Source organism: Pelophylax lessonae (assembly GCF_965119305.1).
Source record: "Pelophylax lessonae genome assembly, chromosome: 5".
NCBI lineage: Eukaryota > Metazoa > Chordata > Amphibia > Anura > Ranidae > Pelophylax > Pelophylax lessonae.
Genome location: NC_138772.1, coordinates 422,512,207 through 423,088,922, shown reverse-complemented (window position 1 = coordinate 423,088,922; position 576,716 = coordinate 422,512,207). Strand labels below are relative to the sequence as shown.

General features: G+C 43.5%; 1 protein-coding gene across 2 annotated transcripts; it reads left to right on the top strand.

The window, feature by feature from the left end:
* The first annotated feature begins 187,872 nt into the window (after positions 1-187,872).
* Positions 187,873-540,914, top strand: RB1CC1 (RB1 inducible coiled-coil 1). Of its 2 annotated transcripts, none has more exons than XM_082257760.1 (23): positions 187,873-187,973; positions 224,943-225,073; positions 237,385-237,511; positions 238,961-239,131; positions 259,292-259,494; positions 260,492-260,906; positions 311,739-311,909; positions 341,578-341,762; positions 345,289-345,475; positions 346,001-346,082; positions 348,449-348,510; positions 350,525-350,628; positions 355,681-355,807; positions 363,603-365,515; positions 390,153-390,303; positions 398,533-398,641; positions 405,977-406,217; positions 420,389-420,437; positions 434,684-434,731; positions 489,887-489,945; positions 510,655-510,782; positions 533,289-533,359; positions 539,835-540,913. In XM_082257760.1, the coding sequence occupies exons 2-23, from the start codon at positions 225,003-225,005 to the stop codon at positions 539,910-539,912; spliced, it is 4,752 nt and encodes a 1,583-aa protein (XP_082113886.1). In that variant the 5' UTR covers positions 187,873-187,973; positions 224,943-225,002; the 3' UTR covers positions 539,913-540,913. The 2 variants fall into 2 exon arrangements, with proteins under 2 accessions (XP_082113886.1, XP_082113885.1); XM_082257759.1 differs by lacking the exon at positions 187,873-187,973 and adding an exon at positions 204,659-204,768 and having other exon boundaries at positions 224,944-225,073; positions 510,655-510,791; positions 539,835-540,914.
* Positions 540,915-576,716: the final 35,802 nt, after the last annotated feature.

The following is a 576,716-nucleotide window of genomic DNA, read 5'->3' as shown; positions in this document are numbered from 1 at the left end:
TGGAAGGACATTCGGACGCACTTGCAAGTGTTAGTGCTGCTCAGAGTTGTCAGCAAGTTAACATGGTAAAATCACTTTTTTTTATCATGAGGAGATGTTGCTGATTTGCAAGGTAAGTGTGGGAGATGTCTTGGTGTTCCCAGGGATTTGGAGGATGTAGTGTTGGAATCTTCTGTTTAGTAATCCTCAGAACACACATCACTTCCTGATTCTATGCACAGTCGACTTCCTGCCTTTGAACATGTTCCTGTAAATACAGTGATGAATGAGTGTATGCATTTCAGCAAGTGCTCCACAAACTGTTGGCTAAAATCAAATCCTGTATAGTCATAATGAACTCTACGCACATGTAACTTAGCTAGCGATTTTCACCACCCCATACATACAAGTCTTGTTTTTGGTTGCCTCATCCTAGTGATGTTCACATGTCACCCAATCCAAAGTTCACAATTTACAGAAAATGGCACAGATGAGTTATCCCTGGTCACATTTTAACATTTTTCCCTGACAGCTGAGTGTGTCTGCATATGCTTCACTTAAAGGCTAAGTTCACTTTTCATTTTGCTAAATTCCAGCTCCTCTATGACAATATAGCATTAATGTACCTCTATTGCAAAACAATACAACATTTGTTTAATTGAGAGAAGGCCTTACCTGTGCTTTTGCTATATTTCCTTAGAACGCTTCATCTCTTGCTGGTATGTAGATAGTAGACATAGAAGCCAGTAAGGCTGGCCATACACTATACGAAAAATCAGAGCACCACCATGTAATGACTGATAGGGATGATCGAAGTTCGGTTCAACCAGAACACCCTAACTTCCCAAAAGTTCGGCCCGGATTTCAGAACCCCATTGAAATCAATGGGACCCGAACTTCGGTAATCAAAAAACACAATTTTGAAGCCCTAAAACCCAATAAATGCCCCTAAAAAGTGCCTAGGGTTCTGGGTCATGCCCCAGGGACTATTAATCACACAAAAAAAAGTTCTTAAAAATTGTCGTTTTTGATAGAGAGCCAATTATTGAAAAAATTATTGAAAAAAAAAAGAGATTTCTTTGGATTTAGTGTCTGGGGGGGTCTAAAAAGTGTACCTGTGAAGTTTCAGCTCTGTAGCATGTCCAGAACCAGAAAAAAAAGATTGTTTGTATTAGGTTACTTAAAGAACAGGGATATGGCTCCGCTATTTTCACACCTTGCCGGTTTGGTAGCAAGCGTTTTTTTGGGCATTTTTTGGGGGTTATTGGAGGCAGGCATAACATCAGAACTTCTGTTTAGGGGTATATATACACACACACTAATATCTAAAACTAACTTATATGTAAAAAACGCCTGCGCCAAAAAAAAAAAGAAAAACGCCCAGGTGTGTTATTGCAGGCTTTTTTTTTGGGCATTTTTTTGGGGGGTCTTTGGAGGCAGGCAAAACATCTGAACTTCTGTATAGGGGTATATATACACACACACTTATATGTATATATACACATAAAGGCTATTTTCACACCTATATGTGTGTAGGTGTATATATACATACATGTGTGTGTATATATACCCCTATACAGAAGTTCAGATGTCATGCCTGCGTCCAAAGACCCCCAAAAAAATGCCCAAAAAAAAGCCTGCAATAACACACTTGGGCGTTTTTTTATTTTTTTTTGCGCAGGCGTTTTTTACATATAAGTAAGTTTTAGATATTAGTGTGTGTGTATATATACACCCCTAAACAGAAGTTCTGATGTTATGCCTGCCTCCAATAACCCCCAAAAAATGCCCAAAAAAACGCTTGCTACCAAACCGGCAAGGTGTGAAAATAGCGGAGCCATATCCCTGTTCTTTAAGTAACCTAATACAAACAATCTTTTTTTTCTGGTTCTGGACATGCTACAGAGCTGAAACTTCACAGGTACACTTTTTAGACCCCCCCAGACACTAAATCCAAAGAAATCTCTTTTTTTTTCAATAATTTTTTCAATAATTGGCTCTCTATCAAAAACGACAATTTTTAAGAACTTTTTTTTGTGTGATTAATAGTCCCTGGGGCATGACGGTTTTTTTGGGCATTTTTTTGGGGTCTTTGGAGGCAGGCATGACATCTGAACTTCTGTATAGGGGTATATATACACACACATGTATGTATATATACACCTACACACATATAGGTGTGAAAATAGCAGAACACTATGCTTGCGCTAATGAAATAATTAACACCAATATGTCTCCGCTCCTATCACACCTATATATGTGTATGTGTATATACATATAAGTGTGTGTGTATATATACCCCTATACAGAAGTTCAGATGTTTTGCCTGCCTCCAAAGACCCCAAAAAAATGCCCAAAAAAAAACCCTGCAATAACACACCTGGGCGTTTTTTTTTTTTTTGGCGCAGTAACAATAACAATACAATCTTGATCAGAAAAAAATCAGCGTGGGGGACCCTCCAATCCAAACCAGGCTCTTAGGTCTCTATTATATGATAAATAATTGTTAATGTCTAAATATAATTTTATGTGAACTTTAACATCTAGTTATATATGTTATGCTTTTATCATGGCACTACTATATTTTCTAAACTGTAGCAGAATTCCCAGCCATTGTGCTGGATGTGGATCTGCCTGGGTTACCGTTAACAACAACAGCAAATTTAAGCATTGTAACGGATCAACCTGCACCCCGGCCGGGTACCTCCATTGACGGATGCTCCTAGTGCTTCCCGAGGGCTCCAAGCACTCCACCAGACACCGTAACCACTTCCGACCCCACAAACCGCCACAGCTTTGTTAGGGTCTCGCTGTCTCCTACCCACCCTGGACCTACAGCAAGGCTCCAGGTTCCCATGGGTGAACCTCTCTTTCCCCAGAGAGGGCAGCAGGACCAAGCTCTACACAAGCTCTTACAAGAGCTTAGTGATTATCCAAGGGAGTATGGAAGACCATAGCAATCCCTTGTAGCATATTGCCCCAATAAGAGACAGGACTCTAGATTGAGGGTGAACTAGAACTCTTTATTGAACAAGAAACAGACTTTTATACAGTTTTCCCCCACAAGGTTACCGCCCAGGTGGACTTTGTGGAGAACTGAACGTGACATTCACAATCCAATAGAAACAGGGTTTTACACTCAGTCATTCACATACAGTGTACACAATCCCTCCCCTAACCTAAACAAATTATCTAGCCATCCGGACAGAACAATGTGAGGTCATTAACATTAGACAATGGGACGGCACAATCCACATTCCCTCCCCATACACAAACAATAGGACAAGGCTGCCAGTGACAGTCTGTGTGCCTCTTTCACATTGAAGCTGGAATACACATTATTCCAATTCACAAACAATAGTGAAAACCGGTCTGACATTGAGGGATATGTAATACACACATCATTTAGGAATTACATATTTCATGGCAATGGGAATACATCTTCATATTTCTATATGAAGATATTGCTGACAAATATGACTGTTCTATCTGAAGCAATTCAAACCATTAATTATCTGTTTGTCACTCATAATGACGGTTAGTACCGTCACAAGCATGTTCTCCAGTTCTTGTGAGCACTGAGACAATTACCAGTCCAGTATCTTTGGGTTTTTATGTTTATTGAGAACTTGAATGGGAGAAGGAATAAGTGGGATACTCCTGTGGTTCAACTATGCACAATTTGCTGGGGACAACTGAAAAATGCCTGTTGGCGCTGACTTGATGCTGGCTTGATGCCAGTCAACGCTGGTTAACGCTGGTTAACGCTGGTTAACGCTGGCCTGCTGCCTGTTAACACTGAACTGACTTCTGATCACCTGCTTGTGACTCAAAGTCCTTTTGAAGCTCCCTTTGGCACTCCTTGCTGAGGTAGCTACTTTATCACTGCTGCACTGCTGAACACTTGTACGCTTCAGGGCCCACACCGACACCCTTTCTCACACACTTATCTTCAGGACTTAGACACTGGCTCCTCCTTTTCTAAGCCCTCTCTACTGGTTAGCTGGCCCCCGGATCCCTCTGACCTTCTGGAGTGGTCCCCTATCCTAGGCAGACCCCTGGACAGTTTACAGTACTCACGGCACTGCTTTCCTGGAAACCTCTGCCCAGCAGCTCCACTCGGTCCACAGCACACTGGATCCCTCTCTGCAGCTCAGCTCAACCTTCCATCTTCCAGGCAGACTGCCCAGGACACCTTCCTCACGCTGACAGGAGGAGAGACAGCCGTCACACTCCTGCTGGGACTCTGCTTCCTGATAAAGACACCCTGTCATGTGCCCCCCTCAGACTTATACCCCATCCCAGGATGCATTGCAGCAGATTCTGCCTTCTGGGATAGATACAAGCCCTGGTGTGCTATTGGTCAGGTTTCCTCCACTGTCCATTAAGAGCCCTCATTGGACATAGTGGGGAGACTCCCTAAGATCAACAGGCACACCTGAAAAACACATGACAGCCTAGGTGAACAATCAGGCCCCCCTGATAAGCAGACATGGGCCTCCCTTATGGTTTTCATAGCACCTACCTAGGAGGGTGCTACATAACTATAAAGCTGAGCAGCACAGTGGTTTAGTGGTTAGTGCATTGATCTAACAACAGTGGAATTATGGGTTCAAATCCCACTTATGCTATCTACCCCCTCCCTAAAGTTTCAATGGCTAATGGATATGTGCATAGGCAAAAGCATGATACAATTTATCTCTAGCTGATGGCACTTTTGCATTTGCCAAAGCACATATGCATTTTCAATTCTAGGGAGGTGGTAGCATGGGTGGGATTTGAACTCATGACCTAAGTGCTCCTAGCTAAGAGTGCTAAAGATTAAGCCACTGCGCTGAGTATGATTGCAACTAGAATATAAAGAAGTACCATGATTACAGAATAAACATATATAACTAGAACTCAACATTTTCATAAAATACAAATTAGACATGAAAAAAGTTTGACATATATAGAATAGAGATAACTCTTACATCAATGACAATAATATAAATATCAGCAAAAGAAGCAAAACAAGTCACATCTACTATTTTCTGACGATTTAACAATGATCTTGCATTTGTATTTTAGGGGAATATAGATTCTCTTAAACTATGTTCATTCGTTAATCATGATACTACTGTGCTCATCTCAATAGCTTAGTGGGTAGTACTCCTACCTGGGAAGGCTCAGACCATGGGTTCCAATCCCAAGCATAGTATTACCTGTTTACATGTTAAACAGCAGAGTATGCTGAAATAGGCTAATACCTAATTGCCACTGCCATATCAGCATGGTTGTTTTCAACAATTGCATGCAATGGTATGTTATTTAGCAAAAATATTATTGTGTGGAAATAAAATAGTCAAACACTTAATGAACATGCAGGGTGTTAGCATGGTTGGGATATGAACTCATGACCTAAGAGCTTTTTGCTCACATGTGCAGACCACTAAGCCAATGTGCTGAGTACAATTAGACCTGCATAATAGTTCAGTATGATTAAAGAATGAACATAGATAATTAGAACTCTATAGTCTCCTAAAAAATAAATGTAACATGAAAAAAAAAAAATGAGCATATAAGATATGTAACTGTAAATGCTAAATACATGTAACCTCATGGGATAGCAGACATTACTCTGTAATAATCCTTCAGAACAGCATCCGTTAGCAAAAGAAGAAAACAAACTATGCACAATAATTGTAATATAAATAAATAGCCACACAAGAGGTAGACCACACCTCATATTTATTGGCATACATGTACACACATGATCATAGCCAAATACTGCAGTGCAGTTTCTTATAGGAAACTCGTTGGCAGTTGCCAGTTTTGGAACCGTGACTATGCTGATTTGGAATTCACTAATGTATAGTCGCCTATTTGTACTCACTTTTCTGTTCATATGTTCACCTAGTTGAGGTCTCAATTGTTTTAATTGGGAGAAGTTAAATGTAGAATGACTATTTGTTCTCCTTATTCTTAGTGAATTTGGCCCCAAAAAAAATAAAGTCCAAGGCCCAGACAGGTGAATGACTTATAATTGTTACTGTGCTGCTAAAGCAGTCTTTTCTTAATCGCTGATGTACAGTAAAACCTTGAATTGAGAATAATTTGGTTTGAGAGCATTTTGCAAGACAAGGAAAGTTGTTTTAAAAAATTTGACTTGATAAACAAGTGATGTCTTGATATACAAGTAGCATCATGTCACAACTGAGTATAAAAGAGAAGAGAGGTGCCTATAAGTGTAGCAATATAGTTACATTTAATGAAGGTACAACATTTAGCAACTCTCATGGTTGATGCTTAAAAAAGGCACATCTAAGTATGGAGGCATCCGGGGTAAAGCTGTCCACATAGACCATCCTCCACACCGCCATTGACATCATCCCTTCCATGTTGTGCTCCATGAGCACTTCAAGCATCGTTTTCAGATTGCTCTACTGCAGGGTAGTCTTCCTTGTCACAATTACAGACTGACAGCGGTGAGAAGGATGATCTATGTGAAAAGATTTACCCCGGATGCCTGCATACTTAGATGTGCCTGTTTTAACTATCAACCATGTGAGTTGCTAAATGTTGTACTTTCATTAAATGTAACCATATTGCTATACTTAGAGATGCCTTTCTTCTCTTTTATACACCGTAGCTCCTGCTGGATTTTTCTTCTAATCCCCTTATGAGGGCTGCCATTTGTGGGTTGACATTTTATGGTTACACAACCTATCATATTGCTATAATCTTTTTAAATGGACTATAAATAGGACTTATAAATACATGGCTAGTTATTATAGATTCATTCAGTGTGTATTGTATGGATGGGCTGTAATTTATCCTGTCTGTACCATGTGATCACTGTGGCCAATCACAGAGAGCAACACATTTGTACACAATGAATGGCACGAATGCAAGCCATCCATTGTGTACAATTGACATGTAATCTGCTGTGATTGGTCAGTCAGGCTGTGTCTGAGAGATAGCGCCACAGCGTGGCCCATAGGGTCGTTTTAGGGAGCACATCATATGACGTCCACTCAGAACAGAAAATGCCCTGCCCTGACATCATTTGTCTGTAGGCAGTTAAAACAATCTGCTGAGCTGGCCAGAACCAGTTCTTGAGGGAGTCTATTTTTCACAGCTTTTTGTCAGGGCCTGAACTTGAAACTGAGACCTCTGCTGTGTCTGACAATGACTCTTCCTACTGAGCCACCTGGAATGCTGGACAGTTTGCTGGACAGTTCCCTGGACAATTCCCTAAATGATCCTGCCTTGAACCCTGTTTGTCTTGAACCTGTTCCTATGAACTTGCTGATTTAAGCCATGCCACTGCACTTACTGTTTGACAGATTTTTGCGCTCTCTCCAGCCAATATTTCACTTTTGTCTCTCCTGCTGCCATCCGTATCTTTGCTACCATTCGTTTAACGACCTTTGGTTTGTTCCTCGACTACACTTCTGCTTGATCCTTATCTGCTACTGGACCCCATCTTGCTCACCTCCTGGTGGGGTGATCTTGAAAGCAGTTCTAAACTGCTGCACTTTTCTTTTTTTACCTGCAAGGCAAAGGCATAATGTTCTGGTATACATCGCATACTAGCACATTTTGTGAAACTTACCTCAAAATTAAGCATTCCAGCGATGCTATCTCATCTCTGGAGATGGCGTCCATCTTCACCACATCTTCCTTCTGGGTTTGCAGACTCTGGCTCTGTAAATGGCTGAAGGCGCGATGACGTCACTCCACCGCATGTGCGGAGGAGCTGCTGGTAACCGCACAGGGCTCTGAAGAAACGGCACAGTCGGCGGTTCCTTCAGAACGCATGCGCCAGTGATTTCACTGGCTGCACGTACAGTAAATATCTCCTAAACTTTACACATTTAGTAGATATTTACACTACCTATAGGTAAGCCTTATTATAGGCTTACCTATAGGTAAAACGTAAAGATAGAAGTTTACTTCCTCTTGAAGACTGCAACCTAGAACTAACATGCAGCAAAACCGGTACCAGGGTGATGCCTCTAGCTGCAGGCATCACCCCGGTACAAGCACTTTACCTAATGATCGGCAATATCAGTAAATCCAAAGGCCGATTCCGATATATCGGGGAAAGTGCAAATCAGCCCCCGATATATCGGTGTTGCCGGTAATCGGTCGATCCCTACTGTATATCATTTATAAACATGTTAAAAAGTAAGGGTCCCAACACTGAACCTTGAGGTTCTCTAAATACAGACTTTAACCAGTTTTCTATCCATTTACATACTGAATTTTCTAAGCCTGTAGACTTTCATTTACAGATCAGCCACGTGCGGGGAACTCTGTCAAAGGCTTTGGAATAATCCAAGTATACTACAACAATGATCACTTCTTTGTCTAGGATTTGCTTACCTCCTCATAAAAAGAAATCAGCTGTGTTTGACAACTTCAGTATTTCATGATTCTGTGCTGATTATTGCTTTTTTTCTACCAAGAACCTTTTTAAATGGCCTTTCTTAAATTCTCAAGTTTCTTCCTGCCTGCAGAAGTTAAACTAACCAGTCTGTAGTTACTTGTTAAAGACTTTGTTCCCTTTTTAGATATAGGCATACCATTGGCCTTACACCAATACCTAAGATAAGATTGAGCTCAGATCTTTGGGGACCCTTGGGTGTAAAACTGTCTGGGCCCTGTGCTTTATTCACCTTTGTTTTCTAAAAATGTTACTGGACCATGTCAATTTCCAGTCATTGTGCATCATTTGGGGCTTTGTCAATACTATCCCCATTAAGGACTTCCCCATTTTCATTTGCATACACAGAGCTGAAGAAAGTTTTGAATAAATGAGCCTTCTCTCTGTCCTTAGCAACCAACTCAAAATGATCTAGTAAAGGGCCTACATGATTAGACCTTTTTATTGTTAATATATTTGAATAATTTTTTGGCGTTTGTTCTACTCTCTTTTGCAACCTGTTGTTTATTTAAATTTTTGCAGCCTTGGCTTTCTTTTTACATATTTTGTTAAGGTCTTTGTAACTTTTAAATTATGAAAGTGTTCCTTCCTTTTTTTACTTTTTTACAGCTCTTTTGTTATTTTTTTTTTTTTTTAATTTTTTGGATTTTCCAAGTAACAAAAGGAAAAACAAATAGAGGATGTAGAGCCATAAGGCCTAGAATCATAAATCTGAGCTACAATGGAAGCACGTGGCACAAATAAAGACCCAACCGGGGCATAAGAAGGGGAAAGGGAGAATAGGGGGGAGGCAAAATGTACCCCTATGCAATAAAATTGCATGAATTCATAACTACAAACAATATATGGACCAGTAACAAACAGTGCAGATTACAATACAGTGCAATACCCTCAGGAGTAGAAGTAAATCAAAGTGTAACCCAGTGAAAATCTCAGAGGGTCACAGAACAGCTGAATTATTAATCAAAGCTACAACATATCTTTTGTTATTGTTTATAGTAATTTTAAAAAAGAAATTCAGAATAAAAAATAAAAATGAACATTTATACTCACCTACAGTATGTGGATTCAGCATCGATCCAAAGCTGTATCTGTCCTAAGCCGTCTCTGCAGTGAGAACTGAACAATCAAACACCACTGATAGCTCAGTTCTCCCCCTCTGATCTGAGGAGAGACCCAGGACTGTCAGTCACCAACTCTCTGCTCTCCCCTCCATCGATCTCAGTGGATGACTGAGAGCCAGAGCCAGGTGTTGATCCAGGCATGTGGCCAGTGGTGGCTGGTGAAGTTTTAAGATGGTGGGGCGCAAGACCCCGCCCTTCCATTTTGACCCATCCCACTTCTCAGAAGCCCCACCCCTTATATACTCCGCCCATTTTGTCCCCTGTATTTTGCTTGCGTGAACAAATTCTCCCAATATATCACATATTAAGGGGTCCATCAGTACTAGTATATCCTATAATAGGGAGCAGGGGCCCTCTTATGGGATATACTGTGAGAGACACCCTATTATGGGATACACTGACTGAGAGTGGCACAAACCCCACAGTATAGACCGCCTAGCACAAACCCCTCAAGCACAAACCCCACAGTACAGGCCCCCTAGCACAAACCCCACAGTACAGACCTCCTAGCACAAACCCCACAGTACAGACCCCCTAGCACAAACCCCACAGTACAGACCTCCTAGCACAAACCCCACAGTACAGGCCCCCTAGCACAAACCCCACAGTACAGGCCCCCTAGCACAAAACCCCACAGTACAGGCCCCCTAGCACAAACCCCACAGTACAGGCCCCCTAGCACAAACGCCACAATACAGGCCACCTAGCACAAACCCCACAGTACAGACCCCCTAGCACTAATCCCACAGTACAGACCGCCTAGCACTAATCCCACAGTACAGGCCCCCTAGCACAAACCCCACAGTACATGCCCCCTTCAATGTAGTGACCAGTATATATGCTCCCTTTCAATGTAGTGACCAGTATACATGCCCCATTTCAATGCAGTGACCAGCATACATGTCCCCAATGCAGTGACCAGCGTACATGTCCCCAATGCAGTGACCAGCGTACATGTCCCCAATGCAGTGACCAGCGTACATATCCCCAATACAGTGACCAGCATACATGTCCCCAATGCAGTGACCAGTGTACATGTCTCCAATGCAGAGATCAGCGTGCGTGCCTCCAATGCAGTGACCAGCATACATGTCCCCAATGCAGTGACCAGCATACATGTCCCCAATGCAGAGATCAGCGTGCGTGCTTCCAATGCAGTGACCAGCATACATGCCCCAAATGCAGTGACCAGCATACATGTCCCCAATGCAGTAACCAGCATACATGTCCCCAATGCAGAGATCCGCGTGCGTGCTTCCAATGCAGTGACCAGCGTACATGTCCCCAATGCAGTGACCAGAATACATGTTCCCAATGCAGTGACCAGCATACCATTCCCCTAATGCCGTGACCAGCATACATGCCCCCAATGCAGTGACCAGCGTACATCTCCCCAATGCAGTGACCAGCATACATGTCCCCAATGCAGTGACCAGCGTACATGCCCCCAATGTAGTGACCAGCGTGCATGCCCCCAATGCAGTGACCAGCGTACATGTCCCCAATGCAGTGACCAGCATACATGCCCCCAATGCAGTCACCAGCATACATGCCCCCAATGCAGTGACCAGCGTACATGTCCCCAATGCAGTGACCAGTGTACATGCCCCCAATGCAGTGACCAGCATACATGTCCCTAATGCAGTGACTAGCATACATGTCCCCAATGCAGAGATCAGCGTGCGTGCTTCCAATGCAGGGACCAGCATACATGTCCCCAATGCAGAGATCAGCGTGCGTGCTTCCAATGCAGTGACCAGCGTACATGTCCCCAATGCAGTGGCCAGCATACATGTCCCCAATGCAGAGATCAGCGTGCGTTCTTCCAATGCAGTGACCAGCATACATGTCCCCAATGCAGTGACCAGCGTACATGTCCCCAATGCAGAGATCAGCATTCGTGCCTCCAATGCAGTGACCAGCGTACATGTCCCCAATGCAGTGACCAGTGTACATGTCCCCAATGCAGAGATCAGCGTGCGTGCCTCCAATGCAGTGACCAGTGTACATGTCCCCAATGCAGAGATCAGCGTGCGTTCTTCCAATGCAGTGACCAGCGTACATGTCCCCAATGCAGTGACCAGTGTACATGTCCCCAATGCAGAGATCAACGTGCGTGCCTCCAATGCAGTGACCAGCGTACATGTCCCCAATGCAGTGACCAGTGTACATGTCCCCAATGCAGAGATCAGCGTGCGTGCTTCCAACGCAGTGACCAGCGTACATGTCCCCAATGCAGTGACAAGCGTACATGTCCCCAATGCAGTGACCAGAATACATGTCCCCAATGCAGTGACCAGCATATCATTCCCCTAATGCCGTGACCAGCATACATGCCCCCAATGCAGTGACCAGCGTACATCTCCCCAATGCAGTGACCAGCATACATGTCCCCAATGCAGTGACCAGCGTACATGTCCCCAATGCAGTGACCAGCGTGCATGCCCCCAATGCAGTGACCAGCGTACATGTCCCCAATGCAGTGACCAGCATACATGCCCCCAATGCAGTGACCAGCATACATGCCCCCAATGCAGTGACCAGCGTACATGTCCCCAATGCAGTGACCAGTATACATGTCCCTAATGCAGTGACCAGCATACATGTCCCCAATGCAGAGATCAGCGTGCGTGCTTCCAATGCAGTGACCAGCATACATGTCCCCAATGCAGAGATCAGCGTGCGTGCTTCCAATGCAGTGACCAGCGTACATGTCCCCAATGCAGAGATCAGCGTGCGTGCTTCCAATGCAGTGACCAGCGTACATGTCCCCAATGCAGTGACCAGCATACATGTCCCCAATGCAGAGATCAGCGTGCGTGCTTCCAATGCAGTGACCAGCATACATGTCCCCAATGCAGTGACCAGCGTACATGTCCCCAATGCAGTGACCATTGTACATGTCCCCAATGCAGAGATCAGCATGCGTGCCTCCAATGCAGTGACCAGCGTACATGTCCCCAATGCAGTGACCAGTGTACATGTCCCCAATGCAGGGATCAGCGTGCGTTCTTCCAATGCAGTGACCAGCGTACATGTCCCCAATGCAGTGGCCAGTGTACATGTCCCCAATGCAGAGATCAACGTGCATTCCTCCAATGCAGTGACCAGCGTACATGTCCCCAATGCAGTGACCAGTGTACATGTCCCCAATGCAGAGATCAGCGTGTGTGCTTCCAACGCAGTGACCAGCATACATGTCCCCAATGCAGTGACCAGCGTACATGTCCCCAATGCAGTGACCAGCATACATGTCCCCAATGCAGAGATCAGCGTGTGTGCTTCCAATGCAGTGACCACTGTACATGTCCCCAATGCAGTGACCAGCGTACATGTCCCCAATGCAGTGACCAGTATACATGTCCCCAATGCAGAGATCAGCGTGCGTGCTTCCAATGCAGTGACCAGCGTACATGTCCCCAATGCAATGACCAGCGTACATGTCCCCAATGCAGTGACCAGTGTACATGTCCCCAATGCAGAGATCAGCATGCGTGCCTCCAATGCAATGACCAGCGTACATGTCCCCAATGCAGTGACCAGTGTACATGTCCCCAATGCAGAGATCAGCATGCGTGCTTCCAATGCAGTGACCAGTGTACATGTCCCCAATGCAGAGATCAGCGTGCGTGCTTCCAATGCAGTGACCAGTGTACATGTGATGTCCCCAATGCAGAGATCAGCGTGCGTGCCCCCTTCAAAGCAGACACTTACCTCACTAGTCACGGACGGCGTGCTGCTCTGAGTCGGCCTGGGGCGGCGGCGGGACTACGCTGTCTGCGGATGCGGTGCAGTGGTGACACGAACTGGACAGTCATCTTCTTCTTCCTCACGCGCGGCGGCGGCTCTCCTGTCTCCTCTCTTCTCCGGCACCGACAGGTGGGAACTGAAGGTGAACGTGACGCCGGGGCGGTGCACCGCCCCCAGGTGTCAGTTAACCAGGTCCGATGTCCTCCTGTGATTGGTCCAGGCTGGACTCTGGACCAATCACAGCACGGACATCGTTAAAGTGGGGTGTTTCGGGGCGCATTGCTCTGTGCCCCGATGACTCCCAGAAGAGTGCCAATCGGCGCCTCTGCCGTGCGAGGGAGGGGTCAAAAACCCCACCCCCCCCATACCCAGCACTAAGTCCGGCGAAAAATTTACTTTTTTTTTATTTAACCTTTTTTTTTCTGCTTCTGTTTGGGGGGGAGGCGCCCCTGCGCCCTCTATGGGCGGGCCGCCACTGCATGTGGCTGGATCCCAACCATATGGGGCATTGAGTGACGTCAACCGATAGTGGGCTTTAGCCTGCTGTTGGCTCAGAACAGGTCACAGGTGTGCAAAATGAACTGCAGTCGTGTGATCCATAGGAAAAATATGACCAAAAAACCTTTGGCCATACTTTTTCTTCAACTTTAAACGTGAGCCACAAAGGATTTTATTTTTAGCCTTATAAACGTATTGCTCATGGGAATGTATTTAACAGAATGTTTGCATATAGTCAATTAGAAGCATTCCCACTTCTGTTTGGTCACTTTAATACAGTTTAGTTCATGTACAGCAGATTATCATCATTCTGGTGTCACTAGAGCAGTAAGGTGCCAAAATACAGCCCTGCAAAAGCACAAAGACTACAGAGATGTTACAAAAAGACTTCTACTTTACAGCCCCTTTGCAAGATATTGCTCCAAAGTTTTTGCTCCCTACAGCCCTGCACAATTGGAACATTAAAAAATATTTAAAACAAACCTGTTCTAAGAAAAAAAAAATATGTCCTACATCATGCAAAGGAAAGATATAAAAATGAACACATATTGGGTTAGCATCTTTATTCTGAAGTGACAAGTGACAAAAAATCATGAGTTTGGATAGACCTAATACTTTTTTTTTACAAAAGATCAAAAGTAAAATGTAAACAATTTGTGTTTGAAATATGTCAACTTTTAAATCCTTTTTATACATTGTTTTTTTGGTTTTTTTTTTGTCAGTCTTTCATAACTTTTTATATCAGTTATTTTTACCCACTGCTGCAGCAAAATATGGCAACATGGGAAACAGTTCTTTTGTTTTTACTCCTATAAACAGGCATTTGCGTTTCCACTATAAACAGCTTATCTGAAATGATTGCCTTCTTGGAACTCATCCCTATGGGTCAATCACCAAATGTTGAACAAGGTGATTATTATTCCCAGCTTTAGCCTGAACACTTCCAGGTGGCATGCAATGACATAGCTGCGATACAACTTTCTTAAGTCAAAAGTCAAACCTCTGCCAGAATTCAAAATTGTATTTTTAAAGTTCCTGGTAATCATGTTATAATTTGTCAGCATTCACATTTATCTTGCTTTTGGAACACTAATTAGGATAAACATCATATATTTTAATGTCCTGAACCTCTTTCATAGCTTGATGTTTTTTCTTTGTTTGCATTAAATCACTTGTAATTCTGACAATGCAGCATCACCACCTGCAGTGTGTGTCTTTTAACAATGACCTCTTTATTGTTTTTGTCTGTATTTTCTCATAAAGCATATGTTTTATATATGAATAATATGCCACATATTTTATAGGAAGCATGCATGCTTAAAAGTAAGACATCACAGATCACCATAAATCTACTACCTGCAAACAGACAATTAAAGGGTAAGCAAAACTTATTTTTTCCAACCACATTATAAAGCTATGATCTGTACATATTATAGTAAAGGAAAAAATATTTTTCTTGTTCAGTATATAACATATTATGTTTATGAAATATAAGAATATGGACCATGGAGAGAAACCTGGAGCCCAAGCCAAATCTCATAAACGTATACTTTATTCCCAATATAATATAGATAACATATCAAATGTTGAAAGTGAGACATTTTGAAATGTCTTGACAAATATTGGCTCATTTTGGATTTCATGAGAGCTACATATTTTAAAAAAGTTGGGACAGGTAGTAATAAGATGCCGGAAAAGTTAAATGTACATATAAGGAACAGCTGGAGGACTAATTTGCAACTTATTAGGTCAATTGGCAACATGATTGGGTATAAAAAGAGCCTCTCAGCGTGGCAGTGTCTCTCAGAAGTCAGGATGGGCAGAGGATCACCAATTTCCCCAAATGCTGCGGGGGAAAAATAGTGGAGCAATTACAGAAAGGAGTTTCTCAGAGAAAAATTGCAAAGAGTTTGAAGTTATCATCATCTACAGTGCATAATATCATCCAAAGATTCAGAGAATCTGGAACAATTTCTGTGCGTAAGAGTCAAGGCCGGAAAACCATACTGACAGGCTGACGCCCCACCCCTTCAACCTCTGCAGCAATGCTGGCAGCACTCATACGTCTATTTCCCAAAGACAATCTCTGGGTATGACGCTGAGCACATGCACTCAACTTCTTTGGTCGACCATGGCGAGGCCTGTTCTGAGTGGAACCTGTCCTGTTAAACTGCTGTATGGTCTTGGCCACCATGCTGCAGCTCAGTTTCAGGGTCTTGGCAATCTTCTTATAGCCTAGGCCATCTTTATGTAGAGCAATATTTTTTTTTCAGATCCTCAGAGAGTTCTTTGCCATGAGGTACCATGTTGAACTTCTAGTGACCAGTATGAGAGAGTGAGAGCGATAACACCAAATTTAACACACCTGCTCCCCATTCACACCTGGGACCTTGTAACACTAATGAGTCACATGACACCAGGGAGGGAAAAAGGCTAATTGGGCCCAATTTGGACATTTTAACTTAGGGGTGTACTCACTTTTGTTGACAGTGATTTAGACCTTAATGGCTGTGTGTTGAGTTATTTTGAGGGGACAGCAATTTACACTGTTATACAAAAAATATCTGCTCAAAAAGTTAAAGAAACACTTTGAAAACACATCAGACCTCAATGGGGAAAAATATCATGCTGGATATCTATTCTGATATGGACTGGGTAATGTGTTAGAAACAAAAGGATAATAAAAACTCCAAGCAGGTGTATGGCGCTGCCAATATACCAAATTCTTCTGTATACTTAATCCTCCATACACATCTCCACAAGTGTAAAGTGCAAAATAAACAATCTTAAATGTAATAAATAGTGTTAGACTCGTAAAGTGCTAAGTGCAATGATCCTGTGCTATGTGTATTATAAATCAATAAATCCGTGATAAGTGACCCCTTTAGGGTAAACAATCACACTATCAATCCACTTAAAGTAACCATATGTCAACACAAATAGAAATATAAATATGTAAATAGTGATATACTGATGAAAAGTGGGTGTGGTATATAAAAAGTGATAAAAATCATAAAAAATATATGTTGAAAATATATAAAAAAATATAAATATATATAAACACCTATATAAATCTGTAGGAGGAATGGCATAAACAACTTTAAATCACTGTAAAAACTAGCAGCAGATGTATAGAGACAACCATAAATTATAGCAGCATTAATCAAAGTAATATAAGAACCAATAGGTCATAAACTTTTAAAACAAAAATGGATTATGAGTCCATAAATATAAGGTGCAAACAAAGTGACTTCAGTGCAGGTGCATTCAAATGCTGTTTTGAGGGTGCCCGGATTCCAGTGACCACTCTGTGCTCCCCGCACCCTTAGGACCACACTCACCGACAATAATCACCCCTGCAGGGGTATCAGGCCTTGGAAATATTGCCACTGTATCCCCTCTGCTCTCCCTGGGTGGTCTTATAAGTAGGGGTATGGTCCCGACCTGCCCGAGTCCTCTGTCGCACTGTCCTTGGAAACTGGGGTATCCTCGGGTATGTGGGAAATAAGGCTCACATAGGGTAGTACCGTTTAACAAGACTTTATTAATATAAAAAAAGGGTACTCACAAACATAAAGAGTCAATCGGCAGGTATACAACTATTGCGGTCGCGCACTTCCGGGACGCCGTGCGTTCCACAGACCGGAAGTGCGTTCCACCAGGCGGATGTGACGCGATGACGCTCTACGCGTTTCGTCAGAATGACGTCTTCAGGAGTTATATATATCATAGAAACAAAAGGATACCACATTGTTTGAGGGAAATGAAAATTATCAACCTACAGAGGGCTGAATTTAAAGACACCACGAAAATAAAAGTGAAAAAATTATGCAGCAGGCTAGTCTAATTTGCTGTAATTTCATTGCAGTAACACACCTACTTGCATGCCTGACAACATCGGGGCATGCTCCTAATGGAACAACAGATCTGGACCAGGGCATCACTGAGCACCTGAACAGACTGAGGTGCAACTTGGCAGCATCAGATGGACTGAAACATAATGTCCCAGGGGTGTTCTATTGGATTGAGGTCAGGCGGGTGTGGGGGCCATTCAATGGTATCAATTCCTTCATTCTCCTGGAACAGGCTGCATACTCTTGCCACATGAGGCCGGGTTTTGTAATGCACCAGGAGGAACCTAGGACCACCGCACCAGCGTAGGGTCTGACAATGGGTCCAAGGATTAGAGGTAGAGGTCTGTGCGTCCCTCCATGGATATGCCTCCCCAGACCATAACTGACCCACCACCAAACCAGTCATGCTGAATGATGTTACAGTCAGCATAACGTTCTCCACGGCTTCTCCAGACCCTTTCACATCTGTCACATGTGCTCAGGGGGAACCTGCTCTCATCTGTGAAAAGAATAGGACGCCAGTGGTGGACCTGCAAATTCTGGTGTTCAATGGCAAATGCCAATCGAGCTCCATGGTGCTGGAGCAGTGAGCACAGGGCACACAAGAGGATGTAGGGCCCTCAGGCCATCCTCATGAAGTCTGTTTCTGATTGTTTGGTCAGAGACATTCACACCAATAGCCTGCTGGAGGTCATTTTGTAGGGGATTTGGCAGTGCTCATCCTGTTCCTCCTTGCACAAAGGAGCAGATACCCGTCCTGCTAATGGGTTGAGAACCTTCTATGACGCTGTTCAGCTCTCCTAGAGTTTGCTTTTGAGACTGTGCTGGGAGACACAGCAAACCTTCTGTCAATGGCACATGAGTCATCCTGGAGTAGTTGGACTGCCTGTGCAACCTCTGAAGGGTCCAGGTATCGTCTCATGCTACCAGTAGTGACACTGACCCTAGCCAAATGCAAAACTAGTGAAAAACAGTCAGAAAAGATGAGTAGGGGAAAAAGAAAATGACAATGCCCTCCACCTGTAAAACCATTCCTGTTTTGGAGGTTGCCTCATTGTTGCTCATCTAGTGCACATGTTGTTAATTTCCTTAACACCAATGCAGCTGAAACTGATTATCAACCCCCTCTGCTACTTTCCTGACCAGATCAATATCCCAGGAGTTTAATTGATGTGATGATATACTCTGATTAAAAATTTTCCTTTATTTTTTTTTGAGCCGTGTGTATATAAATAACTATCCCATTGTAGCTGAGAAAGAAGCTTTCTAGAGAACTGTAGTTTTCAAAGCTTAGATGCCTTAGTAGTGATTGTGAAAAAGAAATAAAGTGGTGCTGCACTTACCCTGTAGATGCAGACAGGTCCCTAATTTAATTTACTATCCAGCAATCTACCACTATTGATGCTCCCCCTACAGTTTTTAGCTTTGGGGTCCCTGTGAAAACCATATCAGCCTTACTGTTACTATAACATTGAAATCCTTAGCTATCTTTACTTTTTTGCTTCTCCACTTCTCACCCTACCTTCCAGAAAGATCTTCCCAAAAAATGAACCAAACTATAAGGCTCCATCTAGGTATCCCTGATACTGTACAGTGCCTTAAATAAGTATTTATACCCATTGACATTTTCCACATTTTGTCACGTGACAACCAAAAATGTACAGTAAATGTATTTTATTGGGATTTTATGTGATAAACCGACACAAAGTGGCACATAGTTGTGAAGTGGTGAGAAAATAAACAATGATTTTCAAAAATTGTTTGCAAATAAATATCTGAAAAGTGTGGCATGCATTTGTATTCAGCCCCCTTTACTTTGATACCCCTAACTAAAATCGAATGGAACCAATTGCCTTCAAAAGTCACCTAATTAGTAAATAGAGTCCACCTGTGTGTAATTTAATCTCCATATAAATACATCCATTCTGTGAAGCCCAGACAGGTCAAAGATAAAGTTGTGGAGAAGTTTAAAGCAAGGGTAAATTATAAAAAAAATAAGAATCCCAAGCTTTGAACATTTAACGTAGCACTGTTCAATTCATCATTTGAAAATGGAAAGAATGTGGCACAACTGCAAACCTACCAAGACATGGCCGTCCACCAAAAATGATAGGCTGGGCAAGGAGAGCATTAATCAGAGAAGCAGCCAAGAGCCCCTAGGTAACTCTGGAAGAGCTGCAGAGATTCACAGCTCAGGTGGGAAAATCTGTCCACAGGACAACTATTAGTCATGCACTCCATAAATCTGGCCTTTATGGAAGAGTGGAAAGAAGAAAGCCATTGTTGAACGAAAGCCATAAATAGTTTGCAAGAAGCCATGTGGGGGATGCAGCAAACATGTGGAAGAAGGTGCTCTGGTCAGATGAGACCAAAATTGAACTTTTCGGGCTAAAAGCAAAATGCTGTGTGGTGGAAAAGTAACGCTGCACTTCACCATTCCAACAATGAAACATGGTGGTGGCAGCATCATGTTGTGGGGATGCTTTTCTTCAGCTGGTCAGAGTTGATGGGAAGATGGATAGAGCCAAATACAGGGCAATCTTAGAAGAAAACCTGGTAAAGTCTGCAAAAGACAAAAAAAATTAGTGGTATCCAAACTGCGCCCATTGCTTGCTTTTATCCGGCCCTTGGGGTACTGTTCCATCCACTGACATCATCAATGGGGCATAATTCATCTTGCTGACACCAACAATGGGGCATTATTCCTCTCACTAATACCAACGATGCGGCAGTATTCCTTCCAAAGACACCAATGATGGGCCACTATTCCTCCCACTGACACCAACAATGGGGCACTATTCCTTCCACTGACAACAAAGATAGTCAACTGTGTACTCCTACTGGATGCCAGGACATTTTCTACTCCTACTGGCCACAGTGTGGCCCTCTAAGGTCTTAAGGACAGTAAACTGGCCCTTTGTTTAGAAAGTTTGGAGAGCCCTGGTTTGGATGAAAACATATTTGTGTTTTAGAATTGCCCAGTAAAAGTCCAGAACTAAATCTAAGACTTAAAAATTGTTGTTCACAGGCGCTTTCCATCCAATCTGACAAAGCTTAAGCTATTTTGCAAAGAAGAATGGGCAACAATTTCACTCTCTAGACGTGCAAAGCAGTGATGACTCTAGGAACAATATATAGGGGGGCACAAAAGATAAGACCAGTCAAAACTGATTTTAAAGAGAAGAAAGGCCAAAAGAGCACTGGTCTTATAAAAGGGGTTCTGCCAAAATCCCAATAAATACTAGAAAGAAAATTGGTACCCTAGTGGGACTTTAGAGGCAGATTAAGGGAGTAATAGAGTAGAACAACAAAATATAATAAAAAGTACAGACAAAGTTTATTGTAGAACAATCATAAAAATAACCACATGGTCAGTGGTAATTACTAACGTAAAAAAAAAAAAATCTTTATATATATCATAAAGTAACAATATGCACATCAATACATATATCTTGGTAACTTCGACGCATGTTTCGTGGGTCGCATTGCCCACTCTTCAGGAGTGTAAGTGTGCAGGCAGCTCTGGAAAGAAATTATTATTATTATAAACATGCAGGGTTGGTGGCTATTGGAGTATGAATACTCAAAAAATAGAACCCATGTGGGGAGACAACATACTCACAAATATAGCCGTTGTGCTATATTCCATAGTCATTGTGCTTAAAAAAAATATATATATGACCATTATTATTTGTTGGCTGCTATCCTACAGGAAGCAACTGCTTACTTATCCACATGTATACTTTTCCATTTAGAGACTGGCCAGGTGTTTGATACATTTACAACACATTCTCATCACTCTCCTTGAGTCGATTGCAATGCCTCTGGATCCTGCCCCCTGAGCTCCCATGTTGGACTATTTGGCCGCCGCTGTATGGAAGCACTGGTTTTAAGCACAATAACACAATGAGCTTGCTCCTTCCCTCTCCATGGGAGATACCATTGAGAGAGTGAAAGGGGTGAAAAAAAAAGGTGGAAAACAAACAAGTGTATTTTGCTCTAGATTGATGGCCCAGTGTTTGGCCATAATAGGAGCAAGAAGGGTCACCCCGGCTTGTTTCCTTGGTGGTACAGCCACGCCAGGTGTCGCGTTCTGACGTCATCACCGGGGGGACATCACCCGTCGACACAACAATGATGACTTCGTCAGCCAAAATATGGGGCAGGATCAACGGAGCCCCCAGCATCTAAAGAGGGCAGGCACGTCATAAGAGGCCGCCCCCTGTGCCATCTAAGCGGCTTTCCAAGTTGGACAGCTGGGGAGCCTGCGTGTGCAGGGCAGTGCAAGGCGAAAGGGTGGTGGCAACATCTAGTGGGCATCTAGTATGCAGTGGAAAAACACATTTACAGAGCAAGATAACATGTTCATGTGCACCTGTTAGATAATATGAAAAACGCAAAAAAAAATGAGAAAATAATAATAGACATTCTACCTAGCTCATATAGAGAGGGAAAAGTAAATGTTTACATTTTTGTATGTCATCAGATGTCTGCTTTTACCTTAGCAATTACCACTGACTATGTGGTGATTTTTATCATTGTTCTACAATAAAGTTTGTTTTTATTTTCATTATATTTTGTTGTTCTACTCTATTACTCCCTTAATCTGCCTGTAAAGTCTCACTTGGGTACCAATTTCCTTTACAGTCAAGACTGGGGGGTACTCATAATCTTCACCGCTAAATCATACCACTGAAAAAAACAAAATAGGTATATGTAAATAAGGTTAAAAAATATGAGAGTTATGCAGCATGCAATGATACCTTTTTATTGTACTAACCTAACACTTAAAAGACAAGCTTTCAATAGTTTTTCTTTCTTCGTTAGATATTGCTTCAGACCTGAGAAAGAGGAAAACTCTCAAAAGATTTTCTTTGCAGTTTAAAGCAATTTCAGCGAACATCTTATGCAGTAATAGCCACTAGTATTGCTGCCAGTTTATGCAGTAATAGCCTCTAATACTGGTGCCAGTTTACGCAGTAAAAGCCCCTAGTATTGGTGCCAGTTTATGCAGTAATAGCTCCTAGTATTGGTGCCAGTTTACGCAGTAATAACCCCTAGTATTGGTTCCAGTTTACGCAGTAATAAAGCTCATTATTGGTGCCAGTTCATGCAGTAATAACCCCTAGTATTGGTTCCAGTTTACGCAGTAATAAAGTTTAGTATTGGTGCCAGTTCACGCAGTAATAACCCCTAGTATTGGTGCCAGTTTATGCAGTAATAGCACCTAATATTGGTGCCAGTTTATGCAGTAATAACCCCTAGTATTGGTGCCAGTTTATGCAGTAATAGCTCCTAGTATTGGTGCCAGTTTACGCAGTAATAACCCCTAGTATGGGTTCCAGTTTACACAGTAATAAAGCTTAGTATTGGTGCCAGTTAAAGCAGTAATAACCCCTAGTATTGGTTCCAGTTTACGCAGTAATAAAGCTTAGTATTGGTGCCAGTTTATGCAGTAATAGCCCCTAATATTGGCGCCAGTTTATGCAGTAATAGCCCCTAGTATTGGTGCCATTTTATGCAGTAATAAAGCTTAGTATTGGTAACAGTTCACGCAGTAATAACCCCTTGTATTGGTGCCAGTTTACGCTGTCATAAAGCCTAGTATTGGTGCTAGTTTATGCAGTAATAAAGCCTAGTATTGGTGCCAGTTTATGCAGTAATAAACCCTAGCATTGCTGCCAGTCTCTGCAGTAATAACCCCTAGTATTGGGGCCAGTTTATGCAGTAATAACCCCTAGTATTAGTGCCAGTTTACGCAGCAATAACCCCTAGTATTGGTGCCAGTTTATGCAGTAATAACCGCTAGTATTGTTGCCAGTTTACGCTGAAATAACCCGTCCAAAACTGGGGACAACACAGTGACTGGGCAGAAGTGGGGCTTCGTACAAATTTTTAACCCCTTGCAGGAAATGAGGAGGCCACTAGCCAGTAATGCAAGGGGTTAAAGAGACTGACAATTGCCATTATTTACAGCTTTGTACATATATGTGATTAACAAATAAAAAGTTCAAAATATAAAATTGTAGTATATCAGTGATGCGCCACAGTACAGTGCACCTCTCCATCCGGAACTCATACACCCTCACCCCTACAGCAGGGGTGCCCAACCTTTTCAGGGCCACTTTAGTGACTTGGTAACCGGTCGCAGGCCACAATGAGCAGAGCAGGCAGATGAGAGGTCCGTGTCCACTCAGCATATGCAGAGCAGACACAAACACAGCCCGCTCTATGGGCCCTCCAATCCCATCCACCCAGTTTTTTAAGTGGATCGGATTGGATATAGTCTCATTTGCCACTCTAAAGAGATGAATGGAGGGTCCGATTGGGTCTACCTGAAAAACAGACAGGCAGACCTGATTGTAGTGACCGCGTGAAAGAGGCCTAAGGCTGCTTTCACACGGATGCACTGCAGTTTACCTGCACCTCAACTGACCTCAATCTTCACTTCTTCCTAGAAATTCCTGCAGGTATCGATGACTGCTACTGTCCCTCAGGTGGGTATGGCTGGTGGCTGCTGCTGGCTGTCCTCCAGGGCTAGTACCGCTGGTGGATACTGCTGGCTGGTACTCTTGGCGGGTACTGCTGGCTGGTACTGCTGGTGGGTACTGCTGGTGGGTACTGCTGGCTGGTACTGCTGGTGGGTACTGCTGGTTGGTACTGCTGGTGGGAACTGCTGGCTGGTACTGCTGGCGGGTACTGCTGGCGAGTACTGCTGGTGGGTACTGCTAGCTGTTACTGCTGGTGGGTACTGCTGGCGGGTACTGCTGGTGGGTACTGGTGGCTGGTACAGCTGGCTGGTACTGTTGGTGGGTACTGCTGGCTTGTACTGCTGGAGGGTACTGCTGGTGGGTACTGCAGGCTGGTACTGCTAGCTGGTACTGTTGGTGGGTACTGCTGGTGGGTACTGCTGGCTGGTACTGCTGGTGGTTACTGCTAACTGGTACTGCCGGTGGGTACTGCTGGCTGGTACTGCTAGTGGTTACTGCTGGCAGGTACTGCTGGTGGGTACTGGTGGCTAGTACTGCTGGCTGGTACTACTGGTGGGTACTGCTGGCTGGTACTGCTCACTGCGGCTGCTAGCGGGTACTGCTGGTGAGTACTGCTGGCGAGTACCGTTGGTGGGTACCGTTGGTGGGTATTGCTGGCTGGTTTCTGACCCACCATTGCCAAGCATCAGTGTGAGAGGAGCCGTCACTAAAGGAAGCATGCAGCTGCAGTAGGGAGCAGAGCCAATGCTTCCTGTATCGCTTCTGTCACAGGCAGAGGGCATTTGGTATCACCTATGCTCATCCACCTGTGAAAGGAGCTGGCGCTATACAGGAAGCATCGGCTCTGCTTCCTCTGGGGCCTACTCCATTCTTCACACTGATGCTGGGGGATGGCGGGTCAGGAACCCACAATCTGGGCTTACCAACCTGCCATTCCAGAGCAGGAGGTGGCGCCGGGATCCTCAGAGTCAGTAATATTTTCTGGGGGGAGCAATTGCCCTGTTGCCCCCCGGATCCATCCCCATTGGGAGGCACATGGGGGGGCACAGTATAATGTTGGGGGGGCAATGGTCCCCTCTGCCTCCGCCCTAGTGACGCCACTAGTGCAAAGCTGGTAGAGACATACTCAAAAAGACTTGCAGCTGTAATTGCAGCGAAAGGTGGTTCTACATAGTTTTGACTCAGGGGGGCTGAATAGAAATGCACGCCACACTTTTCACATATTTTGGTAAAAATATTTGAAAAACAATTATCCTTTTCCTTCCAATTATCTGCCACTTTCCAATTGTCTGCCACTTTGTGTTGATCTAGCACATAAAATCCCAATAAAATATAATTACATTTTTGGTTGCAACATGACAAAATGTGGAAAATTTCAAGGGGGTATGAATACGTTTTCAAGGCACTGTATATTTTACAGGAAAAACATGCTCTTTAAGACCCAGGATAATGCTTCCTCACAACAGTCAGGTGCTTTTTAACCATTCTTCCAAACATAAGCATCAAGTTTTACCACTTAAAATTATCTCAGTACTTTTCCAAAACATCAATGAGCATACCACATCAACTAATATCAGAAGGATTAAGAAAATTTAATCTGAAATCTCTGCCATTGCCAATAGAGTTTAGACCCTAGAGCCCAGGGCCTAACCGCCAGTCCATTGGTACCAGCAGCCAGTAGTCAGTTTTTCTGTACATTCTCAGTCTCGATCAGAGAATGACCTGAAACTGTACAAGGAAAAATGTCCCTGGATTCTGACTCTGTGTCATTGTTGCATTGTGAACTGCCATATGGTACAACAGTATTCACATTGGAAGAACTGCTGCGTTAGACCATTGTACCTACAAAGCCAGGAGGACCAGAACTCAAGCCAGTGAAGGACATATTCTTTACACTGGCTTTTGTTGGATAAATGTGTTTTGTTTTTCTTGCACAATTACTATTTTTTTCTGTTGAGCCCGTTTCTCCTTTTATATATTTTTTCTGATGCTTAATTGACTTTGTTGTGCTAAACACTAAGGGGTCTATGTGTAAAATATTTGTTGAATGTGACAAACATTCACACTTTTAAAACTAAAATCACCATATTTTCTCTAATATTTAAAGTTCCTATATTGCCAGCTCCACATAGTGGCCAAAAAACGTTTTTCCCAAAAATACCTCAAAAAGGGAAAAAAAAAACACATTACGGTCACTAGGTGGTGCTGATGGTATTGGTACATAAATTAGAGGAAATATACAAATTTTGGTTCTAAATATGCACATATTTTTCACATCCGCGCAACAAACATTTTATTCATAGAGCCCTAAATGTAGTGACAATTTTTTTTTTTTTATCTGGTCATTCCATGACTATCCTATTTTTTTATTGTTTTAAGGCTGTGGGAAGTACAAATATGGGAGAACTGATTTGTAATAGGACTGTAATGGTAAGTATCCCTAGTCTTTGGTGACGTTTTCCCAGTCCCCTCTGACTATCTATTATGGCATGTCCCCAATCTACAAACACACCTGTAGCAGGCCCAGTGTCGCTAATGATTTCCTGTACTATGTTTGCTGTTTCTGGCAGACTTCTGTAGCACTGAAGTTACACAGTTCACCCAATATAAAAAAAATAACAAGTAAACTGAAACATTTTCAATACAGAACCCTATACCCACAGTTGATTCAGAGAAAGGAACCCCCCCCCCCAAAAAAAAAAGCATAGTCTAATTTTCTCCACCATTGGAGAAATTGGCTAGAACTAGTTCTTGGGGGAGGCTTTTTGCATTTTCTCAACTCTTACTGTGAAAAAGGCTTTCCGTATGCAGATAGGAAAAAAAAAAACAGTTAATACCGGTTTCTTAGGCAAGAAAATTGGACAAAGGGTTGATGTTTAAGTATTTAATGAGGACATATAATGATACAATCACTCAAACCACTCAAGTGATGCACTGCAAAAAGAATTCCCTTAAAAATACCTATCTAATAAAAACAAAAAGACAGCCATAATTGCATCCGGACGCATTACCCATGTTATCCTGCCTTGAACTGTGCCAGTAGTCTGCTCAGTATATTGGGAAGAGCTTTCCCCGGTGGTATCAAGGCAATATTTAACTAGGGTCAAAGACTAATATACATATGCCACTATATATTGAACCATGATAACTCCTATGTATAATCAATATTAAAAATGGCATTTAGTCGGTCAAATGGCATCAAAACAGTCATGGTATTGGACCATGAATGGATGATATAATTGAAATATGGATAATGTCCTCATAAACAGTCCGCTCATTGCATATCAGTATGTTGAGATTAACACACAGTGTCAGTGAGGAGTGAGCTCGGCTTACCCTGTCTTCATAATCTCCTGATTACCTGTGCTCCATTATTGTGACGGTCCTCAATATATCAAGCTTGCTCAAACTCACACAGTTGGATAAAATTCAGTATTGAGTGAGCGATATTCCAGCGGAATTGTTGTCTCGAAATGCTGATTTTGCAATAATTCGCACTGTATTGGAATCCAGTGTCACCCTGAACTGTCAATACCCTCAGTGTCTCTCTCGCACTCAAGCTACAAGCTGCACGCTGCACACTCTCTGTTCGGGAGACATAGTTTCGAGAGTTCCAAAAGTTCCAGGCATCAATGACGTGTCTGTGATGTTGGCGCGTTTCGCTACGTCATAGGTACCTTCATCAGGATAGGTGCTATCTGTCCTATTCTCTTTAAGTATAGAGTTGTCAAGTAGGAGGAGCCATCTATAATCGTGTCTTAAAGTGATATGGTTAGACCTCACATACACTTACGAATATCTTTGTGTTTACAATTTGGTATATGTATTTTTTCTCCCTCACAGGTATTCTGTCACTGAGATGGAGGAGTTTTAATAATTAATAAAATATTAAAAAATCCCCCATCTCAGTGACATAATTCCTGTGAGGGAGTAAAAATACATATACCAAATCTCTCTCTCTGATCGACTGAGACACAGCAGCGGCGCCATTGGCTCCCACTGCCGTCAGTCAAACTCAGTTAGCCAATCAGGAGAGAGAGAGGGCAGGGCAAAACAGCAGCTCAATATCTGAATGGATAACAGGGGCTGCAGCTCGGCTCAGGTGCCCCCACAGCAAGCTTCTTGCTGTGGGAGCACTCAACAGGAGGGAGGGGCCAGGAGCTCCAGCCAGGGACCCAAGAAGAGGAAGATCTGGGCTTCTCTGTGCAAAACCATTACGCAAAGCAGGTAGGTATGACATGTTTGTTATTTTAACAGGAAAAAATGAGACTTTACAATCACTTTAAGTCTATTCTCTACCAGAACTCCAAGATCCTTCTTGAGTATTGACTCTTCCAGTTGTACTCCACCTAGAGCGTACAATGTATGCATGTTTTTGGCCCCTAAGTGCATAACTTTGCATTTGTCAACATTAAAAGTCATTTGCTTTTGTCGTTGCCCAGACAAACAGTGCATTTGGGTCTGTCTATAGGTTGGATATGTAAGGATGTTATTCCACTGCATACTGTAGCTTGGTGTCATTGCCAAACACAGAAATAGTACTTAACCACTTGCCGTTGCTGCACTGCCTTTTTACGTTGGCAGTGGGACTCTCCCAGGCAAAATCACATTAATAAACAAGCAAAAAATTTGGGGAGCAAACCCTGAACATGTATATCTAAAGCCGGTGCAGCTATGGACCAAGCAACATGTATATTAAAAAAGAATAGCGCAACCATGCAAAAGAAATGACTATTAAATATGAAAACATTCCTAAATAAAAATGGGGATTTAGTCCCACCATATGGCCATATCGTGCTCAAGCCCACCACTGCGTCAAAGTACCCCATTATCAGTGGGTCCTACACTATCCATAAAAAAGGGGTGAATCCAGCCTCTCCAACCCTTGGAGACAACACTCCTTGCTGGGATGGATGTGCTAATGCACTACAAAGGACTCCTCCTATATCTACTTGATGGTGGACTCATGGTGGATAGAGTACAGGTGTGTGTGGGGGGTGGGATGCTCAACCTCAGAAGTCTGGTCAGACCGAATACATAATAAACAAGCAAAAAATTGGGGGAGCAAACCCTGAACATGTATATCTAAAGCCGGTGCAGCTATGGACCAAGCAACATGTATATTAAAAAAGAATAGCGCAACCATGCAAAAGAAATGACTATTAAATATGGAGACAATCCATAAATAAAAATGGGGATTTAGTCCCACCATATGGCCATATCGTGCTCAAGCCCACCACTGCGTCAAAGTACCCCATTATCAGTGGGTCCTACACTATCCATAAAATCACGTTAATAGGCGTCATCTGCCTGGGAGGCCACTAGGGGGCGAGTGCGCGCCGCCGGAGGCGCGCTCCCGCCCCCCATCGTCAGCGGGGAAGCCAGTGCGGGTGCCAGGCGGCTCCGATGGCCGCCTGACACCGTCGATCTCCCCCCTGACAGAGAAGGACGGACAGCTGATGTAAACACAGCCGTCTGTCATTCTCCCTGACATGATCACAAAGACCATGCGATCCTGCTATATAGGATCACATGTCTCTATGATCATTTCAAAAGCCCAACCCCCCCCCCCCCACACACACAGTTACAGTCACTCCCCTAGGCTTACATTTAACCCATTGATTACCCACAGGGTTAACCCCTTCCCTGCCAATGGCATTATTACAGTAACAGTGCATATTTTTAGCACTGATTACTGTGGTAATGTCACTGGTATCCCCAAAAGTGTCAAAAATGTCAGTTAGGGATCCGATTTGTCCGCCGCAATGTCACAGTCCCGCAAAAAATTGCAGATCGCCGCCATTACTAGTAAAAAAAATAATAAAAATGACATAAATCCTAACCGTAGTTAATGAAAACGCAATAACTTTTCAAAATACGCTTATTGCGATTTTTTTTTACCAAAAATATGTAGCAGAAAACAAATTGGCCTAAGATGTTAAAACATTTTGATTTTTAAATTTTTTTTTGTGAAAAAATATTTTTTTTATTGTCGCTATTTTTTTGTTTAAAACGCAAAAAATAAAAATCGCACAGGTGATCAAATACCAACAAAAGAAAGCTCTATTTGTGGGGAAAAAAGGACATCAATTTTGTTTGGGTACAGCGTTGCACAAACGTGCAATTGTCCGTTAAAGTAACGCAGTGCCAAATCGCAAAATAGGGCCTGGTCATTGAGCAGCAAAATCTTCCGGTCTTAAAGTGGTTAAAGTAGCTGTGAAGTCTCATCTCTTTTTTAGGGTAGTAAGTAAAGTGTGGTTATTTCTGTTTAACAACATTGCTAAGTGCCTTTTTATAAGACCACTTTTTGCAGTCACATGGTCTCCTCCCCTCTCATTGCCAATCACAGGGAGTCCAGTGGGAGGGGTTGATATTCCTCACTGTGCACTCTGACCTTGTGTCTGTACAGCTCATGGAGGCGAGGCAGTTTTCACACAGAGGAGTGGAGAAGCAGCTGCACAGGAATGCTCAGTTACTGAAGGCTGGAGGGGAGGGGTGGGGGGGGGGGGGGCTTCTTCACCCAGACCATGGAAATGACAGGGAGGGAGAGTGGAGGAGAGAGGGAGATACAGACGCTGCACAGAGAACCTGATGATGAAAAATGTAAACTGTCCACACTTATCATGGATTAATGTGGTCAGTTTACAGAGAGGAAGCCTAGCCAGGATTAGCGTGGTGAGTTTTTCGCTAGTCATGATTAGCATGGTCAGTTTACTGAGAGGAACACGGGTACAGGCAGGATCAGGTATTATACAACACTGCACTGACTAAATAACATTGCAAGATAACTATGCATCTTAGTGTGCCTTAAAGAGGTTGTAAACTCAGTTAAATTTTTTTTTTTTTTTTTTTTTTACAAGCTGAAAGAGAAACACATAATGAGCTAGTATGCATCGCATACTAGCTCATTATGAAATACTTACCTTAGAACGAGCCCCCGCCGTGCCGTCCGCTCACCTCTTTGATGGGCGACATGTCCAGTCGCCCATCTTCCGGGATCGCAACATCCGGCCATATGATTGGCCGGAGCCGTGGTGACAGTGGCCGACAGTCACGGCACGGGTCTCTGAAGAAACGGCACCAGCGGCCGTTCCTTCAGAGCGCATGCGCCAGTGACGTCACTGGCTGCATGTAAGGTAAATATCTCCTAAACGGTACATGTTTAGGAGATATTTACAGTACCTATAGGTAAGCCTTATCATAGGCTTACCTATAGGTAAAAGTGTCAGAGGAGGGTTTACTTCCTCTTTAAAGATGCAAGGACATTATTTTTTTTTAGGTGTACAAACCCTGAACCTTGGGGTACACCACTAATAGCCTTAGACCATTCAGAGTATGAATCATTAATCACTACTCTCTCAATACATTCCTATGTGGGAAAATGAGTTTAATGGGAGTGGTTTCATAATTATTAATCAGCTGTGGCAGCTGCAGGGCACTAATGAGGAAAGCTGCTGGGCCTGTATCCCTTTAGACGTGTTCCTATTGGGAGTATCTGACCAACAAAACTGGATTTTTGTCTTACCATAAAATCCTTTTCTCTGATGTTCATTGATGGACACAGCTCCACATCTTCTTGACCCTTGGGTTTATGCTGCCCCCTAAAGGAGTAGGACACTAGGCGGAAAAATGTTTGACTATGCCTATAGGGCAGTCCCAGGGAGTATACTCCCACTTCCTGCTATAGGTCTTCAGTTTTGTAACAAACAGTGTCAGAAGAAGATATAACCAAACTCAATAGAGGGGCAGGAGCTGTGTCTGTCAATGAACTTTAGAGAAAAGGATTTTACGGTAAGACAAAAATCCAGTTTTCTCTTTTGTTCATTGACGGACATAGCTCCACATCTTCTTGACCCTTGGGATGTCCCAAAGCAGTGTCAACATAAGGGGTGGGAAGAACACAGCAATAAACACACTTCCCAAAGGCTGAACGTAGCCAACCAGGTAAAACAGGAGCTCAACCAGGAACAACTGGAGCTCACCTGACAAAAAATGCACCCTCAAAGAGAACAAATCCTCTCCAACAGCAGCCAGAAAAACCTTGCGGCCAAAGGCAGCATCCATAGATGCCAACACCACCTTGTAAAATTTAGTGAAAGTGTGCAAGGACAAACAGGTGGCCGCCTTGCAAACCTGCACCACTGACGCCTAAAGAAGGAAGGCCCGAGAGGCACTAAGCACCCTTGTAGAATGCGCCTTACAGGGAAAGGAGGATCCTGACCCTAATGGAATAGGCCTGCACCACCGTCTAGCTGATCCATCTGGAAATGGTCCAGCAGACGTGGCCAGCCTCTTATGGGGTCTATCCGTAGGGACAAAAAGGGAAGCAAATTCTTGTAACGACTCAGTCACCGCCAGGTACACCCTGATCGCTCAAACCACATCCAAAGAATGCAAGGCAAACTCTTTAGGGTGCTTAGGCTTAGGACACAAGGAAGGAAACACAATGTCTTCATTTAAATGGAAACCAGAGACGACCTAAGGAAGAAACGACTGGCAGGGACGAAGCACCACTTTGTCCCTGTGAACCCCCAGGTAAGGTGAACGACAAGACAGAACAGCCAACTCTGACGCCCTGCACACAGAAGTAATAGCCACAAAGAAGCAGGGCCGATCCCAGGCGGGTTCCGGGGGTGCCCCGCGCCCAGGCGCCGCGTGAGGGGGGGCGCACATAACCCTAAAAATCTCCCGCAAGTCGCGGGAGTCTCTCACTGCAGCAGTGAGAGAACGGAGCCTCTACATACTGTACACTGTCCGTGACTGCCACACGCAGACTCTGTCTGCTTAGCTGTTGCTGCCCCTTCACTGCCATCTAGCGGCGACGCGGGGTAATTTCCGTCGGCACACTGCTGCACTTTTAAAACTCCATTGCCAAGGAGAGTGCGGCAGTTCCGGTGTGATCCCGCAGTGAGATCCCGGGACTGAGCGGAGGATCCCCCCAGAGCCAGGGGCCAGGATAGGTGAGCTCCTCTCCTCCCCCCGTGTGGATGTGAGATCAGCGCCGGCTGCTGCAGCTGGATCCCCTCTGTCACTGACTCCATCGGTTATTGTAGTATCGTCTTCATCATCCTGGTGTCACTTTGTGTGACAGAGTGTGTTGTGTTCATCGTGTCCCTGTCATCACCCCACACACATTGTCATCAGATGGAGGAGCTGGGGACTCACTTGTGTCTTCTTCATAAATGTCATTGTGATGATTGGTGGGGTGTCACATTGTACAGGATGGTGTCACTGTCCTCCCGCCCCCCCCCCCCCCATAGATCATCATTGTCACCTAGAAATGTCCCCCCCCCTCTTCATCACTGTCACCAGTACAGTGTGATCTGTCACCTGACCCTACACACAGGGTGACAACGTGACCACGATCAGTCCACACATTTATTATTCCAACACAATAGTATACCCAGGGGTAATAATAATTATGCTACATTGACTAAGACCCCGTTCACACTGGGGCGACCCGACTTTCGGTGGCAACCTGTGAAGTCACGGTGCGCAGAGCGGCCGGCACGGACTTCATATCATTGAAGTCAATGCAGGTCGCTCCAGGTCGCCCCAAAGAAGCTCCGGACCCTTTTTTTAAGTCGGAGCGACTTTTGTTGCTCCTATTAAAACGGGTCCACAGCTACTCTATGGCAGACGACCTACGGCGACCTGTCAGGCGACCAGGTCGCCTGACAGGTCGCCCCAGTGTGAACGGGGTCTTACAGTTGTCTGATTTGTTGCTCGTGTTCTGATAGCTGAGATTTATTGTTGGATTTCATTCAGTGTCAGTGTCCTGTCGAATAATGCCTCCCGTCCAAAAATGCACAGAGCCCAGCACACCACAGAGCCCAGGACCACAGAGCCAGCACACCACAGAGCCAGTGCACCACAGGGCCAGCACATCACAGAGCCAGCACATCACAGAGCCAGTGCACCACAGAGCCAGCACATCACAGAGCCAGCACATCACAGAGCCAGCACATCACAGAGCCCGCATCACAGAGCCCGCATCACAGAGCCCAACACCACAGAGCCAGCACACCACAGAGCCAGCACCCCAGAGCCCAGCACCGCAGAGCCCAGCACCGCAAAGCCCACACCACAGAGCCCAGCACCACAGAGCCGGCACCACAGAGCCGGCACCACAGAGGCCACAGAGCCCAGCACCACAGAGGCCACAGAGCCCGGCACCACAGAGGCCACAGAGCCCGGGAACCACAGAGCCCAGGAACCACAGAGCCCAGGAACCACAGAGCCCAGGAACCACAGAGCCCGGCACCACAGAGCCCAGCACCACAGACCCCAGCACCACCGGCACCACAGAGCCCAGCACCACAGAGGCCACAGAGCCCGGCACCACAGAGGCCACAGAGCCCGGCACCACAGAGGCCACAGAGCCCCGGAACCACAGAGCCCAGGAACCACAGAGCCCAGGAACCACAGAGCCCAGGAACCACAGAGCCCAGGAACCACAGAGCCCGGCACCACAGAGCCCAGCACCACAGACCCCAGCACCACCGGCACCACAGAGCCCAGCACCACAGAGGCCACAGAGCCCGGGAACCACAGAGTCCGGCACCACAGAGGCCACAGAGCCAGGCACCACAGAGGCCAGCATACCACAGAGACCTGCACCACAGAGCCCAGCATACCACAGAGACTGGCACCACAGCCCAGCATACCACAGAGACTGGCACACCACAGAGGAGCCAGGAATCAGGACCAGCAGCCAAGAATCAGGACCAGCAGCCAGCCCCAAGGCCCCAGGACCAGCAGCCAAGAATCAGGACCAGAAGCCAGTCCCAAGGCCCCAGTAGCCAGACCCCAGGAGGACCAGCAGCCAGACCCCAGGACCAGCAGCCGGAAAACAAGACCAGCAGCTCAGCCCCAATAACCAGGACCAGCAACATAGACTTTAAAATGCACACTCTGCTCGAGAGAGCCCCCTCCAGGTCCCATGATATGACCCCATTGTAGTCTCTAATGGGGCCTGGTGGGGGCTCTTTCTAACAGAGACCCTCTCTGTGTTCCTTGGAGAGACCCCCCTCCAGGTCCCATTAGGAAAAGGGGAGGAGTTAGTAAGATGACCACGCCCACGGGGGGGGCGCCATAAATATTTCTGCACCCAGGCGTCTGTTACCCTAGGATCGGCCCTGCAAAGAAGGCTACCTTCTGCGACAAAGTAAGCAAAGAAAGCTCACAAATATTTTCAAAAGGCAGTTTCTGAAGAACCGACTGCATCAAATTGAGGTCCCACAGCGGTAACGGAGACTTCGCCGGGGGAGCCAGGTGGCGGACCCACTGAACAAAGGTGTGAACCAAGGAATTCTTGGCCAATGGGCGCTAAAAGAAAATCGCCAGGGCAGAAATCTGGCCTTTGATGGTACCCAAGGCCAAACACTGATCTACTCCTCTTTGGAGAAATTCCAAGATACGAGACACCGAAAAGGAACGGGGGGAAACCCCCAGAGACTCACACCATGCAATGTACACCTTCCAGACTCAATGATAAATCTTCCTGGAAGAAGATTTTCTAGCTTTAAACAGCTTAGGAATCCCCAATTCAGATACCCCTGTATCTTTCAGCACCTGGCTTTCAATAGCAACATCCTTTAAAGCCAGCGACTGTAAAGCAGGGTTGAAGATCTGCCCTTGAGCTAAAAGATCTTCTCTGAGAGGGAGCCTCCAAGGGACATCAGCGACCAGCCGTATCAGGTCTGTGTACCAAGACCCGCGAGGTCAGTCCGGGGCCACTCGGATGACCAGATTCCCTTCTGCCTTGATTTTTCGCAGGAGTCTCAGCAGAAGGGTTATCAGAGGAAATGCAAATATCAGATGATACTGGCCCCAAGGGGCCACCAGAGCATCTGTTGTGTCGGCCAGAGGATCCGAGACCTTGCTAGGAACCTCTGCACCATCCTGTTGAGACGAGAGGCCAGCAGGTCCACATCGAGAGTCCCCCACTGCAAAAATAGTTGATGAAACACCTCCGGGTTGAGAGACCATTCTCCCTGATCCAACGTCTGCCGAATGAGGTAGTCTGCCTGCCAATTTTCCACCCCTTTAATATGCACAGCAGAGATGGCTGGAATAAAGCATTCTGCCACCTTAGAATGCTGGCTACTTTCTGGGCTGCTAGGGCACTTTTGGTGCCCCCTTGATGATTGACATATGCCCCAGTCGTGGCATTGTCCGATTGAATCCTTACCGGGCGCCCCTGCAGAGGATCCGTCCATTGTGTCAGGCAAAGCTTCGTTGTCCTAATTTCCAGGATATTGATCGGTAGGCTGAACTCCTTCAGAGTCCAAACCTCCTGAGCACAATCCGTGCCCAAGACACCTCCCCACCCAGATAGGCTGGCATCCATGGTAACCACTGTCCAGTACAGGGGGAGAAAGGTTTTTCCCAGTCGAAACGCTGGAGAGCAGAGCCATCAGATCAGGGACCCCCTCGTACCCCGGCTCAACAGGATCAGATTGTCTAGAGACTGTGGATTCTTGTTCCATTTGGCAAGAATCTGCTTTTGCAGAGATCTTATATGGAACTGATGAAATGTAAACACCTCAAAGGTGGATGCAGGTCCTGAAAGATGACCGCTGGTTGGACAACAGGAGCTGAATTGCATCATGCAACTTCTGGAGTTTCTTCTCCGGAAGAAACACCCGGGCTGAGGCCAAGTCCAGGGTCAGGCCCAGGTAGTCCAGTTTGGTGGATGGGACCAGAGCAGATTTTTGGAAATTCAGTTTCCACTCCAACTCTTGCAAAGTTCATACTGAAATGTCAAGATTGTCTTGTAAGGCATTCGGGGACTCTGCTCACAGAAGGAGGTCATCCAGGTACCCCAGTACCTCAATCCCCTTCTGCCATAGCAGTGCCAACACCGGTGGCCAAAACTTTTGTGAACCCCCTAAGACCCGAGGCGAGATCAAAGGCACTGCATTGGCCTTACTTTAATCCATTGGTACTATGCCAGTAGTGTCTCTAAAAATTAAAAAACAATGGCTTTGAAATAACAGAGCTTAGCTCTTTGAGCACACAAGAGTGTAAACCACCCGGTCCAAGTCCTTTATTTTTTAACATATTTCTGTTTAATGTTCTTTGGTGACAATATTTTCCCCCAGCCCTGGAGAGCAGCCATCAGAAAATTTGCTATCTTAAAATTGAGGATTTTTATTCTTTCCAGTATGAGTTTTGTGTTTACAACTTAAATTAGATTAAATCATGTTGCAATCACTGCTACCCAGATGTTCATTTATTTAGACATTAGGAGTTGACATAATGAAGATTCAGCTCATTGTAAGAGAGGAAATTAACCTAAATATTCCCACCACTCTAACCATCAATATGGTGTGCCTAACACTGAGACAAATAGACACCAAATGCCACTGAAACAAATTGAAATGTCTAGAAACTTTCCATCTGTGGTTCTACAATATTCTTAACGGTGTGTGCATAGTTTTAAGATTACTAAGACTAAATATAGCCATACAAGTAGGAATAGTAAATGTACATGTTGAACTGATCAGAGTATAATATAAATGTATTATTACAAGGCCATCCACGTTTGAATATCAAGACACATGGTATGCAAAAGTATGGAATTGAAAGGGAAACAATCATCCTAGCAGGATGTTAAATAAATAAATTGTGGCAAAATCATTCCAACAAACAAAGTGCAACATTTGACTCACGGTTGGTATTTAAAATCTGAAATTGTATTTTTGCTTTCCAGCTCAGCCAAAGGTCTGATTTACTAAAATAGACTTTTATGTAAGCGAAAGTTTATTGGAAATTATAGGGAAATGTATTAGCTTTGGGTCCATGTGTTTTTAAATTGATAAAACCCAGCTCTGTGTTAACCCCCACCCCAAATGTTCCTCCTTCCCCATCACTGTTCACTCTTACTTTTGAAATAGTTAAGGACCTGTGTCACGTACCTGGTCAAGGTTGAGCTAACAAGTGGGCTGCCCTTACACCTCTTGTCCTGTTTCCCCTGGGGATGATGACAGTGTAAAACAAGGCACAGAGTGACATGGTGCCTGTAGGAGATCTGTTCTAGAATATCTTGGGAGCAGAAGCAGAGCTGGAGCAGGGCAACTGTCAGTAGGAGGATACTGGATCTTAGGTGCATGGCCAGATGGGCAGAGGTCAGCAACAATCGGGCAGCAGGAGTGGAAAGTCAGGAACCAGGAGCATAGTCGGAGCCAGGCCAAGGTAAGCATGAAATAAATAGTACTGGAACAGCGGGCAGTAAGCAAGGTCTGGTCACAAGCCAGAGTCAGCAACTGAGGGTCAGGAACAAGCGAGATGGACAAGCCGGGTCAGCATACAGATTAGCACAGGATCAGATCACAAGCAAAAGGAGCTGACAACCACTCAGCAATGAACCTGAATCCTGTAATGGTTTAAATAGGTCACTAGGCGCCAAAGTCCATCAAACAAGCAAACTCACGCTCATGAGCACGTGCACAACGCTAATGCTCACACGCACATGCATGCGTACATGTATGCGCATGTGCCCATAAACATGCGCACAGGGTCCTAATGCTGTGCACAGTTCTATGGACTGTTCTGTGTGCATGCACATTCCTTTGGGCACAGGCATTCCTTTGAGCAGAGGCATGGGACCGCAGGCGCAAGGAAATAACCAGCAAACATGCATAGAATAAATAAAGAGCACCAAACAAGTTTTAATTGAATAAATTTGGCCATGGCCTGGTTTATTGATTTTAAAAAAAAATTATTTCATCATAACAACAACTTTATTTCACCAAAGTAGTTTATTAATCAAAAAATACTCAGAAATAACCATACTCAACCCAGCCACTTAGACTCAAGCCGATTCAGAATTAATCTCTATCCATTTTATTTTTCATACATCTCCCCTTTGATTCAAACAAAGGGAGCAACCACATAAACCGGTAGCGACGGGGGGGTAGGGAGGGGAGCTCTTTACGCTGTCTCTTCTCTGGCGACTGGCAAAAAAGTCCTGTCAGGCAGCTGCCTAAATAGGCTAAAGGGGGCTTCCAGAAGGTTCTTACAGGTCACTTGACCTTAATTGACCAATCCTGACCTGACCTACTGACCTTCCAGAGCTTTTCCTAGTCACCTGACCCTAATTGACCAATCACAATATACTAATATAAAAAACCCCTGAAAATGTTTTTTTTTTTTCCTTCGCCGCAGTCCAATGAGGTAAAGGGGGGGCCTAAAAAGGCTCCCCCTTTTACTTCCATTCCTTTGAGCACAGGCATTCCTTTGAGCATTGTCTTGAGCATGGCTTTGATGACAACCTGTTTACACCAAGTTTGCTGGAGCTAAAATGCCTTGTTTTTATGGTGTCAGTTCACACCACACCATTGCTGGCAGTTGCAATTGGAACCACTGTATTGAAATGCCACTGCAGTAAATAGAATTATATTGAATATTGAAACGTCACTTGTGACATTTTAACAAAGAGCGGTATAAAAATATATATAAACAGTGCAACCTACTGGTATGAACCAGCCCTGATTCAAATTGCCTTTAAGTGGTCAAATGTAGATGAGGCCTTCCATTCATTTTTTCCGGTGTTGGCTTTCAGGCGCTTTTAGTTCTGCATATCAGGGCACTCACATAATGACGTATAAGCACTGTCCTCTGCATCATTTTATGCTGGTAGCATTCAATCCATATGAGAAGCAGCAGTCAGGGGCCAAGCAGGAGCTGGAGCATGGAGAGGGTGAATATTGGGTGCTTATTTTCAAAAAGTGGAACAGAGAAACTTTAAGTGCACAAAATAAAAACTGGTGTTGGATTTTTTTTTTAAACAGGGTTCACCCAATACACTAGTGTCTCAGAGCATTATTGATAGATAGAGTCCACCAGAAGCAGTTTTCTGTCTGGATTTATCTCTTTCACGTCTGAGTGTAAATTTGCGTGAGCTAAACAACCGGATTTTTATAGTAAATCAGTTAAGGAATCTGGAGACTGACTTTTTCAATATACTTGAACAAGCAAACATTAGATTTTGATTTAAATAGTCCCTGTAGTCACAGGTGATGTATTTGAACAAACGACACTATAAATTGGCTTGATGTATTCATTAAAATTATCAAATAACAAAAATTCTAAATAGGAAAAAGTAAGTGCATCCCTACATTTACCACCACTACAAATCCATGTAAATAAAATCAGATTCCGTATAGTAAGTCGCGCTAATTTGAGTAATGGAAAATCAAGTCCATAGAGTCCATAATTGGGATCACAGTGTTTAGACAGGCTCCCTATGGATGTACGCTTACCAGAGCTAATATAGCAAAAGGCAGGTTCTCTAGATTAATCACGTCCCCTTGATAGCAGACCGGAACCAATATTCTCGCGTTGATTTCGGCAGTGTTGGATAGAAAAAATAAGAACGCAATAGCGTAAAACCCAACACAAATGGAACTGATACACCACAGTGAGTGATAACTGATTGTGAGTATGTGAGACTCAACCAAAATTCAAAATAATCAAGAAATAAATCAGAAAAAAATTTGGGATAAGTTTCTATAGATGGGACATCTATAGGTACCCCTTACCAAATTATAGTGATATAGGTGCAAAACAAATAGGTGAAGTATGATCCTCAGCCAGCAGGTGTCGCCTCTTACCAGAATAAGGAAAGTAGAAACGCCAAAGTGAGTGCAGAATCCTATATAGGTATCCTAGTGTGTGTAAAACCTCCACCAATGATGGCTCGCCTCTTACCAGATGATAGTGAGATCAAGCCAAATAACTGAAAGCCAAAGAAACCAAGCAAGATGACATGCCAGCCTTCACCGGAGAGATTGGCTTCTTACCCAAAGGGAGTATACAGATCGCCTGTAGCAATAATGGACCTCAAGGGGAACTGTAGTGGAATCCTGTCCAGTAACTCCAACCGAGCCAAGGAGATCACCATCAAATAAAAAGAAAGGCTTCCATAGTGTAAAACCGCTTAATTTATTAAAACAAAAGAGGAATAAACTTACAGTGTCAAAGGGAATGAGGAGCATAGAATTGTAAGCCGCCGGCCGGACGGTCACCGCTCGTCCGCACTCCCAAGTCGCGATCAGATGACGTCAGTACGCCGGACGTCATCTCCTTGGCTCGGTTGTTACTGGACAGGATTCCACTACAGTTCCCCTTGAGGTCCATTATTGCTACAGGCGATCTGTATACTCCCTTTGGGTAAGAAGCCAATCTCTCCGGTGAAGGCTGGCATGTCATCTTGCTTGGTTTCTTTGGCTTTCAGTTATTTGGCTTGATCTCACTATCATCTGGTAAGAGGCGAGCCATCATTGGTGGAGGTTTTACACACACTAGGATACCTATATAGGATTCTGCACTCACTTTGGCGTTTCTACTTTCCTTATTCTGGTAAGAGGCGACACCTGCTGGTTGAGGATCATACTTCACCTATTTGTTTTGCACCTATATCACTATAATTTGGTAAGGGGTACCTATAGATGTCCCATCTATAGAAACTTATCCCAAATTTTTTTCTGATTTATTTCTTGATTATTTTGAATTTTGGTTGAGACTCACAATCAGTTATCACTCACTGTGGTGTATCAGTTCCATTTGTGTTGGGTTTTACGCTATTGCGTTTTTATTTTTTCTATCCAACACTGCCGAATCAACGCGAGAATATTGGTTCCGGTCTGCTATCAAGGGGACGTGATTAATCTAGAGAACCTGCCTTTTGCTATATTAGCTCTGGTAAGCGTACATCCATAGGGAGCCTGTCTGAACACTGTGATCCCAATTATGGACTCTATGGACTTGATTTTCCATTACTCAAATTAGCGCGACTTACTATACGGATTATTTTTGGGGTGTGGTCACACTTGAAGTCGCTGCTGTGTGTTTTTTCTTTTCCATTAGCGCGGTTATTTATTTACCTATCCTAAATAAAATCAGATGTTCTAGATTAGCAGCCAATGAATAAAACCGTCCTAGGCTCAGTTCACACCTATGCGTTTTTCGGTGCTTTTTGCAGAAATGCACTACAGTTCATTCAACATGGTTTCCTATGGCACATGTTCACATCTATGTTTTTTTCAGCCACTGTGTTTATGGAAAGGGTCAGGGACTTTTTGAAATGCAAAACATTGCTTTTTTGGTTTTTTTTTTTTTTTTGGTTCAATAGACTTAAATGGAGGAACTGAAGAAAAGCATGTAGTGCATTTTTGCTGTGAATTTACCGCAATTTTACCACAATTTTTCAGCGATTTGCATTTTGCGTGTTTTAGTCTGCCCAAGAGCAAATTGGCAAAAAAAAAAAACTCATGAAAGAATGCAAATCGCTGTAAAATAGTGTTAAAATTAGTGATATTGTTTTTTCGTTGCTGATACCGATAATTCGCCGCTCACATCAGTATCGGCCGATATTGGCCGATATTTTCACACATTTAAAATTTTGCCAAAAAAACACAAATTTCCACACTAATCTCTTAACAAACATAATAATCTTTATTTATTAACATTTTCAACATTAACCGCTTGCCGACCGCCGCACGACTATTTATGTCGGCAGTCAGCCCCTCGCAGGCAAATCGACGTAGGGCTACGTCACTAGCCTGTGAGGCTCTAGGGAGCGAGGGCATGCCGCCGGAGGCCGCTCCTGCGGGGTCACAGACCCCCCCGCGTGTGTGCCTGGCAGCCCCGATGTCCGCCGGGCACTCGCGATCGTCCGTTACACCGGAAGAAAGGCAGGCGGCTAATGTAAACAAAGCCGCCTGTCATTCTTCCCTGTGTAAGAATGGAGATCAGACGGTTCTACTATGTAGGGCCGTTGATCTCTGTTCTTACACTAGTAGCCACAGCCAATCACAGTTAGAAACACGCCCCTGGGACACACTTAACCCCTCCCTCTCCAATACAGTTAAATCTTTCACTGCCAGTGTCATTTTTACAGTAACAGTGCATATGTATAGCACTGATTACTGCAGTAATGTCACTGGTAACCCCAAAAGTGTCAAAAATGTCAGTCAAGGGTCCGATCTGTCCGCCGCAATGTCGCAGTCCCGCAAAAAAAAATCGCAGATCGCCACCATTACTCGTTAAAAAAAAAAAACAACAAAAATGACAAAAATCTTTCCCTTTGTTAGTAAATGCGATAACGTTTGCGCAAACCAATCAAAATACACTTTTTGTGATTTTTTTTACCAAACATATGTAGCATAAAACAAATTGGCCGAAAATGTTAAAAAATTTTGATTTTTACATTTTTTGGGGGGAATTTCATATAAAAAAATATGAAAAATATTGCTATTTTTGCAAAATTGACGCTCTTTTTTTGTTTATAGCGCATGATCAAAAAATCGCACAGGTGATCAAATACCACCAAAAGAAAGCTCTGTTTGTGGGAAAAAAAGTACATCAAATTAGTTTAGGTACAGCGTCGCACGACCGCGCAATTGTCCGTTAAAGTCACGCAGTGCCGAATCGCAAAATAGGCCCTGGTCAGGAAGGGGGTAAAATCTTCCGGGGCTTAAGTGGTTAAGTGCTCGTTCTTCACACCTTTACTGCATAAAAACTGATAGGAAAACTTCAATTACAAGGACATTTGCATTTCACATCATCTGATTGTGCATTAATGCATAATAAAGTGCTGCAGTAGTGGACTCACTCACTGAAATATTTTTAATTCACTATTGCAGTGCAGTCAGTGCAAAACTGCTAGAAAAAAAGCTAGGCAACAACAACAGCTACACAATAAATACACACACACACTGCACAACTACTATAAAAAGAGCAAGGCAACAGCTACACATGTCACAGTGGATGGGACTGGACTGGACTATACTCTGAGTCTACACTCACAGTGCAATACTGTGCAATACTGCTAGAAAAAAAGCAAGGCAACAGCTACACATGTCACAGTGGATTGGACTGGAGTAAGTGGAGGATTACCTCTGCAGTATGGCACTCGCTGCAACCAGTGCAGTCAGTGCAATGCTGCTAGAAAAAGAGCAAGGCAACAGCTCCACATGTCACAGTGGATTGGACTGGAGTCAGTGGAGGACTATCTGCATGCAGTATGGCACTCACTGCAACTACTGCAGTCAGTGCAATACTGCTAGAAAAAAAGCAAGGCAACAGCTACACATGTCACAGTGGATTGGACTGGAGTCAGCGGAGGACTATCTGCAGTATGGCACTCACTGCAACTACTGCAGTCAGTGCAATACTGCTATAAAAAAGCAAGGCAACTGCTACACATGTCAAAATGGATTGGACTGGAGTCAGTGGAGGACTACCTCTGAAGTATGGCATTCACTGCAACTACTGCAGTCAGTGGCAGTGCAATACTGGTAGAAAAAAAGCAAGGCAACAGCTACAAATATCACAGTGGATTGGACTGGAGTCAGTGGAGGACTACCTCTCTGCAATATGGCACTCAACTGCATATGGCAACTACTGCAGTCAGTGCAACACTGGTAGAAAAAAGCAGGGCAACAGCTACACAGTGGATTGGACTGTAGTCAATGACTACCGCTGCAGTAGGGCACTCACTCACTGCAATAATTTAAAATCACTACTGCAGTAGTGATTTAAAATTATTGCAGCAGTGAGTGGTGTTCCAGTGCAGCAGTAGTCCACTGGCACTGACTCCAATCCACTATCCACTATGTCTATTTTTTTTCTAGCACTTTTGCACTGACTGCAGCGCAGCACAGTCAGTGCAAAACTGCTAGAAAAAAATAGATAGACACAAGCTAGACAGCGGATTGGACAGACTCAGTGGACTGGTGGACAGACACTACTACTACACTTTCAAATCAATACTGCCAGTTAAGTAGAACAATATTATAGTGCAGAAAGCATAACATTTCAGCATGTTCACCAGTTAAACGGCTTCTTTTCTTTTCATAAATTTCTGCCACTTCACTAAAAACACGCTCACTTGGTACTGACAAAGGAAGAGCAGAAAGGTATCTTCTAGCATGAGAAGCAAGTCTTTTGTAGCGTGCCTCATTTTCTTTCCACCATTAAAAAGGATCACTGGTTCCTTTAAATAGAGAAAAAGTTCATCATCCAGGCTCATTACTGCTGATTCAGAAGAATCATCTGCATGAGGCCCCAATAAAATGCTGAACATTGCATCTATTTGACCACGATGAATTTTCTCTTCTGTCCGTTGTCTTTTTGTACATTTTTCTCCTGCATCCTGCTCTTCCACATCAGAAACCTTCTCTTCTTGTCCTTGACTTTTCTTTTCGTCAGGAGGAACCTCCTGCACCTTCTGTTGAATATCTTTTGTCAGCCATTGCTTTGCCTTGGCTAATACATAATCAGAAGAGAAAGGATGGTTCTTGTATCGAGGATCCAAAAGACATGCAAACACAACAGTTTTATTCTCATGCTTCTCAAACTTTTGGCGAGGCTGTCCCTCATGGCCTGCCTACATGCTTTGATGCCACATATGTTGGGTCCTTCATTCTGTTGAAGAAGCATCTTCGGAATCACAGAGGAAACACCTCCAGTGTCACTTACTCAATGAGTACGAGCGTCTCTATAATGTTGGCTACAATGTCCCACTGATCTGCAGTAGGGCAAGAATGTCCTCCAAGTCCATATTCACCAGAATATATAGTGAGAGCTTGCTTCTGCTCAGGGCCGGACTGGGAATAAAAACCAGCCCTGGAAATAATTTCATACCAGCCCCATAGCATTATTATACTGACCCAACAGCAAAGCGTCATTATTTTCCTGTTCCTAAAAGGGAAAACCATGCATTTTAAAGCACATGTGAAGCGTGTATTATATGTAGATAAGACAGATATGAAATCACATAGGGTGTAATGGTGAATCCTGCAGACTCTGATGTAAAGGGGAACCCAAGGAACTCTGAAAATGTGTCCAGAGACCACCTTCCACAGAAAGAAGGGGGGTTACTGATATAAGGGGGGCCTTTATATCAGTGCCCCCTTACGTTACTGTATTCACTTCCCCCTTACGTCACTGACCCCTACTCAGACTGGTCTGAGGAAGCTGTCACTGACCTCCTCTCAGGTGCACCGTGAAGGGCTCAGTCAGTTTGCTCCAGCTTGTTGGCTCTGGGTTTATCCTATAGTCTTCTCTCCACAGTCCACATACATCTGACTTCTCCCGTGACCCCCATCCCGGCGGCACTCCCACTACTGACTCCTCTCCAGACTCCCCCTCAGAGACTGCAGACATGATAAAAGACAAGAGATGGTCATAGGCTGTGCGGACATGGTATAGGAGATGTCAGAGGTTGCAGACATGGTACAGGAGATGTCAGAGGTTGCAGACATGGTACAGGAGATGTCAGAGGTTGCAGACATGGTACAGGAGATGTCAGATGCTGTAGACATGGTACAGGAGATGTCAGAGGATGTGCGGACATGGTACAGGAGATGTCAGAGGATGTGCGGACATGGTAAAGGAGATGTCAGAGGCTGTGCGGACATGGTACAGCAGATGTCAGAGGCTGTGCGGACATGGTACAGGAGATGTCAGGGGCTGTGCGGACATGGTACAGGAGATGTCAGAGGATGTGCGGACATGGTACAGGACATGTCAGAGGCTGTGCGGACATGGTACAGGACATGTCAGAGGATGTGCGGACATGGTACAGGAGATGTCAGAGGCTGTGCGGACATGGTACAGGAGATGACAGAGCCTGTGCGGACATGGTACAGGAGATGTCAGGGGCTGTGCGGACATGGTACATGAGATGTCAGAGGATGTGCGGACATGGTACATGAGATGTCAGAGGCTGTGCGGACATGGTACAGGACATGTCAGAGGCTGTGCGGACATGGTACAGGAGATGTCAGAGGCTGTGTGGACATGGTACAGGAGATGTCAGAGGCTGTACGGACATGGTACAGGAGATGTCAGGCACTGTGCGGACATGGTACAAGAGATGTCAGAGGCTGTGCGGACATGGTACAGGAGATGTCAGAGGCTGTGTGGACATGGTACAGGAGATGTCAGAGGCTGTGCGGACATGGTACAGGAGATGTCAGGCACTGTGCGGACATGGTACAAGAGATGTCAGAGGCTGTGCGGACATGGTACAGGAGATGTCAGGGGCTGTGCGGACATGGTACAGGAGATGTCAGAGGATGTGCGGACATGGTACATGAGATGTCAGAGGCTGTGCGGACATGGTACAGGAGATGTCAGAGGCTGTGCGGACATGGTACAGGAGATGTCAGGCACTGTGCAGACATGGTACAAGAGATGTCAGAGGCTGTGCGGACATGGTACAGGAGATGTCAGGGGCTGTGCGGACATGGTACAGGAGATGTCAGAGGATGTGCGGACATGGTACAGGACATGTCAGAGGATGTGCGGACATGGTACAGGAGATGTCAGAGGCTGTGCGGACATGGTACAGGAGATGACAGAGGCTGTGCGGACATGGTACAGGAGATGTCAGGCACTGTGCGGACATGGTACAAGAGATGTCAGAGGCTGTGCGGACATGGTACAGGAGATGTCAGGGGCTGTGCGGACATGGTACAGGAGATGTCAGAGGATGTGCGGACATGGTACATGAGATGTCAGAGGCTGTGCGGACATGGTACAGGAGATGTCAGAGGCTGTGCGGACATGGTACAGGAGATGTCAGGCACTGTGCGGACATGGTACAAGAGATGTCAGAGGCTGTGCGGACATGGTACAGGAGATGTCAGGGGCTGTGCGGACATGGTACAGGAGATGTCAGAGGATGTGCGGACATGGTACAGGACATGTCAGAGGATGTGCGGACATGGTACAGGAGATGTCAGAGGCTGTGCGGACATGGTACAGGAGATGACAGAGGCTGTGCGGACATGGTACAGGAGATGTCAGGGGCTGTGCGGACATGGTACAGGAGATGTCAGAGGATGTGCGGACATGGTACAGGACATGTCAGAGGATGTGCGGACATGGTACAGGAGATGTCAGAGGCTGTGCGGACATGGTACAGGAGATGACAGAGCCTGTGCGGACATGGTACAGGAGATGTCAGGGGCTGTGCGGACATGGTACAGGAGATGTCAGAGGATGTGCGGACATGGTACATGAGATGTCAGAGGCTGTGCGGACATGGTACAGGACATGTCAGAGGCTGTGTGGACATGGTACAGGAGATGTCAGAGGCTGTGCGGACATGGTACAGGAGATGTCAGGCACTGTGCGGACATGGTACAAGAGATGTCAGAGGCTGTGCGGACATGGTACAGGAGATGTCAGAGGCTGTGTGGACATGGTACAGGAGATGTCAGAGGCTGTGCGGACATGGTACAGGAGAGGTCAGGCACTGTGCGGACATGGTACAAGAGATGTCAGAGGCTGTGCGGACATGGTACAGGAGATGTCAGGGGCTGTGCGGACATGGTACAGGAGATGTCAGAGGATGTGCGGACATGGTACATGAGATGTCAGAGGCTGTGCGGACATGGTACAGGACATGTCAGAGGCTGTGCGGACATGGTACAGGAGATGTCAGAGGCTGTGTGGACATGGTACAGGAGATGTCAGAGGCTGTGCGGACATGGTACAGGAGATGTCAGGCACTGTGCGGACATGGTACAAGAGATGTCAGAGGCTGTGCGGACATGGTACAGGAGATGTCAGGGGCTGTGCGGACATGGTACAAGAGATGTCAGGGGCTGTGCGGACATGGTACAGGAGATGTCAGGGGCTGTACGGACATGGTACAGGACATGTCAGAGGATGTGCGGACATGATACAGGACATGTCAGAGGATGTGCGGACATGGTACAGGAGATGTCAGAGGATGTGCGGACATGGTACAGGAGATGTCAGGGGCTGTGCGGACATGGTACAGGGGATGTCAGGGGCTGTGCGGACATGGTACAGGAGATGGCTGTGTGGACATGGTACAGGAGATGGCTGTGCGGACATGGTACAGGAGATGGCTGTGCGGACATGGTACAGGAGATGGCTGTGCGGACATGGTACAGGAGATGGCTGTGCGGACATGGTACAGGAGATGTCAGGGGCTGTGCGGACATGGTACAGGAGATGTCAGGGGCTGTGCGGACATGGTACAGGAGATGGCTGTACGGACACGGTACAGGAGATGTCAGAGGCTGTGGAGGGGTCCAGTCTTACCCGCCCCTGGTGTAGAAAGGCGCGCGCCACCACCCCGACCAAGATTAGTGCCTTCCTATAAAAATGACACCGCCCAGTGCCATTACGTCACTACTGGCCTTCCCTAGCCTAGCTGCAGCCATATACTATACGGGTACCACCAGGGCTGGTGAAAAGATTTTTGACACCCTAGGCAACGCCCCCCCAGCTAGGAAGGTTACTTTACATTAATGACATTAAATACATTAATGCACTGCAGAGATCCTGGAAAAAAAACATCTTCATTATTAAGTGCTTAATGTGAATGTGTATGAGATGGAGATGCAAGTGGATAGGCTTGCCTGTGGCTGTGCATTCATCACACCAACGAGGTAAATTAACCACCCAGACAAATAGAAACAAAAAGTCCATCCACTGAACCCTTACCCATCTGTCTGAAGAGGATTGTTACAGATCTCATGAAGATCATGTTGGTCACTCGGACTCCCCCAGTCACACAGAGGCGGAACTTGCGGGCGGGCGGGCGGGCGGGCGGCCGTGAATTGCGGGCGGCCAGAAGGAACTTGCGGGCGGCTGGCGGCCGGAACTTGTGGGCGGGAGGGAGGCAGGGCGGGCGGCCGGAACTTGTGAGCGGGCGGACGGCCGGAACTTGCGGCCGGAACTTGCGGGCGGGCTGGCGGCCGGAACTTGTGGGCGGGGCCAGAACTTGCGGCCGAACTTGTGGGCGGGCGGGCGGGCGGCCGGAACTTGCGGGCGGGCTGGCGGCTGGAACTTGTGGGCGGGGCCAGAACTTGCTGCCGAAACTTGTGAGCGGGCGGGCGGACGGCCGGAACTTGCGGGTGGGCGGGCCCTCTGAGTGCTGCTGCTCTCAAAGCGGCCCCAGGGCAGTCAGCCTACCGGGAAATCTCCCGGTATCCCGGTAGGCCAGTCCGGCCCTGCTTCTGCTCCAGCATACTTTGTAACATGTGTAGCGTTCAGTTCCATCATGTTGGAACAGCCTGTATCAGGTTGTTTTTGAGTAGGCCAAGGTCTTCCTGAATGCACCTCAGTCGCTGCTTGGCAAGAACAGAATGGTGGAAATGGCCTGCACACTTCTTCAGCATGGTAATAATGTCCAGCAAAGCTTTCTGGTTTGACAGACCATCATTTACCACCAGTTGGGTGTGTGCCATGCAACTGAGGTCTGACACTTCAGCAAGCCTCATACCTTTAACCATGTTGGCTCCACTGTCTCGCAGCACAAGCATCACTCGGTCTTTGCTGATTCCCCATTCTAGCATGCCTAGAAACTTTTCTTTAATGTACTCCCCAGTGTGGGATCCTTGCATCACTTTTGTATTCAACACCAAATGCCTTCTTGTCCATCCGCTGTCAACTAAGTGGCAGAGACGGATAGAAGCCCTGATTACAGAATTGAAAACATCACTGGAACCATTTAAGGATAATACCGAATTCATCAAATTGACTGGACAATTAAATAAAGATCTGAACTCTAAAGACAGAGAAGTTCAACAAAGGAAGACTAAAAAGTACTTAAGAGACATTAACGATTATAAAGATGATCGAGTTTTCAAATGGCAAAACAACCTGGAAGATATGAATCCACTTTCTACTTATTCTACCCAAGAGAAAATGGTCAGAATGGAGTTAACCCCTCTAAGACCTATAAATATTGAGGACACCCCGGGATCACAGTACTCTTATCCAGAAACCCCCGAAAGAACAGAGAAAACCTAGACCTCAGTACACCACTCCGAAACGGAATGAAGATCCGGATAAGAGAGAAAGAAGAGAGAGTGGACGCAGTCAGTCCAATAGAGAGTACTCAAACTACAATGGACCAAGAGATCAACAACAGAGACATTACACTGAATCCAGAGAACAACAGTATGACAATAGAAACTTCCCCAATTATAATGAACCCAGGGATTATCAACAAAGACCATCGAATGAATTTAGAGACCATCAACCAAGACAATACAATCAGTACCATAACCAAGGATACTATAATTATGACCACCAAAGAGGTTACCAGAATCAATATTTCCAACCACAAAGAAACCCAGAATATGGGGGAAATGGAGGGTATCGAACACCAAATAATGGATGGAGAAAACCCCCCTACTGGAGAAATAACAGAAGACCTTTTTATAATCATAACAATGGACCAAGGAGACCACCACAAGACTATCACAACAATGGATACCAAAACAATGGGTATAATAGGGGACCCCCTAGGGATTTCCCCCAACATAGAGGTGAAAGAAGCCCTATCCCTACATATAACCAATTCGCTCCATTGGCACACCATCAGGAAGAAGAGAGTAGTAATCAACAGAGGAATGACGAAACTAGGAGAGAAAAACAGAGGGAAGAAGGCGGAAATAGGCCTTTTTTAGAGAAAGGCAGGGATGCCAACTCACCCAAGAAAAAGGACGAGTCAAAGAATGTAAGAAGAAGTGTGGAAAAAAGAGAGGGGGCAGAGGAGGAAAGAGAAAACAAGAGAAAAAGAAACCAATAGGTCAAGGAGTGTTTAATCTAAGTGATAAGACACTCACTCAGGAAGAACTGAAAGTCCTGGACAAAGGACTGAAATATGCCCCCAAAAAGAATTGCAACAAATTTGAAACGTATATAGGGATCCAAAAATATATAAGACAATTAAATGTAAAAAAATACTTAGTAAGTAACCCGATTACAAGCATTTCTTCTACCTCACAAGGGGATGGCATACAGCACAGCACTTTAAGAAACCGGTCCGTTTTTAACCCTCAATTGAACGATAATAGACACATTACGGTTTTTAAAGATATGGTTTTAGAAGACTTGAAGAATCTTAAAATAAAGAAATATGATGAATCTAGAGCAATACAGAGTGGACTGAATAAATTGCAGAAGAGAAAAGATATAATAGTAAGACCTGCAGACAAGGGAGGAGGAATTGTGATATTTAATAAAGAACAACATGGGAAAATAATGAAGGAAATGTTGGAGGACACAGTGACTTACACTAAATTACCCAGCAATCCCCTTTTCAAACATAGAAAGGAACTCGAACAACTCCTACACCTAGGCTTGAAAAAAGAAATTTTAACGAAAAAAGAAGCCAAGTACCTATTTCCTGAAGCCTGCAGAACTCCGATTATTTATATGTTACCTAAGATGCATAAAAATAAAGTGAATCCCCCACCAAGGCCTATTGTAAATGGGATAGACTCCCTTACATCTAGACTGGGGCAATATATAGATTCATTCTTGCAACCGATAGTACCACAGACGAAGGCATACGTCAAAGATACGAAACATATCTTACAGATTTTAGAGGAATTACCGAATTTTAATAATAATGTTTTTATGGCGACTGTAGACGTAGCGGCGTTATATACTATTATCAATCATAAGGAAGCACAAGGATCAGTAAAATGGGCATTGAGGAGATATTCATCGCTGATCTGTAAACAAAGAAAATTTATCATCAGATGTCTCGACTTCTGCTTAGAAAAAAACTATTTTTGGTATAGTAGAACCTACTATCACCAAAAAATCGGGATTGCAATGGGCGCCAAATTTGCGCCGAGTGTAGCGAATATTTTTATGGCAAGATGGGAAGAAGATACTGTTTTTACTGATACCCCCACTGAGCTACTTTTATATAAAAGATTCATTGATGACGTGTTTTTAATATGGAGTGGCACTAGAGATTCTTTGGAAATGTTTTTAAACAAACTCAACATGAATGAGATGAATATTAAATTGACATGGGAGATCAGTGAGGAACAAGTGAACTACCTCAACCTAGAGATTATACAGGATAAAGAGAACAAAAGATTAATCACAAAAACGCACTTTAACCACTTTACCACCGGAGGATTTTGCTGTCTTCCGTCCAGGCCACTTTTTGCGATTCGGCGCTGTGCGACTTCAACTGACAATTGCGCGGTCGTGCGACGCCGTACCCAAACGAAATTTACGTCCTTTTTTTCCCACAAACAGAGCTTTCTTTTGGTGGTATTTGATCACCTGTGCGATTTTTACTTTTTGCGCTATAAACAAAAAAAGAGCGTTTATTTTGAAAAAATAACAATATTTTTAACATTTTTTTTTATATGAAATTCCCCCCAAAAAAGATGTAAAAACCAATTTTTTAAAAAATTTTTGGCCAATTTGTTTTATGCTACATATGTTTGGTAAAAAAATCGCAATAAGCGTATTTTGATTGGTTTGCGCAAAAGTTATTGCGTTTACTAACAAAGGGAAAGATTTCTGTCATTTTTGGTGTTTTTTTTTTAACGCGTAATGGCGGCGATCTGCGATTTTTTTTGCGGGACTGCGACATTGCGGCGGACAGATCGGACCCTTGACTGACATTTTTGACACTTTTGGGGGTACCAGTGACATTACTGCAGTAATCAGTGCTATATATATGCACTGTTACTGTAAAAATGACACTGGCAGGGAAGGGGTTAATTTTATTGGAGAGGGAGGGGTTAATGTATGCCTGGTGCTTACTGACGTGTAGGGGGGGAGGTGACTGTGTGAGTCATGGACAGATCGGATGTCCAGCTATGCTGAACAGTCCGATCTGTCACTCCCTGTCACTATGGAGATCCGCCCGCTGTGTTTACACACAGCGGGCGGATCTCCAGACTCGATCCCCGACGATCGGGTAAGAGCAGCGGCGATCGCCGCTGCTCCTCCCCTGGCCCGACTCCCGCTGTGAATGAAAACAGCGGGAGCGAGCCTCCGGCGGCGCGCAAGCGCCGCCCAGAAGGGGGAGTGTCTAACGACGTTAATACTACGTCGCTGGACGATAACGAACCACTCTGCCGCAGTAGTATTACTGTGAGCGGTTCTAAAGTGGTTAAAGAGGTAGATAAGAACAGCTACCTTCCCACAGATAGCTGCCATCACACAAACTGGATCTGCAATATCCCGAAAGGTCAGCGACTACGTTTGAAAAGGAATTGTAGCAGGAACAACGACTATGAAGAACAAGCCAAATTGATTGGAAATAGATTTATTGAAAAAGGATATGACCCTATGTTTATATCTGAAAAAATACAGGAAGTCGGGAATCTGGAAAGAAAAACATTAACCACTTAAGCCCCGGAGGATTTGGCTGCTAAACGACCAGAGGGTATTTTGCGATTCGGCACTGCGTGACTTTAACGGACAATTGCGCGGTCGTGCGACGCTGTACCTAAACGAATTTGGCGTCCCTTTTTTCCCACAAACAGAGCTTTCTTTTGGCGGTATTTGATCACCTGTGCGATTTTTTGATCACGCGCTATAAACAAAAAAAGAGCGTAAATTTTGCAAAAATAGCAATATTTTTCCCTTTTTTTTATATGAAATTCCCCCAAAAAAAATGTAAAAATCAAAATTTTTTAATATTTTCAGCCAATTTGTTTTATGCTACCTATGTTTGGTAAAAAAAATCGCAAAAAGCGTATTTTGATTGGTTTGCGCAAAAGTTATTGCGTTTACTAACAAAGGGAAAGATTTTTGTCATTTTTGTTGTTTTTTTTTTTAACGCGCAATGGCGGCGATCTGCGATTTTTTTTGCGGTACTGCGACATTGCGGCGGACAGATCGGACCCTTGACTGACATTTTTGACACTTTTGGGGTTACCAGTGACATTTCTACAGTAATCAGTGCTATATATATGCACTGTTACTGTAAAAATACACTGGTAGTGAAGGGGTTAACTTTATTTGAGAGGGAGGGGCTGTGTGTGTCCCTAGGGGCGTGATTCTAACTGTGATTGGCTGTGGCTTCAACTGTATGCAGAGTGATCAATGGATCTACATAGTAGATCCATGTGATCATCTCTCATACAGAGAGGAGAATGACAGGCAGCTTGTTTACACAAGCTGCCTGACTTTCTCCCTCTCCCCCGCCGATCGCAGAGTGGCCGGCGGCGATCGGGTCCGCCGGTCACACGCGCGGGGGGGTCCGTGACCACGCGGGAGCGGGAGCGCGCCTCCGGCGGCGCGCGCTCGCTCCCTAAACCCTCACAGGCGAGCGACGTAGACCTACGTCACTTTGCCTGTGAGGGGCTGACCGCCGCCGTAGATAGTCGTGCGGCGGTCGGCAAGTGGTTAATTAAAGACAAAGAACAACATAAAAGCACCTTTAATGAGAAATTACCCATTTTATTAGATTTTAATATGCAATATAAAAAAATAGAAAAAGTGATTAAAAAACACTGGGAGATTTTAAAATTTGATAAACATTTGAGGAATATTCTCCCTGATAAACCAGTGTTTGTGTACAAGAAAGTGCCGATCATCAAAAATATGTTAGTAAAAACAGTAGTAGATCCTCCAAAAAGAAATCTCACATTTTTTTCAGGGAAAGGCTTTTATCCATGTAAAAGATGCTACGCCTGTTTGAATAGTAAATATCCAAAAGAAAAAATCTTTGAATTCAGATCCACGAGCAATGGCCTAACTCACAAAATTAAGGATTTTGTATGTTGTAATACCGAAGGAGTTGTTTACGCTCTAGAATGTGACTGTGGCCATCAGTATATTGGAAGAACAAAAAGACTATTAAGAATCAGAGTCAAAGAACATATTAAAAACATAGAAAAAGGTTTTGAGAAGTACAGCGTATCTAGACACTTTGAGAAATATCACAAGAAAGATCCCTCTAAGCTAAGGTTCTGGGCGATTGAACCATATAAACGACATTGGAGAGGGAGTCATAAAGTGAGATCCCTGAGCCAACGCGAGTCTTATTGGATACATACCTTAGATACACTCTATCCCAATGGTTTAAATATAGAATTTGATTTAAACTGTTTTATAAGTGATTTTTAATTTAAATTTTAAACTTTATCTAATAGTTTAACTTTGACGTATCAGCGCAGATTTAATGTATGCCCCTCGCACATTATCCCATTAGGAGACTCTAGATCCTTATTTACACCATCCTTCATCATCTGTCCATTATTCTATGACTATATCTCCCTAGTTTCTAAAATGGGCTCCACCTGGTGGTAGGAACTTATTATACATCTTTCTTCTGTTTCCTTCCGTTGATTAGGACCCATTGAATATATTATATATATTTTTTTAATAATATTAATTATTTTAACATATATTGGACACACTATATTATTATTTTTATCTATATATAAATATCTGTCTGTAGACATATGGATTTTGGGATATATTATATATATGTTTTAGATGAATCAGTGATTATGCGATTTAGGATTATTTATGAATGTACCTTTTGACCCAGTGTTTTATTATTATTATTTCTTTCGGGGTTTATCAATTTAGTTATATTTTAATGATGTATTCAAATGTATAGGAATTTTAGATTATATATTATTAGGTATCAGCATGAAATATTCAATTATTCAGTAATGGTAACGTGCTACACTCCCGGGACACAGTCCTCCGTGAATAACTTGAATTTATACGGCTTTATCTAGTTGCACTTCCTTATGAATATGATTGCCCTGTCTGTATTTATACAATCAGTTGCAAATCGTTATTCACAGACCAAATTATAAAATTATGAAATACTGTGGAAGCCCGGAGCGGGCTCCAGTAAGATGGCGGAATCGGTATATCCGGTTTTCGGACAATCAATCCAACACCCTTATCCAAAATGGCGAGATCAGTACATCCGGCTACAACAGTATTTATGAGCGTCACACGCGTCCAATAGCTACCCCTGAAGAAGCCACGTGACGCGGAAGTGGCGTAACGCGTAAAAAAGGGACGTTCGGACCGGAAGTGACGCACATCGCGGAAGTGAGGACTGCGATCCCACTCCGACGCTATCCCTTGTATTTGCGCTGTATATACTCAACAAATGTGAGTATTTTTAAAGCTATTTTTAATAAAGAACCCATTATCCAGACATACTGCACTATTTTGAGCATTCTGTTTTGAGAGCCATTGGAACTGTGGAGAATCTGGAGACAGAGAGGGAGTCTTATCATCTGCAGTAGCCCAGATATCTGACACTAGTGGAGTACGGTATAAAACTGGAGAGGAGCCCCCTGGATGACTATTAAGGCTTTTACCCTTAGTCTTTAAGGTGAGAGGCTTGGACACCCTGAGGGGAAGGAGAAGCACCCCATTTTTTATAGCACGGTGGTTGGTGAAGGAGTAGCACCTGTGGACTCATATTTATTCACTTGCACAATTATTTTTTTAGTCTTTTGGACTTTATTTACACCCAGACCGCGATTTATTTTTCTGTGAAGCACAGAGGACACTTATATATGCACCTGAGCACTTTATTTATCACTAAAGAATGATGAACCCATTAAGTGATTTTTAGGTTATTGTCTGTTTACCCTTGTTCACTATGATTATGAATTTTATGTATATGGTTTAGTTCCCATGTGTATACACTGTGATAGTCACATACACCAGTTTTAGTTTATTTATTTATTTATTATTCAATATTATTCACCTACCCAGAAGCGCAGTACCCCCCACCGTTTATAAATCTCACACTGTATGGTCACCAGTTCCGGTACTAGCAGCATCTGGGGTCTCCATTTTTATCCCTTATCACCCTAGTTTAGACAGCGCAGGACTCACTGTACTATACGTTTCATTAGTGATTCTGTTTGTCTTGACCAGCAGTCCGTCGTGAATGAGAGTGAATTGCCAGCATTCTCTGGTTGCAGCATAGTCTTTACTTTGTCAACGGCTTTTTGGTGAATCTTTTGCAGCATTTCAGTTCGATAAAACTTGTCACTCTTCAGTGTGTACCTTGGCTCAACTATGGACATCAACCGCTTAAATCCAGACACTATTGTAAATGGCTGGTTATCAGTCACCATCATCTCTGTGATTACTGTGTCCAGCAGTTGTGATTTTCCATCAGATTTTAGCCACCTGTTTTTTTTCTGAAACATATCTGTTATCAGTGTGTACCTTGGCTCAACTATGGACATCAACCGCTTAAATCCAGACACTATTGTAAATGGCTGGTTATCAGTCACCATCATCTCTGTGATTACTGTGTCCAGCAGTTGTGATTTTCCATCAGATTTTAGCCACCTGTTTTTTTTCTGAAACATATCTGTTATTGTTGCCTGGGATAGGGATGATTCACCTGGTGATTCATTTTGACAACTGGCCCAAAGATTAGACGTATTTTTGTTTTTTGCAGTTATTGATCCCATGCTCACATTGTTTTTGCAAGTGTTGCACAATGCTGCTGATTTTCCAGGAGATAGAGAAGAGAAATAGTCCCAGACCACACTTTTAATTTTTCTATCTCCATCCATCTCCATTGAAACAAGAAAAAGTCAGACACTAATATAGGCTTACACAAAATAGCTGGCTGGCACCCTGTGGTGGCTGGCACCCTGTAGTGGGTGGCTGTCTAGCTAGCTGGCTGGCACCCTGTGGTGGGTGGCTGTCTGGCTGGCACCCTGTGTTGGGTGACTGGCTGGCACCCTGTGGTGGGTGGCTGTAGGGCTGGCACCCTGTGGTGGGTGGCTGTCTGGCTGGCACTCTGTGGTGGGTGGCTAGCTGGCACCCTGTGGAGGGTGGGTGGGTGGCTGGCTGTCTGGCTGGCACCTTGTGGTGGCTGTCTGGCTGACACCCTGTGGTGGGTGGCTGGAACCCTGTGGTGGGTGGGTGGCTGACTGGCACCCTGTGGTGTGTGGCTGTCTTGCTGGCACCCTGCGGTGGGTGGCATGCTTGCTGCTGGCACCTGTGGTGGGTGGCTGGCTGGCACTCTGTGGTGGGTGTCTGTCTGGGTTGCACCCTGTGGTGGCTGTCTGGCTGGCACCGTGTGGTGGGTGGCTTGCTGGCACCCTGTGGTGGGTGGCTGTCTGGCTGGCACCCTGTGGTGGGTGGCTTGCTGGCACCCTGTGGTGGGTGGCTGGATGGCTGACACCCTATCATGGCTGGCTGGCTGGCTGGCACCTTAGGGTTGCCACCTCATGCCTTTAAACCAGGACACACAATAATTACACAGGTTCTGTGCTGGATAAAGGTGGTAATTAAACTCACTGAGTGCCTTATGTGCACTATATTAGCCTCAGAACCTGTGTAATTAATATGTGTCCTGGTTTAAAGGGATGAGGTGGCAACCCTAGTGGGTGGCACCCTGGCAGGCACCCTTTGGTGACTAGCTGGCAGAGCCACCCTCTGGTGGCTGGCTGGCACCCTTTCGTGGCTGGCTGGCTGGCAGGCACCCTTTTGTGGCTGGCTGGCACCCTGTGTGGTGGCTGGCCTCGCACGTACAGGCCCAGGGCCTGTGGCTGGATGGCTGGCTGGCTGCTACACACTACACAGTGGACTGTGTGGGACTGGGTTGCTGACTGGCACCGGGCAGCTGTGGGTGGTGGGTGGGTGGCCTCTGCGGCTGTGTTACAGAAGAGATACAGAACTTGAGTCAGAGTGTTGGTCACTCTTATCACTTATCACAGAACAGATGCAGAACGTGTGTCAGACTGCTGGTCACTGTTCATTCACTAGATGTAGAAGAACTCTGTCCTGACCGACCGCCTGTGCCGCATGCAGACTCCAGTGTGGCCACGGTGGGTAAAAGACACTGTAACAAGGCAGAGGGAGGTAGCCTAAGAGCTGTCCAGAGGCAAGTGGCGCAACATACGCAATGACGTCACGAAAATATCAGCAATATCGGTAAATCCAAAGGCGGATTCTGATATATCGGGGAAAGTGCATATCGGCCCCCGATATATCGGTGTTGCCGATAATCGGACGATCTCTAGTTAAAATCACATCAGAATGCACTGTAGAAGGCACCAATCGCAAACTGCATGGATGTGAATCAAGCCTTAGGGAGTATGCTGGCGGAAACTGGTGATTTAAATCTCAGAGATCTACGGTCTGTTGTTCAGGAAAGTTGTAGATACCTACAAGTCTTGCAGAAGAATTAAGTAGATTCAAATTAATCATTCCTCTGTAAGCAAAATTATCTACAAGTGGCATAGATTTCAAACAACATCTAATTTGTCCCGGACTGTTTGGTCCAGCAAATTCAAATAAAAAGCTGACTATTTGATACTTAACCGTACTGCTGCAAAGTGGCTCGTTATCATCCAGCAACGTAGACCTACGTCGCTGGACTCCTCCGCTTGTGGGCGGCGCGTGCGCGATGCCAGAGGCTTGCTTCCGCTGTATTCAGACACAGCAGGAGTCGGGCCAGGGGAGGAGAGGTGGTGATCACCACCGCTCTTCCCCGATTGCCGGGGATCGAGTGAGGAAATCCGCCCGCTTGTGTAAACAAAGCGGGCGGATCTCCTATGTGACAGCAGGGACAGATTACAGGATTCCGCATAGCTGAACCTGCAATCTGTGCCTGTGTCACTCAATCCCCTCCCCCCACACATGTCAGTAAGCACCAGGCAAACAGTTAACCCCTTGATCACAAATAAAGTTAACCTCTTCTCTGCCAGTGTCATTATTACAGTAACAGTGCATATTTATAGCACTGATTACTGTAGTAATGTCACTGGTACCCCCAAAAGTGTCAAAAAAATGTCAGTTAGGGGACCGATCTGTCCGCCGCAATGTCGCAGTCCCGCAAAAAATCGCAGATCTCCGCCGGGTCGCCGCTATTACTAGTTTAAAAAAAAACACGTAAATTTCCCGTAGTTAGTAGCTGCGATAACTTTTGCGCAAACCTATCAAAATACGATTATTGCGATTTTTCTTTACCAAACATATGTAGCAGAAAACAAATTGGGCTAAAATGTTAAAAACTTTTGATTTTTACATTTTTTTTTTGGGGGGGGATTTCATATAAAAAAATGTGAAAAATATTGTTATTTTTTCAAAATTGTCACTCTTATTTTGTTTATAGCGCAAAAAGTAAAAATCGCACAGGTGATAAAATACCACCAAAAGAAAGCTCTATTTGTGGGGGGAAAAAGCCATAAATTTAATTTGGGTACAGGGTCGTACAACCGCACAATTGTCCGTTAAATAACGCAGTGCAGAATCGCAAAATATGGCCTGGTCAGGAATAGGGTAAAATCTTCCAGTCTTAAAGCATTTAAAAATACGCTCATAGAGAATTTTTTTGTCAAAGACATGTAGCTAAATACATTTTGGCCTAAATATATGACAAAAATTGAATATATTGGATATTTTTTAACTGTCAAAGTAGAAAAATATTGTTATTTTTTCAAAATTGTCGCTCTTTTTTTATTAATATCGCAAAAAATGAAAAGCACAGAGGTGATCAAATACCACCAAAAGAAAGCTCTGTTTGTGGGAAAAAAGGACGTAAATTTTGTTGGGGTACGGCATTGCATGATTGCGCAATTGTCAGTTAAAGTCGCACAGTGCCAAGTTGCAAAAAGTGGCCTGGACGTAAAGCAGGAAAAATGGTAAAGTGGATAAAGAAGTCTTCAAGAAGCCCAGCATTTCATTACGGGGTGTTTATGTATTTCTTGCAACAGTTGAGGTCACAACTTATGCATAGCTCATGCTACATTTGGGGGCTCCTCTGGGATATCGCCCTGGGTTACCAGAATGTTTGCTAACAGCAGCGACCGAAGAAAATTTCTGAAAATGTAATTTTTCTCTCAAGAAATGTGTTTTAATGCTCAAGTGGAGTGTGAGGCCTGCTCTACAGGAGATAGGGAGTGCTGTGACCAAGGCTGTGAGCGTGAGAAACGGGGAAGAGGCTGGGGCCATTGATGTGGGGTCTCCCAGTTTCCAGCATTGGTGTGGATCCTTGGAGGAGGGATTGGATGTGTGGAAATCAGAAGACGAGACCGAATGGGACTGGGGGTCAGATGACCGAAGCAGTTCAGCCAGTCCAAATGTTCCTGATGAGGAGACTAGGGACTCCGTGGTGCGTGGGCAGTGTGCCAGGAATCTGGGGTTCTGTGAGGCCTACGCTAACTGGGTCCCAGACCTGCCCCCTAGAGGACTGCTGAGAATTACACTTTCTGGTTTCCCCTGGGTTACCCTTAGCAACTGACAGCAGATAAACCCCAATTAAAGTTCTTGGCTCAGTCAATAATCAATCCAGGGGATTTTGTTTTTGTGGTTTTATTGAGAACTTGGATAGGAGAAGGGTTAAGTGGGATACTCCAACTATTAACTATTCACGGTCTTGAGGACAACTAACTGTAGAATGTGGCAAGGCCGCTGCTTTACTCTGCCACTAAAGTGAAGTTGCTTTAAATGTTCCTGCTTGAATATACTCTTCAGGGTTCTAAACTTGGCACCCCCTTTACTCTCACTGCCTGTGTGCTGACACCCGTCTGCTGACTCTAGCCTCTGGAGTGATCCTCTTCCTGGAAGACCCATGGGCAAGTTCCTCTGTACTCATGGGCACTGTTTTTCCAGAGTCACCGTTGCCTCCAAACTCCACCAGTCAGCCTCCACTGGACCTCTGGGTTCAGCCACACTTTCTGGTACACCAGACCGACTGCCTGTGACCACCTTCCACAGCTTCAGAAGAGGAGACAGCCGTCACCCTCCTTCTGGGACTTGGCTTCCCGCCCAAAGACCCCCTGCCTCATGTGCTCTTGGCTTTTATACCCTATCCCATGATGCACCTCTCACTGTGCCAACCCACTGGGACAGTTACAAAAGCCTGTGCGTCATTGGCCAGGTTTCCTCCGCTGAACCTCCTCATTGGATACAGTGGGGACACTCCCTCAGCCCACATGAATCGCACATTGAGCACATGGAGCAGGCCTAACTATTAATCAGGCTCCCCTGATAAGCAGAGACAGTAACTAGGTTTTACCTGTCGCTCCCCTGATAGGTGCTAGGTAGGGAGAATAGTTTTCTCTGCCTGCCTATCTAGGAGGGTGCTACATATGTATACCTACAGATAAGTCCAAAATAAGGCATACCTATAGGTATAGTAAATAGTTCCTAAACATGCACTGATTAGGAGCGATTTACTTTAGCTGCCTAATGAACATATATATATATATATATATATATATATATATATATATATATATATATATATATATATATATATATATATATATATATATATATATATATACTGCGGAATGGCGGCCCCTAAGTGCAAAATCACATACCTGTAGGTGAATACAGGTCTGGGGCACACGTAGGCGTCCAGATTGGACACAGCGGGAGCCAATCAGCGGATCTAGCAGATCCAATGTTCACCGACACCTGGTGATCCTTACCGAGACAGGCAGAACGGCGATCTGTCTCTGTAAACAAGGGAGATTGTCATTCTGTCAGTGGGGAAGATGGAGATCTTGTGTTTCTTCTAAGCAGGAACATGGATCTCTGTCTTCCCCCAGTCAAAGCATCCCCACACAGTTAGCGAACACTCCCAGGGAATACATTTAACCCCTTGATTGCCCCTGATGTGAACCCCTTCCCTGCCAGTGTCATTAATACAGTGACAGTGCTTTTTTTTTAGCACTGATCACTGTATTGGTGTCACTGGTTCCCAAAAAGTGTTACCTCATGACAGATTTGTCCGCTGCAATGTCACAGTCCAGCTAAAAACCACTGACTGCCGCCATTGCTATTAAAAAAAAAAAAAAATCCATAAATCTATCCCATAGTTTGTAGAAGCTATAACTTTTGCGCAAACCAATCAATATATGCTTATTGGGATTTTTTTACCAAAAATATGTAGTAGAATACATATTGGCCCTAAATGATGAAGAAATTAGATTTTTTTACATGTTGTTTTTATGTTTTATAGCAGAAAGTTAAAAATATATTTTTTTTAATTTCAAAATTTTCGGTCTCTTTTTGTTTATAGCGCAAAAAAAAAAAACCGCAGAGGTGATCAAATACCACCAAAAGAAATCTCTATTTGTGAGAAAATAAAAGACATAAATTGTTTTGGGTACAGTGTGGCATGATCGTGCAATTGTCAGTTGAAGTAGTGCAGTGCCATATCGCAAAAAATGGCCAGGTCAGGAAGGGGTGTAAACCTTACGGAGCTGAAGTAATAGCAGCCAGTCCCATCATCGGAGCATGTGCACTGAGCTCTCAATGGACGGAATGCCATCCATTGAGAGAGATGTGTTGTGGCAGGGACCCCTAATCAACATGTTTCTTGCTAGCACATGAGCACTGCGATGCAACTGATTGGCTTCTTGTGCTATTTCCCCCTCCCCTGTCTGAGTTTTATTGTACAGGGGTTCGCAGGATGTCAATACCAAGGCAAATTCTTTGCATTTAAAAAAATACATTCAATTAATCATTACAGAATACAAGATTGAGTTTACTTTTTGTCCTATATATCTGCCTGGTGTTCAGCTTCTGTTGTTTGCCGATTTAGGACAAAGTGACAGTTTTTTTTTTTAGAACAACCCACTAGTCGTGGATACTCACATTCATTGTTTTTACTCCCACTATTATGTTGCCAATTGGGAGTCCGTGGTAGATACCTGGTTTTAGGTATGGAGGAACATTTGAGCACCCACAGGTTTTAAAATCTTGAGGGGCCAATTGCCAGGCCTGAACTCCTCCTTAATTCTGTAATGTGAGGAGGAATATGTTTGAGTGGTCATTGAAAGCTGTGATCCTCTAAATGTCTCTCATGGTGGATGTTGGATGGTAGCCAACATCTCTAGCTGCTGCCATACTTTTATATTGTTCCCACTTACTTGTAGTTTGCTTGGTTACTTCTAGATCTTGCCTGCTGTCCTCAGACTAACTTCCCTCACTATTCCCATCTCTTCCTCTCATTAGTTCATCCTGAACTCTCATTATCAAAAACTCTTTTATGGCTGGAGGATTAACCTAAAGCCCAGACAATAGAAAACTTAAACTTTACTTACTGGCCTGTTTATAAAAGTTTTACCATAATATTCAAACAACCTTCTGTCACAAGTTAGCCTATAGTTTTTTCTGTATATTCTTACCTCCTTGCTGCAGTGCTTCTGTTTTGCCTCCCTTCACATGTGGTGTTTGGGCTTCTCTGTTTCCTATGGGCATCGCCTGCTCCACTGTGGGTTATATCCTGTTCCTGTCAATTACTTCCTGAGTCACCTCCCTGTTTGCTTCCCTATATATATACACATGCTCAGTGCACTGTTCCTTGCTTGAGCAACTTCGCTGTTCTCTGAGCTCCCATCCGTGTATCCCTTTGCTATTGTATCTGATCTCCTGTGTACCGACCCGGCTTTGTTTCTCCGTCTACGTTTGTCTGCTGCCTGTCCTGACTTTGGCTTGTCTCTTGGATCTCCTTATAGTCTCCTGTTTACCCTGCACACGCCAGCGGTCTCCACATTCTCAGCTGGGCCTACCTGGGGGCCGTGACCTGGTTCCAGTCTGCTGCAAGTCCATCCCCACCATCAGGGGCCCTGGTGAAGAAGCAGGCTGGGGCTTAGACTCCGCGCCCTGGGGAATCCTGAGCTGGGGATCTATAAGGGCTCACTACCACAGACCCGTTGACACCTTCTATCAAGACTCACACGTTTTAAAAATAGGATTCAATTTGAAAACTGTGTGAATCCAGAGAAATGGTTTTGTGAAGCTTGTGTAAAAAAATGTATAAAAAGACCCCTTAGTTTAAATTTTCGTCTGAACAATATTAAAGAGGAATTGCAGTCTGCTTACATAATTTATAATAAAAACATATTTGCCATTCTGAAGCTTTCCTCCAACCGTTTTGCATATTATTTTATATATACTGTGATTCTGTACTTGCTAAATATGCTGCAGAAATCTTCCTCCACTAAGTCTGGCTGCAGCCATTTTAACTTTGGGCAGCTGAAGCTGTTGTCTGTTCACTTCCTGGATTTACTCAGACACACAGAGGCACACATGTATACACACACACATATATACAGACAGACACACTCACGTCACTGCTTGCCTGCCCATTTCTCCTCTCTTGATGAATACTCATGGATCTCTAGAGTCTCCTGTTATCTCTGCCCTCATCCAGCCTCCTCCAGCTCTGCAGCTCTTCTATGACTCATCCCTCTTTCCTTGCTGGCAAACTCTCATGACAGTAAGAGAGAGAGAGAGCTGTGCAAGATGTCATTAGCCTAGGCTTTTTACCAGACAAGAAAGAGGAAGTGGGCTGTATAAGATATTTACTGGCAGAAAAAAAATGTTTTACTATCCAAAGTTAAAACAACAAGGGCAGAAGATTTAATAGATGGAAAGATGAAAAAATGAGTAAGTGCCGGGTCACATACAGCATCTCACAAAAGTGAGTACACCCCTAACATTTTTGTAAATATTTTATTACATCTTTTAATGTGACAACAGTGAAGAAATTCACACCTATGCGATTCGATTCTGGTGCGGACCCAAAAAAGGGTCCTGTGCGAGTTGTGTTAGAATGCGATGCAAATTCAGCCATACAATCTACAAGGAAGCACAGCAGGCCAAAATGTAATTTCAGTGACATTTATTCCTCACTATATAGACAACATTTCATTACCCAGAGACACCAGGGGCAGCAATGTATATTAACACATATTCATGAAAAAATGGTTATTTAGAACAGAAGGCACAAAAGCAGAAATTTTTAAATGTTCAAAGTTTAACACAGGCTTTAGTGATGACCAGATGTGGCCTTTTTCAACATACAATACCAAGGCATGTTCCCCCATTGTGATTATCAGGAAAGGATACCCAACTTAGGAGTTGCTGTACAGCCATCGCTGGAGTGCATGCGTGTAGACATGAAGTGGCTGCAAATAATCCACAGTGGATCAACAGCATTTAACTGCAACAAAGGATGAAATAGAGGTGAAAACAAGCATTTTATATTTAAAAAAAAATTCCAATTGTTGATGGTACACAGTGCTTTACCAAACAAAATGTCAAATAATTAGGATTTTTAGTACATCTACTTTATTTAATTTCTTACCAGAGCTTGTGCAATGCAGCTGACTTCTACTGTATGCTATATATTCTTATTTCATTCTCAACTGTTCTCTTGATTGGCTTTTGATTTTAATGAATGTATACTGAGGTTTTAAAGTCAATTTTCACAGTCTAACAATATTATCTGTATATTTTCTGATTCATAACTCCCCAAAGGCTCACCGAACCCTTTCAATACTGTTTAAAGCGGTTCTGATCTGCCTAAATATTACATTTTTTAGCTAATCATTGCCATTTGGTCTAGATCTTACCCTTTGATCGTTAAAACATTGAGACTTGTTCTGTTAAAATGGGAACATTTTGGAGGTATGATTTGTAACATGCATGATTGTTTCCCAGTCTGGTCCTCTATTACCAAGACAATGTCTGGACTTGTGCTTTAGAAATACCCTTTGTTTTCTTGATTGATTTTATTATTTTTGAAACATATGCTATTTGAAATACAGCATAGTAATATGAAAAAGCTGCTAGTCTTTCAAATGTAAATATCTTGTTTATCCACTAGATGGCACCCAAACACTTAGAAACTAAGTATGTAGTCTGCAATATTGTTTTGTCTATACAGTCTATTTTATTTATATTGAGAATTATCATGATAGTTATGTATACCATATTTATATAAATCAATAGATAATTGTATAGCTATACCGTGAAAAAGAGTAGTATTTCCAAAATGTAGAAAACCATAGCAACCATTAAAGATAAACTTCAGGCAAAATAAAACACAAAAATTAGTGTAGCTACCGTATTTTCCAGCGTATAAGACGACTGGGCGTATTAGACGACCCCCCTAATTTTCATCTACCGGTAATACTTATACTTAGGTTACCTTGGAGATATTATAGTCGGCGTATAAGACGACCCCCATTTTTGGGGGATTTTTTTGAGGTTCAAAAGTAGTCTTATACGCCAGAAAATACACTATGTATTATATTTCTATCTATCTATCTATCTATTTTAATAAAAGTAACTGACTGGTGAAGTGTCCTTGCGACTGGTGAAGTGTCCTTGCGACTGGTGAAGTGTCCTAGCGACTGGTGAGTGTCCTTGCGGCTGTGAGTGTGGTGCGACTGACCGGGCTTTGCGATTGTGAGTGTGGTGCGACTGACCGGGCTGTGAGACTGTGAGTGTGTGCGACAGGAGTGTGGTGCGACTGACCGGGTGGTGCGACTGGGAGTGTCGTGAGACTGACCAGGCTGTGAGATTGTGAGTGTTGTGCAACTGAGTGTCAAGCGAGTGTAGCAGAGTACCAGAGGGTGAGAAGGTAGAGATAGGAAGCTAGGAAATAGCCACATAGGATAGACTTAAATCACTGAATCCCCATTAGATTAGATTAGTAGGTACAATGCCCGGCGGGTGTGGAGATGCGACTCGGTGTACATCTTGTGATATGTATGCGTTCCTCAGACATGAGATCGAGGGCGAATACAAATGCGCAAAGTGTAAGCACGTTGCTTCCCTGGAAGCTCAGGTCCTGAATCTAGGGAAGCAGCTAGCAACACTGAGACGAATGTCCATACCGGAGGAGAGCCAGGATCGTACCCGCCAGGTGCAGACAGGGGTCTGCACAGAGGTGGGCGGAATGACGGAGGTGCAGGCAGCAGAGCAGAGTAGACATGTGACAGTTAGGAAGGGTAGAGGGCAAAAAGGCAAGGAGGCTGATCCTGGGCTGGAGCACCCCAATAGATACGCCCCGTTGTGTGATGTTGGGGAAACCAGTCAGGGACCAGCATTGCTGGAGCAGAGGGACGCCCCTAGCTGCCAGGGGAAGAACTCCTCCAGTGAGGCCGGGAGAAAGGGAAAGGAAAGACAGGTGCTGGTGGTAGGGGACTCAATTATTAGAAGGACAGATAGTGTAATCTGTGACAAAGACCGTGTGCGCCGAACAGTCTGTTGTTTGCCGGGCGCTCGGGTTCGGCACATCGCGGATCGGGTGAACAGATTATTGGGTGGGGCTGGGGAAGACCCAGCTGTCATGGTACACGTGGGTACCAATGACATAGGCAGGGGAAGTTGGAGAGTCCTAAACGATTTCAGGGACTTAGGCGCTAAGTTGAGGACTAGGACCTCCAAGGTAGTATTTTCCGAAATACTACCTGTACCTCGAGCCACACCAGAGAGGCAGCGGGAGATTAGGGAAGTTAACGAGTGGCTGAGGAGCTGGTGTAGTAAGGAGGGTTTCGGGTTCCTGGAGAACTGGGCCGACTTCTCAGTCGGCCACTGGTTCTTTGGTAGGGACGGATTGCACCTAAATGGGGAGGGTGCAGCCGTACTGGGTGCGAGGATGGCCAAAAAGTTAGAGGGGCTTTTAAACTAGGGAATGGGGGGGAGGGTACAGATGTAGAATTAGCCAGTGGAAAGCAAGTTTCAGAGGGCAGAAATGGGGGCACTAGCGGTAGGGTGTACGGAGCTCCTATACCCAGGATGGGTAGGGGGAAAAATCAGGAGAGCAGCCTAAAAACATCAAATGAGGATATATGTAGCCGCTCAAAATTAAGAGGTTTGTATACCAATGCCAGAAGCCTGGCCAACAAGATGGGAGAGCTGGAGCTGCTGATGTTTGAGGAGGACTTAGATTTTGTGGGGATAACTGAGACTTGGTTTGACAGCTTCCATGACTGGATGGCGACCATTCAGGGGTATTCCCTTTATCGCAGGGATAGAGAAGGTAAAAAAGGGGGAGGGGTATGTCTGTATATTAAGAACAGTATACAGGTAAATATGAGGGATGATATTAATAATGGAGCTAAGGATGAGGCAGAATCCCTGTGGGTAAAACTTCAAAGGGAAGGCACAGTGGGGAAGGTAATATTGGGAGTATGCTATAGGCCCCCCAACCTGGGGGAGGAGGGGGACGCGGACCTCTTTTTACAGATAGGATTGGCAGCAAGGATGGGAAATGTCATTATAATGGGGGACTTTAATTATCCAGATATAGACTGGGCAGAAGGAACCGCGCACTCAGCCAAGGCTAGGCAGTTCCTAAATGTTTTGCAGGACGATTTCATGGGTCAGATGGTGAATGCACCGACAAGAAACAATGCGGTACTTGACCTACTGATTACCAACAATACAGACCTGCTCACGAATATAGAAATACGGGGCAACTTAGGAAACAGTGACCATAGGTCAATATGTTTCAGTATTAATTACAGTTATAGGAAGCAGAGGGGTAATATAAGGACACTGAATTTCAAAAGAGCCAACTTCCCAAAACTGCGCTCGCTGCTAGAAAATATCAAATGGGATAGAACCCTGGGAACTAAGAACACGGAGGAAAAATGGGAGTGCTTCAAGAGCATACATAACAAGGGGATTGACCAGTGCATTCCAAAGGGAAATAAATTTAAAAGAGCAAAATTAAACCCTGGGTGGCTAAACTCCAACATAAAAATGCATATTAGTGCTAAAGGAAAGGCTTTCAAAAAATACAAGACTGAGGGGTCATTGGCAGCATTTAAGCATTACAAAGAGTGTAATAAGAAATGTAAAGATGAAATCAGGGCGGCTAAAATAGAACACGAGAGACATATAGCGGAAGAGAGTAAAAAGAACCCTAAGAAGTTCTTTAAGTATATAAACAGTAAGAAAGTGAGGTCAGAATACATTGGCCCCATAAAAGATGACAAAGGAAATATGGCAACTGAGGACAGAGAAAAGGCGGAAGTGTTAAATAATTTCTTCTCCTCAGTCTTCACAAAAGAATCGGGGGGCTACACGAACCCAGCTTGTAAGGCCAAACTAAACAACACACCTCAGGAAGTGCCGCCATGGCTAACTGAAGATAGACTTAGAACTAAACTTGAGAAACTTAACATAAATAAATCACCGGGACCGGATGGCTTGCACCCGAGGGTTCTTAAAGAGCTCAGCCAGGTGATTGCCAGACCATTATTCTTGATCTTTAAGGATAGTTTACAGACGGGTATGGTGCCAGCAGATTGGAAAAAGGCCAACGTAGTACCAATATTTAAAAAGGGGCCGAGGTATATCCCGGGTAACTATAGGCCGGTCAGCCTAACATCTGTAGTCTGCAAGATTTTGGAGGGGATGTTAAGGGACCACATACAAGACTTTAGTAATGAAAACAGTATAATTAGCAGTAATCAGCATGGATTTATGAAAAATCGTTCTTGCCAAACCAATCTATTAACCTTCTATGATGAAGTGAGCTGCCACCTAGATAAAGGTAAGTCTGTGGATGTGGTGTATCTGGACTTTGCAAAGGCCTTTGACACCGTTCCCCACAAACGCTTACTGTACAAACTAAGGAAGGTAGGTATGGACCATAAGGTGAGTACCTGGATAGAGAACTGGCTCCAGGGGAGAGTCCAGAGGGTGGTGATTAATGGGGAGTACTCGGATTGGGCGGGTGTGGAAAGTGGGGTCCCCCAGGGTTCTGTCCTGGGACCAATCCTGTTTAATCTATTCATACATTTTCTAGAGGAGGGGATATCTAGTACAATCTCAGTATTTGCGGATGATACTAAACTAAGCATGCCAATATCTTCTATGCAGGATGTGGAAACCTTACAAGCGGACCTGAACAAAATAACGGGGTGGGCAACTGCATGGCAGATGAGGTTTAATGTTGATAAATGTAAAGTAATGCACTTGGGGGCCGGAAACCAGAAAGCAAGCTACTCACTAGGGGGGGAACCTCTGGGGGAGTCTAGGGTGGAAAAAGACTCGGGGGTACTGGTAGACAACAGGCTTGGCAGTGGCATGCAATGCCAAGCAGCTGCAAGCAAAGCCAACAGAATACTGGGATGTATAAAAAAGGGGATTCACTCCAGAAATAAAGAGATTATTCTCCCACTCTACAAGACTCTGGTCCGGCCACATCTGGAGTATGCTGTCCAGTTCTGGGCACCGGTCCTCAGGAAGGATGTGCGGGAATTGGAAAGAGTCCAGAGAAGGGCAACAAAAATAATTAGGGGAATGGAGGACATCAGCTATGAGGAAAGACTACAAGCACTGAACTTATTCTCTCTAGAGAAGAGACGTTTGAGGGGGGATATGATATCAATGTACAAATACTGTACTGGCGACCCTAGCATAAAGGACAAACTATTCAAAGTAAGGAAATACAACAAGACACGTGGCCACTCACTAAAACTAGAGGAAAGGCGGTTTAACCTTAAAATGCGTAAGGGGTTCTTCACTGTAAGAGCGGTAAGGATGTGGAATTCTCTACCTCAAGCAGTCGTATCAGCAGGGAGCATGGATAGTTTCAAAAAACTATTAGATGGGCACCTTAGAGACCACAACATACAGGGGTATACAATGTACGGTTAAAAGCAAACACACACACACATCATAGGTTGAACTGGATGGACTGATGTCTTTTTTCAACCTCACTAACTATGTAACTATGTAACTATGTATGTATGTAACTATGTAACTATGAGTCCTTGCCCAAGGAGTCAGCATAGTTAGGCACACCTCGGAATTCTTATTAAAATATTTTTAAAGACATTTTAAACTAGAAAGCATATTTAAACTAAACTAGAAAGCATAAGTACCTGATTTTGATTTAGTATCAGACCCTTGCAGAACAAGAAACAAGCTGAAAGGAGTATAGAGCAGAGTGAGCAGGGGGATGTCCTGATATTTAGAGGTTTACTGCTGCTCCTTCACTGTCCAGTCAGATGGCAGTGGGTGGACAGTGGACAACACTGTATTACTTAAGGGGCAGCACCAGGTAGGTGCTTGAGGGTGCTATAGCACCTTCAAAAAAAACATATAGCACCCTTGTAGCACCCCTATCAGCAGCCGCCTTGGGCGCCTTTTGGGAAAAAGTTCACGCTTTGGAGTTTGGACCGGGTTTCTTATTTGTCATTATGACTGCAGGTAGACCCGGCTCCTGAAGCGAGCAAGTTTCCCCTTTCTTTAATGTCAGGAGAACTCACAGCACAACGGGTAGATACAGGATGATGTCATTCCAGTGCTCAGCCAACCTAGGGAGGGAGGAATCTGTACAGTCACTTGGTCAGGCTTAGCCAATCATACTGTGTCCAAGTTGCAGCCCTTCCCACTTCCCCTGCCGCCAGATTTTGACTTCAGGCAGTTCCAGAGGAGGAGGAAGAAGCTCCTCTGAGTCACAGTGAGCTTTTTCCTTTGCTTCAGGAAGGGAGAGCAGCAGCATGGATAGTCAGTGATATGTTTTCTGTTTAGTGCAGGTGTTCTGTCGGAATACCCCTACCTATCGGATTCTGCTACCAGAAGTGACGTATGGACTAGAACAACTTACTGCGCATGCGCCATGCATTCCAACATGGCCGCTATGCATTCCAATAGGTTTTCTTATGTGACAGAACACAAAGCAGCGGCGGACATCTTCTTAAACCTACGTAAGTCTTGAATCATACACTTATTTTAGCAGTAAACTCACCTTATATACTAAAATAGACTATTTCACCGCGACCAAGTGAAATAGTCTATTTTTCTATATAATCAGTTTGTCGCTGAGCAGTGCGGGGGTGTACCAAGATGGCCGTCGCCACCTTCTACCTGCTGGCTTGTCGCTATATTTACTAGAATACAATAATAATACAAATGTAATACTATTATTCAGTATATAAGGTGAGTTTACTGATAAAATAAATGTAAAATTCAGGTCTTGCGTGGGTGTAAGAAGATGTCTGCCTCTGCTTCGTCTTCTGTTACATTAGGAAACCTATTGGAACGCATAGCAGCCATGTTGGAACACATGGCGCATGCGCAGTAAGTTGTTCTAGTCCATACGTCACTTCCGGTAGCAGAATCTGATAGGTAACTGTATTCTGAAAGAACACAGGCAGCAGAGGTAGCAGGGAAAAGGAGCAGAGGAAAACATGCCCTGTTCATGTTGTGTTTATCCTGACACCAGGCTATGAAAGATCCTCAGTGTCAGAGGGACAGAAAACAGACTTGCATTCCTTTCTACCAGCAGAAATCCTGTTTCTTACAGAACTCTCTGACAGGGAGAAAAGAATGCAGGATCTGTGTGTTCTGTTCCTCTGCTTCATCTTTAACCCTTAGGGCTCATTCACACTAGTTTACTTTCTGAAGAGCAATTCATATTTAGATCACTCTTCAGAAAGCATTACACAGGTTGTACTAAGTCAGTGGTAGCCTCTGCCAAAAGCACCAGGGGGTGTAATTCCTGCTGTGACACGGGGGGCCTAATTCATTAAACTTCCAGCCTAACTCCGGTTTGGCTTGTTTTTTTCTCACCGGGTTCAAATGAATTAACTTGCGCTGTGGCGAACTGGACAGCGTTACAGCAACAGTGAATTCCGCCTTCAGTGGCGTTGATGTAGGCTGAATTGCGATCGCGGCTTTTCAAATTCTTATACTTATGTGAATGTGAACGCAGCACTCGCACACAGCACCGTGGTCTAGTGGGATCTTGCACATATCCTCTGATTCATGCATCTCACTCTGCCATAGGTTCTAGTCTGACCATCTCCACCTAAGTTGTGTTGGGGAGAGATATGTTTTTTTTTAAAGCTCTGACAGATTGGATCATTTTTATGGCTCCAAAATTTAAATCAAGTACATACATGATAACCCTGTGAAGCGCTTGCAAAGTCACATCATGTACAGCTATTTAATTATCTCATCTTTGTCTGGATTTGAACTCATGGTTGCACGGTGCATAGCAAACCCTTACAACCACTACACCCACTACACAACTCAGGTCCACATTAACAACTCACACATTTTCAATGGTCTTCTTTCTAGATTCCCTACAATGTGGAGTACCTTAGCTATATGTGCATTTGAGCCTTAAGCCACTCCTTTCTCTTCACAAAACAGCTTGATTCTGCAGAATAGCTAACTGCTTTGCAACTTAACTACAGTTAAGTTGCAAAGCAGTTACAGTTACAGTCAGGGAAGAATTGTAGAATTTCTCTGGCCCCAAAAGGTTCAAAAACATCCAGGACCTTTAAAGTCCTGGCAGACTTTGATTTTCGACGTCAAACTTCATGTGTGTATTTTTTTTTGGGTGTCATGGAGCATTTCTTTGGCCATATTTTAGACCAGTTACCTAAATGTTGCAAGTCAGTGGTGTAGTAAGAGACTTTCAAATCCAAGAATTAAGCTACCAAACAAGGGCTAGTTTGGAACTGGTTAAAGTAGAAACTGTTCTGCCATTGTAATATTAGGAACAAAACCATAATGTGTACCCATTATCAGTGTTGCTAGTTTGGATAACATTACAATGAGCAAGTGCTTATTAGAAGCACATTCAACTGTTCTAAGGTCTGATTGGGGTGTTTACGCTGTGTAACTAATCTTAACTCTTTTAGAATGATGGTTTATAAAGATGGTTTGTCATTTTCTTCTTATTTCAGCCAGCATTGGATGCAGCTGGATTGTCACCTCCCCCACCTCGTCCATCTCTGCATGATGTGGCCGAGATGCTACTTGCTGAGTATCGTCTCCAAAATGACCCAAGGAGGCCTGCTGCTGAATCTAGTGAGTTGGTACGGTTGCTCGGGCTCATACAGGAATCTGTATCAATGTTGACCAATAGTCAGGCGGCTATTCAAAGACCGAATGAGCTCCTGAGTATTGGCCACAACCCTTTGGTACAGGTTCAACGGGATGTGCGTGACTGCCTGATCCTCTGTGCAGGCCAGCATCAATGGGATTGGCAAAGTGTCGACACGCAGGTGCTGGACAACCGTCAACGCCTGTTTGGAGATGAAGATGCCACATTGGCAGAGCCCTCCCAACCAGCACAATTGCGTGGGAGGGTAACGCCAGGGTTTTACCACTGGGGAGAGGACAATTTATCCTATAGCCACTCCCAGCACTTCACAGTCCCTTCAAAATGTCACACCCCTCAATGAGCAAGCCTCCTGCACCACCAATTTACAATCTGGTTCCACACTACCCCTTACAACAGGCTCCATTGCCCCCATACCTTCCCCTATTCACTCCTCCCCAGGCCGTTACCCTTCTTACCCACCACACTCCCTCCTCACTTATCCCTACACCGTGGCCCTCCCCTCCAAACGATCCCGCACACCTCCCCATAAATCTTCACACCCCTTGCACCCCCAGCAGCAGCAAAAACTAGCCTGGGTGCAGCTGCAGCTGCCACAGCCACAGCCACAACACCAGCAGCCGCAGCCACAACAAGACCAGCAGCAGTCGCAGCCACAACAAGACCAGCCGCAGCCGCAGCCACAAGACTAGCAGCAGCCGCAGCCACAAGAACAGCTGCAAAACATTCTGCAGACAATGCAGCAACTTCTGAGTCAGATGGTGCGTCAGGGCTATTCCGCACCTGCTGAGCCACCACCTTAGTGTTTGTCTTCTTATTTTTTTATTTATGTTTCTTATATTTTATTTATATTTATGTATGTAGTTTAACATTGCCCAAATTGTGGGGCCCCTTTTTTTGTTATTTGAGGGGGGATGTATATTTCTTTGACATTTGTATTTTGAGATTTAATAAATGTAGTTTGAAATTGATTTATTTGTGTTTGATCTCTGGTATTTTGTGAGTGTTGTTGGACAAGTAAAGGCCCTGGTTAGTGTACGCCTTTCTACACACGTGCTTCTCTATCTCCAAACATATGGTTACATTCCTAATTGATAAACTCAATCTTCCCTGAATGAAATCCTAAAAGGTGTACATTTTAATTTACACAGAATTCAGTTCTCATGGAGAACCAAAACGAAAGGCAACATGCAATTAATTACATACTAAACCACTCTGAATCTGTAGTGTGTTTTATTTGTTTACTTTCTTATATGTTGAAAAACACACAAACTCACGTTTTTGTAAAAACTGAATTTTTGTAAAATCTTACCGTAAAATTCCTTTCTCTGAGTCCTCCGACAGTCGCCGCCACTTCATAATCTTCACTAATGGGGTATTGACCTTTGCTCCGTAGGAGTAGCTAGGCAACAAGATTTGTTAATATAAAAGCTTTTAGCATATCACACCCCTAGGGGGCGGTCCCCTCAGTCAATACCTCCCTGCTTCCTGCATTCTCAACTCAGTTTCAGTAGCATAGCAGTAGAGTACATAAACAAACCCCAAAAGAGGGGCGGGGCGGCGACTGTCGGAGGACTCAGAGAAAGGAATTTTACGGTAAGATTTTACAAAAATTCAGTTTTCTCTTACGTCCTCCGACAGTCGCCGCCACTTCATAATCTTCACTAATGGGGACGTCCCAGAGCAGTGTAGACATGAGGGGTGGGAAAAACGCAGCCGCGCCTAAAGCAACGCAGTACCCACATCAGAGAAAGGAACCTCACCAAAGTAAGAGAACCAACTGGGCAACAGGAAAAACGTGCTCAACAGGAGCAACAACCCAGGAAAGAACAAGTAACCTAGGGGTAAAAACACCCCAACAGCCAAGGACCCAAAACAAGGGACCCTAAGGCACTGCCGCACTAATAACTTTACGGCCAAAGGAAGCATCTGCCGATGCCTGAACATCCACCTTGTAAAATTTGGAGAAGGTGTGAACGGACGACCAAGTCGCCGCCTTACACACCTGGGCCACAGATGCCTGATAACGATAGGCCCAAGACGTACTCAGAGACCTGGTAGAGTGCGCCTTCACAGGGAAAGGAGGAACCTTCCCCTTCAAAGCATAGGCTTGCACAATGGTCTGTCTGATCCATTTGGCGATGGTCGCAGCCGACGCTGCCATGCCCTTCCGAGGACCCTCTGGAAGGACAAATAGAGAATCCGACTTGCGAAAGGATTTCGTCGATGACAGGTAAACCCTGATCGCCCGAACAACATCCAAGGAATGCAGAGCCACCTCCTTTGGATGCTTAGGCTTCGCGCAAAGCGAAGGCAAGACAATGTCCTCATTGAGGTGAAATTCCGAGATCCTCTTCGGAAGAAAAGAAGGGTTAGATCGTAAGACCACCTTATCCAAGTGAATCACCAAGTAGGGAGAGCTGCAGGACAAGGCCGCCAGCTCCGACACCCTGCGAGCCGAAGTGATCGCTACCAAAAAGGCAACCTTCTTGGACAACAGAGACAACGAGATCTCCCTGATCTTCTCAAAGGGAGCATGCTGTAACACGGACAGAACAAGGTTCAAGTCCCATGGAGGTAAAGGATCCCTCCGAGGAGGGGCCAAGTGTCGCACCCCCTGAACAAAGGTGCTAACCAAAGAATTAGTCGCCACAGGGCGTTGAAAGAGAACGGCCAGCGCAGAAATCTGACCCTTAATCGTGGCCAACGCCAAACGCTGGTCCACGCCCGTTTGAAGGAAAGCCAACACTCTCGATACCGAGTATGAGCGAGGGGAATACCCCCTGGACTCACACCAGGCAAAATACGCCTTCCAAGTACGGTAGTAAATCTTCCCCGAAGAGGCCTTCCTAGCCTTGATCAAAGTGGGAATGACCTCAGAGGAGAGACCCCTATCCTTCAGGACCTGGCTTTCAACAGCCAGGCCGTTAAAGCCAGCGACTGTAAAGCAGGATGGAATATCGGTCCTTGAGACAGGAGATCTCCTCGAAGAGGTAGACGCCATGGAGCGTCGACCGCCAGATTCACGAGGTCTGCGTACCAAGACCGGCGAGGCCAGTCTGGCGCCACCAGAATCACCGTGTGCGGTTCCGAGGCCAACTTGCGAAGGAGCCTGGACAGCAGCTGAATCGGTGGAAAGGCATACATCAGACGATACTGATGCCAGGGCGCCACTAACGCGTCTGAGGCGTCTGCCCGAGGATCGCGCATCCTTGCCACAAACCTTTCCACCTTGTTGTTTAGACGAGACGCGAACAGGTCCACATCTGGGGAACCCCACTTCGCGCACAGCATCTGAAAGACATCCGGGTGAAGGGACCATTCTCCCTGGTCCAGGGTCTGGCGACTCAGATAGTCCGCCTGCCAGTTCTCCACCCCCGGAATGTGAACTGCAGATATCGCCGGGACGTGCGTCTCGGCCCAAGACAGAATGTCGGCTACTTCCCGAGCCGCTCGGGCACTCCTGGTGCCCCCTTGGTGGTTGATGTAGGCCACCACTGTGGCATTGTCCGTCTGCACCCGAACCGGACGGCCCTGAAGCCTGTCCGTCCAATGCAGAAGGCAGAGATTTATTGCTCTCAATTCCAGAATGTTGATCGGAAGGGAGGATTCCTCCACCGACCAAGTTCCCTGGGCGGACAGAACGCCCAGAACAACACCCCAGCCCGACAGGCTGGCATCCGTGGTGACCACCGTCCATGACAAAGGACGAAAAGACTTGCCCCCCGACACCGCCGGGGACTGGAGCCACCACAAAAGACCCCTTCGGGCGAGGCGGCTCAACGAAATCCGCAGATCCAGAGATTGCGGACGCCCGTCCCACTTGGCCAGGATCTCCGCCTGAAGATCCCGTGTGTGAAACTGGGCGAAGGGAATCGCCTCGAAAGCCGATACCATCAATCCCAGACACCTCATACACGTCCGAAGAGACGAGCACTGAGTGTCCCTGAGGGACCTGACCTCGTCCTGAAGTGTCCGGAGCTTGTCTTCCGGCAGGAAGACCTTCGCTTGAACAGAGTCCAGGATCATCCCCAGGTAGGGAAGACGAACCGATGGACACAACGTCGACTTTGGAAAATTTACCGTCCAACCGAACTCCTGTAGAGTCTGCATCGTGACGGACAGGTCGTTCACCAGGCCCTGACTGGTCGCAGACCGAAGCAAGATATCGTCTAGATACCCCAAGACAGAGATCTCAACAAAGCCAGGACCGGCGCAAGCACCTTGGTGAAAACCCACGGAGCCGAAGCGAGACCGAAGGGTAACGCCACGAATTGGTAGTGATCCTCCGCAATGGCGAATCGAAGGTACCTCTGGTGACCCTCGAAAATGGGGATGTGCAGGTACGCATCCTTAAAGTCGATGGAGGCCATGAATTCCCCCGGAACCAGGGCAGCCACCACCGAGCGCAGGGATTCCATGCGGAACTTGCGAACTCGCACAAAGCGGTTCAGAGCCTTCAAGTCCAGAATCGGACGTACCTTGCCCTCCTTCCTGGGCACAGTGAACAGATTGGAGTAGAACCCCCGAAATGTGTCCCGATGAGGCACCGGAACCACCACTACCTGGGCCCGCAGGTCCCGCACCACCAGGTGCAGATCCTGCAAACGCTCCGGAGACAGCTGAAGATTTGAGGGAAAAAATCTGCTCGCCGGCCAAGAGAGGAACTCGATCTTGTATCCAGATCGAACGATTTCCTGAACCCACCTGTCCCGAATGCGGGCCAGCCAGGGTTGAAGAAAACCGAGCAAACGTCCCCCCACCCCAGAGCCGGGTGAGGGCACCCCTTCAGGCCGAATTGGCATGGGCAGCAGACCCGGACTGGCCGGACTTCTGCTTACCTGCCCACGGCTTCTTCTGGGAGCCTTGGCCCTTGAAGGGCTTGCCCTTGTATTGCGACCGAAAGGCACGAAAGGACCCCTGAGAGGGCCTAAACGAGGTATTCTTCTTACCGCGAACAAACTTATTCTTGTGAGATTGGGGTAAGGGAGAGCTCTTACCCCCGGAGATCCCCTTTATCAGCGTATCCAAAGACTCGCCAAAAAGGCGAGATCCCGCATAGGGCAAATTAGCTAAAGTCTTGCGAGATGATTGGTCAACCGACCAGCATTTCAGCCAGATCAGGCGATGGTGCAATACTGCCACACTAGAGAGGCGTGCAGCCAAAGGGACTAAATCCATGTCCGCATCACACAAATACATGACACCCTGATGAATTTGATCCACCATAGCCAATGTTGTCGGCGGAGCAGAGTCAGCCACCAGGGTGCGCCTGAGTACCTGCGTCCAACCCGCAATAGCCTGGGCTGCCAAAATGGAAGCAAAAATAGGCTTCAGCATAGAACCAGCAACCGTATAAGCATGACGGGCAAGAGACTCCAATCTCCTGTCCGTAGGGTCCCGGAACACCGGGGTATCCTCAGCAGGAATCGCAGTAGATTTATTCAAAATCACCTGAGGCGGCACACACCAACGCTCATCAGTGGTGGGCGTAAATGGATAAGGCAGCTTGAACTTACTTGGCACAGTAAATGGCTTCTTTAAATTGCGCCATTGCTCATCAACAGCGCGCTGAAATTCCGCAGGGCAGGGAAAAACCTGCGCTGTTTTGCGCTTCCTTTGTGTCCCATAAGAGGACAGCAAAGCAGGAGGACATGGCTCATCCTGCAAATGCAGTGTTTCTTTGATAGAAGCAACCAACTCATCCATGAGTGCAAGCTCTTCAGGCGAGCCAGGGGGAGAATTATCAACCCCTTCTACCTTAGCCTCCCCCTCAGACCCCCCAAGGTCCAGAGATGAGCGAGACCCTGATAAGGGCACTCCAGCCATAGCAGCCCCATCGCCCTCTGAATCAGAGGAAATAGACAATCTGGGCCGTTTTGCGGATCGATCAGCCATTAACATCTGCACCTGAGAAGCCAGGTTCGCCACAATAGCAGCCAGATCAGCCCCCTCGGGGGATGCAGCAGCCCCTTGGCCCCCCACCAAGGTGGGAGGAAACTTGCAATCCTGAGAATCCATGCCACAGCAAAAATTGGAAAAAGGAGTACTGCCCCTTTAAGACCGCGGCGAGCGTAGCCCACCTACTGCATGGATCGACCCCCACAGGGATAAGAACACTGAGCAGGGAAATACAGGATAAGGAGAAGTAAAAACCTGGAGAGGCCACACAGGCTGCTGCCACCGATCGCTGTCCCAGAGCAAAAGGAAGTGATGTAATGACTGACCGCCCTATAAAGCCTATGTAGGCTACACAAACATGGCCGCTGGCTGAGGCATTGTTCGGGCAACGACAAAATAAAATCAAAAAAGAGGATAGAAAGCTGAGACTGAGAGCCCCAGCACAGTATCAGCTAGCTACTCCTAAGCTAGGCATTAGAAACTGAGTTGAGAATGCAGGAAGCAGGGAGGTATTGACTGAGGGGACCGCCCCCTAGGGGTGTGAAATGCTAAAAGCTTTTATATTAACAAATCTTGTTGCCTAGCTACTCCTACGGAGCAAAGGTCAATACCCCATTAGTGAAGATTATGAAGTGGCGGCGACTGTCGGAGGACGTAAGAGAAATATAATTTTTAATTATAAACTTTTTTCCAGTCTAAAATGTGGGAAATGGAACATTAGAAATATAAAATATTTATGTACAAAAAAACAACGTACAAACAAAAGTTTCTAAATAAAATAAACAAAAAAAATTAAAAATGGGTATGCTCCCGAATAAAAGAATCTTCGGGGTCGGGATCAACCCCAAACCTCTGCTTCAAGAGGGCTAGCCTCGTGCCACACCATTGGAGGTAGCGCATGGCAAACTTCACGATCATCTGGCTATGCCCTGTGTAGAAAAAGACAGGATAATTACCTTGAGACCAATTGATTAAAACAAGGATTGTAATAAATGTGCATCAACAAATAGGCATTGGAGTAGATTGTCAGGCTTTTATTGGCATTCATGAGCAAATATGGTAGATTGCTGGTCTACATAATTACACTCAAAAGCTTAATACACATTAAGTTTTGGACATTTGTAAGGAGAATTGCATGGTCAACCAGAAGATATTTTTCACTTCAAACCCATGAGATATAGCTTGTTTGGGAATGGTATCCAATTGCATACACACAGGACCAGAGCTTCCCTATTGTCCTGATGGTTTAAGTAATCCCACCTTTGGGAAGTTATGAGGCCTAGCTCCTAGTTAGCTTAGGTGTGGTCTTTCATCTCTTAGCATTGAAGCCTGAAGATGTTGTAGATTACAGTGGAGGAAGCACTTTGTTGTTGTTACCAGATAAATTCTAGGTGATACAGCTTAAAGAGGCCCTAATCTTTCATCCAAAAATTGCAGGGCAAAGGTTTTGAAAGGTTCCACAAGATGGTTTGGAATGTTAGTAGCTGTTCTATCAAAGCAATGTCAAAGACTTTCCAGGTCAACGCAACCAAACATTTTGACGAATGTAAGGTGTTGTGTTCAATATATTCCCAGGATACAATTTGCACACATCTCTCTATCTCTCTCTCAACATCAGAATTTTGGATTGAGTTCTCTCTCCCTCTTACTGTCTATACATCAAAACAGACACATTGTAGAGGCTCACCGATTGGAAGACGGATGGCACATGGTACCAGGGATTGATCCCGATTGTCAGGTCACCTGTGGCCAGGTGACAACTGCACCCTGTTGGAGGCAGGAGCGCAGCGCAAGGTAGTGAACCCGATAGCAGACTGCTGCGGATGGACCGGAACGTGAGCCCAAGATTCCCCAGGGCGTGGAGTCTAAGACCCAGCAGGTGTTCACCAGAGCCTCTAGTGGTGAGGATAGACTTGGCTGCAGCTGGGCCCAGGTTGCGGCCCCTGGGGTCCCCCAGGTCATGCTCCGTAGGGAGAGAAGGGAAGCAGCCACTCAGGACACATGGAATGGTGAAGGGTAAGCCGAGGTCGGGGTAACAGGCAGACAAGGGTAACCAAGGGACAGGCCAAAGGTCAGGGTAACAGGCAAACAGGAATAGTTAGAGACAAGCCAAAGTCAGTACACAGAAAAGTAGATCAAGCACACGGCAAACAGGAAACAAACACTGTTGAACAGCAAAGCAGACCTGCAGTGCACTGGTTAATATAGACTTCCTGTGATGACCTGGGTGAGGCAGGAACAGGAAGGAGAGGTGATAAAAAGGAACCAGAAGTGCAGTCTGACCTCTAATACAGACATGAAGGGACGGGTAAACTTGCCAAACTCTATTGCAAGTCCATAACACAGATTCCCCGAATATCCAGTTAAAACTGTGTTAAAAGAGAGTAAAAAGATGATAAAAGAATGTACTCACACTAAATTTAGGTTAGACAGTCTGGAAAAAACTCTAACAACCACTCCTTCCCCCTACACACTCCCCTGAAAGTGTGCTTTTAGAAATGTTGCAGTGGTAAGGCTGATTTCTACCCTGCAAACTTCATGCTTCTGGGTGAAGCTTGTAGCGTTCAAGATATGTACTCCATGGTTTTGTGCGGATGGTGTTTCTCAGATGTTTCCACCTCAGCCCTGCTTGTTCAAAGTGTTGTGAACATCTCCTTTTTTGATGGCTGGGCAACCAAAAAAACCGCTTATACTTACCCGCTCGTGCCTGTTTAGTGGTTTTGACAAAAGCAGGCCTGATCCTCGTCTTCACATGGTCCCTCTATGCAGCTCCCTCCTGTTCATTTCCCCAACAGCAGGCAGCTTGCTATGGACTCACCTGAGATGAAGCCAAGCGCCCTGTGTGAGTTCAGGCACTAGGCTGTGAGCCAGCCTGGCCTCCCTCTCTTCAGATAGTCTCAATGATTTGTAATGATGCCATTTGGAGGAAATCTTGGCCTGCTGTCATCTCAGCTAACAAGGAGGGGGAATCAGGACCAGACAAGTGTCTCCTGCTAAACTTGTGCAGTAAGAAACAGCCCTGGTAAGTATAATGGGGTAGATGCCCACAAAAGACTTGGAATCTTAATGGGCAGAATACTTTCACCTAAACAACCTGCTGCCTTTACAAATACTTGAAGCCTGATCTGGGACATACACATGTAGCATTTCTACACTAACAAAGTAGAGACATTACAGCAAAAGAACACGTTACTTACCCTCAAACATTTGCTTTGGGCCCGCAGAGGCCGATGCCCTTTGATCAGAAGAAGCTGTTAAAACGAAAGCACAAAATGTGAACTCCAATTTGGGACATTCCAGGGGGGTTGAGCATTTTTGACATGTTGGTAAACACACACAATGTTCAAGCCAAGCACCACACATTTTAACAGTGTAAAAAATTAGGACAAGATTAAATTAACATGTCCAGAAAGAAATTAGAAGTCCAAAGAACAGCATGTCCTTGGTAGAAAACCAAAAAAAAATGGAGGAGGCTGACTTCATAAAGCAAAGAAACACTAAAATGTCCAGTAATGCTCCCAATACCACCTTCTAAATGTGAAAGACAAGCAATAGTGTTTCCACGCTGACAGTGTTGTGCAAAATGACCTTGCAAATATTGTTCTTGCTTAGAAGTTCACCACATTAAAAAATGGCCATCCTTACATAGACACTCATGGTATATTCTCCATCCTTGACCTTCCCAAACATCCATGTCCAAATTTAAATCCACCTTCCTGTCCCATGTAGATAAACTGCACTTAATTTTCCAAAAACTTAGATTAGCCCAGATACACATCACCCGAGCACACACAATACATGTGAGAATCACATTCAAGGTACTTACAGTGTGGTTCAGGAGAGGTGGCCAAACCCACATTCTTCCCTCTGCCCGGGGAGAACATGGCCCAGACCCAGGTTCCAGGGAGAACTTTGGAGATGCTTTAAACACAAAGACAAGAATACAATCATTTAACAACAGCTAGTTTCAAAAGGGATGCAGAAAGAACTCCATAAACATCGAAGGTAATAGTTATAGTGGACTGGGTAAGCAAAGGCCCCTCTTCCTCTGTCCTCCACAACAAAAATGATCAATGTCTGCTGCTAAATAACCCCCCAACAAAAAATACAATATACACTACATCCCTTACAATTACAAGGACCCATTGAATACACAAACACATGTAGAGTACTTGTAGTCCTCGTGGCCCTGGCCCTGGGCCATCAGACTGGGCCTTGCCTCCTCCTCATCCTGAGCAGCTGTTGCTGAAGCTACATCAACGACAAAATAGAATAAAAAAGGCATTACTCAAAGTAAGACCAAATACACCAAACACCAGCACAGCCACATTACTTACAGTGGGCCTGATGAGGTTCCGCCTCCAGCTCCTCGTCACTAGTTTCTAATAAATTTTAAAAATCACAAGTTACTCACTATTTGAGCACACAAATAGGCAGCAACCTCTAAGCATGCTAGCACCATACAAAATGCCCTTACAATTATTTACATACAAGAGCTATGACATCAATGAGCTGCATTGACCATGTTTAGAAACAGAAGGTCATCATCCATTCCCCATGGGTCACACCCACCCCCACCCCCCCCCCCCCAATATCATGTGTTTACTCTGCAGTCACATTAGTCAGAGTTACAGCATGTGGACCATAAAGTTTGTTAATCTGGCCTTGATTTTTGACATTGACCATGTAAAGGCTTTTTTTTAACAACTAGCAAATGATCCATGGAAACATCTACACACTTTTAGAGTATCATACAATTAATATAATTGTCTACATTGCTGATACACCTCCACTCCTGAGTAGTTTGCTGTTAACATGTTGCTATAAAACAGTTCAGCCTGAAGTGTTAGATAACTACGCATAAAAAAGTTGCTTTCTTAAAAAGCACAAACATTATTTGTCCTGATCACTAACCCCCAAATCCTTTCTAATTAACATTTATAAAATTAGTATGGTTCGGCTTACGATCAACAATTCGGAGACGCTCTACCGGCTCACTCCCAGGTACCACATACTGAAGTGTGGCAGTCCTCCTCCTCCCCTTCTTCAACAAACACACCACAGCTTTGCGTCCGCCACTGTGGCTAGAACCAGAAGATAAAGAAGAACAAATTAAAATACAACTTTTAATATTAGTTCAAAAGGTTGTGAAGAGACACTTGATGGAGGGGGCAAAGGGAACAGGGGGGGGGGGGGATTATTTCACACCTAAACACAGGCCTGCCCACAAAAAACAACACAGATCTGGACACATGTAATCCACATCTTTACTTACCGGAGATTTGTTCCGCAGCCTTTCTCAGCACTCTTGGAGCGCAACGCTTGACATCACTCCAAGAGCGCTGAAGGTCCACAAAAGACGCCTGGAATCTAAATCTCCGCCTCAGCTTCATCCGGACATGCTGAAGCATGGTGTGTTTGATGTGAAGGTGGGTGCTGATCTTATCATAACCCAGGAGGAGGAGGAACTGTGGAAACAGCAATGTATGTTTGAGTCAAAGTATGTAAAAAAATGTGAATTAATCAGAAAACATGCTATATCAACTTTTTGAGATTGGCGAACAATCAATCCCGTTTCTGATGATACATATACATCTATGTCCAAATCTAGCTCCATGCAAAAGTCTACTAAGTACTTTAGTTATGTGTTACTTAACGCAATCCATACTCATTCACAGGAGGGAGGGGCATTCGAAATTGTGAGGGCCTATGATATGTGAACACACTTTTTAAAGGAGTAATTATGACATCCCAAAGTCTCATGGACACAGAGATGAGGAAACCCTTTAGGGGCCTTCCAGGGAAAAAGGCCCATGTCCCTATCAAGATATGGACACGCTTCTTTAGGTTATTGATGACAGGTCGCCTAGAAATTTTTGGTTAGGGGGGGAGCCCTGACATTACCTGAGCACAACTTGTAGGCTATTTATTACTTTCCAAAAGCTAGACAAGCAACAAAGGGCACCATCCATATTGTTGGTGTCATGGTGTTTGAAAGATGTTTTATTTTTGGGGTGTTTTATCATGTACATGCTAAAGTCACTCTTTACCCATCTTGGAATCTGTACCAGTGCAATAGTAAGGGAAGTATGGGATCACAGAAAGGCAGGGGTTAAGCCCTCTCCCAAAGAGACCAGCTCTTAAAAAGACAGGAAGTAGTGTCAGTGGGTGTGGGAGAGTAGGAGCTGGACATACACCTGGGAGACTGAGCTGCTAAAAACAAGTGTGTTTGTGTGCTGCATGGTGGCTGGAGACAGGCGGCTGCTTGGGACTGCATACCTGGGGTAAAAGCCCCTACCAAAAGACGGTATCGTATTATAATTTACCATTTATGCTGGAGTTAAGTGGACTTTTAAGTTATACCTTTTTTCTGACACCATACACACCATATATACACACCATATATATATATATATAAATATATATATATATATATATATTTTAGTTTTGTGGTTTTATATAAATATTTATATATATGTGTGTGTATTTATCTAATATATATATTTATTTTTCAAGAATATATTATACAAATACATATCTATGTATAAAGATATCCCTAAAAATAAAATGTATATATATATTTATTTTCCAAAAATCTATATATCTATATAGATATATATAGATAGATAACAAAATATACAATTCTTTATCAATATATATATATATATATATATTTATGTGTGTAAAAAAAATATAATCTATATAAACTTGTTTAATTTTAGCATAAATGTATATATATTTTTCTTAAAAAAAAAAAATATATACATATATATTTGGCAAACTCATGCAGGAAGTTTCTACAATGGGGAACTGACGTAACTAGCCAGGAAGTGCACGTGTGTGAACCTACACTATATAACACTCAACTTGTACCCCCCCCCCCCCCCCCCCCGCTAGCTAACTGAGGGATATAACACATTCTAATGTGTACATTTTCACACACACATCTTACCTTGCAGATAAACACCACGACTTCAGGGAGTATAGAGGGAAGGAGCCATGTTTCTCTGAATTGCACGAGATGAACTGTAAAACTTCCTGAAACGTGTGCACCTTCTAACAGTGTCGTTTCCGGTTGATTTTGCGAACGTGAGCACGCATGGGAAAAGCGAGCGAATTCGCAAACTAAGCGGAAGCGGAAACATTGGACGAACACAATCTGCTAAACACACAATGCATGTCCAACAAACATTGAAAAAAATATAACAAACTTTTGTGTAGACCAGAAAACATTTTTATTTAAACATATAAGCAAGTATTTTTGAAGACATTTTAAACATGCCCGCCCACCACCATCAATGTTTATTTAAAGCACAATACACAGCTCAAACATTTCACATATGACATTTTTGGTGAACAGTATTCAAGCCTCAAGCCACACTAGCTTGAGAGATTTTCTAAAATAAACTACTTACAAGCATAGCAATAGTAAATACATACAACATACATGAACAAAAAGCCAATAAGATACATGTGCATATTGACAAACCAAAACACAATTAGCAAAAAATAACCAAAAACTTACAGAGGGTCAAGTATTAATTCCCCCAAATACAGCCCTGGGCTATGTGTCATTACACATGACAGGCAACGCACCCAAATTCCCCACCTCCCACCTAAAAATAACAAAGGCCAAAAAATTTAACACAAATCAAATCCCCACCAAAAAATATCCCCACCACAATATATTGGCGCTTTTGGCAGCCCAAATCTTCCCTGATGTCTGACAGTTTTTTATAAGATACGTCAGACAACACACACCTAGTAATGGGAACGCCCAGCAGAACAATTAACTGTGTGTGTCCTGGAAGCAAACCAACATAAGTGAAAATGCTATTTTGGGTGGGATGTAAAAGGGATGATAAGCTTTGTAGCATGCGTGGTTTTTCTCAAAACACACGAAAAAGTCTAAGTGTTGGAGTATGCCCAGTAGAACAGAAATGGCAAATTGCAAGAGAGAGGGAAAGAGAGCTAAACAGGCTTAAATGTATAGTGGTTGGCCAAACAGTTGCATATTAAGCTTTCTAGAAATACATATATAGATATTCAACTCTCTCTCTCTCTATATATATATATATATATATATATATAAGATAGATAGATAGATAGATAGATAGATAGATAGATAGATAGATAGATAGATAGATAGATAGATAGATAGATAGATAGATAGATAGATAGATAGATAGATAGATAGATGCTGGTGGCTGAGCCTGACGTGCAGAGGTAGCCTCGTGGGATCTGGTACAACAGGAACACAGACAGGTCACACTGGTGGTAGACACGGGCTAGTCTGAGGTGCGGAGTCTAAGTGACAGCAGGTCTTCACCAGGGCCTCTGATGGTGAGGATGGATTTTGCTGCGTGCTGAACACCAGGTCGCGGTCCTCAGGGTTGCCCCACCAGGAGGTGAACAAGTCCAGAATCTGAAGCAGATAAGCCGATAAGGATAAGGCAGGAGAGTGGTCACAGGAACGAGCCAAGGTCAGGGCGGGCAGCAAGCAGACGAAGTAGTGGACAAGCCGGGAGGTCGATCAGGAAGTCAACAGGAAACCGCAGGTTCAGGATCAGGAAGTACAGGTAAAGCTGCAGACAAGACAGCAAAGGTGTAGTGTTCCTGAGGTGTTTAAATAGGCCAGCCTTTTTCCAATTAGTGCAATTAGTCTGCACTAAGTTGCAGCAGTTTACAATTGCGGTTGAGGAAACTAATGATATCCTGTACTGCTGGAACTGTGGGTTCAGCGGGAACGTCCGGTAAGAAGGACGGATGGAAACCGTAGTTTTCGAAGAACGGAGCTTGCCCTGTAGCAGAATGTTTAGCATTGTTGTTTGCAAACTCTGCCAATGGTAGTAGGACCACCCAGTCATCCTGGACAAATGTGGTGAAACAACGGATATATTGTTCCAACGTCTGGTTTGTCCTTTCGGTTTGTCATTAGTCTGAGGATGGTAGGATGGAAGGACAGCTCAATCTTCAACGCGTCGCACAAAGCTTTCCAGAAGCGGGAGGTAAACTGGACCCCTCTATCTGAAACAATATTTGCAGGAACCCCATGAAGCCTAACGATCTCTTTAATAAAAACTTCTGCGGTCTCCTTGGCCGTGGGCGTATTCCTGAGTGGCAAGAAATGGGCCATCTTAGATAGACGATCAACGACCACAAAAATGGCAGAACAGCCCTCTGAGGGGGGAAGTTCCACTATGAAGTCCATGGCGACCATCTTCCAAGGCCTGTCCGGGAGCAGGCCCCACGCCTTGTTTCTTACAGACTTGCTCCTGATACAGACGGTACAAGACTTCACATACTCCCTGCAACTCTGTTCCAGATCTGGCCACCAAAATGTTCGTTGTAATAGATCCAGGGTCTTATGAGTACCAAAATGGCCCGCCAGAGGGTGGTCATGGCATAACCCTAAAACCGTCACTCGGACCTCTTCAGGGACAAAGATCTTGTCTTCAAGCCATAATAACCCATCTCTGGATACCAGGGACACCTCAGGGAGACATAGATTCTTTGCAGAAGCTTGCTTTATTTGGGCCATCAGGTTGGTCTGTAATAACAAGAACTTACCTGCGGACAGGATGGTGTCGGGTACTGGCACTTCCTTTGGATCATCAAACACATGGGAGAGCGCATCTGGCTTGACATTTTTAGATCCCGGCTGGTAGGTAATATGGAAGGAAAATCTTGAGAAAAACAATGCCCAACGTGCCTGACGTGGCCTCAGCCGTTTAGCAGCTCTTAAATACTCAAGATTCTTCTGATCTGTGAAGATGAGGATAGGATGCGTTGCCCCTTCCAACAACTACCTCCACTCCTCAAGGGCAGCCTTAATGGCTAGAAGTTCTCGATCGTGAACGTCATAGTTCCTTTCTGCTGGGGAAAGTTTATGAGAGAAGAAGGCTATAGGATGTATGAGATCTTTAGTACCCTGCCTTTGCGAAATAACTGCCCCAACGGCCACTTCTGATGCATCTACTTCGAGAAGGTAAGGAAGGGCAGGATTTGGGTGACTCAGGATGGGAGCAGTTGTAAAGAGCCTTTTCAAGGTTAGAAAGGCAGTTTGGGCTTCAGGAGACCAATTGAACTGGGTATTCTGCTTCGTGAGCTGTGTAATGGGGGAAATGATGTCAGAGAATCCCTTAATAAATCTCCTGTAAAAGTTGGCAAAACCTACGAAGCGCTGGACCCCCTTCTTGTCTGACGGGGGTGGCCAGTCCAAGATGGCTGAGACCTTTTGGGGATCCATCTTAATTCCTTCAGTGGAAATTATGAGACCTAGGAACTGAATACTCTGGCATTCAAATTCGCACTTCTCAGACTTGGCATATAATCCGTGTCCCCGATGTTGATCCAGGGATGCAGAGAAAATCAAGATATCGTCCAGGTAGACAATAACAAATATATCTAACCAGTCTCTGAAAATATAATTTACAAAATGTTGAAAGGTTGCTGGGGCATTGCACAGGCCGAAGGGCATCACCAGATATTCAAAATGCCCAAACCTGGTGCGAAACGCTGTTTTCCACTCATCCCCCTCACGAATACGGACCAAATTATAGGCCCCACATAAGTCTAACTTAGTGAAAATGGAGGCTCACCTCAGTCTTTGGAAAAGTTCTGGTACCAGGGGAAGAGGGTAACGGTTCTTGACCGTGATCTTATTTAGTTCCCGGTAGTCCACACAGGGGCGGAGAGAGTGGTCCTTTTTTTTCACAAAGAAGATTCCTGCCCCTGCTGGGGATGTCGATGGACGAATGACCCCCTTCTTTAGATTTTCATCCACGTATTCCTTCAGAGCCTCCAATTCCTGTTCTGACAAAGGGAAGATATGACCAAATGGAATCTCGGCCCCAGGAAGTAACTTGATCGGGCAGTCGTATGTGCGATGAGGAGGAAGGGTCTCACCCCCCCCCATTTACTAAAAACGTCCAGGTAGCCATGATAAGGCTTAGGCACAGCAGAAAGCAGATCTGTGTCAGACTCCAAACAGAGCAGGGTACTGGCAGGGTTGAGAGAGACCGGGAAACAGGAGTTTATGCAGTAATCAGACTGCAATTTGATCGTTCTTGTCATCCAATTGATTTGCGGGTTGTGGGCCTGCAGCCATGGCAATCCCAGGATAACCGGAAATAAAGGGGAGGCAATAGCATCCAGGCTGAGTAGCTCTTTGTGACCTGAAGAAGTGACCATAGGAAGTGGAGGGGTCTCCTGAGTCACAGGTCCAGACTTAATATGAGACCCATCTGCAAGAAAAATGGAAAGTCCTTGAGTCTTGGTTTGAGGGATGTATTGTTGGATGGCGAACGTGAGATCAATAAAACAGCTGCACGCTCCAGAATCAATAATTGCGGTGACTGGTATTGTACCTCCCGGGAGTTGAAACGAAACAGGGGGCGCTAAGTGAGTAGCACTGGCAGCGGATGCTGGATAACTTGAAGGAGAGATAGAGAGAAACTTGTGCAACTTTGCTGGGCAAGAACATACGTAATGGCCGGCTTCACCACAGTATAGGCAGAGGTTATTCTTTCGCCGGCGGTGTCGTTCTTCAGCGGTTAGGGTAGACCGCATAACTACAAGCTGCATGGGTTCTGGGGCATCTGGGGTGAAGTTAGCAGGAGCCGGGTTGGCCCGAATGGGCCTGGTGGAGGAGAGAGAGAGAGAGAGAGAGAGATGATCTCCTGTGTAATCTACGTTCCACATTGTTAAGTAAAGTAGAAATTGCACATCACCACTGGTCTGATCATTTGGCTGATACCGTTAAATAACACTTGGCGTCACGAACAGGATCAGCCATGTCAGTCAGTGGTGAGGGAAGCAGCACTGAGGGTGTCAAACAGTCTGCCATAGCTTCCCTATTGCTGGCAGGATTGCTACCACAGCAACTGCCTAAGTACACAGGACCAGATCAGGACTTGGATGATTGGATTAGGAGATTGCGGGGCTTGATCCGGTCATATGGGGTGCCACCCACACAGCAGGCAGATCTGGCCATTAATGCCCTTGAAGGGGAAGCAAGGAAGTTAATTTTGCACCTTCCAGCAGAGGACCAGGATTTCCTAGACAAGATAATCAGCCGCTTGGAAGCAGTGTACACCCAACCGGTTGCATTAGGGGATCTTAGGGCTCGCTTTATCAGTAGAAGGCAGAGAGTGGGAGAATCCATTCCGCAGTACGCTCTGGAACTGCAGGATATAGCAGCCGAGATCTGACGCAATGAGAGGAGGCGAGCAGGACGTGCTGGCTGGAGTGATACAGACGGGTGGCTGAAGGATCAGTTTTTGGATGGGCTTCAGTCTGGCAAAGTCAGGGAAAAGCTACAAGAAAAGGACAGAAGTAACCCAAACTTAAAATTCCACGAAATTTTAGAAGCAGCCATCCTGTATTCAGAGCCCAGACGTGCCAGTGCGGATGTTCTCATGGCCAGCACAGGGGATAAACCATGTAAACCGCTACAAACTGAACAAATAGCTCCATGGGAGGTGGCCATCCACAAGCTGACAGAAGGAATGGCCCAGCTCCAGACAGAACTTGCCAGGCTGAGGCGCAAGCGAGATAATCCAAGGGGGCCAAGGGAGAACATCCCTTCATGGAGAAACCGATCACCACCCCGCCGGCGACCAAGAAGGGAGAGGTCAACCTCCCCATGTTGGGGCTGTCAACGAAAGGGACATTGCTGGAGGGACTGTCCTGATCAAATACCAAGGGGGCCATTAAACCCAGAGCGCCCCGCCGCTAGGAGTCAAGCAGTGGGGCAGTCCAGCAAAACAACTCCCCAGTCACACACGGAGGACGTGGGGGTCGATTGCCCTGTGGTACAGGTGTACTTCGATGGGCAAGAGATCGAGTGTCTCTTCAACACTGGCTCCCAAGTCACTATTCTACCAGAACCTTTGTTCCCAAAGAAGAAAATTAGTCAGGATAACCCATGGACATCACTGACAGCTGCCAACGAACTTCCTATAGAAGTAGTTGGGATTACCTGGATGAAGATAAAACTGTGGGGACAGGACCTTAGCCAAAAAGGTGTGGTGGTTACACGTGCATCCGGAAAAGGACAGCCGCAGGTGATATTGGGCATGAATATCATCCAGGGGCTGAAGCCTGGGCTGTTGAAACAATGTCCTACACGCCTGGGACCACCTAAAGAAGTTAGAAATCTGCTTCTTACCTTGGCAGCACTAAAGGACAAACACGTGGCCAATGCCCTATCACGGTATCCTTCAGTACAACCACAGCGAGATGTGGATGAAGAGGCTGAAGAAGAAGAAATTCCACCCGTAATGAGGGCTAGACCTAAGAGTCAACCATGGGTGGACCTCATCCATGTATTGGAAGAGTATAACTGGGCGGAAATACAGAAGAATGATCCTGTGATTGCCCCAGTAAGAGAGACGATGCAGTTACAGTGGTGGCCCAGTAGAAGAGAAAGATCGCCACTACTGCCAGAGACACAAAAACTGTTGGGTGAATGGTCACGTTTCCTCTTGAGAGATGGCATATTGTATCGCAGAATAATGTTCCCCCATGACTCTTCGGTAACCTGGCAGGTCATACTGTCACGGGCCAGAGCTAGACAAGTGGCAGAAAGAATTCATGTGGAAGGAGGACATTGGGGTATCCACAACACATTCTCCTGGTTCAAAAGGCAAGCCATGTGTGTGGGGCTGTTCCAGTTGATCAATCAGATATCTCAGTACTGTGCGGTATGTTCCGTGACAAAAGGGGCTGAGGCCCAGGCGCCTCCCATGACTTGGAACACGTCTGCCCCATTGGAAATACTAACAGTTGATTTTCTCACCCTTGACATGTCAGAAGATGGACATCGCTATGTCCTTGTTATGGTGGATCACTTTACTAAGTTTGCAGTAACCGTGCCAACTCATGACCAGACTGCAAAGACTGCAGCCCAAGCAGTGTGGAAGCACTTCTGTCTCCCTTATGGCTGACCTCAGAAGATACATTCAGATCAATGGCCCTGCTTTGAAAGTGAGTTCTTCCAGGAATGGTGTCGCTCCTTAGGTGTCAAAAAGACGCATACGACCCCATACCACCCACAGGGTAATGGAGCATGTGAGAGGTTTAATCGTACCCTGATACAACTGTTGAGAGGACTGGCCCGTGAGAAACTAACCAGATGGACCCATTACTTGGCTGAAGTGGTGTGGAAGTATAACCATACTGTGCACTCAGCGACAGGTCGCTCTCCTTACCATGTGATGTTCGGCCGTACTCTTGGTGGACCCACAGATCTATGGGGTGTTGTCCCCACTGAATAACTGGAGTATTGTAATGGTGCTGGTGGCTGAGCCTGACGTGCAGAGGTAGCCTCGTGGGATCTGGTACAACAGGAACACGGACGGGTCACACTGGTGGTAGACACGGGCTAGTCTGAGGTGCGGAGTCTAAGTGCTAGCTGGTTTTCACTAGAGCCCCTGGTGGTGGGGATAGACTGCGCTGCAAGCTAACACCAGGTCGCGGTCCCCAGGGTTGCCCCACCAGGAGGTGAACACGTCCAGAATCAGAAGCAGATAAGCCGACAAGGATAAGGCAGGAGAGTGGTCACAGGAACGAGCCAAGGTCAGGGCGGGCAGCAAGCAGACGAAGTAGTGGACAAGCCGGGAGGTCGATCAGGAAGTCAACAGGAAACAGCAGGTTCAGGATCAGGATGTACAGGTAAAGCTGCAGACAAGACAGCAATGGCTCAGTGCTGCTGTGGTGTTTAAATAGGCCAGCCTTTTGCCAATTAGTGCAATTAGTCTGCACTAAGTTAACTCTTAACTGGCAGATTCATGACAGCACTTCAGTGTACACAGGGAGTGTTCCTAACAAGTATACTCCAGCATCCTGGATTCAAGAGTGGAGGCGACACTTGTCAGAAGTCCAACAGTTCATAAAGGATCGAACCTGGGTGGAACAAGAAGAGTCAGGAACGGAGGTCCATGACCTGAAACCTGGAGACAGGGTCCTGATCCGGCGCAAAGGTGCTCATCAGCAGGGTAAGCTACAAACTCCATGGGAGGGAATGCCTGGAGTTGTGTTACGGCAACCCATCCGAGGAGTGCCAGTCTATGACATACAGAAGCAAAATACTCAAGACAGGCCAAGACGGCTACACCGCAGGCTCCTTAAGCCTATTGAAAGCTACAGGGAGATTCATGGGAGCTCATCTAGAGAGCCGGAAGAACAGGTTTCAGAGCCACCAGTAACAACCCCAACAGAGAATCAGTGTTGGCTATTCCCTGTTCCCCCACTGCTACCTCCAAGTCTCTCAGGAGAGATTACAGGTACAGACGATGCCGTACAGCCCAATGATTGCCCAGCTCAGATTCCTACTCCTGCTGTGGAGCCCTCTGACCCACTGTCTACAGAAAGGCCTGAAAGTGAAGATGTACCTTTGCCTGCTCCTGGAGAAGAGCCTGAACCTCAACCTTTGAGATGTTCTCAGAGGCACAACTTTGGGAAACTACCTGAACGCTTTGCACAAGAGGACTTTGTATGGTCTGTGAACTTGCCTGGGATCGCAAGTTCAAGTGGGGTGGAGTGTAGTGGTGTGCCCCTTTATCCAGATGCAGGTGCCAGTCCCTTTAACTCAATTCCCCACAATCCTATGGGCTCCCAGCATCCCCTGAGTTCCAGGACACGCCCAGGGAGTATAAATGCCAGCTCCGCCCAGCTTCCTGTGCTCAGAGAGATCCTGCCTGATGGGACAGCAGTGACTGGGCAAGTGAGCTGTCCCCAGGTGCTGAGTCCTCATTCGATCGGTCTGGTGTGTGGGCCACCAGCAGTGAGCACAAGAGCATGCAGCATCTATCCAAGCCCCAGTCACTGGAGAGGACTCTGTTACAGTCCATGTGGAGAAGTTGTCCAAGCAGTCAGTTGGTCCTATCTACGGCCCCCAGAGCCTCCTGACCAAAGTCAGCATCAGCAGTGCCTGTGTGAAGTCTGTGCCAGCAGGAAATTCCCTCAGCTCCCAGTCTGCTGAATGAATGATCAATCTCTGGGAACACGTGAGAATCTTCAGATCTTTATCCTATCTGTAAACTGAACTCAGAACACTCTGCTGCTATCTAGTGGCCATTACTAGAACTGCAATAGAATTGTTTTCACATGTTTTATGAATGTTTCTCCCTTCCTCATATTGCTGTTTTGTACTGCAAACCCCTGTTCACATGATCTCCTGTGTAATCTACGTTCCACATTGTTAAGTAAAGTAGAAATTGCACATCACCACTGGTCTGATCATTTGGCTGATACCGTTACATAACAGGCCCTAAGCATCATGGCCACAGCATGTGTACACCCCTAGCCACTGCCTATGCCACTAAAGGGATCGCAGTTGGAGTGGTAAAAGAGTGTCTCAACTACAGGGTTTAACGGCCCCCTAACCACTAGTGTGAATGAGCTCTAATATTGCTGAGGGGTGTCACAATAAGGCCCGCTTTCACACAGGCTTTCCAATCAGGTCTGTCTGTCAGTTTTTCAGGCAGACCCAATCGTAACCTCCATTCTCCTCTATGGAGTAACAGGTGTAAACAGACGTGTCTGTTTACACTCTTCGCATCCGGTATGATCTGCTAAAAACAGACGGATTTTGTTCACCTTCCATCTGGCACATCAGATCAGATGGCAGTGGGGTGTAAGGAAAGTGTGCTGTGTCTGTGTCTGCTCTGCATAAGCCTGCTCCACCAGCTCAGTGGGGGATCAGCAAACTGAGGGGCCTAAATCTTACTTTTAGAAAAGTGAGCTTTTCCTCTGAACACGCTCTCTTCTACTGTAAAGCATTTTTTCTAACCTAATAAAAATACATGTCACCAATCAATGTAACATTTATATTTGCAGCAAGGGAGCAATAAAAACAGGCATTTGATCCGTGGTTTTACTGCAACCTAACCCTTTCCCAACACCACCCGGCAACCATCTGTAATGCATGCATTGTTACTGAGGTTGGAAAAAGAGACAAGTCCATCTAGTTTAACAGAGAGAAAAAAAAATGATATTAAAGGCCCCATATATACAATCCTATACCCACAGCTGATCAAGAGGAAGGCAATATTACCCCAATAAAGCATGATCCAATTCACTATATTGTTGGAAAAAGGAAATCGGACATACTGTATTCACTGCATAAACTACCCCTTGCGTAATTAACCTGTTATATTTTGTGCGTTTATGAATACCTTCAGCTCTTTTTTAAAAAACAATCTACTGAGCTGGCCAAAGCCAATTCCTGAGGGGGCCTATTCCATGTGTTCACATCACTTACTGTGAAGAAGCCTTTCTGTATTTGGAGGTTAAATCTCCCCCTTGTGTTCTGTGATGATCTGAAAGTGAATAACTGTACACCAAGTTTACTATGTGGACCACTTATGTATGTTGCAGTGCTGCAGGCTTTCAAGGGTCAAAAGAGAAGTTCAGGCTTTAAAAAATAAAAAAATATTTATACTCTCCTAGGTGGATGCAACATCAGTCCAATGTTGGATCTGTAACCTAGCCCCTCTAAGCCTGGGAACTGAGCCTTCACATGACCTCTGATTGCTCAGTTTTCTCCTCCACTCTGAGCACAGAGCGGTGATCAGTCACCGCTCTCTGCTCTGCCGCTCCTGCGCTCATTATATTCCATGTGATTTGCTGCATACCTCCTAACTGTCCCTAAATTCGAGGGACTGTCCCTGATTTGGAACAAAGTCCCGCTGTCCCTCTTTCCTCTTTGTTCTTTATTTTGGTCTGATCAATATAGTTGTATATAAAATACACTGTTTTTCTTGCAAAAAGTGTTCCACAGTGCTAAACCCTTCATCTAATTTCTAAATTGTTGCATTTGTAAAATTCAAAAGCCAGTATAAAAGAATAGTAGTGGGGGCGTGGTTTGCGCGAGCTCAGAGATGGTCGCTTAATCCTGAGCTCTGACCCAAGGACCGGGGTAAAAGAGCTACGAACCGGACATCACCGAGCACAAACCCCCTGAATACATCCGGAGCTGCCGTGACACTAAACCATGCACTCCCGGAAGAGAAAAGATGAGTACATACTGAAGAAACTGATGGCTTTCTTCCTCCGGCTGGCACCGCATGAAGCCTCTCAGATGACGCCGACGACCGAGGTAACTGCGCGCCTTCGGCCCCATACACCAACCTCCCAGACTACGATCCACAAGTAAGGGGGAGAGGGATGCCTTTGTCGCCCCACGAGCATTCCCCATCCACCATCCCGAACAGCGGCAGCCCAGCTAATGCGAATGGATTCTCCTCTCCACTAGGCCGCAGAGGTGAGTGGCGACATCTTGCCCCTATATACAGACTCCCAGCTCCAGTCACCGATCGCAGCATTCCCCACAACAGGACAGCCTGTTCTGGATTCCACCCTAAAGGAAATGCTTCTATCTCTCCAATCCTCCCTTATGTCAAATCTCTCTTCCTTCATACACAAATGCACTAAGGACATTCAAGGTATTGATGACAGAGTTTACTATGTGGAGGGGAAAATGGAGGAATGCACCAGTACAGTTAATGATCTGATAGATGCATATGGAGACCAAAAAAGATGACATGTTATGGGTCAAATCTAAACTGGCGGATCTAGAGGATCATTCACGCCACAACAACGTAAAACTTTGCGAGGTACCTGAATCTGTGCTTCCACACACCCTGCAAGATTATGCCCGTACCATGATATCTTCGATTCTTCCTGGTCTATCTTCTATGAAACTGGCCATAGACCGTATACACAAAATCCCAAACCCAGACATCTTGGTGACTCGGTCCCCAGGGATGTTCTTATGAAAATTAATTTTTTTCAAGTTAAGGAACAACTCCTCACCAAAGTGAGACTACTGCCCTCTCTCCCATCCCCTTACGAGGGTCTGCAACTGTATGCTGATCTTTCCCAATTCACGCTCCAGCAAAGAAGGCAAATGAAAACCATCACTAAAGCCATGTCTAACCACAAAATTACCTACAAGTGACGCTAACCGGTTACCTTGCTGGTTCACCATAACGGGTGCAGCATAAAATCTCCACCTTGGCTAGAGGGATGCACCTCTTTCAATCCTGGGGGATCATCCCCGACCCATCTCCTAATCAACATACCCAACCAACTGGTACAGGTTTTCCGGCACGTGAGCAACTGCATTCAAGACGACAAGGTCCCAGACCTAAATGATGTCTCACTGCAATTCCTTACACCCCCAAGTCTGCCTGCTGGCTCAAGCAAATAACTTTGCCCCATACATTCAGCAGCTGTCACTAAATTAGCTGTTGAGTTATTTTTTTTTTCTCTCTCTTTTTTTTTGGTCTATCCCCTGAACGTTTTTTCCAGAGCACCAGCACATTGGTTTCATGTGTATTTACCCTTTACTGTATTTCACTGTACATTCTGTTGATTCGAACTCTGGCAGTCTTGCGTGACTCCAATGTTTATCCTTAATTGTTTATTCTCTGTTTATCTTGTTTGAAACTAATAAAAACGATTGAACAATAAAGAATAGTAGTGGTAAAACAAAAAGAAACACTTGTGGGTTTAACAATCTTTTTTTTGTATAATTTTTCTTTACCCTCCCTGGTGGTATTCCCGAGTGTGGCTCGTAGGTAATATACAGTGCCAAAAGCAGTAACCCCGAGCAACACTCTGGATTACTCCACAATCACACTTACCTTCCGCTATGATCCCCCGCTGTCCTCCAGCCATCCTCCCGCTGTCCTCCCTGTGTGATCTGGCCGATGCCGTCACCTGTCTTCTGGTTCCCTTCCCTGCGGGCACCGCGACGCAGGGGGGTGGAACCGGTGGGCGATTCAAAAAAAATAAAAACAAATGACATGATACAGTGTAATATTTTAGGATTACTACTTTGTATCAAGCCATTTTACCACAGCTTTTCACATAGTGACTTTTCCTATGCCCTGTCTGTACTTTTGAGGTTCTTTGTGCTTGGAAAACTTTCATGGCGTCCAAAAATCGTTCTTTTAGCTCAAAAGCACTTTTAGATGACCTGGAAAACAGCGACAGTGAATCAGAATTATTTGAAGAACTGAGCGATAGTGATTTGTGGGAAAATTCATCATCAGGTAGTGAAAGTGACGACAGCGATGATCCTGTGACCTCAACGATGTGAGAACTTGATGCTCTATTGACTGCGGTACGGATGAGGCAGCGCCCACAAGATTCCCATTTACTGGAGCATCTGGTATGAAAGTTGGCATTGACCATGACAAACCCTTGGCATACCTACAATTATTTCTGACCGAGAAGGTTATTAAAGAAATAGTTACCAATACAAACTGGTACAAAGAGCAACAATTGGATACACATCGGAAGTTTTCAAGATGCAGAAAGTGGGAACCAGTGACCAAAGATGGCATTTGGAAATTTCTGGGCCTAATAATTCTTCAGAGAGTGGTAGGGGAAACCCCTGCAGAAGTAGTATTGGACAACCAATACATTACTTGCCACTCCATTATTTGGCACGGTCATGTCAGAGTACAGATTATCCCTCATAATGAAATATCTCCACTTCGAAAACAATGAAGAATTTGATTAAACTATTCATCTTGCACCAAAACTGAAGAAAATTTGAAGATTCTACAGAATTTCCAACAGAGCTATGTGCCAGAAAGAGACATCAGCATAGATAAAAATCGAATGGCCTACAAATGAATGCTCAGCTGGGTGCAATACATTGCATCAAAGAGGGCACAATTTGGCCTAAAATCCTACATGCTATGGGAATCGTCAACTGGCTACATTTGGAATTCAGTGATAAACACTGGAAAAGGATCAAAATTCGATCAAAAATACAATTATGGAATAGCAACATCTTCTGTTCTTTCACTAATTGAGCCATTGCTAAATCAGGGCTATTGTGTAACAACTGACAACTTTTATACATCTCCTGAACTTTATGAGGTTCTACTGCAAAACAAAACTGATGCCTATGGAACCCTAAGGGCTAACCGGCGTGACATGCCACCAATGTTTGTCAAAAAGAAGCTCAAGACAGCAGAAAAGGTTGTCTGGCAGAAAGGCAAAATGATGGCTCTGTGATGGTGGGACAAAAAATATGTGTGCCTAATGAGTACAGTGCATAACACCTCCACTGTTATGGTACGCATGAAAGGTGGGAAAGAAGTCATGAAGCCACAAGTAGTGATAGACTACAACAACACCATGGGAGGTGTCGACAGAGCCGACCAAGCAATGGCATTCTATCCAGCAAGGAGGAAACAGCAAAAGAAGTACTATAAGAAGATCTTCAGACATCTTCTTGAGCGATGCTTGTAGAATGCCTACATTCTGCTAAAAAATCTGCTAAAAAAACAGTGACAAGCTTGTGATTCATCTGGACTTCATTTGGAAAGTTGCCAAACGTATCTTTCTGAATCACCAAACACCATCAATGGCTGGGAATAGATCTGGACGTCGTGCTGTTGGCGTTGTCAACCCGGAACGCCTGACTGGTCCTTACTTCATGGACTACATCCCACCAACTGAGAAAAAGTCAGCACCTACAAGGATGTGCGTGGTTTGTTGCTCGAAGAGAGATGACAGTTGAAGGAAAATGAGAAAACCAGATTCTATTGTCCCGATTGTGACGTCGGACTTTGTGCAGTCCCATGTTTCAAAATCTTTCATACCCGAGATGTTTACTAAACCATTATTACAGTAATATTGCATCCCTTGTTTGTACACATTTCAGTGTTTTTGGTTTGATTATATTATTGAGTAAAATGTATTATTATTATTATTATTATTATTATATTATATTGTATGATTTCTTGTTTCAAACTCTATCATACCCTGAATGTCTAATAGACTCTTGTTTGGATAGATTTCAGTGAGTTATTCCTAAAAATTACAGGCCTAAAATATAAAACAACAGATTTCCATGCAAAACAATGTACCGCTTTTAGATAAAAAATTCTGACATAATCAGACCACCAGGGAGGTTAAGAAGGCGTGACAAGGGGTGTGTCCTATGCCTACATATAGTTGTTAATAGGTCTCCCTCGTTCCCATCTCAAAAAGTTGGGAGGTACTGTATGTCTGTTGTACATCACGCAGTCCTGACTACTGCCCTACATATAATAGTTCCATTTTATACACTATGTTGTACATTAGTACTGATCACTCCATATTTTATTTTGTTTGATACATAGTCCAAACTGATGTGCTGTGTATGTTAGATAATACTGACCACTGCGTTATTTACACTGTGTTGTACATTGCAGTCCTGACAGCTGCAATTTTTATGCTTTGTTGCTCATTACATATTTTTTGGCAAGAGGTTTATTGTCTTAAAAGTTGCTGGTTACAAAGTAGTTCCCAACAAATTTAAACAAGTTCTTATTAGAGCCGGTTCACACTACCACGACCAGAAAGTCGCCCCATGAAGGAGCGACTTTTTAGCGTGACTTTGAAGAGACTTGTTTAGAGACTTGGAAGAGACTTGGAAGAGACTTGTGCACTACTTTGAAGAGACTTAAATGATAGGCGACTTTGTCTGTGGGGAATGCCTGGCTAATCTTTTTCTTCTTCCTGAAAAGTCTGATAACAAGTCGCTTGAAAATAGATAAGGATGCAACTTAGAGGCGACTCCCATTGAAGTCTATGTGCACAAGTCGGATAGAGGTCGCCTTGAAGTAGTACAGGAACCTTTTCTGAAGTCGGAGCGACTTCAGTAGTGCATATTAAGACGGCTCTCATTCATTTACATTGAATTTGTGATGACAAGAGACTTGGGGCGACTTGAGGGCACACAAGTCGTGTCCCAAGTCGGGGTAGTGTGAACCGGCTCTTATTTAATTCTTTGCAAGGTCCTAGTAAAAAAAAAAAAACAATAAATGCACATTTTTTTACCTGCAATTATTTTTTTTACAAAAGTGACCTTATCCCTTAACTACTCCTCTGACTTGAGTTATTGCTGGCCCTGACAGGTGCAGGGGGCTCCTATTGCTGTTTTTCATTTGTATAAGAGCTGCATTAATCATGTATGTTCATAATGTTATTTCAATGGACGCTGTGTGGAACAGGAAGTTGTGTTGTTTCTTTGGTGCTTAAGAACAAGCTAGGTGAAGCAACACGTGGACATACGGGACCAATCAGCCATGACACTTCAAACTGCAGCCACAACATGTGAGTTCATCATTACAAGGTAAGGCAAAAAAAACCCACAGGGAATTTAACTACACCAATACCTAGTTAAGACAGCAAAAACATTTGTAGGTTTTCAGTACCTTTAAATGTCTTCCTAGACAAACGCAAACCCCACTGTAAGGGTAGTAATTACATTTCCCTAGAGTTCAGCTTTAAGATTTGAACTCTTTATTACTTCAATCCATCAGAAAAAAATGAAACAGCTGCATTAGCCATTGTCTTATTAAATAAGCCAATTTATGTAACCATAGTGAAATAACTTCTGCATTAACAGGCCTTTAGAACACATGAAATTCATCACCAATTTGCAGATGGCATGTATAATTGTCAGTCGGACATTTCTTACAAAACCACAATGGACATTATGGACCTTTTCACTTAAGACAAAATAAATACAAATCCATGTATTGTGTATAACAATATAATTAGTATTGAAAGCATCAGCAAAAAAACTAAGGACTGCAAAATGAGGATAGGGCATTATTTCCTCACTATAACATCTGACTTTCTTCTATTTTTGCACTCCCAGATCTCTGTTACACAAATACATATTTTAGCAATGTGCATACCAGCTGGCCTCATCATTGAAAACTCATCTCCACGTAAAAAGAAAAAAGAAAACACACACACCCACAATTTACACCAGTTATGTAACCAATAAAATGATTAAATCTACATTTTTAAATAGAACAGTTCTAAGTAATTCAATTCCTTTTTATTAGATTCCTGTTATCCATTGCAAAGCAGACTGGAAGAGGAAGGGACAGCGGTATGAGCCAAAAAGGACTGAATTGGTTTGCTGCTGGCAGTCTAAGCCTGTGAACATGTTTATAGGAGGTGAAAGTACAGCAACTAAAAGAGATTTATAGTCACAGCATACACTTTCATTTTATAACATCAGCATTATAATAGCAATACAAACAATAGTTATTTTTGACAATGCAATAAAAGCTTACTTGAAAAATCTCCATCATGTTATGAGTGCTGCCTGTCTGCTGGTCATCTTTTTCTTCTACTTGCTAAATTAACTGCATGCTTTGCAGTTTCTCCCCTGCTTTTTACTTTCAATTTCTAAGGACTACCATCCACTACTTCCATGGTACCATGCTGCCTGAAAGTTCCTGTACTGACTCCACCTCCTGAACCTCCGCCTCCCGACACCTCTGTAGTTCAGAAGGCAGAATCTGTGAAATATGTGACACAGCACTTATGCTAACTGGACACAAACCTTATGAAGAAGGAGACCTGGTATAGGAAAACATTTAGGCAATTACTGTAATTCTGCTCAGTCTTCTTCAGAAATAAGTTGCACTAACAAAAAACTATTTTGAGGGTTACATTGGTTCTAGTAATGATGATTAATTTTCAAGATTTCAAAAGCAGGGGAACTAGATTGGTTAAACCAATATAAACCAATGGTTCCTGATAATATTCGTCCCAGAGTTCTAAGAGGGATTCAAAGTATAGTTGTTGGACCATTAAAGTATATCTAAAGGCAAATCTTTTTTTTTTTTTTTATTTAGTTTAGAGTGAAGAGGTATTAGAACCCCTGTCAGTTGTTATTGCTGTCTGTGCCCTTGTTAAGAAGATTCGCCCTCTCTATTTGTCCTTTTTACCATTATTATTGAAAGTGAAAGTAAAATAAAATCACAAATTTTGGGTATTCCCCAGAAAAGTAATAGAGGAGGAATCCTACAATGGGGGGCCCCCTTCATTTACAGGGTTTCCTCTCACTTTCTGTTTGAACAGAGGACAAAAAAAAAAAAAAAAAACTCTGACAAAGTTTATGACCCTCCGCTACTCTATTCAAAACAAAACAAAAAAAAAACGTTTTCCTATAGTTTTACTTTAACTGATTAAAGAGTATGTAAACCAAGCATTAGGGATGAGCTTCGAGTTTGAGTCGAACGCGAGTTCGACTCGAACATTGGCTGTTCACTCATTTGTCGGATGACGAACAAATGTGCTTCTTCGTGGGAAATTTAAGCGCCCACATCCATAATGCACTGCGCGCGTGCTTGCAGTGCTGTATGTGATTGGGCAAAGCATGCACCCGGACCTCCATGCTTTGGCCAATCAAATCATCTCTGCCCTGATTGAACAAAGGCAGGCTGCCTTTAGCCAATCATGGCTCAAGGGCTAAGTACACGCCCCACACTATATAAAGCAGCCACGTGTAGTGTGACTGTGTGGGCAAGATAGCAAGTAGTTGAGGCAGGGAGAGGATCGTGTTTGAGGCAGAGAGAGGAGAGTGATTTGCAGTTTATCAGACAGTGCAGTTTACTCTAATTGGAGACATTGCTAGCAGTGAGTTAGGCAGGGAGAGGATCCTGTTTTTCAGGCAGGGAGAGGATCGTGTTTGAGGCAGAGAGAGGAGAGTGATTTGCAGTTTATCAGACAGTGCAGTTTACTCTAATTGGAGACATTGCTAGCAGTGAGTTAGGCAGGGAGAGGATCCTGTTTTTCAGGCAGGGAGAGGATCGTGTTTGAGGCAGGGAGAGGAGAGTGATTTGCAGTTTATCAGACAGTGCAGTGTAGTCTAATGAGAGACATTGCTAGTTGTGAGTTAGGCAGGGAGAGAGATTTGTGCTTTTTACAAGTTAAGAGATCAGATAGTAAAGTATATTCAGTAGTGCAGTATATACCATAGACTATATACCATATATTGATCTCTATCTATATATAAGACAATTGATTAAATATCAGGCCATTCAGAATCTATCGGTCAGTTCAGTGTACCCTATATTGATCTCTATATATAGGACAATTGATTATATATCAGACCATTCATTATCTATCGGTCAGTTCAGTACATATCAGCAGTGCATTTTATATATATTATATATTGATCAAACAGTAATAAACCCCCCCCCCCCCCAAATCCACATCATGTCCGAAAGGCTGACAAGGAGAGGCAGACGCTCACAGGCTATGAAACGAGGGCAAGCGGCCTCTGTATCCACAGTGAAAAGTGGTTGTCACAGACATGGTGCATATTTTGCAGGTAGGGCATGCCCATCCTTTTTTTCCGGTGCAGGCCATTTTATTCAGCCACAACATGTAGAAGAGTTGGTGGAGTGGATAAATAAGCTGTCATCATCCTCCTCATCCTCTGACACCCACGCTCACAGTAGTTTGCCTTCCACCGCAGCTGCCAAAGTGGCCCATTCCACAGGCTCCTTCTCCACAGCTACTCCTTCTGTCGCCCCACTATCATGCACAGAGGAGTCACCTGAACTATTCGATCATAGTATTAGTGACATGCTGCTGGAGGATGCGCAGCAATTTGAAAGTTGTGATGTTGTTCGCAGGTTGATTAAGGGAATAATGTGAGCCGAGGAGGGAGGGGATGATGAGGTCACTGACTACTTGGGTGCCTGACAGGATAGAGGAGGAAAGTGAGGGGGAGGAGGAGGCACAACTCCAACGAGGCAGGATGTGCTCCAGGAGCTGCCATAGGAGTAGCCAACCTATTGCATCACAGCACAGAGCTCCTCAGGTCCAGGGTGCTGCAAACTCCCCGCGGACTTCCAAAAGTTCATTATTGTGGACTTTTTTCAGCACATGTGCAGTAGACCGCAGCATTGCTGTTTGCAACATCTGTCTGAAGTGGATCAAGCGTGGTCAGAACACCAGATGCTTGGGCACCACATGCTTGACAGGGCATACGATGACCTGCCATGCAGTCTGTTGGCAGCAGCACCTGAAAGAGCCACAAAATAAAAACAAGCATACTTCACCTTGCTCCTCATCTGGGATTTCCAACCCTACTATACCTCATGTCTTCTCAAATACCTGCATTGAGAGGGATGATGGTAAAGCAATGAGTGCCACAGAGACTTGCACCCAATCTGCTAGCAGTACACCACCGCTTGATTTGAGCAGCAGGCATATTTCACTACCCCAGTAGCTAAACCGTAGAAAGAAATACTGTCCCAGCCATCCACATGCTCAGCGTTTTAATGCTAGCTTGGCCAAATTGCTAACATTAAAATTGCTGCCTTTTCATCTGTTAGACTCTGCTCCCTTTCGCGAACTTGTGGAATGTGCTGTACCACAGTGGCAGGTACCAAAAAGGCATTTCTTTTCACGTAAGGCCATTCCGGCTCTCTACCGTCATGTGGAAGGTAGTGTTTTGGCCTCGTTGGACAGATTTCACTGTGGCAGCTTGTTTTGCCACAACGCCTCCAAAAAGCTGGTGCTGGTTCTGCCACATCTGGCTACTCCACCACTTCCTCCTCCTCCTCTTCTCCCTCCATGTCCTCTTCTGCTCAATTGTCCTCTGAAGCAGCAGTGCTCCCTAAGCGTTCAAGGGGCTATGCAAGCAGTCAGCCTAAAAGATGCCATGCCGTGCTTCAGTTGGTCTGTTCAGGGCAGTCATGTCCAATGTCCGGCCCACTGGCCAGTTGCGGCCCATCCTTTACTTTCATAGGCCCCCAGAGACACTGCTGATCAATGTCTCTCTCTGAGACATTGCACATCCCCTCCCCGATGCTGATGCGATGGCTCGGGGGCGGGGCCTCTGGCCTCCCTCGGCAGCTCTGCTTCTCCCGAGTCCCGCCGAGTCCTGCTCCGACCCCCGCTCTGCTCTATGTACTTGGCGCTGCCCACGACTGTGCGGGAGTGCAAAAGGAATTTGAAATCTGCATTCCTTCTCTCCTTCACCGCACAGCCACACAGCCACATGTAGAAGCCGTGTGGAGCTGACCGAGGAGGTGTCATCTCTTCTACTGCCTGTCTAAGTAAGTGTGATTTTATCCATAAAGCACTGATGCATGTGTATGTGTATATATATATATATATATATATATATATATATATATATATATATATATATATATATATATATATATATATATATATATATACATATATATATATATACAGTGCCTTGCGAAAGTATTCGGCCCCCTTGAACTTTGCAACCTTTTGCCACATTTCAGGCTTCAAACATAAAGATATAAAACTGTAATTTTTTGTTAAGAATCAACAACAAGTGGGACACAATCATGAAGTGGAACGAGATTTATTGGATATTTCAAACTTTGTTAACAAATAAAAAACGGAAAAATTGGGCGTGCAAAACTATTCAGCCCCTTTACTTTCAGCGCAGCAAACTCTCTCCAGAAGTTCAGTGAGGATCTCTGAATGATCCAATGTTGACCTAAATGACTAATGATGATAAATAGAATCCACCTGTGTGTAATCAAGTCACCGTATAAATGCACCTGCACTGTGATAGTCTCCGAGGTCCGTTTAAAGCGCAGAGAGCATCATGCAGAACAAGGAACACACCAGGCAGGTCTGAGATACTGTTGTGGAGAAGTTTTAAAGCCGGATTTGGATACAAAAAGATTTCCCAAGCTTTAAACATTCCAAGGAGCACTGTGCAAGCGATAATATTGAAATGGAAGGAGTATCAGACCACTGCAAACCTACGAAGACCTGGCCGTCCCTCTAAACTTTCAGCTCATACAAGGAGAAGACTGATCAGAGATGCAGCCAAGAGGCCCATGATCACTCTGGATGAACTGCAGAGATCTACAGCTGAGGTGGGTGACTCTGTCCATAGAACAACAATCAGTCGTATACTGCACAAATCTGGCCTTTATGGAAGAGTGACAAGAAGAAAGCCATTTCTTAAAGATATCCATAAAAAGTGTTGTTTAAAGTTTGCCACAATCCAGCTGGGAGACACACCAAACACGTGGAAGAAGGTGCTCTGGTCAGATGAAACCAAAATTGAACTTTTTGGCAACAATGCAAAACTTTATGTTTGGCGTAAAAGCAACACAGCTCCTCACCCTGAACACACCATCCCCACTGTCAAACATGGTGGTGGCAGCATCATGGTTTGGGCCTGCTTTTCTTCAGCAGGGACAGGGAAGATGGTTAAAATTGATGGGAAGATGGATGGAGCCAAATACAGGACCATTCTGGAAGAAAACCTGCAAAAGACCTGAGACTAGGACAGAGATTTGTCTTCCAACAAGACAATGATCCAAAACAAAAAGCAAAATCTACAATGGAATGGTTCACAAATAAACATATCCAGGTGTTCGAATGGCCAAGTCAAAGACCAGACCTGAATTCAATTGAGAATCTGTGGAAAGAACTGAAAACTGCTTTTCACAAATGCTCTCGATCCAACCTCACTAAGCTCGAGCTATTTTGCAAGGAGGAATGGGCAAAAATTTCAGTCTCTCGATGTGCAAAACTGATAGAGACATACCCCAAGCGACTTACAGCTGTAATCGCAGCAAAAGGTGGTTCTACAAAGTATTAACTTAAGGAGGCTGAATAATTTTGCACGCCCAATTTTTCAGTTTTTTATTTGTTAAAAAAGTTTGAAATATCCAATAAATTTCGTTCCACTTCATGATTGTGTCCCACTTGTTGTTGACTCTTCACAAAAAATTACAGTTTTATATCTTTTTGTTTGAAGCCTGAAATTTGGCAAAAGGTCGCAAAGTTCAAGGGGGCTGAATACTTTTGCAAGGCACTGTATGTATATATATATATATATATATATATATATATATATATATATATATATATACACATACACATACACATGCATCAGTGCTTTATGGATAAAATCACACTTACTTAGACAGTCAGTAGAAGAGATGACACCTCCTCGGTCAGCTCCACACGGCTTCTACAGGTGGCTGTGTGGCTGTGCGGTGAAGGAAGGAAGGAATGCAGATTTCAAATTCCTTCTGCACTCCCACGCAGTCGTGGGCGGCGCCAAGTACATAGAGCAGAGCGGGGGGCGGAGCAGGACTCAGCGGGACTCGGGAGAAGCAGAGCTGCCGAGGGAGGCCAGAGGCCCCGCCCCCGAACCATCGCATCGGCATCGGGGTGGGGATGTGCAATGTCTCAGAGAGAGACATTGATCAGCGGTGTCTCTGGGGACCGTATGAAAGTAAAGGACGGGCCGCAACTGGCCCGCGGGCCGGACTTTGGACATGACTGATCTAGAGGGTAGTATACAGCAGTCTTGAGGGATGGTTTTGATTCCCCAGAAACCCCAGGAGCTGTACGTGGTTGGGGAGAGGTTGCTCCTGACAATGTCATCCTAGTGACCCAGAGGACTCAGAAGCCCATGCCTCCTCAAACTTATGTTGCATGGGCTTCCTGATTCTGCAAAGCCTACGAAATGACCTGAAGATTCGTGCTGTCAAGGAGAGGGATAATTATGGGTTGGCAACCCTTCTTGATCCATGTTACAAGTGTAAAGTTGCAGAGCTCATCCTGCCTTCGCAGAGGGAGCAGAGGATGAAACATCTTGAGGAGGCCTTGAAATAAAATTTGTGTAACACCTTTCTAGACACTAGGGGGTTAACATTCTCTGGACGTGTTTCTGAGGCATTGTGCAGCCAAAGGAGGAGTGGTGGAGAAGGCGGCCGGCTGACCGATGCCTTAAAACAGTTCTTTAGTTCTCAGCAGCACCCAGGGCTGTTAGATTTAAGCAACCGTTGGCAGCGTCTCCATCATATGGTGCATGATTATATAGGGGCAAGAGCAGACTTGGAGACGTTTCCAAGTATGCATCCACTGGGTTACTGGGTCTTGAGGATGGACCACTGGCAAGAACTTGCTATATATGCAATGGAGCTACTGGCCTGTCCTGCTTCCAGCGCGCTTTCCGAACGGACGTTCAGTGCTGCTGGAGGTTTTGTGACTGACAAAAGAGTGCGTCTGTCCACAGACTCTGTTGACCAGCTGACTTTTATAAAAATGAATCAGTCCTGTATCAACAGCAACTACAGTATCCAGCCCCTGATGCTGATGTAACTGATTGAATTTACTAGGGGTCTGCCATTCCCTGAAGACTGCATATGCTGCCTATCCTATTCCTCAACCTTGATTCTGCTCGCTTGCAACAATGTATTTGGCTTAGGTCACCACCAACCTCCAGGCCTAATTTTTCTGCACTTGTATGACAGGTGCATACAATTTAAATTTCACATGTAATTTTTAACAGCAGGCCCTGTCCCTGCGCCAAGCAAGAGTAACTGTGAGGAGTTATGGTGTTCAAGCACCACCAACACCAAAGGCCCACTTTTTTGGCACCTGTATGACAAGTACAGGCGATTGCAATTTTGTATGGAATTCTTACCAGCAGGTCCCATTCCTAAACCCAGCAAGAGTAACTGGCAAGGGTTACGGTGTTCAGGCACCGCCAACAACCAAGGCTCAATTTTTCTGCACCTGTATTACAAGTATATGCGATTTCAAAATTGGTATGGAATTTTTAGCAGCAGGGCCCGTTCCTGCACCCAGCAAGAGTAACTGCGAGGGGTTGCGGTGTTCAGGCACCGCCAACAACCAAGGCCCAATTTTTCTGCACCTGTATGACAAGTACATGCAATTTGAAATGTGTTTGTATATTTGTATTTTCTGCTTTGTGTGAAAGCCCTTGTGATCCTGCCAGTCCCTCTGCTTTCCTATTTATAACTGACCACACTAAACAGAACACACCTGGAATGATTTCATAAGCTTTGCCAAGTTATCATTTCAGGGACACTTCTCTACCTTTTCATAATCTGAAGGTTGAAAGAGACTCCTGTTGGAAAAATTCCTGGGAATGCCTAGAGGAAGAGCCATGATGCCAACCCAAGGCCTGAAAGTTCCAGTGAACACCACGAGAAAGAGATCTGAGGTTCCAGCCTGAAGACCCAAAGGGTGATTTCTGTGCAACATCAGTTCCAGTCTGTGGGTGCCAACTTCTGTACATACTGAGATGCGAGTTTTTATGGGGTAGTGGATCTCTTGTGGTTGCATGGGTAGGTATAGAATACTTGGAGGTATTTTAGAAGTTTAGAAAATGAACTTGAAGAGTGAAATGATTTGAAATTTGTACAATCTTGAAAATTTATGGGAATTTGCAAGGCTCAATACAAGAGATACTTTTTTTTTATTTTTTTTATTTTTTCTAAAGACAATTTTATTAACTTAAAGACTATCTTTTTTTTTTTTCTTTTATCTTTACATGGACATTTGCTATACAATTGAGATATAAGTTGAGATGACATACATTTATGTATTATTATTTGGCCATATGTTAATTTAATGTGTATACTGTTTTTTGTTTCTATACATGTTAATAAATGCTAGGCCAATACATTTATAGGAAAGCAATCCAGGATGACCCATATTGGAGGCAAGATTTATAATTGTCACTTTGTGACAAATGAGAGGAAATTGTTAGGATTATGCTTTATTTAAATGTTATAAAATCATGCCTAATTGAATGTTGGAGTTTTACTTTAGCTTTTCATTTTACTGAAAATCTCTTCCTTTGCAACTTAGATATTTTTGCTGTTGAGGATGTAAATGTCCTCCCATTGTTATCTGAGTTGTGAGAACATTTTTTTTGCAGGATATTTTGCTATTCTGAAAAGTTGTTTCTTGAGTTTGCTTTTCTGTTGTATATACATCTAGGTATATACAGGTATATTTTTAAGTGTCTCTTGTTGACGATTATGGTAAAGGACTTTTTCCTGTTATGCATGATTTTATTTTTATTACATGTAGAATATGACGTGTATAGACTGGAAATGTATCCTGTTTTGTATATTGTATATAAGACTTTAAAGACTGAAATTAATATTAAGTGACCCATTCACTATGCTCTTGTGTGGGTGTGTTGCTTCCAGGGCCCTGAAGTCTGGACATGTGGAATGGAAATATATGCCAGCCCAGGTTAGTAGAGACTACATAGACAGATAATATAACAAAGGGATAAATCCCTTGGGTTGATAGACACAGTTGCAGTTCTGGGATAATCTTTTAGTTATAATAAATTAATATATAAGGGAATATGGATATGTACCATTACCTTGGCATATATCAGGTATAGTATTTTTTAGTAAACAAAAGTGTTACACTTTTAATTGCATGTCCACAAGAGTCCATGTGCAAAGTGCTTCAGTGCTCTACTTAAATACAATCTTGGTGCTTTGTGATCTGCCTTCCATGTGCCAAGTTGCTGCCTCCTGAATGATTAACCACACATGTCAAACTCCCCCACTGTATTTATACTCCCAAAATTGTGTGGCCTCTTATTTAAATATAGTTTCAATGTGCTGTTAGTGATTGGTTCCAACTCTCCAGGGTCAACTGTTTTCCTCCACTCTCCTCCAGTGCAATCAGTTATCAATAGTAACCACACCACCAGGCATTGTTTGTACAAAAGTGCGTACTCACAGGGCATTATTGTAGTGTACCAGTCACCCCAGTCTTTTTTTTCTGGGGATCTGGGAACACTCCAGCTTGTAATACTGTAACACATCTGCAAGCTCCTTGCTGCCCCAAACATATGTTAGGAAAATTATTGTGCTCGTAGTTTCTCTCACACTGCTACCACATTCAAACCTTAATGTAGAGGATGTTACACAGCAAAGGCTCCAAGGTGTCTGTTCCTTCTGCACCTCCTTCTGAGCCAGTGAGATGGTCTGTGAAAACCAAATGCAGTAGATTACAGATAGTTCAGATTAAAGTGACATGAGCGTCATGATTTTAGCCCCTTGCAGTGTTCGCTTTATAGAATTAGTACCTTACTGACATCTTTCATCTATTGCATGGAAGTCCCACTAGTATATAACGGTGCAGGCCCTGGCGCTATTATGGTCATCCTTGCTTTAACAAAGACAAAGTCACTTGCCACAAATATATAGACAATATTAAAATTCAAGTTTTTTAGACTTTCCTGGTTGTTGCTTGTAACAGGTCAAAGATTCATTAGACGGCAAAGCCTAAGTCTGAATGTTATCCCTGGAGCCTAAACCTTTAAAAGTGAACAATGGCAGCTCCCACATTTCCATTCTTTCTCGTTTCTATTTTGCATTTAAATATATTCATCAGGGCTCAAAATTTCAAGTCCTGAGCTACTAGCCAGGCCTTAAGGGTTACTCGCCACCAGTTGCCCCACCCAACTCCTACCCTGCCTAAACATGCCCTAAACACGCCCTCATAAATTATCTCATAAAATTACACTGTTAAATGTTTTTGCATTAATGTAGAAGTTACAAAATAAAATATTATAACATTTTCAGTGCTCATCAGTGCAGCCTCATCAGTGTCCATCAATGCAGCCTATCAATGACCATCAGTGCAGCATCATCAATAAAGCTTATCAGTGCAGCCTCAACAGTGCCCATCAGTGAAACCTCAACAGTGCCCATCAGTGCAGCCTGATCAGTGCCCATCAATGCTGCCTCCCCTGTGCCCATCAATGTCACCTCCCCTGTGCCCATCAATGCAGTCTCAACCATGCCCATCAATGCAGTCTCACCCATGCCCATCAATGCAGCCTTGCCGTGCCCATCAATGCAGCGTCACCCATGCCCATCAATGCAGCCTCACCCGTGCATATGAATGCAACCTCACCCGTGCATATCAATGCAACCTCACCCATGCACATCAATGCAACATCACTCGCACCCCTCAGCGCAGTTTCACCCGTGCCCATCAATGCTGCTTCACCTGTGCCCGTCAATGCAGCTTCACCTGTGCCCGTCAATGCAGTTTTACCTGTGCCCGTCAATGCAGCTTTACCTGAGCCTGTTAATGCAGCTTCACCTGTGCCCATCAATGCAGCTTTATCTGTGCCCGACAATGCAGCTTTTCCTGAGCCTGTTAATGCAGCTTCATCTGTGCCCATCATTGCAGCTTTACCTGAACCTGTTAACGCAGCTTCACCTGTGCCCATCAATGCAGCTTTATCTGTGCCTGACAATGCAGCTTCATCTGTGCCCATGAATGCAGTTTTATCTGTGCTCAACAATGCACTGACCAGTGCAGGGGAAGAGAGAGAGAGGAAGAGGAAAGCTGGCCGGATAATGACAGAGCGTGGGTCATCCTGCTGTAAAAGCTTTAATTGTAATTGCCAGGCGCTCGCCGACACACACAGTACTGCCTCCTAGCCCGGCTCATTTGATAGACGTCACACGTCCTGGTTGGCCAGGTGTTCTGTCTATCAAAGAAGCCGGGCTAGGAGGTGGGACTGTGTGAGTCGGTGAGCGCCCAGCAATTACAATTAAAGCTGTTACAGTGGGATGATCCGCGCTCTGTGATTATCTTGTCTGTCGGCTGGCCGGCTTTCCTCTTCCTCTCCTCTCTTCCCCTGAGCGGCTCCCGGAGCAGCCACACACTCGCCCTCAATAATAATTTTCCAGTCGCAAAATGCGAGCAGGCCAGTAGGGCTGTATTCATGATACCTTTTCTTTTTTTTTTTTTTTTTTTTTTTAATTTTCAAATATTTTATTGGAGATAAAAAATGAAAATACAAACAGTCATTATTGACAACAAAAGAAATGGTAATTGAACGTTATCATAACACAAGCTAGGTGAAACAACTTCAAGAATCAAGTAATAGAACGTACATGGCATTGAAGAGCATGAGACAGTCGTGCGGCTCAGCAATGTGTCACAATACCAAGATTACCTCAAGAAGGGTGGTACACCACTATGTCCTCCCGGGAGCCAAAGAACCTGGCGAGACCCTGACCCCAAGCACCCAAGTGGGTTGCGACACATTTGGGGACCAGGTTGCCCATCCAAATATGACAGGGCCCCTGCAGGAGTAGAGGGCCCTGTACCCATACTAAAAGATATACTAGTGGGGTGCCGGCTCCACACGGAGGAATAGCGGCGCTTTAACTTGCAAAAGGATGTTGAGGTAAAATAAGAAGGCAGAAGAAGGGGAGAGAAGGATCAGTAGAAAGAAGATAGTAGGGGAGAGGGAAACAGAGAGTCACAGAGGGATTCATCCCAAACTGCAGGCCCGGGAGGATTACAGCTCAACTTGTATGTAGCGCACCCAGGGGTCCCAGGTAGCTTTGAATTTGTCCACTCTGTCCTGTAAAGAGGATACAATCTTTTCCTGGGACATTATCCAGGAAATCTTCTGTTTGGCAGAATTGAGGGAGACTGAGGATTTTTTCCAGGCTCTGGCCAGAGTGAGCTTAGCGCCTAGGAGCATGAAGAACAGTAGGGTGGACAGATGTTTGGAATATTTGTGAGGAAAATCGTGCAGGAAGGCCACTTGAGGGGTCTGCGGAATCTGGAGACTTGTGACTAGTCGGAGTAAATGGAAAAATTTGTTCCAGAAGGAACGAATTTTGGGACATGACCACCATGTATGAAGGAAAGAGCCCTGATGTTCACACCCCCTGAAACATAGTGGGGAGGTGTTAGGGAACATGAGTGCCAGACGGGTCGGGACTAGATACCACCGGGTTAGTATTTTAACGTTCGCTTCGATGAGGGATGTATTGATTATGCCCTTAAAGACTCTGTGGAAAATGCGGTACCATTCCTGCGGTGAGTATTCCACCTGCAAGTCACGTTCCCATATAAGTGCATAAGCCGGTTTTTCTGGAGATTCCATCAGTGCAGAATAAATAATCGATATGCCCCCCCTCAATTCAGCAGATTCAGAACACCACCGTTCGTATGGAGTCAAAATTGGGGGAATACATGATACCTTTTCTAATCCAGAAAGTGATAAATACTGAGAAAGACAATGATCTTTTTAACAAACCTAACACTTTTTTTTAAATCTGTTTATTGGTGGATGTAGGAATCATTCATCCCCACTGGGACATTTTGCACCCACCACTGTCAAAGTACACTTGTGATTGACGCAATCAGTGACCAAGAACAATTTTACAACATGTCAAATCGACAGACGTCAATCAAACCATTGACTTCTGTCAAGTGGAACAGCCACACACTGTTTGAAATTCCTCTTGTACCTCCTGAACTGGTAAAATTCTGATCTTATTGAAAAAAAGTGAGCTAAACAATATCTATAACAAATCTGACTTTCACTGTAGTATAGTTTCGCTTTTAAAAACGCAAAGCTTATGTTTGGTAACAATATTAGAATACTTTATCTAAATAAGACCAGGAATTTGAAAGAAAAAAACGGTAAATTTAATAAAGTAGAATAAAAAGTAATGAGTGCTTTTAAGAACACATTGAAGGTTAAGAGGCCTTTTATAATACCACTTTATGAAAATCATAAGTTACTGTCTACAGTTTTTATTAAACACCCACTCGCATAATTGCCTAAACATGACTCCAACAAATGTGTCATATGATTAATGTGAATGTAACATAGGCATTTATTAAATCAAATGTTAAAAAAAATTTTAATCAATACAATCAATACAATTAAATACCTAAATACGTAATGCACAGCAAAAACAACACATCATTATCTGCCTACCCAAATATATGGACCAGGAATAATGTTACCTATGTGATCTTGATGTGGAATTTATCTTGAAATTGGATAATGAAAACAAAGAAAAATATACATTTTAAATGAAATACAATACTGTTTAAGAACATCTAGACTCTGATGCACGTAACACCAAGTGCCAGAATCCAAAATGCATTTAAACAGCACCATTTACATGTAAATGCAGGTAAACAAATTCCTACCACAGTGCAGAATATTGTGTTTTGGCTCACTTCACTTGCCCCCTGCAACTCCCTACTAGCAAATAAGGCCTCTCATTTAGTGGGCAATAGAAAGTTGTATGGGTCAAGTGGGGGTAGTGGCTCAACCTCCTGAGAAAAGCTAAATCCCATGTTGGTGATTATTATGGCAGAATACAAGACCAGTGGGAAGATATTCAACAGCGTCATGGAAGGCCAAGTTTAGCTTTAAGCCAAGCTCCCTTCATTATCTATTTACTTTAGTTCTCTATATATTCCTGCAAAGGGCACATGAATGCAAGACAAACTTCCTTCTGGTAGATTCTCCAAAAGAATGTATAGAGATCTCACTCATAGGATAGTGACACATGAAGCTTTTTAAAGCCCTGAATCTATTAATAATAAGGGTCCATTTTCCCCAGCCCTAGTCCTACAGACTGAGCAGGAAATTAAATCCTGCACCATTCCACCCAAGTGGAAAAATAGGTTGATTCTTTTATTCAACTACCTATAGCTGTGTACCCTGAACAACCTGGCTCCATCCTTATATATCTTTCATATCTACTTATGCAGCCTATTACATAGCAAACTTCAGTAACTTTAGTATCCACCCAGATTTTAGGAATTTATTCTTAAAACCTCTTCAGCCTCCACCTTAGTCTAACTAAAGTTAAAATTGTGTAATTTCCAGGTAAACGAGTATTTTTTTTTTACTAATAAAACAAACAAACATACATACATCATCCTATATGTGTAAATGTATCTAGAACTCTGCCAACGATGCAGTTGTTTTGCACAAGCAGACCTTTTACTTAATACCCCTTTTATATATTAGCTTTTTTTTACAGGAAACGTGTAGGGTTTTGTGTACACTCTTTTTTTTTTTTTGTTTTTTATCAGACCTAAATAAAACATACATTGGGGTTGATTTATTAAAACGAGAGAGTGCAAAATCCGGCACAGCTCTGCATAGAAACCAATCAGCTTCCAGTTTTTTGTCAAAGCTTAATTGAAAAAGCTGGAGTTAGAAGCTGATTGGCTACTATGCATATCTGCACCAAATTCTACACTCTCCAGTTTTAGTAAATCAACCTAATTTTATTGTAAAAATGTATATAAAATATTTTTTTTTGTTAGATAACTTGCACTTCATTTATTCTTATAGCTAGACTGTGCTCATGGCAGTCCCAACCATCCAACCATCCAAAGGGGGGCGGCACACATGCACAGTAGAAGAAGGATACAGACGAGAGTTGTTACTACAAATGCTGTACACCACCAGCAAGGGCCACATAGTGAGGAATGTTTAAGCAAGAAATTAAAGCAAGGTACGGCAATACCTCACTTTGGAGAGTCTGTTATGACTTCAAGACAAGAAGCTAAGGAAAACCACCCCAAAGGAATTTTTACCAAGTTTAGAAACCATTCAGCGTTTCCTTCTAAAAATGGGTCTTAGAATGAAAATAGTTTGATTTGGGCTTGAACTCCTGACCCAAGCTTCCCTAAAAAGAATAGATAAGTATTAGATCTTTCATCACGTTGTCAAATGTGATGTTAATCTTTGTCAACATTTTGCAAAAGATCTCAGTTTTGTTACTAAGGTACTGCATGTATATACTCAATACTGTTTTTCTGCCAAATAATAAAAGGATGCAATCAAATATGTTAGCTAAATTGCATCTGCTTTTAATCAGGTTAATTGTTCATGTTTTCCCTTTTCATTAGTCACATCCAGCCTTATTTTTATTTTGGCACATTTCAAACATATTTTTATCCTGATCAATAGATGATTCAATAAAACCGGAGAAAGAAGAATGAGCACAAAACCAGACTTGCAGCCAACAGAGACCTATTAAAATTCTTGATAAAAAAATTCTACAAAACAGAAGGTGAAACCTGAAAGTTGGCTACTGGATACAATTCAAATTTTATGTTCATTTTCTTTATTTTTTTATTTGTAATAATTTATCAATAAAGTTTAATCACATTGAGTTCAGCAAAGAACAAAGAACAGAGAGAGCAGACAAATGTCAAGTCTGAAGGCATACACATACAGTAGTTTTTGATGGTTCATAGAATAGAAATCCAAAGTCCAGTGGCGGCTGGTGCTCAAAATTTTTGGGGGGGCGCAAAAAGAAAAATGTAATAGGTATTGCTTCGCGTCAAAAAACGCAGTAAAAAATTGCGTGACTTTGAAGTCATGGTACAGGCATGGCACAGGTGATGGTATAGGCATGGCATACGTGATGGTACAGGCATGGCACAGGTGATGGTACAGGCATGGCACAGATATGGTATAGGCATGGCACAAATATGGTATAGGCATGTCACAGGTCATGGTACAGGAGATGGTATATGCCCCCTTTCAATGCAGTGACCAGCGTACATGCCCCCTTTCAATGCAGAGACCAGTGTACATGCCCCCTTCAATACAGAGTTCAGCGTGCGTGCCCCCTTCAATGCAATGAACATTGTGCTGTGCCCCCTTCAATGCAATAAACACTGTGCTGTGCCCCCTTCAATGCAATAAACACTGTGCTGTGCCCCCACAATGCAGAGTTCAGCGTGCATGCCCCCTTCAATGCAACTGTGCTGTGCCCCCTTCAATGCAATGAACACTGTGCTGTGCCCCCTTCAATGCAACTGTGCTGTGCCCCCTTCAATGCAATGAACACTGTGCTGTGCCCCCTTCAATGCAATGAACACTGTGCTGTGCCCCCTTCAATGCAATAAACACTGTGCTGTGCCCCCACAATGCAGAGTTCAGCGTGCGTGCCCCCTTCAATGCAACTGTGCTGTGCCCCCTTCAATGCAATGAACACTGTGCTGTGCCCCCTTCAATGCAATGAACAATGTGCTGTGCCCCCTTCAATGCAATAAACACTGTGCTGTGCCCCCTTCAATGCAATAAACACTGTGCTGTGCCCCCTTCAATGCAATAAACACTGTGCTGTGCCCCCTTCAATGCAATGAACACTGTGCTGTGCCCCAACAATGCAGAGTTCAGCGTGCATGCCCCCTTCAATGCAACACTGTGCTGTGCCCCCTTCAATGCAACACTGTGCTGTGCCCCCTTCAATGCAACACTGTGCTGTGCCCCCTTCAATGCAATAAACACTGTGCTGTGCCCCCTTCAATGCAATAAACACTGCGCTGTGCCCCCTTCAATGCAATAAACACTGCGCTGTGCCCCCTTCAATGCAATAAACACTGTGCTGTGCCCCCTTCAATGCAATAAACACTGTGCTGTGCCCCCTTCAATGCAATAAACACTGTGCTGTGCCCCCTTCAATGCAATGAACTCTGTGCTGTGCCCCAACAATGCAGAGTTCAGCGTGCATGCCCCTTTCAATGCAACTGTGCTGTGCCCCCTTCAATGCAATGAACACTGTGCTGTGCCTCCACAATGCAGAGTTCAGCGTGCGTGCCCCCTTCAATGCAACTGTTCCGTGCCCCCATCAATGCAGAGTTGAGCGTGCGAGCCCCTTTCAATGCAGAGCGCCACAGCATTGTCCCCCAATGATTGCAGAGCGCCACAGCATTGTCCCCCAATGATTGCAGAGCGCCACAGCATTGTCCCCCAATGATTGCAGAGCGCCACAGCATTGTACTCCAATGATTGCAGAGTGCCACAGCATTGTCCCCCAATGATTGCAGAGCGCCACAGCATTGTCCCCCAATGATTGCAGAGCGCCACAGCATTGTCCCCCAATGATTGCAGAGTGCCACAGCATTGTCCCCCAATGATTGCAGAGTGCCACAGCATTGTACCCCAATGATTGCAGAGTGCCACAGCATTGTACCCCAATGATTGCAGAGCGCCACAGCATTGTCCCCCAATGATTGCAGAGCGCCACAGCATTGTCCCCCAATGATTGCAGAGTGCCACAGCATTGTCCCCCAATGATTGCAGAGCGCCACAGCATTGTCCCCCAATGATTGCAGAGCGCCACAGCATTGTACCCCAATGATTGCAGAGCGCCACAGCATTGTCCCCCAATGATTGCAGAGTGCCACAGCATTGTACCCCAATGATTGCAGAGCGCCACAGCATTGTCCCCCAATGATTGCAGAGCGCCACAGCATTGTACCCCAATAAATGCAGAGTGCCCACAGCATTGTACCCCAATGATTGCAGAGCGCCACAGCATTGTACCCCAATGATTGCAGAGTGCCCACAGCATTGTACCCCAATGATTGCAGAGTGCCCACAGCATTGTACCCCAATGATTGCAGAGTGCCACAGCATTGTACCCCAATGATTGCAGAGCGCCACAGCATTGTACCCCAATGATTGCAGAGCGCCACAGCATTGTCCCCCAATGATTGCAGAGTGCCACAGCATTGTACCCCAATGATTGCAGAGTGCCCACAGCATTGTACCCCAATGATTGCAGAGTGCCCACAGCATTGTACCCCAATGATTGCAGAGTGCCCACAGCATTGTACCCCAATGATTGCAGAGCGCCACAGCATTGTCCCCCAATGATTGCAGAGTGCCACAGCATTGTACCCCAATGATTGCAGAGTGCCCACAGCATTGTACCCCAATGATTGCAGAGTGCCCACAGCATTGTACCCCAATGATTGCAGAGTGCCCACAGCATTGTACCCCAATGATTGCAGAGTGCCACAGCATTGTACCCCAATGATTGCAGAGTGCCCACAGCATTGTACCCCAATGATTGCAGAGTGCCCACAGCATTGTACCCCAATGATTGCAGAGCGCCACAGCATTGTTCCCCAATGATTGCAGAGCGCCACAGCATTGTACCCCAATGATTGCAGAGGGCCAGCATTGTACCCCAATGATTGCAGAGTGCCAGCATGCGTGCTCCGTTCAAACTTACCTGGCGGCGGCGGCGCGGCTCAGCTTCTTCCTCCTCTTCTGCGGCGGGTCCTTCTCCCTCGTCGTCTCGGCGGCGGGAACCGACGGGCGGCCTCTCCTCTTCTCTGAGCAGCGGTGACGGTGAGTGATTGACGCACGCACCGGCACCGCCCCCATTGCGACGTCAGCGATATCCTGGATGATGATTGGTCCAGGCTGTAGACTGGACCAATCACAGCCAGGATATCAGAAAGTGGGGGTGTCCAACCGCAAAGACTTGCGCCCAGGATACCCCCCTACCTCCCCAGAAGGCAGCCAATCGGCGCCTCTTCTGGGAGGTAACCCCACCCCCCCCCCCAGCCACCAGTTCCTTGGGTTCAGGCCGGCGAACCCAATTTTTTTTTTGAACAACTTTATTTGTTCGTTTTTTTTTTTTTTTTTTTTTCTTTTTTTTTTAGGGGTAGGGGGGGGCGGCGCCCTGGCGCCCCCTATGCACGGGCCGCCACTGCCAAAGTCCCCAGAGTTAGGAACCAGCAAAAAAATTAAAAACATACACAGCTGTACTCTTCGGGATATATCAGTGAGTGACCTTAGGAATGGATGGTAGCGATATGAACCATTCACATGTGAAAGCTATTAAGGTATGCCCATGTGTGCTATGAGACCATAAACTGCCCTATAGAAGCACAAAAAAGGCATAAGAGGGTTATACAGAAAATTAGATGGGGAAAGATTGAGAGAGAGAGAGAGAGAGAGAGAGAGAGAGAGAGAGGGGGAGAAGAAGAAGTAGATGAGAGGAAAGAATGAAAAGAAGGGGGAGTAAAGGGGTAAGAGAAGAGGGAACATTCCCCATCCACAGCTCATCAGAGTATATCCTGTTACATTTAGTAGTTTCAGAGCCAGTGACTAGTATAAATTCTCTGAATATGGGAGACGTACAAAATGGATCTAGGGAGACCAGATTTCCCAAAAATGTGTGTAGCACCCTCCTAGGTAGGTGCTAGGTAAAGTATAGTGGGCCTTGTCTGCTTATCAGCATGGCCGTGATTTTCAGCTAGGCTGGCATGTGTTCCAATGAGGGCTCTCATTGGGCAGTGGAGGAAACCTGACCAATAGCACACCAGGGCTTGTATCCATCCTGGAAGGGCAGATTCTGCTGCAGAGCATTTTGGGAGGGGGTATAAGTATGTGGGGAGGGCATGACAGGTTGTCTTTGGCGGGAAGCAGAGTCCCAGGAGGGAGAGTACAGCTGTCTCTCCTCCTGACAGGAAGGATCGGGTACCCCAGGCGGCTTGCCTGAGGGGGTACAGGGCTGAGCTGAGCTGCAGAGAGGATCCGGATACCGAGGACCAGCGGAGCTGAGAGGGGACGAGTTTCAGGAAAGCATTCCCAGTCGTGAGTACTGCAAACTGCCCCTGGGGGTCTGCCTACTGAGAGGGGACCACTCTGGAGAAGTTCAGAGGGATCCAGGAGCTAGCTAGCTGGTGTAGGAGCAAAGTAAAGGGGGTGCCAGTGTTGACCCTGAAGAGTAAAAGGGGGTGCCAGTGGTTGGTCCCTGAAGTGCAGAGTGTACAGTGCAGTGTGTACAGTGTTAAGAGTTGCAGCAGCATTACAAGAGGCTAACTCAGTCAGGAAGGACTGGAGGGAGCAGTGTCAAGGACTTTTGAGCTAACCAGAGTGTCAGAAGTCAGTTTTCGATACAGTTCAGCAAGTCAGTGACTTCAAGCGCCAGCAAGCATTGGTCGGCATCCAGCCGGCGTCAAGTCAGCGCCGAAAGGCATTTTTTTCTCAAGTTTTCCCAATTTGTACCTAGTTGAGCCAGAGGAGTATCCCACTCATTCCCTTCTCCCATCCCCATATAAAATAAACAAAACAAACCAAAGATGCCGGCCTGTTCATTGTCTCAAATCTCACACTTGGGCAATCAGCTTAAATGTGCTGTTGGTGTTACCAGTGACCATGGCAGACCCACATCAGGCCCAATGCCTGGAAATCCTGCTACATGTGCTGTTGTATAAACTAGTGCTAACTTCTTCTATTTATTGCAGGAAATGCATTTTGTTTACCAATTCCCGAAGAGATGGAGGAGTCGGAGATTTCCAGTACCTAGGTATAATTGACCTTGCAGCCATCAGAAAAAACTGCAGGAGACCCTTTTTAGCACTAATAATGGAGCCCAAAAGAATGGACAGAAGTGCAATTTGGGGAGAGAGAGTTACATGCATTTCGAGTACAAGGTCACATGTGTCAAAAATGGTTGACCAAAAATTTGTAAGACTAGGACATGACCACCATAAACAAAAGCAATATTCCAGGGTGGCTCCGACATCTCCAGCCAGAGTTAGACATTTGGGGGGATGATACGTAATCAGGCGGGTAGCGATACTTTCTAGTTAAGAGCTTAACCACTTGCCAACCGCCAGCAATACATATACTGCGGCAGGTCGGCTCTGTCTCGCGAAACTACGTAACTGTACCCCAATTTGCGGGACCGCTAGTAGGGGCGCGTGCGCCCATTCGCCACAAGGGAAGCCATTCAGCAGGTCCGGTGGCCGCGTGGAGACAGAACAGCAGTCTGCCGTTGTAAACAGACTGCTGTTCTGTCAGTAAAGAACACAGAAATCCTGTGTTCCTCCTATTTAGGAACACAGTTCTCTGTGTTCATTCAGTAAACACAAACCACACACAGTTAGAAAGCACCCCCTAGGGACACATTTAACCCTTTGATCGCCCCTGTTGTTAACACCTTCCTTGCCAGTGTCATTAGTACAGTGCATATTTTTAGCACTGATTACTGTAGTAATGTCACTGGTCCCCCCAAAAGTGTAAAAAATGTCAGTTAGGTGTCTGATCTGTCCGCCGCAATGTTGTAGTCCCGCTAAAAATCGATGATCGCTACCATTACTAGTAAAAAAATAAATAAATAAATAAAAATTACTTAAGTCTTTCCTCTCGTTTGTAGACGCGAGACCTTTTGCGCAAACCAATCAATATACATTTTTTGGGATTTTTTTTACCAAAAATATGTAGTACAAATTGGCCTAAAATAATTAAAAAATTAGATTTTTACATTTTTTATTGGGAATGTTATATATCAGAAAGTAAAAAAAAAGTATATATATATATTTTTTTTATTTATATCTTTTTTATATATTTTTTTGTTTATAACACAGAAAAATAAAAATTGCACAGGTGATTAACCGCTTCCATACAGAGCAGTTAGACCCCCTTCCTGCCCAGACCAATTTTCAGCTTTCAGCACTCTCACACTTTGAATGACAATTGCTCAGTCATGCTACACTGTAACCAAACAAAATTTTTATCATTTTTTTCACACAAATAGAGCTTTCTTTTGGTGGTATTTGATCACAACTGGGGTTTTTTTTTCGTGATATAAGCAAAAAAAGAGCAAAAATTTTGCAAAAAAAACACTTTTTTTTAGTTTCTATTATAAAATTTTGCAAAAAATTAATTTTTCTTCATACATTTGGGCCAAAATTTATACTGCTACATATCTCTGGTAAAATTAACCCAAATTAGTGTATATTATTTAGTCTGTGTGAAAGTTATTGAGTCTAGAAGCTATGGTACCAATTACTGAAAATTTATCACACCAGATGTACTGATGGCCTATCTCCTTTCTTGAGGCCCTGAAATGTCAGGACAGTACAAATACCCCCCAAATGACCCCTTTTTGTAAAGTAGACAGTCCAAGGTATTTAGTAAGAGGCATGGTGAGTTTTTTGAAGTTATAATTTTTTCCCACAATTCTTGGGAAAATGAAGAAAACGTTTTTTTTTCTTTTTTTTTCCCAAAACGTTGTCAATTTATAAGCTATTTCTAACACATAGCATGTACACAGCAAAAATGACACCCCAAAATTCATTCTGCTACTCCTTCTGAGTATGGTGATACCACATGTGTGAGACTTTTACACAGCCTGGCCACAAAAAGAGACTCCACGTCCAAGTAGCACCATAAGGCGTTTTAGGAGCATAAATACACATAAAACTTTCTTACTACCTATCACACTTTTCAAGGCCCTAGAGCACCAATACAATGGAAAAGTCCACAAAATGACCCCATTTTGGAAAGCAAACACTCCAACGTATATTCTATGAGGCATTATGGGTCCTTTGAACATGTCATTTTTTTCCACAAGTTTTTGGAAAATGTGGGAAAAAAATGAAAAAAATTTTTTTTTACACAAAGTTGTAAATTTATAGAATATTCCTAACACATAGCATGTACATAGCAAAAATGACACCCCAAAATACATTCTGCCACTCCTCCTGAGTATGGCAATACCACATGTGTGAGACTTGTTCACAGCCTAGCCATATAGAGGGGCCTAAACATCCAAGGAGCATCATCATGCATCCTAGCCACTTGCCTAGGCCTATTTTTGACATTTGGTGTTTACAAGCTAAAATCAGTTGTTTTTGCTAGAAAACTACTTAGAACCCCAAAACATTATATATTTTTTTTTAGCAGAGACCCTAGAGAATAAAATGGAGATTATTGCAATATTTTTTATCACACCGTATTTGCGCAGCGGTCTTCCAAACGCATTTTTTGGGGGAAAAAATCACTTTTTTTAATTAAAAAATAAGAAAACAGTAAAGTTAGCCCAATTGTTTTCCATAATGTGAAAGATAATGTTACGCCGAGTAAATAGATACCCAACATGTCATGCTTCAAAATTGCGCACGCTCACAGAATGGTGACAAACTTTGGTACTTAAAAATCCCCATAGGCGACATTTTAAAAATTTCTACAGGTTGCTATCTTAGAGTTACAGAGGAGGTCTAGGGCTCAAATTATTGCTCTTGCTCTAACGATCGCGATGATACCTCACATGTGTAGTTTGAACACTGTTTACATATGTGGGCGGGGTTTCCGTATGCGTTCGCTTCTGCGCGCGAGCTCGCGGGGACAGGGCGCTTTAATTTTTTTTTTTTTTTTTTTTACTATTTATTTTATTTATTATTTTTTATTTTTACACTGTTTTTTTAAAAAAAAAAAATTGATCATTTTTATTTCTATTACAAGAAATGTAAACATTACTTGTAATAGAAAAAGGCACGACAGGACCTCTTTTTTGTGAGATCTGGGGTCAAAAAGTCCTCAGATCTCACAAGTACACTAAAAGATAGAAAAAAAAAAAAATAAAAAAAAAATTAAATAAAATGAAAAAAAAAAGGGACCTTTAAACTGGTTGCTAGGCAATGACGTTTGCCGTAGCTCCGGTCCTCCAAGACCATAGAGTCAAGTGAGGGCAAGCTTGCCCTCACTCGACATCCTGTCTGTGAGGATCTGGGACCGGATCGTTTTCCCCGCTGCCGGCGGGTCCGGTAAACGGGGAAAAGGACCAGAATGCAGCGGGAGGGGGGGGGCACCTCTTTCGCCACCCCGGAAGGGTGATCCCGCGGCGAATCCGCCGCTGGGACCACCCTTATCGGAAAGCCAACCGTCCACCGTTTAAAATAATACCAGGGTTATGGCAGCTATCTGCTGCCATAACACCGGTATTTAGGTTTAAACGGACGACGTATATAAACCTTTTTGGACTTGGACATGGTGGCTGTATGAAGGGTGACAGGTACTCGGGTACTTTGCTGGGCAGGTGACAGGTACTCTGGTACTGATGAGCAAGTGGCAGGTACTCGAGTACTCCGATAGGCAGGTGACAGGTACTCGGGTACTCTTATGGGCAGGTGACAGGCAGGTGATAGGTACTGATGAGTAGTACTGATACTGATAGGTGATACTGATACTGTACTGATGATGGGTACTGATGATCAGTACTGATACTAATAGGTGATAGGTACTGATGGGTACTGATGAGTACTGATGAGTAGTGATGGGTAATGATGAGCAGGTGGCAAGTACTCGGGTACTTCAGGTGTCAGGTACTCTGATGAGCAGGTGGAAGGTACTCGGGTACTCTGTTGGGTAGGTGACAGGTACTTGGGTACTCTGATGGGTAGGTGACAGGTACTCGGGTACTCCGATGACGGGTACTCAAAGTACCAGAGTACCTGTCGTCAGAGTACCCGAGTACCTGTCATCAGAGTACCCGAGTACCCATCATCAGAGTATCCGAGTACCCATCATCAGCGTACCCGAGTACCTGTCATCAGAGTACCCGAGTACCCGTCATCAGCGTACCCGAGTACCTGTCATCAGAGTACCCGAGTACCTGTCATCAGAGTACCCGAGTACCCGTCATCAGAGTACCCGAGTACCTGTCATCAGAGTACCCAGGTACCTGTCATCAGAGTACCCGAGTACCCGTCATCAGAGTACCCGAGTACCTGTCACCAGCCCATCAGAGTACCTGTCATCAGAGTACCCGAGTACCTGTCATCAGAGTACCCGAGTACCTGTCGTCAGAGTACCCGAGTACCTGTCATCAGCCCATCAGAGTACCCGAGTACCTGTCATCAGAGTACCTGATGGGCTGGTGACAGGTACTCGGGTACTTTGATGGGCTAGTGACAGGTGCTCTTTATTGGGGGGGGGGGCAATCAGTGTGTTTGGGGTGCACTGTACTTGGTAACTAGCTGTTACCACACTCTCTTCCTCACACAGGATCAGTGTGTGAGGAGGAGAACACGGTGACAGCTAGTTACCGTGTTCTCTGATGACATTTGTGACCGGCTGTGATTTGACACAGCCGGTCACGTGGTAAAGAGCCAATTTCATTGGCTCTTTACCTAGATCGGGGATCGACTCTGTCCGAGGGACGAGCCTCGTCCCCGATCGCCGCGCTGCGCGCCCCCGGGGGCGCGCATTAAGGAAGGAACGAGCGGCTCGCGCTGGAGCCGCTCATGTGATCGGCTGTGATTGACACAGCCGATCACGTGGTAAACAGCCAATTTCATTGGCTGTTTACCTTGATCGGGGTTGGGCTCAGTCCGAGGGACGAGCCTCACCCCCGATCGCCGCACTGCGCGCCCCCGGGGGCGCGCAGTAGCGGGGAGATCCGGGCGCCGTCATATGACGTCCGCCCGGATCGAGAAAGGATTTGTGCCGACGTCATTTGACATGACGCGGTACGGAAGGGGTTAAATACCACCAAAAGAAAGCTATATTTGTGGGCAAAAAAAGGACATTAGTTTTTTTTAGGGTACAGCAGCGCACGACCGCGCAATTATCAGTTAAAGTAATGCAGTGCAAAAAATGGCCTGGTCATTAAGGGGGTAAATCCTTCTGGTCCAGAAGTGGTTGAAGCTGACATTCAAGGAATTCAACTACTTTCTAAAATATGCTGGCTTACTACTCTTTTATTTAAAAATGACAGTTTTACTGAGTGCTGGGAGTACAGCTATGATTATACTCTGACAAGAGCATTGCTGCTTTTTCATACAGCAGCAGCTCTACCTGCCCATCCCCTCCACTATCCATTCACAGAAGGCTTTGTATTTTGTGATCTGGTTAACATAATACAAAGTACTCTGTGACTGGGCAGAAGAAAAGCAGGGGTGGGTGCATACAACACTGCAGATGCAGGAGCTGAGGCCAGAAGGTCCAGCATCAGAGCACCAGAAGTATAGTGATAGCTATGCTCCCAGCATTCCATAAAAATGTACATTGTAAATTAGAGGGATAAATCCATGGGGTGGCATAGTAATCTAGCCCATTTTAAGAAGTGGCTGAATTCCTGGAGTTCAGCTTAAAAGAAATTTAGCATTTTTAACCACTTTAAGACCGGAAGATTTTCCCCCTTAATGATCAGGCCCTATTTGGCGATTCGGCACTGCGTTATTTTAACGGACAATTGCGCGGTCGTGCAACGCTGTACCCAAACAAAATTTATGTCCTTTTTTCCCACAAATAGAGCTTTCTTTTAGTGGTATTTGATCACCTGTGCGATTTTTATTTTTTTGCGCTATAAACAAAATATGAATGACAATTTTGAAAAGAAAAACAATGTTTTTCATATTCTGCTATATGACATTCTCCAAAAAAAAATGTAAAAATCAAAATTTTTTCTGCTACATACTTCTGGTAAAAAAAATTGCAATAAGCGTATTTTGATTGGTTTGCGCAATCGTGTCTACTAACTACGGGAAAGATTTATGTCATTTTTATTGTTTTTTTTTTTTACTAGTAATGGCGGCGATCTGCGATTTTTAGCGGGACTGCAACATTGCGGTGGACAGACCGGACCCCCAACTGTCATTTTTGACACTTTTGAGGGTACCAATGACATTACTACAGTAATCAGTGCTAAAAATATGCACTGTTACTGTAATAATGACACTGGCAGGAGTTAACCCTATGTAAATGTGAGGTAAAATCCCAAAAATATTTGAGGTTTACTATAGCGCTTGCTAAAATAGACCCAGGGATGGACAATGGCTTGTCAATACCTAGGTTTAGATGATAGTAGGCATAGATGTGCACGACTAAATAGTTCTACTTAAATATAAAATCAATAAACATAAATTAATATAAATACGATATCTTAGGTGTAAAAATCACAATAAATATAAATCACAGTAAAATAGAATAATTTGACATATGTGTGCCTTTAGTGCAAAATAGTGCAAAATTAAGTCCAAGTAAAAAGTTCATATGTGACTTGGGTGAATATATGAAAAGGACTTCAGTGCCAGTAAAGGAAAGTGCAAGTGCTCTATGCTGGGTTCTCCGAATAGTGCAGTACCATTAAATTATTCTTTAATATAGTTTGTGGGTTCACAGTACATATAAAATCATAAAAATTGGGAGAAACGTCAGCCAAAATGGTGCCTACAAGTATAGAGCAGTGAGTACCGGCTTGCGTTCCACCCAGGCTCTCGTGATGTGTGCAGCGTGCGTTCCACCTTACGCGCGTTTTGTCAGTGCGTATGACGTCTCCAGAGGCACAGAGTTTATATTTATTGTGATTTTTACACCTAAGATATCGTATTTATATTAATTTATATTTATTGATTTTATATTTAAGTAGAACTATTTAGGCGTGCACATCTATGCCTACTATCATCTAAACCTAGGTATTGACAAGCCATTGTCCATCCCTGGGTCTATTTTAGCAAGCGCTATAGTAAACCTCAAATATTTTTGGGATTTTACATCACAATTACATTTTACCCTATAGCAGCTGCTTTCCCCTTTTTTTTTCCCCTTACTCACATTTATTTAACACTAATTTCCTTCCAATAGTATATCCATAGGCGCGAGGGATATACATACCATACTTGGAGTATATTTAACTTTTTTTCTATGTAAATGTGACCCTAGGGGAGTGATTCTAACTGTGGGGGGGCGTGGCTTGTGAAATTACCATAGAGACATGTGATCCTGTATAGAAGGATCACATGAGCTCTGTGATCATTTCAGGAAGAACAGCGGTCGGCTGTGTTTACAACAGCTGAAAGTCCTTCTCCCTCAGCGGGGAGCGATCACGGGTGTCAGGCGGCAATCGGAGCCGCCTGACTCATGCATCAGCTTCCCCACTGCCGAGTGGGAGCGGTCGCCCCCTAGCTTCCCGCGTGCGACCGACGTTGACCTATGTTGGTTAGCGCAGGAGAGCCACCATGCTGCAGTAAATAGGCAGCGGGTGGTCGGGAAGTGGTTAAAGTTTAATTTCAGGCATTACTAAAATGCTTCCTTGCCAAGCTGTGTTTTTTTTAAACTTTTATTTTACATTGGCACATGTTCCTCAAGGCAGTTTCCAGGCCCCCATGCCATGCGTTTGACAATCCTTTTACTGTTTGCTTAGAACATTTAACATTCAGATTGATTTCAGTAACTAGGGATGGGCGAACGGTTTATGTTCAGGCCGCACTTTGGCTGTTCGCCTGTTTGATGAACACCCAAATTAGTGGGGCGTTCGACCATTTGTTCGGCCCGCCGAATGAAACCAATGCACTGCGTTGCTGCATAGTGCATTGGAAGCTCTGATTGGCTGAAGCAATGAAAGCTTTGCCCAATCAGGACACAGAGCACTACCAAAGCCATGATTGGAGAAAGTAATGATGACTCTAGCCAATCACTCATTGCTCTTAATCCCACCCCACACTATAAAGGTATTCTTTCAATAGCGGCCATTTTAGTGTAATATCGGCGTGGAGAGAAATAAAACAGGGCTGTGTTCAGTGCTACTAGAAAGTTAGTGTGCTATAGTGTGCTATTCTGATTCTATTGTCAGTGTAGAATATTACAGTTTTATATCTTTATGTTTGAAGCCTGAAATGTGGCAAAAGGTCGCAAAGTTCAAGGGGGCCAAATACTTTCGCAAAGCACTGTAGCACAGAAATGTACTGGGTTAAACGCCACATAATGCACTGAAATATACTGCGTTGAAAATGCACTAACATACAGAAATATACTGCACAGAAAATATACTGCGTTAAACGGCACGCAACACACCAAAATATTCTGTGTTAAACATGCAATAACACACTGAACTATAATGCAGTAAACCTGAACTGACAAAACAAACTGTCACAAAAGTAAAAATGAATGATCACTCACTAGACTCACTGAACTATCTCTAGATTTACACTAAAACAAAAATGAAGGTTTACTACACTTACACTGACTTAACAATTACTAGATTCACACTAACCTGATTTTTTGTGAAGAATCAACAACAAGTGGGACACAATCATGAAGTGGAACGAAATTTATTGGATATTTCAAAACTTTTTTAACAAATAAAAAACTGAAAAATTGGGGCGTGCAAAATTATTCAGGCCCCTTAACCACTTTAGGACCGGAGGATTTTCCTGCGCTACGTCCAGACCACTTTTTGCGATTCGGCACTGTGCGATTTTAACTGACAATTGCGCGGTCATGCAACGCCGTACCCAAACAAAATTTACGTCCTTTTTTTCCCACAAACAGAGCTTCCTTTTGGTGGTATTTGATCACCTCTGCGCTTTTCATTTTTTGCGATATTAACCGCCTTAGCGGTATCCCCGAGCGTGACTCGGGGTAGGAATTTTCTGCTATTAGCGGTATCCCCGAGTCACGCTCGGGGTCAATGGGCAGAGCGTGCAGACAGCGCAGCGGAGCTTCTCTTACCTTATCCTGGCGATCCAGCGATGAGCTCTCATTGCTGTGACCGCCAGTGAGATCTCCGCCGCTCGTCTGTCGGTAGGAGGACTTCCTAGTTCCGTTCCCTGCAGCAGCAATGCTGCATGGGAGCGGAACTAGGGAGGGAAAGTAAAAAAAAAAAAAAAAAACGTTGCACAAAACACATAACACATTTTATATTATATATATGCATATATATATATCCATATATATATATATATATATATATATATGCATATATATATATATATATATATATATATATATATATATATATATATATATGCATATATATATATATATATATATATATATATATATGCATATATATATATATATGCATATGTATATATGTATATATATATATATGTATATATATATATATATATATATATATATATATATATATATATATATATATATATATATATATATACCTATATACACACACACATATATATATATAAAATTATATTATTGATTCGATTATAATTCATGCGTTATATATATATATATATATATATACACACACACATATATATATATATATATATATATATCTATATACACACATATATATATAATATATAACGCATGAATTATAATCTAATCAATAATATAATTTTATTATATATATTATATATTAAATAATAAAATAATATTATTGATTCGAATATAATTCACTTGTTTGTGTTTCAAATTTATCACATCTGGGATGTCTACTAGAGACTTGTTTTGGTCAGGTTTAAGTCAGTAATTACTAAGAATTGTAGGCCTATAATACATAACGCCAAATTTCCATGAAAAGAATTGTACCGCTTTTGGAACAGAATTCCTGACAGAATCATACCGCCAGGGAGGTTAATAAAAAAAAGCGACAATTTTGAAAAAATAACAATATTTTTCTACTTTGACAGTTAAAAAATATCCAATATATTAAATTCTTGTCATATATTTAGGCCAAAATGTATTTAGCTACATGTCTTTGACAAAAAAATTCTCAATGAGCGTATTTTTAACCGCTTTAAGACCGAAAGATTTTACCCCATTCCTGACAGGCCATATTTTGCGATTCGGCACTGCGTTATTTTAACAGACAATTGCGCTGTCGTGCGACGCTGTACCCAAATTAAATTGATGTCCTTTTTTTCCCACAAATAGAGCTTTCTTTTGGTGGTATTTGATCACCTGTGCGATAAACAAAAAAAGAGTGACAATTTTGAAAAAAAACAATATTTTTCAAATTTTTTTTATATGAAATTCCCCCCCCAAAAAAATGTAAAAATCAAAATGTTTTAACATTTTAGGCCAATTTATTTTCTTCTGTTATGTTTGGTAAAAAAAAAAAGATCGCAATAAGCGTATTTTGATTGGTTTGCGCAAAAGTTATCGCAGCTACTAACTACAGGAAATTTATGTCATTTTTATTGTTTTTTTTAACTAGCAATGGCGGCGATCTGGCGGCGATCTGCGATTTTTTTTGCGGGACTGCAACATTGCGGCGGACAGATCGGACCCCTGACATTATTGACACTTTTGGGGGTACCAGTGACATTACTACAGTAATCAGTGCTATAAATATGCACTGTTACTGTAAAAATGACACTGGCAGGGAAGGGGTCAACTTTTATTGGTGATCAAGGGGTTAATGTATGGTGCTTACTGATGTGTGTGGGGGTATGCTGAATCCTGTAATCTGTCCCTGCCTGTCACGTATGAGATCCGCCCGCTTTGTTTACACAAGCAGGCGGATCTCCTCACTCGATCCCCGACGATCGGGGAAGAGCGCGCGCCACCCACAAGGGGAGGAGTCCAGCGATGTAGACCTACGTCGCTGGACGATAACGAGCCACTTTGCTGCAGTACGCTCAATGTGAGCGGTCAGCAAGTGGTTAAGTTCATACTTTGTAGCGCCACCTTTTGCTGCAATTACAGCTGTAAGTCGCTTGGGGCATGTCTCTATCAGTTTTGCACATCGAGAGACTGAAATTTTTGCCCATTCCTTTTTGCAAAACAGCTCGAGCTCAGTGAGGTTGGATGGAGAGCATTTGTGAACAGCAGTTTTCAGTTCTTTCCACAGATTCTCGATTGGATTCAGGTCTGGATTTTGACTTGGCCCTTCTAACACCTGGATATGTTTATTTGTGAACCAATCCATTGTAGATTTTGCTTTATGTTTTGGATCATTGTCTTGTTGGAAGACAAATCTCCGTCCCAGTCTCAGGTCTTTTGCAGACTCCATCAGGTTTTCTTCCAGAATGGTCCTGTATTTGGCTCCATCTTCCCATCAATTTTAACCATCTTCCCTGTCCCTGCTGAAGAAAAGCAGGCTCAAACCATGATGCTGTCACCACCATGTTTGACAGTGGGGATGGTGTGTTCAGGGTGATGAGCTGTGTTGCTTTTACGTCAAACATAACGTTTTGCATTGTTGCCAAAATGTTCGATTTTGGTTTCATCTGACCAGAGCACCTTCTTCCACATGTTTGGTGTGTCTCCCAGGTGGCTTGTGGCAAACTTTAAATGATACTTTTTATGGATATCTTTAAGAAATGGCTTTCTTCTTGCCACTCTTCCATAAAGGCCAGATTTGTGCAGTATACGACTGATTGTTGTCCTATGGACAGAGTCTCCCACATCAGCTGTAGATCTCTGCAGTTCATCCAGAGTGATCATGGGCCTCTTGGCTGCATCTCTGATCAGTCTTCTCCTTGTATGAGCTGAAAGTTTAGAGGGATGGCCAGGTCTTCGTAGATTTGCAGTGGTCTGATACCCCTTCCATTTCAATATTATCGCATGCACAGTGCTCCTTGGGATGTTTAAAGCTTGGGAAATCTTTTTGTATCCAAATCTGGCTTTAAACTTCTCCACAACAGTATCTCGGACCTGCCTGGTGTGTTCCTTGTTCTTCATGATGCTCTCTGCGCTTTAAACGGACCTCTGAGACTATCACAGTGCAGGTGCATTTTTACGGAGACTTGATTACACACAGGTGGATTGTATTTATCATCATTAGTCATTTAGGTCAACATTGGATCATTCAGAGATCCTCACTGAACTTCTGGAGAGAGTTTGCTGCACTGAAAGTAAAAGGACTGAATAATTTTGCACGCCCAATTTTTCAGTTTTTTATTTGTTAACAAAGTTTGAAATATCCAATAAATTTCGTTCCACTTCATGATTGTGTCCCACTTGTTTTTGATTCTTCCCAAAAAAATTACAGTTTTATATCTTTATGTTTGAAGCCTGAAATGTGGCAAAAGGTCGCAAAGTTCCAGGGGGCCGAATACTTTCAAAAGGCTCTGTATATTGCATGTGTATTGCAGTATGTTTCAGTGTGTTACGTGCCATTTACCGCAGTATATTTCAGTGCGTTAGCTAACGTTTAACACAGTATATTTCTGTGCGTTACTGCACATATAATGCAGTATATTTCAGTGCATTATGTGCCATTTAACGCAGTATTTTTTGTGCACTAGTGTACGTTTAACGCAGTACATTTATGTGCGTTATTGCACGTTGAACATAGTATATTTCAGTGCTTTATGTGCCATTTACTGCAGTATATTTCTGTGCGATATTGCACGTTTAACTCAGTATATTTCTGTGCATTACTGCACGTTTAACGCAGTACATTTCTGTGCGTTATTGCATGTTTAATGAAGTACATTTCAGTGCATTAGTGCATGTTTACCACAGTATATTTATGTCCATTACTGCACGTTTAACACAGTATATTTCAGTGCGTTACTGTATGTACCATTTAATGCAGTATTTTTTTGTGCATTAGTGCACGTTTAACGCAGTACATTTTTGCACATTATTGCATGTGTACCGCAGTACATTTCAGTACGTTGTTGCAGTTTATTTCTGTGCGTTAGTGCACATTTAACTTAGTATATTTCTGTGCATTACTGCATGTGTAACGCAGTATACTTCCGTGGGTTAGTGTGCGTTTAACACAGTATATTTCTGTGCCTTACTGTGCATTTAACGCAGTATAATTCTGTGCAGTACTGCACATTTAACGCAGTATATTTCTGTGCGTTACTGCAATTTTACTGCAGTATACTGTAGTGTGACGGTGAATTGTGTCTGTGTAGTAAGTACTCAGGTTAAAGTACACCAAACACCACTTTTTATTAATTAAAGTGGATCCACGTACACATTGCCATATCTTTATTACATTTTGGTAATAAATACCTTCCCATTATGTCTGGGAGACCAACAAGGAGAGGCAGACGTTCCCATTGCCCTGCGAGGGGGCCAGCAGCGTATGTGTCCACAGACAAAGGTGGGCATGGTCAGTCCTCAGGAAGGGCATTATTTTCTCTGTTTAGTGATGTTGCCCGTGCTATCCAGCCACAGCATGCAGAGGAGGTGGTGGACTGGCTTACTAAACAATCCTCATCCTTCTCATGCTCTGTCACCCAAGCAGAGACTAGTGTGCAGTCCACTGCAGCTGCCAGAGTGGCTCAATATGCCTCCTTGTCCACAGCTATTCCTGCCAAAGCCACAACAACTGGCATGGAGGACTCTGCTGAGTTATTTGAACACAGCGTCTTGCTCCTTGATGATGCACAGACATTACTTGAGGCAGATGTTGGTTCTGAGGTTGAGGAAGGTGGGAACATGAGCCTACAGAGTGGGGAGAACACTGGTACACAAACTGGCAGTCATATACCTCCAGCTGCAGCGTATTGCCAGGTTATCTCCAGTGGTAATGAGGATGAAGGAGATGATGATGATGAGGTCACTGATGCGACTTGGGTGCCAGATAGAGCAGAGGAGGAAAGTAGAGGGGAGGCACAACCCCAACAAAGCAGCCATCATGGAAGAGTAGAGAGCAGCCACCCTATTCCATCACATTGTGAAGCTGTTATCTCCCGCCACCCTTCCCACAGCTAAGCTGTCTGGACCTTTTTTAGCACATGTGCAGCCGATTGCAAACTTTTCTCAAGCATGGCAAAAACATAAGCCACTTGGGTACCACATGCTTGGGAAGGCATTTAACCTCCCACCGCTCAGTCCATTGGTAGGAGCACCTGAAAGCCACACAAAAGGGACACAATTCTGTTCCTCCTGCTTACTCACCTCAGTCTACCCCCACTATAGCTCATGAACTCTCAGCAGCCTCTACTGACAGGATTGATGTAATAGCGCAGGGTGTACCAGGTCCTTGCAGCACATGCCTGTAGCACACCACCAGCTGTAGACTATAGCTGGCAAATTTATTTGCCCCTTCTGCCGCAGCAAAATAAAAATACAGTCACTGCCACCTACATGCCCAGCATCTAAATGCAAGCTTGTCAGGGCTACTGACTTTATAACTTATGCCTTTCCTTCTGGGGGATTCTGCCCCCTTCCGTGAATATGCAGAATGTGCTGTACCGCAATGGCAGGTTTCCAGTCAGTATGTCTTTTCATGTAAGGCCATTCCAGCTCTGTGCCATCATGTGGAAGGCAATGTTGTGGCATCGTTAGGCAATGCAGTCAGCCGCAAAGTCCACATTACTGCTGAAACGTGGTACAGCAAGCATGGTCAGGGACGCTCTATTTCATTCACAGCACACTGGGTAACTCTGCTTGCAAGTTGGAAGGATGCAGGACAGGGCTCAGTGCTGCAGCTTGTTATGTCTTTATACAGCTAGTGGTGATGATGTGAGATTTGTCATCTCTAGCCCCTCCTCCTTCATGCCCTCCTCTGCTGAATTGTCCTACAAACCACAAGTATCCCTTAAATGTGTTCAAGTGGCTATTCAATGAGTCAGGCTAAAAAGGTGCCATGCAGTGCTTCAGTTGGTGTGTCTAGGGGACAGGAACCACACTTGAGCAGAGATTCTTGCAGCTGTGCAGTGGCAGGCCCAGAGGTGGTTCATGCGATGCCAGCTGGAGCCAGGAATAGTGGTGTGCGACAATGGCACAAACCTTCTGTCCACCCTTAGACAGGGAAAGTTGACACATGTGCCATGTCTGGCACCGGTCCTCAATTTGGTGGTGCAGCGTTTCCTAAATATGTACCCAGGGTTGGAAGATCTGCTAAAGCAGGCCAGAAGAGTCTGTAGAAATTTCAGGCGGTCATACACAGCCAGTGCTCAATTGGATAAAATTCAGCAGGAATTGCACCTGCCTGTAAACCGCCTAATTTGTGACATGCCCACCAGGTGGAACTCGACTTTGGCAATGTTGCAGTGGCTGCACATGCAGTAGAGGGCTGTCAATGAGTACCTGTGTGAGTATGGCACAATGACAGGCTCAGGCCGGCTTGGCTTTTTTTCCCTACAAAATGGCTGCTGATAAAGGATATATGGCACTGTACTGTTACCATTTGTGGAGGCGACAAGAATGGTGAGTGGTGACAATGAATTCATCAGTGACACAATCCCTGTTGTGTTCCTGCTGGAGCAGACTCTGCATGGCATTATGGACAGGGCACTCGAGGCAGAGCAGCAGGAGGAAGAGGAGGACTTCCTTTCTTCTCAAGGCCTGCTTTATGCCGACACCATTCTTCCTACATCACAGAATGCACAAGAGGAGAGGGGGGAGGAGGAGGAGGATTCTGGCAGTCTTGAAGGCATTGAAGCAGAGGAAGACATACTGTATGTCAACCCATAACAGATGGTTTTCCATCCCCAGAACCCTTGAAAGTAGTACGTGGCTGGGAGGAAGCAGTTCCACATACTGTAATTCTCAGGGACCCCGAGGAGCCTGCTTCTCATGTCTCCACAAACTTGCGGTGCATGAGCTCCATCATGCTTCTAAGCCTGTAAAGGGACCCAAGAATATGTGGCATCAAGGAGAAGGATTACTATCGGTTGGCAATTCTTCTTGACTACCATTACAAGGGGAAAGTCTCAAACTCATCCCATCCCTACAGAGGATGCAGAAGATAAAAGCTCTTGAGGACACTTTAAAGGAGTTTATCTAATGCTTTTCCTGACTCTGGTAGGTTACAGTGTCATAGAAAACTTAGTTTTGAGGCTTCTGTTGGTCAAGAAAGGAGCGGTGGAGAAGGGGGTCGCCTAAGTGATGCATTTCACAATTTTTAGTCCTCGGCGCCCAGCGCTCTCAGCTTCCACATCTCATCGGCAGCATCTGCGTCAATGTGGACGATTAGGGGCAAATACAGACATGGAGTGCTTTCCAGTTTACAATCCACTGGGTTACTGGATCATGAGAATAGACCACTGGAAAGAACTTGCCCAGTATGTAATTGAGCTGCTGGGCTGCCCTGCATCCAGCATGATTTCCATTTAGTGCTGCTGGAGGTTTTGTTACTGATATTAGAATACGTCTGTCCACAGACTCCGTGGATCGTCTGACATTTATCAAAATGATTCAGTCCTAGATCACCAGCAGCTATGAAGCCCCTGATGCTGATGTCACTGATTAAGTGTTTTTGCGATGTGGAATCTCTGCAAGAATTCTAGGCTGCCTAGGGTTGTGGTTGTTGATTTCATCTGAAATACATTTTTTTGGTGTAGGTTTCATGGGCACAATTAACACCCAAAGACCAATTTTTCTACACCTGTTTGACAGTTGCATATGGAGTATGTATGATCTCAACAAAGAGGTCAAATACAGCGCTTGCTTAAACTCTGGATAAATAAATCAAAACATCAGGTGACCATAAACTATCAAATAGGAGTCCACGAATTAATATTATAAATCAATACAGAATGTGCAAGTTAGTGCATACAGCAACAAAATGCAACTACATACAATGTATAGAGAGTAAAAACACATATAATAACATATATCAATACTTCTCTATAAAAAAAATTATCATGAAAAATCACAGTGTAAAATTTGATGACTGCTGTGCTGTTAATTAATATCACATTATATATATAAAAAATATAAAAATCACATATATATATATATATATATATATATATATATATATTTTTTTTTTTTTTTTTTTTAAATCCCCAAGTGTTAAAGTGATTATTGTGCTCAAAGTAATCATAAATGGAGTCCATTCAATATAAAGTGTCTACTGTGCTCAAAATTAATAAGTCCAATATTTTAGTGACTCCTCTGCTCAAAATGATGAAAGTAAAATGTCCTTAACTGCTTGCCAACTGCTCACAGTATATTTACTGCGGCAGTCAGCCCCGGCCAGGCAGAGTGACGTAGGTCTACGTCGCTCGCCTGTCACTCCTTCTAGAGCCAATAGCGGGCGAGCGCGCGCCCGCCGAGGCGCGCTCCCGCCTCGGCTCATTCACGGAGGAGTGCGGGAGTGTGACTGGTGTCCGCCGGTCACACTACGATCGCCGGTACAGCGGGAGAAAGACAGAGCGGCTTATGTAAACAAGCCGCCTGTCAGTTCTCCCTGTGTAAAAATGAAGATCAGACGGTTCTACTATGTAGAACCGTTGATCTTTGTTTTTACACCAATAGCAATGTCCCACTACAGTTAGAATCACGCCCCTAGGACACACTTAGCCCCTCCCTGTCCAATACTGTTAACCCCTTCACTACCAGTGTCATTTTTGCAGTAACAGTGCATATATATAGCACTGATTACTGCAGTAATGTCACTGGTACCCCCAAAAGTGTCAAAAATGTCAGTCAAGGGTCCGATCTGTCCGCCGCAATGTTGCAGTACAGCAAAAAAAATCGCAGATCGCCGCCATTACTCGTTAAAAAAAAAAACACCAAAAATGACAAAAATCTTTCCCTTTGTTAGTAAACGCGATAACTTTTGCGCAAACCAATCAAAATACACTTTTTGTGATTTTTTTTTACCAAACATATGTAGCGTAAAACAAATTGGCCGAAAATGTAAAAAAATTTGGATTTTTACATTTTTTTTGGGGGGAATTTCATAAAAAAAAGTGAAAAATATTGTTATTTTTGCAAAAATTACGCTCTTTTTTTGTTTATAGCGCATGATCAAAAAATCGCACAGGTGATCAAATACCACCAAAAGAAAGCTCTGTTTGTGGGAAAAAAAGGACGTGAAATTCGTTTAGGTACAGCGTCACACGACCGCGCAATTGTCCATTAAATTCAGGCAGTAAAAAATCGCAGAAAAAACCCTGGTCAGGAAGGGGGTAAAATCTTCCAGGGCTTAAGTGGTTAATGGCAGATGTATCCTCAATTCCAAATGGTAAGTGATTTATCCATCAAATAACTTCCTTTAAAAATGAGTGAAATGAAATCACTTACCAGATAAAGTGGGTTCTATATGCCATATGGCACCAGAACCTTTCAGACTTGAAAAGCCCTCTAGGCTTGGAGGATGTTGTCCCTCTGTGTGGCCCTCTGGGGTCCTGGGATACCTCTCTGCTCCGGGGTGCTTTCTTTTTAACAAATATTTACTAAAAGTGTTGCACACAGAATCTGGTGCAGCTGTGCATAGTAATCAATCAGCTTGTTCAGTTAACCACTTCAATACGGGAGTATTTTTGGCTTTATGAATGCAATTATTTCTGCAGCAGCTTCTATACACAGTACAGATGTGCCACTTTAGAGGTAGACTAAGGGGACCCCCCCAAGCACTATATTGAAAGAAATTTTTCATTTTTATTGTTATTTCTCATGTTGATGCTTTCACTTTAAGCAGCAGTAAAATCACTGCTCATCTAAAAATGACGTTTTTTACAAACTTTTTTTTTATTGATACATGTCCCCCAGGGCAGTACCAGGACCCCCATAAACATTGTATGTCCAATTACTTGCATATAAGCCTTCAAAATGGGCACTTTTGATTTTTCCAGTTCAGGTCCCGTAGACTTCAATGGGGTTCGTTATTCGGTTCCAAACTTTTGCGATGTTCAAAAGTTGTGGTACGAACCGAACAGGGGGTCGTTCAGCCCATCCCTATCAGCGAAGTTAAGATTTACTGAACCTGCCTGAACAAACCCAGATATGTCCAGCTCATCATTAGTCTGGACACAGGTGCCATTTAAAAGAGAAGTATTAAGAAAAGAGGAAAACCTAACCTAGATGGATGCAGCATCGGATCTGCACTGAAAACTGATTGATCAACCACCACTGATCTCTCAGTTCTCCCCCTCAACTCTGATCAGAGAGTGGTGACTGTCAGTCACTGTCTCTCTGCTCTGCCCCTCCAGCACTCACTGGAGAATTGGTCAGAAGAGAGGGCCTGGTTGAGTCTCCCAGTGGCACAGCTAAGAAGCTGAGCCAGCTGTTGGTCCAAGCAGTCGGTATCTTTCCCAAGCCTGAACCAGCTGAGTGACGTCACCCGACAGCAGGTTTTAGCCCGCTGTCGGCTGAAAACAGGTCACAGGACTGCATTACTGTGATCCATAGCAGAAGTAGGAGCAAAAAAGCTTTAACTGCTTACAGTTCAGGCTTTTTCTGGCACTTTTTGTTCACATATAACAATCAGTATTTTTTGCTAGAAAACAACTTAGAACCCCCAAACATTATATATTTTTTTTAAAGCAGAAGCCATAGAAAATAAATTAAGGGGTTTTGCCACTTTTTATGTCACACGATATTTGCACAGCGGTTTTTCAAACGCAATTGTTTTGAAAAAAATACACTTTTTTTAATTTATTGCAAAAAAAAAACACAATACATAACCCAATTTTTTTGTAAACTAAAAAAGGAGTAAATAGATTCCAAACATGTCAGGCCTTAAAATTGCACACACCTTTGCAATGGCGACAAAGTGCATACATTTTACTATCCATAGGCAATGTTTTAAAAGCCCTTACAGGTTACTACTTTAGATTTACAGAGGAGGTCTGGTGCTAGAATTCCTGCCCATGATCTGACCTTTGCAGCGAAACCTCACATGTGTGAGATGATAGCTATTTGCGTGCGTGTGGGACCAAAGTGTGCGTTTCGCTTTCCACGCAAGCACGGAAGGATGGAAGGACGGGGGCACTTTTAATGTTTTTTTATTAGTAATGTATTTTATTTGATTTATTTTTTTGTACCCTGTTGCTTTAATTTTTTTTTTTTTTAATCACTTCTTTTGCTGTCACATGGAAAGGAAACATTCTGTTGACAGCAATAGGCATGTGACAGGTCCTCTTTATAGAGAGAACTGGGGTCTATAAGACACCAAATCCCTCCTCTGCAATTAAAAGCTTTAGATTTTCATAAACTGATGCCAATAGTCAATAGTCATGTCATCGCTTGCATTTTACTATAAAAAACAGCCGATCAAAGGTGGGATATGAGAGCCCGAAAGAGCTGTAGAAGGCAGCAGGAAGGGGGTATGTCCCCTCCCACTGCTTGTAATAGCAGATGAGCAGCAGATGAGCCTCTCCGATTGCTATTACAAGAGAGCCGGCTCTAAAAAAAAATAGTACGGGGATGACGCCTGCAGCTGCCGAAAGTCCAGCAAGGTACGGATACGTCGCTGGTCGGTAAGTGGTTGAGGATTATGTTGATGCTTGACTGCACTGACTGCACAATAACAGCCATGTCCCGGTTTTCTGCTTTAAATGTGTTTATTAGCCTATTAATCAATTTTAATATTATTATTATTTTACTATACATGCCTGTTTTGCTATGTAGAAATAAGGAATTGAGTAATAGTGTGCACCAATACTACCTTAAGATCTATTATTGCATGCTCAATTTCATATTTCACATCTTGACACTCTGACTCACCGTAGGATTTCTTAAAATCTCCCTTAATCCTGAGCTGATACCATTGTGACAAGATGTTTTAATGATCTTATATAATATGTCAGCTAGACCAAAATAAGCACAAGACAAAAGTATGCATTCAATTCAGAGATCAATTCTTGGATGGTTACATTGATATGAGCTGACTGAAGCTGATAAAATCATACATGTTCCATATATTAACAGATTGCCATACAATATAAGAATATAGCTGAGATCAAAAATCAAAGTACAATTACCAGAACAAAAAAAGACATTTGAAACTAATATAGTACTAAACTAGATGCATTGCCATATTTAATTATGATGCAAAATGGTGTTTCATGTGAACACTGGATGGTGTTAAAAGTTTCTAAAGCTGGATGCAAATGGCATTTGCTGGTACAATTATGCATGATACTGTACAAGTTGTATTAACCTTTGAAGATGAACACAATGGGATAACTAGTGTTGGCTTCCAGTGCTTTTAAATCTGTTATTACATCATTTGAGATATTTTTACATAGCTACATTGGTCAAGCTTAGATAAATGTAAGTATGTACATGCCAAACCTGTTGGACGTCTGTGGAACCTATAATACACGGTAGTACTGGTATCACTACTGTACTGACTTCCACTAGCTTTCAGTTCCCTTGCCATGCGATTGCTTGCTAATGTAAGCTTGAGCAACGTAATTATTTAAAAAAAAAAATGCCAAAACTTCAGATTTATATAATGAGCAAACTTTTGAGATGGAGCTGATTGAATGGGCTTATTCAGTTAAATGCTTCCACAGAGCCGGCCCCAACCTGCTAGCTCTCCACCCCTCCATTATCCCACTGACACAGATGCCAAATTAGTCCTCCTCAGACAGACACCACTGACATGCAAGCATTTGTTTTCCCACCAACACTGATGCAACAATGTTTTTTTCCCTACAAACACAGACAACAGTGGCATATTTCTTCCAGTGACACCACCATCACAGGGGCATTTTTTTTCCTTCCAGTTACACCAGGGACATATATCAGGGACATTTTTCTTCATACCGATGCCAGGGCTTTTCTTCCTTCACCACCCATATTTTACTGTAGGAAAGAATATGAATAGAACTCTTCAGTTCACTGTAATGTGTTACAAGCATTGGCCCTATTTGAGTGTATGTCACAACCATTGACACTACATTGTCAAGAGTATTGCGACGTCTGCCTTTACACGCACGTGAACTTTAATGGAATCCCAGTCAAAAGATGGATACACACCTTTAGATTTACCTTCAAATATGTAGTGTAAAGCCCCGTACACACACACCGATTGTCGGCCGAACGATCGGCCGTCTTTTGTCCGGTGCTGTCCTGTCCGTTGAAAAGTGCTAAAGACTGCACACGAATTTTGTCGGCCAACAACAGCCGACTGCAGAAGTGATGTCATGTGATGGTTAACTTTCCGTGTGTTTTTTCTTCTCTGAGCATGCCCAGTCTTGCTCATCTGCTGTTTGTCGGCCGAATTCTGTACTGACTGAGGAACAATCGGCCGTTCTGGTGTTGGCCAACAAAAATTTTAAAGCCTGCACACCAGATTCTGTTCGGCCGAAAAGTCGCAGTCGGTTGTCGGAAGCATCATACTAACAAGCCGACAATCGGCCGATCGGACGTTGGCCAAATATTTACGGCCGACAATCGCTACGTGTGTACGGGCCTTAAGGGCCTGCCTGATTGCATACAAATTTAAAGTGTTTAGGTTTGACCTCATATTATATGGCTTTGGTAAATCTATAGGAAAAAATCTAAGGAAAATTGTATAGTGTGTATCCAGCTTTAGTCTGTAGGGTTCAATTTTGAGTTGGCCCACCGTTTGCAGCTATAACAGCTTCAACTCTTCTGGGAAGGCTGTCCACAAGGTTTAGGAGTGTGTCTATGGGAATGTTTGACCATTCTTTCAGAAGCGCATTTGAGAGGTCAAGCACAAATGCAATGGTGCACAGTCATGTTAGAACAGGAAGGGGCCATCCCCAAACTCTCCCCACAAAGTTGGAAGCATAAAGTCCTGACCTCAACCTGATAGAACACCTTTGGGATGAATTAGAGCAGAGACTGCGAGCCAGGCTTTCTCATCAGTGCCTGCCCTCACAAATGCGCTTCTGGAAGAATGGTCAAATATTCCCATAGACACACTCCAAAACCTTGTGGACAGCCTTCCCACAAGAGTTGAAGCTGTTATAGCTGCAAAGGTTGGGCCAACTCAATATTGGGCTCTACAGATTAAGACTGGGATGCCATTCAAGTTCATGTGCGTGTGAAGGCAGGCGTCCCAATACTTTTGACAATATAGTGTGTGTAATGGTTGTGCTTTAAGTCATTACTATTATTAGATTGTGATAAAGCCATTATGATTTTATGCAATTTTAGGGGAGGGAAGGATTAGTGACATATGTTTATGACATGAGTGTAAATCTGCTGGAAATTGTGTGCTGAGGAATTAGTATATTTAATGTTTAACCACTTAAGCCCCGGAAGATTTTACCCCCTTCCTGACCAGGCCCTATTTTGCGATTCGCACTGCGTGACTATAACTGACAATTGCGCGGTCGTGCAACGCTGTACCTAAACAATTTTGACGTCCTTTTTTCCCACAAACAGAGCTTTCTTTTGGTGGTATTTGATCACCTTTGCGATTTTTTGATCATGCGCTATAAACAAAAAAAGAGCGTCAACTTTGCAAAAATAACAATATTTTTCACATTTTTTTATATGAAATTCCCCCAAAAAAATGTAAAAATCTAAATGTTTTAACATTTTTGGCCAATTTGTTTTCTGCTACATATGTTTGGTAAAAAAAAATCACAATAAGCGTATTTTGATTGGTTTGCGCAAAAGTTATTGCGTTTACTAACTAAGGGATATATTTTTGTCATTTTGTTGTTTTTTTTTTTTTAACGAGTAATGGCGGCGATCTGAGATTTTTTTTTGCGAGACTGCAACATTGCGGTGGACAGATCGGACCCTTGACTGACATTTTTGACACTTTTGGGGGTACCAGTGACATTACTACAGTAATCAGTGCTACACATATGCACTGTTACTGTAAAAATGACACTGGCAGGGAAGGGGTTAACTTTATTGGAGAAGGAGGGGTTAAGTGTGTCCCTAGGGGCATGTTTCTAACTGTGCAGGGATGTGGCTTTACATGTAACAGCAGAGATCTACGGTCCTACATAGCAGGACCGTTAGATCTCTGCTGTTACACAGGGAAGAATGACAGGCGGCTTTGTTTACATTAGCCGCCTGCCTTTCTTCCTTCACAGCGGACGATCGCGAGTGATCGGGTCTGCCGGTCACACGCGTGGACTTGTTAGGGAACGAGCCGGGGCGGGAGCGCGCCTCCGGCGGTGTGCGCTCACCCCCTATTGGCTCACAGGCTAGTGACGTACCGGTACGTCACTTTGCCTGGCTGGGGCTGACCGCCGCAGTATATGTACTTGCGGCGGTCGGCAAGCGGTTAAATATGTGTAACAATTTGCACTATTAAAGCGGCTTCTGTTTGAGATTTTCTTAACCACTTGACCTCTGGAAGGTTTTACTCCCTCCATGGGCATTTTTTGCTATTCAGCACTGTGCTACTTTAACTAGCAATTACACAGTCATGCAACACTACAATCAAATTTAATTTATATAATTTTTTTCACAAAAACAGAGCTTTCTCTTGGTGGTATTTAATCACCACTGGGGTTTTTATTTTTTATTATAGAAACAAAAAAAGTATCTATTTGTTACTTATCCCTGCTTTGCAAGGATTAGAAACAGAGAGATTGTTTCCTATTTCACAGCAGGTGTCAGCGGGGAGAAACCGCATGGGCACACCCTAAACCTGGAAACAGGCAGCGACATACCAGTACGTCGCTGTGCCTGTACGGTAGGGTTGTAAGAATATTTAATAATAATATCTCGCGCTCGTACTTCATTATGTCAAAATATTTATACTGCTCTGAATATAGCAGTGTCTATTTATGGTTAATAAGCAAAGATCTATGAGAAAGGAGAATCTTCACCTATTGCCACAAATCAATATGTCGTGAATTCTTTTTAATTGATTAATTTCTTTTTAAAAGCATATACCAATCTCAGTGAGTACAGTCTACAGTATGGAATATATATAAAATATTTATTCTCAAGACATGTAAACACAATATATGATCAAACAGGAAGTGACACAAAGAAACAACTCTACATAAAATACTAACTTCAAACAATTAATGCAATGTGATGTTTAGCTCAATAATGAAAGTGAAACTGAAACAAAGTGAAAGTGAAACGAAAGCAAGATTACCATTTCTCCCAGTATAGCATAAACCATAAATGAATGTTCTATATAATCAGACCACAATTGTCTGCGCAATGCATAGCCGAAAGTCACTTCACTGCAGATGAGTGAGAATAAGCCATGCAAAACGGAAGACTTAAAATTGCAAATAATGCACTAAATCTGATATTAATAAGAATGTATAAAAACAAAAATCAGCTTTTTAGAGAAAAATCTACTATGGTTTATATGGCTGGGATTGTAATCTTATTACCCTTAAATATGCAATATAAAACATATAAGGTAGGAAATAAACAATTGTTGAATAAAATCAAATAACATAGCAAAGTTATATTTACCACACTTAAAATGGCCGCTAGCTTCAAATGGTCGTTACCAGAGTCTTAAGATGGATGCCAGTGAGGGAGGAGTTTCGTTTGGCGTCCCTCAAAGTTTCAGATGAATGATGGACCAAGATGGAGTATGTCTGGATGAGTCTATAAATGGATGTAGTAGTGTGTGTGATGTATGGGTATTGTATGATGGGCAGTGTAATGTGATGTGTCATGTGTGCTATCTCTCATCTGGGTTGTTCTTTTATATGGTATGAACAAAGGGCTATAAAAATTACCATAAGTTAAACCCAGAGGGATGAAACATTATCTCCATTGGTTGGGATAGTCTATACCTTAACTGGTGAGATCAGAGCCACACCTCTCCTGATAATTAACCCAATGTATGATAATAAAATTAAAGGATGATTTCTCTATATGTAAGAGTAATCACAAAACACAACATACAACTTTGTCCATACTCCCAGTACATACATAAATGTCCATCTGTATCTCCATCATTCACCTTGGCAAGTAATGCCATTTCAATAATTATATTTTTAATACAATATAATATTTCTATATGGGAATATCTGAATTATCTCAAAACTGCATTTGGTATTTCGTCTACAGGAGGCAGTATTGCACTGTTCATTAAATTTCGTGCTTAGAATACGTCACAACACACAATGGCCTACTATTAAAAGTGACCTTATTGGCCTGTTGGATAGTGAAAATCCATTACTTATTTGACCATGCCATAGGCTGTCAGACATCTCGTCTAGGACTGGTATTTATGATACCTTTGAACACTTAAACACAAACTTCTCTGAAATGAGGTAATTAGTGACGAGATACATATGTTCTTACACTTAAAAATAATGTATTCTAAGTAAGATTACTACTGTAAGAATATAAACCCAAAATATAGTATAACATTCCTAAATATATATGTATATGCCTTACATAATATAATGACATAATTATGGCTAATATCTTCTCACACATAATAATGTATCTTTAAAAACTTATATATAGTCCATTTTAAATGTCTGCTAGAGTATACTGGGGTATTGTCCATTGTTAAATACTTATAGACAGACTGACACTACCATTATATCTTATCTGAAAGGTGTCTATGTAAATCTTATTTATGATAAAAGGAATACAAAGACCTCTGTTGAAACTCTATTCTCTCTAGTAAGCTTGTAAGAGACATTTTGAAAATGAACATATGAACTCTCCTTCACTTTAAAAACAAGATGGATGCTGCACTGTCCAGAATCTTATATGCATAATATGGAATATACATGGCTTTTTAAATCCATTTTTTTTTTTACCTAAATTTAAAAATTTAATTAATCACCTCAAATAATCCCGACAGGGTGACCAGACGTCCACAGTTTCTGGGGACAGTCCACGGACTGAGGACACTGTCCCCAGACTAAACCTGTTCCCGGTTTTGTCACTGGATTTAGGGCCGGATTAACATAGATAGGGCTTCCCGTGCTGGCTAAGAAACAGCCCGATGGCTCGGACACCCTCCTGTATAATATGTAGTCCTGTACCCAGTGCTCTGTGTATTATGCAGTCCTGTGCCCAACACTCTGTATTATGCAGTCCTGTGTCTAGACCTCTATGTATTATGCAATCCAGTGCCCAGTGCTCTGTGTATTATGTAGTCCTGTACCCAGCGCTCTGTGTATTATGTAGTCCTGTGTCCAACACTCTGTGTATTATGCAGTTCTGTGCCCAGCGCTCTGTGTATTATGCAGTTCTGTGCCCAGTGCTCTGTTTATTATGTAGTCCTGTTCCCAGCGATCTGTGTATTATGTAGTCCTGTGCCCAGCGCTCTGTGTATTATGTAGTCCTGTGCCCAGCTCTCTGTGTATTATGCAGTCCTGTGCCCAGCTCTCTGTGTATTATGCAGTCCTGTGCCCAACACTCTGTGTATTATGCAGTCCTGTGCCCAGAGCTCTGTGTATTATGTAGTTCTGCACCATTTGCCAACGAAAAAAATGTCCCCAGATTTAATTTAAAAAATCTGGTCACCTTACTGTACGGGCCACCCATCTGCAGTACATTGCGGGGGGGGGGGGGTTGAAAGTGGTTATATGCCATATTTCATATTTACATGACTAAGATAAATAATTATAAATGTTACTTTTTTTTGTCACAAATTATGTGCATTGTACACGGTTGCGGTGCAGCACCTCTGTACTCAACAGGAGTTTAACAATCGGTGCTGCTTGTCAAACCCTGCACCCCGAGTTAAAAATGCCATGACCACGACCTGTGCCCTGTCCGGCTGTATTGAAACAGTTCACATGGGCAACTGGAGTGTGATAAAACCACGTCTCATGCGCCTGTTTCTATTGCCCCCTGGATGCCCATCTGAAATAGCCCTTAGTTTATTGGTTTTTGGTTGGATTAGTTATGCATGCAGCCTGGAGGATAAAGCAAGAACTCAAACCAAACCTGTGTTTTGCCCATGCAACACAACGCAGCACCATTTCTTTATTCTCCCCAGCAGCAGATTCTCACTTTTCCTTCATTCCTCACCATTTACTTCAGCTGTAAAGATTGAATAACAAATCAAGTATTTCTGGGTATGGAGAAGTGTCTGTCTCACTCCACTTGATAGTACTAGGTCATTCACTAAGCACTAGCACAAATAAAGTGGGGCAAAGCAAGTCGGAACCGAGGATAAAAATAATGTATGAAAACGCCCGCCCTTCAAAGGTTTTTTTTTTGCCATTTGTTGTTTCTGATCATGTGCAGTCTTACGTATGCGATATTTTTTGTACAAAAATCATACAAAAACGGTAAAGGAAAATCGTTCCTTCTGTTCACGTACGAGAAAAATGTTGCAGTTTGTCACTTTGGACATTTTTTTTGCAAAGTCGGAATCGGATGTCAAAGGTTGTGTACACACTATAGGAAAATCGAACGATTGTGCCTTGTACGGAATTTTCTCATCGTGTGTAGGGGGCTTAAGAGTCCATTGCTATGAGAAAGCTATGACTTATTTTACACAGGCCAGTTGCTTCTGCTCCTGGTAGCTAAAGTATTGGGGGGCAAAGGAAAGGGTAGAGTGTACTGCTTGGGGGGTCTACAGTTATAGCACTGTGTATCCTTTTAACGGGACCCTTTTGTAAAATAAATTCTTTAGCTCGAATTACAGGGAATGCAAAAATAAAACTTGCAAACCCTTTTGTAAAACAATTTTGGAATGAGAGCCATGCACAATAATAGGAGACACAACAAAAGCATGTTTAAACTGCAATAGGTCAAACTTGTCTTATCTTACAATCAAAGGTATTAATGAAGTAGAGATGTGGCATGTATTCCTCTTCCATCTGTATCTTTTTTTATTAGTATATGACAGGTGAAAACACTTTTTCTTTGTTGCAAGGGTCAGGTGACTAAAATTAAAGAGGAATTTAAAGTGTTACTAAACCCATGAACCTGCATTCACTATATCTGGTCCCCCACAGTACACAGTACATGGAAATGCAATTATTTTAGTAAATATAAACTGTTAAATGCCTTTTTTCATCAGCAGTATATAACAGTCTTGTGACTTCTGTCAGGGTCTGGTAGGAATGGGCTCAGACATGTTCGGGATCCCACCTTCCCGATCCCGCCAGGAAGCTGACACTGCACTCGGCTAATTACAGGCAGTGAGACATTTCCCAGTCCACAGCTGCACAGACCGGGAAATGTCTCGCTGCCTGTGATTAGCCTATTCAGTGTCGGCCCCCTTCGAGATCGGGCAGGTGGGATCCGGAACATGCCCAAATCTCCAGTGTCTGGTTAAAGCTTGTAGGAGGAGTTTTCATTCTCCTCTGATTGTCCTGACCCTCTGTTTGGACAGTGCTGATTGGCCCTGTGATAATCACATGCACCCTCCCAAGAAAAGAAACTCTCTAGCAATACACACCAAACTGAGTATGTGCAGAGTGACTTCAAAGGCTCTGTCTTATTAGGAGAAGGATTGGGGACAGTAAAAGAAGGGGAGGATTAGAGAGAAGGGATCTAACAGCCTTTTTATACAATGTGGAGGATTAACCCCTTAGGTTCCACAGTGAGTATAACAAGCATTCTTTACTGCATATACAGACTGATTTTACTGTCGTGAGTTTAGTAACAATTTGAGTGAAATTAAATGTGGGCAGACAGGTTCCTTATTGAGGAGAAATACTAGGGGGGAGAGGTCCTTAAACTGCAGCACTCAGAATCTGGTGCAGCTATGCATGGCAGCCAATCAAGTTCTAACTTCAGCTTGTTCAATTAGGCGTTGACAATAAAACCTAGAAGCTAATTGGTTTCTATCTACAGCTCCATCAGATTTTGCACTCTCCAGTTTTAGTAAAACCTTCCTTAAGCCTAGTACACACAGGCCGAATGTCGTCAGGCATCGGGGCGGTTGATTAGAAACGGGCTGACATTCGGCCCGTGTGTACGGCAGCCAGTCCCACAGAAGCCGGCCGCTTGAAGGTTCATGATCGAAAAAGGTTTGCTGACCGGCTCCTGATCAGCGCCAATGGTTAGGAGAATTAACAGGAGTATTCTGGTGGGGGGGGGGGGGCGGGCGGGGGCATCCCCCTGGCAGAACACAATAGCTCAGCAGGGAATATCGCTGTACTAACATCACATAGAACAGTGGCTCCGATCTGAACTGTCAGTTTAAAAAAAAATAATAAAATAGTAGTGTGTACAAGGCTTTAGTCTGTACCATGAAAAAACACACTTACCTGCCGGTTTGCAATCTTCTTTAAAATGTACACTGTTCTGTGCATGTGTAGCTCAGTGTATATTCTTGGCAAAAATATAAAGAGGAAAACTCTGTGCTTAGGTGTAATTATATGTCAAAAGAGTAGCAGCAAGCACTACAGGTCTTGATACTAACCCAAAATGCATAAACTTATAAATATACTGAACAAAATTATAAACGCAACACTTGTTTTTGCCCCCATTTTTCATGAGCTGAACTCAAAGATCTAAGAAAACTGGGATTCATCCGTGAAGAGAACAACTCTCCAAAGTGACAGATGGCATAGAATGTGAGCATTTGCCCACTCCAGTCGGTTACGATGACGAACTGCAGTCAGGTCGAGACCTCAATGAGGACAACGAGCATGCAGATGAGCTTCCTTGAGACGGTTTCTATCAGTTAATGCAGAAACTCTTTGGTTATGTAAACCGATTGTTGCAGCAGCTGTCCGGGTGGCTGGTCTCAGACGATCTTGGAGGTGAAGATGCTGGATGTGGAGGTCCTGGGCTGGCGTGGTTACAGGTGGTCTGCGGTTGTCAGCTCCCGGATCAGACGAATTTACCCCCACTTCATGGTAGCGTTCACCAGTCTGATGCAGCCAGAAGTAAGTGCAGTTTCCCCATTTGGGACAGACACACATCTTTTGAAACTCCACATTTACTAGCCAACATAAGATATAGCGGACACTGACATCTCTTTTGATTACTTTCAGACAGATCTATTCGTATACTCCTGATGAGTGGGCGAAAGGACCCACGAAACGCGTAGAGTTTCCAATACAGAATATTTATTGTCATGCAATATTGATGTTGATATGCTTTTATTATGTTTAATATGCTACCATGCTGTCATTTTGCTACTATATTCAACATGCCTTATATGTCTTGTTACTATGTTTGTGGTCATGTACATATATTTATTATATAATTTAATTTGAGAATAAACCTACTCTTTTACTCTTAGTGACTATTGCATCCACCTCATACAAAGTCCCGCTAGGGCTATCTTTCTTCTTTGAGGCCAGTTGGATGTACTGCCAAATTCTCTGAAATGCCTTTGGAGATGTCTTATGGTAGAGAAATGAACATTCAATTCACGGGCAACAGCTCTGGTGGACATTCCTGCAGTCAGCATGCCAATTGCACGCTTCCTCAAAACTTGAAACATCTGTGGCATTGTGCTGTGTGATAAAACTGTACATTTTAGAGTGGCCTTTTATTGTGGCCAGCTTAAGGCACACCTGTGCAATAATCATCCTGTCTAATCAGCATCTTGATATACCACACCTGTGAGGCGGATGGATTATCTCAGCAAAGGAGAAGTGCTCACTAACACAGATTTAGACAGATTTGTGAACAATATTTGAGAGAAATAGACCTTTTTTTTACATTGAAAAACTCTTAGATCTTTGAGTTCAGCTCATGAAAAATGGTGGCAAAAACAAAAGTGGTGCGTTTATAATTTTGTTCAGTGTAAGTACAGCTGTTGCCATCCTGCACGCAATTGGGAGCATGTGCACTTAAAATCTTCTTGATCCCGGTCACTATATAAAGGTTGGGTGCGTGACGCTGCCTCGTGAAACTCCCGCTGATGACGTCCGCTGTGCCAAAACACATTGGGCTGGGCCAGTGTAGGTGATGCGATCATGCAACTAGGGACCCGGTAGTGGGCTTGTGTGCAGAAGAAAGTTTGAATAATTGCTTAATGGACTACTTGAATACGCTTGTTTTATCTTGTTACCCTGTGAGTATTTTTTTATCCTTTTAATAAACCAGTATACCTATTTACTACACTATGAGAGTTTTTCTACCTATCTTTGATTTTTCAGGTGGATGCCTGTTGAGTGATATATTGAAGGTCCTTTGGAGACCTAGAGATTCCCTAGCATTGATCATATTAAAAACGTGTTTTGACCATCCGTCAAAGGTGGTCTCGCCATCTGATAAGTGGATCCATATACACAAACGTTGTTCAGGTGAAGGTTTTCCTGTCATTTGTTTTGCTAATGGAGAAATAGTTGTTTCGGGGATTTACCTTGTGTGAACCTGGGAGAATTATTTTATACATCTGTTGTGGTCGACTGCTGTATACACACACGTATGTGATTTTTCACATTGTATGGACTTTTTCATTTAATGGCAATTTCATTGTTCACTATTTATTGGTTCACATGTAAATGTTTTTTAAGCGCTGCACTTATTTTCAAGTTTTTATATTCTTGGTACCGGAGTGAAAGAATTAGAATTGTGCATGGAGGAAGAAAGGTGGAGAGGCTCTGGGTTTAATTTACTAAAGGCAAAAAAATTGTGCATTTTGCAATGTGCAGTCGCACTGTGCAAGTGCAGTTGCTCCAGAGCTTAGTAAATGAGGTAAAGATTCACTTTGCAAAGAATACCCAATCACATGCAAGGAAAATTAAAAAAAAAATGCATTTTTGCTTGCACAAAATTGGATGATGGAAGTCAGCAAAGCTTCTGCTTATTTACTAAGCTCTGGGGCAGCTGCTCTTTCAGAATGGCATAAGGGGGCACAATTTATTTGTGCCAATGTGCATGGATTTGTGGCTTCTCTCCCTCCCCTGCCTATTGTTAATAGAAAACATTGCAATAGTTTATAGTATAATTGTGTTGCTGGCCTTTTAAATTTTAGGGCTCCCTTCGCAGGTATTACCTGACTCGCCCAGGTGAAGCAGGTGACCATGAAGAACCTTCTTGAACATACCTGGCCGGTATATAAGGCAGCAGCAGCAGCCTGGGCTTCATGCTGCTGGTTGGACACTCTTTCCTTTTGGACTCTCTGTCTGTTTGGCATTCTCAAGAGTGGCAGATAAGGAGGGTGAGGAAGGAGGATAAGTCATTTCTCTGACTCATTTATCCCATAGTTGCCAACATTTTAAAAAAATTTCTAGGGACACTTTGCAGCACAGCTATGAATAACTTACCACACCCAGTTCCCTGAAGCTCCGCCCACTCCACATAACTAATCTCCGCCTACTTATCATCAGATTATAGGGTCTACTCAATAAAGAGAGAATTACAGGAAATTGAAAAGGGAATTTTAAACTTGAGGCCAAAGTAGCAGAGTTGGAATAATTCTCCCATTCAGCTGCACTACTTCTGCCTAAAGTTGTTTAATCATCACAATTCCCTGCAATTCTAAAGTGTCAAATGTGCTCAGGTGTGACCATACAAAAATGTAATATGTAAATATAAATAAAGTTCAAAATGTAAATAAGTACATTAAGAAAGTGCAAAGTGTAAATAAGTACATTGCTGGGACAATGTAAATTACCCGGGACAGGCTCCTATTTGCTGGGACTGACCCTGCAAAAACGGGACAGTTGGCAAGTATGTTTATCCTCATGTGTACAATTCACTGCCTTTTTTCCCTTAGTTAAAGTGATTGTAAATGATCACCTTGTAAAACAACCTATTGTATTAAAAATACATTATAAATACCTTTTTCCCTTTTTTATAAATAACCACATTCCCTCTGTTCTCAGCTGCATAGAAGGGGAAGGGGGGGGGGGGATGGGAAGCAACAGCACACAGAGCTTCCCAGTGAATGGCTATGCAGTGGGGGCATGTCAGGACAAGTCTGATCATTTGAGGTGAGCAGACTGAGTTCCTAGCACAGATAGAGAACGGACCATGGTGAGATCTCCTGCTTAGTGTGGTCAGTTTTTAATTGTAATGCAGAGGGACTGGCAGTAACTCCAGGGATTTCACACAAAGGAAGCAATAAAAGATTGGAATACTTTCTAATATGAGTACATAGTAGAACAGGCTCATATCAGGAATATGAAGTGTTGAAGTAACAAACGCTTTAACTCTAATCAACCCTAGTTCACCTACCCTCCACATGCCCCACCCCTGTAATTTTTTATTCTGATGTGCTTAATGCGCATGGTGTTAGTGCAGGCCATTGAAATCAATGGGCTGCGAAGGCATCAAAATGTCCTAAAAGTCAAACACGCAACAAAACATATGACACAATGTACAATGACAACTATTTCTCCTTTTTTTTTTTTTTTTTGTGTAGTGTCCCATTAAAAATGTACTCCAATACAAATTGGTTGCCAAGCACAAATCTATTTTTCATTGCAGCACACCATAATACGCAGATGGTTCCAATCTGTGCATTATGGTTTGCTGAAATGCACGTGTTGAGATCACTGACAAGGTGCCTTAGGGTGCCATTTAAAATGTCAAAAGATGTTTAATTATGCTCAGACAGCCCTAATATTTAGATGTCCTAGTCAGATAACAAATCCAGACTGGAGTCGTGCATCTTCTTTGCTAAAGGTAAGCAACACAGCTAGGTCACCTCTCTGCCCCCTGGCAAGCAAGCAGCAGTAGATTGATGAGGTCATCCCTCCTGGTCGTTCTGCACATGTTCCTTGTTAGTACATGTACAAGGCAGCACAACTAATTGGCTACCAGTGCTGTCCCTCTTTCATCCAGTCTGAGTGTTGTTGATATGGGGATTATAAAACGATGATACTTAATTGAATTCAGGTATTTATACTTGCTGTCTTTTAAAATACATTTATTGATTTATTTTTTTTTTTAATTAATACATAAATGCATTACTTATGTTCGTCTTCCTGAAGTTAAGCTATATATTTAAAATATAATTATAAGGTTTTTTTTTATCAATGTTTTCACCCAAGTTTACACAACTTTCACCCAAACTTCACTTATTTTTGCTAACTGAATCTTTTGGGAAAATCAGTGAATCTTGTAAGTTGACTGATCTAAAAGCTTGCAACCCGCTATTAGATTTGACCACCGAGGTCCTTGTCTGTGTGGAGTGTTCACAGTCTATCTTTCTGTGGCAGATTGCTGCAGTGTGTTTGCAAAAAATGTAAAAAAAAAAAAAAAGTTACATTGTAGTTAGCTGCAGGGGCAGATAATTACAATGTATCTATCCTTTTGACTCAGGAGTTAAAGAGGACTTTTAGTTCCCCCCCCCCCCTCCCCAAAAGAAAAAAAGTCAGCAGCTACAAATACTGTAGCTGTTGACTTTTAAAAAAAGAAACTTTCCTGTCCAGGGATCCAGTGCTGTCCTCACCCAGGCCTGGTTCTTCTATTGTCTCTGAGTCCCTGATGCCAGCATGTTTACTGTGGGAAGCTGGCTGTGACTCCTGGTCCTGAAGCTATCTAGGACCTGTAAAGTGTCCCAGAAGGTTGTGGACAAAGGAAGGGGGGGGGGGTGAACTTCAATTCGAGTCACCTAAGCAAACTGAGTGGAAGTGGGAGTGGGTACTTACCAAAACTAGGTACCCACTCCCTCCAAAAAAAGAAGTGTCCATAAGTGGGGGAGGAGGCGAAAAAGTGGAATTCCAATTTTGGGTTGACCACTTCAGCTCCGGAAGGTTTTCCCCCCTTCATGACCAGGCCATTTTTTGCAGTACGGCACTGCGTTACTTTAACTAACAATTGCGCTTTCGTGTGACACTGTACCCAAATAAAATTTACATCCTTTTTTCCCACAAATAGAGCTTTCTTTTGGAGCTATTTGATCACCTCTGCGTTTTTTTTTTGTTTTTTTTTGGCGCTATAACAAAAAAAGACCAACAATTTAAAAAAAAAAATATATATATATATATATATATATATATTTTTCCGAAAACGCAACAAGGAAAAGCAGATCCGAGAGCTCACTGACCTCCTGGCCTCTGCCGATAAGGAGTGGAAATACCATCCCACATTGGCATACAAGAAAGCCTGTGACACTTTTGCAGCAGAACTGGACTTATTGGCCTCTGACCAGGCTTAGAAGGCCCTGCGGTGGACAAAGCACACATTTTTCTCCTGTGTAAATAAGACAGGTGCAATGCTTGCCAAGAAACTCAATGCAACAGCTCGTGCCCTTAAACCTATTCCCCTTTGTTCCACCAATGGGGACCTCACCTCGGATCCGAACAAGGTCTCTGCAGCCCTGGTAAACTTCCTGGCCTCACTTATTAGCAAACCCTCCCCTTTCCTTCTTCACCTAGCGGACGACTTCTTTCACAATCTTTGCCTTCCTCCTCTCTTTTCAGGAACCCGCACAGCCCTCAATGCTGACATCACTGAATTAGAGGTGCCTCAGGCCATCAGGGGCATCCGGCTCTACAAAACTTTGGGTCCAGATGGCTTCACCGGACTATATTACTGCAAATTCTTATCACTTTTGCTCCCCCACCTGATGGACTACTTTAATTGTATAAAACAAGGTGCGTTGCCCTCCCCAGACTCTTTACGGACTCACATTTCCATGATTCCCAAGACTACTGAGGAGGCTTATGATCCCCAAGCACTTTGCCCAATCTCTCTGTTGAATGAAGACGTGAAACTTTTAGGGAAGTTCCTGCATTATTAAGTATCTGGGCTCCTTGGTTCACAAAGACCAGGTCGGCCTTGTACCTGGCTGTCAGGCAGGGGACAATGTCTGGAAAGTTGTCCACCTGATCACCCTTCTACAACAATGCAAAATTCCTGGTTTCCGCTTTTCGCTTGACATATATAAAAGCCTTTGACATCCTCTTGTGGGACTATTTGCGATGTGTGCTACAGCATTGGGGCTTTGGAGATTCGATCCTTATGTGGTTGATGGCCCTATATTCAACCCCTTATGCCTCAGTTCGCTATGCTGGCTACCTCTCGCCCTCCTTTCCTAGCTCCAGAGGAACGAGGCAAGTATGCTCCTCGTTCCCGATCCTTTTTACTTTTGCCCTTGAGCCGCTGGCTACTGTTCTTAGGACAGACCCTAACATTAATGGCATTCCTTAGGTGGGAGAATGCTACAAACTGAACATGCCCTCCTGACCCTCACCAACCTTATCGTCACCTTACCCAGCCTCCAGGCCCTTCTGTTCCATTTTTCTGCTATCTCTGGCCTTCAAATAACCTCGCACAAAACAATTGCCCTAAATATCACTCTCACGGAATCCCTAGCCTCACATCTCCAATCTTCCTTCCCATATCACTGGGCTAGCTCCTTCTTGATCTATTTGGGAATCAAGTTGACCCCTCCTTATACTTCCTTTTTCTCTGCCACTTCTATCCACTTTTGCATACTTTTATGGCTCTTATAGCATCATGGCAATTTCCCACCTTCCCCTGGATTAGCCATGTTTACTACTTTTGGACTCTACTTGTTCAGGTCTCTGCTTTCTAACTGCGACTACTCCAGAACACACTCCTCACCTTCATCTGGGCATTCAAGAACCCCAGGGTTATATGCTCATAGGTAGCGAGGCGGGTTAGCCATTCCAGAAATACTACCAAGCAGCCCAAATCTCTAAACTCCCCATGCTCCATGCGACATCTGACATCCCCCTCTGGGTTTTCCTGCACAGAACTGCACGCCAGTACCTATCTCTGCCTCGTGGCTACCCCCAAACTGCGACCCCCTTCTGTCATCCTACTTATGACACATGGTCTGAAATTATGGGACTCAGTTTGCTACTCTGCCAAGCTCATGTCTCTGTTCCTACCTCTACTCCCTCTCTTGAATAACCCCATGTTCCCATCTGGCTTAGAACAACCACATACATTCTCGTTGTGGCCCACCCATGGGTTCAAACAGGTTCATCATTTTGTTGGTTCCCACACTTTCCCCACATGGTCCTCAATCCAAGGGACCCACGAAGCCCTGCTAGCCAAATTCTTCTGCTACATTCAACTACGACACTGGATAACTTCCCTCCGGTGTCATGAATCCTTTCCATATCAAGTGACTGGCTTCGAACACACCTGCCAGCACTGCCCGGGTGCCCACGGCACCATCTCCATGGTTTACTCCTCACTCGCCACCAACAGCACCTATACTTCCCTCTCCTATGTGTTTAAATGGGAATGAGACCTGTCCCCCATAGACCTTGCAGACTGGAGTAAAGCCTGGTCCAGCCTCTCCTCCTACCCTTTCTATTTCTGGGCCTCTTGTCCGCCGCTCTGTTCTCCCCATCAAATCTGGATCCTGGCCACCCCCTATGTGAATGAATATGGGACATAGTACCCTTAATCATTCACCAAAAAAAGTGTAGTTTAAAAAAAGACAGTAGGCAGTTTTTGACAAGTCCTTTATTTCAAAAACAAAAAAAGTCTCCTGATTTAGATCTGTCGTCGATCACAATTCCCACCAGGAAGGGTGGCCTGTCTGGAACCTTTCCCTGCCTCTAAGCACTGTCCCTGGCAGATGGTGACCTGTCTATACACTACCCACACTTGATAAGCGCACCAAGCCTGGGAGCCAGGGTCCTAAATACACTATGCCTGACCCAAGATAGCCACCAGAGTCACATGGGGTGCCAGCATTCAATCAGGTAACTGCCCCAGTGACCCAGGAAACCATGAAGGAACCATTTTCCTCTTGACTTAACTGCAATGCTGCTGCGGTTTGAGCAGCACTGCAGTGCAGAGAGTAAACTGCACCTGCCTACAGTTTTCCCTAATGAACATGCTTGCATAAGGGAAAAGCAGAGAGATAACTTAATTAGGGTGCTGTTCCTTTTTGTCCCATCATAAGGATGGTACCAAGCTGTATTGTTTATTGGTAGTGGAGAAAAGTTAAGTCCTCAACATAGCTATGCAACTTGACTGGGGTACCTGGATCACAGGAGTGACGGAGCAAAATTACAAATATTTTGACAGGTAAGATAGATGCCATATATTTATTTAAAATGTGTAATTACCAGTTTTTCTGGAATATAGCTACAAATGACTGTGTTGTTAGGGGATGCCATTTCCATTAATTGAGAATAAATTATTTAATAAACTGTCAATCATGATCCACTACTAGTAGATCATCATCTAGAAGGCAGATGTGAGAACTTGCTTGGCCTGCTAGGGATTTTAACAGAAGTAGATACATGAATGAAGAGAATGGCACAGTGCCACTAGTTGAAGAAAACACGGTGCTATGGCTTCCATTCAAAATAATGGATAGCTTACAGAAGCTCAGGGAGTAAGTGCAGTGGGAGAAACAGATGCACAGGTGTGCATTCAGATGCAAAACAAATGTTTAAATCTGCTTACCCTCGATATGCTCATATTGGAGATAGACATGGAATGTTTGATCCATGCCCTCCTCCACATTGTCAGGTTTGAAATAAATTGATCAGCACTGCCAGAATATAAAACAAAATCCTTCAGTAAAACCACTTTAACCTCTTGCCGCCTACATAATACATATGTGTGGCAGCATAGAGGGTGGGCTTTATTGCCCACATATCACACACGTGTCTTTGGGTAGCAGAGATTTCTCTGCTGAGAATGCACTCCCTGCACACTCCCAGCACAGAGACCAAGCTATCAAAGACAGCTTTTGGTCTGTACTAAAAGCTACTACTAGCTCACTGTCACTTCCAACACAAAGGACACAAAACCACAGCATTAGAAGAGTCAGGCCTGATCTCTGTTAGCACTAGCAGTTAATTTTTTTTGTAGCGGTTCAAACAGTCCTCCAACCAGGTGCTTTTTTACCTGTGAGACACACTAGGTACCTGTAAATTTAGTGGCCAAATTGGCAAATGAAAGGTACACTAGTGAAGAGGCCTACAGGATACGGAGCATGACAGATAAGAGTGATGGGGAGTCCTCACTGTCAGAATCAGGCTCAGTATACAAACCTGTAGAGAGCAGTGGCACTCTGACAGACAGCTCTGACGACGGAGTAGAGGTCCCTGCTAAGGTCAGGTGTACCCGACCCCGTTCTTCTGTTGCAGAGGTGCAACAACTGCATGATTGTCGGTGTCGGAACTAGCGCCGCTCTACCTTCTGGTGAACTGGCAAGCACCAGCGGCCTAGTACACCCTGGTCATAGACAAACCAGCACTGCAGTATCACTTGGTGACATGGCGAGTCCCATAAGTGCAGTTCAAGCTGCTGTGGTGGCTAGCACAAGTAGTGGCCTGCAGCCACCAAGAATTTGAAAGCAGTTGTAGAGCCCATAGTGCCTTCCTGATGCACTTGCAAATCCTGATTGGCAGCCCACCGATTCTGCAGTGCCCGTACTTACCCCATTCACTGGCCAACCTGGAATTCAGATGGAAACAGCGGATTTTACTCCCCTTGATTTTTTTGAGCTGTTTTTCACGGAAGATCTGGGCAGATCTATTGTGGACCAAAGCAATTTGTATGCTAATCAATGTATCGCCACAAATCCAAATTTTACCCTTGCCAGACAATTTGGCTGGAAACCAATCATGGTTCCCGAATGTAAGACTTTTCTGGGCCTATCCTTCAACATGGGCATTACTAAAAAGAGTTGCGGTCATATTGGTCCACTGACCCAATTCATCATATGCCCGTGTTCTCTGCTGTAATGGCCAGGGCTAGATAAGAGCAAAATTTGCGGTCCATGAACTTCAACGACAATGAACTCATCCTCTGCCCCACAAAATTTGGCCCCTTGTAAACTACTTCAACCAAAAGTTAGCAGCCTTGTTAATCATCCAAAAAGATGTCCCTGATTACGTTTTCTGACCGCCTTGCTTTCAAACAGTTTCTCCCCAACTCCCAAAGGTATGGAGAAGGTTTTCTTTTTGGCCACAGTTACTCCAACAAAGGTCACTTGTGGGTTGACCAAATTTAGCAATCTTGTCGTGTGTCAGATACCAACTGAGTGTCAGTTTGATATAGAGTTCCCAAAGAGTGGAGCAGCTAGTAGCTTTGTAAATGGACTTACAGGCTGAGATCCACTGTTTATCAGTATATGTGCATTTTAGGTCTTTTTCCCATCTAAGTAGTGGGGTTGATTTGGTGAAGGTGTCTTTTTGTTGGAGTATGTTGTAGAATAGCGAGATTCCTTTGTGTTGGGGAGTTGTGGCAGTGAGAAATAGCCAAGCTGGTGAGGGTATCCTACATGGCCATGAGGAAATTGCTGAAATGTAGAGTTTTGTACGTATATATGTATAAAGGTCTGAGTTAGGGAGGATGAAATCTATTTGAAGGGCTGAAAAGGATTTGAAGATGTTATTTTCAAATAGGTCGTTGATATATTTAATGCCCTATAATTTCCAGGGTGTATAGGATATAGAGTCGATAGTGTATTGTAGTTCCGAGATGGGGATTTTTAAGGCTGGTAGTTAGAGAGTAGGAGTGGGCCAGGTGGGTTAGTGACTTTCAGGCTTTGATTGAAGCTTTCATAGTGGGAGATATGTGCGTAGGAGTTCTAGCTCCTAGAGATATACTAGTGAGCCAGGTATATAGAGAGCGTCCTGGTGTGTAGGATGTTTCTATGTTTCCCCAGATTGTGGTGGGAGAGGGTAGAAACCATCCTTTGATTTTGGTAAGAAGGGCAGCTAAATAATAGTCATATAAGTCTATATAACCTGTGTCACATACTGAACAATGTTTTATGAGTTTCATTTGGGCGCTTCGAGACTTCTTCTCTTGCCAAATAATTTGCGATAGTATAGACTGTAAGGTATTAAAGTAGTTAGCTGGCATTAGAATAGGTAATGTCCTGAAGAGGTAGAGAATTTGGGGAAGATGTAACATTTTGAATGCTGCTAATGTACTCATGCATTAGAATTCCAATTTTGTTAAGTTGTCACGATCATGCCATAGGTTGGTGCGAAAGGGTGTGACATTTGTTCAGAATAGGGATTTAGATGATAGGATATGTTAAATTTTTTATAGTATTATTCTATGAACACGACTGGGCCAGGAGATTTGGAGTTAGGTAGGTTATAAATTACTAGTGAGATTTCAGGGATAGTAAAGGGGACGTTAAGAGCAGAGAGTTGCTGCTAGGTTGAGGAAGGTAGTTTGATTTGGTTTAAAAAAGCCTGGATTTCCTTAAGAGGGTTTGTGGGTGTCTTGGTCATCTCAGATATTATAGAGATTGCTATAGTATAGGCTTAACACATCAGCTATTTTTTGAGGATAAACAATTTTTTCGTTAGTGAGTGGATGAAATAAGTTATGTATTTTGGATTTAAGATGTTGCCCTTTAATTTGCAGGGCCATGGCTTTACCGGGTGTATTACCAGTGGGGTATAGCCTAGCTTTAATTTTCTGTTGGGCTTTCTCAAAGGAATCTAGTAGTAGGGAATTAAGTTTTTGCCTTAACCAGAAAATTTTAGATTGGAGAAAGGGTGAGGAGTTAGTTTTATTGAGAGATACTGAAGCTGATATGGCTGCAGTAAGTTTGTCTAGTTGCTGCGTCCTCTTTTTCATTGTACAGGAGCCTAGCTGATTAAAAATGCCTCTAATTACAACTTTATGAGCATTCCACACTGTCATTGGGTCAACCATTGATTCAGAATTGAGGGAGAAAAGGTTCTCCAGTTGTTGTGAAAGGGAAGCAGCATTAACATGATCCTGTAAGAGGGAATTGTTAATTCACCAGATATGTGCGTGAGGATGGGATGGTTTACTTGATGGGGTTATGCTAATAGGGGCGTGGTGACCAAGTAACAGTGTGGATTGTTGAGGCTGATACCTTTTGTAGTAGCCATTTATCAGTTATAAAGAGATCAATTTGTGAGTAGGTGTTGTGACACGGGGACAGGTACGTGTAGTCACGTTAGTCAGCATGACAACATCTCCACACATCATATAAATCATTGGAAACAATGTATTTGCTCAAAGTAGATTCATGTCTCTTAGGACCTGATGGTGTATCCATTCTATTGTTAAGAACAAGATTAAAGTCTCCACATAGTAGGAGGTGGCCTTTTTTAGAGTTCTTTCTCTTTTTTGACGACTTTTTTTAGGAAAGTCATCTGGCGATGATTGGGAGTGTAGAGGGAAACCAACTACATGTATTGCGTGTTGTCAATGGTAAATAGTAAAATATCACCTGAAGGATCCTAGGCAGATGTCTTCAGGGAGGCTCCAGATGAACTAGGCAAACTTGTGTAACCAGGGAACAGGTGTAGAGACCGAGCTGTGGGTCAAACAAAGATAATCAGTCCGGGGGCACAGGCAGGTAGCAGAAACAGGAAATTGGCCGAGGTCACAACAGGTAGGTAATGGCAGAGTCCGTGAAACAAGCCAAGGTCATACACTGAAGAGCAGGCAGATAAGTAGCCAGTCCATAGACCAAGCCGAGGTCATACACTGAGGAGCAAAACTGGAGCAAGGTAGGTGAGACAAGCCAGAGGGTCAGAGCCGGAAGAGGAGAGCAGACAGGTCAGGAACAAGCCGAGTCACAACGGGAAATCGAAGATGGGTATGCAGATGCTGAGGACAGAGGAAGGCTGACAACAATCCAGCAACTTGATGGGATCAGCAGAGGTCTTAAATAGGCTAGCAAATGGTCTCATCTATTACATCATGCGTGCACCATTGCGCACAGGCGTTTGTTGACGAACGCCGCGGCGCACATGCATGCGCCCATTACCCAATCTATGTAGCAGAAAACAAATTGGCCTAAAATGTTAAAAAATTTAAATTTTTAAATTTTTTTTGGGGGGGAATTTCATATAAAAAATGTGAAAATATTGTTATTTTTTCAAAATTGTCGCTCTTTTTTGGTTTATAGCGCATGATCAAAAAATCGCACAGATGATCAAATACCACCAAAAGAAAGCCCTGTTTGTGGGAAAAAAAAGGACATCAATTTCTTTTGGGTAAAGCGTTGCACGTCCACGCAATTGTCCGTTAAAGTCACGCAGTGCCGAATCGCAAAATAGGCCCTGGTCAGGAAGGGGGTAAAATCTTCCGGGGCTTAAGTGGTTAAAGATGTCTAATGAACCTCAAACTATGTGGAGCAAATAGAGGAGTGATATTGAACACAGTGCCACTCTAACTTTTTCCCCAAAATGCTCAAGTCGGAAACGGGGATGGTCAGATTTAGACCTCATGTCTGTGGTGGCAAGCCAGAGAAGATGTCATAAATTGCCAAGTCATAAAACAGATAGAGACTGGTTTGAGCAAATACACATAATGGGATTGATAATTATGGTGATTTACTAAAACTAGAGAGTGCAAAATCTAGTGCAGCTGTGCATGGTAGCCAATCAGGTTCTAACTTCAGCTTATTCAATTAGAGCCGGTTCTCACTACCGCGACCAGAAAGTCGCCTCATGAAGGAGCGACTTTTTAACGTGACTTTAGCGCGACTTTGAAGAGACTTTGAAGAGACTTAAATAATAGGCGACTTTGTCTGTGGGGAATGCCTGGGTAATCTTTTTCTTCTTCCTGGAAAGTCTGATCACAGTCGCTTGAAAATAGATAAGGATCCGACTTAGAGGCGACTCCCATTGAAATCTATGTGCACAAGTCTGATAGAGGTCGCCTTGAAGTAGTACAGGAACCTTTTCTGAAGTCGGAGCGACTTCAGTAGTGCATATTAAGATGGCTCTCATTCATTTACATTGAATTTGTAATGACAAGCTTCGCATCCCAAGTCGGAGTAGTGTGAACCGGGTCTTAAGCTTTGACAAAAAAACATGGAAGCTGATTGGTTTCTATGCTGAGCTGCCCCTGATTTTGCACTCTCCACTTTAGTAAATGTGTCTGTTATTCTTTTATGTATTTCAAATATTTGGCAATAAGGATATGTTTGCTGGAGCATAAAAAAGTTTTTTAACTCCTTCTGCGTGGCCTCATACCTCTTAAAAGCAATCACTTAATTGGGAGCCCCTTCTCCAACTCCTGACCTGAAACCGCGACAGACAGATGTTGGTGACTGTGTTGGGAGCGTGCTTACATACACATTTTTGGGATGCAACTCAAAAAAGTCCACTTTTGTGGTGCCACACACACACACACGTGTGAAATTGATGGGAAGCTGTTAAAAATCATTAGCTGAATCTCTGAATACACTAATCAGTTAACTGATTGCTCTAAAGCCTAGTACACACGCAACGATTTTCCGCCGACCAGTCGTCCGTCTTTTGTCCAGAGTGGTGTTTTGTTGGTTGGAGTCTGCCTAGACTGCACTGGACTTTTGTCGACCGACATAATTCTACTTCAGAAGTGATGTCATGTGTTGGTTTGCTTTCTTTGTGTTCTTTCTTCTCTGAGCATGCCCAGTCTTGCTCATTAGATTTTTCCCTGTCGAAATCTGTACTGACTGCACGAAAATCGGCCGTGTTTTGACGGCGGACAAAAATTTTATAGCCTGCACACCAGATTTTTTTGGCCGAAAAGTCGGAGTCGGTTGTTGGAAGCATCATACTAACAAGCCGAAAATCGGCAGACCGGTCGTCGGACGAAAATTCCCTGCCGAATTTCGACGCGTGTGTACTAGGCTTTAGCTTACTGGTGCCCTTTGAGCTAGAAAATCACTATGCAGGGTGTGATCTAAGAGTGTAATTATTGCTCAGTGAGGGGGTATTGGTGTCAGTGTACGGTTGCCACCTCATCCCTTTAAAACAGAACACATAATAATTACACAGGTTCTGTGGCTGATTAAGGTGGTAATAAAACTAATTTGGTGTCCTATCTGCATGAAATTAGCCTCAGAATCTGTGTAATTCGTATCCGTTCAGGTTTAAGCCTAGGTTCACACTGAGGCTGTTTTGAAATCAGATGAACTCGCACGATTTCAAGCCAGCATTTCAGTCCGACTTTGGGGGCAATTTCACAGATATCTGTGCGGGTTCCTGCACAGATGTCTATGGAAATCGCCCCCCCCTAAAGTTGCAAAAAGTAGTACAGAAACTACTTTAGGGAAAGTCGACGTTGAAACCAATTCGGACAGTGCAATTGCCGGCAATTGGCTCCGATTTGACAAGCGATTTGACATGTTAAATCGCATGTCAAATCGGACCAATGTGAACGGGGGCTAAAGGGATGAGGTGGCAACCCTATGTGAAAGGGGAGACAATAGGGTTGATTTACTAAAGCTGGAGAGTACAAAATCTGGTGCAGCTCTGCATAAAAATCAATCAGCTTCCAGGTTTTTTGTCAAAGCTTAATTGAACAAGCTGCAGTTAGAAGCTGATTGGCTATCATTTACAGCTGCACTAGATTTCGCACTCTCCAGTTTTAGTAAATCAACCCCATTGTGTAAGTGAGGATACGCTGGTTTCAGTGGACATTGTTACTCAGCTGGAAACACTTGTATCAGTAGAGGGTACTGATGTCAGTGGGTGTATACTGGTGCTCAGTGTAGGGTTGCCACCTCATCCCTTTTAACTGGGACACATATTAATTAAACAGGTTCTGCGGCTGATAATTAAACTAACTTAGTGCCTTATGTGCATTATATCAGCCTCGGAACCTGTATAATTATTATGTGTCTTGGTTTAAAGGGATGATGTGGCGCAACCCTAGCTCAATGGGGACATTGTTGGGGGGTGGGGCTGAGGGTCGTAGGTATAAATGGGACACAATGGTGCCCAGTGGAAGGCACTGATGTCAGTGGGGAGACAGGCATTGCTAGGGGGGGGGGGGGACATTGGTATAAATAGGGCATTCATGCTTAGTGGGACACACTGGTGCCCAGTGCAGGGCATTGGTATTGGTAGGGAGACACTGGTGTCAATGGAGGGTATTGGTGCTCACTGGGAAGCAGGGATGGGGGGCTGGACATTGTTGCTCTGTGGGGCAAGGGAGGACACTGGTACTCAGTGAGTAACTCTACTTGTCTGGGATACAACACAATCTTGCAAAAATTAAAAGTACCATCAGCGCCAAATACAAAAGTGGAAAAATAACAATAAAAAGAACATATAGGAACTAATAAAAGTTCACAGTCCAGAAGGGAAGAACAACTGGAATGTTAGGCAGCAGATACACACATATTCTGCCAGTTCCAATCCACAGGATATGGGGAATCCTTTATGAGCATACAAAAAAGAACAGAAGCAGGGCGCCAGGTAAATATGGGTTAAAAAGGCAAACCTTTATTCAGTAATCACTGACATGTAAGAAACCTGTATGCTGCTCCGATGGTCAGTGTGGACATGCCAGCACTGCTCTCTGCAGTCTAGATGGACTGATAGTAGCTGCAGGACACAGCCAAGGACCCACTCCGACAAGCCGGCAGCATCTCTTTTCTTACTAATGCCAAAAAACAGGCGATTGTGACAGGAGTTTGTGGTGGTGGAGGGGGGTGGGGGCAGGTCACAATGCATTTCCAAGGCCCTGCCTCCTTTATTAAGCTGGCCCACCCAAGGGGGAGGGGGAATATATTAGCTGTCAGCCCCGCCGGCGTGCACCAATCAAAAATGGGAATGGGCAGCGCCAGCCATCAGGATGCGAAACATCGCTGGCAGCTCCCCCAAAATGAAAATATTCCTGGCTGGCCATACATTATTCAATTCTCTTGTACAATTCCCCTTTAGGCTCTATTCACACCCGATTGTATCGTTTTCAGGCGTTTTTTCTGGCATTTTTCATATTTTTTTTCAGGCGTTTTTCCAGGTGTTTTTTGCAGGTGTTTGGAGGCAGGCATTGATATCTAACAAAAACGCTTGTATTCTGCTAAAAAAAGAAACTTATGTACTTATTTGAGCTTCAGGCGTTTTGCTTCAGGCGACAAAATACTCAGATGTGAACAGAGGCCATTGAAATTATTGGAATTTTGCTTGTTGGGTGTTTTGAGACTTCCGAGATGAGCGTTTTATGAGCTGAAAATTGCTCGGGTGTAAACAGGGCCTTAGATTTACCAAAACCATATAATATGAGGTCAAACCTAAACACTTTAAATTTTTTATGCAATCAGGCAGGTCCTTAAGCCTCGTACACACGTACCGATTGTTGGCCGTAAATATTCGGCCGCCGACCGATCGGCCGATTGTAGGCTTGTAAAGCCCCGTACACACGTACCGAATGTCGGCCGAACGATCGGCCGTCTTTTGTCCGGTGCTGTCCTGTCGGCTGAAAAGTGCTAAAGACTGCACACAAATTTTGTCGGCCAACAACAGCAGACTGCAGAAGTGATGTCATGTGATGGTTAACTTTCCGTGTGTTTTTTCTTTTCTGAGCATGCCCAGTCTTGCTAATCTGCTGTTTGTCGGCCGAATTATGTACTGACTGGCGAACAATCGGCCGTTCTGGTGACGGCCAACAAATATTTTAAAGTCTACACGACAGATTCTGTTCGGCCGAAAATGCGCTATCGGCGTCAGGACGAAGGAGAGCCGACAGCAAAAGAGCAGAAGACCAGAAGCCCGGAGAGGAGAAGACAAGAAGAGAGGACAGCAGAAGACCGGAGAGGGAGAAGACCAGATGAAGATTTTTAATAAACTTTCCAAAACGTCTCCTGTCGTTATTTACACACACTGCCTTTTATGGAGTGAATGGGTAGGGGTACAGTGTACCCCATACCTATTCACATAGGGAGGGGGTCCGGGATCTGGGGGCCCCCTTGTTAAAGGGGGCATCTAGATTCCGATGAGCCCCCTGCCCGCAGACCCCCACAAGGACCGGCCAGGGTTGTGGGGATGAGGCCCTTGTCCTCATCAACATGGGGGCAAGGTGCTCCAAAGCACCAACACCCCCCCATGTTGAGGACGTGTGGCCTGGTATGGTCCAGGGGGGTGGGGCCGCTCGCTCGTCCCCTCCCCTTTCCTGGCCTGCCAGGCTACATGCTCGGATAAGGGTCTGGTATGGATTTTGGGGGGGACCCCACGCCGTTTTTTCGGCGTGGGGCTACCCTCAAATTCCATACCAGACCCGAAGGGCCTGGTTTGGAACCTGGGGGGGAACTCCACGCTGTTTTTTGGCGTGGAGTTCTCCCTCAAGATTCTCACAGCGCAAGTCGCGCCGCAAGTCGGATCATCCTGATCCGACTTGCGGTGCGACTTCCATTCAAATCAATAGGCTCCCATAGGGAACCATTGATTTTGAATGGAAGAAAACAAATGTATACCGTGGCTTAATGCACGTTAAGCAACGTTATGCAGCCTTTAGCAGCGCCAGATGTTTTTACAGCTTGACGATGCAGCTCCAGAACGCACAGTTCCTGGGTTTTTTTTGGAGCTGTAAAACGCCTATGCCACTTGGAGCTCCTAAAAGCTCTATGTGTGCATGAGGCCATAGAATAACATGGATGGGCGTTCTGCAGCTGCAAAAAAAAAAACGTCCAGTGTGCATGAGGCCTAAGGAGGACTATTCGCCTCTCAGACCTCTTTACCCCCTATGGACCAAAAGCAATTTTTAAATTTCTGCTGTGTTCCTGTTTATTCAGCAATAACTTTGTCATTCCTAAAGGTAACAAAGTAATAAATATATTGTTTTTTTTTTTAAGGACAAGCAAGGTTTTCTTTTCATGATATTGTCTTGCAACAATTATGTTTTAGTTTTTGCAACCCTTAGCCCCCGTTCACATTAGGTCGCTCCGACTTCGGGGGGGGGGGGGGGGGGGGACCTGTGACTTCGGCGCTACTTGCACGGACTTCACATAATGGAAGTCAATGCAAGTCGCCTCCAGGTCGCCCCGAAGTAGTACAGGACCCTTTTTCTAAGTCGTAGCGACTTGTGTCGCTCCTATTAGAACGGCTCCTGTAATACACAGTGGGAGCGGGAGGACTGCGACTTGTCAGGCTGACAAGTCGCGGCAGTGTGAATGGACTCTTAGACAATAAAATGCAACAAAACTAAACAAACCACACATTTTCTTTTTTTTTATAAATGATAAATTTGTAAATAACACTGCTCAAGAAAAACAAGCTTTCGTTCACAGAACCTCCATGCCTAACTGAGACCACCCCTGCATGTACACTGCTCAAAACAATTAAAGGAACAATTTTTATTCAGAGTACAGCATCAATTCAAGTAAACACCTGAGATATTGATTTGGTCATTTAAGTAGCAGAGGGAGGTCTTAATTAGTTTCAGCTGCTTTGGTGTTCATGAAATTAACAACAGGTGAACTAGATGGGCAAAAATTAGACAACCTCCAAAACAGGAATGGTTTTACAGGTTGAGGCCACTAACATTTTTTTCCCTACTCATCTTTTCTGACTGTTTTTCACTAGTTTTGCACTTGGCTAGGGGCAGTGTCACTACTGGTAGCATGAGGTGATACCTGGACCCTATAGAGGTTGCAAAGGCATTCCAACTCCTCCAGGATGGCACATCAACATGTCATTGCCAGAAGGTTTGCTGTGTCTCTTAGCACAGTTAGAAAAGCATGGAGAAGATTCCAGGAGACAGACACTTACTCTAGGAGAGCTAAACAGGGCCGTTGAAGGTCTTTAACCCATCAGCAGGACCGGTATCTGCTCCTTTGTGAAAGTAGTAACAGGATGAGCACTGCCAGAGCCCTACAAAATGACCTCAAGCAGGCCACTGGTGTGAATTTCTCTGACCAAACAATCAGAAACAGACTTCATTAGGGTGGCCGGAGGGCCCCCGACATCCTTTAGTGGGCCCTGTGCTCGCTGCCCAGCACTGTGGAGCTTGATTGGCATTTGCCATTAACCACTTGCCGACCGCCGCACGACTATCTACGTCGGCGGTCAGCCCCTCACAGGCAAACTGACGTAGGTAGGGCTACGTCGCTTGCTTGTGAGGGTCTAGGGATCGAGCGCGCGCCCCCGGAGGCGCGCTCCCGCTCCTGCGTGGTCACGGACCCCCCCCGCGCGTGTGACCGGCGGACTCGATGTCCGCCGGCCACTCTGTGATCGGCGGGGGAGAGGGAGAAAGTCAGGCAGCTTGTGTAAACAAGCTGCCTGTCATTCTCCTCGGTGTAAAGACACTGATCACACGGATCTACTATGTAGATCCGTTGATCAGTGTCCTTACAGCTCAAGCCACAGCCAATCACAGTAGAAAGCACGCCCCTAGGGACACACACAGCCCCTCCCTCCCAAATCAAGTTAACCCCTTCACTACCAGTGTATTTTTACAGTAACAGTGCATATGTATAGCACTGATTACTGTAGAAATGTCACTGGTAACCCCAAAAGTGTAAAAAATGTCAGTCAAGGGTCCGATCTGTCCGCCCCAATGTCGCAGTACCGCAAAAAAAAACGCAGATCGCCGCCATTACGCGTTAAAAAAAAAAAAAACAACAAAAATGACAAAAATCTTTCCCTTTGTTAGTAAACGCGATAAATTTTGCGCAAACCAATCAAAATACGCTTTTTGCGATTTTTTTTACCAAACATAGGTAGCATAAAACAAATTGGCCAAAAATGTTAAAAAATTTTGAAAAATATTGCTATTTTTGCAAAATTGACGCTATTTTTGCAAAATTGACGCTATTTTTGTTTATAGCGCATGATCAAAAAAATCGCACAGGTGATCAAATACCACCAAAAGAAAGCTCTGTTTGTGGGAAAAAAAGGACGCCAAATTTGTTTAGGTACAGCGTCGCACGACCGCGCAATTGTCCGTTAAAGTCACGCAGTGCCGAATCGCAAAATACCCCCTGGTCGTTTAGCAGCCAATGAATGAACGGTTGCACGCATTTTCAGTGCATATGTGATGTATTTTTTTGAATATTTTTTTTATTTTTTTTTTTCACTAAGTTGCCTTTACACATTTCCACATGTTCATATGCATTTGTGTGCATTCCAGTACAGCTACAGGCATCATCCCAGTACCATTTTTTTTAGAGCCGAGGGTTGTCTCTCTTCTAAAAGCAACTCTAGTGGCTATCTAGCCACTGGATTGCTTTTACACGCAGCGAAGGGAACCCCCCCCCCCCGCCCCTTCCTCCTGCCACCCTCTGCGGCTTTACCGAAATCTCGCAGTTCATCATAGAGCCAAATAAAGACCAGAATGGCTTTGTTGGGGTCTGTGATATAGTGACCCGGAAGCAATGACCTCACAGTACTTCTGGGTTGCTTGGATGTCAAGGGTGACATTTTTAAAAATCAAAAGCATTTGATCACACCAATCTTGGTGTTTTGAATGCTTTTAAAGGAGTTGTAAAGGCAGAAGGTTTTTTTTTTTTTTTATCTTAATGCATTCTATGCATCAAGATAAACAAACCTTGTGTGTGTAGCAGCAGCAACAGTATCGCCTAATACTTACCTTAGCCTCATCTCTATCCAGCGATGTCCACGAATCCCACTGACCATCCAGGACTCTCCCTCCTGATTGGCTGAGACATAGGCAGCAGCGCCATTGGCTCCCACTGCTGTCAATCTAAGTCATTTAGCAAATCAGGAGAGAGAGGGGCGGACCCAAACGGCAGCTCCGTGTCTGAACGGACACACGAAGCTGCAGCTCGGCTTGGGTGCCCCCATAGCAAGCTTCTTGCTGTGGGGAAAAATGTGAAAAAGAAAAATACTGCGCTACCCTGGGTGTGTAGGATGAACAGCTCTATACCACAAATAGATAAACAATATATATATAGCAATATATATGTGAAAATAAGTGAGTGTGGATCACTCCAATATCTCAAATAAAAGAATATAAAAATGGCACTGTATGCTTGTGTATACAGTGCAGAAATATACAATATTAAAATAAACAATAATACAATAAATATATAACACTAGTGATGATGGTGACAGTCCATATAATAGCGTGACTAAAGTGCAAAAAAGTGCTGCATTGAAAGTCTCTTTAGTGCAATAACATTCAGTGGTGACTCCTGTGACCTCCTGCTTCACCCTTCAGTGCTCAAAGGTAAGGTAGCCCACTTACCAGATGTAGTTGATTCTTATGGCATACGCCAAAAAGAATCAAAAATCGCTTGTGTGTTACTCCTGGTATCAGATGACCCGATTCCGTATTGAGCCCATAGGCACTCGGGATAAACAAGAAGAGAAAAAACTCCTCATAGTGTGAAAAAGTAACGTCCTTTATTTTCACTCGAACATGGTAAACACACTCTTCATTATAAAAAACATCCAGTAAAAAAGTCCATAAAACACTGTGGTAAACTCCAAACGTGATAATATAAAACTTGTGCAAACTCGCAAGTAAACAGTGAGGGATCACAGCAAAAAAGGGGGGTACCCACTGAGGGGTCCCCTGGTAGATGTGTTGCCGCTACTGAGCTCCTGTGGTGCCTCGCGGCACGATACAACAGGACGCTGGTAAACTCCGCTGTTGGCGCCTTACCCGGAAATGGTGTAGTCGGCGTGCGGTCCAGCAGTAGCTCAGAGCGAGGCAGCGTGCGTACCAGCTTGACGCGTTTCGTCAGAGATATGACGTCTTCGGAAGACGTCTTCTTGCTGTGGGGGGAACGCGACAGGAGGGAGGGGCAAGGATCACAGAAGAGGGACCCGAGAAGAGAAGGATCCTGCCTGCTCTGTGCAAAACCAACTGCACAGAGGAGGTAAGTATAACATGTTTGTTATTTTTAAAATAGTCTTTACAATAACTTTAAGGGCAGAGGAGGGATTTGGGGTCTTATAGATTTGGGGTCTTATATATACAGTAATGGCATGCGTATTACAGTCACAAAGATGTTTACATTGCTTGTGACAGCAAAAAAAGTGACTGAAAAATAAATAAAACAACAGTGTACAAATAAAAACAAACAAATAAGTAATTAAAATAAAAACAATTAAAAAGTGCCCCCATCCCCATGCAGAAAGGCAAACGCCCATCCTTTACATCCACATGCAAACATTGATCGTCCCACACATGTGGTAAAGGCTAAGGAGCGTAAAATGTATGCCGTTTATCGCCTTTGCACGGGTGTGCGCAATTTTTAAGCCTGACGTGTTTAGTATTTATTCACTCAGGGTAACATCATCTTTTATATTTTCCCCAAAAATTGGGTTTTGTATTGTTTTTTTTTTTTTGTTTGTATTGCCTTACATTGATTGCAAAGTCTTGTTTTTTTTTTAAACAAACATGCTATACCTACCTCCTCTGTACAGTTGGTTTTGCACAGAGCAGCCCCAATCCTCCTCTTCTCAGGTTCCTTGTTCCTGCTCCTGTCTCCTCCTATCCATTCAGACACACCCCGCCCCTCTCTCTCCTGATTGGATTACTGACTTTGATTGACAGCAGTGGGGGGCAATGGCGCCGCTGCTCTGTCTCAGATAATCAGGAGAGAGATTCCCAGGCGGCACTTGTAGACATTGCTGGATAGAGAGGGGGCTTAGGTAAGTATTAGGGTTGATGCTGCACACAGAAAGCTTTTTATCCTAATGCATAGAATGCACCAAGATAAAAAGAACTTTAAGATTTTTACATAGGACAAGGGACATTCTTTGGAGGAAAAGAGGTTTAACCTCTGCATACGGAACCTCTGCCTTTTTCACAGTAAGAGCTGTGAAAATGCAAAAAGACTCCCCCCAAGAACTAGTTCTAGCCAATTCAGGAAATTTCTGATTGTTTTAGGGGATCAAGAAATAATTTTCTCCAATGGTGGAGCAAATTGGACCATACTTTTTAGGGGAGGGGTGCCTTTCTCTGAATCAACTGTGGGTATAGGGTTCTGTATTGGGAATTTTTCAGTTTATTTGTTATTTCTTTATATTGGATGGACTGTATAACTTCGGTGCTACAGAAGTCTGCCAGAAACAGCAAACATAGTACAGGAAATCAGAGACACTGGGCCTGATACAGGTGTAATTGGAGATTGGGGACATGCCACAGAAGCTAGTCAGAGGGGACTGGGAAAATGTCACAAAAGACTAGGGATAATTACCATAACAGTCCTATTACAAATCAGTTCTTCCTTATTTGTACTTCCCACAGCCAATTAAAAAATAGGATAGTTATGGAAAGAGAAGATAGTTGTCAGTCAATCAGGAGGGAGAGTCCCAGCACTCGTGGATATCACTGGACAGAGATGGGGCTCAGGTATGTATTAGGGGGGCGCTGGGGGGCTGCTACACGCAGAAGGTTTTTTATCTTAAAGTGGAGTTCCGGCCTCAAAACCAATTTTGGGCCATCCGCTTGCTGAGGGTCACCTGAAAAAAAAAAATGGATGCTCCCGCTTTTTTTTTTTTTTGTTCACTTACCTTGTTTTTGAAGAAAATATACTCACCTTACTTCCACTTCCTCCCTCTGCGCTCGTGGCCCACGCCATCACTTCCGGCCCTGGGAGCTGAACGTCATCGCTCCCAGGAGTCAATGCGCCTGCACCGGCCCCGCTCGTCACTTCCGGTGCAGGCGCGGCATCCCTGCTAAACAGCTTCTGGGCATGCCGAGAAGGGGCCGATGCAGGGCATTCTGGGACACCGACGTCACCGAAGAGGAGGCAGAAGAGAACGCGCTGGCTTCAGCTGCCCACACCTGAGATGGCAGCGCTGGAGAAGAAATTTTAAAGGTAAGTATTTCTTCTAAAAGGTAAGTGCGACCCGGGACAGTACAGAGGCTATTCATTATGGAATCCATTAGCCCTGACTGTCCCGGGGGTATTTTTATCTAAAATTTACCCCCTAGGCTGGAACTCCGCTTTAAAGAAGAAGTAAACTCTTCCTTTTTTTTACCCTGCAAAGTAAATGCATAATGTGCTAGTATGCATCGGATACTAGCACATTAGGTGACACTTACCTGCAATAAAGCCCGCGTTGTCCCTGCTGCCGGTCACATCCATCTTTGTCCGTCTTCCTTTCCGGTCTGTGGACTCTGGTTGTATTACTGGCCGCAACTGCGAGACATTACTCCCACGCAATGCGCGCGGGAACCGCGGGTCACGGTACAGGGCTCTGAAGAAACGGCACAGGCGGCTGTTTCTTCAGAGCGCATGCGCCGAAGGCGTCATCGGCTGCATGCAATATAAATATCCCCTATACGGCGCAAGTTTAGGAGATATTTACAGTACCTATAGATAAACCTTATTAAAGGCTTACCCAAAGGTAAAAGTAATAAAAGTGGGTTTAAAACCACTTTAATGCATCTAGAATGCATTAAGATAAAAAATCTTCCTGACTTTCCAACTCCTTTAACCGGTTGCCGACCGCCGCACAACGATATACGTCGGCAGTCAGCCCCGGCCAGGCAAAGTGACGTATATATACGTCACTAGCCTGTCACTTCCTTGTGAGCCAATAGCGGGCGAGCACGCGCCTGCGGAGGCGCGCGCCAGCCCTGGCTCAATCCCTGGGAAGTCAGTGCGTGTGACCGGCGGACCCGATGTCCGCCAGTCACTCGCGATCGTCCTCCATGAAGGGAGAAAGGCAGGCGGCCTGTCATTCTCCCCTGTGTAGGAATGGTGATCATACGGTTCTACTATGTAGGACCGTTGATCACTGTTCCTACACTAGTAGCCATGTCCAATCACAGTTAGAAGCACGCCCTTAGGGACACACTTAACCCCTCCTTCCCCAATAAAGTTAACCCCTTCCCTGCCAGTGTCATTTTGCAGTAACAGTGCATATGTATAGCACTGATTACTGCAGTAACGTCACTGGTAACCCCAAAAGTGTCAAAAATGTCAGTCAAGGGTCCGATCTGTCCGCCGCAATGTCGCAGTACCGCAAAAAAAATCGCAAGATCACCGCCATTACGCGTTAAAAAAAAAAAAAAACACCAAAAATGACAGGAATCTTTCCCTTAGTTAGTAAACGCAATAACTTTTGCGCAAACCAATCAAAATACGCTTTTTGCGATTTTTTTTTTTACCAAACCTATGTAGCATAAAACAAATTGGCCAAAAATGTTAAAAAATTTTGATTTTTATATTTTTTTGGGGGAATTTCATATAAAAAAAATGTAAAAAAATATTGTTGTTTTTGCAAAATTTACGCTCTTTTTTTGTTGATAGCGCAAAAAGTAAAATTCACACAGGTGATCAAATACCACCAAAAGAAAGCTCTGTTTGTGGGAAAAAAAAGACGTCAAATTCATTTAGGTACAGCGTCGCACGACCGCGCAATTGTCCGTTAAATTCACGCAGTAAAAAAATCGCAAAAAAAACCCTGATCAGGAAGGGGGTAAAATCTTCCGGGGCTTAAGTGGTTAAAATTCAAAAGTGTATTATTTCCAAAAAATTTCACTTAGAAAAAACTGCGGCGCAAATACCGTGTGACATAAAAGATTGCAAAACCCACATATTTATTCTCTAGGGTTTCTACTTAAAAAAAAAAAAAAATACTGTATAACGTTGGAGGGCTCTAAGTAATTTTCTAGCAAAAATACTGATTGTTACATGTAAAACAAAAGAGTCAGAAAAATAAAAAGAAAATAGTAATAGAGTACTAAATGCAGTAACTTTCTGTTCTATTTTAGGAACAGTTAGTAAATAGTGGGTGCCCTAGCTCTTAATAGAGGATAAAATTAGAGAAGCATATAAGCACTTCTATCGGTGATTATGAAACCACAGCTTCCTCCCCCAGCCTGTGTGATCGGGAGATCAGTTTATGACTTCTAGAGACAGTGACCTCACACAAGACTCATAGCCCCGCCCTCCTCCTCCTCCTCCACCCATCCCACTGTCACCCTTGTCTCGCCATATCCCAAACACCGCGTGATCTCAGTCTAATCCCGCGATATCACAGCTGCCGGTATAACATAAACCAAGGTTTCCCTGCAGCCCTTTAGCCGTGCATGTTGCTTTCCTGTCCTTGTGGTCACTGTGAACTGTACATTGGACTGTCACTTTCTCCATTACACTTTATCAGCTGATCATCTAGTGCTGAAAGTTTTCTGAAGATCGCTGCATTAATGTAGAATCTTTTTTTTTTTTTTTTTGGTTTGAGTAAGGAGGATATTTAACCCTTGTCAGATTTTTTTTTGCCATCAGTGTCCCATTTCGGAGATTTCCAAGCCCTTCCTGTCTCATAGACAAAACAGGAGGTGAGAGGAAATTCCTGCAAATTAAGGGAATTCCTTGAGTCCGCATAAAGTGGAGGATCAAGGCTGCTCTGTGCAAAAATACTGCACTAAGTATAACATGAAACATGTAACAAGTAACATGTATGTGTTTAGAACCACAGACCGCCGTTCTGTCTCCATGGCTGATTGGCTCCCCCTGTGGTGAATGGGCGCTGATTAGCTCCCCCTGTGGCGAAGTTACGTTGTTTCCTGGGACAGAGCTGACTTGCCGCCGTATATGTACTGCTGACGGTCGGCAAGTGGTTAAAGCATGAATAACAGCACAGTGCTTGTGCTGTGTCATTTGGCCCCTTCTATCACCTGCAATACCTGGCTGATCCTGCCTGGTTCTGCCCTCCCCTCTGTAAACTGACCACAGTTTATCATGGCTGTTGAGCCCTGACACCGTGGTCAGTTTATGTGCTTCCATTACCGGCAGCTCTCCTATCTGTCTCCTGTGTCCTCCTCCCCCTCCCCTCCCTGCCTGTACGCTCTGTGTGTGAGCCGTTCCTTTTTAGCACTGTTCCGAGTAGTGCAAACATTATTGTTTCCAATCACTGCCAGCCCCTCTGTTAGGATAACATGTAGTATATACTGTATGCCGTTTTATAAAATCCATCTTCTAAATGCCTTAATCCTTCTCCCCGATCAGTGGTCACATGACTGCCCATCGCTCTCTTCCTCCAATGTATACACAACAGAGGGTGGTCACGTGACCACCCGTCGCTCTCTTCCTCCAATGTATACACAACAGAGGGTGGTCACGTGACCACCCGTCGCTCTCTTCCTCCAATGTATACACTACAGAGGGCGGTCACGTGACTGCCCGGCAGACGTAAGAGGGGGATCTTGGCCCCTCCCTCTGTAGTACATACACCGGAGAAAGAGAACGACGGGCGGGCACGTGACCGCTGATCGGGGAGAAGGATTAAGGTATTTAGAAGATGAGTTTTACAAAACGACATACAGTATATACTACGTGTTAAAAAAAGTGTCAGTGTCTGATTTGTCCGCCACAATGTCGCAGTCCTGCTATAAGTCGCTGATCGCTGCCATTACTAGTAAAAAAGAAAAATCAATAAAAATATCTCATAGTTTGTAGATGCTATAACTTTTGTGCAAATCAATTAATATATGCTTGTTGGGATTTTTTTTAACCAAAAATATGTAGCAAAATACATATTGGCCTAAACTGATAATGAATTTTTTTTTTTTTTTACATTTTTTTTTTATTGGATATGTTTTATAGCAGAAAGTTAAAAATATTTTTTCTTTCAAAATTGTCAGTATTTTTTTGTTTATAGCACAAAAAATAAAAACCACAGAGGTGGCCAAATACCACCAAAAGAAAGCTCTATTTGTGGGGGAAAAAGGACATACATTGTTTTTGGGGTACATCATCTCACGACTGCACTATTGTCAGTTAAAGTAACACAGTGCCGTATAGCACCAAACGGCCTGGTGGGGAAGGGGGGTAAACCTTCCAAAGCTGAAGTGGCTAAAAAAAGTTGAAGTACCCGCTCTCAAGACCTCAATTCCCTATGGAAGATTGGGTACTTAAAGTGGTACTAAAGTCATAGTTATTTACCTCTGTTCCAACAGTCGGACACCTGCGAGATCCTCCACCGGCATCTTGTCCCCAGCTTCTTCTGGGTGCCAGTCTTCAGACATTGGGTACTGGATGAAGTCACCCCTGCTCATGCATAGGAGTGCAGTCATCCCGGAACATAGCAAGTGTGCCTGAATGTAAACTGAGCTGCAAATGCTACAGGGAATTGTGAACAGGCAGGTAGGTGTATTTTAATGCAGAAGAGACATTGTTCAACCTATGCTCCACTGACTGCAGTTGAGCGCAGATCATTTGTAGGCTGCTGCAATTAGCTGTGTCACCGTTTTTATAACATCTGGTGTCCCACTGTACTATGGGTAACACGGCAATTAGTAAAGTATTGGAATATACTTTACAAGGACTATATGCAAAATATAATTACCCATAAACATCTTTTTTTGACCCTATAGAAAAGGAATGCTCATCAGCATGTTGAATCTTCTGTCTCTTGCAGAGCTCCAAGCTCACTGCTATTGGACAATTCCAGGGGTGTCATATAGCATGTGCCCTGCGGGCTGATGTACCTACCCGGTGACAAATAGAGAGAATTAACAACTTAAGATTTTACCCCCTTCCTGACCAGGCCCTATTTTGCGATTCGACACTGCGTGAATTTAACGGACAATTGCGCGGTCGTGCGATGCTGTACCCAAATGAAATTGACATCCTTTTTTCCCCACAAACAGAGCTTTCTTTTGGTGGTATTTGATCACCTGTGCGATTTTTACTTTTTGCGCTATAAACAAAAAAAGAGCAACAATTTCGAAAAAATAACAATATTTTTCACATTTTTTTATATGAAATTCCCCAAAAAAATGTAAAAATCAAAATTTTTTAACATTTTAGGCCAATTTGTTTTCTGCTACCTATGTTTGGTAAAAAAAAATTGCAATAAGCGTATTTTGATTGGTTTGCGCATAAGTTTTTGCGTTTACTAACTAAGGGAAAGATTTTTGTCATTTTTATTTTTTTTTTTTAACGAGTAATCGCGGCGATCTGCGATTTATTTTGCGGGACTGCGTCAGTAAGGCGGACAGATCGGACCCTTCACTGACATTTTTGACACTTTGGGGGTTACAGTGACATTACTACAGTAATGCCACAGTATTGAGAAGGAAATTGTAAAAATGGCAATTAACTTATCAACCAACTGTGTTGCTGTGCATCATTGGTAGCTAGGATTCTGGCAGTTAAGCCATGCAGCGTGATTGGTTGTTATGGTGCATGCGGCACCAGCGTCTTAGCAACCAGCTCAGTATGATGTCCTGTGTATACAAGGCAACTGAAATGCAGTGAGGAAGGAATATCCAGTATGTACACTCCCAGGTGAGTACCGCCTGAGGTGATTGTCCTAGTTTGCCTTGTTGGCAGCATGGCCCTGAAGGGTTTCATACTGTGCTATGGAATTGTATTTTTTTTAACCACTTGCCGTCTGCTCACATTGCTGCTACTGCACCCCCCTGTAGTACTACGTCGCTGGACTCCTCCCCTTCTGGGCGGCGCTCGCGCGCCACCGGAGGCTCTTTCCCGCTGTTTTCAGTCACAGAGGGAGTCGGGCCAGGGGAGGAGCGGCGGCGATCGCCGCCGCTCTTCCCCGATCATCGGGGAATCTAGTTTGGAGATCCGCCCGCCTGTGTAAACAGAGCGGGCAGATCTCCTCAGTGACAGGGAGTGACAGATCGGAGTGTTCTGTCCCTGTGTCACTCAGTCACCTCCCCCCCCCCCACACGTTAGTAAGCACCAGGCATACATTAACCCCTCCCTCTCCAATAAAATTAACCCCTTCCCTGCCAGTGTAATTTTACAGTAACAGTGCATATATATAGCACTGATTACTGCAGTAATGTCACTGGTAACCCCAAAAAGTGTCAAAAATGTCAGTCAAGGGTCCGATCTGTCCGCCGCAATGTTGCAGTCCCGCAAAAAAAAATCGCAGATCGCCGCCATTACGCGTAAAAAAAAAAAAAACACCAAAAATGACAGAAATCTTTCCATTTGTTAGTAAACGCAATAACTTTTGCGCAAACCAATCAAATATGCTTATTGTGATTTTTTTTACCAAACATAGGTAGCAGAAAACAAATTGGCCAAAATTTAAAAAAAAATAGATTTTTACATTGTTTTGGGGGGAATTTCCTATAAAAAAATGTTAAAAATATTGTTATTTTTTCAAAATAAACGCTCTTTTTTTGTTTATAGCGCAAAAAGTAAAAATCGCACAGGTGATCAAATACCACCAAAAGAAAGCTTGTGGGGAAAAAAAGGACATACATTTCGTTTGGGTACGGCGTCGCACGATCGCGCAATTGTCAGTTAAAGTCGCACAGTGTCGAATCGCAAAAAGTGGCCCAGACGTAAGACAACAAAATCCTCCGGTGGTAAAGTGGTTAATTGCCAGCCATACTTTAATAACCAAACAAGCAGCAAGAAATGGGAGGCAATCCTAAGCTGCCATGATATGCCCCAGGAAGGGAAGTGACTGGTAAGGAAGTATACATTGCGGGAAATGACTGGTAAGGAAGTATACATTGCGGGAAATGACTGGTAAGGAAGTATACATTGCCTATTGGATTCACTTTATATACAGTAAATTAAACTATGGTTGGCTTTTCATGAGAGCAGTATAAGTTCCAGTTTCTTAGAACTATAAGTGAAAGTTCTCTCTTTGTAAGTAAATCGTTTTTAATCTAGAGCAAAGCACAGTCTCTGAGCCGAGCGCCCTGACAGGAAGCAGCACTGAGCATGCACGCCTGCAGGGATACCAGGGATGCCTCCTATCACATCACACCGGAAACCAGAAGCCTGAGCGATGCTGAGTCGTCAGCAACAACAACAATAACAAGGGGAACCTTCCTGACTGGCAGCCGGACTGTGCCCGCCGGGTATGAGGGGTCAGTGCTGGGCAGGTGGGATAGACAAGTGATAGAAGATGGTGCAGCTCTTTGTGGTGAATGGTGTGTGGAGGGAGCACAGCTCCCAGCTGATTACTCTTCCCCCGGCCTGGACACTCAGGGCCCTGACAGATGGGGTGTATGGATCCAGCTTCCTGTCCAGTGCTGGGGGACACCTGTGCTGGGGACACATGGGGGACAGTCCACTGACATTCACAGGGGCTCAGGCTTTCCCTGTCAGTGCATTGTGCCCTGTGTTCACACACTGACACCATGCCACTGCCAGAGCTCAGTACATTGCTGGCTGGTGATGGGAAGCAATGGAAGACAGGGGTTCTAATCTGATTTCACTCCTTTAAAAGTAAATCTTGCAGCACCCCAGTGTAAACTGTAAACATGTTTAAACCTGAGCCTAGGGGAATGCACACAACCACTTTGATGGCATTAATTTCACATCAGTCTCCCTGGCACATCAGAGGTCTCCCCATCAAATCACAGTCCCCCCTATGACATCAGAGGTCTCCCTGTCACATCACAGTCCCCCCTATGACATCAGAGGTCTCCCCATCAAATCACAGTCCCCCCTATGACATCAGAGGTCTCCCCGTCACAAATCACAGTCCCCCCCATGATATCAGAGGTCTCCCCATCACATCACAGTCCCCCCCCTCATGACATCAGAGGTCTCCCCATCACATCACAGTCCCCCCATGACATCAGAGATCTCCCCGTCACATCACAGTCCCCCCATGACATCAGAGATCTCCCCGTCACATCACAGTCCCCCCATGACATCAGAGATCTCCCCGTCACATCACAGTCCCCCTATGACATCAGAGGTCTCCCCATCACATCACAGTCCCCCCCCATGATATCAGAGGTCTCCCCGTCACATCACAGTCCCCCATGACATCAGAGGTCTCCCGTCACATCACAGTCCCCCCCATGACATCAGAGGTCTCCCCGTCACATCACAGTCCCCCCATGACATCAGAGATCTCCCCGTCACATCACAGTCCCCCTATGACATCAGAGGTCTCCCCATCACATCACAGTCCCCCCCTCCCATGATATCAGAGGTCTCCCCCGTCACATCACAGTCCCCCCATGACATCAGAGGTCTCCCCGTCACATCACAGTCCCCCCCCCATGATATCAGAGGTCTCCCCATCACATCACAGTTCCCCCCCCACCCATGATATCAGAGGTCTCCCCGTCACATCACAGTCCCCCCATGACATTAGAGGTCTCCCCGTCACATCACAGTCCCCCCTGTCACATCACAGTCCCCCCCTATGATATCAGAGGTCTCCCCGTCACATCACAGTCCCCCCATGATATCAGAGGTCTCCCCATCACATCACAGTCCCCCCATAATATCAGAGGTCTCCCCGTATTATCACAGTCCCCCATGACATCAGCGGTCTCCCTGTTACATCACAGGCCCCCCATGACATCAGAGGTCTCCCCATCACATCACAGTCCCCCTATGATATCAAAGGTCTCCCCATCACATCACAGTCCCCCCATGATATTAGAGGTCTCCCCATCACATCACAGTCCCCCCATGATATCAGAGCTCTCCCCGTCACATCACAGTCCCCCCTGTCACATCACAGTCCCCCCCCCATGATATCAGAGGTCTCCCCATCACATCACAGTCCCCCCATGATATCAGAGGTCTCCCCATCACATCACAGTCCCCCCATAATATCAGAGGTCTCCCCGTCACATCACAGTCCCCCATGACATCAGCGGTCTCCCTGTCACATCACAGGCCCCCCATGACATCAGAGGTCTCCCCATCACATCACAGTCCCCCCATGATATTAGAGGTCTCCCCATCACATCACAGTCCCCCTATGATATCAAAGGTCTCCCCGTCACATCACAGCCCCCCCCCCCCTTGATATCAGAGGTCTCCCCATCACATCACAGTCCCCCCACTATATCAGAGGTCTCCCCATCACATCACAGTCCCCCCATGTCATCAGAGGTCTCCCCGTCACATCACAGTGCCCCCCATGATATCAGAGGTCTCCCCGTCACATCACAGTCCCCCCATGACATTAGAGGTCTCCCCGTCACATCACAGTCCCCCCATGACATTAGAGGTCTCCCCGTCACATCACAGTCCCCCCTGTCACATCACAGTCCCCCCCTATGATATCAGAGGTCTCCCCGTCACATCACAGTCCCCCCATGATATCAGAGGTCTCCCCATCACATCACAGCCCCCCCATAATATCAGAGGTCTCCCCGTCACATCACAGTCCCCCATGACATCAGCGGTCTCCCCGTCACATCACAGTCCCCCATGACATCAGCGGTCTCCCTGTCACATCACAGGCCCCCCATGACATCAGAGGTCTCCCCATCACATCACAGTCCCCCTATGATATCAAAGGTCTCCCCATCACATCACAGTCCCCCCATGATATTAGAGGTCTCCCCGTCACATCACAGTCCCCCCATGACATTAGAGGTCTCCCCGTCACATCACAGTCCCCCCCATGACATCAGAGGTCTCCCCGTCACATCACAGTCCCCCCATGACATCAGAGATCTCCCCGTCACATCACAGTCCCCCTATGACATCAGAGGTCTCCCCATCACATCACAGTCCCCCCCCCATGATATCAGAGGTCTCCCCCGTCACATCACAGTCCCCCCATGACATCAGAGGTCTCCCCGTCACATCACAGTCCCCCCCCCCCCCATGATATCAGAGGTCTCCCCGTCACATCACAGTCCCCCCCCATGATATCAGAGGTCTCCCCATCACATCACAGTTCCCCCCCCACCCATGATATCAGAGGTCTCCCCGTCACATCACAGTCCCCCCATGACATTAGAGGTCTCCCCGTCACATCACAGTCCCCCCTGTCACATCACAGTCCCCCCCCACCCATGATATCAGAGGTCTCCCCGTCACATCACAGTCCCCCCATGACATTAGAGGTCTCCCCGTCACATCACAGTCCCCCCATAATATCAGAGGTCTCCCCGTCACATCACAGTCCCCCATGACATCAGCGGTCTCCCTGTCACATCACAGGCCCCCCATGACATCAGAGGTCTCCCCATCACATCACAGTCCCCCTATGATATCAAAGGTCTCCCCATTACATCACAGTCCCCCCATGATATTAGAGGTCTCCCCATCACATCACAGTCCCCCTATGATATCAAAGGTCTCCCCGTCACATCACAGCCCCCCCCCCATAATATCAGAGGTCTCCCCATCACATCACAGTCCCCCCATGATATCAGAGGTCTCCCCGTCACATCACAGTCCCCCCTGTCACATCACAGTCCCCCCCCCATGATATCAGAGGTCTCCCCGTCACATCACAGTCCCCCCATGATATCAGAGGTCTCCCCATCACATCACAGTCCCCCCATGATATCAGAGGTCTCCCCATCACATCACAGTCCCCCCCATAATATCAGAGGTCTCCCCGTCACATCACAGTCCCCCATGACATCAGCGGTCTCCCTGTCACATCAGAGGTCTCCCCATCACATCACAGTCCCCCTATGATATCAAAGGTCTCCCCATCACATCACAGTCCCCCCATGATATTAGAGGTCTCCCCATCACATCACAGTCCCCCTATGATATCAAAGGTCTCCCCATCACATCACAGTCCCCCCATGATATCAAAGGTCTCCCCATCACATCACAGTCCCCCCATGATATCAGCGGGTCTCCCTGTCACATCACAGTCCCCCCATGACATCAGAGGTCTCCCCATCACATCACAGTCCCTCAATGACATCAGAGGGCTCCCTGTCACATCACTGTCCCCCCATGATATCAGCGGGTCTCCCTGTCACATCACAGTCCCCCAATGACATCAGTGGTCTCCCCATCACATCACAGTCCCTCAATGACATCAGAGGGCTCCCTGTCACATCACTGTCCCCCCATGACATCAGAGGTCTCCCCATCACCTCACAGTCCCTCCATGACATCAGAGGGTTCCCTGTCACATAACACCCCCCCCTCCCCCCCAACCCATAATATTAGATGTCTCCCATTTACATCACAGCCCCCCTATTAGATCAGGGGTCTCCCCGTCACATTACAGTCTCCCCATGACATCAGTTGTCTCCCTGTCACATCACAGTCCCCATGGTATCAGATGATTCCCCGTCACATCACATTCTCCCCATGACATCAGAGGTCTCCCCGTTGCATCACAGTCCGCCCATGGCATCAGTTGTCTCCCCGTCACATCACAGTCTCTCTATGACATCAGAGGTCTCCCTGTCACATCAGAGGTCCCCCCCCCCCCCATCACATCACAGCCTGCTTCGTTCACATCAGAGGTCTTCCCTTCACATCATAGTCCCTCATTTACATCAAGGGTCCCCCTGCCACATCACAGTCTCCTCTTTGCATCAGAGGTCCCCCCCTTCACATCACAGTCGCCCCTTCACATTGGGGGGGGGGGGGGTCACCATGACATCAGAGGTCCCCCATCACATCACAGCCCCTTTGCATCAGGGGTCCCCCATCACTCACATCACAGTACTCTCTTCTTCATTTTAGAGGCCCCCCCTTTGCATCAGGAGGTCCCTCCCATCACAGCCCCCCTTCCTATCAGGGGTCCCCTTCACAAGGGGGGACACCAGCATATCAGAGGTCCCACCATCACTTTACAACCCCATTCACATCAGGGGTCCCCCATTACATCACAGTCCCCCTTTACATCACAGTTGCCCTTTCACATGGGGGGGGGGGGGTGGGCACCAGCACATCAGAGGTCCCCCATCACATCACAGCCTTGTTCGCATCAGGGGTCCCCTCATCACATCACAGTCCCCCCTTCTTCATATCAGAGGTCGCCCCTTCTCATTAGGGGTCCCCGATAACATTACAAACCACCTTTCTATCAGGGGTCCTCCATCATTTCACAGCCCCCCCTCACATCAGAGGTCCCTCTATCTCATCAGCGTTCCCCTCTCCTTTACTCAGAGTTCGCTACCCCTATATCAGAGGTCTCCCCTTCACATCATAGTCCCACCTTTACATCAGAGGTCTCCTGATAACATCAAGGGTCCTCATGTCACATCACAGTCGTCCCTTCACATCAGAGGTCCCCTGTCACATCACAGCTCCCTTCCACAACACAGTTGTCCCTTCACATCAGTTGGGGGGGTCCCCAGAGTGGAAGGAAACCAGAGTACCCAGAAGAAGCACATAAAGATCATGCAAACTCCATGCACATAGTATCCTCCTGATTAGCTTGTTCCTCTATGGACTTGGATCCAAAATCACATGAGTGAGCCTGTCAGAAAGCTGTCACCTGTAAGGGCCAATCATCTGCAGCTGGGATATTCCCCACCCGTCAGCTGCATTTCCTGGTCGCAGAGGATTGGGCTGTAAGAAGGGGGGAGGTTTTTTGCATTTAGAAAAGGTTCACTTTAAGGGCATTAATAGGACCAATAGGATCATTGAAAAATATATTGTGATTGGTTGTTGTAAGTTATGGTACTTGCTTGTTTTTCTATTACTGTGTTCATGTGGGATCATATAGATGGTAAATACTTGGTTTCAACTTGTGTTTATCACATTAACCGCCTTAAAGGTGGTAATTACAACTCCTCCATTAAGTACAGTGGTGGTTGGTCCTTACCACTTGTAGCTGTGAATGCACTAGGAGCTTTCAACATGACATATAGAAATTACTGTATTATATAACTGCACTAATGTTGTGTTCACATGGCATTAGAAAAATGGGCAGTCCAAGGTTTGACTCGTGTTTTCCACATGAATGGTCTCATAGGTGTATTTAGAACTTAGGCAAATTGGGTTTCAAGGAGCTTCCCAAATGTGCCATTGCAATGCCCTTCACCCACAGTTCCTGTTCCTGCTCATCTGTCCCTATTAGAAGACTTACCTTCGCCTTAATTGTGGGGACAGTGGTCACAAGGAGAAATAGAGAGATTAATCCCCCTACTGTAGACACAGGCAGTGATATAACCAAGCCTTTCTTTTTATCCCAGAAGAATCCTTGAAATCATTTTCAGGCTGTGGGTAACCCCAGCTAAAATTAACAATTTAGGTAATTGGGAAGGGTGTCCCTTACATTGGTTGTCAGTTGGAAGACTGTCCCTTATATTGGTGGTCAGTGGAAAAATGCTCCCTACATCGTCTGTGGGAAGAATGCTTCTAACATTGGTGGTCAGTGGGAAGATTATCCATTACACACTTTGGTGGTCAGAGGGAAGAATGTTCGTTACTTTGGTGATTAGTGGCAAGACTTCTCCTTACTTTGGTGATCAGTGGGAAGAATTCGCCTTACTTTGGTGATCAGTGGAAAGCATGTCCATTTCTTTGGTGATAAGAGGGAAAGGTGTCCCTTACATTGGTGGTCATTGGAAAGAATTGCCTTTACATTAGTGGTCATTGGAAAAAATTGCCTTTACATTGGTGGTCATTGGAAAGAATTGCCTTTACATTGGTGGTCATTGGAAAGAATTGCCTTTACATTGGTGGTCATTGGAAAGAATTGCCTTTACATTGGTGGTCATTGGAAAGAATTGCCTTTACATTGGTGGTCATTGGAAAGAATTGCCTTTACGTTGGTGGTCATTGGAAAGAATTGCCTTTACATTGTTGGTCATTGGAAAGAGTTGCCTTTACATTGTTGGTCATTGGAAAGAATTGCCTTTACATTGGTGGTCATTGGGAAGAATTGCCTTTACATTGGTGGTCATTGGGAAGAATTGCCTTTACATTGGTGGTCATTTGGAAGAAGTGCCATTACATTGGTGGTCATTGGGAACAATGTCCAGTATGTTGGTGTTCAGAGGGAACAATGTCCTTTATGTTGGTGGTTAGAAGGAAGAATTTCCCCCACATTGGTGGTCAGGGGGAAGAATTCTTACATTGGTGATCAGGAGAAGGAATATCCCTTTCTTTTGTGGTCAGAGGGAAGAATGTCCCCTAAATTGGTGGTCAGTGGGAAGAATTCTCCTTACACTGGTGGTCAGTGGGAAGAATTCTCCTTACACTGGTGGTCAGTGGGAAGAATTCTCCTTCTACTTGTGGTCAGTGGGAAGATATCTCCTTACATTGGTGGTCAGTGGAAAGAATTATTCTTACATTGGTGGTCAGTGGGAAGAATCAACTTTACATTGGTGGTCAGTGGGAAGAATTTTCCTTATATTGTTGGTCAGTGGGAAGAATTCTCCATGTCCCTGTCGCATGTCTCACCCTCTGTTGAGTAAGATTCAAATGATGAGGTGTGGGAGAGGATAAGGAGGAAGAAAAAGAAGAGGAAGACAAGTAAATTGGTAATTTCTTCCATAAAGTTGGACCCGTGAGGGGTTCCTCTTGGCAACACATTTTCCGTTTTATCAGAGAATGAATTAGTATTGGATTTTTCTATTTTTTTTTTATCATCAGTGGATTAGGGGGATTCACATAATCTGAACTGATGAGAGCTGTTTGATGAGAGTGTGGTAGAAGTTTGGAAATGACTACACCAATCATCCTGATGGCAGTTCCCACTCCGATAAAGATGGCGGTCAATAATGTCGCCAGCATTAAATCTACAAGAGCTCATGATATTGCCTTATTTTTTGCTCAGTGAGTTTGATGCTGAGACATTATTTTTACAAGAGACCTGGCTCAATACTTTGGCCGATGTCCATCTAGCAAAAAAGGGAGTGGAGGGGCGGTCTCTCCTTTTGGTCTCCTACGGCTGAGCCTTGCAGTGGAGTTGCGGTGCTTTTTAAAACCGATCTGGTAACATTCCGGTGGGTAATTGAGGTAGAAATGGGGAGATGCATGGTCTTAGACATCTCTGTTAGGGGGCAGGACCTGCTCCTGATCAATATCTCTGGACTTCAGTCAAAATGGGACAGGAAATGCCTCCTCACAAAGATCAAGCCGTTCCTTTTTATATCCCAGCAGGTTGTCTATGGAGGTCATAATTAGGCCTGAAGACAGGAGCGGCTCCATTGACAGGCTGGGTTACGATAGTGATTTTCTTAGAGATATGGTTAGACAAGTAGGCCTGGTAGATGTGCACATTAAGCACTGCCCTGGCAGCACGGAATTCACATTTCAGAGGGGGAATAGTCAGAGTAGGATAGATAGGTTTTTTTTAAAATGAGAACTCTGCTTTCTCGGCTTCTGAGTTGAGGGCGGTGAAGTTCTCTCACCACTGTATGCTGTCTGTGACTCTGAATGCCTCGGACACTCCACCCAGGGGAAGGGGTACCTGGAAACTGAATTTGGCTCTCCTGGAAGATGTAGAGATAAGACAATCCTTTTGAGGATTTTTTTCAGGCACAGGTTTCAATTCTGGACTTTTGCAGTAAAAAGTCAGAGTGGTGGGAGCTTGTGAAACAAAGGGCGATTGGACTTTTCAAGACCATAAGTAAGAAGAAGCAGCTTGGTATGTATATTTCATACCAGCATTTGCAGAGGAAGCGTGATCATCTTGTCTCGTATGGAAGAGATCCAGGGGAGATCTCTGAGGTGAAGCTTCTTCTTAGGAAGTGTCAATATGACCGGCATGCCTCCTTGGTTCTGGAGAGAGATTATGGGAAATATCACTCGCCTTATTCTTCAATTTGCCAACCAGTTTGCTTACCAACCAAATTAACCTGTCTAACAGTTTGCGTCAAAACAGGGGTTTAGATAGCACACATTTGCAAATGCATGTGTAAGCTGCAGGGCCACTCCACAGCACCCTGTGTTACCTTTAGGAGGGTTGGGCCACCTCCAGGCTCACCTGCCTCCTATCTATCCATTAGCTTGCATGTGCTTCCACTGTGAAGACTCTCATAAATTTACAAGAGTTAGGACTGCAGGTAACATAGGGTGCCGTGGAGTGGCCCTGCAGCTTACACATGCATTTGCAAATGTGTTCTAACTAAACCCCTGTTTTGACACAAATTGTTAGACAGGTTAATTTGGTTGGTAAGCAAACTGGTTGGCAAATTGAACTGGGAATTTTTATCTTTGTTTGTCTCAGTTGCATTTATTTAACCTGGTAAGAATCCCTTTGAAGTTTAGGGATCAAGCCTGGCTTGCTTTCCATGGAAGGCTCTATGTGAGAGGGAACCTGAAGCATCGCCTTGTGGATGATCGGGATTGTCATACAGCAGAGTGTGTTGGTAAAGTGAAGTCATTGGACCACTTTTTGCTCCAGTGTCCCTTTAACATAGAGGTGTATAAAAGGTTTGGGAGGGCTCTTGACATCCCCCTTCTTATTTCTTTTTATCGCATGAGTTATGCGGATTGGCTGTAGGGGGCATTCCCGACTCGCTAGGATTTTGATTTGGATACACTTTTTCTAGTTGTATAGTTGTAACGTTACTTCATGTGGAATGCACGGTGCCAGATTACCCTGCAGAAGAATGTCCTCCCTGTCGAGATGGTGGTGTACGATATTCTGGGTGAGGTTGGGAAGATTCGGGGTCTGGATAAGGGCGTGGAGGAATATCAGACCTGCCTTTGGTGAACTGTCCATCTCTGGGTGTGGAGCTCTTTTCCTATGCTATTTCTTTCACCCCCCTTATCTTTTGTTGGTTAATATCTTTTTGAAGAAGGGCTGCATGCATGATGGGGGTGGTTTTGTTTCTTGACCTTGTAGGTTGGATGTCTGGTGTGGTGGTGTGAGTCTTACTAAGATTATTTTCCCCGGTAATGATATGTTCATCATGTGAGTTTTGCTTTTGCTGTAAAGCCATTCTTTGTTTGAGAGCAGAATTTGCTATGTATTTTTTTTCCCTTTTCATGTAAATATGTATATATTTTTTGTATATTGATTTTATGCTTATTGGATGGAAGACTTTTAATAAACAAAATTGGGAGGAATTCTTCTTATGTTGGTGGTCGGTGGGAAGAATTCTCCTTGCATTGATGGTCAGGGGGAAGAATTCTCCTTGCATTGATGGTCAGGGGGAATGCCACTTACTTTGGTGGTCAGTGAGAAGAATGTCCCTCATATTGGTGGTCAGTGAGAAGAATGTTCCTTACATTGTTGGTCATTTTGTTCCCTGTGATCATTTCTTTATAGGTGGGCAAACTTACAAAATCTGCAGGGGATTAAATATGTATACATACTAACCTTTGTAAAAAAAGGTGCATATTCATATCCTATTTTCATGATGCTACAGTGACTTAATCTGGCTCCCCTGTGTCAGCCAGCGCTGCTGGAGAGGAGAGGAGGGAGCGCTGACAACAGATGGGCCATGGGGAGCCTATGGGTGACATCACTGTTTGGGCATTACAAGCCTTTTTCATGCACTCTCTCCTCTCCCCTGTAGCCAGCTACTGGCTGACTCGGGGAGATCATGTGACCGGACCGGTGCAGCACAAAAATAGGTAAGTATATGCATCTTTCTTATACAGTTTAGAAAGCATAGGTGTTTGGAGAGGGGAGAGAGTATTTTTAAGATTAGTTAGTTACCTGGAATTATACTATAATGTATTGTGTTGTAAATGCAATAGATAAATAAAGAGGAACTTAAGGCAAAAATGTTTTGAATCTGTAGAGTAAAAAAAGGTAAGTCTAAGGAGGCGTATGGCACTTTAGAGATCACTGTCATGTCTTTAACTACCTCCCACCCGGCCATAGTATATATACGGCCGGGCGGGAGTCTCGTCCTTCTGAATGGACGTTCTGGAACGTCCTTCAGAAGGAGAGAGATCGCGCCGCCGCGGGCACGCGCAGCGGCGCGATCTCGATGTGCCTGTGTCCCTCGGACACAGAGCGACATCATTCGGCAGGAGGGCCCTGTGATTGGCCCTCCTGATCACATGACGGCTGTGTCCAATCACAGCCGTCATGTAATGTAAATAGAGCCGTTGTAACGGCTTCGATCTCTTCTCACTGACAGATCCTGTCAGTGAGGAAACGATCAGAGGATCGGTGCTGCTGCGGGGGTGATCAGTGAGTATTTCTAATTACTCACTGATCACAGGGGGGGTCTGTGCTGGTAATCAGAACATTGATTACCAGTGCAGCCCTGGGGGGGAGGGGTGCCACTAAGCCACCAGGGATGCCCACCCATGACCACCAGGGATGCCCACTATGGCCACCAGGGATGGCAAGCAGGGCTCAGAGAGCCCCCCAGTGCCCTCCCTATCAGTGTTGCCCACCAATGGCATCTATCAGTGCTGCCCACCAGTGCCATTATTGCCATCTATCAGTGCCGCCCACCAGTGCCCATTATTGCCCACCAGTGCTGCCTATCAGTGCCCATCAGTGCCCCCCATCAGTGCCGATCAGTGCCGATCATTGCTGCCCAACAGTGCCACTATCAGTGCCCATCAGTGCCGCCAATCAGTGCCCATCAGTGCTGCCTATCGGTGCCCATCAGCGCTGCCTATCAGTGCCCACCAATGCTGCATATCAGTGCTATCTATCAGTGCCACATATCAGTGCCCATCAGTGCTGCATATCAGTGCCACCCCATCAGTGCCACCCCATCAGTACCACCCCATCAGTGTCTCCTCATCAGTGCCTGTCAGTGCGGCATCATCAGTGCTCATCAGTGCAGGAAAAAACATATCTATTTACAAAATTTTATAACCTAAACAAAAAAACTTTTTTTTTTTTTTTTCAAACTTTTCCGTCTTTTTTTATTTGTGCACCAAAAAAGAAAAAACCTGACGGTGATCAAATACCACCAAAAGAAAGCTCTATTTGTGGGGAAAAAATGACACAAATTTGGTTTAGGTACAGCGTTGCATGACCGCGCAATTGTTATTCAAATTGCAACAGCGCTAAAAGCTGAAAATTGGTCTGGGAAGGAAGGGGGTTTAAGTGCCCAGTATTGAGGTGGTTAATATTTACACCGTCATTGAGGCCTGATAGTCCTGATATCGCTATACTTCTGGCATTGCAATGATGAGAGCTGGGGCTTTTATATGCACAACCCTCACTGTCATTTGTCTATTCTCCTCTCCCCTTGCCCATTCACAGACGGCTTTCTATTCTGTGCACTATTCACTGAATACAAAGTATGTTGTAAATGGTCAAGGAGAAAAAAGGATGGACAAACAACATTGTGGCTTTGATGTATGAGAGCTGCAGCTCCCTTAGTCGCAGTGCTGGAATTATAGTGAGAGCAGTACTATCAGGCCTCAATAAAAGTGTAAAAAGAAAAAAAGAGTGAGAGCGATACTTAAAGTGCCATACACTTCATTAAACTTTTTTACACTGCAAATTGGAAACCAAATTATATTTTTTTTTTGGCCTGGAGTTCTTCTTTAATACTGGTCACTTATGACTGCAGAAGGCGTGAAGCAATCATGGTAGAGTTAACTGTGAAGTGATTGTGGAGATTTAGGGTGAGAACAGATGGAAGCTTTTTAGCTTATTACATGTTCCATGTGACAGAACTGAGGAAACTCGCATTGGTTAAAATAGTAAGGACCATTCCACACAAGCTGACCCTAATGTATTTATGAGGACATTTTCAATGGCTGGAAGGATAAAAGGAATTGGCTTTGGAGAAATTCCTTGCCATCTTGGAAACAAAAAAAAAAACATTTGATTTCACATTACAATGCGCATTATAGTGTGTTACTGTGCGTTGTGGTGCGCTGCAGTGCACATCCTATGCTATGGCAAGGTGTGTTGGGGTGCTGTTCAGAATGAATGACACTGCAAAGCACGTAATATGTGTGTTGTGGCAGTACAATGGAGTAAATGGGCTCTAATGTTTTTTTTTGGAGATTTTATTTTACATTTTATTTTTGTCTACGACAGGAAATGAGGATATTTATGCTTAGTGGTGCCGCTCCAAGCTGAGGTGTGAAGCCCTGATGGTGCTCAGGATTACAGGGATGCCAATGACTCCTCCAGGGAGAGGGGAAAAAAAACCTGAGCCGATCCTAGTGTAAAGTCTGGTACACACCACTAGTTTTTTTTTTCCGTTCAGCCCACTGGGGAAACAAAAACGCTCAGGTCTGAGCCGCTGCATTATCTCTGCGATGTTAGTACTGCGATCTCCCTTGCTATGCTATTGTTTTCTTACAGGGTTATTATGGACCTCCCTACCAGAACACTCCATTTAGCGCTCTCAGCCATTGGCAGAAAGCGCTGATCGGGAGCGCCGCTGCATTATCTCTGCGATGTTAGTACAGTGATCTCCCCTGCTATGCTACTGTTTTCTTACAGGGGTATGCCCCCCCCCCGCCAGAACACTCTGGTCAGCGCTCTCAGCCATTGGCAGAAAGCGCTGATCGGGAGCGCCGCTGCATTATCTCTGCGATGTTAGTGCAGTGATATCCCCTGCTATGCTATTGTTTTCTTACAGGAGTATGCCCCCTCCCCCCCCGCCAGAACACTCTGGTCAGTGCTCTCCGCCATTAGCAGAAAGCGCTGATTGGGAGCGCCACTGCATTATCTCTGCGATGTTAGTACAGTGATCTCCCCTGCTATGCTATTGTTTTCTGACAGGGAAAGGGCCCCCCCCCTGCCAGAACACTTCAGTCAGCGCTCTCAGCCATTGGCAGAGATCGCTGATCGGGAGCCGATCAACAGACCTTTTTTGGTCATGTCCCTTCGACAGAGGCCAGCTGAACTGGCTGCAGTACACATGGTCCGAACGTTGGGCGGTTTCTGTTGAACTGTCAGATGCCCCCAACATTCAGCCCCTGTGTACAGGGATTTAGGATGTGTACATGTGAAAGGCCCAGTCAATGCTACTCCTCAGACTACGCCCCCAATGCGTTCCATCCCACCCAATGGGGCCTAATCATGGAGCTCTATCATAAGCTCTAACTAGAAGAGCCCTCAGATTCCCCTTGTACTGAATTGTATTGTGACTGTAATGTCTGCCATCATTTTGTAAACTGTTGGTTCTATATAAATCCTGTATAATAATAATTAGCCCCTGTGGGTGAAATGCGTCAGTAGTCGTGGTCTAAGGAGTGGAATTGACTGAGGCTTTCACATGTACACATCCTTTATTAGGATTGGCTCAGTTGTGCATCAGTTTCTTGTTTTGAGGAAATTAGGGTAATTCTACCCAATGGGGTATAAATCATTAAAGGAAAAACACCATAAAACTGACTGGGGTTTTACCCCATCCTTACTCTGCCTAAAACTAAAAGAATCTCCAGGCAAAACCTTTCTGTGTATTTTAAAGAATGGTGACCTCAGAGATGTGGAAACTGCTTTAGCAGAAACCCTTAGGAGATTGGAGTAAGGGGTTAAGTCTAAGTTCTAACATCTAGCTGTTTCCTGCATGGCGCGTATGCGCGGGCACAGCAGACCATTCATTTTAATATGCTGCTGTACCTGCGAGAAACGCAGGAAAAAGATCCCTGCACCTTTTCAAAACCCCAGCTGCATGTACTGAGGGTGCAGGACGTTTTTCCTGCGAGTGTAAATCGCATGCATTCCTGTTCTCACATAAGTGTGAGTTTAGCTTAAATCTGTGACAGTTTGTTCTTGTTTTGTATGTCCTCGTGAGGATATATTGTATCTTAGCCTATCCTGATAACAAGTGTCACCAAAACAGAAGGTTCAGGGCAGTCCCCTCAACAAACAGCAATGAAAACCCGGCAGAGTTCTAACCCAAACCTAAAATAACAAATATTTTGTTGACTGGTGTTTGACTTTAGGGCCTAATCATACTTGTATGTTGTTTCAACATGTGCGAAAACATTGTTAACATATGTTTGCACAATGCATGGCTCCTCACCTGCTCTGTGTGTAGTGTTATTCATTGTGAATGGCACTCCAATGCACTGTATGGTAGATTACAATGAATGATGCACCGTAGTGCACCACAGCTCGCATACCATGCATTGAATTCACGTTTTTTATTCATTGTAGTGCATTGGCAGCCCATTCATAATGACTTTTTTTTTGTTTGCACCCTGCATATCTTCCCTGGGCTCCACTGAACGTATTGCAATTCAGATCACATTGCAAAACATTCCTTCCCGGCTATGCTATCAGGGGAAAGTAAAAGGTGACCCGGAAGTGATGTCATACACTTCGTTTTCTGGGTCAAAGCAAGAAGGGGAGGAGAGCGGATGCGTGTCTGCTTTTCTCCCTCCCCTCCACCCGCCATGTCGTTCCTAGGCCCGCAGATGGGCAAGTGCATCCCAGAATACATGATGGAGGGTGCTGGGTGCCATCAGTGTGTGAAAGCAATCGGGTGGCAGCACAAATGCCCAAATGTTTCCACTGTACAGGCAGGAGTCTGCCTGTCAATTTTACACACAATCCCCCCACTGTCAGGTCCGTACGACATACAGACCTGGCAGCGAAAGGGTTAAATTGAAATTCCAGTCAGAACCTAACTCTAAACCTACTCTCTGCCACATTCTAAGCCTAATCTATTTAACCACTTGCTACCCGCCTGCCGTCAAATGACGGCGGAGCGGTGCAACTATTGTTCTGGGACGCTGTCATATGACGGCGCACCAGAACAGCCTCCCGGAGCAGAATCCATCTCCCTTCTATCCAAAACTAAAAAAAAGTATTGGCTTTAGTTTCACTTTAACTCTGTAAAGCAAAAATCGCTATATTTACCTTTTCTGCAGTCGCTCTGGTCCGGGCCCACGCTGAGCTGTCAGCGGCGGCTTCTCTATGGGTAACACTATGGGTGACGTCTTTTCTCTGGAATTTCCCAGCCAATGTCGGTTCTCTCCTGCACACAGCATCCGCCACTGAGGACTGGATCGGATTGGCTTCGGAGAAGCCAAGTACAACAATTTTTGCTTTACAGGGTTAGATAGATTAAGCTTAGAATGTGACAGAGAGCAGGTTTTAGCGTTCGTTTTTGTTGGAGTTCCACTTTTTTTTTAACAGAAGAAAAAAGGAGTTCCACTTTAACACAATGCTTTTTAAAGTATATGTGAACCCTTACCTTGTAAAAAAAAAAACATTCAGTTCAAAATGAAAGGCAAAACATATATGTTCAAAACGTTAAAACATTTTATAAGTGATTAAGATCTCTTTTCTCAGCTGTATAAGGGGCTTAGAGATCTGTGGGAGGAGAAATAGCAGCACACTGATCTTCTCAGTCAATTGCTGTGCGGGGGGGGGGGGGGGGGGTCTGTCAGTCCAAGTTTTGACCATTGGAGGACAGGCAGGGTGCGCAGCTAGAACGTCCATAAAATGGTGCTGGGGCTGGATGTGCTCTCATGCCTAGTGTGGTCAGTTTTTAATAGGAAAGCAGGGGGACTGGCAGGGTCATCTGGGATTTCACACAAAGGAAGCAATACAAAGAGAACAGGATATTTTCTCATACAAGTACATGGTACAACAGACATATCAGGAATATGAAATGTTGAGGGTAACATATTATTTAACACATGCCATAGCAGGTGCGTCAATGTGCAGGAATTGATTTCTTTAGTGTGCATAGGCTTATGCAAATAAGAAAAAGTATCACAAACAGTACTCAGCTGTGTTATCAGATACAAATGAAATGAATTCTTTAGGTTTGTCCTCATACTACATAGTAAAAAGATTGGGCAGATATGATACAATCAGACTGTAAGGTGTATGGTCATTCTTGCCATACTGTTCGCTCACGTAATAGTCACTAATCGATGGATCGGCGTTCTGCATAGCTGAAGTCTGCACGTCTCAGTGGCAAGCAGGGACAAACAAGGAACGTTCACATCCAAAGGGATCCCAGGGATGCCTCCTATCACATCACACCGGAAACCAGGAGCCTGAGCGATGCTGAGTCGTCAGCAACAACAACAATAACAAGGGGAACCTTCCTGACTGGCACCTGGACTGTGCCCGCCGGGTATGAGGGGTCAGTGCTGGGCAGGTGGGATAGACAAGTGATAGAAGATGGTGCAGCTCTTTGTGGTGAATGGTGTGTGAAAGGAGCACAGCTCCCAGCTGATTACTCTTCCCCCGGCCTGGACACTCAGGGCCCTGGCAGATGGTGTGTATGGATCCAGCTTCCTGTCCAGTGCTGGGGGACACCTGTGCTGGGGACACATGGGGGACAGTCCACTGACATACACAGGGGCTCAGGCTCAGCATGTCTATAGCACCTGTCAGTGCATTGTACTCCACACACTGACACCATGCCACTTCCTGGAGCTCTGTACATTGCTTCACTGCTGGATAGCTTATCTGGGAACACTCAGGTGACACCTCCATTATTAGGGCTGTCCACATTACAATGTCTCCAGGTCTGCATTCCTTTTCCATTTCTATATTTCACCATTTTTTTCCTTTCATCTCAAAATCAAGGCTGGAAATGCAGCTGCATTAGAGTGGATTGTATAGCAGTTCTGTTTAACCCGCACCTCCCTGGAGAGCACCGACTCACCATCACCCTGCTTGATTTATAGAAAGGACCTTTATATGCTGCAAACCACACAAGTCAGTGCTTACAAATGTTTGCTGCTGTCATTCCCCGCAGAACATGCTCAGCTTCCCCTCCATCCCCTACAACTCTATTTGGCTGAAAGACCAGAGAGAAATACCCACTACTTCCAGGAATATAGAGCATGGGCTAAAGACTCCCTTCCCCTTCCTAGGAGACAGCCAGGGGGTTTGCTGCTGGCCACTCAGACACCTAGCACTGTCACATAGAAGTGGGGAGTGATTCCCTAACCCTGCAATGTACCCAGTGCTTCCTCTCTTCCTTCCTGAACAAATGGAAGTGTGTGCATGTAGATTTGGATTGCACTTCAAAGTATCCCTGTCACAGGAGGGTCACAAAGTTGCACTGCTGATCTCTTGCTAAAATCTAAAATGCTAGTCGCTGGGCTGTTTTGCTTACCAGTGACTTTAAAGTGAACTTGTAAGCTTCAAGCCCACTTTATGAGTTGTGGATTTCTATTCTCAGCCAAATGTGCAGGCACCAGTGCTGTCACATGAGAGAAGGGGGGGGGGGGGGAGTCACATGCTCACCCATACCTAAAAGTGCCTGGCATGTCACTCCTGTCGTGGGGACGGTTTGAAAATCTTTGGGGTGGGCTAAGCTACTTTTTTTTTTCTTTGCCCTGGATTGGCAAGAGAAAGTTACAGTTTAAAGTTTATTTGCACCCCAAAACAAAAATGAGTATGCTGCAGATTACAGATTGCCAGTACTTAGATATGATGGCTGCATTATTTTGTTCAGGCTTTTTGGGCCTTTATTTTTATAGATTTAGAATACTTTATTAATTCCAAAAGGATATTATTAAGATAGTTACATTCAACAAAGACAACACAAAGTCATAATAACGAACAGAAACCAGACACAAAAACAACAATAAAATGACCAATAACAGCAGTTAATACCAAATAAAACAACTTTATTACTATACAGTAAATCCCCCTCCATCGCGGGGCTTACGTTCCAGACTCACCCGCAATAAGTGAAAATCTGCGAAATAGAAAAACCCTATTTAAATACACCCTAGGCATGTTTTTATAACTTTTACAGTACTTTTAAAAGCATTTTAAGGTCTTTAAACACACTTTTAAAACAATAGAAACACATTTAAACACATAAAAGATACTGAGAGACAGAGCAAGAGCAATGGAAAATTCAAAAATATTGAATTAACAATGATTTATTTAATAAAACAATAGTAATAAGTCTTACAGAAAAAAACGCAAAATAACGGGACCCTGAAAACTGAACCGCGATAGAACGGGGGTTTACTGTACACTAATAAACCATACTATTTTCTTAAAGGAGAAGTACAGTCAAAGCTCTTTAGGCTGTACTCCTGTGGATGACAGTAGTGCAGATGCACGTTTTGCACTCCTATGACCCGTTTTCAGCAGACAGCGGGCTGATGTCCGAAAAGATCATGACTATATGGTCGGAATCCACCCACATGCCTGGCAGGGGGGCAGAGCAGAGAGCAGTAACTGATTGACCAGCTCACGAAGCTCTGAGAACCGAGCGATCAGAGACCGCAGCTTCAGCCTTAGAGCTGGCAATAGACCGATGCTGCAACCAACCACCAAGGTAAGTATGATTAGAAAAAAAAAAAAAAAAAACTATCCTTCTCTTTTAAATACTACATAGAATAAATAGCACAGATTGAAAAATAACAGAAAATCAAACTACCAAAATGCAAATATTACACCACATTCTCTAGCATTACCCAAAAACCCACTAATACCAACATAATATAAAAACTGCATAAAAATCCAGATAATAGACCAGATTAATTCTCACATCCAGAGAAGAACTATATAGTTTCATGGCCACAGGCAATAACAATTTCCTGTGTCGCCTATGTGGTATCTGTTGATCCTGCAAATAACTCAATTCTTGTCCCTGGGTTGCTACACTCATATCTCCAATATATCAATGGAGGAAGCATTTGTTTTTACACAGGCTAGATTTTATTCCTTTCCATGACATAGTGCATTGAAAAAAAGATAAGTTTGTTGTGCTTTCCGCTTAAAGAAAGCTATTGTGACATTGCATTTCTGGCAACATCAACTGGTATTTTCTGTACTTTCAGAAAATGTTCTTCATTTGAAAAACAGAAAACTAATGCAGCCATCACATCTAAGGGCGGGTAAGCTGCAATATATTCTATTTCTGTTCTTGAGTTTAGTTTTAAAGGATTTTTCGTGCATTTAACCATTAATGTGTTCTTTACCACTTCCATACTGCTGGACGTCATATGACATTCTGGGCTTTAAGTGGTGCTATCTGAATGATGCCTGTAGCTTTGCGCCCGTGCGATCGGCGAGCCGGAGAATGAATCAGCTGGCGGCAGCCGTTTACCGTGGAGCTGACTGAGGGCCAGAGGGTCCCCAGTCATCTGTATGACCTTTCGGAGGCCGGGCACGACGTATACTGTGACGTCACTTCCGGCGCCGGCAGATGTAAACACAGAGATTTTAAAAGTATTGAAGTTTGGCGCCATCCTACCAGTGTGCGCAATTTTAAAGCGTAACATGTTACGCTATTTACTCAGGGTAACGTCGTCTTTCACATTATACAAAAATTTGGGCTAACTTTAATGTTTTTTTACCAAAAAAAATGGCGTTTGAAAAATTGCTGCGCAAATACCATGTGACATAAAAAATTGCAATGACCGCTATTTTATTCCCTAGGGTCTCTGCTAAAAAAAAAAAAATATATATATATATATATATATATATATATATATATATATATATATATATATATATATATATATATATATATATACATACAGTGCCTTGCGAAAGTATTCGGCCCCCTTGAACTTTGCAACCTTTTGCCACATTTCAGGCTTCAAACATAAAGATATAAAACTGTAATTTTTTGTGAAGAATCAACAAGTGGGACACAATCATGAAGTGGAATGAAATTTATTGGATATTTCAATCTTTGTTAACAAATAAAAAACTGAAAAATTGGGCGTGCAAAATTATTCAGCCCCTTTACTGTCAGTGCAGCAAACTCTCTCCAGAAGTTTAGTGAGGATCTCTGAATGATCCAATGTTGACCTAAATGACTAATGATGATAAATAGAATCCACCTGTGTGTAATCAAGTCTCCGTATAAATGCACCTGCACTGTGATAGTCTCAGAGGTCCGTTTAAAGCGCAGAGAGCATCATGAAGAACAAGGAACACACCAGGCAGGTCCGAGATACTGTTGTGGAGAAGTTTACAGCCGGATTTGGATACAAAAAGATTTCCCAGGCTTTAAACATCCCAAGGAGCACTGTGCAAGCGATAATATTGAAATGGAAGGAGTATCACATCACTGCAAATCTAAGAAGACCTGGCCGTCCCTCTAAACTTTCAGCTCATACAAGGAGAAGACTGATCAGAGATGCAGCCAAGAGGCCCATGATCACTCTGGATGAACTGCAGAGATCTACAGCTGAGGTGAGAGACTCTGTCCATAGGACAACAATCAGTCGTATACTGCACAAATCTGGCCTTTATGGAATAGTGGCAAGAAGAAAGCCATTTCTTAAAGATATCCATAAAAAGTGTAGTTTAAAGTTTGCCACAAGTCACCTGGGAGACACACCAAACATGTGGAAGAAGGTGCTCTGGTCAGATGAAACCAAAATCAAACTTTTTAGCAACAATGCAAAACGTTATGTTTGGCGTAAAAGCAACACAGCTCATCACCCTGAACACACCATCCCCACTGTCAAACATGGTGTTGGCAGCATGATGGTTTGGGCCTGCTTTTCTTCAGCAGGGACAGGGAAGATGGTTAAAATTGATGGGAAGATGGATGGAGCCAAATACAGGACAATTCTGAAAGAAAACCTGATGGAGTCTGCAAAAGACCTGAGACTGGGACGGAGATTTGTCTTCCAACAAGACAATGATCAAAAACATAAAGCAAAATCTACAATGCAATGGTTCACAAATAAACATATCCAGGTGTTACAATGGCCAAGTCAAAGTCCAGACCTGAATCCAATCGAGAATCTGTGGAAAGAACTGAAAACTGCTGTTCACAAACGCTCTCCATCCAACCTCACTGAGCTCAAGCTGTTTTGCAAGGAGGAATGGGCAAAAATTTCAGTCTCTCGATGTGCAAAACTGATAGAGACATACCCCAAGCGATTTACAGCTGTAATCGCAGCAAAAGGTGGCACTACAAAGTATTAACTTAAGGGGGCTGAATAATTTTGCACGCCAAATTTTTCACTTTTTTATTTGTTAAAAAAGTTTGAAATATCCAAAAAAATTTCGTTCCACTTCATGATTGTGTCCCACTTGTTGTTGATTCTTCACAATAAATTACAGTTTTATATCTTTATGTTTGAAGCCTGATATGTGGCAAAAGGTCGCAAAGTTTAAGAGGGCCGAATACTTTTGCAAGGCACTGTATAATATTTGGGGGTTCTGAGTAATTTTCTAGATAATGAATTATGATTTTTACATGTAGGAGAGGAATGCCAGAATTGCTCAGTATAGAAGTGGTTAATCAAAAAATTGCCGTTAAACGTGTGTTGGTGAATTCATACATTTGCTTGTTACGCTTGCCTAATCTGTCAATTCTCTCTCATTTCCTATACAATGCCTGGAGATCCTGTTACTTCCCCTCTTTCTCTTTCAATCTATCCATGCCAAGCATGAAAGCAGTGTAATGTTGGTGTAGTCAGTTTGCATCCCTGAGTTTGCTGCTTGAAAATACAGGACACTGTGCCTCTCCACTCCTAAAGGCCCCTTTCACACAGGCTTTCTGATCAGGTCCGCCTGTCAGTTTTCTCACGCATACCTGATTGGATGCTCCATGTACCCCTATGGAGCAGCAGATGTCAGCGGTGAAATCTTCGCTGACACCCGCTGCTGTCCGATCTGATCCTGTTCTGTCCTCTCCATGAAATCCGGACGGATGGAAACCCTATTTTCCATCTGTCTGGAGGATCGGCTCAGATGAAAACGGACAGGCGGTCCGTTTTCATCCAATCTCCCATAGAGGAGTGCGGGGATCTGACAGGTCGGTCTCAGCCCAGAGAGTGGAGACGGACCTGTCATCCACTTGCTCAGCGGGGATTGGCAGATCGATCCCCGCTGAGCAAAAGGGAGTCCGCCAGGCGGAAAGGCCATGTGAAAGGACCCATAATCAGTTTTGCCACCACATCCCACATCCAGCCCTGCTCTGTGGATTGGCAGGAGCTCCAAGCCGAAACCTTGTTGTCAAAACTCCAGCTGCGCATAGTGCTCATCAAGCAGCAGAGCCAGAGAAAACGGGGGGATTTCCATTATGCAAGGTACTAATGGTAATAATAAACCTAATGTACCTCCCTGCTTTGTGTCAGCATTTGGATACCCCCCCCCCCCCCCCATGCTCATAATTGAAATGCGCCTTCTACAATGGAGAATAGGGATGGGAAGCGAAGCTGTGTGGTCACGTGACAACAGAAAAAAGCTATAAGACATTTTTATTTAAATGAGAGTTTAACTATAGAAAGTTTTTGTTTCTTTTGCGTTAGTATAAAGTGGATTTTATTAAAGAGGAAGTAAACCCTCCTCTGCAAGTTGTACCTATAGGTAAGCCTATGATAAGGCTTACCTATAGGTACTGTAAATATCTCCTAAAAATGTACTGTTTAGGAGATATTTACCTTACATGCAGCCAGTGACGTCACTGGTGCATGCGCTCTCAAGGAACAGCCGCTGGTGCCGTTCCTTCAAAGCCCCGTGCCGTGACCGTCGACTCCCGCGCGCGTGCGCGGGAGTGACGTAATCGCGGGTCCGGCCAATCAGATGGCCGGATGCCGCGATCCCGGAAGATGGGCGACTGAACATGTCGCCCGTCATACAGGTAAGCGGGCGGCACGGCGGGGGCTCGTTCTAAGTGAAGTATTTCATAATGAGCTAGTATGCGATGCATACTAGCTCATCATGTGTTTCTCTTTCAGGTTGTAATAAAAAAAAAAAAATGTAAAATGAGTTTACAACCTCTTTAAGAGTACTTTAATACTTTTTGTGCCATAGCCTCAACGAGTATTTAGATCAGGAAAGTCCTGATGGGTATAGATCAATATTGAGACAAGGGGAAAAGCATAACAGACAGAAAACTAAGATTTCCAAAAAGAGATGTAAGCAATAGTAGGCACCATGTCTCTTTCCGGACTGGTTTCTTTTAATGAACTTGAGTAAGTTCATGTGATAGGGAAAGCCTATGAAAAAAATAAAGTTAAAATTAGAATAGTACTCTTATAAAGAGTTTGTTTAAAATTGCTTTCATGCTTATTAAAGCCGATTATTGCTGAGAATGCCAAGACCACACTGTTCTTTGAAAGGGAAAAATCAAATCATTAACAAATGTACTTTTCTTGAATTAGGATGTTGCCCTCTGCTGTGTGTGCTAGAAAAATGCACTTTGTAACTTTTTATAGGTTTCATTTCCTAGTTCTTTTGGAGTTTTTTTTTTTTTGCCATTTCATCTCTGTACGTTTCATGAATCATTTATTACCAAACAACAACACCCATAAGTATTAGTACTTCAATTCTGGATAGGTGCCAAGGAGTTGCATTGAAGAGGCTATTTTTTGGAGACTTTGTTGGCGATTTGTCCTGCAGCAATTAAGGTTTTCCCCCCATTTCATCTTGTAGCAAGAATATTTTAATAATTGTTTATTCTACATTACTGTGAATCATTTATTAGAGGGGTGTGACACCATTGTTGGTGTTGTATGTTCTCTTATGTAAAATAAAATTAAAAATTCAGCACAGAGTGTAATTGTATCTTACAGTAGCCACAAAAGATGTGCTGACTGGGGCATAAAGAAAAGGATTACTCTTTCCAAATCTTCCTAAAGAATGTGAGAATCAAGGAGCTCCAAGCCTTTCCCACTATATCCAAAACTAGAAAAAGTTTTGGCTATAGGTACACTTTAAGACTATGTAAATATCTAAATGTCCACAGCCTAGTCACAAGTTCACTTTAAAGCAGAGTTCAAGCCTTTTTTTTTCCCTAAAGAAACACCTCTGCGGTGGTCGCATCTTATATAAGTCTGGGTTCACAATAACTGCAGCAGTGGCTCACAGCCGGGGTCCGGTGCATCCCTATTCACCAATTCAGGGGCAAATCATGTCTGAATGTTTGCATGAATTTGCACTAGAATCAGAGCCAAAGACGAACAGGACCCTTTCCAAATGCGGCCTGTGGCCGCCCCGGAGATGTTTGAACTGGCTCCATTGAGAGCCAGGGACACTCCCCTGTCATGCGAATTGGATGCGTTAAAACCCTCGTCCAATTCGCATAAGTGTTAACCCAGCCTAATACATTCTGGCATATGTAGTAAATGTGATCTCTTTTGTTATGCAAATTACCCGCTGTCACCTCCTTAGCAAGCGCACTCCCATCTTCAGCATGTTCATGTAAAGCATACAAAGTGTGGTGCACTCATTGTATTGCGGAGGCTGCCCATTGACTTCTTTGATGACACTTACATCCCAGGAGCCAGTGGGCTGTCGGATATGAAGCACCTCACAGCGGAAGTGCACCTGTCTAATTGCCAAAAAAGGTAATAAGCGTTGAAAAAACAAAACAAAAAAAAAAAACATTCCAATGATTATTGGCAATGTGATCAGCAATGTGAGGGAGGGGGGGGGTTTGGGGGTTAAACTTCAAAAATTGGGTGGAACTCCACTTTTAAGGCTCATTCAGGTGGGTGCTGTGGCCCATACAGCATGAATGAGCACATCGTTTATGCTGCATGCAGGTAGCTCATGTTTCTCTATGGGGATGTAGCAGCTACACGGACACAGCTGCTCCTCCTAATGTGGCAGGCATGCAGGGACGGGTGAGCAGCTCAAAATGCAGGCAATGTGCATTCACGGTCACTTACCTGCCCCTGTACACATATCTGCTAGCATGAGCTCCTGTGTTTGTTCAGCCACTGCATTCCCATAGAGCGACATGAGCTGCTTGTACACAGCTCCAGCTGTTTAAAGCCTTCCCTTGGAGCGTATGCATACATGCGGCTCCTCAGAAGTGGGTTATTATCTGTGGGTGCTGCATATTCAGCATGCTCCCAACAGGGAGTGCTGTTGGGATCCACCAGGGACTGCTCCGGGTCTCGTACTAACAACTTTGATTGGCTATGAGAGTGATCAGTCACTGTACAGCCTGCCCCTGTGTTGTTTTTTCCTCTTGAATGAAGAAAAAGATAGAGTCAGGTCTATAAATATTGGGACATCGACACAATTCTAATCTTTTTGGCTCTATAAACCACCACAATGGATTTGAAATGAAACAAACAAGATGTGCTTTAATTTGAGGGTATTTACATCCAAATTAGGTGAACTGTGTAGGAATTACAACAGGTTGTATATGAACCTCCCACTTTTTAAGGGACCAAAAGTAATGGGACAGATTAACAATCATAAATCAAACTTTCACTTTTTAATACTTGGTTGCAAATCCTTTGCAGTCAATTACAGCCTGAAGTCTGGAACGCATAGACATCACCAGACGCTGGGTTTCATCCCTGGTGATGCTCTGCCAGGCCTTTACTGCAACTGTCTTCAGTCCCTGCTTGTTCTTGGGGCATTTTCCCTTCAGTTTGGTCTTCAGCAAGTGAAATGCATGCTCAGTCGAATTCAGGTCAGGTGATTGACTTGGCCATTGCATAACATTCCACTTCTTTCCCTTAAAAAACTCTTTGGTTGCTTTCGCAGTATGTTTCGGGTCATTGTCCATTTGCACTGTGAAGCGCCGTCCCTTGAGTTCTGAAAAATTTGGCTGAATATGAGCAGATAATATTGCCCGAAACACTTCAGAATTCATCCTGCTGCTTTTGTCAGCAGTCACATCATCAATAAATACAAGAGAACCAGTTCCATTGGCAGCCATACATGCCCACGCCATGACACTACCACCACCATGCTTCACTGATGAGGTGGTATGCTTTAGATCATGAGCAGTTCCTTTCCTTCTCCATACTCTTCTCTTACCATCACTCTGGTACAAGTTGGTCTTGGTCTCATCTGTCCATAGGATGTTGTTCCAGAACTGTGAAGGTTTTTTTAGATGTTGTTTGGCAAACTCTAATCTGGCCTTCCTGTTTTTGAGGCTTACCAATGGTTTACATCTTGTGGTGAACCCTCTGTATTCACTCTGGTGAAGTCTTCTCTTGATTGTTGACTTTGACACACATACACCTACCTCCTGGAGAGTGTTCTTGATCTGGCCAACTGTTGTGAAGGGTGTTTTCTTCACCAGGGAAAGAATTCTTTGGTCATCCACAGTTGTTTTCCGTGGTCTTCCAGGTCTTTTGGTGTTGCTGAGCTCACCGGGGCGTTATTTCTTTTTAAGGATGTTCCAAACAGTTGATTTGGCCACACCTAATGTTTTTGCTATCTCTCTGATGGGTTTGTTTTGTTTTTTTCCAGCATATTGATGGCTTGCTTCACTGATAGTGACAGCTCTTTGGATCTCATATTGAGAGTTGACAGCAACAGATTCCAAATGCAAATAGCACACTTGATTAAATGAACTCTGGACCTTTTATCTGCTCCTTGCAAATGGGATAATGAGAGAATAACACACACCTGGCCATGGAACAGCTGAGCAGCCAATTGTCCCATTACTTTTGGTCCCTTAAAAGGTGGGAGGCACATATACAAACTGATGTAATTCCTACATCTTTCACCTGATTTGGATGTAAATACCCTCAAATTAAAGCTGAAAGTCTGCAGTTAAAGCACATCTTGTTTGTTTCATTTCAAATCCATTATAGAGCCAAAAAGATTAGAATTGTGTCTATGTCCCAATATTTATGGACCTGACTGTACATTATGTCTTTTTCTCCTTGTTAGAAGAGAAAATTCTAAACAGGGAAGAGTGTGTGTAAAGAAATTGGTAATAAAAATAGATCTAAAAATAGTTAGATATAGAATAGCTTTGATCTAGGCCAGTGTCAGGGTTAGAGTTAGTGCAAGAGAATGTCTCCAGCACATCATGGATCTCCAGAATGGGCCCAAAGCTTTATTTAGCGATCACATTGTTACAGCAGAAGCAACGTTTTTGGAACCTTACAGGACCCCTTCATCATGTGATGAGTTAGAGTCAATGTTAGAGACAAAGATCGGGGGCACAGGTCAGGGTCAGTGTATTTTAGGTAGGAGAAAAAAAAAGAATACACATATGTAGTAGCTGATTGTCTACCATGCACAGCTGAACCAGATTCCAAGTGCCCCAGTTTTAGTAAATCTCCCCCAATGTGCATATGCGCATTGGATAACCTAGAGCTGCTTTCAGATGTGTGAAAAAATAAGGTAATTTTTCTCTACCTGTGTGCATGAGGCCTTAAGGCTGGATTCACACTATTGTGAATTGGATGCGGGTTTTCCTGCATCCAAATTGCATGACAGGAGACTGCACCTGGCTCTCTATGGAGCTGGTTCACACAGCTCTGTGTCGGATGCGAAGGGGCTTGCAGAAAAGTCCTGTGCGTCTTCTGGTCTGTTTCAGGTCCGAAATCAGTCAAAAATTCAGACCTGAAATGGTGGACGGGGGCACACCATACCCCATTCTGGAGAGCTGCTCCAAATTTAGAGTCAACCCAGCCTAAGGCCCCTCTCACACTTGTGCGACCTAAAAGTTGCACAATTTTGCCGCAATTTTGACTGAACTTGAAGCAATGCCTATGTGTAATATTGAGGCATCAAAGTCAGACCAAATTAGTGCAGGGACTGCTTTGAATTTGCTGCAGCTTGTATTTGCACAGATATGAAGGACACTCATTGGAAATCGTGGAGTACGACTTGTCATGCAACTTTGCAGTCCCATGTCGCAGGACAAGTCACACAAGTGTGAATGGGGCATAAAGGTAACTGTATTGCACAGCATAAAATGGGCCTTATGGCCATGCTAATTCCTGTTCCCCCAATTGTGTAAGCATGAAACAACTTTTTTTTTTCTAGTTATTCTGATTCCTGGTCTTACAATGTACGTGTTATTCTCTAGTATCTTATTTGTTATTTGATAGACGGCACAGTGGTGTAGTGGTTAGCACTTTCACCTAACAGCAAGAGGGTCGCTGGTTCGAATCCCAACCATGACACTACCTTCCTGGAGTTTGCATGTTCTCCCTGTGCCTGTGTGGGTTTCCTCCGGGTACTCCGGTTTCCTCCCACACTCCAAAGACATGCTGGTAGGTTAATTGGATCCTGTATAAAAAAATTGGCCCTACTGTGTATGTATGTGAGTTAGGGACCTTAGATTGTAAGCTCCTTGAGGGCAGGGACTGATGCAAATGTACAATGTATATATAAAGCTCTGTGTAAATTGACAGCGCTATGTAAGTACCTGAAATAATAATAATAATATGAAGAAACGTTTTTGATCCTTGTTTTTGTTATGATGGTACAATGTTATGTACCACCTGTAACATTTTTATGAAGCCAGCAGGGCTTTGTGGGAAGATGTGATGCTTGGGGCCATTGTGACCCATTACATGTTAGAAACATCTCCAACATCTTGCGGTAGGTAGCTCCTCAATGACAATGGTTAGCAGTTGTAATGTTGTTATTGGACATGTAGAGAGACAATTATAGAGTATTGTATGAAGCCTCAGTTTCTTTGGGGGGTGGATGGCAAAGTACAAGGAAAGTGTCAGTTGTAGGACATGGTTCTTCATACTCTAGGTCAGTGATGGTGAACCTTGGCACCCCAGATGTTTTGGAACTAAATTTCCCATGATGCCCAGCTACTCTGCTGAGTGCATGAGCATCATGGGAAATGTAGTTCCATAACATCTGGGGTGCCAAGGATCGCCATCACTGCTCTAGGTTAAGGCCTTTTTTCTTTCCTTTCCCCTGTGTTTGATTCACTTGAATTCTGTTTTCTAAATTCAAAAAGAGAAGTCCAAACAGAAAATGTGTTTTCAAAACATAAAAAGCTTTTAGTCAATTTACAGGAAACATACATATCAAAAGTAACCTTTAGAGCCGGTTCACACTAGCGCGACTTGTCAGGCGACTTGTCAGCCTGACAAGTCGCGCACCGTCACGGTCCATTGACCGCTACAGGACCCGTTCTAATAGGAGCGGCACAAGTCGCTCCGACTTAGAAAAAGGGTCCTGTACTACTTTGGGGAGACCTCGGAGCGACTTGCATAGACTTCCATTATGTGAAGTCCCTGCAAGTCGCTCCGAAGTCGTGGTGCATTGTAATGCACAAGTCGCCCCCGAAGTAGTAAGGAGTCGTGTCGCCCCAGTGTGAACCGACTCTTAGGCCTCATGCACACAGAGCGTTTTTCGTGCCACTTGTAGGAGCGTCAGACGTTTTTTTTACAGCTTAAAAACACCTCTCCATGTTATTCTATGGCCTCGTGCTTTTAGGAGCTTTAAGTGGCATAGGCGTTTTCAAACTGCAAAAAAACCCAGGGCCAGTGCTTTCTGAAGCAGCACCGTTACAGCTGTAAAAACGCCTGACGTGGCTAAACGCGTGTTAACGCTGTATACAGCGTTAAGCCATGTCAAGTGTTTTTAAACTGTAGTAATTGAATTTGGGAGTGGAAAATAGAAGAGGGCAGAGAAACTCTGCTAAACGTGCATTGATGCCAATGCAAAACACTTCTAAAAGCGTGTTTTTACAGCTGCTTTTTCCTGGCGTCGGTACTGGATTTGCAGCTAATTTATCTTAATGCTCTGTGTGCAAGAGGCCTAAGGGATAAATTCACCTTTTAAAAAAATTTGTAAATCCACAATTTTTAGCATGTAAAAAAATGTACATTTACTGTTTTTTGTTTCTGGTGTCTGTATAGCATTGCACCAGTAATCAGCAGGTCTCATGCAGATCTGTCAGTGTATCTGTGTGCCCGTACATTACACAGGCAAGCACATACCGTCTGGCAGGAAGACTCCATTAACTACCACAGCGCTGTGGTAGTTAATTGAAAACTACAAGCCACCAGCAACAAAGACTGTCGGGACTTGTAGTTTTCTATTCACAGAGGACTGTGAATGAATGCAGCAGCCGGGCCCCGTTCTGCTACCTTTTTTTTTTTTTAATTGTGACAGATAGGGGGGGATGGGGAGAAAGAACCCACTAGCTGTCTACTTCACTACTGACTACCATCTTTCTTTATTACATGCATTAATGTGTGTGGCATTAGAGGAAACCTGTCATTTAGGAAATATGCTTTTTAAAATGCTATTTTCCATGCTGGCTCTCGGACTTCAGTGTTTGAACCACTAACTGGGAACATATATACGTATACATCAGGCATTCCAGCTTAATGAGACACTGTCAGATCTCTAAAGTTTTTAATCCAGCTGTCTCCTACAATATAAGACAGTATATACTTGCCTGCCCAGCAGCTGGTTTCTTCTCCGTTCTCAGTTCCAGCCCTGCAGCCTTGTAAAGCCTTTTGTGCATTTAACACTTCGGAAACTGTCTGATGCATGTATCCCCTGCAGTGCATTTGTTCCTTCCTGTGACTCCATGTATCACTGATAAATCCTGAATGGGCCTCTTAAAAGAACCCTTTCTATTGTGCAAAGATGATTAACTGACAGTCTGATTTTATGTACATGAAATCCTATTAGTGTCACAAGCACTCCACCAAAACCCAAAGAGCTCTGATATATAATCTATAGTTTTCTGGCAAAAGTCAGGTCAGAGTGCCTTCACAAGCGAATCATCATCTTTAAAACATACAGTGCTTAGCCCAGTAGTCCAGCCCCAGAGCCAGAATAAAGCACTCTGGATTTCGAGCCACCCAGGACTTTGCAAGGGGCCAAGAAATCATTCAGACATCTGCAAGTGTCTGCTGTATGGAGTAAGGCCGGGTTCACACATATGTGGCCGTGGGTTCATGCCTGGGGTCCAGTGTGTTCCTGTTCACTGGTTCAGGTGCAAATCCGGTCTGAATTTTAGCCTGAATTTTCACCTTAATTGGACCAGAAGGCTCACCAGACCCTTTTTCGATTTGACCACAACTTCCCTGTGTGAACCGGCTCCATTGAGAGCAGGTTACACTTGCCTATCATGCGGATTGGACCTGTGTGAACCGGCTCCATTGAGAGCAGGTTACACTTGCCTATCATGCGGATTTGATGCGGGAAAACCCGCATCCAATTTGCGTATGTGCAAACCCAGCCTCTGGGCAAAACTAAACTTAGCATTGGTCAGTAGGCATCATAAAGGTTCTTGATGGTACCATGATGTTTACGGTTATGTTCCTTACAGCACTACCAAAGCTTACTAATGTACAATGGCAAGAAAAAGTATGTATACCCCTTGGAATTAACTTTTTTTTTTTTTTTTTTTTTGCAGTATTTTTCAATAAAATGTGAACTGACCCTCATTTAAGTCCTAACATTAGACAAACACATTATGCTTAACTTGATAATACACAAACCATTATAATTTCTTGTGTCTTCATTGAACACACGATTAAACATTCACAGTGGTGGAGGAAAAGTAAGTGAACCCATAGGCTATACGTTAATTAGAGTCAGTAGTTTGCACACCTGGAGTCCAGTCAATGTAAATATGCTTGGAGATGTAGTTTAGAGCTATTTTTATAAAAGGCACTCAAACGTTTTAAGTTTGCTATTCATAAGAAGCTTCAGCTAATGTGACCCATGCCTTGCAAAAAGGGACTCTCTGAAGACATTCAGTCAAGAGTAGTTGATCTGCATAAAGCTGGAAAGGGATACAACGCAATTTTAAAGTGGTTAGGCATCGATCAGATTACAGACAAAGTGTCTATAAATTAAGAGAGTTTAGCACTGTGGCTACTCTTCCTAGAAGTGGAAAGCCAGCCAAGATGACTCCCAAGGCACAATACAGAATCCTCAGTCAGTTAAAGAAGAACCCACAAGTAACAGCTAAGTCTTTGAACAAGCAGGATGTCCATGTCGAAACACCAAGGAAGAAGTCCCTGCTCTCCAAGAAAAAAAAAACATGACTGCATGCCTGAAGATTGCCAAAGAACACCTTGGCAAATTGCAACGCTATTGGGAAAATGTTTTGTGGACTGATGAAACAAAAGTTCAATTATTAGGGGAGATTACTCAGTACTGTGTATGGAGCAAAAGGGGCACAGCTTACGAATCAAAACATTATTCTAGCAGTGCACTATGGTGGAGGGAAGATTATGATTTGGGCTTGCTTTGCTTTTGCTGGACTGCTTGCCATCATTAAAGGGAAAATGAATTCCCAAGTTTACCAAAATATCCTACATGATAATGGCAACTGAAGCTTGGTAGACGTTGGGTGATACAGGACAATGACCCTAAGCATCTAAGTAAATCCCCCAAGACTGGCTTCAGAATGAGAAAATTGACCTCTTGGAGAGGCAGAGCACAGACCTTAACCCCATAGAGATGTTGTGAAATGGTCTAAAATCCCTCCTGAATGTTGTGCAATGTCTGATCCAGAGCTACCAAGAGTGCTTGCTTGGCATTTCTGCCAAAGGAGGTTCGACCAGCTATTAACTGCAAGGGTTCACTTACTATTGTACTGTTGTTGAAAAAAGACATGAGAAATTAGAATTGTTTGTGTGCTATCAGCAAATGACTGCAGAAAACCAGTTAATTCCAAGGGGTTCACAACATTTCAATAGTTCAATAACGGGCATGCCCACCACCTTCTCTACATGACAGATTTTGGTGCCTCATAAGTCTGGTCCTTGAGCTGTCAGGTGAGAATTAATGCTTTCCAAACCTATGCAAATTTGAAAACGATTGTAAATATAAAAAAAATAAAAAATAACAAACATCTATATTCTTACCTGAATATAGGATAGCTTTCCACTGGGAGATAATGGCTCTCCTAATAAGTGCCTCAGCAAAGCCAGCAAGACCCGGAAGTGAGGGGAGAGAAGAGCTGCAGACGTACACAGCGCTGGATCAAATGAGGGTTCAGGTAAGTAAAAAGGGGGGGGGGAGGGTGAAGGGGGATGCTGATGCCTAAACATTTTTTTACCCTAACCCCTTGGCGCCAGCCCCACCCAAGTATGTGGCCTCTTGGCGCCTGGGCCTTGGCACCGACAGGCTGCATATTTGCGTGAATTGCAGTCGATAGCGCTGTGCTGAGAGCATGCACCCTGGGCGCTCCCGAAACAGTAGCGCCTAACTGAAAGCTGTGATCAGGAATTTTTAGATCACGGGACCGCCATGACAGCCACACGATCTTAAGCAACGCCCCACCTCCTGGCATCTTAAACCTCTTAAAGAGCCAGGAGGCGTGGCTGAAGAGGTTAATGCAAGGAATGCTTTGAAGTAAAAAATGTACAGGCATAATAACTACTTTACCATTAAGAAATTTGGTCTTTGCATAGGACTTTAGAGAAGTGCTAGATTCCCTTTGATGAGAGGGAGAGCAAGCATTGTGGTATCCTATAGAACAGTGATGGCAAACCTTGGCACAACAGATGTTTTGGAACTACATTTCTCCATGATGCTCAACTACACTGCAGAGTGCATGAGTATCATGGGAAATGTAGTTCCAAAACATCTGGGGTGCCAAGGTTCGCCATCACTGCTACAGAACCCACTATCCAGTGCTGAAATTAGCTCAGCACTTTCTTTAGAACATACTGTAGATTTACTGACCCTGTCACCAGACAATGCACAAGACATAAACTATTTTAACTTATTCACTTTATTAACAAGAAATGAATCCTAATCCTGATGATGTTCTTGTGTGCCCTTTTGTAATATTAGCTTAAACTTACCTATAAACCCTAAATGTAGCCATTGGGAAGGCACTTGACTTTTGAACTACAGTAAACCCCCTTCCATCGCGTGGGTTCCGTTCTGGACCCACCCGCGAAAAGAGAAAATCCGCGAAATAGAAAATCCCTAAAAAAAATACACTGTAGGCATGTTTTTTTTTTTTTTTTTACTGTCACTGTACATTTAAAAGCATTTTGAGGTCTTTAAACACACTTTTAAAACAATAGAAACTCATTTAAACACATAAAAGATACTGAGAGACATAGCAAGAGCTATGGAAAACACAAAAATATTTAATTTTCAATGATTTATATAGTAAAATAACATTACAGAAAAAACGGCAATATACCGGGACCGCAAAAACTGAACCGCGATGTAGCGGGGGTTTACTGTATACAGTATCTGTGACAGATAGCAGTTAATCTAGAGTGGATGCTCATCCCTTTTTACTTAGTCATGCATTTTAGTTGAAATGTGGAAATTAAACAATGAGCAAGAATACGGATGTAAAAAAGTCTTGGTTTCATAATGTCTTATAGAGGGTATGGTTTTTTTCACAGTAAAGTAGAGTTAACCCTAAAAAAAAGAAATCAAAACATTGACAGGTAGGATTTTTTTTGACAGAGGTGACCCTATTGGTCTCTTCTGGCATAAACCCTCTACCCTGCCTGTTAGCATTTTTGAACACCATGCCAAGCATTCACAGCTCGGCGTACATTTACAGTGCAATAATGATATGACTTGTGTGCACATGCGCGCGAGAGACGTCATTGTAGCCTGTCCAGCCAAGTGGCCAAAGAGTTGTATCCCAGAAGGAAGACTAGGAGAAGATGGCAGTGCCTGTGACTGACGGGAGTGCTGACAGCGCACCGCTGGAGGGGATCATTAGCCAGGTAAGTCTGCCATAATATGCTATAGTTAAATGCATAATATGCACAGTTAAAAATGAATTCTAGGTATAGTTATTTTATACATACCGTAGTTACATTCGTCCATACCATACCTGTCCGAACCTCCTGAAATCTGGAAATCACTGAAGTAGACACAGCTATTCCAATGAACTCCACTTTCTTCTGGCTCCACCGTTCTGCATTCTGAACACAGGGGGTCACCCGCTTGGCACGAGGTGTAGAGGTGGGGTGGTGATGTCACCATCCCCTGGGGAGACAAGACATGAGTGGAATGGGGTTGTAATGTAAGCCAGAATCCCCTAAACTAGCCAGATTGTAAGGTAAAAGGCTCACAATTTCCATTTTTCTTTTATTTAACTTACATACTATAGTTTTGCTTCACACCTAGTGACCGCTTTAATTAGGCAAGTATTTGAACTTTGCTGGAAAATATTTTGCTGCAAAGTGTTTAACAGGAACCAAAGCCCTGGACTGTTTGCTTTATACCAATTCCTGGAGTAGATACCGTGGGGTAGCACAGTGACTAAGTGGTTAGCACTTTTGCCTGGCAGCACTAGGGTGGCCGGTTCGAAACCCAACCATGATACTACCCACCTATAGTGTGCATGCTCTCCTTGTGCCTGTGTGAGTTTCCTCCGGGTACTCTGGTTTTCTCCCACACTTGGTATGTTAATTGGTTCCTGTCAAAACTGACCCTAATATGTATATGTGAATATGAGTTAGGGACCTTAGATTGTAAGTTCCTAAAGGGCAGGGACTGAAAGGAATGTACAATGTAAAGCACTGTTTAAATTGACGGCTCTATATAAGTACATGTAATAAATAAATAAACGCAGTATTTTGCATAATGCAATAGTGGGGGCTGGGCAGTAGGGTATGAAGGCCCTTGAGTGCATTGTGTGTTGTGATGGGGGCATTTCTCTACATTGATTTTTGGAAAAGTTGAAGTTTTCATGCTGTGTGCGGTCAGGTTGCAGCGACTCCCATGGTACCCTGCAGCCAACAAATTTGTAAAAACTTATACCAATTGGTACACCACCAGTACTGTATTCACATATGTGCTTATTTCACTCTTTCGGTGCTGGTGACAGGCTATCCTAAATACTTGCTATTTTATTTAAGTAAAATCCTCATAAAAGGTAGGGATAGACCGATATGGTTTTTTCAGGGCCGATACCGATATTTTGGTCACAACGTATCGGTATGGGCCGATAATTTGTAAATTTAAAGTTTTGAAAACTAAAGACAATTGTTGACACAAATCTGGTACTGAACATCTTCATTTTTGTTTAATGCTTAATGGCTGGTTTGCTGGCACCCTGTGGTGGGTGGCTGGGTGTCTGGCACCCTGTGGTGGGTGGCTGGCTGGCACCCTGTGGTGGATGGCTGGCTGGCACCCTGTGGTGGATGGCTGGCTGGCACCCTGTGGTGGGTGGCTGGCTGGCACCCTGTGGTGGGTGGCTGGCTGGCACCCTGTGGTGACGGGCTGTGGGTGGCTGGCTGGTACAGGGCCTTTGGGCAGCTGGCTGGTACAGTGTCTGTGGCTGGCTGGAACAGGGCCTGTGGGAGGCTGGCTCGCTGGTACAGTGCCTGTGGCTGGCTGGCTGGTACAGGGCCTGTGGGTGTGGGTGGCTGGCTGGCACCAGGCTGCTGTGGGTGGGTGTATGACTGTGATGCACTCCCGCGAGACTAATCCCGACTCCAGATGAGGCTATCCAAGGCAAGGGAGGCAGCCTAAGAAGGCAGAATGACGTCACAAAAATATCGACAATATCGGCCAGTTCCAGGGCCGATACCGATATATCGGGGAAAGTGCATATTGGCCTTGTCGATAATCGGTCTACCCCTAATAAAAAGTGTATAAGATGTGCACTTTTGTCAATTTGTATGTAATCTTTCTATTTTGGAGTACAGTTATGTTTTCATCACATTTACAAAAATACTTTTTTATTTAACAGTTTCTAAATGAGCACAGCAAAGTTTAAAGCGGGCACCAGAGGATCATAGAGCTGTCATCATGAAGTTATATGTGTTTCTGGTGAATACTGGAATTACCCTCACATTTGACACTGAACTTGCTGTACAAACGTAAGTAACCTTTCTTGTATATTTCAAAATGTTCTACTATTTTTTATAAATATTTAATAATGTTTTGTAAAGCAAAATAAAACTTACAGTGCACAACAGACGTCACAAGGCATTTGATCCTACACCTATGGTGCTGCACACCTCTCCAATCCCTCATTGAGGCCCCTCAGAAATTCTGTACAAATATTCGTTTTCTTGAACCAAATTTTGTTATATTGTTTTGCAAATTAACCAAGTAAGAAAAAGACAATTAGTATGGATATAACTCTTAGACGTTGGATAGATAGGGAGTGAATATAGCCTATTGCTTAGCATGCATTCTTGAAGATGGGTCGGTCTTTGTTCCGGGGGGGGGGGGGGGGGCATTGGTAATAAGGGAAATGTTAGGCATACTTCAGGCGAAATTAATCCATGGAGACCTGATTTTTTTTTTTATTTGCTTTTTCATGTGCTAGCTGTCAATTTCTTATTTATACTTATTTAAACTAAGTTTTTGACTTGTGGGGTGTTTTCATGAAAGAGCAATCCTTTGGTAGCAATTCATATGCAGCTGATCAGTCTGTTTGCAGCTTTGGGAATATCTGGTATGCAAAAATAATTTTCTAAAGAATGGTATTGATTAACACTAACTACTTACCTCAGCCTTCCCAATTGGACTGTGATTTGGCTTGGCTATAGGTTGCTAGGGCCCTGAACATTATACTATGTGAGGTGAAATTGGGTGTATTGTGCAAGGGTACTTCGTACCTGGAAGTTCATGTAATGGAGGATCAAGAGGACAGATAATGCTGTCAAGGCACTAGAGCAGGCACCTTCACAAGATGCTATCACATGTTACTTTAGTGTTATATAACATGTTACTTTACTGTTCTATAAAGACTTTAGTTCATTCCTTCCTTACTTTTATTTTCCTTTTTATTATGAGTAGTTTACTATTCAAAACAGATGTGCAATTGTTCTAGATGGAAAGGGATTTGGTTTTACTACATGGTTGGCCTCATCTCACTGTTTTGCTCTAACTTTTAAAATTCCCCCATCTCAATGCTTGCTTTATCCAAACCATTTGGATTCTCACTAGCAGTAGAGGAGAGCTTCCACTGAATTGAGAAATTGAGGCTGTAAAAATCACAGAATGCAAGACTCCCTTGAGTCCTATAAAGTGCATCCAAACTTTCTTTGTATTCAGAGAGTTGCATACATATAACAATGCCTTTGTAAAGCCATGCTGCCTTGTCAAGGCACATCTGTAAAGTGTGGTCCCTAACTCTAAACTATCTGAGATCCCAACTTGGGGCATGTGTATGTATATCTACTTTAAAAAAAGAATTAAAGGAACCCTTTTTATTTAGAGTATATTATCAAGTCAATTAAACTGGGATATTGATCTGGTCAGTTAAGTAGCAGAGGGGGTTGTTAATCAGTTTCAGTTGCTTTAGCGTTAATGAAATTAACAACAGGTGCACTAGGTGGGCAACAATGAGACGACCTCCAAAACAGGAATGTTTGAACAGGTGGAGGCCAATGATATTTTTTTCCCTACTCAACTTTTCTGACTGTTTTTCACTAGTTCTGCATTTGGCTAGGGTCAGTGTCACTACTGGCAGCACGAGGCGATACCTGAACCCTATAGAGGTTGCACAGGTAGTCCAACTCCTCCAGGGTTGCACATCAATATGTGCCATTGCCAGAAGGTTTGCTGTGTCTCCCAGTACAGTCTCAAGAGCATGGAGGAGATAGGCAGTCACTCTGGGAGAGCTAGACAGGGCCGTAGAACGTCCTCAACCTTTCAGCAGGACCGATATCTGCTCCTTTGTGCAAGGAGGAATAGGATGAGCACTGCCAGAGCCCTACAATATGACCTCCAGTAGGACACTGGTGTGAATGTCTCTGATCACACAATCAGAAACAGACTTCATAAAGTTGGCTTGAGGGCCCGATGTCCTCTAGTGGGCCCTGTGCTCATTCTCCGGCACCATGGTGGGGCTCGATTGGCATTTGCCATTAAACACCAAAATTAGCAGGTCTGCCACTGGTGCTCTGTGCTTTTTACAGATAGAGAAGGTTCGCCCCTGAGCACATGTGACAGACATGAGAGGGTCTGGAGAAGCAGTGGAGAATGTTATGCTGCCTGTAATATCTTCAGCATGACCAGTTAGGTGGGGGATCAGTGATGGTCTGGGGAGACATATCCGTGGAGGGACGCACAGACCTCTACAGGCTAGACAATGGCACCCTGACTGCCATTGGGTATCGGGATGAAATCCATTGACCCATTGTCAGACCCTAAGCTGGTGCAATGGGTCCTGGGTTCCTCCTGGTGCACAAAGATGCCTCGTGGTGAGAGTATGTAGCCAGTTCCTGGAGGATGAAGGAATTGAAACCATTGAATGGCCCCCATGCTCGCCTGACTTAAATACAGTAGAACACCTCTGGGACATTATGTTTCAGTCCATTCAACGCCGTCAGGTTGCTCCTCAGTCTGTTCGGGAGCTCAGTGATGCCCTGGTCCAGATCTGGGAGGAAATACCCCAGGAAACCATCCGTCATCACCTTAGGAGCATGCCTCGATGTGGTCAGGTATGCAAGCACATGGCGGCCATACAAACTACTGAGTACCATTTTGAGTTGCTGCAGTGAAATGCCAGCAAAATGGACAAGCCTGCTGCATCATTTTTTTACTTTGTTTTTCGGGGTGTCTTTGAATTCAGCCCTCTGTAGGTTGATAATTTTCATTTCCATCAAACGATGTGGCATCCTTTTGTTCCTAACACAATACCCGGTCCATATCAGTGTAGCTATACAGCATGATATTTTTTTCTCATTGAGATCTGATGTGTTTTCAAAGTGTTCCTTTTATTTTTATTTTTTTTGAGCAGTGTATATATCATTTAATAAATACAGAAGACCTGCCTTGGAAGTACCCCTTCCTCCTTAAAAGTACAGCAATACACCAGGAGCTCAGACTCAAGGCAGCTAATATATTCCAGTATGTGCCTACTAAACTAAACCTATGTAGATCCTGCCTACAGTAGGTGCACTCTGAAAAAGTGATCTTGTGTGGTTTAAAACAAGACTCATTTTACAGTATGTATAAAAAGCATTTTAATCTTCTAAATTAAATCCTAAATGTTCTACTTGAATGCATAGGGATAGTGGAGTAAGAGAGGCTCCAGGGCAGTGTGCATGTGTCAAAAACATTCCTTAGGACGACCATATCATACAAACTTCATATCTGTAACTAAACTAGAAGCTGAACGTCGGGAACAACAACTTTCATTTAAATATATTCCTCAGTAGTCACAAAGGATATATACATCCACTTTGTGTGCACCAACTGCCTTTGAAAACCCAGATATTACCTTGGAAAAGTAGCACTGCCATCCTTACTATGCTGTACACAGTCTGTGTAGAAAGCAGAGCTGTGGGAGGGAACCAGCAGGCTCCACACACTAGAGGCTGCCTGCAACAAACTACAGGAGGGGGTAGAGACAAAACCCTGCCCAAGGAGAGAGATCAGCAGTAACAAGTCTTTATTAGGGCTCATTTAAACATGTGAAAAGGACTGCTGCTCATCCGAAAAGTGATCTGTATTTAAATTGTCAATGAAAGAAATGTGCAAAAAATTGGGGGAGCAAACCCTGAACATGTATATCTAAAGCCGGTGCAGCTATGGACCAAGCAACATGTATATTAAAAAAGAATAGCGCAACCATGCAAAAGAAATGACTATTAAATATGGAGACAATCCATAAATAAAAATGGGGGTTTAGTCCCACCATATGGCCATATCGTGCTCAAGCCCACCACTGCGTCAAAGTACCCCATTATCAGTGGGTCCTACACTATCCATAGAAAAGGGGTGAATCCAGCCTCTCCAACCCTTGGAGACAACACTCCTTGCTGGGATGGATGTGCCAATGCACTACAAAGGACTCCTCCTGTATCTACTTGATGGTGGACTCTGATAGAGTACAGGTGTGTGTGGGGGGTGGGATGCTCAACCTCAGAAGTCTGGTCAGACCGAATACATAATAAACAAGCAAAAAATTGGGGGAGCAAACCCTGAACATGTATATCTAAAGCCGGTGCAGCTATGGACCAAGCAACATGTATATTAAAAAATGAAATAAATGTGTTGCGCTAAATCATACAAGTGCACATAAAATCAAAATAATCAATAAGAAATGTACAACCAAAGTCCATGTGATTAGAATAAGTGATATAAATAATACATAAGTCCTTTCGGAAATAACATATACAAACGCCCCGTGTATATACAGTGCTGTGATTTCTTGATTCAAAACATCTCCAACAAAAGTGTGACAAAAACTTCTCCGTGAATGTGAAAAATCCACCACCAGAAGTGCAAGCCTCTCACCTTAATGTCTGACCCAGGTGCTACCCAGGGTAAGACACAGTAGTCCCCTCCTCTCCTGCATACACCTTTTTGCTGGTATCTGATTACCCCTGTTAGGGGACTGCTGTGTCTGACCCTGGGTAGCACCTGGGTCAGACATTAAGGTGAGAGGCTTCCACATCTGGTGGTTGATTTTTCACAGTGATTTTTCACAGTGATTTTTCACTTTCACAAGTTTTTGTTGGAGATGTTGGAGATGTTTTGAATGTTATTTCCGAAAGGACTTATGTATTATTTATATCACTTATTCTAATCACATGGACTTTGGTTATACATTTCTTATTGATTATTTTGATTTTATGTGCACTTGTATGATTTAGCGCAACACATTTATTTTATTGAGTTATTTGTTTGTGTAGTGGGCACACAGCGCGGAGACACAGCTGTCATCCCTGGCTCGATCCCCCGCTGAGAAAAATGGAATCCGTCCGATGGACGGATAGTGTGAAAGGGGCCTAAGACCTTCTCACTACACATGTTTGTAAATTATGTTAATCAGAGGGTGAAAATCCGACCATGTTGACTAGCTGTGAGTGCAAAGGTGGGATTAACCCAGGCGAGAAATCACCAAAGTTGCTCCACCAGATAAAAGGAAGAGATCCAAAAAAAGTGGAGTTGCCATACACATGCTTGCAGATTCCAGCTGTCATTTTCCTGTCTATGTTTGATTTTTATTTGCTCTGCACAAGACATTTGCAGCACCTTTCCTTCACTTTATGAAATATCTACTATTGAACTATGAATAGTTCATATAGGATACTCCCATCCAAGCTTATCTTTTTCATAAGTATAATAATGTAATATTTCTGGCTAAAACATTCTATAAAAATGCCTAATATGCCTTATCACAGGAAAGGTATCCGTTTATTATTAGCAAACAAGTAGTTAATCTTCCAAAAACTCGTGGAACTTTTATTATCTGTATGAAAACTGCATGACTTGCATTTTGCCAGGTCATATTTTATTATGCAAAAGCTGCAGCAGATGTAAAAGAAATGTGGCCCACCCTTACTCGAATAAATCGGACAGCACTGTTTTAAATCATCAATTTGTATCTTGTTCTGGCTTTGTATTCATTTTTCTGCCTCTTCTGGATAGGATTACAGCAGAACAAGAACACGCACCATTTCACTTCCCAGTATTGGGTATTTGGCAGCATTCATAGGGACTACTTTATTGTCTGGAGCAAAGAAGCCTCTAGGTCTAGGATATGTCCCTAATATCCTGTGCTTAACAAATCTTTATTTGTATTTTTTATATAGTGCTTGAATGCTAATTTGTCAGAGAAAATGCTACAGCCTAGAGCTGGGTGGAGTATAAAGTAGTGGCTGGGCATTTAATTTTTCTACATATATTCTCGGTGTTCATAAAAATCTACATGTGTCATGTTTATTATCTTTGTAGGGTGGAACGTAGTGTTCTTTAATACAGATTTAAATATACTGTTCATCAATTTAAGCCTCATGCACGCAGATTTATTATAAAACGCCGTTTCTCCTGACAGTAGAAAATCAGCGTTATAAATTCACCTAAGCTGCGTTTTGTTTTTTTAAGACCAGTTTAGCTGGGTGTTTGGGTGTTTATTTAATTGGCCAGTATTTTACTTTATTCTGGCTGTTGAAATGAATAAATGCTGAAGTGCTAAATGCGCCTAGCGTTTAGGCGCATTTAGTAGCGTCAAACATTTTTTCTGGTCAAACTCTGCTGCTCCTGAACGCACTGGCAGTGGGTTTTTTTCCTGCCTCTAAACTCTCCTGCTGCTAAAAGCCTATGTGTGCATGGATACATAGGATAACATGCAGGGGAGATTAGAGGCAGGAAGAAAAACAAGAAGAAAAAAAAACGCCCTTAGGAATAGCTGTATAAACGTCCAGTGTGCATGAGACCTTAAAAGTATCAGCAAAGAGATCTACTTCTCTTTTTGGCTGCCATGGCAATTATGAGACCCGTAGCTGAAGCTTGAGCTGACTGAACTGCTGTCACTATGCATGATAGTTAAAATGTGTCTCTTTGAAGAGCAGAGAAAATATACCCATAGAGACAAATACAGTTGTAAAACAGCTTGGTCCCTGGTGTGCGGAAGCCTGACATTTAGGAGTATATTCAATGTATCACTAATGTACCCTTTAGAAACAGTGTAAGGGATAAAATAATTCAAACCAGATGATAGACCCCCCTTTCTTTCCCCAGATCTACTAGTTTGAGTACATTAGGGTCCCATTCATACTTGTGCAACTTGTCAAGCAACTTTGGCCCCCAAAGTCACATGACAAGTTGCACCCCCAGAATAACCGTTCATATCTGTGCGACGTCAAGTCGCAGTGACTTAAAAGTAGTTCTTGCACTACTAAATAAAATAAATAAGAAAAAAAAAATTAAAGCTCCATCATCCAGAAGCAAACGCGCATATATATATATATATATATATATATACATATATATATATATATATATATATATATATATATATATATATATATATATATAACGCTAGACCTCCTCTGTAACTCTAAACTGGTAACCTGTAAAACAAAATGTAAGTGTCACCCATGGAGATTTGTAGTTGTTATAGTTTGTCACTCTTTGACAAGCATGCACAATTTAAAAGTGTGACATGTTATGTATCTATTTACTCAGCATAACCTCTTTGCTGAGCTGATGGACCAGATGATTCAGGGACTGCAATTTCTTTGCGATGCCTCGCTGCATGCGGCTCCACTATTGGCCCGACTGTCGGTTTCGGTCGTGGTCATCCGGCGTATACTTTGGTTAAAATGCTGGTCTGCGGATCAAAACTCAAAGAAGGCCTTTTCAAGGTGATTGCCTGTTTGGGGCTACCCTTTATGACATTATCAAAGGTCTTACAGGGGGTAAGAGTACTTTTCTCCCACATGCTAACAAGGGTAAGGACCCTTGTCATAGACGGTCCCTCTTTTTCAGCATATACGTTTTTTCGTCCCTCAGGGTCAATTGATAAGGGATCTAAGTCTTTCAAGGCCCCCTCGGGGGGGCTCCAAGTGACCATGGTCTGAAAAACAGAAGTCGGGTTTCCCCAGACCTGCGGATAAGACCCCTTCAGCCTGAAGGTGCGCCCTCACCCGTATCTGGGGTGGGGGACGTCTTGCCGGTTTCCGGACCTGTGGCTATCCCGGATACAAGACAAGTGGGTTCACAAGGTCATTCGGTCCGGTTACAAGATTGAGTTTTGATCCGTCCCTCCGGTAAGGTTCTTCCCTTCCAATGTACGGCTGTCCCCGGATCGCTTACGGGCTCTCTTTGGGGGCATTTGGGGGGGTGGGGGATGTCTTGCCGGATTCCGGACCTGTGGCTATCGCGGATACAAGACAAGTGGGTTCACAAGGTCATTCGGTCCGGTTACAAGATTGAGTTTTGATCCGTCCCTCCGGTAAGGTTCTTCCCTTCCAATGTGCGGCTGTCCCTGGATCGCTTACGGGCTCTCTTTGGGGGCGTTACAGGACCTGTTACAACAAGGAGTAATACAGAATGGAAACGTAAAATGGAACGTTTTCAGGGCTTTTACACAAACCTGTTTACAGTCCCCAGGAAGGAAGGCAAGGTGCGTCCAATCCAGGACCTAAAGGCACTGAATTCTGAATTGCTTAGTGCGAGTTCAGAAATTCAAGATGGAATCCATTCGCACGGTGGTGGCTTCCCTACATAAGGGGGATTTCCTGGCCTCCATAGACATCAAAGATGCCTACCCTCACATCCCAGTATGTCCAAGACATCAACGGTTTCTGCGTTTTGCCGTGGGAGAGGATCACTAGCAGTTTGTGGCATTACCCTTTGGTCTCGCCTTGGCTCTTCGGGTCTTCACAAAGGTGTTGGATCTGGTCCTGGCGTTGTTATGCCAGAGGGGGATATCGGTCCTGGGTTACCTGGACGATCTGCTTCTCCGTGCCGTATCTCCCACGGCGCTGGTGACAAACTTATAGGTCACCACGAGAACTCTGGAGGAGTTCGGGTGGATTCTGAACCTTTAGAAGTTGTCCCTGGTTCCTTCCATGAGACTGGATTATCTGGATCTGACTTTGGACTTCAGCCAGGGTGTTTCTTCCTCCAGACAAACTGTAAAAAAGCCAGACTGCAATTCAGCTATTGCTGTCCAGCAAATGGTCATCCCTTCGGACTTGTATGAGAGTTCTGGGAATGATGGTGTCGTCCTTCGAGGCGGCACCTTTCACTCAATTTCACATGAGAATCCTCCAGAAGGAAATCCTTCTCTAATGGAACAAAGATCCAAGTTCCCTGGACAACCAGATCCAGCTGAGCCAGGTGACCAGGGGGTCCCTATTATGGTGGCTTCGGTCCCCGACGCTCAAACAAGGAAAATCCTTCCTCCCCATATATTGGACAGTGATCACCCGGGATGCCAGTCTGTCCGGGTGGGGAGGTGTTCTCGGCAAGCTTTTTGCTCTAGGAGTTTGGTCCCTTGAAGAATCCAGGCTACCGATCAATGTCCAGGAGTTGAGAGCGATCAGGCTTTGCCTAGTCCACTGGACGGAGTACCTTCAGGGCTGTCCAGTGTGCATTCAATCGGACAATGCCACGGCTGTGGCTTATATCAATCAGCAAGGGGGCACTAGAAATGTTATTGCTACCTTGGAGGTGGCAGGCATCGTTCGGTGGGCGGAACGCTATGTTCTGGCTCTCTCCGCTGTTCACATACCCGGAGTGGAAAATTTTTAGGCGGATTACCTCAGTCGGCAGACCTTGGCTCCAGGGGAATAGTCTCTCCATCCAGAGGTGTTCCAGCAGCTGTGCCTTTGTTGGGGCACTCCAGATGTAGATCTGTTGGCGTCTCGGATCAACAGGAAAGAGCAGAGGTTTGTGGCCCACTCTTGGGATCCTCTGGCAGACGCCACAGACAGGCTGGTGGCTCTGTGGGGTCATTATCAGCTGATGTATGCCTTTCCTCCACTCAAGTTGCTGCCAAAACGTCTTCACAGGATCGAGGTGGAAGGGATTCCGGTCATCCTTGTGGCTCCGGACTGGCCTCGCTGAGCTTGGTACGCCGACTTTGTCAGGCTAGTCGCAGACATTCCTTGGAGACTTCCTCTCAGGGAGGATCTGCTGTCTCAAGGACCAATTTACCATCCTGCTTTACAGTCGCTGGCTTTGATGGCTTAGCTGTTGAAAGCCGGGTGATGAAGGACAGGGGATTGTCTGCTGCAGTTATTCCCACTCTGCTTAAAGCGAGAAAAGCGACTTCTAGAAAGATCTATCATCGTACGTGGAAGTCGTATATTGCGTGGTGTGAGTCTCTTGGGGTTCCCCCTCGCTCTTACTCAGTGGCTCGGATCTTGGCTTTCCTTCAATGGGGAGTTGATCAAAAATTGGCCTTGAGTACTATCAAGGGTCAATTTTCGGCCTTGGTAATTTTCTTCCAGAGGCCATTAGCCTTCCATTCCCTGGTGCGTAGCTTTATCCAAGGGGTACGACACTTGGCTCCTCCAGGGCGACCTCCTTTGCCACGTTGGGATCTTAATTTGGTGCTGTCGGTTCACCAGAAACCTCCCATTGAAAATATTCAGGAGATTTCCCTGCTTACCTTATCTCAGAAGGTGGCCTTCTTGGTGGCTATTACTTCTGCGTGCAGGGTGTCGGAACTGGTGGTGTTGTCCTGTCATTCTCTCTATCTGGTGGTTCACAGGGATAAAGTTGTGCTTCGTCCGGATCCGTCCTTCCTTTCGAAGGTGGTTTCCAGTTTCCATTTAAATGAGGACATTGTGTTACCCTGCTTGTGTCCTAAGCCTAAACATCCTAAGGAATTTGCACTGCATACCTTTGATGTGGATCAGGCAATCAGGGTGTACTTGGCGACTACTGAGTCTTTTCAAAAGTCAGATTTGCTCTTTGTTCTCACGGATGGACCAAAAAAAGGGTTGCCTGCGTTTGCTGCGACTGTTTCCAGATGGATCAGACAGACGGTTGTGCAGGCTTATTTAATTAATGATCAGGTTCCTTTTTCCTGTTATGGCGCATTCTACTCGGGCGCTTAGTGCTTCCTGGGCCTTTCTTCATCAGGCATCTGTGGGTCAGGTTGGCATCTGCAGATTCCTCTTTGGCCGCAAAGTTTTGCAGGCTGCTGTTTATGGGTGTTTTAGTCTCCCTTGAGGGTGTTTAATGTTTTTTTCAGGTGGGTCTCATCTTGTTGTTCTGATAAATCCTATGTTGCCTGGTTGGCTGTGGTTCAGCCTTGGAAAATTATTTTCTACTGTTCCCAACCCTCATATTTTATGGCACTGCTTTGGGACGTCCCTACTGTTATGAAGAACAGAGACTGCATCCATCAATGAATAATGGAGAAAATTGGATGTTTGTCTTACCGTAAAATCTTTTTCTCTGAAGTTCATTGATACACAGTACCCGCCCCTCTATTTTGAGTTGGGTTGTTATTTTTTTCTCTGATACTGCTTTGTTACAAAACTGACATCCTATAGCAGAGAGAAGGGATATACCCCCTGGGACTGCCCTTAGGCATAGCGTCCTACTCCTGTAGGGGGAAGTATAACCTTACTGTTATGAAGAACAGAGACTGCGTCCGTCAATGAACTTCAGAGAAAAGGATTTTACGGTAAGACAAAATCCAATTTTTAGCACGGATTACTGTAGTAATGTCACTGGTCCCCCAAAAAATGGCAAAAATATCAGTTAAGTGTCCGATCTGTCTGCCACAATGTCACAGTCCTGCTAAAAATTGCTCATCCTCGCCATTACTGGTAAAAAAATAAGTTAAAAAAATGACATAAATCTTTCCCCCAGTTTGTAGACGCAATAACTTTTGCGCAAACCAATCAATATACTTATTGGGATTTTTTTTTTTTTACCAAAAATATGTAGCAGAATTGTCGCTCTTTTTTTTGTTTATAGCGCAAAAAATAAAAATCACAGAGGTGATCAAATACCACAAAAGAAAGCTTTATTTGTGGGAAAAAAAGGACTTCCATTTTATCTGGGTACAGCGTCGCATGACCGCGCTATTGTCCGTTAAAGTAACACAGTGCCGAATTCCAAAAAATGGCCTTGGTCATTAAGGGGGAAAACCTTCCTGTACAGAGGTGGTTAATGGGACGGCTAGTGATGCAGCAATGATGCAACAAATTGAGGGATGTGGCAGCAGCAGGAAAGTGGATGCCCACTAACGGGCGCTGCCACGATGGATCTGCAATGACAGGTGCTCTTTAAATGTAAGGACTCATTCTTGATGGTAGTTAGAATCTTTAATATTTGCAAACAAAATGAAGGTTTCCTATTTCAAAATACTAAGCTGTCAGGTTAGTAAAACAGCGATATCAGAACCAATTTAATCATACAGTTTATAGTGTACATAGATTTGCAAAACAATGGGATAAAGGAATATTCCTGAACTTTGTTTTACCTCATGGTTACTGTGAAATTGTGTGAATGCATCAATTTAGTGCATGTTATCTCAGCTTGCAGAACTTGGATTTGCTGAATGAGTTTATCAGAAATGTAAATATTTCAGAATATACAGCCTCATAACTAAGCTCCATTTCATGCTGAATAAACTAAATTAGTAATGCATCTTAAATAGAAAGCTATCTTTAGATATATTTTAACTCCAAAAGCATTTTATTAAAATTAATTTAATTTTAAAAAAATCTAATTACAAAAAAAGTATTTGTTTTAAATAAAAGAATCAGATTTTTAAATTTTTTTTTAAAAAAAAATCATAGATTTTATCCAACCTGGACTGGGATGTTTGTGTAATGTTGCCATTGTTTTGCACTCTCCCATGTTGTAAAGGATTATTACGTGATTTTTTAAAAATGTAATAAGCTAATTGATTTGATCTTTTTTCATGCAGACTGCTCTTACATGTTTGTTTTTCTCTTTTCTATGTGTTTAGGGTGACTGACCTTAAGCATGCCATTCAGACTAAGTACAAGATTGCTGTTCAGCACCAGATCCTTGTAGTAAATGGAGGCGAATGTATGGCACCAGACAGGAGGGTCTGTAGTTACAGCGCTGGTACTGTAAGTATTAATCTAACATAATGAAATTCTATAAGAATAAGTGCACTTTAAAATAAAATACACTTATCCAGCCTGTTTAGCATTCTGATGGAAAGTATCCAACCCCTCCCCTTCCCCCCCTTGCACCAGATGCGTACTTCCTTGAATCCGAAATCTGCATCCTTCCACATTGTTTGTATTCTGTGGTTGAAAACATCTTTGATGCATCTGCACAGTAGGTCCTTATTGACTTCAGTGGAGCGGTCTCCTGAGCATCTTTAGCCTGCTTTGGGAGATGGCCCCATAGAAGTGGATGTGTGCACTTTATCTGAAAGTTCATATTTCCTTTTTAAAGCAGGGGTCTCCAAACTTTCTAAACAAAGGGCAAGTAAACTGTCCATCAGACCAGAGGGTGGGGGGTGGTGAACTGTGGCCAGCAGGAATATATTTTTTTCTGGCATCAGTGGGAGTAAACAGTGCTCACCTTTGGTTTTAGGGGGAGGAATAGTGCCCCATTGTTATTGTCAATAGAAGAAATGGCACCCCATTGTTGTCAGTAACAGGAATTATGCTTCATTTTGGTGTCAGAGGACATAATAGTGTCTCATATCAGTGGGATGAATAGTGCCTCAAAGGCCAGATATAGGCAAGCAAAGGGCCACAGTTGTGAGACCCCTGCTTTAAAGGATAACTAAACACAAGAATAAAAATGTAATCTATTGCAGCCTACCATTCCTTTTGGTACAAAGGCAGACATATTTGTACTCCAGCCTAGATGTAAAACATGGCTACCATTATAGACACCGTGGAGGAGTGAGTATAACCACCCAGGGTCAGGAAATGTGTTACTGGCAGAATCACCAGGTGGAAAAAAGCCTGAATAAGGAAAAAAATGAAGTCACCAATTCTATGGGGTAGTAAGCTGCAATATATCATTTTTTTTTTGTTTTTGGGATTAAGTACGCTTTAACTATCATACTGTCTTTTTGTTTGGGTAGAGTGAGATTATTACACACCTGTGAGTTTTTTTGCGCAAAATTATTTCTGATGAACTACTGCAATTGTTTTTTGTTCCTTATTTCCTATAACTTTGCTGATAAGTTTTTTTTTTTTTTTTTTTTTTTTTTTTTTTTTTTTTTAGGGCAAAAGTTCATTAAGACCCTGATCTAATAGCCTCCATTTTCATAATCTTCCCTCTTTACTTGCCTGCTGCTTTAGCTTTTTGTGACCAATCACAAAATCAATAGGCACTAGAGTTTGCCCTAGTGCATTTGTTTTTCCTACAGACATATTCAGACGTACCCCCTATCTTCCTGAGCAATTCAAGTCCATGTGAGGAGCCTTGTATAGTAGGGTGTTGCTTTAATGTATTTTTCCTGACTGCTGTTCTGGTCTTTTTATCATGAAACCAAAATGACCAAATAGGTTGTTGTATGTTTGTGATCTGACTTGTTTTTTTTTTCTCTGCAGGACACAAATCCAATATTCCTGTTCAATAAAGAGATGATATTGTGTGAACGTCCTCCAGTTATTCCCAGAACAACCTTTTCAGCAGAGAATGAAATGGAGCTAAAGGTTGAGGAGTCGCTCATGATGCCTGCAGTCTTTCACACAGTCGCCTCTAGGACGCAGCTTGCAGTGGTGGGAAATTTCAAACTTCTTTTTCAAAACATAGCAATGGTGTTACATTCTGATGACAAAGCCTGCAGTTCCCAAGTTATAGCACTGCAGAAAGCAGTAAAAGCAGTAAAATCGAGCATGAAAAAAGCTGGCCACGGTGTCACCCGTCTAATCGGCCATAATGACGTCACACGTGCTCTCCATTTGACGCATTTCTACAAAACTGTTGTTTTCTTTCCAATCCCAGAAGACAACAGTTTTGTGGAAAGACGTCGGATGGAGCGCACGTGTGACATCACTACGGCCATTTAGATGGGTGACACCTTGGCCAGCTTTTTTCATGCTCGATTTTTCTGCTTTCTCGTAAGTGTACCTCTGTTTATGTTTTAATAAATAGTTTTTACGGAGTCTCACTATGAGGCTTCTCCCGATTTCATGTTTGGCCATATGATGAGCTTATTCTATTTGATGCATGCTGTGGATTTTTGGGTCTATTGACATCAGCGACTCTCTGCAGGTTTCCTTTGGTCTCTGTAATCGGGATCAATACACTGTGGTAAGACACCATCCTCTCCCAATTAGGAGCACCCCACAGTAGAGCACCTGTGGAGTTTTTTCATCATGGAACACAGAACTCTTTAACCAGTTCTGGACTGCCCACCACATATATACTGCCCCGTGCGGGCCGGCTGTTCAAAATCACGTACAGGTACGTGATGCGTGCCCGCCTGTCCCCTGACCCCACAGTGATTTGATTTGGTTCAGAACCGATCAGTCATCAGGTCTAGGCCAATGATTTATGGCCTGGGCCTGGTGATCGGTTCTGACCAATGGCAGAACCTCCTGTGCCTGTGTAATGTAAACACAGGTACAGGAAATTATGCAATCTCCTCTCCTGGAGTCCTTTTTGGTTCCAGCATGAGAGAAGAAAGCCTCACAGTACACAAGCACTACACTAAAACCAGTACACATAGGCACATATTTCACCCCCTAATTAACCCTTTCACTGCCTGTTACAGTGTCACAATATACAGTATACAGATAATTTACTGATCACTGTATTACTGTCAATGGTGATGCCAGTTAGCGCCAGCGGTAGTTATCGTCAGTCCCAGATAGGTTTAGGGTAGCCACCATATATCCCCTAATAAAGGTTTAACCCCTTGATCACCCCCATTTAACCCCTTCACTGCCCTGTCACAGTGTCACTATATACAGTACAGTGTACAGATAAGTTACTGATCAACTGTATTCCTGTCACGGGTAATGCTAGTTAGCATCAATGTTAGTATAGCATCAGGGTCTCCCCACACATTTTCTAATAAAGTTTTAACCCCCTGATCGCCCCCAGTTAACCCTTTTATTCCCTGTCACTAGTAAAATGTACAGATCTTTTTTTCTAAACACTGTATTAGTGTCACGGGTGACACCAGTTAGCTTTAGCATCAGCGTCAGGCTCAATCCCAGATAGCGGCAGATTTTAACCCTTTGCCAGTAACACTAACACACACACACACACTTAATACCTCCATTACTAGTATAGTGTCTGAACGGGTCAATGTCTTTGATTTGATCAGAACTATACTAGCGTCCCCAATAGTTTAGTGTACCCAAAAGCGTGGCGTTAGCAGAGTCAGGCCTGATCTCTGCAAGCACTAGCAGTTTTTTTCGTAGCGGTTCAAACAGTCCTCGACCACCAGGTGCTTTTTTACCTGTGAGTTATGCTAGGTACCTGTTAATTAAGTGGCCAAAATGTCAAACCAAAGGTAAACTAGTGAAGAGGCCTACAGGATACTGAGCATTTCAGATGAGAGCAATGGGGAGTCCTCACTGTCAGAATCAAGCTCAGTATACAAACCTGTAGAGAGCAGTGGCACCCTGACAGGTAGCTCTGACGATGGGGGAGTGGTCCCTGCTAGGGGCAGACGTACCCAGCCCCCTTCTTTTGTTTGAAAAAATAGTAGCAATCAGTGCAAAACGCCAAACTACCCGAGTCTCACCGTCACCAATCTGTTCTATAAATAAAGTGATAAAAAATTATCTAAATTATTTATACCACCTGTGGTGGAAATAGTGTATTCCCTAAGTGTAGAAAACTATATAATATAAATGCAGTTAAGTCAACAACACTGACACAAATATGTGAAGCCTAAGAAAAAGTGTATAGTGCATAAAAAGTGCACCATGCAAAAAAGTGCAATGTGACTAAAATAGAAATATGATATCGGAAAAAAGTGGTAATTCCTTATAAAAATGTAAATAGCAAAATAATTTGTGCATAAAAAGTGCCTGTGCAATATGTAATATAGGTACCTAAAAGGTAAATGTGAACCGTAGTGCAACTATCAATTAAAGTGCCAAGAAAAAATGTTGACCAGCATCCTGAAAAATATATGTAAAGTGCAAAAAATTTTTTTTGTATATAAACCAATCATTAAACTACATATCATCACGTCATATATATAAAGTGCATGCAAGATATATATCCAAATAAAAAAGTCCTTAGAAGGAGTCCACAGTTATTCAATTAAAGTTGCAGCAAAGTGCCAGTGCAGGAATGGTGCCACAAAGCAGTGCAAGCAATCCAAAATATAGGTGTCTTCAATGTGCATCTGTGATTATCCCACCATCCGTGTTATACAGGGCTCACTAAATAAACTCACCAGAGATACAGCTGGTGTAACCAGCAAATCAGGTTCATGCAGCAGGAGCTGCGAGCGTGTGTCTAGCTCTGTAATCACTTGCGGTGTTCCTTAAGCGCCCAGAAGCCCCGCCCTACTAGTTTAGTCTATTGACGTCTACTCTGGGCGGCACACAGATGGTGGGATAATCACAGATGCACATTGAAGACACCTATTTTTTGGATTGCTTGCATTGCTTTGTGGCACCATTCCTGAACTGGTACTTTGCTGCAACTTTAATTGAATAGCTATGGACTCTTTCTAAGGACTTTTTTATTTGGATATATATCGTGCATGCACTTTATATATATATATATATATATATATATATATATATATATATATATATATATATATGATGTGATGATATTTAGTTTAATGATTGGTTTATATACAAAAAACATTTTTTGCACTTTTCATTTATTTTCCAGGATGCTGGTCAACATTTTTTCTTGGCACTTTAATTGATAGTTGCACTACGGTTCACATTTACCTTTTAGGTACCTAATATTTACATATTGCACAGGAACTTTTTATGCACAAATTGTTTTGCTATTTACATTTTTATAAGGAATTCCCACTTTTTTCCGTTATCATATTCCTATTTTAGTCACATTGCACTTTTTATGCACTATGCACTTTTTCTTAGGCTTCACATATTTGTGTCAGTGTTGATGAACTGCTGACATTACATTACATTATATAATTTTCTACACTTAGGGAATACACTATTTCCACCACAGGTGGTATATACAATTTAGATAATTTTTTATCACTTTATTTTTAGTACAGTTTGGTGACCGTGAGACTCAGGGGTATTTTGGGTTTTTGCGCTGATTGCTACTATTTTTTTCCATTGATTTTCAGATTACCTGTAATTAATTAGCTGCACTTCCTCATCCCTGTGTTAATTTGCCTTGGAGTCCCTGGCTCTTGATTATCCTAATTTACCCCTTTTGTTGCTGAACGGCATGATTCTCATATGCAGCAGAGTGTCGGTACTAGTACTGCTCAATCTTTTGGTGATCTGGCGAGGCCCAGCGGCCTAGCACACCCTGGTCATAGACAAACTAGCACTGCCATATCACTTGGTGAGGTGGCGAGTCCCATAAGTGCAGTTCAAGCTGATGCAGTGGCTAGCACAAGTTGTGGCCCACAGCCACCAAGAATTTGAACGCAGCCCCGTAGAACCCATAGTGCCCTTCCTGATGTGCTTGCAAATCCTGATTGGCAGCCCACAGATTCTGAAGCACCTGTGCTTCCCCCATTCGCTGGCCAACCCAGAATTCAGGTGGAAACAGCCAAATTTACTCCCCTTGATTTTTTTTAGCTGTTTTTCATGGGCTGTACAGATCTTTCTCTGCTGCCATAGCCAGGGCTAGATATGAGCAAATTCTGCGGTTCATGCACTTCAGCGACAATAAACTCTGTCGTCCTCGGGGTGACTTTGAATATGACCGGTTCCAAAAAATTTGGTCCCTCATAAACCACTTCAACCAAAAATTTGCAGCCTTGTTTATCCCCCAACAAGATTTCTGTGTTGACAAGTCCCTAATTTAATTTTCTGGCTGCCTTGCTTTCAAACCGTTTCTCCCCAGCAAGCGTGCCAGATATGGGGTCAAGATGAGCTCTGTGAGCGGGCAACAGGCTATACATGTAGTTTCCTGGTTTAAGAGGGAAAAGCGTGGAGCCCCCAACTGCCCAGACTACATAGGGAGCAGCGGCAAGATTGTTTGGGACTTGGTGTTACCCTTATTCGGAAAGGGGTATCATTTATAGATGGACAACTTCTATACAAGCGTGCCACTTTTTTAGACACCCTTTTCAATTAGGAATTGGCGCATGTGGCACCATGCGATCTAATCGCCGGGGCTTCCCCCAATGGCTTGTAAATGCCCCACTTAGTCAGGGGGAGAGAGCCTGCTTGAATAGAAGTTGAAGGACAAACTGAAATTTTTCGTTCTGTCTTCCATTCGCACAGATATTGCAGTCCAAATTACAAAGGCGACTGGTGTTAAAAAACCCCTCTCTGTCCATGACTACAACCGTAAAATGGGAGGGGTGGACTTTAATGACCAGATGATGGGGCTGTACTTAGTTGCCTTTAAGGCCAGACACTTGTACAAAAAAGTGTCTGTGTACTTATTCCAATTGGCTCTTTTCAACGCTTATGTATTATACAAATCATCTGGAAGAAGTGGATCCTTCCTAAAATTCCAGGAAGAGATCATCACAGCCCTTCTGTATCCAAAAGATGCTGTAGCCCAATTTCCCAATCAAAAGACGGCTGCATGAGAGGCATTTTCCGGATGTCCTCCCTGGTACCCCTACCCAAAGAGCACCCCAAAAAAAGATGGCGTGTCTTTAGCAAGCACGTGACACCCGTTATTTTTGTCCCTCCTGTCCTGGCGAACCTGGTCTCTGCATCGGTGAATGTTTCCGTCGCTATCAGTATTAGAATAGGGTACAGCACGGCACAGTGTAGGGCACACTTTCACACAGGGTCTCGAAAGATGTTAGATAGCTATCACATTTTGAGAGACCCTAACCTGAAACGTTTATAGTTACAATAAAAGTGTAAAAAAAAAAAAACATAAAAAATAAATAAAAAAAAAAGCCAAAAATAGTTGTCCAGGTATGTAAATCTACTGTTTACTGTACTGTTACTGTGTTTTATTATTAACCATTGTTTGCTTTGCATGTACGCCATTCAGCTGCAGCACTGATTTGCTTATTTTGACAGCAACAGGGTTTGCTCTCATTATACGTAAAACCAGCAACTCCTGGCGCTGTAGGAGGTTATTTCACCACCACAGTTAAAAAAAAAACCCCAAAAAAGAGCATATATGGCGAAGGGGTGGACATAGGGATAAATTGCCCCTATGCTTCGCCATATATTTTGCACTCTTTTTTTTTTTTTGGCACAGATTGCCATAAAAAAGTTGTTTTTTTTAAGTTGATGTTTTTATTGATGCTATGTTTTTTATCGTTAATCGTTGTTTGCTTTGCAGGTACGCCATTCAGCTGCAGCACTGATTTGTTTATTTTGACCGCCACAGGGTTTGCTCTCACGATACGTAAATCCATGACTTCGGCGCTGTAGGAGGGGATTTCACCACTGCAGTTTAAAAAAAAAAAGCATTCTGTATATGCTGAAACATAAGGGATGGGGTGGACATGGAGGGCGGCTCTCCCCTATGCTTCGGCATATATTATGATTCACTTTTAGTGGCAGAGATTTCTTCATCCACATCGATCGATGTGAATGGAGGAATCTGTTAGGTTGGATGAATGGAAAAAAAAGAACATTGCATGTATGGGGTGGATGCAGGGCGGTATTCTAATGGTGGGCATACCACTGATCAATCGATGTGAATGGAGGAATTTGTTTCAGCCCACAGGCTGCATGAAAAAAAAGAACATTTTAATATATGCCCAACAAATTTGAGTGGTTATACCGGAATGATGCCTGGAGGTTTAGACATCATCTTGGTATTGTTTTTTTCAGATGGCGGTCAGCTTTCATGTAAAAACAATTCTAGCAGCTAATTAGTGTTTTTTTCCCAAAACAATTGCGTTTGGAAAATCACTGTGAAAAAAATTGCAACACCCACCGTTTTAATCTATAGTGCCTCTGATTTAAAAAAAATATATAATGTTTGGGGGTTCAAAGTAATTTTCTAGCAAAAAAAATGAATTTCTCTATCGTTCATTGACGGACTCAGTCTCTGTTCTTCATAACAGTAGGGTTGTACTGCCCCCTACAGGAGTAGCATACTAGGCAGAAAAAACTTCTGACTATGGGCAGTCCCAGGAGGTATATTCCCGCTCTCTGCTTTAGAATGTCAGTTTTATTCTGCCTAGTCAGTAGTAAGGACCTAGTTACTTGCTGGGATCTCTGGTCCTGCTAAAAGTTTTTTTTCTAGTTTGTTTTTTACTCTGGATTTTTTTCCTGTGAGATCTACAAGCAACTAAGCCGGATCTGGGCAACGGGCTCGATATATAGATCCAGTGGTCACCCCAGCCGGCCATCGAGGGCACGCAGACCCCAGCGCTAGGGTTGGCCGTGACATAGTCCCAAGGGAACGGGGACTGGCACTGCGAGTTAAACGTCTCGCCAGGTCGCATATGACCGGGTCTAGGCCTGAGCTGCAGCGTTCCTACTGGCCGACAGCCCCCCCAGTTCGGTAAAGAGGCGTTTTGTCAGGAAATGGTGCCCGCCTGTTCCAGGTATGGTGAGTAAATGTTCCCCCTCTCCCCTGGCGGGTCTTTGGCGTGGACGCGGGCCCCTCCTTAGGACGGTCGGACCCCCAGGTTCCCCTCTGTCCTGTCACGCACCCCCCTTGCCTGTCCCCCCTCCTCTCCTCACTTAATGGGACTATGGGGCGCTTGAACCCCCGGGGGTTGGGACTGGGCGTCATGCTGATGGTGGGGGCGGGGTTGCGCGGGGTACTCACCTGTCACTACCAGGGCCCCCCATCCTGTCGATCTCATCCAGGAGGCTGGGGGGTCTCCTTGAGGGCCCCCAGAAGCTCCGCAGGCTGCACTGGGCCGCATTTTTCTTGTAGCCCATGTGCTAAAAAAGATCGGCGGCCATGTTTGTGTAGCCCGGCGGCCAATTTTGCGGTGGATCTTCATTGAAAATCATTGGCGGCCATGTTTTTGGAGTCACTTTTTTTTTGGGCGGTGGAGCCCCTCCTTTTTCCCTAGTGCTGACACTCAGGTTCCCTTCTAATCACAGATCGCTGCAGACATGTGCTGTATAGACATCCTGGGCCTTCCTGGTGCATCTCTGTTGCGGGTGGTGATTCTGGAGGGCCTCTCTCTCTCTGCTGGGGGTCTTCAGTGCTTTGTGCCTGACCTTTTGGGGGCGCTATAGCGTGGTGGGACTTTAAAAAAAAGTTTTTTTTTCAAATTTTTCTGCGGGGTTTCTCTGCTGCGACATGGACTGTGTGGAACACGTTTCTCCACCTGACCCTCTCTCGGAGGCTGCAGGGCCCTCCAGATCCCAGCCATCCACTGATGCACTGTCAGCGGTCCTGGAATCCTTTGTGTTCCGAGTGGAGTTGGCCTTTTAAGGGCGAAGTGCCAAAAAACACCTCCCGCCTACCCCTGCCTCATCTGATGTGTCAGATTCTGACTGATTCAGCCACCGCAGACGTTGGTCTCCCTGCTGGGTCTATTACCTTGCACCCTGTCTCCTCTGACAATGAGGATGACACTTCCCCCTCCGCTACTGCGCAAGAAAAGGCGCTGGTGGGCGCACTGGTTGTATCTGTGCATGAGACCCTAAAAATGGAGGACGCAGCTGTGACTGCGACTGAGGCGCTGGTTACGTTTAGCACTCACAAGCCATCCAGAGCAGCAAAGGTTTTTCCCTTTCCCGCGTACCTTGACAATATGGTCAAAAAAGAGTGGGACAGCCCCAAGCGTCCCCCTGGGGCCCCTAAGCGGATTGCTAGGCGCTACCCCTTTGAGGAGTCTATTATTAAAAAGTGGTCTGTGCCACCTTTGGTGGACCCTCTGGTCTCCAGGCTGAGTAGAGCTACCATGATTCCAGTGGAGGATTCCTCGTTCTTTAAGGATCCGGCGGATAGAAAGGCGGAGTCCGTAGCCCGCAATATGTACTCCCTGACGGGGGTCCGCTCTGAGAACGGTGTTTACTATTGCCCTTGTGTCACAAAATTTGACTGAATGGGCTAAGTTACTACGCTGTGACCTGGAGGGGGTAAAACCCCCCTGCCTTTGCAGAGCTGATGGACCAGTCGGTTCAGGGGTTGCAATTTATTTGCGATGCCTCGCTGGATGCAGCTCCACTAGTGACTCAACTGTTGGTTTCGGCAGTAGTCCTCTAGGGTATACTTTGGCTAAAATGCTGGTCTGCGGTTTAGACCTCTAAGAAGGCCTTAACTGGTCTCCCTTTTTAAGGAGATCGCCTGTTTGGGGCTACCCTTGATGACATTATTAAAGGTCTTACAGGGGGTAAGAGTAACTTTCTCCCACAGGCTCGTTGTAGTCGGGGTCCCTCCTCTGCACACAAAACGTTTTTTCGTCCCTCAGGGTCAATTGATAAGGGATCTAGGTCTTTCAAGGCCCCCTCGGGTGGTTCCAATCGACCCTGGTCTGGCAAACAGAAATCAGGTTTCTCCAGAACTGCGGACCATTCCCTGGTGCGAAACTTGGCACCGCCGGTGCGACCTCCGTTGCCACCTTGGGACCTTAATTTGGTGCTGTTGGTTCTCCAGAAACCTCCCTTTGAAAATATTCGGGAGATTCCCCTGCTTACCTTATCCCAGAGGGTGGCCTTCTTGGTGGCTATTACTTCTGCGTGCAGGGTGTCGGAACTGGCAGCGTCCTGTTGTTCTCCCTATCTGGTGGTTCCCAGGGATAATATGGTGCTTCGTCCGGATCCGTCCTTCCTTCCGAAGGTGGTTTCCAGTTTCCACTTAAATGAGGAAATTGTGTTACCCTCCTCTTGTCTTAAGCCTAAACATCCTAAGAAATTTGCACTGCATACTTTGGATATGGTTTCAGCGTGGTACTTTGCGACTACTGAGTCTTTTCGAAAGTCAGATTCGCTCTTTGTATTCACGGATGGGCCAAAGAAAGGGCTGCCTGTGTCTGCTGCGACTATTTGCAGATGGATCAGACAGACGGTTGTGCAGGCTAAATTAAGGATCAGGTTCCTCCTTTCCCTGTTAAGGCACATTTTACTTGGGTGCTTAGTGCTTCCTGGACCTTTCACCATCAGGCATCTGTGGTTCAGGTTTGCAAGGCGGCTACCTGGTCGTCTGTTCCTACCTTCACAACATTTTAAAAGGTGGATGCGCTGGCATCTGCAGATGCCTCCTTTGGCCGCAAAGTTTTGCAGGCTGGGGTTTGAGGGTATTTTAGTCTCCCTTGAGGACGTTTAATGTTTTTTTCAGGTGGGTCTCATCTTGTTTTTCTGATGAGTCCTATGTTGCCTGGTTGGCTATGATTCAGCCTTGGGGGATTATTTTCTACTCTTCCCATCCCTCATGTTTTATGGCACTGCTTTGGGACGTCCCTACTGTTATGAAGAACAGAGACTGCGTCCGTCAAAGAACGATGGAGAAAATTGGATTTTTGTCTTACCGTAAAATCCTTTTTTCCGAAGTTCTTTGACGGACGCAGTACACGCCCGTCTATTTTGAATTGGGTTGGTACTCTGACACTTCTTTGTTACAAAACTGACATCCTATAGCAGAGAGTGGGAGTATACCTCCTGGGACTGCCCATAGGTGTGGTCAGAACTTTTTTTCTGCCTAGTGTCCTACTCCTGTAGGGGGCAGTGTAACCCTACTGTTATGAAGAACAGAGAAAAGGATTTTACAATAAGACAAAAATCCAATTTTTTTTCATGTAAACAAAAAAATGTGTCAAAAAGGGCTTGCTATTCAAGTGGCTGGAAGAGTGGGTGATGTGTGGCATAAACATTGAATATTTGGCATAAAATGCCAGGACAGTTAAACCCCCCACCCCAATGACCCCTTTTTGGAAAGTAGATACCCCAAGCTATTTGCTGAGAGGTATGTTTAGTCCATGCAATATTTTATATTTTGCCACAAGTTTTGTGAAAATGATACATTTTTTAGCTGTCACTAAATGATATATTGCTCACACATGCCATGGGTATATGTGTAATTACACCCCAAAATAAATTCTGCTGCTTCTCCGGAGTACAGGGATACCACATGTGTGAGACTTTTTGGGAGCCTAGCCGTAGACAGGACCCTGAAAACCAATCATGGCCTTCAGGCTTTATAAGGGCGTAAATTCCTTATTCCTCACAACCTATCACAGTTTCGGAGGCCCCCGAAATGTCAAAATAGCACAAAACCCCCCCAAATGTCCCCATTTTGTAAAGTAGACACTCCTAACTATTTGCTGAGAGGCATGTTGAGTCCATGGAATATTTATTATTTTGCCACAAGTTTCAGAAAAATTACAAACATTTTTTTCTCTTTTGTTCATTGACGGACACAGCTCCTGATTCTTCTTAATACTGCCTCCTACAGGAGTAGGACACTAGGCAGGAAAAAGCTTGACTATGCCTATGGGCAGTCCCAGGGGGTATATACCCACTCTCAGCTATAGGCTATCAGTTTTTTTCTGCCTAGTCAGGAGTAAGGACCTATTTCTAAGGACCTAGTTCCTTGCTGGGATTTCTGATCCTGGCTATTTTTTTGTTTTTAAATGGATTTTTTTCCTATCTTTGTTATTTTGTTCTTGTGAGAATCTACAATCAATTGCCGGACTGGGTGACAGACTGGATAATCTAGATCCAGAGGGTCCCCCCAGTCTGGCTCACGAGCTCGCGCAGGCCTCAGCTCCGCGCTTGGTCCACTGCAACATAGCCCCACTGGACAGGGGCTGGCCTGCGAGTTAAATGTCTCGCGAGGGCGCATACGACCTGGCCCTGGTCTGAGTCACAGCGTTCCTCATGGTCGACAGCCACCCACATTCCGATGGAGCTGTGATCTGTCTGAAGCGGTGCCCACCCTGTTCCTGGTATGTAAGTAGCTGTCCTCTCTCTACTCCTAGCGGGTTTTGGGATTGACATGGGCCCCTCCGTTGGACCGTGGGACCCCTGGGTTCACCTCCTTCTCCCGATCCCCTCTAAACTTTCGGCGGTCACTGACGGTCTTTCAATCCCCCCACCCCCCCTCCATGGGTGAGGTTATGGGCTGGCTTTTGCCACATGCTCTAAAGGACGGCTTGTTGGAGTTGCGGCTGACTGGGTTTTTCCTGGTGTGCAACGGGGGGTTGAGCAGGGTTCACTGCCACCCTGTGGGTTGGTCACTAGGGCAGGGATGTCCTCTGGGATCCTTGCAGCGGCTGTTGTGCTGGGGGAGCTAATAGTTTAGCATCTGCGGGTCCGTGCCTTACGCGGCCGGATCTGGCCAAAAATTTAGGCCGCGGCTTTGCAGCCTACTGGATGGAAACTATGTGGGGCGGCCCCTGTGAGGGTGTCTGAAGCCACTGCCTCCCATTTGGGTATTCCAGTAATTTCACATATACCCATGGCATGTGTGAGCAATTTAACATTTAAGCGACAACTTTGTTTAAAAAAAATAAAAATTATAATTTTGTCATTTTCATAAAACGTGTTGCAAAATCTAAAATATTCCATGGACTCAACATGCCTCTCAGCAAATAGCTTGGAGTGTCTGTGACGGTGGTGGTTATCAGATCCCTGCCCTTCTCACTAACCCGTGACCAAGGACCAGCCAATCTCACCCCCTGCCGTCACTTGCGTAACAATGCCACTCTCAGCGGCTCCCGGCACATAGATTTCCCAGCTTGCGGGACCACAATCTAGATGCCAGCAGGCTGAGAGCGATTGTCACCGGGCTAATTAAGCAATTAACCCTTTCACTGCCACCACCGCTACGTTATGATGAGCCCAGCGGACGCTCGTAATTTTAGAAATACCAATTATGACTTTAGAATAATCATCTGTAACACGCACTGTCACCACAGACAGGTATGTTCAGAGGATTTATTCTATACAGTAGCACTCTTCAAGAGACAGGTTCGTTGTTAGTTTGCATTAAGAGCTTAGGGACAATTATAACACTTTTCAAAATAAAGTTTAATAATAAAAAGGTTAAAATTGGTGCAAATAAAATATTTACAGAAAAAAGTGTTTCAAAGAAATAGCGACATAATTCAGCAATTTAGAGAAATAAGATAGGATTGGGGAATAAGAATACTTGCATTCAATGTCCTGAGTATTATCAGAGTTTAAGAAGCTGAGCCAGTGTGATCGGTTCCCAAACTTGATAGATGTTCCTTTCTTGATGTTACCATGAGAACTCTCTAACCCCATCTGCTTCTCTCTTGTTCTCTGAGACAGCAGGGGGTGTTAACAGAGGTCCCTGACCAATAAACACAGTGGCCATGGGCGTCCCCTAAGGTTTATGACCATACCAAGGAACCTCCCGTATAGACAGATTTATGCCACTCTCAATATCTCGAAATATGTAATGGTTACATTCTTTAAACTGCTAGTTTATCATTCAGCATGTGATTTGGCTTCCAAAGATACTAAACATGAATATATTATCACACAGGGAATATCTTATTGCTATCTTCTATTCTATATGTGATAGGGTAATCATGCATGGTCTCAATGCGATCAGTATTTTATTTTGCATTTAACTATACACTTTTTAGAGACATATCTTGTTTGTGTTTAAAGTTATGAATTTTATGTGTAAATTTGTTCAATTAACAGAGCTCTTGAATGGCTCTGTTTTTCGACCCATTAGCCATTATCCTCCTTTGCTTGGTTATGGCTTTACGACCTGGCCTGAGTATCAGAACAGATATCAGTCCAGACATCTGTTCAGATAACGGCTTGTTTGAAGTCGAAACTCCCTGCATTCCAGGAATTAATTGAAGTAGGGGAGGGGGGCTGTGTGAGTGAGGATCTTTTGTAAGCTGTCATGGCAGAGCTCTGAACAAAATGGTTGCAGTGACAAAATGGTTGCTTGCGACAGCTTTTAGGATATCCAGTGCAGGATATCATTACAGTGTCTACTTTCCAAAAAGGGGTCATTGGGGGGGGGGGGTTTGCTATTTTGGCATTTCATGGCCTCCTAAACTGTGATAGGTAGTGAGGAGTGAAATAGACAATTTACGCCCTAAGAATGCTTGAAGGCGGTGATTGGTTTTTGGGGTCCTGTACGCGGCTAGGCTGCCGAAAAGTCTCATACATGTGGTATCCCTGTACAAAGAAGCAGCAGAATGTATTTTGCCGTGTAATTTCACATATACCCATGACATGTGTGAGCATTATATCATTTCAGTGACAACTTTGTGTAAAAAAAGAAAAAAAAAAGAAAATAGTTATTTGCATGAAACCTATGGCAATAGATATAGTATTCTGTGGATTCAACATGCCTCTCAGCAAATAGCTTGGGGTGTCTACTTTCTAAAATTGGCTCATTTGGGGTGGGGGGTTTGTGCTATCTTGGCATTTCATGGCCTTTGATATTCTGAAGGCGGTGTAAAACCTTTTTGTCATTTTTCAATCACTTGACATGACATGACAAAACATGAAAAATGAAAATTCAAAAATGAAGTATTCAATGGGCTCAACATGCCAAACCAAAAATAGTAGAGGAAGTGGGGAAAAGGGCAAAAAGCAGGATTTCCCCTTTAGGGTGAAGTTCCGCTTTAAGATCTTTGACTAGATTTATCATTGATCTCCCAGCCCACTCATAAGTCTGAATGGTTGAAGGCAGCTGTACACACCTAGTCTGCATGCGGGTGAATTTCTCTATCGCTCATTGACAGACGTAGTCTTCTTGATTCTCAAGAGCTGGGTTATGTTGTCTCCACAGGAGTAGGACTAGGCAGAATGACAAAACGTTCTGGCTCCACCCTAGGGGCAGTCCCTGAGGGTATATCCTCCCTCTCTCTGCTACAGGGAATCAGTTTTTTTCTGTCTAGTCAGGAGTAAGGACCTAAGTTCCTTGCTGGGATCTTTTGGTCCTGGCAAGACTTTTTTTCTTTTAGAAAAAGACATTTTTTAGGTAGTTTTCTCCAGTGTTTTTTTCCTGTGAGATCTTCAAGCAAAAATGCCGGACTGGGCGACACTTGTGGTCACCCCAGCCGGCCTACGAGCGCGCGCAGACCAGGCATTGCGCTTGGTCGGCCGCGACATATTCAAGTAAGTATGCGGGGCCGGGCGACGGGCTGGATGTTGAGATCCAGTGGTCACCCCGGTTTCTGCCTAAAAGCGCGTGCAGACCAGTGCGCTGAGTCGGCCGCGACGGAGTCCCAGTAAAGGGACTGACTTTGCGAGTTAAAAGCTTGCTTGGACGCCAGGTACCAGAGAGTCGAGGCGTCCACAAACCCCCACCCCGGTGGAGAGGGTATTGTGAAGAGAGGGTGCCTGTCGGTTCGGTATGGTGAGTAAACGTTCCCTTTTTTCCTCATTATGAGGCAGTATATATTATGGGCCCCTCCATATATGGTCAGTATATATCTGATACTTACAAGTCCCCCTTGTAATACAGCATGTGTTTGTAGGAAGTGGACTTGGTTCAAGAGCTAACACTCTACCCAGCAGACTGTAACATTACAGCAGACATAGGAGGTATAATCCTACCTTATGTGCAGTGTATCTCTGCAGATCCATATATCATCTCTTAGCAGGTGGATGTGCTGGGAAGACGATATCGGCGGTCCGCCGCCATTTTGCCGTAGACCGAATGCATGTATGTCCTCAGGTCACGCCGGCCGCCATGTTTTTGGAGTCTTATGTCTCTTCTATGGGGGCGGCCATGTTTTGTGAGCCCAGCTACCTCGTGGAGGGCTGGGAACGCCGGAAGGCGTACACAGGGGGCGGAGCCACGCCTTCTACCCGGGAAAAAGCAAACAGTCCAGTCTGTGTAAGACAGACGCTGACTGCAGTTTGTTGTAAACTGCACTGCATCGGTTGGTGAGCCTTGGGGGTCCCTCTCTCTCTCTCTCTGGGATCGAGAAGCAGGTACTCTGAGGGGCGCTATTGCGCTAGGGGGAGACACATAAAAAAAAAAAAAAAGAGGTATTTTTTATTTAAAAAAAAAGTTTTTTTTTTGTGTTTTCTGGCAAAGGTGTCCTGAATTATCATGGACCCTGCCACTCAGGTATCTCCTCCGGATCCCCTCGAGGGGTCTGCAGGATCCTCCAGCTCCCCACTGACGATTAAATCGTTGTCCGCTATTATGGAAGCTTGTGTCCCGGGTGGAAGTGGCTTGTCAGGGACAGGGCGCAAGTAAGCGACCCCCGCCTAACCCCTTATTATCTGAAACCTCGGATTCAGACTCTGAGCCTATTTCTGCAGTTGCAGGTACTTCATCTGGTATTGGTGTCTCGTGTACTGTCTTTTCAGACAGTGAGGAGGATGTTTCGGCATCAGCCATAGCCAGAGAGGAAGCGTTGGTAAACGCACTCATGGTATCTGTTCAAGAGACCTTAAGATTACAGGGTATTCCGTTAGAAATAGCTAAAACTGAGATCCCTTTTGGGTCTAAAAACGCATCTAGTGGCGAAGGTTTTTTCCATTGCCCAAATGTTTTGGCAATCCAATCAAAGAAGAATGGAGTCTGCCAAAACGCATTTTCTACTATTTCTAAACGCATTAACAGGCGTTATCCGTTTGAGGAAACCCTCATTAAGAAATGGACAGAACCACCTGTGGTGGATTCACCAATTGCTAGATTGAATAAAGCCACGGTTATTCCTTTAGAAGACGCTCCGTCTTTTAAAGATCCAGTGGATCGCAAGATAGAAGCTATGTCTCGCACCATGTTTGCCTTGATTGGATCAGCTTTCAGACCTATATAGCTATTGGTCTGTTTTCGCAGGCTGTAACTGAATGGACCAAGTGGTTACGCCGGGACTTAGAAGAAGTCCCTCAGGCGGTATCAGATTTGTTGGAACAAATGATACAGGGGTTACAGTTTGTGTGTGATGCGGCGTTAGACGCCACTCCATTAATGGCGCGAGCATCTGTCTCAGCAGTGGTTCTCAGGCGTACACTGTGGCTAAAAGGTTGGTTAGCCGACCAAGGTTCCAAAAAAGCATTGGCTAATATCCCCTTTTCAGGAGAGCGTCTATTTGGAGCCAACTTAGATGAGATCATTAAGGATCTCACCGGTGGAAAAAGCACCTTTTTACCACAAAATTTTTAAGGTAGAGGAACTCGTCAAAGACGAGGGCCTTCTTTTTCTGCTCACAAGAGGTTTTTTCGTCCAGCGGGTGAAAAAACTAAGTCCTCCAAGCTCCTGCAGGAGGCGTCAGGGGTCGTTGGTCGGGCAAGCAAAAGCCCGCCCCCTCCAGACCTGAAGATAAACCGTCCAAAGCCTGAAGGTGCGCCCCCACCCATAACTGGGGTGGGGGGACGTCTTCGCCGGGTCCCGGATCCATGGCTTTCCAGAATCCCGGACAAATGGGTCTGCGAAGTCATAAGGTCAGGGTACAAGATCGAGTTTCGATCTCTCCCACCGGCGCGATTCTTCCCTTCCAATATCCGGCTATCCTCAGATCGTTTAGAAGATCTGCGGAGAGCAGTCATAGATTTACTACAACAAGGAGTGGTAGTCCACGTTCCTTGGACAGAACGGTTTCTAGGGTTTTATTCAAACCTATTTACAATAAGAGGGCAAAGTGCGTCCAATTCTGGACTTAAGGGCACTCAATTCTCTTGTCTTCATAAGAAGATTCAGAATGGAGTCCATTCGCACGGTAGCAGCCTTCCTGCATCCAGGGGATGTCCTAGCGTCCATAGACATCAAGGACGCCTATCTTCACATTCCCATTTTCGCAGGACATCAGCGTTTTCTACGCTTTTCCGTAGAGGAGAACCACTATCAGTTTGTGGCGTTACCTTTCGGTCTCGCCACGGCTCCGCGGGTCTTCACAAAGGTGTTGGCCCCAATGTTGGCACTTCTGCGCCAAAGAGGTATATCGATTCTAGGTTACCTAGACGATCTTCTGCTTCATGCAGAGTCTCCTCAGACCTTGCTACAAAACATAGAAATTACTATGGTTTCTTTACAGGAATTCGGGTGGCTGGTGAACCAGCAAAAGTCATTTCTGGTTCCCACCCAGAGGCTCGAATATCTGGGTCTAATTCTAGACACAGTCAGGACAAGAGTTTTTTCTTCCGGTAGGGAAACTCCGAAAGATTCAATCAGCAGTCCAGTTGTTACTGTCCAACAGCTGGTCTTCCCTTCGGACTTGCATGAGGGTTCTGGGGTTGATGGTGGCTTCATTCGAAGCAGTCCCATTTGCCCAGTCCCATACCCGAATTCTTCAGCAAGAGATCCCTCTCAGATGGAATCGGAATCCGGAATCCCTGGACAATCAGATCCGATTGAGCAAACAGACCAGAGAGTCTCTGGTCTGGTGGCTTCGGTCTCCGATGCTCAGCCAGGGAAAGTCATTTCTGCCAATATATTGGACGACAGTGACCACGGATGCCAGTCTATCCGGATGGGGAGGAATTCTCGGTCAGTTATCTGTCCAGGGACTTTGGTCCCCGGAAGAATCCAGGTTACCGATTAAATGTATTGTAACTGAGAGCGATCAGACTTTGTCTGATTCACTGGACCGAGCAGCTCCAGGGCAGCCCGGTTCGGATCCAGTCGGACAATGCCACGGCCGTGGCTTATGTCAATCATCAGGGGGGCACCAAGAGTGTCCGAGCGGCCAAAGAAGTGGCTTGCATTCTTCGCTGGGCGGAACGATTTGTTCCAGCAATCTCTGCGGTGTTCATTCCGGGGGTGGAGAATTGGCAGGCAGATTATCTCAGCCGTCAGACCCTGGATCAGGGGGAATGGTCCCTCCATCCAGACGTTTTCCACCAGTTGTGCCTACGATGGGGCACCCCGGATGTGGATCTGTTGGCATCTCGATTCAACAGGAAAGTTCAGAGATTCGTGGCTCGTTCCCGCGATCCTCTAGCAGAAACCGCAGACGCACTGATCGCCCCGTGGGGGCAATACCAGCTAATGTATGCCTTCCCTCATCTTGGGTTACTGCCAAGACTTCTTCGCAGGATAGAGGAGGAAGGAATTCCAGTAATCCTGGCAGCTCCGGATTGGCCTCGTCGTGCTTGTTTCGCCGACTTGGTCAGACTGATGGCGGACGTCCCGTGGAGACTTCCTCTCAGGGAGGATCTACTGTCTCAGGGACCGATCTTCCATCCTGCTTTACGATCGCCGGTTTTTAACGGCCTCGTTATTGAGGCCCAGGTGCTGAAGGACAAGGGATTGTCAGCTTCAGTTATTCCTACTCTAGTTAAAACAAGGAAAGCGACTTCCAGAAAGATTATCATCGCATATGGAAGTCTTATATTGTGTGATGTGAATCCCTTCCATCTACATCTTTATTCGGTAGTCCGAATATTGGCTTTCTGCAACAGGGAGTTGAGCAGAAGCTGGCCTTGAGTGTTATCAAGGGTCTGGTTTCAGCATTTGCTATCTTCTTTCAGAAGCTTTTGTCTACTCATTCCTTGGTGCGGAATTTCATCCAGGGGGTGCGACACCTGGCTCTGCCAGTGCACGCGCCATTACCATCCTGGGATCTTAATTTGGTGCTGTCGGTTCTTCAGACACCTCCCTTTGAAAATATCAGGGAGATTCCCTTGCCTACTTTATCCCAGAAGGTGGTCTTCTTGGTGGCTATCACTTCTGCACGCAGGGTGTCAGAACTGGCTGCATTATCCTGTTGTTCCCCAGTTCTGGTGGTTCATAGGGATAAGGTTGTTCTTCATCCGAATCCATCCTTCCTTCTAAGGTGGTTTAAAAGTTTCATTGATTAAGGACAGTGTACTGTCCTTCCTATGTCCTTAGCCCAATCATCCTCGAGAATTGCATGGCATTCCTTGGATGTAGTTCGGGCGATCAGGATATACTTGAATACTACGGATTCAATTTGTAAGACGGATTCACTGTTTGTGATCACGGATGGCCCTAAGAAAGGGTTGCCTGTTCTGCTGCGACCATCTTTAGATGGATCAGACAGACGGTGGTATAGGCTTATTTTATCTAAGGGTCGGGATCCCCCGTTCCCTGTTAAGGCGCATTCTACTCGGGCGCTTAGAGTTTCCTGGACCTTCCGCCATCAGGCGTCAGTGGTTCAGGTTTTCAAGGCGACTGTTTAGTAGTCGGTTCATACCTTTACAATATTGTATAAGGTTTATGTGATGGCATCGTCAGATGCCTCTTCTGGCTGCAAGGTTCCTGCAGGCCACTGTTTGAGGAGACTGTTGGTCTACCTCGAGGGTAGGTCTCATCTGTTTACTCGATGAGTCCTTTGATACTTCTGGTTGGCTCCGGTTGGGCCTTCTAGATTGGATTTGATTCTGTCAATCCCACCCCTCATTTTGTGGCACTGCTTCTGGATGTCCCAGCTCTTGAGAATCAAGAAGACTACGTCTGTCAATGAGCGATAGAGAAAAATGGATTTTTGTAAGAACTTACCGTAAAATCCTTTTCTCTTAAGCTCATTGACAGACGTAGTACCCGCCCCTCTATCATTGAGTTGGGTTGGGTTAAATTCTCTGTACTGCTTTAAACAGAACTGATTCCCTGTAGCAGAGAGAGGGAGGATATACCCTCAGGGACTGCCCCTAGGGTGGAGCCAGAACGTTTTGTCATTCTGCCTAGTCCTACTCCTGCGGAGACAACATAACCCAGCTCTTGAGAATCAAGAAGACTACGTCTGTCAATGAGCTTAAGAGAAAAGGATTTTACGGTAAGTTCTTACAAAAATCCATTTTTGTCTGTGGGCATGTACCTAACTCTATACAGCCACAGAAGTCCGTTTGCCTACTGTCAGTGGTCTATTGCCTTCTTGTTGAAATCTATTGCTTGTAACATACTTGTTTGTAATGCAATTTGCCAAAACTAAACTGTTACTGTACAAATGTTGAACACTGGGATAGCTTTTGATTTTAAAAATAATCTGTTTTGTGCAGGAAATGTTTGAGGTTGCCAAGAAGCTTTGTTCGTTTTGTGAAGGTCTGGTTCATGACGAGCATCTTCAGCACCAGGGCTGGGCTGCCATAATGGCCAATCTAGAAGATTGTACACATTCATACCAAAAACTGCTTTTCAAGTTTGAGAATGCAAATTCAAAATACCTGCTGTCGATAGATGACATTAAAGTTAAATTAACTAAGTAAGTCTACGTTTTACTGAGCCATTTATTAGAACTGTATATATTTTCATTTTTTTTCCATACATCGTCCTTCTCTAATTTAAACAATCTTATTTGTTAAGCCATCACACCCCACATGTCCTTGTCCTGTTTATTACCTATCATTGTGACTGTCATGCAGTCATTATATGTGTGATTTACTTATGAGTGCCATATTCTGAAAGAATTTGCTGAGAAAGTCAGTGCTTTACTCATTACTTACTTCTATTCTATAACTTGATGTCTAATGCTGTGACAAATAAATGATCACATGAGAAGCATTATTTCACTAGCTGCCAATTTTAAGTGTTACAAGCATCCAAACAGTGGTGTTTTTTTGAGTACAATTTGTTTTGCAATACATGCACATTTCCTTATATTTTGTCTTAATAAAAATGCGGCATGTACAGAAAATATCGCGCTGATCGGTGAGAAATCCAGTGAGGTCTGCCTCTGCTGCACGGAGGACTATTAGCCCTGCCTAGGTTCTCCCCCGCCGACTTTAAAACCATTTCTCCTCTTCTTATCTCCATAGTATAAGGGGAAGGTGTTCTGTAATCCAGCTGAGGAGAGCTGGGCAGGGCTGACAACAGTGCTTGGGGTGGCAATGCAGCAAATGCATTGTGTTTTTAGCTCAAACAGAAACCTAGGAGCACACTGGGTTTCTGGCAGACCAACAGGTATTTTTCTGTCAGCAAAGTTTTTAAAAAGGCAAAACATCACAACATTTGATGTACTGCGGAGATTTGTAGCATTATTTTTTCTAGACATAGTACATTTTAGATGCGCTGAGTCTGCATGTTTTTTGCTGATAGTAGCAGTCATCTCACTCAAAATAGTTTTTTGCTTAACCAGCCATTTATTCCATTAACTGCCATGCTTGTCATGTAGAAAAACTTTTGGATTGTTTCTGTGCTGTGCTTAAAATGATCTGTTCTTGAAAATCTGAAATCTTTTTGTTTGAACTTTTGGTTTTTAGTCTAGGAACTGCTGTTTCCGTCATGGCCAAGATTCCACTGCTAGAGTGCCTAACACGACACAGTTACAGGATGTGTCTAGATAGGTTTTTATCCTCCGCGGAAGGGGATATCGCTGAACTTGAGAATGAGAAGACTGCTGAACTAGTGCAATGTGATGATGAAATAAAACTAAAAAACATGGCTTTGCTAGCTTCTCTCACTACATCTGGGGAACATATAACACAGGAAGTACATGACAATCGTATTGAGCAAGACACTATGGACTCTTCTGGCCAGGATATAGAAGTTTCAGAGGGACATTTGTCTAAAGAAGGCCCACCATTTAACGTATCCCTACTGGACTGGATAAATGTGCAGGATCGTCCAAATGATGTGGAATCGTTGGTCAGGAAATGTTTTGATTCTATGAGCAGAGTAAGTATTAGTGCATGACAAGCCATATTCCTGCTCATTTGTTATTTTCTTTAAAATAATCTTTTCATAGTTCCCATCTTATCAAAAACTATTTTCAGGGACAGGTTAAAGTATTACTAAATGGCAAAACGTTTTAATTTTTGTTTTGGATATAGTGGTGATGGGTTAAAATGCCTACTAGTTTTTTATTGCTGTCTGTGTCCCTGTTGCAGATATTCAGTCCTTCTATTTGGCCTGTTTACTATTATAATTGAAAGTGAAAGTAAAAGAAAACCACAAATTTTGGGTTGTCCCCAGAAAAATAATAGAAGGGAAATCTTCCAATGGGGACACTAGCTCTGGTGACCTGGGGTTCCCATAAGAATTCTCTTTATTTGCAGGGATTTCCTCTCACTGCCTGTTTGGCTATGGGACAGGAAGTGAAGGGAAATCCCTTCAATGCGACACACATGGAAAAAAAAAAAACCTGACACGGGTTATAACCTTTCCTTACTCTATCCAAAATTAAAAAAAAAAATTGTCTTTAATTCTACTTCAAGCTAGAGTATCTTATCTGTTAATATATGTCTAGAATAGAATAATTGATCATTTAGCCACTTGAGATGAGGTTTATTGAATATAAGTATTGTTATTATTGCATTATAAATGTTTGTTTCTATTTAAAGTCATATTAAACACTCAGAATTTATTTTAGCTTAACCCACTAATCTCAACAAGGTAAGATATAAGCGAGAGCTAATGAAAATACATATACTGTATGCTTTAAAATACAGTATATTCAAGCATTAATATGTCTATAACTCAAGCCATATACTTCACAATTTTATTGTACAATCCCTAAATTGTGTAAGTTCAGGGGATTGTTCAGGGATTATACAATCAAATTGTATAGTGTGTTGCTTGAGTTATAAACATATTAATTTTGGATATATTTTATAAAAGGGTTCATATTATATTAGGATGTACAACACAAAACCCCAAAATGTTGGGATGCTCTGTAAAATCTACATAAGAAAAGAATGCAGTGATTGCAAAACTTGTAAACCCATATTATATTCACAATAGAACATAGAAAACATCAAATATTTGAAGTGATTCTGAAGGCAACATTTTTATTTTTTTAAAATAACAAACATGTCCTACTTACCTGCTGTCTGCGAACGATTTGCACAGAGCAGTCACGATCATCCTCTTTTGACATCTCCCGCCAGTGCCTCTGGCCCCTACCGAGTGCCCTCATAGCAAACTGCTTGCTATGGGGGTTCTCGTGCTCGCTCCTGTGCAGGCTATGTCCTGCTCTCTCAGCCCTGCCCCCTGCTCTTTCTTCACTGGCCGTTATTGTTAGCAGAAGGAGCCAATATCTCCCACTGCTGCCTCTCTCTCCAGTGATGATAGAGAGACCATTAAGGTAAAGAAAAAACTTCTGCTTTTAGAACCACTTTAACCTGAGGAAATAAGGTAGTTTTGAAATAGATGGCAGTAACACGTCTCCAAAAAGTTAGGACAGGATCATGTTTACCACAGTGTAGCATCCTTTCTGCTTTTAACACTAGTCTAAATGTCTGAGAACTGAGGAGACCAGTTGCTGGAGTTTTGGGAAAGGAATGTTATCTCATACTTGCCTGATATAGGATTCTAACTGCTCAACAGTCCTGGGTCTTCTTTTTCATTTCAAGATGTGCCAAATATTTTCAGTTGGAGAAAGATCTGGACAGCATGCAGGCCAGTTAAGCACCTGGACTCTTCTACTATGAAACAACGCTGTTGTCATAGATGCAGTTTGTGGTTTAGCTTAGCATTGTCCTGATGGAATATGTAAGGCCTTCCCTGAAAAAATGGAAAAGACATCATCTTGGTGGGAGCATATACTGCTCTAAAACCTGGATATATCTTTCAGCTTTTATGGTGCCTTTCCAGATGTGCATGCTGCCCTTTTCAATAATGCAACCTATACCATCAGAGATGCAGACTTTTGAACTGAGCGCTGATAACAAGCCGTAAGGTCCCTCTCCACTTTAGTCGGAGGGACGACCATGGTTACCAAAAAGAATGGCACATTTCTATTCGTGTGACATCAGAACAGCTTTTCATATTTCAGCAAAGCATTTTAAATGAGCTTTGGCCCAGAGAAGACAATTACTTTTCTGGACCATGTTCAGGTATGGCTTCTTCTTTGCATAATAGAGCTTTAACTTGCATTTTTGGATGAACATACAGTGACTTTTGGAAGTATTCTTGTGCCCATGCAGTGATGTCCATTACAGAGTCATGCTTTTTGTTAATGCAGTTTCATCTGAGGGCCAGATCATGGACATCCAATATTGTGTTTCAAACTTGTCCCTTGTGCACAGAGATTTCTCCAGATTCTCTGAATATTTTGATGATATTATGTACTGTAGATATATTTAAAATCTTTTCAATTTTATGTTGACGCAGCTTTTCACAGATTGGTCAACCTCTGCTGATCGTCTGAGACACTCTGACTCTCTAAGTTGCTCTTTTTATACCCTATCCTGTTACTGACCTGTTACCAATAACCAAATTAGCTGCAAAATGTACTTCCAGCTTTTCCTTGTTAGTACCACTTACTATGCCAGCTTCTTGTTGCCCTTTCCCAACTTTTTGGAGACTTGTTGCTGTCAATTTCAAAATTACTTTTTTTTTTTTCTTAAAATGGTACATTTTTTTAGAAAACATATCAAATATTTAAACTATTTTCTATTATAAATAAAGTATGGGTTAATGCAATTTGCAAATCATTGCATTCTGTTTTTATGTTGATTTTACACAGGATCCAAACTTTTTTGGAATCGGGTAGTATTATTTGTATTATTATTTAATAATAATATTAATAATAATAATCATAATCTTTTCTTTTTGCTATTTTTTCCCCAATTGATGAACTGAAATGGCATGTTTTACTATGTGGATTCTCACATTTCTCCGAGGTTCTTTTATACTGATTATCTTATTTAATGTTACTTGGCAATCATTATTATAGATCCAATTATTTTTGCTATTAGGTACTTGGCTTTAACTATGACCCTGAGGAGGAGATATTGTTTTGATTCTGTACTAATCTGGAGTTTGCCTTATTTTTTTTTTTTTCGAGTCCTGGTGAAGGGGGTTGTTTTTGGACCCCTGAAAAGTGTTGACTTTCCCCCTGATTTTTTTGGGAACAAAGTTGTATCTAAACCTCTAAGTAGTGGTGTGACACTTCAATTTCTATTTTTGTTTCATATTTTATGCTATCCTTAATGTACTCAAGGGAGATGCGTCCAGAAAGAACTGCTGCTGCAGTGGTTACCTAAATCTGACATTTACTAGATTGTCAGCTGCCTGACCACACATCATCTGCCATCTGCTGGGTTTGCAGTGTGTGAGATCAGGCAGATTACAAGCAGCAAGGATCAGGCTAGGGTGACCTCTGACCAGCCAGACTAAGACAAAGTATGTATGTCTAAATAAGGGGGGAAATATAAATCTTTCATAAGTAAGCCTGCAAAATTATAACAAGTGGAGACTGATTATTCAGATTCCAACCTAAGCCCACATGTGACTGGTTCATTTTAAGTCAGGGCTATATAGTATCTGTATTTCATTATTGCTAATACTGTTGGAAAAACTGAAGGTGCTTTTTTGATTATATTATTCTCAGTACAGAACTCCAAAGCTGTACTTGGCTCGACAATGTACAGTGCTAAGCTCATTGTCTTTGCATTGAAAAAACAAAAAGTTCACATGTTATTCAGAACCTTGTAACACTTCCCATAAGGAGGCCTCGAGGTGTGTTTGGTGAACTCCATGCCGTCAGTGTGTACTGAAAGCAGATGTCACAATAGATCAGTTATGTCACATCACAGATTGTTTTGATTTCAGTAACAAGCATACTTTAGTATACTTATTCATTTCAGAGGTTGGTACTGAATGTTCTTCTGTGTTTTTTGTATGTGTAGCCACTTGCATCAGATCATTGTTATCTGTCTTCACTTAAAAGCTAAAATGAACACACATTTTTGCCGTTTTGCTTACTCTGGCTTTCCTGTATTTAAATAATGTGGAGACTTATAAAGCGACACCAGTATTCATTGCTTTGAAATTAAATTGGTTCAAGGGTTTATAAGATCCGCCGTATACTTAAACGTTACAATAATAAATATAAGTCCACTTACTGTTGACAGATTAGTTTGGAGAAGTTGCATGATTACAGTCCAATTACGTCTGGATGTTAAGTGTTCACTGTTGCTCCCTGAAAAACACACTCCTGTGACCTAACACCTCTGAATGAACTTACATTCAAGGGGGAAGAACTATCAAATTGTTTGCATATTTTCTAAAATGATGTGTAATATTAAGCACTTCCAACTTTTGGTTAGGAGTTAAAATAGAACTATAGGCAAAACTTTTTTTTTTCGTTTTGATAGAGCAATGGAGGGTTATCACCACGGTCAGATTTTTTTTTTCGCCATCTGTGTCCCATTGCAGAGATTTTCCTTTACTTCCTGTCCCATAGCCAAACAGGAAGCAAGAGGAAATCTCAGCAAATTAAAGGAAATTCCTTGGGGACCCCTAGGTCAAAAGAACTAGTGTCCCTATTGGAAGATTTCCCCTCTATTACTTTTCTGGGGACATCCCAAAATGTGGGATCTTCTTTTACTTTCATTTTTAATGAAAATTGTAAACATGGCATATAGGGAGGGGGAATCTTGTTAACGGGGGTACAGACAGCAATAAAAACTGACAGACAATCTAATCTCTCTCCACTTTTTTCACATAACATATTTATTTGGTTTGTAAGAAATAGTACAAAGCCATAATAGGTTACAAAGTGGGTGTTAGCATTCCTGATGCAAAAACACATACAGAAGCAATTAATGTCATTAACATTCGTAACTGAGGCTTCAGTAAATAAAAAGAAAAGAAAGTGAAGCTAGATACTGCCTGGGGCAGCAGCACAATAAGAGATATAATGTGGGTGAGATGAACAAGGGTTTCAGACCTGTAAAGAAAATTATGCAGACTAACAGGTTGGGGTGTTGAATATAATTTATAATCGCAACATCGATGCATTGCAAATTCAGATGGTCGCGATTCTGCATCAATGCTGAGAGTTGGTTGGTTGCTGAATCGATTGCCAATGACCTCATCAGGCGCTCTGTGCAGTGCTCTGCCTCTCCTGGAGAAACACAGAGGCAGAGCCTGCCTGATGAACAAAGCACCCTCCCCTTCTAGATGGACACTGGAGCAGAAAGTCAGCTGATAAGCTGACAGCCAGTAGAGTGATAGGGAAGGAGCTAGAGGAGACCCCACGTCAGCAGAAGCTTTACTGGAGGCACCAGATGGGAGAAGAGAAGCACAGACACATGGCGGATGGAGAAGGGGGAATCAACTGACACTGAAAGCAAGTGAATGCCAGTGTCAATGATCCCATTCCACCACCACAATCCCTCCACCACTATCCCTCTGCCTGATCCCATTCCTCCACCACCATTTCTCTGCCTGATCCCATTCCTCCACCACCATTCCTCTGCCTGATCCCATGCCTCCACCATTATCCCCCTGCCTGATCCCATGCCTCCACCATTATCTCCCTGCCTGATCCCATCCCTCTCACCACCATCCCTCTGCCTGATCCCATCCCTCCACAACCATCCCTCTGCCTGATCTTATCCCTCCTCAAAAATCCCTCTGCCTTATCCCATTCCTCCCACCACCATCCCTCTGCCTGATCCCATTCCTCCACCACTATCCCTCTGCCTGATCCCATTCCTCCACCACTATCCCTCTGCCTGATCTAATTTCTCCACCACTATCCTTCTGCCTGATCCCATTCCTCCACCACCATCCCCTGCCTGATTTCACCCTCAATCACCATCTCTCTCTGCCTGATCCCATTCCTCCCACCACCATCCCTCTGCCTTATCCCTTCCACCACCATCCCTCAGCCTGATCCCATTACTCCACCACCATCCCTCTGCCTGATCCCATTACTCCTCCGCCATCTCTTTGCCTGATCTCATTTCTCCTCCACCATCCCTCTGCCTTTTCTCATCCCCCTCCACCACCATCTCCCTGCCTGATCCCATCCCTCCAACACCATCCCTCTGCCTGATTCCCACCCCCCCTCCACCACCATTCCTCTGCCTTTTCCCATTCCTCCACCACCATCCCTCTACCTGATCCCATTCCTCCCACCACCATGCCTCTGCCTGATCCCATTCCTTCCACCACCATTCCTCTGTTTGATCCCCTCCCCCCCCTCCACCACCATCCCTCTGCCTGATTAGCCTCCACCTTCACCCCTCTACCTGATTCTATTCCTCCCACTGCCAGACCCGTTGCTTAGTTGCAGGGCTAGAGAGCGGGCCTTGATGGCACGCCCGAGACCCGCTCCCACGAGCTGACATACCCATATGGCGGTTTGCACAGGAGAGCCAGCCTGCCGCAGTATATCTGCGGCGGCTGGTCTTTAAGTGGTTAAGAAAGGAGATAAAACCTTTTTTAGGTACATTAGTGGTAGAAGGTAAAAGTACAATGAAATCACTAAACTGAAAACTGGGCACAACAAACATGTTGAGGGAGACCTAGATGTAGAAAACCATTTCAACAATTAAATCTGTTCAGTCTTCTCAGAAATAAACTACACTTTCTTACAATTACACATAAGCCCCCCCCCAAAAAAATAATAATTTTGAGGCCCCCCCCACCTCTACATATTCGCGGGGGCGCCCAGGCCTCAAAACGTTGATTGCTATGCACATGTTGCATATCACATATTTGGGTAATTTATTGCGTTTGTTTGCCCTAAAATTCATTTTAGTGTGTTTTTTTTACTGAAATTTTGCGTTTCCTAGACCTTTGCGGTAACATCGTGTGACATAAAAAATTAGAACTACCACTATTTTATTCTCTAGGGTGTCTGCTTTAGAAAATATATAATGTCTGGGGTTTTTACATCATCTTTAGGGCTAAACTGATTTTTTTAACGTGTGCAAAAAGCACAAAAATGGCTCTGGCAGCGAAAAGGTTAAGCATACACTCCTTGCTGGACCCAAAGCAGCATGTCTTTACTGAGGGCAGATCATGTCAGACTAATCTGATTGAATATTTTGACTATATTACCAATGTTTTGGACCAGGGTGGTGCTGTGGACATAGCATATCTTGATTTCAGCAAGGCATTTGATACAGTTCCACATAATGATCTAATACAAAATTTGTACAAGCTAGGACTTAACCCTTCAGTGGATATGCAGCTGGCTAAAGGATCGATACCAGAGTGTGGTTGTATATGGGGTTAATTCAGAACAGAGAGCAGTAACTAGTAGTGTACCACAAGGCTCTGTATTAGGTCCTGTTTTGTTTATACTTTATGTAGCGATATAACTAAAAGATATGTGTTTTTGCCGATGATACAAAGGTGTGTAATAAGGTTGATATCTCTGGAGGTGCCTTTGTTTCTATGCCTTTTTATGAGACAAGTCTAGGGGGGGGGACCCAAGACTGGATCCTTCACATAGGAGGGCAGAATGGCTGTCCCTGGTGCTAGGGGTGGCAAAGAGCAGAGCGATGAGACTAGGCAGTAATCTCGTCCCGCAGCTAGACCACGCACCAACACTGTCCCTTCTATTTCTGTAAATGCATAATGGGACTGTAATTATTTTAATAAAAATGAGCATCTAAGTACCCTTTTCCTAATTTATGTACAGCTGTTAGATGACCCAGATCTTTCCCAGCCTGTCTGCCACAGAGTCTCTTTAAAGTGGAAGTCCAGTCAAACCCTAACTATGTTTAAACCTGCTCCCACCCCCATTGTAAGCCTATTCTAACTACCCTGTGAAAGGAAAGATGTCTATGCTTGGTTGTTCTGATGGCGCTCAGGTACAATCATTGATTGCCTTCAAGGCAAAGGAGGGACATCTGACAACCAATTCCCCCTAGTAAGCCTATAGGTGATTCCATAGCATAGGCTCTGCAGCCGTTGTTAGGAATCTCTCCCCTTCACTGAAGCTGGTTGCTGGAGAAATCATGTGACCAGACTAACCCTGAGAATAAGTATAGACCTTATTCCTTTCACAGAGTAGTTAGGATAGGCTTAGATTGGGGGTGGGAGCAGGTTTAAAGTGATTGTAAAGTCTCATTTGTTTTTGTTTTTTTTAAATAAACATGTTATACTTACCTGCTCTGTCCAATTGCTTTTGCACAGAGTGGCCCAGATCCTCCTCTTCTAGGGTTCCTCTTCTGTGCTTCTGACCCCTCCCTCCTGTTGAGTGCCCCAAGCCGAGTCACAGCTCCCTGTGTCCATTCAGACACGGAGCTGCAGTTCGGCCCCGCCCCTCCCTCTCCTTATTGGCTGACTGACTTTGACAGCAGCAGGAGCCAGTTGCGCAACGCTGCTGTCCCAGCCAATGAGGAGGGGAGTCCTGGGCAGCTGAGAAACTCCTGCAACATCGCTGGATAAAGATGGGCTCAGGTAAGTATTGAGGGGGCTGGTGCACATAGAATGCATTAGGATAAAAATACCTTCTGCCTTTACAATCCCTTAAAGCAGTGATGGCATACATTTGCACCCAAGATGTTTTGGAACTATATTTCCCATGCACTCTGCCATGTAGCTGAGCATCATGAGAAATGTAGTTCCAGAACATCCGGGGGCCAAGGTTTGCCATCAATGCCTTAAAGCATAGTTCAGATTTGACTGATCTTCTACTTAGAGAGAATACCTGTCTGAAGAGAAGCATGGAGGCTGCCATTGCTGTGATTTCCTTTTGAAGGTGCTAGTTGCTTGACTATCAACCTCACTCTCTTATTTCCGTGGTTTGGATCACTATCCCAGAACAGATATGCAGAAAACGAGTTCCCTGACTTCCCTGAGCTGCATGCTTATTCTAGGTCAGTGACTCACAAACTATTAAAATAAGAAGGTCATCTTGATAGCCAAGCAATCAGTATTTTTAAAAGCTCCCCAGTGGCCGCTACCTTGCTTCTCACATGCCAATTTAGCTTTAATTAACATAATTTGAGTAGCTTATAAATAATGCTGACCAGAATGAGAAATTACCAGTTGAATTTACAGCACAGTACCATCACAACTTACTATAGTTGGGTATCCAGTCTCAGGGAGTATGGTAAAGTTTATACAGTGCCTTTCAAAAGTATTCACCCCCTTGACTTTTTACCTATTTTGTTACATTACAGCCTTAAGTTCAATGTTTTGGTAATCTGAATTTTATGTGATGGATCAGAACACAATAGTCTAAGTTGGTGAAGTGAAATGAGAAAAATATATACATAAAACTATTTTTTAGAAATAGAAAACCGAAAATTGGCATGTGCGTTTGTATTCACCCCCTTTGTTATCAAGCCCATAAAAAGCTCTGGTGCAATCAATTACCTTCAGAAGTCACATAATTAGTAAAATGATGTCCACCTGTGTGCAATCTAAGTGTCACATGATCTGTCATTACATATACACACCTTTTTTGAAAGGTCCCAGAGGCTGCAACACCATTAGCAAGAGGCACCACTAACCAAACACTGCCATGAAGACCAAGGAACTCTCCAAACAAGTAAGGGACAATGTTGTTGAGAAGTACAAGTCAGGGTTAGGTTATAAAAAAAATATCCAAATCTTTGATGATCCCCAAGAACACCATCAAATCTATCATAACCAAATGGAAAAAACATGGCACAACAGCAAATCTGCCAAGAGATGGCCGCCCACCCAAACTCATGGATCGGGCAAGGAGGACATTAATAAGAGAGACAGCACAGAGACCCAACGTAACCCTGGAGGAGCTGCAGAGTTCCACAGCAGAGACTGGAATATCTGTACATAGGAGAACAATAAGCCTTACGCTCCATAGAGATGGGCTTTATGGCAGAGTGGCCAGAATAAAGCCATTACTTTCAGCAAAAAACAAATGGCACGGTTTGAGTTTGCAAAAAGGCATGTGGGAGACTCAATGTATGGAGGAAGGTGCTCTGGTCTGATGAGACTAAAATTTAACTTTTTGGCCATCAAAGAAAACGCTATGTCTGGCGCAAACCCAACACATCACATCACCCAAAGAACACTATCCCCACAATGAAACACGGTGGTGGCAGCATCATGCTGTGGGGATGTTTTTCAGCAGTTGAGGGAAAGATGGATGGTGCTAAATACAGAGATATTCTTGAGCAAAACCTGTCCCACTGTGCTTGATATGAGGCTAGGACCGAGGTTCACCTTCCAGCATGACAATGACCCCAAACACACTGCTAAAGCAACACTTGAGTGGTTTAAGGGGAAACATGTAAATGCGTTGGAATGGCCTAGTCAAAGCCCAGACCTCAATCCAATAGAAAATCTGTGGTCAGACTTAAAGATTGCTATTCACAAGCGCAAACTATCCAACGTGAAGGAGCTGGAGCAGTTTTGCAAGGAGGAATGGGCAAAAATCCCAGTGGTAAGATGTGGCAAGCTCATAGAGACTTATCCAAAGTGGCTTGGAGTTGTGATTGCCGCAAAAGGTGGATCTACAAAGTATTGACTTTAGGGGGGTGAATAGTTATGCACATTGACTTTTTCTGTTATTTTGTCCTATTTGTTATTTGCGTCACAATAAAAAAAAAAAAAAGCCGTGGGCATGTTCTGTAATTTAAATGATGCAAATCCTCAAACAATCCATGTTTATTCCAGGTTGTGAGGCAACAAAACACGAAAAATGCCAAGGGGGTTGAATAGTTTTGCAAGGCACTGTATTTCTTTTCAGATTCAAATTACATTTTATATTTACTGCAGTAAATATAATAATTTACCTTGGAAAATGATGGGATGATTTTCAAAAGAACTATTTGGATCTGTCAGAAATTATGATTTTGTCAAATTTATGGTGTGTCATGCATTTCACAAACTCTTAGAGCCATTTTTGTGATCTGGATGCAATTTAGTTTACAGATTAGGCATTTACGTTTAAGGGTTTAGTTTTTTAATTGAGGCAACCTGTTGAGAATTAGTAGATTTAATCTGTTTGAAACAATAACAGTTTATATTTTGGCCTAGAGGAAATGGTTTTTGTCCCAACATTTAAAAACTGTTCTTTGTTTATTTTATTCCATGTGGTTTATAACATGTACAGATTCCCAATATAACAGCTTTCAGCATTAAGGCATTGGGCACTTTCAAATAATTGGCTATTTCCATGGCTCATCAATTGCCTGATAAACATATATTGCCGCAGCTATTCTATAACTGTTCACCAGAGGTACAGGCAACTTGTTCCATGTCACACAACTTTCAATGCATGCTTAGCCATGCCCTCTGTTTTAGATCATAAATGTGGGAGTGCTAATGTGATTAAACACATCTCATTTCTCTATCGTTCATTGACAGACACAGCTCCATATCTTCTTGACCATTGGGTTATGCTGCCCCCTACAGGAGTAGGAGACTAGGCAGGAAAATTACCACGCCTATGGGGCAGTCCCTGCAGGCATACACCCACACACTCTGCTATAGCCCTCAGTTTGTTTCTGCCTAGTTCCTAGTTTAGGAGTAGGACCTAGTTCCCTGCTGGGACTTCAGTCTTAGCTTTTTTTTTTTTTTTTTTTTTTTAGGGAACCTTTTTGTAAGACTTTATTTTTTAGTAAGTGTTCCTGAGAAAACTGCAAGCAACAGCCATCTGGGTTTTAGACTGGATATACTAGATTCCTAAGGTCTCCAAGCCTGGCCAGCGAGTGTGAGCAGGTTATAGTCCAGCACTAGGCCTCGCCACGACAGAGCCCGGATGGATGGGGGCTGGCCCGCGATTGAAACACCTCGCCGGGACGCACACGACCTGGGATGCCCTGAGTCGCAGCATACCCCCTGGTCATCAGCACCCCCACCCCGGATGGAGAGGTAGTCTGTTCGGAGTGGCACCCACCTGATGCCATGGTATGGTAAGTGTCCCCCCCCCCCCCCCAATTCTCTGGCGGTCTCGAGATGAACGTAGGCCCCCTCCCTGGGAGAGTTGGATCTTCGGGTATCCCTCGTTTCCCCTGGCCTCTTGGCGATACCAGACCCCCGTTTGGCTCCTTTCTTCCCCCACAAGCAGGTTCCTACCTCAGGGGGGGCGGATGTATTGCGGCCTCTGCGGGGGTTCTGCGCGGGGCGGGGGGAGGGTTTGTCCTGGTGGGGTCTCCTCTTGGGGCCCCCGATGCCTCTGTCTAATGACCCCCCTGGGGGGTCCTGGAGAACGCATGATGCACTGTGAGGGCTGCCATTTTGCTGTAGTTTTCTGCTCTGCAACAATGTAAAAAGTCTCTCATTGAAATGCATGGGCGGCCATGTTTTGGTAGTTCCCCATAGGAATGCATAGGGCGGCCATTTTCTTGAGGTCTACGGTTGCTGGACAGCAAGGGAGAAGCTAGGGGCTCTAGGCATGACCCATGTGTTTTTTCTGTTTCCTTTGTCAGATCATTTCTCTTCTCTGCACAGAACATTCCTGTAGCCTCCAGACCGTTTTGGTGGTATGTTCCTGGGGTCCCTGTAGGTATTCCCCACTCCCCCTGCTGCAGCCTGTGTTAGGGCTGGGACTTGTGTTGCCGCTGGTGAGGATCACTTTTTTTGTGCCTTTTCTTAAAGTGACACTGCTTTTTTTATACTCAGTGCTAATGGAGTCCCAGGACCAAATTTTGCCTACAGACCCCCTCAGTGCAGTTGCGGGACCATCCGGGTCACAGCCCCTGTCTGTTTTTCCAGCAATTTTGGAAAACCTGGTGTCAAAAGTGGATTTAGTTTTAAAAAAAACTAGCTGAAAGCGCCCTATGCCTTCACCTGCCTCTATAGAATTCTCAGATTCTGTCATGGTCTTACCTTCTTGCTGTTCTCCTTCGTTTGACATGTGCTAGCGGCCATCTTGGTTTCTGGGTTTTCTTGTAGCCTCCCACCCTGCGGCTCCTCCTTCCCACTGGGAGGAGCTGGATGCCTTGCTCATATATATAGGAGGTCTGTGGCTTCAGTTCCCTGCTTGGTCCTCCTGTGTTCACATGCTTCTAAGACTGCTGCTGCTTCTGGTTCCTGTTCCTGGCTTCGTCTGACTACCCTGCTGGTTCCTGATCCTGGCTTCGTCTGACTACCCTGCTGGTTCCTGATCCTGGCTTCGTCCGACTACCCTGCTGGTTCCTGATCCCGGCTTCGTCTGACTACCCTCCTGGTTCCTGACCCCTGGCTTCGCAAAGACTCTGCATCGGTTTCGCCATCCGTTTGGACTTTTGCTTTATAGCTTGTTTTTCAATAAAGCTTTCTTATTTTCACTTATCTGTTGTTGTACGTCTGGTTCATGGTTCCGTGACAGATTCTGAGGTAGATGTGGCCGCCGCGGACGTATACCATCCTGGGGGATCTGCATCTTTGCATTCTGACGGCGAGGAGGAGTGTCTTGGCGACTCGGGAGATGGCCGAGATCCTGGAATGGGTGGAAAAGTTTGTTCCAGCCTTTTCTGCAGTGCACATACCAGGTGTGGAAAACTGGCAGGCAGATTACCTGAGTCGTCAGGTGTTGGATCAATGGGAGTGGTCCCTGCACCCAGAGTTGTTACACCTCCTGTGTGCCCGGGGGGGGACGCCTAATGTCGACCTGTTTGCTTCTCGACTCAACAAGAAGGTTCAGAGGTTTGCAACCAGATCAAGGGATCCCCTGGCCGACGCCACAGATGCACTGGTGGCTCCTTGGGGTCAGTTTCGGCTGATCTATGCGTTCTTTCTGCTGAAATTCCTGCCGAGGCTTCTGCGCAGAATAGAGGTGGAAGGGATACCGGTCATTCTGGTGGCCCCAGACTGGCCTCACCGATCTTGGTACGCAGATCTGGTAAGGTTGGTCGCCGATGCTCCTTGGAGACTTCCTCTCAGGGAAGATCTGCTGTCTCAAGGGCCGATCTTCTATCCTGCTTTACAGTTGCTGGCTTTAACTGTGTGGCTGTTGAAAGCCATGTATTGAAGGATAGATGTCTTTCTGATTCTGTGATTCCTACACTGTTGAAGGCCAAGAAGTCTACTTCCAGGAAGATTTATCATCTTACGTGGAAATCGTACAGATCATTTTTTGATTCGCTTAAGGTGCATCTTCGCCTGTTTTCGGTGGCTTGGAATTTGACCTTTCTTCAAAAAAAGGGTTGAACAGTGGTTCGCTTTTGGCACTATCAAAGGCCAAGTGTCGGCTTTGGCTGTATGTTTCCAACGCTCTTTAGCTAAGCATGCCTTGATTCCCACTTTATACAAAGGGTTTGCCATATGGCTCCTCCGAGGCGATCCCCGCTACCTCCATGGGATCTTAATTTGGTATTATCTGTTCTTCTAAAATCTACTTTTGAGAACATTAGGGAGATTCCTCTGCTTACACTGTCTCAGAAGGTTGCCTTTTTGGTGGCTGCACGCAGAGTAGCTAAATTGACGGCGCTGTCCTGCCATTCACCTTATCTGGTGGTCCACAGAGATAAAGTGGTACTTTGACCTAATCAGTCATTCCTTTCTAAGGTGGTTTCTGATTTTTATCTGAATGAAGGCATTGTGATGCCTTCACTCTATCCTAACCCCAAGCATCCCAAGGACATTGCTTTACATTCTTTGGATGTGGTTAGGGCAATTATAGTTTACCTGGCGGCTACTTTCAGGAAATCAGACTCTCTCTTTGTCCTCACCGAAGGACCTTGAAAGGGATTGGCTGCGTCTGCTGTGACCATATCCAGATGGATCAGGCAGGCAGTGGTTCAGGCTTATTCACTGAAAGGTCAGGTTCCTTTCCCTGTGAAGGACAGTGCGTTCTGAGGACCAGCATCAGAGCTGTAAAAACGTCTCATGCTGCTAAAGGCTGCTTAACGTTGCATATACAGCGTTAAGCCACGTTATACGTTTTTTTTTTTTTAAATGTGAAAATCATTGGTTCCCTATGGGATCCCATTTATTTGAATGGAAGTCGCATCACAAGTCGGATCAGGATGATCCAACTTGTGGTGCGACTTGCGCTCTGAGGATCTTGAGGGGGAACTCCGCCAAAATGGGAAAAAAAACGGCGTGGGGGTCTGGTATGGTATGCCCCCCCCCCCCCCCAAATCCATACCAGACCCTTATCTGAGCATGCAGCCCGGCAGGTCAGGAAAGGGGAGGGGACGAGCGAGTGGCCCCACCCCCTCCTGGACCATACCAGGCCATACGCCTTCAACATGGGTGGGTGCTTTGGAGCAGGCGGGGCTCTTCACTCCCCACCCCAAAACACCTTGTCCTCATGTTGATGAGGACCCTGATCCGACTTGTGATGCGACTTCCATTCAAATCAATGGGCTGAAAGCGGTATCAAAGGCAGCTCATAGGCAACCATTGATTTTGAATGTTGGCATAAAAATGCTGCTAAAAGCCAACGTGGCCAAACGTGCATTAAAGCCAATGAAAAAATCTACTAAAAGCACATTTTTACAGCCGCTTTTTCCTGGCATTAGCAGTGGCTCTGCAGCTCGTTTTTCTAATGCCCTGTGTGCATGAGGCCTTACACTCGCTACATGATCAATGCACAATTTATGCAGGTGAAAAACACAAGGTGCAGGTAGGAAGATTTATATTGCCTTTAAGTACTGGAAATGTTTGATGTTGGCTTTAATTCCCCACATCCTCGTTTATTTCACCTAACCGTTAGGCCATTCTCCAAACTAAAGTGCATATTTAAGCTGTCTTGATCTTAAAAACAAGGGTTTTTTTAACTGCAGATTACCTAATTCAACGTGGTGGCTACATGTGTTTACTTTTTTTAGGCTTTTTTCCTTTGTTTTCAGCTGGTAACCCTGCAAGTAATATTTTTTTCTTTTTTAACTTACTTTAACTGACTAAGCTGTCTAGACAAAGTAGCAGTTGGAAGGTTGAGACAACTAAAGTTACCTTTAAGTCATATCGTGAATGATAACTGCCACATTTGCTTGTGAATTTAGCCAAGCTGTCAAGGCTTGTTTCATAACTGATCGAATGTGCAGCACCATGGAAACTGCAGATGAAACAGAGCCACGATGGCAGCTTCTTTAGCTGGAACGTATAGGAGGGTTTAGTTCTGCTTTAACACTGGTGCTTTCAATGATCAGCTTTTATTCATTTATGTAAAACCTTTCAGATTGTTATTCAAGTCCATCTAAATTTGTTGGTTTAACACTACCCTCTCCTCAGATTGACAATGCTGCTGTCCAAAGGTGTCTGCTTTACTACTTCATTTAGAATGCAGGCACCATTGGACAGGATCACCAGATGAAATAATATAAAACAAATAATGCAGTCACCACATATAAGAATTGGTAAGCCGCAATATATTAAATTTTTGTTTTTGGGTTTAATTTTGTATAGGGTGGGGATAAGATTAGAGGTCCGCTCTCCTGAGGACCTTTATAAAAGTATGTGTATACTCCAAGGAAGACTTCCCAAAAAACTTACAAGGGGAATGTGAACTCTTTGGCACTGACCACATGCAAATATGCGGCCTCTCTGCAGGCTGGCATTGGCGCAGAGCAGCCGCATATTTGCGTGCATTTGTGCAAATAGCGCTGCTGAGAGCGTGCACCCTGCTCGCTCCCATCACAATTACTGGCAGCTAACAGAAAACTCACGATCGCAAGGCGCCATGATAGCCAATCACTGCGGTGACATGACCTTAAAAACCCTTTAAGGGGCCGTCATGCGCTAGCTCCAAGGGGTTAATTTAAAGTTTGCAGAAGCTTCACTTTTAAAGGGTTAAAGAGGGTTTTTAAAGAGTTAAACAAAACATAAAGAAGTAATATTTATTGGAAATTAAATATACATGCCCACTCAATATAATTGCTTGTACTTTATTAGTAGCAAAAATCTGTATTATGGCAAACAAAACACACCATTTTTTAAAACATTTAAAAACAGTAGCTGTAAGTAGTGCCCTGCTTTTCCACATACTAGGTCATATCTTCATCGCCAGAATAAGTGAGAGTTTGTAAAGCTAAGTTTTACATTCCCCCTTATTAGGTTTTTATTGGTGACACTGTTCTGCTAAGGAGAGTTATCCTCTATATTTGACCTGGTGACCATTGTAACTAACATTCAGGGAGTAAACCTGTTCTAATTATAACTGTCTAAGAAGGAAGTTCTCTATACTTAGGAGAGATTTTCTCTCACTTCCTGTTGTGTCTTCCCAACCAAAAGTGTTGGACACAGATTGCAGATTAACCCTGTTTTGAATTGGAATTTTTCCCAGCTTCTGTCCACAATGTACAGGTCGGGTCAGGTTTTCTTTAGCCTAATATTTAACCCCTAAAATTCTAACATTCTCCCTAACTTTCACCCCTAAACTTCCATACTTTTGGGCGCCATAACCTTTCTGTTAAAACTCCACCATGCCAGATCCTTTACACTGAATTTAATCTGTTCTGATAGTGTCTTTTTTTTCCCTACCAATCATTTTTATTGTAGCAAAAGAAAAATTAGAACATTTACAGCTTGTACATGAGTAGCTAGCTCTACATAGCGCATATCAATCAGGTACAATCATAGATCTTCTAAAATACAACCAAAATGAGACCGAAAACACAACTAAAAAAATAATAAAACAAATAAAGAAAAAGCAAAAATAAAGGCCACTTCCCAGTAGGGATATAGCACCCATAACCAGTGAGACACATTCTTAGTGGTTGAGCCTTATATGCGGGCACATAATACAGAGCACTTTTAAAAAACAATAAACCATGAGATGATACAACTATTTGACGTCCTAGCAATGGTGCAGTTAGCTAATCTACAAGCTAGCATACAGTGCCTTTGCGAAAGTATTCAGCCCCCTTGAACTTTGCGACCTTTTGCCACATTTCAGGCTTCAAACATAAAGATATAAAACTGTAATTTTTTGTGAAGAATCAACAAGTGGGGACACAATCATGAAGTGGAACGAAATTTATTGGATATTTCAAACTTTTTTAACAAATAAAAAACTGAAAAATTTGGCGTGCAAAATTATTCAGCCCCTTTACTTTCAGTGCAGCAAACTCTCTCCAGAAGTTCAGTGAGGATCTCTGAATGATCCAATGTTGACCTAAATGACTAATGATGATAGAATCCCCCTGTGTGTAATCAAGTCTCCGTATAAATGCACCTGCACTGTGATAGTCCCAGAGGTCAGTTTAAAGCGCAGAGAGCATCATGAAGAACAAGGAACAAACCAGGCAGGTCCGAGATACTGTTGTGGAGAAGTTTAAAGCCAGATTTGTATACAAAAAGATTTCCCAAGCTTTAAACATCCCAAGGAGCACTGCCCAAGCGATAATATTGAAATGGAAGGAGTATCAGACCACTGCAAATCTACAAAGACCTGGCCGTCCCTCTAAACTTTCAGCTCATACAAAGAGAAGACTGTTCAGAGATGCAGCCAAGAGGCCCATGATCACTCTGGATGAACTGCAGAGATCTACAGCTGAGGTGGGAGACTCTGTCCATAGGACAACAATCGGTTGTATACTGCACAAATCTGGCCTTTATGGAAGAGTGGCAAGAAGAAAGCCATTTCTTAAAGATATCCATAAAAAGTGTCGTTTAAAGTTTGCCACAAGCCACCTGGGAGACACATCAAACATGTGGAAGAAGGTGCTCTGGTCAGATCAAACCAAAATCGAACTTTTTGGCAACAATGCAAAACGTTATGTTTGGCGTAAAAGCAACACAGCTCATTACCCTGAACACACCATCCCCACTGTCAAACATAAGTGGTGGCAGCATCATGGTTTTGGCCTGCTTTTCTTCAGCAGGGACAGGGAAGATGGTTAAAATTGATGGGAAGATGGATGGAGCCAAATACAGGACCATTCTGGAAGAAAACCCGATGGAGTCTGCAAAACACCTGAGACTGGGACGGAGATTTGTCTTCCACCAAGACAATGATCCAAAACATAAAGCAAAATCTACAATGGAATGGTTCACAAATAAACATATCCAGGTGTTAGAATGACCAAGTCAAAGTCCAGACCTGAATCCAATTGAGAATCTGTGGAAAGAACTGAAAACTGCTGTGCACAAACACTCTCCATCCAACCTCACTGAGCTCGAGCTGTTTTGCAAGGAGGAATGGGCAAAAATTTCAGTCTCTCGATGTGCAAAACTGATAGAGACATACCGCAAGCCACTTACAGCTATAATCGCAGCAAAAGGTGGCGCTACAAAGTATTAACTTAAGGGGGCTGAATAATTTTGCACGCCAAATTTTTCTGTTTTCTATTTGTTAAAAAAGTTTGAAATATCCAATAAATTTTGTTCCACTTCATGATTGTGTCCCACTTGTCGAAAAGTTCAAGGGGGCCGAATACTTTCACAAGGCACTGTATCCATAAGAGGACCAAGATTCCCATTTTCTTTTTTTCAAATTCTTTATTTATTTAGACATGAAAGAAAAGTACAAAAGTGCATCAAAGTACATATAACAAAAGCCGTAAACATCAATCCTCCAGAGTGCAAGTCATACAAGGAGCAGTCAATATATGAATTCACAATACCCGTATGTTTCCGTTAGCTGAAACTTCGTTCAAGTCAGTAAGGGCCGGGGAGGATACCAGCAACTTGAATAATAGCAATTATAGTGAGCATCTCCACACACCCGCGGACAGTGCTCAGAAACATATGCACGAGGGATCTGAAACCGCTCAGAGTTTTTATACTGAAAAACAGGGGAGAGAGGCAGGGAGGGGAGGGTCAACCAACATGGGGGAAATGAAAAGTGAAGAGTGAGGGGGATAGAGTGTGGGTCATGGAGAGGGGAGAGGCAAACGTCAGGGGTGTGTCCGGCACTAAGCCGGGGGATGATAGACAGAAGAGTAGGAAAGGCAAGGGAGGGCGATAAAGGGTACACCCAGGATTTCTTCCTGTGCGGGCGACCTCACTGCAAATAACGTTCTCTATTCCGGGTGCAGGCCCTGAAGCGCTAATCCCTCCTCTGAGAATATAAATGTATTCCAGCAGGACCACGTCTTTGAGTACTGTTCCCTCCTACCCTGTGCGGTGAGCACCAGGTCCTCCAAGTCATATACCCACTTTACCTTCTGCAACCAGAGGGCGACCATCGGGGGGGGGGGGGGGGGGCTCTTCCAGCAGAGGCTGATACACGATTTTTCCACGTCCGAAAGGCGTCTCAACACTGAGCTCTTGTAACGTTTAGGGGCCATGCCCGTACAATAGAGTAAGAAGAAAGCTGGGTCATCAGGGACAACCCGGTCGGTCATCATTTGGGAGATGCGGCGTACTTCAGCCCAAAAGTCCTGGAGTTTAGGGCAGGACCAGAAGATGTGGTGCATAGTTCCAACCTGTTGACATCGCCAGCACCTGTCAGACGTCTCCGGAAAAAACCGGCGAAGCCTGACCGGGGTAAAGTACCACTGAGTCAGGACTTTATAGTTAGATTCCTGGATCTTCGTGCAGATGGAGGACTTGAGGGCGAATCGAATTATATGGCTCCTCTGGGAGTCGGAGAATGTCCGGTGTAGTTCCCCTTCCCATTTAAGAATGCCCGGCAGGACGAAGTCTGCGGGAGGGTCCGAGATCAGGGCGTATAGCTGGGAGAGGGCATGGGGCATGTGGCCCTGAGTACTCAAGAGGTGCTCGAGGGGAGTCAAGTCCCGAGCGAAAGCTGAGGGGTCACCCAATTCCCTGAGAAAGTGAAGGAGCTGTAAGGCCTGCCACCTAGGCAGGCAGTATTTCCCACAAAAAAGAGGGGGATTGGTTCCTGAAAAGGCCTCATATTCAAACCCAAAAAGAAAAAGGGAGGAAAAATTTCCCCAAATAGAGTAGTGTCTGTCTGGGCACCTACTGATCCCCAGCAAGCATATACAAAATAAGTTCTGTGAAATGTGATGAAAACAAGGTTGCTTCCCTCACTATTCACAGATCAGCAATGATCAGATGTAGGTCCCAGAAGAAATACACTGTAAGCACTAAGTGTTGCTAAAATAATGAAAAAAGTTTATTGAAGCACTTATGCCCTGTGGTTGAACAATGAACATGGATAGACAAAACACATAGTAAACCAATTAAAACCATGTACATACAGTGGATGGCATCAACACAGACCTTGATAAACAAGATAATTAATCAATGGGGTACAAAGATAACTGTTATTGGGTCAGATCTAATGGGCCCGTCCCTTAGATAGACGTATGTATTGCCTGGGAAGATCCTAGATATAAATCACAGATATTTCGTGTGAAGGAATGGTTATGAACCATATAACCTCTGTGGAAATAACCTGCAGGCAAAAAGATGAATGAAGGTCCACTTGAATCACTTTCAAACCAGAGGTGGAGAGTTGAAACAATACTTTGGTTCCTGTAGTGGACAATATAATCAAAAAGGGTTGGTAATGGCTCCAAAAGGTAAACCTGTCACTGAATATCTGAACCGACCAAAGAAATGGGTGCACTTTCCTCCTGTGTATCTGGTGAACACTGATATAGGAGTTGCCGACTATCCGCTCACTGATTGTAAGTCCTGTCCCACTGATAACAGGGGAAGAAGGCGGGTGGGTCCTCCGTGTCAACTGAAGGAAGAGTTATTGCACCTCGCTGTAATGAAGTAAAAAAGTTCCTACCTCCGTGTGTGGACCGGCTGTGCCCCGGCGGCTCGTACAGTCTACTGACGGCGTGTACCCGTTCGGTGCTTGCTCCAGCCTCGTTTCCTGGTATGACGAGCGGGTCAGAGGTGACCAACCCCGCGTCACTTCCGGTAGTGGCGAGCAGCGGGTCACATACACACATAGGGGAGGTGGGTCCGGATGGTGCTGATCCACTGGTAGAACTGGTAAGATAGCTTCTACCAGTGGATCAGCACCATCCGGACCCACCTCCCCTATGTGTGTATGTGACCCCTGTAGCCTTGGCTCGGCAAACGGCTCCCTGGATTCCGCTGCTCGCCACTACCGGAAGTGACGCGGGGTTGGTCACCTCTGACCCGCTCGTCATACCAGGAAACGAGGCTGGAGCAACCACCGAACGGGTACACGCCGTCAGTAGACTGTACGAGCCGCCGGGGCACAGCCGGTCCACACACGGAGGTAGGAACTTTTTTACTTCATTACAGCGAGGTGCAATAACTCTTCCTTCAGTTGACACGGAGGACCCACCCGCCTTCTTCCCCTGTTATCAGTGGGACAGGACTTACAATCAGTGAGCGGATAGTCGGCAACTCCTATATCAGTGTTCACCAGATACACAGGAGGAAAGTGCACCCATTTCTTTGGTCGGTTCAGATATTCAGTGACAGGTTTACCTTTTGGAGCCATTACCAACCCTTTTTGATTATATTGTCCACTACAGGAACCAAAGTATTGTTTCAACTCTCCACCTCTGGTTTGAAAGTGATTCAAGTGGACCTTCATTCATCTTTTTGCCTGCAGGTTATTTCCACAGAGGTTATATGGTTCATAACCATTCCTTCACACGAAATATCTGTGATTTATATCTAGGATCTTCCCAGGCAATACATACGTCTATCTAAGGGACGGGCCTATTAGATCTGACCCAATAACAGTTATCTTTGTACCCCATTGATTAATTATCTTGTTTATCAAGGTCTGTGTTGATGCCATCCACTGTATGTACATGGTTTTAATTGGTTTACTATGTGTTTTGTCTATCCATGTTCATTGTTCAACCACAGGGCATAAGTGCTTCAATAAACTTTTTTCATTATTTTAGCAACACTTAGTGCTTACAGTGTATTTCTTCTGGGACCTACATCTGATCATTGCTGATCTGTGAATAGTGAGGGAAGCAACCTTGTTTTCATCACATTTCACAGAACTTATTTTGTATAGGCAGTATTTCCCACTAGGGGAGGTCAGCTGAGAAAGTGATGGCCATCCCGAACTCGAAGCAAAGTGGGACACCTGGAAGATACCCTCTCGAAGTAATGCTCCGAACCGGTTGTTCTCGCAACCCGGCCCAAAAGCCGGATTCCCCAGCAGTGGGTAGAGCGGGCCGCGCCCCTCCGAGAGGCCCCTATCCGAGGCAGCCAGAGAGCAAATCTTGATTGTCGGCCCAATGGTAGGATGTCGCTTCACCTCCGCAGGCACCTCCCGAAGAATCAGAGGGGCCCGCGGTAAGTAGATAGAGAACAGAGAGGCCTCCAGTGTGACCCAGAGCTTCATATCCGCATGGCGCGACCAATTAATCCAACGGGAGAGCATGGCCGCCTGATAACGCTTAGGGTCCGGGAGTGCCACTCCACCATGTAGTTTAGGCAAGACAAGTATGCGGCGTGCCAACCGCGGCCGCTTGCCCGCCCACACAAATTTGGTGAAAACCGACTCGATCCTTCCCAGGAACGCACTCGGAAGCGAAATCGGCAGTGTCTGGAAGAGTTACAGCAATTTGGGGAGAATCGACATTTTCAGAATGTTGCATCGGCCGAACCAGGAATGAAGCCCCTTCGTCCATTTCGCCAGCAGGGCCCGGATGCTCACCAGGAGGGGAGGAAAATTGAGGCGGAACAAGTCCGCTGAGTTAGGTGAGAGCACAGTGCCCAGATATCGAAGCCCTCCCTGGGCCCACCGGAAAGGAAAGTCCAACGTCAACAGATCCTGGAGGGGCCTTGGCAGGGCCACCCCCATAATTTCCGACTTGGAAAGGTTGATTTTCAAATTGGAGACGGTGCCAAAAGTCTCAAATTCTTTCAGAAGGTTCGGAAGTGAGATCAGGGGCTGGGATAGAGAAAAAAGGAGGTCGTCGGCATACGCCGAGACTTTGTACATGGCGTTCCCAATGGGGATGCCTGAGATATTTACATCCGCCCGAACCCGGGCAAGAAAGGGCTCAAGGGACAGCGCAAAGAGGAGAGGGGACAAGAGGCACCCCTGACGTGTGCCATTATGAATCCGAATTGGGTCCGAAAGGAACCCGTTCGCCTTCACGCGTGCACTAGGAATGGTGTAGACACTCTGAATCCACACCAGCATCCGGTCCCCCACCCCAAATTTCCGGAGCGTCGCAAACAGGAATTGCCAGCTTACCCTGTCAAATGCTTTTTCCACGTCAGTACTCAGGAACACTGTTGGGAGGCCGTTCTGACGAGCCTGGTGTATGAGATCAATAACCTTGATGGTGTTATCCCTGGCTTCGCGGGTGGGGAAAAACCCTACCTGATCCTGGTGCACCAGGGCCGGTAACTGCGACTGGAGGCGGAGGGCCAACAGTTTCGTGAAGAAATTTAGGTCGGCGTTTAACAGGGAAATCGGGCGATAGCTCCCACACGAGGAGGGGTCCTTCCCCTCCTTAGGGATCACAGATATGTGTGCCCCCAAGGATTCCTCCCGGAAGGCAGAGTCATCGCCCTCCGCATTAAAGAATTGCAACAAGTGGGGGGCCAAGACCTCCTGCAGCGTTTGGTAGTAGGAGACCGGAAAACTGTCAGGCCCAGATGCCTTCCCCTTTTTCGCAGAGGAGATCACCGATGAAAGTTCTTCCAGCGTAAACGGTGCTTCCAGCTCCTCCCGATCCGAAGGTGATATGCTTGGAAGCTCCACTGAGTCCAGGTAAGCCAACGTAGCGGGCCCATGTGAGGGCTGTCGGGGGAGGTCATACAAGCGGGAATAAAACTCTCCAAAACAACCAGAGATCTCTCTAGGAAGGTGTACCCTGGTGCTAGTGGCATTCAAGAGAGAGGGTACGTATGACGCCTGTTGCTGCTCCCGGAGAGTTCACGCCAACATCCTCCCACACTTGTCCCCCGATTCATAAGTGAACCGTCGGCACCGCTGGAGCGCAGCTTTAGCTCGGAAACACAGGAGGTCCGCCACCTGAGTCCTCAGGTGGGTCAATTTCAATCCGGTTTCCCGGTCAGGGCCCCGCTTGTGTTGCTCTTCCAGAGCCACCACCTCAGCCAATAGAGTGGACAATTTGGCCTCCCGCTCTCGCTTGAGGCGCGCTCCATGTCGGATGAGCACCCCCCGAATCACCGCCTTGTGGGCCTCCCACAGCACACCTGGGTCGCAGTCCGGCGTGGCATTGAGATGAAAATAGGATCGGAGTTGTAGTGTAACATCAGCCAGGATATCGGGATCCTGGAGGAGCCCCTCGTTCAGGCGCCAATTCCAGTCCGCAGCCCGGAGAGTACCACTAAGGTTGACCGACAGTGTGACAGGAGCGTGGTCCGACCACGTAATATTGCCCATTTCCACGTCTACTACATGTTGGAGAAGTCGGTGGGGTACGAGAAATAGGTCAATCCTGGAGTAGGCCTGGTGAGGAGTAGAGAAATAGGAATAATCCCGTTCGCCTGCATGCAGAAGGCGCCACGCGTCCACCAGTTGGAGATCGTGCAGAACGGAATGAACCTGGCGACGCGAGCCCCGAGACACAGAGGAAGTCCCGGAGGAGGTATCCAAAGCAGGATCCAGCGGGAGGTTGAAATCCCCCCCTAGGATCAGATGCCCCTCCGCAAATTCCATAAGTGCCGTCAAAGTCTTCCGGAGGAACCCCTCCTGGTGCACATTGGGGGCATAAACCGTAGCCAGAGTCACCCCCACATCCCCCAGACGGCCCTTGAGGAACAGGAACCTACCCCCAGGGTCCTCCCGACGGTCCAGAAGAGTCCAGGGAAGGCGGTTGGAGATCAGGATAGAAACCCCCTTGGATTTAGAGTCAGGGTTGGAGGCATGGTACACACACGGGTAGAATCTATTCTGCAAGAGAGGGAAGCCACCCGTCCGGAAATGGGTTCTTGAATAAGGGCCACATCCGCACGGAGGCGGCGCAGCTCACCGAGCAGCATGCGGCGCTTCTCCGGCACATTGAGTCCCCTTGCGTTAAGGGAGGTCACCCGCACAGGGTCCATAGTCAGCCGGGAAAGGTGTAGCACCCAAAGGAGAAGGGGGGAGGAGCTAGGCGGGAGGGGGGGAGTGGGTCACAGATGTAGAGGGGGAAGAGGGGAACACAATGAGATACCACAGATGGAGACAAGGGAAGGTAGAAAGGAGAAGGGGAGGAGGGGGGGGGACAGAAGAAATCAGCCAACGACAGCGGTGCTGAGCGAGATCAGAAGAGAGCAGGGGGAAGGCGAGGGGGAGGAGAAAGGGGAAAGGACCAGGAAAAAACAGACAAACTACAAAAATATAAAAGACACCCCTGGGACCTACCTCTCGCAGGGGAGAGAGTCCGGGTACGGGGTGTAGGCCTAGTGGGGGGTGAAAGTCAAAGAAACGGACACTGAGTGGGAGTGGTCAAGCTGCGTGAACCAATCCCACCCCGCCTCAACAGCAAGAATATATAGGAGTCATTCTCATATAATTTAACATTACTAGAACTATAAGATTGCCACGGATGTGAAAACTTGTAATTACATTGGCAAAATATAACCAGGTCAATACTAGCAAAAATATAAACCAGGGATGGACCCCAAGGGTAGAGACCCCCCTCTCCCCCCGAACCAGAACAACAGGTGGGAGAGGCTAGGCCACCACATTCCCATGGGACCCCCTACCAGTAGTGGCGGCCCTCCTTGCGCACACACAAAAGAGAAATCTCACATTAACAGTTGAAGCCCAAGAGCTATCCATAGGAGAGGGGGGACTTCCACCCACAGTGGCCCAACAGAGTCCTCAGGCGGTGCTAACCACTCCTCCAGACATGCAGCGTCCAGTGTACCCCGAGGCAGGAGACTCCATCCGTCGGTCACCCCACCCGCAACCCCCATGCGCCCGTGTCCGTGGCCCCATCGCCCCGCCCCCCCAGCCAGGACAAGAAGCCGTAGGGGGCGTGGCACCAGCAGACGAAGACCCGCACGCCCCTCCCCCGCCCCAACCCGCAGGACCGCCAAACTTCCAGTTGGCACCACATTTCCCGCCCACCACCCCCCGCAAACATGGCCATCCACATGAGGCAGTCCTCACAAGCATAATAGCAGATACTCACACAACGTCCATGTCCACATCTGAGAGCGATCAGGGGGCTTGGGCAGGACATAGAAAAGGGTCAAACATGAGTCGCTTGCCATAATAAAGTAATGCTAAGGGAAGCCAGGGATGCAGGGGATCCCGTGAGGGCCCCAGTATGCGACCTACGACAGGCCGCGGGGTGTCATGAGAAAAGTACAAGCGTTCCAATAGAAGGGGTTCCCCAGAACAGTCTGGGTTCACAGCGGCCGCAGCTCCCGGGCAGGGTATCCCACTCCGGGGCCACAACCATCCGGGCAGAGCAGGGCAGGGGCATAGGGGGAGGGTGCTCCAGGCAAGTATCCGAGGCAATCTCGGCAGGTCCCAGGGGGAGCCCAGGCCGACCGTCCCAGCCCGGAGGAGAGTGGGAGCCACAGGCGGGTAAGCCCTCAATCCGGGGCTCGGCGTCCGGGGACAGACCAACTATGCAGGGCTAAGCAAGGCATGTCTCACCAGGGCAGAGTGGATCCCGAAGCCCTCCCCACCCGAGAAAGGCAGTCCAAAGCCGGCAGTGTCAGGGGTGGCTCCGAGTAAGGTGCGCACATAGGGGTTCAAAGCATAACAAAAAGGAGTACTCATCTGTGTCACGAAGTCAGGCAGCCACCGGGAGGACCCCTCAAGCTTCCCGTGTCACCGCCACCGGTTCACCTCGGGGCCGACGGCCCCTTCTAGGGGTACGGGGGTGGGGTCCCCCATCCATCCTGGAGGTAGGTACGGCTCTTCTGCCCGAAGAGGGGAGTCGCTGTAGCCAGTTCGGGACCTCCATCGGCGGCACATCCAGGAAGGTGAAGAGACTGGGTAGGTCATCAGGATGTTGAAGGACGAAGGAGGACGATCCCTTGCGCACCGTCAGCGAAATGGGGTATCCCCAGCGGTAAGTACATCCCAGCTGCCGGATTCGCTCCAAGAGAGGACGCATCAGTGCCCTCCTCTGCAGAGTGGCCCGGGACAGAATCTTCACGTTGGCACCGTCAAAGTCCACATCCCTGGCCTCCCAGGCCTGTCTGATAATCGTGTCCTTGTGGGAATAACGGTGTAGCCGGCAGATGACATCTCGCCGCCTGGCAACGTCTGGGAAGCGGGGTCCCAGGGCCCGGTGGACCCTATCGAACTCCAGGGACGCAGGCGGGATGTCCGGGGCCAGATGCTGACATATGGCCAGTACCGTAGGTTGTAAGGACTCCTGGCCTGTCGCCTCCGGTATGCCCTGCAGCCGCAGGTTGTTACGGCGGCTGCGGTCCTCCATCTCCTCCAGGCTCAGTTGGAGTTCACCCACATAAAGTTCCTGAGCTACCTGGGCCGCCTCCAGTCAGGAAACCCTAGACTCCAGAGAGGTTACCGCCGTCTCCCCCGCCGACACCCGCTCCGACAGAGCGGTCACATCTGAGCGTACGGCCTGAATGTCCCTGGCGTGGGCCTCCTTCAGCCGCAATGCCAGGGCCTCAAAGTCCCGCTTGGTGGGTAGCGCCTGTATCAGGGCCCGCAAGTCTCCCGCGTCCCCCGCCGACAGTGGCATGGCAAGGGAGCTCGACACAGAGGCCGATGGAGAGGGAGGCTGTGTGTCCATGGCAAAAAGTAAGGGTGCGGTGGGAGAGACCGGAGCCGAGGCCATAGCCACTGCAGACTCTCCACGTGGCTTGTGGCGGCCAGTGCGGGCTGAGGCAGAGCGGGACCCAGGGAAATATCTGCTAAGTTCCGATCCCGGAGGGGTGCGGAGCGGCTTCCGGGGTCCCCTTCTGCGGTTTGTGCTCATTCCGTGGCGGAGAATGGCATAAAAGTTGGGTAGAGCAGGGTGAGATGGACGGAGCTCAAGCAATGTGCTTCCTCACGCCGCCATGTCCAGGACACGCCCCCAGATTCCCATTTTCTATTGAAGATAGGCATAGTGTCATAAATGGTATGGTGGATACGTTCCATGAATGTTATTGCCTCCATACGTCGTAGCACCTGGTCCCAAGGGACCGTAGGGGAGCGCCAGTGTAAAGCAATAGTCCAATGTACATCACTCTGTTTTGATAGGGTCTTATTGCCTGTTGCGCATACCCTGACGTCCATGGGGGTTAAAGCCTTTTGATGCAATTCACAATAGCTTCAAACCATAAAAATTAAATCATGCTGGGGTTGCCTGCTTGATGTAATTTTATTGACCACTTTAGTTAACAGAGTCATTTGGAATGTTTATGGTTATTATATGTGAATGTGGCTCATGACATGGCAAGGTTTGAGGCGATTTTGGTTGCCAAGTTTCTGCTGATAATTGTTAACAAGTTTTTATTACAGTCTGTTTTTTTTTTTTTTGCATGCATTGCTTAGGAGCTGTTTTGAATGAGAAATCATACAAGTATGACTGCAGCAATAAGGTTGCTGAACTTATTGATTGTTACATTGTCATCAAATATAATAATTCAAATATATAATGAAAGCAGGTCTTTGCTGTAGTTGTGACCCGTTCTGAGAGAAAGATTGTCAAAGATAAAGTTGGACATCTGTCCATTGCAAACGGTGTGTAATTTATCCATACATTAACCATATGTTTATTCTGCCTTTATGACCTCTAGATCATCTGCACATCTGGAAGTCTTTGTCTGACAGGTTTACATAGATTTGTGCCAAATTTATCATAGGATCTGACATTTTTTTTCATTAAACCGTCATATCACTTAGACCTAGTTAAACACACATTGCTTCCTTAGATATTAAGTGAAAGGAACACTGGAAAGAAGCTGCTAGATAAAAGTGAAATATTGCACACTGCAGCGAGTCTTCACTTATCTTTTGATGCAAACTGGAATGTCAATCAGGTGTCACAAGAAAATCCCAGTCAGCAAACCATGTAAAAGGATATAATTTATTGGGTAAATAAGACTATATCTCTCGGAGTGGTGGAGGTGTCCAACATACCGTGATGCCTGTGGAAGAAGGATGGATCCAAGTCGGTCGACGCCGGCGCGAACCAGCCGTATATAGGAACCACCGAGGGTTTGCGTGATGCCTGGAAGTGATGTCACTAGGAGGAACGAGGCCCAATGCAGGAACCAACATGAAATGCACGCCAATCCTTTGCCTTGACATGTCAGCCTTTCTTGCTTTTATTTACCCAATAAATGATATCCTTTTACATGGTTTGCTGACTGGGATTTTCTTGTGGCACCTTATTGACATTCCTGTGCACTGTCCCCTTCTTAGTGCTTTACTCTATTGCATTTGCATCCCATGCTTGGGACCGGCAGCACAAGGTCTGTTACAATGTGGATTTTCTAGTGTCCCAATGGTCAACCTCTAGCAGGGAGTTTTTGATTTCTATCGCTTGGACTTTTTTGTGTATTTTTTCTTATGGTGCACTTGCTTTTGTAATTTTCTCCCAGTGTTGACTTAGGTGTAAGCAACTACTGCTTGGTAAAGGAAACCTGTAAAGGATTCAGTAAAGAACTGTTACTCTTAAAGTTAAAGTCTTTTTTTTTTTTTTTTCATTAAAATAACAAACATGTCATACTTACCTGCTCTTTGAAGTGGTTTTGCACAAAGCCGCCCAGATCCTCCTCTTCTTGGGTCCCTGGCTGGAGCTCCAGGCCCCTCCCTCTTGTTGAGTGCCCCCACAGCAAGCAGCTTGCTTTGGGGGCACCCGAGCAGAGCCAAAGCTCTGTGTGTCCTGTCAGACATGGAGCTGTTGTTCGGCCCCGTCCCCTCTCTCTCCTGATTGGCTAACTGAGTTTGATTGATGGCAGCGGGAGTCAGTGGTGCCGCTGCTTTGTCTTAATCAGGAGAGAGAGTCCCGGATGGCTGAGGCACTCGTGGACATCGCTGAATAGAGAAGGGACTCAGGTAAGGCTGAGGGGGGCTTCTGCACACAGAAGGTTTTCTACTTTAATGCATAGAATGCATTAAGATAAAAAAAAAAATACCTTCAGACTTTTCAACCCCTTTAAAGGAGGAAGCCATCAAGTCCATGTATAAGTGAATTGCGATAAAACTGGGTGGTCCCAGGCAGGGCTGCAGTGTGCTATGTTCGGCTTAAATAAAGTTGAATATTAGATCTGATGCCATTGAGTGTGACTGTGTGCTTCCTTATTTATTTCACTGAGCAGGGGTGGGTTATTAATTTTCCCAAGGGGCCACATGAGAAACTGGTACCGTTGTGGAGAGCCGAACTCATTCTGCTTAATATTATTTTAAACCAGGGAAGGTCAGTAGGTACATAAAGATATATAAAACATACACTTAGCACTAGGAATAATAGGTACAACTGCTGATGAAATATACTATATTACCAAAAGTATTGGGACGCCTTAGTCCGTAGGCTTCAATATTGAGTTGGCCCACCCTTTGCAGCTATAACCGCTTCAACTCCTCTAGGAAGGCTGTCCACAAAGTTTGGGAGTGTGTTTATGGGAAAGTTTGACCATTCGTCCAGAAGCGCATTTGTTAGGTCAGGCACCGATGTGGACGAGAAGGACATCTGCCTTTACATGAACATGAACTTTAATTGCATCCTAGTCTTAGTCCATAGTGTTCAAAAGTGAATTGGCCCACCCTTTGCAGCTTTATCAGCTTCAACTCCTCTAGGAAGTCTGTCCACAAAGTTTGGGAGTGTGTCTATGGGAATGTTTGACCATTCTTCCAGAAGAACATCCACCCCTTATTACGGTTTTCCATCACCTGCGTGTACAAAGGGATTACCTCGGGAAGCAGCGAGAAGAGTTTAACGGAAAATGACTGATTTACGCTGTAACCTTACAGCTGTAAAGTGAGAGGCTAGTACACTTAGTGGTGTCACTTTTGTTCAGCTTTGGGTGAAGGGATCCCAGCACCTTCTGTATGAACATTGGATGTTGCTTTCTCTTCTTTCAAGTTTTTACAGGGACTCTGAGGATTGTTTTCAAATTAGTCACTGTGTCATCTGCATTTATATTCTCAATTTTTGAGATTCATTATTTTTGTATTCACTGACACATTTCTATTTTCAGCACATGCACCTTTATTATCTGTGTGCTCCCTGACATAATCTTTTTCCAGCACATGCACTTTAGCAATTGTTATCTGCACATGATTATATATTGACATGTATAAATTTTAGCACATGCATTTTAACTGACATTCGCACATGTTTTTATACTTGAGGGTATATGATAGCGCAGCAACACTATCTTTTATCACTGGTTTGTGCACTGGTGCGCAATCATGTTGAAACAGGAAGGGGCCATCCCCAAACTGTTCCCACAAAGTTGGGAGCATGAAATTGTCCAAAATGTCTTTGTATGCTGATGCCTTAAGAGTTCATGTTTACTGGCACGGGGATGCACAAGTATTGTGTGCATCCCAGTACAGGTTGTTCTATAGTTGTCAGTTGGACACAGCAGCTCTTTGGATACAGCTGCTGCTTCCAATGTGACATCTGTGTGTGTGTAGGTGCATACTGTAGTCCTGCAGGTGATTTGACACTGACAAAAAGACTGGAAGCTTTCACCTGTATAACCCCTCCATACAGAAATTAGCTCAGCTTTTTCGCCAGTGTCTGTAATGTCAATTTAGGCTGCATGCATATGCCAGTGACGTCATTAGAGGCAGGGATTAAGGGTATAGCCATATTGTCAGCATAAGAAAGCTGAATAATGCGTATTGCTACACGTGGAGGCTTGAGTGAGTCTTTAATAGTGTTGACAACAGAGAGGCAGCATAGGTGACACAGGGCAGGCTCCCCTAGCTTCAGGGATCATGTCAGGTCATGTAAGCACACCTGTTGGCAGGGGACACTGGAAGCTGAGATGCCTACTAGGGTAAACAAAGCACTGTGTCCTCTCAGCTGATTGGGACTACTATTATATCATAGGTCCTATTGTATAATATCAGTAGTCTATATGTTTTCTAAATAGTAGAGAGGTGAGAGCATAGTGGGGGAGGGGGTCACACGTGCCTCCATCATAATAGGAATACTAGGGATCCCAGGTGGTTCTGAACCCTTTCCTTTGTCAGGTATTTTAGCTAGCTGCTTATGAAATAAAGAAGGCGTTGCCACTTTCTTTAGAGCAACAGCTCTCCAGGATACTTGCCTCTGTGGGTCAAGATGGTCGAAAACAGAGATGGCCTCTCATTCTCCTATCTCTTCTTCTTGATTGGAGTTTGTGGATGATGATAAAGAGGCAGATGATGGAGGATATGAGGATGGGGTGGTGGAAGACTCCTTTTCTGAGGACTCAGTGCCTGCCCCAGGGTCGCAGTTTAACCCAGAACCAGAAGACCTTGGTGAGTTTTCTCACTAAAATGGTCCTCTATAATTTGAAGTTACCACTTCCTTAGTCTTCATCTCCGAAGGTTCTACCACTGGGGTCATGGTGGCTGCCACAAGATCCCCAGTCGATCTCTTTACACCCCCATTCTAAGGAGGTGGTGCATGCGAATTAGACACAACCTGATAAAGTGTTTGCCCCACCGCAAAGATTTGCTAAGCCACACTATGGAGGAGGAATTCACCAAGACCTTGAGTATGCCCTCAATGCAGCAGTCTCTTATCTCAATAAAAGCCTTATTATCCTAGTTGATGACATTTTGGTCTTTAAAGTGGTTGTAAAGCCACTTTGTTTACTCAATACAATGTTCCATTAAGCTATGTGCCCCAGTGTATGTTCTATATAAAAAAAAAAATGTAGCTTTGTACCTTATTTCAGAGCGCCGCTCGGCACTCACATGACTGCCTGCCACTCTCCTCCCTCAGTCTGATAACTACAGCAGGAGGGGTTGAGAATCCCCTGCTGACGTCAGCTGGAAGGAAAGAAGGTGAGCGGTGGGCAGTCGCGTGTGCGCCGAACTAAGGCTCTGAAATAAGGTATAAAGCGGCATATTTTTTATATAGAAGATACTTTGGGCACATAACTTAATGGAACATGTGGGATTCTAGAAATAAAGCACAGTAACTTTAGCAGCTTGAGGGGAGGGGCAGGGAGCAGATTGCTCTGACACTAGCTGACAGGCAGGCAGGGAGGGAGGGGGAGAGAGGACAGAGGAGAGACAGCAGGATGACAGAGGCACAGAAACTGACTACGGTATCATGGCTCAGCAACCATGAAAAACATGGTCAGTTTACAGAGGGGAGGGCAACACCAGGCAGGATCAACCAGGTATTTTAGATGATACAAAGGGACAAATTACAAAGCACAGGCACTGTGCTGTTATTCATGCTTTAAAGGAACAGGATCCATTTTTTTTTTTTTTTTTTAAGATTGCAACCACTTTAACTGCTTGCCACCCACACACCGTAGATTTGCTGTGAGCAAGCGGCACAGGCAGGCCGGACAACATACTGATGCGTCGCTGACTTGTTTCTGGATTTGAGGCATGCATGCGAGTTTGGCAGCTGATTTCAGCCAATGATTTTGGCTGAAGTTAGCTGATTGGCTGTTGCCAATGAAACACAGAGTTCTGTGTTTACAAAAACACAGAACGCTGTGAACAGTGATCTGGTTTGTTCTTTTCCCTGCAATGCAGGGCTTTCTGGGGGTAAGAGTATGTATTTACCACTTCAGAAGAGGGGTAAATGCTTGACTTCTTCTATTTCAAAGTCTGTTTTTTTTATAATTTAACACAGGAGCTTATGTAGCGCCATCGATTTATGCAGCACTTTACACACATTTATTTTACATTTACATCAGTCCCTACCCTCAAGGAGCTGACAATCCAATTTCCCTAACTCACATTCGTGCATACACATACTATGGCCAATTTAGACAGGAGCCAGTGAACCTACCAGCATGTTTTTGGAGTGGTGAAGGAAACCAGAGTACCGGAAGGAAACCCACGAGTTTTCTCCCTCCACACTTTGTTTTCAAATGTTTTTATGAATTTGCAAAATCTGTTCATCATCCAGAGTGCAATATATCTCTAATGATACGCACTCTGGAGAGGTTTGGCTGGGTTGTCAATCTTCAGAAATGGGCATTGGTTCCAGCCCAGAATTCAGAATAACTGGGTTTGCTCCTGGACATGGGCTAGGTGAAGGTGATTCTGCTTCCAGAGATGTGGCTTGCATTGAGGAATCTTCTTTCAGAACCCTGAGCTATCCCTCAATTTGTCTCTGCATGAGAGTTTTAAGGGGATGATGGCCTCCTTTGAGGTCATTCTCTTTGCTCAGTTCTATTCCAGAACTCTGCAACGGAATGCTCTGAGGGGATGGGACAGGGAGACTTTTCAATGTTCTTGCACTTTTCAGTTTTTCAACCGTAGATGTCTCGAAAGAGGCTAGGTGCAGGGAAGTTGTTTCTTCCCTTTTCCATGAAGGTGCTCACAACATATGCCAACTTGACAGGATGGAGGAGGAGCGCTGAATCACCTTTTGGTGCAGGGGACACCTGTAGCTGAGGGACCCAGAATTAGGTGGACTTCATTTTGTTGTGGGCAGAGCTCCGTGTTCCCACTCTGACAGCAGTTCACTTTCCAGGAGTGGAAAATTGGCAGGATGACTGGCTTTCCATCTCAGAGGTATTTTAAGGTTTTCTGTGGGCATTGGGGCATGCTGGACAAGGATCTATTGGCATCCAGGTTGGTGTGAAGCTGGATAGGTATGTTGCCAGGACCAGGGATCCTCGTGCATTTGCGATAGATGCCTTGGTGACGGCATTGGACAAATTTATTCTGAAGTATGCCTTTCCTCCATTACAATTTTTTCCGCATCCACTTCACATAATTTGAATGGACAGAACACCTTTGATTCTAATTGCACCAGCTTGTCCCAGGAGAATGTGGTATTCTGTATTCTGACATTGTGAATATTTTGGTGCTCAATCCCTGGACGGCAGCCTGGCCAGACCTTCTGTCACAAGGTCTGATATTCCATCCTTTTTTATGGTGACTCTCTTTGGCATCATGGACAAATTTTGGCTTTTCTCTAGCCTTGGGTAAAATAAAGGGGTGGACATTGGCTTTGGCTGCTCATTCTTTGGTATGTGCCTTAGTTCAGGTTGTCACACATTGTTATTGTTCAGGTCACTTTTGACTCCTAGGGACCTCAATTTGTTGCTGCCAGTGTTAGAGAAACAATAATTTGAGCCAATGCAGGACCTTCCTATAGTTATTTTGATGCGGAAGGTTGTGTTCCTGGTTGCTATTACTTTGGCAGAGAGTTTCAGAGTTGGTGACTCTTTCTGGCAGGGAGCTGTTTCTGGTACTTCACCATGACAAGGTAGTTCTTCACCTTCAGCCGCCCCATCTTTGCTGAACGTGTTTTCGACCTTCCATCTCAACTAGCACATTCCTTTTCTTCAAGCCTCAGTTGCTGGGGGATTAGGCCCTACACACAGTGGATGTGGTTCAGGCTGTCAGGATGTATGTAAAATTTACTGCGGCAATCAGGCATTCAGACTCTCTTATTAACCTTCCACGAGGACCAAGAGGCGTCAGGCAGCTTCTAAGTCTACTATTTCACATTGGAAGTTGAAAAGGAAAGGCTCCATATTTTCCAATGATGGCTCATTGTACCAGGAGTGTCGGTGCCTCTTGGGCTTTCCATAAACAGGCTTCAGTTGCTCAGGTCTGCAAGGAGGCAGCCTGATCTTCAGTTTACACTTTTACCAGGGGGACGTAAGAGCTGCTGAGTGTTCTGCAGGCTGCTGTATAGGTTGTTTTTTTGTAATTGATAATTTTTTTTTTTTAATACAAAAAAAAGAATTTTTTTTGGGCAGGGAAGAGAAGAGCAAAGACCCCTTTGGCATTTGTGACGCCCTTCCTTTTGACTTGAATGGAGGCATTTGGCAAGCTTTGCAAGTTGTTTTCCTTGTCCTTGGCAATTGCAGAAGAATTGCCATCTTTGTGATAGTGGGATCTATGTTATAGTGGGAATTGCCATCTATGTGATTCACTTTGTAGCGTGTCCTGCATGGCACGTTTGCGCAGGCACCCACAACCCATTTATTTGGGCTGCTGTACCTAAGGTGAATGCAGGGCAAAATTCCCTGACCCTTTTTTAAAAACTCTGCACTGCATTTTCCGATGCATGGGGTTGCCATTAAAGTGATTCTGATTTTTTTGTAATACTTACCTGTTCTGTGCAATAGTTTTGCACAGAGCAGCTCCAATCCTCCTCTTCTGAGGTCTCCTGCTGGCGAACCCCCAAATATTTTTTAAGCAGAGACCCTAGATGGTGGATGTTTGCAAATTTTTCACACAATATTTGCGCAGTGGTTTTTCAAATTGAAACAATACAATTTAACGAGTTTTAATGTTCAAAAACACAAAATAATACCATTTAAACAATTTAAAAATGGAGCTGTTTGCATCTGGGAAACCAGAAGTGATGAAAATGTTTGTTGCTTCCGGTTTCCTATACCATAGTACCATAAAGAGCATCTGGGACCTTCCTGTCCTCAATGATCTCTATGGTCAGCTGGCTGCGATCCCCGTTTCTCCGGTGGGATAGGAGAGCTCATGAAGGCAGTGGGGGGGAGGGGGGGGGGCTTGACGACCTACTCCTGCCGCCTGAATTAGGCATCATCCTATTACAACCACTGCAACTCAAGGACTCACACGGATGTCCTTGGGTGGCAAGTGGTTAATATTATGGCAAATAGAGAGTTGTGTTCCAGCTCTGCTCTGCTGCACCCCCATCGATGAGGATGTAATTTAATAGAGTAAATCAATTTTACAAGATGAAACAACCGCCACATTATACAGCCAGGAGGAAAAATTCCATAATAACTGGTCTAGTTGGGTAAAATTTACTGGCTCATCTCTTTATCAGGACAAATTATACACAGATGCTTAACTTTTTCAAACACAAAATTTACTTTTGCATAGGGAATATGTTGGTCCTGGTGAGAGAATGATATAGGATGAGTTACGACATTGCCGTTACCTTGGGAGGCAGCCCACTTCGTGCTGGCTGGTTAGGTTAGTTTTTTCTTCCTCTGCTTTGCTTTTTGGTTTCTTTTCTGGGTTAAATTTTATTTATTTATTTTTTCTTCTTTTTTTTAATATACTGTATATAGAGGTAGGCTAAGAGTACGTTAGTCAATATACTACTTAAAAAGGAGCCCGTAGGGAAGGGGGGGGGGGGGGGGTGAAGGGGAGAGAGAACGGAAGGGTAGTTCCTTTTTTTTTTTTTTTTTTTTTCAAATTTTATTTTTCTTTTATTTATTCCAATTCATAAACATATACATGTCATTCCTTACATTTTTAACTTCCAAAAACATCATGACTGACATATTATATCATAGCCATTCTCAAAAAAAAACCTTTTCTACCCAGTCCCTTCCCTCCTTCCCTTCTTCTTCCCCCCAAAAAAAAAAAAAAAAAAAAGGAAAAAGGAAAAATATAAGTTTCTCTCCCCTCTCTTCCCAATTGGCCTTTCATGGAGATCTCAAGACTATCAGTATTCCGCTCGCCATTTTTTATCTATTTCTAATCAGCCAGTTCTTATTCTATCATTAATGATTGACATTCCTCTGATTTAACATACTCTTTCCATTGTTTCCATTTCTTCTCATATTTATCTGATTGTTGGCAGGCAGACATTACCAGATTCTCTAATTTACTTATTTCCTCAACCTTCTTTATCCACATTTTTATATTAGGGGGGTCAGTATCCCTCCATTTAAGAGGGATACATATTTTAGCTGCGTTTATAAAATGTGGCATAATAGATTGTTTATATCCCTGAATGGGTGTGCTGGTTGTATGGAACAGAAAGAGAGCCGGTTCTTTTGAGATTTGACAGTTCATAATTTCCTGTATCGTCTTCCAGATCTGTTCCCAGAATATTTCTACTCCGGGACATGACCAAAATATATGGAACATTGTCCCTCTTCCCGTCCCACACCTCCAGCACCGATCTGTGTTTGTCCTAGAGATCTTGTTCATTTTTACTGGGGTATAATACCATCTGACTAGTATTTTGTAATTTAATTCTTGTATTCTGACACATCTTGAGGTTGAAAATACTGATTTGATTATTTGCTTTTCTCGTTCTACCGAGAAAGTAATGTCCATTTCTTTTTCCCATTCCCTCAAAAACGGTAGTTTACATCGTTCTGTTGATGTCATTAATAAAGCGTACAGTTTAGATATAGCATGGTCTAACATTCCCTGCTGAGTACACATTTTTTCGTAAGCTGTTAAATCTTTGTCTCCTTGAGTGGGGAGTTGTAAAGATCTCAAAAAATGGCGTAATTGAAAGGCCCTCCATAAATCTAGGCCGAAAGGGCCCAAGGGGTCCATTAACTCACTTACTGTTACCCATCTTAACTCCAAAATAAAGTCAGATATCTGAAAAATTCCCTTTTCCAGCAGGGTTTTAAACTTCCCATCTTGGTATCCTGTAACAAAATGGGGGTTCCCCAGTACTGGATACAGCAGGGAACTTTCCCGTATCAGCTTCTCCTGTTCAAATATTTTTGCACATACTTTAACCGTGTTTCCTATAATCGGGTGTTTCTTGATCGAGGCTGGTATTATTTTATAACACCATGGAGCTCTTTTAAGCGGGATTTCACATTGTGATTGTTCTAAGTTTGGCCATATCTTTTGTTCTCCATGTCTGCACCAGTCTATCACTCTACCCAATTGTATAGCTTGGTAGTATCTCTTCATATTTGGAACAGCTAAACCACCCTCTACTCTAGATTTAGTTAGATATTTTTTCCCTATTCTCGGGCGTTTAGATTTCCATATAAAATTCATTATCAGGGTTTCAATTTGCCTAAAGTACTGGGGTGGAATATATATAGGGAGTGCCTGGAAAATATACAGAAACTTTGGCAATATACTCATTTTAACTATATTACACCTTCCAATCCAGGAATGCATTCCTCCTTTCCATTTCTGTAGCAATAAATCTACTGTTTTAATTAAAGGTATAAAGTTCTGTGTGAATAATTGGGAGATTCTGGGTGTGATCAGTGTTCCCAAATATTTTAGAGCCGTCTTTGTCCAATTCAATTTAAAGTTTGAACTTAATTGTTGTTGAAGTATCTCTGGAATCTCTACGCCCATTGTTTCGGATTTAGAGAGGTTTATCTTCATATTAGATTGGGTTCCGTATATTTCTAATTCATGTAACAGATTGGGGAGTGATATGACTGGGTTCGTAATCGAGAACATTACATCGTCTGCGTATGCTGATAATTTATGTTGTTCTTTGCCCACTTTAATGCCTGAAATGTCCGGGTTCGCTCGAATTCTACACAGGAAGGGTTCTAAGGATAATACGAATAGAAGAGGGGATAAGGGACACCCCTGCCTCGTTCCGTTTGTAATGGGGAATTCCGTTGATAATATTCCATTTACCCTTACTTTTGCCGTAGGCATTGAGTAGCTCTGGGTTATCCATTTGAGCATTTTCTCTCCTATCCCTATGTGTCGGAGCACAACAAACATATACTCCCATTTAACCCTGTCGAACGCTTTTTCCGTGTCGGTATTAAGTAGGATACTCTGTGTTTTATTTTGATGTATTATATGTAGTAGATTCAACAGTTTAGTCGTGTTGTCCCTCGCTTCTCGAGTTGGCACAAATCCAACCTGGTCCAGATGGATCAACCTCTTCAAATATTTCTGTAATCTTGTGGCTAAGATCTTCGTGAAGATCTTAAAGTCTATGTTCAATAGCGAAATCGGTCTGTAGCTTTTGCATGAGGTGGGATCTTTCCCCTCCTTAGGGATTACCGATATATGTGCATGTATTGTTTCTTTGGGGATTCTATTCCCTGTTCCCCATGCATTAAACATTTCAATCATGAATTCTTTCAAATATGGTATTAACTTTTTATAATATTGAATAGTGAATCCATCTGGACCAGGTGCTCTCCCAGTTTTAGTATTTTTTATAGTCTCCATTATTCTCCCAGTGTGATTGGTGATTCAAGTATGTTAATTTCTTCCTCTAATAGCTGTGGCATTCGTGACGTGCGTACATATTCCTCCATTCGGCCTTGTGGGGTTGTGGGGCTTTGAAGATTATACAATGCTTCATAATATTTTCTAAATTCTTCTACTATCTCTTTAGGATAAGTAATTTTTTTCCCTGCATCAGTTACTATATTTGGTATGTATGTTGTTAGGGTTTGCTCTCTGAGAGATTTAGCCAATAACTTCCCACATTTATCCCCTGTTTCATAGAAAACCTTTTTCGATTTTTGAATTGCCGCTTTGGCTCTAAATAAGAGAAGTTCATTGATGTTATTCCTTATCTTTATAAGTTCTGCTATCCCTTCACCTGAAGGTGCATGTTTATGTTTTGCTTCTATTTTATGTAAGGATTGAAGTAGAAGGTCTAATTGTTTCGTTCGTTGTTTTTTGATCCTTGATCCGTGTTTAATAAGAATACCTCGTATGACTGCTTTATGGGCTTCCCATATAATACCTGGGTCTGTGTCTTCGATGGTATTGGTTTGAAAGAAAAAATTTATTTCTGATTCTACTTCTGTCATGGTCTCTTGGTCTTGTAATAAGTTTTCGTTTAGTCTCCAGGTCGTTTCTCTCTTTTGCTGCTTATTAGATAGTTCATATGTAATTATAATTGGGGCGTGATCTGACCAGGTTATTGAACCTATCCTTGTATCTTTTATAAAGTGTAATTGACTATGTGGAATTAAAAAGTAATCTATGCGGGAATATTGTTGGTGTAAATTAGAGTAGAATGAGTAGTCCCTTTCTCCTGGGTGCATAAAACGCCATACGTCTATTAATTGCTCCCTGTATAGTATTTTTGCGAACTGTTTTTGAACTCTTGGAGGAATTGAAGATGTACCTCGTGACGTGTCCTCAGATGGGATCAGAGGGATATTCAAGTCTCCCCCTATTATTAGTTGTCCCTCTCTAAAGTTGTTGAGTTTGTCCATACTTCCCCTCAGGAAAATGTCTTGTTGTAAATTTGGGACATATAAGTTAGCCAATGTAACCTCCGTTTCCTGTATGTTCCCTTTTATAAACAGAAACCGCCCATTTGGGTCATTCAGAATCTGTATACATTTCCATGGTAAGTTTCTCGAGACGAGGATGGACACGCCCCTCGACCTTGATTCTGAGTTTGTGGAATGGTATACTGTAGGAAAGTAGACATTACCCAATTTAGGACACTTATCCTCACGGAAATGTGTCTCCTGTATCATGGCAATGTCAACCCTTAATCTTTTCAAGTCATCTAACAAGATTCTCCTTTTCTCTGGAGTATTAAGACCTTTTGCATTTACTGATACTATTCGTACGGTCTCCATTACCAAGACCAAAAGACAAGAAGGAGGGAGAGAAAAGAAAAAAAAAAAAAAAAAGGGGGGGGATAAAGAAAAAGGGAACTTCCCACCCTTGACCTCTTTATTATAAAGAGATCCCTAATAAGCTTTACGCTAAGTTGCTCATCCAATTGTTATTGGTTCTTGAGCAAATTCCTATGTGGGGCACTGGCTGGAATAGGTCAGAGAGTTGAGGCACTCCCCTCCCTCTCCCTGCCCCGGCACGTCCTATTTCCTTAGTCTATCAGGCATACAATTGTAATACTTTCACATATTTATCCCATCCCTAGTCTCCGCCCCCCCCACCGCCCCCCAAGGGAGCGGAGGGAGGAGGGGGGAGAGAAGAGGGGACAGAGGGGCTAGATCTTCTTCCAAAAAAAAAAGGGGGAAAAAACCTGAATGGAAAAAGAGGTTTTGCCGAACCTATCCCCCGTATCTGCCCTTTCTCAGCAATATCTCCTAGCATTATTGCTCCAGAACATCTCTATTTTACTTATAAACATATTATCTAGAGGGTGGCATTGGTACATAGTATTCCCTCTCTGCTTCGTCTCAAGAAAAAAAAAAAAAAAGGGAAAAAATATTTCCCCTTTCTTCCTCTTTCCCTACCCCCTCCCTCTCTCCAGCACTCCGCTTACTGGCATCATTCACATGTGATAGTCAATGCCGGTAGTATTGTTAGTGTATTCCCCTAAAAAAAAAAGAAAAAAAAGAAGGGAGAGGGGGAGCCACGGAAACATATATGGTCTTCATCCAGAAGAAGAGAAAAAAAAAAAAGGGGCCATGCTGTTCTTTGCCCCCTGAACCTATATTCTTGGCAAAAAAAAAAAAAAAGGGGGAGGGGAGTCCCTTCGTCTTCACCTTAACCTCACCCTCTTTAAGGACCAAAAATTATGGTCTTAGTGTGTGCAATCATAAAAAAAACAAAGTGATATCGACACTATTCCTAGGGTCGTGATTTTAAACTGTGAAATTACTTCCTTTTCACTACTTCACTACCTCATTTCTCCTCCCACTTTCTTCATGTGTATATTATCTAATCATTGTGTAAAAAGAAAAAAAATAAATATATATAAAAAAAAAAAAAAAAAAAAAAAAAAACAACCAAACAACAAAAAAAAAGGGGGAAAAAGCCCCACATATAATCAGAAAAAAGATGGTGTCACCAAAAAAAAAAAGAAAAAAAAACACTTCATTCGTGTTTGTGTCTGTGAGAAAAAATAAATAAATAAATAAAATAAAAAGGTTTTTCCAGGAGGGATCAGTAGGGGAGATTGAGGGACCCCCATCGCCAACTCCATTCTATACCCACTACGGAGGTATATACCTCCTTCTAAAAAAAAAAAAAAAAAGGGGGAGAAAAAAAAAAAAATAGGGGGGGGGGGGACACAGAATATTCTTCCATAAACGTTTCCCATTTCATACATGTATACATATTTACCAAATTTCCCCTTCCTCCCTCCCCCTCAACTGTCCTATAGATATAGAGCCTTCAAAAAAAAAAAGGAAAAGAGGGAAAAACGATTCATACCCCTTCCCCCTTAACAAAGAAGCGCCCTCCAAAGTCTTATCCCTCCCTCTCTCCCCCCCAGTCTCTTATACATCAGTGCTTTTCACATTTAGGACTCTTTATCTTCTTCCATTGGGTTTATCCCGCGGTCTCCCATAGGACTGTCCCATTGTCCTAGGGGAAATTGTTAGCCAGTTCTCCACCTGTACTGTTTCCACTCTCAGAAACTCAAATAGATCAGGCAGGTCTGCTGGGGTTCAGAGCATAAATGATTCTTTTTCTTTGAAAAAAGTTACTGCTAGTGGGTATCCCCATCTGTATTTGAATCCTTGCTGCTTCGCTCTTTCTAACACCGGACGCAGTAATGCTCTTCTGTAAAGTGTAGTTCTAGACAGGTCTGGGAGAATTTTGATTTTAGCGCCCTCACATTCAATTGAGCCTAAATCCCAGGCTTTACGGAGAATCTCCTCTTTTTGCGCATAATAATGTACTTTACATATGATGTCCCGTGGTCTGCTGGGGTCCACAAATCTGGGCCCTGCCACTCTATGGACTCTGTCTATTTCTATGTGCGCCATTGTCTGTGCTTGTGAGACCGGGGCTAATACTTTGAGAAAAATATCCCTCACCTTCTCCTGTAGGTCCTCACCCTCTGTCTCTGGTAGCCCCCTCAGCTTCAGGTCTCCCCTGCGACTTCTGTCTTCTAGGTCTTCAATATGTAACTGCATATTGATCAGTGTATCTGAAAGTGTCTCTGTGGTTTTCCTGACCTCTGTCACTTGGTCTTTCACTGTTGTAACTTCCATTGCTTTTGCACTGACCTTACTGGAGAGCTGGGTCATATCAGCACGAAGTTCCTGCATGTCCCGTCGGTGTGTCTCTTCGATCCGCATGATCAGTGCTTCTATCTCCGATTTCGTAGGTAATGCTTTCAGTAGCTCCTTAATTTCTGGGCTTTCTAATCTCTGATGGTTTTCAGTCGATTCCCTGCTCTCTTCAGCAATTACCCCTGGCGCCTGTATGTCTTTGTCCGTCATTTTTCCGGTATTATCTGCAGCCTGTACAACCTGTACAACCTGTGTACTCTGAAGACTCTGTTTGGTCTGAGTTCCGCCACGTGCAGCCGCCATCTTAGGGTCGGAGGTCCCAGCTGTCTGCTGTGGAAAGTATTGCTGGATGTCTCCCGATCTCCTCTGCACCTGGCGGTGTTCTACCGCAGAGCGTTCACTGGCTGAGCGGGTCACCGGGCGCGTCCTTGCCCAGTTGCTTGTTTGCATGCCGGTTTAATTCTTGTACCATGCCGGTCTAGGAGAGGGACATGCGGGAGCTCTTCAGACACACGTCCTCACATCTCCGCCTCTCCGAGCCACGCCCCTTACACCGTTTAAAAAAAAAGGAAGGGTAGTTCCTGCTCCTCCTCTCTCAATTCCCTACTAAGCTACTTATATTTTTAGATGTAACACGATTACATGTGGCTATAATATATAGTTACTGTTACAATGACCACAATATCTTTATTCCTCAGGCTCCCAGTTTTTTTTCTTTCTTTATAGTTTTTACTGTTAATGCACGTTATCTATTGGAAAACAATTTTTTGTATTGAATAGAAAAGAAATATAAAAATTACACTGTTTTCATCCGGGAAACCAGAAGTAATGCAAATGTTTGTTGCTTCCGGTTTCCTATACCATAGTACCATAGAGAGCATCAGGGACCTTTCGGTCCTCAATGATCTCTATGGTCAGCTGGCTGCGATCCTGGTTTCTCCGGTGGGACTGGAGAGGCCATGAAGGCAGTGGGGGGGGGGGGGGGGTGACCATCCTCTCCTGCCGCCTGAATTAGCTGCTGGATCGGTTTTATGAAACAGAATTACTGGCCAAAAACAAAAATACTGGGATGACGCCTGTAGCGGCAGGCATCGTTTCAGTACCACACTGCAACTCAAGGACCTACATGGATCTCCTTGGGTGGCAAGTGGTTAATATTCTGGTCAGTGGAATACATGAACGTGCATATGTGCGAACATGCATAAATGCGTGCACAATATGTGACTTTTTTACCATGGTTTTTTAAGCAGCTTGTCTATACCTGGCGAAGAGACGTTCAGAGGGGCCCTTGTGCACGAGGCCTTCGTGTTTTCAAGTCCGTGCCAATGGATATCAGAGGATCACTGATATTTCACTTGCAGTCTCAGATCTCACATGCCTGTTACTACTAATACTTGCCTCCTTGGCTGCTGAATTCCCACTTTAAATTTTTTGTGACATTTTTTCTTTAAAAATGTAAATATTACCTTGTTTTGTAATTTATCTGTGTTGTATCCATTTTGTTGTTTTGAGCTGCAGTCAAAATGCAAATGTTTGGGCAAGCTATTTGTTCCATGTGTTCTCAGTTCTCAAACAAGCTTATCTACTGGCACAACATTAAAGAAAAAAAGTGATAAACAACCATTGGTATAGCATAACCAACATTGCACAAAGCAGTTTAATAGAATCCTTTTTGTGTTGGATACACTGTGTAAGGTCACAGGAGGAGGTGGCAAGAAATGAAATGGATTATTCCCATTCACAGAAATAGAAAATTAATTTAAAATAAGTAATAGTTGACAAGCAAATTTTTAATAAGGAATCTGTTTATTTTTTATCTGTATGTCTAATGCAGAGCTCAACCACATAACCAGAACAAATGCTGGCTCCTAAGTATATTTAGATTAGTTTGTCATGGTTGTGACAGTTCAAAGCTAAGCTGGGAAATAATGAGACGTCCTCACTAAGGAGGCCATATAAAACAAGTAAAACTAAAATTAAGCCTAGTGTAACATTTTAATATAATTTTAAGATTTAAAGGAGTTGTAAAGTCAGAAGGTTTTCTATCTTAATGCATATGCATTGAGATAAAAAACCTTCTGGGTGTAGCAGCCTCCCCAGCACCCCCTAATACTTACCTGAACCCCATCTCTCTCCAGCGATGTCCACGAGTCCCTTGGCCACCAGAACTCTCCCTCCTGATTCACTGTGACACAGCCATGGCACCATTGGCTCCCGCGGCTGTCAATCAAAGTCAGTTAGCCAATCAGGAGAGATAGGGGGTGGGGTCGAACGGCAGCTCCGTGTCTGAATGGACACACAAAGCTGCAGCTCGGCTCGGGTGCCCCCATAGCAAGCTGCTTGCTGTGGGGGCACTTAATAGGAGGGAGGGGCCAGGAGCAGCAATGAGGGGCCCGAGAAGTGGAGGATCCAGGCTGCTCTGTGTAAAACCAACTACACAGAGCAGGTGAATATAACATGTTTGGTATTTAAAAAATAAAAAATAAAAAAAACAAGACTTTACAATCACTTTAAATATATCTTTTGATCTTAGTTTTTGTTGGACCCAGCCACTGGGGTTGATTTACTTAAAGTGGTCGTAAACTCTCCATATACCCGATACTCCATAGATCTGTATGCTGAATAGATCAGCTCAGTGCCTATGTCCCTCTAAGCTCCCTTCCTCACAAATTTTCAGCTACTGTTATCTCATTTGTCGGAGAACTTGTCAGAAATGACCCTGCTGATAACAGAAGAAGGAAGTACCAGAGAGAAACGCACTTATAGCTTTAGAGACAGATGAGTAATCAGTACATATGGGCTTGAATCAAATTTTATGAACCACTTAATTGTGGAAGTTCACCCTAAAACTAAAATCTCTGAATCTACTTCCACTAGTCTAACCTTAGACTAACCTTTCTAACCCTATAAAGCAAAAATCGCTAGGCATACCTTTTCTGAAGCTGATCTGGTCCTTTCTCCAGCAGGGGAAGCTCAGTGCAGGACACAGCCGACAACAGCTGGGAAATGCCTGGGAAGTGACATCACCCATGGTGTTACTAAGGGGCTTCCGTTGTCGGCTGCCTTTTCTGCACACTCCCACTCAGCGAAGCCGCCACTGACAGCTCAGTGTGGGACTGGACCGGAGCGACTTCAGAAAAGTTATGTATAGTGATTTCTTCTTTAAAAGGCTAGATAGGTTAGTCTTAGATCATGAATGCAAGTAGATTTAGAGATTTTAGTTTTAGTCTGAATTTTTACTTTAAGGCAAATAGACTGTACACTCATTTTCCCCAGAGCTTAGTGAATGTGTTAAATCTCTGCAGATTTCCATCATCTATTCGTGTGCAAGCAAAAATGCTGTTTTTTTTTTTTTTTTAATTTCCATGCACCTGATTGGGTATTCTTTACAAAGTGAAGCTTTGTCATATTCACTAAGCTTTGGGGAAAATGAGTGCAACTGCACTTGCAAAGTGCCTACTTGACTACTGCAATTCTCTACTCGTTGATGTACCTAAACCCACTATTTATCGACTACAAAATGTACAAAATTCTACAGCCAGAACTCTCACTAGGTCTGGTACAAGTGACCATATTACCTCTTCCCTGAAGTCTTTGCACTGGCTCCCTGTCAGGTTTCGCATAGACTTTAAAGTGTTACTAAACCCACAGCAGTAAAATCAGTCTGTATATGTAGTAAAGCATGCTTGTTATACTCACTGTGGAACCTAAGGGCCTAATCCTACACACTGTGTAAAAAGGCTGTTTGATCCTGTCTTCTCTGATCCTCTCCTCCTTCCGCAGTCCCCATTCCATCCTATTATAGTACAGAACCTTGGAGGCACTTTGCACATGCTTAGTTTGGTGTACATTGCTAAAGAGTTTTTTTCTTTTTTCTTGGGAGGGTGCATGTAATTAGCACAAGGCCAATCAGCACCGTCCAGACAGAGGGTCAGGGGCCATGCAGCCTCATAGGATAGTCAGAGGAGCATGAACACCACTCCTCCAAGCTTTAACTAGACACAGTTTGAAGTCACAAAACTGCTATATACTGCTGATGAGAAAAGGTATTTAGAGGTTTATAATTACTCAAATAATTGCATTTCCATGTTTTGTGTACTGTCAGAGACCAGATATAGTGAATGCAGGCTCCTGTGTTTTGTAATACTTTAAGATACTTTTGCTCAACAATAAGGCTCTTCATTGCTTGGCACCCCATTATCTGTCTAAACCGTTATCAACTTACTCCCCCCTCGTAACCTCCGCTCCTCAAATTCTGGTCTTTTGTGTTTTTCCTCTACTTACCTACACTCGAGGGGAGATAGAGCCTTCCCCTGCTATGCTCCAAAACTCTGGAATTCACTTGCAAAGAACATCAGAGTCATCTTCTCTAAACTCATTAAAATCAAACCTAAAAACCTTTTTTCTTTAGACAAGCTTTCTTTTAATTGTTCCTTTTTTCCTCTGTTTTGTCCTGTGTATTTCTTGTATTTTCTTTGTAAAGAGCTTTGAGAAGTTACCTTTAAAGGCCCTATTTAAAATAAAGTTCAAAACTATTATTATTACTTGCAAAGTTTAGTCTATTTGCCTTTGGTAAATCCACCCCACTTTTTCTCCCATGGCCACCAAAACTGTTTTGCTGCATCAAGAATGATTTGCTTTCCGGAATTTTCAGTTTGAGTGCATATTTAAAGTGATATGAAGTCTTTTTTTCTTAACAAATGTTCTTCTCGGGCCTCCGCTGGCACTCCTGGCTCCTCACCATTGACCAGTGCCCTCTATAGCAAGCCGCTTGCTATGGGGGCACTGGTGCCTGCTCATTCACGAGCGTTGCTTTATGCATCCATAAGAAACACAGAGCTGTGGCTCTGCCTTGCCCCCACTCCCTATTGGCTCACTGGCTGTTTTTGACAAAAGTGGGAGCCAATGGCTCCCATTGCTGTCTCAGCTAATGAGTAAAGGCAGTCCTGGACAACTGAGGCTCTCATGCACATCGCAGGATCCAGAGGGGGCTCAGGTGAGTATTAGGGAATAGCAAGTATGAAGGTAAAATAAAACTGTGTCTTTACAACCACTTTTATGTCATTTTATGCTCCATAGATACTGCCAGTTTTTGTCAGGCTGCTCACTTTATTAAATTAAAGCCCAGCTAAAGCAAAAATATATATTTTTTGTTTCTCCATAGACTGGAGTGAGGTTACAACTTTCATCTGCTCTTTGTTGCTGTGTCCCTAATTGATACGTTTCACTGGCCTTCTCTTTATTTAATTATTTTAAACAGGGCATAGGGGAAAATCTCTTCACTTTCTATTGATGTGAGACAAAACAGGAAGTAAGAGGAAATTCCTGGGGACACAGACAGCAATCAAAGAACATTTTCTAGTAAAGCAAGACAAGTTTAAAACTTTAGTTGGGCTTTTTTAGCTGTTTGTGTCCACACAAGGATGATTTCTCCTCCCTTCCTGAAAAATTTGGCAGATGTCAGGCATAATAGGAAATGAGAAGAAAGTACTTTCTAACCCTTTCCTTTGATATTTAGATTTATATAAAACTTCTTCTGGCGGGAGTTGGTCCTCAAAGTGTCCTTATTGAAATTCCCACTATTTTCTTTTATTATTATGTATGCATTTGTACTATATCTAATATTATGTTCTTATTTGTATGAAAAATACAACAGAGCTGACATTACAATAATTAATTAGTAATAATGTGCTGAATCTCACACTATCTGCTGTATCTTATGGGTGCTTTAGTAAAGAGATGTTATCAAATGCCTATCTCTAGCCTTTTGCCATATAGTCATAGCTTGGTCATAAGGGAGGCGATTTTAGCAAGACTGCTGATTTGATTGGTTGTGATGTTTGGGCCATTGTTAATCTATGTAGACCTAAGTTCTTCCTCCATCAAGCGCTGTTCCTGGCTGCATCTCCTCTCTCCCCTCTTCCTAGTCTCACAGTAGACTCGGGTAGCAGCAGGAGCCATTGGCACTGACTGCTGTAAATCAAATCTTGCAAGGAGGGGGCAGGGGGTGTGGCTGAGCTGGCACACAGCCCAGCTCCGAAGCACACCTGCATGGGTGCCCCCATAGCACATGGCTTGCTATGGAGGCACAAGCCAGGGAGGTGGAGCTGAGAGCATCCGCAGGGGACCGAAGAAGGGCAGGTAAGGGACCATTCTGTTCCATGCAGAGAAGGTGGATATACCCTCATTCATTAGCCTTTGCATTTACTTTAATTTTCTTGTGCTTACAACCACAGTGTTGCTTTAGAATGAGAGACAATTTTGTGATTTGTTGCTATGGGTTCATTCCAACAGTTTATTTAAAAAATTGTACATATATGTTTTTGTAGTCCAAAAGTACATTATTATTCTTTCCTCTTTTTCTAGCTGGATCCCCGAATAATTCAGCCATTTTTGGCAGAGTGCCATCAAACAGTTGCCAAACTGGATAATCAAAATATGAAAGCCATTAAAGGGCTTGAAGATAGGCTTTATGCACTGGATCAGATGATTGCTAGCTGTAGTAGATTGGTTAATGAACAAAAAGAACTTGCTCAGGTAAGTGTACTTTGTATTACATATTTTGGCTTATGTAGTCGCTACTTAAGTGCATGTAGGGTTTTGATTTCTTAGAGAGGTGCTGTAAATTTAGGATTGAGCGCTGGGATTGAGGGGGTGCCCTGTCTACAGAATTGAGCTGTACCAATGGTACAGAGGGGTGCTCTGTCTACAGTAATGAGCTCTACCATTGAGGGGGTGATTTATCTATAATGTACAAGACTAACCACTTCAGCCCCAGAAGGCTTATTCCGCTTAATGACCAGGCCATTTTTGCGACACAGCACTATGTTACTTTAGCTGACAATTGCGCGGTCATGCGATGCTGTACCCAAATAAAATTGTTGTCCTTTCCCCACAAATAGAGCTTTCTTTTGGTGGTATTTTATCACCTCTGATTTTTATTTTTCATGCTATAAACAAAAAAAGACCAACAATTTTGCAAAAAAAAAAAAAAGAAAAAAATTGTTTATTTTTTGCTATAAAACCTATCCAATAAAAAAAAATGGAAAACAAATGTAATTTCTTCATCAATTTAGACCAATATGTATTCTGCTACATGTTTTTATTAAAAAAAATCCTAACAAGTGTATGTTGATTGGTTTGCACAAAAGTTATAACATCTACAAACTATGGAATAGATTTGTGGATTTTATTTTTTATTTTTTTACTAGTAATGACAACGTTTAACGATTTTTAGTGGGATTGCGGCGGACAATTTCGACACTAAGTGACACATTTTGGGGACCAGTTACACCAATATAGTAATCAGTGCTACAAAAATGCACTGTCACTGTACTAATGACACTGGCAGGGAAGGGGTTAACATCAGAGGTCATCAAAGGGTTAAATGTGTTTCCTGGAAGTGCTTCCTAACTTTGTGGGGGAGGTGCTTTGGCTGGGGGAAGACAGAGATCCATGTTCCTGCTTAGCAGAAACACAGGATCTCCATCTTCCCCTCTGACAGAATGGTGATCTGCCTTGTTTACATAGACAGACCACTGTCTGCCTCTCTCCTCAGGAAAGATCGCAGGGTGCCGGCGAACATCAGGGCTGCCGGACTCACTGATTGGCTCCAATTGTGTCCAATCACAGTGGGAGCAGGTCACCGGCGGCGCGCATGTGCGTCCCAGACTCGTAACAAAAAATGACGTACGTGTAAGTGATTTTGCACTGAAGGGCCGCCCTGCCGCAGTATATGTACGTGGGGCGTTCCGGAAGCGGCTGAGCACCATCCTTGAGAGGCTATTTTATTCTACAGGATTGAGGTAGCCATTGGGTGGGCTGCTTTGTCTAGGGGATCGACCTTTGTCATTAGAGGGTTCCCTGTTTAGAGTATAAAGCCCTGCTATTAAGGGGGCTGCTCAGTCTGGTAAGTCTACAGGATTGAGGTTTGCCATTAGGTAGGATGTTCTATCTACAGGGTTCTGTCTGCAGACTGTGAAAGTCTATATGTGCACCTAGGGTCTGGGGATTATATGACCATTTTGTTAAGAAGAGCTGTGGGTGGTGTATAGAACTTTAAATTAAAATGCATTTATTCTTTCAGGATAACTTTGATATTAATAATTACACCACATTTGTTGTTTTTTTTTATCTGTTTTTTTTTCAATTGAAATATTTTATTGGAGAAATAAACCGGTACAGAAGAAGAGTAACATCATAACATAAAAAGCTTTTACAAACTTCAGAGTATAAACAATGCAATAGTACAGCAAATATATTATCAAAAGTAAATTCAAAACAGAGAGTTAACAGGATAAAGGATATATAGAAGAAGGAGAAAAGTCTTGGTGCAGATTGATCAGAGAATGGCCAGATCAAGTGATATTAGGGACGCCTGGAGAATGGGCCGGAAAGGATTAGTGAAATCCTGGCATCATTCAGTCAGTTACCAGTTGGGTGTAAGATGTGGAGTAATGGAAAACAAACCAGGGTGACCACAGCTTATTGAATTTGTCAATAGAATCTCTGGAGATAGCCGCTAACTCTTCCATGTTATAAACTTCCTCAACTACAGCGAGCCATTCAGCTATAGTGGAAGAGTGCGAGGATTTCCAATGTCTAGGGATGAGGAGTTTAGCTGAGGTTAAAAGGTGTCCAGTAAGGGAACGTTTGGGCAATCTTGTTGGGCATTTAGAAACATGTAATAGGCAAAAGATTGCTGAGAATGTCCCATCAGTTCCAGTAATGTGCTCAATAGTTTTACAAAGCAAATACGGAGAGGATAGCCCTGTGGGACTTTAAATGAGGGGGATATAAGGTACCAAGTAAAAAATAGTAATTTATTGAATAAAAATATACAAAGCATAACCGGCAAGTAAAGTGCAAGAAAAACACACCTAATAAAATTTCAGCAGCAAAATTGCATAAAGGTCAAGAATCTTGTCATAAAATTGAAAAAAGTAACAGCATACAATGAGGCCATTTTGCCAATTCACTATGGCCTGATGTAAGTATGGTTTTCCCATTTGGGTAGACACTTGGTGAATATCCATGCTTGCTGGCCGATTATAATGTTTATCAGACTTAACAACACACACTATTTTTCATTTTTTGATAGGCTTACCCATGTATACTCCTGATGAGTGGGCAACAGAGCCACGAAACGCGTCGAGTTTCAATACATGATATGTCTCAACATGCAATATCGTCATTGTAATTTTGTTATGCTTTATATGCAATTGACCAATGTTTATCAGTACATGCATTATGCTCATTGTATGCTGTTACTTTATTCAATTTTATGACAAGATTCTTGACCTTTATGCAATTTTGCTGCTGAAATTTTATTAGGTGTGTTTTTCTTGCACTTTGCTTGCCGGTTATGCTTTGTATATTTTTATTCAATAAATTACTATTTTTTACTTGGTACCCTATATCCACCTCATTTAAAGTACCACGGGGCTATCCTCTCCGTATTTGCATTGTATTAGGGATGGAGGTGCTTATAGTTGACAATGTCAGACCATTCCTTTTTCTTTTTTTAATAGTTTTACAAAACGCGTTCCAAAAGGGGGTCAGTAGAGGACAGGCCCACCAAATATGTAACATATCACCGAGTGAACTATTTCACCTTAAACTGTTAAATAATAAAATAATTTCATCATTAGTTTCAGGTGGGAATATTCAAGATATATTTTTTATACTTTCTGTAATGCTATTTCTACATTGTACATTGTATATAAATTTATATGGTGAAACATCTACTCTCTGTAGAACTAATGATTGTTAGGGTGAGAACTGGTTACAACTGCGGCAGTCATCTCAACTAATGATCAAACACCTATAGAGTATACCTCATTAACTGCTGTTCCTTTTCCATTCTCTGTCACCTTTAAAGTGCTGTATCTTGTAATGGCCTGGTTTGGGCAAAGAAATTCCTGCTACTCCATGCATTTAGTCTAATTGCTTTATGCTGTGTCCTGCGAACAATGAAATATGAGTCTTTTTATTCACTAAAGATTACCTGCTGAGAATTCAGCTCTCTCCTCTTTTTTCTGAACTTCTTTACTGATGAAACATTTTTTTCACATAGTACCGAAGTCATGATTGAGGCATGCTGAGCCTAGTTCCATTTATTAAGTCTGTAAGTCTAATGTTAGTTATGTAAGAAAGAATATCGGTGGCTTCCGTACTCGGATCCCATTTCTGTAGTCATACATCATCCTTTTTAGTGCTGAAACCTTAGCCATGTAGTCTCTGTTTTATCTCTGCACTCACTCTCTCTCTTTATCTCTGCCTAAAATCTGCACTGTGTACATGTTTGTATATTGAAAGAGAGTAAAAAAAAAAAAAATCCCCTTGAACATACAGCTGCTGTTTAACATTTTTAATACTTGAGTAAACTTCTGCCTGACCTTGCCATTCCAAATTATAGGTTACATCAATATGTTTTCCAAGCTTCACCACATCCTCACAAGTTCACCATATTCAATTCCTAGGGGGGAAACACACACATGGATTATATTTTGTCATTTCTAAATGTGATTTGTAAATGCAGACTTCCCCCCCTCTTCATATATATGAGAAAAATTACCATTTAGGTCGGCCCATGCCCCAAAAAATATTTAACAAAAACAAGGACACAGAAAAAGTAGGGGTTTGTAAGGCCAATTGGGATAAGGAAAACCAGGATACAAACGTCTAAAAATAAATCAGTTTATTGATACATGTATAAAATATGTGTATAGATGAGGGCCGAAAGAAAAAGGTCCCCCATATATTCACCAACAGACTAAAAAACGCAGCACAGATATATATTCCCTATAACGGGAGAAATACATGCTTCAAGCTGATGTTGACGCAAGGAGTCTCTGATGACATTCGGTTTGAGGGTCCCAATGAGCCAACGCGTTTCGCATAAGGCTTCGTCAGGGCCAAAGAGACCGAGCAATACAGATATTTCTCACTGTGTGCAAAGATAGTATTGGCAGGATGGATTACCAAGTCCCTACAACACGATGTATGGTTATGGTGGCGGCTGTAAATATTCGTAGTATTTTTAATAATTCATCAGTCAGATGGCGTGATCCCACAATACCATTATGGCATTAATGGAGCATATACATCTATATAATGTTTTATTTTCAAAAACGAAAGCTTGAAATGGTCTGTAATCTGAACCATTTATCACCCTGCCTCAACATTTCTTGGGATAATACTGAGTATACTCCCCCTACCGTTTGGCATATCTTCTATACTTTAGCAAAGAGGATTTAAAACAGTGTATGGATGAGCGCCTTCTATGGTCAATTAAGTGGACTAAAGAATTAATGAGCTCCACTACTATTTTTCCTCGCTTTCGTTTTTGAAAATAAAACATTATATAGATGTATATGCTCCATTAATGCCATAACAGTATTGTGGGATCACGCCATCCGACTGAGGAATTATTAAAAATACTACGAATATTTACAGCCGCCACCATAGCCATACATCGTGTTGTAGGGACTTGGTATTCCATCGTGCCAATACTATCTTTGCACGCAGTGAGAAATATCGGTATTGCTCGGTCTCTTTGGCCCTGACGAAGCCTTATGCGAAACGCGTTGGCGCATTGGGACGCTCAAACCGAATGTCATCAGAGACTCCTTGTGTCAACATCAGCTTGAAGCATGTATTTCTCCCGTTATAGGGAATATATTTCTGTGCTGCGTTTTTTTAGTCTGTTGGTGAATATATGGGGGACCTTTTCTTTCGGCCCTCATCTATACACATATTTTATACATGTATCAATAAACTGATTTATTTTATGAACGTTTGTATCCTGGTTTTCCTTCTCCCAATTGGCCTTACAAACCCCTACTTTTTCTGTGTCCTTGTTTTTGTTTCCTCTTCATATATATTTTAAGTCACCATTGTGACATTAAAGTCATTGTAAATGATCACTTTGTACAACAACCCATTCAGTTTAAAATTGAAATAAAAGGCAAACATTTGTGTATAGTTATTAAAAAAAAAAAAAAAACATTAAAATTACCTTTTTTGCCTTTTTTTTTTTATAAGTGAATACATTACCTCTGTTCTCAGCTGCATACGAGCTGGGGGGGAGGAGAAGCAGCAGCAGCACGTTGATCTTCTCAGCAAAAGGCTGTGCGGGGGGCGGGGGGGGGGTACATGTCAGGACAAGTCTGATCATTAGAGGAGGGCAGCCTGAGTTCCCAGCACAGCTAGAGAACTGACCAAGGTGAGCTCTCCTGTTTAGTGTGGTCAGTTTTTAACAGGAAAACAGAGGGACTGACAGGATCACCAGGGATTTCACATAAAGGAAGCAATACAAAGAGATCAGGATACCTATTCATACAAGTACATGGTACAGCAGACACATATCAGGAATTAAAAAGTCTGGGGTAACAAACACTTTAACTTGAAAGTCAGTTTTGATGTGCCATTAATAGTGTTACACATACTTTCCTTTCCCTTTTCCTTTTTTTACTTTTACTTTCTTTATTTGAAATAATTTTCTCGCAACCAAAGAGGACCGATCCACTAATAGGCATCTTCAGCTACTAGAAGCCAACAAATGTGACAATAGAAAGAGGATGATCTATAATCCAAACATCATGGAGCATGAAGTGCATGATAAGTAGAGGGAAAGATAAGAAGCAGAAAGAATAAGGTAAATGAGAAGAAAAGGAAAGAAGATACAAAGTATTGTTCTTGGCAGACATGTAATATTAATAGTGTTACATGGTTGACATGTCAACCCTGAGTACCGAGCGCAGGCCAATGGGGTACCTTATGGTGTTCGCTGTATGCATGTAAACGTTGCCCATGCATTTTTTTCAGACAGGATATTTCTGCTAGAAAGATCCCACGTAAATACATACAGATGTGTAAGAGCCGGTTCACACTGGGGCGAATTGTCAGGCGACCTGGTCGCCTGACAAGTCGCCGTGGGTCGCCTGCCATAGATTAGCACAGGATGCATTCTAATAGGAGTTACACAAGTCGCTCCGACTTAGAAAAAGGGTCCTGAGCTTCTTTGGGGCGACCTGCATTGACTTCAATGATATGAAGTCCGTGCCGGCCGCTCCGAGGTCGCGGTGCGAGCTGCGCACCGCGACCTCACAGGTCGCCCCGGCAAGTCGGGTCGCTGCAATGTGAACCGGCAGTGAATGAGGTCATATTCTCCATGTTTACACTCAGACCACGTTGTCCAGAAATATTTCCAATCACAGGGTTTGAGGCAAACGATAGACAGCTGACTGGTGTGCTTACAATGGTCAGCTTTTATTCCTATAGTTTTAAACTTTTTTTCCATAAGGAAAAAAAAAAAAACGAAAAATTCCTTAAAGTGTTAGAGATGGAGTTAGGCTTCAATGTTATGGTCTCTTGTTTACCCATGTGGAACTTCATACCACAATTTTTTTTTTTTTTCCACGTATTTATCCACAACATACATATACAGTATATCAATGATACAATTAGTGCACTACTCTCTTCCCCTCTGTGCAATGTTATATCTCACATTTCCCGTGAGCAAACATCATAACATCTATTCATTATTACCCTTTAATATATTAAATACAACTTACATTTATATCCCCTCTTTCCCTCCAGTATACCTCTTAGCTCATGTATTCCCCCATCAATATTCAGTTATCATTCAAACTTACTCATCATTTTAAACTATTTCCTGTTTTACCCTATGTTTCTAGAAGCTAGCCCTGCTGTATCTAACCAAGGTTTCCACATTTTTTCTAATTTCTTTGAGCATCCCTGTTTTGATATATACAAAACTTTTCCTTCCTAATCATATCATTAACTGCTTTTACCCACTCCACTCAAGTTGCTGGGGTTGTCACCACACACTTCTGCACAATAAGTAAAAAACACCTAAGCACTGCTACTTGTTTACTACCTAATGCTATGTCCCCCTCTATATATCTCACACACTTTAGATCTAAGTTGAGAGATGTTCCAAAAGCTATGCTTAAATTACCAAGAACGTCCTTTCAAAACCTATATAGTTTTGGGCACCTCCAGACCATGTGAATGAGGTCCCCACATTGCAAGCATCAGGCCTTCATCCAAACAAAAACAGTTTCTGAGGAGTATGATACCCCCAGTGCAGGATATATGTTTCCACTGGTCCTCTTACATTCTCTAGATCTTCCACCCACCAACTCCTACAAAGGAGATCTTCAGTCTTCTCTATTGCCGCATTGCTTATATTAACATATAGGTCAGAAATCAATCCTTTAGAAGAGCTTGCATTGATTACCTTGCAGAGAAGAGGTATTTCATTCCAATCTGGTGGCTTTCCTTCAAACTGCACGCCCAAAGCATGTCTAACTTCTAAATACCTATAAAAGGATTGGTTTGAGATAGCATACTCCTCTTCTAGTTTTTGAAATTACTTTAATATCATAGACTCCTATAATTGAGCAAGATGATTTCCAGTTTTCCTACTCCTTAATTTTCTTAATACAATGACGTTTCAGAAAATATTTGCTAGCCCAAAGAGGGGAATATTTTGTGAATCCTTGATAGCCCAGTAAATTCTTAACTATTTTCCATAATTTTATTACTGACAGAAATGTAGAACTTTTAAAAACAAAGAATCTGCTTCTATGGCCATCTACAATGTATTAGGACGAGTGCACAATAACATAATTTTCTACCCAAATCACCCCCTGTGGGTAAATCACATCTCCTTAAAGTGATTATTTTTTTTCAACCAAAATAACAAACATGTCATACTTACCTGCGCTGTGCAATGATTTTGCACAGAGCAGCCCCAATCCTCCTTTTCTGGGGTTCCCTGCTGGCGCTCCAGGCCCCTGCTCTCCAGCGAGAAGCCATTTTCCCTGGGGGCACCTGTGCGTGCCCACAACCAAGCCACCCAGTCTGCATCTTTGGACGCAGACCTGGTGACTTGGCCCCGCTCCCGATCCCTCGTCACGACATTTGATTGACAGCAGCATGCATTAAGGTAAAAACATTGAGGCTTTAGAACCACTATAAGTGCTGTAGCTGTTTCAGAAGAAAGTAACTCCATGGTGTGTGGTAACGCTAGACCCCCCTATCCTTTGGATGCTGTAGTGTATGCAAGCGTATTCTAGCCAGACCTCTCTTCCAAATTATTTATCTAAAGATGGTATCTATTTTCTGGACCCACTGTTTAGGAATTGGGACCGGCGAATTATGTACATACAAGAGTTGCGGAATCCAGATCCTCTGAATTAAGTTACAGCGTCCCACCACCGACAGGGGAAGTCGGCGCCAAATCCCACCTTAAAATAACTACTAGTGGAGCTATATTATTGGGGATATATTGTCTAGGGTCTCCCATTATATATATATATATATATATATCCCTAAATATTTTATTTTGTTAACCACCTCTATTTGAGAGATCCCAGAAGGCAAAGGATTTTCAAGGTTGGGGTCTACAGGTAAAAGTACAGACTAATCCCATTTTATTATCAAACCAGAAAAAGTCCGTAGTTATATCCATCACTGCGGTCAAGGAAGACTGAGTATCTCCTAGAAATAACAGTACATCATCCACATACAGTGCAATTTTTTTCTTTTCCAGATGCCCTCCAAAATTTTTGGACATCCGTTGAGGGTCTAACACCGCAATTTTTGTGTTCCAGATGCATTTCTGCATGCATGTTTTTAATGTTTTTTTATACATTCCAGTGCGTTTTATTCCCCCTTTTTTTCTTCATCTCAATTGAGGACATATGTGTTCCTGGAGCATTTTTGATGTTCTGCTTTTTGTTGACTGCACTGGTGTGAACTAGGGCCATTGGAATCCATGTTAAACACTGTCCATTCGTTTTTAATGCAGAATAAAAATGCACCGGACTGCATCTGGTGTGAACCAGCTCTTACAATGAAACTAAACCGCTTACAAACTTTAGGGTCCCTGGGAGCTTTTGCCATAATGAGCAAGTACTGTATGTTCAGTAGATGTGCACAATTATAACATGCTTGCCTTGCAAAGTGATGTGGCGGCCTTGATCCCCCTTATCGCTCTATCACTGGTGCTTCAATCGTTCCTCAGCATTTTTTCGGTTTTCTGAATCTTCAGATGTCTTGACTGTACAGGCTTTGGTGATGTAACTCTTTCACATGCCCCCGGGAGTTATTTTGTCCCGGCAGAGAATCGTGCCAAGTCTCCATACTCAGCTACGCATGTGTGGTTCAGTGAACACTTAGGATAAAAAAAATACTGACAGGAAGAGAAAAACTTTTGTGATTAAAGAGAAAAATAGAGTCTCTTGTCACAAAATGATTACTGTCAGCAATTTATAAAAAGCACAGCTTAGTGCCACTGCACCTTAACACTAAGATTGTGGCGGCCCACAGGATGACAGCAATTTTGCAAGATTTTACTGCAAAACGAAAAGCATTGGTATCCTGTTGGTACATGGAAAATCAAAGACTCTAACGTCAGGGTTCACAGGTAATACAATTATTTTACAAAGGGACTCTGGGGGGGAAATACAAAAAGTACTGTGTTAATCTATATCTCTTCATATATGTGATTTTTTATTTTGCCCACAGTTACAATTTTTTAAAATGTACACAACCTATGGCAGAAAGCACAATACATTATTGCTGTGGGGGAAAAAAAGTGTTCTGATAACTATGTGGTTAAATAATACTTCTATGATAGTAAAAAGTCCTTTTTTTAATGATAAATAAATAATGTATAAATACACACATACATAGGTGGACAAATTTGTTGGTACCTGTCAATAAAACAATGTTTTGTTCCTCCTGAAAAGTGATATTAAATTAAAAGCAATTGCCCCATGTGTACCTGCATGCCTTTGGTATGTCATAGAGTAAGGCGAAGAAAGAGCAGAAAGTCACACACTGATGATGTAATTTCACATCTAACCTGTTACCGCCCATATAACACATATGTGTGGCAGCAAAATGGTGGGTTTTAACGCCCACATGCTGCAAATGTGCATCACTGGGTGGCCGACGTTTCTGAGCTGAGAGTGCACACAGAGGCCAAGCTGTCAAAGACAGCTCTCCATCCCCACTATTGATCGGTACTGGCTCCCAATCATGTGACCACTGTGACAGCCAATTACCGTGGTCACATGATTTCAGTCTTTTCAGTCCCCTAAGGCAGTCATAACTTTTTAAAGAGGCGCCCGAGTGGGAACAATTTAAAGTCAGACAGAGCACACTTATGCCCTGCCTAGGACCCCACTCTAATGTTTTCATCCAGTATGGTTGTGATTAACCCCTATTGGGTGAATGTTAGAGAGCAGCGGTCCTAGACTGGGCTGCAGTGTGTCTTGTTAAGCTTTAAAGAGGTTGGATGTGATCTGACATCATTAGCTGCTAAAGCAGTTAGCCTATTTAAGTAGAGGAGTAGTCAGTCTGCTGTTTGGTATCATTGTGTACACCACAATCAGCATTAACTAGAGAAACAAAGGAGAGAGATGTCCTAGGAGATCAGAAAGAAAGTTGTAGACCACAAATTAAAGGCTATAAGACCATCTCCAAGCAGCTTGATGTTCCTGTGACTACAGTTGCAAATATTTTAGGAAGTTTAGAGTCCACGGGAGTGTAGCCAGTCTCTCTGGATATGGCCGCAAGAGCAATATTGACCTCTGATTGAACAGAAGAATAATGTACATGGTAGACAAAGAGCCAAAGAAACCTTCAAGTCTGGAGAATCCTTCAAACCTAAAACGGCCAAAGCACTTTGCTCAAAAGAGTGGATCAGGCTACCTGTTGGATGGTGCAGAAGTCTCTTTAAGAGCTTTAGAAATCTCTTAATTGCAGTGATTTTCTCTAAAGGTTGTTCAACAAAATATTGGGTTTACGGTCCCATTATTTTTGTTCATGCCATTTTTCATTTGTTTATTAATTTAAATATTCTGCTGAGCCAAAAATGTAAAACATCATCTGATTGATAATATTTTAATGATTTAATATGGAAAATATGATATTGGATGCCAGCTACTTTTTCAAGTTATTTCAGAGAAGTTTAATTGTGGTGTCTTTTGTCGTGGAAGGGCATCATTGAGTGTGTGTATTCTTATTATGTGTATATATATTCAATCCATCGTGAATGCTGCTGCCAGACTCATCTACCTTGCCAATCGCTCAGTGTCCGCTACCCCTCTCTGTCAATCCCTCCACTGGCTTCCGCTCACCCAACAAATTAAATTCAAAATACTAACAACATCTTACAAAGCCACCCACAATTTAGCCCCCAGCTACATCACTAGCCTAGCCTAGTCTCAAAATACCAATCTAATCGCTCTCTTCGTTCCTCTCCAAACCTCCTGCTCTCTAGCTCCCTCGTCACCTCCTCCCATACTTGCCTCCAGGACTTTTCCAGAGCCTCTCCAATCCTATGGAACTCCTTACCCCAATCTGTCTTTTATTATCTCCTACTTTATTAGCTTTTAGATGATCCCAGAAACCCCCCCCCCCCCCGCCAAAACATTCCGGTCAGCCCTCTCAGCCATTGGCTGAGTGTGCTGATCGGGAGTCATTCGGCTGTTTGGTTTCCAGCATCAAAAAAACAAAAACCGGCTTCTGTCGGACCAGCTGCCATACACACGGGCCGAATGTCGGCCAGTTCTTATTGACCCAGCCAATGTCCCCCAACATTTGGCCTGTGTGTATTAGGCATTATAACATTGTTAAAAAAAACTTTGTGTTTATTCATGAAACCTCCTCCTCATAAACATCCTAAAGGTAAGAAATATTTAAAACACATACCATACCAAACATATAGTGGGGCTTTCTCAAATTTGCCTTCAAAAGTGGAAATACGCTTTAAAGCTGAATTTCAGAGAGATACAGAAGACATAAACTAAAGTGATACTAAACTGATAAAAAAAAAATCTATTCAAGTATGTATTCTTACCTTCTTATGCTCTAAATAACCATTTTTTTTTAAATTTTTTTTAGTTGTGATCTGACTTTCTGTTTTAGGGTGGCTATGTTTGTTCTCCATTGTCCCAATGTATGTAAGAACATAGCCACCCTCTTTTGCCTGCTCACAAGATAGACTAGGGACACTGAACTGTGGGAATTTGTAGTGTGCATAGAGCAATGCACGTGACAGAAACTAAGTAAGGGGGAAAATGAGAGGTTGGGATGCTCATGGAGGACAGTGCAAGGAGGCAGAAAAACAGAATAAGAAACCATTTCTTAGAAAATAGATTACAGGGCCAATGCATAGTTGATTAGTATGCATTTTTTTGGTGAATACGGATATTGTCTGGTGTCACTTTAATGTGACAATACATTATATACATAGTTATATGTATCTTTCTTTAAATGTAACTAGTGATTGTCGCTGTATTGTTTTGATATTTCTGTCATAGCCACTTGATTTGAGACCCTGAAGCTGGACCAATATACAGTGGGTGTAGAAAAGAATCACCCCCTTTAAAATGTTTAAATTTCGTTGCTTTGCAGCCGGAAATTAAGACAGACACGGTTTTTTGTTTTATCCAGCTGTATTTACACTGTGCACATTATAATGTCCAAGTTCAAGATATAACACCAACATGTCAGAAAAAAAATCCAAAAACAGAATCACTGAGTTGGAAAAAGGATCACTCCTGCCTTAAAATGACTTGTAAACTCAATAAGGTATACAGCTGCAAGAAAAAGTATGTGAACCCTTTGGAATGATATGGATTTCTGCACAAATTGGTCATAAAATGTGATCTGATCATCATCATCTAAGTCACAACAATAGACAATCACAGTCTGCTTAAACTAATAACACACAAAGAATGAAATGTTGCCATGTTTTTATTGAACACACCATGTAAGCATTCACAGTGCAGGTGGAAAAAAGTATGTGAACCCTTGGATTTAATAACTGGTTGAACCTCCTTTGGCAGCAATAACTTCAACCAAACGTTTCCTGTAGTTGCAGATCAGACGTGCACAATGGTCAGGAGTATTTCTTGACCATTCCTCTTTACAGAATTGTTTCAGTTCAGCAATATTCTTGGGATGTCTGCTGTGAATGGCTTTCTTGAGGTCATGCCACATCATCTCAATCGGGTTAAGGTCAGGACTCTGACTGGGCCACTTCAGAAGGCGTATTTTCTTCTGTTAAGCCATTCTGTTGTTGATATGCTTTGGGTCATTGTACTGTTGCAACACCCATCTTCTGTTGAACTTCAGCTGGTAGACAGATGGCCTTAAGTTCTCCTGCAAAATGTCTTGATAAACTTGGGAATTCATTTTTCCTTCGATGATAGCAATCTGTCCAGGCCCTGACGCTGCAAAGCAGCCCCAAACCATGATGCCCCCACCACCATACTTCACAGTCGGGATGAGGTTTTGCTGTTGGTGTGCTGTGCCTCTTTTTCGCCACACATAGTGTGGTGTGTTTCTTCCAAACAACTCCACTTTGGTTTCATCTTTCATCTCTTGTGTAAACTGTAAATGTGCAGCAATGTTTTGTTTGGACAGCAGTGGCTTCCTCTGTGGTATCCTCCCATGAAATCTATTCTTGTTTAGTGTTTTACATATTGTAGATTGGCTAACAGGGATGTTAGCATTTGCCAGTGACCTTTGTTAGTCTTTAGCTGACACTCTAGGATTCTTCTTCACCTCATTGAGCAGTCTACGCTGTGCTCTTGCAGTCATCTTTACAGGACGGCAACTCCTAGGGAGAGTAGCAGCAGTACTGAACTTTCTCCGTTTATAGACAATTTGTCTTACCGTGGACTGATGAACAGCAAGGCTTTTGGAGATACTTTTAAAACCCTTTCCAGCTTTATGCAAGTCAACAATTCTTAATCGTAGGTCTTCTGAGAGCTCTTTTGTGCAAGGCATCATTCACATCAGGCAATGCTTCTTGTGAAAAGCAAACCCAGAACTGGTGTGTGTTTTTTATAGGGCAGGGCAGCTGTAACCAACACCTCCAATCTCATCTCATTGATTGGACTCAAGTTGGCTGACATCTCACTCCAATTAGCTCTAGGAGATGTCATTAGTCTCGGGGTTCACATACTTTTCCCACCTGCACTGTGAATGTTTACATTTTGTGTTCAATAAAAACATGGCAGCATTTCATTTTTTGTGTGTTATTAGTTTAAGCAGACTGTGATTGTCTATTGTTGTGACTTAGATGATGATCAGATCACATTTTATGACCAATTTGTGCAGAAATCCATATCATTCCAAAGGGTTCACATACTGTTTTTTGAAGCTGTAGCTAATCACCTTCTCAATGGCACATAAACCCATTTAACTTTCTACTGTGAACAGCTGTGGTCATTTTGATTAGCTCAGCATGAAAAGAGCTTTCCTGGAACATTTCAGTCCCTGATAGTGCAACTGAGCAAAACAAAAAAATATTTATGGGTGGCAAAGCGCTGTCAAAAGATCTCCGGTATAAAGTTGTGGACAGGCACAAGTCAGGAGATAGATACCAAAAAATGTAAAAGGCTTAATCAATGCCTAGAAGCACAGTTATGTCTATTATTAAGGAGTGGAAAGTATTTGGTACAACACAGACCTTCCCAGGGTCAGGGCATCGGTCTAAACTGTATAAAAGAGCCAGGAGGAAACTGGTCAGAGAGGCTACCAAGAGGCCTACAGCAACTCTGAAACCGTTACAAGAATTTATGACAAAGTGGGGTCATTGTGTGTATGTGAAAACAATATCACAAGTTCTCCATAAATGTGGCTTGTATGGGAGGGTTGCAAGAAAAATGCCACTCCTCAAGAAAGGCTACATGCAGTCACGATTGAGCTTTGCCAAAACACACCTTGAAGATTCTGACACCACATGGAAGTAGGCGTTGAGTTCAGATGAGACTAAAAAAGTTGAATTATTTGGCCGAAATCCAATACAGCTCACCTTGCAAATAACACCATTCCTAGCACACAGCAAAAATGACCTCACAGTGGTTAAAGGGAAAAAAAGGTCAATGTCCTTGCATGGCCTAGTCAGAGCCCAGACGTAAACCCCGGTGAAAATCTTTGGAATGACTTGAAGACTGCAGTCCACAAACGGTCACCATCAAATTTAACTGAACTTGAGAAGTAGTGCAAAGAAGACTGGACAAATATTGCAAAGTTAGTAGAGACTTATCCCAAGAGACTAAAGGCTGTAATTAAAGCAAAAGATTGTTCAACAAATTACTGACACATGCGGGGTGATCCTTTTTCCAACTCGGTGAGTCTGTTTTTTTAAATTTGTTTTATTTTTCTCTAACTTGTTGGTGTTATATCTTTCACTTCAATGTTTTAATTGGCACTGAGTAAACACAGATGGATAAAACAAAAACGGTGTCTGTCTTCATTTCAGGCTGCAAAGCAACAAAATGTGGATATTTTTAAGGGGGTGATTCTTTTAAATGCCAACTGTAACTATAGAAATCGCAACACTTAAACTTCAGCTTCAAAAATCAGTCACAGCCTGAGTAGAAAAACCTTTTCCCTGCCATACTTCTGCAGAGTGGGACCCTTGCTCTTTGTGAGTTATAAGAAATGGGCAATTTTGGGACTTTATGTGAGTAAGCAATGATCACTTTGCTGAGGCCTGGCATGCCCTTAGTGAGCCAGAGGTCTCTGATTAGGGGAATTATTAACTTTTATGTTTGCATAGCCATAGGACTGACTTATTAGTGGGCATATCAGACCTTTGCAGAGAGGCCCCTGCGTCCTTACTCAATGCAAGTGGCCCATTCTGTGGCAGGCTGAAAGGGGACAGGCTTTTCTACTTAGGGTTTGGCTGATTTTTAAAGAAAACAAATAATAAGACATTGCACACCTTATGCTTTGCTGTACCTGGAATGTATTTAGATAAAAATAAACTGATAATTTAATAAGACTTTAAAGCAGAACTTCAGTCAAACATATCTTTTTTTAAAAAAACATGGTTGCAGCCGGCCGAAAGGGTAGCAAAAGCTATCCTGTCCAACATGAATACAACTGCAAATATTTAAAAAGGGGTAGCAATCCTGGAGGTGCCATACACCTCATGAGAGTTAACTATTTGTTACACAGCACATGTTACTAACAAATGTTTACCCGGAGTGCCACTTTAAAGACACAATTAGGCTTACTTCAAGCAATATGAGGGGGTGGAGAGAGATACTGGAATTTACATAAAATTTTATGACTTATAAGGCTTTTCTTATCCAGTTTTCACCTTTTTCCCTTTAATATGTACAAGGTACAGCATAATTAAACCTAAAATTTTCCTTTTTTTGTGGTTAGTGTGTGCAGTTTACCTAACTTTTATTACATAAACCCTTTTTAGTTTTTGGGGTTTTTTTTTTATTAGGTTTGTTTTTGAAGTTTTTTTTAAAAACTCTTTGAAAGTTTTCATGTTTTACACAAACCTCTGGAAATGATTGCCATTATTTTCCTTAGATAGTGGCCAATAACATTTAAGTGTATAGCTAAAGCTGAAAATAAGCAGTAGCTACTTGGCCCAAGTCCATAAACAAATAACTGCTATATGATATTCTTGCTTGGCTCAGGTTGATAGATCACAGGTGGAAAGTATTTTGAATATTTTCCATTAAGGCATGAAGTAATATGATCATTTTTACAGTGATCGCTGGAAATATGTAAACAATTGACTCTTTCACAAACTTTAGGGATTACTGTCTGTGCATGGGCACTGGAATGTATTTGGGACTGTCCTCTTTGTCCAGCAGGTATTGTTGCTGAATAAAGCTTTGCAGTTTGAAGACTGTGTTCCTGTAACTGGATACATTAGTAATATTTAAAACTCACTTGATAGAGTCCTTGTATACACAGTTTGTATTTATTGTTTCTATGTATACTGCAGATGTGCTTATTTAAATGGTCATTTGATCTGGCTGTTGTTACCTTTTTTGTATTTTTGGTGGACCGAGTGACCTGTCAGTTTCATGAATCATCCTAGTGAAGAGACCACTGCAGCTGACTCTTACCACTTGCTGTGGCAATTACCATATCACTCTCTGTTAGACTGTTACATTATAACTTACTTTGAAATATATGTGTATGTCCATTTCAATTTCCAATCAAAAAGAAAAGAGTGATCTGTCTGTCTCTCATGCTGATTCTGTGGCTTGATGTTTGACCCTTAAAAGTTATGTCATTGTTCTATTCCACAAAGCTTAATTGTGTAAGTTTTTGTTCAATTTCTAAGCAGCGAAAGCAGATGGTTTGCATGACTAACATTTCTGGACAGGGGTCAGGAAATGCTGCATTGCTATGTCTTTCATCACAGGTTCTCTTTAAAGTAAACCAGAAATGTAATATTTTGTTCCACTATACTGCTGCTATTACATAGGTAGACCCCTCCAGGTGCCTGCACTTCATGTAATCTTCAGTTATATTACCTTTGGTGTCAGAAATGCTTGGGTGTACTGATACATAGAAAACAAGAGAAGGGCACACGGACCTAGTGCAATATCACAAGACATTTATTGGAAAATTAAAAGAAATGCCATACATTATACTCACAAACGTATGCTTTGCAATCAGGAGACCTCCAGGACAAGGATGCTTTTCAGTAAAGCAGGAGGACTGGAAGGCGTCCGTGGTGATGGGGCTGACACGTTTCAAGGGAGAACCCTCTTCTTCAGAGCCATGGCTCGAGTAAAAAGGGTTCTCCCTTGAAACGTGTCAGCCCCATCACCACAGACGCCTTCCAGTCCTCCTGCTTTACTGAAAAGCATCCTTGTCCTGGAGGTCTCCTGATTGCAAAAGGAGTTTTTATATGCATACTTTCAGCATACATTTGTGAGTATAATGTATGGCATTTCTTTTTTCCAATAAATGTCTTGTGATATTGCACTAGGTCGGTGCGCCCTTCTCTTGTTTCTATGTTTTCAGTTCATATGGATACCATTCGTCCATAGAGGGCAGCAAGAGCCTAGATGCCAGCAATACACTTGTCTCTTTAACGCAGCATTTGAGCACAGGAGATTTTACTTGTTTTTGTACTGATACATAGAACCTTCTTGGATTAGATTGGACAAGCACCTGGCCCTGCCCCTTCCCACCTCTTAAAGCAGAGTTCCAGCCTGTTAAAAAAAAAAAAAATTAAAGTCAGCAGTTACATATACTGTAGCTGCTGAATTTTAATATAGAGATACTTACCTGTCCAGATATTCCGCGATGTCAGCACCCCTAGCCAATTTGTCAATCAGCTTAGGGTGCAGCGCTGGAATCTTCACTAAGGGAAAAAGTAAGTGAAGCCTTGAGACTTCACAGCCTGCTTCCTACTGTGCATGCACGAGTCGCACTGCACTTTTCAAATGGTCTTTCCTGTCTTCTGGGACCTGTGTGTCTCCCAGAAGGCAGCGGAAAGGAAAGGCAGAGGGGCTGCAAATTTTGTGGATCGCTGCAATCACTGTGTGGCGATCTTAACTGAAAGTGGGAGCGGGTACCTGGTTTTGACAGGTATCCGCTCCCCCCAAAAAGTGCCAGGTGTGGCAATGGGGGGGCTGGAGGTTGCGAATAAGCGGTGCTTCCCCTTTTGGGTGGAACTCCGCTTTAAGTAGACCATACATGGATCGAATTCCGAAATAATTTTCTTATGAAAATTGTAAAGAAGAATTTAACTTGAGTGATCGAGCATGTTGGAATTTTTTTGAAAAAACAAACAAAATTCTAATCAAAGATGGGAGAATCGTGCAAGAAATATAATTGAAAAATAACTGTGAATAAGCTGTGACCTGGAAAGAAAAGAAGATTCCCAGCCATGAAAATTATTTTCTGTAGCAACATGAGGTGAAATTGAAAGCTTGGTTGGTCAAATTTCCAAAGCAACGAATCACAAAACGCACATTTCTGATTTTCTAAAGAAAATTTGTTTGGAATTCAACCCATGTATGGCCAGCTTTAGGCTTTGCTGATGGTCCATAACTGTTATGGGCAAACGCATTGGCAAGTAGTAGGACTTAGGAGGTGAAGGCCCTCAAACCACCTAATCCAGGAATGCTCTACATATTGGAGCACCTAGGCTTTCCAGGAATCGGTACAACTGAAAAGGAACCTGGTGTCACCTAAGTAATAGATTGCGCAAGTATATTTCCACTTCCAAGTTGCTTTAACCACTTGCCGTCTGCTCACTCGAGCACTACTGCGGCAAAGTGGTTCGTTATCGTCTGGCGACGTAGACCTACGTCGTCAGACTCTCCCCTCTCTCGGCGGCGCGCGGCGCCGGAGGCTCGCTCCCGCTGTATTTAGTCACAGCGGGAGTCGGGCCAGGGGAGGAGCAGCGGCAATCGCCGCTGCTCTTCCCCGATCGTCGGGGATCTAGCGTGGAAATCCGCCCGCTTGTGTAAACAAAGCGGGCGGATGTCCTAAGTGACAGGGAGGGTCAGATTGCAGGGTTCAGCATAGCTGAACATGCAATCTGTCCTTGTGTCACTCAGTCACCTCCCCCCACAAACATTAGTAAGCACCAGGCATACATTAACCCCCCCCTCTCCAATAAAATTAACCCCTTCCCTGCCAGTGTCATTTTTACAGTAACAGTGCATCATATATATAGCACTGATTACTGTAGTAATGTCACTGGTACCCCCAAAAGTGTCAAAAATGTCAGTCAAGAGTCCGATCTGTCCGCCACAATGTCGCAGTCCCGCAAAAAAAATCGCAGATCGCCTCCATTAAAAAAAACACCAAAAATGACAGAAATCTTTCCCTTAGTTAGTAAACGCAATAACTTTTGCGCAAACCAATCAAAATACGCTTATTGTGATTTTTTTTTACCAAACATAGTTAGCAGAAAACAAATTGGCCAAAAATTAAAAAAAAATTTGATTTTTACATTTTTTTGGGGGGAATTTCATGTGAAAAATATTGTTATTTTTTCAAAATTTGCGCTCTTTTTTTGTTTATAGCGCAAAAAGTAAAAATCAAATACCACCAAAAGAAAGCTCTGTTTGTGGGAAAAAAAGGACGTAAATTTAGTTTGGGTATGGCGTCGCACGACCGCGCAATTTTCAGTTAAAGCGGAGTTCCACCCTGGAATTTTTTTTTTTTTAAAAATACCCACGGGACAGTCAGGGCTAGTGCATTCCACAATGGCTAGCCTCTGATCTGTCCCGTGTTGCACTTACCTGTTAGGACAAATACTTACCTTGAAAAGGTCTTGTCCAGCGCTGCCATCTCAGATGTGGGCAGCTTGAAGCCAGCGAGATCCTCTTCGGCATCCTCTTCCGCCTTCTTCGGTCCCTCGATGCCCTGCGCCGGCCCCGCCCTCACTTCCGGTGCGCGCGCGTCATCCCTCCACAGCTTCTGGGGGCCGGTGCAGGCGCAATGATTCCTGGGAGCTATGACGTTCAGCTCCCAGGAATCATTGCAGAGCCAGGAAGTGACGACGGGCCGCGGCCGAGGAAGGAGGTAGAAGGAAGTAAGGTAAGCATATTTTCTTCGCTACGAGGTAAGTAAAAAAAAAAAATGCGATTATCCATTTCTTTTCCAGGTGACCCGGAGCGAGAAGATGGAGGTAAGTATAAAATTAGGGTGGAACTCCACTTTAAAGTCGCACAGTGCCGCATCGCAAAAAGTGGCCCAGACGTAAGACAGCAAAATCCTCTAGTGGTAAAGTGGTTAAAGGAGGGCAAAAAAAGTGCTCTGAAACTTTTTTTGTTGCAACAGAACAAGTGAGTCTCTGTCACCTAAGTTGACAGAGGATTGCTTATGGTGAGATCTTACCACTGGAGCTTCTTAGTGGTTGTTCAACAGATTAATAAATGAAATATGTGTTCTTTGACACACTTTTTTAAGGCCATAGTGCAGGAATCTTTGAAAACCAATCAGCATTTCTTTTGCTGCTCCTAAACAGAAACTGCTTGCCAGACTTTCCACACAAAAGATCACTCCACAAACTAACGATCTTCTCTTCAGAATAGATAAAAAAAAAAAAAAAAGCATTGATCTAATAGTGTCAGATGATATACAAACGATGATTCCAGGTACAGCCCTGCCTGAATGCTGTTAAAAAAAAACATTTGATTTACCGTATTTACATTGGAAAATAAACAAGAAAAAAAGATTGATTGTCCCATGAAAACAACCTAAAATTCAATTTCCGCAAGTTTTTGTGGCATTGTTTGCCAAAGAAAATATTTTGTATTAACAATCGTTTACCCATTTCACATTCAAGGGTAACTTTAAACGACTCTATTTTTTCTACTGATCTGAATATAACAACGTCTATGCTAAGATCTCGGGCTAGGACACACATGATGTGCAGATTTTGTTGTGGAATCCCACTTTGCTGTTTCTGTGAGAACATGCTGGGTGCTTGGTGCAGTCTCACTGTAAAATAGCATCGAAAATAAGTTCTGTCATGTACTTGGACTAGGTTCCATCTGCTGTCTAGCCTGTCATTGCCTGACATGGCTGGTTTTAATGTGAAATCCCACTGCGGGATTTAAGTTACAGATAACATTATGCTGAACTTGTTGCTAATCAGCTTCATGACCAGTGCAATGTAAATCAAATGATAGTGTGTATTCAAAAATACGTTTTATCAGAGATATATGGTGCATTCCCTGCATCTTCTTTTCTGATGTTATAAATTGTTGGCCATTTAAATTAACATTATTTCCCACCATACAAATTGTGCCTTCTTTTAAACTAATGGTATATGTGGATTCTGATGGATTGAACAATGTGGCTTAAAGCGTTAGGACAAAAAAATATATATATAAGAAAATCAGTACATCTTTGAAAATTTTTCAGTGTTTTATCCCTTTCAAGACCCTGCAGGTATGGAAAAATTCCGGTTAATTTGCCAGAAACACTTAACTTTTAAATCCTGTTGTGGGCTGACATGCAGATTTTTGTGGACTCAGTGATGTCGGCATCGCCCAGCTGTCTTGCTAAACTACTCAAACCCACTCCCTATCCATTTCTTCAAAACATAGAGACTAATGATGAAGCTTCGGGGGACACACCACCTGGGCATGTCTCCTATACACCTACCTCACTCTGTGAGTCCACAGTTTTTTTTTTTTTTTTTTTACTAGTATCCTAAGGTGATGAACCTCTCATCCCTTACAAAGAAATCACTCTTAGCTTAAATACTTTTATTATTGTACCTTCTGATTCTCCAGTAATTCAACTGCAAAAGAAGCAGTGCATCTGGATTGGCGCAACCCTGGTAAAACCTTGAGAGCTGGACCCTATGCTGTGGGGGCGGACTGTGATGTTGCTTTAAGCACAGCATGGCAGCTCACCATGTCATTTTGTGCCACAGGGTGTTATAAAGGTCCAGGGCTGTTTTCTATCCCCCTCATAGGGAATAGGGTCAAACCTGGATCCTATTTTGTTACTAGTAAAGTGAACAGGTAAGACCAGGCCACCCTGTATCTAGTAGTTCCAGTAAAAACAGGGACTATGTTTGGAATATATTCACTTTACAGTGTAAACTTCAAACGTGGCGCTAAAACTCAACCAGTTACAGCTTAGTTTCATGTGGATAACCAGATGTTACATCACACCAGAGGTTACACACTTTATTGCCTCTTCTGCTTAGAGCCCTCATAAGGTACTCAGACACTTCTTGCCAGCCTTTTGCAACAAAGACTTTGTTACAGGACAGTCTGCACCTTCCTTCTCAAACATGCTTACCCTATATTTCGCTCCCTACTCCATGAGTACTTCACAGGAGAGTGCCCTCACCCATAGCAATGGTGGAAACCAAGCGAACTGGAGCTCTGCAAAAGGAGTTGGAGCTATGGTCAGGATCAATGGTGTCCCCATTGCTGAGAAATGCAAGAAGGTACTTATCCATCATGCCATACCATCAGGGAGGCGTGTGATTGGCCCCAAACGTATTCTGCAGCAGGACAATGACCCCAACCATACAGACAATGTCATAAAGAGCTATCTTCAGTGTAAAGAAGAACAAGGAGTCCTGGAAGTGATGGTTTGGCCTCCACAGAGCCCTGATCTCATCATCATCAAGTCTGTCTGGGATTACATGAACTGAGGCAGCTTACATCCACAGAAGATCTGTTGTTAATTCCCCAAGATGTTTGCAGCAACCTACCTGCCAAGTTCAAAAACTGTGTTTAAGTCTACCTAGATGAATTGATGCTGGTTTGAAGCCGAAGGGTAGTCACGCCAAATATTGATTTGATTCAGATGTTACTTCTGTTGACGTAACCACTTCTGGACTGCCCACCGTGTATTTACATCACTACTTTGACATTAAATATGGCCGATAGCTGCCATAACCCCGGTAATTCTCTACATGGCTGGCAGTCCTCTTTATCATAAAAGTGGTCCCATATTCGCCACGGGATCACTTTTATACGCGGTGGGAGAGGTGCCCACCACCCCCCCCCCCCCCCTTCTGCTTCCTGGTTGTTTTCCCCGCTTACCGGAGCCGGTAGCTGGGAAAACTCTCAGGTGCTGTGCAGGAAGTCCAGTGATGGCAAGATGGCCCCTACTTGACTCTATGGCCTTGGAGGACCAGAGTGACGACATACGTCGCTTCCGCCCAACTACCTTAAAGGGTCTATTCTTTTTTGTTAAAAAATTCCTTTTTTTTTTTAATTGCTTTTTAGTGTAGATGTGAGATCTGAGGTCTTTCTGACCCCAAATCTCTAATTAAAGAGGGCCTGTCCTGCTTATTTATATTACAAGGGATGTTTACATTCCTTGTAATAGGAATAAAAGTGATCAAAAATTATTTTTTTTAAAGGGACAGTGCAAAAATAAAAAGTAAAATAAATAAGAAAAAAAAAAATTAAGGCGCCACGCTTCTCCGAGCTCGCGCAGAGTCGCGCCCACATATGTAAATGGTGTTCAAACCACACGTGAGGTATCACCGTGACCGTTAAGAGCGAGAGCAATCATTTTAGCACTAGACCCCCCTCTTTTTAAGCGACGCCTTTGGAGATTTTTAAGTAGCAATGTTTGTAGCCATTCCATAAGCGTACACAATTTTGAAGCATGAAATTTTATCAATTTACTTAGTTATAGAAAAAAAAGTGTATTTTTTTCCCAGAAAAAACTGCGTTTGTAAGACCACTGCGCAAATATGGCGTGACATAAAGTATTGCAACAATCTCCAATGTTATTCTCTAGGGTCCCTGCTAAAAGAAAAACAAATATATGATTTTTGGGGGTTCTAAGTAATTTTCTAGCAAAAAATACTGATTTTAACTTGTAAACAAGTGACAGAAATAGGCTTGGTCCTTAAGTGGTTAATTTGAATTTTGTAAATTGAAAAAAAGAAACAATTAAAATATATGTTTGTGAAAGCATTCCTACTTTACAGCATTTCTTTACACCTGCCTAAACCTTTTGCACAGTACTGTGAATATACACTATATTGTCAAAGGTATTGGGACACCTGCCTTTACACGCATATGAACTTTAATGGCATCCCAGTCTTAGTCTGTAGGGTTCAATATTGAGTTGGCCAACCCTTTGCAGCTATAACAGCTTCAACTCTTCTGGAAAGGCTGTCCACAAGTTTAGGAGTGTTCCTATTGTAATGTTTGGCCATTCTTCCAGAAGCGCATTTGTGAGGTCAGGCACCGTAGTTGAATGAGAAGACCTGGCTTGCAGTCTCTGCTCTAATTCATCCCAAAGGTGTTCTGTGGGGTTGAGATCAGGACTTTGTGCAGGCCAGTCAAGTTCCTCCACCCCAAACTCACTCATCCATGTCCTTATAGACCATGCTTTGTACACTGGTTCTCAGTCGTGTTTGAACAGGGAGGGGCTATCCCCAAACTGTTCCCACAAAGTTGGGAGCATGAAATTGTCGAAAATGTCTTGGTATGCTGACGCCTTAAGAGTTACCTTTACAAGAATGAAGGAGCCAAGCCTAACCCCTAAAAAACAACCCCACACCATAATCCCCCCTCCACCAAATGATTTGGACCAGGGCACAAAGCAAGACATGGCTGAGTGATTTTGGGTTGGAGAAACTTGACTGGCCTGCACCTAAACCTGATAGAACACCTTTGGGATGAATGAAAGCAGAGACTGCGAGCCAGGCCTTCTCGCCCACATCAGTGCCTGACCTCACAAATGTCCTTCTGAAAGAATGGTGACACATTCCTAAACCTTGTGGACAGTCTTCCCAGAAGAGTTGAAGCTGTTCTAGTAGCAAAGGGTGGGCCAACTCAATATTAAACCCTATGGACTAAGACCGGGATGCCATTAAAGTTCGTGTGTGCGCAAAGGCAGGTGTCCCAATGCTTTTGGTAATCTATTTATTAATTTTCTTAATTTTAGTCGAAGTTCACTTTAATTGCTTTCACTGCTATTATACATTATTGTCCCCCAGGCAGACCACAGTAATCATATAAAGTTTTTGTGAGAAGATGTCTAGACTTACTGCGACAGATAAAGAAAGTCTGCATTGTTAAGTAAAAGTAAAACAGTTTTGTGACCTTAAACCTTTCGTTCTCTCATGTGACATCACTAAACTTTAGAGCTAAAGGCTGTTCTGAAGCTGCAAACTTAAAAAAAGTTAAAATTTAAATGCAGATATTTGAAGATTTGAAGAAAGAAAAAAAATATATATACAGTATCTCACAAAAGTGAGTACACCCCTCACATTTTTTGTAAATATTTTGTCATATGTTTTCATGTGGCAACACTGAAGAAATGACACTTTGCTACAATGTAAAGTAGTGAGTGTACAGCTTGAATAACAGTGTAAATTTGCTGTCCCCTCAAATAACTCAACACACAGCCATTAATGTCTAAACCGTTGGCAACAAAAGTAAGTACATCCCTAAGTGACAATATCCAAACTGGGCCCAACTAGTCATTTTCTCTTTCCGGTGTCATGTGACTCGTTAGTGTTACAAGGTTTCAGTTGTGAATGAGGAGCAGGTCTGTTAAATTTGGTGTTATCGCTCTCACTCTCTCATGCTGTTAACTGGAAGTTCAACATGGCACCTTATGGCAAATAACTCTCTGAGGATCTGAAAAAAAGAATTGTTGCTCTACATAAAGATGGCCTAGGCTACAAGAAGATTGCCAAGACACTGAAACTGAGCTGCAGCACGGTGGCCATGACCATAAAGCGGTTTAACAGGACAGGTCTCACGCAAATAGTTAGCTGAAAACAAGCAGGCTATGGACATGGATTACTGGAACCATGTCATGTGGTCTGATGAGACCAAGATAAACTTTTTTGGTTCAGATGGTGTAAAGCGTGTGTGGCGGCAACCAGGGTAGGAGTACAAAGACAAGTGTGTCTTGCCTACAGTCAAGCATGATGGTGGGGAAGTCATGGTCTTGGGCTGCATGAGTGCTGCCGGCACCATAAGTGCCAACATGTACTGTGACCTACTGAAGCATCCCCTCCCTTCAGAGACTGGGCTGCAGGGCTGTATTCTAACATAACGACCCCAAACACCTTCAAGATGACCACTGCTTTGCTAAACAAGCTGAGGGTAAAGGGGATGGACTGGCCAAGCATGTCTACAGACCTAAACCCTATTGACCATCTGTTGGGCATCCTCCCAACAGAAGGCGGAGGAGCGCAAGGTCTCTAACATCCATCAGTTCCATGGTTTTGTCATGGAGGAGTGGAAGAGGACCCCAGTGGAAACCTATGAAGCTCTGGTGAACTCCACGTCCAAGAGGGCCAAGAAGGCAGTGCTGGAAAATAGTGGTGGCCATACAAAATATTGACACTTTGGCATCACGGACCTGGTGAATGTTAGAGACCTTGCGCTCTTCCAACTTCCGTTTGAGGATGCCCCACAGATGCTCAATGGGGTTTAAGTCCGAGACATGCTTGGCCAGTCCATCACCTTTACTCTCGCATTCTTTAGCAAGGCAGTGTTTGTCTTGAAGGTGTGTTTTCGGTAATTTTGTTGGAATACTGCCCTGCAGCCCAGTCTCCGAAGGGAGGGGATCATGCTCTGCTTCAGTATGTCACAGTACATGTTGGCATTCATGGTTCCCTCAATGAACTTTAGCTCCCCAGTGCCGGCAGTACTCATGCGGCCCCAGACCATGACACTCCGACCACCATGCTTAACTGTAGGCGAGACACACTTGTTTTTGTACTCCTCACCTGGTTGCTGCCACACATGCTTGACACCATATGAACCAAATAAGTTTATCTTGGTCTCACCAGACCACAGGACATGGTTCCAGTAATCCATGTCCTTAGTCTGCTTGTCTTCAATAAAATGTTTGCAGGCTTTCTTGTGCATCATCTTCAGAAGAGGCTTCCTTCTGGGACGACAGCCTTGCAGACCAATTTGATGCAGTGTGTGGCGTGTGGTCTGAGCACTGACAGGCTGACCCCACACCCCTTCAACCTCTGCAGCAATGCTGGCAGCATTCATACATCTATTTCCCAAAGCCAACCTCTGGATATGATGCTGAGCATGTGCACTTAACTTCTTTGGTCCATGGTGAGGCCTGTTCTGAGAGGGTACCTGTCCTGTTAAACCACTGTATGGTCTTAGCCACTGTGCTGCAGCTCATTTTCAGGGCTTGGCAATCTTCCTATAGCCGAGGCCATCTTTATGAAGAGCAATAATTCTTTTCTTCATATTCTCAGAGAGTTCTTTGCCATGAGGTGCCATGTTGAAATTCCAGTGACCAGAGAGTGAGAGCAATAACATCAAATTTAACACACCGGCTCCCCATTCACACCTGAGGCCTTGTAACACTAATGAGTCACATGACAGCGGGGTCTAATTGGGCACAATTTGGACATTTTCACTTAGTGGTGTACTTTTTTTTGTAGCCAGCAATTTAGACATTAATGGCTGTGTGTTGAGTTATTTTGAGGGGACATATTAAATGACCTACATAAAGATTCAGGTGGGAGGCTACAAGAACAAATGCAAATTGCAGGCAAACTTACGATTTGAATTTACTTTCAGCTGCCTATATCTTTGGATCTGGTGATGTGATGCGTCAACATACTTTTTTTTTTTTTTTTTTTTTTTTTGTGTACTGAAGGTCACTTCTTCCTATGCAAATTTTTTTTCCCTTTTTTTTCTTAGGTTACATTTTTGGGGTTTGACAGTTTTCTCTAAAGCTTTGTCACTGGTTGCAGTGCTTAATATCATATAATTTGGACAGTTAATTAACTCCCTCTTTAGCATTTCTGGTGCTATAAATAACTTAATTTTTGCTTTCATGTAGGGTGCTTAATATCACACAACACCTGCGCTTAGCCCCTATCCACCAAAACAGCAACTACTTAGTGAGCTTCTCGTGATAATTTAAAGTCCCATTATGCTACCAATCTTCTCAAATAACTCCTCTATTAAAATAAACCCCATAGTGTATATAACATAAATTTCCCAGTGAGGAACACATGATGTTCCCATACACCAACACACTTCACCAGTGCAGAAATCCACCTCATACCAAATGTTCCCTTTTCCTTAACATTCTTTCTCCATTTTTCACAATTATACATATAACATGCTCATTGGATTTACTGAATATGACCTCTTATTTCTAAGAAGGTATCCTATAACCACATATCTCTAAGAAGGTAATGTAGTGCTTGATGATTAAGGGGTTATATCACCTTTGGTTAGGTCCTTCCAACCTTCTGACAGTTGCCATTGTGCATAGCTACAGCGGCACCTGCATACTTTAGATACCAGTCTGTGGGAGACACAGGAGAAGAGAGAAGATCCTTTGAGCACTCCCTCACCAGACTAAAGCTGTTAGACCCTTATGCTGGAAAGCTGGGGTCCATTCTTCCTGGTGAGTAGGGGCACGAGAGAGGTGTGTGTTACACTCTCATGGCATGATATTTTTTAAATAGTGCTCATAAAAATCCAGCAAGCGTGTTATATTTATATATGTGATGATATGAGCTGGAAGATTAAGGAAAAGGAACATATGGCATGAGTTTGATTTCTACACTAAAGAAGGACACTCTGTGAACCGTTACCTGCTGTTAATACACTGTGTGTTCGTGTATAAGGAGGTCTGTACGTGTTCCTCATTGGAACATTTATGCCAAATTCACTATTTGTTTTATGAGTGGATAATGTAAATTCGCATGTAGAGCTGTTTTTTTTTTAATTTATTTATTTTATATGTATGCTTCTTACCTCCATATATACCAATGTTTTAATGTTTGGTTCTTGTTATTTACTATTTTTGACCTCCTTCATTTAACAAATTTTTTCAAATTTTGTACGCTATACCATATATGTGTTATTTTACACTTAAGAAAACCTTGTAACTTATATGTTTTCCTGTTCTACTTTAGGGATTTTTAGCCAATCAAAAGCGGGCTGAAAACTTGAAGGACCCCTCTGTTTTACCAGATTTGTGTTTGAGCCATGCAAACCAATTAATGATTATGTTAACAAACCACAGAAAACTGCTGGACATCAAGCAGAAATGTACCACTGCCAAACAGGAGCTTGCCAACAATCTACAAGTCAGACTAAAGTAAGCTGTATTATGTTGTTATTGTGCTTTTTGACTGCTGAAAAGTTTTTTGTTTTTTTTATTATGGGATACAGGGTGTAGATTCCGGTACATTGAGTTATACTGCTTTAGGAGATTGGACACTAGAAAATTTTAGAGCAGCCTGTTATAACTATTTCCACTCCCAGCATACCTCAGCTTTTTGAAAACATCTTCTCTTCTCAATATATTTTTTCTGCTGTCAAGATACTTCAGTTGCTGCAGAATCACTAGGGCTTATTTAGTTCACCCAGAACCCGCTGTAAGAGAGACACAGGGATGACCTGTAGTGTGATTGTAACTTCTGTAATGCTTTCCATGTTGTTTTCTTTATTGCTATTCATGGTAATGTAAAATCGACCTTAATTTGTATAATACAGAAGAAAAATATATATGTTAATTGTACAGTCATGGCACAGGCAGAGTATTCCCACACCATGGCTTATAGGCATGTGCTTTCAGTTGATTGGATACTGAAAATCTTTAGAGGACACGCCCCCCTCCTCCCCGGTGCCTCCCTTATAACTCGACCCCATTCTATGAGTCCTCAGTATTATTCTAGAGTCTTAAGGTGATGGACCTTTTCTCGTTCACAGAGAAAATCACCCATAGTTTAAATACTTTATTCATTTCAAAAAGTAAATGTCTTTCTTTAGAGCATATACTTGAGAATTTAGTTCCAAGAGTTATCCCACAATGAGAGTCTTCATAATAGTTTTAGGCCTAATGGTATTCTCTTTTAAGACAATATCATCCTGCCAATTTCATTTAAGAACATGTCATCTAAATATTTAGTTAACCAAGAAAAATAAGGCTTCTTTCTCTCTTTGTATGGACTATTTCTCTTTGCATGAACTTTTAAGAACTGTTCACGCTCCCACAGTTTTCTGCCTTGGGCCATTACTGTGACGCACTAAACAAATCTCTTGTGCCATTTTTTCCTTTTTTTTTAACTTCTCTCAGTTTACTTATGCTCCTGCCTAGCCAAGAAGGGAATGTCCTAACTTATAGATCAGCCCCTCAGCCATAACAGTGGGGAAGTCCTTCCTTCTTTTATCATTGCAAAGTTATCACAACAGACACCGGTCTTTTAGGAAAAGGAGGAGTATTCTAATCCCTAAAAGTCCAAGAAACATGATCACTGGGGAAAATCAGGTTCCCCATCAACATCTTGGATCTCAGAGCTGTCTGATTGAACCTGCAGTACTGGGCCCAATCAGGGTCCAGTCAGATGATGCAGAAGGTGGGGACTACATCATCCATCAAGGAGGCATCAGGAGTCTGGCTTAAAGGATACAAACAAGATTTTTTTGTTGACAGAAACTATATGTCCAGCAATCTCTGGGGTTCACATCCCCGGAGTGGACAATTGAAAAGCAGACTACTGCAGCCACCATGGCCTGGATCAAGGAGAATGGGCCCATCATCCCAATGTTTTCATGCCTTCAATCTAAAATGGGTAATAAAGATATGGGCATCCCAGCCTCCAGATTCAACAACAAACGACATCTGTTGCCAGAACCAGGGATCTTCTAGCCCTAGCCCCAGATGCTTTGCTAATCCCCTGGTCTCACTTCAGGCCAAATGTTTTCCCTTCTGCTATATCAAAGCCCTCTTTTCCATCCTGCTTCTCAGTCTCTGGCTTTAATGGCATGACTGTTGAAACCAAAGTCTTAAATGAATTGATCCTCTCCTGTCTTGGGTGGAACTTCATTTCCTGTTCTGTCCACTGTCCACAATTCCCAAGGTGGAAAATTGGCAGGCGTATTTTCTCACCTGTAAATGACTGACCCTGAGGGAGTGGCTTCTTCACCCAGAGTTGTTCAAGGAATTCTGCCAAAGTTGGGGAACCCCAGACATGGATCTTTTAGCATTCAGATTCAATGTGAAGTTGGAAAAAATCATATTCAGGACCAGGGAGCCCTGAGCATTCACGATCAATGCTCTTGCGATGACGTGGGATTAATTTTCCTTTGGTGGTATTTAATCACCATTGGGTTTTTTTTATTCTTTGCTAAACAAATGAAGATAGACGAAAAATGTTGGAGAAAAAAAAAACGTATTTCTTAGTTTCTGTTAAAATAATTTAGCAAATAGGTAATCTTTCTCCTTCACTGATGTGCACTGATGAGGTTGTACTTATGGGCACTGATAGGCAGCACTGATATGCACTGATTGGCTGCTCTGATAGGCACTAATAGGCAGTACTGATGGACACCGATAGGTGGCATTGATGGGTACTCATTGACAGCACTGATAGGCAGCACTGATGGGCTGCAGATATAATCAGGACACTGATAATAAGTGCCCCATGCCCCGATTATCAGTGCAGATGTCCCCTTTTACACTAGCTGGTTACCGGCTTTCTTCTCTCCTCAATAGACACCCTCCCAGAACTGGACGACCGTGCTATAGCGTGGTCTGCAAGTGGTTAAGGAACCCTTCCTGGTGATGCATCCTGACAAGGGGGTTTTACAGCCTCAGCTGTCCTTTTTAACTAAGTTTGTCTCATTGTTCCATCTTAACCAGATGAGGTACAGGGTGCTTCATACCTTGAATGCAGTTTGTGCAGTCAAGATTTATCTGTAGTCGACCCCTGCAATTTGTCAGTCTAATTCCCTCTGTGCTTCCCGAAGGCCCATTGACTGTGTGTGCCCTACCCTGCTATTCAGTGCTTTGGGGACACCCCTTTCATAATGGAGATAAAGAAACCCTTTTCTTGGAATGTCTGCTTAGGAAAACAGGATTTATTGGTTTACCTGAATAATCATTTTCTCTGAATACATCACATTACACAAGGATTCCAACCCTTCACCTTTGTTCTTTCATTGCTTACTATAAAACTGAAGCTATGACCTCCAGGGAGGGGTATGCCTGGGAGGGGATTTCCTGTCTTTTTTTTTTTTTTTCTGCCTTTTTTGCCACCATCCAATCACCTGAAGGTGGCAGAATAAACTTATTGCAATGGACATGAGGATACCCTGTGTCCTGTGATGCACTCCAAGAAAAGGTTTTCACGGGTAATAAACCCATTTTTATGAAGGTTAAAGAGGTCATTTTAATTAAAGTGTTTTTAAAACCCAAACTTTTTTCCTGGTTTGAGTATGGAAGAGTTAGATTTTTTGTTTCAGATTTTATAACTGTCCTTATTGGGGAGATGAACTCTCCCTCTTTGTCCTGGTTACAAAGGTTGCAGAAATTCATGGGAAAATGTTTACAGTTGTCACCAGAACAGGAGGGTATGGGAAATTTTGAACTGGGACACTTGTTATAGTCGCGAGAGAGGATTTGTAAAAAAAATAAAAATAGTGCTATTGAGCACTATGGTTAGAAGTACTCTTTTAGGGGAGAATGACATTTCTGTTTATTCTTTGTCTGTCCCATTAAAATAGTTAATTACGTTCTATGTAGAAGCATCTTGTTACACAGACATTCTCCAAAATTGAACTAAATATAACAAATTTAAGTATGCAAAGATTGTTGAATTGAAGTATTTCTTGCTTTTCAGGTGGTGCTGCTTTGTAATGCTGCATGCTGACCAAGATGGGGAAAAAATCCAGGCTTTGTTCCGACTTTTAATGGAGCTTCTTGAAAGGGTGAAAATAGTTGAGGCATTGAGTACAGTTCCTCAAATGTATTGCTTAGCGGTTGTTGAAGTTGTCAGGAGGAAAATGTTCATAAAACACTACAGAGAGGTAAGTACGATATGTTTTGCTTGGGGCCTTTAAAAATGACAAGTAGACTGGAGTGGATTTTACTGCAACTAGGGTCTAAGCACACCATGCTTTTGGCACAATGCATGGTTTCCTGGTACTGGATAAAGTAAATATTTAGCAAAATAGTTGTTATTATTAATGGTGTAAGGGCTTATATTTGAATTTAGAAACGTTAGGTAGTTAGGTTATGTGTTTGAGTTGGGGAGAGGAGACATGCTAAAGCCCGCTTTAGGGGTTAAAGTGATAGTAAAGCCCACAAATTTCTTTGTAAAATGAGAGACTGATAGCAGAACTTACATGCTCTTGTTTTGTTTTTTTAAACAATTATTCTGCTGTGTTTTTTCTCCTGATACTATTCATCATTAACTAGATAATTATTTTAAAAATATTCTAGATGCTGTAATAAAAGGAAATGTCTTATATATATATATATATTTTTTTTTTTTTTTTTTTTGATAGAGTGAATCCTCAAATTGTAACCAATTCTTTATGCTTCTTTAACAGTGGGCAAATGCTTTAGTAAAAGATGGAAAATCACTCTATGAAAATGAAAAAGCAAAAAGGGAAACATTTGGAAAACTGTTTAGTAAGTAACGCCTGATGTTTATTATGTACCCACAGCTCTTAGCACTGACACTGTTAATCATGTTTGCACACCATGTATAAAAGCATCCATTTTTCAGAGCATACTCCCAGTGTGTTGTATAGCTTTATGATTATAAGGCTGTTATCAGCAGCTGCACACCATGGAGTAAAGGCAAGGAGCCAATCACAGTGGTTGCTGGCAGCTAACCTCTGTGATTAGACACTTTTTAAACATGAAAGAGTCAGTTTAAACACTAGGATTGTATCTAATTTCTGCTGAAATATACTTAAAACTGTATTATTTCTTTTTCTAAGGACCAAACTAAATTCATTGTCTGGGGACAAAAGCAAAGTTAAATGTCAAGTCTACTGAAAACTGTTATTTCATTGTTGATTGGTTGGCGGTTTTAACATCTCAACATTTTGGCTTCTTAAAATGGTGGAGAACATCGGTGGCAAAAGATCCCACCATGGTTCACTGTTCCAACCAACTACACCCATTACAAATCAATGTTAGTGTGCCACTTTCTCCTGAAGGATTTTACATAAAGTGAACAAATCTCCAACTAGAGTGTGACTCCTTCATTATTACCTACTAAGATTGGACAAACACAGAAAGAATAGGGAAGGTCAAAACTTGTGTCTTCAAGAGTTATAAAAAGCTGTCTACCATCATAGACCCAAATGTAATTTTTTCTTCCCTCACCCCTGCTTTCCATATTGGTCAGTGCAAGTATCCATCATAGTGAAAACACTCAAGGAAGGGAAGGAATGAGGACCCCGTTTAAAAAAAAAAAAATCTGAGGTTTACAACCTCTTTAAAGGATTTGCTACTGACTGCTTGGTGCCAGATACCACAGGATACACTCAGAAGCTTATTGGCACCCATGCCTCAGTGGGTCAGAGCTATTTTGGTGGCAAAATGGGGACCTACTCAATATTAGGTGGGTGGTTATAAAGTTTTGGCAGATTGGTGTCTTTTATTATTATAGGTACCTATATAGCAATGTAAATTTACGCAGCACTTCACATATACATTTGTTAATTCACATCAGTCCCTACCCTCAAGGAGCTTACAATCTAAGATTCCTAACTCACATTCATACATACTAGGATCAATTTAGACAGATCCAATTCATCTACCAGCATGTCTTTAGAGTGTGGCAGGAAACCTAAGTACCCAGAAGAAACCTACGCAGGCACAGGGAGAACATGCAAACTCCAGGCAGGTAGTGTCATGGTTGGGATTCAACCGGCGACCCTAGTGCTGCTAGGCGGAATGCTTATCACTTAGCCAGGGTTTCATGTATTGTTAGGGTTCCAGAGTCCCCGGGTAAAAAAATCCAATGACAATGGAACCTTCAATGACACTATGTGATTTCTGCATCTAATAGCCTGGACTAGGCAATAATGCAGTCATACATTGTCAAATATACATTATTAATATTTACAATAAATTAATTATCAATAAAACATTATCATGTACAGTAGAGGATTCTTTTCCATAAGCATATAGTATATTTATAAAATGTAAACCTTATATTAAAACAAACAATTTGTTCTGTAAATTAGTAATTTAACTAAAGTCAACACATGCTGACCAGATTGTAATTCACAGAGTATAAAGCTTAAGGTAATATTGCAATCATTCAAAGTGTATTTGTCTCATCTATAGTTTCACACACTACACATAAATGTGCCGCGGTTATACTGACACCTATATTATATTATTTGTCTAGTAGACTTTCAAAAGAGTTATCGGCAGGTTGCTTGTGTTATATTTACTTCTCCAAGACACTTCTAGTGTACCAAGCAAAACCTTTAAGGCTCCAAAACACTTTTTGTGTTTACTCCATCGTTGTCCCATTCACTTGTTGCACTTCCACTTCATCAGCCAGTCAGCGCCTGTGAATCAACACAGAGCAACTTTGAGGAAGCAGAAGTGGAAGGAATGACAGCATCCGCTTGGAGCCTAAAGCAGCCTACACTATCTAGCTTGTACATATTTCAGAGCTCTAAAGAGGCTTTTTCAATAATGGGCAGCTGCCTGAAGCACTAAACCTAAATGCAATAATTGATTTGACTGAATTGATTGAAGGTAATAAACAGTTAAAACAGACTACACAGCAGACTGTGATTCTTATGAGTTCAGTGTTAATGCTGTCCTTGTACATATTATTTCTCTTCGATCCATCATTAAAAATCATGTTGTGAAGGTCATAGTTGTATTTAACTTAACATTTGATGTTTTAAAGGCCATGTTTTTAAGGGATATCCAAGCTTGTGTAAAATGTGTAGGTCTTTATACTGCTCTGGCATTACATGTATGCAGTAATGAGTTTCTAATTAATTTTCTTTCTCATACAGGGAAATCTTATTTAAGAAATCGTCTTTTTCGAGGACTTGACTCTTGGCCTTCATCTTTCTGTGTACGTACAACACAGTTTTTTGCTAAGTCTGTGCTTTCAAATTTTTTGGTGTTAAAGTGATACCATTTATTGGTTAAGTAAGTTGAAAATATTTTACCAAACACTGTGACTATGTTTGGTTAGTTGTAAAACATTCCTGACTCTGAGAACATTACAGTTCTACCCTTAGCAAGATATATATACATTTTCTTCTCATGCACGTAAAAGCTGATACCATTCATGTAGGAAAGAAATACCAACATGGTTTTTGCTTTGTGTGTGGTTTCTTAGATTCTTTACTACTTGTTTCAAAAGCTTTTGTATCCAGACCATTTCATTAGTCAAAAATGGTGCCAGGCTGTAACATACACTTTGCTTTTTCATGACCTTCTTAAAACAAAGCTCTAAAAATTCTACCTCTACAAAAACATATTTCACCACCAAATGTGTATCCACTAGAGATCCATTAGGCTTCAATCACCCAATGGATGGCAATCTCACCGGAATTAATGGCTACTCAAATCCCAAGCAGCAAAAATGTATGAAATTATTTGGTAGGCTTCCCCATTAAATCCACTCCAGCTTCTGTCCAGCTCCTTCAGATATTTGGCTCCACCCAATGGGAATAATGTAGTATGAAATTCCTGTATAAACAAAGCTCACATACCAAAATTGATATACATAAATGCATATCAATTTTGCATTTACCAATTATACACACTGCTCACCTTATAATAAAAGTGAATATGACAATAAAAAACATATGTCCATGAAATCCTCCACCTTTATCAAGGATATCAACCAAAATGTGGTTACCCAATAGACTGGAAACTCACCAGAGAACTTACTGCCAAATATTAAGCAGTAGAAAAATGCATTTTAGAGATTTGTGAGGTCTCCTTTAAAACCTCTCCAGCTTTTTCACTCCCTCAGCAAGGGCAGTATGATAACAGATGGCTGTTTATATAAAGCTCACATATTGGAGCAACAAAAAGGGACCATAGCGTAGTATATATAAAAACATTTGCTTATTTAAATACTATAAAAGGCCCACCAAATCTATAAATTACTGCAGCCATATATATAAATCAGAAACCAACCAGTATAAAGTGCTAAAAAGCTCCTCAGCACATACATTAACAGCCGTCGCTTGAGATCGGATGTTGCGGCATGACGTCACGCAGCCACATCTAATATAAGGAGTGCCCTTCAACCAATTAAATGCTACTGTGCCGGATTCATGTGCAGTCATGTCATATAGTGTGCTCAAAATGTATAATGCATTGTGGCTCCTGTGCTCTGGATGGTTCCTCCTTGTGATGATCAGTTCAATATGTGTGCCTGTGCAAAATAATATATATATATAGAGTATATATATTTATATAAACATCACATGCAATGAGGGGGGGTTAGCATGGCACATTATGAGGAGGTATATAGGATACATATAGATGCTCACATTCAAATACAGCACTAAGCATGCATGGGACACACGTTTTTTGGCAATGTATGACAAAATAGGAGCGACATCACCGCCATATTAAATCACAGGGAACCATCAGTAAGCCATTTAATGAAGACCACATTCTTACAATGCTTTGTGCGTACTTTTTTTTTTACATGAAAATTGTTTCACTATCTTTCTGTGTGCATACCTAAACAATTAGTCCTAACTCAGCACTGTTTTGAGCACTGTATTTGTTGGACAGCAATGAGCACAAGGGGGAATATAAATGCCACCCTTATTCCGGTTTCCTTCTCTTATAACATTTTCAGATATTTTGGTCACCCATACTTGTTTGTATAAAAGGGGATTTTCTATGAATGTCAACAATATCCTGATGTGCAGGGGGGGGGGGGGGTATGCATTATATACTCCCTACGCCAAACCTAGGATTGAAACGCTTATCATAAATGTTGTATTGTATATTTAAATTATTCTCTAATGTACTTCTTGTTGGTAGGTCATATTCAATCAGCATTTATGATGAATGTATATCATTTTTAGTCTGGATTTTTCTTTTGTCATACTTAGACGCGAAAGCCTAGGAAATTTGATAGTGAGCTTCCTGATATATCTGTAAATGACCTTCAGTTTTTGCAGTCACTTTGTCCTCCAGAAGTGCAACTTTTCCTCAGGTAATGTCCTCTAGATTTATTTTTTCTTGTTCCCATGTGTTTTAATCGTCATCCTGCCTAAAGCAGAACTACACTGTATCTGAGCACCACAAACCAAAAACACTATTTCATTCATTTTTAATATTCAAAGCAAACTCCCCCATCCACCAATCCATGTTTTATTTTGCTGAGAAATCATATTGAAACCACCCCCCTAGCATTTCTGTTTGTGGACATCTCGAGTAAAGGCAAATGATTCATGTAGCATTTACTTCCTGGAATTCATCTGGCGTTGGGATTTTACGATAGACCAACACAAAGTGGCACATAATTGTGAAGTGAAAGAAAAATGATAAATGGTTTTCAACTTTTTCTTACAAATTTTTGAAAATTGTGGCGTGCATTTGTATTCAGTCCCCTTTACTGTGATACCCCTAACTTAAATCTAGTTGAACCAAGTGCCGTCAGAAGTCACCTAATTAGTAAATAGAGTCCACCTGTGTGTAATTTAATCTCAGTATAAATACAGCTGTTCTGTGAAGCCCTCAGAGGTTTGTTAGAGAACCTTATTGAACAGACAGTATCATGAAGGCCAAGGAACACACCAGACAGGTCAGGGATAAAGTTATGGATAAGTTTAAAGCAGGGCTAGGTTATTAAAAAAAAATATCCCCTTTTTTGAACATCTCATGGAGCACTGTTCATTTCATCATCCGAAAATAGAAAGAATATGGCACAACTGCAGACCTACCAAGACGTGGCCATCCACCTAAACTGACAGGTAGTGCAAGGAGAGCATTAATCAAGGAAACAGGCAAGAGGCCCATGGTAACTCTGGAGGAGATTCAGAGATTCACAGCTCAGGTGGGAGAATCTGGCCACAGAACAACTATTAGTCGTGCACTCCAGAAATCTTGCCTTTATGGAAGAGAGGCAAGAAGAAAGCCATTGAAGTCCCATTTGCAGTTTGCAATAATCCATGTGTGAGACACAGCAAACATGAAAGAAGTTGCTCTGGTCAGTTGAGACCAAAATTGAACTTTTTGACCTAAAAGCAAAATGCTATGTGCGGCAGAAAACTAACACTGCACATCAACCTAAACACACCGTCACCACTGTGAATCATAGTGGTGGCAGCATCATGTTGTGGGGATGCTTTTCTTCAGCAGGAACAGGAAAGCTGGTCAGAGTTTATAGGAAGATTGATGGAGCCAAATACAGGGCAATCTTATATGAAAACCTGCTATAGTCTTGCAAAAGACTTGAGACTGAGATGGAGGGTCGCCTTCCAGCAGGACAATGACCCTAAACATACAGCAAGAGCTACAATTGGAATAGTTTAGATTAAAGCATATTCATGTGTTCGAATGGCCCAGTCAAAGTCAAGACCTAAATCCAATTGAGAATCTGTGGCAAGACTTAAAAATTGCAGTTCACAGATGCTCTCCATTCAATCTGACGGAGCTTGAGCTTTTTTTTCAAAGAAGAATGGGCAAAAATTTCACTCTTTAGATGTGTAAAGCTGGTAGAGACATACCCAAAAAGACTTGCAGCTGTAATTGCAGTGAAAGGTGGTTCTACAAAGTAATGACTTAGGGAGGCTGAATACAAATGCACGCCGCACTTTGCAGATAATTATTTATAAAAAGTTTTGAACACTATTTATCATTTTCCTTCCATTTCTCAAATATGTGCTATTTTGTGTTGATCTAACACACAGAATCCCAATAAAATATGTTTACATTTTTGGTTGTAACATGACAAAATGTGGAAAATGTCAAGGGGTGTGAATGCTTTTTCAAGGCATTGTATTTACTAACGCTAGCAGTATAAGGGTTAAAAATGTTGATTGAGAGGGTGAAGTTCACTTTAAATACAGTAAGCCCAGCTTAAAGTGGATGTCCTGTCAAAACCTTTTATTCTAGTTAGGGTAGGCTGGGGATGAGTTTAAATAACTGTCAGGCTCTCTAACTTTCCTTTCTGGCAAAACAGAGAAAAACTAAAAATCTATCTACAGCCTTAGCTGTAGAAAGCTGTAGCTATAGAATTCGTTTTGCAGTGGTTTTCAGTGTTTTTTAGCTATTTTTTTAGCAAAATTATACTCCTACAAAAGCTTTTGGCTCAAAAACACAGATTAATGCCAAATAGCCACATTTTTCAGCGTTTTTAAGTTTTTATCAGAGTTAAAGTGTTTTTACAGCTGTAAAACTCCTCTTAAAACCATGTAGTTCTGGCGTTTTTTTTTCCAGCCAGAAAACGCCCCTGCCAAAAAACACTGATTACAGCCTGTGTGTGCATGGATACATAGGATAACATGCTCGGTAGTTTACTGGCTGCAAAAAAATGGCTAAAGCCAAAAACAGCAGCTGTAAAAACGTCCAGTGTGCATGAGGCCTAAAATTAACATACATATAGGCACAGCAAAGATGTATATAGACTGAGATAGATATTAATTTAAGTATAGTTGCTATAACACATTCTATATATGGGGATAAGCAGATATCTTTACTTAACTCCTGTAACCTTTTAAATTTTGAGTACCTTTAGTATTAAGGGATTATTTTTTCTGTTTTTTATGGTTTTTTTCAGCAAACTTTATTCATTCTAACTCCTCCTCTCCTAATTTTTTATGGGCTTCCTGGCTCACTTATATTTTATTGTTCAGTTTATTCAACTAATAATTTAAGACCCATACATTTTTTGGTCTCCTTCAAATTCCCTCTTGTAGTCATGGGCCCCTTTCACATGGGCAGATTCTGTTTCTCACAAATCCCCTGCTGATCAGAGCACAGCGGGCGATATGCTCTCCATCAGCAGTAAACTGCTATAGGAGCATGGTTCAAAAAAAACCTAATAGAATTCAGACATTTCAAAAATCCCTAAATTTGTACTTCATACTTCTTTTCAAAATATTGTCCATTTTTCATGGTCCTATTCATATTGACATTTTATATTGCAGCAACAGTGAGTCATCAGAGCAAGCAGGTGGTGACCTGGATGAAAATAAATCTTATTAAATTAAGGTTGCATTCTAACGCAGCACACGCAATGTCTGACATTTGAAATATTGTGCAGTCTAAGTTGAATCCCATATCACTTTAGAAGAAGGAAAAAAAAAAGATTTACTGTTTGCATGATTGTACATTTCTATTTCAACTCCAATAGTTTCACCCAGCAAAGTCCCTTGGGTATTAATGCAGTTGTCCATTCATTACAAAGCTGAATAGAGGCATTTAATCACAGAATTTGCCAAGATTTTTCTTGTTTTTTTTTCTCCACTAACAAGCACTTGTGATTAATAGGAAATCAATGACCATAAGTTATGGCTAAGCAGTGGAACAAATGTTTTTTGAATTGTCTTGTCTAATTAAACATATTGAGAATGAAGTTAAGCATTCTTATTTTCGAGAAGTACAGTGGTGTTTTATAGCAATTTCCTATGTTTATATTTTTATCTTTATGCCAACAAATAAAGTATTTTTTTTTCTCCGAGCAATAATTTTTTAGCTACAGAGGGAAAACTTTTTTTAACCACTTAAGCCCCGAAAGATTTTACCCCCTTCCTGACCAGGGGGTATTTTGCGATTCGGCACTGCGTGACTTTAACGGACAATTGCACGGTCGTGCAATGCTGTACCTAAACGAATTTGATGTCCTTTTTTTCCCACAAACAGAGCTTTCTTTTGGTGGTATTTGATCACCTGTGCGATTTTTTGATCATGCGCTATAAACAAAAAAAGAGCGTCAATTTTGCAAAAATAACAATATTTTTCAAATTTTTTTATATGAAATTCCCCCAAAAAAAATGTAAAAATCAAAATTTTTTAACATTTTCGGCCAACTTGTTTTATGCTACATATGTTTGGTAAAAAAAAAATCGCAAAAAGCGTATTTTGATTGGTTTGCGCAAAAGTTATCGCGTTTACTAACAAAGGGAAAGATTTTTGTCATTTTTGTTGTTTTTTTTTTAACGCGTAATGGCGGCGATCTGCAATTTTTTTTTTGCGGTACTGTGACATTGCGGCGAACAGATCGGACCCTTGACTGACATTTTTGACACTTTTGGGGTTACCAGTGACATTTCTACAGTAATCAGTGCTATACATATGCACTGTTACTGTAAAATTACACTGGCAGTGAAGGGGTTAACTTTATTTGAGAGGGAGGGGCTGTGTGTGTCCCTAGGGGCGTGATTCAAACTTTGATTGGCTGTGGCTTGAGCTATAGGAACAATGATCAACGGTCCTACATAGTAGAACCGTATGATCATTGTTTCTACACAGGGGAGAATGACAGGCGGCTTGTTTACACTAGCCGCCTGCCTTTCTCCCTCTCCCCCGACGATCGCCGAGTGACCGGCGGACATCGGGTCCGCCGGTCACACGCGCGCGGGGGGGGGGGATCCGTGACCGCGCGCTCGCTCCCCAGAGCCTCACAGGCTAGTGACGTGTATATATACGTCACTTTGCCTGTGAGGGGCTGACCACCGCAGTATATCTACTTGCGGCGGTCGGCATGTGGTTAAAGACAATTTACATGCACATAAGTACATTTATCATTCAAGTACAACTTTAAGCGGAGTACAAACGGTCCAAATATCGGCTGGTTATGCAGGAACTGGCTGACATTCAGACGTGTACAGCTGCCTGTGTGACAGAAGCCAAACGTGAGACCACCTTCTGTAGAACGGGTTTTCTGGAAAACCAGTCATTCAACCAGCAGCCGAGTAGCACTGGCAGCTAATAGCTACCAGCACTGATCGGTGTGTTCTGGCAGGGGGACAGTCCCCTTGTCAGTATACTATAGCACAGCGGGGGAGATCACCTGACTAACATCACTTGTGCGGCGAAATGTCTGTTTTTTTTTTTTTTTTTTTGTTCCCTTCAGCCAGCTTGGTTGAACGAAAAAAAATGAGTATGTGTACCCAGTTTAAAATCTGATGTATTTTTTGTTGTTTACCGCTAATGATTAGCTGCTTATAGCTTCTGAAAAGGTAACATTAAATGTAGAATCTATTTATAATGTTCTTGAATGCAAAAAAGTTAGGTTTTCTCTTGTGTTTTGTCCCCTCAGGGTACCCCTACTTTGTGATTTGGAGCCTCTGCACCAGCATGTTCGTGCTCTCCACAACCTGGTGAAAGCTGCACAAAGTTTGGATGAAATGTCTCAGACTATTACAGATCTGTTAAATGAACAAAAGGTGTGGTATTTTTGTGATACATGTGACATCTATTTCTAGTACAGTACATCAGACAGTTTAAAGTAGATGTAAGCCCTAAATGAACGTGTATGATAAACCGTGACATGTTTCATTAAATTTTTTTGATCTTCGTGCTGTTTATTTCTTGTAGCCACTTCCTGTTTTCCATGCATGTACTCTAGTGAAAGCTGCATGGCATTTCTCGGGGTGGGCTTTCTGATAATGACAACAGTGGACCACACCTGTGTAATGCTCCCTAAAATTGGCACTTATAACTTTCATTGTAATGCTGTGTGACATGGTGACAACACATGAGCACAACTAGGAAACAAGGAGAGAGCTTTTTTAATAGGAAGCGCCTAAACAATGACCATAAGTGTCCATTCACACTACCGCGACTTGTCAGGCGACTGGTCAGCCTGACAAGTCGTGGTCCATTGTGTGCTACAGGAACCGTTCTAATAGGAGCGACACAAGTCGCTCCGACTTAGAAAAAGGTTCCTGTACTTCTTCGGGGCGACCTGGAGCGACTTGCATAGACATTCATTATATGAAGTCCTTGCAAGTTGCGCCGAAGTCGCGGTGCACGCGACTTCACAGGTCGCCCCCGAAGTCGTGCCGCGTTAGTGTGAACTGGCACTAAAGCCTAAGTTTACTTAAAAAAAAATAATAATAATAAGCTCAAGGTATATTACTCACCTTGAGTGAGACACATCCCTCTGAAGACATGTAATACCCTTGTACGTCTTCTTTATTTTTTTTATTTTTATTTTTTTTCTTAAACTTAGGCTTTAATGGCAGGATTATCAAGTATTACTGCAATATATTTGAAAACTGTTAATTTTGAAGTTGCTTTACCATGTTAAAGCATACGTTTGAATTTAGGGTAATACCATTTATTGGCTAAGTAAAAAGATTTGTAGTGCAAGCTTTCGAGGCACGCTATCCTCTTTTACACATCTTACAGCAGATATGATAATTTAGTAATTTACTTTACATACACTTTTAAGCTCAGTATCTCCTAAACAAAAGCTGTGTTCAAATGTGTGACTCTATATGAAAAGCATATAAACTGTTATAGAATTCTCTTGTATAGTAATCGAAGTTCATTTGTGAACCAACTACTGTTGCTATCCTTTATGATTTACATGATTATGTCAGCTGTGAGCCAGCATCTCAGTCCAGAAACTAGATGCTGACTGACTGAATGATACTCAAACTTAAATAAAAACGGGACCATACCTCTGTAAACAGAAGCTGATGAAGGCATTATAAGTACCTTGAATCTCTGTGAAAGGAAAAAAAATACCTGAAAGTGTTGCACTTACACAATAATGCACATTCATGTACCAAACAAACAAAAACATATCTGATGCTAGGTCCACTATAAGGTATTGTATTTTTATTATCTTATTAATTGCTGTGTGATGCATTATTGGATGTCGGTCCCCGGCTTTCGAAGTTCTCCCCCTCGGCCATGCTTCTCTGGTGAGTTCTCTGGCTTTAGTATTGGTCGGTGGACAAAACATCTTAGAAGGTCTTGGCTGATTTACCATCCATGAGTGAACGGCTCTTGGTGCTACTCTGGACGATGTTATCAAGTCATCAAGTACCTTTTGGAAAAGAAGAATACCTTCTCCTGCAATACAGGAAAGGGTGGGTGCCACAATGCATCCTTCTCTGCACTCAAGTGTTTTTTTTTTGCTCACCAGGCTCCTACAGTGAGGGATCCAAGCCCTTTCAAGACTATTGTGGAGGGCACCAAGTGCTCCTGGCCTCACAAGTCCACAAACCCTGTGGACAAGTTATATTGCTCGTTTGGTTGTACATCTCCTATGGACAATAGTAGTACAATTAGTTTTGCACTCCTGTGACCCGTTTTCAGCAGAGAGTGGACTGAAGTCATCTCTCTGCTAATGTCACAGAGATCAGTCCAGGCACTGCATCATCATGACCACGGAGTCGGAATCGGCCAGGTGCCTAGACCGACTCCTGTCTCAGCCTCTCAGCGAGCCGCTAAGAGTCTGAGCCGGCCGCTCCACACCCCTCCACAGCCCAGCTCTCCAGTGAGCGAGGAGGGGGAAGAGCAGAGAGCTGCTGACTGTCAGTCTCTGCTCGGGAAGCTGTCAGGACCGAGCGATCAGGGGTGTTCAATTGCTCGGTTCTCAGTGTAGAGGCGACGGGGGACAGACGCAGCATCTGAGCGATGCTGCATCCACCTAGGTAAGTATAATTGGGGGGGGGGGGGGGAGACCTCTATAATCCTCTTTGAATCCAGGATGTTAAATTAGTCGTACACTGTATGTTACTCTATGCTAGCGTATTTTTTTTTTTTTTTTCATGTCTTATACAGTGTACCTGTAATATTTGTCAATTAGTCACCTTCTCCTTTTGTAAATATTCTCTGTTGAGACACAAGAGATATTGTAAATTTGTTGTTGTTTTTTAAAGCTTGTTGTTTTTTTTTGTAAGCCTTGTTGTATGAAACTTTGGAAAACTCAATAAAAAAAATCTTTAAAAAAGCAAAAAAGCCTGTGGACAAGCCCTCCATTGCATGAAGGCTTGCCCCCACTGTTTTCATTAGGGTGAGTGGTCATCTTCGTTGGCTACTAGGTGGAGTTTCCTTCCTATCTCTCAGATAAGTTCTTTCCTTCCACAGTTCACCTCTCCCTGTCTTGTCTACAAGCTGTTTACGGGCGGGCAGGATCATCTTCTCCACGGCGGGATAGCCCTGGTTCCAGACCCAGAGAAGTTTTGGGGACTTACACGCCAACTTGTTTATGGTTCTGAAATTGAATTTATCTGTTCTGTGGTTGCCTCCTTTCCTCAGAGGTTTTTTCCTGGCCTCCATAGACATCAGGGTCACGTACTTACACATTCCCCTAGACATCAGCCCCACTGTGCTTTGCAGTTGGGGTCACGGTTTATCAATTGTGGCACTCCAGAAGCTTGGCAGCGATGCTGTTGGCTCTTACACAGTCTTCCGTGGGCGGAACTTCCTGTGCCAGCTCTGTCTGCCATTTACATTCTGGGAGTAGAATACTGGCAGGTGGACTACCACAGTCCTCTGACACTGAATCAGGGAAAGTGGTCAGTCTCCCGGATGTGTTTTATCAAATCTGTTTGCAGTGGAGCACACCTCTGTTGGAACCCATGTTCTAAGAGACAGGGGGTTGTTAAGCTCTGTGTTTCCCACCATGTCAAAGGCGTGTAACTCGACCTCTTGGAAGATTTGCCATTGTATTTGGAAGGCTTACATTTCGTTGTGCGAGGCTGCATATTTACACTTGCATTCTTTTTCTATGTCTCATATTTTTGCCTTTCTCCAAGGGGGCATCATTCAAAAGCTGGCCATTAACCTCCCTGGTGGTCTGATTATGTCCAGATTTCTGTGCTAAAAGCGGTACATTGTTTTGCATGGAAATCTAAAAGCGGTACATTGTTTTGCATGGAAATCTGTTGTTTTACATTTTAAAACTGACCTTCCCCTGAGATCCCCCGCTGTCCTCCCGCTGTGTGCTCACCCCATGCCGGCACCTATCTTCTGGTTCCCTTCCCTGCGAGCGTTGCGAAGCAAAGGGGTGGAACCGGCGGCAATTTAAAAAATGTAAATACACTAAATGGCATCATACAAAGTTGTGATCCTAATGGATTACACTGTATCATGCCATTTCACCACAGGATTGCACCTGGTGACTTTTCCAGTGCCCTGCCTGTGCTTTTCCAGTTCTTTGTGCCTGGAAAATTGAGAACGACCATGGCGTCCAAAAAGCGTTTTTTTTTGTGCACAAGCGATTTTAGACGAACTGGAAAACAGCGACAGCAAAACTGAGTTACTTGAAGAACTGAGCGATAGCGATTTGTGGGAAAATTCGTCATCAGGTACGGAAAGTGACGACAGCGACAATTCTGATGTCTCTTTCTGGCACATAGCTCCGTTGGGAATTCTGAAGAATCATTTGATATACTTCCCAAGTTCCACAAGCTATGGGCCAGAAAGAGACATCAGAATCATCGCTGTCGTCACTTTCTGTACCCAATGACGAATTTTCCCACGAATCGCTATAGCTCAGTTCTTCAAGTAACTCAGTTTCGCTGTCGCTGTTTTCCAGTTAGTCTGAAAGCGCTTTTGCGCAAAAAGAATGCTTTTTGGACTCCATGGTTGTTAAAAATTTTCCAGGCACAAAGCACTGGAAAAGCACAGGCAGGGTACTGGAAAAGTCATCAGGTGTAATCCTGTGCTGAAATGGCATGATACAGTGCAATCCATTAGGATCACAACTTTGTATTATGTCATTTGTGTATTTACACTTTTGAAATTGCCGCCAGTTCCACCCCCCTGCGTCGCAGCGCTCGCAGGGAAGGGCCCCGGAGGCATGTGCCGGCAATCGGCCATGCACAGAGCGGGGAGAGAGTGTGAGGACGCCGGGGAGGATGGCGGGGGATTGCAGGGAAGATGAGTAACATTCTGGGGTAATCCCGAGTGTGGCTCTGGGTTACTGCTTTTGTTACTGAAAGTTAACCCCGAGCCACACTGGGGAATACCGCCAGGGAGGTTAAGGGCTAAGTTTCTGCCCTTGTGATTTTTTTTTTTTTTATTTTAAACGCCTTTTGGCCACAATGTCCTTGGTTCTTACCTTTGTTCAAGGGGTTCAGCATGTAGCTCCTCCAGTGAAATCTCAGTTTCCACCGTTGAACCTGAATTTGGTTTTTCAGTTCTTCAGAAGCCTCCCTTTGAGAATAATAGGAATCTTCCTTTGCTTACTCTCTCGCAGAAAGTCACCTTTTTTCATTGCTATCTCTTCCCTATGCCGCATGTCAGAGCTGGTAGCCTTGTCCTGTAAGACTCCCTGTTTGGTTTTACACAGGGTGAAATAAATCTGTGGGGTGGTTTTGTATCTCCCCTATTTATTATAAACATGTATTATCTTGTCTATTCCTATGATGGTCTATCAAAGCTTTAATAAGGTTAATGGAGGGTACAATAACAATGCTAGCTATAAAAATAAACACACTGCTTAAATTGGCAAGGATCTAATTATTAAAAAGTAGAACTGCTGACATAAAACACTAAAAAGATACTACAGAGCATATAAGACAAAACAAGCACAGAGAATACTTTACATATGGGGGTCCTCGGAATTCTGTATTTTTCAGTATTTTTCAGCTGGGCTCAAGCGCAAAAGAGACAGAATTCTTGCTGGCAATTGCTTTTAAAGTCCACTCAGACACCACCCACATAAACACCCACTATCTGCTTGTCCAATGACAATTCATAAGAGGCCACCCTTCCTAATCAACAGGAAGTATCTCATCTTTCCAGGAAGCATGTTATATTCTCCCACTAAGGGCGCCATCCCTCCAGGAATCACTGTTTCTTTCAGTAACAGCTGGTCTTTGATGTCCGATTGTCAGCTGAATGAGAATATTGTTCCTTTTTCATAGTGTCTGCTCCCTTCCCATGTGTCCCTGTTTGCTACAGCCTTCTTCCAGAGGACGGGTTCTTTTTTGTAAATGCAACAGCCCACAAAAAGTCCTGGTGGGTTCCTCTGCCATTATTTCTCAAACAATCAGGCAGACAGTTGTCCAAGCTTATGCCTTTAGGGGTTGGGCTTCTCCCTTTTTACGGCACACTGGACCAGGGAGCTTCGACATCAGGCTTCTGTGTCTCAAGTTTGCAAGGCAGCTACCTGGTCATCTACCAAGTCTGCATTACCAATTTGATGTTTTTGCATCTATGGATGCATTTATCGGCTGCACAGTTTTGCAGGTGGATGTTTGATGTTTCTTGTTCCTCTTCTGGGAGGTTTTCAGGTGATGTTGCATGTTTTTTGCTGGTTCCCCATCCCTCATTGAGGCACTGCTTTGAGACGTCCCAAAGGTTAAGAATATGAAGAACTGCGTCCATCAATGATCAAAAGAGAAAACTGGATTTTTTTTTGTTACTCCCTTTCTCTGAGTTTAATGATGGACACAGTGACCACCCCTCTGTCTTGGATCTTTTTTCCTTGTACTGCTTTGTTTTAAACTCTATTGCCCAAAACAGAGAGGAATTTTACTACAAGTTAGGACTGTCTATAGGTGGTGCTCTGTTCTTTTTCTGCCCAGTGTCCTACACCTAAAGGTGGCAGTATCAACCCAGTGGTTGAGAACATGAAGAACTATGTCCGTTAACTGAACTCAGAGAAAGTGATTTTACAGTAACAAAAAATGTATTTTTTCTCCCGCCAACCTAAATGTAGGCAGGCATAGGAGAGAGAACACGCCGCTCTCATGGCTACTCCCATTTTCTGGAGGTAGAACTTTCCAATACACATAAAATAATTAGAACAAGTTCTAAAAGTTCTGCAAAAAAATTGTTGTGGGGGCCAGCTGGGGATGTCTAAATTCCAGCCTTTACGCCACCGCTTGTACCCCACCTGTGGAATCCAATTGTATAACAATTCCGCATCTATGCCTACCAATATTCATTCCTCAGGAATTAATGAATCTTTAAGTTTCCGAAGTATGTCAGTGGTATCAAGGGCAAATGAAGGAAGCTCAGATATGAAATGTTTAATGCTTTTGTCAACATATTTTCCTTTTTCTTTCATGGGGACTACCTACCGCAGAGACAATGGGTCCCCCAGGGGGTGGGGGGTTATTTTTTTTTGGAATCTCATTGGGAATGGTATATTCACCTACCTGAAGAGTATTCCCATTCTTTTTTAGAAAGTAGACCATTTTTCATAACATGAACTGTCACTTAGTTGTCCATATACTTCCTTCAAATAATCACTCTCCTTTTACAACACCACATTCCCACCCTTGTCACTTGCCTTAATAATGCAATCATGTGCCTTATTCAATTGTGCAAAAGCTTTTATTTCACCTCTTGTGAGGTTTTCTGGGCTGAATTTATGAATATCCTGGGTTATAGCTACAGAAAACATCTGTAAATGTTGATTGTGGAGAAAATGTCTTTGATTTTTAAAGTTGAGCCGTCTTAGAAATAGGCGAATGCCGTTATACACCTCCAAAGAATTTCCCCACAACTTGGTGAATTATTTTAAATGTGATCTTCAAGTAGGAGAATGTCAGTAAGAATAAAGGATAAGTCCACCCTAAAACTAAAATCCCTGCATCTATAGATCCCCATGATCTAACCCTAACCTATCTAGCCCTGTAAAGAAGAAATTAGTATACATACCTTTTTTGAAGCCAATCCGACTCGATCTCCAGTGGTAAGAGGCTCTGCATAGGACACAGCCGAAAATGGCTGTAAAATGAATGGGAAGTGATGTCAACCATAGACTTACTATAGGGCTTCTGTTGTTGACTGTGTCCTCTGAACCCGCCTCCACAGAGAAGCCGCGGCTGACAGCTCAGCGTGGAATCAGGTCGGATCGGTTTCAGAAAAGGTAAGTATACTGATTTCTTCTTTACAGGGCTAGATAGGTTAGTGTTAGATCGTGGAGATCTATAGATGCAGGGATTTTAGTGTTAGGGTGGACTTATCTGTTAATATTGTTATGGGGGGACATGTTTATCCTTATGTCAGTTGTGTTTTTATCGAGACCCCACCAAAGATGTAGCAAAATGCTGCAGATATGAAATGTCCTTTATTGGAATTATTACTGGATTTTTTGTTCAGTCATAAGATTAGGTTATGCCATATTCTTCTTACTGCTTTTTTTTTTTTTTTTGCAATGCCAGGTTATCAGTAAGATGTAGTTATCTTTTAGCAAATGATTGATAACCACCATAATTTGAGCTGAATCAATATCTTAACTAATTTTCTTGACTTTATTTTCAGGTGTCTAATGGTCAAGTTTCACCACAATCTGCAACTACACCAAGGATTGAAAGTGCAACTGAAGCTACAACTACTACCTCATCCAAATCTCCTCCATCACTTAGTCTTCAGGGTCCCATTTGTCCTTCTGTCTCCATCCCAGCACCTCTAGAAGAGTTGTCTCCAGATAGTATCGATGCTCACACCTTTGATTTCGAGACAATTCCCCATCCACATATCGAGCAGTCGCTTAAACAGGGTTCCTTGGATTTGGACTCATTAGCAGATAGTCCTGAATCTGACTTTATGTCTGCTGTCAATGAATTTGTTATAGAGGAAAATCCTGTGTCCCCTAACATTAGTGATACACAAAGTCCAGAAATGATGGTGGAGTCCCTATATTCCTCGGTCATAAATGCAATTGACAGCAGGCGTATGCAGGACACAAAAGGTAGTAAAGATAACAGTGCCGAAAACATATCTTTGAAAGCTTGTGTGGACAGATGCAAAGTTGTTGCTCAAGAATCACAAGCCAATTTACGAAATTTTAGAAAAGAGCTTTGCCAATTAAAGATACTTGTACAAAGGGAGCAGAGCGAATTTGCCAGCGCTATTAAATCCGTTTCTGCAGAGATCCTAAAAATGATTCAACATGCTAATATTTCGCTTGAAACTGCATTAAAAGAGAAACATTTTGAAGAATTGCAGCTTCTACAAAAATCTTATGAAAAGCGACTACAACTGTCAAAGGAAGACCTTAATGTAAACGAAGAAGTCATAAAACAGTTGAAAAGTAATATTACAGGGCTGAAGGAAGATTTGCAATCTAAACAAATGGAAGTTGCTGCTGTCAGAAGTGAAAATGAAACATTTCTGCACTTACAAAATGAAAGAGATCAGAAAATGATCCATCTTGAAAGTGCTATGAGGGAACAAACTTATGAAATGCAGAAGCTCAAAGAGTCTCGGGAAACAACTTTAGAGGACTTAAAGAAACTTCATGCAGAGAATGAAGAAAAACTCAGACTTCTCAAGGAGGAGTTTAAAATTTTGGAGCAAACACACCTCAAAGAATTAGAAGATCATTTACAGTTCAGGCATGCACAGGAACTTGAAGATGTAAAAGTAGAATATAAATGTTGCACAGAAAAACTGCAGTTAGAAAATAAACAAAAAATGGACCAGTTGCAGAAATCTTGTGCAGCCATTGCCAATGATAAAGATTCTCAACTTCAGGAACTAAACCTTAGAATTTCAGAACTTTCTGATATTAGATGTAAATTAGAAGTGGAATTGGCGCTTAAAGAAGGGGAAATTGATGAAATAAAAGTAATTATGGAGGAAAATAGAGCACAACAGCAAGACACCTTGAATTACCAAGTTAGTGAGCAAACGGAAGCACTAAAGAAGGAGGTTATTCACCTAAATAATGTGTTAAAAAATCAGAAAGGTGAACATGAGCTTGGACTGGAAGAGCTCAAAATGTTATTGACAATGGAGAAAGAACAATGTATTTCTCAGATGCTGAATATTCATGAAGCTCAAACCAAATCATTACAAAGAGACATGAATAATTTGACCAGTGGTCATCAGCAAGCACTAGAAAGAGAAAGCAGGCTTCAGGAAGAATTAAATGTTTTACAGACTAAATTAGAAGACACTTTAAAAGAACTTGAAAAGCAAACTGAGCAGCATGAAAAGGCTTTAAGACAACAGAAAGAAATGTATGAAGCATCAATACAAAAACTTGAAGAAGATCGAGAACAGCTGCTATCTACACAGAGGCTTGAAAAGGAAGCCTTGACACAGAAGTTTACATGCGAAAAGGAAGATTCAGTGCAGTGCAGTGTTATAGACTTTGAGTTGCATATGCAGAATGTTGAAAAAGAACTCTCTGAAAAAGTACTGCTTCTTCAACAGCAATTAGGCAAGAGGTAGGATACAATATTTTATACCTTTTGTATGAATAGAGAACTGATTGCCTTAGGTTTGTGAATGAAAAAAAAATGAACGAGCAGGAGTGGAGCTTCAGCTTTTTGGTATTAGGAAGTATAGCAGCCATCATGTTATTTTAGCTTTGTCCTCCTACAGCATAATCATGGCTGTGACTCGGGAATTAATTTTATGAGTTATGCCATCGCTTAAATGGCTAATCAGGTGCTATATTCATTTCCAGTTGTAAGAACATCGGCAACACAAATAGGATACCTGTCATGAGAATGCAGAAGCTTCCATTGCTTATCTCCTTCTGTAGATGCTGGTTACCTGCACATACAGTATCTCACAAAAGTGAGTACACCCTTCAAATTTTTGTAAACATTTTATTATATCTTTTCATGTGGCAATAAAAGTGAGTACACCCCTAAGTGAAAATTTTCAAATTGGCCCAAAGTGTCAGTATTTTGTGTCCACCATTATTTTCCAGCACTGCCTTAACCCTCTTGGGGATTGAGTTCACCAGAGCTTCACAGGGTGCCACTGGAGTCCTCTTCCACTCCTCCATGATGACATCATGGAACTGGTGGATGTAAGAGATATTGAGCTCCTCCACCTTCCATCTGAGGATGGAGACATGCTTGGTCTGTCCATAACCTTTACCTTCAGCTTCTTTATCAAGACAGTGGTCATCTTGGAGGTGTGTTTGGGGTCATTATCATGTTGGAATACTGCCCTGCGGCCCAGTCTCTGAAGGGACGGGATCATGCTCTGCTTCAGTATGTCACAGTACATGTTGGCATTCATGGTTCCCTCAATGAACTGTTGCTCCCAATGCGGGCAGCACTCATTCAGCCCCAGACCATCACACTCCCTCCACAATGCTTGACTGTAGGCAAGACATACTTGTTTTTGTCTCCCTCACCTGGTTGCCGCCACACACGCTTGACACCATCTGAACCAAATTAGTTTATCTTGGTCTCTTCAGGCCCCAGGGCATGGTTCCAGTAATGCATGTCCTTAGTCTGCTTGTCTTCAGCAAACTGCTTGCGGGCTACCAATCCACAAAACAAGACAAGATATGCATCATCTTTAGAAGAGGCTTCCTTCTGGGATGACAGCCATGCACCCCTTCAAACTCTGCAGTAATCCTAGCAGCACTCATAAGTCTATTTCCCAAAGACAACCTCTGGATATGACGCTGAGCACATGCACTCAACCTCTTTGGTCGATCATGGAGAGGCCTGTTCTGAGTGGAACCTGTCCTGGTAAACCGCTGTATGGTCTTAGCCACCATGCTGCAGCTCAGTTTTAGGGTCTTGGCAATCTTCTCATAGCCTAGGCCATCTTTATGTAGAGCAACAATTCTTTTTTTCAGATCCTCAGATAGTTATTTGCCATTAGTTGCCATGTTGAACTTCCAATGACCAGTATGAGACAGTGAGAACAATAACACCAAATGTAACACACCTGCTCCCCATTCACACCTGAGACCTTCTAATGCTATCGAGTCACATGACACCGGGGAGGGAAAATGGCTAATTGGGCGCAATTTGGACATTTTCACTTAGGGGTGTACTCACTTTTATTTGCCAGCGGTTTGGACATTAACAACCGCGTGTTGAGTTATTTTGAAGGGACAGCAAATTTACGCTTACTACTTTACATTGTAGCAAAGTGTCATTTCTTTAGTGTTGTCACATAAAAAAATATAATAAAATATTTACAAAAACGTGAGGGGTGTACTCACTTTTGTGAGATACTGTATTTATTTTTTTAAATACTTTCTGAGACAATGAACCAGAATCAGATTAGACACTCAGAGTAGCATCAGAATGTGTGATGTTTATATTTGGTTCAGATCACTGACTGACTAAGGGCACTTCATCAGAATTATAGCCAATTAATTAGAATTTTCATAAGTCGAAGTCAGAAATGGCATTCTCAATACCTCTTTGGTATAGATTTAATTTACTATAAGTTCACCCTTGTACTATTCAAAAGTGGTTAAAGGAGAAGTATGGCCAAAGCTTGTTTGGCTGTACTTCTGCTATGGATCAATGGAGTGCAGTTCCTTCTGCACTCCTGTGACCCATTTTTAGCAAACAGTGGACTGAACCCCGCTGTTGGCTGACATCACCGAGCCGGTCCAGACTCAGGAAAGATTGTGACTTGATCATAACCTTGCTCAGCCTCTCAGTGAGCTAATGAGATCCTGAGGCCGCCGCTCCCGCTCCCTCCACAGCCCAGTGCTTCAGTGAGCGTGGGGGTGTGGGGAGCAGAGCAGCTGACTGAAAGTGACCAGCTCTCTGAGCAGGGAGCTGTGAGAACTGAGCGATTGATGGGGTTTTATCGCTCAGTTCTCAGTATTAGAGCCAGCGGGAGACAAATGCAGCATCGAGCCGATGCTGCATCCAGATAGGTAAGCACGAATGTGAAAAAGACTCAAACCCCATACTTCTTTTTTAAAACAAGCTCATAGCTGCAGCTTCTGCCATAAGCTTATACCATTTTTTTAGCTGGTGATCAGATATTTAGTATAAGTTATCAGGGGAACTCTACAGCCACCTGATCACTTTTATGGTAATTAGAAAATATGTCATTATTTTAGGGTTCTAAAATATTTTCTAGCAAAAACTGATCATTTTAACATGTTTCAAAAATTTAAAAAATTGCCCCAGATGCAAATGGTTAAATTCTTGATCTATATCTACTGACAGATGTAAGAGGGAAAAAAGCAAGACCGGTTTGACCAGCCGTGACACTGCAGATTGTTAAGGCTGTGTCTTCTAGTCTTTGAAGAGGATTGGGAAGGGAGCAGCTGGACTCCTCCATGTTGCTACCTGTAGATACCTTTTGCTGGAGTTCACTTTTTAGTACAAAGTGGAAAATCCCTTCAATTAGTTCTGTTAACATGTTTTTTGCAGCTTTTATTCTCCATCTAAGGTTAGGTTAGGTTGCGCTATGAACAAGAAACATTTTTTTCAACCAATTTTGGCTCTAAATGTCTAAAGTTTTTGGATGCAATATTTGATGAATTGTCTGTTTGATGAACAAAGCTGCAGATTATTGGCATAAATGTGTTATTCAGATGGTACCAACAGCATATTTTAATAATTATTTGAGGTTATACTAGTTAGGCATTTTTTGGCTAATGTATGTAGTAAGCAATTTTCTTTTGAAGCAGAACCAGTTTTTTGTAGAAACTTGACAAAGGCCAGGCTTTCCTTTGACATGAATATCATAAGTAGACTTTGAGAAGGGTAAGAAATGAGAATGGTCTGCAAATCTATGTTGAGTCATTTATGCATAATATCTCTTCTTAAGTTCCCTGAACACAAAAATGAATAGCTTTCAGCACTGACTTCTTGCATTCACTGAATACAAACAAACTAATAGCTTTCAGCACTGTTTTATTGTTGTGAAAGTCCCTTTTTCAGATTTTTTGTCAGAGCCAATGTAATAAATTGAAGCATTTATTAATTTCTGTACTGGATTATAAGGTTGTGGGGTGTCTCCAGGTACAGGTTAGAGAGACCAGCGAGCATCTGTTCGCTGATCTTCCCCAACTGCAAAGAACCTAGAAGCGACGTGTAGGACATGACTTTCTGTTTCAGGCGTCACTTTCTCTGGCCACTGTGGTCAGGGAAAAATCTAATGGAGCACTTTCTGCACTCCATTAGCTTCAGTTGTGGAGGGCAGGTGAGACAATAGGGTTCTAGACCTCTGATGTGTCATTAAATAGAACCTGCCACAGCAACATTATATCACAATTGTGACATTTTGTTCCCTTTGTGATATATATATAACGTTTTAGTAAAAAAAAAGTGTTATGACAAAAAGTTATATCCAAGCACTTACCCCCCCCCCCCTCCATATAGTGTTATGAAACACTGTAACAAAAAAAAAATAATAAAAGCATTTTAAAGCGCCCCTGTCACCCAGAGCTCACACGCGTGGCGAACGCACACGTCGGTCCCGCGTGCATATGTAAACAGTGATCGCACCACACATGTGAGGTATCACAGGGAATGTCTGAGTGAGAGCAATAATTCTAGCACCAGACCTTCTGTGTGAATCTACACTGGTAACCTTCAAAGGCTTTTAACCACTTTACCACCGGAAGATTTTGCTGTCTTACGTCTGGGCCACTTTTTGCGATTCGGCACTGTGCGACTTTAACTGACAATTGCGAGGTCGTGCGACGCTGTACCCAAATAAAATTGAAGTCCTTTTTTCCCCGCAAATAGAGCTTTCTTTTGGTGGTATTTGATCACCTGTGCGATTTTTACTTTTTGCGCTATAAACAAAAAAAGAGCGTAAATTTTGAAAAAATAACAATATTTTTTACATTTTTTTTATATGAAATTCCCCCCCCCCCCAAAAATGTAAAAATCAAAATTTTTTTACATTTTTGGCCAATTTGTTTTCTGCTACCTATGTTTGGTAAAAAACATCGCAATAAGCGTATTTTGATTGGTTTGCGCAAAAGTTATTGCGTTTACTATCTAAGGGAAAGATTTATGTCATTTTTGGTGTTTTTTTTTTAACGAGTAATGGCGGCGATCTGCGATATTTTTTTTTGCGGGACTGTGACATTGCGGCGGACAGATCGGACCCTTGACTGACATTTTTGACACTTCTGGGGGTACCAGTGACATTACTGCAGTAATCAGTGCTATAAATATGCACTGTTACTGTAAAAATGACACTGGCAGGGAAGGGGTTAATTTTATTGGAAAGGGAGGGGTTAATGTATGCCTGGTGCTTACTGACGTGTGTGGGGGGAGGTGACTGTATGACACAAGGACAGATCGAGGGTTCAGCTATGCAATCTGACCCTGCCTGTCACTTAGGAGATCCGCCCGCTTGTGTTTACACAAGCGGGCGGATCTCCACACTCCACACTCGATTGAAAAACCACTGCGGAAATACTGTGTGACAAAAAATTGCAACACCCACCATTTATTTCTTTAGAGCCTTTGCTTAAAAAAAAATATATATATATATATATATATATATATATATATATATATATATATATATGTTTGGGGGTTCTAAGTAATTTTGTAGCAAAAAAAAGTAGATTTGTACATGTATGTGAGAAGTGTCAGAATTGGCCCAGTATTGAGGTGGTTAAAGGAGCATATGAGAGGGGAACGCTCCCAACATCCATGAATAGGGCGTTAGTAGTTGTGGTTACTTAGCCCGGTACAGATAAAGAAAAGTGTGACCTATCTCTTGCCTAAATGGAGATGTTAAGATTCTTGTTCGTCACAGAGACCGGGTAAAGTTATTGTAGATTTAATCCAACCTGATTTTATGCTATAGAGCAATAGAAAGGATAATATCAGTTGCCTGTACACAAACGTCTAAGCTGCATGGCAACTGCAAACTCCATGGCTGATAATTACTATGGACATAATGGAAACCTTTATTATAACTATCTGGAGTTATCTATGGGACGTGATACAACATACAGTGCCTTGCGAAAGTATTCGGCCCCCTTGAACTTTGCAAACTTTTGCCACATTTCAGGCTTCAAACATAAAACTGTAATTTTTTGTGAAGAATCAACAACAAGTGGGACACAATCATGAAGTGGAACAAAATTTATTGGATATTTCAAACTTTGTTAACAAATAAAAAACTGAAAAATTGGGAGTGCAAAATTATTCAGCCCCCTTAAGTTAATACTTTGTAGCGCCACCTTTTGCTGCGATTACAGCTGTAAGTCGCTTGGGGTATGTCTCTATCAGTTTTGCACATCGAGAGACTGAAATTTTTGCCCATTCCTCCTTGCAAAACAGCTCGAGCTCAGTGAGGTTGGATGGAGAGCGTTTGTGAACAGCAGTTTTCAGTTCTTTCCACAGATTCTCGATTGGATTCAGGTCTGGACTTTGACTTGGCCATTCTAACACCTGGATATGTTTATTTGTGAACCATTCCATTGTAGATTTTGCTTTATGTTTTGTATCATTGTCTTGTTGGAAGACAAATCTCCGTCCAAGTCTCAGGTCTTTTGCAGACTCCATCAGGTTTTCTTCCAGAATGGTCCTGTATTTGGCTCCATCCATCTTCCCATCAATTTTAACCATCTTCCCTGTCCATGCTGAAGAAAAGCAGGCCCAAACCATGATGCTGCCACCACCATGTTTGACAGTGGGGATGGTGTGTTCAGGGTGATGAGCTGTGTTGCTTTTACGCCAAACATAACGTTTTGCATTGTTGCCAAAAAGTTTGATTTTGGTTTCATCTGACCAGAGCACCTTCTTCCACATGTTTGGTGTGTCTCCCAGGTGGCTTGTGGCAAACTTTAAACAACACTTTTTATGGATATCTTTAAGAAATGGCTTTCTTCTTGCCACTCTTCCATAAAGGCCAGATTTGTGCAGTATACGACTGATTGTTGTCCTATGGACAGAGTCTCCCACCTCAACTGTAGATCTCTGCAGTTCATCCAGAGTGATCATGGGCCTGCATCTCTGATCAGTCTTCTCCTTGTATGAGCTGAAAGTTTAGAGGGACGGCCAGGTCTTCATAGATTTGCAGTGGTCTGATACTCCTTCCATTTCAATATTATCGCTTGCACAGTGCTCATTGGGATGTTTAAAGCTTGGGAAATCTTTTTGTATCCAAATCCACAACAGTATCTTGGACCTGCCTGGTGTGTTCCTTGTTCTTCATGATGCTCTCTGCTCTTTAAACGGACCTCTGAGACTATCACAGTGCAGGTGCATTTATACGGAGTCTTGATTACACACAGGTGGATTATATTTGTCATCATTAGTCATTTAGATCAACATTGGATCATTCAGAGATCCTCACTGACCTTCTGGAGAGAGTTTGCTGCACTGAAAGTAAAGGGGCTGAATAATTTTGCACGCCCAATTTTTCAGTTTTTTATTTGTTAAAAAAGTTTGAAATATCCAATAAATTTCGTTCCACTTCATGATTGTGTCCCACTTGTTGTTGTTTCTTCACAAAAAATTACAGTTTCATATCTTTATGTCAGGGGGGGAGTACCGCGCTTTAAAGGTGCTTAGTGAATTTTAAAATCCAGCTGTGTGGGCACGCAGCGTAACGCGTAGGACGCCAAACCGGAAGTGACGTAGCGGCAATACGAGTGTTATGCAATTGGAAAGACGGAATATAATGTGAGTTTGATTTTAAAATCTATTTTAATAAATTATCAACGGTACTTCACTATTGTGGCCCATTTGTTTTTGGAGATACAACGGTACCACACATAACCCCTGGAATACCGGTCCACAAAGGAGAGTTTTCGGGTATTACTAGCGGGACCTACACGCCATAGAGAAGGAGGAAATACCATACAAAAGCAAATAACACAAGGCTTATTGTAAAGGCAATTGAGGTGAGCGCTTAGGACACCTAGTGGCCACTGCATGGAAGAGCACCTGCATGAGAATTGGGAAAGAAGATTCTTTTGAACACACACCACTTTATTTATTTATTTAACTTATTTCAAGGACACTTTAGCACTTTACCACCTTTTGAATTATATATTTATTATCGGTTTAAAAGCACTATTATATAACTTTATCACTGGCACTTTATTAATAATTTTTATAACAATTTTTATATAAGGATTGTGGATTGTATTAAGCACTAATTTTTTACATCACCTATAAGATGATATTTATGTATTGAAGAGAAAATTAATTTATTATTAATTAATATTTACATCACTTATTAGAGATTATTTATGCACTGGAGAAAATTTATTTATTAGTCAACAGTATTTTATTCAAGCACATAGGGATTTATATGATCAATATATTTGGAAGCACTGAAAGCAATTTTATCTATATGAGTAATATGCACTAATTTATTTTCACTAAGCACCTTTAAAGCGCGGTACTCCCCCCCCTGCTATAAATATCTGTATTGTGTAGGTTACCAATAACAGTACCTGCAGCATTAAAGGAGATAAGTTACATAGTTACATAGTTACATAGTTAGTGAGGTTGAAAAAAGACACAAGTCCATCCAGTTCAACCCATGATGCGTGTGTGTTTGCTTTTAACCGTACATTGTGTACCCCTGTATGTTGTGGTCTTTAAGGTGTACATCTAATAGTTTTTTGAAACTATCTATGCTCCCCGCTGATACGACTGCTTGTGGAAGAGAATTCCACATCCTTACCGCTCTTACAGTGAAGAACCCCTTACGCACTTTAAGGTTAAACCGCCTTTCCTCAAGTTTTAGTGAGTGGCCACGTGTCTTATTGTATTCCCTTTCTCTGAATAGTTTGTTCCTTATGCTAGGGTCGCCAGTACAGTATTTGTACATTGATATCATATCCCCCCTCAATCGTCTCTTCTCCAGAGAGAATAGGTTCAGTGCTTGTAGTCTTTCCTCATAGCCGATGTCCTCCATTCCCCTAATTATTTTTGTTGCCCTCCTCTGGACTTTCTCCAGTTCCAGCACATCCTTCCTGCGGACCGGTGCCCAGAACTGGACAGCATACTCCAGATGTGGCCGGACCAGAGTCTTGTAGAGCGGGAGAATAATCTCTTTATTTCTGGAGTGAATCCCCCTTTTTATACATCCCAGTATTCTGTTGGCTTTGCTTGCGGCGGCTTGGCATTGCATGCCACTGCCAAGCCTGTTGTCTACCAGTACCCCCAAGTCCTTTTCCATCCTAGACTCACCCAGAGGTTCACCCCCTAGTGAATAGCTTGCTTTCTGGTTTCTGGCACCCAAGTGCATTACTTTACATTTTTCTACATTAAACCTCATCTGCCATGTGGTTGCCCACCCCGTTATTTTGTTCAGGTCTGCTTGCAAGATTTCCACATCCTGCATAGAAGATATTGGCATGCCTAATTTAGTATCATCTGCAAATACTGAGATTGTACTAGATATCCCCTCCTCTAGATCATTTATGAATAAATTAAACAGGATTGGTCCCAGGACAGAACCCTGGGGGACCCCACTTTCCACACCCGCCCAATCCGAGTACTCCCCATTAATCACCACCCTCTGGACTCTCCCCTGGAGCCAGGTTAAGGAGTTCATAAAGAGTGACAGCGCGAGAATTTCACCAACCCATTTCATATCTTTATGTTTGAAGCCTGAAATGTGGCAAAAGGTCGCAAAGTTCAAGGGGGCCGAATATTTTCACAAGGCACTGTATAAGCTTTGGTTCCTCCTTTTTGCTTTGGACACAGCTGTTCTATGCAGATTCCAGCACTCAAGTATGTACCAATATAAGGGGATGCCTGCTTTCCCCACTCTTTTTTGCTAAAAGAGTCCTGCACCATTTTGGTCCGAATACAATGCAAATTCAGCTATACAATCTGTAAGGCTGAATTTGTATCGCACAGACATCGCATGTGATCTGCACAGCAATGCAGTGCAAATCACATGCAATGTCTGGCACAAGTCAGTAAAAAAAGCTTGTGATTCAAATCCCCCACACTACATGTGCACATAGCCTAAACTCATCAGAACAGATGGACCTATGTTCTACAACAAAAGGTCAAAAATGCATTCAGATGTATAGTGTCACAATCTTCTATCTTCCAGACCCAGATATTGTCTTTTAACCACTTCCCCCTAGGTGGACGTCATATGATGTCCTAAACTTTGCGGGGGTATACCGGGATGATGCCTCTAGCTAGAGGCATCATCCCGGTACCGTTGTTTGAAGCCGACGGTCGGCGTTCCGTCGCTACCGATCGATGCGGCTCGGGAGCCGCTCGATCGTTACCCGGGGGGCGGGAGGGGACATCCCCCCCTCCCGCCGCCTTCCGCGGCTTTTACCGGGGCTCCCGTCCCACCGGGAGCCCCGATCACCCAGCCGGCGCGTCCGCCGGCTGGATGGAGTCCCGATGAATGCCGGAAACGGCATCGATCGGGTCTCCGATGACGTAACCCGGAGGCGGCGTCCATGACGTCACTTCCGGGTTAGTGTGCTGCAAAACGGCGGCAAATTTGAAAAACGGCTGTATGCAAAAACGCCATTTTCGGCGTTTTGCATACAGGGAAGTGTAGTGGAGGGGTCTAGGGTCTTTTAGACCCTCGATCCCTCCAAAAAGTGTACCTGTCACTGCATATCGCTGTCACAAATGATGTTTACATTGCTTGTGACAGCAATAAAAGTGATCAGATTTTTTTTTTTTTTTAAAAAACTGTAATAAAGTTAAAAAAATAAATAAAATAAATGGGAAAAAAAATTAGCCGCCCCGATCACCGTTAGCTCGCGCACAAAAAAAATGTATACGGAAGTCGAGCCGCGAATGAAATCGCTGTTCAAACCACACATGTGAGGTATCGCCGCGATCGCCAGAGCATGAGCAATAATTTAAAAAAAAGAGCTACACTCTAACTCTAAACTGGTAACCGTTAAATAAATTTAAAGTGTCGCCTATTGAGATCTCTATTGACCGTAGTTTGTCGCCATCCCACGGGGGGGGGGCGCAATTTTAAACCGTACGGGGGGGCGCAATTTTAAACCGTAACATGTTGGGTATCTATTTACTCGGCATGACATCATCTTTCACAATATACAAAAAAAATGGGCTAACTTTACTTTTTAGTATTTTTTAAATGCAGTGAAATGTAATTTTTCCCAAAAAATGGCGTTTTAAAGACCGAAATAGGCCTGGTGGGGAAGTGGTTAAAGAGAAAAAACAAAAAGGGAAACTTGTTGTGTAAAATATTTTTAATTGCACAAATTAAATCATTGCAATAACTTTTGAAGGTGCCCCATAGATTGGCACAATATCATACAACACTCATAAGGAGCTGCTGCCACTCTGTGGGCTGGGGCAGGCGTGCATTCCACGTTGGTTATGATGGCTGCATTTGTTTTCTTTTTAGTCTTTTCTTCCCTTATTTTTACTCACTGATCTGGCCAGTAAATCTGTTGTTTTTTAAATGAACAAGCTCTGTTGAATATGTAGCAGCTAGAGGAATAAGAAAACAAACCATTTACCACTGGCAGTTGCTTACAATGATCAGATTTTATTTATTTATGGATTTTAGCTTTAATTTGTTAGTATATCTAAATCTACTAATAAATCTGTGCCCATTTATCCAGAGCGGAAGCACTCTAATACAGGAGGTGTGTTCCTGGCCAGATCAGCAGGTGAAAATTGTGAAAACCTAAAAAAATAAAATGAATGCAGCCATTATTTCTATTGATTGGTAAGCTGCAAAATATTTGGTTTTGGGTTTAATACTGCTCTAAAATAAATGTAAAAAAAAAAAAGAAATGTTCCCATGTGGTTTCCAAGTAAGAGTAGCCTCTAATCTCCACCACTCTACAGGGTGCTAAAGCAGCAAAGCCTACACACACAATTCAGCCTGAAAAGCAGAGTACCTTGTTGATTTGTAGCCTTCACTTGTAAATACAGTATGTAAACCATTTTTCTCTTATGTCCTCCGACAGTCGCAGCCCCTCATACAGCCTTCACTAGTGGGTAATGGGGCCCTCTGCAGGAGCAAGCTAGGCAGTTTTAAATGTTAGTAAAAAGCTTTCTACACTTAAGCCCACCTCCAGGGGGGTGTTCCTCAGCCATTATCCTGATCCAGTTACCACTGTCCTTCAGTTTTTTGCTGCCTAGCGTCAGGGGCTAGGTTTCCCTGCTGGCACCTAGTGTCTCAGTTTCTTTATCTTTTTTTCTTTAAAAAGTGTTTTTTCTTTGAAAATAGCTTTTTTTGTTTCACTCACTATCGCTAGTTAGTCAGGGAATCCCTGGAGGACTACAAGCGACAGCAGTACTGGTCCTCACACTGAATATTTTAGATCCTTATGGAGTCCCAGCCTGCTACCGAGCGTCCCAGGTCATTGGTGCACCCTGGCCTCGCAACGACAGTGCCTCTTGAGATGGGACGAGCCTGCTGAGTCTCTTCTTCGCCGGGATGTCTCAACTCCGGAACGCCTTTAAGTTGCTACCATCCTTCCTGGCTGATGGTATCCCCGCTCAGGGTGGGAGGTGTTCCGTATCAGAGCGGTGCCTGCGTTCGCTGCACTGGTGAGTGCTACTACCCCTAGGTCCCTCATGGGGGCTATTGTCTGTGGGGGTGTGCCGTGGGCCCACTCTTTGGGGATGGCAGTACATGGTGGCTTCTGTGGTATCCCCTTCCTGGCCGTGTGGTGTGACCCCCTTCCTCCCTTCCTCTGCTGGGGGCACTCTGTGGTGCATACTGCCATGACTGGGGGGTGTGGGGGCTTCATACATCTCGGGGGGGCTCTCTGGGGTTCATAGAATAAAACAAAACCGGCTTGTCTATATGGGTCATCTGCCCTGTGTACATCAAGCTGTCACTGAAATTGCCGCGGTGCAGGAAGAGGATTCCGGCAAGTCCAATCCAATCTGCATTAGGAACAGCGAGACCGCAAAGGAGGAAGTGCTGTTGGAATGCAGAGTGGACTGTTGCCATGGCAGCATGACATCACCAGGACAAGGAGGTACACAACGCGTTTTGGAGCATGTGTAGTGCCAACTTAGGGACATAAGCACTCCTATCTCAAGCTGATCATGGATGAAAAGGAGCCATTTTAAATACATAATGTGGCTGCGGGGACTACAAAACCCATCAGTAAACAAAAAGTTGTAAAATGCAAATAATAATTATGATTAGCTAAAAACAAAAAAAAAGATTACAAAAATGTCATTCATAATGTAGAAACACCAAAAGATAATAAATACATAAAAAAATATACATAAGATAAGCGATTTATAAAAATAAGCAAATCCAACTAAAAATATCCTATAAATACTAAAATATGTATATCTAAAACCTTGACTAATGTATTTAAATATCCTTTCTTTTTATTTTTTTTTAATAATACCATGCTATCATTTGTTTTTGGTCATATAAGAGTTATATGAAATTTTAATTAGTCATTATCTAGAGGTTTTTAGTTGGATTCATGTATTTTGCTCAATTGCTTATCTTATGTATATTTATTTTCTTTTGTGATTGCCACATGATAAATACATTTTTTGTAATCTTTTTTTTTGTTTTAGCTAATAGTAGTTGTTTTTACCTAAACATTTTATTTACATTTTAAACTTTTTTGTTTACTGCTGGGTATTGATTTTGCATTAACTGAATAATGGTTTGCCCTGAATTGCGCTCGTGCCAAGCAAGTGACTTTCTACGTTCACATGTAACAGAGCAGCTGCTTGGCACTGAATCCGGAAGTCAGCAATTCACAGAAGTAACTGTACATTTTCTATAAAACATATGGTGTTTCCTACCTGTCTAAGGCTCAATTCACATCTATGCATGTTATTTTTGAGCATTTTTTCAGTTCTTTTTGCTGTGCTTTTTTGCGTTTTAGTACCGTGGTTTTGCCACATTTTTGCCATAATTTTGGTGCGATTTACGTTTTGCGTTTTTTTTTTTTTGGCAGATTTGTTGTTGGGCATATTAAAAAAATGCAAATTGTGACAAAATCGCTGTAAAAACACACTACATGGTTTTCTGCAGCTCCTACATTAAAGTCTATTGAACCAAAAATGCCAAAAAAGCAGTTTTGCAATGTAAAAGGTTACAACCACTTACCCACTGGGCATTTAAACCCCCTTCCTAACCAGACCAATTTTCAGCTTTCAGTGCTCTCACATTTAGAATGACAGTGCAAAGCCTTGCAACATTGTACCCATATTAAATGTTAATCCTTTTTCACACAAACCATGCTTTTTTTCTTGGTGGTATTTAACTACTTCCAGTCCGCGCTATAGCCGAAAGACGACTACAGCGTGGCCTCCCAGTAACAGGCTCCCCGCGCGCTCCCGCGAGCGCGCATCGGGGAAAATCTGTGTTGGCCGTGTCCCTTGGACACAGCCAATCACAGATCGTGGCGAATGGCCAATCACAGCGGCCATTCGTCACTCGATCGAGGCATCCAATGGGAGATGATCTCAAATTATCTGTAAACATGTGTAAACAAATGAGATCATCTCTCATTGCCAGCTCTCCTTCCTCACACACAGACTGCAGTGTGAGGAGAGGAGATATCCGTGAGTTTACAGTGTGTGATCTGAGTTGCTCATCAGTGTGCCCACAGTGCTCATCAGTGTGCCCACAGTGCCCATCAGTGTGCCCACAGTGCTCATCAGTGCGCCCACAGTGCTCATCAGTGCGCCCACAGTGCTCATCAGTGTGCCCACAGTGCTCATCAGTGTGCCCAGTGCCAGTGTGCCCATCACAGTGCCCATCACCGTGCCCATCAGTGTCACCGTGCCCATCAGTGTCACCGTGCACCATCAGTCATCAGTGCCACCATTGTCACGTCTCACTGTGTCAAAAGGGCCTACAGTTCAGTGTCATCAGTGCCATTAGTGTCACCGTGCCAGTGTGTAGGATCACCAACGATGGCAAAGAAATTTTTTTCAGCCGAGGAGGCCTTCAATATCCTGAGTGTGGACGAGGAGATCAACAGGGAGCTCTCTGCTTCGGAATCTTCTTCGGATTCAGAGTCTGACTCTGAAGTAAATTACGAGCCGGTCATAAGCAGTGGGACGCAGACAGACTTAGACGAGGAAGAATGTTGCGTGCCTGCCAAATGAAGGCGTTCTGGTGAGGAGGAGGCAGAGCCATCCACCAGCTCCGCAGTGCCATCCACCAGCACCACCGTGCCATCCACCAGCACCACAGTGCCTCGGCAAGAAAGGCCAAGTTCAAGTGGGGTGTCACCTCGCCCCCAAAGGGTTAGGACCAACGCCAGCCTTCCCTATGCCCTTCAGAACCCCTTGTGGCTTCCTCCTAACTCAGGAGAAGCCATCATCCCCCCTTTCACTGCCCAGCCAGGAGTCCAGGTTAACACTGAGAACTTTGCCCCGATAGACTTCGTCAGTTTAATTTTTACGGAGGACCTGCTGACGTCAATTGTGGCCCAGTGCAACCTGTATGCACAACAATTTATTCGGAGTAACCCCACATCATTTTATTCCCGTCCCTTAGAGTGGAGAGACCTAACGGTGGAGGAGATCAAGATCCACCGACCAATTGTGTGCATATTGGTCAACCAAACCTTTCTACCATATGCCCATCTACTCTGCAGTAATGCCCAGGGCCAGATATTTGATGATAATGAGGTTCCTCCATTATAATGACAATACCCAGTGCCCTCCCCGAAATTCCCCAACATTTGACAAGCTTTATAAAATTCGGCCACTTCTAAATTATTTTTCGTAAATATTCCCTCAATTATTTACCCCAGACCAACATGTATGTGTGGATGAGTCCCTTGTTAAATTCACCGGCAGGCTGGGCATCAAAAAATTTATTCCAAACAAACGGGCCCGCTATGGGGTGAAGGTGTATAAATTATGTGACCGAGCCACAGGGTACACATATGCCTTCAAGGTGTACGAAGGGAAGGACACCCAGCTGCATCCCCCTGAATGTCCAGACTACTTGGGGTCAAGCGGGAAAGTTGTTTGGGACCTCATTTACCCTCTCCTAGAAAAAGGCTACCACCTTTACGTAGATAACTTCTACACAAGTTTGCCCCTGTTCCGCAACCTTCACAGGAAGAAGACTCCTGCATGTGGCACGGTCAGAAGAAACAGGAAAGGCTTTCCTCAAAACCTCGTAAACACCAAGCTGAGAAGAGGGGAGACGGCGAGTCTGCAAAATGAGGAAGTTCTGGCTGTGAAGTGGAGGGACAGAAGAGACGTGTACATGCTGTCTTCAATCCACAATGACAACTACGTGGAAGTCCGAAGAAGGAATGGCCCAATCCGAAAGCCAACGTGTGTACATGACTACAACTTGTTCATGGGGGGAGTGGACTTCAACGACCAAATGATGGAACCCTATCTACCCACAAGACATACATATCATTGGTACAAAAAAGTATCAATTTCCTTTTTCATTTGGCCACATACAATTCGTACATCATTTACCGCAAGTCCACCGAAACCCCCCAACCCTTCCTTTATTACCTGGAGGAAATCTTCACTGCCCTTATATTTCCAAACGGCCCACTAGAAAACCTTCGATCTGACGTAATAAGTAGACTTTCTGAACGCCATTTTCCCAGTAAAATCTCTCCCACACAAACAGACAAAAGACAGCAGAAAAAATGTAGGGTGTGTACCAAGGCAGGAGTTAGAAAAGACACCCGTTATTATTGTCCCCAGTGTCCTTCCCAACCAGGCCTCTGTATAGAAGACTGTTTCTGCCGTTACCATACTTGTCTAAATTATTAGTGAAGTATGGTAAACGTAGTCCTCCACCTTCACCCCTTATGCCACTGTATGCTCCTGAAATTACCCTGGCCTGTTATTCAACGACACCTTTGCCTGCTGATTTTGTACATATGTCTGCCTGCTCCGGAACTGACCCTGGCCTGTTTTTTGACCATGCTTCTGCCTGCTGATTCTTTTCATACCTCTGCCTGATCTGGAACTGACCCTGGACTGTTATTTGACCACGCCTTTGCCTGCTGATTTTGTACATACCTCTGCCTGATCTGGAACGGACCCTGGACTGTTTGACCACGATTTTTGCCTGCCTCTTGGAGTAGTGGGATTCATACCACAGGGGTCTCGCATATGTGAGGGGACCAGAATTGTTTTTCTGGATGAAGAAAACACATTTTTTTGTTTTTCTTCTTCTCAGATTAGGGTCTGGATCCCGGAAGCTTCAAAGCGATTTGGGTGGGAGAAGCCTCTACCCCTGTCTCCATTCTATCCCGACAGAGGCCCTACTTCTGCCTGCAGGACTACCATCATGCCTCTGCCTGCCTCATGAACTGACCACACCAGCACTGCTCACAATATCTCGGCCTGCACTGACACTGGACTGGTATCCTTGCCTGGAGAATTGCATGCACTGTTGCTGACCAAGTCCCTGCCTGCTGCCTGGACTCAACTCCTGTGGACAACTGCGCTTCTAAAACTACAGGTAAGCTTTTGTTTACCCTTTGCTCAGCAGAATGTATTTTGGGGTGTAATTCATGGTATTTTGGGGTGTAATTGATGGTGTTCTTTGCATGTTGGGCCTCTGTATGTAACCTGACTGCGTAAAAGTCTCACACATGTGGTATCGCCATACTCAGGAGGAGTAGCAGAATGTATTTTGGGGTGTCATTTTTGCTATGTACATGCTATGTGCTGGAAATATCTTATAAATTGACAACTTTGTGTAAAAAAAAATGCGTTTTCATTTTTTTTCCACATTTTCCAAAAACTTCTGCAAAAAAAATGACATGTTCAAAAGACTCATGCCTCATAGATTATACGTTGGGGTGTTTGCTTTCCAAAATGGGGTCATTTAGTGGGTTTTTCCATTGTGTTGGTGCTCCAGGGCCTTCAAAAGTGTAATAGGTAGTTGAGAAATGAAAAGTGTATTTTATGCTCCTAGAACGCCTGGAGGTGCTACTTCAATGTTGGACCTCTGTATGTGGTCTGGCTGTAAAAAAGTCTCACACATGTGGTATCGTCATACTCAGGAGGAGTAGCAGAATGTATTTTGGGGTGTCATTTTTGCTATGTACATGCTATGTTTTGGAAATATCTTATAAATGGACAACTTTGTGTAAAAAAAATGCGTTTTCATTTTTTTTCCACATTTTCCAAAAACTTCTGGAAAAAAATGACATGTTCAAAAGACTCATTATGCCTCATAGATTATACGTTGGGGTGTTTGCTTTCCAAAATGGGGTAATTTAGTGGGCTTTTCCATTGTGTTGGTGCTCCAGGGCCTTCAAAAGTGTAATAGGTAGTTGAGAAATGAAAAGTGTATTTTATGCTCCTAGAACGCCTGGAGGTGCTACTTCAATGTTGGACCTCTGTATGTGGCCTGGCTGTAAAAAAGTCTCACACATGTGGTATCGCCATACTCAGGAGGAGTAGCAGAATGTATTTTGGGGTGTCATTTTTGCTATGTACATGCTATGTGTTGGAAATATCTTATAAATTGTCAACTTTGTGTAAAAAAAACACGTTTTCATTTTTTTTTCCACATTTTCCAAAAACGTCTGGAAAAAAATGACATGTTCAAAAGACTCATTATGCCTCATAGATTATACGTTGGCGTGTTTGCTTTCCAAAATGGGGTAATTTAGTGGGCTTTTCCATTGTGTTGTTGCTCCAGGGCCTTTAAAAGTGTAATAGGTAGTTGAGAAATGAAAAGTGTATTTTATGCTCCTAGAACGCCTGGAGGTGCTACTTCAATGTTGGACCTCTGTATGTGGCCTGGCTGTAAAAAAGTCTCACACATGTGGTATCGCCATACTCAGGAGGAGTAGCAGAATGTATTTTGGGGTGTCATTTTTGCTATGTACATGCTATGTGTTGGAAATATCTTATAAATGGACAACTTTGTGTAAAAAAAATGCGTTTTCATTTTTTTTCCACATTTTCCAAAAACTTCTGGAAAAAAATGACATGTTCAAAAGACTCATTATGCCTCATAGATTATACGTTGGGGTGTTTGCTTTCCAAAATGGGGTCATTTAGTGGGCATTTCCATTGTGTTGGTGCTCCAGGGCCTTCAAAAGTGTAACAGATGGTCAACAAGTAATATGTGTAGTTTATGCTTCTAGAATGCCTGATGGTGCTCCTTGCATGTTGGGCCTCTCTATATGAGTAGACTGTAAAAAAGTCTCACACATGTGGTATCGCCATACTCAGGAGGAGTAGCAGAATGTGTTTTTGGGTGTAGTTGTAAGTATGCATATGCCATGTGAGAGAAATAACCTGTTGAAAATGACAATTTTGTAAAAAAAAAAAAAAAAAATTATTTTGCAAAGAATTGTGGGAAAAAATGACAACTTCAAAAAACTCACCATGCCTCTTATTAAATACCTTGGAATGTCTACTTTCCAAAAAAGGGGTCATTTGGGGGTCATTTGTACTTTCCTGGCTTGTTAGGGTCTCAAGAAATTAGATCTGTCAGTTAGACAGATTAGGCTGTCAGTACATTAGGTGTGATCAATTTTCAATGATTAGCATAATAGCTTGTAGACTCTCTAACTTTCACGCAGACCAAATAATATACACTTATTTGGGTTATTTTTACCAAAGATATGTAGAAGTATAAATTTTGGCTAAAATTTATGAAGAAAAATTACTAATTTGCAAAATTTTATAAGAGAAACTAAAAAAAAAAAACGTTTTTTTTTTTTTAATTTTTGGTCTTTTTTCATTTATAGCGCACAAAATAAAAAGCCCAGTGGTGATTAAATACCATCAAAAGAAAGCTCTATTTGTATGAAAAAAAGGACGAAAAATTCATATGGGTTCAGTGTTGCATGACCAAGCAATTGTCATTCAAAGTGTGAGAGCACTGAAAGCTAAAAATTGGTCTGGATGGGAAGGGGGTTTATGTGCACAGTAGGCAGGTGGTTAATCAACATTGGGTTTGGGGTTTTTTATTTGTTGCACTATAAATGTGAAAAGACCGAAAATGTTGTAAAAAAAATGCATTTTTCTTCGTTTTGATTTTAAAATTTTGCAAATTTAGTAATTTTTCTTCATAAATTTTGGCCAAACTTTTAGTGCTACATATCTTTGGTAGAATAACTCAAATAAGTATATATTATTTGGTCTTTGTGAAGGTTATAGAGTCTTCAAGCTATGGTGCCAATCATTGAAAATTGATCACACCTGATGTACTGACGGCCTAACTCGTTTCTTGAGACCCTAACAAGCCAGTGCAAATACCCCCCAAATTACCCCTTTTGGAAAGCAGACATTCCAAGGTATATAGGTGTCCTTTTATGAAACGGAGATGAGCAGTGATCCTGCTGATCACAGCTCATTTCCAATCATTCTCAGTTTATGAAACAGAAATGATCGGGGGAGAACATGTTCTCCGCTGATCATCTCTTCAAACGGGAATCTGTCATTGCCTGACACAGAAACAGCCAGGTTATGAAGCTGCGATCTCTGCACTTCACTGGCGATCTGTGCCAGAATTCACACTCCCGGATTCACCAGCCTGAAGCTTGTGTATCGGGGAGTGAAGACCAAATCGGGGGAGAACTGAGGGGGAAGAAGGAAGATTATTGACATCCTTCTTCCTCGTTCAGACCCCCCAACACAGTAATCCTGTCCCCCTGCCATATTTATGTATGTATATATATATATATATATATTTAATGTATGTATATATATATATATATATATATATATATATATATATATATATATATATATAAAATGTATGCGTGTGTGTATTCAGTGTGTATGTGTGTATATATATATATATATATTTATGTAAGGGGACTATTATTTATTAACATTAGTGGGGATCGTGTACTCAGCAGTGATAATCTATCACTGCTTATTAAAGAGCGCCAGTGATTTTCACGTACGGTACGGTAATCTCGCTTTGTCTCACGAGATTACAGGTGCTCCCATTCACTTCTACACAGATCTCGGCCGTTCTCCGAGGAAACACTTCTCCTCTGATCACCCTGGGAGAACTGAAGTTCTCCGCTTCATAAAAAGGGTGCCAGAGGAGATAATTTTCCCGGGAGAACTGCAGAGAAGCGAACAGAAAAAAAAATTCACCTTTTCATAAACGTACACCTTAGTTATTTTTTCACAAAATGGTCATATTACCAAGTTATTTTTCACACACTGTATAGGCATACTTGCAACTACACCCCAAAATAGATTCTGATACTCCTCCTGAGTATGGCGATACCACATGTGTGGCACTTTTCCACAGCCTGACCACGTACAGAGGCCCGACATCCAAGTAGAACCTCAAGGTGTTCTAGGAGCAAAAATTACACATATTATTTCCTGGCAACCTATCACATTTCTGAAGGCCCTGGAGCACCAGGACAAGGGAAACATCCACAAAATGACCCCATTTTGGAAAGCAAACACCCAACACATAATCTGGGAGCCATAATGCGTCTTTTGAAGATATAATTTTTTTCCACAAGTTTTTGGAAAATGTGGAAAGAAAATGAAAACGCATTTTTTTTTACACAAAGTTATCCATTTATAAGATATTTCTAACACATAGCATGTACATAGCAAAAATGACACCCCAAAATACATTCTGCAATTCCTGAGTATGGGGATACCACATGTGTGACACTTTTACACAGCCTGGCCACATACAGAGGCCCAACACGCAGGGAGCACCCTCATTTCCTTTCCATTACAATTTTGTGAGGCACTGTAGGGCACTGATAGTAACTGTAGTGGTACTGATAATCACTGTAGTGGAACAGATGAGCACTGATGTGGCACGGATGAGCACGGGGGATATCGGTCCTGGATTAGCTGGACGATCTGCTTCTACGTGCAGAGTCTCCCATGATGTTGGTGACAAATTTGGAAATCAGCATGAGAACTCTGGAGGAGTTCGGGTGGATTCTGAACCTTCAGAATCCAGACTGGACTATCTGGGCCTGACTTTGGACTGGTCCTCAGCCAGGGTGTTTCTTCCTCCGGAAAAACTCCAAAAACTCCAGACTGCCATTCAGCTGTTGCTGTCCAGCAAATAGTCATCCCTTCGGACCTGTATGAGAGTTCTGAGACTGATGGTGTCGTCCTTCATTGGGGTCCCCTTCGCTCAATTCCACACGAGGATCCTCCAGAAGCAAATCCTTCTCAAATGGAACAAGAATCCAGTTTCCCTGGACAATCCAATCCAGCTGAGCCAGATGACCAGGGAGTCCTTGATATGGTGGCTTCAGTCCCCGATGCTCAAGCAAGGGAAATCCTTCCTCCCTATATATTGGTCAATTGTCACCACGGATGCCAGTCTGTCCGGGTGGGGAGGGGTTCTCGGCAGCTTGTCTGCTCAAGGAATCTAGTCCCTGGAAGAATCCAGGTTACCGATTAATGTTTTGGAGCTGAGAGCGATCAAGCTTTCCCTAGTCCACTGGACCGAGCACCTGCAGGGTTGTCTAGTGCACATTCAATCGGACAATGCCATGCCCTCGGCTTATGCCAATCACCAAGGGGGCATCAAAGTGTCCTTGCGGCCTTGGAAGTGGCAGGCATCCTTCGATGGGCGGAATGCTTTGTTCCAGCTCGCTCCACTGTTCACTTTTCAGGAGTGGAAAATTGTCAGGCGGATTACCTCAGTCGACAGGCCTTGGATGCAGGGCAATGGTCTCTCCATCCGGAGGTGTTCCAGCAGTTGTGCCTTGGTTGGGGCACTCCAGATGGGAATCTGTTGGTGTCTTGGATCAACAGAAAAGTGCAGAGGTTTGTGGCCCGCTCCCAGGACCCTCTGGCAGATGCCGCAGACGCGCTGGTGGCCCAGTGGGGTCACTATCAGTTGATGTATGCTTTTCCTCCTCTCAAGTTGCTGCCAAGACTTCTTCACAGGATTGAGGCGGAAGGGCTTCTGAGGCTCCAGACTGGCCTCGCCGAGCTGGTCAGGCTAGTTGCAGACGCTCCTTGGAGACTTCCTCTCAGGAAGGATTTACTGTCTCAAGGGCCAATCTTCCATCCTGCTTTACAGTCGCTGGCTTTGACGGCTTGGCTGTTGAAAGCCAGGTGCTGAAGGACAGGGGATTGTCTGCTTCAGTGATTTCCACTCTGCTTAAAGCGAGAAAAGGGACTTCTAGGAAGATCTATCATTGTACGTGGAAGTCGTATATTGCGTGGTGTGAGTCTCTTGGGGTTCCCCCCCGCTCATACTCTGTGGCCCGGATCTTGACTTTCCCTCAACAGTTTGTTGATCAAAATTGGCCATGAGTACTATCAAGGGTCAGGTCTCGGCCTTGGCAGTTTTCTTCCAAAGGCCATTAGCCACCCATTCCCTGGTGCGTAACTTTATCCAGGGGGTGCAACACTTGGCACCGCCAGTGCGACCTCCGTTGCCACCCTGGGACCCTAATTTGGTACTGTTGGTTCTCCAGAAGCCTTCCTTTAAAAATATTCGGGAGATTCCTCTGCTCACCCAATCCCAGAAGGTGGCCTTCCTGGTGGCTATTACTTCTGCTGGCAGGATGTTGAAACTGGTGGCGTTGTCCTGTCGCCCTTCCTATCTGGTGGTACATACCTTGGATGTGGTTCTGGCAATCAGGGTGTACGTGACGACTACTGAGTCTTTTCTAAAGTCATATGCGCTCTTTGTACTCACGGATGGCCCAAAGAAAGGGCTACCTGCGTCTGCTGCTACTATTTTCAAAAGGATCAGACAGACAGTGGTGCAGGCTTATTCAATTGAGGGTCAAGTTCCACCTTTCCCTGTTAAGGCACATTCTGCTTGGGCGCTTAGTGCTTCCTGGGCTTTTCTCCATCAGGCATCTGTGCTTTAGGTTTGCAAGGTGGCTACCTGGTCGTCTGTTCACACTTTCATGAAGTTTTACAAGGTGGATGTGCTGGCATCTGCAGATGCCTCTTTTTGGCTGCAAAGTTTTGCAGGCTGTCGTTTAGGGCATGGGGTTAATATCCCTTGAGGGTGTTTAATGTTTTTTTCAGATGGGTCTCATCTTATTGTTCTGATAAGTCCTGTGTTGCCTGGTTGGCTATGGTTTAACCTTGGGGAATTATTTTTCTGCTGTTCCCACCCCTCATTTTATGGCACCGCTTTGGGACGTCCTACTGATATGAAGATCAGAGACTGCGTCCGTCAATGAACGATAGAGAAAATTGGATTTTTGTCTTACCGTAAAATCCTTTTCTCTGAAGTTCATTGAAGGACGCAGTACCCGCCCCTTTATTTTGAGTTGGGTTGGTATTGTTTTCTTTGACACTGCTTTGATACAAAACTGACATCCTATAGTAGGGAGAGAGGGTATACCCCCTGGGACTGCCCATAGTCATAGCCAGACTTTTTTTTGCCTACTGTCCTACCCCTGTAGGGGGTAGCATAATCCTACTGATATGAAGATCAGAGACTGCGTCCGTCAATGAACTTCAGAGCAAAGGATTTTACGGTAAGACAAAAATACAATTTTTTTATTGATCTTATGTAATATTCTAATTTACTGAGATAGTGAATTTTGGGTTTTCACTAGCTGTAATCATTAAAGTTAAAATAAAGAAATGCTTGAAATATATCACTCTGTGTGTAATGCATCTTTATAAAATTCTTGAGCTCTACTTTTTGAATTGAATTACTAAAAAAAAATTAAATTTTTGATGATATTCTAATTTTATGAGATGCCCCCTGTGTGTAGATGTAGATATATATATATATATATATATATATATATTTAAAAAACAAAAAAATAGAAATACTTCACACAGATTACTTCTGAAAATTGCATCCAGCTGGAAGAATTAAAGTAACTCCGGGATGAGGGTCTGCAGACTTTATCAAGCACAGAAGTGTACTTTACAAACATCTGGGACCACATAGCATGTAATAGACAGACCTTAAGAGTTATACATAGTAAGCCTCGCTAGATGGTGTTTATGCTTGTTTAAGTGGTGTCAGTTTAATGCTATGTGTAGTTACTGTTTGTGCAGCAGTTGGAATTTAGATGATAGTCATTACTGATATTTGAGATTTTAGCTATTATGTTTGCACATTAAACCATGATTGCTGCACTGGGTGACTATGATGATTTAAATGGATGTTTTTGGTGATTCTTTTTTTTTTTTTTTTTTTTTAGTGATTCAAAGTGCCGCTTGTATGAATATTTATGATAATCAGCTGTGTCTCAAGGTTTATGTGTGTTTGTTAACAATTTTCTCTATTCTTCCTTTTAAGTCCCTCTGTAGACACTCACAGTTTGATCTCTGAACTTCAGGAAACGCTTCAACATGGAAAACAGTTATTTGCTGAGCATCTTGACTTGCAGGAAAGAAAAAAGGCTGAAGAGCTGCAGAGTCTCAGGATATCCTTAATTGCAGAGCAGCAGGTATCGTTATAGCCTTAAAGACAGTTATTTATTTAAAATTGATCGTAACAGCTATAAACGACTATTTTTTGTAGTATTATTAGTGACCTCCAAAGCCACTTAAAAATGTCATGTTCCTAGATAACATACATAAATATACATCCTCTGTCTAGTTCAACTATCTGTTCACAAATTCTGACAGGTTTATGTTTGTTAACCACTTGACGACTGCCCCCAGTACTTTTACGTCATTAACTTTCATGCTAAATACTGTTATTATGACAGCAGCTAGCTGCCATAACCCTGGTATCCTCTTGTTCTGTGGACGATTGTCTACAAAATACGTGTGGTCTCAGAGGCGCATTCGCCACAAGATCACCTTTAGAGGCGGAGGTTTGTGTCCCCCTCCCGCCACTTTCTGGTCGTTTCCCTGTTTACCCGAGCTATTGGTGAAGGCAAAAGCGATCCAAACTGCTGGAGGGATGAGCAGGAAGTCGAGTGAGGGAAAGATGACCCCCACTCGACTCTATGTCCTTGGAGGACCGGGGCGACGTCTGACGTCACTTCCGCCTCACGGTCTTGAAGAGACAATTTTTTTTTTTTGTTAAAGGCAAAATTACATTTTTTATTTTTGCTTTTAAAGGTAAATGAGAGAACTGGGGTCTTTGTGACCCCAGATCTCTCAATAAAGAGGACCTGTCATGCTTATTTCTATTACAAGGGATGTTTACATTCCTTGTAATAGGAAAAAAATTTGTCAAAATTTAAATAAAGGGACAGTGTAAGACCCCATTCAGACTGGGGCGACACGACTTGGTGGGGCGACCTGTGAAGTCGCGGTGCGCGCTACCTCGGCGCGACTTGCACGGACTTCATATAATTGAAGTCAATGCAAGTCGCCTCCAGGTCGCCCCAAAGTAGTACAGGACCCTTTTTCTAAGTCGGAGCGACTTGTGTCGCTCCTATTAGAACGGGTCCTGTACTATTCAATGGCGAGTGACCCACCGCCTGACAAGCTCCTATTAGAACGGGTCCTGTACTATTCAATGGCGAGCAACCCAAGTCGCCTGACAAGTCGCGCTAGTGTGAATGGACCCTAAAAATAAAAAGTAAAATAAATAAGAAAAACAAAATGTAAACGCCCCATCCCTCCATGCTCGCAGAAGTGAACGCATACTTAACCACCTAAGGACCGAGCCCATTTCTGACACGTTGCATCACTCTACAGGCCTTTCTTTTGGTGAAGACAGCGCTGCTGAGCAGACATCTGGGACTTCTGGTGCATTTTTCTGTGACTGCACATGTGTCCCCACCTGATCCCCTCGAGGTGGCTGCAGGGTCCTCCGGTTCCCAGCTCACCATTGATGCATTTTCGGCGGTCCTGGAGTCCTTTGTGTCCCGGGTGGAGGTGGCCTTTCAGGGGCGGGCTAAAAAACGACCTCCGCCTACCCCTGTCTCGTCTGATGCCTCAGATTCTGAATCTGAGCCAGTCGCTGCTGACGCAGGTCTCCCCTCTGGGGCTGCTGTCTCGTGCCCCGTCTCCTCTGATAGTGAGGATGACCTTTCTGCCTCCGCTATCATGCAAGACAAGGCGCTGGTGGACGCGCTGATTGTGTCTGTATGGGAGACCCTGAAGCTGGAGGATGCAGCTGCGGCTGCGACTGATACGCAGGTTGCCATTGGCACTCGCAAGCCCTCCAGGGTGACAAAGGTTTTTCCTTTTTCCACAAGCTTTGACGATATCCTTAAGAAAGAGTGGGATCATCCGAAACGCCCCCCCTGGGATGCCTAAACAGATTGCTAGGCGCTACCCGTTTGAAGAGTCCCTCCTTAAGAAATGGACGGTGCCGCCTTCGGTGGATCCGCTGGTCTCCAGGCTAAATACAGTGGGTACGGAAAGTATTCAGACCCCCTTAAATTTTTCACTCTTTGTTATATTGCAGCCATTTGCTAAAATCATTTAAGTTTATTCTTCTTCCTCATGAATGTACACATAGCACCCCATACTGACAGAAAAACACAGAATTGTTGACATTGTTGCAGATTTATTAAAAAAGAAAAACTGAAATATCACATGGTCCTAAGTATTCAGACCCTTTGCTCAGTATTTAGTAGAAGCCCCCTTTTGATCTAATACAGCCAGGAGTCTTTTTGGGAAAGATGCAACAAGTCTTTCACACCTGGATTTGGGGATCATCTGCCATTCCTCCTTGCAGATCCTCTCCAGTTCTGTCAGGTTGGATGGTAAACGTTGTTGGACAGCCATTTTTAGGTCTCTCCAGAGATGCTCAATTGGGTTTATGTCAGGGCTCTGGCTGGGCCATTCAAGAACAGTCACGGAGTTGTTGTGAAGCCACTCCTTCGTTATTTTAGCTGTGTGCTTAGGGTCATTGTCTTGTTGGAAGGTAAACCTTCGGCCCAGTCTGAGGTCCAGAGCACTCTGGAGAAGGTTTTTGTCCAGGATATCCCTGTACTTGGCCGCATTCATCTTTCCCTCGATTGCAACCAGTCGTCCTGTCCCTGTAGCTGAAAAACACCCCCACAGCATGATGCTGCCACCACCATGCTTCACTGTTGGGACTGTATTGGACAGGTGATGAGCAGTGCCTGGTTTTCTCCACACATACCGCTTAGAATTAAGGCCAAAAAGTTCTATTTTGGTCTCATCAGACCAGAGAATCTTATTTCTCACCATCTTGGAGTCCTTCAGGTGTTTTTTAGCAAACTCCATGCGGGCTTTCATGTGTCTTACACTGAGGAGAGGCTTCCGTCGGGCCACTCTGCCATAAAGCCCCGACTGGTGGAGGGCTGCAGTGATGGTTGACTTTCGAAAACTTTCTCCCATCTCCTGACTGCATCTCTGGAGCTCAGCCACAGTGATCTTTGGGTTCTTCTTTACCTCTCTCACCAAGGCTCTTCTCCCCCGATAGCTCAGTTTGGCCGGACGGCCAGCTCTAGGAAGGGTTCTGGTCGTCCCAAACGTCTTCCATTTGAGGAATATGGAGGCCACTGTGCTCTTAGGAACCTTAAGTGCAGCAGAAATCTTTTTGTAACCTTGGCCAGATCTGTGCCTTGCCACAATTCTGTCTCTGAGCTCTTCAGGCAGTTCCTTTGACCTCATGATTCTCATTTGCTCTGACATGCATTGTGATCTGGAAGGTCTTATATAGACAGGTGTGTGGCTTTCCTAATCAAGTCCAAGCAGTATAATCAAACACAGCTGGACTCAAATGAAGGTTTAGAACCATCTCAAGGATGATCAGAAGAAATGGAAAGCACCTGAGTTAAATATATGAGTGTCACAGCAAAGGGTCTGAATACTTAGGACCATGTGATATTTCAGTTTTTCTTTTTTAATAAATCTGCAACAATGTCAACAATTCTGTGTTTTTCTGTCAGTATGGGGTGCTATGTGTACATTCATGAGGAAGAAGAATGAACTTAAATGATTTTAGCAAATGGCTGCAATATAACAAAGAGTGAAAAATTTAAGGGGGTCTGAATACTTTCCGTACCCACTGTAAGGCTACTGTGATCCCGGTGGAGGATTCCCCGTCCTTTAGGGATGCGGTTGATCGTAGGGCGGAGTCTGTGTCCCGCACTATGTTCTCCCTGGCGGTGTCGGCCTTCAGACCAGTGTTTGCCATTGCTCTGGTTTCGCAAACATTGACGAAATGGGCCTGGAGGGGAGAAGCCTCCCCCCTGCTGTGGCGGAGTTGCTGGACCAGATGGTGCAGGGGCTGCAGTTTGTTTGTGACGCCGCGCTGGATATTGCTCCACTGCTGGAACGTTTGTCGTTTTCAGCGGTGGTCCTCCGGCGCATACTATGGTTGAAGTGCTGGTTGGCGGATCAGGCTTCTAAAAAAGCCTTGACTGATCTCCCTTTTCAGGGGGATCGCCTGTTTGGTGCTACCTTGGATGATATTATCAAAGGTCTCACTGGGGGCAAGATCACCTTTCTGCCACAGGCTGCCAAGGGTAAGGAACCTCGTCGCAGACGAGGACCCTCCTTTTCAGCCCACAAGAAGTTTTTTCGTTCCTCCGGGGCGGGCGACAAGGCGAAGCCCTTCAAGGCCCCCTCGGGGGGTTCCAAGCGACCCTGGTCTGGTAAGCAGAAATCCGGTTCCTCCAGACCTGAGGACAAGTCCCCTTCGGCCTGAAGGTGCGCCCCCACCCATGTCAGGGGTGGGGGGACGTCTTTGCCGGTTCCCGGATCCGTGGCTCTCCAGGATTCAAGACAAATGGGTTCACGAGGTCATACGGTCGGGATACAAGATCGAGTTTCGGTCAGTTCCACCGGTAAGGTTCTTCCCTTCCAATGTGCGACTGTCCCCGGATCGACTAAGGGCTCTGTTGGGGGCAGTACTGGACTTGGTACAACAGGGAGTAATAGTTCCGGTTCCCTGTGGGGAAAGTTTTCGGGGCTTTTACTCAAATCTATTCATGGTGCCCAGGAAGGAGGGCAAGGTGCGTCCAATTCTGGACTTAAAGGCACTCAATTGTTTTGTCCAGGTGCAAAAATTCAAGATGGAGTCCATTCGCACGGTGGTGGCTTCCCTGCATCAGGGGGACTTTCTGGCCTCCATAGACATCAAGAATGCCTACCTTCACATTCCCAATCACGCAGGACACCAACGTTTTCTGCGCTTTGATGTGGGAGAGGACCATTATCAGTTTGTTGCATTACCCTTTGGTCTCACCTCTGCTCCCCTGGTCTTCACATCGTTTTGTCTCCGGTTCTGGTGCTTTTGCGGCAACGGGGCATATCGGTCCTGGGATACCTGGACGACCTCCTCCTCCATGCGGAGTCTGTTGTCAAATTTGGAGATCGCCATAACCTCTTTGGAAGAGTTCGGGTGGCTTGTGAACCTACAGAAGTCATCCCTGGTTCCCTCCAGGAGACTGGACTATCTGGGCCTGACTTTGGATGCGTCCTTGCCCAAGGTATTTCTCCCTGCGGAAAAACTCCAGAAAATACAATCAGCGACTCAGCTGTTGCTGTCTGCCAAATGGTCGTCCCTTCGGACCTGCATGAGGGTTCTGAGACTGATAGTGGCGTCTTTCGAGGCAGTACCTTTTTCTCAGTTTCATACGAGGACCCTCCAAAAGGAGATCCTTCTCAAATGGAACAGGAATCCCGATTCCCTGGACAATCAGATCCGGCTGAGCGAGCGGACCAGGGAGTCCCTGGTTTGGTGGCTTTGGTCAAACGTCTTCCATTTGAGGAATATGGAGGCCACTGTGCTCTTAGGAACCTTAAGTGCAGCAGAAATCTTTTTGTAACCTTGGCCAGATCTGTGCCTTGCCACAATTCTGTCTCTGAGCTCTTCAGGCAGTTCCTTTGACCTCATGATTCTCATTTGCTCTGACATGCATTGTGATCTGGAAGGTCTTATATAGACAGGTGTGTGGCTTTCCTAATCAAGTCCAAGCAGTATAATCAAACACAGCTGGACTCAAATGAAGGTTTAGAACCATCTCAAGGATGATCAGAAGAAATGGAAAGCACCTGAGTTAAATATATGAGTGTCACAGCAAAGGGTCTGAATACTTAGGACCATGTGATATTTCAGTTTTTCTTTTTTAATAAATCTGCAACAATGTCAACAATTCTGTGTTTTTCTGTCAGTATGGGGTGCTATGTGTACATTCATGAGGAAGAAGAATGAACTTAAATGATTTTAGCAAATGGCTGCAATATAACAAAGAGTGAAAAATTTAAGGGGGTCTGAATACTTTCCGTACCCACTGTAAGGCTACTGTGATCCCGGTGGAGGATTCCCCGTCCTTTGGTGGCTTTGGTCACCGATGCTCAGTCAGGGGAAGTAATTTCTTCCGATCTATTGGACGATTGTCACCACGGATGCCAGTCTATCTGGGTGGGGAGGAGTTCTTGGCAGGATTTCTGCTCAGTGACTCTGGTCCCTGTAAGAATCCAGGTTGCCGATAAATGTATTGAAACTGAGAGCGATCAGGCTTTGCCTTGTTCACTGGACCGAGCGTCTTCGGGGCTGTCCAGTGCAGGTTCAGTCGGACAATGCCACGGCCGTGGCTTATTTCAATCACCAGGGGGGCACCAAGAGTGTTCTGGTGGCCGTGGAAGTGGCCAGCATCCTTCGTTGGGCAGAATGTTTTGTTCCGGCTCTCTACGCTGTTCACATTCTAGGCGTGGAATATTGGCAGGCGGATTTTCTCAGCCGTCAGGCCTTGGATCAAGGGGAATGGTCTCTTCATCCAGAGGTGCTTCACCAGTTGTGCCTTCGTTGGGGCACCCCGGATGTGGATCTGTTGGCGTCTGGGCTCAACAGGAAGATGCAGAGGTTTGTAGCCCGTTCCCGAGATCCTCTGGCGGACGCCACAGAAGCGCTGGTTGCCCCGTGGGGGCAGTATCAGCTGCTGCATGCCTTTCCTCCTCTCAAGTTGCTGCCAAGACTTCTTCGCAGGATAGAGGTGGAAGGAATTGTGGCCATTCTTGTGCCTCCGGACTGGCCTCGTCGGGCCTGGTACGATGACTTAGTCAGGCTGGTCGCAGACGCTCCTTGGAGGCTTCCTCTCAGGGAGGATCTGCTGTCTCTTCCATCCTGCTGTACGGTCGCTGGCTTTGACGGCTTGGCTGTTGAGAGCCAGGTGCTGAAGGACAGGGGATTGTCTGCTTCAGTTATTCCTACTCTGCTTAAAGCGAGGAAAGTGACCTCTAGAAAGATCTATCATTGTATATGGAAGTCTTATATTGCGTGGTGTGAGTCCCTTGGGGTTCCTCCACGCTCTTACTCGGTGGCTCGGGTCTTGGCCTTCCTTCAACGGGTGGTTGAGCAGAAGCTGGCCTTGAGCACTATCAAGGGTCAGGTTTCAGCCTTGGCGATTTTCTTCCAGAGGCCACTGGCCACTCATTCCCTGGTGCGGAATTTCATCCAGGGGGTGCGGCACCTGGTTCCTCCGGTGCGCTCGCCATTACCGCCATGGGATCTTAATTTAGTGTTATCGGTTTTCCAGAAACCTCCTTTTGAAAATATTATCGAGATTCCCCTGCTTACCTTATCCCAAAAGGTGGCCTTTTTGGTGGATATTACTTCTGCACGCAGGGTGTCGGAACTGGCTGCGTTGTCCTGTCGTTCCCCCTACCTGGTGGTTCATAGGGATAAGGTGGTTCTTCGTCCGGATCCGTCCTTCCTTCCTAAGGTGGTTTCCGGTTTTCACTTGGATGAGGATATTGTGTTACCTTCCCTGTGTCCTAAGCCCAGTCATCCTCGGGAGTTTGCGCTGCACACCTTGGATGTGGTTCGGGCAATCGGAGTGTACTTGGCTACTACTGACTCCTTTCGTAAGTCAGATTCGCTTTTTGTGATCATGGATGGCCCTAGAAAAGGGTTACCTGCGTCTGCCGCGACTATCTCCAGATGGATCAGGCAGACGGTGGTGCAGGCTTATTCTGTTAAGGGTCAGGTTCCTCCGTTCCCGGTTAAGGCGCACTCTACTCGGGCACTTAGTGCTTCCTGGGCTTTCCGCCATCAGGCGTCGGTGCTTCAGGTTTGCAAGGCGGCTACCTGGTCGTCTGTTCATACCTTTACAAAGTTTTATAAGTTGATGTGCTGACATCGGCGGATGCCTCTTTTGGCTGCAAGGTTTTGCTGGCTGCTGTTTGAGGGGACCCTTGGTCTACCTTGGGGGTTCTGTTTTTTCAGGTGGGTCTCATCTTCTTGTTTCGATGAGTCCCCTGTTCTTTCTGGTTGGCTCTGTTTTGGCCTCATGGCTTGTTTTCTTCTGTTATCCCACCCCTCATTTATGGCACTGCTTTGGGACGTCCCTACGGATATCAAGATATGAATCCTGCATCTGTCAATGAGCGACAGAGAAAACTGGATTTTTGACTTACCGTAAAATCCTTTTCTCTTAAGCTCATTGACAGACGCAGTACCCGCCCCTCTATGTTTGAGTTGGGTTGGTATGATTTTTCTGACACTGCTTTTTTACACAACTGACATCCTATAGCAGGGAGAGAGAGGGTATACCCCCTGGGACTGCCCATAGGTGTAGCCAGAACTTTTTTTCTGCCTAGTGTTCTACTCCTGTAGGGGGCAGCAATACCCTACGGATATCAAGATATGAATCCTGCTTCTGTCAATGAGCTTAAGACAAAAGGATTTTACGGTAAGTCAAAAATCCAGTTTTCTGTTACTTCAGTTGTGCTCAGAAAAGTAATCTGGAAAACCTTGGATAATATCTTAATTACTATTTTTTTTTTTCCTTTAGACAAACTTTAACACAGTTTTGACAAGAGAGAAAGTGAAGAAAGAGAGTATAATTAGTGAGCTCAGTGAAAAACTGAAGAGTGTTACACTACAGCAAGACAGAGATAAAGGTAAGTAAAGTGTCCATCTCAGATCTCAATGGAGGAAATCTATAACCCCATTTTAACTGGTTGCCGGTGTGATTTCTATATTGTCAGCACCTGTAAATTGATACAGGAGAATTTAAGTACAAATTACAGGAGCATCACAAACTTGGAATGCAATTATTTCTTATAATCGTGAGAAGGTACCAATAATTTTGTCCAGTCAATTTTCGGAGGTTTGCATGGAATGTGCTAGATTTGGCTTTTTGATTTTCCACTTTTTTTGTGTCGCACCAATACAAACAAAAGAAATAAACCTGAGAATGCCTAAACAATTTTTTTACAACAATTGTCTGGACGAAGTGGTGCATTATCTGACAGAAATTCAGGGGTGACAATATTTTTGGCCATGTCTGCATATTCATATAATGTCTTTAAATGACCACAAGTGCTTGGTTTTTCTATTGAAGCCTGATTGCTAGGGGGATCATAGGCCTAAACTGATAATTGCTGATGTTGGTTTAGTCATGCCTTCTTCCCATAATCACGATCAGTTCAGCCATTGTGCAGCACACTTTTGGGAATAAGCTGATGGCTTAGCATCACCATACATTTTGGTAACAGATGCTTTAGACCCAGCATTATAGGCCACACAGTTTACATCCACCCTAAGGCTTCCTATTTTGTTGAGAAGCCCCCAATTTTAGACAAATGTTCATACTGACTTGTTAGCCTGATACATTGCAGATGCTTTGTGCAGATTGTCAGAGCTTACTCATGTTTTCATTATAGAGAAATCATACAGGAGTCACTTCATGTAAGTTCAGAAAGGTGATTTTGTTTATTGAAAATATCACTGCTGGAAACTTCCCCTCCTATATTGCTGGCCATAAAATCATGAATATTGTACTGAACGCCTGAAAATCAGGCCCATTTTATAGAAATGTGCAGATGCTGACAAATTTACTTTAAAAAATATTTCTGGTATATACAGACGGTCCCCGCGTTACAAACATCCGACAAACAAACGACTTCTACTTACAAACGGAGGGAAACAACAGGAAGGGAGGAGAAATCTACCTCTAGGAAGGGAAAATCACTCCTGTAAGAGTTATCATGGGAAAAAGGTGTCTCCGCTGAAGTTGATCACCAATCCTTGTTTTCACAACAACCCAAAATTTTCAAAATCCAATTGTCACAGGGATAGAAAGTGAGCTGACATCTTCAGTACAGGGCCACAGACAGCAAAACAAACGGAGGGAGACAACAGGAAGTGAGAGGAAATCTACCCCTAGGAAGAGAAATTCAAGGGAAGGAAGGGAAAATCACTCCTGTAAGAGTTATCATGGGAGAAGGTGTATCTACTGAAGTTTACCACCAATTCTTGTTTCCACAACAATCCAAAATTTTCAAAATCCAATTGTCACAGGGACAGAAAGTGAGGTGAAATCTTCTGAACAGGGGCACAAACAGCAAAACAAATGTTACAGGCGTGCTATCCAAAAAAAACTATAAAATTATTTTTTTTCGCTGGAGCTACACTTAAAGAGTGTAAAAAATTATTGTAAAAGATTCAGCGCTGAATAAATTATCAAGGACCAGCAGCTAACACTAAAAGGGTAATCCAACACCTTCACAGTAATATAGAATAAAATAGTGTAGCGCAGTCCATGTATAAATAAACTCAATTGGTAATAAATAAATTAAAACCAAACAATTAATAAAATTGGCCTAAAAATGAATAAAGGAGAAAGTTCATATGGTGATGTAAAAGATGATAAGATGATAAAAGAGACACAGTCCACTGGTGATCCGGTGAAAAAAATATAGCAGCAAGTGTGACTTCTGTGCTCATAAAGTTCCCATCACCTGGCACTATCTGCCTCTCACCTCCACAACTCGACCCCAGAGGGTCAAACAGCATGAACAATCACCACGATATTCAGCCAATGATAATCAAATGGAAAACAGGACCACAGCCTCCAGCATAAAACCGCCTAGAAATCGATTATGGCAGAGGATACAGCTTCCCAGATCGTGCTCAAACATAAGGAGAAAAAGAACAGATCTAGTGCTCTCTGTTGCGGTTTAAACGATTTATTGCTCAAATAAAAGTATTGCACTTACATTATATTGCACAAAAACGAGCATGTAATGCAGAGCCTGCAGCGTGCTGGATGGTGCCTGATTTCCGGGTAGTTAAGTTCGAAGGCTGTCTAACTACCCGGAAATCAGGCACCATCCAGCACGCTGCAGGCTCTGCATTACATGCTCGTTTTTGTGCAATGTAATGTAAGTGCAATACTTTTATTTGAGCAATAAATCGTTTAAACCGCAACAGAGAGCACTAGATCTGTTCTTTTTCTCCTTATGTTTGAGCACGATCTGGGAAGCTGTATCCTCTGCCATAATCGATTTCTAGGCGGTTTTATGCTGGAGGCTGTGGTCCTGTTTTCCATTTGATTATCATTGGCTGAATATCGTGGTGATTGTTCAAGCTGTTTGACCCTCTGGGGTCGAGTTGTGGAGGTGAGAGGCAGATAGTGCCAGGTGATGGGAACTTTATGAGCACAGAAGTCACACTTGCTGCTATATTTTTTTCACCGGATCACCAGTGGACTGTGTCTCTTTTATCATCTTATCATCTTTTACATCACCATATGAACTTTCTCCTTTATTCATTTTTAGGCCAATTTTATTAATTGTTTGGTTTTAATTTATTTATTACCAATTGAGTTTATTTATACATGGACTGCGCTACACTATTTTATTCTATACACTTAAAGAGTGTACCTATTCTGACTTACGAACAAATTCAACTTTGCTACAGACACTATCTTGTTTGTAACCCGGGGACCGCCTGTACTATAATTAGTACTGATAACATTGAATACATATACTCCTTGACTCCTGAAATACCCCGCTTTCTAATCTTGAGTCAGTACAACCCTTGGCTTCAAATTTTAGACTGAAATTATGAAATGAAAGCACAGAATTTTTTCTGCATTTCTCTCTGATTTGCCTTGCATGGGTCGGTTTTTAACAGATAATCAGATGTCTTCAGGACATCTGATCTTTATTTTTAGTTTTCTTGCTGTGAATGTCCCAGTTTTTTCCAGTGTGAACTAGTTGTTAATGAACTGTTTATGGTTGTCTCTTGACCATGTTAGACATAGTGAGCAACATTTTCTTGTGTGACCCCTGCTAGGCATCACGTTGCTTTGGTACTAAATTTACCAGCTTTTATAGTTTAAAAATATAAGTGGAATGATCAGCATGATAAATATTAATGTGCTAGAAAATTAATAAAGAAAGATGTGTCTTACAAAGCCAGATGCAGTGAGCTCCAATCCTGAACAGAAATGTGTGAGTCACTGAGATAAGTTTTGCTGTTAGTGCATTAATTTTTCTTTTACCTCAGTAACTCTTTAGCATTTAGAGAGACAACTATATCAGTTTCAAAATGTGCCTTTGTCCAGACCTAAAATAAGCCTTTTTGAAATAAAAATTTTAAACATTTGCAAATGTTTCTATGCATTGAGACATGAAGTACAAAAAAAACTTAAATTTTCCTCCATGCAGTGCACCAGTGCACCTTTGCTGCTAAGCGATCGTTTTGAAACCAATGCTTTGTATGCTTGGTATCTTTTGTGAAGAATGAAAATTTTTTGTTATATACTTTTCCTAAAAGACAACTTTTTTGTGGTGAGGAATAGTGATGAGTTTTAGTGTATTCAGACTAGGATCTGAACCCATGTTTGCAAGCCCGCCAGGAAGTTGTCATCTGTGTGGGCCAATCATCTGCGACCAGGGCATTACATATGTACAAGGGGAGTGTCCGAACACACCAAAGCTGATCACGGTTAAGGAAGCCATAATGCTTTGTTGAATAAACCCTTAGTCAACCACATTAACCTTCTGTAAAATTTGCTGAAAAAAGAACTCCAGATTTTTTTAGAAACAAAGAGTCTGGGAATTTGAAAAGATGGAACAATTCATCTACAATATTAGATCAGTTGGCATCACTTCTCTTGGGATCAAAAAATTCTGTTAAACTTGATCTCTGTTTAGCTTACAAATATATTGCATGTAGGTGCCCCACCTTCCCCGTATATTAAAGGGAAACTCCAGTCAAAAATGAACTTTTTCCTATTATTAGTATGTAAATATCTTTATCTTTGATATTATTCATTTTATGCCTAGCTGCTTGTGTAGCTTAGAAAGTCTTATCTAAGCTGAACAAACAGCTTCTTCCTGTTCTTCACCAACAACACTATTTCCTGTTATCTGAATTTGATAAGCTGTATTTCATTTCCTGAAAAGGTTGTCGGTCGGCCTTAGACAGGCATGCCAAGCAAAAATAAAGATAAACCAAGTGAGGGGCTAAAAAAATAAAAATATCACTTTATAGGGACATCCTGAAAACGGTGGGCTTGGAGGGAGCGGAGGGCTTCAGAGCCATGATGAGATCCCTGGGACAGCTGCTTGGGTGGGGAGGACGATGGCTTCATGCAGGGCACCGAAGAGGACGATGTAGAGGCCACCTGGGAAGAAGGAAGATCCAGGTTCAGCTCCTGAAAATGGCGGTGTAGATCAGCCAGGGAGAAAGCTTGGAACTGTTGGCCTTGGACAGAGAAAGAGAGCTTAAAGGGGAACCCCCACCGGTATTTAATGTTGTGAGTCTGTAGGATTTGCAGGTACGGCTTCAGAGATCTCCGCCTGGCTATGGTGACCGGGGAAAGATCAGCAAATAGTTGCAGGGAGTGATTCTGAAAGGAAAGATCAGGAAGTTCCCTAGCTGCTTGTAGCAATCTTTCCTTGGTACGGTAGTAGTGGAACTTTATAATAACATTCCTTGGGGGGGCCCTCTGAAGGTTTGGGCGGCAAGGATCTATGAATCCTATTCAATTCCAGGCGTTCCAGGGGAATGTCCGGAGTCAGCTCCTGAAAAAAGGTTGTGGCGGTGCCCTGCAGATCAGTAATGACCTCTGGGAGTCCGCGGATGCAGAGGTTGTCTCTGCGGGCCCTATTCTCTGCATCCTCCAATTTGTCACGGAGAGTATTTAGTTCCCCAGTCAGTCTACCAACTTCATCCTCATGGCCCTCTAAAACTGTAGTGGTCAAGTCCATCCTCTGTTCTAGCTGATGAGTGCGGTGGCCTATCTCTTTGAGGCCCTGTATGAGGTCAGAGGACAGTTTGCGGGAGGCCGTGGCGATTTCGTCCCGGACTATGGCGCGGAACTTACTCAGCAAGGCATCTGGATCAAGGGGAGCTGGGCTTACCAAGTCCGTGGGGAATTGCTGCACACTGTCCGCCAGGGAAGAGGAGAGCCGCGTGGTGTCATCCGGCTCCGGAGGTTCGGGCGCCATCTTGCCCCTCCCACCAGTCAGGGAGGATTTCGGCTGGGATCGTTGTTTCTGCCCGTATTTAGACGATCGGCGCATACCCCCAGGTGCCCGGTGATGTCCGCAATCAGGTAAGGTTGAGGAGTTGTTGCTAAAGGGAGGCAGTGCTTGAGAAGCTGGATGGATGTGGTCCGGTGGCGCGGAGCACGGAGTTCAGGCGGCCATCTTCCGTTATCGCGCGCATGCGCCCCCGGGATTTTCTTTTACTTTCAATGACAATACTAAACAGAACAAATAATGAGGGTGAATCTCCCTAACAGTTGCACGGACAGCTAAAAAACCAGACAGGGCTTCTAATCCCTCTACACTCTATCCAAAAGTTAAAAAAAAAAAAGTTTTGCCCTTTAACCGCTTGGCGACCGCCGCAAGTAGATTTACTGCGGCGGTCAGCCCCTGCCAGGCAGAGTGACGTTAATTAACGTCACTAGCCTGGGAGGGTCTGGGGAGCGAGCGCGCGCCCGCGCGGTCACGGACCCCCCCCCCCGCGCGTGTGACCAGCGGACCCGATGTCCGCCGGCCACTCGGCGATCATCGGAGGAGAGGGAGAATGTCAGGCAGCTTGTGTAAACAAGCTGCCTGTCATTCTCCTCGCTGTAAAGACACTGATCACATGGATCTAGTATGTAGATCCGTTGATCAGTGTCCTTACAGCTAGAGCCACAGCCAATCACAGTAAGAATCACGCCCCTAGGGACACACACAGCCCCTCCCTCCCAAATAAAGTTAACCCCTTCACTGCCAGTGTATTTTTACAGTAACAGTGCATATGTATAGCACTGATTACTGTAGAAATGTCACTGGTAACCCCAAAAGTGTCAAAAATGTCAGTCAAGGGTCCGATCTGTCCGCCGCAATGTCGTGGTACCGCAAAAAAAATCGCAGATCGCCGCCATTACGCGTTAAAAAAAAAAACAACAAAAATGACAAAAATCTTTCCCTTTGTTAGTAAACGCGATAACTTTTGCGCAAACCAATCAAAATACGCTTTTTGCGATTTTTTTTTTTACCAAACATAGGATAAAACAAATTGGCCAAAAATGTTAAAAAATTTTGATTTTTACATTTTTTTTTTTAGGGAATTTCATATAAAAAAATGTGAAAAATATTGCTATTTTTGCAAAATTGTTGCTCTTTTTTTGTTTATAGCGCGTGATCAAAAAATCGCACAGGTGATCAAATACCACCAAAAGAAAGCTCTGTTTGTGGGAAAAAAAGGACGTCAAATTCGTTTAGGTACAGCGTCGCACGACCGCGCAATTGTCCGTTAAAGTCACGCAGTGCCGAATCGCAAAATACCCCCTGGTCTTTTAGCAGGAAAATCCTCCGGGGCTTAAGTGGTTAATTGACAGTTGAATAGGCTAATAGTAGTTAGTTATATTCAGTGGATTTGTTCTGTAATATTGAAGAAGTTTTGCTTGCTTATCCTAGCAGCTTCCTGTCTTTGTTTATGTAATCATTAAAACTTAGGAAGCTGTGGGGGAAAGATGAGTTTCTGTAGAGATTTCAGCCAGCAATACCTCCTGATTGGAGGGGAGTTTGGTGGTACAGGTGATAAGAGTGGAAGAGATTTAGTTACTTCATTACAGGAGCAGGCTTATTTTGTTTTCCATGTTGCTGATGGGTCACTTTATGTTTTGAGAGAAATAAGCCATAGCCATGCCGATTGTATCAAAATTGTTTGATCTATTGATTGAGAGTAGCTATAGCTACTAGCAATAATCATTGTATGTTCTCCCAGCAGGGACAGCTCCCCCTGCCGGGAGAACACTACCTCCGGGGGACCCGTGGTTGCAGAAAAAAAACGCACCATCTATGGCCGGCTTAAGTTTTTGATGGTCGCTTTAAATTTATATATTTACATAATCCTGAGTTTTTTTCACTATTTTTATTTATCCTTGGTATAAATCAGATAGTATCCAGTACATCAATAACTATTATTTATTTGTTGCTTTTTAGCTTTAATTGAAACTCTTTCTGAAGATCGGGCACGTTTACTGCAAGAGAAGAAGAAGCTAGAAGAGGACATTGGCAAGCTTCAGAATCTTATGTCTTCAACTCACATGGTTTTTCCTTCAGAACCTGCTGGAGCTTGTGCATCTGACCCTGCTAGTGAAATGAATAGACCTGTTTATGATGCTGCTGTTGTAGAGGAGGATAGAATGGAACCCACTTTAGATACCAGCATGACAGCTGTTCAGTAAGTGCAATTTTTGACTAAACTGTTTTAGTGTGTAAACCATTTGCTTTCAGCATCTGTAGTAACCTACTGGGCAAAACACAAAGAGGGCATAAAATATAAATAGAGCCTATGATATCTTACACAGTATGAGATTTTCTATTCTTTTTTTTTTCACTCTGCAAAACAGAACTATTGCAACTGCGGTATGAAGCAAAAAATCCATGTATTCTTTGTTTATCTGTAACTCAGGAACTGTCTTTAACTCGGGAACAAATATCTATAGACTGTAAAATTCCACTTGGCACACTTAGCTATAAAGTTAAGAGTGAGTGTGAACCCTTTAGTAACAAAAGCACATTTCCATTTAGGGCTGCCACTTCTGTAATCCAGAAAGAAGGGAATATGCTTGAAGAAATGTCACATAAAATTGGCGTGGTGTATTTATTCCTCTAATCTAAAATAATAAAAAAAGGGATGTGTCACAAAGAAAAAGTAAATACACACCCACATTTTCCACTATTTCAAATCATGAAATTAGAATGAGGAGTTTCAGATTTGGTGCCAATGATCAGACCCTCATTAGGGAGTATGCAGGTGGAACCTGTCTTAATTAATTAAACCTCAGATATCTGGGTTTTGGTTTTCTTTTTTGCTGTAGACCAGCCATTTTCAGCTAGGGCTTTTCCAGATTGGCAGGGGTATCTTGCACCCGTGGCTCATCGACCTCCCATCTGATGCTGCTTGCATAGTTACAAGCCAACACCATTTGGCAAAGCAAGTGGCATTATATCAACAATCTTTTTAGCTGTATTTTAAGAGTGCTATTCTGACCACCACTGTAAGGGAGACATCCTTCCCACTGGTCCTCAATGTAAGGGGCATTCTTCTTAATCATACCAAGATTAGAAGAGCTCTCTAATGCCTCGTTTCCACTGAGCGGATCTGTTCGGGTCGGTTCGGTACGGTACGCTAATTTGAGTGTTTCCATTATGAAAGTGGCCCATACAACCGAACCAAACAGCACCATTCCTGGTCCTGCTTCAGATGTAGGGCCATAGGAAATGGTACGGTACGGTTAGGGCGGAGCTACTGGCGTCACACAATAGATTCCACTGATTGGCGGACAGGAAAACTTCAATCCTCACGTCAAATGAAAGAGCAAAACAAACACCTCATTTGGTGTAAACCCCGCATGGTCCCTGGTGGCCCGACTTGCAGTGGAAACGCTCACCTGAATAGACCGGACCATTCTAACCCTTCCAAACTGTACCGACCCGAACCGTTCCGCTCAGTGGAAACGAGGCAAAAGTCCCTCAAAGGAGGTTGCGATGCATATGAGTTTTCAAGAGATTTAAAAATAATGGCAAATTATTTGAAATAATTTATTTCACTGTAAGAGATAACATCTAAAAGTGGTGTAGATTTCAGATGACATGCTATTTTTTTCAGGACTGGGTGGCTCAGCATGTTCAGCCCTCTAAAGGGAAGGTGTCAGGAAAAAGCGTTTGCTGTCCAAAGAGAAAAACTACAGTTTGCCATTATATTTTTAGACAAAGGCAAGGCCTTCTAGAACAATGTGCTGAAAATTGATGAACCGAAGAATCGAAGATAGAGTTGTTTAGCCACAGCACCAGTAGACATGTCGCAAACCAAAGACAGCATTTCAGGAGTAGATTCACATAGCATTTATGAAGCATGGAGGTGGAGATGTTGTGGTTCTGGGTTACTTTGCTGCTTCAGGGCCTAGACAGCTTGCAGTCATCTAGGGGGTATGAATTATGTATAATTTTTAAAGTGTGCTTGATAAGAATATCAGCCCATTTTTCACAGCGTTGAAACTGAACAAGAAAAGGCTCTGCACATGTGATACTGATCCAAAGCCCACTAGCAAATCTACCAAGGAATAGCTCGTAAAGAAGAAATAAAGTAATGGGACAGGCCTAGTCAAACCCCTGATTTGAATTCCATTGAAATGTCGTGCGGTATTTTAAATGGTCAGTTTATGCAAAAAGGACCAACACATATTTTGAAACGGAAAGAATTTTGCATAGAGGAGTGGTCAAAAACATGGAGTCCATTTTAGAAACTGGGGAGTGGTTATGGAAAATGCTTGCAAGAAGTAATTTCTGATAAAGGGGGCATTACTAGATACATACAACATTGTATCTAGAAATATAAACACATTTAAATATATATTATTTTATTGCTTTAAAGTATCAGTATTTATTATTTCTGCTCAAACTAAACCACTATACTGTACAAGGCAGTTCAACCCAAGCAGAAATAATTGAATGTATTATATTTCCATCTGTCTGCAGTATCAGTGAGTTTAAATGTGCATGTTTCATCTCATTTACACTGCTTTAGAAGAACATTTATCTGCTTTTTTTTTTTTATTGTAGTTTTGAGCTATGAGAAATGATAAATTGTAGTTCAGTTTTACACCTGTTTTTTCTCAAAACGCATGAGCTATTTTTGGTACTGCAATATTTAACTCTACATTTTTCCATCTGAACATCATATGTCCTGAACTTTAAAGAGAAAAATATGATCTGATGATCCATTACTTTAAATTTGTAAAAGTAAGTTATGGTTGCACACTCAAAGAAACATGAGTATAGTGTTCCAGGTTTCCTTTTTCTCAATATATACAGTATTTCACAAAAGTGAGTACACCCCTCACATTTTTGTAAATATTTTATTATATCTTTTCATATAACAACACTGAAGAAATGGCACTTTGCTACATTATAAAGTAGTGACTGTACAGCTTGTATAACAGTGTAAATTTGCTGTCCCCTCAAAATAACTCCACACACAGCCATTTATGTCTAAACTGCTGGCAAAAGTGAGTACTCCCCTAAGTGAAAATGTCCAAATTGGGTCCAATTAGCCATTTTCCCTCCCCGGTGTCATGTGACCCGTTAGTGTCTCAGGTGTGAATGGGAAGCAGGTGGATTAAATTTGGTGTTATCGCTCTCGCTCTCACTCTCTCATACTGGTTACTGGAAGTTCAACATGGCACCTCATGGCAAAGAACTCTCTGAGGATCTGAAAAAAAGAATTGTTGCTCTACATAAAGATGGCCTAGGCTATAAGAAGGTTGCCGAAACCCTGAAACTGAGCTGAAGCTCGGTGGCCAAGACCATACAGCGATTTAACATGACAGGTTCCACTCAGAACAGCCCTCGCTATGGTCGACCAAAGAAGTTGAGTGCACGTGCTCAGCATCATATCCAGAGGTTGTCTTTGGGAAATAGATGTATGAGTGCTTCCAGCGTTGCTGCAAAGGTTGAAGGGGTGGGGGGTCAGCCTGTCAGTGCTCAGACCATATACTGCATCAAATTGGTCTGCTTGGCTGTCGTCCCAGAAGGAAGCCTCTTCTAAAGATGATGCACAAGAAAGCCCACAAACAGTTTGCTGAAGACAAGCAGACTAAGGACATGGATTACTGGAACCATGTCCTGTGGTCTAATGAGACCAAGATAAACTTATTTGGTTCACATGGTGTCAAGCGTGTGTGGGGGCAACCAGGTGACAAGTGTGTCTTGCCTACCGTCAAGCATGGTGGTGGGAGTGTCATGGTGTTGGGCTGCATGAGTGCTGCCGACACTGAGGAGCTACAGTTCATTGAGGGAACCATAAATGCCAACATATACTGTGACATACTGAAGCAGAGCATGATCCCCTCCCCTCGGAGACTGGGCTGCAGGGCAGTATTCCAACATGATAATGACCCCAAACGCATCTCCACGACGACCACTGCCTTGCTAAAGATGCTGAGGGTAAAGTTGATGGACTGGCTAAGCATGTCTCCAGGCCTAAACCCTATTGAGCATCTGTGGGGCATCCTCAAATGGAAGATGGAGGAGCGCAAGGTCTCTAACATCCACCAGCTCCATGATGTCATCATGGAGGAGTGGAAGAGGACTCCAGTGGCAACCTGTGAAGCTCTGGTAAACTCCATGCTCAAGAGCGTTAAGGCAGTGCTGGAAAATAATGGTGGCCACACAAAATATTGACACTGGGCCCAATTTGGACATTTCCACTTAGGGGTGTATTCACTTTTGTTGCCAGCGGTTTAGACATTAACAGCTGTGTATTGAGTTATTTTGAGGGGATAGCAAATTCACACTGTTATACAAGCTGTACACTCGCTACTTTACATTGTAGCAAAGTGTCATTCCTTCAGTGTTGTCACATGAAAAGATATAATAAAATATTTACAAAAATGTGAGGAGTGCACTCACTTTTGTGAGCTACTGTAGGTGACAATTTAAACAAGCTCCATGGCATTGTTGCTTGATTATTGGATGTACCGTTTTTGGCTGCAGCTGCCTATTGCTGGAATTGCTTTTCTTGTTGAGTGTAAAGGGCAGACATTACACTTTTCAATGGTCTTTTATAAACACAGCCTTTTGTCTTGTACTTGGAGTGTGCAAATGTATCAGGGCCCCATTACTATTTAAAAAGAAACAATCAGCACAGGCAACAAATAAGGATTCTTATTCTTATAATAAAAGACACTGGCTTCCATAAACCAAGACCATGGCTTATATGGTGCCACCTTCAGGTGAAGACACTGACAAAGTTGTTGTGGTTACCTATAGAAAAACTCTTACTCCAGCAATCCCCAGTTTTGGGTGACCCCTCACTACTACTATGAGTAGGTTTCTGGCTTATAGTTCTGTTTTCTACCTAATAGATTGGGAAGAATACAGAAAAGTATAGCATAACGTGCACCACTTTCTTCACAGTGAGCAGTTTTTAGGGGCATGCCCTGTAACACAGGGTTGCAGTGACCCATTTTGTGTGCATACAAATCAGAGCCAGCAACTCGATAACCCCACAAGAACGACTGCACACCTACTGCTCTACAACAGCCATTTCTGCACTGATGATGGCTGTGAGTACCTTTTGGGGGGAGGGGCTTCACCCTCATGGGAACGTTGGGCACAGGGGAAATTGGACATGGGGGCAGGCCAGCGCACACTATGCACAGAGCCATAATGAGCCTATTCGGTGTTGCTCGGCAAAACTCATTTTCTGGTACTTCCAATCTTAATCTCCACACTGCATATTCTGAACTGGGGTGTGCAGTTCAGTTATGAGCCCCAGTTTACAAAAACTATATTGGGAAACTGGAGAGAGTGCAGAGAAGAGCAACCAAACTCAGAAGAGGCATGGAGGACCTCAGCTAAGAGGATAGGTATATAACCCCAAGTATAAATACATAAAGTGGTTCATACAGTGAACTTGGTGCACAGATATACACTTAAAGAGGAAGTAAACCCTCCTCTACAACTTGTACCTATAGGCAAGCCTATGATAAGGCTTACCTATAGGTACTGTAAATATCTCCTAAACATGTACCGTTTAGGAGATATTTACCTTACATGTCGCCAGTGACGTCACTGGCGCATGCGCTCTGAAGGAACGGCCGATCGTGCCGTTCCTTCAGAGCCCCGTGCCGTGACTGTCGGCTCCCGCGCGCGTGCGCGGGAGTGACGTCACCGCGGCTCCGGCCAATCAGATGGCCGGATGCCGCGATCCCGGAAGACGGGCGACTAGACATGTCGCCCGTCATAGAGGTGAGTGAGCGGCACGGCAGGGGCTCGTTCTGAGGTAAGTATTGCATAATGAGCTAATATGCGATGCATACTAGCTCATTATGTCTTTCTTTTGCAGGGTGTACTTTCTTTTGCAGGGTGTAAAAAAAAAAAAAAAAATTTATACGAGTTTACAACCTCTTTAAAGGATAAGTTCATCTTTTTAAAAAAATAATAAATGCACATTTTTTTGCAGGTAAAAAAATATGCATTTTTTTATTTAATTTTTTTACTTGGAGCCTGTCAAGCATTGCACCCATGATCAGCAGATTCCATGCAGGACTCCTGCAGACTTGTCAGTGTATCTGTCTGCTCATACCTCCTACAGGCAGGCAGATACACACTGACCAGAAGAGACAAGGAACTTCCAGAGTGTTTAACATCGCCATGGTGGTTCATTCAGAACTACAAGCTGACAGCTGCAAAGGCTGTCAGTACTTGTAGTTTCCCATTCACAGAACTCTGTGAATGAATACCGCGGCCTAAATATGGATGGAACATGTTCCAAAAGGTGAACTTCCTATTAAAGGTCATTACAAAGGAAAAAGGGGCACTCTTTATGCTTGATGAAAATAGATTTAACCTACACATACAGAAACGTTTCTTCACAGTAAGGGCTACGAGTAAGAAATAGTTGAGCCAGTTAAGTAGACTGAACCGGATGCATTTCAAAATGCACAAACATTAAGTGGATATTAACATTTATAGGTAAAGATCCAGGGAATATATGATTGTCTTCAGGGGATTAGGAAGATTTTTTCCCTATCACTGGAGCAAATTGGACTGTGCTTTATAAGGTTTTTTCACCTTTCTGTGAATCAACTGAGTATACAGTTCTGTATATGGAGGCTGTGCAGACCCAACCGTGACAGGGGCTTTTGGAGGGGACTGCAGGGTAGACTACTGACTATGGGCCCTTGCATTTAAGTGAGCTACAAGAATTCAGAAAAATGTCCTGTTATATAATGCAAGATACCATTACCACATTTAACAGTCAAGGAAGCCATGATGGTTTCTGGTGCTGGGGAAGAAGGACGGATAACTCCTCTACCAAGTTTTTTAACTGCTCCTGGGAGATGGGCTGGTTGCTCCATCTCTTGTACTCCCATCCAGTTGCTGGGAAGACATTTTTCTGGTACTGTCTTCCGGGTGCACAGATCCTTGCTGGGGAGGGAAGACGATCTCCTCTGCTCTGGCTGACTGTTGGGAAAGGTTGGGGAAGCAGGGGGGGGAGGGGGCAGGACAGCAGGCTGCCTCTGCTCACAGACTGTGGATCTGCTTTTGGAAAGTGAGGACGATCCCTCTGCTCACCCAGACTGTGAATCTGCCACTGGGGAGCGAGGATGACTCCCTCCTCTCCCAGACTGTGGAGCTGCTGCTGGGGAGGAAGACGACCACCTTCTCAACCAAACTGTGGATCTGCAGCTGGGGAGTTAAGAAGGCTTCCTCCCCTCCCTGTTTCTTTATCTGCTGATGGGGAGATCAGCTGATTTCTACATCTCCTGTATTCCCAGGCTCCCGCTGTGGTAACGACTTCCTGTGCTCGTAAATCCATACTGATTGGACTGATTGCCCAATCTCTCAAAGCCCCTTTCAGCCGCTGGTGAGAAAAAACGCTGACCACTTTCCCTGAGGTTCCTGTGTCGCTACAGGTGTTGGGCAAAGGTGGTAGACCCTCTGTCTGGCTGCCTGTGCTTCTGCTGGGAGCTCACTGGGTTGTTCCTCCTCAGCAGAAAATTATATTAAATCCCCAGTCTCTGGAGCTGATGGCGGGGGATATAGGTTCACTATCTCTTCACCCTGGATCCCCGGAGCTGCTGAAGGTGCTGGTCAGAGGTTGGCAACACTCTGCCCTGATCAGGGGAGGACCCGGGTGGGGGGGGGACAACGAGTCAGAGAATCCCAGCGCCACCTCCTGCTCTGAGATGGCAGGTCGGCAAAACCAGATTGCGGGTTCCTGACCCCCATCCTCGAGCATCAGTGTGAAGAATGGAGCCGACACTAGAGGAAGCAGAGCCGATACTTCCTGTATAGCGCCGGCTCCTGTCACAGGCAGAGTGATACCAAATGTACTCTGCCTGTGACAGGAGTGATACAGGAAGCATCGGCTGTGCTCTCTACTGCAGCCGCATGCTTCCTCCAGCACCGGCTCCTGTCACACTGATGCTCAGGAATGGTGGATCAAGAACCCGCCAGCAGTACCAGCCAGCAATACCCACCAACAGTACCAGTCAGCAGAACCCACCAGCAGTATCAGCCAGCAGTACCTGCCAGCATTACCCACCAGCACCAGCCAGCATTACCAGTCAGAAGTACCAACCAGCAGTGCCAGCCAGAAGTACCCACCATCAGTACCAGCCAGCAGTACCAGCCAAAAGTGCCAGCCAGCAGTACCCGCTAGCAGTACCAGCCGGAAGTAACAGCCAGCAGTACTCACCAGCAGTACCAGCCAGCAGAACCCACCAGCAGTATCAGCCAACAGTACCCACCAGCAGTACCCACCAGCAGTACCCTTCAGCACCAGCCAGCAGTACCTACCAGCACCACCCAGCAGTACCAGCCAGCAGAACCTACCAGCAGTATCAGCCAGCATAACCCACCAGCAGTACCAACCAGCAGTACCAACCAGCAGTACCAACCCTGTAGGACAGCCAGCAGCAGCCACAAGTCATTTCTGCCTGGGGGACAGCAGCAGCCAGCGATATCTGCAGTAATCCTGAGGAAAAAGTGAAGATTGAGGTCAGTTGAGGTGCAGGTAAACTGTCTGTTTTTCGGGTGGACCCAATTGGAACCTCCATTCACCTCTATAGAGCGACAGATGTAAACGGACTTGTGTCCGTGTACATCCGCCTATCTCCAATCAGGATCCACTTAAAAGAACAGAAGGGGATCCGTCTCCTTCTGTCTGGGTGGATCAGATCAGGAGCCATAGAGTAGATAGGACTTTGTCTGTGTCTGCTCTGCATATGCTGAGTGGACACGCACATGTCATCCGGTTACCAAGGCGCTAAAGTGGCCCTCTCTCCTAAAAAGGTTGGGCATCCCTGCTGTAGGGGCATGAGTCCCGGATAGTGAGGTGTGCTGTAGCTCCCTCCCCCTTAGTTTTTCTACGATGTAGGGAGGAGGGAAGGAGTCCCGGATGGAGAGGAGCACTGTACTGTAGCGCATCAGGAGACCCATAGGGAAATCATAAAAATCTCCAATGAAGTTGATAAAAGTGTTAAGACCACCGCCTCTGTCGCTGCTGGCCTTAATATTTTCATTACTGTGGTTGGCATGTCTCACTATTCTTCCCTATGCACTGAGAGGAAGTGGCATCGTTTTAAACATGTCACTGTTTTAAACAAGGTTAGGACTGTATGATATGTTAAAAACAGTTCTGTAAGCAACAGCCTATTTTGGGGCAGTGCCCCTCCCAAGACTAGACTCTGGATCCTCCCCTGGCCCTTATGCCAGCCTTTCTGCTGGGGACCCCATATCCCCTGCTCTGGCTAACTGTTGGGGAGGACGGCTTCCTCTGCTGGCAGAGTGTGGGTCTGTTGCTGGGGAGGGAGGGTTGCTGCTCAATCTCCTGTACCCTTATTAGGCTGCTGGGATTAAATTTCACTGGTACTCTCTCCACGGATTCTAGTTGGGGAGGGAAGACCGTTTCCTCCGCTCTAGCTGACTATTGGGGAGGAGGATAGCTTTCTCTGCTCGCAGACTGTTGATCGACCACCTCCTCTCCCAGACTGTGGATCTGCCGCTGGGGAGGGAGGATAACCATCTCCTCTCCCTGGTCCTTGACCTGCCACTGGGGAGGGGGAATGGCTTCCTCCTCTCCTTGCATCTCGGACTGCCTCTGGGGAGTGAAGATGACCCCTCCTGTGTGGGATCCTGGTATACCGCTGGGTAAGAAGAACATCCAGATTCTCAACCTGTACCCCCGGAACTGCTGCGGCATGGGGCAGAGGTCTTTCTGTCCGGTTGCCAGTGCTTCAGTTCGAGCTTCTCTGCATCTGCCTGTTGTTGGGGAGAAGGGCTGCCCACCCTGACTCCCTGGACCTCCGAAAGTGCTGTGGGTGCTGAGCAGAGGTCAGTGGGGCTCTGCCCAGATATAAGTGAGTAGTCTAAATTTAGGCTACCTATAGCGCTTGCTCTAAAATCGTGAATAAAGAACCTTACATAAATACTTCAGTGAATACAATTATTTAGCAGCTGCTATAGTAAAAAAATCATGTGTAGGTAAGTAGTCTAAAAAGGCTACCTATAGCGCTTGCTCTAAATTCATAAATATATAAATACAAAGTGTTAAATTAATATTCCAAATAGACAATAATACATATAATATTTAAACTCAAAATAGTCCATTAAATCTGAACAAAAATCCTTAGTGAAGAAAATTTTCAGTGAAAGTTCCAATACATGTGTAGAAAAAACATATATGCAAAAAAAATATATATATAAATTGTGATTCTTCTGTGCCAAACTTCTTGAATAAAGTGCAGGTGCTCAGCGCAATGGTGAATCCAAATGACAAAGGTAAGATTCAATCACTCACCAAACGTTGTGGGTCATGTGTGCCTTATAGCACCAAGACCTATCAGACTTGTATAGCCCTCCAGGCTAAAAACGATCTCTTTATCTTGCTTCTAGGCAGGTGAAGTAATGAGGTCTCTCTCCCCTCGCCAAGCCGGGTGACCAGGAGTGACCTCCCGATCTTGGATACGAGCCCCCAGCTGAAAGTGGTTGGCTCAACCCCACTTCTTAGTAGTCCCTGACCACTTAAGTCAAGTCAGTTCTGACCCTTGGCAACTTTTCCCCGGCCAGCAATGCATGAATGCCAGTGTTCTATCAGATTACCGTTAGCCATCAGATCGTGTAATTCGCAAAGGTCTCTGCCCAGATGCCAGCTCTGCCACTGGGAAGCAAAATGAAAATTTGGTGGTCCCCCACAAATCCTCCATGGCCACCGATTGTTGTGGTCAGAGGTCAGCAGTGCTCCTCTGCTGGATGTTCACTGGGTTTCTGTTTATTTTTAATTTGGTTGAACTAGATGGAGTTTTCAGCCTCTGTTGCAGACCTGATGGGGAAAGTCTCTGCACTAATAGAGAACCACAAGTGCCGACATTCCCTGCTGAGTCCCGCTTGTCTGTTGTGCCACCAGTGCTTCCTGATGAAGATGATAAAGTGGAAGCTGAATCCTCAGGATCTGAGTAGTCCTTTCGGGGGGGGGGGGGGGGGGATAGGCAGTCGCCCTTGATCTCTCTCAAGCTGTAAGAAACTATTATGCTTCTGGTGGAATAAATACACTCCTGTTTGAAACTTGAACCGTCCTAACCTCCTGAACCTAAGGTCACCAGTTTGAGATCCATTCTCAAGACCAAGATACCTATTAGGTCATTTCCAGTTTACCTATTTATATAGGATGTTCTGAAGGAAGACAGCGAGACAAAGTGTTTATGTTTATCTCCCAAGAGGTTTGCCCAGCAGTACCCAGTAAGGGAAGCTTACCACAGAATGTGGAAAGTTCCATTAGGGATTCGGCTGTTTCCAGCCTTAGCAAATCCCAGTTAAAGTTGAAGTTGTCCCAGTCTTCCAAGACCCTGTGGGAAAAAAAGGTCTGACACCCTCTTTGCTTTATCATGCTTGGCCACGCAACTGTTGGTATTGTCTTGCCAAACCTCAGCAGCTTGGGCTAAACACATGGTAAGCAATCCCAATTAGATCCTGACAGATCGGCAGTGCTCCAAAACTTGGAGCTCCTAATAGCCTTACGCTTTTCTCACCTGCTCCAATGTCAGTTCAGATGCACAGGATTCTTTGGCTGTGGGACTGGACAGTCTGTAAGTAATGTCTAAATAGAATACCATTTAACAGAGAACTTTACAGAAAGCCATTTGACCTCATTATAAAGGATGTCACGGTTGGAAAGAGCACACTCTTGCCTAGTAAGAAGAAAGCTAAGGTGCCCATGGCAGAACCTGCCTCTTGACTTTTATGGAAGAGTTCCTTTCATCCCTTTCAGATCTAACTCCAATTTCTGCTTTTAATGAAGAGGCATCCCCACTTTTGCAAGTTGGAGACAATCTTCTAGGCTCAAGGCATATTGGACCCAGGACACGGTGTCTCAGGGATAAAAGCTGGAATTTGAATCCTCGTCCCCTCTCTCTGCAAGCCCTTTAAACTGCTAAACAGAAACTTTACTGTGGTAGACCAGCCGACTTCATTATTGGCCATTGAGTCAGGCAATGCCACAGCCATGACCTAGAGCATACATTAGGACAGCATCAGAAGCATGCAGCCCTTCAGGAAGTGGATATAAATGTGGCTTGGACTGAAAAGCATGTTCCAGCATTGTCTACAGCCCACATTTCCTAAATAGACAATTGGCAATCAGTCTCCCTCCCTCAGTTGTCAGTTCCTGGACTTAAAGGATGGTCCGTTCCCCCTGAAGTGTTCTAGAACACCTGTTGCAATTGGAGGGCCCTGGGCATAAATCTGTTGGCATCTCACTTTAACAACATTGTGGACAGGTTTGTGGCTAGGATCGGGGATACAAAGGGCTGTGCAGTGGGTGCTCTGGTGACCCAGTGGGACCAATTTTGACAGATATACCTTACTTACATTATGGATTCTTCTTCAGCTGTTGCATAGGATCAAGATGGTGGGCATTCAGTGATCTTGGTGGCACCAAATTGGCCTAGAAGGACTCTGTACTGGGACATTCTCAGACTCATAGGAGACACTCCATAGGCCTTTCCAAACTGACCCAACCTGTTGTCTGATGACCTGGTCTTCCACCCTGCATCACGGCCCCTGGCTTTGACTGCTTTCTTGATGAAACCCAAATTCTGAGAGATTAGGGTCTATCTGATTCTGTTATTTCTATGCTGCTTAAACCTAGGACATCAACCTCTCAGAAGGTACGTTATTGCATTTGGAAGGCATACTTTGCCGGTACAAGGCACAGAGGTTTTACCCAAGATGATGCTCCATGGGATGTATCCTGTCCTTCCACCTGTCTAGGCCAGAGCAACATTTGTGCTTGAGTATCCTAAGGGGTGAAGTTGTGGCCTTAGCCACTCTTTCAGGGACCTCTGGCCACTCATTTCTGCCAAAGGCCTTTGTTCAGGGGTAGTTCACATCCCTCCCCTGTTCATGCACCTGGCTAGCCTTGGGATTTTAATTTTGTATCAGAGCTGACCTTCCTTTCTTGTAAAGAACCCTTCCTTGTTGTTCAGAATGACAAATTGGTTTTGAGGCCTCAGACCTCCCTTCTCTCTAAGGTGGCTTCTCCCCCCTACTTTAATCAAGACAGCGGCCCTGTCTTATCTTTTTCTTGCTCCTAAGAAGATACCTATACACTAGCTGCTGTGCTTGCAGCGGGACTACATCTAAACAGCGTAGAGGGATATCAGTCATTGCTTAAAACCGAACCTCTAATTCCTTGTTTGTTCTGCCTGCTGTTGCAAAGGGTGTCCTGCATCTTGTTCCACCATTTCTAAGTGGATTTGTCAGGTTATCACTAAGGCTTACACCTTAAATGATAGGATTTCTCCCTTTCCTGTTAAAAGCTTTGTTCACCTTTAACAAAATATAATAAATTCACATGTTTTTGCAATTAAAAAATGTTAATTTATTTTTTACACAGGAGGCTGAAAAGTATTGCACCCGCAATCAGTCGATCCCACTGTCAGGCTCCTACACCACTCTGTCCTTACCTCTATATGGACTTTTAGTTACTGAGCTGCAGGAAGTGTCAATAGACTACATGTGAGGTGATTAGGGTAAGCGTAAGGGTTGGGGCGCTTAGCAACATGTTATACCCTGAATACAGATGTAATATGTTGCTAAAGGTTGAGAAAGCCTTTAAGGCTCACCTAACTCATTCATTCGGTACCTCTTTGGGCTTTTCAGCACCAGACATCTGTTTTGCAATTCTAAGACTGCAACCTGGTCCTCTGTTAACACGTTTGTTAAGTTCTACCATGTTCAAACCTTTGTCGAAGCCAGCTTCAATCTCTTAAAGTACCTCAAGCCACTTTTTAAGTCTGAAACCTGGTGATATCCCATCATCTTGATTAATGAAAGCCAGTGTTCTGTACTATACGGTTAGGAAATAAGGATATCGACTCCTCTGTAAAATCATTTTTTTGGAGTACTACAAAGGACACTGTCCCCTCGGTCCTGGTGTTTTCCTTTGATTGCTGGGAGTAGGAGGGGTTACTCCAAAAAAAATATAAGAAAAAAATTTACGGGTAAGACACAAATCCCTATTTTTCTGTTAGTTTGTCGTATCCCAACTGCCTGTACTAATTTATTGGTGTTTCATCCTTAATTGATGGTAAGTCAAAATACACAGTCACAGTAATCTGAAAGGAAGGGTTCAGACTGTTGACCACTGAGCCATCATTCTGCCTCTTATATTTTATAGACCTCATATGATTTTACTCTATATAATGTTTTACAGATGCAATTGGGTGATAGAACATGCTCTACAGCTATAGTTTCTAAATACTAACTGTTGTTGTTTGTCCATACCTTTTTTGGAAACATAAATGAGCTTCATAATTATTTAACATGTTCCATTTCTTTTAGTGATACTATGTTATCTGAAGAAAAACAGAAGATATTGCTGCTAGAGAGAGTAAGTAATTGTCCCTTCCTCCCATTACTAACTGATTTTATTACTTCAGATTCTTGTGAATAATATAAAGTGTAAAAATAGTAATGGAAAAAGAATGTATAGAATGTAACCTTCAAGCAAGTTCCAGGCAACCTTTGTAGTTTCCTGGAGAGTAAATTATTTATTGTATAACAGATTTCTGATAAAGTATATGCAAAATAATATAACAATCAAAAGACCTGTGAGCCCTTAAATTCTTCTTTTCATACCTTTAGCAAGGATACAGACACTTCCACATTTTCAGTATGTAGTTCTAATCTACTGTATGTATATACAGTATCTCACAAAAGTGAGTACACCCCTCACATTTTTGTAAATATTTTATTCTATCTTTTCACGTGACAACACTGAAGAAATTATATTTTGCTACAATGTAAAGTAGTGAGTGTACAGCTTGTATAACAAGTGTCATTTCTTCAGTGTTGCCACACAAAAAGATATAATAATATATTTACAAAAATGTGAGGGGTGTACTCACTTGCGTGAGATACTGTACACCTTCCATGTATGTGCATGCATCCATGCATATTCTTTACTTTAGGCAGGTCCTTTCATACCCTTAGCCAAATTAATCTCTCTCTCTGATATACCCATTCTGCTAATTTTCTAAAATGTAAGGAATTCCTTTTAAATGTTTAAATGAATGTCTAAATACTACTACGCCGTTCACCAAATTGTCTGTCTGCACAAGTACATCCTACATATATTTTACATAGGCAACATGTGGATTAGGACTTTTAAAGCCAATTCACACCCAGTATGTTACGGTAACACACATCATTTATGTTGTAGTGCCACTTATTTGCATTAGAACCACAACACAAATTAATTGTAGCGCAAGGCACAGTAACACATTACCATGCATTGTGTTGTGCTCTGATACAAAAAATGTTGCCGGTCCTGTGACATATTACACACAAGCAGACTGTGTCTGTGTCACAAACAGGCTGAAGTTAACAAAAAATCTGCCACCAAGTGTTTTGACACCAACTCACACCATTCAAAGCATTTGCTACAGCAATTCTGTCCTTTAAGAATTGCTCATTATCAGTGGCGTAGCGTGGGGGGTGCAGGGGGGGCCGGCCGCACCGGGTGCAACATCTGGGGGGGGCGCATCCACTTGAAGTTCAGTTGTCACTCACAGTCTCACACTCTGTCATAGGCTGCTGCCGCCGCCCGCCCACACTCGCAGCTCTCTGCCCCTGGCCAGGCTGGCTCACTCACTCTCACTGGCTGTGCGCAGCTCGGCTCCTGATCCGCCCACTGTGGAGGGGGGGGGGGGGTTTGGAGAGAAAGTCCCTGCACGCCTGACTTATCTGGGAGGGGGAGGAACTAAGGTGCAGCGGCCGCCCAGCGCAGCACTGAGCGCGGGACTGGAGAGGAGAGAACCACCAGGCCAGGCAGAAGCAGATGAAGGCGGCAGGTGAGAGGCCAGAGAGGAGGGAGCCGACGTCAGACGGTGCTGCAGGACGAGGAAAACCTAGGAGGAGAGGAGAAAACCTAGCCTGCTGTGATCGGGTCCGGGACAGGTGAAAAAAAAGGTAGGAGTCAGGACTCAGGACTGGACTGGAGTAGTACTGGGCTGGCTGGCTGTGCCTGTGCTAGTAGTGACTGACTGACTGAGACTGACTGAGTGTGTGAGAAGAACACTAAATAGTATGAACTATATGTGGTGGACGTGGACATAAAAGGCACAGAAGAGTGTATTTTGGAGCCATATGATTATGTAGCGCTACTCATAGAGGATCCTCAGAGGGGATCTATGGGGAACCTGGCCTGCTGTAAGGGGGGAGATCTAAATGGGGGACGGGACCTCACCTCACCCTGGCCTGCTGTAAGGGGGATCTATATGGGGGACATGATCCCCCATATAGATCCCCCTTACAGCAGACCAGGGTGAAATTACGTCACTCTGGGGTCCCCCATATAGATCCCCCCCTACAGCAGGCCAGGGTCCGGACCTCACCTAACCCTGGCCTGCTGTAAGGGGGGAGATCTATATGGGGGACCTGCCCTGGCCTGCTCTAAAGGGGGATCTATAGGGACCCTGCTCTAAAGGGGATCTATGCCATAGATCCCCCCCTTTAGCGCAGGATCCCCATAGATCCCCTTTAGAGCAGGCCAGGGTCCCCATAGATCCCCCTTTAGAGCAGGATCCCCATAGATCCCCTTTAGAGGAGGCCAGAGTCCCCATAGATCCCCTTTAGAGCAGGCCAGGGTCCCCATAGATCCCCCACTTTAGAGAAATGTCCCCATAGATTATATGGGGACCCTGCTCTAAAAGTTGATCTATGGGGACCCTTCTCTAAAGGAGGTTCTATGGGGGACTCTGCTCTAAAAGGTTATCTATGGGGACCCTTCTCTAAAGAAGGTTCTATGGGAGACCCTGCTCTAAAGGGGGATCTATGGGGATCCTGGCCTGCTCTATAGGGGGATCTATGGGGGACCCTGCTCTAAAGTAGGATCTTTGGGGACCCTTCTGTAAAGGGGGATCTATAAGGACCCTGCTCTAAAGGGGGATCTATGGGGACCCTGCTCTAAATGGGATCTATGGTATACATTGATAATTGTTTATTTAATTAAAAATGTTTTAATACCACTTAGACCCCGTTCACACTTGGGCGACCTGTCAGGCGACCTGGTCGCCTGACAGGTCGCCGTAGGTCGCCTCCCATAGGGAAGCTGCGGTCCCGTTCTAATAGGAGCGACACAAGTCGCTCCGACTTAGAAAAAGGGTCCGGAGCTTCTTTGGGGCGACCTGGAGCGACCTGCATTGACTTCAATGTTATGAAGTCCGTGCCGGCCGCTCCGAGGTCGCGGTGCGAGCAGTGCACCGCGACTTGTGAGGTCGCCCCGGCAAGTAGCGTCGCCCCAGTGTGAACGGGGTCTAATTGCATCAGTATTTTCATAACAAACAATACATGTGCTTAGGGGGTAAGGGTTTCTTTAACTAATCTAGTGGAAGAGACTCGAGTGCTAAAATTCCGCGGGTTAGGGGGCGCAAATTAATTGCCTTGCCCCGGGTGCTGACAACCCACGCTACGCCACTGCTCATTATACCTGCTGCCACTCCCAGACAGGAACGTGTCCGAGACAAAGATTCTTCAATCTCTGATTCAGAGCATTCAAAGATTCAGCATAACGATTTTCAAAAAAATGTTTAAATGAAAAGAAAAGCAACGCAAGAAAATATATACAGTAAAGATATTCGAAAACAGACAATTCCTAACCGTAAAATAGGGATTAAAAGTGAGAAAAAATACTTATTAAATCCAAAATACAAATAAAAGATTAGCTGGTGCTTGCTTATAATGAGTATCAAAGGTGATAATTCGGTTAGTCACTGTGATACCATTAGTAATCCTCGAAGTGAGATGAAATTTCACGCAAAGATTACAAAATAAAATTGTATCCAAGTGTTTTGCAAACTATTTCAGCTTGCTGATTGATAGACAGAATGGGATTGATTTACTAAAGGCAAATTGACTTTGCACTTTGCAAGTGCACCTTCTCTCATTTTTCCAAGTGCTTAGTAAATATGGTGAAGCTCTACTAATTTCCATCATTCAGTTATGTGCAAGAAAAAATCCTTTTTTTTTTTTCCCATGAACCTGATTGGGATTTTTTTTTTACAAAGGAACGTTTTTACCCATCCACTAAGCTCTGGGGAAAACGAGTGCTTCTACACTTGCCTTTTGTAAATCAAGCGCAATATTGCAGAATGGTGGAGACAGCTTTTTTTTCTTTTCTTTTTTTGAACATAAAAAGACTTACAGATTCTTACATCCACACAAGTGATGTGAACGCATTAATCTCCCCCACTGTACTATTGTATTATGAAAAAATCCCCCCCCAGTGAGAATAATGATCAAATGCTGATTTTGCAGCAGGACTGTTTGACAGAAGCTGGTTTAACCACTTCCATACTGGGCCAATTCTGGCACTCCACTCCTACATGTAAAAATCATAATTTCTCTGTCTTCCATTGACAGACGCAGCTCTTATGCTTCTTATACCATAGGGTTATGCTGCCCCCTACAGGAGTAGTACTAGGCAGGAAAAAATTCACTGACACGCCTACAGGGGCTGTCCTTCATGGCATAACCCCGCACACACTCTGCCACAAGCCAGATTCCTGCTGCCTAGTGAAGGAGCAGGACCTAGGTTTCCTGCTGGGACTTGGGTCTTAGTTTTTTTGTTCTTTTAGGAATTTTTCTGTTTATTTCTCTTTACTCACTAACGCTAGCTAGTGTCAGGGTGATGTGGCCATTTTCCCTGGGCTTCCTATGCAGTTGTATTGGCGCCATTTTGCTGTAGCCTGTAGCTACACAGGCAGTTTGGCCTCTTGTGGATTGATGTCACTTCCTGTGACATTGCTTCCTGTGTTCAGTTCTTCATGCTGCAGACATTGCTGGTTCTTTTGTGAGGTGATACAGTATGGGGGTCATTTCTGGGCATCCCCTGCACACTCTGCCACCTGCCGCTGTTTAACGGGTAACTCCGAGTACAGCGTGAAGGGGCAGTGCACGTTTTTTTGTCACATTGCAAAATGGAGTCCCAGGTGGTAAGTTCTCCATCAGACCCCCTTAGTGTGATTGCCGGTATGTCCGGCTCGCAGTCCATAGTGTCTGTTTCTGCAGCATTGGAAAGTCTGGCATCAAAGGTTGCTCTTGTCATGAAACATGTTGCAAACCAAAAACGGCCGTTGCCTTCTCTGTCTTCTGACTCAGAGACTGATATGGTCACCACGGACAACCCTCTCCCTGAGGGATTCCTGTCCTTGTATTCGGATGGCGAAGAGAACCTGTCCTCCTAAGCCGAAGCGCGGGAACGTGCTATGGTGGAAGCACTGATTTGTTTAGTAAGGGAAACTTTACAATTGACTGATGAGCCCACATAGTCAGGAACGCGGGTAGTTTTGGCTCCCGCATAGCCCAGAAATCCTGTCTCCTGTCAGGCTGACTCTTCCATGGTCATATTGTCATGTATTGTGAGAATTATCTTTTATTGATTTCTTTGCACATGTATTGGTTTTATATATATTTATATTTTTTATGCTTTTATTGTCATTAGCAATATACTTCTTTACATTTATATTGTTCTTGACCCACCCACAAAGGGTGGAGCTTTGAGACTTGATCATGTGACCTTTTTGAATATACAAAAGCTGTACCACTCATTCCCCCAACTAGCTCTGATGAAGAGGGAACACCCCAAAACACGTAAGCATTTTTTTTAGGTCTACATCCTTCCACAGCCTGCGGCAGCTGAGGATACCCAGTGGAGACCCCTGGTGGTCCCTCATTGCTTATTGCCCATGTTTCATAATCGTTTTGTGAGTATAATGTTTATACATATCTATTACAATAAATTGTTTTAAAGATAATGCGCTAGGCTGGTGCGCCCTCTGTCCATTTCTCTTTTTCTTCCCCTATTCTCCAAAGATGTTTTTTTTTTCATGTCTCAGGGACACAAGGGAAAGGTAAACCGTTCAGGGCCTCTGGAGGGAGCAAAATGGCATGGTCGGGTAAGCCCAAGACCAGTCTGTCCGGTTCGGTGGACAATTCCTCTTCTGCATGAAGGGGCGCCCTCACCCGTTTTCTGGGGTGGGGGGAAATATGCGTTTCTTTCATGAACCCTGGATGTCCTTGATCCAGGACAAATGGGTTCACAAACCGATTAGTTCCAAGTACAAGTTTGAATTTCGGTCTCGACCGGCAGACAGATTCTTCTTTCCCTCAAATTTTTGTCTGTCTCCAGATCGCTTGAAGGATCTTAGGGAAGCATTGCAGGACCTCCTTGCACAAGAAGTGATTGTGTCCGTCCCTCGCAGGACCGATTTCGAGGTTTTTATTCCAACCTGTTCACGGTGCCCAGGAAAAGAGGGCAAGGTGCATCCTAATTTTGACCTCAAGTCTCTAAACCGCTTTGTGTGGGTGCAGTAGTTTCGGATGGAATCCATTCGGTTGGTAGTAGCGTCTTTAGATCAGGGGTATTTTTTTTTTAGCCTCAGTTGACATCAAAGATGCATATCTGCACAACCCTATATACGGGGGACATCAGAGGTATCTCCGTTTTGCAGTGGCGGAGAAGAAATTTCAGTTTGCGGCGTTACCCTTTGGTCTCGCCTCCGCTCCCAGAGTCTTTACTAAGGTTTTGGTCCCGGTGTTGGCGTTGCTGCGCAAAAGAGGGATTGCGATCCTAGGATATCTGGACGATCTCCTTTTGAGAGCAAACTCTCACCCAGCCTTGTTGGGTGATCTGTCAATCACGGTTCAGACCCTTTAAGAGTTCATTTGGATCATCAACTTCAAATAATCTGCACTGACCCTGTTGTTGCGACTGGATTACCTAGGACTAACTTTGGACTCCTCCGTGGCGAGGGTCTTTCTTCCCAGGGACAAACTTCAGAAGTTGCAGGGAGAGATCTGATTGCTGCTGGAAAGCGATCTCTCTTCTCTACGAACATGCATAAGAGCCCTGAGTCTGATGGTGTCGACCTTCGAGGCAGTCCCATTTGCTCAGTTTCATTCCAGGCGTCTGAAAAAGGAGATCCTTGTCAAGTGGAACAAGGATTTACAGTCCTTAAGACAGGATGATAAGTTTTGAGCCGACTCACAAGGTTTGTGGCTTCAGTCACCGGCCCTGAGTCAGGGCAAGTCCTTTCTACCGCTGCTGTGGGCGGTGGTCACCCCGGATGTCAGCCTGTCAGGCAGGGTGCTGGACAACCCCTGTGCCCAGGGAGTCTGGTCGACAGAGGAGTCTTCTTTACTGATCGATGTTCTGGTACTTTGTCTGATCTATAGACAAATCGACTGCTCGGTCTCCCGGTTCAGATCCAATCGGACAATGACACGGCCGTGGCCTACATCAATCATCAAAGGGGCACAAAGAGCGCCCGGGCGGCGCAGGAGGTGGCCGAGATTCTGACCGATGCCACAAACACATTGGTAGCTCCTTGGAGCCAGTATCGGCTGATTTATGTCTTCCTTCCGATACGGCTGTGGTCAAGGTTTCTCCGCAGGATGGCCGTGGAGAATGTTCCGGGGATTCTGGTTGCTCCAGACTGGCCTCGTTGGTCTTGGTACGCAGACCTGGTAAAGATGGTCATCGTGCCTCCCTGGTTGTTGTCTTTGGGGGAGGGCCTGCCGTCTCAGGGGCCGATCCTCCATCTTTCTTTACGGTTGCGTTTTTTAACGGCATGGCTTTTGAAGACCAGGTGCTGAGAGATAGCGGTTTCTCTGAATCTGTGCTTCCTACCCTGCTGAGGGCTAAAACAGCGACTTCCAGAAAGATTTATCTTTGCACGTGGAAGATGTATATTTCATGGTGTGCATCGCCATAATTGCTAACTTGCCTTTTTTCCTGTGGCTAGGGTCCTGGCTTTCTTGCAGAAAGGAGTCAAACAACGGTTGGCCTTGGGCATGATCAAGGGTCAAGTGTCAGCTTTGGCGATGTGCTTCCAACACCCTTTTCTGCTAATACCTTCATTCGCACCTTTCTTCAAGGGGTGTGTCATATGGCTCCTCTGAGACGATCCCCCTTGCTTCTGTAGGATTTGACTTTGGTTTTGTCTATTCTTCTTACCGATTGGCCACGAGTCCTCTAAGAAATCAGACTCTTTTTTTGTCCTTACTGAGGGATCTCGTAAGGGTTTGGCAGCTTCTGCTGCGACTATATCCAGATGGATTAGGCAGACGGTTGTACGGGCTCATTCATTAAAAGGGTCAGGTTCCTCCTTTCCCTGTGACATCGCGTCCTACCAGAGCGCTGAGTGCCTTTTGGGCTTTTCCTCATCAGGCCTCTGTTACTCAAGTGTATAAGGTGGCGACTTGGTCATCTGTGCATACCTTTACAAAATTCTACAAGGTAGATTTGTTGGCATCTTCGGATGCATCCTTTGATTGCAAAGTTTTGCAGGCTGCTGTTTAAAGAGACTTTCAGGGGTTTATATTTGCTTTCTTTAGGTAAACTCCTGTGGTTCCTGGTTGTGCTTTGTTACCCAGTTGGCTATGTTTAGCCTTTGGAAAAATGTTACCTGTTTTTTTTTTTTTCTGGTTGCGTTCTTCCAACCCCTCATGCCTACGCTGCTTTGGAGCGTCCCTATGGTATAAGAAGCATAAGAGCTTAGACGATAGAGAAAACTGGATTTTTGTAAGAACTTACCGTAAAATCCTTTTCTCTGGAGTCCATTGACAGACGCAGCACCCGCCCCTCTGTTATGGGGATGGTTTGTGTCGTCTTTTTCACCGCTTGCTACGAAACTGGCTTGTGGCAGAGTGTGTGTGGGGTTATGCCGTGAAGGACAGACCCTGTAGGCGTGTCATTGCATTTTTTCCTGCCTAGTACCACTCCTGTAGGGGGCAGCATAACCCTATGGTATAAGAAGCATAAGAGCTGCGTCTGTCAATGGACTCCAGAGAAAAGGATTTTACGGTAAGTTCTTACAAAAATCCAGTTTTCTCTATCGTCCATTGACAGACGCAGCTCTTATGCTTCTTATACCATAGGGACATTTTTTTTTGCTAGAAAATTACTCAGAACCCCCAAATATTATATATGATTTTTTTTTAGCAGAGACCCTAAGGAATAAAATGGAGGTCGTTGCAACTTTTCATGTCACACAATATTTGCACACCAATTTTTCAAATGCTTTTTTTTTTTGTTTGTGGAAAAAACAGTTTAATGAATTAAAACATTATTGTTATCCCATTATTTTTGTTTAATGTGAAAGATGATGTTACCCGAGTAAATAGATAACTAACATGTCACGCTTTAAAATTGCGCACACTTGTGGAATGGTGCCAAACTTCCGTACCTAAAAATTTCCATAGGCAACAAAATGTTTACAGGTTACTTGTTTAGAGTTACAGAGAAGGTCTTTGGGTAGAATTGTTGCTCTCGCTCTAATACATATGTGGGCGCGACGGGGTACTTTAAATTTTTTTTGTTATTGTTTGTGTATTTTTCTTTATTTTTATTTTTTTACACTTCCCTTTACTTTTTTTTTGATCATGTGACATAAAGTATTGCAATGATCTCCATTTTATTATCTAGGGTCTTTACTAAAAAAAATATATATATATATAATGTTTGGGGGTTCTAAGTAATTTTCTGGCTAAAAATCCTGATTTTAACTTGTAAACAACAAGTGTCAGAAATAGGCCTGGTCCTTAACCACTTGCCAACCGGGCCATAGCTGAATGACGGCTTAAGCGCGATCGGCTTATTCTGGGAGGGTGTACAGTGACGTCCTCCTAGAATCGCGCTTCCCGCATGCCCCCTGGGGCGCGCACATGGAAGTGTCTGTGCTTGCTGGGTTCACCAGATCCAGTGCATCAGGGATCATGGTAAAAGGCCAATGACAGCAGCCCTTTACCACATGATCGCTCTGTCCAATGACTGAGCAATCAGTTGTCAACAAACCCTGTTGACAGTTGTCAACAATCAGAGAACTGAACCAAACAATCATGTCTGGTTCAGTTCTCTCCTGTTCTCGCACGCTGTACACAGCAATTGGTACAGGGTGCGAGAAGAGGAGGGAGACTTCAGCACTGCTCATCCCTGCCTGATCCCAATCGTGCCTCAATCATGCCTTCCATAATGCCCATCTGTGTCTCATCCATGCATCAGTCATGCCAATCTGTGCCTCATCGGTGCCTCAATCATGCTCACCCGTGCCTCAATCATGCCAATCTGTGCCTCAATCATAGCAATTTGTGCCTCAGCCATGCCCATCCATGCCTCAATCATGCCCATCCGTACCTCAATCATATCTCATTCATGCCAATCTGTGCCACATCCATGTCTCATCTTTGCCCACCCATGCCACATCAGTGCTTATCCGTGCTTCATCCATGCCACATCAGTGCTCATCTGTGCCTCATCCATGCCACATCAGTGCTCATCTGTGCCACATCAGTCCTACTACGGTGCTTATCCGTGCCCTACAGTGTCTCACAAAAGTGTAGTGGGTAGTCAGAAAATTTGATTTGTAATTTTATGTCCCTAGAGCACCTGACAGTGCTCCCTGAATGTTGGGCCTCTGTATGTGGCCAGGCTGTGTAAAAGTCTCACACATGGTATCGCCATACTCAGGAGGAGCAGTAGAATGTATTTTGGGGTGTAATCGTTGATATGTACATGCTATGTGTTAGGGCTCTTTCACACGGGCGGTCCGATCAGATCCGCCTGTCAGTTTTTTAGGCGGATCTGATCGGATCCTCCATGCAGCTCTATGGGGCAGCGGGTGTCAGCGGAAGTCATCTCCGCTGACACCCGCTGCCATCCGCATCCGATCCTGTGCTGAAATCTGGACGGATGGAAACCCTATTTTTCCATCCGTTCAGTAATCGGAGCGGAGCGGATCTGATGAGAGCGGACAAGCGGTCCGCTCTCATCCGATCCCCCATAGAGGGCAGCGGGGGCTGAGACACCTGCAAGCGGAGACGGAGCTGTCATCCGCCCGGCTCAGCGGGGATGGCGGATCGATCCCCGCTGAGCAACACGGAACCGTGTGAAAGAAGCCTTAGAAATATCTTCTAAATGGCCAACTTTGTGTAAAAAAAAAAAAAAAATGCTTTTTCATTTTCTTTCCATATTTTCCAAAAACTTGTGAAAAAAAATGACATGTTCAAAAGACACAAAATGGCTCCTAGAATATGTGTTGGGGTGTTTGGTTTCCAAAATGGGGTCGTTTGTGGGCATTGCCATTGTCCTGGTGCTCCAGGGCCTTCAAAAGTGTGATACGTTGTCAGGAAATTACAGTATCTCACAAAAGTGAGTACACCCCTCACATTTTTGTAAATATTTAATATACCTTTTCATGTGACAACACTGAAGAAATGACACTTTGCTACAATGTAAAGTAGTGAGTGTACAGCTTGTATAACAGTTTAAATGTGCTGTCCCCTCAACTCAACACACAGCCATAATTGTCTAAACTGCTTGCAACAAAAGTGATTACACCCCTAAGTGGAAATGTCCAAATTGGGCCCAAAGTGTCAATATTTTGTGTGGCCACCATAATTGTCCAGCACTGCCTTAACCCTCTTGGGCATGGAGTTCACCAGAGCTTCACAGGTTGTAACTGGAGTCCTCTTCCACTCCTCCATGATGACATCACAGAGCTGGTTGATATTAGAGACCTTGCGCTCCTCCACATTCCATTTCAGGATGCCCCACAGATGCTCAAAAGGGTTAAGGTCTGTAGACATGCTTGGCCAGTCCATCACCTTTATCCTCAGATTCTTTAGCAAGACAGTGGTCATCTTGGAGGTGTGTTTGGGGTTGTTATCATGTTGGAATACTGCCCTTTGGCCCAGTCTCAGAATGGAGGGGATCATGCTCTGCTTCAGTATGTCACAGGAAATGTTCTCATTCATGGTTCCCTCGATGAACTTTAGCTCCCCAGTGCAGTCAGCACTCATTCAGCCCCAGACCATGACACTCCCACCACCATGCTTCACTGTAGGCAAGACACACTTGTCTTTATACTCCTCACCTGGTTGCTGCCACACACGCTTGACACCATCTGAACCAAATAAGTTTATCTTGGTCTCATCAGACCATGGGACATGGTTCCAGTAAGTAATGTCTTAGTCTGCTTGTTTTCAGCAAACTGCTTGCGGGCTTTCTTGTGCATCATCTTTAGAAGATGCTTCCTTCTGGGACGACAGCCATGCAGACCAATTTGATGCAGTGTGCGGCGTATGGTCTGAGCACTGACAGACCCCCCACCTCTTCAACCTCAGCAGCAATGCTGGCAGCACTCATACGACTATTTCCCAAAGACAACCTCTGGATATGACACTGAGCACGTGCGCTCAACTGCTTTGGTTGACCATGGCGAGGCCTGAGTGGAACCTATCCTATTAAACCGTTGTATAGTTTTGGCCACCGTGCTGCAGCTCAGTTTCAGGGTCTTAGCAATCTTCTTATAGCCTAGGCCATCTTTATGTAGAGCAACACTTTTTTTTCAGATCCTCAGAGAGTTTTTTGCCATGAGGTGCCATGTTGAACTTTCAGTGACCCAGTGTGAGAGTGATAACATCAAATTTAACACACCTGCTCCCCATTCACACCTGAGACACTAACGAGTCACATGACACCGGGGAGGGAAAATGGCTAATTGGACCCAATTTGGACATTTTCACTTAGGGGTGTACTCACTTTTGTTGCTAGCAATTTTTGTGTTGCGTTATTTTGAGGGGACAGCCAATTTACACTGTTATACAAGCTGCACACTCACTATTTTACATTGTAGAAAAGTGCCATTTCTTCTGTGTTGTCACATGAAAAGATATAATAAAATATTTACACAAATGTGAGGGGTGCAATGTGTAATTTATGCTCCTAGATCGCCTGGAGGTGCTACTTGGATGTTGCGCCTCTGAATGTGGCCAGGCTGTGTAAAAGTCTCACACATTTGGCATCGCCATACTCAGGAGGAGTAGCAGAATGTATTTTGGGGTGTAGTTGCAAGTATGCCTATACAGTGTGTAAGAAATAACTTGGTAATATGATAATTTTGTGAAAAGCAAATAATAAATAAAAAATCCTAATTTTGCAAAGAATTGTGGGAAAAAATTATAACTTCAATTGGTTTATGAGATCTACAAATCCCTTGCAGTCTGTTTTAATGTAGATTTTACACAATGTGACAACTCTTTTGTAATTGGGGTTGTAGATGTAGTTTCTCTTTAGTTCCTTTCCATATAAATATAATATCATCTATAAATCTCTTTCATAGAACAACGTTTTCACCAAGCTTACCATCCTGCCATGAACTCCTAGAATCCCAATCTGTCATTTACAGGTTTGCAAAGCTTGGTACAATCCTTGTCCCCATAGCAATTCCAACATGCTGCAAATAAAACCCATTAGCGCTATAGAAATAATAGTGCATTATTATCAACATAATACAATCAATACTAAACTGAATTTGTTCCTTTAGCATCACATCTGCTTTTACTATTGCATTCCTTATCCATCCTGGACTCAGCCCCCCCCCCCCAAAAAGATTTTTTTCTTTTTTCTGATAGTTTTTAATATTTATTTAGTCTATACGAGAAAGCAAGCACAAGCTGATCTCTTATTTGTATTTTGTCTTTATTGGGACAATTGGAGGATTGATCTGTATTAGTCTTTGTGCTATAGACTTTCCTATCTCACTTATAATTCACCTGTGTTTTGGTTTCATGAAGAGTGATTCATTTGCTAAGTAGTGCAATCTGATATATTAGAATCAACAACTCTCATAAAAGACTCTTCGCTTCCTTCAATGTTCTCTTCGAGAGTTGTTTTTGGCCCTTGAAGAGGATGTTTACAGAAGTTACATAACCAATTTAAAAGGTTTAAGGGGTGTTGAAGTGTTTTATTATACATAGCGAACACTCCTCAATACCAAATATTCTAACTATATCTGTATTTATTTTTAACCATAGTTTATAATATGACATCCAACATATTATTGCACAGAATGAAAATATGGTTTGCTATGTGTCACCTATGTGCCTGGCCACTACAGATTCAGACATAGTATTTATGTCTGACTGCTTTTGTCACTGACTTGCGTGTTTTGGAGAAATGATGATGGCACTTGTTCAGTACGAATTCTCCATTCTCTCTACACAGTTTGGGGCTCGTCAAACATTATTTTCTAGGTCTGTTGTAGTGTATTAGGCAGCCCAATTAAATGAATAGCTGCCTTAATTCTCTCTACACAGTTTGAATTAAATGAATAGCTGCCCCCATTCTCTCTACACAGTTTGGGGCTCGTCAAACACTATTTTCTAGGTCTGTTGTAGTGTATTAGGCAGCCCAATTAAATGAATAGCTGCCTTAAAGAACTGCATGTAAGTGTGTAACCTAACATAAAGTGTGTGTGTTAAATATATTGCAATATTCCTGACTGAAGTGAGTAGGTACTTGTTGTCTTTACCAGCCTGTTTAGGCACAATTTGCTATTATTTAGCATTATTTGTTTTGTTTTCTGCATACAGTATGTGTTTGGGGTTGTGTACAATTGGATTGTGTTGCTGTTCCTAGAGTTTTTGCAGACTTGCTTTGATTGGCTTTTGCATTCCTATTGACTTTTATGAGACAGAAAAGCAACAAAAGCTTGTCTATAAAAGTCCTTATGAATTTTAGTTTACTGATTTTATTTTTAAATAATTTGAATGTATTCTTTTTTTTTTTTTATTCAGACACTGCAATTGAAAGAAGAAGAAAATAAGCGACTGAATCAGAGGCTGGTAAGGTCATAAGATATATAATTTTAGTTATAATGCATATGCATTTGAATATTAAGTCTATGGTATCACTTACTGGAATATTACTGATTTAAGCTGAGCTTGCCTGATGTCCTCTGCATGTGACCTAAGATTCTCAAATTGCAAAAACTTGGCTGCCTCATAGCTCAATCATGTCAGCAATTCCACATAAATTGTGGCATAATTTTCTTTTTTCTCAGCTAACCTTACTTGGCTGTAAATATTGTAGTGACAGCCCTTTTGAATGTGTCCAGAAAAAATACTAGTGCACTGCCAACAAAGTCCTAAATAATATTTCCAAAGTTGCTGCTGCAGCTCAAACTTTAAGTTGTCACTAAACCCACATCATTAAAACTATCAATACATGCTGTATTAAATGCTGTTCATACTCACTAGTCACTATGAAATTTGTTTTCTGTATTCTGCAAAAAAAAAAAAAAACAGTTTGATCCTGCTGCTCTCTTATCTCCACTCATGTCCCCAATTCAGCTAGGAATTTTGCAGCTGCAGTGACAACTCTGCACGTGCTCAGCTTTCAGTGGGTTTCTTTGCTGAGCATTTCCTCCCAATCTCATCTGAGCAGCCCATGTGACTGTAGAGTCACACATGTGAGTGTAAACACAGTGGTAAATGACAGCCTACTTCCTCCCTCCTCCTCCATGTCCATTAACCAGCTTAACACAATAGAGGTAGGATATTACATGTAAATTAATGGTGGCTTCAACTCTCTCTTATTCTAAGACACAGGCTGGAGGGCATGTGACTGGCAGAAGTCTGCCCCACCATGTTATTTCCACAAAACAATAAAGATTTCAAATATATATTTGTATGCCAATTAAAAACAGCTTATTGATATTTATTTATATATTTTTATTCTATATTTCATAGGCTGTTTTTCTCTATTGTCCATTGACAGATGCAGCAGCTATGCTTCTTTACCATTGGGTTATGCGCTATCTACAGGAGTAGACTAGGCAGTGAAACATTTACTGACACGCCTATCGGGGCTGGCCTTCTCGGCATAACCCCGCACACACACTTTTCAGAATATTTATGTTTATTTCTTTTTACTCACTATCGCTAGCTAGTGTCAGGGGGATCCTCCTGGTGAACTACAAGCGACAGCTGGCTGAGGTTTCGCACTGGATAATCTAGATCCTTACGGTTTCCCAGCCTGGCCAACAAGCGTGAGCAGGTTATAGTCCCACACTAGGCCTCGCCATGACAGAGCCCCTGTGGAGGGACGAGCCTGCGAGTAGTTGTCTCGCCGAGACGCATCGACCTGGAATGCCCTGAGTCGCAGTACCCCCACTCAGGGTGGGAGGCAGTTTGCTTGGAGCAGAGCCCACCCGGTCCATAGTATGGTGAGTAATGCTGAGCCCCCCATGTCCCTAGCAGCCTCTGGGTGGGAGATGTGGGCCCACTCCTGGGTATAACAGGACTCTGGTTTTTCCTGAAAGATCCCCCAGGCCTATCAGGACATGACCATGCCCTCCCTGCTCCCACATGGGGGCGCTATATTTGGCACCTGGCACCCTGGGGGGGTATACATTGTTACCTTGTCCTGTGGGGTACTTTTAGGGGGATCCCTGAGGTGGCCTCATGCCTGGGTCCTGACTGTATGGCAGCGATTCCGGCCACCATCTTAAGTGTGGGCATTGGCTCTCTGTGTGTAAGGTACAGCGGCCATTTTCCCTGAGCTTCCTATGCTTTTGCATTGGCACTATTTTGTTGTAGCCTGGAGCTACACAAGCAGTTCGGCCTCTTGTGCTTCCAGGTCACTTCCTGTGAGACGTTTCATCTGCTGAATCTCCATGCTGCAGAGCTGCTGAATACACTGTGAGGTGTTACAGTTTAGGGGTCTTTTTGGGCATTCCTCGGGCACACTCTGCTACCTGCTGCTATTTAGGGGTGACTCCGGTTACAGCACGATATAGCGGTGTGGACCACGATCACGATTTAAAGGGGCAGTACACCATTTTTTGTGCAAATTGCAAAATGAAGTCCCAAGCAGTAAATTATCCGCCAGACCCCCTCAGTGCGACTGCCGGTGCATCCGGATCGCAGTCTCTCATGTCTCTTTCTGCAGCATTGGAAAATCTGGCATCAAAAGTGGATTTTGTAATGAAACAAGTCACTAGTCAAATACAGCCACTGCCTTCTCTGTCCTCTGATTCAGAGCCTGATCTGGTCACCACGGACAACTCCCTCCTCAAGGGATCCCTCTCCTCGCAGTCGGATGGTGAGGAGGATATGTCCTCCTTGGCTGCAGTGTGGGAATGCGCTATGGTGGAAGCACTGATTCGTTCAGTAAGGGAAACATTAACAATGGATGATGAGCCCACACAGTCAGGAAAGCAGGTCATTTTTGGCTCCCGCAAAACCCAGAAGTCGGGTCAGGTGTTCCCTTGTCCCGAGGATTTTCACGATATTGTGAATGAGCAATGGCGGCGCATTGAGCACGTGCTAGTGGTGCCAAAGAGCTGTAAACGCCGTTATTCCTTTGCTGACTCGGTCTCGAACCGCTGGACGGTGCAACCTTGGGTGGATCACCCTGTTTCCAGGGTAAACAAATCTACTGTGGTGCCGTGGAAGATTCCCCAGCGTTTACGAACCCGGTGGACAAACGGGTGGAATCCCTTTCACGCCACCTACATCTTTTGGCGGGCTCGGTAATAAAACCTATCTTTTCATCCGTTCTGGTTTCACAGATGGTAACAGAACGGGTTAAAGTACTTAGGGGTAACTTGAACGCTGACATAGTTCCCGGACTCCTAATTGAGCTCACGGACCAGATTTCCCAGGCCCTGGTGTTCCTGTGTGATGCAGCCTTGGATGCGGCCCCTCTGGTTGCCAGAGTGTCAGTGGATTGCCATACGCCGTATGGTGTGGCTTAAGAGCTGGTCGGTGGACCAGGCCTCTAAGAAGACCTTAACAGATCTCCCATTTTTGGGTGAACGTCGGTTTGGAGACTCCTTGGATGAGTTAATCAAAGAATTAATGGGGGGTAAGAGTACTATTCTCCCCCAATCCTCAAAAGGCAAGGCGTCCCGCAGTAGGCGGGAGCCCTCGTTCACGGCTCATAGGCGGTTTTTCATGCCTTGGGGGCGCAAGAAAAAGGTAAACCATTCAGAGCCTCTGGGGAGAACAAAAAGGCTTGGTCGGGTAAGCCCAAGACTAGCCAGACCGGTTCGGCGGGCAAATCCTCTTCTAAGTGAAGGGGCGATTCTGGGGTGGGGGACATCTGCGTTACTTTCAGGAACCCTGGACAGCTCTGATTCAGGACAAATGGGTTCACAAACTGATTCATTCAGGGCACAAGATCGAATTTCGGTCTAACCCAGGTTTCTATTCAAACCTGTTCACAGTGCCTAGAAAGGAGGACAAGGTGTGTCCAATTTTGGACCTCAAGTCACTGAACCGCTTTCAGAAGTTTCCAATGGATTCCATTCGGTCGGTGGGAGCCTCTTTGATTCAAGGGGACTTTCTAGCCTCCATCGATATCAAAGATGCGTATATGGAGGACATCAGAGGTATCTCCGTTTTGCAGTAGCGGAGGAGCACTTTTAATTTGTGGCATTACCCTTTGGTCTAGCCTCAGTCTTCACAAAGGTTTTGGCCCGGTGCAGGCTTTGCTACGCAGAAAAGGGATTGCGGTCCTAGGATATCTGGACAATCTCCTGTTGAGAGCAAACTCTCACTCAGCCTTGTTGGGCAACCTGTCAATCACAGTTCAGACAATTCAGGAGTTCGGGTGGACCATCATCTTCAAAAAATCTGCACTGACCCCGTCAGATGTGTCAGGGAGAGATCAGGTTGCTGATAGACAACAATCTTTCATCTCTGCGGATTTGCATGAGAGCACTGGGGTTGATGGTGTCGACCTTTGAGACGGTCCCATTTGCTCAATTTCATTCCAGGCCTCTGCAGAAGGAGATTCTTGTCAAGTGGAACAAGGATCTGCAGTCCTTACTCGCTTGGTGGTTTCTGTTGCCCGCCCTGAGCCAGGGTAAGTTCTTTCTACCACTGTTGTGGACGGTGGTCACCACGGATGCCAGCCTGTTGGGCTGGGGTGGAGTGCTGGACAATGTCTGTGCCCAGGGAGTCTGGTTGGCAGAGGAGTCCTCTTTACCAATAAATGTTCTGGAACTCAGAGCAATCAAGCTTTGCCTGCTGCACTGGAGGAATCGGCTACAAGGTTCCCTGGTTTGGATTCAATCAGACAATGCCACGGCTGTGGCCTACATTATTCACCAAGGGGGCACAAAGAGGGCCCAGGAGGTGGCCGAGATTCTGACTTGGGTCGAGGAACACATGCAGGCTCTCTCCGCAGTTCACATTCCAGGAGTGGAGAACTGGCAGGCGGATTACTTGATTCGTCAGGTTCTGGAGGAAGGGGAATGGTCCCTGCATCCAGAGGTATTTCATCTCCTGTTTGCGTCTCGTCTAAACAAAAAGGTGCAAAGGTTCATGGCCAGGGCTCAAGATCCTCTGGCCGATGCCACAGATGCATTGGTAGCTCCTTGGAATCAGTATCAGCTGATTTATGCCTTCCCTCCGATACAGCTGTTGTCGAGGTTTCTCCGCAGGATGGCGGTGGAAAATGTTCCAGTGATTCTAGTGGCCCCAGACTGGCCTCGTTGGTCTTGGTACGCAGACCTGTTAAAGATAGTCGTTGAGCCTCCTTGGCGGCTTCTTCCAAGGGAGGACCTGCTGTCTCAGGGGCCGATCTTCCATCCTGCTTTACGGTCGCTGGCTTTAACAGCTTGGCTGTTGAAGGCCAGGGGTTTTGAGACATAGGTCTCTCTGAGTTTGTGATCCCTACCCTGTTGAGGGCTAGGAAAGCGACTTCCAGAAAGATTTATTATCGTACATGGAAGATAAATACTTCCTGGTGTGAATCGCAAGAATTGCACCCTCCCTTGTTTTCGGTTGCGAGGGTCTTAACTTTCTTGCAGTAAGGAGTTGAGCAACGGTTGCCCTTGGGCACGATCAAGGGCCAGGTGTCAGCCTTAGCAATCTACTTCCAACGCCCATTGGCTGCTAATTCCTTGATCCGCACCTTTATTTAAGGGGTGCGTCATCTGGCTTCTCCTAGAAGATCCCCTTTGCCTCTGTGGGATCTGAATTTGGGTTTGTCTGTTCTTCAAAATCCTCTTTTTGAGAATTCTATGGACATATCTCTGCCTTTGTTATCTCAGAAGGTTGCCTTTTTGGTGGCTATTACATCTCCCCGCAGAGTATATGAGTTGGCAGGGCTTTCTTGTCGTTCGCCTTATTTGGTCATCCACAGAGATAAGGTGGTTCTCCAATCTAATCCGTCTTTTCTTCCTGAGCATCCCAAGGAAATCTCCTTGCATTCACTGGATGTGGTTCGGGCGATGAGGGTTTATCTGACGGTAACTGAGTCCTTTAGAAAATTGGATTCTCTTTTTACTTACTGAAGAATCTCGTAAGGGTTTGGCTGCGTCTGCTGCGACCATATCCAGCTGGATTAGGCAGACGGTTGTTCAGGTCTATTCATTGAAGGGTCAGGTTCCTCCTTTCCCTGTGAAAGCGCATGCTACTAGAGCGCTGAGTGCCTCTTGGGCTTTTCGCCATTAGGCATCTGTTACTCAAGTGTGTAGAGCGGCGACTTGGTCATCCCTGCATAGTTTTACAAAATTCTACAAGATAGATTTATTGACATCCCTCCTTTGGCCGCAAGGTTTTGCAGGCTGCTTTTTAAAGAGACTTGTTTTTTCTCATTAGGGAGTTGATTTTTTTTCTTTTATTGGTAAGCTCCTGTTATTACTGGTTGAGCTTTTTTGTTACCCAGTTGGCTACGTTTTTAGCCTTGGAAATACGCTAACTGTTGTTTGTTGCGTTTCTTCCCACTCCTCATGGCTATACTGCTTTGGGACGCCCCAATGGTAAAGAAGCATAGCTGCTGTGTCTGTCAACGGACTATAGAGAAAACTGGATTTTTGTAAGAACTTAACGTAAAATCCTTTTCTCTGAAGTCCATTGACAAATGCAGCACCCGCCCCTCTGTTATGGAGATGGTTTGTGTCTTCTTTTCACTGCTTACTACTAAACTGATTTGAGAGCACAGTGTGTGCGGGGTTATGCGGAGAAAGACAGCCCCTATAGGCTTCAGTGAATTTTTTCACTGCCTAGTCTACTCCTGTATATGGCGCATAACCCAATGGTAAAGAAGCATAGCTGCTGCGTCTGTCAATGGACTTCAGAGAAAAGGATTTTACGGTAAGTTCTTACAAAAATCAATTTTTTTATTTTTTTTTATTTTGAACATATGACCAGCAGCAGAGGACAAGAAGCTCCTCGTGCTTATGTTTCCCTGCAGACAGGCTGGGGAAGAGCTGGGTCATGTGACAGCTGTATATCGATTAGGAAAAAGGTACTTAGATGTTTTTTTTGTTTTTTTTTTCTTTATTAAAACCACTACAGTGCCATCATATCACTTTAAGCGTTTCCACAATATCAAAAGAATAAAACAAAAATTAGTGTAGCACCGCTGATTAATATTAGTGTGATATCAATATCAATACTGTATACCTTTTAAAATTAAAAATAACCTTAAAAATCACATAAAAGTAATGATATTCACAGTAAGTAAGTGAAAAAATTCATTCAGTTCAGATTCTTCATTTATTCAAACATGGAAAGTGTAACCAAAGTCCCAGTAAGTAAGGTGGGAGGACTTGTGTACTACGAGCCGATGAGTATCTGTTTCATAGATTCATAGTCATTTTAATATGTGAGCGCAGTACTTAGATGTTTAATTTACTTCACCATGACAGTCCTTTTATGATTATGAGTGTTACAACACATGCTCCACTAGTATAGAATATCAAATGGAAGGTGTTTTTGTATCACAAAATTATACACGAAAGGTACCACATCCCTAATCTGTATATGATCTATACTGGGAAAGATATCCCAAAGGGTTAAACCCACAGCTGAAACCTGAGGTGTACAGGTAGGTGCTGGGGTAGGAAACTAGAAGAGAAAGTGGATAGATAAAAGGAAAAAATATGGAAAAGGGAGGGAGAGGGAGGGGGGGGGGACATAGAAAGGGAAGAAGGAGAAAGGAGAGGGGCAAGGGGAAGGAAAAGGGAGAGGGGGAAAAAGGGAAGAATGGGGGGGGGGGGGAAAGAAAGAAACAGAGGGGGACAGGGACAAGGGGAGAAAAGCAAGAAAAATGAGACCAAAAAGGTCAGAAAAAGGAATGAGAGGGCTGGTGGGACTTTTAAGGTACCAGATAATTCAAAATAATAAAGACATTGTTAAAAACTTGGAATATTTATTAACATGACATCATTAAAATCAAGAACAAACAATACAACATTGATACATGTATTTTGACATATACAAAAGAAAAATGTGTAAAACACAAGGCAATAAATGGATGATGAGGATGAATAGGTCCAATGATGAGCATCATTGGACCTATTCATCCTCATCATCCATTTATTGCCTTGTGTTTTACACATTTTTCTTTTGTATATGTCAAAATACATGTATCAATGTTGTATTGTTTGTTCTTGATTTTAATGATGTCATGTTAATAAATATTCCAAGTTTTTAACAATGTCTTTATTATTTTGAATTATCTGGTACCTTAAAAGTCCCACCAGCCCTCTCATTCCTTTTTCTGACCATTTTGGTCTAATTTTTCTTGCTTTTCTCCCCTTGTCCCTGTCCCCCTCTGTTTCTTTCTTCCCCCCCCCCCTCCCCATTCTTCCCTTTTTCCCCCTCTCCCTTTTCCTTCCCCTTGCCCCTCTCCTTTCTCCTTCTTCCCTTTCTATGTCCCCCCCCCCTCCCTCTCCCTCCCTTTTCCATATTTTTTCCTTTTATCTATCCACTTTCTCTTCTTGTTTCCTACCCCAGCACCTACCTGTACACCTCAGGTTTCAGCTGTGGGTTTAACCCTTTGGGATATCTTTCCCAGTATAGATCATAGTATAGAATATCGTAATTAAATTGACAGTACCATCTTTGAAATCAAAGAGGCAGAAGTGATTGGAGATATCCTGGGCTATCTGTATTAAAGCGGAGTTCCACCCTAGTTATACATTTTTTTATAAAAATACCCCCGGGACAGTCAGGGCTAGCACATTCCACAATGGCTAGCCTCTGATCTGTCCCGGGTTGCACTTACCTTTCAGGAGAAATACTTACCTTGAAATTGTCTTCTCCAGCGCTGCCATCTCGGGTGTGGGCAGCTTGAAGCCAGCGCGATCCTCTTCCGCGTCCTCTTCGGTCCTCTTCCTCCTTCTTCGGTCCCACGATGCACTGCAGCGGCCCCGACGTCACTTCCGGGTCGCGCGCGTCATCCCTCCACAGCTTCTGGGCATGCCCAGAAGCTGTTTAGAAGGGAATGACGCGCGCTCCCCGGAACTGACGTCGGGGCCGGTGCAGGCGCAATGATTCCTGGGAGCGATGACGTTCAGCTCCCAGGAATCATTGCAAAAGCCAGGAAGTGACGAATCGCCGTGGCCGCCGAGGGGAGGAAGAAGGAAGTAAGGTGAGTATATTTTCTCTAAAAGGTAAGTGAAAAAAAAAAAAAAATTGCGATTATCCATTTGTTTTTCAGGTGACCGGGAGCGAGAAGATGGAGGTAAGTATAAATTTCGGGTGGAACTCCGCTTTAACAATATATAATATAACTGCTGCGCTTGTTAATACATTTTTTTTTACATAAACAATAATTTATAATAGCAGATAGTGTTGAAGAGCAGCTAGCACAATATTGTGAAATAAACAATAAAAAGCAGTATCAAAGTGGTGCAGCGCTCAATATTAACAAAGTCCATATCAAGACGTAAAAACACAATGGAAAGGAATATGGGGCTATCTATATTAACCCCTGAAGCGGGGGAAGGCATATTTATACTCGCCTTTAAGTCCAAGTACTAAGGTGAAAGGATTTGATTGCAGCTCTGAGACTTTGGTTAAACTTTAACCACTTGATGATTTAAATAATGAATTTACTGTGAATATCTTTATTTATTAGGGAATGTGATTTTTTAAGGTTATTTTTAATTTGAAATGGTATATTGATATTTATATCACACTATTATTAATCAGCAGGGCTACACTAATTTTTGTTTTTGTTTTATCCTTGCGAATATGGATGTGGATGTTACATGCCAGCGATGAATGCATCTTTACGTAGCTGTGTAGTCCATGCAAGGGCGAGCAGTAAGAAGTGGCTATGTTCACATTTACAAGTAGGACATGGAACGTAGGCACTCTAGAAAAGGAAGTCTAAGACGACTGGAATTAAGAGTGCGTTTCTGAGATTAAACTTAGGAAGGGAGAGATAGAAGGTAGATTAAACTAATAATAAAACATATTGCATTTATATTACCAAATATAAACTGAATGTAGTGTCATTTAATTCACTAGAAAATGTCTGATTTGCCTGATAGCACTCATGCTCTGTTACAACATAATGTTCTAAAAATAATTGCTATTTTAGACAGTAAAATTTGGCATTGTTTAAACAGGTTATGGGTTATAATAAAACAGTTCTCAAATGCAATTGAAGACAAAGTCATATATGGTATTGGGGTCAGGATACATGCCATTATTCAGTGCTCTGATTGCATGATGTAGCAGTGTAGTCTATGCATCTCACATCTTTTCCAGTCTTGTTGGAAATAAATATTCCAATGCATCCTATGCACCAGCTTGTTTCGTAAATTTATAATACCATAGATGTCGATTTTATTATAGAAAATTAGATTGTATTTAGATTTACTAAAAATTATGACTCAGTTTGCATGCCTTTACACGTTTAGTAAATTTACCCCTTAATATGTGAACCCCTTGGAATTAACAGATTTTCTGCAGTAATTTGCCATAAAATGTGACTTAATCTTCATCCAAGTCACAATAGTCAAACATAATGTGCTTAACCTAATAATACTCAATTCTAATTTTGCGCTTTCAGTAGCTCTGGATCAGACCTGCACATCATTTAAGAGGAATTCTTGACCATTACTCTTTACAAAACTGCTTCAGCTCAGACACATATGTAGGATGTGTGGTTTGAATTGCTCTTTTGAGGTAATTCCACAGCATCTCTATGGGGTTAAGGTCTGTGCTCTAAGTGGGTCACTTCAAAGAAGCATGTTCTTTTTTTGAAGGCAGTCTGTAGTAAATTTTCTTTGATTTGATGAGTCATTGTCCTTTCTCTTTCGTTCATTGACGGACACAGCTCCTTATCTTCTTGACCATTGGGTTCTACTGCCCCCTACCGCAGTAGGACACTAGTCAGGAAAAAGCTTGACTACGCCTATGGGGCAGTCCCAGGGGGTATACTCCCACTCTCAGCTATAGGCACTCTCGTTTTTTTCTGCCTAGTCAGGAGTAAGGGCCTAGTTCCTTGCCGGGATCTCTGGTCCTGGCATTTTTTTCCTTTTTAAATGGAATTTTTTTTCCTATTTTTGTTATTTTGTACCTGTGAGAATCTACTATCAACTGCTGGACTGGGCGACAAACTGCATAATCTAGATCCAGATGCTCCCCCCAGTCTGGCCAGTGAGTGCGCGCAGACCTCAGCTCCATGCTAGGTCAACCGGGGACATAGCCCCACTGGACGGGGGCTGGCCTGTGAGTTAAACGTCTCGCAAGAGCTCATATGACCAAGCCGCCGGCACCTGGACGATCCACCTTTGGGTGGAGCTGTACCTGGTGGGGGCTCCTGCCAGGGCCCCCATTCCTACTGGTATCGTGTTTGGTGCTCCTGGGCCTCCAGGAACCAGGTGGCGCCGCACGGGGCCAGCCATTTTTTTGTGAGCTGCAAACCAGCGGCCATGTTTGTGTAGCCTCGGTGGCCATTTTCTTGTGGTTTTCTCATTGAAAATAGCAGAGGCCATGTTTTTGGAGCTATATGGGCAGTGATTTTGGTGGTGGGAGTCCCTCTCTCTGCTATAGCAGTGGTAGTGCTCTTTGCTGGACCCTGTGGTACCGCCAGTGGTATACACTTTTTTTGTGTCGGTCCCTCTCTTCTGTAATGGACTACCTGGACCATATTTCCCCACCTGTTCCCCTCTCAGGGACTGCCAAGCCCTCTGGGTCCCAATAATCCCTGACTGCACTGACAGCGGTCTTGGAGTCCTTAGTGTCCAAGGTGGATTTGGTCCTGGGAAAACGGGCTAGCAAAAAAGCGTCCCCCAGCATTCACCTGCTTCATCTGTCTAATCAGATCCTGAATCTGATTTGGCCGCCGCAGATGCGAGTTACCCTTCTGGGTCTGCGTCCACGCACCCTGCATGCTCAGTTAGTAAGGATGATTCCACATCCTCAAGCCGCACATGAAAAGGCGCTGGTGGATGCGCTGATTGTGTCAGTGCGTGAAACTTTAAAGACGGAGGATGCCAATTATGCTGCGTCGGAGGCGCCGGTCCCTTTTGGCACCCACAGGCCCTCCAAGGAGGCGAGGGTGTTCCCTTTTTCCACTTACTTTAATAATATTGTCACTAAACAGTGGGGTTGTCCAAAATGCACTTTTGCGGTCCCTAAGTGTTTTGCGATGCGGTATCCTTATGAGGATTTCCTGCCTAAAAATTTGGACGGTTCCACCTGTAGTTGACTCGCCGGTTTCCAGGTTAAATAAAGCCACCTTAATTCCGGTTGAGGAGTTCCTGGTCTTTAAATATCCAGGTGATAGGAGGTTGGAGGCTCTGACCCGCCATAGGTTCACTGTGGCTGGTTCGGCACTTAGGCCGGTATTTATTGCCCTGGTGTTGCAAACTCTGACAGAGTTACGCCGAACCTTGAAGGGGAACAGCTTCCTCCTGCCTTTGCGGAGCTGGCAGATCTATTGGTCCAGGGGCTACAGTTTGCCTGTGATGCCTCTTTGGATGCGGCTCCTTTGATTTCTAGATTGTCTGTCTCAGCAGTGGTCCTTCGGCGTATTATCTGGCTGAAATGCTGTTCTACAGATCAGACATCTAAAAGTTTGCCAAGGCAGCTATAGGAGTTTGTCAGTCTTTGAAGGGCCATATTAAACAAGTATCCAGCACTGTTCCTTCTCAAGCAGAGTCTCTTGAAGATTTGGCAGATCTACCTCCATCTTTGTGTTTTGCAGTAGATGCTCTTAAGGACTCCATACAGCAAATGTCACGGTGGCTAAAAAGCTGGTCTGCGGAATTACTGTGTACCTTGGGTTCTTCCACTGTGTCCGGACCTGCTTTCTCAGGGTCCAATATTCCACCCTGCTTTACAGTCTCTAAATTTGACGACTTGGCTGTTGAAGCCTGGATTTTGAGGGAGCGGGCCATATCTAGCCCTGCAGTCTCTACCCTGATAAACGCTAGGAAACCAGTCTCTAGGGGCATTTATTACAGAGTCTGGAAGTCTTGCAATTCTTAGTGTGAAGTCAGGAAGTGGCATCCCTGTAAATATATCATCAGGAGAATTCTAACCTTCTTGCAAGTAGGGGTAGATATGAAACTAGCCTTAGGGCACTATTAAAGGTCAAATTTCAGCCTTATCAGTCTTTTTCCAAAGACCCGATTGCTTCGCGATACAGAAACAGCCTTTTGAGCCCATTCGGCATATTCCTCTGGTTCTTTTGACCAGAAATTTCGTCTTTTTGGTTGCAGTAACTTAAGCTAGAAGAGTATCAGAATTAGCGGCTCTTTCTTGTAAGGAGCCATTTTTGATTTTACATCAAGATAGGGTGATTCTACATCCACACCCAGGGTTTTTGCCCAAGGTGGTGTCTGCTTTTCATTTGAATCAGGACAATTACTGCCTCCCTTCTTTCCAAATCCTCAAACAGCAGAGGAAAAGTTGTTACATTCTCTCAATGTAGTACGTGCATTTAAGGTCTATTTGAAGATGTCAGCTCAGATTCGTAAAACCAACCTTTGGTTCCTGCTGCCCGAAGGGCCCAGGAAAGGGCAAGGAGCATCAGGTCTACAATTTCTCAATGGATTCCCCAGGTTATTATCCAGGCGTATGGTTTAAAAGGGAAGGTTCCACCTTTTCCGGTAAAGGCACACTCTACCAGAAGAGTATGTGCCTCTTGGGCAGTTCACCATCAAGCTTCTATGGCTCAGATTTGCAGGGCCACTACTTGGTCTTTAGTACATACATTAACTAGATTCTATCAAGATCAAGTGGATGTGAGGACCCAGCAGGAGTCTGCATTTGGCCGCAGTGTGCTGCAGGCAGCTATGTAGATCTTTTCGGTCCGATGGCGGTTTTTACATATAGTGTCCCCCTCCCCTCAAGTGCATTGCTATGGGACTTCCCAGATAGTAATGAATATGGCTGCTCTGTGTCTTGTGATGTACGATTAAGAAAACTGATTTTTCCTAGAGCTTACCTGTAAAATCCTTTTCTAGGAGTACATCACGGGACACAGAGGTGCCTTCCCTCTTGTCTGGGATGTTTATTGCATGCTACAAAACTGAGGTACTTTCTGTATGGGAGGGTTATATAGAGGGGGACTTCCTGTCTTGTTGGTTGCCAGTGTCCATTCACCTAAGGGGTGGCGTATAACCCAGATACTAATGAATTTGACTGCTCTGTGTCCGGGATGTAAGCTGTAGGAAAAGGTCAGTTTTTTTTTTTTTTTTGTAGTCCTCCTGTGCCCTTCGCATGGTTTCCTGAAGAACCTGGTAACTTTCCTGAATTAAAGTTTACTTGTCTTGCACTGCAGGTACTGCTGCTTCTGGCACAGTATTGGGCAAAAATGAAGGATGGAAACCGTAATTTGCCCAAAATGGAGATTGACCGGTGGAAGTGTGTACGGAATTATTGTATGCAAACTTGGCACAAGGAAGCAAGGTTACCTAGTTATCTTGTGAAAATGTAGAGAAAAAACGGATATATTGTTCCAGGGTTTGATTTATTCTCTCCGTCTGGCCATTACTCTGAGGGTGATAAGCAGACTTCAACAGACAAACAGACTTCAATATTCAAGGATTTGCAGAGAACCTTACAGAACCTGGAGGTGAATTGTACTCCCGTCAGAGACAATGCTGTTCGGGAGGCCGTGCAATCTTACAACCTCCTTGATCAAGGCGTGTGCTGTATCCATGGCAGAGGGAGTACCCACCGGGGGCAGAAAGTGGGCCATCTTTGACAGATGATCGACCACTGTCAGGATGGTGAAGAATCCCTCAGTGAGGGGTAAATCTACTATAAAGTCTATAGATGGCATCTTCCAAGGGTGACTTGGGACTGGCAATGGTCTTAACAGGCCCCAAGCTTGTGTGCGACTTCCTTTATTTCGGGTACAGTTTGTACATAAACCCACATAGTCCTTGCAATCCTGCCTCAGGTTAGGCCACCAGTAGGAATGTTGAATAAGCTCAAATGTCTTTTGGATCCCGAAATGGTCGGCAAACGGGTGATCGTGGAAAGTCTTGAGGACCTGAAGTCTGGCTCCCTCGGGTACAAAAAGTTTGTCTCCGTGCCACAGGAGTTCTTCCTGTTTCCTGAGTGCAGAGATCTCAAATTCTGAGCATTGAGCAGAGGTCTGTTCGAGAGTTGACCTTAGGGTCAAGCTGAATCAGAAGAAAATAATGGCTCCCGATCTCCCACATCATAATTCTTCTTGGACTGGCTCATCTTCTGAAAGAAGAAAGCTACTTGATACAGCAACGCCTTAGGACCTTGTCGTTGGCACAGAACAGCCTTTGTGGCGATTTCTGATGCATCCACCTCCAAGACATAGGGCAGAGCTCGGTCTGGGTGCTGTAGAACAGGAGAACATGTGAACAAGGCCTTTAATTTATCGAAAATAGCTTGAGCCTCTTGGAACCACTAAAAACGGATGTGTTGATGGGTCAGCTGGGTAATTGGGGCAATGATCCCCGAAAAGTCGCTTATAAATCTTTGATAGAAGTTAGCAAACCACACATATCTTTGGATGCACTTCTTATCGGTTGGAGCTGGCCATTCCAGGATGGCTGCTACCTTCTGAGGATCCATGGCTACTGTCACGTACCGTATAGCAGAGCAAGGCACCACTGGAGTTGCAACATTGGATGCGAGAGCGCAGTGGGGTAAGAGTGCCTGCGCTGGTCTTCCGTTGGCAGCCAAGATGAGTGGCCAATGAGTCACTGGACAGGACTGGATTGCTGAGCAGCAAGTAGAAGCAGGTACAGTGGCACGGGTGCAGGACAGCATCACCAGGCACTGGATGGAGCAGAATGGGCAAAAGACTGGAGCAGGGTCAGACAAGCCAGATCGGTCACAGATAATCAGATATGGTATCAGTATCAGCAGCAGGCAGAGAATAGTCAGTGTGACGTCATCATGTGATTACCCGGGTCTTTGGAGCGCAGCCGGAACGCAAACCGGCGTGCGACGCTGAAAAGCTGTTCCTTCATGTACCTGATGTAAGTGGCCTCTTTCTTATCGATTAAACTGTACATACGTACTATGCCATGAAGTCCCTTTCTTTTATTTATTGATCGGTCTGTGTGGGGTCTGTAAGTGAAGCAGTGAAGGAAGAATCTACCAGTCTCCTTGGGTGTTTAAGACTACCATAAGAAGTTGTGCGGAAGTCCATCCTATCTGAGACCTCCTACAGTATATCACTTACCAAGGCTAGACCCCAAGGGGTCATCTGGTAAGTGTGTTATCTATCTGGTGGTGGATTCCTTTCCCTCTTGCTACCTCACCATAAGAAGACACCTTTATTCACAGCACCAAGCACTTTATAATTCACAAGGACTAATTTGAGTTATTAATATTGCATTTGCATTTTGCACATAAGGACTGTTTTCTGCATTTAGCACAAATTGTGATTAAGGGGAAATGGGCCCCCCTCTAAAAAGCACCTTCAGTTAGCACTTTTTGTTCTTGTTGCAAATATTGCATTTGCATGTGTTGCACAAAAGTGTTGTCACTATATATATTCAAGGTTCATGCATTGTCACGTTATTGCGATACTTGCACTGTGCACTGTTACTTTTGATTTGATTATTTAACTAGAATTAATTTAATATTTATTTATTTGTGAGCGCTGTCCTCCCCTCCCCCTTGCTTTCACTATCATCCATACAGGACGGTACTGCTGAGAAGACCTTTCTGACCGACGCTCGCAGAGCTGTCGGTCGATCTGGATAGCCAGGGTAATTAGGCCCTCCAGGGTATTAGGTACTCCAACCTGGGCTAACTCGTCTTTAAGAGCTTCGAACAATCCAAGACGGAACTGGTGTCGCAGAGCTGCGTCATTCCATTGTGTATCTGCATTCCAGCGTCTGAAGTCTGTGACATAGTCTTCAGCCGCTCTGCAGCCTTGCTGGATCGCATGGAGAGCAGCCTCTGCCATGACAGTTCGTTGTGGGTCATCTTACAGCTGGGCCATTGCGTCAAAGAAAGATGACAGCGTGAATCTGAGCATTATTTTCCTCAAGCAGCCGGTGGGCCCAGATTTGGGATTCCCTTTGAAGTAAGGAAATAATGAATCCCACTTTGGTAGATTCCAGAAAGTCCTGGGTTGCAATGCAAAGTATTACTGGCATGCATTGCGGAATGCCCTGATTTTACTTCAATCCCCGAGAACCTTTCAGGTGTAGGAACCCTGGGTTCAGGTGGTAGAATCATCACAGTGGGTGAGGTAGTAGTCTGTGTTTGTACAGCAGCAGGGGAGGGAGCAGTGGTAGGTCTTGCAGAGGTGACTAAAGACTGCACACGTTCCTCCAGCTGGATGTAGCCTTTCTGCAGGGACTTGACGGCTTGGTTGAAGGCTGCGATGAGATGTTGACAGATCTCATCCATAGGAGAGGTCCCTCTTGCAGGCTCAGACATGGCTGTCTGATACTGTCACGTTCCTTATAGTAGAGCCTGACGTGCAGAGGGAGACCTCTCATACAGCCCTGGCTCAGGCACCACTGGGGTTGCAACAGTGGATGCGAGAGCGCAGTGGGCTAGGAGTGCCTGCGCTGGTCTTCCGTTGACAGCCAAGGTGAGTGGCCAATGAGTCACTGGACAGGACTGGATTGCTGAGCAGCAGGTAGAAGCAGGTACAGTGTTGTGGATGCACAGCGGATGCAGGAAAACATCACCAAGCACTGGATGGAGCAAGATTGGCAAAAGACCGGAGCAGAATCAGACAAACCCAGGAATTGAGTAGACATTTTTTCAAAGTTACATTTTTCTGCTTTTGCATAAAGTCTGTGCTTCCTTAGTGTGGACAGAACATTTTTAACGTGGGTTCTGTGTAGCTCCAAGGTGGCAGAGAAAATAAGAATATTGTCTAAATGATCATGAAGTGATCCAGGAATTCTCTAAAAATATAGTTTACAGGAAGGTGGCTAAGGCATTACACAATCCAAATGGCATAACAAGATATTCAAAGTGCCCAAAGCGAGTTTGAAAGGCTGTCTTCCACTCATCTCCCTCACGTAGGCACACAAGATTGTAAGTCCAGTTTGGTAAAGATCTGGAGATCTGGGCATCACAAAACCTCTGGAAGAGCTCAGGAATGAGAGGTAGTATAATCCATACTTGGCCTGAGGGTATTGTCTTTCTTTTGTACAAAGAAAATCCTGGCACCAGCTGGAGAGGATGAAGGACGAATTAACCCCTTTTCTAGGTTCTCGTCAATATATTGACATAAAGCCTCAAGTTCAGTCTCTGAAAGTGGAAATATCCGCCCGAAGGGGATTTCTGCACCTGGTAACAACTCGATTGATTAATCGTAAGGGCAGTGAGATGGTAATGTGTCCACTTTCCTTTTATTGAAGACATCCAAGAAATCGTGGTAAACTGCAGGAACGTCTTGGCTGGCATTGAAAGTTGATTGGACAGTGAGGCAATTGGCAGATGACACCGATTCAGAAATGAAGCAGGATTCAAGACATGTTGATGTAAAGAGGATCTCCCTTTAACCCAGTCAATCTGTTGATTGTGGGCCAGTAGCCACCGGATTCCCAGGGTCACAGGGAACATTGGTGAACAGAGAACGTCCAAATAAACTCTTGATGGCCTGATTCAGTTGAGGTAAGTATGGGTAGAATCTCTTTTGTAGTGGGCCCAGATCTAGGGATGGTGCTATCAGTCAAGTGAACTTAAGTATTTGCTTTATGGTTTGAAAGAAAATACAAAGTTTTCTTGTGAGAGAAATGTCCATGAAGCAACTGCATGCCCCAGAATCAACTATTGCTTGAACTCTGACCTTCCCTTCTGCCGCCTGTAATGAGACATGGATAATGAGGTGAGTCAGGGAAGAACCAGAAACTTGGAAGCACAAAGGGCTGCGGGAAGAGGACTTATTGAGTCTCACAGGACAGTTGCGCAGGAAAAGTCTGCTTCCTCCACAGTAGAGACAGAGGTTGGCTTGTTGGCAGGGCAGTGTTTCATCAGGGTTAGAGTAGAGCGGACCAAGCCCAGCTGCAAAGGTTCTCCTTCGGATGCAGTTGCAGTAGAAGATGCAGGCATAGGTGCAGGAGCAGGTGGGACCTTTGGTAGCATCCGTGATAGTCGGAAGGATTGTGAACATTCCAACTGGCGCTCCTGCAGGCATCTATTAAATTGGATCGCCAGCTGCATGAGCCCCTCTAGAGTAGTGGGGGTCTGTACTCGTGGTAATTCATCCTTAAGAACTTCATATAGTCCCAGCCAATATTGGCATCTCAGGGCAGCCTCATTCAATCCAGTGTCTGCCGCCCATTTGCAAAATTCCACTGTATGGTACTCAGCAGGGCTCCGCCCTTGCTGCAAGGTTTGAAGGGCAGTTTCAGTAGTGGCCATGCGCTGCGAATTGTCATATAATAAGGACATGGCCACAAAGAGTGCATCCACTGAGTTGACTCTTCTGCTCCAGCAGGTGATGGGCCCAGGACTGAGGTTCATCGGACAATAGAGTGAATGAACCCCACTTTAACAGTCTCTAAAGAAAAAGTTCTTGGCTAAAGAGCCAGGTAAAGCAGGCAGGCATTCTTGAACGCTCTGAACTTCTGTCAGTCACCTGAGAAATGTTCCGGAGTGGGTACCCTTGGTTCAGGAGGTGGGACTGCCGCAGTAGGAGCAGCAGGCAAACATTCTTGGGCTGAATACTAACATTTAAAGGTAAAGTTGATCCAGGGAATATCTGATTGGGGATCAGGAAGGAATTTTTCCCCTGCTGGATCATACTTTACTGGAGTTTTTTTACCTTCCTCTGGATCAACTGTAGGTTAAGGATTATGTATATAGGATTTTATATATTTTTTCCCCTTATATTGGTTGAACTGAATGGACTTGTACCAGACTAACTATATGTAACTATTGATGTCATGTTGTTTTTTGTTTTTTTTTTTAATTTCCCTTACATCTTCTAGGCAAAAATAATGAAAATTTAAAAAAAAAAAAAAGTTTTTTCTAGTTCAGGTGTTACTCTTAAAACCAATCGTGTTGCTATAATGCATCTCAAAGTACAAATATTATTCAGAAAATTTCCCATTTATCAAAACACCGAAATGTTTCTGATAAAACGTTTTTTCCTTGGCTAGATCTGCTCAGATGTAATCTTTTGCAACAGACTACCCTTAGCATGTAAACTAAATTAGAATTAGGGGTAGGGATCCACCCTCAGTAGCACAGAAAATAAAGATAATCTGTTCTAATTCTGGTTATTCTCAGGTCTTCCCAGTGAGCATCTGCCTGCTGGCCCACTCAGCTCATCGATTGAGATGACTCTTCTTTTGTTTAAATTAAAAAGAAGCATGCCACCCCAAGATTGTAACTGAACACACCAGTGCTATATTTGATGTACATTGCTGAAGTTGCTACTTTATTGTAGCTAATGGTAGTGAAGTTGACACACATTTTCTTTATTTTTGCTGTAAAGTCTGGGTAGCTGTAAAGGATCATTATATGTTGGCTAATCCTGGCTTCTTTTAAAATCTATACCCTATGACATAATTGAGCAGTTTGATTATTGTAGGTCTCTACTGTTAGCCAAGAGCTCCTTTGGTTCATTAATTAATTTGTTATTTGAATATTATTAGGAGCATTCAGTCCAATTTTCAACAAATATTGCTGGTTTCTGAGCATGAGCTCATTCTGCAATTTCAACTAAACACATTTTGGTCAATGTTTTTGAGACTAGCCAAGCAGAAATCTTTTAAACCAATGTTTTTATTCATATTAGAAGACATAAATGTTTAATCACTTGCCTACTTCAAATTTTTACCCCCTTCCTGCCCAGGCCAATTTTCCCCTTTCAGCGCTTTCACACTTTGAATCACTATTGCGTGGTCATGCTAAACTGTACCCATATGAAATTTGTATCTTTTTTTTTTTCACACAAATAGAGCTTTCTTTTGGTGGTATTTAATCACTTTTGAGTTTCTCATTTTCTGCTAAATAAACTAAAAATGACTGACATTTTTGAAAAAAAAAAAAAACAAAAAAAAAAAGAAAGTTTTTCATAGTTTATTATACAATTTTGGAAACAGTTAGTTTTTTTTTCCTTTACTGATATGCACTGATGAGGCTGCACTGATAAGGTGCCACTGATAGGTGACATTGATGAGGCATTGATTGGCAGCACTAGTGGGCACTGTTGGGAGTGCACAGATTATCAGTGTAGATGTCCCTTTCACACTAGCCGGTATCGGCTCTCCTCTCCTCATGCAGTCAGCATGTGAGGATAGGAATGATGATAGCCGGCTTGTGTTTACATCGTGATCAGCTGGGATTGGATATTTACCCTGATCTGGGATCAACTGTGTCCTAGTGACACAGCGATGACAGAGAGTGTTCTGGCTGAAGGGGAGTGAATCAGTGGTGGTGGAACCCCTGGTGACCCTTTTCATTGCATGGAGCCTAATCACACCAGATCACTGATTTATGTTTCCAAACACATGCATTGATTATGGACTTGATTTATATGTGTTTTCCTTTTATGTGACACTGATCATTTTTTATGCACATTTACTGGTTTAATTATCTGAGTAATACTGATCATTATTTATGCACATATAGTAATTTGATCATTTGAAAAATATTTATATTTATTTATTTTTTCACATTTATTGATTTGATTATCATACGTTTTCACCCGTCACACTGGTGTGCGCAGTTGGTGTGGCTTGATTTACACTTTATTTATATTTATACAATAAAACAATGTTTTAGCCGATGTCCATAGCGGCAGCCTTTCTGCTTTTTTGTAAGGCTGAAACACAATATTGGATGCCCATGATCTTTGGGCCCTCAGGTGGCACTGCATTAAAAATGGCTGGATTCTGTGATGGACATCACTGCATGGGCTCAGGAATACTTCCAAAAATCACTATCTGTCACAGTTTCCCGTGCCATCCAAAAATGCAAGATAAAGCTCTATTATGCAAAGAAGAAGCCTTATCTGAACATGTTCCAGAAAATTCCACCATCTTTTCTGGCTGAAATCTTATTTAAAATGGTATTTTGCAAAGTGGAAAACTGTTCTGTGTGCAGAAGAATAGAAATGTGACATTCTTTTTGATAACCATTGGCGCCATGTTCTTCGAACAAAAAGATGAGCCTTTTGGCTTGTTATCAGCGTTACGTTGAAAAGCCTGCATCTCTGATGGTATAGTGGTACATTAGTGCGTATGGATTGGGCAGCCTGCACATCTGCAAAGGCACCATCAATGCTGAAAGATATATCCAGTTTTTTTTAGAGCACCATATGCTCCCACCCAGATAATGTTTTTTTCAAGGAAGGCCTTGCATTCTTCAGCAGGACAATGTTAAACCACATACTGCATGTATGACAACAGCTTGGCTTCTTAGTAGAAGGTTTAGAGTGCTTAACTGGCCTGCTTGCTGTCCAGACCTTTCACTAGTTGAAAATATTTGGTGCATCTTGAAATGAAAAATACAGCAAAGAAGACCCAGGACCGTTGAACAGATAGAATCCTACATCAGGCAAGAATTGGTCAGCAGTCCTCTCTGAAAGCTCCAGAAACTGGGTATCCTCAGTTCCCAGACATTTATGGCGTGTTGTTAAAAGAAGAGGGGATGCTACACCATAGTAAACATGGCCCTATCCCTAATTTTTGAGATGTGTTGCTGCCATTGATTTAAAAATTACCTTTTCTCTATCGTCCATTGACAGACACAGCCTCCATTTTCATTAGCTGAATAGGTTATGCTGCCCCCTGCAGGAGTAGTCTAGGCAGGAAAAATTGTACATATACACGCTAACTAGTCCATCCCCACATGCATAACCCACACACCCTCTGCTCAGCAAACCAGTTTGTTTCTGCCTAGAGAAGGAGTAGGACCTAGGTTTCCTACTGGGACTTTGGTCTCAGTTTTTTATTCTTTATAGAATATTTAGTTTTATTTCACTTTTCTCACTTGCTAGCTAGTGTTCAGGGGGATCCTCCTGGTGATCTACAAGCAATGCTAGCTTCGCACTGGATTATTTAGCTCCTGATGGTCCACCCAGCCTGGCCTATGAGCATGAGCAGGTTATAGTCCCGCACTAGGCCTCACCACGACGGTGCCTCTTTCCGGATGGGGACGAGCCTGCGAGCGGATGCCTCGCTGGTACGCAACAACCTGGAATTCTCTGAATCACAGCGTACCCCTAGGCTGGCAGCACCCCCACTTCGGGTGGGAGGTGGTCTGCCCGGAGCGGAGCCCACCCTGTCCATGGTATGGTGAGTAAATGTGACGCCCCCTTGCCCCTGGTGGCCTCGGGGGGATGTGGGGCCCTCTCCTGGGGATAATAGGATTTGTGCCTCCTAAAAGATCCCCCTGGCCTGTCAGGTACCCTGTCTCCCTCTCCCGCCCCCCCCCCCCCCCCCCGGGGGGCTATGTCCCTGGGGCCCCTGACGTCCTGAAGGGGGTGGCAATAGTACATCTTAAGTGTGGGCAACGTGTATAATTTTCCCATGGACTTGTAAGGAGCAGTCATTTTTCCTGAGCTTCATATTAAAATGCAATGGCACCCATTTTCGTGTAGTTCTGTGGTACTGCACTAGCAGCGTGACCTTTTACATCCAGGCTGAGGTCACTTCCTGTGATTCTTCTTCCTGCTGCAGGCTGTTCAGGAGGGTTCTCTCTGGAGGTGGTACAGTACTGGGGGTCTCTGCTGGCATATCCCTACACACTTTGCTATTAGTGTATATTTAAGGGGGACTCTGCAAACCGCTGCGATCGGCGCTTCTTAAAGTGACAGTACTCAGTTTTTCTACAACTTTGAATATGGAGTCCCAGGCTGTAATTTCTCCCTCAGACCCACTCTGTGTGACTCCTGGACAGTCCGTATCACAGTCGCTGGCCGCGATTTTAGCAGCTCTGGAAAGCCTGGCCACAAAAGTTGATTTGGTCATGAAAAAAATTAATAGTCGTAAACGGGCGCTGCCTTCTCCATCCTGGACCTCCTTCATTTAAGACAAATGGGTTCGCAAACTGATTTGTTCCGGGTACAAAATCGAATTCTGGTCCCGGCCGGGGGGCAGGTTTTTTCAGTTGAATCTTCACCTGTCTCCGGAGCATTTGAAAGATCTTCGGGAAGCTATGCAGGACCTCCTGGCTCAAGCAGTGATTGTGTCGGTTCCTCCACAGGAACGCTCTCAAGGTTTCTATTCAAACTTGTCTACGGTGCCCAGAAAAGATGGCAAGGTGCGTCCAAACCTGGATCTCAAGGCTCTGAACTGCTTTGTGCGGGTGCAGAAGTTTCGAATGGAGTCCATTCGGTCAGTGGTGGTCGATATCAAGGATGCGTATCTCCACGTCCCCATATTCGAGGGACATCAGCGATTCCTCCGCTTTTGCGGTAGCAGAGGAGCACTTTTAATTTGTGGCGTTACCCTTTGGTTTCGCCTCCTCTCCCAGAGTTTTTACAAGGTACTGGCCCCTGTGCTGAACTTGTTACGTCAGAGAGGAATCTCAATTTTGGGATATCTGGACGATCTCCTGTTGCGAGCAGACACTCATTCGGATCTGTTAGACAACATTTCTATTACAGTTCAGATCCTTTAATAATTCGGATGGACGATCAATTTCAAGAAATGTGCTCTGATGCCATCCGTACAGGTCACCTATCTGGGGCTGACTCTCGACTACTCTAGCGAGGGTCTTTTTCCCCTTGGAAAAGCTTCAGAAGTTGCAAAGGGTGATCAGGTTGCTGATGGAAAACGATCAGTCCTCCCTGCAGGCCTGCATGAGGGCCCTGGGTCTGATGGTGTTGACCTTTGAAGCGGTCCCGTTTGCTCAGTCTCATTCCAGGTCTCTGCAGAAAGAAATTCTGGCACAATGGAACAGGACCCGCGGCCAATGGACCAGAAGCTTCATTTGAGTCATCTCACGAAGTTGACCCTATCCTGGTGGATGCAGTCTCCTGCTCTGTGTCAGAACAAGTCCTTCCTGCTGATGTTCTGGATGGTGGTCACCATGGATGCCAGCCTGTCCGGCTAGGGTGGAGTGCTGGGGAAGCTCTGTGCCCAGGGGACTTGGGCGTCAGAAGAGTCCTCCTTGCCGATCAACATTCTGGAGCTCAGAGCAATCAAGTTCTGCCTGTTCCACTGGACGAGCCGGCTACGCAGTTCTCCGGTTCAGATATGGTCAGACAGTGCCACGGCTGTGGCTTACATTAATCATCAAGGGGCACCAAGAGTGCCCAGGCAGCCAAGGAGGTGGCCGAGATTCTGGTTTGGGCGAAAGCCAACGTTCCAGCTCTTTCTGTTGTCCACATCCCGGGTGTGGAGAATTGGCAAGCGGACGACCTGAGTCGTCAGGTGTTGGATCAGGGGGAACGGTCCCTTTATCCGGAGATGTTTAATCTCCTGTGTGCTTAGTGGAGGACTCTGGAGGTGGATCTGTTTGTGTCTCGCCTCAACAGGAAAGTCCGGCGGTTTGTGGCCAGGTCTCGGGATCCTTTGACCGACGCCACAGATGCCCTGGTAGCTCCTTGGATCAAGTATCAACTGATTTATGCCTTCCCCCCGCTCGTACTTCTGCCGAGGTTCCTTCGCCGGGTGGCGGAGGAAGGTATTCCAGTCGTTCTGGTGGCACCAGACTGGCCTCGGCGATCTTGGTACGCAGACCTGGTAAAACTGGTCGTAGATCCTCCAAGGAGACCCTCTGCGGGAAGATCTGCTGTCTTAGGGACCAATCTTCCATCCTGCTTTATGGTCGCTGGCTTTAATGGCATGGCTGTTGAAAGAAAGGTGTTAAGGGATAGAGACCTTTCTGACTCAGTGATTCCTACCCTTTTGAAGGCCAGGAAGTCGACCTCTAGGAAGATCTATCATCGTACGTGGAAATCGTACATTTCATGGTGTGAATCGCTGCAACTGCACCCTCGCTTGTTTTCTGTGGCTAGGGTTTTAGCCTTTTTACAAAAAGGGGTTGAAAAGCATTTGGCGTTGGGTACTACCAAGGGCCAGGTGTCGGCCTTGGCAATTTACTTCCAACATCCGTTGGCTACTAATAGCTTGAGTCGCACTTTTTTTCAGGGGGTGCGTCATCTGGCTCCTCCAAGGAGATCTCCGTTACCTCCGTGGGATCCTAATCTGGTTTTGTCTGTTCTTCAAAAGCATCCTTTTGAGAATATTAGGGAGATTGCTCTGTCTTCCTTGTCGCAAAAGGTTGCTTTCCTAGTCGCTATTACTTCTGCTCGGAGAGTATCTGAAATGGCGGCGTTGTCCTGTCATTCACCTTATTTGGTGGTCCCCAGGGATAAAGTGGTTCTCCGACCTAATCCGTCTTTTCTCCCTAAGGTGGTGTCGGATTTTCATCTTAATGAAGACATTGTGTTGCCTTCCTTATGTCCTAAGCATCCCAAAGAAATTGGCTTGCATTCTTTGGATGTGGTTCGGGTGATAAGAGTTTATCTGATGGTTACTGAGTCCTCGGACTCCCTCTTTGTCCTTACGGAAGGTCCTCACAAAGGTTTTGCTGCGTCTTCTGTGACCATTTGGTAGTGGATTAGGAAGACGGTTGTTCAGACTTATTCTATCAAGGGCCAGGTTCCTCCTTTCCCAGTGAAGGCACATTCTACTAGAGCGCTCCGTGCTTTTTGGGCTTTTCGCCACCAGGCCTCTGTTGTACAGGTTTGTTAGGCAGCAACTTGTGCACGCCTTTTACTAAATTCTACAAGGTGGATTTATTGGCCTCTTCGGATGCCTCTGTTGGCCGCAAGGTTTTGCAGGCTGCTGTTTCATAAGGGAATGTTTTTTTTTTCTCTTAGGGGTCTTTAACCTGGGTGAGCTCCTGTTTGGTTGAGCTTCATGTTACCCAGTGGGCTTGGTTTAGTCTTGGAGTTTGTTACTTTCTGGTTGCGTTCTTCCCACCCCTCATGCCTATACTGCTTTGGGACGTCCCATTCAGCTAATGAAGATGAAGGCTGCGTCTGTCAATGGACGATAGAGAAAAAAAGATTTTTGTAAGATCTTACCGTAAAATATTTTTCTCGGAAGTCCATTGACAGACGCAAAACCCGCCCCCTCTGATGTGGAGATGGTTTTTCCTTCACTGCTTACAACTAAACTGGTTTGCTGGGCAGAGGGTGTGTGGGTTATGCATGTGGGGACGGCCCAGTAGGCGTTTACATGTAAAATTTTTCCTACCTAGACTACTCCTGCAGGGGGCAGCATAACCCATTCAGCTAATGAAGATGAGGCTGCGACTGTCAATGGACTTCAGAGAAAAATATTTTACGGTAAGATCTTACAAAAATCGTATTATTTATTAAAAAATGTTCTAATGGTACATTTTTTCAGGTTAAACATTTGATATGTTTTCTATTGTGAATAAAATATGGGTTTATGAGATTTGCACATCATTGCATTCTGTTTTTATGTAGATTCTATGCAGCGTCCCAACTTTTTTGTATTTGGGGTTGTAATTCAATTCTAGTTTTTTTTTATATGCTCCTGTGATGCTTTCCTGCCTAATTCATGTACTCTGTATCTGTACACATCTTGTTGTGGATATCAGTAGGATCTGATAACGTTCACAGTTGTAAATAATGAATGCTCACCTGTGCTTTCTGGTGCACCACTAATGGTGTCTGCCAATGAAGTATCTCTGAGGCTGTATTTTCTGAAGGGACATTTGAAGGAAGTGCATCAGTTAAAGTAGTGGAAATTACTCCTCACTGTTGTATAGGCATTTTCCAGCCTCCATGTGTCTTCTGCGCACCAGTAGTGAACTAAACTAAAAATGCAAGCATGAAAGTGAAAAATCACTCAACATATATGAGTGTATTTCTGATCTCACCGAATTGAACTGTCGAAGCGGGCTTGATTACGATTGGTGGATTATATAACAGTTTTATTCACAGACATTTATATGAAGAACTTTTATGCGATGATGTATTATATTTATACAGATATCTTTAGTTTGCACAATTCTGATTTATGTTAATTTAGTATTTTATTTTATGGTAATCATTTTTTGGTATATGAATCAGTGCAGCTCTTTTTTCTCTCTTTCGTTCATCGACGGACACAGCGCTCCATAAATCATAACTAGTGGGTTATATTGCCTCCTCCAGGAGTAGGACTAGGCAGAACAAAAAAACACCTGACTACACCCATGGGCAATCCTCAGCTGGTATATAACCCCCCTCTCTGCGCTAGGTAATCAGTTTTAATCTGTCTAGTCAGGAGTAAGAACTTAGGCTCCCGGCTTGGATCTCTGGTCCTAGCAATTTTCTGCTTCCTTACATCTTTTTTGTTTTCACTCGGGAGATAAACAATCAACTGCCAGGCTGATTGAGGGGCTGGATAATCTAGATCCAGCAAGGGCGTGGAGACCGCAGCTATGTGTTAGGTCGGCCGCGACTTAGCCTCACGGACAGAGGCTGGCCCATGAGTTAAACGACTGGCAGGTTCGCATACGACTGGGCTTGGGTCTGAGTCGCAGCTGTCCCTTGCTGACAGCTCCCCTACTTCGGTGGCAAGGAGTTCTTCCTGGAGTGGTGTTAACCACACCATGGAAGGGTAAGTATAGTCCCCCCCTCTCCACTTTTGGTGGGTTTTTTTTGGGTTGGACGTGGGTAACCTCCAGGGACAGTCAGACCTGCCTGCAGGTTCCCTCCTCCCATCCATTTAATCCCTCCCTGAGCTGGGCTTCCACCACTCCCTTTCCCCCCTGTCTGGACCTAGAGTCTGGTGGGGGTCCCAAGGCAGAGAATGCAGCAGAAACCCCCTGGGGTCTCCCCCGCTATCTCCACTCTGTAAGGGTCCTGGGATAGTGTGTGTCCCGCCCTGGTAGTCTGGAGGGGTCCCAGTGTAGGAGACCTCTAGGTGCATGTTCTGCTGTTTGCAGTGTGGGTATAGTGCAGGGGGGTCCTACTGCAGAGACCGGTGCAGAGTGCACAGCAGAGTCTCTCCTAAACATGTGTCCAACCTTCAGGGGCGGTCCCGTTGCAGAGGTTGCAGGAAAGATCCCGGCAGCATGCTTCAGTATTTGTAGCTGATGGTGGCCATTTTCCCTTAGTCTGGGAGAGGCTGGAAACAACTGAAGCCTCGTGGGGATGCCAAAGCTCCTCCTCTTCCTCCTTTGTTTCCTCTTCCTGTGCCCGGGACATTTGAACAGGGATAGCATCTATGATGATGCCAGGTTCGAATTTTTGTCGCTCCTCCGGTCGATAGGGTGAGTCTTTGGGGTTCCCCGGTATCTCTCTATCTGCTGATAGGTACCCTGAGCTTTAAGGGGATACTTGCAAGTATTAAGCAAAAAAGCCAATGCGCTACCACTGGAGTAGTTGGAAAAGATCTATGTGGAAAGTAAACCACAATGAAGTGGTAATAATGAAGAAGAAGAAAAAAGCTGCCAATTATAGTAGTGTCACCACACACTCACATAAATAACTAAAATAGATAAATTGGCGCTAAATTCAAATTGAATAAAATATTTGATAAATGTATCATAAAATGATGATAAACTGTGCAAAATAGTGCAAATTCATGTAAGCAAATATAACTGTGCAAATTCATATAAGCATAGTGCTGTGCATAAAAACAACCGTGAATATAGACAATATTCAGATGAAAGCCAAATATTCCATATAAAAAGCTGAATGTGAAAAGATATGTGAATCAATTATATATAAAATAATATGACAATATCAATAATATATAAAAAATGCCAAAATCCGTATGAAAGTGCTGGTAGTGAAAATAAATAAATATAAAAGTTCATAAATATAAGTTCATGTGCAAATGTGCAAACATAAAGCAAATGATAGTGATCTGGACACGTGGGGTGCTCTCCAATCCGACAATGTCACCGATGTGCACCAAATCCTACAGTGTATGCAATGTCCGCTCACCTCCAGGTAGGTTACAACAAGCGTGGCTCAGAGAAAGTAATTCTCCTGTATGGCTCCAGGCGGTGGTAACCGGACAGAGCTGGTAGGTGGTAATCTCGTAAGGCAAGGGTCCTCCTAACTCTCTCTCTCTCTCTCACATCTGTGTCATCTTCTGCTACTGCTTCTCTCTGATGAATGTTTAACAATCAAGCCTAAATTATTCTCAAGCCTTCACATATATATATTTAGAATTTAGGCTTGATTGGATTGAGGAGCACCCCACGTGTCCAGATGACCATCATTTGCTTTATATTTGCACATGAACTTATATTTTTGAACTTTTATATTTATTTATTTTCACTACCAGCACTTTCTTACAGATTTTGGCATTTTTGATATATTATTGATGTTGTAATATTATTTTATATATAATTGATTCACATATCTTTTCACATTCAGCACTTTATATGGAATATTTGACATTGATTTGAATATTGTCTTTATTCACGGTTCTTTTTATGCACAACACTTTGCTTACATTGAATTTGCGCTACTTTGCACAGTTATATTTGCTTACATGAATTTGCACTATTTTGCAGTTTATCATCATTTTATGATACATTTATGAAATATTTTATTCAATTTGAATTTAGCGCCGATTTATCTGTCTTAGTTATTTGTACTGCAACGTCTTCCTTTCCTTATGGAGCCTCAGGGTCACATCTCCCCCACTGATCCCCTCATGGAGGTGGCAGGTCCCTCAGAACCCTAGCTTCCCATGGTTGCACTGACGGCAGTCCTTAGTGTCCCAGGTGGAAGCGGTGTGTGGGCAAAGACTCAGGAGGAAGCGTCCCCCGCCCAGGGGGATTTATTATCACGCCCCCTGATTTATCTGATAGTATGATTCCTCCATGGTCGCAGCAGCGAATAAAAAAAGCGCTGGTAGACACATTTATCACTGCAGTGCGTGAGACTTTAAAAATAGATGATGCGGCTGATGTAGTATCGGACTTAGCTGTGTCGTGTGGTACGCACAAGTCGCATCGTACTCCAAAGGGGTTTCCTTATGTGCCCTATTTTGACAAGTTTTCCTTTAAAGAATAGGAACAACCTAAATTGCCCTTTGTGGTCCTTAAACGTTTTGCTGTATGTTACCCTTTTGAGGAGTCACTTTTAAAAAAGTAGACTAGTCCACCAGTGGTGGACCCTCCTGTTTCCAGTTTGAATAAAGCAACCATGATCCCAGTAGAGGAATCCCTGTCCTTTAAGGACCCAGCTGACAAGAAAGGGGAGGCTGTGGCAAGCAGAATGCTTACTATGGCTGGTTCAGCATTGCTGCCAGTCTTTGCCTCAGCCCTGGTGTCTCAGACCCTAACTGAATGGGCCAAGCTTTTGCGCCAGGGCCTGGGGGGTGAACAGGTCCCCACTGCTTATGTTGATTTAGCGGACCAGTTGGTCCATGGGCTGCAGTTTATTTGTGATGCAGCTTTAGATACAGCTCCTGTGCTGTCCAAACTTTCTGTTTCAGCTGTGGTGATTGGGCGCATGCTGTGGCTTAAGAATTGGTCCACAGACCAAGCCTCTAAGAAAGCTCTCATTGATCTGCCCTTTTAAGGCGATCGCTTGTTTGGGGCTACCCAAGATGACATCATTAAGGGTATCACGGGTGGGGATAGTACCTTCCTGCCGCAGTCAAGGAAAGGGAAGGAGCCTCGCCACAGACGGGGCCCTCCTTCTTAGCCCATAGAAAATTATTTTATGCTTCTAGGAAGGAGAATAAGAGAAATATATAATTTTTAAATCTTCCCCCAGAGGTTCCAAGCAACCTTGGTCGGGTAAGCCTAGAGCTGGCTTCCCTGGACCAGCAGACAAGACTCCTTCAGCATGAAGGTCTGCCCTCACCCATTATTGAGGTGGGGGGACAACTTCACTGGTTTCCGGCCCCTGGGACTTCTTTGGTGAGCGTCAAGGAGATCCACAAAATGTTTCTTTTGGGGGTACCCAGAAAGAGGGACAAAGCTTGTCAGGTTTTTTGGGTCCTGAGTCTCCTTGTGCGGATTTAATTCATGCAAAGTTTCAGGTGATGTCTGAACTGCCTAAGGTCCCCCCTATCCCTGTCCAGGGAATTGATTTACTTAGGTCTGATTCTATTTCTGATCAGGGTGGTCCTTCTTCTGCACAAACTTCAGGAACCGCAGGCTGTGATTCACCGGCTGCTGTCACACAGATAGTTCTCGCTCCCAGTTACATATAGGTTCTGAGTCTGGTGGTATCCACCTTTAAAGACAGTTCTGTTTGCACAGTCATACATTCAGCGCCTGTAACAGACCCCCAATACTTCGACCAAGTATTTCCGTCTTAGGTCTCCCGAATCCCACATGAGTGACTATGGCCCCCAATTCCCCCCTAAACATCAGCCTAAGCTCGATGAAGGATAAAAACAAAGACTCTTTATTCAACAACTCACTTCCAATATATACAGTCTTAGGTGCTTGATTACATCATGCAAATGTATTGTATACAGAACATAATTAACATACCTGGCCATCTGCACAGAAACAATAGGCTCAGCAACAAGCTCAAAACATAGCTGAATACGCATTCCTAGAAGTGTGAACACACACCACCCACCACCTCTAAACAGATGAAAGCAGAAGACATAGGCTTGCAGACTGGCCGTCTCCATTTTCAACACGCCTTATAACTTAAGTGTCAATTCACATCCCCCCAGTATGCCATAGCTGAGTCTTATGTCATTAGCATCTGTTTAATCTCTCATTGTGTGAAGTCCTTTGTTGTAGGCAGCTTAGGCCTAGAGTCTGTGTCGCATTGGTGACAGGGACTTGAATTCAAAGTAACAGTACTCCAAGGGTCCCCCAGCATACACCCCCACACAGAGCCACGCTCCCCTACAAGCCAGGGCCCGTAGTCCGTGAGCAGGAGGCTGGCCTCCATACTCCTCCAGTAGCCCGTGGCGAACGTCCCAGCAAATGGGCGTTTGTCACAGTGCTTTTAGTCGGTTTGGCTCCACAAAAGGATACCGAGGTGCGTGACCAGGTCACGGGGTCCTTTGATAGACGCTGCAGGCGTCCAAGGGCCACGGTAAGGGTATCATCCTCGTCTAAGGCTTCTTCAGCAGTTCCTGCGAGGAATCAAGTGCGAGGATCTTCCAATCATCCTGGTGGCTGTAAACGTCCCTTGGGGGCTTCCACTCAGAGAAGACCAGTTGCCCCAAGGGCTAATCTACTAGCCTGCTTTACTGTCACTGGTTTTAATGGCTTAGCTATTGAAAGGCAGGGACTGAGGGATAGAGGTCTGTCTGGATCAGTGATCCCTACTATGGTGAAGGCGAGGAAGTCGTCTTCCAGCAAGATATACCATCGTACGTGGAAAGCATACATTTCTTGGTGTGAGTCGATTGGCGCTCATCCTTGATCCTTTTCTGTGGCCCGGATCTTAACCTTTCCTCAACAGGGCATTGATCAGAAGTTGGCCTTGAGTACCATCAAGGGCCAGGTGTCTGCCTTGGCAACCTTTTTTCAATGACCACTAGCCACGCACTCTTTAGTTTGTTCCTTCATTCAGGGGGTTTGACATATGGCTCGACCTGTATGGTCTCTTTTGCTGCCATGGGATTTAAATTTAGTACTTTTGGTTCTTGAGAAACCTCCATTTGAGAATATATGAGAGATTCCCTTGCCTATGTTATCCCAGAAGGTGACATTCTTGGTGGCTATCACCTCGCCCACAGGGTATCGGAATTGGCAGCATTATCCTGTCGCAGTCCATATTTTGTAGTCCATAGGGATAAAGTGGTTCTTCGCCCCTGTCCATTATTCCTGCCCAAAGTTGTCTCTGACTTCCGTTTGAATGAGGACATTGTGTTGCCTCCCTTGTGTCCCAAGTTGATTCATCCCAAGGAAATTGCATTGCATACCTTGGATGTGGTTCGTGTGATACAGGTGTATCTAGCAGCTACTGAGTGCTTTCGGAGGTCAGAATTGCTTTTTGTGGTTAGGGATGAACCAAGAAAAGGGCTGGCCTCTTCTTCGGCTACCATCTACAGCAGGATCAGACAGACTGTGACTCAGGCCTGTTCCATTAAAGGTCAGGTTCCACCTTTCCCTGTCATGGCGCATTCTAATCGGGCACTGAGTGCTTCTTGGGCCTTCCGTCATCAGCTTCAATATCGCAAGTTTGCAAGGCGGTCACTTGGTCGTCTGTGCATACATTTACAAAATTCTATAAGGCAGATACTATGGCATCTGCGGATGCTTCTTTTGGCTGCAAAGCTTTGCAGGCTGTTGTTTAAGAGGGGCTGTTCCCTCTTGAGGCGTGTTTTTTCTTTAAACCTTTATTTTTCAGATGGGGCTCCTGTGTCCTGGTTAAGGGCTCTTATGTTTAGCCTTGGGTTATTTTCCCCATCCCTCATTTTCCTTTTGTATAGTGCAAAAGTATACCTGCGCTGCTAACAAAGCAAATACATAAATAAATCTCAATAAATATGGTGTATAAATAATCTGTGTAAAGTGCTAGTGCTCAAATTCAAATACACATTCCTATATCATAAATCCCAATCAATATATAAAAATATAAAAATACAATAAATACAAATTTTATCACGTGAAAATAATAAATGTGAATAAAGTCTTCCAATAAAAGACGTGCTTAAATAGTGACAGTCTTTGTGCAAAACATAAGTCCAAAGTGCTGCGTGCTCGTAAAACAAGTGCCGGTGCTTTCTCTACATGAGTAGGTGCTCCCCTCCGGGACCCCTACTCACCAGAAGCCAAATAATACACCGCTTTCAGAATATCCTTAGATAGGACGAGCCTTATTGGACCATCAACTCAATCAGCTTTCCTGTAGGTCATATCATCCAGGTATTGCTCAAAAAAATGGAAAGAGATGCTGGCATCGTGAAGTATGTAATCACTTTATTCGATGCACACAATACAAGATACACTTACAATATGGCAAAGGTTAAAACGCCTAAAAAATCATCCCACGGGTTGCCAATCCAAACGGCTGTACTCACTCCCCGTGTCCCCGTATGTCGGAAGGTGGATGTAGTCTGGCGTAGTACGTACTCGGACGAACGGCTTGACGCGTTTCGCTCCGCACACAGAGCGTTATCAAAAGCAAGCCCGCTCCGGATACGTACTATATTTATAAGGTAACAAATTACATTATTGCTGACACCTTAGAGGAACCGGAAGTAGAATGCCGCCATTTTGTGATTACTATGGTGATGAACTTCCTATACAACCCTCTCATTCAAATCTGCATAAATTTGTCCCCACACCTTAAGCTCTCATAGACCGCTATAATATGCTATAGTCCAGTTTAATATATTCCTAAAAATGTGGGCTATAAGCTGGTATTATTCCGGTGGCAGAACCAGAAGTGGCTCCGCCATATTGGGACTCTCATCCTCCTCAAATGCCGGAAGTGATGTCGCCATGTCGGGGTTACCCGATGACGCACTTCCTGTCTCTCGTTCCGATCTAATATAATCATCATATGGCTTGTAGAGTGGGCAGAACTATTTCTATATGCATTAAGCTAGGGGTCCGCGCCACACTTACTACTTTATTGTGACCTAAACCTGCCGTGACTTGTTATTAACACTCGGCGGCGGAACCGGAAGTCCCGCCGCCATATTGGAACACTCATTGTAATGAAAAACATCATAGCGGCCGCCATATTGGGACTCCCAATGCTAATGTACTTCCTGTACACTGCTCAATGTTCCTTACTGCTCATATACAGATTCCTTACTGCTCTTATTAACAATTACCAAATTACTTAAACCACGGAGGCATTCTAAATTACGGCGCCCCTTTACATACAATACCCCTTAAAAATATAAACAAAAAAGAAAGAATAAAAATTAATTAATTAATAACAATAATAATAACCCTTTCAATACATCCACATATATTGAATCAATTAATGTATGACCACTTTGCAAATAACTTCATAAATTCAAAATAAATATTTATAAGCCTATATCGAGTTAACCCTGAGAACTATAAATATAATATATATATAAAATTATAATAAACCACAATTCCATATCTAGTACATTAAAAAATTATTAAATTATTTTAAAATACATAACTCACATCCTTCTATATATCCAATTTAATAAAAGGCTAAAAACTATATAATAATAACTCACTACACGATATCCCAATTATTGACCTATTAAAAAAACCCTAAAATTAAAAATTATTAATAAAACAATGAATATCCAATTCAACGTTAAGACCTGCAGGGACCATGGTTTTTAACTTTTGAATCCACCATGTTTCGTTCTGAGACACTGCCCTTTTCAAATGTGTCCCTCTCCAATGCGGAATAATCCTATCTATACCACAAAAGGTCATCTTCCCAGGGTCCTTATTATGGTATAGTCTAAAGTGGTTAGAAAGGCTATGTTTGCGGAATCCTTTCTTTATGTTACTTATATGCTCCCTCAACCGTATTCTTAATTCTCTCGTGGTGCGGCCCACATAATGTAGGCCGCACTCACACTGTAAAAAATTTGTCACATGTGTATTTCTGCAATTGATAAATTGGTTAATCTCGTATTTCTTCTTTGTTGACCAAGATTCAAAGTGCTTAATGCTTCTCCTTTTATCTGCGCGACATGTCTTGCAGGCTACACACCTGCCACATTTATAAAAGCCTGTACTATCCAAAAAAGTTACCAATTTCTTTGGGGGACCTGGAATGCTTTTAACAATTCTATCCTTCAAAATGGGAGGCCTTCTATAAATAAACTTTGGTTTGTTCGGCAACATTTGTTTAAAAATAGGGTCCCTTAACAAAATATTCCAATGATTCCTTATACTTTTCTCTATGGATCTATATTGTTGATTGAATTCAGTGCAGAATGCGATATCAAAAGTGTTTTTATATTACACTTGGGTTTATCAGCCAATAACTTTTTCCTATCTAATTTCTCAACTTGTTTTTTTACTCTATCTAGCTGTTTTCTTCTGTATCCCTTTTCCTCAAATCTATTAATTAAAATCTCAGATTGCTCTTTAAAATCACTCTCTTTATTGCAATTCCTTTTTATTCTCAACATCTGGCTCTTTGGAATGGCCGAAATCCATTGCGGGTGGTGACCACTACTAGTTGGAATATAACTATTCCTATCTGTACTTTTAAAATATGTCTTAGTAAAAAGGTCAGAGCCATTCTTAAAAATAGTAAGATCCAAATAATTCACTTCCTTAGTACTAAAATCTTCCGTAAACGTGATACCATAAATATTATCATTGATTTCAGACATAAAATTTAAAAAGGAATCATGTGACCCCTCCCACACAATAAAAATGTCATCGATGTATCTCTTATACATCTTGAGATGGGTATGGGATTTTTTAAAAATAGTTTCTGCTTCCCATTTACTCATGAACAGGTTAGCTACTGTGGAGGCATACTTTGCCCCCATGGCTACTCCTTTTGTCTGATTAAAATACTGTCCATCATGCCAAAAATAGTTATTCTGCATCGCCATATTAAGAATATCCAAAATAAAATCTATTTGCTTATGTGGGAGCTTGTTCTCTTTTAATAATGCCTATTCTACGGCTTTGCTTGCATCCCTCTGTTTAATGTTTGTATATAAGGAATTTACGTCTATACTAGCTAAAATGGTATTTTCTGAGATTTTAATTGTAGATATTTGATTAATCAAGTCTTTGCTATCCCTAAGGTACGCTGGACAGCCCTGTGCAATGGGCTGCAGGTGATAATCCACGTATTCCCCCACTCTAGAGTAAATGGACTCCACACCATTTACGATGGGACGTCCTGGGGGATTGGTGGTGCTTTTATGTATTTTGGGATTATGATATATAATCGGTTTCCTTGGCTGTTCAGGTATTAAGTATTTGGCTTCTCTTTTGTTTAGGATCCCATCTTTCTGTGCCCTTTTTATTTTCTTTGTTAACATGGCTTTCAGTTTTTTTACTGGATCACCTTTTAATTTTGTGTATGTATCTTTATCCTCTACTAGTCTATTCAGTTCAGCTATATAGTTCTTTTTGTCCATAACCACAATTCCCCCACCTTTGTCCGCAGGTCTTATTATAATATCATTGGCCTTCTCTATTTTTTTTATACTTTGTTTGATTTCCTTACTACCTTTAATAGGATGTATAGATATATTCTCTATGTCCTGCTCAACCATCATTTTGAATACCTCTAAGCAATGGTTATTAGAGTTCTTGGGATTAAATGTGGATTTATTCCTTAATCCACTATGCAAATAACCGTCTTCTTCTAAAGTGCTAATTGACGATTTATTAAAAAAATGTTTCTTAATATTTAAAACTCTAACAAATTTCTGCAAATCAATAAAAGTCTTGAATTTATTCAACTGTTTGGGTGGTGCATACTTTAAACCTTTATCTAAAATTTTAAGCTCATCTTCATTAAAAACTTTATTACTAAGATTAAAAATTCCTGCGCCTAAGCGTCTCTTTTCCTTTTTCTTCTGTCCTCCCCTACATCCTCTCTTCTTCCTTCTCCTCCTTGGGGTGGTTGGGTATTGTGATTCCTCTGCGGTGCCCCTTGGGGAGGGTGTGTATTGTGTCCTCTGTATGGGCCTCTGTATGGGCCTCTTGGTCTCCAATATTGTTGGCCCCTTGGCGGGCCCCAATATTGGCCCCTTCCTCTGTATCCTCCTCGTCCTCTCCCTGGAGGTCTCCCTGGTCCCTGTTCCCAAAAATCCCCTCTATACGGGGGTCTGTAATAATTGTCATATTGCCTCTCCTCTTGATAATGCTCCCTTGGGACAGGGCTAACCGGGGAGATAGGTTCATATCTATTGTGTGTGGGCACATTGTACCTAGGGGATTGTTGGTATGGTGTATTGTTTCGATTATCCCTATTTGGGGTTTGTGAATCACTTATCGGTGTTCTTATGGGAGTCTCAGTGGGAAAAGTGAAGGTTACCTCTCTCTCAGGTGTCGTTTCTCTAGATTGTTCATTGTTCTCTACTAGATCCTCTTGCCATTTATATACATTACCTTGTTTATAATCATTGCAATCTCTATGAAATTTCTTAATTTTCTTCTTTTGTATGTCTTTATCTAATTTGGCAATATGGTCCTGGATGTTTTTCATTTTATCCTTATATTATGTGTTATCTAAAAAGGGCTCTAGAATTTCTTTTAATCATTTTACTTTATTCTCTAGCATTTCTTATTTAGTTTTTCTACGAGAAATGATGAGCCCTAATAACTTCTGTTCACAGCCATTGAAGAAATTATACCAACTATCTTCCAGTTCTTTGGTCTCTAAACCATCATTAGGGGCTATATCCCACCGTAACCTCCTCGGTGTGATGCCCTCTTTCAGATATTGGCTAAGTGTGGTGATATCCCACCAGGATCTTATTTGTTTATCTAAGGTGTTTTTTAATTGTTTCAGGCTGCGATCAATATCCATATTTACTCCACCTTGGGAAAATAATTCCCCCACCCCAAGGAGGAGAAGGAAGAAGAGAGGATGTAGGGGAGGACAGAAGAAAAAGGAAAAGAGACGCTTAGGCGCAGGAATTTTTAATCTTAGTAATATATTTTTTAATGAAGATGAGCTTAAAATTTTAGATAAAGGTTTAAAGTATGCACCACCCAAACAGTTGAATAAATTCAAGACTTTTATTGATTTGCACAAATTTGTTAGAGTTTTAAATATTAAGAAACATTTTTTTAATAAATCGGCAATTAGCACTTTAGAAGAAGACGGTTATGTGCATAGTGGATTAAGGAATAAATCCACATTTAATCCCAAGAACTCTAATAACCATTGCTTAGAGGTATTCAAAATGATGGTTGAGCAGGACATAGCGAATATATCTATACATCCTATTAAAGGTAGTAAGGAAATCAAACAAAGTATAAAAAAACTAGAGAAGGCCAATGATATTATAATAAGACCTGCGGACAAAGGTGGGGGAATTGTGGTTATGGACAAAAAGAACTATATAGCTGAACTGAATAGACTAGTAGAGGATAAAGATACATACACAAAATTAAAAGGTGATCCAGTAAAAAAACTGAAAGCCATGTTAACAAAGAAAATAAAAAGGGCACAGAAAGATGGGATCCTAAACAAAAGAGAAGCCAAATACTTAATACCTGAACAGCCAAGGAAACCGATTATATATCATAATCCCAAAATACATAAAAGCACCACCAATCCCCCAGGACGTCCCATCGTAAATGGTGTGGAGTCCATTTACTCTAGAGTGGGGGAATACGTGGATTATCACCTGCAGCCCATTGCACAGGGCTGTCCAGCGTACCTTAGGGATAGCAAAGACTTGATTAATCAAATATCTACAATTAAAATCTCAGAAAATACCATTTTAGCTAGTATAGACGTAAATTCCTTATATACAAACATTAAACAGAGGGATGCCAGCAAAGCCGTAGAATAGGCATTAATAAAAGAGAACAAGCTCCCACATAAGCAAATAGATTTTATTTTGGATATTCTTAATATGGCGATGCAGAATAACTATTTTTGGCATGATGGACAGTATTTTAATCAGACAAAAGGAGTAGCCATGGGGGCAAAGTATGCCCCCACAGTAGCTAACCTGTTCATGAGTAAATGGGAAGCAGAAACTATTTTCAAAAAATCCCATACCCATCTCAAGATGTATAAGAGATACATCGATGACATTTTTATTGTGTGGGAGGGGTCACATGATTCCTTTTTAAATTTTATGTCTGAAATCAATGATAATATTTATGGTATCACATTTACGGAAGATTTTAGTACTAAGGAAGTGAATTATTTGGATCTTACTATTTTTAAGAATGGCTCTGACCTTTTTACTAAGACATATTTTAAAAGTACAGATAGGAATAGTTATATTCCAACTAGTAGTGGTCACCACCCGCAATGGATTTCGGCCATTCCAAAGAGCCAGATGTTGAGAATAAAAAGGAATTGCAATAAAGAGAGTGATTTTAAAGAGCAATCTGAGATTTTAATTAATAGATTTGAGGAAAAGGGATACAGAAGAAAACAGCTAGATAGAGTAAAAAAACAAGTTGAGAAATTAGATAGGAAAAAGTTATTGGCTGATAAACCCAAGTGTAATATAAAAACGCTTTTGATATCGCATTCTGCACTGAATTCAATCAACAATATAGATCCATAGAGAAAAGTATAAGGAATCATTGGACTATTTTGTTAAGGGACCCTATTTTTAAACAAATGTTGCCGAACAAACCAAAGTTTATTTATAGAAGGCCTCCCATTTTGAAGGATAGAATTGTTAAAAGCATTCCAGATCCCCCAAAGAAATTGGTAACTTTTTTGGATAGAACAGGCTTTTATAAATGTGGCAGGTGTGTAGCCTGCAAGACATGTCGCGCAGATAAAAGGAGAAGCATTAAGCACTTTGAATCTTGGTCAACAAAGAAGAAATACGAGATTAACCAATTTATCAATTGCAGAAATACACATGTGACATATTTATTACAGTGTGAGTGCGGCCTACAGTATGTGGGCCGCACCACGAGAGAATTAAGAATACGGTTGAGGGAGCATATAAGTAACATAAAGAAAGGATTCCGCAAACATAGCCTTTCTAACCACTTTAGACTATACCATAATAAGGACCCTCGGAAGATGACCTTTTGTGGTATAGATAGGATTATTCCGCATTGGAGAGGGACACATTTGAAAAGGGCAGTGTCTCAGAACGAAACATGGTGGATTCAACAGTTAAAAACCATGGTCCCTGCAGGTCTTAACGTTGAATTGGATATTCATTGTTTTATTAATAATTTTTAATTTTAGGGTTTTTTTAATAGGTCAATAATTGGGATATCGTGTAGTGAGTTATTATTATATAGTTTTTAGCCTTTTATTAAATTGGATATATAGAAGGATGTGAGTTATGTATTTTAAAATAATTTAATAATTTTTTAATGTACTAGATATGGAATTGTGGTTTATTATAATTTTATATATATATTATATTTATAGTTCTCAGGGTTAACTCGATATAGGCTTATAAATATTTATTTTGAATTTATGAAGTTATTTGCAAAGTGGTCATACATTAATTGATTCAATATATGTGGATGTATTGAAAGGGTTATTATTGTTATTAATTAATTAATTTTTATTCTTTCTTTTTTGTTTATATTTTTAAGGGGTATTGTATGTAAAGGGGCGCCGTAATTTAGAATGCCTCCGTGGTTTAAATAATTTGGTAATTGTTAATAAGAGCAGTAAGGAATCTGTATATGAGCAGTTAGGAACATTGAGCAGTGTACAGGAAGTACATTAGCATTGGGAGTCCCAATATGGCGGCCGCTATGATGTTTTTCATTACAATGAGTGTTCCAATATGGCGGCGGGACTTCCGGTTCCGCCGCCGAGTGTTAATAACAAGTCACGGCAGGTTTAGGTCACAATAAAGTAGTAAGTGTGGCGCGGACCCCTAGCTTAATGCATATAGAAATAGTTCTGCCCACTCTACAAGCCATATGATGATTATATTAGATCGGAACGAGAGACAGGAAGTGCGTCATCGGGTAACCCCGACATGGCGACATCACTTCCGGTTCCGGCATTTGAGGAGGATGAGAGTCCCAATATGGCGGAGCCACTTCCGGTTCCGCCACCGGAATAATACCAGCTTATAGCCCACATTTTTAGGAATATATTAAACTGGACTATAGCATATTATAGCGGTCTATGAGAGCTTAAGGTGTGGGGAAAAATTTATGCAGATTTGAATGAGAGGGTTGTATAGGAAGTTCATCATCATAGTAATCACAAAATGGCGGCATTCTACTTCCGGTTCCTCTAAGGTGTCAGCAATAATGTAATTTGTTACCTTATAAATATAGTACGTATCCGGAGCGGACTTGCTTTTGATAACGCTCTGTGTGCGGAGCGAAACGCGTCAAGTCGTCCGAGTACGTACTACGCCAGACTACATCCACCTTCCGACATACGGGGACACGGGGAGTGAGTACAGCCGTTTGGAGTGGCAACCCGTGGGATGATTTTTTAGGCGTTTTAACCTTTGCCATATTGTAAGTGTATCTTGTATTGTGTGCATCGAATAAAGTGATTACATACTTCACGATGTCAGCATCTCTGTCCATTTTTTTGAGCAATACCTGGATGATATGACCTACAGGAAAGCTGATTGAGTTGATGGTCCAATAAGGCTCGTCCTATCTAAGGATATTCTGAAAGTGGTGTATTATTTGGCTTCTGGTGAGTAGGGGTCCAGGAGGGGAGCACCTACTCATGTAGAGAAAGCACCGGCACTTGTTTTACGAGCACGCAGCACTTTGGTCTTATGTTTTGCACAAAGACTGTCACTATTTAAGCTATCACTTAAATCACTGTCACTATTGTCGCTATTTTATTGGAAGACTTTATTCACATTTATTATTTTCACGTGATAAAATTTGTATTTATTGTATTTTTATATTTTTATATATTGATTGGGATTTATGATATAGGAATGTGTATTTGAAGTTGAGCAATAGCACTTTACACAGATTATTTATACACCATATTTATTGAGATTTATTTATGTATTTGCTTTGTTAGCAGCGCAGGTATACTTTTGCACTATACACTTTATAAAGGTACACTACCTTTTATACCAGCAGCAGCCCACTATACAGTGGTATCAGAAAAAAATTGTAATCCTCAGCGCTAGCCTATAATCCTTACTTCCCTCATTTTCCTTTTGGCACTGCTTTTGTACTTCCCACTAGTTATGATTTATGGAGCGCTCTGTCCGTCGATGAACGAAAGAGAAAGTTGGATTTTTGTACTTACCGTAAAATCCATTTCTCATGCCCATGGGGGTAGCCAGGTGTTTTTTAGTTCTGCCTAGTCCTATTCCTGGAGGAGGCAATATAACCCAGTAGTTATGATTTATGGAGTGATTTGTCCGTCGATGAACGCAGAGAAATAGATTTTACGGTAAGTACAAAGATCCCATTTTATACATATCTTCCATCTGCTGATTTGGCTGCAGCTAGACATCTTCATTTTAGGGCTTGTTCTGTGCAGATTTTGACTTCTCCATGACATTTTAAGTTTTATTTTCTATATCTTGATCATTCACTATAGGATACAGGAGTTAAATTTTAGACATGGGTTATATACATCTATCTTCATGTGACTGGCAGAAACTTTGCTAAGAACTACCTCCCCCTTGAGTCATTTTAGCTGATAAACCCCTTCTCCTGTTGGTGACGTTTTTTTTTTTTTTTTTTTTAATTTTCACAATATCCCCTTCCTGTTTCTTGTCTAATTGGTTTATTATTTATTACATATAACAAAGATTGACAAATTGAGTACATACAAGAATGGTAGTACAATATTCAAATAGCGATAAAGCTAAACATTTTGATTAATGAACAGGATGAGTACATAATTTAAAAATGTAATGAGTAGAGCAACGAATAAACCAATAAAGTATTACATTGACAGCATTAGAAAATTCCACCAGAAGGAAAAAAGAAAGCTAGTAACTGTTCATTTTGCAAGAGCAGTAATTCGGAGATCAATCTAATAGATATATATTAAAAACAGAAGAGATAATGTGTTTATAAGTTCCACACAATATTAAAAGAAAGGTAGAAAAAAAAAAATAGGAGTAGATAGAGAGAAGGGGGGGGGGGGGGATTTACAAGTGGTGATGCGATCCCAAATGAATAGAAAGTACATTTGCCATTGTCCAACTACCTGAAGGCAGTGGCATATAACCAACGGTCTAAGAATCAACTCCTGTGTCCAGTACTGTGCTCCGAACTAAAGCATTTACAGGTGTGTCGAAATTCCTATTTTTGCACCAGTTCAAGTAAAAAGCGAATATCTTGTGTACTTATGGACACCCATGGAGTTTAGTGATGGACTATCAAACCAGAATATATGCAGGAATTATTGGATACTAAAGAACTAAGTCTTCCTGCGACCCTATTAAAAACCACACCCTCTCCCCCCATGGTTCATTTCTTTAGTATTAGCTCCTTATCTTCTTAACCATTGGGTTATACTGCCCCCTACAGGAGTAGGACACTAGGTGGAAAAAAAGTCTGGCTATGCCTATGGGCAGTCATGGGGGGGGAATACTCCCTCTCTCTGCTATAAGTACTCCATTTTTTATGCCTAGTCAGGAGTAAGGACCTAGTTCCTTGCTGGAATTTCTGGTCCTGGCAATTTTTTCTATTGAGATTGAATTTTTTCTCCTGTTTTTTTTCTCCTGTGAGATCTACAATCAACTGCCGGACTGGGCGATGGGCTGGATAATCTAGAGCCAGTGGTCACCGCAGACCTAAGCTAGGTCTGCCGCGACATAGCCCCACCGGACAGGGGCTGGCCTGCATGTTAAATGCCTTGCGAGATCGCATACAACCTAGTCTCGGACCAAGTCGCAGCGTTCCTCCTGGCCGACAGCCCCCCCCCCCATTTTGATGGAGAGGAGGTTCTGTCAGGAGCGGTGCCAGCCTACTTCCTGGTATGGTAAGTTGCAACTGGGGAAGAGGGAGCGCTTCTGGTTAAGGCTATCAAGCAAGGTTTATATAAATATAATTATATAAATAATTATGTTCTGAGTTTTAGACACTCAACATGTGGAAAGTTCAAAGTTAAAAAACAGTTAATTGTTCAATTAAAAACAACCATCAAGGGTTAAATTAGGCACTGAATCACAACTCAGATGGAGTGTCAGGCTGAGCCTATCTACTTGCCCCACAGCTGCCAGATCACACAAAGTGCCGTGTAGAGCCGTGGGTGAGGTGGAAATAGCACATCAGCTGTTGAACAACCAGGGCGGCATGTAATCCGTAGGATGGAACGGTGCATCAGCGTGGGGCTTGATGGAACCAAAGGGGGGTGCAGGTGATGACGTCAATCACCTGCGCACAGGAGACAGGCTTGAGCAGACAGACACTGTCAGTGAACAGCAAGCCGGAAGGAGAACGGTACCATCAGCATGGCAACATGTTTCGCGCCTCCACGCCTTGTCAAAGTCAGGCCTACGGTCCGGCAACAAGATCGAGTTTTGCTCTTACCCCCCCCCCCTCCAGTAAGGTTCTCGCTTCCAACTTGCACCTGTTCCCGGACAGCTTACAGGGTCTGTTTAGGGCAGTACAAGACTTGTTACTTCAAGGGGTGATTGATTGTCCCAGTTCTGACATCGGGAAAGTTTTTAAGGTTTTTATTCAAACCTACTCAAAAAGTAGAAACAAGAGGAGTTGCAAAGAAATGGCTCAACACAGGTTTTTGGAAAATTCATTAAACGAAAAAACTTTATTGAAAATATGTCACATAAAATCCAACATGTCTGTGAAGTACATATGGATAGCCTGTGATATCTCTCCCACAGTAACCTTCGTCCAAGCTCAATTAAAAACACCTTGAATTGTAAATACACTCCGCCCCCCACCCAGGTACCACACAGCCCCCCCCCTATGAAATATGAATTCGGTCAGCATAAGAGACCACCTACACTGTTGTTGCTGGGGATATACCCCTGTTTCCATTTAGGTGCTCCTGGTTGAGTTGTGTGATGGACAGCTGGATAAAGGATCAAAATGGCTCCAGAACCAAGACCCCGTGGAGCAAAAAAAGTCCAGTGTGAAAGTCCTATATTAATAGGCCAGCAGAGGGAGTAATTCATATGGGTCAGGCCCATCAATCAACCAGGTACATGATAAATTCAGACTGTGCAGTGATGAAACTTTATGAAGTCCCTCATTCTTGGCCTTAATTGCTGGAAAATAATTGGCACTCACAGAGGAAGATTCAGTAAGAAGTAAGTTTGTGCTTAAACAGTCCACAATATGGATGTATAGTGACCCTAAATGATTCCAAGCAGTATGTGGCAGATTCAGCAGCTATCACATTATAATGTGATAGCTGATGAATCTGCCACATACTGCTTGTGGACTGTTTGTGAACTTGGACGACCTCCTTCTGCGAGAGGAGTCTCCTACTGCTCTGCTGGAAAACCTGGAAATCACCATACAAACGATTCTGAGCTTACAGAAGTCTGCTCTTGTTCCGTCCACAAAGCTGGACTATCTGGGTCTGACTCTGGACTTGGCTTCAGCCAGATTGCTCCTTCCTCTGGACAAACTCCAGAAACTGCAGGCTGCGATTCATCTGCTGTTCAGCAGATGATCATCCCTCCGGACTGGCATGCGGGTGCTGGGCCTGATGGTGGCTACCTTTTGAGGCAGTTCTGTTTTCACACTTCCATACGAGACCCCTGCAAAGGGAGATTCTAGCCAAATGGGATAAGACTCCACAGTCTTTGGAGCCAGATCTGGCTGAGCCAGGGAATGAAAGAGTCCCTGATATGGTGGCTTCGCTCTCCGGCGCTTCGGCTGGGCAAACCCTTACTCCCCATGTATTGGGCAGTGGTCACCACGGATGCCAGCCTGTCTGGCTGGGGAAATGTCCTTGGCAAAAATTCTGCTCAGGGGATCTGGACACTGGAAGAGTCCAGACTACCGATCAATGTCTTTCTAAGGTGGGCAGAACAGTTCGCTCCAGCCATCTCCACCGTACACATTCCCAGGATGGAAAACTGGCAGGCTGATTACATCAGTAATTAAGTAAGAACCACTCGCCTCTTCCAGTGAGGTCCCTGTTGCCGCCTTGGGACCTCAATTTGGAGCTTTCAGTCCTCCAGAAGCCTCCCTTTGAGAATCTCTGGGAGATTCCCCTGCTTATGCTTTTCCAGAAGATGGCCTTTTTGGTGGCTATCACCTCTGCGCGCAAGGGTGTCAGAATTGGCAGCGTTATCCTGTTGTTCACCTTACTTGGTGGTTCACAGAGATAAGGTGGTTCTTCGCCTCTGTCCATCGTTCCTTCCAAAAATAAGAAACAAACATGGTTTGCCTCACAGGCCCCTCATGGATGATAGACAAATCTCAATGTAAAAATGTATATAAATTGAGTAAATATGTACATATAAAAATAGTAGTACAGCGCATGTCATATCGTATTTATAGACATGTGTATATGTATACATACACCAACATGTACAATATAAATTTGACTGAAACCAATGGACTAGGTATATCCAATGGGATAGGTTGTCCAACAAATAAAGTGACACCTGACATGTTTTGGACTTGTATGTGTATTGTCCTTCTTCAGCAGTGACCACAAAGTTTGACAACGAATCTAGACATAAATGTAGATATTAGTGCATACAATAAATAAGTACATCAAAGTAATACATATGTATACTGTACTGCTGGTACTGGATAACACAGCACAGTACTTACATGCCAAATAGGGATTAGTTCAGTCGTCCATTCATGGTTCTCAAAACAAAAGAGATAATGGATGCTGAAGCCTGTTGGTAAAAAGCTCAATACTAAGGAAGCCATAACAGGCAAAATGTTCTGCTGATGGGCCAATGAGGATACACAGGTCTCAAGGATCTGGGGCTGGTAAAAGTTACCTATTGCCATCTAGAGATCAGCTGCTGTGTAAAAAAGATGAAAGATTTTTGGGTATTGTTGATGGAGGATATGATTAGATGCAAAATATATGTCATAAATTGAAGAGCTGTATAGATTGTATGCTTGTGCAGGCAAAAGACTGCAATCAATTGGGACAGTCTTTATAATGCAAGCAGTTTGCTAATTGAATATTTGCTGAAACATATTGATGTGTATATGCATCATGCAGAACATTCAATGTGGCAATGTTGGCCAATGTCTAAATAAAAATAGATATTGAGAAGGGAATTTCCCAAAAATGTATATTGATAATAGCAGTATTAAATGCATACCTTATCCTTGTGGAAGGAGCGCAGATTATATGTGCTGCTGCCTCACTGATCAGCTAGTGCTGGTGTGTGTGGTAGCTGAATAATAGGAGTACTTATCTGCCTAAAGGCATCACCAAGGCAATCAATTAATAAGGAACAGCTGGTCATGAATGCAGATCTAGTCGGATGGTTATCAGATCTTTTAAAGATCAGCATATTACGGATCCCCCGATGCGAGGGCGAAGGGCGCAACCCAGCCCTGGTGAGGGGCATAGTGTCGTCCTGCGTCAATGCACCACCTGCGTATGATGTGCCAGGCACTCACGGATGGGCCTCAGAAAAGGTTGTCTGCTTCCTCTGTGACCATTTCCAGATGGATCAGACAGACGGGGATTCAAGCCTATTCCATCAAGGGTCAGGTTCCTCCTTTCCCTGTCAAAGCGCATTCTACTCAGGTGCTCAGTGCCTCCTGGGCCTTCCGCCATCAGGCGTCCGTGACGCAGGTTCGCGAGGCACTATCCGGTCGTCGGTGCACACTTTCACAAAGTTCTCTAAAGTGGATGTGTTGGCATCTGCGGATGCTTCCTTTGGCCGCAAGGTTTTGCAGGCTGCTGCTCATAGGACCTGGTCCTCTTTAAGGGTGTATTGTTTTTTTTGTTTTTTTTTTCAGGTGAGCTCCAGTTGTTTTGGTTGAGCTCCTGTTTACCTGGTTGGCTATAGTTAGCCTTGGGAATTTATTTTTCGCAGTTCCCACCCTTCATGTTTAACACTGCTTTGGGACGTCCCAACGGTTAAGAATATAAGGAGCTGTGTCCGTCAATGAACGAAAGAGAAAATGGGATTTTTGACTTACTGTAAAATCCATTTCTCTGATGTTCATTGACAGACGCAGCACCCACCCCTCTGTGGATTTGGCTTTCTTCTGACACTGCTTGTAACAAAACTGAGTACCTATAGCGGAGAGAGGGAGTATATCAGCTGGGACTGCCCATAGGCGTAGCCAGACTTTTTTTTTCTCCGCCTAGTGTCCTACTGCTGTAGGGGGGCAGTATAACCTAATGGTTAAGAAGATAGGGAGCTGTGTCCATCAATGAACATAAGAGAAATGGATTTTACAATAAGTCAAAAATCCAATTTTTTCTAAACTTACTGTGAGAGGATTTATTGAAACTCCTTTGATTATTAATTATAAATATCTTAGTAAATTGTTCTCTTGGGAGTCATAGATATGTGGCCATTGTATCTGAGAGCTAAACATCTAACTGTTCTTGACCTTTTATCAGAGTTCACGTATTACTGCTCTCATATTCGTTTATCTCCTGTATTTCTGTTGACTCTTTAGTTTGCATGCCATTATGTAAGTATTTCATTTGCCAGTGCATCACAAATATGTCTGTCTTTTATAAACTTTACTGACAGTTTATAGAAAAAAATAAGTACAAGCTGGGTTTCAGAATTATATAACCATCTTTGGAATTTTTAAATGGCACCAACGCTCTGAGTAGCAGGATTTTAGATTTTGCCTGCATGTCAATCAAGCAGATAAAATTATGCTCTATGAGCCCTATTAACCCACTGTCATAATTTGATAAACAGTTAAATAAGCATTTTGTATTTGCTTATAGAAAAAGTTATTGGATTGCAGTATGATATATTGAGATCTACAGCAAGCATCTGTTTTTCATTTTGCCTGTAAAAAGGCTGTTATATGTTATTTGTCAAAGTAGTCCTTTAAACTACATGAAACTAAATGTTGCAGTACACTTTTTGCTAGTTAGATCATGTGGGATTTACAGTGGCTACTTTATGCAGTTATAAAAATACTATAGCATTGTTTCAAACTGGTAGGGAACCAATTGAACCCTACTAGTCTGATATATCTAAATTAGAGAACTTTGTTTCTAGGAATTTTAAACTTTCCTTTTAAAACAGAACTAAATCACAGTGGCTAAGTGGTTATCACTTGCACCTAGCAGCACACAGGTAATCTTTTCAAATCCCAACCATGCCACTAACTACCTAGAGTTTGCATGTTCTCCCTGTGCCTGCATAGGTTTCCTCAGGGTACTCTGGTTTCCTCCCACACTCCAAAGACATCCTGAAAGGTTAACTCGCAACTGTCTAAATTTGCTCAAGTATATGAACTATATATGTGAATGTGAGTTAAGTACTTTAGATTGTACGCTCCTTGAGGGCAGGGACTGATGCAAATATACAATATACAGTGGGGACCGAAAGTTTGGGCACCCCAGGTAAAAATTTGTATTAATGTGCATAAAGAAGCCAAGGAAAGATGGAAAAAATCTCCAAAAGGCATCAAATTACAGATTAGACATTCTTATAATATGTCAACAAAAGTTAGATTTTGTTTCCATCATTTACACTTTCAAAATAACAAAAAACAAAAAAATATGGCGTCTGCAAAAGTTTGGGCACCCTGCAGAGTTAATATCTTGTACTGCCCCCTTTGGCAAGTATCACAGCTTGTAAATGCTTTTTGTAGCCAGCCAAGAGTCTTTCAATTCCTTTTTGAGGTATCTTTGCCTTACTTTTTCCTTACAAAAGTCTTCCAGTTCTTTGAGATTTCTGGGCTGTCTGTCACGCACTGCTCTTCTAGGTCTATCCATAGATTTTCATTTATGTTGAGGTCAGGAGATTGTGAAGGCCATGGCAAAACCTTCAGTTAACGCCTCTTGATGTAATCCCCCGTGGATTTTGAGGTGTGTTTAGGATCGTTATCCATTTGTAGAAGCCATTCTATCTTTAACTTCAGCTTTTTCACATATGGCATCAAGTTACCATCCAAAATTTGCTGAAATTTTATTGAATCCATTTTTCCTTCTACTCGTGAGATCTTCCCTGTGCCACTGGTTGCAATACAACCCCAAAGCAGGATTGATCCACCCCCATGTTTAACAGTTGGACAGAGGTTCTTTTCATTAAATTCTGTGCCCCTTCTTCTCCAAACGTACCTTTGCTCATTCCGGCCAAAAAATTCAATTTTAACCTCATCGGTCCACAGAACTTGGTTCCAAAATGCATCAGGCTTGTCTATATGTTAATTTGCAAAGTTCAAGCGCTGATTTTTGTGGTGAGGACGTAGAAGAGGTTTCCTTCTGATGACTCTTCCATGAAGACCATATTTGTACAAGTATCTCTTTATAGTGGAATAGTGTACCACAACTCCAGTGTCTGCCAGATCTTTCTGGAGGGATCGTGCAGTCAAACGTGGGTTTTGAATTGTTTTTCTAACAATGCTGCTAGCTGTTCTGTCTGATATTTTTCTTGGTCTTCCAGATCTTGCTTTAACTTCCACTGTTCCTGGTGACTGCCATTTCTTAATTACATTCCGAACAGAGGATATTGACATCTGAAAACGCTTTGCTATCTTCTTATAGCCTTCTCCAGCTTTGTGACCGTCAACTATTTTGAGTTTCAGTTTTCTAGACAACTGCTTAGAAGATCCCATGGTGCTGATTGTTGGGGCAAGGTCAGATGAGTCTGGGCATTTAAAACCTTTGAGATTGACATCACCTGGTCTTCCCAGACGATGATTGAGAACAATCCATGACACTGGCAGGTCTCAGCCTTGCAAAGGGGGCAGTGCATGCTATAAATTCTGCAGGGTGCCCAAACTTTTGCAGACTCCATTTTTTTGTTTTCTGTAATTTTGAAAGTGTCAATGATGGAAATAAAATCTAACTTTTGTTGACATATTATGAGAATGTCTAATCTGTAATTTGATGCCTTTTGGAGATTTTTCCATCTTTCCTTGGCTTCTTTATGCACATTAATACACATTTTAACTTGGAGTGCCCACATTTTTGATCCCCACTGTATACAGTTGTGCTCATAAGTTTACATATCCTGGGAGAATTTATGATTTCTTGGCCATTTTTCCCAGAATATGAATGATAAAACTTTTCTTTCACTCATGGTCAGTGTTTGGCTGAAGCTATTTTTTATCAAATCAACTGTTTTCACTCTTTTTAAATCATAATGACAACAGAAACTACCCAAATGACCCTGATCAAAAGTTTACATACCTTGGTGATTTTGGCCTGATAACATGCACACAACTTGACACAAAGGGGTTTGAATGGCTTTTAAAGGTAACCTTCCTTACCTGTGATCTGTTTGCTTGTAATTATTGTGTGTATAAAAGGTCAAAGAGTTTCTGGACTCCTGACAAACCCTTGCATCTTTCATCTAGTGCTGCACAGTTTCTGGATTCTGAGTCATGGGGAAAGCAAAAGAATTATCAAAGGATCTGCGGGAAAAGGTAGTTGAACTGTAAAAAAAAAAAAAGGGATAGGGAATTGAGAATGCCAATCAGCAGTGTTCAAACTCTAATCAAGAAGTGGAAAATGAGGGGTTCTGTTGAAGCCAAACCACAGTCAGGTAGACCAACTAAACTTTCAGCCACAACTGTCAGGAAATTTGTTTGGGATGCAAAGAAATACCCACAAATACCTTCAGGTGAAATACAGGACTCTCTGAAAACGTGGTATGGCTGTTTAAAGATGCACAATAAGGAGTCACTTGAAGAAAGATGGGCTTCATGGTCGAGTCGCCAGAAGAAAGCCATTACTACGCAAATGCCACAAAGTATCCTGCTTACAATATGCCAAACAGCACAGAGACAAGCCTCAAATCTGGCACAGTCATTTGGAGTGATGAGACCAAAATGTAGCTTTTTGGCCACAACCATATAAACCTACATTTGGAGAGGAGTCAACAAGGCCTTCTGATGAAAGGTACACCATTCCTTCTATGAAACACGGAGTTGAATCGCTGATGTTTTGGGGATGTGTAAGCTACAAAGGCACAGGAAATTTGGTCAGAAGTTATGGCAAGATGAATTTAGTATGTTATCAAAAAATACTGGAGGAAAATTTGATTTGCATTCATCAGCCCAGAAGCTGCGCATGGGACGTATTTGGACATTCCAACATGACAATGATCCTAAACACAAGGCCAAGTTGACCTGCCATTGGCTACAGCAGAATAAAGTGAAGGTTCTGGAGTGGCCATCTCAGTCTCCTGACCTCAATATCATTGAGCCACTTTGGGGAGATCTCAAATGTGCAGTTCATGCAAGACAGCCCAAGAATTATTCAGGAACTGGAGGCTTTTTGCCAGGAAGAATGGGCAGCTTTACCATCTGAGAAGATAAAGTGCCTCATCCACAAAAGACTTCAAGCTGTCATTGATGTTAAAGGGGGCAATACACGGTATTAAGAACTGGGGTATGTAAACTTTTGATCAGGGTCATTTGGGTAGTTTCTGTTGTCATTATGATTTAAAAGTAAACACAGTTGATTGGTAATAAATGGCTTCATCCAAACACTAACCATGAGTGAAAGAAAAGTTTTTGTGTTATCATTCATATTCCCTGAAAAATGGTCAAGAAATCATAAATTCTGCCATGGTATGTAAACTTATGAGCACAACTGTATGTGCAAAGCGCTACGCATATTGACAGTGCTATGTAAGTACCTGAAATTTATAAATGATAAAGCTTTGGGGTTTTTTATTTTGGGGGGGTGGGGTTGTTGTTTTTGTTTTGTTTTGTGCAACCCTATGGCTGTTAAGCTTGCTGAAACCAAGAGGTCATAGAGATTTCCAGGTCCTACACTATGCCTGCATAGCAGCTGGAAGACCTTCTGGACAAGCTACAAGGCACAAAGTGTTGTCAGGGAGCATGCCAGAACATTTTTAACTTGCAATGTTTTTATTTTAAAAAGATTCTTAAGTTCTGCTTTAATTATGGTCAAAGAGCACAAATTATAAAACACCATAGTTTTATCTTTGTTTGTAGGATTATTTTTTTCACTTTTTGATTTTGGATAATATAGACAGCAACATAACAAACGGGAACATGAAATCTTTACAAATATAAAACTTTGATCATACATTTTAGAAAGAATATCTTTGTGTACATGGTTAATTATCTCATTTCAAAGAGTATTTTCATTCCTTACTAGGAAAAGAATGTTTAAGAGCAATCTAAGTGAGCTGAATCTGAAGAATGTTTCTGACCAAAAATAGAAATACATATCCTTTGCGCATGCTGTATAGCTTAAAGGAATTCATGTTAGCAGAAAGGTCAGATATAGGCTGACTTGTAATAGGCTATTGTTGGTGATCAGTGCACTGCTAATGACCTGTGTAAACAGCTATTAGCAAATACTTAGTCACATAAGGTATCTGGGCATGTAATACTTTAAAATTTAATGCTGTTTCAATCATTTGTGAAATAACAAAATTAGAACTGCGCTTCCTTTAAATATTGAATAATCAAACAGAAGCTTGTATTAAACTAAAACACGATAGTGTCCATGAATGACCACCGCAGTGCTCCAAGTAGTGCAAATTACTTTCGCCATCTTGGAACACAGGTGGAACGGGAATCGGCATCCCTGCCATGCAAACAAGCCTTTTTGGATTAGTAACATCTGTAAGTGTTTTTAACTATAGCGCAACTAATAAATGGTTTAAATACTACACTATGAAGGGTCTTTTGTCTTTTCCCTGATCATACGGTACACAACTCTGGAGGGACTATCTGACTGGATTGGAGTGACACTGGGTAGAATCCATTTATAGGAGAGAGATCTATTAAATGATTCTATATGCATTCCATATATCTGTGTCTGGTGAGTAGGAAATCTCTTTGGTGGTGGAAGATAACACAACCCACATTGTTTTGCTGTGTGGAGGCACTAGAGAAGATCTCTGCATCATTTTATTTGCACTACTTGGAGCACTGTGGTGGTCATGTATGGACACTGTCATGTTTTAGTTTAATACAAGCTGCTTTTTGATGATTTAATTTTTAAAAGGAGCATGGTTCTAATTTTGTTATTTCACTTATTTCAGGCTTGGTATGCCTTACAACCAACTGCTTCACAATATTATATGTATAATTTGTCACATTCAATACAGTGATTTGTTATATTTCACAAATGAATATTTTTTTGTACACATTTTGTGATAATTGTTGAATTCATCCAGAGTGCACAGGTAGGGGGTATTTTTATATCTTTATTTTTATGTTTCTATCATTTGTTTACTTCTTTCAATTCTTCCCTTGTTTTAGATGTCACAAAGCATGTCTTCAGTTTCCTCAAGACATTCAGAGAAAATAGCAATTCGAGAGTAAGTTATTTTAACCATTTTATTTGTACTTGTCATTTTATTCTTTATATAGTCTTTATATGTGAGCTTTGGAAGCCCCTATTTTGAAAGTCACAAACAAATCCCTGCTTGAGAGTACAAATTATCAGTGACAGAATTTTTTTTGTGGACGGTGCAAGGAGCTAGTAATGAGAGGAATGAGGTGGGCATGGCTGATCTCTCCTTCCACAAAAAATGCTAGTTGCTTAGGCAAACCCATTATATTTATCTGTAGCCAATGAATTCAGAATGTCTTAACTGCATACGTACTGTGGGTCAGTGACTCAGAATGTGTAAACCGGAAAGATACATCCAGGCAGCCAGCATTTTCAGAATTAAAGACCCGTACACATGATAAGAAAATCTGAAGTAAAATTTCATACGACTAATGATCTGCTGATTTTCTGATTGTTAGTATAGTGCTTTTAAAAGCCGATTCCAACTTTTTAGACGACAAAAACTGAAAGTGCAGGCTATAACATTTTTATCGTACGTGAACATACCATCTAATTTTAGTACAGTTTTCATCCGTAAAAAAACATAAGAGCAAGACTACGCATGTTTGGAAACAAAAGAATACATACAAAAAATTCAACACATTACATCACTTGTGAAGTTGTATTCTGTAGTACAAAAATTTTTGTTTGATAATCTGATCGCGTGTACCACGCTTAAGTCAGCAATGCCATTCTACATGCTTGAGTACAGGAGTACAGGTGTTTATAAAATACTGTAAATGGAGACTACATAAACATTGTTCAAAAAAAATTAAAGGTACACTTTTTAATAGAAGTATAGCATCAAGTGAGTTAAACTCCTGTGATATTGATCTGGTCAGTTAAGTAGCAGAGGGGGTAGTTAATCACTTTCAGCTGCTTTGGTGTTAATGCAATTAACAGGTGCACTAGATGGGCAAGAAAGAGACAATCTCCAAAACAAGAATTGTTTTACAGGTGGAGGCCGCAGACATTTATTTTCCTACTTATCTTTTCTGACTTCTTTTCACTAGTTTTGCATTTGGCTAGGGTCAGTGTCACAACTGGTAGCATGAGGCAATACCTTGACCCTATAGAGGTTACACAGGCAGCCCAACTCCTACAGGATGGCACATCAATATATGCCATTGCCAGAAGGTTTGCTGTGTCTCCCAGCACAATCTGAAGAGCTTGGAGGAGAGTCCAGTCGACAGGCAGTTGCTCTAGGAGAGCTGGACTGGGCCATAGAAGGTTCTTAACCCATCAGCAGGATTGTTATCTGCTTCTTTGTGCAAGAAGGAACAGGGTGAGCATTGCCAGAACCCTACAAAATGACTTTCAGTGGGCCACTGGTGTGAATGTCTCTGAGCAAACAATCAGAAACAGACATTATGAGGTTGGCCTGAGGGCCCGACGTCCTCTAGTGGGCCCTGTGCTCACTGCCCAGCATCATGTTTCTAAATTGGCATTTGCCATTAAACACCAGAATTGGCAAGTCCGCCACTGGCGCCCTGTGCTTTTGGGATTCACTCTAAGCACGTGATAGATGTGAAAGAGTCTGTAGAAGCCATGGAGAACGTTATGTTGCCTGTAACATTGTTCAGCATGACCGGTTTGGTGGTGGTCAGTGATGGTCTGGGGAGGCATATCCATGGAGGGACTCACAGACCTCTACAGGCTAGACAATGGCACCCTGACTGCCATTAGGTATCAGAATGAAACCCTTGGACCCATTGTCAGACCCCACACTGGTGCAGTGGGTCCTGGGTTCCTCCTGGTGCATGACAATGCCCGGCCTCCTGTGGCGAGAGTATACAGACAGTTCGTGGAGGATGAAGGAATTGATACCATTTATTGGCCCCCACGCTCCTCTGACCTAAATCCAATAGAACACCGGGACAATATGTTTCGCTCCATCTGACGCCGCCAGGTTGCACCTCAGTCTGTTCAGGAGCTCAGTGATGCCCTGGTCCAGATGTGGGAAGAAATACCCCAGGACATCATCCTTCGTCTCATTAGGAGCATGCCCCAACATTGTCAGGCATACATACAAGCAAGTGGGGGGCCATAAAAACTACTGAGTACCATTTTGAATTGCTGCAATGAAATTTTAGCAAAGTGAAATAGCCTGCTGCATCATATTTTCACTTTAATTTTCGGGCTGTTTTTGAATTCAGCCCTCTGTAGGTTGACAATTTTCATTTTCATCAAACGATGTGGCATCCTTTCATTCCTAACACATTACCCAGTCCATATCAGTATAGATATCCAGCATGATATTTTTCCCCATTGAGATCTGATGTGTTTTCAAAGTGTTCCTTTATTTTTTTTTTGAGCAGTGTATATTGCAAAGACATGGTCAATCATTGGGTTTGATTTACCAAAGCTGGTTTCTGCATAGAAACCAATTGGCTTCTAGGTTTTATTGCCAAAGCATAATTGAACAAGCTGAGGTTAGAAGCTGATTGGCTACCATGAACAGCTGCACTAGATTCTGAGTGCACCAGTTTTACTAAATCTGTCCTATTGTTACTATCAGGAAGCATTCCATGGCAATAATGTGCAGCTAATGCTGGAATGAGTTTATGTAGACAGTGGCTGAAAAGGGCAGAATAGGTTATGCAGCAGTGAGATGCAACTATGTGTTAAAAAGGGGTGAAAACGATATTTAATGCGAAAAAAAAACAGTGAGAAAGTAAAAAATAGGATAGGAACCTCAAAAGCCGTTTGAGGAGTTGAGGAGTAATTTTTTTGTGAGGTCCCAGTTTGATATATTAATTAAGTAGAACTGAAGCCAAAACTTTCCTTTTTTGTTTTTCCATTTTAGATAAGAGTTAGGGAGGATTATAATCCCTGTCAGTTTTTTCCTTGATTTCTATGCCCCATTTGAGAGATTTCTTGATTTCCTATCCCATAGCCACAAGTGGAAGTGAGAGGAAATTACTCCAAAGTAAATGAAAACCCTGGTATTTACTAGAGCAGTGGTTCTCAATTCCGGTCCTCGGGACCCACTAACAGGCCAGATTTTAAGTATTACCTTGGGGGATGCAGACTAGAATACTGCAATCACTGAGCAGCAAATGAGATCACCTGTGATGTAATTTAGTTATCTTGCAAACCTGGCCTGTTGGTGGGTCCCGAGGACCGGAATTGAGAACCACTGTACTAGAGCACTAGAACTAGTGTTACCGTTGGAAGGTTTCCCCTCTATTCCGCTCTGATGACCACTCATAATTTGGGATTTTCTTTCACTTTGGTGATAACGGTTACCAAGGCAAATTGAGGGGGTGAACCTCTCTAACAGGGACACAGACAGCAAAAAAAAAAAAAAAACTGACAGGTGTTCTAATTTCTCTCCACTCCTATCCAAAATTAAAAACAAAACAGTTTTGCCTTTAGGTATACTTTAACCCCATTTGTTTCTCAAATAACACTCGTGAAACAGTTTGGCTTTGCTCTGAAAATTTTCACTCATTACTGGAGACAGATAAGTAAAAAAAAAACTGGGGGGGGGGGGCAGCTTGCAGAATAAAAAAAAACTGCAAAAGAGGTCCATACAGTGTACATTCGGGCATCATCTCTGCCCTGGAGCCACAGGTACAGCGTACTGCCCCCTGCCAGCAGCCTGCTATAACAATGACAGGCTGAAATACTCAATGGTTATACGCAGATATGTGCAGTTGGAGCAGTGCATAGATCTTTGTACTCAAATACTGCTTGGATCTGCATTCAGCCACTACATTTTTCAGCCTGTCATGGATATTGCCTGAACCCTTTTGAAAATAATATAAAGCTATTACACTAAGGGTAAGTGGACATTTCTCTATCGTTCATCGACAGACGCAGCTCCTTATCTTTATGACACAAAGCGTTATGCTCCTCCTTCTAGGAATGGGCACTAGGCAGGAAAAAAACGTAACGCCTATTGGGGCTGTCCCTGAAGACATAACCACTCAGACTCTACTATCATCAAACAGTTTTGTTCTGCCTAGTGTTAGGAATAGGACCTTGCTCCCTTGTTTTTACACTGATCAGGCTGAATGCTTCTCTGTGGTCTGGTAACATTCCTGGGTTTCCCTGTGGGTTTTTTCCTCTTCTGCTCTGCTATTATTACATAATAATCAGCGATTGTGAATCCGCAGTAATAGCGGTGGGACCGTGTTTTTCACGGTCTTAAAGGGACATTAGACAAAAACATTTTTTATTTAAGCAATGGAGTCTCATGATTAAAATTCACCTGCAGACTCCCTGGAAGCAACTGCGGGACCCTCCGGTTCACAGTCGCAGCCAGAAATTGCAGTTTTTTTGCAAAGTCTGGACCTGCAGACAAGTCCTAGGCTGCATGAAGGGGCGTCCTCACCTGAGTCCGGGGTGGGGGGACATCTTTGATTCTTTCAGGAACCCTGGATCTCCTTGATCAGGACAAATGGGTAACGAACTGATCTGATTAGGATACAAGATCAAATTCTGGTCTTGACCGTAAGGCAGGTTCTTCCCATCCAATATTCAATTATCCCCAGTCCAGTTAAGGAACTTGCGAGGGGCGGTAGATGACTTGCTGTCGCAAGGAGTGATTGTGCAGGTTCCCGCGCAGGAACGTTTGCAGGGTTTTTATTCAAACCTATTCACCGTGCCCAGAAAAGAAGGCAAGGTGTGTGCCATCCTAGATCTCAAGGCCCTGTACCGCTTCGTACAGGTACAGAGGTTTCTGATGGAGTCCATCCGCACGGTAGTAGCGTCTCTGCATCAGGGAGATTTCTTAGCCTCCATAGATATCAAGGACGGATTTCTATACATCCCTATCTACACTGGACACCAGCGGTTTCTTCGCTTTGCGGTAGCAGAGGAGCATTATCAATTTGTGGCAATACCCTTTGGTCTCGCCTCCACACCCAGAGTGTTTACCAAGGTACTAGCATCAGTATTGGCACTTCTGCGCTGGCGGGGGATTGCGGTACCTGGATGATCTCCTGTTGAGAGTGGACTCTCATTCAGCCTTGTTGAGGGATCTGACGATCACGGTCAGAACTCTGCAGGAGTTCGGTTGGAACATCAATTTCAAGAAATCCGCGCTGAGACTGGATTATCTAGCTTGACTCTGGATTTAGCCTTGGCGAGGGTTTTTCTCCCCATGGACAAACTGCAAAAGTCTAGCAAATGTCTCCTGCGCTCAAATGTTGTGTAAAGGCCAGAGAGGCAATGGCTATATTGTTGGCATCTGAAGTCTTGCTGCCCTCTCAGGATGATGGGTATCCACACAAACTGAAAGCAAAAAAAAAACAAGAGAAGGGTGCACCGACCTAGGGCAATACCATAAAATATTTATGCCATCTGGCTCTGAGGAAGAGGGTTCTACCTCGAAATGCGTTAGCTCTATCTATATGGACACCTTCAAGTTTGCTTGTCATTACTAAGGATTATGGTCCTGCGGTCTCTGGACAGCCGAAGGAACTCTTTTGGTTTTATGCTTTAACATAGCATACTCTTGTGAGTATAATGTATGATATGGTTTTAACAATTTTCCAATAAATATCTTATCATATTGCATTAGGTCGGTGCTCCCTTGTTTTTAAACTGCAAAAGTTGCAGGGGGCGAATCAGTTCCATACAAGGTCTTTGCAAAGGGAGATTCTTGTAAAATGGAAAAAGTATCCAAAGTCCTTGGATTCTTTGATTCGGTTGAGCCACAACACAAAATCTGCTCTGTTGTGGTGGATTCAGTCTCCAGCACTGTGCCAGGGCAAGTCCTTCCTTCCTGTTTTGGACGATGGTAACCATGGACGCCAGCCTATTGGGCTGGGGTGGGGTGCTTAGGAAGCTCTGTGCCCAGGTTACCTGGACGATGGACCAGTCAAAACGTCCTATAAATGTTTAGGAGCTCGGAGCGATAAAGCTTTGTCTGAGTCATTGGATGACTCATCTGCAAACCGGTTCAGATTCAGTCAGACAAAGCCACGGCTGTGGCTTACATCAATCACCAGGGGCGCACCAAGAGTGTCTTGGTGGCCAAGGAGGTGGCAGCGATTCTGGCCTGGGTGGAAAGCTTTGTTCCAGCCCTTTCTGCTGTACACATTCAGATGTGGAAAACTGACAGACGGATTTCCTGAGTCGTCAGGTGTTGGATCAAGGGGAATGATCCCTACACCCGGAGGTGTTACGCCTCCTGTGTGTTCGGTGGGGGACTCCCAAGGTCGATCTCTTTGCCTCTCGCCTCAAAAAGAAGGTGCAGAGATTCGTAGCCAGGTCTTGAGATCCTTTGGCCGACGCCACAGACGCACTGTTCCTTGGAGACTTCCTCTCAGGCAAGATCTGCTGTCTCAAGGTCCGATCTTCCATCCTGCTTTACAGCCGCTGGCTTTAACGCCATGGCTGTTGAAAGTCAGGTGTTGGGATATAGGGATCTTTCTGATTCCTACACCATTGTACATGAAAATTGTACGTTTCATGGTGTGAATCGCTGAAGGTGCATCCTAGCTTGTTTTTGATCGCTAGGGTTTTGGCCTTTTTGCAGAAAGGGGTTGAACAGCGGTTGGCTTTGGTTACTATCAAAAGCCAAGTTTCGGCTTTAGCTATATGCTTTCAATGCCTAATAGCCACGAATATCGTAATCCGGACTTTAATCCAGGGAGTGCGCCATATTGCTCCTTCGAGGCGATCCCCGTTACCTCTGTTATCTGTTCTTCAAAAGACTGCTTTTGAAAAAATTTAGGAGATTTCGCTGCTTTCTTTGTCTCAGAAGGTTGCCTTCTTGGTGGCGATCACTTCTGCCCGCAGGGTATCTGAATTGGTGGCGTTGTCTTGCCACTAACCTTATCTGGTGGTACTTCGACTTAATCAGTCTTTCCTTCCTAAGGTGGTTTCTGATTTTCATCTGAATGAAGACATTGTGTTGCCTTCATTTTGCCCTAAACCTCAGCATCCTAAGGACTATGCCTTGCATTCTTTGGATGTGGTTCGGGCGATCAGGATTCATTTAGAGTCCACTGAGTCCTTTAGAAAATCAGATGCTCTTTTTGTCCTTACTGATGGACCTCGAAAGGGATTGACTGCGTCTGCTGCGACCGTTTCCAGATGGATCAGGCAGACGGTGGTACAGGCCTATTCACTGAGGGGTCAGGTTCCTCCTTTCCCAGTAAAGGAGGGAGCCTCTTGGGCTTTTTGCCATCAGGCGTCGGTGCTACAGGTTTGCAAGGCGGCAACTTAAGCGTCTTTGCATATGTTCACAAAATTCTACAAGGTAGACGTGTTGGCATCCACGGATGCTTCCCTTGGCCGCAAGGTTTTGCAGGCTGCAGTTTAAAAGAAAACTCTGTTTAGTTTCTCTTTCAGGGTTGGCTAAGTTTAACCATTGGGGACTTACGTTTTGTTTCTTCGTTGTTTCCCACCCATCATCATGATGATTCTGCTTTGGGACATCCCTATGAGTCATGAAACTGAATGTTTTGCCATGGCCTTCACAATCTCCTGACCTCAACATATTTGAAAATCTATGGATAGACCTTAAAAGAGCAGTGCGTGACAGACAGCCCAGAAATCTCAAAGAACTGGAAGACTTTTGTAAGGAAAAATGGGCAAAGATACCTCAAACAAGAATTGAAAGACTCTTGGCTGGCTACAAAAAGCGTTTACAAGCTGTGATACTTGCCAAAGGGGGCAGTACAAGATATTAACTCTGCAGGGTGCCCAAACTTTTGCAGACGCCATTTTTTTTGTTTTCTGTAATTTTGAAAGTGTAAATGATGGAAATAAAATCTAACTTTTGTTGACCTATTATAAGAAGGTCTAATCTGTAATTTGATGCCTTTTGGAGATTTTTCCATCTTTCCTTGGCTTCTTTATGTACATTAATACAAATTTTTACCTGTGGTGCCCAAACTTTCGATCACCACTGTACATAGGTTCCATTTGACACCCACTAGACTGCATAGAGTATTCCCTGATACCCCGGGGACCTGTTGGCGCTGCCATTTGGATGCTCTCACTTATACACATATGATCTGGCATTGTCCATCCCTACATTCCTACTGGTCGGAGATTCTGGAATTTATGGCTAGAGTGACCACCATTCGAGTGCCCCCAAAAATAGAGTTCTGCATGCTGAGACTTGTGAATGCACTGGCCCATTCTGTAGCAGCCCGCACCCTGCTGGGTCTATTACTCTTTTACGTGAGGAAACTGGTGGTACGCGGGTGGCGGAAGCCTTAGGCTCCCACCATTTCCTCGTGGAAAGCTCTGGTGAATTCCAATGTACCTCTTTACAAGGCTGTGTATACCAACAGAGGTTGTCCCCAGAAGTTCACAAAGATTTGGAACATATGGTTAGAGGCGGAGGACATGGCCAATGATTGTGAAGATCCCATCACAGTTGTTCGGTAGCCCATGTCTACTCTTGTTACCTGTGGTCTGGGGGGGTTCTTAGACTGCAGCCACCTTTTACGCATCTTCAGTTTTTTCTGTAGTGAACTGACTGACTCATTCTACTATTACTGCCTTCTCCTGGTGAAGCACGATTTCAGTGTTTTTATAGCAGCAGCCATGGTTGGGGTTTTGTTTCGTTGTTTTTGTACTGGTTTGTATGTTTTGTTTTTGTGTTTCTCAAGCCAGGGTATGCCCAATGGCTCCGTATTTGTACTAGTCTTTTTTAAAATAATAATAAAAAAAAAGTACAAATGGCTATAATAATCAGTTAGTAGTGCCTTGATTTCTGGTGAGGAGGTTTTAATGGAACCTGTTGAGTCCTGTAAAGTCATGATATGTGTGGGTTGGTAGGGGCCCTTGCAAAGCTTAGCCAGTAATTTACCAGATTCGTTCCCAAATCTATGGAAGTGGAGTGTAGTATATGAGGACTCCTGTTCGTCAGCCCACAGGTCAAACTGTCTTTCCAATTGATTCTGTATATTTTTAAATCCCTTCTCTAAAATTACCCATATGCAGATTTTAAAAATAAACTTATTAGTAAAAAAAAATAAAAAAACTGCAGTCTTCATTTTACTTCAGATTTGTATTACTTTTAGGTTATTTTCCAAAATGACTTTTTTGCACAAATAGCTGGACACACGTGCTCGTGTTAAAATAGCTTGTACGACATACATTATGGAATGCTAGTATAACATTAACAAAAAGTATATACAGTTATGTCTAAGTTTCCCTTCTGCAAGTAAGTCATTAAACTGCATGGTAGAGCTGAAGTTTTTATTAGGAAAAATAAATGACTTGCAATGTGAAGGTCATCATGCAAACCCTAAATTAAATGTACACAATTCAATATTTACAGATCTCGGTTTTAAAATTTAAGACTATTTAGATAGTATTAAAAGCAATTGTTTTTGCTTAAAGTCTAAGTCCCCCTTTTAGGCAGAATGTCACTTTTCATAATAAATAGAAGTCTTTTTTAATGTATTTTCTGCCCAAGCCACCCCAGTGTGCTTATCTCTCATCTAGTCCATGCCAGCATTGAATCTGCATCCTGTCTGCTCAAATTTTAAAAATGCATTCTAAACCCTAACTTCCTTTAGCACCATGTGACCTTTCAGGAGACATCATATTCCATCATACACTGTCTTACAGCAACACAGGATAGGGTGTGTTTTTACCTTTCTGAACCACTCTTCCCTCATTACTATACCACCTCTTTTTATTTACATCCACTTTACTACTTCTTCTTTCATGGTGGCCATACACTTTACAGTATCTGTTTTTAAGTATTATTAGTATTGAATAGATTGTTCAAGTGGATCCTCCTATTCCAATGTTTTGACAGATCTAAAGGAAATTGTACATAGATTGTACAATCTGATTAAATAGCATATGGCCAGCTTTATATAAGTACATTTAGAACTTTGATTATTCTTGAGTAACCCAACAACTTCACTTTCAGGCCCCATTCACATCTACTGTAGTGGGTGCGCACATTTTTTTGGTGCGTTTTTCCCATGACACGCATAGGGCGGCCTATTGATTTTAATGGGCTACCCTGTGCATGACAAACGCAGCAAAGTAACTCATGAGGCATTTTGGTGTGTTGCAGTTTCCATGGTTTTTACCGCACATTTTGCAGCATTTGTTTAATGTTTTGGCATACGGCACAATGCATGTTTGCTTCTGTGCTTGGGGCGCTGTTAACAATTAATGGCACCAAAAGTACAACTAGTTCATTTTAAGTGTATAAGGGTGGCTATACACAATGCAATCTGATTGTACCTACTCCTTTGTTTTAAAACTATATAATATGAGGACGCCCCTATCTTTCCAATCACTCTGTGTCCAGTCAGGCAGGCCCTTGCACTACATAGTTGATGGTAGATCCATAGGAGATTGCATATTCAGATTGTATATTGTATGATGAGCTTTACAGACTTCCTGGGACACACTTCTCCTGTTTTCATTGCTAGAATTTGCTTCATATTGGTTGTTATCTGATCGCTCAGCTCCTACACACTCTGCCAAATGAACAATCTATGCCTTGTATCCCTCCTTAAGGAAGTCATTAAAGAGTTTTTTATAGAAGAAAATGGAGGCTGAGGTTTGCCTGCCCTAGAATATAGAGAAAGCTTTTTCTTTTCTGCAACAGAGGTACATTAAAGGCATATTGGTGCATAGGGAAGCTGGAATATAGAAAAAAAGTTCATCTTAGCCTTTAACAATGAGTGTCTGCTGTGCTTTACAAATCATTTTTTAAGTATACCTCTACCTCAAATAAATGCAGTCATTCATGTCATTTATAGCCAAGTAAAACACCTTACCACTTTATAGGTGAAACCATGGTTTTGTAATTTTAAAATATAGTTACTGGGAGGTATCCAATTATAGCCAACATTCTATCCAAATCTGCATTTGATCATATAATACTGATGTAAGAGAGCTTGCTCGAAAATTTCTTCTGGTGTATGGCTCCACTCTGACATTTTGCACTGTAACGTGGTTTACCACATTTGCACCCATAATAAGCAATGGTAAACTTTCAATCTCTGCAGTTAAATGCAGTGTACTGTGACTGGGTGTTCCCTAAATCTGCAATCAGGAATTTAGATGTGATTTACATACTGTAAAGTGCAATGATAAGTGTCATGCATCAATAACTTTTTTACTGTGCTAAAACCTCATTTTGAATTCACACAGGTTAACAGTGTGTTAGGCTGCAAAGTAAGCTCACATCACAAGTCCACTTTCGCCTAATTATCTTTTCTTTCGATTTTGTTACCTCCTTACCAGTCAGGTGTTTTCTTTTAACAAATACTATTTCACAGATGTCTAGATTATGAACTGTGGAACTCTACTTTCTTGCTCGATCTGAGTGTTCTAGATGATTGTACATATGAAAACTTTGTTGATACTTACTTCTCTATGCCTTTTTATGGTTTAGGATAGAAATGTAGATTAAATTGTCATGCTTTGAAAACAGTATTGTCAATGTGTTTTCAAATCTAGTAAAATAGATTCACACTTACACCAGATTTAAACCCAAAAAAAAAAATATATTATATTGCAGCTGATCAATCCTCAAATGTGGTGGTTGCATTTGTTTTCTATTTTTTTATTTTTTTCAGGCCTTTTTTTATGCACCAGCAAGATTTAGATCTTGACTAAAGTGGTTGTAAACCTCAGACATTAAATATTAACAAAGCATATCCCTCTGTATTGTGTACTTGTCCCAATCCAGAGCACTAATTGTCATTTCTGTCTGTTGCCTCCTTCCTCTGCTATTAGCATGAGTCACTTTTGACATTTTTCCTGACACCAAGAGAAAGATAGTGACATGGGAGGGAGCTTCAGCTGATTGACAGCTCCTTATGAGCTGCGTGAAGGAAGGTGTGTCTTTTCCCTCCATTTATCTCTCAGATCGCTCCTCACTGATGTAACTTCAGATTTCTGCCTCCTGCTTTCCAGAGCTGAGAGATCCTGTGTAAATTGAAGGGTTTGATTAATCTCTGTGTATCGCCTGGGGCCAGCCACTTCATTGGGTGTATGTGGGGGTCTACAACCATTTTAAAGCCAAAATCCAGCTAACACATTGTAAGCAGTTACAGCAACATTTTTTTTCATTTTGGGATACAGGTTTTACATAAATTAATAAAAATTGACAATCATAAGCACCTCTGTCAGTGTTAAATAGTTTGTCTCAACCTTCAAACTGCCATAACTGCGGGACGACTTGTTCTGTTAACCTCTTACCGACTGCTCCACGTACATATACTGCAGGGCGGTGGCTCTTCTGTGCAAAATCACATACAGGTACGTGATTTCACTATTCCGGTTCTGCGGCACGCACCTCCTGCTGTTTTGATTGGACACAGCAGGACCCAGTCAGCGGGTCCGGCAGACCTGATGTTCGCAGAGACGCCAAACGTTCTTGAGAGAGGCAGAATGGCAGACTGCCTAAGTAAACAAGGCAGAGTGCTGTTCTGTGACAAGGGAAGACAGAGATCCCATGTTTCTGCTAAGCAGGAACACGGATCTCTGTCTTCCCACAGTTAAATCACCCCTCACACAGTTAGAAAGCACTCCATAGGGACACATTTAACCCTTTGATCACCCCTGATGTTAACCCCTTCCCTGCCAGTGTCATTAGTACAGCGACAGTGCATATTTTTTAGCCCTGGTCCCCAAAAAAGTGTCACTTAGTGTCCCATTTTGTCTGCCGCAATGTTGCAGTCACTGATCGCCACCATCACTACTAAAAAAAAAAAATATTTCTCTGTCGCTCATTGACAGACGTAGTCCTCCTTGATTAATATCAACTCGGGTTATACTGCCCTCTACAGGAGTAGGACTAGACAGGAAAGAAAACATTCTGGCCACACCCTAGGGGCAGTCCCAGAGGGTATATCCTCTCACTTCCTGCTACAGCAAATCAGTTTTTTTCTGTCTAGTTAGGAGTAAGGACCTAGATTCCTTGCTAGGATCTTCGGTCCTGGCAGGATTTTTTTAGAAATACTTTTTTTAGACCGCTTTTTTTCTCCAGTGTTCCTGTGAGATCTTCAAGCAAGTACGCTGAAACTGGGCGACGGGCTGGATGTTGAGATCCAGTGGTCACCCCAGTTCAGCCTACGAGCGCGTGCAGGCCATAGCTCCACGCTGGGTCGGCCGCGACATAGTCCCACTGGACGGGGACTGACCCTGCGAGTTAAACGTCTCGCCTGGACGCCAATGACCAACAGAGTCACAGCGTCCGTATTGGTCGACAGCCCCCCCACCCTGGTGGAGAGGGGTTCTGTCAGGAGTTGGCGCCCGCCTGGTTCCGGTATGGTGAGTAGAATGTTCCCCCTCTCCCCCTGTCGGGTTTGTTGGTGGACGCGGGCCCCTCTCTGGGATGGTCGGACACTCAGTTTCTGGCTCTCCCCTCTATCCTATAACAGGTCACAGATCCCCCAATTTGAGTGTGATTTTTGTGAATAGAAACCAGGAGGCTTGGTTTGGGAGCTGACTATCTAAAGTCACTATATAACTGTAAGGGTGACTGAAGTCAGTGGCAGACTACTAAAAGGCATTACTATTGAGGTATAGAGGTATCCTACCTGTCTAGTGTGTACACAGGCCGATGCCTATGCCTGAGTTACTGCAGCCACAGATCGCCATCTCTCCAGAAAGCCGGTCACTTCCACAGGCCGCACAGCCTCCCGCAGGCCGAGGACACCTCCCGCAGGCCGAGGCACTTCCGCAGGCCGCACAGGCCGAATGCACACATCCCGCAGGCCGCTGCTAACTTGCAAGCCGCCGCTATCCTACACAGGCTGCCGCCATTTTCCTGCAGATCGCACGAGGCCGCCATATTGGCGTAGCCTCGTGTCTCCAGCATGGGGGCGGCCATGTTTGAGGTGAACAAACACCTCATGGAGTAATTGGGAGGCGCCGGAAGGCGTGTAAAGGGGCGGAGCCGCCTCCTTGGCCCAGGGAAAGCAAGCCAAAGACTTCCTGTCTGTAACAGACAGTGCTGGAAGCAGGTTGATAAGAAACTTCTATGCATCAGGTGAGCCTTGGGGTCTCTCTCTCTCTCTTTCTGAGGGGTCCAAGCAGGTAGACTGAGGGGCGCTACTGCGCTGGGGGACTAAGTTAAAAAAAAAAAAGATGTTTTTTTCTTGCAATTAATTTTTTTGTGTTTGCTGGCAAGTGTCTTGTTACATGAACCCTGCCACACATGTATCCCCACCTGATCCCCTCAGGGTGGCCGCAGGACCCTCCAGTACCCCACTTGTGATGATGCATTATCAGCAGTTTTGGAGTCTTTGGTATCCCGGGTGGAGGTAGCCTGTCAGGGACGGGGGTCAAGAAGAGCAACCCCCGACTACCCCTATGTCATCTGATACCTCAGATACGGATTCTGAGCTGGTCATTGCAGTCCCTTTTCTGGGGTTGTTGTCTCAGGTACGGTCTCCTCAGACAGTGAGGAGGACGCTTCTGCCTCCGCCATAGCACAAGAAGCGTTGGTGGAAGCACTAGTTGTGTCTGTCCGGGAAACCTTAAATCTTGAGGTTACACCGGCAGAGGTAGCTGAGACTCATATTCCTTTTTTGGTACTAGCAAGCCTACCAAAATGGTGAAGGGTTTCCCTTGCCCAAATAGGGTCGTCCGTAAATGAGCCCTGCTATTTCCAAACGCATGGCTAGGCGCTATCATTTTGAGGAATCCCTCATTACAAGGATGGACGGTACCACCAATAGTGGACTCACCGATTTCCAGACTAAATAAAGCCACTGTTATCCCGTTGGATTGACAGAATGGGCCCCACCCATCTCTAGGGTGGGGGGACGTCTTCACCGGTTTCCGGATCCAGGGCTTTCCAGAATCCCGGATAAAGGGGTTTGCAAGGTCATATGGTCGGGATACAAGATCGAGTTTCGATCACTTCCACCGGTGCGATTCTTCCCTTCCAATAGTCGACATCCCCGGGTCGCTTAAAAGCTTTGCGGGGGACAGCTTGATACAACAAGCAGTGGTAGTTCCCATTCCTTGGAGGAGTTCTAGTCGAACTTGTTCACAATGCCCAGGTAAAAGGGCTAGGTGCGTTCAATTCTGGTCTTGGAAGAGATGGAGTCCATCCATACAGTGGTGGCCTCCCTGCATCAGGGGGATTTCCTGGCGTCCATAGACATTTAGGATGCCTATCCTTATATCCCCATCTTCGCAGGACATCAGCGTTTTCGTTGCTTTTCCCAAAGATCATCCCTGGTTCCCACCAGGAGACTGAACTATCTGGGCCTAATTTTGGATACATCCTTGGCAAGAGTGTTTCTCCATGCGGAGAAACTCCAGAAGATTCAGTCAATGATTCGGATGTTGCTGTCCGTCAACTGGCTGGGATTGATGGTCACCTCCTTAGAGGCAGTACCGTTTGCCCAGTCTCATACCCGAATTCTCCAAAGAGGAGATTCTTCTCATATGGAATCGGAATCCCGATTCCCTGGACAATCGGATCCGATTGAGTGAGCGGACCAGGGAGGCTCTGGTCTGGTGGCTTCGGTCTCCGATGCTCAGCCAGGGGAAGTCATTTCTTCTGATAAATTCCAGGTTACCGATAAATGTGTTGGAACTGAGAGCGATCAGACTTTGTCTGATTTACTGGACCGAGCAGCTCCAGGGCAGCCCGGTTCGGATCCAATCGGACTATGCCACGGTCATGACTTAGGTCGATCACCAAGGGGCACCAAGAGTGCCCTGGTGGCCATAGAAGTGGCCAACATTCTTATTGGGGAAACAGTTGTTCAAGTTCTCTCCGCGATATTTATCACGGGGGTGGACAGGCAGATTATTTCAGCCGTCAGATTCTGGATCAAGAGGAATAGTCTCTTCATCCAGAGGTATTTCACCAGCTGTCCCTTCATTGGGGCACCCCGGATATGGATCTGTTGGTAGGTTGGCTCAACAGGGCTCGCACCCGCGATCCTCTAGCGGACGCAGCAGACGCGCTGAACGGCCTGTAAAGGCAGTATCAGCTACTATATGTCTTCCCCCCTCTCAAATTGCTGCTGAGATTTCTCCGCAGGATAGAGGTGGAGGGAACTCCAGTTATCCTGGAAATTCCGAGCTGGCCTCGTCAAGCCGGGTACGCCGACTTGGACAGGCTAGTCGCGGACGCTCCTTGGAGACTTCCTCTCAGGGAGGATCTGCGGTCTCAAGGACCGATCTTCCATCGTACTTTACAGTCGCTGGTTTTAATGGCCTGACTATTGAGACCCAGGTGCTGAAGGACAAGGGGTTGTCAGCTTCAGTTATTCCTACTCTAATTAAAGCAAGGAAAGCGACTTCCAGCAAAGTCTATTATCGCACATGGAAGACTTATATCGCGTGGTGTGAATCTTTGGAATTTCCCCCACGTACCTATTCGGTGACCCGAATCTTGGCTTTTCTGCAAAAGGGGGTTGAGCAGAAACTATCCTTGAGCACTATCAAGGGTCAGGTTTCAGCATTAGCAATCTTCTTTCAGAAGCCTTTGGCTCCTCATTCCTTGGTGTCCAGGGGGTGCGGCACTTGGCTCCGCCAGTGCGCGCGCCCTTACCGCCCTGGGATCTTAATTTGGTGTTTGTCGGTTCTTCAGAAACCTCCCTTTGAAAATATCAGGGAGATTCCCTTGCTTACATTATCCCAGAAGGTGGCCTTCTTGGTGGTTATCACTTCTGCACGCAGGGTGTCAGAACTGGCTGCATTATCATGCCATTCCCCATATCTAGTGGTTCATAGGGATAAGGTAGTTCTTCATCCGAAGCCATCCTTTCTTCCTAAGGTGGTTTCAGATTTTCATCTGAATGAAGATATTGTGCTACCTTCCTTGTGTCCTAAGCCCAATCATCCTCAGGAATATGCGTTGCATTCCTTGGATGTGGTTTGGGCAATCAGGGTATACCTGAAAACTACGGACTCATTCCGTAAGACGGATTCATTTTTTGTGATCACGGATGGCCCCAGAAAGGGGTTGCCTGCATCTGCCGCGACTATCTCCAAATGGATTAGACAGACGGTGGTGCAGGCTTATTCTATTAAGGGTCGGAATCCTCCGTTCCCTGTTAAGGCGCACTCCACTCGAGCGCTCAGTACTTCCTGGGCCTACCGCCATCAGGCGTCAGTGGTCCAGGTGTGCAAGGCGGCTACCTGGTCGTCGGTTCATACCTTTACAAAATTTTATAAAGTTGATGTGATGGCATCGGCGGATGCCTCATTTGGCCGCAAGGTTTTGCAGGCCGCAATTTGAGGAGACCGGTGGTCTACCTCGAGGGTTTTTTTTTTTCCGTTGGAATTTCAGTTGAGTCTCATCGTGTGATTGATGAGCCTTTAAAACTTCTAGTTGGCACCGGTTGGGCCTTCTAGATTGGATTTTGATTTCCATTTTCCCACCCCTCATTTGTGGCACTGCTTTGGGACGTCCCGAGTTGATATTAATCAAGGAGGACTACGTCTGTCAATGAGCGACAGAGAAAAATGGATTTTTGTAAAATCTTACCGTAAAATCCTTTTCTCTTAAGCTCATTGACAGACGTAGTACCCGCCCCTCTGTTTTTGAGTTGACTTGGGTTAAATTCTCTAAACACTGCTTTGTGACATAACTGATTTGCTGTAGCAGGAAGTGAGAGGATATACCCTCTGGGACTGCCCCTAGGGTGTGGCCAGAATGTTTTCTTTCCTGTCTAGTCCTACTCCTGTAGAGGGCAGTATAACCCGAGTTGATATTAATCAAGGAGGACTACGTCTGTCAATGAGCTTAAGAGAAAAGGATTTTACGGTAAGATTTTACAAAAATCCATTTATTCCATAGTTTATAGATGTTATAAATTTTGTGCAAACCAATAAATATGAACTTTTTGGAATTTTTTTTTTTTACCAAAAACTTTGCAGAATACATATTGGCCTAAATTGATGAAGACATTAGATTTTTTTACATTTTCTTATTGGATGTGTTTTATAGCAGAAAGTAAAAAAAAAATATTTTTTTTTTCTCAAAATTGTCTGTCTTTTTTTGTTAATAGCGCAAAAAATAAAAACCGCAGATGTGATCAAATACCACCAAAAGAAAGCTTTATTTGTGGGGAAAAAAGGACATCAATTTTATTTGTGTACAGCATTACACGACCATGCAATTGGCAGTTAAATTAATGCAGTGCCATATCACAAAAAATGGCCTGGTTACAAAGGAGGGTAAACCTTCTGGAGCTGAAGGGGTTAAATGGAACTATGCTCATCGATTTAACGGTTTTCCTAAACAGTTACATTTGTGGCATGCTGTGTATGATAACTGTCATAGTTGCTTTTTCTGTCAATCAAACCATGGTAACTGCCAATCAAACAGAGACTAAGATGGCAACCTACATGGCTGTAAAGGATAGGAAAGTATAGTTGTTCTTTAAAGAAAGTTAAAAAGTACCAGACTTAGTGTCTGCATCAATAGGTAAAATTAAGGGGGAAAAAGCCTAAAAAAAAGAAGAAAAAAAAACACCACATCTAAGAATTGGTAAGCTGAAATTATTTTTATTATTTTAGTTTAAAACCTCTATAAAGTTCTAAACAAACCTACCCCCTTTGCTACAACTATTGAGTTACTCCACTTAGTATATGCCTGGCGATAGCGATCACCACACATTCTGCCCTTTCCAAATTGCACTGTGCATTTGTATCCCCATCATTACTTACTTCTTTAAAGCGGAGTTCCACCCTGGATTTTTTTTTTTTTTTTTAATACCCCCGGGACAGTCAGGGCTAGTACATTCCACAATGGCTAGCCTCTGATCTGTCCCGGGTTGCACTTACCTGTTAGGACAAATACTTACCTTGAAAACGTCTTGTCCAGCGCTGCCATCTCAGATGTGGGCAGCTTGAAGCCAGCGAGATCCCCTTTGGCGTCTTCTTCCGCCTTCTTTGGTCCCACGATGCTCTGCGCCGGCCCCGACGTCACTTCCAGGTCGCGCGCGTCATCCCTCTACAGCTTCTGGGCATGCCCAGAAGCTGTTTAGAAGGGGATGACGCGCGCGACCCGGAACTGACGTCGGGGCCGGTGCAGGCGCAATGATTCCTGGGAGCTATGACGTTCAGCTCCCAGGAATCATTGCAGAGCCAGGAAGTGACGACGGGCCGCGGCCGAGGAAGGAGGAAGAAGGAAGTGAGGTAAGTATTTTTTCTTCGCTACGAGGTAAGTAAAAAAAAAAAAAAATATGTGATTATCCATTTCTTTTTCAGGTGACCCGGAGCGAGAAGATGGAGGTAAGTATTAAATTAGGGTGGAACTCTACTTTAAAGAAATTCTGACTACTTACCTCTATTGATTCCACTTTAACCCTTTCCCTGCCAGTGCATGTTAAAATGCACATTATAGGGCTGAAGGTTAGTTTAAACCCCCCAAAAATATGTTTTCTGAACGCAGTGACACTGGAAAATAAAACGGTGGTAGTTACTATTTTTTTATATATCACACGATATTAGCACAGTGGTTTATCAAATGCATATTTTGGTTAATTTTGGTGCACACAAACACATTATGCTTACCATTTATTTTGTAAAATATAAAATATGAAATAAATACTCAACATGTTACGCCTTAAAATTGCATATGCCAGTGAAATGGTAACAAACCTTGGAGTTTATTTACTAAACGTAAATCCACTGTGCACTTGGAAGTGCAGTCACTGTAGATCTGAGGGGGACATACAAAGAAAATAAAAAAAAACTGCATTTTTGCTTGCACATGATTAGATGATAGTAATCAGCAGAGCTTCCCCTCAGATCTACAGCAACTGCACTTCCAAGTGCACTTATAGTGCACAGTGGATTTGCCTTTAGTAAATTAACCCCCTTGTTACTCAAAATGATTGATGGGTGACGCTTTAAAAGACTTAACAGTTCATTAGTTTAGAGTTAACCATGAATAATGGTCATAGAATTAGTGCTTTCTCTCTGGCATGTGCTGCAATATTTAATGTGTATTGCAGTTATCATTTACATATATAGCTGCACTCGAGCCAAGTATTTAGTGCAGCGGCCAAGGAGTTTTGTAGCTGGGTGGGTGAAAGACACTAGTTTTCCATCAGATCCGCTCCCATTGTGATTGACAGCAGGCAGTGGGTGGATTCCATTGCCAATACACTGCCTGCTATGAGCTAAAGAATCCTCTTACTGCCTGCTGTTAATCACAATAAGAGGGCTTGATGGGGAACTTATCCCTCACCTTTGCCCACTTTCAGTGTCACTGGTTGCTAGGAGCCTGTTGGCTGTGAAAACGGAGTCCTTGACAACCAGTGACAGGTGGGAGGGGGTAGCAGCAGCAAACATGCAGCTCTGCTGCACAAGGTATATAGAGACAGGCACACTGCCTGTCTCTGCCAACTTAGAGTTACTTCTACTTTTATTATGATATATGCTATAAAAAATAAAGAAATGTGTATATATAATTGGAGGGTATTGTTTTGTAATTTGGTGCAGCCACTGTTTTTTCCAATGTTATTTAGAACTACCTGAATGTGCAGAACGTTTAGGTAAAGCCACTGAAACTGGCAGCTGGCTTTTTTTTTTTTTAATCTGGCACAGGCCTTTTTTATTTTTAGGACTTAGGACGATTCCACCAGAAAAGTTGTTACAAATTAAAATTTTTAACTAACTTCATGGGGGTTTTCTTTTTTCCGTTATAGATTTGTTGAAACATGATTGATAGACAACAAAATTTGTGAATATGTGTTTTCAAACTATTTGTGTATAGACATGCACTAGTTAAAATCACTTTCTCTGTCTGTCACACTAACAGCTTCCAGGTTGGAGATTTGGTCCTTATTATCTTAGATGAACGTCATGACAATTATGTCCTGTTTACAGTCAGTCCGACATTGTATTTCCTGCATTCAGAGTCATTGGCTGCATTAGACCTTAAACCAGGTGAGTATGGTAAGTGTCATCCATGCAGTAAATGTTTTGGCAGTGTGTTTCTCAGCAGAGATTATTTAGATGTGATACATTAGCAGTTGATAACTATGCAAAATAAGGCCCCTTTCACACATACGGTCCGTTCAGTTCAGTCACATCAAAATGTATCAGTTTTTCATCCGTTTTTCATCCATTTTTTCATCCATTTTTCATCCGTTTTTTTTTTACATACACTACCAATGCAAACCATTTGTAAATTTTTCGTCCGATCTGTCTTTTTGACGGATGAAAAATAGGGCATTCATCCGTTCCACAAAAACAGACATTGACGGAACCAGATGAAAACAGATGTTAACGGATGATCATCCGTTGTCATTCGTTTTTACATAGAGATGCATTGATGTCCGTTTTTCATCCGTCAACAGATGGAGGAAAAATGGACTGTATGTGTGAAAGGGGTCTGAAGCTTTTACATTTTGACTTCACTTTATATCAGATTTTTTTTTTTTTATTCCAGTTCATATTAACCATTTTAAGAGGGTCAACCTGGCCATGTCCTCACTTAAATAGGAATATGTATTTTAGAGGTTGTAAGGCTATATTGGTTTGAGGCATACAATGCTGTAAACAAGCTACTATAAAAAAAAGTAAATAGTGTAGCTATAAAACTGTAAAAATATTTAACCGGTAGAATTAAAATGATTTACGTTTGTTATAAGTAATTAATGGTGTTTAGTCTTCTGCTTCCAGCTCATCTGTCACTTATTTAAAAGCATGCCAATCTGAAGTGAGATGGCTATAATCCATGTGCTTCAGAGGTTGGTTTGAATAATGCAAGATCTCACTGAAAGACAATGTCTGTATAGTACACCACGAAAATCTCCTGGCGGTCAAGGGGGCCAACTTGATAGGGAAATGCCACAACTGAATTCAAAGGCCACAAGAAAAGTATTTTTGAAGATTTTTCAGGATGGTTATTTTTATTGTAAAGTGCCAAAAAAGTAATAGCTGTAGCATCCCTAATATATTTCTATGCAGTGCCTAAGTTGAGTAATGCAACTCAATTTTTAAAATTATTTTTGGTGCAAAAAAATGTCCATGAATTTACTGATTTTTTTTATTTAATAAATTTCAACACACAGATCTTCATTTTCTGTTTACTCGTCATGCAGGCTAATTGTCATGCAATCTGAGTCAATGTTATACAATCATTTCACATTCTGTGAATGACCAGTCTTACTGTGTTGATAGAGAGCATGACGATAGCAGCTGGAAGGGGTAAAATACATATGTTTTTTTTCCCTTGTAAGAGAAGTCTGTGCTGTGATCTGCCTTCTTAGCGCCGGTTCACACTACCGCGACGCTACTTCCCGGGGCGACCTCCGAGATCGCGGTGCGAGCAGCGCGCCGCGACCTCGGAGCGGCCACCACGGACTTCATAACATTGAAGTCTATGGCGGTCGCCTCCTGGTCGCCCCAAAGAAGCTCCAGACCCTTTTTCTAGGTCGGAGCGACTTGTGTCGCTCCTATTAGAACGGGTCCGCAGCTTCCCTATGGGCCTTAAAATGATTGTTAAGGTTTTTTTTTTGTTACCTGTTTGCTGCCAGGCCCTGTGCTCCACTTTCAAACTTAGCTGGCCAGGCCATTTTTGCAATTTTTTCATTGCTTTTTTATTTGTACCTTACGGCTTTCAGAGTTTGTTAAAGACCCCCCAAACCATATATTTCTCTTACGTCCTCCGACAGTCGCCGCCTCTTCATATTCGTCACAATGGGTATTAGACTTTGCTCCGAAGGAGTAGCTAGGCAACAGAATATGTTAACATTAAAGCTTTTAACATATCCCACCCTCAAGGGGTGGTCCCCTCAGTCAATACCCTCCTACTTCCTGCAACCATATCTCAGTTTCAATGTCTAGCTTGTCAGGAGTAGCTGGTTCTCTCTGTGCTGGGGCTTTGTGCCCCAGCCTCTTTCTTCTTTTTTGATTTTTTGTTTGAGTTTTTTCTCTCTCTTTACTTAGCTGTTCTTTTTGTCAGCATTAGTTAGTTCTTCTGACGAAGAGGATCATGCGGGCTGGGTCTCGGGCTGATCCCCCTGGTCGCAGGTCGTGGATCGGTGGCTTCCCAGCCTACCATCGAGCGTTCAGCCAGGTAACGCTCCTGGCACAGTGAACGACCCATCCCTGTTCGGTGCCGGGATGATTGGTGAGGTGGCTACCTCACTGGACGCTGTGCGGTTTCTTAACCCCCATTTTGTGCGTCTTGTATGCGACTCTCCCTGCTTCATGTGCAGCGGCTTGTTCGCCTGTGCGGGTCCCCCACACAATTGAGAGGTAAGTGTATCTATGTGGGGACCTGTCTGTCTGGGGGGGGGGGGGGTGTCAGTCTGGGACTGTGTAACCTGCCTCTGTTCACACTGTTTGTCTCCCTATCACTCTGCTGCATGCTGCGGGCTGCAAGGGGGGGGGGGAGCTGTGTGACACTGTCTGTGTCAGCCTTGTTCAGTGTGAGAAGCTGTGTGCTGTGGGGCATGTTTTGTGGCATGTTTGGGCACAATACAGTGATCGCTGCGGTGATCTGCCATGTTTTTTTATATATGGATGGTGTTATGTGCATTACTGTACTGTAGGAGCGGCGGTTTCGGCGCCAAACGGCGCCATTTTGCCTGCACTCGCTCCGGCCGCATGTTCTACATGCATGGCGGCCATTTTCTTGTAGCCTCCCATAGGCTTTAATAGAGCGCCCTGGTCTCATCACTTCCTCTTCTCCTGGGTACACCGATCGAGGCAGCAGCGGCGAGGGTCTCCTCAGGTTTTATCCTTCTGTTCTTGCTATCCATTGCCTGTGTCAGTTTATTGTCCCTGTGGGGGTCTCATTGTGCTTGTGTGTGGTGCGGTGGGCTGCGCTCGCCGCGCTTGTTAAAGGGGCAGTTAACCCTTTCTTCTCCGGCATATCATATTGGGGCAATGGATTCTCAGGAGGGCAAATTTCCTGCCACCTTGGTGGAAAGCCAGGGGACCGCTGTTTCCCCCCCAGGGGGGGATTTGGCCACTATTGTGGCCGGCCTTGCTGCTCAGGTGCAGATGCTGGTGGCTGCTCAATCTACTAAAAGACCCAGAGTTTCTATTTCCTCTGATTCTGAGGGTGAAGGTGATGGGGCTGTTATGGCGGGGGTCTCCTTATCGGGGTCCCGCTCCTCCCTGGATCTAGTGGGGTCCGAGGTGGAGGCTGAGGTTGAGGGGGTTGATAATTCTCCCCCTGGCTCGCCTGAAGAGCTTGCAATCATGGATGACTTGATTGCTTCCATAAAACACACGCTGCGTTTGCAGGATGAAGTGTGTCCCCCCGCTGCCTTGGCGGCTTATGGGACGCAGAGAAAACGCAGGACGCCGCAGGTTTTTCCCTGCAATGATGATTTTCAGCGCGCTGTTAAGGAACAGTGGCGCAATTTACGCAAACCTTTTGCTGTGCCAAGTAGGTTCAAGCTGCGTTATCCTTTTTCGCCTTCCACTGATGAACGGTGGTGTGTACCACCCCCGGTGGATCACGCAATTGCGGTTTTGAACAAATCCACTGCGATTCCTGCAGAGGGTTCCCCGGTGTTCCGTGATGCCACGGATAGAAGAATGGAGTCTCTTGCCCGTCATACTTATTCTGTTACGGGTTCTATGCTTAAAGCTCTGTTTGCCTCTCTCATGGCGGCCCAGGCTGTCGCAAGTTGGACGCAGATGCTTAGGCGCGTCCTAGTGGCCGATTCGGCCTCGCCGGCGACCCTGGATATGGTGGATCAAATCCACCAGGGTGTCATGTATCTGTGTGATGCAGACTTGGACTTAGTCCCGTTGGCTGCACGTGTACACAGCGTGGCGGTGTTGTCTCGCCGCCTGGTTTGGTTGAAGTGTTGGTCGGTGGACCAATCTTCACGTAAGACCTTAGCCAATCTGCCTTATGATGGGTCTCGCCTTTTTGAGGAGTCCTTGGATGTGTTGATTAAGGGGATCACCGGAGGTAAGAGCACTCTCTTGCCCCATTTCCCCAAGGCTAAGGGGGCTTCTGGGAAGAAGCATGCTAATTTTCTGCCCCCTCAGGGGTCCTTTCGTGCCTTTCGGTCGCACTACAAGGGCAAACCGTTCAAGGGACAAGGCTCTCAAAAGAAGCCTTTGGTCTGGTAAACAGAAGTCCGGTCAGTCCGGACCCGCTGCCCATAACAGTGCGGCCTGAAGGGGCGCCCTCACCCAGTTTTGGGGTGGGGGGACGCTTGCTTGGTTTTCTTCAACCCTGGTTGACCCGCGTGCGGGACAGGTGGGTTCAGGAGATCGTTCGATCTGGTTACAAGATCGAGTTTCTCTCTCGGCCAGAGAGCAGATTTTTTCCCTCAAATCTTCAACTGTCTCCAGAGCGTTTACGGGACCTGCACCTGGCGGTGCGAGACCTGAGGGCTCAGGGAGTGGTGGTTCCGGTGCCTCATCGGGACAGATTTCGGGGGTTTTATTCCAATCTGTTCACCGTGCCCAGGAAGGAGGGCAAGGTTCGTCCAATTCTGGACTTGAAGGCTCTAAACCGCTCTGTGCGGGTTCGCAAGTTCCGCATTGAATCCCTGCGGTCGGTGGTGGCTGCCCTGGTTCCAGGGGAATTCGTGGCCTCCATCGATTTGAAGGATGCGTATCTTCACATCCCCATTTTCGAGGGTCACCAGAGGTACCTTCGATTCAACATTGCGGAGGATCACTACCAGTTCGTGGCGTTACCTTTTGGTCTCGCCTCGGCTCCGCGGGTTTTCACCAAGGTGCTTGCACCGGTTCTGGCATTATTGAGAGCCCAGGGCATCTCTGTCCTGGGGTATCTGGACGACATTCTGGTTCGGTCTGCGACCAGCCAGGGTCTGGAGAAGGACCTGTCTGTCACGCTGCAAACTCTGCACGAGTTTGGTTGGACGATAAATTTTCCAAAGTCGAGTCCGTCGGTTCGTCTTCCCTACCTGGGAATGATCCTGGACTCGGTTCAGGCGAAGGTCTTCCTGCCGGAAGACAAACTCGGAACTCTTCAGGAGGAAGTCAGGTTCCTCAGGGACTTTCCGCACTCGTCTCTGCGGACGTGCATGAGATGTCTGGGATTGATGGTCTCGGCCTTCGAGGCGATTCCCTTCGCCCAGTTTCACACGCGGGGTCTCCAAGCGGAGATCCTGTCCAGGTGGGACGGCGACCTCAATCTCTGGATCTTCAAATCTCGTTGGGCCATCGCACCAGAAGGGACCTTCTGTGGTGGCTCCAGTCCCCGATGGTGTCGGGGGGCAAGTCTTTTCGTCCTATCTCGTGGACGGTGATCACCACGGATGCCAGCCTGTCGGGCTGGGGTGGTGTTCTGGGCGTTCTGTCCGCCCAGGGAACTTGGTCGGAGGGGGAGTCCTCCCTTCCGATCAACATTCTGGAATTGCGTGCGATAAATCTCTGTCTTCATCACTGGACGGACCGGCTGCAGGGCTGCCCGGTTCGGATGCAGACGGACAATGCCACGGCGGTGGCCTACATCAACCACCAAGGGGGCACCAGGAGTGCCCGAGCGGCCCGAGAAGTGGCCGACATTCTGTCCTGGGCCGAGACTCATGTCCCGGCGATAACGGCGGTTCACATTCCGGGGGTGGAGAACTGGCAGGCGGACTATCTGAGTCGCCAGACCCTGGTTCAGGGGGAATGGTCTCTCCACCCGGCTGTCTTCCAGATGTTGTGCGCGAAGTGGGGTCTTCCAGATGTGGACCTGTTCGCGTCTCGTCTCAACAACAAGGTGAGAAGGTTCGTGGCAAGGACGCGCGACCCTCGGGCAGACGCGTCGGACGCGTTAGTGGCCCCGTGGCATCAGTACAAGCTGATGTACGCGTTCCCACCGATTCAGTTGCTGTCCAGGTTCCTTCGCAGGTTACACTCGGAACGCAGCACGGTGATTCTTGTGGCGCCGGATTGGTCACGCCGGTCCTGGTACGCAGACCTCGTGAATCTGGCGGTCGACGCCCCGTGGCATCTGCCTCTTCGAGACGATCTCCTGTCTCAAGGGCCGATATACCATCCTGCTTTACAGTCGCTGGCTTTGACGGCCTGACTGTTAAGACCGAGGTCCTGAAGGAGAGGGGTCTCTCCCCTGAGGTCGTTCATACCTTGATCAACGCGAGGAAGTCTTCCTCGGGGAAGGTTTACTACCGTACTTGGAAGGCCTATTTTGCCTGGTGTGAGTCCAGGGGGTTTTCACCCCGCACGTACTCGGTTTCCCGAGTGTTGTCCTTCCTTCAAACAGGTGTCGATCAGCGTTTGGCGCTGGCTACGATAAAGGGTCAGGTGTCTGCGCTGGCCATTCTTTTTCAACGTCCCGTGGCTTCCAACTCCTTGGTTGGCACTTTTGTTCAGGGAGTGCGGCATCTGGTTCCTCCTAGGAGGGATCCTCTGCCCCCTTGGGACTTGAATCTCGTTCTATCTGTGTTACAACGTGCTCCTTTTGAACAGATCAGGGAGATCTCGTTGTCTATGTTGTCCAAAAAGGTCGCCTTTTTGGTTGCGATCACTTCGGCTTGCAGGGTGTCGGAGCTGGCGGCTTTGTCCTGCAAGTCTCCGTATCTGGTTATTCACTTGGATAAGGTGGTCTTGCGACCTAATCCTTATTTTCTTCCGAAGCGAGTTTCGGAATTCTATCTCAATGAGGATATTGTCTTGCCTTCGCTGTGCGCGAAGGTGAGACTACATTCTTTGGATGTTGTTCGGGCGATAAGGGTTTACCTTAAATCGACTGAGTCTTTTCGAAAGACGGATTCCTTGTTTGTTCTTCCAGAGGGTCCTCGGAAGGGCATGGCGGCGTCGGCCTCTACCATCGCCAAATGGATCAGGCAGACCATTGAACAGGCCTATGCTTTGCAGGGGAAGGTTCCCCCTGTGCCTGTGAAGGCGCACTCTACTAGATCTCTGAGTACGTCTTGGGCCTGTCGTCATGGGGCTTCTGTAGCCCAGGTGTGTAAGGCGGCGACCTGGTCGACCGTACACACTTTCACAAAATTCTACAAGGTAGATGTTCAGGCATCGGCGGATGCTTCCTTTGGCCGCAAGGTTCTTAGTGCGGCTGTTCCCTAGGATCACCTGTTGGGATCCCTGGCTGTTAGGATATGTCTTTTATCCCCTGGTTATTTGTTTTTCCTGGGTTGTTGCTTCTGTTGAGCAAGTTTTTTCCTTTTGCCCAGCTGGTTTCCTTCCTTTGGTAAGGTTCCTTTCTTTGATGCGGAGACTGCGTTGCCTTACGGCGCGGATGCGTTTCCCACCCCTCATGTTTGCACTGCTTTGGGACGTCCCCATTGTGACGAATATGAAGAGGCGGCGACTGTCGGAGGACGTAAGAGAAAACTGAATTTTTGTAAAATCTTACCTGTAAAATTCCTTTCTCTGAGTCCTCCGACAGTGCCGCCCCCGCCCCTCTTTTGGGGTTTTGGTTATATACTCTACTGCTATTCCACTGAAACTGAGATATGGTTGCAGGAAGTAGGAGGGTATTGACTGAGGGGACCACCCCTTGAGGGTGGGATATGTTAAAAGCTTTAATGTTAACATATTCTGTTGCCTAGCTACTCCTTCGGAGCAAAGTCTAATACCCATTGTGACGAATATGAAGAGGCGGCGACTGTCGGAGGACTCAGAGAAAGGAATTTTACAGGTAAGATTTTACAAAAATTCAGTTTTTCTGAAAGCACATGACCAGTAGAATACAAATAAGGTGCTACTGAATTTTAGAGCACAACGATATTTGCGCAAATATTTATCAAAACAATATATTTGCTAAAAATAATAATAAAATCATTTTTAGCAGATAAAAACAGACCATTGCGCCTTTTTGCAAAATGGTGAAAATCAAACATACGCAAAAATGGAAATATCCAAATTTCTCTAAAACTCTAGAGGTTTTCATTGTTCCCTTACAGCTTTCAGAGTTTGTTTAAGACCCCCCAATCCATATATTTTCTGAAAGTACATGACCCGTAGAATAAAAATAAGGTGCTACTGATTTTAACACCCTGCAATTTTTTTGCAAATGTTGCTATAAACAAAGCAAATTTTACAAAATTTCTGCTAAATTCCTACGAAATATAAAAGCTTAACCTGTATTAAGATAATAAATACCAAATATTTGTAATTTTTAAATTACGCCTTTTTGCAAAATGGTAAGAATTGAACATACGCAAAAATGTAAATAACCACATTTCTCTAAAAATCTGAAGGTTTTCCTTGTTCCCTTAAAGCTTTCAGAGTTTGCTAAAGACCCTCCAAACCATATATTTTCTGAAAGCATAGGACCAGTAGAATAAAAGATAGGTGCTACTGGTTTTTAAGGTCCCACGATTCTTGCGCAAATGTTTACCAAAGCAATATTTTTGCTAAAAATACACTAAAATCATTATTAGCAGATACAAACACAGCAAACTGTACAAAATTCCTGCTAAATACCTACTAAATATAAAAGCTTAACCTGTAGGAAGTTAGTAAATAACAAATATTTGTACATTTTTATTTGCACCTTTTTTCAAAATGGTGAAAACTTAACGTACACAAAACCTATATATAATCAAATTTCTCCAAAAATCTGGAGGTTTTCATTTTTCACTTTCAGCGTTTTTAGAAGACCTCCCAAATGATACATTTTCTGTAAGCAAAGGACCAGTAGTATAAATCAAAGGTGCTACTGATTTGTAAGGCCCCTCGATATTTGCGCAAATGTTTACCAAAACAATATTTTCGCTAAAAATGCACTAAAATCATTATTCGCAGATACAAACACAGCAAATTTTACAAAGTTCCTGCTAAATTCCTACAAAATATAAAAGTTAACCTATATTGAGTTAATAAATAACAAATATTTGTACATTTTAAATTGCACCTTTTTGAGAAATAGTGAAAATCAAACATACGCAAATTTTCTGAAAAAATCTGGAGGCTTTCCTTTTTCACTTACAGCTTTCAGAGTTTGTAAAAGACCCCCCCCCCCAAAAAAAAAAACAATATTTTTGCTAAAAATACACTAAAATCATTAATTGTATGGTTTCATACATGGCAAAATGTACAAAATTCCTGCTAAATTCCTACTAAATATAAAAGTTAAACCTATATTGATCACAAAATTTAAAGAAATGGCACCTTCTAATAATTTATGTCTACATATATTGATACAGCAGCCATCAATTTTTGGTATGACCAAAGCTTTTAAAGATTAGAGAAAGTTTAAGGTGCTTTATCTTTAAGTGCTAAGTGCAATAAATAGACAATTGATTAACCCTAGTGATAAAAAAATAATAATATTGAAAGTTACAATTCTAATTTATAAAAATAGGTGTTTAAAAATTAGACATGAAAGATCTGGGTGTTTAAATAAATATGATTAGGTCCAATGAAATTTCCAAAGCAGTAATTCCACCAAAATTGTGCCAAAAAGTGCTCAAAGTGGATCTTCAGGTGTTAGTGCTTGATAATCCTTCACCCATTAGTATGAGGGTCACTCACCAGATGGCTAAGGGCCTCTAGGACTCAGCTTGCTTGTCCAAATATTCCAAACTGGATATCCTCCTTGGGGATGGAATGGACTCCCTAGATAGCCCTCTGGCCTCACAGTGGATATGATCACGATCGAAAGAGGTCGATCTAGAGGCCATCACTTCCAGTTTTTCCTCACTTCCGCCTTTTGCTGAAATGCACACCGGAATCGAGTGGCGTTCCATATTTCCTTTGCACTGCCTGTTCATTTTGGTGGAATTACTGCTTTTGAAATTTCATTGGACCTAATCATATTTATTTAAACACCCAGATCTTACATGTCTAATTCTTAAACACCTATTTTTATCAATTAGAGTTGTAACATTCAATATTATTATTATTTTTATTCATTTTTTTATCACTCAGGTAATCAATTGTCTTATTATTGCACTTAGCACTTTAAGATACAGCACCTCTAACTTTCTCTAATCTTTAAACCTATATTGAGTATTTGTACATTTTAAATTGCACCTTTTTGAGAAACGGTGAAAACTGAAGGTACTCAAAACTGTAAATAAAAACAATTTACACCGGAGGTTATCATTTTTCACTTACAGCTTTAGAATTTGAAAAGACCCCTCAAATCAGACATTTTCTGAAACCACATGACCTGTAGAATAAAATATGTGCTACAGATTTTTTGGGTCCTGCAATAATTGCGCAAATGATCATCATATCGCTATTTTCAAAAAAAATACACTAAAATCATTATTAGTGCACATAAACACAACATAACTTTCAAAATTCCTGCTAAATTACTACTAAATCATTGTTCACATGTGGCATACTAAAGTGTACGCCCATGGAGGGCCATGTTTACCCGCACAGGAATGCACAGGTGTTCCGTACATCCCCGTACAGGCAGTCCCATTTATGTCATTTGGGATGCAACGGCTGCAGAGGCATAGCTGCTGTTCCCAATCTGAAATCCGTGTGGGTGTGGGTGCACGACCCCAAACGCAGACAGTGTGAGCTCAGGGACATGCACGTGCACCTACATGGATGTCAAATTGGCTCTGTTTTTGAAGTTGCTACATCGCAAATGACATCAAAGGGACTGCCTGCAAGGGACACCTGTGCATCCCTGTAAAGGTTCCTATGTATGCCCTGTGTGAACAAGGCCTTAGGCCCCTTTTACACAAGCAGACCGATTGGTCTGCCTATCCGTTTTTCAGGCGGGCCCAATCAAGCCACCCATTGTTTTCTATGGAGAGGCTGATGTAAATGGACTAGTGTCCGTTTACACCCGCCTGCATCCGATCCGATCCACTAAAAACAGACGAATGGGGATCCTTTTCCTCAATCATCTAGCAGATCAGATCGGATGGTATCAGATAAAAATGGTTTCCATCTGACCGCCTCATAGAGGGCAGCAGGCTGTGTCCATGTCGGCTCTGCATCAGTGGAGCAGACGCGGGCCTGTCATCTGCCTGATCAGCAGGGATTAGCAGAAAGATCTGCTTGAAAGAGTCCGCTCCATGTCTTTTTTAATTTTTTTTTTTACCTTTTACATATTTCTACAACTATATATCTTTTTTTGGGGGGGGGGTCTTTGGTGAGATATCAGAGGTCTAAACAGACCCCCATATCTCTTTTTTGAGACCTCGGCATCAGCGGACATGGATCTGTCATCAGCAGACAGATCCCTGCTGAGCAGGTGGATTCTTTTTTATTTATTTATATATATATATATAATTTTTTTTTTTTTTTTGTGGGGGTGGGCAGGGGTCTTTGGTGAGTTATCAGAGGATTAAACAGACCCCTATATCTCTTTTTTTGAGACAGAGAAAGGGACTTAAAGTCCCTTTCTCTACAGCACTTTACGTGAATGAAATCGGAGTCAGTGTGGAGACTCCTCATCCATTCATAAACTGACAGTCTGACACACTCGGTTTACTATGATCAGCTGTCAGTGGACATATGAGCCATCAGTAGCAATGGCTGCTTTGATCCACTGTTCTACAGAGAGGGGGCTGGTAAACTCAACTATACCAGCACCACCCGTCTCATTACCCGCTCAGGCTGACAGCTCGCTGGACATAGTGACGATCAGCAGCTGCAGGTGACTGGAGGGGAAGGAGGGATGCCGCCGGAGCAGGAATGCAGGGGCTGGGGACAGAGAAGGGGCAGCATGGGTTGTGGGGACAGTCACATTTTAGGTTAATAACTCTGATCAGCTGATTGTAACCTGCTGATCAGAGTTATAGAATTGTTCAGCAGAGTCCGTTATAGGTTCTTGGTCATTTAAGTGACCATGAGCTTATAGGAGAGGGAGAAATGAGGTTCGCACGGCGTACAGACCTGGCCAGCTGCAGGCAGTTCTGTAGGTTTGTATGCCGTACAGACCTGGCAGTAAAAGGGTAAATAACAAACATGTTATACTTACCTGCTCTGTGCAAGGGTTTTTCACAGAGCAGCCCCGATCCTCCTTTTCTGGGGTGCCCTGGGGGTGCTCCTGGCTCCTCCTCTTCATTGAGTGACCCCACGAGTGCATAGAATGCATTAAGGTGAAAAACAATGAGACTTTACAACCCCTTTAGGGATCTCAACTAACATGTCCTGTCTACCCCATGCTTAATAGAGAAAAAATGCACCTCCATAGTAATTTACTGTTCTTAATGGAAAAATCAAAAGGGCTTAGATAGAGTTTCTTTATGTGTATTTGTACTTGGTGATTGGTGAACAATATTTCTCACTTAGAAATAGAAATAATCAGAAACATGCTATGTAATTTCTAATTAAAAGAGGTACACAAAGGAATGCCTTGCTTTTGTTTGCAGCTTTTTATGTTGTAAATTTCTTTCTTTCATATGCTTTCAAAGCATCCTGAAAATTTGCATCTTTAATGGCTTACGTTAGCCAATACAGAGTATCACTTAAAGTGGTATTAAAGCCTTGTATATTTTCCATGAAATGGGAAAAAAGATGTTATACCTACCTGTCTGTGCAAAATCTTTCACAGATTGTTCCCTTACCTCCCCCTCTGGAGTTCTCTCTGGCTCTGTCCGCTCCTCTTCTCCTGTTCTCCTGCGTGTGCCCTTATAGCAATAGAAGCTCTTGTGCGGGCGCACTCTTGAGCTGGGCTGTGTGGTTATATAGAGACACACTGTGTGGCTTGGCCATGCCACTCACTCCTTCCTCACAGGATTTGACAGCAGCAGGAACCAATGGCTCCCGTTGCTCTCAGTATGTTCTTTGAGAGCCGGAAGGGAAGCCAATCAAGAGAGGACTCAGGTAAGTATTCATGGAAATGGCAAAGATACAGTTTTACATGAGGGTAAAGAATATTCTTCCCCTTCAAATGTAGGTGAGGGTTGCCACCATCCCTATTGTATCAAATGCAGATTATTTTAGACCTTATATAGGATTTTGTTGGCAACCAAACCTATACCCATAGAAAATGTATATAAAAATATTTTTTATTAGTCACGTTGAATAAAATTAGCCAATGAAATTGGCCTTATATTAAAAACAATGAGTGTACATTTACAAGAGAAACAAAAGGATCAATATTGCAGAACATTTACTTGACAGATAGTGGTACGACCAGTTGTTATCCGCAAACTGAGATGACATCACTACAGTACGTTTCAACTGGAAAAATCTCAACGCGTTTTGAACATACAGTAAACAATGTTCTTCATCAGGAAAGTACCACACTACAAGGTAATATTATAAATGTCAAAAACATGAATATTCAATTTATCTTTGATGAGATTCTTGGGTATATAAACTTTTTTTCAACTTACATATATATCTGCAGATTCACCTATGATCCCAAAAAACAACCACTGGGGCTAGGAGAGGGAATGATAACTGCACCCAAATGTAATGAAGACAAGTGGAGACACACATCAAATCTAAAGAGATAGGATGAGGAGGTGGTCTCATACGACCGTTTAGATATCTTTGTCAACCCATATAGATAGAAAAAAGTATCTCACAAAAGTGAGTACACCCATCACATTTTTGTTAATATTTTATTATATTTTTTAATGTGACGACACTGAAGAAATGACATTTTGTTACAATGCAAAGTAGTGAGTGTACAGCTTGTATAACAGTGTAAATTTCCTGTCCCCTCAAAATAACTCAACACACAGCCATTAATGTCCAAACCACTGGCAACAAAAGTGAGTACATTCCTAAGTGAAATGTCCAAATTGGGCCCAAATTGTCAATTTTTTGTGTGGCCACCATTATTTTCCAGCACTGCCTTATCCCTCCTGGACATGGAATTCACCAGAGCTTCACAGGTTGCCACTGGAGTCCTCTTCCACTCCTTCATGATGACACAATGGAGCTGGTGGATGTTAGAGACCTTGCGCTCCTCCACCTTCTGTTTGAGGATGCCCCACAGATGCCTAATAGGATTTAGGTCTGTAGACTTGCTTGGCAAGTCCATCACCTTTACCCTCAGCTTCTTTAGCAAGGCAGTGGTCATTTTGGAAGTGTGTTTGGGGTCGTTATCATGTTGGAATACTGCCCTGTGGCCCAGTCTCCGAAGGGAGGGGATCATGCTCTGCTTCAGTATGTCACAGTACATTTTGACATTCATGGTTCCCTCAATAAACTGTAGCTCCCCAGTGCCGGCAGCATTTATGCAGCCCCAGACCATGACACTCCCACCACCATGCTTGTAGGCAAGACACACTTGTCTTTATACTCCTCACCTGGTTGCCGCCACACACGCTTGACACCATCTGAACCAAATAAGTTTATCTTGGTCTCATTAGACCATAGGACATGGTTCTAGTAATCCATGTCCTTAGTCTGCTTGTCGGCTTTCCTGTGCATCATCTTTAGAAGAGGCTTCCTTCTGGGACGACAGCCATGCAGACCAATTTGATGCAGTGTGCGGCGTATGGTCTGAGCACTCACAGGCTGACCTTCCACTACTTCACCCTCTGCAGCAATGCTGACAGCACTCATATGTCTATTTCCCAAAGACAACCTCTGAATATGACGCTGAGCTCGTGCACTCAACTTCTTTGGTCGACCATGGCAAGGCCTGTTTTGAGTGGAACCTGTCCTGTTAAACCGGTGTATGGTCTTGGCCACCATGCTGCAGCTCAGTTTCAGGGTCTTAGCAATCTTCTTATAGGCCATCTTTATATAGAGCAACAATTCTTTTTTTTCAGTTCCTCAGAGAGTTCTTTGCCATGATGTGCCATGTTGAACTTCCAGTGACCAGTATGAGGCAGTGAGAGCGATAACACCAAATTTAACACACCTGCTCCCCATTCACAGCTGAGACCTTGTAACACTAACGTGTCACATGACACCGGGGAGGGAAAATGACTAATTGGGCCCATTTGGGCATTTTCACTTAGGGGTGTACTCACCTTTGTTGCCAGCAGTTTAAACATTAATGGCTGTGTGTTGAGTTATTTTGAGGGGACAGCAAATTTACACTGTTATACAAGCTGTACACTCACTACTTCACATTGTAGCAAAGTGTAATTTCTTCAGTGTTGTCACATGAAAAGATATATTAAAATATTTACAAAAATGTAATGGGTGTACTCACTTTTGTGAGATACTGTGTATATATATATATATATATATATATATATATACACACAGTTGTGTTCAAAATTATTCAACCCCCCAATGCTGTAAAGGGTTTAGGGAATTTACTGTACATTTGTAATTGTATTCAGAATGAAATCCTACAAGGAATTTTTAAACAACCATGTGCAACTAAAATGACATCAATTGGTTTTGTAATACAGTAGTAAATGTTTATTTTGTGAATTCTTCATTGACACAATTATTCAACCCCTTAAAGACTACCACTCTGAAGAACAGAGGTTCATTGAAGTGTTTTCAATCAGGTATTGAAAACACCTGTGGATGTCAGGGAGCAGCAATAAAGCCTAATAAGCACCAATTAGGCAGCTTTAAAATGACTGTGATACTCAGCTCCTTCTAGACATTTATTGGTGTGGTTACAAACATGGTGAAGTCAAGAGAATGGTCCAGGAAGACAAGAGAAGAGGTGATTACTCTTCACAGGAAGGGCAATGGCTATAAGAAGATTGCAAAGATGTTAAACATATCAAGAGACACCATAGGAAGCATCATTCGCAAATTCAAGGCAAAGGGCACTGTTGAAACGCTACCTGTTCGTGGCAGAAAGAAGATGCTGACTTCGACTGCTGTGCGCTACCTGAAGCATAGAGTGGAGAAAAGTCCCCGTGTGACTGCTGAGGAACTGAGAAAAGATTTGTCAGATGTGGGTACTGAAGTTTCTGCTCAGACAATACGGCGCACACTGCGTAATGAAGGCCTCCATGCCAGAACTCCCAGGCGCACCCCCTTGCTGTCTCCAAAGAATAAGAAGAGTCGACTGCAGTATGCCAAAAGTCATGTGGACAAACCACAGAAGTTTTGGGATAGTGTTCTGTGGATTGATGAAACAAAATTAGAACTGTTTGGGCCCATGGATCAACGCTATGTTTGGAGGATTGCCTATTGTGAAGCATGGCGGGGGGTCAATCATGCTTTGGGGCTGTTTTGATTCTGCAGGTACAGGGAAGCTTCAGCGTGTGCAAGGTACCATGAATTCTCTTCAGTACCAGGAGATATTGGATGACAATGTGATGCAGTCCGTCACAAACCTGAGGCTTTGGAGACGTTGGACCTTTCAACAGGACAATGATCCCAAGCATACCTCCAAGTCCACTAGATCATGGTTGCAGATTAAAGGCTGGAACATTTTGGAGTGGCCATCACAGTCTCCAGAATAAATCCGATTGAAAACCTCCGGTAGGTCCTAAAGAAAGCAGTTGCAGTGCACAAGCCTAAGAATGTGACTGAACTGGAGGCTTTTGCCCATGACGAATGGGCGAAGATACCCGTAGATCGCTGCAAGACATTTGTGTCAAGCTATGCTTCACGTTTAAAAGCTGTTATAACTGTAAAAGGATGTTGTACTAAGTACTAAGATTGAATGTCACTTGGGGGTTGAATAAAACTGATAATGATGTGAGCACAGAAAAGACATTTGTGGTTATTTCATTATAAATGTTATGTTATATTTGTCCGACCTACACGTGCCTCTTTGATTTAATTGTAAGCAGGATGACTGAATGATCAAAATCAATGTCAAACTGGCCAAAACAATCAATTTCAGTGGGGGTTGAATAATTTTGAACACAACTGTGTATATATATATACATATATACATATATATATATATATATATATAAATTCCCCACACACACTCATCCAACACCTCCACCACACATCCACCTACCAGAACACCCACAACATTTATACATTCAGGTAAAAAAACATTTGACTTTACAATCACTTTAAACCCCAAACTTCCTGCATTTATCAGTGGCAGCCATGGTACATCTGAAATGGGTTTATCCCACAAGAACAAAATGCTACTGGCATAAAAACTAGTTTGTTCTGTTGCTAATGCCCAAAAGTCCCTGACCTCTGAAGACGTTACATATATTAAACCGTGATAATGGTGTCAAACTCAGTAGGGTTATGACAATTTCTGTAACTAGAATTATTACTGCTTGTTGAGATTCCAAGCAATGGCTATAATAAACAATGTTGCTTAACCTTGTGAAAAAACAAAAAATAAACCTTTATTGTGAGAAACATTAAGGCTGCCATTGCTGTATTCTATTTTTGCAGTCACCTGGCTTCATACTGACTTTCTGGTTTCAATACTTTCAGTCATGAAAGTCATAAGTCAGAGTCATGAACCCTGAACAAGTATGTAGATATGGACTTCTAACTTCAGTCAATGACAAATATGACTTAATTTGAATGCAAACCACCCTAGATAACATCCACATGTGATGCTGAGCCTCCATTATTAAGATAACTGGAATCCAAAGAATGAAAGGGTGAGACAGGGTCATTCAGGATGGGGAAGAAAGGGGTAGATGATTCTGGTTGATATAATGTTGAGGCCAATTTAAAAAAAATCAAAAACACATATGTGGTTCTTTTTACTTAATTTTTTTATATCTTATGTACTGATTAATGTAAACTCCTAAAGTGGTGTATTGTTGCAACTTGATAAGTATGCACCGTAATAAATCCTACAGGGCCCTGTATGGTATTAACTTTCTCAGTTTGGCATTTTTTAAACTTATTTTGGCATGCCTGATCTGAAGAACGATGTTATGCAGTAACTCTGTTACTCCAGTCTTCCAGTTTGTTTCAGTAAGCAGCTTAAAATGGTTTAGTTTGTTTTAGCTTAAAGAGATTGTAAAGTCTTTTTTAATTAAAATATTAGACCCACTTATCTGCTCTGTTCAATGGTATTGTACAGACCAGCCCTAAACCTCCTCGTTTGGGGTCCCTTACTGGCATACTCTCCTCCTCTTCTCTGTGCGCCACCATAGGAAACTGCTTCCTATGGGGGCACACGCGTGGACTCGCTCCTAAGCTGGGCTGTGTGAAATCATTGACAGACCCAGCACAGCTCGGCCCTGCTCCCTGCTTATGCCTCAAAAGCCTTGACAGCAGGAGGAGCCAATAACTCCCAAGCTTGTTAGGGCAGAGAGAGTGGAGGGAAGAACTGCAGATGAGCACAGCGCTGGATCAATACAGAACAAAGTATTGAGGGAGGAACAGCAACTGGAAGTTTGCATTAGGGTAAAGAAATTTTTTTGACTTTAGAACCACTGTAAAATTACCTCTTGGCAGTTTTAAAGACATTATGGTATTGTATTCCATCTTGTTCTAATATATCGTACTCTCAGCCTAGCAATGTGTTTAAATGTTTGACTTCTTTCCAGGTTAATCATGTTACACATCAGGCAGTGTCAAACAATGTTCACAATGAGGCAGGGAATATGACTCTTGCAGAAAAGATGTATTACTTGTTGATATTCTGGGGGCATAGTATTAGCAGTGCATACTTGTTTGCCAGTCCTCAAACATTTTAACTGTCCAGACAGGAGATTGAAGCTAATATTTAGAATATAAAAACACACGTGTATTTATCATGGGACATTAACCATCACAGTTTATGCTAAACCTCAGGTAAAATAAATAACATTAATCAGCAGGAGCTGGCCCATGCAATGGTTAAAATATTTTAATGGATATTCTTTGTTTAAACACACATTGATTTTAATTATAGAGTTATAGCACTGTTTTACTTGGGGACACTCACAGCCCCTTGTTATGTCTTACAAAGACTTTACCAACCTATGGAAAGCTTGAGTTTACTTTCTAAAGCGAAAGTTATTACTGTAAATTATCTACTCTTTATTTTAGGTTAAGAATTTTAACTTCTATTATCAGAAATTTGCATTTATCTGTTGTTGGATAAATGATCTTATATTATAAATGTTGGACAAACCATAGGAGCCAAGGAGCCATGATCTGAGTCTTTTCTGTTGCAGTTAATGGAAGAGCATGTTACTTGGCTCCTTAATGGTAAATTATCACTATTTTGGAAGCCTTTACAAATACCTTGGCTTAGTCTCTCAAATGAAACCTGAGTGAAATCTAGTAGGAGAATTAAGTTATCAGTCTGCTACAGATAAAAATAAGTATTTGCCCTATCTCGCTCCCCATCCCTAGTAATCACTACTAAGTGCAATGTTCTATCAATCCACAAGGTAAAATGCAACAAGGATTATAATTTGAATGACTGTGATAGATTTACACTAACAGACCACAGTGTGGCAGGTAAGAGCCCTCATTTGGCTGGTTAACTCTGATGAATTTTTAAACTGGTAAGTCACAAATTGAGAGGCAGCAGGAGCTGGAATATGTGTACACAGCCAAGGTCAGAAAGAATACGGCACATGCATTGGCATTGCATGATTGTTTTATCTCTGGCATAAAATCTCAGGCAGGCCATACATGGTGCAAATTCAAGTTACATAGTTAGTGAGGTTGAAAAAAGACATCAGTCCATCTAGTTCAATCAATGATGTGTGTGTGTTTGATGTTAACGGTAGGTTGCAGGAAAGAAATTTGCACGATTCCCCCATCAACACAGACACTGCTAACAGGGGAGTCCCTCCTGCCGAGTAGTAGTCTGTTCCCGGGGGGGGGGGGGGGTGTCCCTGCTGGGAAAAGACAGTAAATATGGCTAGCGGCTGTAGCAGTCGCTAGCGATAATCGCATACGAATCTGCCAGGTTTCGGTCGATCGATCAACTTGGTAAATTCAGCCTGCCCATTAACAGTTTGAATCTCGGCAGGTTCCTGCTGAACCGGCCGAGAATTGAACCGCATATGGCCAGCCTTAGTCTGGGAGGTGGATGTTGATCCTTAAGGATGATTGAACAAAGATAGTGCAGTGACTTTAAAAATATAGTTTGCCGTACTTTTATCTCTTTGAGAGGAAAAAAAAAAACCTTTACATGTTTTACCTACACATTACTTATTGTGCATGACTGTATATATTAGATGCAATGTCTCCTATTTGAAGTGGCTTTCTGGCTCCCAGAAAATATATGGACTGCCTTCTGGATTCTACAGTGGGTACGGAAAGTATTCAGACCCCCTTAAATTTTTCACTCTTTGTTATATTGCAGCCATTTGCTAAAATCATTTAAGTTCATTCTTCTTCCTCAAGAATGTACACATAGCACCCCATACTGACAGAAAAACACAGAATTGTTGACATTGTTGCAGATTTATTAAAAAAGAAAAACTGAAATATCACACCCTTTGCTGTGACACTCATATATTTAACTCAGGTGCTTTCCATTTCTTCTGATCATCCTTGAGATGGTTCTACACCTTCATTTGAGTCCAGCTGTGTTTGATTATACTGATTGGACTTGATTAGGAAAGCCACACACCTGTCTATATAAGACCTTCCAGATCACAATGCATGTCAGAGCAAATGAGAATCATGAGGTCAAAGGAACTGCCTGAAGAGCTCAGAGACAGAATTGTGGTAAGGCACAGATCTGGCCAAGGTTACAAAACGATTTCTGCTGCACTTAAGGTTCCTAAGAGCACAATGGCCTCCATAATCCTCAAATGGAAGACGTTTGGGACGACCAGAACCCTTCCTAGAGCTGGCCATCCGGCCAAACTGAGCTATCGGGAGAGAAGAGCCTTGGTGAGAGAGGTAAAGAAGAACCCAAAGATCACTGTGGCTGAGCTCCAGAGATGCAGTCAGGAGATGGGAGAAAGTTGTAGAAAGTCAACCATCACTGCAGCCCTCCACCAGTCGGGGCTTTATGGCAGAGTGGCCCGACGGAAGCCTCTCCTCAGTGTAAGACATATGAAAGCCCGCATGGAGTTTGCTAAAAAACACCTGAAGGACTCCAAGATGGTGAGAAATAAGATTCTCTGGTCTGATGAGACCAAAATAGAACTTTTTGGCCTTAATGCTAAGCGGTATGTGTGGAGAAAACCAGGCACTGCTCATCGCCTGTCCAATACAGTCCCAACAGTGAAGCATGGTGGTGACAGCATCATGCTGTGGGGGTGTTTTTCAGCTGCAGGGACAGGACGACTAGTTGCAATCGAGGGAAAGATGAATGCGGCCAAGTACAGGGATATCCTGGACAAAAACCTTCTCCAGAGTGCTCTGGGCCTCAGACTGGGCCGAAGGTTTACCTTCCAACAAGACAATGACCCTAAGCACACAGCTAAAATAACGAAGGAGTGGCTTCACAACAACTCCGTGACTGTTCTTGAATGGCCCAGCCAGAGCCCTGACTTAAACCCAATTGAGCATCTCTGGAGAGACCTAAAAATGGCTGTCCACCAAAGTTTACCATCCAACCTGACAGAACTGGAGAGGATCTGCAAGGAGGAATGGCAGAGGATCCCCAAATCCAGGTGTGAAAGACTTGTTGCATCTTTCCCAAAAAGACTCCTGGCTGTATTAGATCAAAAGGGGGCTTCTACTAAATACTGAGCAAAGGGTCTGAATACTTAGGACCATGTGATATTTCAGTTTTTCTTTTTTAATAAATCTGCAACAATGTCAACAATTCTGTGTTTTTCTGTCAGTATGGGGTGCTATGTGTACATTCATGAGGAAGAAGAATTAACTTAAATGATTTTAGCAAATGGCTGCAATATAACAAAGAGTGAAAAATTTAAGGGGGTCTGAATACTTTCCGTACCCACTGTACATAAATCTGTTCATCAAAATTCTGTTTGTACATTAAACAACATAGATTTAACTACCACTCTGAAAAGAAGTCCACTTCTAGCTCCTTCGTGGGTCCCACATTTTCTGTCTAAAACTTGCTAGAACTTTGAGCTCTAGAGTATCTTGGAGCTTCTTTGGATGCTAGGCTTCTAGCTAGCAGATTGTGCTGGTTCTTTCAGTTCCTCTAAGGTTTTAGATTTTTCTGTATTGTTATAAATCAGCATTTTAATGTGCACAGAAAGCATGTTGAGATTATTTGACATGTCTGTCCACAGGAAACGTATACTTGAGTAGGCATTGGTACCCAGATCAGCCAAAAGTTTCTTATTTATTTTGAATACTTGAACAGGGAAGTCTCTTTGCTGAATGTTCCAGCGATAGCCAGTATCAACTTTCCCCAATGCATTTAGCTAGGGTAATAGTTCAATTAGATCAATTAAATCCTCAGTGACAGACATAGCTGAAAGCCTATCTACAGCGTTATGTTATTATTCCATGGTTTCTTCTTGTACTCCTTGGATGGGATCTTTAATGGTTCTCCTTGATCTTTGGCAGCCCAAGCAGTGTCTGCTCTGGAGATTAGCTTAAAATGTCTGTGATAGGTCAGCAATTCTGGAAATTCAGTTGATGATATGCTAATGTCAAAGGTTCTGAAAGACATGATGAGCCAGTGGGTGAGTCAATCTCCCAGCATCTGCTCAAAACTATTTTGGTAGGACTGTGTTTTAAAAAAATGTTTGAGGTTGTAAACTGGATAGTTGTGTTGTAACCTAAGTATCTTTCTTTAGATAGACCAAAAACAGAATTATGCTACTTTTTAACTAAATATAGATTTTACCACTTATGTTTCTAAAGCTTCTGGATCATCTAGAAGACCCTGGGTTCTTGGAAAAGTTATGGAAAAAGAATATTGCCAAGCCAAAAAGGTAAAGAGAATATTTAAATATAAAAAAATATTTAATTATTTAAACCTGTTTCTTTGCAAGCAGTGGAGGCTATTCAGTCAAGGAGGGGGGTGGACAGGCAGCAGAAACAGCTAAATCTTTCATCCTGTTTTTCAGAAAGGAATAGGAAAGCTGTGGCATTACCCCATGATATCACTTCCGGGTTTTTTACATGGAGTCCCGATCAGAGCCGAATGCGGCTTTAATCGGGTTTTCTCTTCGGCGACCGTGCAGGTAGGATACCCGGGTCTCCCGGTGGGATTGGAGACCCGGGCGAGCTGCGGAAGGCAGCCGGAGGGGGGAGACGTCCCCTCCCGCTCCTTGTAATGACAGCCGAGCAGCTTCTCAGCCGCATCGGTTGTCATTACAAGACAGCCGACCGTCGGCTATGAACACTGGTACTGGGGTAATGCCTCTAGCTGCAGGCATCGTTTCGGTACAAGCACTTTCCCGAAATAACCGCAATATCGGTAACCTCAGGGGCCGATTCCGATATATCGGGGAAAGTGCATATCGGCCCCCGATATATTGTCATTGCCGATAATCGGTCGATCCCTAATATATATATATGTACACTAAGAGTACACCCCTCACATTTTTGTAAATATTTTATTATATCTTTTTATGTAACAACACTGAAGAAATGATACTTTGCTACAATGTAAAGTAGTGAGTGTATAGCTTGTATAACAGTGTAAATTTGCTGTCCCCGCAAAACAACTCAACACACAGCTATTATTGTCTAAACCGCTGGTAACAAAAGTGCAGAGCAATTTGATGCAGAGTGCAGCGTAATGCGACAGCAATGCTGGCAGCACTCATACGTCTATTTCACAAAGACAGCATCTGGATATGACGCTGAGAATGCGCACTCAACTTCTTTGATCGACCATGGTGATGCCTTTTCCGAGTGGAACCTGTCCTGTTTAACCACTGTATGGTCTTGGCCACCATGCTGCAGCTCAGTTTCAGGGTCTTGGCAATCTTTTTATTGCCTAGGCCATCTTTATGTAGAGCAACAATTCTTTTTTTCAGATCCTCAGAGAGTTCTTTGCCATGAGGTGCCATGTAGAACTTCCAGTGACCAGTATGAGAGCGTAAGAGCGATAACACCAAATTTAACACACCTGCTCCCCATTCACACCTCAGACCTTGTAACACTAACAAGTCACATGACACCCGGGAGGAAAAATGGCTAATTGGGCCCAGTTTGGACATTTTAACTTTGGGGTGTACTCATTTTTGTTGCCAGTGGTTTAGACTTTAATGGCTGTGTGTTGAGTTATCTTGAGGGGACAGCAAATTAACACTGTTATACAAGCTGTACACTCACTACTTTACATTGTAGCAAAGTGTAATTTCTTCAGTGTTGTCACATGAAAATATATAATAAAATATTTACAAAAATGTAACGGGTGAACTCACTTTTGTGAGATACTGTGTATATACCGTATATACTCGAGTATAAGCCGAGTTTTTCAGCATGTTTTTTTATGCTGAAAAAGCCCCCCTCGGCTTATACTCGAGTCACGGTCTCACTTACCTTTTAAAAATGGCGCCGCCCGACGCCAACACGTCACCGCGCATTTGCAAATGCGCCATTTGCCCGGGGATAGCCGAACATGTCCGAGCATCGACGGCGCATGCGCATTGACGTGTTGGCGCCTGCCATTTTTAAATGTAAGGCTTCTCACCGACAGGTAAGTGAGACTCCTCAGCAGCCCCTGCATTTCCTCATGCAGTGCTGCGGGCATGGTACAGGACATTCTCCTGTACCATGCCCGCAGCACTGCATCTCCTGTACCATCTGTTCCATCTCCTGCACCATCACCTGTGCCATCTCCTGCACCATCACCTGTGCCATCTCCTGTACCATCACTGTGCCATCTCCTGTACCATCACCTGTGCCATGCCTATACCATTACTTGTGCCATGCCTGTACCATCACCTGTGCCATGCTTGTACCATCTCCTGTACCATCACCTGTGCCATGCCTGTACCATCTCTTGTGCCTTGCCTGTACCATGTCCTGTACCATGCCTGTACCATCTCTTGTGCCATGCCTGTACCATCTCTTGTGCCATGCCTGTACCATCTCCTGTACCATCTCCTGTGCCATGCCTGTACCATCATCTGTGCCATGCCCGTACCATCACCTGTGCCATGCCCGTACCATCACCTGTGCCATGCCCGTACCATCTCCTGTGCCATGCCGTACCATCTCCTGTGCCATGCCCGTACCATCTCCTGTGTCATGCCTTTACCATCTCCTGTGCCATGTCTGAACCATCTCCTGTGCCATGCCCGCAGCCCCTGCAAAATGCCCGCAGCCCCTGTTTTGTGTCTCGTGGTGGTCCAGTTGGGTCCAGTAGCTGCTGCATTTCCCACCCTAGGCTTATACTCGAGTCCATAAATTTTTCCCACTTTTTTGTGGTAAAATTAGGTGCCTCGGCATATATACAGTATATATATTTATATATATCGGTCCAAGGGGGCTTAATATCACACCCCCAGATCTATCCGATTGTGCGGATGGTTCCTCCATTTTTGCTGCAGCGAATGAAAAAGCGCTGGTGGACACTCTTATCACTGCACTGCATGAGACTTTAAAAATGGAGGATGGTGCTGATGTAGCCACGGACACGTGGTTGTGTCGTTTGGTACGCATAAGTCGCCTCGTACTCCAAAGGTGTTTCCTTATGTGCCTTATTTTGAATATTTTTTACTTATTTTGGTTTTCCTGTAAGGAATGGGAACAACCAAAATTACCCTTTGTGGTCCCCAAATGTTTTGCTATACGTTACTTTTTTGAGGAGTCACTTTTAAAAAAGTTGACTGGTCCACCAGTGGTGGAGGCCCCTGTTTTAAGGTTGAATAAAGCAACCATGATCTCAGTGGAGGAATCCCTGTCCTTTCAGGACCTGGCTGACAGGAAAGCAGAGGCTGTGGCACGCAACATGTTTGCTATGACTGGTTCGGCATTGCGGCCAGTCTTTGCCTCAGCCCTGGTGTCTCAGACCCTATCTGAATGGGCCAAGCTTTTGCGCCAGAGCCTGGGGGATGAGCAGGTCCCCACTGCTTATGTTGATTTAGTGGACCAATTGGTTTATTTGTGATGCAGCTTTGGATACAGCTCCTGTGCTGTCCAAACTCTCTGTTTCAGCGGTGGTGATTAGGCGCGTGCTGTGGCTTAAAAATTGACCAAGCCTCTAAGAAAGCTTTTATTGATCTGTCCTTTCAAGGTGATCGCCTGTTTGGAGCTACCCTGGATGACATCATTAAGGGTATCACAAGGGGGGGAAGAGTACCTTCCTGCCACAGTCAAGGAAAGGGAAGGAGCCTAGTCGCAGATGAGGGCCCTCCTTCTTAGCACATATGAAATTATTTTGTGCTTCTGGGACGGAGAATAAGGGTAATAGATTTTTTAAATCTTCCCCGGGAGGTTCCAAGCAACCTTGGTCTGGTAAGCCTAGAGCTAGCTTCTCCGGACTAGCAGACTAGACCCCTTCAGCATGAAGGTCTGTCCTTACACATTGTTGGAGCGGGGGGACATCTTTGCTGGTTTCCGGCCCTATGGACTTCTTTTGTGAGCGTCAAGGAGATCTGCAAAATGTTTTTTGGGGATACCCAGAAATGGGGGCAAAGTTTGTTTTTTTCAGGTTTTTTTGGGTCCTGAGTCTCCTTGTGTGGATTTAAGTCCTGCAGAGGTTCAGGTGAAGTCTGAACTACCAAAGGTCCCCCCTATCCCTGTCCAGGGAATTGATTTACCTAAGTCTGATTTTAATTCTGACCACATTTTTTGGAACCACAGGCCGTGATTCACTGGCTGCTGTCACACAGACCGTTCTCTCTCTCCCGATTTGCATGCAGGTTCGGAGTCTGGTGGTATCCACCTTCTAGACCAGCCTTTTTCAACCAGGGTGCCCAGGCACCCTTGTGTGCCTTGAGGTTTCTTCAGGGGTGCCTCAACAAAATGTCAGAAAAATGTCCCAAAATTTGTATACAAGGCAGCGGGTGGCTGAAGCCTGCCTTTTACGTTACACAAAGTCACAGGTTTTCATTGTGCACCGTTACGACCCTCTAGCTCAGCCTTTTTTAACCAGGGTGCCCAGGCACACTGGGGGGTTTCTCCAGGGGTGCCTTGGCAAAATTCTTAAAAATTGCCCAGAAATTGTATACAAGCCAGCATGTGGATAAAGCCTGCCTTTTAGTTACACAAAGCCACAGGTTTTCATTGTGCACCATTACAACCTTCTTGCTGTTTGACCCTCCCCTGCCCTTCTCCATAAGTGTTGGGGTCACATTAGCTGAGTAAAGGAGAAAAAATAAGGGAGGAGAGAAACATTATAATACTAGTCAGTACCAGTTTGCAAAAGTGGATTTGCTTTGGAAGAATAACTCATCTCTAAGTTTGGGTGTCCTACATGTGTGGATGTTACTGCCTTATGTAAAACTATTAGAAAAGTTTATACATTTTAGAATAGGGTGCCTCGAGACTGTCCATAATTTTTAAAGGGTGACCCGAGATTTCCATCATTTTTAAAGGGTGCCTTGACTGACAAAAGGCTGAGAAACACTGTTCTAGACAGTTCTGTTTGCACAGTCCTACACTTCTTTAACAGGTTCGGCTTCACAGGAGGACAGATGCCGCAGGCGTCCAAGGGCCATGGTAAGGCCAGTATCATCTACGGCTCGGGCTTCTTCCGCAGTCCCTGCGAGAAATCAAGAGCGAGGATCTTCCAACCATCCTGGTTGGCCGTAAACGTCCCTTGGGGGCTTCCTCTCAGAGAAGACCAGTTGTCCTAAGAGCTAATCTACCATCCTTTTTTACAGTCGCTGGTTTTAATGGCTCAGCTGTTGAAAGCCAGGTACTAAGGGATAGAGGTCTGTCTGGATCAGTGATCCCTACTATATTGAAGGCGAGGAAGTACCATTGTTCATGGAAAGCGTACATTTCTTGGTGTGAGTCGGTTGGCGCTCATCCTCGATCCTTTTCTGTGGCTTTCTTCAATGGGGCATTGATCAGAAGTTGGCCTCGAGTTCCATAAAGGGCCAGGTGTCTGCCTTGGCAATCTTCTTTCAGCGACCCCTAGCCATGCACTCTTTAGTTCGTACCTTCATTCAGGGGGTTTGACATGTGGCTCCACCTGTATGGTCTCTTTTGCCGCCATGGGATTTAAATTTAGTGCTTTCGGTTCTCCAGAAACCTCCATTTGAGAATATTTGGGAGATTCCTTGTCTACGTTATCCCTGAAGGTGACATTCTTGGTAGCTATTACCTCGGCCCGCAGAGTATCGGAATTGGCAACATTATCCTGTCGCAGTCCCTATTTGGTGGTCCATAGGGATAAAGTGGTTCTTCGTCCCTGTCCATCATTCCTTCCCAAAGTTGTCTCTGACTTCCATTTGAATGTTGCCTTCTTTGTGTCTCAAGCCGGCTCATCCCAAGGAATTTTCTTTGTATACCTTTGATGTGGTTTATGTGATTTGGGTGTATCTGGCAGCTACTGAGTCCTTTCGGAGGTCAGACTTGCTTTTTGTGGTTACGGACGGACCAAGAAAAGAGCTGGCCGTTTTTTCGGCTACCATCTTCAGATGGATCAGGCAGACAGTCACTTAGGCCTATTCCATTAAAGGTCAGGTTCTACCTTTGCCTGTCACAGCTCATTCTACCTGGGCGCTGAGTGCTTCATGGGCCTTCCATCATCAGGCATCAATATCGCAAGTTTGCAAGGCGGCCACTTGGTCGTCGATGCATACCTTTACAAAATTCTATAAGATAGATACTTTGGCATCTGCGGATGCTTCTTTTGGTCAAAAAGTTTGCAGGCTGCAGTTTAAGAGGGGCTGTTTGCTCTTGAGGGGTGTTTTTCTTTAAAAATGTATTTATTTAAGATGGGGCTTCTGTGTCCTGGTTAAGGGCTCGTATGTTTAGTCTTGGGTTATTTTCCCCTCTGAGTTCATTGACGGACACAGCACCCACCCCTCTATGGAGTTCTGATACTTCTAATACGGCTTACTACTAAACTGGTTACCTAGAGCAGAGAGGGGGGTTATATACCAATAGGGGTTCTGCCTATTCATACTCCTGGAGGAGGCAATATAACCCAGTAGTTATGATTTATGGAGCGCTGTGTCCGTTGATGAACTCAGAGAAATGGATTTTACGGTAAGTAAAACAAATCCCTTTTTTTTGTTTACTGATTCATCCATCAGTCTTTATTTTACCCATATATCTCAAGGGACTTTAGATCTGGTGAGAGTTCATGAGACCATACAGACTTTGAACCCCCTCAGGCTTGATGACTTGCCAAAGGATAGTGCATACACAGAATGCCCACATATTTGGGCCTAGGCAGTAGGGAAGCATGAGTCAGATGAGTATATCATACTTGCAATGCCTGATATAAACTGATCCTATTATTGTTACACCTTATTTTTCTCTTTCGTTCTATAGGCTCAGAACCGGTTTAAAGTCCCACTAGGGACAAAATTCTATCGTGTGAAAGCAGTGCCATGGAATAAGAAGGTTTAACTGCCCTGCAAACTGCCCTCTACCACTACTGTCAAATTTATCTTCTTGCTCCTTGGACAGTACTCAGCCCAAACACCTGGCCACCTTTTTCTATTAAGATCTGAGTAGCAGTCCTCACTGCTGTTATATAATTTTTTAAAGGGTTATGTTGTAGAAATGTACATTTCATCAGAGGATTCTGCATATTTGTCCCATTTTTTCACCAAAATTACTTAGAAATGTGGACCAAGGGAAATCATTTTTTTCAAGCAACATATGATAATGCATAATGTTTTTACCATACTTTCTGCCTGTTCAATATAAATTAGCTTGTACCTAGATGTTAAATGTTAGTTACCATTATTACCAGCATTTGTCTCTAAGTGAAACACATTTATCCACACTATTGGCACTCTTCAACACATCCTTAATAATCTGTATAAATTTGGCAACAGAGGAGAGTGTGTTATAGCATGCAGATAATCACCATTTTCTTTAATATGAGTTTGCCTCCATAAGGAAAAAATATATCTATAGGCCTTTGTCTCTTTACTTAAATATGGCTTGTTAATATGAAAAAGGAAAAAAAATGCAAATAAAAAAAAATAATTTTACTGGCTGGTCATTTGAAGCTTTCCAATGCACTTTTGAATAATTGATTTATTTATGGGCTGTTTTGAAGGGAAGAATGTATACAGCACTAAATGGTATAAAATGCTGAAACAAATCCCAGCCATAAGGAAACCTTTTATTATATGTTCAGTAAATTCTGTTGATACAACTGTATTTTATTGATTGAGTTTCAGGCAAAAGGACTTCATTGTACAATAACCATACCTACATAACAAAATATTGTATTGCAAAAACATGTAGAGTTTTAAAACAATAAAGAATTAAAACTGTAAATGTTTGAAAATCTGTCTTTTAAAGATGTATTCTGTAAATATAATAAAAAACACATTATTGTGCATAATTTTATTCATGCATCTAAGTTATGTGAAATGTTATGCTCTAGTAATGTTTTCCAATAAAACAAGGGAAAAGTGTGTGCTTTTTGGTTTGCTATTTGCAACTTTATATAGTAAAGACTGGAAGTTTTATTCTAATTTATTTTGTTTTCCAAATAGTCTTTTTTTTTTTTAAACTTCAACTTTATTAACATAACAAGTCATATAAAAGCAAAACACAACACTCTTGATGGAAAGGATCACAAACCCAGTCTTGGGACATAATGCAGGTAGAAATTAACAATCAGGAGCAAAGGTGATTGTTAAAGAAAACATTTCAATATATACTGACATTGGATATAAAGGAGAAAACAGAAAAAAGAGGGAAAAAAAGAAGGGGGGGGGAGGTAAACCAAAAGGAAGTCAGATAATCAAGACAGAATGCACAGAGATATCGTCAAATTGTAAATATCACTCAAAAAAAGAAATTAAGCAGTGAAAAAGAAGTCATGATATCGAGTAGGTCTCGCAGGCGGTACACAGCTCCAGGAATAAATGTGATAAGAGATAACTTTGCGCCACTGGTATATACAGTGCCTTGCGAAAGTATTCGGCCCCCTTGAACTTTGCGACCTTTTGCCACATTTCAGGCTTCAAACATAAAGATATAAAACTGTAATTTTTTTGTGAAGAATCAACAACAAGTGAGACACAATCATGAAATAGAACGAAATTTATTGGATATTTCAAACTTTTTTAACAAATAAAAAACTGAAAAATTGGGCGTGCAAAATTATTCAGCCCCCTTAAGTAAATACTTTGTAGCGCCACCTTTTGCTGCGATTAGAGCTGTAAGTCACTTGGGGTATGTCTCTATCAGTTTTGCACATCGAGAGACTGAAATGTTTGCCCATTCCTCCTTGCAAAACAGCTCGAGCTCAGTGAGGTTGGATGGAGAGCGTTTGTGAACAGCAGTTTTCAGTTCTTTCCACAGATTCTCGATTGGATTCAGGTCTGGACTTTGACTTGGCCATTCTAACACCTGGATATGTTTATTTGTGAACCATTCAATTGTAGATTTTGCTTTATGTTTTGGATCATTGTCTTGTTGGAAGACAAATCTCCTTCCCAGTCTCAGGTCTTTTGCAGACTTCCATCAGGTTTTCTTCCAGAATGGTCCTGTATTTGGCTCCATCCATCTTCCCATCAATTTTAACCATCTTCCCTGTCCCTGCTGAAGAAAAGCAGGCCCAAAGCATGATGCTGTGACCACCATGTTTGACAGTGGGTATGGTGTGTTCAGGGGAATAAGCTGTGTTGCTTTTACGCCAAACATAACGTTTTGCATTGTTGCTAAAAAGTTTGATTTTGGTTTCATCTGACCAGAGCACCTTCTTCCACATATTTGGTGTGTCTCCCAGGTGGCTTGTGGCAAACTTTAAACGACACTTTTTATGGATATCTTTAAGAAATGGCTTTCTTCTTGCCACTCTTCCATAATGGCCAGATTTGTGCAGTATACGACTGATTGTTGTCCTATGGACAGAGTCTCCCACCTCAGCTGTAGATCTCTGCAATTCATCCAGAGTGATCATGGGCCTCTTGGCCGCATCTCTGATCAGTCTTCTCCTTCTATGAGCTGAAAGTTTAGAGGGACGGCCAGGTCTTCGTAGATTTGCAGTGGTCTGATACTCCTTGCAATTCAATATTATCGCTTGCACAGTGCTCCTTGGGATGTTTAAAGCTTGGGAAATCTTTTTGTATCCAAATCCAGCTTTAAACTTCTCCACAACAGTATCTCGGACCTGCCTGGTGTGTTCCTTGTTCTTCATGATGCTCTCTGCACTTCTGAGACTATCACAGTGCAGGTGCATTTATACGGAGACTTGATTACACACAGGTGGATTCTATTTATCATCATTAGTCATTTAGGTCAACATTGGATCATTCAGAGATCCTCACTGAAGTTCTGGAGAGAGTTTGCTGCACTGAAAGTAAAGGGGCTGAATAATTTTGCACGCCCAATTTTTCAGTATTTTATTTGTTAACAAAGTTTGAAATATCCAATAAATTTCGTTCCACTTCATGATTGTGTCCCACTTGTTGTTGATTCTTCACAAAAAAAAACAGTTTTATATCTTTATGTTTGAAGCCTGAAATGTGGCAAAAGGTCACAAAGTTCAAGGGGGCCGAATACTTTCGCAAGGCACTGTATGTTGTGGTAAGCTGCACGTTAAATAACTGTAGATAGTTATGGCAAATATTGTAGGTTTAAAAAACTGCGCTATACCACTCAAAGGACTCGTAATATTCAAAGGGTGTCAACCATATAAAATCCAAATATAAAAACCATGTATAAAAAACAGGCTATACAGTAAAGGTGTGCACAATGTAAAAGTTGCCTAAAACATTATGGTACTAAATCATGGTAACCAGTAACGATAGATGTGAAAGTTGCCTAAAACATCATCATGGTAAACAATATCAATGACGATAAATATAAATACAAGCTTCTAAAAATCTTCTAGTAAAAAGAGAAAAGTGCAATAGTGCAAAAAAATCTCTGTATTATGGTGGCTGTGTTGTGTCCCTTCGCCGGTCACCACTGGTGCTCAAATGGTAAGAAGGCTCACTTACCAGATGGAGTGGATTCCTGATGGCCTACGCCAACAAGGAATAAAAATGGGCTTGATCTTTGTGCCTCCAGGCTCCTAACTTCATCTAGGGTCCTCAGGATATGGCTATCTCCCAGGGGGCTGGCGGACACAGGACTACTCTCCCCCGGATACTTGGTGGCTCAGAGCAGTGTTTCTCAGCTCCGGTCCTCAGGGCACACTAACAGACCAGATTTTAAGTATTACCTTGGGGAGATGCAGACTAGAATACTGCAATCACTGAGCAGCAAATGATATCACCTGTGATGTGTTTCAGTTTTCTTGCAAACCTGGCCTGTTAGTGTGCCCTGAGGACCGGAGTTGAGAAACACTGGCTCAGAGTATGGGAATAAAAACAAAAGGACTTCTCCTCATGCAGAGTGTTAAAAACTCCTTTATTCTATCCACACAAGATAATTAAAACCACTGCAAGTTCCTTAAAATCATTCCGGAATGGGTGGGCACTCAATATAAAAACCCCACTTCAAAATCGTGTGCAATATGTTAAAATACAAAATCAATCCAACAAAGTCCAAAAACAGTCCTTCAAACGAATCAAAGGTATATGTGTAAAATGCTCCTGTCCTCACCGGTGTATATTCCAGCCTCGCGGTTGGATTTTTCCGTGTGTAGCGGTAGCTCTGCCGGACCTGAAAGTGCTGTCTACGGCGTGCGTTCCACCAGCGGACTTCAGAGCGAGGCAACGTGCGTGCCAACTTGACGCCTTTCGTCAGATTGTGACGTCTTCGGAAGTTGCACCCACGTTGTGGAAGTCAGGTTTAAATAGACCGTGCGGAGGTCATATCCGCCCTTCGGTCCTCCCCTTTATTGACATTTCTTTGTTTACACCGGATGCATCCCTCGGTGTTTCGCAATATGTTACCATAGTGATGGCGGCCAATGTTACTTGTGTAGTTATTCCAAATAGCATATCACACATGGGAAGTTATTCCAATGGTGTACAATAAAACCTTGGTTTGAGAGTAACTTGGTTTAAGAGCGCTTTGCAAGACAAGCAAAATTTTCAAATACATTTTGACTTGATGTACAAGCGATGTCTTGATATACAAGTAGCCTCAAGTCACAGCTGAGTATAAAAGAGAAGAGAGGCGCCTCTAAGTGTAGCAATATGGTTAAATTTAATGAAGGTACAACATTTAGCAACTCACATGGTTGATGATTGGAACAGGCACATCTAAGGATGCAGGCATCCAGGCTAAAGCTGTCCACATAGACCGTCCTCTGCACCGCCATCTACATCATCCCTTCCATGCTGCCCCTCGCTTTCAGATCGCTTTACTGCAGGGTGGTCTTCCCGGTCAGGATTACAGACTGGCAGCCGGCGGTGCAGAAGATGGTCTATGTGGACAGCTTTACCCCGGATGCCTGCATACTTAGATGTGCCTGTTTTATTCATCAACCATGTGAGTTGCTAAATGTTGTACCTTCATTAAATGGGAACCATATTGCTTCACTTAGAGGCTCCTCTCTTCTCTTTGATACTCTGTTGCTCCTGCTGGATTTTGCATCTAATCCCCTTGTGGAAGCGGCTATTTGTGGATGGACATTTTATGGTTATATAACCTATCGCAATGCTATAATCTTTTTATATGGACTATAAACTGAAGGACTTATGAATAAATGGTTGTGGAACGAATCATCTGAGTTTCCATTATTTCTTATGGGGAAATTCGCTTTGATATAAGAGCGCTTTGGATTACAAGCATGTTTCCGGAACGAATTATGCTCGCAATCCAAGGTTTTACTGTATATTTGTTATAGCCACATTGAAATCATTTTCCATTATGCATTATATACTGCAACTATTGTCTTTAATAAAGTGCTATGTGCTTTGGATTTCTCCGTGGTGTTCAAACAGCTGTGTTACATTACCGTGGTAAAAATGGATACAAACATGACACTAAAAATTGTCTTATTTACATTGTGTGTCTTATATTGTGTGAGTGAAAATTTAATATATAAGGCTCTCCATGCCCACACGCCCCTCTGTCTTACACAGTGTGGGAGGTTAAACCTCCTCCGTAGCACAGGTTTCAACTGTATCAACCCAGGCACCCCAAATTTTAGTAAACTTATCCGGGCAGCCCCTAGCTTCATACGTCAATTTATACAATGGGAGAACTTGATTCACTATAGTTTTCCAGAGATTCAAAGATATGCCGGAGGTACCGGTCCACTGCATCACAATTGTTTTCCTGGCATAAAATAATAATAGTCTCAGAAATTGTTTTTGGCTAGAGCGCAGACCTATATCTTCCAAGATTCCTAGAATGCACCATTTGGGATTATACACGTTGGGTAGGTCAAAGTGTGCAGAAAGAAAACGAGTAACCTGAGACCAGAAAGGCCTAATTTTATCACATTCCCATAGCATGTGAAGTAGATCACCCGTCGTTCTACTGCACTTATGGCACTCCTCCGTGGACCTGTGTTTCATAAGGAACAGTCTATGGGGGGTATAGTATGTCCGATGAAAGATCCTCAGCTGTATCAGCCTGTCTCTAGTGGAAATAGCAGTCGTAAAATAAGTATGGAGCAGTTCCTCCCAATCATCCTCCGATAAGTTCCAGAATATCTTTCACTCACCCGGCTCTAATGACATCCAATTGAGACGGGACACTATGAAGCAGAACACTATAATAAGAACTGGTCAGTTTGGTGACACAGCAATTCTTTTTCCAACGAAGAATTAGCAAGAGACACTGGGGCTGCACCAAACTGGGCCGCAGCCGTGTGTCGTAATTGCAAGTATCGGTAGTGCCAAGAGCCAGGCGCCTGAAAGTCCAGCTGAAACTGCCGGAATGTTTTAAAGACTCCATCGGAGAACAACTGGTGGGCGTATTTAAGCCCCCTTCCCGCCCAGGCAGTAGCATCCTGGAAGTCCCAGAAGTGAGAGACTGGGATTACACCATATCAGCTGATTAGGCGAAAACTGCTCCACAGATTCCTGCACCAAGGAAGTACACCTAACGTATATTTTAAGGGAGGACTCCAGGAGGGCCGTACCCTCAAAGGGAGCAACGGAGCGTCGGTAAATAAGATTTGTCAAGGTCTCAAAAGAGGATACCACCGCCGCCTCAGTAGCTGTGGCTGCGTTGCCCCTCTGCGGGAAGAGCCACCCGTGGACGTGCACCAATTGCGCCGCTTCCAAATAGTCTTTATATGAAAGTCAGATTTTACTTGGTGGCCTTTGTTTCACAGTTGATCAAGCATATATATGTATATATATATATATATATATATATATATATAAATAAAGCAGCGTTATACAAATAATCAATATAGGGAAAAATAACATATTCTTCAAAAAACCTAAATTCATCAATGTCATCAAACATAAAGTGCATACATAAGTGACTATTTAGCCATTAAAGTGCAAAACTAGTATGAAACTATCAGCAAAAGTAGCATATAAAAAAAAAAAATATATATATATATATATATATATATGCAATTCATGAAACGTCAAATAAATGGATATAGTCCATGAATAAAAGAAGTCCAATCTCAGGGGCTCCACAGTGTAAGATGTTCCAGGAAAAATCATCTTTGCAAATAAGACAGAGACCTCCACCACCAGGTAGTAGTAGATACTATAAGCCTCTTGGAGTAAGGCTATATCAGCCTTCAGTTTTTTTAAGTGACGAAGGATAGCCATCCTTTTGTTCTGTTCGGGGATCGCAGCCCCTTAATGTTCCATGAAACTCATTTCATATTACGGGGGATCAAATGGGTTGGATGTATAAATACGGGAATTATATAGACTGGGTAAAGATTTGCAGGATGACGGCCTGTGGAATATAGAGTGGATGCCCTGAAAGGTATTGTAGCATGCCTCCTGTGGAGGAAGGGATGTGAAGGTATCCCATGTAAAGGGGAGAGAAAAACCTCTAACTAAAGTAACAAGAACAACTGAAAAAATACATACCAGTGTAATCGTGGACTTCACTTTTTCCTGATGAGTACCATCTTCCCCAGACGGCGTTAACGGAGGAGCCTAGAGGAGCACTCCTGAGTCAGCCGAGGGCGATCCCCAGTTGACAAATCTGCCATCGCCCCCCGCAGGGAGGGGGAGGGGCCTACTGCCTGAAGCAAACAAGATGCAGTAAAGTACCTCAAAGTCATGGGCCAGGAGGGGTCTTCTGGCGTTGCTCCAGTAAGGCTGTGAGGGTGAGCAAAAAATAAGATATAATAAACAACAGTTAAAGCTCATTACCGAAGGGAAAAACAAGTATACATTATAGCAATAAAAGAGGCAGTGAACATAAACTATGCGTGAGCAGGGGAGAGTATTCGCTTTCTATCACTGAGCCTGATATTCTGGACCTATAGATGGGCTGGGTGAAGAATTTTTTTCCCGCAATGGGAATAGTCCCGCAAAGTGATCTACGCTGACGATCGTTTTGGGACCTGTTCGCATATCGGGCCCTCTTGGGGGAGTCCTTTCGCGGGCTACGCAGGTCCCTGATGCCTGGGGAACGGGAAGGAGAGGGTGACGCCTGGGTTTCCAGTGGGATCTGCATGTATGCCTGTAAGTAGTTAGCAGCTTCATCCGGGTGGGAAAAGGATTTGGCTTCGCCTAATGCTGTTGTGAAGCGAAGAATTGCTGAATAGGCCAGAGTAAACTTAATTCCTTTTTGGAATAATGCGGCACAAGTTAGTTGAAATGCTTTGCGTCATCTTGCAACTTCTTGCGAATAATCCACAAATAGTAACAATTTGTGGCCATCCAGTTGTAGCGATTTCAGAACAGACTTCAAAATAGCCACCCTGTCAGCATAGAAATGAAAACTCATTCAGCGCTACAATCAGCAAAATGGAGTAAAAGCTGCTGAACACCGATAAAGGTCAAATCTATCAAAACCCAGAGAAAGCATAAAATACAAAAGGGGTGCAGCGCTACAATATAAAATATAAAATGTAAACTCAGACTGTATAATTGTGAAAAAAGTCCTGACTGAACAATTAAATCACAAATACTGTGTAAGCATAAAAATGAAGGTAAAGAAGAGTCCTTTAAATGCCACAAATCCAAGCCATAAGATTATGGGAAACCCGTGCTGTGAAGGATGAAACTATTGCACCTCTTCATAAGTGACTCCATCACCAGAGTGTGTGCTAGCCTCTCACCTCAATTCCCAGACCTCTAGGGTCATAGCGCAGTGTGTTATCAAACACCTGATGGGATCCCAATCTGCTCAGCTTTGCCTCCAACCTCAGACCGATCATAGAGTAAGAGATTCCATCATGTAGAGGAGGGAACAAAAGGACATCTAGTGCTCTCTGTATATTCAACAATTTATTAAATAATAAAAGGTAATGCACTTACAAACATGGCACTTTCCCAGTGCATAACGAACAGCAAATGTGTAAAACAGCACAGCCAGCTGACCGCTCAGTGTGCGATCCCTTCGAGCGTCGCGCGTGACGTCACAGCTCATCCCCCGTGCTGTGGGGGGATGATCTGTGAAAAAGGGGTATGAATACTTTAAAGGCATTGTATACCCACGTATACCCATAACTATTATCTTGGTGACCAAACACCCTCTAGTGGTGGTCAACGTAAAGAGCACCAAATAAAAAATAACTTAGTATACTGTACGCTGAACAAAATTATGAACGCATCACCTATATTTGCCCCCATTTTTCATGAGCTGAACTCAAAGATCTAAGACTTTTTCTATGTACACAAAAGGCCTTTTTCTCTCTAATATTTTTTACAAATCTGGCTAAATCTGTGTTAGTGAGCTTTTCTCCTTTGTCGAGATAATCCATCCACCTCACAGGTGTGGCATATCAAGATGCTGATTAGACAGCATGATTATTGCACAGGTGTGCCTTAGGCTGGCCACAATAAAAAGCCACTCTAAAATGTGCAGTTTTATCACACAGCACAATGCCACAGATGTCGCAAGTTTTGAAGGAGTGTGCAATTGGCATGCTGACTACAGGAATGTCCACCAGAGCTGTTGCCCGTGAATTAAATGTTAATTTCTCTACCATAAGCCATCTCCAAAGGTGTTTCAGAGAATTTGACAGTACATCCAACCGGCCTTGCAACCGCAGATCAAGTGTAACCACACCAGCCCAGGACCTCCACATCCAGCATCTTCACCTCCAAGATCATAGATCATCTTGAGACCAGCCTCCCAGACAGCTGCTGCAACAATCTGTTTGCATAACCAAAGAATTTCTGCACAAACTGTCAGAAACCGTCTCAGGGAAGCTCATCTGCATGCTCGTTGTCATCATTGGGGTCTCGACCTGACTGTAGTTTGTCGTTGTAACCGACTTGAGTGGGCAAATGCTCACATTCAATGGCCTCTGGCACTTGGAGAGGTGTTCACGGATGAATTCTGTTTTTCACTGTACAGGGTACATGGCAGACAGCGTGTATGGGGTTGTGTGGATGAGCGGTTTACTGATGTCAACATTGTGGATCAAGTGGAACATGGTGGTGATGTATTATCTTGGCAAAGAAGAAGTGCTCACTAACACAGATTTAGCCAGATTTGTGAACACACAAGATTTAGCCAGATTTGTGAACAATATTCAATAGAAATAGGCCTTTTGTGTACATAGAAAAAGTTTTAGATCTTTGAGTTCAGCTCATGAAAAATGGGGGCAAAAACAAAAGTGTTGAGTTTATAATTTTGTTCAGTGTAGGTAACCTCTAATGGTGTATCTTGCAAAGGGTATACTGAGGCTCACTAGCGGCAAACAACACCATTACCTCCACTGATCATATATGGGCAATAGTACTATCAGGTGGAAAAGTATTAAAGTTACAAAAAATGTAAAAAAAAAAATATATATATATAATTTTGCTGTTATAGTAAATCAATCTTTATGATTAAATATATCTGTAACAGATCAACCGGTACCCCAACTGGGTACCTCTGACGGACCGATGCTCCTAGTGCTTCCCGAGGGCTCCAAGCTCTCCACCAGACACAATAACCACCTCAGACCCCATGAACCGCCGTAGCTTGGTTGGGGTCTCGCTGTACCATACCCACCCTGAACCTACGACAAGGCTCCAGGTTCCAGTGGGTGAACCTCTCTTTCCCCAGAGAGTGAAACAGGAACAGGAACAAGCTCTTACAAGAGCTTAGTGATTATCCAAGGGAGTATGAAGAGCATAGCAATCCCTTGTAGCATATTCCCCCAACCATGAGGCAGTGCCCGGATTGGGGGAGCACAGCTGTGCCCGGGCTCACAGGAAGTGATAAGGACATTGCATTGCTGGTGAGATCAACAAGTATTATCTGTATTTGATGAAAATAAAAACGAAGTCAACTACCACCCCTAAGAACAGGGGTAAATCAATTGGGAGATCATCTTGGTAATCCTCAGCCACATATACTGTATATAACAATTTCAACTGCAATTGAAGTGTGCAATAACCTCCACCATCTTTAAAGGCTATGAAAGGCGCTTCCCCCTCCTATATCTGGTGAGTGGGGAACTGAGAGGGGAGCACTGAGTGGAAGGATCTGAGCACAAAGCACTTTATAAGAAGTCACTGAAGAATATAAGAAGCACTTTTCTTGCACTGAGCACTTTTTTCTATAACAGAATGCTGTTTATTATAGACTTTATATATCATTTTTTTACATATTTTAATTGTGCTGGAAATGTATTTGAATTTTATTTGTGTAAAGATATATGGTTTATGAGTATCACTGTTTACATATAACTTGTGCACTTTAATTATAATCACATGGTACACTAAAAATATTTTTATAATTTTAAGAGCAGTGCAGACACATATTGTATATAATTCACTTAAAGGCACCCCCTTTTTTGTCTAGCAGCAGCTCTAGACATAATAGAGCACTATGTATTAATTTAATTTTTAAGCACTGTTTATTTATATAATTTATTTTCACCATAAACGCAGGTACCTTTACCACACATATCACACCAGTTGTTAAAAAAATTGGCCAGTGAGTTTGGCACTGTGTGTAGCAGAGTTAACACAGCAAAAGAGGCAATATTGTTGCAGGACACAAATACACTTGTAAAAGTATACTCAGATAACACCCCAATTCAATATGTGGTATTGGGGGGCCACTGGTCTATCACCTGTTATCTACCAGTTATAATACATCAAAAGTGCTTTTGTCACTGTTTGTAGTGTTGCTGCAGCAACGCTCAGTCACCACACCAGTCACAATGCTGCACAGTGCACAATACAAATCCAATCTAATATGCTTTCTATATTAAAAAGTATATTATACTGTGGATTACACCCCTATATAGTGCACTGCACACCTATACCAAATAAATAGCAGCTCTTTAAATTACTTTTGTGGACATTAACAGAGCGATTTGTGTCACTGCTGATCTCTGTCCCTTGAGCACACTGGATACCTGTCCCTAAACTGAACAGAAACTGTACACCTATACCAAATAAGTTGCAGCCATTTAAATGACTTTTGTGGACATTACCAGAGCGATTTGTGTCACTGCTGATCTGTCCCTAGAGCACACTGAATACCTGTCCCTAAACTGAACAGAAAATGTACACCTATACCAAATAAATGAGCCCTTTAAATGACTTTTGTGGACATTAACAAAGCGATTTGTGTCACTGCCGATCTCTATCTGTCCCTGGAGCACAGACTGGATACCTGTCCCTAAACTGAAAAGAGACTGTAGTAGACCTATACCAAATACTACACCAGCCCTGAAAAGGACTTTTGTGGATCTTAACAGAGCTATTTGTGTCTGGCAATCTCTCCCTGATGAACACAGCAGACCTCTCCCTACGCTGACAAAAAGCAGAATGTGAAATGGCCACCTGCTCTGGTCTATTTATAAGGTAGGGGGCATGTCTATGTGCTGAAATGTTTCAATTCGCTGTCCCGTTCCACCTGGCGTCTGTGTCATGGGTCAAAGTTCTCCCCAATGTAAACTATTAAGGCCATGTGTTCGCAAAATTGGCGGGTAGCGAACAAGCAAAATTCGCCGTGAACCGCAAGGCCATCTCTAATAGTGAAGCCTGTCTGGCATGGAGGGACCTGGAATAAACACATTATTTAGGATTCAGACTTCATGGCAATGGTCTATAACAGTCTAAGTCTCCCAGTGTAAAGTGGGAATAAATCTTTATTGCTGACAAATATTACTGTCCCATCTGAAGCAATCCAAACTATTATCTGTCTTTCACTTCCAGTGACGGTGAATACCATCACAATATCAACTATACTCAAATAATGATCTAAGTCAAGGCTAAAATTTAGGAAGGAACCATAGTTTAATATAAATAAAGAGAAATATTTTAAACAAAGTAGACAATATATACCCAGAGCTGCGGGGCCAAAAACAAAATAGGCCACGTAGCACACAACCTACTAGCCCCTCAGACCTAAGTACATATCTAATTTAAACATATACAGGGGAGATCAACAATAATATGATTAGTGATGTCAATTATTACTAACAAGACTAACAGTGTACTATCAGCTGTTATTGATAAAGCTGTTAATGTCCCATTCAAGATTTAGGCCAAATGGAACATAAGATATGATGTTCTAAACCCATATAGTTTCTACATTTATTAATAGCTTTAAACATGGTGCTGCATGGATTTTATATTAGGATACTTGGCTTAGTGTTTTGGTACACTGTGGCCTGAGAAACCCGATTTGATGTTCACAATATATTCTTTTAGTACAACTTGCAGTTTTCTAACCGTTCTGCCAACATATTGTTGGCCACATGGACAGACTATCATATATAGTATACCTCGTTCTCCGTATTTCATGTCATAAAGGATTTGATGTTATACTCTCTGCATGTTTGATTTGATATAAAAAAAGTAATCTTTCTCCCCTTAAGATTATTCACCCTGCAAACTTCACATTTATGGCAAGGAAAATAACCTTTAAGATCATGAAAAAAAATGTAGCTTGGAAGGAGGGTCTATGATGTTAGGAGCTAGCACATTCCTCAAAGGGGGGGGGGGGGGTCCTCTGTATATATCATCTGGCTTTCCTGGATTTAAATATCAGGGTAGTGAATAATACCTTAGAAACCATTACATACTTTAACCAGTTGCCAACCGCCCGCCGCAGTTTTACTGCGGCAAGGTGGCTCGGCTGTGTAAACCGATGTAACTGTACACCGGTTGCGCGGTAGGCTAGGGGGCACCCCTGCCATCCCCACGATGTTCTGAATCATTTCAGAACTGATCAGTCATCAGGTCCAGGCCAATGATTTTTGGCCTAGACCTGATGATCGGTTCTGACCATTTGCAGAACGTCCTGTGCCTGTGTAATGTAAACATAGGCACAGGAAATAATGCAATCTTCTCTCCTGGAGCCCTTTTCAGTTCTTGCGTGAGAAGAGAGAACATCAACTGTGAGTACACAAGCACTACACTGACACCAGTACACACAGGCACACATTTAACCCCCTCATCACCCCCCAGTTAACCCTTTCACAGTGTACACTATATACAGTATATAGATAATTTCTTGATCACTGTATTAGTGTCATTTGTGACTTCAGTTACTACCCCCTGATCACCCCCAGTTAACCACTTCATTGCCCTGGCACAGTGTCTCTAATAGAAGACAGATCTTTTTTCTGATCGCTGTATTAGTGTCACAGGTGACATCAGTTAGCGTTAACGTCACCGTCAATACAGGATAGCGTCTGATTGACCACCACATATTTATTAATACATTTTAACCCTTTGATTGCCAGTGACACACACACACACACTAAACACCTCCTATACTAGCATAGTGTCTGAACAGATCAGAACTATACTAGCGTCCCCAATAGTTTAGTGTAGTGTTCCCCAAACGCAGCGTTAGCAGGATCAGCCCCGACACCTGCCAGCACCTGCGTTTAGCAATGGGCAAGCCTCACTGTCAGAATCAGGCTCAGTATTCGAACCTGAAGAGAGCAGCGGCACCCTGACAGATTGCTCTGATGACGGAGTAGTGGTCCCTGCTAAGGTCAGGCGTACCTGACCCCGTTCTTTTGTTGCTGAGGATCAACAACCGCAGGGTTCTCAAATGCAGCAGAGTGTCTGTACTAGTGCCACTCAACCTTCTGGTGAACTGGCAAGCACCAGCAGCCTAGTACATCCTGGTCATAGTCAAACCAGCACTGCAGTAACACTTGGTGTTAATTCAAGCTGATGCGGTAGCTAGCACAAGTAGTGTCCCGCAGCCACCAATAATTTGAAGACAGGCCCGTAGAGCACATAGTGTCCTTCCTGATGCGTTTGCAAATCCTGATTGGGAGCCCACCACTTCTGCAGCACCCGTACTTCCTCCATTCACCGGACAACCCGGAATTCAGGTGGAAACAGCTGATTTTACTCCCCATGCTTTTTATGAACTGTTTTTCACAGATCTCTTGTGGACCAAAGCAATTTATATGCCGATCAATTTATCGCCCCAAATCCAAATTTGCATGGAAACGTATCACTTTTTCTGAATTTAAAACCTTTCTTGGCCTACCCCTCCTCATGGGCATTACTAAAAAGAGTGAGTTGTGGTCAAATTGGTACACTGACCCAATTGATCATATGCCAAAGTTCTCTGCTGCCATGGCCAGGACTAGATACGAGCAAGTCTTGCGGTTCATGCATTTCAGTGACATCCTCGGGGTGACCCTAGATATGATCAGCTCTGCAAAATACAACCCCTCTTAAATCACTTCAACCAGAAGTTTGCAACCTTGTATATGCCCCAACAAGCTGTCTGCGTTGATGAGTCCCTGATAAGATTTTCTGGCCGCTTTGCTTCAGTTTCAATCCAGCAAACATGCCATATATGGGGTAAAGATGTATAAGCTCTGTGACAGGGCAACAGGCTATACATGTAGTTTTGTTTTCAGATATACGAGGGAAAATATAGCAATGTGGAGCCCCCAAACTGCCCAGACTAAATGGGGAGCAGTGGTAAGATTGTTTGGGACTTGATGTCACCCTTATTCAGAAAGGGGTACCATTTATAAATGGGCAATTATTGCACAAGCGTGCCACCTTTTAGCCATCTTTTTGATTTTGGAATTGTCACACGTTGCACCGTGCGACCTAATCACCAGGGCTTCCCCCAACGGCTTGTAGATTCCCGACTTAGACAGGAGGAGAGAGCCTGCTTGAAGTGAAATAAATTGCTTGCAGTTAAGTGGAGGGACACACAAAATGTTTTTGTTCTGTCCTCATTTCACGCAAATTGCAATGGTAACCGACGTTGTTGAGAAGCACCTCTGTGTCCACAAATACAACCTTAAAATGGGAGGGGGTGGACTTCAACTACCAGATGGTGGCGCCGTACTTAATTGCCTGTAAGCCCAGACGCTGGTACAGAAAAGTGTCTGTATACTTATTCCAATTGGCTCTGCTGAATGCTTATGTGCTGATCCCCAGGGTGACCCCAAATCCACCAGCACTCCCCACATGTTATTGACCTTACACTCTTTAGCCCTTCTCAGTGGATCATCCAGGTTCACAGCTGGTTTCTCTGGATCTTGAGGCAGCACAGGGAGTAGAGTATAGTCATTTCTCTCCCTAAGGATTCTCAGTTTTCCCATCATGGTTTAAAAAGAAGAGAATATGCAGGGCAGAAAAAAATGTCATGGCTTGCAATTATTATTATTTAAGTAGCACTGCATTTTGGTTTATTTTTATACACAGATACTTAGGGGTTGAGCACTTGCTTGCAGCTGCTTCACACAAGGGTTCAAAGGCTAATTTGAGTGTAGGGGTCTTAATATCTGTTTATTGACTTGTTAGATATCTATTTACAACACAACCCAATCTTTTATATTTTTCAAAAAAAAAATGATATACTATTGTGTTCTTTTGATCTAAAATGAATCTTAGTGTATTTTTCCTGTGTTTGATAAATAGCTGCACAAATATTTGTAACAGAAAATTTTACAAATACAACCATTTTATTCTCCATTGTCTTTGCTTTCAGAAAATAGATGCTTTGTGGGGGGTTAACTGTAGTTTCTAGAAAAAAAATTACTCCGTAGACAAGTGGTGGGACCTTTAACAGAGGATTCACTGCAAACACGTACCATATCCCTAGTTGCCATATTGCATTGCAATTTTTTTTTTACATATTTAAAATATTTCAACAGCTACAGATCGAAATGGAAGGGTAATGGAAAGTTAGTTTTTAATAACAATAAATTACAAAACGGCTGGTGTAGCTTTTTTATATGCTTTATTTTAACTATTATTATTATATTTGCTAAAGTAGAGTTTTCTTTCCTAAATAAAACACATACAATTATGTACAGGAATAAACATACATTTTACTTTTTTATTTTAACAGTTTTTATTAAGTTTTACACAAAAGTTACAAGAGTAAAAGAAATATCAAATGCATCAGAGTATCCAAGTAGCAATAGGGAGTTTACAATATGAAGGCTACAAGTAGTTCACATATAGATTTGCATTCAGGTAAACAATCCAGACTGCAATGAAAACTTTGAAGTATCAACCCATGTATACTATGATTTCCACACACCATCAAATTTGGTCTTTGAGCCCAACCTTATTGGCAACACTTTTTCATAATCATAAGTAATCTTAATAGAAGCTACCACTTCAGACAGATTTGGGGCTAAGTCTTTCCATCAAATGTCTGGTTATCACCAATTTGGCTGCTAGAAGTACATGTGCGACTATAGACTTGTGGATGAGCAGGAAGTTACCAATTCCCAAGTTATGGATGGCTAGAGTTAGGTGTGGTCAAAATACCAGTAACAGAGGATATGAGGTTAAATATTTGGTTCCAGAGACTAGTAGGACTTTTACATGACCAGACAATATGATAAAGATTACCTATTTGCCTACAGTTGCACCTGCACAGAGGGGATTTAGAAGGGTAGAATTTTGACAGTTAGAGGGAAGCGGGATACTAGCATACAATTATTTTTTGTGAAAGCTCCCAGTGGTTGACACAATGGAAGATACCATAGGTGTACTGAAAGGCAAGTAGCCACTGCTGTGGTATAAGAGCTTTGAAGGTCCTTCTCCCATTGCAATAGGGGGACAGACTTAAAAAAGGGTAATGTGTTGTGGAGATTGTTGTAAGATAGGGAACTCCCTATTGTAGAAGATTATGGGGAATTATAATGATTTCATATCAATGTAGAGAGATGGGGTTGGTAAAAGATTGATGTAAAAACTGTAAATTTCGCAGATATGTATAGAATTCCATGGCAGGTATACCATATAGTCTCATCAATTCAGGGAATGGTTTAAGTACGGTGTCTTCTATTATGTCTTCTACCAACTGTATTCCCTAATCCATCTATTTCTTAACAGATAGATAAGATATATGTATTTCCAACATTGGCATATATATACAGTGAGCAGTGGAGGGATTGACTGGTTGACTAAACCAGGCTCTCCATGCTAGCAATGAGGACTGAATAGTCACTGGCAAGCTGCCTATCTGTAATGGTTTCCAGAGATCCGCTAAAAGGAGGGTATGAGGAGGCTGTACTTTATTCAGTGCAGATTCTATATGTGTCCATAGGATGTCATGAGGGGGCTGGAACCAATGTCTAATATGGGTTAGTTGTGTCGCCAAGTAGCAATCTTGTAAGTTAACCATCCCAAAGCCCCCTACTCTCTTGTGCTTTATCATATGGGATATGGAGCATGGGAGGCGTTTGGAAAGCCAGATATATTTTCTAAAAAGAGTCTTAAGGGTGGATATGTATTGGGATGGATAACGTGCAAAAGACATATACAATCTGTGGTAAAACCATCATTTCTCTTTTGTTCATTAATGGACACAGCTCTCCAGTATTCTGAACCATTGGATTATATTGCCCCCTACAGGAATAGGACACTAGGCAGAAAAAATAACTTGGGTACGCCTATGGGCAGTCCTAGGTGGTATACTCCCCCTCTCTGCTATAGGTCTTTCATTTTTTTTTCTGCCTAGTCAGGAGTAAGGACCTAGTTCCCTGCTGGGATCTCTGGTCCTGCCAATTTTTTCCTTTTAAACAGCTTTTTTTCCCCCTGTTTTTTTTTTTTCCTGCGGGATCTACAATTAGCTACTGGACTAGGAAATGGGCTGGATAACCTAGATGCAGTGGTCACCCTGATCTGCCCAGGGAGTGCGCGGATACCACAGCTCCGGGCTTGTTCAGCAGCAACATAGCCCCACTGAACAGGGGCTGGCCTGCGAGTTAAATGCCTCATGAAGTCACATACGACTGGGTCTCGGCATGATTCGCAGCGTTCCTCCTGGCTGACAGCCCCCATTTCGATGGTGAGGAGTCTCTGCCTGGAGCAGTGCCTGCCTGGTTCCTGGTGTGGTGACTAGCTGTCCCCCCTCTCCCCCTGGAGGGTTTGGGGTAACCCTCCCTGGGACAGTCGGACCTGTGGGTTCCCCTCCTTCCCTTCAGACCCCCCTGTATGTTGGTGATCCTTGAAGGTCAGCTGCCCCCCCAACCACCCCCTTTGGGGTAGCAGGGTGGTTTGGGATTGATCTGGGGCTGGTGTTCTGTACTGTACTGTGCTGGTGGTGGGGGGCTGGAGGGGACAATGTGTGCTATGAAGGCCCCCTGCCCTGGCCCCCTTTCCTTGTGTTTACAGCCTGAGCTCCAGGGATCACTATTGGGTCCCTAAGAGCCGCGTGGAACCATGCCATTTTGTTGTAGCCTGTGTGTTTCAATGTCCGGCAGGCTTGTTTGTGTAGTCTGGCAGCCCTTTTTCGTTGGTCCGGCATGCTAATAGAGCGGCGGCCATGACAGAGGAGCCTCTGGGTGGTGATCTTGGCTGTGGGAGCGCCTCCTTTTCCCCTGGTGCTGACTCCTGGGTTTTTCTCTTTCTCTTTGGAAGCCGCAGGTGCAGCAAGTGCATCCTTGTGCATTCGGTGCTATTCTGGTGGGGTGGTGAATCTGGTGGGGTCCCTCCCTCTTTCTGCTGCAGTTTGTGGGGTGCTACCAGCGCGGTGGGGGTGTCCCTTTAAAGTGCTAGACACTTTTTGTGGGGGTCCCCCTCTTTATTAATGGAGTCTATGGAGCATGTTTCCCCACCTGCCCCTCTCTCAGAGGCTTCAGGTCCCTCGGGGTCCCAGCCATCCATTGATGCACTGACGGCTGTCCTGGAATCTTTTGTGTCCCGGGTGGAAGTGGCTTTTAGGTGACAGGCTAATAAAAAGCGTCCCCCGCCTTCCCCTGCCTCATCTGTCTCAAATCCTGAATCTGACTCGACCACCATGGACGTGGCCCACCCTGCAGGGTCTGCGGCCATGCTCCCTGAATTATCAGATATCCTCTGCACCTGTGGCTGCACACGAGAATTGTATCTGTGCGTGAAACTTTAAATATAGAGGATGCAACTGAAGCTGTGGCGGAGTTGGCTGTCCTCTTTGTCACTCACAAGCTGTCTCACGCGGCTAAAGCCTATTTTGACAGATCTGTCGTAAAAGAGTGGGAGCATCCAAAACGTCCCTTTATGGTTCCTAAATGCTTTGCGGTGAGGTACCCCTTTGGGGAGTCCCTCCTTAAGAACCCCCAGTTTCCAGGTTGAATAAGGCAACCATGATTCTAGTTGATGAATTGCCAGCTTTTAAAGATTGCTGGCTGACAGAAAAGTGGAGGCTGTGGCCCACAAAATGTTCACTGTTGCTGGTTGGGCACTTAGGCCAGTCTTCACCATTCCCCTGGTGTCGCAAACTCTGACTGAGTGGGCTAAACTTTTGTGCCATGACCTAGAGGGTGAGCAGCTTCCCCCTGCCTTTGCTGAACTAGTGGACCAGTTGGTCCAGGGGATGCAATTTATTTGTGATGCTGTGTGTTTCAGCATTGGTGCTTAGGCACGTATTGTGGCTTAAATGTTGGTCTGCGGACCATAATTCTAAAAAAGCTCTGACTGATTCACCTTTTCAGTAAATCAGGCCTGTTTTGGACCACCCTGGATGACATCATTAGGAGTCTCACAGGGGGGAAGAGTACCTTTCTTCCACAGGCTGGAAAGGGTAAAGAACCTCGTCGCAGACGTGGCTCATCTTTCTCGGCTCACAAGAAGTTTTTTCGTTCCTCAGGATCCACTGACAAGGACTCAAAACCTTTCAAGTCCTCCGCGGGAGGTTCCAAGCAGCCCTGGTCTGGCAAGCTGAGAGCGGGATTCTCTAGACCCTCGGACAAGGCTCCTTCAGCACGAAGGTGTGCTCTCACCTGTGCCTGGGGTGGGGGGACGTCTTCGCTGATTTCTGGGCCCATGGACCTACTTTGGTAAATGACAAATGGGTCCACGAAGTGATACTGTCCTGTTACAAGATCAAGTTTTGTTCTTGCCCTCTGGAAAGGTTCTTCCCTTCCATGTGCGTCTGTCCCTGGACCGATTGCAAGCTCTCTTTGGGACGGTACAAGGCCTGCTGCTTCAGAGTGTGATTGTCCCAGTTACAGCCTTGGAACAGTTTTAGGGTTTTTATTCAAACCTGTTCACGGTCCCAAAGAAAGAGGGCAAGGAACGTCTAATTCTGGACCTCAAGGTCCTAAACTGCTTTGTGCGGGTACAGAAGTTCAGAATAGAGTCCATTCTCACGGTGGGGGCATCTCCACATCAGGGGGGTTTCCTTGCTTCAGGATGCTTACCTGCACATTCCAATATGTGCCCAACACCAGAGCTTCCTCCAGTTTGCTGTAGGAGAAGAGCATTATCAGTTTGTGGTGGTACCCTTTGGTCTTGCCTCCGCTCCTAGGGTCTTCACAAAAGTGTTGGCCTCAGTTCTGGTGTTGCTACGTCAGCAGAGGATTGTGGTACTGGGCTATCATGACGACCTCCTCTTGTGAGTGGAGTCCTCTGCTGCTTTGATGGACGACATGGAGATCACTATATAGACCCTGAAGGAGTTTGGTTGGCTTCTAAAATACCAGAAGTCTGCTCTGATTCCATCCAGAAAATTTAATTTACTGGGTCTGACTCTGGATTCAGCTCTAGCCAGAGTGTTCCTTCCTCTGGACAAACTCCAGAAGTTGCATGCTGTGATTCATCTCCTGCTATCCGGCAGATGATTATCCCTCTGGACTTGCAGTGTATTGTTCAGGTTGGGCTACAGTTGTTTTTTGTTGAGCTTCTGTTTACCTGGTTGGCTATTTTGTTGAGCCTTGAGATTTTTTTGTTGTCCCACCCCTCATGATGGGCACTGCTTGGGGACACCCCAATGGTTCAGAATGCTGTAGAGCTGTGTCCGTCAATGAACGAAAGTGAAAATGGGATTTTTGGCTTATCATAAAGTCCATGAGTTCAGTGATGGACACAGCACCGCCCCTCTGTGGAGTTGTATTACTTCTGACACTGCTTGTTACAAAACCTAAAACCTATAGCAGAGAGGGGATGTATACCACCTAGGACTGCCCATAGGTGTAGCCAAGTTTTTTTTTTCTGCCTTGTGTCCTACTCCTGTAGGGGGCAATATAACTCAATGGTTCAGAATACTGGAGAGCTGTGTCCGTCAATGAAATGGATTTTACGGTAAGTCAAATATCCCATTTTCTCTTTCGTTTATTGATGGACCTCCATTTTTTTTTCATACCTCGCTAATCTGCATGCCCATGATAGTTCCTGATGCTAAAATTTAGACAATTACTGCTGGATTTTTTCAACATTTTACTTTTTTTTTAAAAGGGATATTTTTAACGTATTTATCTCACAAGACCTGATTTCTTTCTTTGTGTGAGGACTTTATGTCTTCTTTGTGTTGTGTTTTAAGTTCAGTACAAAACAGGGAAATTAATCAGATGTACGGAGTTCTGAGTGCTGATTACACTTACAATATCATGGATGGAACGGGGCCTTCATTAATGTAACACCAATAAATATATTCTTTTTCACATTAATTATGACATCCTGACTTCCAAAGGTAATAAGATGTTACAAATGACATAATTTTTTTTCATACGTAATATATTTCAAGAAGTGTATATTGTACAGCCGTGGTAATGTGTAAATATAGAGCAGGGGACACAAACTAGGAAACTGTTTCTGCCTTTTTCAATGCTCTGTTGTAAATCACTGTATAGTTATCACTAGTACTAATAATAGAAAGTGGTAATGGCAGGGACATTTATGGAGGCTTTTACTGACTTATGGGAGGGTTTGTTTCACAGCAGTGGGCTTTGTATTTCTTAGAAGAAGAAGGCATTATCATTTCTGTACTTTCAGCTGGATATCCTCAATAACAGTTTATGATGAAATGTAAATGCTAGATTAAATCCAGAATGTGTAAGAAGCATGCAAAGAGGGTGCCAAATAATCAAAATCAATAAGTTGCTAAGGCTATCTTAAAGGTTTTTCATTTGTAAATATCTCTTTAACTTCCTTCATTGTGCACACCTGGAGCAAACTGCTATCTTGCAGGGTCCTTTCTGTATGTGCATGTAACATCAAGAGGGTGTATGACCCAGCTGACAGGTGTGTGCAGGGAGCCTTTGAGATGGCATGCTGAAAAAACTGCTGGGGTGGGGAAGAAAGGAACAAACAGGAACTTGGAGCAGAACAACTGCACACACATTATAAGGTGCCTGGAAACTGGCACCTGGTGTTTCCAGCAGTTTGCACAGACACTCTGAAATGCTGCTGTTCCACTCCCGGAACCAGCGTGCATTCTAAATACCAGATGTGACGTCACAACCTGTGAACCACTCCACTCTGCCTCATTGACACAGGTGCTGATCCCTTCCTGCTTCCGTTCAAGACTCCCTTTTCTGCAGCTTAACCCCTTCAGGCCCAGAGTCCTTGTAGTCAGGGTTTGGAGCTTCTACTATCCAAAAACTCTCTGAACCTCTGAAGTTCCAGGTCCCTAATAAGCGCTTATCAATTCAGAGAATACTGACAATCAGTCCTCTCTTTCCACTTGGTCCATCCCAGAAACCCTCACTCTGCATGGGTGAGAACCCTTAAGTACTCAACCATGTCTTCAAAGTGTCCTCCTTAAAGGGACTACAACTCAAATATTGGGGAAATATACCTTGTAAAACAGCTTTTGTTGACAAATCCTAACCAACAAATGCTAACCAACAGCAAACTAATTAGCAAGAGATGAACCACTTAACCAGTGACAGATGCAAAAGCTGACTGAAGCCCCCCCGGCCTTATTAGATGGACAACTGTAAGTGAACCTGTCTGTTCAGCAGTAGAAATAAGCTCTGTCAGAAAGGAAGATGTTGGCACACCTTACAAATAAGCAGTTACAACCAAAGATGCTCAACCATGCTCAGATTGTAAAGCGAGTGGTCTGCAGCCGTTATATTGGAGCCTTGTGTGGATAAGCTGGTGCCCCTTGGGAAGCGACATGCTTTAACGGAGGACTATTGTGAGGATCTTCTGTCCAGGTCAGTAAACACTGGAAACAGAAAAACCATATAACCTAGGGTAAGAATATTCCCTTTCTTAAGGAGGTTGGTGAGATTTTAATGGCTGCCAGATATGAATGGCATACTAGCCCAAAACTCTCTTCTTTGATGAGATATGGAATATTAAATGTTTGTGGTGCCAAAGACTAGGACATTTGACTGCCTTTTACCCCAATATAAGCATGTGTAATGTGACCAAAAAGGTGTATATCACTATTGGACAAGCCTGTTTTTGCAGTACACCTAAGAACTGAGACTGGAAGGCAGATATGTCCTATTATCATAGAAGGACATCAGGTGGAGGCATTATTAGGCTCTGGAAGTCTCATCACATTGTTCCATGCCAGAGTCTGGTGGACTCTGACAAGCTTGGCTCAGACATAATGGGATTTCCTTGTTTATATTGGGATGCCAAAGGCTGCCCTACTGCGATGCTTTTAGTGGAGACACCTAGTGAAATTTGAATCAGGAAGGCTGGCAACTCGGATGCAAAAGTACTTTATTTGTTACATGGGTACACAGGCACAGGCTATATGCTGATGTGTTTTGGCTATGGAGACCTTATCAAAGCATACAGCGCCTTGCGAAAGTATTCGGCACCCTTGAACTTTGCGACCTTTTGCCACATTTCAGGCTTCAAACATAAAGATATAAAACTGTAATTTTTTGTCAAGAACCAACAACAAGTGGGTCACAATCATGAAGTGGAACGAAATTTATTGGATATTTCAAACTTTGTTAACAAATAAAAAAATGAAAAATTGGGCGTGCAAAATTATTCAGCCCCTTTACTTTCAGTGCAGCAAACTCTCTCCAGAAGTTCAGTGAGGATCTTTGAATGATCCAATGTTGACCTAAATGACTAATGATGATAAATAGAATCCACCTGTGTGTAATCGAGTCTCCGTATAAATGCACCTGCACTGTGATTGTCTCAGAGGTCCGTTTAAAGCGCAGAGAGCATCATGAAGAACAAGGAACACACCAGGCAGGTCCAAGATACTGTTGTGGAGAAGTTTAAAGCCGGATTTGGATACAAAAAGATTTCCCAAGCTTTAAACATCCCAAGAAGCACTATGCAAGCGATAATATTGAAATGGAAGGAGTATCAGACCACTGCAAATCTACGAAGACCCCTCTAAACTTTCAGCTCATACAAGGAGAAGACTGATCAGAGATGCAGCCAAGAGGCCCATGATCACGATGATGAACTGCAGAGATCTACAGCTGAGGTGGGAGACTCGGTCTATAGGATATCAATCAGTCGTATACTGCACAAATCTGGCCTTTATGGAAGAGTGGCAAGAAGAAAGCCATTTCTTAAAGATATCCATAAAAAGTGTTGTTTAAAGTTTGCCACAAGCCACCTGGGAGACACACCAAACATGTGGAAGAAGGTGCTCTGGTCAGATGAAACCAAAATCGAACTTTTTGGCAACAATGCAAAACGTTATGTTTGGCGTAAAAGCAACACAGCTCATCACCCTGAACACACCATCCCCACTGTCAAACATGGCGGTGGCAGCATCATGGTTTGGGCCTGCTTTTCTTCAGCAGGGACAGGGAAGATGGTTAAAATTGATGGGAAGATGGATGGAGCCAAATACAGGACCATTCTGGAAGAAAACCTGATGGAGTCTGCAATAGACCTGAGATTGGGACGGAGATTTGTCTTCCAACAAGACAATGATCCAAAACATAAAGCAAAATCTACAATGGAATGGTTCACAAATAAACATATCCAGGTGTTAGAATGGCCAAGTCAAAGTCCAGACTTGAATCCAATCGAGAATCTGTGGAAAGAACTGAAAACTGCTGTTCACAAACGCTCTCCATCCAACCTCACTGAGCTCGAGCTGTTTTGCAAGGAGGAATGGGCAAAAATTTCAGTCTCTCGATGTGCAAAACTGATAGAGACATACCCCAAGCGACTTACAGCTGTAATCACAGCAAAAGGTGGCGCTACAAAGTATTATATATAAATAAAGCTGCGCTAACAAATGAAACAGTCCATGTGAATGTCCATAAATGAAGGGGAAAAATGATGACCCTTGTGCAGGTACCGCTTACCAGATTCCAATCATTAAAGAGCCAAGAAATTAAAGGCAGAGTCTTCAAATGTGGAACACAGCAAGCTTCATAGGGCTCCGATGTAAATCTCCTCAGTGGTATATGAATAGAAGGAGAAAAACAACACCATAGTGTAAACCAGTAACAAAAATAGGGAAAAAAAATTTCGTTGTGACTTGTGCGGGTACCGCTTACCAGAAGTAGCAGATACTGTAGCCAAAATAATGGGAACCGAATCCACAGACCTCAGAAGGCAGCAACCCGTACCGTGGTGATGCAGGTGTCCAGGGATACGTTTAAATGAGGAAAAAAAAAAAAAAAAAAAGGCAAACGCCATAGCGTAAAACCGTAAAACAAACGATGATAACACCCAAATAGTGATAACTAAAAATCCAATAGTAGTGAATAGTGACAGCCACCACCGAAGAGGGTAGGTTCCCTTATTGACTGTACCAAGAAGTTTAGGCAGGTAGTGAGATAAACCGCTTACCAGATAGACTAAGAGGTAGACGTATAATAGAACCTAGAGGGCACCAGTGAGTATGGGTACTCTTACCAGCTCCAGATATTAATTGAGCGGGGGTTCAAAGTGACGCTGGACAACACTCCTGATAGCGCTCGTCAACCAGACTCAGGGAGGGATGCAGGTTACCCAAGAAATGAGGAGGGGAGAGCCATAGCATAAAATCCAACGACTATTTATTGACACAAAAATGTATTGCACTTACAAATATCAGACGACAAGGAACGTAGATGAGAGGGGTTGGAGGGAGGTAACAGCCGCCAGCCGGACGGCACCGCTCGCCCGTCCTTCTCAACAAGTAGGTGGGTGTGACGTCAGCACGCCGTGACCTGACTAGTTTCATCAAAGATGATTTTTTCAAAGGTGACAAAGTATTAGCTTAAGGGGGCTGAACAATTTTGCACGCCCAATTTTTCAGTTTTTTATTTGTTAAAAAAGTTTGAAATATCCAATAAATTTCTTTCCACTTCCTGATTGTGTCCCACTTGTTGTTGATTCTTCACAAAAAATTACGGTTTTATATCTTTATGTTTGAAGCCTGAAATTTGGCAAAAGGTCGCAAAGTTCAAGGGGGCTGAATACTTTCGCAAGGCACTGTACATATTTCATCTAAAAACTGATATTTATAGCAAAACAAACCCTCAAAAGAGGGGCGGGTATATCCTAATTAGAAACAGTCAAGTCAATTAAAAACACGTGGAGAAAAAAAAAGAAGAGACACAGCAGACATATAAAAGACATATCATGGACATTTAGAACATGTTTTCATATTATTCCAAATAATATAGCGAAAACATGTTCTAAATGTCCATGATATGTCTCTTATATGTCTGCTGTGTCTCATCCTTTTTTTCCTCCATGTGTTTTTAATTGACTTGATTGTTTCTAATTAGGATATACCCGCCCCTCTCTTGAGGGATTGCTTTGCTATAAATATCAGTTTTTAGATTAAATATGTGTGCTTTGATGAAGGCTCCATACCCGAAACATGTCAACATACAGCCTGTGCCTGTGTACCCATGTAACAAAAAAAGTACTTTTATTCAAGAGCATCCGAGTTGCCAACCTTCCTGATTCAAGAATCTTACCTATGGGACCTGAACGCCCTGGTTAGAGCACCGGATTACAGTTCATGGGCTTCCACATTAGCGTTAGAGCTGGGGTAAAAATTTGCTTTCTCCTATTACTGTTTATTACCCACTCCTGCTTTTTTCATTTGCATTGCATATTGAACTGTACAGCTCTTATAACACTTGTTGATTTACTATGGCTACTGAACCAGGTACAGATTTGGAGAATGAGCAAGCAGACAATATTCGAGCAATCCTCACTAAATCAGACCGGCAACTGAAACTGTCCCAAGCCTTTACAAAAGATGATAAAGATATAACAACAGAAGCCCAATGCAGGTCTATTTTGAAAGACTGAAAACCCTAATGAGAAAAGTAATGCGGCTTTGGTGGGTCTCCAGCGATATATTGATGATTGTATGGTGCCCAGAGGTTTGCGGATAAAGAAATCTCCCTCTACAATCTACTCTGACCTCTTCCTTACAGAAACAATTGACACTCTTTCCAAATGTTTGATTTATTGGGATTGATTTCAACATATGAAGAGAAGCTGCTTGTGGATGTCAATCAGAATATAGCTTCCCTGAAGGAGAGTGTTCTGCAATATCGTTCCCTCTCTATATATGACGATTTAAACACTGATCTCCAGCTGAACATTTCTAACTTAGAGACTGAGATTATGGAGACTAAAAGATCAAAGAATCTACGGGATCTAAAGGACTGCGAGGATGGGACTGTTTTTATCAGCACTAAAAATAAAAAAGATTCCCACACTCCATTCTCAAAAAGAGATCAGGAGGTGACAGAAGAGGTAATTTCAGTTCACCTGAGCTTTCTGACACACAGTCAGAGTTTTCTGACACAGCTGATCCTCAGTCTCCTAACACCTCCAGAGGCTCAGTCAGCTCAGTTTTTTCCAGAGAGGAGTCACTGGAGAAAACTGCAAAACTCTTTCAGACATCAACACAGACACCAGATTAAAGCGGAAAAAGAGGATGAGGCGGGGGAAATCACACAAACAATACAGGTTACAGATATCTAAAGAAAGCCAGGAAAATACATAATTAAGTACTAATCTCTCTAGCAATGTATTGAATCTATCAGGCATAGAACTATCCCAGTATGAACTTTCTGTTCTGTCCAAAGGTCTATCTTTTGTTCCCAGTACTAATTTCTGCTTATTCTCTACTATACTGGATGTGAATCGCTTTGTTAGAAATGTAATGCTTAGGAATAGTGTTGAGCGAACACGGACTGTATTATTCGTGTTCGTACCGAATAATTGGATTTTTTGTACCCGAACACGGACACGGACACTTTACTGTATGTTCGGGTAAAAATCCGTGTTCGGTCGTTTTATTTCCGGGTTTTGCATGCTTTGGCGCTCTTTTCATGGCGGGCTTTCAACAGCCAATCAACAATCGTTTAACTGGTGTGCCTTAAGCCATCCCAGCCATGCCTGCAAATGTCTCAGTAGCTGTGATTGGCCGTCTGAAGCATGTGACCAAGTCTATATAAGTTCGAGGCAGCCGCAGCGGCGTCATTATGCTGCTTAGATTCAGGGACAGAGCACACATCAACGTGCTGGCTGCTGATTAGGGAAAGATAGGCAGGAAAAAACCATTTGTGTCCGGATAGAATTGAGGGACAGGTCGGAGTGTTTAGGCAGGGCGAGTTGTAGGCATTTTAGGGATAGAGTCTGCTGAATTATATAGGGTCAGTGTCTTCTACAAACTACAATCGATATTGCTGTGTGGGGGGTGGGGTCTGCACTCAATCCTGATCTACGATCTCTTCTCAATCCTGTTAGGGACAGAGTCTGCTGAATTTTAGGGAAACTGTGTTCTACAAACTACAATCGATATTGCTGTGTGGTGTGGGATTGGAGATAGGCAGGTGTCAGTGATCCACATCCATTTTTCTGTGTGTGAGCTGCAGTGAACACAATCTTTTTGGGCTGCAGTGAACACAATCTTTTTGGGCTGCAGTGAACACAATCTTTTTGGGCTGCAGTGAACACAATCTTTTTGGGCTGCAGTGAACACAATCTTTTTGGGGTGCAGTGAACAAAATCTTTTTGGGGTGCAGTGAACACAATCCTTTTTGGTGTGCAGTGAACACAATCTTTGTGGGGTGCAGTGAACAAAATCCTTTGTGGGGTGCAGTGAACACAATCTTTTTGGGGTGCAGTGAACAAAATCCTTTTTGGGGTGCAGTGAACAACATCCTTTTTGGGGTGCAGTGAACACAATCTTTTTGGGGTGCAGTGAACAAAATCCTTTGTGGGGTGCAGTGAACACAATCTTTTTGGGGTGCAGTGAACACAATCTTTTTGGGGTGGAGTGAACAACATCCTTTTTGGGGTGCAGTGAACAAAATCCTTTTTGGGGTGCAGTGAACAAAATCATTTTTGGGGTGCAGTGAACACAATCTTTTTGGGGTGCAGTGAACACAATCTTTGTGGGGTGCAGTGAACACAATCTTTTTGGGGTGGAGTGAACAACATCCTTTTTGGGGTGCAGTGAACAACATCCTTTTTGGGGTGCAGTGAACACAATCTTTTTGGGGTGCAGTGAACACAATCTTTGTGGGGTACAGTGAACAGAATCTTTGTGGGGTGCAGTGAACACAATCTTTGGGGGGTACAGTGAACACAATCTTTGTGAGGTGCAGTGAACACAATCTTTGTGGGGTGCAGTGAACACAATCATTGTGGGGTGCAGTGAACTCAATCTTTGTGGGGTACAGTGAACACAATCTCATACTGAAGGTTTGAGGGTGCTGCCTGTTCCATACTCCCCCTACTCCTCATCTAGCCTTTTAGGGGTACAAACAATAGTAATTGGGGCCTAGTGTGGTTGTGTACGTGTGATATACATACACTTTTTTGGGATCATATTTTCTATTCCGCTATTTAATCAAAAACCTTTGGGGATCAGTTAAATTGGGGGATAGTCTGTGTTGGTACGTGTGAGAGAGATCCACCTTTCCAAGTTGTTGGGGTTCATCTCATACTTCTGAAGGTTTGAGGGTGCTGCCTGTTCCATACTCCCCCTACTCCTAGCCTTTTAGGGGTACAAACAATAGTAATTGGGGCCTAGTGTGGTTGTGTACGTGTGATATACATACACTTTTTTGGGATCATATTTTCTATTCCGCTATTTAATCAAAAACCTTTGGGGATCAGTTAAATTGGGGGATAGTCTGTGTTGGTACGTGTGAGAGAGATCCACCTTTCCAAGTTGTTGGGGTTCATCTCATACTTCTGAAGGTTTGAGGGTGCTGCCTGTTCCATACTCCCCCTACTCCTAGCCTTTTAGGGGTACAAACAATAGTAATTGGGGCCTAGTGTGGTTGTGTACGTGTGATATACATACACTTTTTTGGGATCATATTTTCTATTCCGCTATTTAATCAAAAACCTCTGGGGATCAGTTAAATTGGGGGATAGTCTGTGTTGGTACGTGTGAGAGAGATCCACCTTTCCAAGTTGTTGGGGTTCATCTCATACTTCTGAAGGTTTGAGGGTGCTGCCTGTTCCATACTCCCCCTACTCCTAGCCTTTTAGGGGTACAAACAATAGTAATTGGGGCCTAGTGTGGTTGTGTACGTGTGATATACATACACTTTTTTGGGATCATATTTTCTATTCCGCTATTTAATCAAAAACCTTTGGGGATCAGTTAAATTGGGGGATAGTCTGTGTTGGTACGTGTGAGAGAGATCCACCTTTCCAAGTTGTTGGGGTTCATCTCATACTTCTGAAGGTTTGAGGGTGCTGCCTGTTCCATACTCCCCCTACTCCTAGCCTTTTAGGGGTACAAACAATAGTAATTGGGGCCTAGTGTGGTTGTGTACGTGTGATATACATACACTTTTTTGGGATCATATTTTCTATTCCGCTATTTAATCAAAAACCTTTGGGGATCAGTTAAATTGGGGGATAGTCTGTGTTGGTACGTGTGAGAGAGATCCACCTTTCCAAGTTGTTGAGGTTCATCTCATACTTCTGAAGGTTTGAGGGTGCTGCCTGTTCCATACTCCCCCTACTCCTAGCCTTTTAGGGGTACAAACAATAGTAATTGGGGCCTAGTGTGGTTGTGTACGTGTGATATACATACACTTTTTTGGGATCATATTTTCTATTCCGCTATTTAATCAAAAACCTCTGGGGATCAGTTAAATTGGGGGATAGTCTGTGTTGGTACGTGTGAGAGAGATCCACCTTTCCAAGTTGTTGGGGTTCATCTCATACTTCTGAAGGTTTGAGGGTGCTGCCTGTTCCATACTCCCCCTACTCCTAGCCTTTTAGGGGTACAAACAATAGTAATTGGGGCCTAGTGTGGTTGTGTACGTGTGATATACATACACTTTTTTGGGATCATATTTTCTATTCCGCTATTTAATCAAAAACCTTTGGGGATCAGTTAAATTGGGGGATAGTCTGTGTTGGTACGTGTGAGAGAGATCCACCTTTCCAAGTTGTTGAGGTTCATCTCATACTTCTGAAGGTTTGAGGGTGCTGCCTGTTCCATACTCCCCCTACTCCTAGCCTTTTAGGGGTACAAACAATAGTAATTGGGGCCTAGTGTGGTTGTGTACGTGTGATATACATACACTTTTTTGGGATCATATTTTCTATTCCGCTATTTAATCAAAAACCTTTGGGGATCAGTTAAATTGGGGGATAGTCTGTGTTGGTACGTGTGAGAGAGATCCACCTTTCCAAGTTGTTGGGGTTCATCTCATACTTCTGAAGGTTTGAGGGTGCTGCCTGTTCCATACTCCCCCTACTCCTAGCCTTTTAGGGGTACAAACAATAGTAATTGGGGCCTAGTGTGGTTGTGTACGTGTGATATACATACACTTTTTTGGGATCATATTTTCTATTCCGCTATTTAATCAAAAACCTTTGGGGATCAGTTAAATTGGGGGATAGTCTGTGTTGGTACGTGTGAGAGAGATCCACCTTTCCAAGTTGTTGAGGTTCATCTCATACTTCTGAAGGTTTGAGGGTGCTGCCTGTTCCATACTCCCCCTACTCCTAGCCTTTTAGGGGTACAAACAATAGTAATTGGGGCCTAGTGTGGTTGTGTACGTGTGATATACATACACTTTTTTGGGATCATATTTTCTATTCCGCTATTTAATCAAAAACCTCTGGGGATCAGTTAAATTGGGGGATAGTCTGTGTTGGTACGTGTGAGAGAGATCCACCTTTCCAAGTTGTTGGGGTTCATCTCATACTTCTGAAGGTTTGAGGGTGCTGCCTGTTCCATACTCCCCCTACTCCTAGCCTTTTAGGGGTACAAACAATAGTAATTGGGGCCTAGTGTGGTTGTGTACGTGTGATATACATACACTTTTTTGGGATCATATTTTCTATTCCGCTATTTAATCAAAAACCTTTGGGGATCAGTTAAATTGGGGGATAGTCTGTGTTGGTACGTGTGAGAGAGATCCACCTTTCCAAGTTGTTGAGGTTCATCTCATACTTCTGAAGGTTTGAGGGTGCTGCCTGTTCCATACTCCCCCTACTCCTAGCCTTTTAGGGGTACAAACAATAGTAATTGGGGCCTAGTGTGGTTGTGTACGTGTGATATACATACACTTTTTTGGGATCATATTTTCTATTCCGCTATTTAATCAAAAACCTTTGGGGATCAGTTAAATTGGGGGATAGTCTGTGTTGGTACGTGTGAGAGAGATCCACCTTTCCAAGTTGTTGGGGTTCATCTCATACTTCTGAAGGTTTGAGGGTGCTGCCTGTTCCATACTCCCCCTACTCCTAGCCTTTTAGGGGTACAAACAATAGTAATTGGGGCCTAGTGTGGTTGTGTACGTGTGATATACATACACTTTTTTGGGATCATATTTTCTATTCCGCTATTTAATCAAAAACCTTTGGGGATCAGTTAAATTGGGGGATAGTCTGTGTTGGTACGTGTGAGAGAGATCCACCTTTCCAAGTTGTTGAGGTTCATCTCATACTTCTGAAGGTTTGAGGGTGCTGCCTGTTCCATACTCCCCCTACTCCTAGCCTTTTAGGGGTACAAACAATAGTAATTGGGGCCTAGTGTGGTTGTGTACGTGTGATATACATACACTTTTTTGGGATCATATTTTCTATTCCGCTATTTAATCAAAAACCTCTGGGGATCAGTTAAATTGGGGGATAGTCTGTGTTGGTACGTGTGAGAGAGATCCACCTTTCCAAGTTGTTGGGGTTCATCTCATACTTCTGAAGGTTTGAGGGTGCTGCCTGTTCCATACTCCCCCTACTCCTAGCCTTTTAGGGGTACAAACAATAGTAATTGGGGCCTAGTGTGGTTGTGTACGTGTGATATACATACACTTTTTTGGGATCATATTTTCTATTCCGCTATTTAATCAAAAACCTTTGGGGATCAGTTAAATTGGGGGATAGTCTGTGTTGGTACGTGTGAGAGAGATCCACCTTTCCAAGTTGTTGGGGTTCATCTCATACTTCTGAAGGTTTGAGGGTGCTGCCTGTTCCATACTCCCCCTACTCCTAGCCTTTTAGGGGTACAAACAATAGTAATTGGGGCCTAGTGTGGTTGTGTACGTGTGATATACATACACTTTTTTTGGATCATATTTTCTATTCCGCTATTTAATCAAAAACCTCTGGGGATCAGTTAAATTGGGGGATAGTCTGTGTTGGTACGTGTGAGAGAGATCCACCTTTCCAAGTTGTTGGGGTTCATCTCATACTTCTGAAGGTTTGAGGGTGCTGCCTGTTCCATACTCCCCCTACTCCTAGCCTTTTAGGGGTACAAACAATAGTAATTGGGGCCTAGTGTGGTTGTGTACGTGTGATATACATACACTTTTTTGGGATCATATTTTCTATTCCGCTATTTAATCAAAAACCTTTGGGGATCAGTTAAATTGGGGGATAGTCTGTGTTGGTACGTGTGAGAGAGATCCACCTTTCCAAGTTGTTGGGGTTCATCTCATACTTCTGAAGGTTTGAGGGTGCTGCCTGTTCCATACTCCCCCTACTCCTAGCCTTTTAGGGGTACAAACAATAGTAATTGGGGCCTAGTGTGGTTGTGTACGTGCGAGATACATACACTTTTTTTGATCATATTTCCTATTCCGCTATTCAATAAAAACCTTTGAGGATCAATTGAATTGCGGGATAGTCTGTGTCGGTACGTGTGAGAGAGATCCACCTTTCCAAGTTGTTGGGGTTCATCTCATACTTCTGAAGGTTTGAGGGTGCTGCCTGTTCCATACCCCCCCTACTCCTCATCTAGCCTTTTAGGGGTACAAACAATAGTAATTGGGGCCTAGTGTGGTTGTGTACGTGCGAGATACATACACTTTTTTTGATCATATTTCCTATTCCGCTATTCAATAAAAACCTTTGAGGATCAATTGAATTGCGGGATAGTCTGTGTCGGTACGTGTGAGAGAGATCCACCTTTCCAAGTTGTTGGGGTTCATCTCATACTTCTGAAGGTTTGAGGGTGCTGCCTGTTCCATACCCCCCCTACTCCTCATCTAGCCTTTTAGGGGTACAAACAATAGTAATTGGGGCCTAGTGTGGTTGTGTACGTGCGAGATACATACACTTTTTTTGATCATATTTCCTATTCCGCTATTCAATAAAAACCTTTGAGGATCAATTGAATTGCGGGATAGTCTGTGTCGGTACGTGTGAGAGAGATCCACCTTTCCAAGTTGTTGGGGTTCATCTCATACTTCTGAAGGTTTGAGGGTGCTGCCTGTTCCATACTCCCCCTACTCCTCATCTAGCCTTTTAGGGGTACAAACAATAGTAATTGGGGCCTAGTGTGGTTGTGTACGTGTGATATACATACACTTTTTTTGGATCATATTTTCTATTCCGCTATTTAATTTAACTGGGCCTCCATGCGAGACCTGTGTGCCTTGTTGCGCTGTTTTGAGTACTCCACCAACATGGCCAGTGGCAATGACGCCGTTCTCAGCTTAACTATCCCACTTCTATGCCTCCTTGAAAAAACAATTCGGGCGATGATGGAAGAGGATGTGGCACAGGATGAGGAGGAGGAGGAGGATGAAGAGGTAACATTTCCAAGGCTTTCAGGGCAGTCATTCGCAAGGGGCTCCGAGGGTGGGTTCCTGCACACGCAAACGCCAGGGACGCAATTGTCCAGCAGGGGCACAGTTCTGGAGGATGAGGAGGATGAGGAGGAGGAGGAGCTGGAGGAGGAGATGGAACCATGTTCACAGCAGGGTGGCACCCAGGCCAGCTCATGGCCATCACTGGTGCGTGGCTGGGGGGATACAGAGGACACGGACCATACACCTCCCACAGAGGACAGCCTTTCGTTGCCTCTGGGCAGCCTGGCACACATGAGCGATTACATGCTGCAGTGTCTCCACAACGACCGCCGAGTTGCCCACATTCTAACTTGTGCTGATTACTGGGTGGCCACGCTGCTGGATCCCCGTTACAAGGACAACGTACCGTCCTTAATTCACTCACTGGAGCGCGATCGCAAGATGCGCGAGTACAAGCGCACGCTGGTAGACGCCATGCTGCTGGCATTCCCATCTGACAGCGGGGCCACAGTGGAAGCACAAGGCAGAGGAGGAGGAGGAGGAGGTCGCCAACGCAACCAGGGCACCGCCAGCACCTCAGAAGGCAGGGTTAGCATGGCCGAAATGTGGAAAAGCTTTGTCAGCACGCCACAACAAACAGCAGCACCAGCAGCTCAGATGGAACGTCTTAGCAGGAGGCAGCATTTTACCAACATGGTGGAGCAGTATGTGTGCACACGCCTACATGTAGTGAATGACGGGTCTGCCCCCTTCAACTTCTGGGTCTCCAAATTGGGCACATGGCCTGAGCTTGCCCTTTACGCCTTGGAGGTGCTGGCGTGCCCTGCAGCCAGTGTATTATCTGAACGGGTATTTAGCACGGCTGGGGGCGTTATAACAGACAAGCGCAGCCGCCTGTCCAGAGACAATGTGGACAAGCTCACGTTCATTAAAATGAACCAGGCATGGATCCCACGGGACTTTTCCGTACCTTATGCAGAATAGCAATGGATACCGACCTTACCCACCCATTGTTCCATTTTTGCTCTTTCTCACTCTTTTGGGGTGTACCCTCATTTAAAATTTGTGAAAAGAAGCAGTGTTGGCTACCTCGTCCTCCTCCT

Bases quoted from the DNA above. Each gene is read 5' to 3' on its own strand.
- RB1CC1 (XM_082257759.1), top strand. From the start codon at position 225,003: ATGAAGTTATATGTGTTTCTGGTGAATACTGGAATTACCCTCACATTT. The intron at 355,808-363,602 runs GTGTGGTATTTT...CTTTATTTTCAG, and splicing joins ATCTGTTAAATGAACAAAAG to GTGTCTAATGGTCAAGTTTC. The intron at 398,642-405,976 runs GTAAGTAAAGTG...GTTGCTTTTTAG, and splicing joins ACAGCAAGACAGAGATAAAG to CTTTAATTGAAACTCTTTCT.